Source organism: Peromyscus maniculatus, chromosome 1 (assembly GCF_049852395.1).
Source record: "Peromyscus maniculatus bairdii isolate BWxNUB_F1_BW_parent chromosome 1, HU_Pman_BW_mat_3.1, whole genome shotgun sequence".
Classification (NCBI taxonomy): Eukaryota; Metazoa; Chordata; class Mammalia; order Rodentia; family Cricetidae; genus Peromyscus; species Peromyscus maniculatus.
In genome coordinates, this window is record NC_134852.1 from 54,981,460 (window position 1) to 55,544,935 (window position 563,476).

A 563,476-nucleotide genomic window follows, 5' to 3' on the forward strand; every position below is an offset into this window, starting at 1 on the left:
GTGCGCCACCACCGCCCGGCTGAGAAGAAAGTCTTTTGATATGCCACAATGCTTCTAGGCAACTAGTGTAGCTTGGTTGTGGCCCCCCAAAGAGGCACTCAGCGTATCCCTGGAACCTGTGAAGAGGTCTTCATCTTACATGACAAAGAGTCTTTCCAGGTGTGATTGAGATGAGGCAATTAGTCTGGATTACTGAGATGGGTCCTGAGAAAGGGGGCAGGAAGGCCAGAGTCAGGGAGGATACAGTGACCGGAAGATGGAGTAGGGCTCTCTTCAAAGGAGGGAGGAAGTGGGCACACCCAGGCTTCTGGGCTGGTGTCTTGGTTACTTCTCTACTGCTGTGATAAAACACCATGACTAAGGCAGCATAGAAAAGATGGTGTTCAGTTTGGCTTGTGGATTCAGAGAGTTCGAGTCCACGATGGCAGAGCGAAAGAACGTCTAAGAGCTCACATCTTCATCCACGACTGCGAGACAGAGAGAGAGAACTGGGATTGCAAGAGCCTTTTGAAATCTCAAAGCCCACCCATGATGGGGCAGCTTCTCCAAAGAGGCCACACCTCCCAGTCCTCCCCAGACAGTTCCACCTACTGGAGACTAAGATTCAAACATATGAGCCCACGGGGACTTGGTCAGTAAGGGGCTTGCCACGCAAGCAGGCAGGGCTCAACCCTTGACCCACTTTAGAAAGCCAGGCACGGGGGCTAAAGAGGCAGCTCTGAGATTAAGAGCAGTGCTGCTCTCTAAGATTTGGGCTCAGTCCATGCATGTGCTACACGTACATACACAGGCAGAACACTCATAAGAAAACACTCTTTTAAAAAGCTAGGTATGATGGGGTATGTTTGTAGTCCCAACACTGAGAAGGTGGACACAGGCAGATTCCTGGGGCTCACAGGCCAGCCAGCCCTACCCTAGTCATGTAGACCATGTTCTGATGGGGAACAACACTGGAGATTTACCTCTGACCTATGCACGGGCACGAGCGCACACACATATACACACACGCGCAGTACATTCATTCATATACATTACACACATACACATATATACATGCAGACACATGCACATATAGAGATACATACACACATACACACACATACATAACTACATACGCATGCACACACATTCACATACACATATACACATGCAATACACACATACACATATACATATGTGCACATTCCCACATGCATACATCCACATATACACACATCCACACATGAGTGCACACACACATTCACACAAAGTGGCTTTTCCTTAGAGCCTCCAGGAAGAACACAAGCCTTCTTACCAGGCTCAAATCAAGGGCAAAGAGGCTTGGGACCCAGAACTGTGAGAGCATACATTTGCATGGCGTTAAGGCCCCAAGTCTGATTTTTTTTGTCATAGCAGCTGCAGTAGGAAACAGCATCCAAAGGGGGAACCCAACAAAGAAAGCCAAGCCAGGGTGCAGGCTGTACCGCGGCCCTGAGTTTGAGAACAGATACCAGTGGTGGGTTCCTGTCAATGGGGAACAATTAAATAAGCTGGAACAGCCACACTACAGACTAGCGTGCACCCCTCTAGGGTGCTGACGTGTTGGGCTCTCCAGCATATGTTATATGGCAAAAGCAAATTATGGGTAGGTCCCCACAGAACCTGCTCCTCCGTTGCCTGCGTGTGGGACACACATTCTCATTGGTGCTGGTCTCATGCCTTTGAAGGGTTTTCACAGCTGAGTATGCCCCTGCCTGGAGATTCTGGCCAAGTAGCTCAATGGCAGCTTTGGTCCTGAAATGGCAGGACCTCAGTGGTCATCGGTGTGCACAAGAGGCACAGACCAGAGTAGACCCAGGACTCTAGGGACATCTGCAACATCTCCCTGCCTAACTCTTCCTCACTCTGCACAGGACATAAAACTAGACGAATCCAGAAGCCACATGTCCCACTGGTAGAGAAACAAGGGCACAATCTAACGCCGTCACTCAGAGGGTCGGTGGCCAAGCAGGGTGGCTGGCCAGTCTGCAAACCCCATGACTTTGTATTAGCAAACACCAGGGGGCTTCGCGCTGCAGAGCCATCCCATTCTCCTTGGTGCAGGCTCAAGTTCCCTGCCCCGATTTTCAGGGCTTAATCCTCTTCCTGTGGAAATCAAGGAGGACATTGTGATGGAATGATTCACGTTCAAGGTCAGGCCGCAGCAAATTGGAGGCGACATGCTGATTTTAATGCCCTCACCGACAGGGGAGCCAATCCTGTGCACAGATCACTTAACCCTTTCCTCACCATGCCTGTCACTCCTGTCAGCTCCAAGTCGAGGTCCCAAGGTTTTTGCACCCCCTCTGTGGTCTGTCTTTTGCATTTCCCCAAGGTGCTGAGGGTTCGGTGGTTTGTGGAAGACAGATGACGGAGTCAGGAATGGTTTCGAGTTGAAATAAAATGTATAACGTTACCAGCCCATTGTGTCCATGAGAAGCTCTCCCTACAGATATTTTGCACCCTAAGCCTTGTTCCAAGTTCTAGGCTTTCCTTGATTGTCCACAGGAAAAGATGGAGGAGATGGGAAACTAAATTCCTGTGTGTGTGTGTGTGTGTGTGTGTGTGTGTGTGTGTGTGTGTGTGTGCACGCACACACACACACACGCGCGCGTGCGTGCACAATATCTTTTCTATAGTTCAAACATAATGGAAGTGTATTTTCCCCTCCTATATACAAAAAAGCTTTCAAAACAGGTGGGCCTGAGTAGCTGCAACTTTGTGTCCAGAATAACCTAGACACCCTGGTTCCTCTTTCTGGAAGGTCCACATGGCCCATCCAACTCTCCCATGCTACCAGGGAGCATGCATCATAGGAGTTAGAGGATGCTGTAGTAAATGAAAAGTGGATTACTTCCTGCGGTTCTCATTACATTGTCCTGAACAGAGGCATTGGTCTCACCTAACTGCAAGGGAGGCTGGGAGATGTAGTCCACCTGTATGCCCAAGAAGAGGACATACCTAACTGCAAAGGAGGCTGGGACATGTAGTCCACCTGTATGCCCGGAGTGTCTGGTGGATGGAGTCTTGGGAGGAAACAGAGACAGTGAAGAAAATTAGTTTGAGGACAAAGGAAAGTCAGGTCATGTGGTCATAGAAGGATTCTTTTCTTCTTCATGAAACAGTTAAGATAGGACTTTTAGAGAGAAGTCCAGAGTCACAGAGGATATGTGCTGGTATGAGGGGGGGATTGGATCCAAGTGCCTCTGGCTGGGTGGACACTGCCTGGGATTTTTATTGATTTGTATCTCCAACACATAACACAAAGATCACAGAAAAATGAGTCTGAGCATGCTGGTAAGTCTGATGGTGAAGAGCCTGGACAGCAAGGAGTTAAAAGAGGCTGGGGTGAGTAGAGCTGGAGAGCCAGGTGCCCCCCAACACACTGTGGCTGTGTCAGCTAATCCCCTGCAGCAGGCAGGAGGCCTGCACAGCTGTCTCTTCCAAGCTGGAACTGCACCTTCCCCCAGCTGCCCCCCGGCCCCTTGCCCAGGGATCTGGACTGCCTAGGGACTGGGTAAAAGCGGGCGACACTGGGCAGTCAGCATGGGGGGCGGGAAACGGCCCATCCCTAGCACCCTTGGAAAGTCCATTTTCTAAAGCTAAGTTGCTTTCAAGGCTTGCTGTTCAACTCTCATTTGTCATCACACACACACACACACACACACACACACACACACACACACACACACATCCCTCTGGTCAGCGTCCACCCTGAGCCAGCCAAATGGGAAGCTGCATGGTATCTATTCCTGCTCCTATGCCTTTGTCTCACCTGGAATGACTTGTTCCTTCTTCCCGTGCCTGCCCTTCAGTACGGCTGCACAACCCCAGCCCACAGACTCCCGCCCTTTGGCATCTAGCGCCCGACCTGCCGTCATACAGTCCCGGAGTCTGCCTGTCTGGGGCTTGCCTACCAGCCTGCACCCATGCTCTATGCGGGAGAGGGGCATGGAGGCTTGCACCGCAGTGATTCCTTCATACACCCGCATCTTCATTCATGAGGCCCAGAAAGAGTAAGGTGTGTGCACAGCTCAAGAGTGGAGGAATCAAGGCTTGAGCCCACACTGGTTATAAGAGTCCCCATCTTCAGACTTTCCTTCTCAATCAGGAAGAAAGCAAGGGGGTTGCCGGGGTCCCAGTAGCTGGCAGGTATGGAACATTGACAGTCACCACCCTTCGTGGTGAGGGGGAGCAACAGGTTTTGCATCCCAGAGTTGGCATGAGGGTCAAGTGAGATCATGGATGGGACAAGGCCAGACAACTGCAGAGGCTTCTGAGCCAAGGATCCCATCCACTGGGTCCGGGACAAGAGAGAAGCAAGAGCACAGAGCCTGACCAGCCCCAGCTCACCCCTATCCAGCAGGCTTTGGACTCTAAGTATTGGCTATGTGCACCAGCCAGCCATGCCATCCTGCCTCAGTGCCCCCTCACAGAGACACTGGTTAGAGACAGTAAGAGATGACAAGGGGGCAGGAGGCATTAGGAAAGACTGGACTGTGGGCTTTAGGGTGTGGCTCAAAACAGTTGTGTGATTTAGACTTGGTTTCCTCATACCCTTGGCTTGTAGAGGACATTTAATGGGGTTAATGAATTGCTATGACTGTGTGAGAAATAAAAGCATGTCTTTAATGTATGTATGTATGTATGTATGTATGTATGTATGTATGTATGCAGGCCCAGACCTGTGGTCTGTGTGTGCATGGGTGTACCATATCACTCATGTGGAGATGGAGGACACCTTGGGGACTCTATTCTCTCTTACCACCATGTAGGTTCTAGGCATTGAACTCAGGACATTGGCCTTGGAAGCAAGCACCTTTGCCGGCTGAGTCATCTTGCTGGCCGGCCCTAGACTGTCTTCTTCAAGCTCCACATGTTTCAGGAGTCAGAAGCTGACCCCAGAGAGAGTGGCACACCCACAGTCTCACGGCACTGAGCCACAGTGGAGAAAGCATCAGACCCCAGACCTGGTGCTTACCACAGGCCTCTACTGTGGCTCCTCCCGCCCACTCAGCATGCCCTCCCTGCTCTGGCCGCAGCCATGGGGCTTCCAGGAACCTTCCTTCCTAAGACAGGGAGCGTTCCAGGTAGGACCCACTCCACCTATTTCTGCACTAGTCTCTTGCAAATGGATTACTACCAGGACGGGTCCTTTGCAGACCTAGCCATGGAAGCCAGTTCCTCGAGGGGCTCCCTAGAACATGACTGAACAGGGTGGCATCAGCTCCCAGGATGGAGTGGAGAGAAAAGAAAGCGAAGGAAGGGTTAAAGCCTCGGCGGCTGGAGTGGGCAGCCTGCAGACAGCCCAGCCCAGCAGCGATGGGAGGCCTGAACCATTCCATTCCTTTGCAGATCAGTTACACCCAGCTGTCTCCCTCCCTGCTGCCAGTGCCCCTTGGATTAGGCGGGAAAGGCTCCCCGGCACACGGCCCATGGGGAACAGCGCCTGCAGCCCACGCCTCCACGACAGCTGCCGAGTGTCAGGCAAGAACATAGATCAGCGGGATCCTGGCAGAGGTGCCCCAAGCCCGGTCCCCCTCAACATGTGCAGGAGGGGCTTGCCTGAGGAGAGAGGGGGTCTGTAAGGGATTTGAGAGGTACAGGGAAGGGATTGCTCCCAAAAATATCTCCTCTGTCCATATGCCATTGCGCCTCAAATTCCACCGTCAGACATCTTGAATCTTCGGCTCACCCAAGGACGCCAACTAAAAATAATGTCCCGTAGAGTTGCTGGAATTCTGAGGCATTGTTGATAGAACACATGAGAATTTTATCTGTTTTACAAATTATATAGCTATCTCTTTGTCTTAGTAGTTCTACTAAGGACATTACATCAAAGAATTTGTCTTAAAGAAACAGGACATAGCATGGGAGAAGAGGTTATCATTACAAAGTTAAAAACCTAAAGTTACAAATATTGTCAAAAGGCAAAGCCGGAAAAGAAGACCAAAAAATTATAGAACTTGAAAATACCTGTTATGGAAAATGGGAAACAATTCCATTAAAGCCCAGAAATGAAAAATTTCTAGAATTTTCCAGAAGGTTCCAGGGTAAAGTAAGCAGGAGGCATTGCGGAGTGCCAGCTGGACAGATGGCTATTGATTACTGACCCACGCCGAGCTTCAGTTGGCTCAACTGGAAAATCAGAATAATAGTTATGATATTCGGGGGCTCCAAGGGGATTAGAAGAGCGCCTTTGTGGCAAGCATCCCTGTGATCCTGCTATCAGAGGCCAGGACCAGGAAAACCAGTGTCACTTCTCCCCTCCCACCTGCCAACGCTGTTGCAAAGAATATTCTCAGAACACTGATTCTGACTGACTAAGCGATTCTGGTTGCTATACATACTGTCATTATTTATTTGAAAATACGGACAACTCTGAAATGGTGTCTGAATTGAGTGGGAAGGGTAGATGGATGCCCTTCAGTGAAGCATCATCTACCAGTCAATAGGAAGATATCCTAATTAACAATTCCTAGCGTGATTCATGAAGATGTTATCCACGTACTTGGAAGCTGATATGTAACAGGATAAGCATGCATGCAAATAAGAGCTTTTATAAATTAAAACCATCTATGATCTGTTTCCACAAGAAGCACCTGGTACCTGAACTTATAAACAACTAGAAAATTGGTCAAATTGAAAACAAATGAAATTTGTTTTCAGACTTTGGACAAAAGACAATAAAAAAGCTGGGGCTCCCAAAAGAAGGGAAACAAATCAAATAATTCTTACTAGACAGCTCCAATTTCTTCCCATACCATGCTCTTGAATGAGGAACAGCAAGGAACATCCAAGAAGAACATGGTGGTCTCGCTGATTTGAAGAGATGAGACTGAGTTCAAGTAGACTTTAGTAACTGGAGTCTGCAGGGCAGAGTACCAGGCCAGGGAGCCAGGAAGAAGAGAGTTCTGGAACTTGCATAGACTAAGGCAGTTGCTGGGTACTGTCCTGTACTCCTGCAGTGCAGAACCCCACACAGCTGGGCAGATCAACAGTGAACTGAGCAGTTCCTGATGCTAACATAGGGCTGTGAGGCATTGATTTCCTACCAAATCTGGAGCAGACACACTTCACTAACAATCTTGGACACTTAATTGAGCCACAGAAAGGGTCACACCTTAGGAGTAAAATGAAATTATCCCTAGAGTAAAGGGCTTAAACTAGCCCAATTCAACATTGAAACCACCTCCAAATTCATTTCTGATACATAAATTACTTAAGCACAAGACACATGGAAGTCTGAAAATTCTTTCAAGGAAAATTTTAGACATTCAATGTAGTTGAAGTTTTCTCCAGTCCTGCCTGGCCCACGGTCAGGACAATTCTCTCTCACCCGCCAGTCCTGCAGCCACTTAGACCCAACCGAGTAAATACACAGAGACTTAGATTACTTATAAACTCTATGGCCATGGCAGACTACTTGCTAACTGTTTTTATATCTTAAATTAACCCATTTCTATTAATCTATAAGTTGCTATGTAACTCATGGCTTACCGGTATCTTTTTTTTTTTTTTCTTGTTTCTTTCACTTATCTTTTTTTTTATTATTATTATTATTATTATTTTACAACACCATTCAGTTCAACATAATAGCCACAGAATCCCCTGTTCTCCCCCTCTCGCCCACCCCTCCCCCCAGCCCACCCCCCATTCCCACCTCCTCCAGATCAAGGTCTCCCCCGAGGACCGGGGTTGACCTGGTAGACTCAGTCCAGGCAGGTCCATTCCCCCCTCCCAGACCGAGCCAAGTGTCCCTGCATAAGTCCCAGGATTCAAACAGCCAACTCATGCAACGAGCCCAGGACCTGGCACCAATGCACAGCTGCCTCCCAAACAGATCAAGCCAACTGACTGTCTCACCCGTTCAGGTGGCCTGATCCAGTTGGGGGCCCCTCAGCCTTTGGTTCATAGATCCTGTGCTTCCATTCATTTGGTTATTTGTCCCGGTGCTTTATCCAACCTTGGCTTCAACAATTCTCGCTCATATAAATCCTCTTCTTACTCACTAATTAGACTCCCAGTGCTCCACCAGGGGCCCAGCCGTGGATGTCTGCCTTCAGATTCCTCAGTCCTTGGATGGGGTTTATGGCACCACTATTTGGGTGTCTGGCCATCCCATCACCAGAGTAGGTCAGTTCCTGCCGTCTCGCGACCATTGCCAGCAGACTTTTGAGGGGGTATCTTTGTGGATCTCCGTGGGCCTCCCTAGCTCTCTGCTTCCTCCCCTTCTCACCTTCTCATGTGGTCTTCATTTACCATGGTCTCCTATTCCTTGTTCTCCCTCTCTTTTCTTGATCCAGCTAGGATCTCCCACTCTTTCCCTCGACTGTCGCCCTTCATTGTTCCCACTCATGACCAGGCTATTCATGTAGATCTTGTCCATTTCTCCGTGTCTTTTTTTGGGGTCCCGTTTTCCAGGTAGCCTCACTGGTGATGTGAGTAGCAGTCTAGTCATCCTTGTTCCACATCTAGCATCTTCCTATGAGTGAGTACATACCATATTTGTCTTTCTGAGTCTGGGTTACCTCACTCAGGATGATTTTTTTCTAGATCCATCCATTTGCCTGCAAACCGTGTGATGTCGTTGTTTTTCTCTGCTGAGTAGTATTCCATTGTGTATATGTGCCACAATTTATTTATCCATTCTTCAGTTGAAGGGCATCTAGGTTGTTTCCAGGTTTTGGCTATTACAAACAATGCTGATATGAACATAGCTGAGCAAGCGCTCTTGTGGTATGATTGAGCATTTCTTGGGTATATGCCCAGGAGTGGTATAGCTGGATCTTGGGGGAGATTGATTCCCAATTTTCTAAGAAAGCGCCATATTGATTTCCAAAGTGGTTGTACTAGCTTGCATTCCCACCAGCAGTGGAGGAGAGTTCCCCTAGTTCCACATCCTCTCCAGCATAAAGTGTCTTCAGTGTTTTTGATCTTAGCCACTCTGACAGGCGTAAGGTGGTATCTCAGAGTTGTCTTGATTTGCATTTCCCTGATGATTAGGGAAGTTGAGCAATTCCTTAAATGTCTTTCAGCCATTTGGGATTCCTCTGTTGAGAATTCTCTGTTTAGTTCTAAAGCCCATTTCTCAATTGGACTGTTGGTCCTTTTGATGTCTAATTTCTTGAGTTCCTTATATATTCTGGATATCAGTCCTCTGTCAGATGTGGGGTTGGTGAAGATCTTTTCCCATTCTGTAGGCTGTCGCTTTGCCTTGTTGACCGTATCCTTTGCTCTACAAAAGCTTCTCAGTTTCAAGAGGTCCCATTGATTGATTGTTTGTCTCAGTGTCTGCGCTACTGGTGTTATATTTAGGAAGTGATCTCCTATGCCAAGGCGTTCAAGACTATTTCCTACTTTTTCTTCTAGCAGGTTCAGAGTAGCTGGATTTATGTTGAGGTCTTTGATCCACTTGGACTTAAGTTTTGTGCACGGTGACAGATATGGATCTATTTGCAGCCTTCTACACGCTGATATCCAGTTATGCCAGCACCATTTGTTGAAGATGCTTTCTTTTTTCCATTGTACACTTTTGGCTTCTTTGTCAAAAATTATATGTCCATAAGTGTGTGGGTTAATGTCAGGGTCTTCAATTCGATTCCATTGGTCCACATGTCGGTTTTTATGCCAATACCAGGCTGTTTTTATTACTGTAGCTCTATAGTAGAGCTTGAAGTCGGGGATTGTGATGCCTCCAGAAGTTGTTTTATTGTACAGGTTTCTTTTAGCTATCCTGGGTTTTTTGTTTTTCCATATGAAGTTGAGTATTGTTCTTTCCAGATCTGTGAAGAATTGTGTTGGTATTTTGATGGGGATTGCATTGAATCTGTAAATTGCTTTTGGTAAGATTGCCATTTTTACTATGTTAACCCTGCCTATCCATGAGCATGGAAGATCTTTCCATTTTCTGAGATCTTCTTCAATTTCTTTTTTCAGGGACTTAAAGTTCTTGTCATATAGGTTCTTCACTTGCTTGGTTAGTGTTACCCCAAGGTATTTTATGTCATTTTTGGCTATTGTAAAGGGTGATGTATCTCTAATTGCCTTCTCAGCTTCTTTGTCCATTGTATATAGGAGGGCTACTGATTTTTTTTGAGTTGATTTTGTATCCTGCTATGTTGCTGAAGGTGTTTATAAGCTTTATCAATTCCTGGGTGGAATCTTTGGGGTCACTCAAGTATACTATCATGTCGTCTGCAAATAGGGAAAGCTTGACTTCTTCCTTTCCAATTTGAATCCCCTTAATCTCCTTATGTTGTCTTATTGCTCTGGCTAGAACTTCAAGTACTATATTGAATAAGTATGGGGAGAGTGGACAGCCTTGTCTCGTTCCTGATTTTAGTGGAATTGCTTTGAGTTTCTCTCCATTTAATTTGATGTTGGCTGTTGGTTTGCTATATATTGCCTTTATTATGTTTAGGTATGTTCCCTGTATTCCTGATCGCTCCAAGACTTTTATCATGAAGGGGTGTTGGATTTTGTCAAATGCCTTTTCTGCATCTAGTGAGATGATCATGTGGTTTTTTTCTTTGAGTTTGTTTATATGGTGTATTACATTAATGGACTTTCGTATGTTGAACCACCCTTGCATCCCTGGGATGAAGCCTACTTGATCATGGTGGATAATTGTTCTGATGTGTTCTTGGAGTCTGGGCTTACCGGTATCTTAACATCTGCTTCTCATCATGGCGGCTGGCAGTGTCTCTGCCTCAGCCTTCCACTTCCCAGAATTCTCCTCTCTCCTTGTCCCGCCTATACTTCCTGCCTGGCTACTGGCCAATCAGCTTTATTTATCAATCAATCACCCACAGCAATTCAACTACATGATAATAATTATGTATACATTGCAGTAAGAAATTATTACACATATAAAGCAGAATGTGACTAATATAGCAAAGAGAAAAATCAGTCAATAGAAACAGGCCTGGAGAAGACACCTTGAAGATGCCAAAACAGACGGTATTCTTCTCCTCTTATTTATTTTTTTTTAATGTTTTTCTTGATCTTTTAAAATGTGTATTGGTGTTTTGCCTGCATGGATGTCTGTGTGTGCTGGTTGCCTGCAGAGGTCAGAAGGGGGTGTCATCTCTTGGAAGTGGAGTTATAGATGGTTGTGAGCTGCCATGTGGATTTTGGGAATTGAACCTAGGTCCTCTGGAAGTGCAGCCAGTGCTCATAACCACCTGATACATCTCTCCAGGCCCATACCTCTACAAATTTAAAAGGAAACACCTGATCCATGGCTGCAAAAAGAGGTGAGAAATGTGGAAAGGAAAGGGGAAAGTGAAATAAATAGCAACTATGAAGACTAGATAAAATACAGATGTATAACATGCTAGATTTATGAGGAAAATAACAGCCTTAAACCTAGAGCAATAAACAAAGCATTGGAGGAGGGTGAGGAGCAACCCCTCCACCAACTCTGAGTACAGAAACAAAAGATTAGAGAAAAATCCCCAGAAACAAAAATAGAAAAAAAAAAAAAAGGAGAACAGAGTCATAACACACATGAAACAGGGACTAGGAAATCCAGTACCTTCCATCCTCCAAATAATACCTGTCACACTGGGCCATGGAGGAGGGAGCAGATCCAAGAGAAACTACAGCCAAACTGCCCTTCTGGGAATTATAGAAGACTCCACAGAACTACAACTCCAAAGCCTCCCCTCAAACCCTAAGAAACCAAGAGAGCCACAGAACTACGCAAGCAAAGCAAGTGGGCAGACCCAACCTGAAAGTCAATGGGCAAGCGTACTCAAGCTGAGACCGTGGACATGTAAGCAAACCAGAGCTCTGGCAGGACAGAGATATCCAGCGGCATCTGCTGGGTTCTGCAGTCAGTGTTCTGCTTTCACAGGACTGGTACAGATTGTAGCCAGACCTGAGCATGTAGGCTGATTGGTTAGCTACTAAGTTCCACCTGTTAATCCTGGAAGGAATGATACCTCAGCCCTACTACAATCTAGTCTCACTTGAACATTATAAATACTGCAACTGAAAGAATACAGGTGATAAAAATAAAGTCCAACTAACAGCCTAATCCCAGATGGTCATGGCCCAGCACAGAAATACAGAAACAGGACATGTCAAGTCACTATGACCCCTTTGAAAACCAACACCCTACTGCAATGGATTCTAAAGAGAGTGAATTAGATAAAAATCACAGGCAAATAATTTTTCAAAATCATAAGAATTTCGAATGAAATCAAACATGATATAAAATCCTGATTGAATTAAGAGATTACAAATTAACAACTGTGATGGTTTAAACAAGAATGACCCCATAGGCTCGTAGATTGGAATGCTTGGTCACCAGGGAGTGGCACTATTTGAAAGGATTAGAAGGTGTGGCCTTGTTGGAGGAAGTGTGTCACCGGAGGTGGGCTTTGAGGTTTCAAAAGCTCACCCCAAGCCTAGAGTCTTTCTCTTCCTGCGGCCTATGGGTTTGGATGTAGGATGCTCAGCTACCAGGTCTGTCTGCACACCACCATGTCCCACCATGAGAATAGTGACTCAACCTCTGAACTGTAAGCCAGCCCCAGTTGAATGCTTTCCTTTCTAAGAGTTGCCATGGTTGTGGGGTCTCTTCACAGTGACACAACACTAAGACAACAACCAAAGAAAACAAATAAGTCAATACAAGGTATGGAAGAGGAATTCAACAAAAAGAGAACCACTGAGAAAATGAAACTGAAATTTTAGAAATGAAAAGGTTGGTAAGTCAAATGAAAAGCCCCATGGCCTGGGCTGGACAGCTAGCTCAGCACCCAGGTAAAAAGCCATGTGCTTGTAATCCCAGTGCTGAGGAGGCAGAGAAAGGAGATGGTAGGCTTTCTGGCCAGCTAGTCTTGCTAAATTGGTGAGCTCCAGAATCTGTGAGACTCTGAAAAAAATTAAGGCAATGAGAAAATGAGCTAGATATCCAGTATCAGCTTTTGGCCTTACCATGTGCTTGAATGTGTGCCCCATGCACAAGCATAGATGGACCTGTACACATACACCATACACACACAAATAAAACCAGCACTTGAAAAGGCACAGGGACAAATAGCCAAACTAGTGGAAACGCATGAACTGTGAACCAATGGCTGAGGAGCCCCCATGCAACTGGACCAGGCCCTCTGGATAAGTGAGACAGTTGATTAGCTTGAACAGTTTAGGAGGCCCCCAGGCAGTGGAACCAGGACCTGTCCTTGGTACATGAGCTGGCTTTTTGGAACCTAGGGCCTATGCTGAGACACTCTGCTCAGCCTTGGTGTAGGGAGGAGGGGACTGGACCTGCCTCAACTGAATCTACCAGGCTGGGCTGACTCCCCAGGGGAGACCTTGCCCTAGAGGAGGTAGGAATGGGAGGTGGATTGGGGGGGAAGGCTGGGAGGTGGGAGGAGGGAGGACAGGGGAATCCATGGCTGATATGTAAACTTAAATTAATTTTAAAATAAAAATATTTTTAAAAAAGAATAAATTAAAAATAACCCAACACTTTCAAAGCTTGGTAGAAAGCCTCACCAAGAGAATGGATCGAGGGGTAGACATGATATCAGGTATTGAAGACCAGGCAGATGGATTAGCACATTCATACAACAAAAAGATAAATAAAAAGTCCATATAAGCAGAACATACAAGTTTTTGTTTGTTTGTGTTTTTTTTCTGTGTTTTGTTTTTGTTTTTTGTTTTTTGTTTTTTGAGACAAGGTTTCTGTGTGTATCAGTTCTGGCTGTCCTGGAACTCACTCTATAGACCAGGCTGGCCTTGAATTCACTGAGATCTGCCTGGCTCTGCCTCCCGAGTGCTGGGATTAAAGCCACCACTGTCTGGCCATACAAGATTTTTATAGATATTAAATATAGTATATTTAATAAAATTGTAGCAGAAAATCCCTCAAATCTAGAGAAAGAGGTGGCCATCAGGTACAGGAGTTATCTAGAACGCCAGGTCGTTAGGATCAGAAGGAAACTTCCCACATCACATTGCAGTTAACCTCATCTATGCAAAATGACACAGACCAGAGACTTCAGGAGGAAGCACTGAGTCCGCGCGTGATCCTCCCAGCGCTGGGCAGTGGCGCCTCCCAGAAGCTCCTTCTCACAGCTGGGGGGTTATCCACAGCCGAACAACACTGTCATCTTCTGAGTTGTGAACACAAGACAATGCTTGATTTATGAAGATGGTGTTCGTTTCTCAGCAGTGTTTTGCAGTTTTTAGTGTACAAGTCTTACATGCTGTTTGCTAAATTTATCGCAAGTGTTTCCCATTCTGATGTTATTATAAATGTTATTGTGTTTTACCTTCTAAGTTGTGGCTGGGGATATAGCTCAGGGATAGAGTATTTGCCCAGCATCCATGAGCTTCTGGGTTCGATCTCCAATAATCCAAAGACATACATAATATGTTTTAACTTTGATTGCTTATTTATGGAATATAGATGTATAACTCACTTTTTTTTTGAGACAGGGTCTCCCTATGTAGCCCTGGATGGCATGGAACTAGCCATGTAGACAAGGTCGGATTCAAACTCACAGATATCTACCTGCCTCTGCCTCCCAAGAGCTAGGATTAAAGACATGTACCACCATTTCTGACTATAACTGATTTTTACATATTGATATTTTATCAAGTGACCTTGTGGGGTTTACTTACTAGTCCTGAAAGGTCATTTGCATATTTGTATAACATACAACCAATAGGTAAAACAGAGACAATTATACTGAGTGAAGGAATGCAAATTTCTAAAAGTGCTATCTGTAGTCTTTCAAATCTGCATTTTGTTGTCTGGAAACTCCTGTACAATGTCAATCAGGAGTAGTTACAGAGAACATCCTGGATTTGTTCTGAAATGTAAGGAGAAAGAATTTGGTCTTTTGTCATTCAGTGTGACTTTATCCGTGGTTTTTCTTAAATACCCTTTGTCCAGATGTGATACTATCTTTGATTTTTAGTTTTCTGGAAGATTGTTTTTTGTTAGTTTGTTTTTAAAATAAAGATGAGTTGTTAGGGGGATGATTCAGGAGTTAAGTGCACTTCTTGCTCTTCCAGAGGACCCAGGTTCCCCAGTTTGTTTCCCAGCACCCACATGCCAGCTTTAATCCTCTATAACTCTAGTCCCAGGGGATCTAACATCCTCTTCTAGCCTCCTCGGGTACTAAGTCTGCATGTTGTAAGAATACGTAAGTGCAGGCAAAACACCCACACATTAAATAAGTAAATAAATAAATAGAATGTGGAGTTTATAAAAAATTTATTTGTGTGCTCATGCTCTAGTCTGTTAATGTGATGAGCTACACTGATGATGTTTGATTACAAACCATCCTTTCATTCCAGCCTAAACCCCATTCGTTCATTATGTATTATTATTTTACAGTGTTGAGTTCACCTAGGTAACTTTTGTTAAGAATGTCTAATACTATTTTTATAAGGAACACTGATATCTATTTCCCCCTGTGTCTTAGGGTTTCCATTACTGTTTATAAGGAACACTGATATCTATTTTCCCCTCTGTGTCTTAGGGTTTCCATTACTGTGAAGAGACACCGTGACCATAGCAACCCTTATAAAGGAAAACATTTAATTGGGGTGGTGGCTTACAGTTTAGAGATTTAGTCCACTATTGTCATGGCAGGAAGCAAGGCAGCATGCAGGTAGACAAGGTGCTGGATCAGGAGCTGAGAGTCCTTACATCTCGACTCACAGGCAACAGGAAGTGATCTGAGACACTGGGCATGGCTTGAGCATATTGAGACTTCAAAACCTACCTCCACAGTGACACACTTCCTCCAACAAAGCCACACCTCCTAATAGTGCAACTCCTTTCGGGGACCATTCTCTTTCAAACCACCACGCCCTGTGACATCTTTGCCTGTTTATGCTGGCTTAGTACAAATGAATGAGCAGACGGACCTTATCTAATTCCACAGGCAACCAAGACAGATGGCAAGATACGGTACTGTTTAGGGGGCCTCTGGGACCTTCCTGACCAACAGCTCATAAGGAGGTACCCCATCCTTGGCACTGAGGTCTTTGCTTAAGAATCCACAGGTCCTAGGAGCAGCTTTGTACAGCCGTACAGGGTATCTCCCTCCAAACTCTATTAAATATAAATTAGATATTTTACTTTGGTTGCTAGTTTCCATGCAGATTTTCACACCCCCTCATTTTAGCTAACCTCTTCTCCCTCTGGTCTCTCCTATCCTCAACTCCCTCCCTGCCTAGACTTTCCACCCCCAGTATTTCCCCTCTCTATTTCATATTACTTACGTTCAACTGTCCTCCACTCCAATAATGCGTCTATCCCCATCCTATTTTTAATTTCTTGACCTCTATGGGAACCCCACATTATACACACAAAATTGGAGGTTCAAAGCTAGGACCCACATAGAAGGGAAATGTGGCATTTACTTTCCTGTGCCTTGGTTACCTCACATAGTATAATTTTTCCAGTTCCATCCATTGGCTGCATGATATATAGAAATAAAGCTGGAACTGAGCTGGAAGTTTCCTTCCTGCCAGCTAGTTTCCATAACCCAAAGGGGTGCGATGCAGGCCTCTGGGGGAGAAGAAGCATTAATACCCTCACCCAGATGTAATCCTATGCAATAAGAATCCAACCTGGCAGGCAAGACGCCTCCACTTGGGCAGTAGTGGCACTAATGGTGTAGGGTTAATTTCTCTGGTTGGATTGAGGCCTGCTCCACAGGATGAATCCATGCTCATTACTGTAAGTCTGGTGAAGGCCCCACAGTATGGGAGACATTGTAGACCCTAGAGGGGAACTGAATGCTGTTATTTAGCTTAAGTGACATAATATTAAATTCCTTTCTAAATCTTTCTGTTTACACCCAGAGACAAATGCTCTTCTCAACCTTAATCAGAGGACAATGAAAGGTGCTAAGTGCAGGCCCATGGCAGCACAAGGTGCTGAGAGGAAGTAACAGATTAGCACTCAGTTCTAAACATGGCACTGAAGGGCTGGAGAAACGGCTCAGTGGTTAACAGTGATTGCTCTTGTGGGGGTTTGAATAGAAACGGCCCCCACAGACTCATGTGCTTGATGCTTGGTCTGTAGGGAGTGGCACTATTAGGAGGTATGGCCTTGTTGGAGGAAGTGTGTCACTCACTGTAGAGGCATGCTTTGAGGTCTCATGTTCTCATGCTACTCCCAGGGTGGCACACAGTCTTTTTCTGCTGCCTGCGGATCAAGATGTAGAACTCTTAGGTCCTTCTCCAGCACCATGTCTGCCTTCATACCACCATATCCCACCATGATGATAATGGACTAAATCTCTGAAACTGTAAGCCATCCCCAATTAAATGTTTCTTACAAGAGTTGCCATGGCCATGGTGTCTCTTCACAGCAACAGAAACTCTAAGACACTGCTCTTTCAGAGAAATGGAGTGCAGTTCCTAGCACCCATGTTAGGTAGGTAGCTCACAAATATCTGTAACTTCAGCTCCAAGGGAGATCTGATGCTCTCTTCTGGCTTCCGTGGGCACCTGCATGCATGGGTATATGCACATACGCAGAGAGAGAGAGAGAGAGAGAGAGAGAGAGAGAGAGAGAGAGAGAGAGAGAGGCAGAGACAGAGAGAGACAAAGAGGAAGGAAGGAAGGAAGGAAGGAAGGAAGGAAGGAAGGAAGGAAGGAAGGAAGGAAGGAAGGAAGGAAGGAAAGGAGGGGGGAGGGAGGGAGGGAAAGGAAATTCTTTAAAAATAGACATTTATACCATCCTCTCAAAGGCTTGAGGAAAACTGAGAAAGAGGAGGTAGAAAGATGGCTCAGCGGTTAAGAGCACTGACTGTTCTTTCAGAGGACCCAGGTTCAATTCCCAGCACCCACATGGCAGCTCACAGCTGTCTGTAACTCCAGTTCCAGGGGTTCTGATACCTTCACACCAATGCATGTAAAATAGTTCAACACTAAAAAAAAAAAAAAAAAGAGTGTAAGAATCCCCCAATAGGGAGAATGGTAGCAGAATGCCATCGTCTGGGCATTATACAGCCATTAGAATCACCTACACCAGTCTACACTGGGTCTGCACAAGAATGGGCCCTTCTCAGTCAGGTGTGGGTGGGGGAGGAGAGGCTCATGTGACTCCACTCCTCATTGTCGAACTATTTGCTACGGATATTCAGGAAGGGAGGGGGCTGCTGCCTTCAGCTGTGTGCCCGCTGGTGACCCCACCAGGCTCCAATGGAGAGTTGCTGTCCAACGGTCTCACTGGCGGCCCTGCTTAAAACAAATGGGTCATGGAATGAATCTAGAGAAAGGATTGATGAGGTTGTTAGGGATGGAGGAAGATGAAAGAGGTTGGTGGGAGAGTAATCAGAACGCATTCCACACGTGGGTGAAATTATTTTTAAAAACAACATCAGTATAATAAATAAATAAATAAATAAATAAATAAATAAATAAATAAATAAATAAGTTAATGTCTGAGAAAGCATGTCCTTTTCTCCAAATACCTGGAAGACTTTATATAGCGCTGGCATTATTTATTTGTTTTTAAAAACTGGATTCTGCTTGCTGCAGACTTGCTTAGGGTTTCATTCTGTGTCCACCTCTGCTCTTGGTGTCTTCCTTCCAGAATCAAAGATGCCCTCTGATGTCAAATTTATTCTGCCTTCAGACTATTCTTGAATGCTTCTTCTTCATTCTGCTGGATGTGGATTATGTCGACTTTTGTGTGTCTAAGAGTTTTTAATTTTCACATTTCTGCATTCTCTCTCTTCGGCACACTAATGACATTTCTCCCCTATCCTCCTATGTGCATAATTTCTGACGAGAGCTCTGTTGTTTGTCTCAACTTGTTCTTAAGTATCTAATGTGTCCTTTTGTGTAGTGGGTAACCATTCCAACCTTGATCTGGAAGTTCCAACACCCATTGAGGCTTCAGTAACTGTCACTCCTACAAGGCGGGACTGAGAGAGGACCCTGAAGAACAGAGTTCTGGATGCACCGTCTCTCTTGATTCCTGGACCCTGGATGCTGGAGGTAGACTGAGCAGAGTTCTCCAGAGAACACTGCCGGACTGTGACACACCTTTCCCAGACCCTGCAACCTACCTATCCCTTCATTTGTAAGTTACACCACTAAATAAACCTGCCTTTTAACTATGTGGAGTGGCTTTAATAATTTCACCAATACTTTTGCTCCAGTTCCCTTCAAAGATTCTTTATTTTTGATGTTCAGCAGTTTGAATGAGGTAGGTCTAGATACAGGGTCTTTTTAGAGTTGCTTTGATTGGTTGCTTAGAACTTATTTTGCTTGTGGGTCTCTGAGTTCCTTAGATATGTGATTTGGCGTCTTTCATTGTATTTGGAAAACACTCTGCCAGTGTGTCTTCACGAACCTCTTCTCCTCCACTCTTTCTCTCTGCTCTTCCTGAGATTCCAACTGCATGCTGTCTTCATTTTCGGGATGCTCCGTTTGCTCCCCGCTCCCATTCTTCCTTCTCTGTGAGCGTCAGTGTGGTAACTGTACCATTGTCTTCCCTCCGTCTATCTCCACATGGGTCCTGTCCACTTCCTGTGTCCCTGACCGACCGTGCCCCTCCCCTTGTTATTGTTGCTGTTGCTTCTTGTCCTAATGTTTCTGTTTGATGTTTTCTTATAGCTTCCATCTCGTCGCTGAAAATGCTTATCTATTCATACACACTGTCCATCTTTTCCACGAAGGTCTTTAACTTCTTTTATATTTAAAAATCTTTTAAAATAAATGTATTATTTTGGATCATTTATGAATTCTCTGGTACAGACCATTTCCAAATCACAATGACTTAGCAAGTAGGTTTTTTAATTTTATTCTTTTTTATTGAAAATTAAGTCATTTTCGTACAATGTATTCTGATCACTGCTTCCCATCTCTCATTTCCTCCAAGATCCTCCCCACATCCCCACACTTCCAACTCCAGGCCTGTCCCTCTCTTAAGAAAACAGATAGGCAAATAAAGGAGACAAACAAGGACAAAACAAAACAACAAACAAACAAAGAGCAGGGGAAACACACACACACACACACACACACACACACACACACACACACACACACACAAAACCACTAACAATAATATACAAGCGAAAAACAAGAGCGGTAAAAAGAAAATGTCCAAACAAAACAGTATGAGCCAAGACAATCTCCAGAAACATGCCATTGCATTCATTTGTGGTGGCTGTCGCCACTGGGCATGGCACCTGCCCTTTAGTGTGGTTTGCAGACCCAGTGATGTGAAGAAAGCTTTGTGAGACTATTTTGGAGCCTAGTTGTTTAGGTAAAAACTTATCTCTGAACTGTGACAGATTGAGCCGAGACAGAGACTGCACAAGTTCTGGCCATAGGACTTTATCACCAAATCAATAATAAAAGTATCTTTGACTATGGCATAGAGTAGAAATAATTTATTATTCTGGTGGTAGAAGCAGAGTGTGGAAGATGGTAAGCAGAAGAGGAGAGGTTGTTGTAAGTAGAATCATGACTCATCAGGCCATGAGTGAGTAGATCCATGTCAGCAGGCCATGGATGAATGGAAGCATGAGTCAGCAGGCCATGGATGAATGGAAGCATGAGTCAGCAGGCCATAAATGAATGGAAGCACGAATCAGCAGGCTATAGATGAGCAGCAACATGAATTAGCAGAAGCCAAGAATCAACAGGAACCCTAGTAAACAAGAGGCATGCATTATTATATATGGAAAGACAAACAGACCCGAGAGCATGCTTGGAAATAGCTAGCACAGAATAAATGATAATGTTTTGTCCTGGACAAGACGGTTCGAGGTTATGCTGGGTTGTGAATGACTTCCCTGTTTCTGGATGGCTTTCAAAATCTATGAATCTTACCAAATTATTGCTTCTTGGTTTTCACAGTCTTTTGTGGCTCTTACTTGACAACAGATTCTAGTGTTTGTTTGTTTGTTTTTCCCTAGGCCTAGCAGCAGCCTCCCCCTTCATAATTTTATGCAGATGTCCACTTACCTTCCTTGGAGTCATGAGTTTCAGAGAAAGCTGAACTCATTTCCAACTTCAGGGATAAATATAATCAGTCTAAGCTGGGAGAGCACTAACTTTTCCTTAGAGAGCTAAGTAGCAATTTTTTTTGGCTGTTAGTGGATATTTATAACCATTAAAATGTAGCTATTTAAAATGTAAAACTAGTCTTAGCTTGTGGCCTTTAAATAGTCAAGTGGCTGGCTGGATTTGGTCAGTGGACTATGGCTTGTCAATCCTCAACGTACACAGTTTTCCTAGTGAATACTATTTGTTCAGAGGCAGGCGTGTAACGGAAAGTTACCCACCTCACTATTATCCCCTCGTAGTAAACTGGAGAGAAGAAAAAAGACAACACACTTTCCTTCCTTCCTCTGTTTTTTTTTTTTGGTTTTTTCGAAACAGGGTTTCTCTATGTAGCCCTGGCTACCCTGGAACTCACTCTATAGACCAGGCTGGCCTCGAACTCACAGAGATCTGCCTGGCTCTTGTTAGGATACTGCTGCTCCTCCAGCTGCATGGCCACACATGCGCAGTTCAGCAGCTAAGTAAGGGGTCTTATGTCATCAGTGTGCGCAGCGTGGTCACGCAATCTGCAAATGCATGGTGTAGTTTCATAAGCCTACCTGTGCCTTAAAAAGCCAGATACAGACTCCTCCTTTCCCCTCTCTGTTCTCTCTCTCCCCTCTCCTCCGTCTCTGTCTCTCTCTGCTCTCTGTACTGCTTCTTCCCCAGGCCTGGTCCTTTTGTGTCCGTCCGTCCGTCTGTCCGTCGTCCTCCCCCCTCCCCCCTCCCCGCTCCTAATAAAGCTCTGATACTGGGTTTTGTCGTGGCTTTTGACCTTTCCGAATGGTAACCAGTGCCACTTATCATTTTTAAAACAACATCTCTGCCTCCCAAGTGCTGGGATTAAAGGCAAGCACCACCACCACCACCGGGTGACATCACACCTTTCCACAGGAGGCCATCTTGTATTGAAGTCAGTGATCTCAGGAATCAGAAGAAGAGAAAGCTAAGATTCTTGGTAGAGAGCAAGGTTGGGGTGCTAAGTCAAGTAGTTCAAAGTCTGCTTTATCTCTGCATTTGTTACGAGTTAATAAAGGTGCCATGTTTTTTGACCTGGTTTGAGCTAGATGTTTTGTGTAGCTGATACATATGTACTCACACAATGCCTTCCATGACTAAAGGCATCTCTTTTTCGTGCAAATAGGTAGGCTAATGCAGTAAGGGACCCAGTCAAGATCAGATTTGTCTTCATCCTGGACCATGCAATGTCTTCTCATCCCTTAATCCTCTCACAAAAAGGTCCTTAACTTTGGCTCTAACCCATCTTCCATCTCCAGTCTGTATAGCCTACATCTGGCATATATTTTCAGGACATCCCTGATCTCCATTAACTATGGACCCAATTTAGCCCTTGGGTTAGGATCAGCAACGTGTTATCTGTGCCTGTTGTACAGCCCTGTGTGAGTGAGTCCCATGAAAGCCTCGCTACCATGTTCTCATCCTGGCCTTATCACTCCGTATGATCACTCTTCTCTCTGGGAACTAATGCTCCTCTGGATGCAATAACTGTGCTGGATGAGATATCTCAAGGTCTCTCAAGGTGTCTGCTCTCTCTGACATCCAGGATTCCTTGGCACTGGGAAACGTCAAACTCTGCCTATGGAGGCTAACCCCACACTTTGTTTTGCATTTAACACAGCCCTCGAATGCGTTTAAAAAAAAAAATACTGTGTGATGAATGAGGAAAAGAAAAGATAGATGTTCCCAAAGCCCCCGGATCATGGGCTCAGAAACCACTGGATTGAGACACATCAGTGGGATTTGCCTAAACTAACTCCTGATGGGCCAAGGGAGCTGGCCCTAATCTGTAGAGACACCCAAGAGAATGGATGAAATATTGGGTAATGGTTCCTTAGGGTGTGAGGCAGAGAGAAGAACTGAAGTGAGGGGCAGGTACGTGTAGGCGATGAAGAGGAAAAGACCAGAGGTCCTGGTTTGGGGAGGGGGCAAAACATGGTCACGGAAGAGATCTCTGCTCTTTCCCTGTTCCTTGGAAGCTCTGCTGGCCACCCCCTTCTCCTTATTCTCACCCCCAGCTCCGTTGACATCCTCTCCTTTCTTACCTTGAGCCTTGCTCCAATTTCAAAGCTTTCTCTGGCCCCAGCTGTATTAAGAAACAAAGGAGAGAAGAAAGCATAATTTTTAGTTCTTTTTTGGGGGGAGGGGTTACGAACGAAGGGCTGGGTGGAAGAGAGAAAATAAAGCCTTTTGAAATGAAAGCTGAGCCAAGCTCATCAGAGATTATGTAGGCAAAACTCTGCCTGTCTGATAGGGCCCAGGTGGTGGGTAACTTTCAAGGGCTCCTGACAGATCTTGATGGTCCACAGCCTGCCTCGAATGCCTCCTCATTTTGGAGAAGATGCAGTTCTTATCCCCATGACCACTCCCACCTCAGAAAACTCTGGGCTGCCCCAGGCTGCCTCCAGACCAGGTAGGAGCCAGAGATCTCCACAGAGGCTTATTCTGGCTGCCCCCACACACGAGTGTGTACCCACCCACAAACAGTCACACACAGGAAGGGGAGGAGAGCAGACATTTGACCCAGACACATTACTCTGAGGCAAGTCTTTCCAGAGAAAGGTCCTAGCTGAGAGTTAGGGAGAAGAGACTCCTGACCTCCCCTATAGCTCAGTCCCTTCCCCAACCTCCCCATGCCTCCTCACTGCCCATGTCTTCTCTTCCCAGCCAAGCTCCTGAAACCACCAGTCAGCATTCAGTGTGCTCCTCTTCCTCACTCCTGCCTTCTGGATTCTGTTCTCCCCACCATGAGCTACCCTCTTCTGACCACTTTGTTGTCATATTTAAGATACGTCACTTCCTGGATTTCCGCAGTGGGAGACCGCAACTGCGCCCATGTCCCTTCTCACCGGGAGCAGTGTTCCCTCTGGTCTCTCCCCCCACACCAGTCCTCCCTGCCTCCTACATCGGCATCTCTTCTCTGTCTGCCTTTTCATCCCCTTCTGTAACTGTGGGGACCTCTCTTAATGCTTTCATTTCCTTCTCTCAATACATGTTTCTTTTCCAAAGGCTTTTAAAAGATTTATTATCATTTTATGTATGTGTGTACGTATATATGTATGTATGTATGTATGTATGTATGTATGTATGTATGTATGTGTACACGTATGCAGATGCCCATAGAGGCCAGAAGAGGGCATTCTACCCTCTGGAGTTGGAGTTACAGGTGTTTGTGAGCCACCCTGTGGATGCTGAGAACTGAGCTGCAGTCCTCTGAAAGAGCAGCAAGTGCCCTGGACTGCTGCCTCTCTCAAGCCCCCAAAGCTTTTAAAACACCGTTTAGAAGTTGAAGAGGCCTCCAACAATGTCACCAGCCTCCATCTCTTTCTGAGCCTCTGGTTTATCCACCAATCTGCCTCCTGTTACCTCCTCTTTGGCACTTAAATGTTAACACAAGCCAGTCTGCAGCCACAGATCTCCCTGGGTGTAGGTTCATATATTTGCATGCATAGTTCCCAGTTTGGGAAGGATTAGGAGGTGTGTCTTTGTTAGAGGAGGGGTGTTGCTGGGGGTGGGATTTGAGGTTTTAAAATTCCATTCCAGGCTCAGTCTCTCTCTTCTCTTTCCCTCTCCTCTCCTCTCCTCTCCTCTCCTCTCCTCTCCTCTCCTCTCCTCTCCTCTCCTCTCCTCTCCTCTCCTCTCCTCTCCTCTCCTCTCCTCTCCTCTCCTCCTCCTTCTTCTCTCCCCCCCCACTGCCCCCTAAAGAAGTTCTCAGCCACTGCTCCAGCACCATACCTGTCTGCTTTCTACATGATGGAAATGGACTCACTCTCTGAAACTGTAAGCAAGCCCCCAATTAAATGCTATTTTTTGGTAAGAGCTGCCTTGGTCACGGTGTCTCTTCACAGTTGTAGAATGGTACCTAAGACACTGGGTCTCCCAGCTCAGTAAATGATATCCCTGTTTATGTGCTTGCCACACTCAGAAATCTGAGACTCCTCAGAGTGCCCATATCCTCTCAGCTCACAGAAGCTTTTGACTGTGGCTTCTAAATTTCTAAATAGCTCTTGGACTCTGCTTCTTTCTATCCTTAATTACATCAGGCCCTGAACCTCTTGCTTTCTCTCCTGGAAAACTGTCAGCAGCTCTTGCCTGATCCACCTTCTTCCTTGTGCTTATCCATCATTTTCAAAAGCATTTCCTTATCATCCTTTTGTTGCTACATCTCCAGTCTGCTCCACCATCATCATGACATACGTGGTGTCACGATGCCTAACCGAGCACCTGAGGCCATCTGAATGTGACCCATTTGTCCTGACTGTTGTCCACGAATGCACAATCCACTTCATCTAGTCTGCAGCATGCTCCACACACCCTACAGCCCACCCCATGCACCCTACCATACAGCCACACCATTAGAGCTGGCTCCATGCCTTTGTTCCTGCTGCCTGAAAGTACTTGCTAGTTTCTCATCTGGAAGCTCTGGAGATGCTACTTCCTCTAGAAAGTCTCCATCTATCCCCTTGGGAAAAACGAATTTTTCTTTTCTGTGTGTTCCCACCGCTCTTTTCTTCCGCTCCCAGTGCAACGCTTGCGTTGGCTTCTTCGTCACTGCTCTGGTTCCACTTTCTCGGATAGACCTGAACTGAGTGGTACCCAGCTCATCCTCAAACAGCCAGCCTCTCCTTAGCTCAGGATGTGGATATTTGATTGACATCTACATGATCTGTATTAAGTGGCATGCTGCCCTCTGGATCAAGTCACCATTTACCCTATTCCTCTTTGGAGACTCTGGGTTCCTGAGGACCAGGCCAACTGGCCTCAGGTAGAGTGTAATGTAGAACCATTGTTCCCACCTGGATGACAAGCAACAGTGTGGTGGATATCTTTGTGAATAAAGCTATTTCTCAGTTTCAAATTCTTGCCTTGTGAGAAGTGAGAAAGAACAGCAATCAGACTGCCTGGCTTCCTCTGGGTAGTGATGGGCCCTTTGGGTGGGGCAAGCTTCCTCTGATGCCCCTCTAGGTATTTATCTTGGAGTTCAGCACCAATCAATGGCCACAGCTCATTAAGAAGTTACAGAATATGAGCAATGAGAAGGACTGAAGACAGAACAGAACACTCTATCCAACGTGGCTGAGAGTCAAAGGCTCAGTGAAGATTATCTTACATAGTCTTGGTTCAGGTTATCTCCTGAGAGATGCTGAAGATGTGGGCTTTTCTGACTGACCAGCCTGTCCTGGCCTTGTATATTGTGCCTACTTTGGAATGTCAAGCACTCATGAAATCCCCAAGAAACATGGTTAGGGGTGGTCTCCGGGAGGAGCAGAGTGGAGGAGATGAAGCAATGGGCTCCCCTGACCTCCCCGAAGCCTTCAGAGCCTTTCCTATTTCACTGTCCTCACAAGAAGATTAGCTTAAGTTCTTCCTAAAACAGATAGGAATGGCGCTGGGGTGAGGGGGCAGAAACTAAGGCACTTAAGATGATTGAGTGGCAGCCCCCAGCCTTCGCGTCAGCATCCTTAACGTAACAAATAACAACAAAAATACTAACCATTCAGTTGTCTCAGCTTCTCAAGTGCCAAGTTGAAATGGTTATTATTCTCGTCATACCTGTAGAAACAAACTTGAAGAATTCAGGCTTATTCAAGGCCGCATGGCAAATACTCCAAAGCCCATTTGCCAGATCGTGAAACTCAAGGGGACGATGACAAAGTTCCCAGCCAGTCTCACACCAGGGCTCTGTTGAGCCAGCCAGGAGGAGAAGCCCTAACCCTGGACTCCCACCTCATCTAAGCAGCTGTTACAAAGAGCAAAGAGCTTGTATGAACCACTCATAGAAGAACATCTAGTTTATGGCTAATACACTGTGCAATGGGAAATGGGGACATCTCCAATAAATAGTGTTTATTAACTAGATAGCCACAGAAGGAAGAGAATACTGATCCTCCTGTAACACACACACACACACACACACACACACACACACAATCAAGTGCAGCTGGACAACAAAACTAACTAAAGAGAGTAAAACAATAGCACTTTAGGGTGAAATATAAAACTTTTGTATAGTTTTGTATTTCTTAAGTAGGACATAAGAAAGCACTTGCCCAAAGTGGGAAGGAGAAATACAAATTAAATCATTTTAGTATTCAGAATTTTTGTTAATTGAAGAGATCATTAAGTGAATGAAAATGCATCCGAGGAGAGAGCCATTAGATTAGATGCAGAGTGGGGGAAGATATTTTCACAAATATGTCTGATAGAATGCTGTTATCCAAAACATACAAAACGTTCTTAACAGTTAGTGACGGGAGAGATGGTTCAGTGGTTAAGAGAACTGCCTGCTTTTGCAGAAGACCAGCGTTTGGTTTCCAGCACTCACTGGGGAGGCTCAAAATCACCTGTAACTCTGGTTCTAGGGGATCCAATGCCCTCTTCTGGCCTTTTTGGGCACCTGCACACATGTGTACTTACTCCCCACCACACACATATACACATAGATAAAAATTAAAATAAAGAAAATCTTTTCTAAAAACCTTAACATAGAGCTATAAAACAACTGAATTAAAACCAGATAATTGATAGGACAGGCACCTCACCAGAGAAGATACACAGATGGCAAATAAGCACTTGAAAGAGGCTCCCCGGCATACATTCTTTGTACATGTAAGACAGTGAGAGGACATGATATAACCCTTAGAATGGTCAACATCTCTGACGCTGACATCACCAAATGCTGCTGAGGACGAGGAGCAGCAGGAACTCCTTCACTGCCTGCAGATTACAAAAACGGTAAAGACGCTTGGGTGGTTTGTTGTAAGACTAAAGATGCCCTCACTGTGGGACCCAGCAATCATGCCTCATGAAGCTTACTCAGAGAGGTTGAAATCATGCCCACCAAAAGCTATGTGCAGATTTACTTCGGTTTCATTCATAGTTTTGGAAAGTTGGAAGTAGTTCTCTAGGCCATGCTCAGTAGCACACTAGCCACTAGGGTGATCAGTAGGCAGAAGAAGAGCAGAGATCTGGTGTTCTGTGTGAAATGGACTCTCCTTAAGGAGTTGTATGGCTAAATGAAGAACATTGTGAGAGACATGATTCATGACCTAGTGTGGCTGATCCCCTCACCGCGGCTGCAGTCCAAGATCTCTATGTTTTCAAGAAACCAATGGAGCTGTCCATTTTGCAGAGAGCATCTACAAGGGGGCAGTTCACATATGGCAGCCAGCAGGGACTCTGCTCTCCTGTGGGCACTCGACACTGTTGGGGAAAAGCCTATGGGAAGAGGCAAGCTGGCCTGAGCCTCCAGGAACTATGCCATCATCCCTTCCCCCAATCTTCCGACCAAGAAGATTGGGCAAAATTGTCCTGGGTTCCAAGACAGTTACTACTTTGGCAATAGAGCTGTTGTTGGTGAGATGTCTGGCAGGGGTGAACCCACAGCCTGTCTTGAATGCTGGCTGTTCCTACCACAAGCAGAAGACAAAGAGGCTCTGCTGAGCATGGTGAGAGTAGGGGCATGCATCCTGTGGAGCCTCCTCTTGAGAGCAATAACCACCAGCTGATGGGTGCTCCACCATCCACAGAGATGCTGGGTGCACACTGGGTCTCCTGACTGCCACCAGACAAGGAGACTCCCTGAAACCCAGGCAGTGCAAGAGAAAGAAAAGTAGGGCTGAGGAGCTCAATAAAGTCCGTCCTTTGGCAAAACAAACAAACCTTAGAAGCAACTGAGATGTCTGTTAGCAAATGATCTGATAAATGAACAGAATGTGATATTATTCAGTATTAAAAAGAAATGACCGGTCACGTTACAGAGACACAACATGGCAAGGGGGGTTCAGTGCTTCTTACTAAGTGAGAAGTGCTGAGTCGGAAGGGCCACACACTGTCTGATTGCAGATGCACAGCATTCTGGAAAAGGGAACACTATGGGGACAGTAAAATGACCAGTGGCTGTCAGGAGTGGGCACAGGAAAGAGTGAGCAGAACACAGAAGGCTTTGAGGGAATTATTCTGCATGATACTCAATGATGGATACATGATATCATACATTTATCAAAACCCAGAGGGTGTTCAACATAAAGGGTGGCACCCAGTGGCGTGGAGTGACATTTTTATGTTGGCTATAACAAAAGTGACACTCTGGGTGAGGATGCTGATGATGGAAGAAGCTGTGACATGTGGGCTCAGGGGTTATGTGTAAACCTGTACTTTCTGCTCAGTTATGTTGTGAACCTTTTATTTTAAAAAATGTTCTATTGCAGTAAGAGCATATAAAGTGTGATAAGGCACTGTGTCACCTTTACAATAAAGTTTTCATCTTCAAACTATTACAAGTCAGTAAGGGAAACAAACAAACAAACAAAACCAGTTTCTTTTTTAATGGCAAAAGAATTTCAATGTTTTTCAAACATTCCTTGAAAAAATCTAAATAGAATCCAGGTAGCTGATCATTATGTGGCTTTTCCTGGGAGACTTTAACAAGCATCTGTTTACTGTAGATAGGGCAACAATGACAGACCAAAGACACAATCTCACCCAAGTTTAGCTTAACAAACCAGTGAGCTCACAAGAGTCACTTACAGGAATGTGAGTGAAGGGTTACTTACAGAAGCATGAGTGACGCAAAAGTCGCTGTGTCGTCAGAAAGCCCGCCCCAGCATGGGTGACAGCTCAGGAAAGCTGCATCCCCGGAGCTTTCTCTGTCAGAGAGGCTGCTCTCCCCAGCAATAGCTGCTGAATATACTACCGGGGGAATCATGCAACTGTTGTAGAATATTATTTTAAGATGTTTTACATTCATTTATTCTGTGAATCATTGTTTGATGATGCAAAGATGTGTTGCATTCTTTTATGTTGCAGTTGTTTGACTCTGTGAAGCTGTGTTATTTTGCCTATCTAAAACATCTGATGGTCTAATAAAGAGCTAAAAGGCCAATAGTGAGGCAGGAGAAAGGATAGGTGGGGCTGGCAGGCAGAGAGAATAAATAGGAGAAATCTGGAAGGAAAAGAAGAAGGAGCCAAAGAAGGAGGAGGACTCCAGGGGCCAGCCACCCAGCTACACAGCAAGCCATAGGGTATGAGTAAAGAAAGGTATACAGAAATAGACAAAGGAAAAAAGGCCATAGGCAAAAGGTAAATGAGATAATTTAAGAAAAGCTGGTTAGAAATAAGCCAAGCTAAGGCCAAGCATTTATAATTAAGAATAAGCCTCTGTGTGTGATTTACTTGGGAGCTGGGTAGTGGGCCCCCCAAAAGAGCAAAGAGCCAAAAGATTAAAGAAAACAAGCAACAACATGCAACTGTCTGAGCTTTGTGAGTGTGGTGCTTTGAATGATAATGGCCCCCACGGGCTACTGTGTTTAGCTGCTACTTGGTCCCTAGTTGGTGAAACTGGATTAAGAGGTGTGGCCTTCGAGGAAGTGTGTCACTGGGGGCAGGCTTTAAGGTTTCAAGAGATTCTCAGCGTTCTTAGGGTTCTCTCTCTCTCTTTCTCTCTCTCTCTGATCGTGATTGTGTGTCAACATGCAACATGTAAGCTCTCAGCTACTACTCCAGCACCATGCCTGCTTGCCCGCCTCTGCCATTCTCTACACCAGGATGGTCATGGACTCTAACCTTCTGAAACTGTAAGTAGCAAATAAACTCTTTCTTCTGTAAATTGCCTTGGTCAGGATGCCTTATCACAGCAATAGAAAGGGAACTAAGACAGTTCAGCAGCTCCCTGGTTTTTATAAGCCTCCCTGCTCCCTTCAGAAGGGAATATTTCAATTTAAAGGAAACAGTCACAGCATACAAATACATACAAGAATGAGATCAGGCTCCCTGAACCCACCACACAATACTTCATGCAACACCACCAAATGGCTGGGAGAAAAGAAAGACACTAAACACCAAGATTGGTAAAGATGTAGAAGGCAGGACTCTGTGAGCCACTGTAGGGAATGTTAGTCATCCAACCACTTTGGAAAACTGATTTTCCAGTATTTGTCAAGGTAAACCTTACAATCCCACAGATTCCCTTCTTGGTGTATGCCCAGCAGAAATGCACATGTTCATATAAAGATGCTAGAATGTTCACAGCAGTACACTGGTCACAGGCAAAAGCTGAAAATTACCAAATTATCCATTGCCAGGAGAGCAGATAAGTAATTCATGGCAGAGACACCTAATGGGCTTCAGGAAGGAGACAGATCTCAACTACATAGTGGCAACTGTACACTGCTTGTAAACACAGTACTCACTGAAAACAGCCAGACACAAACGTTTACAGTAGCATTCAGATAAAGTTCAAAACCCAGGCCAAAAAGCTACCAAATGGTAGATTATTTTTTCTGTATCAAGTTATGATCATAATTACATGAATCTATGCATGTGATGAAATGTCATAGAACTACACACCAAAAATACCAAGAAAATGAGTGTATATAAAAACCGGTAAAGGCTCATTCAGGTCTGGAGCCAAGTAATGTTATTTTACCAGCATCAAATTCCTGGGTCCTATGGTTCTGTAATGTACTGTGAGATGGTGGGAGCCATGTCAAGGGCACACAGACGCTCTCTGCAGGGCGTGCACAATTTCTTACGATCCTAAGAATATTCCAACATGAAAATTTAGTAAGAGCAGAGCAAACAAGCTTACGGCACAATCTGTCTGGACAGGGCTTATGCCAGTAAGATCCCGAAGAGCTTTGGTGGAGACGGACCTTAGAAGGCCTCTGGAACACTGCCATGCTCTGCTCTGCCGCTCTGGGGGTGGGGATTACTACACAGGTGTTATCAAATTATGACCATATATCTGTTTCCTCCATGAATACTACACTTAAATAAAAAAGTGTGTTTTTTTTTTCCTTTGTAAGCAATGAAACGCCACATGAGTTTGTCCAGTGCCCGTCACACTCACTAAGGATGGTACTCAGTCCTCCAGGCTCTCTCCTCCTATTGGGTTCTGACCTTCGTTGTCTGCTCTGCCCAGGTGAGCACAGTTCACAACACAGGTGCTGTAGTCCCCAGGGCCACAAGGTTGGAAGCTCTGTGAGCAGCAAGGCCTCTGGCGGGAAAGCTGGACCTCAGTGTGTGGTCTAGGGTGCCTCCTGCCCAGTGCTAAAGGGCTTGTTATCATAGCTAGGCATACGCCTTTTCTAGTCACCAGGAATCCTACAGATTCATGGTTCAAAACAAAATGCACTCCATTTAAATAAGTATGGAGATGTGAAACAAGTTTTCATAACATAAGCACCCAAAACTAACCCACTGGTATGAAGAACTTTACAAATTACCAAGGTTAGAGTCTGAGTAAGCCAGTCCTGGGGGAAGAGGGAGGCTTCCGGCGAGGTGAGACTTTTTGGTAAGTTATTTCACACTACAGGTGCCTCTGACAGCTCCTGAACAAATTTTTTACATTTAGTTTGGATAAAGAACATCTACCAAAGACAAAAGGCCTAGGAATTGTTGAAACTACGGACTACACTCCGGAAACGGAGGCATGCAGCTTACACCGGTTCATGGCAGACACCTCAGCGGAACAGTTGGGACTTTTTGCCAGTCTGGCTTTAGAAGGTTTTCAATGCTGCATTACTGACACCTCTGAATGTTACTTGAGAATCATTTCCATGCTCTGGACTCTTCACCCATTCTTAATGGAATGGACTAAGAAATGCAAACAGAGCCACAGCGTCAGCTTGCCTCTGAAAACCTGTCTCAATGGGCAGTTGCCGTATCAATTACAGGATGAAAAATGACACACGGTAATCCTTCCCCCTAAAGAATCTGCAGATCAGAGGACCGTCATATGTGCTCTGGAGCACATGACATACTTTTTTTTTTTTTAGAGTATTATTCTTTCACCTGGAGAGTTTTATGTAGGAGCTGTGATGTGAAACAGTTGGTTTTTATAAAGCTCTTAGGACAACGGCACTGCCTACTACACGTTTTGTAACTGCAAGAAAATGTGATTTTTCTTATTATTCTCTAGAGCAGTGGTTCTCAACCTTCCTAATGCTGTGGCCCTTTAATACAGCTCCTCATGCTGTGAGGACCTCAACCATAAAATTATTTTTGCTGCTACTCCATAACTGTAATTTTGCCACAGTTACGAATCACAGTGTAAATAGCTGACGTGCAGAATATCTGCTCTGCAGCCCCCGCGAAAGGCTCGTTCGACCCCCAGGTTGAGAACCACTGCTCTAGATACTTTCATCTTGTGTCAAAGTCTCCCAAGAAACAGTTCCTGAAATTTGTTGCTCAGGTCTTCTGATTAAAATGGCCCCTGAATCAACCTCTGTCACTCCCTGCTCCCTGCCCTCCCTTCTCCCTGAATGCTGGGAAGACACCCAGAGGGAGAGGAACGCTCCCTACCCGTGGCATGGAGGATGACCTGTCATCTTTGTCAAGTGGAGGAAGAGATGGCTCAGCCCACCTGGTCCCATCTTCCTGAGCTTCCGTCTTCCATAGTCTGATCCTGGTCTATTTCAGTCTGTTCTCAGCACAGGAAGACCTCTTGGGGGTCGATTGTCTAAAAGATGGCCCTCTTGGCCTTACTATTGGACTCATGCTTGGGCTGCTAACTTTGTGTGAGTCAACTGCAGCTCACAGTTGCCTACTCTCAGCCCCTGGCAATGAGACTCTTCAGGCTCCAAGCCTTGGGGTCCTGTTACATCCACGCCATGGGAACCTTCAGGTAGACCTGCCGGTTCTTAACTCTCAGTCACCTTCCCTGCACACAGTCAACAAGGATCCTAGACATCTTCCAGAGCACACGAAGAGCACTCCCAGATGCCAGTCTCTCCACTTTCAGCAGAGAGTGGGGTAGAGAAAAAAAATGTGGTGGAATTGACCCTTGCTATCCCAGAAGCTGCTGGAGTGTCTGCTGTCTTTCTGCTCCCTGGTCTCCCAAGTCCAAGGTGCATACTGACCTTTTCTCCTCTTTTCCTGATGATGGAAGAGCTCTCTGCTTCCTCTGCCTGTCATCCTTACTCACCTTCAGGGCAGCCTGCAACCTAAAGATGATGGTAGAAATGCTGCAGGGCACAAATTCCAACTACTTAGAGTAGAGAAACTCATCAGGAGGGGGCTGTAAACAGTATGCAGTGCCTGGCCTGCGATGCTGATGCTTTTCTAGACTCTGCTGAGAAGTCACCAAGTGTCAAGGGTACCAGTGCAGTGCAGTTGTGCCCTTTGGGATCATTACTTAATGTCCAGGTTCTTCCAGCACAGAAGAGACAATGATCAGCTTCGTAGGGCCTCCCGGGGCCTCCCAGGCCACTGACTTGATATGTCTGTATTATTTCATATACAAAACAGTGCGGGGCTGGAGAGATGGTTCTGTGTGTAGTGCTTACTCTAGCTGTAGAATGCAAGCCTGAGGGCTTGGGTTTGAATACTTAACACTGTGTAAAAGTCCAGTATGGCCGTGCGTACTTGTAACCCCAGTGTCGGTGGGCACAGATGGGAAGATCCCAGCATCCTGTTGGCTAGCAAGCCTAGTTAAAATGGCCAGCTTCGGGTCCAGTGAGAGACTCTGCCTCAAGGGAGTAAGGTGAAGAGTGATAGAGAAAGCACCTCTGCCCCCCCTCATCCCCTTCCCCCACTTGCACACACACACACACACACACACACACACACACACTTGTACACCCCACTTGCAGTGTATCTTAACCTAAAGCCTTTGAGAATAATAATTACAAGAGAAACATTCTTTTGCAAAATGAAGTGTAAATTCCAGAAGCTGAATCTGACTACTAGGGCAATTTCTCATGTTTTAAAAAAAATCAATATTATTTTAATTTTTATCAACGTGTTATATTTTGGTTCCGCAACTAGGTAAGCATTTAAAAACTAGGGTGATTGTTTTGGGCAGCCGGTAGAAAGGGACACCAACGGAATCTCACAAAGTGCACTTCAGCATCCGTCAGCTCTTACCTCCTCCCTGGTACTGTTATTGTGCATCATGATGGTGTCATTATATGCACAAACCCAGTTCCTACGTCTTATACTTGAATCCTAATTAAGTATATGTTTCTTTCCAAGCCAATTTTCGAGGCCTCAGTTGTGTGACAGCTACAGTCAAGGCCTCACTTGTGTGACAGATACCATCAATGGTCCTGCCACTTCAGTCACGTGTGGATCCCAGAGCTGCTGGTACGGGTGAGACTTTCTTTGAAGTCTTCCTCCTCCTTCTGGGTCTCTGGGTCACTGAACCTCAGGTAGGACCTGACACTTGGCTTGCTCTTGTCTAGGAAGGTATAAGACCATGATATCATTGACACCACCCGGATCTACACACCGACCGACCTTCAGAACCAAACGCTTAGCCACCCCAACGTTAGGACCTTATTAGTCTCCAAATCCCCTTCCTCTACATATGAGAGAAACAGGGGACATATGCTGACTTAGGTGTCAAATAGTTTATGGCCATGAGCTCAGCTCATTGTCATTTTGGACTGGGAGGCCCTATGAAGGCTGGTCCTTGCCGTTCTGTGCTGGAGCAGCCTGAACAGTCATCTTTTATTACAAAAGGAAGAGAAGTTGGAGAAATCAGGAAACTTGAGAGAGAAAAAAAATCACATAACGGTCTACAATAAAGGTGTGGTTTGCATCCGTTGGACCCCAGGCTCTGAACTATTAAAATCGAGGCACAGAAAAACGAAAGAGTTGGTCCACACTTGTGAAGCTAGTAAATGCCTGGGAGAGGATTCAAACTGGCGTCCTAGTCAGCCTCGAACATTTGTGGGTAACTGGGCGGGACACGAAGGAGAGAGAAAGAGCAACATTCCGGATTGGGTGAGAGAAGCCCAAATTCACCTTTAGCTAGAAATGGAGACTTTTCAGAGCTGACTAATCAGAGACAGTTCAACTCCAGGATCAGCCAATGAGAGCGCAGCTTGGGTGGCTGATGAGACCAGCCAATCCGTAGGATCAGCTGAGAAAGTAGGATCAGCCAATAGAACTGACCAACCAAGGACTCTCATAGCCAAGCCGGTGGCTTCTTGGAGAAGTAATCGGACTTCGTAGTGGCAGAAGGCCCACTCTGTGGCCTGACTGGCGCCAGGGTTCCAGGAATCGGCTCTGAGACCATTCCTGTGCCAGCGCTAAGTGCTGGGGAGCCTTTGCTCATAGATCAGCCATGAGGTCAACGGTTCGTGTGACTCACTTCGTGAAAATGAGGCAACAGTGTCAGGCCTCACTGTGTCTCTGAAACATGTAAATCGATTTTTCCAGCTGGATAAATGCTCCCTTTTGTTTTTAGACAGAGGCTTAGGATACTGGGGATAGCAGGTCCAAAACAGTATCAGGTAAAACTGTCCTCCAGTGACCAGTGTGTTGAAACCACGGTTAGGAGTCACATTTAAGACCAGTCTTGCTAAGAGTCACTGCCTGAGACAGCCCTGCTGACTGACTGTCTGGGAACATCCCTAACAAGAGACAAGACAGGACCTCAAAAATGTCAAGAAATCGCGTCTCTAGAGTCCTCAAACCATGTGACATTTATCTTACAGAAAGAAACTTCAGAGCCCAAGGGATAGTCTATGTGGAGAGTCTCCAGGGAAAAGTATCAACTGTGTTCCTTAGAGCTTACCTTCTACTCCAGTGTCAATTATTTCCTACTGCTGACATTGTGAGCCACCCCCCACCCCTGCCTGTCACACAGCTGTCAATGTGTAGATGTACCACTTTGATTTCCGTTTCACCGAATTATGAACCCAGACAAAGATCGCCTGTTGGCTGTCTGCTCGGATGAAAGGCCAAGGAAGCAGAAACACAGAGTAGGAAGAGCAAGACAGGGCACAGGAAAGGCTGTGTGTGTTCTTGGGGTCCTATCAACAGATGGAGGGGTAGTTCTTCTAGAACTTGTGAGAAGTATACAGAATGCTTTCTAGAAGTGGCCATCTGACAGATGGCTAAAATCTTCACCCACTGCCTCCTCTCTCTCACTGCTGTTCCTGGGGAAGCTAAATGTCTTCTGATTCCAGGCAAGGTTTGCCTGCTGTATGCAAGCTCTACAGGAAAGACCTGTCATTGGGATCTGGAGAAACTGGCTCCTGCTTGAGGTCGGGCTTTGAGAATGAGTCTGTGTTAGTAGGCTTTCTGTTACTGTAACAACTGATAATGAACTTAGAAAGAAGAAAGGTTTCCTGGAGCTCACTGTTTGGCAAGTTTTGGTGGGTGATCTGTTGGTCAGGGAGCCTCTGATGCAGCAAAAAACAAGAGGAGACCAGAGTCTCACAATCCCCTTCAAAGTCATGCCCCCAGTGACCTAAAGACTTCCCATTAGGCCCTGCCCTTTCATGTTTGCCACCTCCCAGGAGTACCAATCCGGGGAATAAGCATTCAATACATGGGCTTTTGTAGAACGCTTAAGCTCTGAACCACATCAAGTTTGTGTTCTCACAGAACTGTGCATTAGGGCAATAGCTGAAATCAGAGGTGGGGTAGAGCTGGTAGTACAGCTCTGGAGGCTACACACACTTACTGGAACCTTCCTGAACAGCTTTCTGAATTCCAAAGGAGAACATCAGGGAAACAGACTCAACAAGAACAAGAAATTGGAATCAATTAATTTCACTCAAACTGAGATATGACATATCTCATGCTTCTGCATGAAAGGCATTGGAAAAAAGAACCATGAAAACACAATTGAGTTCTCAATCTTACATAAGTGCATTCGAGTCCCAGCTCTATCACTAAGTTAGTAACTGTAGGAATCTTAGCCTGCTTCTTAAAGCACCAGTTTCCAGAAGTGTACAAAAGGGATAAAAATGCTTAGTTTGTGAAACAATCCTATGCGGAGCCCAAAGAACCTGGGAAGACCTCAATTAAAAACCCGGAACTGTACTAACAAGCTGGCACATTTTGCACAGACCAGAAGCCACCTCTGAGCTTCAGGCTCTCTGTGGAAGAGCAGCCACTTCATCTTCAGCAAACCAGAACAACCTGACATCCTGACCCCTCAGGGCCAAAACCAAACTGCCATATGGGGTTTGCTGTCCTCACTCAGAACCTTGACAGAGTCATTTCTTGTCTAGAAATTTGGACCAAACAATTTAGGAGGCATAGGACTGGAGAGATGGAGGAATGTTTAAAACGAGTACTGGATGCTCTTCCAGAGGACCAGGCTTTGATTCCCAGCACCCACATACCAGCTCACAGCCATCTGTTACTCCAGTTCCAGGGGATCTGAAGCCCCCTACTGGCTGAGGGCACCAGGCACACACAAGGCATATGTGCAGGCAAAACACCACATGCATAAATTTAAATAAATAAAATAATTTAGGAGGTATAAAGAAAAGCAGTCTGAGTAATGTTGAGGTCTAGGTGTCAAAACAATAGAACCATGCATAAAATATCAATCTTTGCAGAACTGTCTCAGTCTCTCAACAGCTAAATGGTGTAGACTTTCTGGTGTGCTCTGTGTCATGGTCTAAGTTTCCATATTATTGGGCAGAGCACACAGAGTGCTAATGAACAAAGTCAGGTCCCTTGGGAGGGTGTCCCTAGGCGTCAAGTCATACCACGGTGGTTCTGAACTGTGACAATGAGTGGGACTATTTACACGAGGAATTTGGAAACTTACTTACTGCTCTCATTTTAATTGTCCTGGACATTTCATTTCTGGAACTCTTCAAATCTCTTCTCCAAAATTACCTGAAATGTGACTTCTTCAATCTGGGCTAAAGGAATTACATATTTAATCTAAAAATCACCTTTCCCAACCCTTTCTTCCTTGAGGGTCTAAGGATGGATGGGAGCTCCTACATAGATCTGTCCAACATGCACATAGACGTATACACAGAATCAATGATCTGCAAGAGGACTTCTTCAGGAAGAGTGGGGTCAGCAGAGACCACAGAGGCCAGAGCTTTGGAGCACTCCCTCCATCATGACCTCAGGCAGGTGCTTTAGGATCTGGGCTCTTGTTTTCTCTTCTTCAAGATGAGGGGCTTAGGTAGGATGTGCTCTGGGAGTCTGTTGGAAGGGATCCCTGGGGGCTTGGGCAGAGGTCTCTAGACAGCAGGGATTTTCTGAGCCTCCACGAAGTCCCTGGCTTGGCTAGGGGCTCCTGCAGGGCAGGATCACGTTGCCCCAGATTCTAAGACTGGCCGCAGCACAGACCTGGGATCGGGTGACAGATCCTTCCAGGCTGGACTGGCTCAACCCTTCTGCTACAGCAGCAGCCATGGGGGCTGGAAAACCAGAGCTAATGCAAGCCAGCTGGAGGCCAGGACAAGATTGATGAGGGACAGGGAGAGGTTTGGCCAAGGTGTGTATGGGGGTGGGGTGGGGTGAGGGAGAGCAGTAAGGAATGGGAGGGAATAATTAGTCTTGCCTGCTTTCCAGGGGTTCCCATGCCTGGTAAACCTCATTAATTGGGAACCCCCAGTGGGGAATTCCTGCTCATGACCCACAGAAGGGAGGGCTTGTTAGGAGTTAATTAGTAGTGAAACTGCCAATGGGGAGAATGTTTAAACTATTAAGTGGCTGAACACCTGCTTGTCTATAAACAACTGATATGTCAATTATCTAGTCATCAAAGCAGGTCCCCAATGATAATGGTTTTCAAACTCAGCAATCTCGAGGGTCATTCAGTAACTGTGCTATGCATCAGCTTCCAATACAGTGATCCTGAATGATCGGCCAAGGATGACAGCCACTGCCCTAAACCTTCCACTAGCCATCTCTGGGCATGAGTTAAGGGGCTACATCTGTTAGCAGGCACCAGGTACTACCACTACTGACCTTTCTAAAATCATTTGATATTTACTCACAGCAGGCACAGTGCTAGGCTCCTAGGATACCCTGTCTCTTTTAGCCATTGCTGCAGCAGGTGTCGGGATCCCTTATCTACAACAGATAGTACAGTGGAGCCTGAGACAGGAGGAAACTTAGGTCTAACGGAAGTGGAAGGTGGCTGAGATTATATTTTAACTTCAGACTCCAATTCTTCAACCTTTTAAACGATCCCCAAAGCCTTCCCTGTAATTTAGGTGATTAAAACAAGACTTAGTTATGCTTTTGGGGATAGTGCAATTCAAGATCTTATCCATTATACAGACAGAAAAGCCAAGTCCCACAAAAGGGCCACTAACTAGTTAGAAGATTCCAGGCTCCGGTTCTCATGCTCAGTTCATTTTCAATTAGATAAAGCTATCACCAGAGGGAATGAACTGAAAGGAAGAAGGAAAAATGGCCTTCAGCGCTGATTGTTACTGTGCGTACCCTGATTTTCAAAGGGTGCACTGATTTCTGATTCTAGTCATACCACTGCCTCCAAGTAGGACCCAAGAAAAGACATTAAATGTGTGCAGGTCTTAGATACCCTATCTGTCAAATGGGAGTGTTGTTTTTGGTCTGCTTCTGCCCTGTGAGTGGAAAGGGAATGAGGAAAAAACATTGTCATGGTGTAAGAGATTGTACCAACTGGCAGAGAAAACCTTTGACTATAGAAGATCCTCTGCACAAAAAATAGACACCTAAGGCATGATTAAAATGTCCCATTTGTCTGAGCTACAGAGCCCATATCTCTGGATTGAAGAAATCAAAACATGTTCTAATATTCTTCAGGGAGCCTATAAGGTGGTTGACCAGATGGCTCTCTAGGCCTTCCCATGATACATGGACTTGACCTCAATGGTAAAATAAGCCTTACAGCCCTACTCCTCAGACCAAAGTCAGCCACTTCTAGAACTCCACTAGTCTGAGAGCCCCACCCAGATGCCCGCCTCGTTCCCTTCCGGCCGTGGTGGAGACAGAAGCCTCCCCCGCCTCCTGCTCACTCCTCGGCTGCCAGCCCAGCAGCTGTTGCCTCAGATCAGTGTGGACCATCTAATCCCCTCTCCAGAGCCAGGGCCCCCTCCTCAGGCAGTAAATTAAGGAGGATGTAAGAACAGAGGGCACCAACGTCAGCAGAGTGGCATCCAAAACATCCTCCCCCACCCCGCCTGAGTCACAGGGCCCTGAATTGGCCCCTCTGCACTTAAGTTGGGGGGGGAGGAGGCAGGGACAACCAGGCTAGAAAGAAGAAGGAAGCAAGAAACCAGAGACAAGGAAAGGGCCAAGGCTTACAGAGAGGAGCCAGACTAGACTCTTAGTGATGTTCTCGCTCATTCGCCTTCCCTACAACTATGTGTGAGACCCCAGATCCCTTCACCAGAGTTACACAGGGTGGTAAGCCCAGGCATGAGATTGTCATGCTCGGAGTCTATACACCCATGTCTTTCACATGCCACACATAGTCCTGATTCTGTGGTGTTGATTTTGCATTTGAATGCTAGAACAGTCATCTATCAAGGGTAGGAATCCTCACCCCAAGGTCCATCCCCAACTCCTGTGTTGAAGTGGTGGCACAGGACCCCGAGGGCATAAGTAAACTATGTAAATTTCTATCACTCTGTGCCTTAAGAATACCATCCAAGACTCCAGGTGTAGACACTGATACTCATTCTGGGAACTTCCTGACCTGACTCCAGTCTGCCAACAAACCAGAAATGGAGAGAGAGGACTAAATGCAGTTGGTATAGTATTCATACATGTGACATAAGATGAATAACAATGTGAAGACACTGCCACTCTTCAGAAATGTCACATGTCTCTTGATACAGCATTAGGATAAGTTGATAAACCCTTTCCAAACTGAACGTTAGGTTTCTTACCTCTTCAGCCCACACATATCCCAAAGCCTCAGATACCGAGTCTGCAATGCTGACATTACTTTTTAGACTTGACTGAAACAGTAGGATGAAACTCATTCCTCAGAAATAGAGTGGAAATGGTTCATAGACACAAAATGGATCTGCTCAGAGGGAAGAATGAATAATCCTATATCAGAAAATAGCAATGTTCAGACTTCTTTAAATAATACATATAGGCTGGAAACCGTCACATTGCTGTCTTCTGTCCAGATCACTCAATGAAGCTCCAAACTGATGTTTGTCAACCTACTTGATGCCACAGCTTGGATATTTGGCAGACCTGTCAAACTAACCCACCAAGCCCCCTGCAGACTTTCTCCACACACTGTTCTCACCTCTGTTTGGGGGGGAACATCATCATTCACACTGTTTGGACAAACCCTCAATGCGGTGTTAGCCTCCTCTTTGTCTCCTCTGTCCACTCCCACCATACCCAGTTTCTCACAAGAGCCTATCAGCTCTGCTTTCAAATACTGCATTCAGATGCTGGCTGCTGCCTCTACCACTGTTACCACTGTGAACCAAATCACAGTCACCTTTCATTTGAAATGTCTGCAGTGAAAATCCTCTCTACCAGCCCTTTGTCTTCCACCCTTAACCCCACAGTCTGGGCCCGACTATTCTCAGTATGGGAATGCATATCTCCAAAATGTACACTAGGTCTCACATATCTTCTGCTCAAATTCTTCAAGACTCTCCATCATTCAAAGAAAAAGCCAAGGCCCTGGCAAAGCCTCCAAGATGGTACTCAAGGCTTGTTTCATTAACACTTGGTCTCATCTCTGCTCCCCCACATCCCCGCAATGCTCCAGATACCCATCTCACTTTGTATCGAACATCACAAATATCATCTGGCCTTACAACCTTTGTTGTCATGGTTTCCTCTGCCTGAAATGTTCTTCTGCCGGATATCTACTGCTGCGAGATGGTCTATATGTCAAATTGCTCTTATTGGTCAATAAATAAAACATTGATTGGCCAGTGGCCAGGCAGGAAGTATAGGCAGGACTAACAGAGAGGAGAACAGAAAAAACGAAGGCAGAGGGAGACACTGACAGCCGCTGCCATGACAAGAAGCATGTGAAGACACTGGTAAGCCACGAGCCATGTGGCAAGGTATAGATTTATGGAAATGGATTAATTTAAGATATAAGAACAGTTAGCAAGAAGCCTGCCACAGCCATACAGTTTGTAAGCAATGTAAGTCTCTGTGTTTACTTGGTTGGGTCTGAGCGGCTGTGGGACTGGCGGGTGACAAAGATTTGTCCTGACTGTGGGCAAGGCAGGAAAACTCTAGCTACAATTTACCTTCTCAATTTCTCAACACCTTTGAGTCTTCCCTCAAATCCCACCTTTTCAAGACAGACAAAAGGGCTCACACCCATAATTCCAGCATTCAGGAGGTAGAGACAGGAAGATCATGAGTTGGAAGCTAGTCTGAGAGCCTGTCTCAAAAATGATAATAGCAATACCCACTCAAGATCAAATGTCAATAGGGAACTGCAAATTAAAACCACAGTGAGGTCCTATTTCATACCTATTAGAGTAGTTTGAATTGTTTTTAAGTTGGTATAAATATTTCCCACCATTGCTTCCAGTGGGAATGTAAAATGGACAGATATTTTGGAAAACAGTTTGATAGTTCCTCAAAAATTAAACAGAGTTCTCAGAGGACCCAGAAAGTCCACTCTTAGGTGTCTCCTCAAGAGACTTGAAAATTCATGCTCACACAACAACCTGCTCCCAAAAGTTCAGGACAGCTATATTCATCACAGCCAAAGAGAGTGTCCATAAACTGGTGAACAGATCATTATGATGTGCTATATCCATACAATAGAGCATCAGTCATGAAAAGTATATCCATGTATACTACAACTTGTATGAACCTTGAAAAACAATATACTAAGAAAAAAAAAGACACAAAATGTTATTTATTATGTGATGTAACTTCTATAAAATCTCCTGAGCAGGTAAATCAGGGGAGTGAAAGTTCTGATGTGAGATAGTTAAGAGTGTTTGTACAATTCTGTGAGGATACAAAAACAAAACAAAACAAAACAAAACAAAAAAACAAAAAAAACCCCCACCAAACTACAGAATGTTGGCTTTAAAAAGTCAACTAATTAGATCCTAATTGCCTACTAATTGGCTCCCAATTCTGTCTGTCAGAAGTCTGGGTGGGCGTGTCTGGGCTCTAATTCCCATAAGACTGAAATCAAAGGGGACAGCCAGGAGAAGTGCTCTAAGAAGACTTTTTACTCAACTCAATCTGTTGGCAGAACCCAGTCCTTTGGTTACTGGGCTGAGATTCCCCATTCCTTGCCTGTTGCCCCTTCTCCACTTTGAAGTCCCCTGTACCCATTTTAAAGAGCTCTGTCTTCAGACCTGCAGTGGCACACTGCATCTTTCTTACGTTTTGGATGACCCAGATGGCCCCATACTTCAACCCAAGCAATAACACACCACTAGAATTCAGATCCGTAATGCACCCCACAAGAGGCCCATATGTTGAAGGCTTGCTCCGCAGCGTGGTTGGAAAGTTCTGGGATGTTTAGGAGATGGGAATTAGTAGAAGGAAGTTGAGCTATCAGAGGCATGCCACAAAAGAGATACTGGAACTCTGGACCCTTCCTTTCTCTCTCTGCTTCCTGGCTGCCATGAGGTGAACAGCCTCCTCCATGATGTAAGTAAGCCTCACCACAGGCCCAGAGGCCACAAGGTTGAGTCCTTTGAAACCATGGCTAGAATAAAGCTTTCTTCTAACCAAGATTTCTTTAACTTGTCTCAAGCATGTTGTCACAGTCACGAAAACCTAACTAACAAAGAGTCCATGACATAATCTTGCTCCTTTAAGGCCTGAGCATTATCCTGGTAGACCTGTGGATAATGTGATCTTTCAAAAAGGATGGTCACGAGAACCTGTTCCAGCCACATGCTATGAGTTCCATGAGTAAACACACACACACACACACACACACACACATGCGCGTGCACATCTCTCTGGACATTCCTTGAGCTGGGTGTGTGCGGTGGTATTGTGTTCCCCAAAATATTGTGTACCTTAATAAATTTATCTGGGGTCAGAGAACAGAAAAGCCACTAATTAGGCAGTGATAGCACACACCTTTAATCCTAGCATTCCAGAGGCAGAAATCCATCTGGGATCTCTGTTTAAGGCCACATTGGAAACAGCCAAGCATGGTGAGTGACACACGCCTTTAATCCCAGAAAGCCAGCCTTTAATCCCAGAGAGTGGTGGTAGAAAGCAGAAAGATATATAAGGCATGAGGACCAGAAACTAGAAGCATTTGGCTGGTTAAGCATTTGGCTGGTTAAGCATTCAGGCTTTTGAGCAGCAATTCAGCTGAGACCCATTCCAGATGAGGACTCAGAGGCTTCCAGTCTGAGGAAACAAGACCAGCTGAGGAACTGGTGAGGTGAGACAGCTGTGGCTTGTTCTGTCTCTCTGACCTTCCAGTATTCACCCCAATAACTGGCCTCGGTTTGATTTTATTAATAAAAACTTTTAAGAATCCTGCTACAGGTGTGTTCTCACTGAACACACACTGAGCACTTACTGTAGCATCCCTAACCCATGAGGAAACAGAACCGTCCATACATCCTAGAAGCTCCGGAGGGCTCATTACCAAGAAAGGTGAGGTGGGAAGGATGCATGAAATAATGCAGTGTAGGGAAGGACTTTCCTGAAGTGGGCCTGACCTGCTAGGTGAAGAGAGGTGCTAGGAACCCAGAAGGAAACAAAATTGCCCCCAAGCTTGTGGTAACTGCAGAAGCTGACTGCATGAGATATACTCAAGTGTGCCCCCGGTTTTGGGAGAAACACCCCACCAAATGGGGACTGGAGATAAACATTCATAAGAGCAAAAGGGTTATTTGAGATTAAAATACATCTTTAAATTGTAAGCAGTATCCATGAAGAAGGAAAATGAGGCGGGGCCGGGGGAATGAGAGATTGTATGGGGAGAGTAGCCAGTAGGAACAGTGTTCTTTGATGGCCACATTCATTAAATAAACATCTACTGAAGGACCCGGCACCCTGTAAGATGGCCCTTAGAGTGCCTGCTTCCTGGTGTAATGTAATCTCTTCCCTCTTGACATCCTGTAACAGTGGGGCCTCACCCCTAAGGTTGTTTCAGGTGCCCTCTGTCTCTGGCATGCTGTCTTAGTTCACTTACTCTAAAGAGAAGCCAGCATCCATGTGTGAGCCGCCCCACATGAAAAGAAATGGATGCTTCCAACCAAGAGCCATTGGAGTGAGATGGATGTGGCTCCTCCCACAGGCAGGCCTTGAGATGAGCCCCACCCCAGCCAACACCTTCACCCTGGAAGAGGCATGTGTCCTGCCACAGGCCTGCTGCTGCTCCTGAAACTTAACCATCGAAAACATGAGGCTGCAAACATTTGCTGTTTTAAACTAAATATGGGGATAATTCCATATGCAGCAATAGATATCTAATATAGTAAAGGTAGGAGTAAAGATTATTGCACTTTATAATTGTTATAATAAAATATGCAGAAGGTCAGAGGCAGGACACACACCTGAAGCTGAACCAAAGAGAGCTTCACATTTTCACTATTCAGTGTGTGTATGTGTGTGTGTGTGTGTGTGTGTGTGTGTGTGTGTGTGTGTGTGAGTGCAGATGCGCCTGTGCCATGGCATGCGTGGGGAGGTCAGAAGACAGCCTGTGGGTTGTTCTTCCACCACGTGGACACGGATGTGGTCAAGTTTGCTTGGCAGAAGGCATCTTTACCTTCAGGTCATCCTTGCCAGACCTGGGCCAAACGAAGGAGAAGAGAGCTGGGGAGGGAGAGGACCCCCGTGGGACAAGATGCGGAAATGCATGAGGAGGCAAAAAGAACCTTTCCAAGTTCATCCTGCATCACTGTCCCCACAGGGCTCTGTGAGCCCCACGATGCTGCCAAGGAAGGGGTGGAGCCCAGTGGGAGCAGGCTGAAGAAGCAGCGGGCAAGATTGCCCAAGAACTCAGAGCTCTCCTGAGGAAGGTCTGCTTCTCTTTAGGCCCCAAGAGGTGCAACTCTGGCTCCCCAAAGCACAGGAGATGATGTGGAAGCTGAGGTGGTGGCTCACGGAGTGGGAGAAGTCATTCTCTGAGCTGGAGCAACTGTTGTCTTCTCTTCTGGAGGATGTGATGGTTGATCCTGATTGTCTGTCGGTTTGGTGGGATTTAGAACCACGCCTGGGAAGAGGAAGTCTAGAATGGATTGCAAGGGGCCATTGTGAGCTGGGACCCAGCCTAGAGTTCTCTACACGGCTGAGGTCTGTCTATCCCATTTGATCATGTGACCCTGTGTCACATGGGGCATGCGCACATGCAGTCATGCACAGGCATAGGTAATTCTGTGTGGTGAGAATCTGCATGTGTACTTGTGGGCCCTGTTTTCTGGGAGAGCGAGTTACTGAGAAAAGCTGAAGGGAAGCAGGCGGGACGCTCTGTGCACAGTGCCCGGGGTGCTGAGATGCAGCAGGAAGTTGGTCAGTGGGTCAGGCAGCTGGTCACCCGAGCAGGAGAGTGACAGGTGGGCAGAGCTGTCAGGGGTGACCAGCCGGCTCCCACCTGCCGGAGCTGTCCATCAGCACCACTGCTGGCAGTGAAGCCAGGACCACCAGCAGGCCAGGCCCAGAGAAACTTCCTTCCAGAGGACGTGCAAAGTGCTAGAGACCCCTCACAGCCAACCCTAAGTCCTGGCCCAGACCTGGCCATCCCTCCTTCCTGTTCCCCGCACTGGAAATAAAAGCTGCCTTGACCTGCTTAGCTGGGAGCTGAAAAGATGGCTGCCCTCACCGCTCACTCATCTTTACTATTCAGATGGGTCAACTTGTCAATATCAGCCTGCCTACAAGGAATAGCAAAAAAGCCCTCCGGCTGGAGATGTAGTTCATTTCGTGGCATGGTTCCCCAGGTTGGGTGCTCAGCGTTGCATAAACCTGGGTGTGGTGGCACACCTGTAATTTCAATACCTTGGAGGTTGAAGGATCAGAAATTCAAGGGCATCCTCAGCTCAGTGTCTAGCCTAGGATACCTGAGAGACTGCCTCAAAAAGGGGAAATGATGTGTCTCAGAAGTCATGCAAAAGAAATCCTGTTTTACGGATAAATGTGGGGTTCAAAGAGGCCCTGGGAATCCCCCACCCCTAACCCAAAGATCCTGGAATCCATCTCATCTAGCTATAGAATTTGAAAAGGTGATGTGAGTCCTGCCTAAGAATAGCATAAACAGGTAGACAGGGATGGGTGGGGTCCCCAGATATTATAAGACAGACAGGGAAAGGACCCCAGCTCTGGCCAGCTGAGCAAGGCCAGAGTGAGGTATGGAGATCGGTGGAGGGTTGGCTGGGGTAGGCCTGACATCCTACCTTGCAGAGCAAGCTTCAGGACTGTTAACAAAGGATGGAGACCGGATGAGGGGGCATTGCGGTGGAGCAGCAGGTCCCTTAGAGACAGGGTTGGCCACACAGGGTCACTGGCCAGCTGGGCTGGATGTGCTGTGCAGGGCTGGGGATCGGGGTGCAGGGCACACGCTGAGGGGGGTGGGGGGACTGAGGCTGCGGTGATAGGTGGCGCGTGGCCGGCCGCCCCCAGCTGTGGCGTTGCTCAGGCCGGGCTTAGCGGGGCGGGCCAGGGATTAGGGGCAGTGGCCGCACCTGGCGGGGCGGCAGCAGGGCTAATGCTGTGTGACCGCGGCCGCCCCGCCCGACAACTGGCTCCCTCCCGCCGCGCAGGGCTGTGGGCTCGTTAGCCCTGGCCGGCGTGTGCGCGGGTGTGGGTGGCGGGCGGCGGGCGGGCGCACGTGTGCCACGGAGGCCCTGCGGCTGTCGCTGAAGGCCACCGGCTGCGCGCGCCTGAGCATCCCTGGAGAAAGGCTGCTGGAGCAGCCATCTGAAGGGTCTCACCGTCTGGAACTCTGAGGGTTAATTGCAGGCCACTTGATAGTGTGTCCCTGGTACTGTGTGAAAGTCATTCAGGGTCTGAGCCTGGGGAGGGCGGTGGTTTGGGAGGAGTGGGTGGGCCTGTTTATCACTGGATGTGGATAAACTTTATGTCATTTCTAGAACCTTAGCTCATATTGTCTGCACAAGACTCTTGAAGACACCTCCATATTCTACATGTATATTTATGGATATTGGGAAGAATTTCCACCCTCCTTGGGCCGTGCTGCCCAAGTTCCCTCTGTAGATAGAGCTTTGGGATTCAGATGTCCGGAAAAACTACTTTACACGGAGGTCTGGGCCATACACCCTGCAGGCCCCAAATCTCTGATATTAAGACAGAGGGTATAGGGATATAGCCCTGCCTCCGCCATCTTTGGCCAAACTCGGATCTGTACCGCCAACTTCTCCAGGGCCCCCTAGCTCAAGAACCCCAGATATGCCTTTCCTGTCCATCGTTTACTGGAGTAATTGGATCTAACACTGCCTGTATGAGAGCTGGGAGCTTGTATCTGGTGCCATGGAAGAGCCCGAGGTCCTTGCTCTTATATTCCCCTCTCCTGGGAGGAGCTTTCTCCAGTTCCCAGAGCTTAGGAGTCACCCACATTGGGAAGCCTTTTCCAAAGTACCTCCCAGATTTCCTTCTCCTAGTAAAACCTTAGGTTCCACCTAGCCTGGCCTATTCTGATGTTGCCTCTACCCTCTGGAGCTAGATGCTGACTCCTGAGAACAGAGCCAGAGCCCAGACCAGGGCTGGAAGCAGTAAATGTTGGCTATCAGCACAGCTGAGACCCTGGCAGGGCAGAGCCATCCATCCTGACCCTGCTCTAGTCTCCTACAGAAATCCCAACAGCAGGAGCTTCATTCTAGAGGACAGGAAGGAAGCTTTAGCAGGTTCTGTCTCTGCTACAGAGACTATGGCCCCCTCCCTTTCAGTGAGGCCCCCAGCTGTTAGGAGCAGCCCTGCCCCCAACAACCACACTCCCGAAGCAGTGAGGAACTGGGATGGGCTGTCCTCACCCGCCCTCCGGCCTCGTCCTGGCCAGTCCCTGACCATGCCCAGGGATGCCAGCACCCACAGCAGGTGCCTGGACACGCTTGGGTTAGAGAGAGTCTAGGCAGAGCCGGTCAGCCTCTGGCAAAGAACAGAGCTCATCATCACCACCCCCAACCTATTCCTCAGATTCGCCAGTGAGCTCCGGCAGCCATCCACCGGGTGCTTATCACCAGTCTTTGTTTTGGTTTGTGTATTTGTTTGTTTCATGTTCTCTGTGTGTTTTCATCTTGCAAGGTGCTGCGTCACATTTTAAGACAAGTATGCAATGTACGCCGAGCACGTCCCCCCATAGCTCCACTCTCCCTTCCCCACTCCCCACCGTTCTTGTTAGTTTCCTCGCCTCCCCCACCCCAGACAGCTCCTTTTTCCTTTCATGTCCTATATGCACGCATGACTTTATATAGCTGTGTAAAAGGAACCACAGCGGAGGAAGCCGAACAAGGTGTGTTTTTCTGAGACCGACTGAATTTGCTTAATATGATTAGCCCCAGATGTATTCCTTCTCCTTCCAAGCATATAACTTCTTTCTGAAAACGACTGGAACATTCCAGGAGGTGTCTATGCCACACTCTGCTCTACTCCTCTTGATGGACACCTAGGTGGGTTCTGCACCTCAGCAATGTGAATGTGGGCATTTCCCAGGACTTAACTGTGCCACCCTGAGCGGATGCTCAAGGGTGATGCCAGTCTCCACCCTTCCTGGTGAGGCAGGAGGCATTCAGAGAGCTTAGCTTCATTGTCCAAGGCCACCTCGATCGTGAGCGGCAGAGCCAGGATTCACATCCTGTCTTTCAAGGCTTGTGTCCTCTGAAGCTGACTCCAGCTGCTACTTTCCTTGCCTTAGGTGATGACTCTGTCACCTCATAGTAGTCCACATCAAAGACAGAGCCACAGATGAGCAAGCACTGCCCTTTCCTCTCAATTGTCCCAGAGGAAGCACGGGAATGATGTCATCTTGGCTCTCAGTGATACAACATAGTGGCCAGATACATGGGTAGGACACCCAAATGTGAGAGATTGGGTCTCACAACTATCTTCTTTATCATTGTAGAATACTTGTCTTTCTGCCTCAATTGCCCCATCTATTAAGTGGGCACAGTAGTAATAAAGCAGTGTTCAGCAAGTTAACTAAGAAGTCCTCCCGAGTTAGTGGTGAGCCAACACTCAGTCATTCCCTCGCAGCAAATATAAATGGGCCCTGGCCCCCTCTGCTGCATCCCTGGCCCTCACCACAGGCCTGGTCCATAGCAGGACCATTTTTTTCTGGAGGTCCATTTTTTTTCCTCCAGAAAACGTGGCTCAGTTGCACCCAACTTCCAAGATTATGGGGACTGGTGTATGGCATATGCCAGAGGGTGGCATCCATGCTGGCATCAGTGGGGGTGGTCGACAGTGTGGCTAGGGCAGAGCAAGAAAGGCCCACACCAGCAGGTGCCTTGGTCTCTGATGGCTTCTCTTCGCCTCTTCCTAGGTTCCTCCACGAGACTCACAGGGTGATAGACAGGGGGAGAGAGAGGCTGTGGGCTCCTAGACTGAGTTCCCTTAGGAACAGACTCATGTCTTCAGATACATCCTCAGGTGACACTAACACACAGAGCAGGTTGAAGGGCCATCTAGTCGCTCTAAAGGCACTCGTGAGTTCCTGTGGCTAACTCTTATTTCAGATAAAGTACAGTACTATTCTCCATCTGCTACAACAGTGCCTAGTGTATAGTAGGCACTCAATAAATAATTGCTACATGAGGAGTTGGTCAGTCAGGAGGGTTAGGAATGGAATGAGGCCACTTTGATAAACACAGTATGAAAAGTGAGGATGTGAGTCAAAACTAGAGATCCCCATGAGCCTGGAACTCTAAGCCTCCAGATTTGTAGTGTGCTACTTATATAGTTTGAAATGGCTGGTCTATACTAGTCTCTTTTTTGTGTCTAGAGAGTCAGTGGCAGAGCCCAGCTATTATTGCCTAGGCTGCCTAGGTCTCCATTCCAGGGCTGAGAATTGTCAACCACGGGGTGGGGTCTGCCTTTGTCCTGTGCCTATGGCCCACCATCCTGCTTCTCCCAGCATCCTCTGCTCTAAGCCTGAGGCAGGCAGGAGCCAGGCCCTTCCTACTGGCTCCAGGATGGGCTGGCTCAGTTCCTACCGTTCATCATCCATTGCCCAAGACCTCTCTTGGAACCACAATACCCCAAAGGGTGGGAATACCCAAAGACTGGCAGATTAGTAGAGCCTGCTGGGTGGGTGAAGAACAGGGGCCATAAATGTGGTCACTGAGAGCCTAGGCAGGGGACACCCCTTGGAGTACCCCACAACATAGGCCCCACAGCATTTGGGGGCATTTATGGGCCTTCCTATAAACTTCTGAGAGGGTAACTTTATCCTGCTTCTTTCGGCCAAGTGTCCTCCTCCAGCAGCTGGTCACAAAGCTGGTTAATCTCCCAGAGTGCTCAGCTTAAAACCCGTGACTCACAGCACAGCCAGATGGGGGAAGGGACAGCCGCCTCCAAACGTGGCGCCCAGAGTCAGCTGTTCCGGAGCCTTCTCCGGTTTCTCCAGCTCAGTCCTGGGGCTGGGGCCTCATCTTCCTTCCTGGAGTCCAGAGCGTCACTGGGCCCTAGACACCAGCCATGAGAGGTCAGCGCTCTGGGAGGAAGGCCAGTTCCAGGGCCTTGACTTTGGCCAAGCCCACAGACTGTCCCCAGGAATGGCTATAACGCATTGGACTTCAAAGGAAGGGCATGATTTCAAGCACAACTCTGGGAGAGAGTGAGTTGGCCCTGACCATAGGGTCCCTACCTCACCTGTACAGACCCAGAAAAACTTCTGTTCTCATGACGCGCTCACGGAAGACCTGCTGCTCCTTGTTACCATGTGACAGGACCCATGGAGAATAGCTGGAGTGAGCAAGCTAAGAACATCACACATGTCGAGTGGTCTCCAACTTGGACATCGGCAGAATATACTAGAGGCCTTTAGGGAGAAAAGTTCAGGTCAGGTGTTGGTCATGTAGTTAGGGAGACATGGGTTTAAGTCCCCACTCTGCCTCTTGCTGGATAAAGAGCTTCTTGGAACCTCGGTTTCCCTGTTTAACGAGGATAGTAATTGTTCTTATGTTACCGCCAATGAGATTTCTGCCTTGCTGTCTTAGTGAGTAGGAGCTGCAGATACTACTGGTGTCACCATCATTCACTGTTGCTCAGAAGCTAGGTGAACTGTGTTTCCATTCATCAGGATCTGTGCCTGTGAAATGGGAGAGAAGCCGATAGTCTGGCGGGCGATCCTGCTTGCTTGGTAGGGAGTTAGCTGACATGAGCACAGCTCTGCCTGTGATGAGGAAGATCTCCCAGCCAGCCGCATTATAGTTGTTGGAGCTGAAAACAACCAAGAAGCAGCTATAGCCAACTTGTGATAAAGAACCTTCCGGCAGCTGTTCTGATCCATCGTCAATCATGAGCTAAAGGTGCTGCTGTGGCTGAAGGCATTCTTAGCATCTTTCCCCTCATTTGAAAAGTCCCATAAATACCCAATTAGCTTAATCATTTTATAAATGTGGGTGAGGCACAATATTAAATACTTACATCTGGCCATCTCTAGCCATTGCCGTGAGCCCAGGGGTATATGAGCTACTACTCCATGTGGCCACCTAATTACACTAACCAACCCAATTCTTCATGCCACCTTGCAAAATACAACTTTTTAGTAAGAAGTTTATTTCTCTAATTCTCCATTCTCAATTTGGGCATGTAATTTGGTCAATTTGGTACGACCCTTGGGGTATGTTTTTTGACTTGTCTCATTGCTGAGATAAAATAAAATCAAGGGTTCATTTGGGCTCCCATGTCAAGGGTACAGTCCATCCATCATGGTGTGGAAGCCATGGCTATAGGAGCTGAGGAGGCAGCGGGTCACACTGCATCCACAGTCAGGAAACAGAATGGGGCCAGCAAGAGAGCCAAGCCTGATGACGAGGGCTCTCCTCCTCCTTCCTTTGATCATCGAAGGTGAGCTCAAAACGCATCTCGGTGAAGCCTTCCTCACTCTGCTCCTTCCCAAGCAGCCGAGACACCCACTGGTGCAAGTTCTCGAGTCTGTTTTGAATGGCTCACATCACAGGCGCTGTAACCATGGTCACGGAAGCACATTCTCATATGAGGTTGCAAACTAACTGCAAGCATGTCCAACTAGGTAGTTTGGTGGGATTGAGAGCTTTTTGTTTGATTGACTAATTGATCGATTTGTTTGTTTTTGGGACAGATTCCCTCTGTATAACCCTGACTGCCTGGGACTCATTGTGTAGACCAGGTTAGTCTTGAACTCACAGGGAATCCACTTGTCTCTGCCTCCTGGGTGCCAGTATTAAAGACATGTGCCACCATGCCTGGCTATGCTGAGGTCTTAGGGGAGGATTTTGTTCAGTGAAAACCACTCTTCTACAAAAATGGTATGTTTTCCCTTTCACCTGAAGGGTAAGGAGGAAAGTGTGTGCACATATGTGTGTTAATGTAGAGGCAGAGGTCTTTGCACTTTGCACTTTGCATCGGGTTCTTTGCACTTTAAAGCAGGGTCTTCTGCTCTTAGGCTCTTAGGCTTGGCCTTTAAAGATGGGTTCTGGGGATAAACTCAGGCCTCCGTGACTGGTGGCAATCACTTCAACAATTGCGCCATCACACCCAGTGTGAGCGTGGGCTTAAGGAGACTATTCGTGAGACAGATCAGAGGGACTCAACACTCCTATATTTGGCTAGAGACTAAGCACTTTTAAGTACTGTTGAGACTATTAATTGTGTATTAGGTCTGTATTCTAAGCAAATCATGCCTGGTACTGGAAGCCCAGCCAACTCTCCAGGGCTAATGAAGTCATGAATCGTGGAGAAGAACAAAACCACCACTTTACTAAAGCAGCACAATCCCTATCTATACATTCTAAATATATTTCCTCATACAAACAGATAAGTGTAGTCCTCACCCATCATCAAGGAAACTTTGCAACAGACAGATGCCATTACAGAAAACAACAACCAATCAAAATGCAGAGGTGCGAAGCCTAGTCCTAATGGATACATCTACAAATGGATACAGCACTTAAACAGAGGGCTCAGGGAACACTGAGGAAGTAGGGGAGGAAAGATTACAAGAGCCAGAATCACGTAATTTGCTATGAGACTGTGCTTCCTACTAATGTCAGAAGCTGCCTCCATCCAGTCTCACCAACTCGATTGTCTAAACGCAAACTGAACAAGGACAATGACAACAGACATGCCAAAGTGGACAGAGGAAAAACCACAAACCCTCAACCATGCACAGAGAAGTACAGCAACTAAGGAATGCGGAGATTGGGAGAAATAGTCTTCCCCCAGAAAGAGCACAGCAATTGGTTATTCAATACCAAATGATCAGCCCCGAAAACATTCATATGGGTGACATACAGACCGAGTAGGTTGTATTTGGGAATATATATGTATATACATGTATATGCATGTAACAACAATTCATGAAAAAAGAGGCTATAAACTTGAAGGAGAGCAAGGAGGGGCATATGGGAGGGCCTGAAGAGAAGAAAGAGTGTGAAGAAATGATAGAATTATAATCTCAAAAATAAAAGAAATAGCACTGGGTTTGTTTTCACTGTGTTTTGTTTGGTGTGTGAGTAAGTGAGTAAAACTATTGGGAATAAGTCATTTGGTCTCTTGAATGAACAGCTACCAGACCCTTCTCTTACATATATGTCTGCCTTAAGCCAGGACCTGTCAGTCAAGCAGTCCCTTCTTTAGCAATGGGTTAGACTGCCCTGAGGGTGGTTGTTCTTTTCCTTGCAGTACCAGGAGTCAAACCCTGGGATTCATGCATGCTAGGTGAGCACTCTATCACTGAGCAACATTCCCAGGCCCTGAGCCAGTTTTGAGCATTTTGTAATCAAGCTAAAGAACTCCACTCCAGCTACAAAGACCACTGCAACCATGGCTTCTGTTGAAGCCATGACTGATGCCTTGGGAGGCCTTGCTCCAGCCATGACTACTCCAAAAAACTTGCATTCACTTTGGAAGAATCCATTCCAGGCAAGACAAGCCTTGGGAACTTTAAATGACTCGGCTCACCAAGTCACCAAGTCTAGGAAACAGGAAATGTCTCGGCCATGCCTCAGCAAGAAGCCTGTGATTGGTGCAATGTAAAACCTGTGGCTGGTGCATGAGTGAGGCATGTGGTTAGTGGAACTGGAAGCCATGTGGCTGTGACCAGAGAAATGACAGTCCATGAACAAGCATGTCATTTCTCTTTTAGCTTTGTATGAAGCCATTTCTCAGTCTTTGGGACTTAGTCCGGAAGGTTTCTCCTGCATAACTTTCCTTGGTGTTATATCATTAGGCCAATAAAAGCTCTCCTGAATGATTCATTGCTTATTTGTGGTCTTTCTCATGGCCAGAGTGGGCAGAGATAGTTAAAAAAAAACAGGCATCTGGCAGAAGCAGGTGGAAGGTAGCTGAAGAGTGATTCCTGAGACTCAAAGGCTCTTGGACTCTCAGGTTATACACCTTCAGCTCACTCAGAAACTGGAAAGTGGGTGAAGAGTTCCCAGGAAGTGAGACTGACTTGACTATGGAGAATTATGGAAATGCCAAGAGGGTGAGGAGCATTTAGTAGGAGTAAAGCAAGAGCTACAAAGAACACCAACCACTAGAACTCCCTAGAGCTTTAGAGAGTTGGGAGTCAAGGGTCCCAACACCCAAAGGTCAGGAGCTACAATATTAGCTGTCCAGTCTAAGCCACTCACTGAACAGACCCAGAGCTTGCTCTGACCTGAGCACCAACAGCAATAACCTCTACCTTTGAGAGCTCAGAGTCTTAGTGCTCAGAGCCTAGAATCATAAACTTCTGAGGTTTGAAAGTCTGTCCTGGAAGCCTCTGGGCCCTAGCTGAGGTCAGAGATGCCAACACTGAGTAAGTTGGCCTCTTGCCTTTTCATGATTTCCATCTATATAAAGCCAAAGGGCCTCAGTTCATGATACCTAGGGATCTTAACATGTCTCACCTGAGGTTCAATGGACATGGTAGCAGATGTTCAAGATGAGACATGCATACAAAATAGTAAGATCAAATGACTGAGGTTGCAGACTCAAAGGTGGCATCCCTATAAATGTCCATCAAGGAGTCATTTCTGTGGGCCACAGGTAACAAAGGACCAACATGGGGGTTTTAGCTCTTATCCTCAAGGCTGTACAGAGAACAGAAGAAAATTGACAGTTAACCTTCAAACACAGATCATTGCAAGGGATCAAGGAACAGAAGTATAGGTGAGAGATGCCATTGAATATCCAAGAACTCGTGGAAGACACCAGAGTGGAAGTAGTAACCTTTCAAATGGCTTTCCTACATGTGAGCCCTGACATCAGAGAACTGGAGCAGGACCTGCCTCCCTCACCTTTTCTTCCATCATAGACGCTGCAGATTCCTACTCACCATAGACCCAAACAAGAGAATCAAGGAGGGAGGCAGCCTCCACTGAAGTCACTTCAGCATCTTGATTTTCACAGGAGACTGGACATTGTAATTTCTGAATATTTGTATTCATTTTCCATTGCTGGATAACTTGATTACTTTAATAAGCACAGCAACCTGGAATAGCACCCCAGCTCATGGTTCAGTATGCTGAATGCATGGCATGTGGCATGGCTGGGCCCTCTGCTAAGGGCATCAAGAGGATGAAGCCAATTCTTCAGCTAGATGAGCTGGGTGGGCTGAGTTCTCTCCTGGAAGCTCCAGAGAAAAATCCATGTCCAAATTCACAGGTTACCACTGGAATCACGTCTTCATGGCTTTATGACAAAGGAAGTCTTGTTTGGGCTCATGCCTGACAGCAAAGGCCTCTCTCTACTTTCTCTTTTTCCTTTTCCTCCATCCACCTTTCCTTTCCTTCCTTCTCTTTTCTTTGCTTTGTGGCATTTGAGTTCAACCTAGGACACAACGTCTTTTCAGGATGACCTCTCACTCATCATTCTTGTTAACTGCAATGGCTGTCGTCACCCTTTCCAATGAGCATGGACTTCCTTCCATCTTTTGGGGTCAGTAAATGTTTTCCCATCTTCCATTCTCCCTAGAATGTGAGTGGAACAACAGAAAAGGAGAGTCTCATTCCGTTCGAGGAAAAGCTTGTGGCTTCCTGAGAGAACAACAATGAGCGAGTGTAAGCAGCTGGGACCTTGCGCAACAAACAAGGCTGCTCGTTCCTTTCTGTTCTTCCCCCTGAGAGCCATGGGAGGAGAAGGTGTCAGAGACAGACCGGTGGGAGAGGTGTGTGATGGACACATCCCTGGATTCTACACATTTGCTAACAGTTGAACTCAGTTGGGTTAAATTCAGGTTCTATCCTCACTTTCAGAGGACTGGGACATGGGAGGGGGCGGGCAGCATCACACCATTCACCTCTTCTCTTCCCTCGCAGAGGATATTAGTTGGTAGCTGTAACTATTCTGCAAGCCTCTGTGCGAGAGACTCAGAACCAAATACCAGGATCCCACAGACTGAAGGGTCTTCTGCCTCTTCAACGTTGCATGGGCAGGGCTGCTGTAGAGAAATGGGCCAAACCTAGGAAATATCGTGTGTCCCCACACTGCTGTCCTTACCTTTCCATGTATACTCTTACTTCATACCCACAAGAACCCTTTGAAAAGTATGGGCTAATAGCTCCACTTTTCGAATGTAGAATGCTCAGAGACGCTGAGAGACCAGAGTCCCATAGCTGGAGTCAGAGTCCTGAGCACCCCTTAGGCTGTGTGACCCAAGAGTCAACAGGTATAGCTGGGTCACTGCTTCCATTTCAAGGGGCTTTTCATTCTCACCCTCACTAAAGGTTACCCCAGAGTCTCCCCTTCACCCTCTGAGACAGGCCGTCTGCCTGGGAGGGAGTCACCAGATCTCCTGGCCTTGTCTGCAACATAAGGAAGAAAAGAATAGACTTGCCTAGCTGTGGTCTACTTAATCCAACAAATAGCTACCGTGTCCTTTTTGGCTTGTTCACATAATTTCCTGAGCACATCCCCAACATTGCGCTTAGCATATGCATGATACTAATTCTCTGGTGCTTGCATCATTTCCAAACACATAGTAGGTGTGCAAGTTAATGAAGATGTAGCTTGCCCTGCTGTGATGATGATAAAGACAGCTAAAAAAATCCATTCTTTTCTTATGGTATATGGTCTGGTGTTTTTCCAGCAGCCTCACAATGCTGGAACCAGAGTGTCTCTCCCATTACTCTCCAGGTCTTGAAAATACTGCTAAGATGCGACTTTCATCACATCACATAAGCTGAGGGTTACTTTCTTGCTGCTGGTAAAAGAAATTATCATAAACTTAGTGGCTTGAAATAAAATACATTTATTGTCTTATGATCCTAGAACTCAAAGGCCCGAATTGGGTCATTAAAGTTTTTGTTTGTTGTTTGTTTTCTGACAGAATCTCAGGTAGTCCAGGCTGGACTTGAACTTACTATATATGTAACCAAGGATGGCCTTAAACTCCTGATCCTCCTACCTCTACCTCCTAAACACTAGAATTTTAGGCATACACCACCATGCCAGCTCTGTGCAGTGCTAGGAATCAAACCCAGGGCTTCACATACGCCAGTCAAGCACTGTACCAATTAAGCTATATCCTTCAAGTGGGTCTTGTGGGCCAAGATCAAGGTGCTGGCAGATCGTCAGTCATTACAAAGGCTCTACAGGAGAACTTGCCCCTTGCCTTTTCCAGCTTCTAGAAACTGCCTACACTATTTGGCTTATGGCTTAAAGCAAATCATTCCAGCTTTTGCTTTTACAATCATATTTTCAGCTCTGATCAATGGTTCTGCCTACCTCTTTTCCCTTTATAAGGACTCCCTTGACTACACTGGTTAACATGGATAAGCCAGGTTAAGTTTCCCACTTCAATCTTAATTACATCTTTAAACTTCCTTTTGCAATGCAAGATAATCTCTTCGTGGGTTCTGAGGATTCAGATATGAACATTTTGGGGAATGCCATTAATTTGTCTAGCACACATCCAGTTCCTGCCCATTGCCTATATGCCAATCAATCAGAAGGCAGAAAAGAAAACAGCTGCTATTTTTTTTAAAGTCATAACCAAGAAGTTACACACAAATTGCTTCCACTTGTACTCTACCAGTCATAACTTAGCCATAACTTAGTCTAGCTGCAAGGGAATCTGGGAAATGTAGGTAACTCCTATAACACCTCACCAACAAAGAACCACACACATTCTTATATTGAAGCGCTAACCTCCAATGTGACTGGATTTGGAAACAAGACATTGAGGAAGTAATTGAGGTTAAACAGGGTCATAAAAATGGGAGCCTAATCTAATATGACTAGTATTCCTGTAAGGACAGAGACAAGGGGATTTGCATCCACAGAGAAAGGCCATGTGGGGACACATAGAGGACAGCTGTCTGCAAGCCAGGAAAGAAGCCTCAGGAGGAAAAACACTGCCAACACCTCTCTCTTGAACTCCTAGCCTCCAGAACTGCTGTTTAAGCCACACGGTCTTTAGCACCATGTTATGAGAATTCCAACCTGACTGATAAACTGTGCTCTCAAACAAAATTTATATTATCTTACAAAAAAATAAAACAAGGTATGGATGTTGAGAAACAGCCCTTGGTCTCTGCCATGTCTCTAGCAACAACAACAATAAAAGGCGAGTGGGTGATGCTCGCTATGTGGAAGGGACTGAGCTGGGGCCCTGGGAAACCCAGCATGAGGAAGGTAGCAGTGAGGGGGGGACTCAGTGACTAGTGTAGAAGACTGAACAAAACAGCATCAGTGTGATACAGAAAGTCACTCTAGGAGTCAATGAAATTGTGTGCCTCTCATTGTGTGCTGATTTTCATTCTGTACTCATAGTAAGGTGTCTCACTCATATCATAACTCCTTACGCATGAGGAAACTGAGGCATGAGGACAGAAGGGGGCACTGGATCCTGGATTCTAGAGATCAGGGATTGGAGTGTTCAAGGAGCTTCTATAATGTACCACCTCGACCGAGTCTTCAATGACAAGTGAATAGTGGGCCATGAAAGGGGAGGGGCTTCCTAGAAGAAGGAAAGGGAGGAAAGCTGTGACTGTATGAGCCATCTTGTCAGAGGGATGCACGTTATTTCCCAGGGGTGGGTACATTAAACCATGTGATCAGAGAACAAGCAGAGGTGCTTTGGGGAAGGCTTTGAATACTGTGCCAGCCAGGATTTTTACCCCAGAGACATGTTTACCCCAGGACACTTTACCCCAGAAGTAATGGGAAGCCATGTAAAGGTGTTACATGGCTGGACCCTGCTATATTTCTGTTTTAGAGTCATATGTCTGGGTTCAGTGGAGGGGTGGATTTAAAAAGCTTTGAGATTCAAGGCTGAGAACACAGTGATGAGGTTGTCGCCCAAGAAGAGATGCCACAGACTGCCCTGCAATGGGGTCCACCAAAGTGGAGAGGAGATGCATTGAGGGATGTTTGGGAAATGAAATCAGAAAGACTTGGTGGCCAGTAGAGGATACAGTGGGAGAAGAGGTCGGAAAAGATGACCAGGTGCCTATGCTAGGGAACAGAGTTGGGGGGTGGGTGGCATTGAAGGAGAACTATTTCCTGAGGACTGGCTGGATTCCTGGAGCAGATAACAGGCACATTTGGGAGACACATTGAATATGAGGGGCTGTGAGACATCTGAGTGCTGATGTCCAGTGGGCCATTGAATGGGTGAGTCTGCAGCTGGCACAGTAGGTGTGACTGGGCACAGGTATGGTAGATCCATCCATGTATACATGGTGGCTGTCTTGAAAATAGGCATATGGTCGAACCCAGTGGGAACTTTGGAGATATTAAGGGACAAGGACACAGGAGGAGATTGAGAACTAAGGCAACAGGTCATTTTGAGAAAGAGGATGGAGTCAACAGTGACTTTAATGAGTATCCTGCAAGTGGAGGAGGAATAAACGTCCCTTTAGCAATAACGTTACTGGTGGCCATTTTAATGAAGAGGTGTCAGCTGAAGCCTGTCTTTAGGAAGCTGGTGAGAAGGGAGATGCAAGGAAGAGGAGCCAGGAAGTGGGCACTCCAGAGACGCTTGGCCGAAGACATCTAGGTGTTACACATCCCCGAGGGAAGATTACAGTACCACCTACAGAACTGGCTTACCCAAACAAGTCAGAGCTGAATCTGGCCAAGGTCATAACCAGCTACCACATTTTAGAAGACAGAGAGACCAGCTCAGCATACGAGCTCACACACAACCTTTAGGATGTGCAGCCCTTTTTTTTTTTTTTTTTTTTTTTTTTGGTCAATAAGCAACCTGTAAAGGAAAAACAAATATACATGGAGATGGAACTTTCAAATAAAAAACCAATCATGATAGGGGCTGGGGTTATAACTCAGGAGGTGAAACGCCTACTGCATACATGAGAACCTGTGTTTGATTTCCTAGCACTCATGTAAAAGCCAGACGTGGTAATGTGCCTCCATAATCTCAGTGCTGGGACCTGTGGGCGGAGACAGTGTGCTATCTAGAGCTCATTGGCCATCCAGCCTTATCTAATTGATGAACTCTGGGTTTGGTGGGACAGACACACACACACACACACACACACACACACACACACACACACACACACATTTACAGGTCAGCAAGATGGCTCAGTGGTTAAAGGTACTTGCTGTCAGGCCTCATGGCCTGAACTGGATCCCCAGGACCCACAAGATGGAAGGAGAGAACTGGCTTCTAAAAACTGTCTCTTGACCACCACGCCCGTGCCATGACAAGTGTGTGAATGCACATATGCATTCACAAATGGTAAATAATGAGCTGGGCGGTGGTGGCATTCCCTTTAAATCCCAGCACTCAGGAGGCAAAGGCAGGTGGATCTCTGTGAGTTTGAGGCCAGCCTGGGCTACAGGGTGAGTTCCAGGATAGCCAGAGCTACACAGAGAAACTCTGTCTCAAAAAAACAAACAAACAAAAAAGGATAAATAATGAATAAATGAAATTATTTTTAAGAGCTTAGAATACAAATCAACTGGTCACAGTATGTGAACTCCATTTGGATCCCAATGCAAGCAAGCAAAATGTATGTACATGAGATAATTGGAATTGTTGTTACTGACTGGATATTTGATGGTATGTGGAATGACTTAATTTTTAGTATGTTGATAATGTTATGCCTCTGCTAAAAAAGAAACCCTTATGTTTTAGAAACATGTCATCAAACATATGCAAATGAAGTGAGAAGATATCTAAAATCTGCCTCAAAATAAAAGAAGAGGGAGTATGTGGGGCTCAGGTTGGGACATGTCCAATGGGTGTTGGAGCTAGTGACGGGGTTCTTTATTATCATGTCTATTTTCGTCTGTGTTTGAAGTTGTCATAGCCGTGATGGAGAGGGCGTGGCTGGAAGGAGACGAGAAGAAAAGGCAAGGAGGTTCTGAAAGGGTGCAAAGCAAGGCCCCAAGAGCAGACACACCATTCTCCCCGTGTTTCTTCCCCCTTCTCACCCCTCTGTTCCTGGGACAAGCCCCCTCTGAGATCCACCCCAAGATTAAAGACAGTGAGAGTCAAGATGCCGGAGTCTGATGAGGGCAGAAATGGTTACCTTTTTGACTACAGAGAAACCAAGTCAGCGCCAACTCCTGGTGACCATGTCTGCCTTTGTCCACCCAGTGGGAGTGTCTTTACATCAATGACATGGAGTGTTCATCCTTTTATCTATTGTGAAAGTCAAGCCCATTGCCCTGTGTGCAAGATCTAGACTGTCCTAGATGGCTGGAGACATGAGCCTTTCTGGGACATGGGGACATGGGGACATGGCTCAGTGGGTCAAGTAACATAAACATAAGGATCTTAGATCAATAGGTGGCACTCGCATAAAAACCTAGGCCTGGGCCTAGAGAGATGGCTCTGTGGTTAAAACCACACACTGCCCTTTCAGAGGACCCACATTCTGTTGCCAACACCCACACAGGGCAGCTGACGACCTCCTATGACTCCAGCTCCTGGGGAGTCTGAAGCCTTTGCTTTCCTCGGGATCTGCATGTATATACCCACACATATACACAAAATTAAAAACAAAATACATCTTAAAGATAAAACCCCCAAAGACAGGCTAATAGTGTCTATTTGTGATCCCAGAGCTGGGGAGGCATGGGCAGATGGGTCACCAGCGTTCGCTGCTCAGTCAACCTAGATGAATTGGTGTGTCCAGGTCTCAGAAAGAGACTGCCTCAAAACATAAGGTGGATGGCTTCTAAGGCATGAAGTTGATCTCTTGCCTGCACACGCACACACACACACACACACACACACACACACACACACACACACACACACACACACAGAGTCTCAGTTTCCCCACGCTGGAATGAGGATGCCCGTGGTGTCTGGTGGGAGGCAGGATGGAGGCACTGAACACTGAGATGTGGACCTTGCAGGGCCTCAGCCTTCTGAAGGTATGCATCCATGGGACGCTGCCTCCTCAGGCCTCTCTACCCCCTCCCGGCCCTGCCTGCAGCAGCCCCTCTTCATCTGTCATCAGCGTTCCGCTCCTCCCTCCCCGGGGGCCAGGCTTTGTTTGGGGGTGGCTGGCTGCCTGCCTGCCTGCCTGTGCACAGCGAAGGCCATGACGCCGGCTGCTGCGGACAACACTTCACGGGTTGCCCCATCGCCCACACTGCCAGCCGCCTCCCACCACACCATGGCCCCCAATTCCAAGAGGTCCTGAGCCCAGAATAACCAGCCAGGCTCCCGACTGCTTCATCCCCACCCCGCCCCACCCACCACTTGCCAAGAGCTTCTATCTACGGCAAAACCATTCCCGAGTTCCTACTGTGCACCAAGATAGGCGTGACACCAGCCTGCTGTGTGCCTTGGCCATTGAGACTTTGCATGGTAGGTGCTATAACTGGGTACGTTTTCGAGCTGGCAAAAAAGAGACTCTAAAAGGGGAACTTACTTCTCCAGGGCACAAAAGGGCATTGCTGCGTTCAAATGCAGCTTGTCAGATCCCTAATTCCAGAGGAGACCTCCGGGCAGTACAGCTCCAACGCTGGGGATCCAGTTGCCATGTCAGAGATGGTCGATTCCAAGTTGAAATTCACTAGGCCGGCTCCAGTGGGATGCAGGAGTTTGTGCTGCATCTGAAAAAGAAGGAAGAGACTGTGGTCATCAGTTCCTGGGGCTCCTTCAGATGGAGACCCTCAAATTCACCGGGAGCAAACTTCTAATCTCACAGTGAGCCCAGCCTCAGACCTTAGGTTCTCTGTGTACCAGCCCTCTGCTGGGCCAAGTGGACAGGGCCACAGGCTTCTGTCTTGCTCAGACAGGGAATCCCAAGAGAGAGACCTTAGCCAGGGTGAAGAAGGGTCACCTGCCAGACCTCAAGCCCGAGTATGAGCAGAACCCTTGTCCAATGCCTGCATCCTTCATGTGGAGAAACTGGGCCCTGGGAATGGGTGTCCAAGGGCCCAGAGGGGGCACACCACAGGGCATCGCCCAGTAAGAGGGAAATCCGGGTCTCTAGGCTCCTGTTCAGGCCCTCACCATTGGCTAAGGTGGCTGCCTTGTCCCGGCACTTCTTCTGCATACTTCTTACATGCCGGCATGATCTTATCTGTAGGCTTCTCCTCAGACAGAGCTCAGTCATCCTTTTAGAGATCCGAGGTGGCAGGCCTAAACGATCAAAGGGATCTTGGACAAGGCTCAGTAAGGTGGGGAGCATCCTTGAGCATGCTGGCATGTCCGCTGGCTGTCAAGCATGCTGTCCTCGAAGCCTGGGATGCCTTTCCCTTTAGTGTTCCAGCACCAAGAAAATGCCAGCACTTCTGCTGGGAAGTCTTGCACACCCATAAGCCCTCTGGGGGCTGCCTGGGATGCTGGCATGATTCCCTTGCAGGCCCTCCAATCACTAGAGGAGCTCTCTGAGGCCAGACCCTGTCTGAATTATCCTCAGATCCAATGTCTGGCTTGGGGCTTGGAAACAGTGTGTTTAGGGACACTTGAAGGGAGGAAAATACATGGGTCAATTTACCCAGCCAGTGGGAGGCAGCAAGCCAGGAAAGCTTCCTGAAGGAGGCAAGCAGGATGTGAGCATAAGCCTATGGCAGGCACCCAGACAGCCAGAGGCTTCTGAGTTCCTTGGCCCTCGGTCCTGCAGGCCACAAACCTCTGTCCCTGCTGTTATTGGTCAGTGGTAGGCAGATTTGGTGAAGAAAATCAGACAGTCTTCCCTCAAAGGCATGCGGCTGGGGCAGCTGCTGTGGGCAGCAGCTGGCACCTGTCCCTAGAGTCCAGTGGCTGTGTGCGCCTTAATCCCAGCCCCTCGGAACCCCCCAGGAGGGCAGGCGGGCTGATTAGGCAGGAAAGAGGCACTACCACAGCTGCCCCCGATCCTGCCCCAAATGCCTTCCCTGTCACCATGCTTCCCTCAGCCCCTGAGCTTCCCTTCTATCAGCCCTAACTGGACACCTGACCTCCTCTGGGCAGAAAAGCTTCAATTGGAGAGAGGACTGATGAGACGGGGCCAGGGACCTATGTCCCCAGTGTCCTCCCCCAGGCCTGGCAGGAGACGGCAGACAGCAGTACAGGCAAAAATCCACACCAGGACAAAGGTGTGGAAGAGCCTGGACGAGACTGACAGCAAGTGTGGCATGCACCCGGCATGTGAGGTGCATCGTGCGGGTGCAGAGAACACACCCTGGGGGATACACAGGAATAAGAACACATAGCGTAGGAGGTATAATGACATGTAATACATTCTGTGTGTGCGCCACACTCACATGTGAGATGTATGTGCTATGTACTATGGGGGGACAGCCTGTGAGAATAAGGTCACCCAAAATCAGAAAGAAAAATGAAGCCACATTCTCCCTCATACATGGATGTCATCATATGCACACACACACATACATGTGTGTATATATGTATAAATGTACATATTAAGTGTGGAAATAATATAGCATTTAGAAAGACCAAGAAAGAGTAATGTTAGGTGATGCAGAAGGACAGATTGAATGTAGACAAAAAGGACACATGGGTTGTGAAGGGGGATACAGAGCTAATTGTTTTTTCTAGTTTCAACTCTGCCATTTTTTTTTCTTTTCTGTGGTGGATACATGCACAAAAATGTAATTCACAGGGAAGCTTCCTGGCTCCAGAATGGCTATTCTAACTGCACGGAAGTTCAGTGAGACACACAGAGTTTGGGAGAGGGCCAGTGTCAGAGTGGCTTCCTTAACCTCGCTGTAGGATGTCTATCCTTGCGAGTTACCTAGAATAAAGTGACTAAAGAAAAGAATGTGAGTAGCCGGGCGGTGGTGGCGCACGTCTTTAATCCCAGCACTCGGGAGGCAGAGGCAGGCGGATCTCTGTGAGTTCGAGGCCAGCCTGGGCTACCAAGTGAGTTCCAGGAAAAGGTGCAAAGCTACACAGAGAAACCCTGTCTCGAAAAACCAAAAGAAAAAAGAAAAAAAAAAGAAAAGAATGTGAGTAGCACACGGAGGGGTAGTGTGGCACAAGGTGTGTACAGCGTGAGATCTGTTCACAGACTGGGGATGTGAACAGGACGAGAAGTGTGCACCGTGTGTATGTGTGAGTTGTGCACTGGTGTGGTGGGTACGCAAGGTAAAAGGTGTACAGTGTGTGAGGTGTCCATGGTGTTGGGGGTACACACAGCGTGGGGTACGTGCAACAAGTGTGAGAGGTGTAAGTGGGATGTGCACACAGTGAGAGAAGCATTCCGAGTGTGAGACATACGTGGTGTACTGGCTAGTTTCATGTCAACTTGACACGAGCGAGAGCCATTTGGGAAGAAGAAACCTCCACTGAGAGACTATCCCCCCCAGAGCAGCTGATGGGCAAGACTGAGATGCACTAGCCCATTGTGGGTGGTGCTTCCCCTAGGCACGTGGTCCTGGATGCTGTAACAGACTGAGCAAGATGTGGAAAGCAAGCCAGTAAACAGCACTCCTCCATGGCTTCTACATCAGTTCCTGCCATGATTTCCCTGAAAGATGGACAACAAGCTAAAAGCTGAAATAAACACTTTCCTCCACAAGTTGCTTTTGGCCATGATGTTGATCACAGCAACAGAAATCCTAACAATACAGTAGATGGTGTGTGAGAGATACACACAGTGCATGAGGTCCACACAGTGTGAGAACTAATATGAAATAGGATATGCACTTGATGTTAGAGGTTTACATAGGGTACAAGGTGCACACAAAGCATGGCAGATGCACACAGTGCCCAAGGTTTACCTAGTGGGTGAAGTAAGCATGGTGGAGGTACGCACATTGATGTGAAAGTGTGCATTCTGTAATAGGGATGCACAAATACAAGGCTCTGTTACATGGGAGGTGTGTGAGATATCCTGACATGAGAAGTGTTCACAAAGTGATACGTTCATTACATGTGAGGTGTTCACAAAGTGGTGTGCATTGTGGGCAAAACAGGGCCAGAGAGTGAGGGGAATACAGTGTGTGAGGTGGCCATGATACCTGTGATACTCATGTAGGGACATGAAAGTGCGCGCGTGCGTGCGTGTGTGTGTGTGTGTGTGTGTGTGAGAGAGAGAGAGAGAGAGAGAGAGAGAGAGAGAGAGAGAGAGAGAGAGAGAGAGAGAACAAACAGTCCTTGCAAGCAAGTGTACCCATCATCTCTGTCAGGCCCATGGCCTGCCCCTTAGGGCCACCTCCTGTGGAGCAGCACAGGCAGAGGACACAGAAAGATACCCATCTAGTGACCATGAATCTCCCACTCACACATGAGTGGAAGGCAGTTTGGGGACCTTCCTATCCAGCCATGCCAGCTCAGCTCAAGGACAACACCTATTCACACTGCATGTGCTACCCACGCCTTACATGCTATTTATACTTCACATAGTATGCTCACTATACACACAGTTTACACTCACCTGCCTTTTACATGTTACATGCCATCCACATTGCACAGTCACTCACACCCCACATGCCATTCACACCCCACATGCCGTTCACACCCCACATGCCATTCACATCCCACATGCCATTCACACCCCACATGCCATTCACACCCTACATGCTTTTACACCCCACATGCCGTTCACACCCCACATGCCATTCACACCCCACATGCCATTCACACCTCACATGCCATTCATTCCCCACATTCCGTTCACACCCCACATGCCATTCACACCCCACATGCCATTCACTCCCCACATGCTGTTCATACTCCACATGTCATTCACACCCCACATGCTGTTCACACCCCACATGTCATTCACACCCTACATGCTGTTCACACCCCACATGCCATTCATACCTCACATTGGCAATGCTATTTCTTTTGTCTGATTAAATCTCTCGTGCACATTTTCCCCAGTGCTTTATTGGTGGTGTCTTCTCCTTTCGTGCAGCTCTCCTCACCCCGAGAGCCCCGTGTCCTTTCCCAGAATGTCTAACACTTCTGTGAGCGCCTTTAGCATCTCTAGTTCTTAAGGCATACCACATCATCCATATTTTGTTTGTTCCTGTTAACTCAGTGGGTTTATATTTGAGATCCCCAAAATCTACGTTCCAGTAGAACACGACTCACTGCTCAGGCAGGAAAAGCCTTCAGCTATCTGAAGAATAAACCTGCAGGAGAGACTGGAGGAATGAACTTCTGGGGTGCTCCAGAAGCAGCAACAGCCGGTTTCTACAGCTGGTTCCTCTGCCCTGGGTCCTATTGATTTCATTTCCTGGGCTTCTTCCTAGTCTTGGGAAAGAACTAGGAAGTGGGAGATATTGATGGGGAGGGCATAGCATGTGTAGTATCAATGGCATGTGTAATGTGAATGACGTGAAGTGTGAACAGTCATGGGATGTGAAAGGAATGAGGGGTGAGAAAGGCATATGAGGTGTGAATGACATACAGAGTGTGAATAACATGAATAGCATGTGGAGTGTAAATGACATGCGGAGTGTGAACAGCATTTGAAGTGTGAAGGGCATGTAAGGTGTCAATGACATATGCAGTGGGAGTGACGTGTAAGGTGTAAAAGGCAGAAAGGTGTGATTATGTGTGTAGTGTGCATAGTATGAAGAGTATGAATGGTGTGTGTGGGTAAATGCCATAGGCAGTGTGAATAGCGTGTAAAGTGTGCATGGCATGTGAGGTGTTTATGGCATGTGGAGTATGATTAACATGTGTGGTATGTGTGGCCTTTGAAGTGTGCATAGCATGTACAAAGTGATTTCCATGTAGAGTGTGAATGGTATGTGTGGTGTGAATGGTATGTGTGCTATGATTGGCATGTGAGGGGTAAATTGCACGTGCAAGTGGGGGTGGTAGATAAGGTGTAAAAGACAGCTGAAGTATGAATGGGATATGAGGTGTTCATGGCATGTGGAGTGTGAATAGCGTATGGGTGTCCTTCGCTCATGAGGTATATGTGATGCATGGAGTATGTGATATAAGTGCTGTGTGCATCATCTGTCAGGAGTACATAGGATGAGGCATGCATGGTACCTGATGTGTGCCTGGCATGTGAGATGCGCATTGCACACGATACATGGCATGTGATAGGTGCATGGCCCATAGTGTGTGCATGGCCTGTGAATGTACGTGATGTGTGCATGACATGTGAGGTCTAAATGGTTCATGGCCCACATGGTGAAATGTTGAATGATCCCTCCACTGCTAATGCCATGGCAAGCCACCCTGCGCCCTCTGGCCTTTCCCTGAGGAGCTTCCCACCTCCTTACATGCAGAGCTGAACTGCTTTACTTCTTGGTGAATTCACAACTGAAGTAAAACTTCATAGCTAGAAAATTCCCCCTTGAGAAAACAAATGTCCAATTTAAGAGCCATGCTAGCATGGCAGGGAGATTTTAGTCAACTTATTACACAGAGAAAAATGTGCTCCACTAAACCGCCTTTAAAAGGATTTCCTGGTCGGTAATGAAAGCTTTCCTTCCGTTGACAAACCACCCATCCAATCCTATGCTGAGCTCTCTCTTGCCTCTGCACGCCCTCACTGAGCACACACAGCACCAGACCCGAGTCACGGCCTCCCTGTCACTCCCAGAAGAGGCACCTTTCCCACAGAAGGGGCTCCATTATTATCTTTCTCTGCTAGGAACGTTCTTTCTTAGCGGTCACAAGGACTGGTCTCAAATCTTTTACCTTTTTTCAAATATCACCATGTCACTCTAGTTAACACAAAGCCCCCACACTGCACACAATCCCTTCCGTCTTGCTCTGCCTTCAGTATCTTTGACCACATATTCTACCTTTTAAGTGTGCCATAAAGTTTACTAATTGGTGTGTTTAGTTTTTGTTGTTCCTCTTGCTTTGGCCAGGGATACTCTTTTCTTTGATGTATTCCCAGCACCTGACTACATGCTTGTTGAATAGACTGTTCCATGGTAGGGTCATGCACTCCCTCAGTGCGCACACCACTTCTCGAACCCACAGCTCCCATGCTTCCTTGACATTCTTGTCCTCTACTGTGGGAGAACATGACATCCACCAGCTAGTTCATTTGCCGGACTCCCAAGGTCCTGCACACACCAGAGACTAAGCCGCGCCAGAGTGGGGCATATGAAGAGTCTCTGGGACCCTGGTAATCACCAGGATCATATCTGTGCCCAGCTACAAAATTACAATCCTTCCACATCAGCCTAAATTGACCACATCTTGACAGGCAGTTTCAGGCTTTCTGGGAAGCAAAAGGTTGGAAAAGAAAAAGCCTAGGGACAGAGACTGGACCTAGGGCTGCCTCTGCTCTACCTGGCTCACCCCTGTTTTTATCCCCTGGTCCTCCAGACCCCTCTACCCAAACCAGCAATTCAGCCTACAGTAGCAAAGTGCAGAGGCCACAGGTTCTGCCTGGGTAGGGCAGAGGTGCCTGAGGCTTGGGGCAGGTGCTGGCTGGATCCGGTTTCTAGAGGCTATATATATGTATAAAGGCTACCGCTCCCCCTGATGCAACACACTAGAAGCCAGACCAACATTCCAGCCCAGAAGCCAGCTCTCCATTTATAGCCCCTTGGCAGACCAGCCAAGGGGCTGAGCAGTAAGGCCTGCAAAGGATTGGGGGAGAATCACAGGACCCTCCTACAGAGAGAGAAGAACGAGACCCAGGGTGAGCCGTATGCTTCTCTAGGTCACTGGGCTTGCAGTCCAAGAGGCCCTACATTGAAGGGACAGTGCCTCAGTCCACAGCCAATGGCATCCCCCAGAATGGGTGGCAGGGGGCAAGTGTGGATGACCATAAACCAAAAAGCAAAGTTGTAATAGTTTAGTCTCCATACAAAATTTACTTCTGTATTTTCTTTGCTTGCTCGGGTTTGAGAAAAACAAATTTAAAAACCTAGATTTGCACAAGTAAATTGTTCGAAGTGCTTCCTTGGAGGTGCCCGAGCACTGCAGAATTCAATGGAATTGCTCATTCATCAGCTAAGAAATATTTACGGAGTGCCTACTGTGTGCTGAGCACATTCAGCCCAGGTTCGAAAAGGAGGCAGATGCTACCATCCAAACCATTACAATAGCAACGACTTGTATTCTTCATTGAGTTTAAGTCAAATGAAAAGACATTTAGAGTGATGCCACATCACATCTCTCTGTAGCATACTGTTATAGTGTTTGGACAGGCCATGTATAATGCAAGGGAGCATGGCCCAGGCTGATGAGCCTCTGCTTTGCCTGGGAAGAGCTAGTGTGAGAGCATGTGGGAATCATCATGTGCACCGTGCCCAATTTTGATGAAATTGCGTATGTTGTGACACATTTTGCTAAATTCAAATACAAGTGTAGAAATTAGGAGACCCCAAGACTACTTATTCATTCACTTGACTCTTACCAAGTGCCCCCTGTGGGATCACGGTTGCAGTGGCTTCTGAAAATGCCATGGTGAACAAAACATCCCCATGCCATGAATGCTTTGATGTCCTTCAGTGAACAAACTAGCAGACAAGATCATTATAGATTAAAGGCTAAGTGACATTCTCAAAGCCCGGGACATGGCTATCTGGGATGGCCAGAGACATCCCAAGAAGGCAACACTGGAGTTAAGACCTGAGACCTGAGACCTGAGAAGCTGCCAATCATGGGAAGGACCAGGAGAGAGGACAGTAGGCTTGGAACAGCAGGCACAAGACTCCATGACTCTGAAGGAGGGCAGCTAATTAGACAGGGCCATCTGAGGGGAGGGTGGCTCCAGGTGAAGTGGTGAAGACAGACTGAGTAGGGCTCCTGAACTGCCATGTAGTTAGGGAAGGAGATGAGATTCATCTGGGCATGTGGTACCTAAGTGCAAAGAGCACTGGGACCTCTGCCGTTTCCCCAGGCTGCCGTGAAGGAGCTGGGTCCTGGGAGTACCAGTGAAGAGAACAGACGAGTCAGTGGGGCCATCTAAGTCAGCAAAGGTCAGGACTTAGCACAGTCTAGATGGTGATCTTAGGAAGGACAGACCTAGGGGGTGTCTTACAGGAAGAGTGGACAGAGGTTCATCATGCCCAGCCATCCCCTAAGGACCTCCAGACTCATGAATTCCACTCCGACTCCTTATCGCCACCTAGATGTTTAATGTGAATTTCCAACTTTGCCCAAACTGGATCTTTGATCTGACATTCACAGACCCACTATTTCCCAGTTCCTTTCTCCCAAAAGCCATCTCTAATGTCTCTCTTGTCCCTGTGCCCATATCCAAGCATAAATAAATCTTGCTTGTCCCCATCTTTAGTTTTAAAGATTTAAAAGTTTATATGTGTTTGAGTGCTTTGCCCTCATGTACGTCTGTGAGCTGCAGAGATCAGAAAGGGACACCAAGTCCCCTAGAACTGGGGTCACGGGCAGTTGTAAACAATCAAGTGGGTGCTGATAATCAAACCCAGGTCTTCTGCAAGAGCGGTGGGTGCTCCTAACCACTGAGCCACCTCATCTCTCCAAGCCTGCCAAGCTCCATCTTGAGAGTATATTGGAATTCAATCTCTTTTCACCAGATCACTTTACCTCCCAAAGCTCAGCAACCGTGCGAGTGACTGTGATCACTCCTTTGGATTGTTGCGGAGCCCTCCGAAACCGTCACTTGCCTTCCACCAACCGGCAAAGCTCCTGGTAAAGTGAGTCTGAGCTGAGACCCGACAGCCCTGGGGCAGGTCCGGGGCGAGGGCCGAAGGTGAGAGAGCTGCAGGAATAAGACTCTGAGGCTGAATCCCTGTTCCGGGTTACAGGGGGAGGGAGAGGAGGAGGAGGAGGCCTCTCACGGTGGCCAAAAAACCTGAAATGGAGCCGTTAGGGAGAATGGTGGCTCTCAGTCGATTTGGGGACACAAGCTAAGTTCCAGCATACTTGCTGTGCATTCAACCTGTCCAGCGCAGTCCTGCCCCAGACGCCCATGCTTGCTTCTGTCTCTGACTAAATACCCGCTTGTGGTGGTGGTTTCTGTCTCCCGTCATCCAGGACACCACACAAGTACAACCGTCCCAGAGAGGCCTTCCCTGGCTGCTGGAATGAAGGCTAGTTCTCACTTTGCTTTATTATTATTATTATTATTATTATTATTATTATTATTATTATTCTGTAGAATTTATAAACCCCTGATACCACACAGCTCCTCGATTGCTCGTCGCCATCCTCTCCTATAATGTAAACACTATGTGAATAGGGCCTTCGTGCCTGGTTCAGTGCCTGGTGTGTGGGAGATAAGCCACAAAGAGCGCTGAATGACTAAACAAAGGCAAAGCCGTGGAGTAAAGAGGGTAGGTGAGCGCGTCACCAAGGGGACCGTCAGCACTGCCAGTGTCAGAGAAGGTGAAAACGGTTGGACTCCAAAAGAGATTCCTGCTTCTGGGGGGTAGAGAGGGCTTCCTAGTTTGTAGATGGGCCAAGACGGCTTCCAGAAGTTAGTGGGAAAGACACCTGGATCATCACCCTTGCTTAGATCTCTGGCATCCAGGAGAGGAGACATGGCAGGACTACATGGTCAAGGAAGACTTCTAGCCAGAGCCCCAAGAGGCATGAGCATCCCAGGGGCGGGGTGTGTTGGGGCTGGTAGGGGAGCCAGAGCTCAGGGAGGTGGCTGCCTCCTTCTGCTCCTCCCCTCCCCAGTGAGCCTGCTAGGAAGAGACACAGCTAAGTCTCCAGAGGATCAGAGCCTGGAGACTCCAAGGCCCCCTGCTGGGGCTCAGTGTCCCCAGGCAAAGGCTAAGAAGCCTGTTGGTTATACCATGCAAGCAGGTGCTGGAGACAGAAGCTAGCTCTCTTGCTGACACCCCTGACATTCCCACACCCTCCTCCCTTTGGATTCTCAGCCATCAGCACAGTTACTCTTGGGCATCGTCATTATCCCTGGATGTGAAGTAGAAACAGACTTGGGAAGAGATCACCTCCACAAAGTTATGCAGACTCGACTGTAAGTGCGGTCCTCAGGCCAGGTCCTGGCCATCTTGGCCCTTAAGAAAAGGCACTTCCCGTGGCTGGACTCGAGAACAAGAGGACACAAACCTGCTGCAAACCGGCTTTCATCTTAGCTATAGAAACAGATCAGCAGACCCCTGTGGCTCTCTAGACGTCCACAGAAGGAATCCTGCTGGGTAAGTTGAGTGGAGCCTCTCTCTTCTTCCCTCCCCCTCTCCCTCCCTCCGTCCACCCTGAGTTTGAGTAGAGTGGCTTGAAGTTTTAATGATGATTCCCCCAACTACCGCATGGACTGCGCTGGGCTTCTAAGCTTCCTGCGGAAGATGGGCAACACCAGACGCTCTCAGAGCCACTCCTAGATCGAGAATGAGCCAAATGTCACTGCCACCAAGTCATTTGCCTCAGGCTTCCCGCTTAGACCTTCCGAGTCTCACTGTCCCTTGTGCGCTTCGTCCTTGGCTCAACTTCTCTGAGTGTCACCATGATGTCGCTGCTGCTTCTCTAGAGGGGTTTCTTTGCCCCGTTGCCTGGTGTCTGTCTCCAAATCTCCTGCGATCTGATTTCTAACTCCTATTCTGTGCCTGGTTTCCCCACAAATCAGGAGACCGTGAGATCCAAGGTCAGCTCCGAAGTGAGCGCTGCGGCCGGCTTCACGGAGCTTGAAGGAGTAGGCTCCAGAGCGAGCGGCTTGGGCAGGCTGCACGGGATAGCCAAGTGCCACGGCTGGCGTCTGCCTGCCAGTCTCTGCCCTCCTCCCTGCCCCAGCGCAGAGCCGCGGGAGGGGGCACTCCCTGGCCCCAGTGGCTACCCTGGGGACCACAAGCTCCGCCCTGCTGCACTCCTATTGGTTTGGGGCGCCCCCGCCCCCAGCCTCCCTTCCAGCTCCCGGGGCTTTTAGGCTACCCTGGATAAATAGCCCAGGGCGCCTGGCGCGAAGCTAGGGGCGAGGAAGTCCCAAAACGATCGCTTTCTTCGCCACAACTCCGACGGGACAGGACAAGGAGGGGAGGTAGAGGACAGCGGATGTGCATTCCAGCCCTCAGCACTTTGTCATTGTACTGTCTAGGTTCAGGAGTGGCAGAAAGTTAAGGTGACTCTTGCGGCTTGGGTTGAGCAAGAGGCAGGACCAAGAAGCCCAGGAGCTGGGATATGGAGCTACTGTCGCCGCCACTCCGGGACGTAGACTTGACAGGCCCCGACGGCTCTCTCTGCTCCTTTGCCACAGCCGACGACTTCTATGATGACCCGTGTTTCGACTCACCCGACCTGCGCTTTTTCGAGGACCTGGACCCGCGCCTGGTGCATGTGGGGACCCTCCTGAAACCAGAGGAACACACACACTTCCCCACCGCGGTGCACCCAGGCCCAGGCGCTCGCGAGGATGAGCATGTGCGCGCTCCTAGCGGGCACCACCAGGCTGGTCGCTGCTTGCTGTGGGCCTGCAAGGCGTGCAAGCGCAAGACCACCAACGCTGATCGCCGCAAGGCCGCCACCATGCGCGAGCGGCGCCGCCTGAGCAAAGTCAACGAGGCCTTCGAGACGCTCAAGCGCTGCACGTCCAGCAACCCGAACCAGCGGCTGCCCAAGGTGGAGATCCTGCGCAATGCCATCCGCTACATTGAAGGCCTGCAGGCTCTGCTGCGCGACCAGGACGCAGCACCCCCTGGAGCCGCCTCCTTCTACTCGCCGGGCCCGCTGCCCCCAGGCCGAGGCAGCGAGCACTACAGCGGCGACTCAGACGCTTCCAGCCCGCGCTCCAACTGCTCCGACGGCATGGTAAGGCCGGGACCCAGAAGGAGGACAAGTGTAGGCAGCACCTGGGGTATTTGCAACATGTTTCTGAGACCTTTGGGGTCGGGAGAGTCCTTTAGACTGGCATCTGTCACTGGGGTTTCTTTGGAGACCCTAGTCATCTGCGATTTGCCCAATTGGGGGTGCCATCAGAACACTGCTGCGCAGACCCCAGGACATGCGTTTCCTTCTTAAATCCTTATTACCCAAATGCAGATTTTTGTTCCATCTAGTCTCAGTTTGGCCCTGCATGCGACTGCTTTCAATGTATGCTGGCTCCTACCTCCTAACTAGCGCTGATCCAGTCCTAGAACCCACAGCTGAGACTAGGGGAGTGAGGGAGGGGCAGTGACAGGGAGTAGTGCTCCAGACGCCCCGTGGGTCTGACTTGGTCCTTCTTGCTATTCGCAGATGGATTACAGCGGCCCCCCGAGCGGCCCCCGGCGTCAGAACGGCTACGACGCCGCCTACTACAGCGAGGCGTCCAGCGGTGCGTATTCTCAGCTGTTCCCAGCTAGCAGGCTGTCAGTGGCCTTCCGTGCCCCCCATAAGCTGCCCTAGCTCCCCAGGCTTAGTACCTCCTCCCCACCTCCACCACTTGTGTCTTGGGATGGCGAGGGGGGCGTGTTTGGGGGGTAAGCAACTACGACGTTCACCTTCCTCTTCTTTCTCCTTGCCGTCTGGCAAGTCCTCAGTTTCCCCTCTGTCCCCAAACTCTGTGCTCTGCTCCGGGGTAAGAGACGTGAAGAGACTCAAGCTTGGATTACTAACCTTCCTCTCCCCTTACAGAGTCCAGGCCAGGGAAGAGTGCGGCGGTGTCGAGCCTCGACTGCCTATCCAGCATCGTGGAGCGCATCTCCACAGACAGCCCCGCCGCGCCTGCGCTGCTGCTGGCAGACGCAGCACCAGAATCTCCTCCAGAGGGGGCATCCCCAAGCGACACAGAACAGGGGGCCCAGACCCCGTCCCCTGACGCCACCCCACAGTGCTCTGTAGTCGCGAACCCCAATCCGATCTACCAGGTGCTTTGAGAGGTAGGCTGGGCTGCGACCGGAGAGAGCGCACTGCCTACACTCTCGGTCCCCCGAGGGTCCTTCACGCCCAAAAGATGAAACTTAAAGGACACTCCTCCCAACTGTCCTTTCAAAGCCACACATCCAGAAGCTGGAGAGGGCCAGAGCAGAAGTCTGTCCTCACATTGGTCCCCAAGGAAAGGACGCAGTCCCTTTGATGTTGTTGATTTTGTTTTGTTTTTCATGCGACTCATAGAGACAGCCACTTGCTGTCCCTCAGTGGGCCAGAGCTGATCCTTGAACAGCCAGGCCTTCTTCCTTTTCCTGACAGCTCCTCGCGCAGGGGTGAGCCTCACACACCTAAGCCCTGCCCTCCAAATCCCGGGTGTTTGTAGAGACAACGATCTCCACTTTCCGGGGGCCTCCCGACACCACAGCCCGGGGAGGCCGCTCCAGTCCCGTGTGTAACAGGTGTAACCATACCCCACCCTCCCTTGACCCACTCGCGGTTCAGGACCACTTATTTTTTTATATAAGACTTTTGTAATCTATTCATGTAAATAAGAGTTGCTTGGCCAGAGCCAGAGCCCCCTGGGCTGTATTTATCTCTGAGGCATGCTGTGTAGTGAAACACGAACTTTGTATGTTTATTCCTCTGGTGGGCGAGCCTCGGGGCTCACTTGCTCAGGTGTTGCAAATAAAGACTCTAATTTATACATCAGTGGCTCTGGCTTTTCCTAGGTAAGTCAAGGGGATCAGGAAAAAAACCCTCCACAATCTGGGCAAGCTGTCTCGCAGCGACCCCTGTAGGCGGCATAAGGGCAGCAAGGAGGCTGGAAGGTGCTGGATAATGAAGGAGGGCCAGGCAAGGCTCCAGGCTGCAGGGGACCTCCCCTCCCGCTCTGTCAGCGGCTCCTGAGGAAATCAGAGCCTGTGAGAAGGAGGACACTAGGGACCAGCATTATCTCTAGTGCTGTGGTGCTTTCATTAGACTGTGTAGTCTGGGCAGAGGGGAAGCCATTGGTGCAGCCAGAGTGTAAGGAGGGCTTCCTGGACAAAGTGCTGTTTCAGAGGTGCCCGGAGAAATAAGGGTAGGCAAAACCCAACTGCAAACTTGGAGCCCACCCCACCCCCCACCACACACACACACACACACACACACACACACACACACACACACACACAGAGAGAGAGAGAGAGAGAGAGAGAGAGAGAGAGAGAGAGAGAGAGAGAGAGAGAGAGAGGAATCTCTATCCTTCCCTGGAATGACCTGGCACAAGCTCTCTCCCTCACTCACACTTGTCCCCAGGACCTCAGTAGCTCCTGCCTTCCGTCCTACAGATCCTCTTCCTGAACTCCCATAGGCCAGGTCCACGACACAGAAAGGACACATTCAGGAAGGACCACTCCATCCCGAGAGTGGGCTCTGCTCCCCGGACACCATCTTGGAGGAGCCACACAAAGCTTTTCTATTACTGTGATGCTCAATCTGCCCTCTCGGATGTCTTTAGGGTTCCTTACACTCCCTCTAGGCCTCTCAGGGATGCCATGACTGTCCATTGGACAGATGCCAAGTCCTATACTGAAGAGGGAGAGACCACTGACACACTCCCTACCTTTGGGAAGCACCCAGACATTTGGGCTTGGATCTTCCCACAGTTGGTCACGGAGTGTGGGTGAGGACAGGGGCGGCCCACGTGGGTGCAGAATAACACGAGCAGGTGGCCTCTAGTAAGAGTCCTGAAGGGACTAGATAGGAGCGAGAGCTCAAAGTGGAGGGAAAACACGGAGGGAGGGAAGGGGCAACCTCACGGACCCATGGCTGCTTGGAAGGAGCTGAGGAGACAGAGGAGGAGGCAGGACCACATGGGCCTCCACTGAACTGCATCCTGAGGGCAACAGGGAGCCCCAGAGGAATCAGCACACGGGAAGAACAGACATAAATCTGTAGTTTAGAAGGGTCTGTTTGGACGGGTCAAACAGATGAGGGAACACAAAGAGACAGGAAGATGTTTTGTGACTTTCCCAAGGAGATGTGAAGAAATGTTACCTTGTATAGAGAAGGAGCTGACCGCCCAAAGAAAGATTCCATTGAGTCTAGCCTGGCAAATAAGTGAATGTATTGGGGTTACTTACAGAAGCATGGGCAACTTGTGGGGGAGATACACAGTGAAGCCCCACCCCCAGAAAACAATTAAAATCTTCTTTTAAATATTTATTTCTCGTGTGTGCCTAAGTGTGTGTTTGCAAGTGTGCATGCACTATGGTATGCATGGCAGATCAGAGACAACTTGAAGGAACTCAGTGTGCCTTCCAACACAATGGTTCCAGGGACTGAGCCCAAGGCATCAGCAATCGCCTTTACCTGCTGAGCAATCTCACCTCACCGGCCCCCAGCATTTTTTTTTCTTTTTTTTTTTTTAAAAAAAAAACCTCTTATATACTTCAGAACTTTTTAAAAGAATTTATTTTTAATTACATGTCTCACGTGTGTTCAGACACCCACAGAGGCCAACGGCATCAGCCCCATCCACCCCTGGGGCTGAAATTAACGGGTGGTTGTAAGCTGCCTAATAGGGCACTGAGAACCAAATCCCTAACAGCAAAGCCATCTCTCTAGTCCTTCTTTTTCTTTTTGTTGTTTTTGTCTTTGTTCCCCCACTCAGACCTGAGGCTCGAACCCAAGGCCTTGTGCTTGCTGAGCAAGCGCTCTACCACTGAGCTAAATCCTCAGCCCCTAGCCCTTCTTGTATGCAGCTGGGCCAGGGGGGCACGGGATTGGAGTGAATGTGGGTAGTGTGACCCTTCCTCCCTCTCTCCAAGAGGGAGTATTCACAGCCCCATTACCAGAGACCTAGCCGCCAGCAGTACAGATTTTTGATGTTATTTTAATTTTTGTTTCGTTTTTTTGACATGGGATCTCACTCTGTAGCTAGGCTAGCCTGGGACTCACCACGTCCTGGGCTGCCCTCAAACTCTTTGGTGGTCTTCTTCTTCTTCTTCTTCTTCTTCTTCTTCTTCTTCTTCTTCTTCTTCTTCTTCTTCTTCTTCTTCTTCTTCTTCTTCTTCTTCTTCTTCTTCTGCCTGCCCTAGAGCTGAGGTTGCAGGCATGAGCCACCACACTGGGCTTCCTCCTGCCAAGGTCTACTTGTTTTGTTGTGTGGCTGCTGTCAAGATGTGTGCTGCTTCATGTTGGCGAGGATCCTTCCAAGCCTAATGAAGCAGCTATACTACAGAGGGCCAGTCCAGCGGCTGCCGGGGTTGCTAGGGTGACTCATGGCATGCGCGGGACTAGGGATGGTTTGGGTGCGACAAATAATGTGGAAGTATTTCGGGTCCAAAGAAGAACACTAAGGGCATAGCCCTGCTGTCACATAGCTTAAAAGTCATAGGGGATATTCCCATTAAACAAAGAACAAAGCGAGTACCTAATACACACACACACACACACACACACACACACACACACACACACACACACACATACACACACACACACGTGTATATAGTGTGTGTATATATAGTGTATATACATATATATGTATATGTAACGTGTGTGTGTGTCTGTGTGTGTGTAGTGAAAAATATTCTGAAGGGAAATAGGGGGTGCAATCAGAGGTGGACATGGGAACAAAAAGATGATTGTCAGGCGAAAGGAGGGTAGTTTCTATACTGAGAACCAGCTGCCCCTTACCTCCCCCCCCCCAGAAGACTGCCCTGGCTTTGAGATTTATGGTTCAGCAGGAGAGGACAGGCTGGACACTGGCCCCACTCATTCCCAGCCCTGTGCACTTGTCAGCAAATGGTCCGCACAGCTCTTCCCAGTGGCTGGTGTGTGGAAGCCCTAGATGAGACAAAAGCAATCTCTGTGGAGGACTTCAGACCCGGGTTTGCCTCTGAGTGGGTTGTGTTGCCATTACAGAGGAGATCCCAGGAGGAGGGGTAGGCACAGGGTCACAGTCAGGGCATGCATCTCTAGTTGCAAATGACAGAAACGTCATTTAGACTAGTTTCAACTGTACATAGGCTATTCGTATCACAGTATCTACAAACTGAGCGAAAGTCCCTTTGTTTTTCCACGCTCCTCCTTTTTATGGCAATGGGTTATATACTCTCCTTGTCTACTCTGGTTTTGACTAGAAGCTTGAGAGTTGCTGTAGATCTCAAACTCTAGCTAGAACCGTCTACCTGGACCAGCACATGTCCTGAGGCAGGATTTGAACCCAGCCGAAGGGCTCCAGAGACTGTGCTCTTCTTGTCCTGTGCTATGACCTGCAGAGGAAGTCAGAAGAGAGCTGAAAAGAGGGCAGAAGCTGGATCACACCCTGGAGAATGGAAATCGGGTCCCCTGCTGTCTGTCCCTTGCCTCAGTCACATCAGGAGCGCCTATTGCCTACCCTATTTTCAGTGCAGGTGAAACACCCCTTGCTTCTGGGGCCACGTTCACATCACTGCATCTAAGGAATCCCCACAGTCATGCTGTCCAGCATGTGTGCACACACCTATAGGTGTGTGCTCACATGATAGCTGTCTCAGTTAGTTATTCTACTACTGCTGTGAAGAGGCATCTCACCAAGGCAGCTTACAGAAGAAAGAGTTTATCGGGGGCTCACAGTTCTGAGGGTTAGAGTCCATACCATCATGGCGGGGTGCATGGCGGCAGCAGGCTGGCAGGCACGGTGCACCAACTGAGAGCTGAAATCCTTATCCACAAGTGTGAGGCAGAGGAGAGAGGGGGTGGGGAGGGAGGGAGAGTGAGCGAGCTGGGAATGTCATGGGCTGTAGAAACCTTGAAGCTCATCCCAGCAACACACCTCCTCTAAATAAGGCCACACCTCCTAAACCTTCCTAAATAGTTGCACCAACAGGGATCAAATACTCAAATAAATGGGCTTATGGGAGCCATTCTCTTTCAAACCACGGCAGCATACAGACACTTAAAATGCACACCCAGCTAATGTTGACATTAAGAAAGATGAGTCAAGAGAGATTAAGGCTTCAGGTCTCCTCCCATGCATGAGCCTCTTCCAAGGCCTTGGGAAGAAGCCTAAATAGTCTAGGTTGTTTCTTAATTTTCAGAATAAATTACATTAAGCAATCTGTTATGATCATTGTATCTTTCTGTTCTGGCTTATTCCTATGTTTGGTGACATTTAGGGGCATTAAAGTCCCACCTAAATAAATAAATCTCACTTGGGTTGGGCAGAATATATTTTAAATAAATGGAATATATAAAACAGAAGCAATAATATTGAATGGTGAAATAAATTAAAATTATTCTGACATTATGAGGATGACTGTATTTAAAATATACGTTTAGAGCTTTGTAGTTTGGATATAAGCTTGTGTGTCTGAACACTGGTGGCCAAGTTTGGAAAGTTTGTGAAACCTTTAGAAGGGGGAGCCTGGCTGGAGGAAGTATGTCACTGGTGGCATGGTGGGGGTGGGGCGCTTGTACCTGTTGGTTTTGTGGCTGTTCCTGTTCACTTCCTGCTTCCTGACTGGATGCATTATGGCTAGCCTCTTGCCTCTGTTGCCATGCCTTCCCTGCCATGATGGACTGCACCCCTCAAACTGCAACCCAGAAAAAAACCCTCCCTCCCTCCAAGTGTCTCTTGTCAGGTGTTCAGCCACAGCCGTGAGAAAAGTCAGGAATGCAAACAAAGAGAGGCTCAGGGCTAGGGGTGCACACACACACACACACACACACACACACACACACACACACACACACACCATGTGCAACCCTCACCTGAATACAGCCCCGGGCTTGACACCCAGCACAGAAAGAAAGAGGTATGCAAAAGAGAAAAAACGTTCCAATGGAGCTATGTTAAAGACTCTTGAGCTGGTTGTTAATCCAGTCAAGGAAGAAAAGCAAATGATATGAACATATTAGGAAAATATGTTTGTGGATCTGACATAAATTGCTGACATCCACAAAACAACATAAATGTCATAAGCTGCCGCTATAGCAACCCCTCAACAGCATCAACACATTTTTTATGAGAATTATAGGTCAGGCAATATTTTAAATTCTCACCATGTGAGAAAATTCAAAATTCTTTGAATTCCCACAGACCATGGAGGAAAGAGACTTGAGTTTTCTCCAATTGTAATACCAATCCTGAAAACATCTTTGATGTTTCCAATATAGCCATGAGCCTGAAAGAAACATCCTGAAATTATCAATGGTGCAAAACAAGATCAACCGGGTTGAATGATCGCCATACTCTCTGTAAGGAAAACAATGGAACGGAAACATTGTCAATGAAATCTCTCAAAGATTGACAGATTATGCAGCCTGATACAGGCAGAAAGGGGCAGCAAGACTAAAAGGAGGAAGAGAACTAAGGCAACAGAAGAGGAACCCGCAGAGGATAACGGGGTAGTGATTCTTGGTGATTTTGGTTTTGTTTTCTTGTCTTAGACACATTTGAGCAGCCTGCATACAAGTCATTACTACCTTAAAATTTTACATCTGAAGGCTTAGTGAAGTGTTTGCCTCTTCCTGAGGACCTGAGTTCCATCCCTAGCATCCACATAAAAGCCAGGCGCAGAGGTGTGTATTGTAACCCCATTTGCTGTGGGAGCGGAGACAGGAAGGTCCCCGAGGCTCACTGGTCAGTGAACTTAGCCTGATTAGCAACACCAGGATCAGGGAGAGAGCCTGATGCAAATAATAAAGTGTGGGGTGTGTGCATGCGTATGGAGCCAGAAGTCAATGCCCAGCGTCTTCCTCAGTGACCCCCTCCCCACTTTTTATGAGAGAGTCAATGATTTTAAAAGGTATATTGGGACCTGTCAGATGGCTCAGTGGTTTAAGGTGATTTCCACCATGTCTGACAACCTCAGTTTGATCCCTAGAACCCACATGGCAGAAGGAGAGAGCTGACTCCCACATGCTGTCCTCTAAACTTAACATGTGCTATGGCATGCACACGCATGCACATGCGCGCACACACACACACACACACACACACACACACACATGCATGCACACACACACACCACACCTAAATGAATAAATTTAATGAATATTTTGAGAAAGGTATATCCATGTTCTGAAATTTAACTTAAACATTTCAGAAAAAGAAAAACATAATGAATGAGAACTTTTACAGATGAGCAACCAGAGACCATGCAGCTGAGCCTTTTCTCAGCAGTGACTATTTCTAGCCCGCTGGTCACTTTTCTTCACTGTCTCCCATTGTTTTATTAAGATATAACTCATGAGGCTGGAGAGATGGTTCAGCAGTTGAGAACACTGGCCATTCTTACAGAACACTCGTTAGGTTCCCAGTACCCACGTTATAGCTTTCAACCATCCTTAACTCCAGGAGAGCTCTAACACCCTCTTCTGACCTCTACAGACCTTCTGCACACATGCGGTGTACATACATATATACAGGAAAATGTCCACATATAGCCAATAAAATAAATAAATCTTGAAGTGTTTTTTAAGATAAAATTCACATGATATAAAATCTACCTCTTTAATTTCTTCTAGGTGTGGTTGTTCTCAAGAGGACGAAGCAGGAGGATTACCATAAGACTGAAGCCAGCCTGGGCTACAGCATGACATCCTGTCTCAAAAAACTAGTGAATAAATAAAAACAATGATAAAGTTAATATTTCAGTGGCTTGTGCCACAACCATTACCACTCTCTAACTCTAGAATGTTCTATTCTTCAAAGAAACATGTGACCATACCCTCCCTCCTCCAGCCCTGGACAACACTAACCTATCCCTATGGGTTTGCCTGTTTGGGGACATTTCATATGAATAGAACCACACCGTGTGTGGCCTTTTGTGTGCTTCTCTCACTCAGCAGGTTTCTAAGGTTTGTCCACATCATACATGTTATGGGACATGACTACTATGTATGAATAGAATTCCGTCATATGGGAATACCACATTTTATCTATTTATCAGCTGATGGACATTGGGCTACCTCCATTTCCTAGCTGCTGGGCACTACTGTGAAGCTCACAGGCTTTGTGTATAAATGTTTGGTTCCAATTCTCTTAGATATATATCTGTCGTGGCTAATCTTACCAGCTTCAGGGATTTTGAGTCATGGGAGAGGAAAACCCCTGGATATGTCTGTGAGAGTGTTTCCAGGCAGGTTCAGTTGAAGTGGGAAGACCACCTTGAATGTGGGTGTCACTATTCCAACACCAGGGATCCCGGGATGAGCAGAAAACATTAGAGGCTCTCTCTGCTTCTGCCTCCCCCACCCTGAATGCAAGAGGCAATATAACCAGCCTCCTCAAGCTCCTCCCCTGCAACTGGGAGCCCAAACAAACTGTTAAGTCGGTTTTGTCAGGCATTTCGATAAACATGAAAAATAATTATTACAACACCTCAAACTGAAATTCTTCACCTTTTCCACATCACTAGCATTACTATTGTCTGTCTTGTTGTAACTGTGCCAGAGGACACAGCGTGGCACTCAATCTGGCTTTTAACTAGTGGTGTTAACTCTTTCCAGTATGGCTTTGCAAATAACTTGCCCATTTTAAATTGGGTTGTCTTTGTCGAGTTAGGAGAGTTCTTTCTACATTTTAGACACTAGACCCTCATCGGCTCCATGGCCTGCAGATATGTCTCATGCTGTTGTCTTTTCGTTTTCTTGCTAGTGTCCTTTGAAGCACACAATTCTTTTTTTCAATGAAACTCAACCTTTGCTTCTGTTTTCATATCATACCAAGAAAGTATTTCCTACCTCCAGTTTGGGAGCCATATCGTTTCAGGTCTTACATTTTGAAGCTAAGACACTCTTTTTGTGTGTGTGTGTGTGTGTGTGTGGTAATAACAAATAACGTATTCCTTTATTGAAATATCTGCATGTTGACTTCAGGATTAGTTTTCAAAGCAAAAGCTTATATTTCATTTTAAAGTCCAGCAGAAAAAAAATCTAACTGAAGTCAGTTGGGAGTAGACTACTATAAATCATGAATACTAATGTTTATTATATTTGTGAAAGATTTAAATGTGCCTGTAACATTCTGAATGAAATATACACAAGGCATAGGTAACAGAAAAGATAAGTCAATCTATAATTTAAAAATTTGGAGAAGATGTATGAGGTACATTCTTATTCTAGTGACCTCTTGTTCTAAAAACATTTTCTGAATGAGGAATCCACAAGTAGAAGTAAAATCACTTTCCCCATTGCCATCACACTGGAGAACAATTACTTGGACCGTTAATTAGTGATCTTTTTTACGTTCTGGGTCTAAGGAGGTATTAAGTGAACCTCAAGGGGAAGCAATTCTCTTGTGGATGGCCAGGAGCTTGCTGGACAAAGCAGAGTTTCCTGCAGCAATGTCCCTTTGGAGGATGGTAGAAAACCAAGTGTGTAGCGACCTTCACCAGGGTCTAGAGCAGAGTCCAGACCACGAGGTGAGAAGTGGGTGCTGTTGTGTCCCCACACTGCCGTGGAGTGAACAGCCATCAACAACACACACTCTTCAGAAGCATCTGAGTGAGGGCCATGGTCAACAGGAGCGGGACAGCGCAGGCCAGCCTGGGCAGCCGCAATAGCAGTGCTCATGGCCTGAGCCCCATTTTAGCGTCTGAGCCACTCTTAGTTAATATTTTTAATGGCCTGCTTGGGACAGGGATCCTAATTTGCTTTGCTGTGCATGGATTTTCAGTCGCTCCAGCTTCATTTCGTGAAAAGACCGTCTCTCTGCTAAGCTGTGCTGACACTCTCGCCCATAACTCGGTGGGTTTACTTCTGGACTCCCAGTTCCACTCACTGAGCTATGCATCTGTCCTCTTGTACTAACTGAGCGTCGTCCCTGCCATTGCCAATGGAGGTGACCACTTTTGTCGGAATTTGAATGCTTCTGAGTAAACAGAACTGATTGAAGTGTTGCTAGACGATTAGAGAGTATACGGCTTTTAGACCCATCAGGACGGCTCAGCAGGTAAGCGCACTCGCTGCCAAGCCTGAGGACTTTGAGTTTAACCCCCAGGAGTCACATGATACATCTGTCTGATCTCTAAGTACATGCCATGATCTCTCCTCTGTCTGTGTCTCTGTCTTTGTCTCTCTCTGTCTCTGTCTCTCTCTTTCTCTCTCTCTCCTCTGTGTGTGTGTGTATATGATAAAGTTTTTTTTAAAGAAATAAAGCTTTGTTCTGGATTTATAAATGTTATGTATTTATATATTTAACATGTTTATCATTTAATATCTATCAGCTTTCAAAAATTAAAATGTCATCGTGATTTATTTTCTATGTAAATAAGTATTTCCTTTAATCTCCAATTTTCTATTCTTTTTGCCATTTTTAAAAGTGTAACTTTTGCTGGGTGGTGGTGGTGCATGCCTTTAATCCCAGCACTCGGGAGGCAGAAGCAGGTGGATCTTTGTGAGTTCGAGGCCAGCCTGGTCTACAGAGTGAGATCCAGGAAAGGCGCAAAGCTACACAGAGAAACCCTGTCTCGAAAAACCAAAAAAAAAAAAAAAAAGTTTAACCTTCAAAATGCCTTGGCTTCATGCCCACCCAGCATCTCCTGGACCCGCCCCTCCACAACTGCTGACTGATAGACACCTGGGCACCCACTAGTGCACCCGAAGGCACCCGAAAGGAGGACCTCAGATGCACTACAGAGTGAGGGGAGCTCTGTAGGAATGGGAAAACTCCAGCTGCTTCTGCAAAGAAAACCCAGGGGCCCCCACCTCTTGCTGCTGGGAGGATGCTTCTAACAGTGCTCACAGCCACCAAACCCACTGTCCAGTGCTCTCCTGACCAACCTCATGTGCCTTTGTAGGGAGCAGAGGAAATCTCCTGTGGAGTCTGGAATGCATGTGTATTGTTGACATGGGTGCAGCCATGACAGACACCAAGGCATTGGACCCATGGGGAGCTTGCAAAGCCATTTCCCCACAGGTGCCAGGCTCAAGAGCGATGGCAGATCTTCCCTCCGGAGTCAGGGTGTGAGCAAGAGGCCAGCGTGTGCGAAAGTCAGCGGTGCAGTTTCTTCCTCCTGGATGTTTGTTTACCACCTGAGACGACTCGCCTGGAGAGGCCTTCTAAAAGGACGAGCCCGTGTCCCCCCCCCCCCCCCCCCCCCCCCGTGCTGTACCTGATCACCAGGCTGAGGTTCCGGGCTGCCAGTGGTAGCAGGAACCCTCCACCTAAGGGCACCACCCATATGGACTCCAGATTTCCTGTACGTGCGTCTGCATGTCTGTCCTTTCTTCATGTCCTTGCTGGCCCAGTTAGGGTTCCAGCAAATTGCCTTCATCATCCCGGCTCCCTGTCTCATTCTCAGAGCCAGCAGAAAAGGTGGTGGTGGTGGTGGTGGTGGTGGTGGTGGTGGTGGTGGTGGTGGTGGTGGTGGTGATGGTGGTGGAGGTGGTGGTGGTGGTGGAGGTGGTGGTGGTGGTGGCGGTGGTGGTGAACTCCTCGCCCTCCCAGGGCCAAACCCAAGGAGAGCTGATGTCCTGTCCCCAACCACACTGACACTCTACAGCTGTGCATGGGTAGGAATCTAGGGAAGAGAGATGGGATGGGGTTAATCCTGAGAGAAGAGGCAAACAGGGAGAAGCACAGGACACTAACTCATTAAAACCCACAAAACAGCAGCGAACCTCTCACACAGACAAGGAAGCAGAAGCCCAGAGAAGAGAGCTGACTGATTTATGCAGCTAGTGAGCAGCAGAAGCAGTGTTTACAACCAAACCTGACTAGAAAGTTTTAGACCCCCCAGGGACAGCTTGTGGAGACTCTGGGTCACGGGATAGCTGTGAATGAGGCCCAACACAAAAGTCGTAAATTTACTTAAAATATTGTGAGATTTGTTTTTAGATTTTTTTTGGGGGGGGTGGGGGGAGGTAACTTGGTAGCATGGTTCTGGAGTAGGAATGTTGTGGGAGCCCATTCTTGGATTCCTTGTGGCGTTACCCAGCAGGTCCGCATAGAGGATAATTGGGACCATGGGCCTGAGTGCAGGTGTCTGAGATGGCCTGCACTTGGCTGTGCTGGGGGAGGAGGTCTTTTGCTCCACCCCTTGGCGTCTCTATAAAAACCCTGGGGCAGAGACAGTCGGGGCCTGTTGGAAAAGGTTTCAGGTCCTCTCGAGGCTATCCTTAATTTTCTATCTGTTTATCTCCGCAAGATTCTCCACAATAAATCCTTCTATCTAATATTTCCTGCTGCTCACACTCAAGAAAACTGGGGAGCTGTGGGGTTAGTGGGTAAATGCCCCACAGAATGTCACATAAAATAAAAACGTATATGCTCCTGTAACCCACAGGCTCTAATTGGACACCTTCCCATTTAATGTGTAGCCCAAGATAATTCTTCATCCGGTGTGGTCCAGAGAAGCCAAGGGATTGATGGACATCCATGCTAGATGTTTCTGGTGCTCATGGCTGAGAAAGTAGCTTCTAACGACATCTAGTGGATAGAAAGAACCTGTTAATTTCCCTACTATACAGAGCATAGCACCCCAGGTTCTCTGGTGCAGGGTGCAGAGTGTCTTCATTGCAAATGTTAAGAGGCCCTGGTCTACACACACACACACACACACACACACACACACACACACACACACACCGCCCTGAGTGTTCTTTTTCTGGACTTCTCTGGAGCCTCTGCCTCGCTGCATGCAGCTGAGCCCAGCACTGGGGTCACCATCCAAGCTACAGACAGGTGGCCAAGGTCACCCATTGCCCAAGATGGCGCCTCTGGGTTTGCTCTCCCTTGCCCAATAGAGGGAGGAGGTCTGACTTGGAAAGGGGACACCTGCCAGCTCCTTGGCCCATTCGCACTGGGCAGCCAGAAGAGATTCAGCAGAGCCAGTTTAGGGTAGATTCCGGGCCCAGCCACAAGATGGCAGCCCAACCCACCGGGAACACGGAGGCTCCTGACCTGGGAGAGCAGCACAAACCCTGTGCCAATCTGGACGAAGGCCTGAGGGGCTGGACTTGGGCCAGTTCCTGAGCCCAGCAGGACTAGACCTAAGGCCTGCAAGTGCCAGGTGTGACAACATAGGTAGAACTTGGCTTCAGGTATCCTCTCATATATTTTTTTTTTAACTCCCCACTCAGCTCAGTTCATCCTTTGAGTCCGGCTATTCCCACGGGGGTCTTCCTGCATCCCAGGACTCCTTCCTCTCCAGCTTGAGAGACAAATCCCAGAGCACAGGAGTTAAGGACACAGGGAGGAGTACTATTCTCATGTAGCTCTAAGCCTCTGAAGCACAGGGAAGCTGAGTAGCTTGCCTAGGGTCAATTAGTCAATGGTGGGTCACTAGAGATCAGAAGCCAGGCAGTCTGTTCTGGTCCCTGCTCAGAACCCCGAGACGGGACAGACCATCCCCAAACCAGACACAGCTACTAAAGACACTTTGGTACAGGACGGTAGACCTTCCCTTGTGAAGGGGCAGGCGGCCATGCTGTGGACAGCTGACGGGTGGGAAGGGGTAGGGTTCTAGTATTTCGGGGGAGGAAGCTGGCTTGGTCAGCAGTTCCTCCCCTCCATGCAACCTTCTTTTTCTGTTCCTTGTTTTTTTTTTCCCCCATGTTTTCATCTTGTTTTTTTTTTTTTTCTTTCTGCGAATGTCAGCCTTCTCTTGGTGTGAAGGGGAGGTGAGAGAAGAGACTTTTATGTCCTTCTTAGGATACAGAAGTGGGAGCACCCCTTGAAGCCTAGGAGTGGGGGGTGTCACCAGGGTCCAGAGTGAGAATCTTAAAGGGGACACTTCGGGGAGTATTCCCCATCTGAATCCAGTCTGCTTGCCCCTCGGAGTGTGCTAGATCCCCTTTCCCATGCCCTCTCCCTCCAGCCCCGGCACAATCCTGTTTTTCTGGCACATCCTCCAAAATTAAGGGTCCTCACTACCCAGCTGTCCCCTACCAGGAGTTTTTTCTTTGTCCCAATCCCTTCTCTGCCTGCTTCTCCCCAGGTCACACTGTGGCTCCCCTTAGTAGTCACCATGGAGTGGGGGCTGATTGGAGCTCAGTACCTACCCCTCAGAGACCCCCGTAAGTCCCCACCCAGGACTCAGCCTCAGTCAGGGAGCCTATGAAGCTGGAGCTCTAGGGTCCCGAGGCCATTCCTGGCATTTCCTAAGTCACCCAGACTTCAGTGAGGGGCTTCTGTGCTCAGGGTTATGCGGAGAGAGGCCAAGGCGAGCCCCCAGAGGTGCTGGTACTCCTTTCATTGAAGTGAGATGCGCTAGAGAGACATTTGGAGAGCCAAGCTCTGATCCTGTGTGGCTTTGCAGACAGGGAAGAGGTGGGCAGCCTGAGCCCCTGAGGCTGGCTCCTCCGGTTTCCTGAGGAAGAGGCCCTGGATTTCTCTCTGAGAGGGAGGGAAAGTCTAAGGAAGCCTCTTTCTTGGTGTTCATCTTGACTGTTCACAGCTGGGTCTGTATGTGTCCCTGTCTCCACATGCCTTTTTTCTGTTTTTAAAAAAAATCTCATTTCTGGGGTCTCTGTGTCTTTGTCTATCTATCAGTCCTAGGGTTGGGCAGAGCATCCCGAGAGCCTGTGCCCCCGGGATCTGAACTGGCCAGAGTGAGAAGGACACTAAGAACCACTCTTTATCCTGCCTCACTCTGAGACCAAGAGAAATGGTTGGAGGAACACTGTGATTAGCCTCCGGAGGGAAGTCTCCTCAGACCCCTCCCCTCTCTGTCCACACACCTCTGCCCCTTTCTGATAACTCTGCCTCTGACTCCACCTCTGCTACCTTGTCCTCACTCTCGCCCCCCCCCCCCCATCTCTCTACACTTTTCTCCTGTGGCACGCAGACCTCGTATTAAGGCTGGAATTCCCATGATCAGGTGAGGAGAGATGTCTGGGGCACAGCTTTGTCCCCAGGCTCATAACAATGCCTGTGGGTCAGTATAGACAGACAGCTGTCTGTAGAGTTAGCAAAGTGCCACAAGTAAATAAGAGCCTCTCACGTCTTAATTAAATCCCCTTTGCCAGGCAGGGCAGCCTGTGTGTGATTGCAGTGGACGGCAATCGATGAGCATCTTTCACAGACCAGCAGCCTCCGGAGCCCGGCCTGACCTGCCAGTCCCTCTCAATTCCACCTGCCCACTTCTCCCCAAAAGCTGGGAGCCCCCGAAGGTCAAGAGCTAGATCTGATTTGCCCCTTGCGACTTTGTACCGAATCCGGAACACATAAGGAAGGAATGATAATGATTGCTGATTAAATAAACCGATGGGTGGCTAGCACAGGCCTGGAGGACTGTGAGGTTAGAAATACAATCTCTGTCCCCGGCATCAACTTCGAATCTGTAGGAACCACAGCCCCTAGACACACTGGCTCACTACCCAGGGCGGCTGAAGCTATGGGGGAGTGGGGCTATCAGCCTCCGAGGCGCCAAGCGGTCTTTGCACTTCTTCTCATGAGGTAATTCGGGTTATGGGTAAACTGAGATCTATGTGTCATTCTTGTGACTAAGTCACCCTGGAGTTAGGAAGGGTCCAGAGCCTGAAAGGGTCCAAAGGGATTAAGGGGCGCTCAGGATTAATCATTAATGGAGAGTTGGGACCGGGGGATGGTGAGAAAGGTACTATTTTGCAGTCCCTATTAAGAGGATGTCTCTGGAAGGATCATGGCGCTTTCAGGTTTCCTGGGAAGGGTCGGTATTAAGGGATTCCTTGAGAGGTCAGTACTAGTCCCGGTCAAGGAATGGCTTGCCTGCGCAGAGGATCGGATGTCTCCTGGGTTAGAAGAAGAGGAGCTGGCCGACGCCCTTCTCACCTCTGTGTGACCCGGGGGCGCGGGCCCAGACGTCGCTGGGAGCCTCCGCCCAACTAGTGGAGCTCCCCGAGGGCGGAGCGTCGGCGGGTCCCCACTGAGCGAGAGGCAAGGAAGGGCGGGCGCCCCCAGTGCCGGGGTTGAGGGAGGCCGGGTTCGGCGCGGGCCTAGGAGGGGGGCGCAGAACCAGGGCTTTTTAGGACCCAGCGCGGCGCCTCCCTCCGGGGGCGAGTGCGGCTGCGCGCGCCGTGTGCCCGTGTCCGGAGAGCCGCGGGCTGGACGCGGACCGCGCGAACGAGCGAGCGAGCGAGCGAGCAGGCAGCGGAGCAGCAGCCCGGAGGCAGCAGCGGCGCGGCGGCGGTGGTGGCGGCAGTGGCCGCTCCGCGCCTCGCCTCCCTGGCCTCGCCAGCCTCGCTGCGCCGCGCCCGGACCTACCACCCCCGCCTCCCGGGCCCGACCTCGGCAGCGCCCCTCGCCTCGGCTGCCAGCGCCACCCGCCCTCCCGGATCAGGGAGCGGAGCGCGGGGCGCAGAGACACCGGAGCCAGTGTCCGCCGGCCCCGCCAAGCAAACCGGGCCGGGAGAACCTTCGCTCGGCCCAGCGCGGCTCAACAGCCGTCCGGGAGCTGTCCCTTCAGCACCGCCGCGGAAGCCCGAGTCCCAGCGCAGCCCCTCGGAACCCCTGACCCAGGGCGAGCGCATCAGGCGCTGCGCTCAGCGGCCGCCCGGCGGGGCAGCACCCAGGTGCCCCAGCCCAGGGGACCCGCCATCTCCTCCGGGAGGTGGGGAGAAGGAACGAGGAGGGCGGGCGGGCAGCTGCACCCGCCACAGAGGGGAATAGACAGCCAGGCAAGGAGAGCCGAAGGGGACCGGCCGCACAGGGAGGAGAGCAGCCTGCATCCGTGCCCACCGCACCGGGAGCGCGCTGCGGCGACCACCGCAGAGCCGAGCGCGGATTTCCCGCCCCCCCACCTTCCCCTGCTAGGGTTGGTCTATTGGTCCGGCCCCCGGAACGGAGCAGCTGACCTTCCCCTAAAAAGCTTTGTGTCGGTTTCTCCATTTTCCCGCTGAGATGGTACCCGGAGCCCGGCCCCCCCACCCTCTCTCCCCTCCTCCCGGGGCTCGCCGCTGAGCGCCGCCCCACTCCCTCCCTCCCTCCCTCCCTCTTTCCCTCCTTCCTCTCCTCCTCTGCCTCCTCCGCAGCCAGGCCAGCTCCCTCTCACATTAGGTGCCTTAGAGACCCTTGGGAGCCCGCGCACACACCCCTGCACCCGTACCTGACGGACAGCTCCCCCTGAGGGAGCTTGGGTCGCTCGTTGGGGTGGGTGGCCAGAGCCGCGGTCCTCTGTGCCCCCCGACGGCTGGGGGGAGGGGGGAAGAGGCCCCGCGCCCCCCCTCCCCGTCGCCAACTCCCCCTGGCGGCAGCTCCCATGGGTGTCGCTGGGCCGCGCCATGCCTAAGGGGGCGCCGCGATGGGCCAAGGGGACGAAAGCGAGCGCATCGTGATCAACGTGGGCGGCACGCGCCACCAGACGTACCGCTCGACGCTGCGCACGCTGCCCGGCACGAGGCTTGCCTGGCTGGCGGAGCCGGACGCCCACAGCCACTTCGACTATGACCCGCGCGCCGACGAATTCTTTTTCGACCGCCACCCGGGCGTCTTCGCTCACATCCTGAACTATTACCGCACCGGCAAGCTACACTGCCCGGCCGACGTGTGCGGTCCGCTCTACGAGGAGGAGCTGGCCTTCTGGGGCATCGACGAGACGGACGTGGAGCCCTGCTGCTGGATGACGTACCGCCAGCACCGCGACGCCGAGGAGGCACTGGACAGCTTTGGTGGCGCGCCCCTGGACAACAGCGCGGACGACGCGGATGCCGACGGCCCTGGCGACTCAGGCGACGGCGAGGACGAACTGGAGATGACCAAGAGACTGGCACTCAGTGACTCCCCAGATGGCCGGCCTGGCGGCTTCTGGCGCCGCTGGCAGCCGCGCATCTGGGCGCTGTTCGAGGACCCCTACTCATCCCGCTATGCGCGGGTAAGTGACAGCTTCTCCATCAGCTGGACCTGACCAGGAAAGGCAGCTTTTGCCGCTTCCCGCGGGCAGGGTGCAATGGACAGTGAGTTCCCAGAGAGTTCTGAACTGAAGGGGGTGTGTGCGTGTAAGTGTGTAAGAGAGAACTTGAGTCTGTATTGCTGGTTGTTTGAGAGCATATGAATGGGTGTTTGTGTGTGTGTGTGTGTGTGTGTGTGAGTAGACTGCCATGCATATTTATGTAAGCATACTGGTGTGTATTTGGATGGGTAAAGTATGTGGGAACAAGTGAGCATATGTGTATGTTTGAATGTACATGGCACCCCACACTCCTGTTAGTGCCCAGCCGTGCCTTTGGCAGATGTACACTGTGAAGGTGTGAATTGCCCTTTGGGGAAGGAGGGGGACTCCTTCCTTCTTCCCAGGTCAGGGAGTCTCTGGGGTAGAGAGGAGGGTGTCTTAGCCTGCTGGGAAGCTAGAGGCAGACAGCCCCTCCCCTCTCCAGGGACCTTCCTCAAGCCTTCTGAGGAGGTGGTCTTGGGAAGGCTCACGCATATTCAGAGCTTGATGATTGAGGTGGCTCTGGGCTGGGGGTGGGGCGCACAGAATGGTGACCTCTGTGACATCTGCCCTCCTGGGTCTGGGAAGAGTCCAGAGGAAGAGCTTGAGAAGGCCTTAGATTCCTGCTTCCTCTGGCCCCTGGCAAGAGGCTGGCAGGCAGGAAAAACCTTAAGGGGAAATGTACCCAGAGGAAGTGTGTGGAGTGGGCGTGTCTTCCTCAGCCACACCCCTTTAGAAACAGCAAATTGTTACTAGAGAGAAAGGACACTCTGTTGCTGACCTTGGCCCTTCAGATGGCCTCCATGGATTAGTTTCCTATGTAGAACAGCGAGGATGGTGGACCCCACAGAGAGACACCTACCCTGGAAGACAAACTCTGGGCCTTTCAGAGCTCTGTTCTCTGGCCTGAAGAGTACCAAGGATGAGAGAGAGAGAGAGAGAGAGAGAGAGAGAGAGAGAGAGAGAGAGAGAGAGAGAGAGAGATGGGCAGGCTACCTTTAACTGCTCCAGGTCTCTTCTCTTTGGCTGACCCGGAGGCTGAGCTGGAGCTGGGGTAGGGGGACATGAGGAGGAGCTGGAATCCACAGAAGATCAGTAGACAGATACGCGGGGGGAGGGGTCTGAGGTGCCCAGGACAGGGAAGGGCTGTACAGGCAGCCACCTGACAGATCTGATGCTAAGATAAAACAGAAAGACCCGTGGGCTGGAGACCGCAGCTCAGAAACTCACACCTCGAATCCTAGAACAGGTGCTGGGGGCAGGGATGCGGAGAGAGAGAGCACGTGGCCTCCCATGTTGGCACTCAGGATTTTGGCCAAGGTCAACCTGGAAGTTCAAGGAAAATTTGAATCAAAACCTCCTGGACCTTGCTCTCTCCTGAGATGAACAAAGGTTCAGGGTGGCCTGGGACCCTGCAGAGGAGGCCTCTCTTCTCCACCCCCACCCCACCCCCTTGATGACAGAGGCCACTACAGCTAGAGGATTATGTAACTGGACTATGCTGAGCTGTGAGGAGGGGCTGGAACGTGAGGCTGAGAGAATGAACCAGTATGGGCTGGGAGGGATGCCTGGCAGGCTCAGCCAAGGCCTGGGTTACAGCAGCCCTCCACTTACATTTGACCTTGGCCCCTGGAAGGGAGGCCAAGAAGGCCCAACTTCTCTAGGGAAGTTACAGAGGGCTGAGCCCCTCCACTCCCCACCTTGGACGCTGCCCTGATCAGTGCACCCATGTTGCAGGGCAGGTGAGGGTCGGCAGGGTCACTTGCTGTCTCCACCCACGCGGGGGATGTGGGGTTGCTTCACTCAGTGGAGACAAACACAACACCTACGTACAGGTTGTGTCGGCATAAGACCACAAGGCCGAGAAGTCGAGAAACTCTCCCCCGGAGTGTCCGCTGAAGAGCAGACGCAGGGAAAGCTGCAGTCAGAGGTGGCAGGTGGGGTGTTGGGGTACAGGTGGGTGTGAGTGGGTGCCCCACTCAGGACAGCAGTGCTGCTTTCTTCTCTGATAGCCTCACAGAGAGGATGTGGACCTTTTCATTTGCATCGGCACCACACGAGAACACTGAGACCCACAGAGGGACGGAGCACTTAAGGCAGAGCTGGGATTAGAACCAGGCTCCTGCTGCCCGCCCGCCCGCCCGGCCAGCCTGACTGCATTGCGCTGCCTCTCTGCAGCCCTGCGCAGAGACCAGCCTGCTGCCTGCCTCCTCCCCCCTTCCCTTCCCTCTGATGCTGCCCCCCCCCCCTGCTGCTACCTTTGTTTACTCCGCCCCTCAGAGCCTGGAAAAGCCTCAGATTGGTGGGTCTGGGTTTAGCATCCGATTTTTTTTTTTCTCTAGATTCTAGACCTGAATCTCACGTGTGATATAGTCTGTGTGTGTGAAATAAAAACTAGAAAAGCTTGTGCGTGAGCTTCTGTGTGGGTGTGTGAGAGACTCCTCGTGTGTAAGAATAAAACTATGGTAGGTGAGTGTGACTCTGAGGGCACACATGTGTGTTCAAGTGTGTGTGTGTGTTTGTGTGTGTGTGTTGAGAGAGTGAATATAAGAGAGATCCTTGTGTCAAAGAAATGGGATGTGAGATTGTATGTGTGTTGATAGATGGTGTGTGTGTGTGTGTGTGTGTGTGTGTGTGTGTGTAAGAGAGAGAGACTCTATGAGAGAATGTGTGTAATAAGAAAAAAAAGGGATGTTGTAAGAGAAATGTTGCATGTGAGACTCCAGGTCAGTGTATCTTGGAGATGTGTGGGCAGGTGTGGAAGTGTACGTGTGAAGCTGGGTGTATGTGTAAGCCTATGTGTGCGACACTACCTGTGCATATTCTGTGTGGCAGAGTGTGTGTGGCTGTGTGTTAAGAGGCTGTGAGGCCCCATGTGTGACAATGTGTGTTTTGTATGAGAAGGATCTTAGATGTGTGTCATTATTGCCATTAGTGCTTGTGTGGGAGAGACATTGTGTGGCTGGGGTGTACCTGGAAGAAGGTGAGAATCTGTAGGTTCCCTGCCTGCTGGCTCCATCTCCTGGGACTCCTGGGCTGTCTGACTGAAGAATATCCTTGCATGCCATACCTCAGAAGATGTATGTTCCACCCAGGCCAGTTGTGGATGTATGGGCCAGCAGGGAGGTCACTTTCCCCTAAGGAGCTATCAGGACATCGGCTGTGGAGGATGGGGGCCCCTTGGTTGGGACAGGATGTCCCACTGGAGCTATAAGGGGCAACAGTGCTGGCCGGAACAGCTAGCCCCTTGTCCTTCCAGAATGGGGGTTGGGGAGCGAGGGGAGCTGGGGCAAGCTGAGCCCCACTTGTGGTCTGGATTGTGGGGTGTTGCAGCCTCAGACACGTGGAAGGTGTGAGTGGTGGTGTAACTATGTGGATGAGGGGATGAGGGTGTCCTGGACAAGATGCCTCCTGAAGTCACACTGGGCAGGCACTGAGGTCTGAGCAGGCCTTGGCAGGCAGAGGAAGTGCAGTTCTTGTGTGAAAAGTTGCAGAGGTGTGAGAGCAGGCGTGTGAGAGCAGCTGGCTTGAGCCTGCCCCCCTCACCTCCTCGAGAGTCAGCGGAGGTCAGAGGCCTCGGGTCTTCGTCTGTGACTTACAAGTTGCCAGGAGCATTGTTCACTGTCATATCAGGGCCAGTGATGGTCTCTAGGCTGGGGGCCAAGAGTGTCCCTAACATATGCATGTGTGTGAATGTGGTGACATCAGTCCCCACTTGACCTGATGACTACCAACGACCTCAAAGCTAGGGAAGCCCCACCTCTGTGCACTCTGCTGTCCACCTGACCCCCGTCCCTCTGCCTCTCTGCCCTGTCCCTTAGTCCTTGGGAATTAATGACTACACTAACTCTTCTTAGCTCTCTGGGGAGGGAGTCACCCAGTGATTAGAGTGAAGAGCCCAGCCGAAGACAACTCTGGGAGCCCAGGCTGTGGCCTGAGGTAAAGATGGAACTATTAACAGGGACTTCTTAGCAAGCTGGCTCCTCCCCAGGACAGGGCATACTTGTCATGGTAGCATGACACCCGTAGCAGCCGCATGGCCCGCCCAGCCACCGTGCTTTACCAGGAGTCCTTGTATTTTTTTTTTATTGTACCTTCAAGCCCCCAAGGCCTTTCAGTAAAGAAACCACAGACTAGGTGTCTGGTAAGATGGAGTCCTTCAGCCCCATCACTGATGAAGAGAGTTGCTTGAGGACCGACCACAGAGGTTCACACAGAGCGTCTCCGAGGTGACCGTGGATGGCCACAGGCACGCAGGAGACAGTCGGGAACTTCGGCTGCTGTTGTGGCTTGTCTTATCATCTTGCTGGTGTTTCTGCTGTGGCTCTGCCCTGTTGTCTCACCTCACAGCCGTCTCCCAACTTCATCTTCTCCGCTATCATTGTGCCTACTTCAAACCACCGTGGTTCCCTCACGCCCACCTCTCCAGCAGCTTAGGGAATTTTCCCCGACTCTAGTCCCGGGTCCTTCCAGTCCATTTTTCCACTTGGCAAACACAAAGGCCCTTTGACCTGAAAAACTGGCCAGGTCATCAAAGCCTGCAGGACTTCCCAGGCTCATCCTGGGGCCTCTTGGGTCCAGCCTGACTCTCCAATGTGCTCTTGCCTGGATTTAGTCACCGATCACTGAAGGATCGTCCGACCTGGCTTAGTTGCTTACAGTTGCAAGTGTCCCGTTCCCCCAGGAGGACTCTTTCTTCCTAGCTCTCTCCCCTCCTTTATTCTTCACACCCACCTAAAAAGCAGTTCCTTAGCCGTATCCTTCCTGGCCCCAATAGACTGGACCAGGGTTCAGTCCCAGGGCCCCTCCCTTCAGAGCAATAATCTGGTTGGTGGTTGGACGTTCATGAGAGGCCGTGCTCAGTTCAGGTTTATCTCCTCCAGGTTCTAAGCTTCCTCTACACTCAGTATAGTAGGAGCTATTGTGAGAGGGGAGGTTGAGGTCCAGAGAGGAGTGATGTCTCAAGGTCACAGGTGAGCAGGTTGGGAGCCCTCATCCCTAACTCCAAGCTCTGCAGGCACTTGGGAGTCCCAGCTTGGAGAAGGTTTGGAGTCTGCCACCCTGGGGGGCAGCTTCAGCGCTCTGGAGGTCTGGCATTTGCTCTTAGAAGCTTTGAGGGCTGTTGGCCTAGTCTCTCAGGGGAGACAAGACTTGTCTCGGAGGTGGGGGAGGGTTCTGGTAGGGGCTCATTCCAGGGGCCACTGCCTGAGCCAGGGACCTCAAGCCTCCCACGACAGCTGAATTTAGTGCCTCTGGCTATTCTGAGCAGTCTCATGACCAGTGTATTCCACTCTGGACCGAAAGGTCAGGGCCTTAAGCCGCACCCTGCTGTCACTCCTGGATCGGCCTGGCCACCACCCCAGTCTTAGCTCCCATCTGGAGAGGTGGCTGGGAGGCGAAGGAGAGCCCGAGAGACTCCAGGGCAGTGGCCGCCAGCTTCTGTTGAGGAGAGCTAGTTGGTTGGAGGGGACTTGCCGTGTGCAGAGGATGGGGGCACACAGCCGCTCTCGGGACACCCTCAGCCACCACTATTGAAGAAAAAGTTCTCCAAGGGCATGGATTAAGGTCTAGAGGAAAGCAGACTGTACTCAGGACCATGAGTGCAAGGGCCCATACAATGGGACCATGCAGTGGGGGGCTAGACATTGGGCTCACCTGTGAAGAGAGCACTGGCGTAAGTGGGGGTCGGCAGCTGAGGAGCAGGGTGAGGGTGGGGGTAGAGGAGTCCGTGAATGGAAAATCACCACCAGGAAACCTAAGGCTGTACCAGCTGTAACTGGAGTCTCACTGAAGCCAGGCTAGTGCCACCCGACGTTACCAGGAGTGGTGAAAGATGAAAAACCTGACGAAATAGAGCGGTGAGAGTGCTTGGTGGGTACCGTGGAGGGCATTCCGACTAAGTCAGCTCGATGAAGTTCTTTCCTTAGAGTGGCATCTTACGGGAAGTGCGCAGGTGGGCCCAGGAGGAGGGGCCTGCGCGGTAATCATTGCCCCCTTCCTCTCCCAGGACAGAGGGCACAGACTCAGTGAGGGGAAGGCACGACCCACCACCACGTGCGTCAGTGGGACCCACACTCACAGTGCGGGCTCTCTGCTGCTCTTGGCTCCCAGTTTTGAAGAACTGCAGACCACACCCAGGTGCACTGTCCGTCCTCTTATTACCGCCCCCGCCCCATTTCCTCTCCAGATGGAGGTAGAATAAACAGTCATCTGCCCTCCCAGACCCAGTCCTGATGCTTGAGACTCCTCTGGTCAGTGAGTCCAGGATGTGGCCCAAATTCCTAACAACTTCCAAGTCAAATTTTGCTTATCATCTCCCTTTCTCGGTGCCACCTTTTATTAATGTGCTTACGCATGTCACGCTGTCTAAAGGGCTAGATCCACAGGTCTTCATCCAGTTCTCACAGCATTCTCTGGACAACATTATTATTTCCATGCCCTTGCCACAGAGAGGTGGAGTCACATGTCCAAGGTTCCTTAGCTCATGCGCAGAGCAGTCAGAATTCAGGGTCTGCCTTCTGTGCCTATTCCAGAGATGCTGGGGTCTGCAGCCTGGCATGCTCCAGGCGTCTGCTTCCATCTGGTTCCCAAACCTGTCCCGGGATCCTGTTCAGCAAGCCCTGACCCGGATTGTGGCAGGAGAGCCATGTCCCAGTTGAGCTAAAGGAGCTCTCTGGCATTCTCAAAGAAGGAAGTGTCCCCACAGTGCCCAGCCATCTCCCACCCCCATTCGTATAAGCTAGGTCCCTCAGGAAATGGCAGAGGAACCAAGGAAGATGGAAACTTACCTTGTGTGCATCGTTGTATGAAAACAATGCTGGCCGCTCCTTAGCTCTGAGTTTGAGGCCTGCCCTGGTCCCAGACCGTGTCTCCTACTCTCCGCTTTGGTCAGATTCCCTCCAGCCTCCTGGTCTTCGGACTTTGTTTTCACCTCTGGACTTCTGCTCATCTACTCCCCCCCACCCCCCGTGCTCCCCCCCCCCCCCACTTACTGTACTTTCTGCTCCCTTCTGAGCATGCAATCTGCCCTCCTCAGTTCCCAGCTCTCAGCCTGGCTGTCTGGCTGCGCCAGCCTCCTCCTTTTGGACTGAGGGCCCTGGGTACCGAGGCACCACGCTTGCACAATTTACACTAGACCTGAGTGGGTAACCTCTGAAGGCCTGGAGCCAGGGATGTACAGACCATCATATGTGGACAGATGAGATCACATACCAACTCCAGGTTGTGGGCATCGGACAACTAGACCAGAACAGGATTTATAGCTTGACACTAAAGCTACTGAGCTGCTCTGGGCAAGATCCTATGTCTTGGGGCTAGTTTCTCCACTGTCACTCAGGAAGGTTGATCTCAGTGAGCACTAAGAGCCTTGTGGGCCTGGCATGGCAGAAGTTTAAGAATCCTGGACTTCAGCTTCCCAAAGGAGCTGAGAGACAAGTGAATCCTTCCTCTCTCTCCTTCCACACCCCAGCCTAGCTACCCTCCAGGACATAGGTGAGTTCTCTGGACACAAGTCCTGGCAGCAAGTGGGAAGGAGCCCAAGGGAAGGGTCTTCAGAGCCTCTTTTCACTTGGCACATTCAACCTGTGCTTGCTCATTCATTCATTCATTCATTCATTCATTCATTCATTCAAAGCATAGTAGCTTTTCCCCTGCTGGGTAGGCCGCCAGCCCAGTGGCAGGTTCAGACCTGAGATACCACTGCTTTGGGGCGTGCTTCTCCAGCCCAGTGGCACCAGCTCTTTCCCTCTGCCAAGGGCTCTTTTCTTGGCCGTTGGCCCTCAGGGAGCAGCAGGAAGCCATTCAGAGGGGACCTGTGGTATCAGACTATTTCAGAAAGGAGCGCTGGGTGGGACAAGGTAAAGGTCTTGCCCCTGGCTGTCATGGAGGCTGAGGGATAGGTTCTGGAGGACCTTCCTGTCCGGGCTGACCCCTGAGAACTACCTGGGGTGCTTTAAGAAGTTCAGATTGCTGGACTGTGTCCTGCAAAGGTTCTGTTCCTAGCCCGGTCCGTTCCTGGGTGACATTAATGCTAGCAGGGGAGAGTTCCTGTCACGGGGACTACATGGGTGGCTGCTGTTCCAAGCATGGTCCCTTGACCATGAGCAACACGAGCTGAGGAGGGTTGGCTTGGGGCTTGTTAGAATGGAGTCTCAAGCCCCGCCCCAAACAGCCTGGTTAGAACCTGCATCCTAACAGGATCCCCAGATGACTCAGGTGTGTTAGAGGCGGAGGGGTCCTGATGTAGGCAGTGGTTCGGAGCCTAGGAAGGGTGGCGGTGTCAGGATCCGTGGACCACTGGATAGTATGTGTAGGTTGGCAGAGCAGTTCTGTGACTCTGATCCTCCTTTGCAGCCCCGCTGGTGGCAAGATGATGAAGCCTGGGGGTGAGACCCCTTCCCAGCAAATGCCAGCTGCCTCCATTCGGCACACAGCTTTGTGGGGAGGGTGTCCTCTGGTTTTCCTCATATGGTTTTCCTCATATGCCAGCTTCAGACTCATCCAGAGTCCACCCACATCCCCATCACCTCTAACTTCTCTAGCTGAGCTACCTTTGAAAGCTATTGCTGTGGCCTTCTGGCCTCCTCATCTCAGCCCTGGTCACCCCGTTCTGCCCAAGACCCTAACCCAGGCTACTGGACCCCATAAGTCCTTGGCTCTATCTCAGTTGGGATTCTGGGCTCCCTCAGAGGAGAAGCCTGACTCTTTCCAGGGACTGTGAATGTCTGTAAGAATGGCCCCTTCGGCCTTCTTTCTTAGGCCCTCCCGCACAGGCCCCACTCACGCATCTTGTTGCCTCCTCTTCCTCAAGCTTCCCTCCAGGTCCCCTCCTTTTAGGTACCACGGTTTTCTCCTGGGCATCTGACGTTCTGTGTGTTTTCCTCATTTGCCTTGCTTGTTTGTTCTCCTAGCATGTGGGTTTCATAATGCCAGGAATTTTAGCCTCTGTTACCAGCGGTGGCATCCCTTAAGCCCAGAGCAGTACCTGGAACGAGATGGGTGCTAAGTAAATATTGGTTGAAAGTCAAGTAATCTGGCTGTGGGTGGGGGGCGGCAGTGCACGCCTGTCATCCCCACACTCAGGAAGCAGAAGCATGAGGACTCCGGTGAGGCTAGCCTAGGGTACGTAGCAAGGTTTCGTCTGAAAACAAAGAAGATTATTAAATGAAGAAAGCGATGGTAGGATCAGAGTTCAAGATTGGACAGGGGTCATGCCTTTGGGTCCACCCTTCACTGAACCCCTTCCTTATCTGGGAATCCCCCCTCTCCCATACTGGGGCCATGATGAACAGACCAAGGTGTGGTGATGAACTGCTATGATGCCCAGATCAGGGTGTGGTTACCTCTGCTACCTGCAGGCACTCTAGGCCTACGGATGAAGGAAGGTGTTCACATCCAGGGCCCTCTCCAAACTCCTGCCTCCCCTGCATCAGCCTGCGTACTCCCAATCAGAGATCCAAGACCAACACACAAAAGCTCCCGAGCCCTGCAGGGCACAGCCTAAGCCAACTTCTCCTGGGACACTCTCTCTTTTAATTGTTTTCTTCTTTTATTTTTTTAATGTGCATTGGTGTTTTGCCTGCATTTACGCCTGTGTGAAGGTGTCAGATCCTGGAGATCTGAACTTACAGATAGTTGTGAGCTGCCATGTGGGTGCTGGGAATTGAACCCAGGTCCTTTGGAAGAGCAGCCCGTGCTCTCAGTCACTGAACCATCTCTCCAGCCCTGACTCTCTTTCTCTTGAAGGCCAGCCAGGTTTTCTACCTTTGCCAATGAATCTTCCCTGCCCCCTCTTGTCCTCTTTCCTCTGTCAGGTATGTTTGTGGGAAGTTCTAGGCATGAGACGCTGGATTTCAAAACAGACTTCTTCTCTTGGAGGTCTAGAAAGGATTTTTTTTTTAACCCCAAATTCCTCTACTTGGAGCCTCAGTCATACATTCAGTAAAATAAATGTAGAACAGCTCTCTACCATTGGTTCCTGGCTATTTGACCCTGGCAATGTGACAAAGTCCTATTCTCTCCTTAGGGCGGGCCTCTTGAGTGGGGAGACCTGAGGTCAAATCTCAGCCCCACTACTCACCAGCTGTGTGACCTTGGACAAGTTCCCTAACCTGTCTGTGCCTCAAGAGAAGGCTATTAATAGCTCCTGACTCATAGGGAAGTTGGGAGGATTAAATGTGTTAAGCACTCAGCCCAGAACCCAGAACGTAATCAGTGTTTAATTATTGTAGGTTTCATTATCTTCTCTCCAGCTAGTGGCCCTGGAAGACCCGAACCTTCCCCTGCGTCCCACCTGTTTTCTTCTTTGAATTCTCAAATCTCCTACAAAATACCTCTTCCACGGGTCACCTAACCTTTCCTGGTCCACAGGACTCCAGTTTCCAGACTGTCTCCCAGGATCTGGTTGTCATGAGGTCACTCGGGGAGACAGACCTGGATTCTCCCATGAGACTCCCATTATTACAGGCAGGTCCCATTCCCTTTGAGCCTCAGTCTCCCTGTCTGTTGCAATGGACCACTCATCCCGGCTCTTCTTCTGTCTCTAGAGGGAGGTAACAGAACGTCCTTCCACCTGCTGGGTGAGAGGGAGGGAGGGCAGGCGGGCAGGCAGCTGACATCAGACTCTGGCCAAGAGCCAAATTCAGTGACCTGAGATGCTGACATTGTGCCAGTGTGGTGGGCCTGGCAGTGGAGGAGACCACACACCTTAGCTTCTCAGTCAGGAAGCGCTCAAGTCCAGGGAGGGGCAGTGGCCGGGGTCCTTGAGGTCCAGAGCTGCAGGATCTTGGGACCAGGGATGAGGGCTGCTGTTGGTGCCAGCGGACAGGGACAGTGCCCATTCTCAGACTGGGCTACCCCGCCAAGTTGACGCCAGGCGGGTGGGGACAGGCTAATATTAGCAGGGGCAGCCCCAGACAGCTGAACTCAGGAGCCAGCCTCACCGTGCCCAGGCTGAGGCCACTGCAGCCAGCATCATGGCAGACAAGGGAAACTTTCCTAGCCTCTGCAGGGCCTCAGATGCCCTTTCCACCTCTCACCCAATGGCTGCCAGCTCCGTTCCTGCCTTCCCCACAGCCCATCGCATCCCACATCTTCGCTTTCGTCTACCATGGTACACGAAGGGACTCCTGCCCCTCGTCTGCACATGGAAAACCTTCCAGGGCTACTGTTAGTGCTCTGTATTGATTTAGTCACTTCTTTCTCCAGCAGCTACTGAGAATACCACCTGTGGGGGGGGCACTGCTGTCCAGGCTAGGAGTCATGTTAGTAATCAAGCCAAGAACGAAACAGTCAGAAACTGGTGCCCTTGGGACCTTCCATGGCAGCGTGAGAAACTGAAAAGAGAACAGTGGATGTGCAATATGCCCAAGGGGAACCAGTGCCACAGAGATGGCAATTTTAGCAGAGCTGGTTGTGAGGGAAAGGCGAGAGAGAGTCACATGACATCTGGGCAGCAGAGTGAGTTGGATGTACAAACCTGTGAGCATGGGCCGGGGTTCTAGGCACAGCAAAGGCATATCGAAAGCCAGGGGACGGTGGTAGCTCAGAAAGGGCTGTGCTCCTCACAGACTTCCTGCAGGGTGGCAGGGGTCGGGGTTCTGCCTCGGTGTCCTCCCCAAGCCTGCCAGCTCCAGAGCTTAGCCCTCTCCATGCCTGCAGTGACGTCCCCACTCCGTGGCCACAGCGGCCCACACAGGCCGGCTCTTCATTGAAGGGAGTTTCTGCCTGGGTCTTTAGTGACTTCTGTCTCCTTTCTGAAGACTGGCCATCCTAGCTGCCACAGACTGGGATGGTGAGCTGGCTCCAGAGCTGGGTGTGAGGCCAGAGGGAAGTTGGTGAAGGGTTCGGCAGACAAAGCTCGTGTGGTCGTTTCCAGCCCCATAGCTGCTCATGGGCTCCCCACTACAGAGTATGTCATGAAAGCGACTAAGGGAGAGGCCGGGGACCGTACTAGCCAGGTCCATCCTAGATCTGGAGATTAGAAGGTATGTGGTCTCTGCAGTCCTCAGCCACCTTGGCTCACCAGTGGGAGGAAACGGAAAGCCGCGGTGGGACTCCAGCGAATTAAGACACAGAGAGCTTTACAGATTGCACGTGGCCAGCACAGGTGCAAATTAGATCATTCTCACCATTTCTTCAGGAAGGTGTTTTTTGAGGGCATTCTGAAGTCTTGGTGGTTCTTAGAACACACATCTCCTGTCTACAAATGAAGCCGGTATTACTGGAGTGACGTCCATGGAGTCCCAGGCCTGCCGGGAGGTTTCGGGGGGACTTTTTTTTTTCTGACCTCTGAGGTGGTAGAGGGGCCTGCTCTTGAGCCTTGTTGCCAGGGCAGGGTTGGAAACATACTCCAGCGCACAGCTGCCCACCAGGGCCAGTGTCTCACTCATTAAAGATGAATTTGTATGTTCAACCTCAGGGGCTCGCTGGGCAGCTGTGAGGAACATGGCTGCCCGCTGGGCCATGGGGAGCCAACCAGAGCCCTGCAGTGAGGGCTCACATCATCTGCTGGAGGGGAGCTCTTCGCAGGCTGCTTCCTCAGGGAGCCAGATACTCCTGACTTGGCTCCTAAGAAGCCTACACATTTGGTGCCCAGCCAATGCATTTTGGGGCCTTCATTTCCTTAGCCGTAAGGTATACGTAGTGGGGTTGGAGAAGCCAGTACAATCAGCAGCAGAAAGAAGATTTGGGGGAGAGAATGCGGTGCCTAGTTAGGCCATGTATGGGGAGAGACCACCGTGTCAAGGGCAAGGGAAGAGACAAGGCAGTCCTGGGTTGTGGTATCCACTCTGCCTTGGTGTGGAACTGGGAAGATGACATCTAACTGAGCCCATTTCTTCAAGTGAAAAAAATGGGAACAGCAGTGTGTATCCCTGGCAGGGTGAGCCTCTGAGGAGCAGAGCCCCTGGCCTGGTTCCTGGCAGCTCGAACGGGACTTACTGAGGGCAGGATCTGGCGGCAGCAGCTGGGCCTGGGCTTAGGTTCCTCAGTATACAGTGAGGCCCTGGCTGAGCCACAGAGATGCAGAATGTGGAAGCCTGGTGGCCTCACAGCCTCGGGGCCACGAACCACCGTCACCAGTGATATATTTAGTGGCACAAAGGTCAGAAATGCCAGGCACTGGCTTCCCTTTTGGGCGGCAGGATTGTGTCTCCGGAGGCCTGGCTGTCACCAGAGAGATGTATTCTTTTCTCTCTAGCAGACTGGGGATTTGAGTGCAAGCATCAGGAATCGCGGTGGCTTCCAGTGCCCTCAGCCCTCTCTGAAGCCTGGTGGCTACTCCCCTTGAAATCCTGTGCATTCTGCTCTTGCCACCCCCTCACCCCCTCACCTACAGGCTCCTCAGCCTCCTCTTGCTCCTGTCCTGCCCGGCTTGTCTGGCTGCCCTTCTTCTGTTTCCTGTGGCAAAGTATCATCACTTCCTTTTGTAAAATGGATGCATCCTTGCAGGCAAGTTTTGATTACCCCTCCCCTCTTTGTGGAGTGGTTCCCAAGCTTCACTCCTGGAACAGCCTGCTCTGTCCTCGCTGCTTCTGGAAAACATTCCCCTACTTCAGCCTTCTAAATGCTCTACTGGGGTACAGGTTTCTTGGACTCAACAGAAACCCACAAAGGTACAAAGTACACCTAAGACCATGGAGTGCCTGGGTAGACCAGGAAATCAATAGATCTGTGTTCAAACGGTGTGTTTCCAAGTAGTCTTGTGAGGTAGAAGGGTTTGACCTGCCCACTTTATTGATGAAGGAAAAAATGGAAAAAAAAAAAAGGTACAGAGATATGAACTTATTTGGCCAAGGTCATCTAGTTGGTAATTAGTAGAAGATGAGACCCAGGTCTTATTTTGGGAGTTAAGGTAATCTGCTGCTGGACCAGTCTGTGTTCTTTCTTGCTGTGGTAGTCCTGTGGTCAAGAATGGCATGTTGGATGGACAGATGAGTGACAGATGAAAGAAACAATGAATGAAAAGATGAATGTGTATGTGCATCAACATGAATGGATAGAGTGAGGGGCATACTTATAGACACACAGCTGGGCGGGAATGAGGTGGATGGATAAATGGGTGGGTTCGTGGGGAGATATATGTATGTGTGTGTGGGTGGGTGGATGGATGAACAGGTGAATGGATGTATGGAGATAGATGTGAGGGGATGTATGGAGATAGATGTGAGGGGAAGGAATGTATGTCTGTCCGTACAGACAGATGGGTGGGTAGATGAGAGTGTGTATCTGTGTGTGTGTGTGGGGGGGGTGTACGTGCATGGGTATGGGAACTCAGTCTCCTGCCCATGCACAGAGGCAGGAGGAAGACATCTGGTTTCCTGCTGTCTGAAGAGAGAGAATTCTGTTTCTGACCTTCAATGCTAAGGAGGAAGTACGGCCTCCCCTCCCATGCAAGCATCCTAGAGACGAGGGTTTGAAAGCTGAGGACTTGAGGGCAGAGCCGTGGAGCATGTGGGTGCAGAAAGTGGGGTTGCCTGAGGCAGAGGTGGGTTCCCAGGTGGAATAAGACGGTTGGGAGCCAGGGCTGGAGGCTGATCTTAGAGGCCTGGCCCACTCTCGGAGGTGAGAAGTGGGGTCTGTCAGCACTGCCTTCTCCACAGCCACCAGAAGGCAGAGTGCTGTCTGGCCTTCAGACCCCAGGACACACTGAGCATGCTATAGTTTCAATCTGTTAAGGGGGAGGGAGGCTATTTTTCCTGGGCGCCAGCCTGGGTGAGTGGTGTAGGCAGTGCGAGCACACATGCAGTGCGAGCACACATGCAGTGGGAGCACACATGCAGTGGGAGCACACATGCAGTGCGAGCACACTATGTGGTGCGAGCACACATGCAGTGCAAGCACATTATGCAGTGCGAGTACACTATGCAGTGCGAGCACACTATGCAGTGCGAGCACACATGCAGTGCAAACACACATGCAGTGTGAGCATACTATGCAGTGCGAGCACACATGCAGTACTGCTTTGCTGGCGGGGGACAGGGCACTGAGAATGAGGTTTTCCTGAGGCCCAGGAAGACCTCGGTTAGAGTAAGTTCTACCATCTTCCTGTTGCTTTTGCTACCATCCCCAGACTCTAGCAATGACCCAAGACTTTATTCCAGTTGCTTAGCAAGGGCAGTAAAGGGACTGTGGGCCTGAACAGCCAGTCAGTAGGCTTGGCAGGACCTGAGGAAGGCTTGGGTGCCGCAGAATGGAACATGCTTTTCCAGCTGGAGCTAGGGCTGTTCGTTTGCACAAAGCACAGTAATGTGAGCTCCAGCCACCCCCCAGCTCTGTTCTAGCATTCCCCAGCACCAAGCTGCACCCCCCTGCACACACACACACACACACACACACACACACACACACACACACACACACACACACATTGGCCCCAGCAATCTCCCTGGGAAACCAGGTCCCAGTGAGTGCCTGGTGTGCAGCTAACTGCTCATTACAGTCACGGCTGTGGCTAAGTATAGCTCCTGCACACACAAGACCAAGACAACAGGGAAAGCCTTTCCATAAGAGAGTCCCACGTGCAGACACCCAGACAGCTGCACACACATGCTCCCACACTCACGCACAGCGGTGGCCATGCACACATGGACACACACTTGCCCCGGCACAGTGTTTCTGCATCAACCCATTCATTCAGTAAATGTCTTTTGGAGGGTAGGAGTGTGGTCAAAAGCACACGTCCTTGAGCCAGACAAGACTGAGTTTCCAGTCCTGACTGCATCATTGCTTCCCAATTATGTGACCATGGATGGATGACTTAGTTTCTTTCAGCCTTGGTTTCCTTTGTAAATTTGAGAAGGCAACCACGGTGTCCAGGGGGATGCCTCGGGGGATAAGAGCACTTCCTGTGCAAGTAGGAGGACCTGGGTTTGAACCCCTGGCACCCACATAAAAAGTTGAATGTGGCCACATAAGCCTCACAGGCTCTGGGGGAGGTGGAAGGAAGGATTCCTGGTGCTGTGGGCTGCCAGCACAGCTCAGGTTCAGTGAGAGACCCCGTCTCAAGGGAATAAGGAGAGTAAAAGAGCGAGCAAGACACCCATGTCCTTCTGTGACCTCCATGGCGCTTGTGGACACGGATGCTCACATACAACACATGCATGGGGGTGGGGGGCAGCACAACTCTGTGGGGGGAGCCTTAGAGTTAGTGTCGGGCTAAAGGAGATGAGACACGAGGTGTGTAAGGTGGGTGTGGCTCGGGATGTGCCAGCACACAGTCGGTGTCTTCACCCCACTAGTAGGTACCTACTGTGTGCCTGACCCTGTGTGGGCAGCCTTATCTAGGGCTGTTACTCCTGGAGGGGGTTATGTAATGTGATGTCTGGTGCACAGTAGGTGCTCAATCAATATGCTATTTTATGACTGAATGTTTGAATGCTTTATCAAAGGGTGGCCAGATGTCCCCAGAGCTTTCTCCTCCCAGGAGGTATCCACCTACATGTGTCCATCTCAAGCCAGTCAGCAGCTTGTGGCAGGAGCCCAGGCAGCCTCCATGAGCCAGCCTGTTAGAGTGGGTGGCTTGTTCAGGCAGCAGGGCCTGAGCTGCAGGCAGCTGGATGCTGGACCCCAAACCCAGAACCAACTCTGGCCAACTCCTTGTCCTAGCTTGGGCAGACACAGGAGTCCCACGGGCTCTGGCAGAAACTGGTGCGGATGTCAGATGGGCTGGGGCCGCTGGCTTGGCACAGGGCGGGTTTGCATTTGCTGAGGAAGGGACTTGGGTCCAGTCTGGGTACAAAACAAGCTTCAGGATTTGGAGACTCTGTCACTGTTCCCAACCTTTGAATAAACCGACTGTTAAACTGCCCAGGCCATCTCCTCCCATCACACCTCCTCAAAAGGAAAGTGACATTTCCTTGTGCTTTTTAAAGCCCAGACTGGCTGGGCCAGGCCTGGGTGTGGGGTGGGGAGGGAGTGGGTGGCACTGGGAGTCACACAGCCCATGTCTCTCCTCACCTTGAGTGATCTCAGGATGCTGGGAATAGACATGGTCTCATCACCTCCCTGTGCGTCCCAGATTCCAGTGTCGATGCCCAGGTTTCGAAGTCCCAAATCTAGCACCCGTATCCAGGCTTTGAATTCCTTGTTCTGTTGCTGTTCTGTCCGATGGCTGGGCCAGATGCCATGGAAAGACAGCACCAACACCTTCAACTGGTCAGCCTCCTCACCGGAAAGGTATCCCGGTGACCTTGTGTCTGCCTCCATGAGCGAGACATGTCATGCTTATGTCTGTTGGACATTGAGGTCTTCGTGTAGCAACCGTTCCTATTGTCAAGGAGATGAAAGGAATTGTGTCCACTGCCAGTGTGTACAGGTGAACTATAGTTGGCACCCCAGTTGCCAGTATAGACCTGGTCTGCTCTCAGTCCCTGAGCCCACTGACTGTCCATCCATCTCTGTGGAGGCTGAGCATGCCTGTTTCTGATGACGGAGGTATAGAGAATGGTTAGGGATGGTGTCGGCGGCCACTTCAGCCACAGATTTGTGAAGAATGACAACCCTTTCGCCACTTTGGAGACAGATGTACTGTCATTGTAGCAAGTGCTCATGTGGACACAGACAGCAGTGAATCCGTGGCTGCCTGTCCTGCGTGTGTGGACAAGAGCGCTGGTTCACTTCCTCAGATGGCTGCAGGGAGAAGCTGTTGCAGGGACATGCAGACGGGGGACTGAGGCACAGGAGTCAGCGTGTGTGTGTGTGTGTGTGTGTGTGTGTGTGTGTGTGTGTGTGTGTGCCCATGACCACACACATGCAGAGGCACAGATGGGAAAGTCGTTTGTGACTATTGATGCTCCCTGGTTTGGGCAAGGGTCCTTGTTTCTCCTACGAATTGGAGAGCTTGGTTGAGCCTTGAGGCAGAGCCAGGCAAGATTTGTGGGGCTAGCTACCTCCAAGACCTTGCATCCTCGTGAAAACTAATCCAGAGCGTGTGAATTAACACCTCTCCAACTGGACTCTAAATGTGGGCGAATGTTATTGTATGTAAATCACAGCTCAGTGACGCTTGGATGTTAGCATGTTAGAAGATGATGCACTCATACCCTGGGAAGAAAAGAAGGATAAGGAAGACCAGCTCTGTGGGGAGGCTGGTTCAGATTTTAACCTCATCTGATGGCCAGGGAATGGACCACTGAGATGCTGATAGAGGGGCATTCTAGGCAGAGGGCCCAGCCGGTGTGAAGGGCCTAAGGCAGACATGTGTCCAGTACGTTTGAGGACCATGTCTGAAGATGCGGATGTGGGAGGAGAGGCCAGAGTGCACCTTGGTAGGAAGGAAGACCGGAAGGGGACAAAGGCTCAGATTAAGCAGGCGTCTCCTACAGGAGAAACGGGAGCCCTTGCTGCGTTCTCAACAGAGAAATGGCACAGTTGAACGTATGCCTTAAGGAGTTCGTGTGGATGCTGTGTGCACCAGAAATGTTGGAAACTGGAGATGCATGCAGAGACCATGCCACAGGCCACAGGGAGACAGTGGAGGTGAGGGTGGCTGCAGTTGGAGTGGAGAGGGCTCCGAGTGGGGGTTGGGTTTAAGCAGAACCACCAGGATCTCCTCCCGGATGAAACGTGAGGTGTGACAGAAAGAGATGTTGAGGATGACTGCAAGGATTTTGGCAAGAATGTCCTGGAAGGATGGAGATGGAGAAGCCTGTGGGGGTGGTGGGTGCTTGGGAGTTTAGCTGCCAGGTTAAGCTTGCGTGAGCTACTAGAACACCACTTGGGGATGCCAGGGAGGTGGGCACAGGAGACCTGTATTTAGGGGGAAGCCTTTGGGAGTGTGCCGTTTGATGCTCTCCCGGTGGGAGCCAGACCAGAAGTCATAACTGAATCAGCCCAAGGGGAATGGAGGGGGGATGGAGAAGAGGAGCCAGGATGGCTCTCAGAGGCATCCTTCAACTGTGAGGCTCGGAGCAGGGTGTGGAGAAGGAGTGGTTGGAGAAGGGGGCCCCAAAAAGTAGAATAGAAGAGACTGAGTGGCCAGAAGCAGCTGGACGTGCGGGAGCCCCAGGGACAGCTGGCTCCGTTCTCTGCCTTCATTGATCTCGCCCTCCCTACAGCCTCTGTGCAAACCACTCGCCCCATGGCTTGTTAAAGGCCCATCGCATGTCCTGTACACTCTCCTCTGGGGCCTTGACACCATATGTAGGTGCGTTTTTCTCTCCACGGCTGCTTAATAAATGTCAGCTCACCTGCCAGAGACACAGCTCCGTTTGCTACCGCTATTGCCGGGTGTGTCCCGCACACCCTGTGACTGTCCAGCCGATAGTTACAGCGTGTGGGCACTCACTAGTGGTCCCTCAGAGGCAGTGTCTGCTTCCCTCTCCGTGCCTGCCTTCCTGGAGTCACCTTTTGTTCCCCTCCCCCAAACACACACACACACACACACACACACACACACACACACACACACACACACACGAGTCAGGATCCCATATGACACTCGAGTGTGGACACTCGAGAGAGTTTCCCTAGTGGGTTCCTGATAAACTCCTTTTCTACCTCTTCCATGGAGCCCAGAGCCTCAGTTTTCTCATCTGCTGAATGGGGACAGTTGAAACTACACTGCTAATGACCCAGTTTTGGGTTTGTTTGTTTGTTTGTTTTGGGTTTTGGTGTGTGTGTGTGTGTGTGTGTGTGTGTGTGTGTGTGTGTGTGTGTGTGTTGCTCACATGTGATTCAAACTAGGAAGATGTGAGGTAAATGGTAGAAGTCTGTATCCATCGCCACCACGGTGGAAAGATGTCTTCCTTCAAGGGCAACTTGGGGTAGATGTGAAAACAATGTACAGAGGGTAAGTGCTGAGGCAAAGAGGTTTTTGAGAAAACTGTTTTCAAACCCTGCCTGCCGTCCTTTTGTGGACGCTTAACATCAGCAGGCCTGAGACAGTGTGAGGAGGAGGCCCAAAGCTGCAGTGGGAAGGAGGCCTGGCGGGAAGACCGCCTGCTCAGGGGGTCCCGGCACCCCGGGTGTGGCTGTCCCTGTAAGGAGGCAAAGCAATGTGTTCTGTCCACTGCAGAGGGCAGAGCTGGAGGGCCGGGGGTGGAGGCTGACTTAGACAAGAGACGAACACTTCTCCTGGAGGTGTCCAAAGCCGACTGAGTGGCTGTGTCACAGTGACCATTGCAGGTGGTCACCCTCAGGGGCATCTGTCCCAGGCTCACTAGCAGAGGGGATCACCAGGTGCCCCCTCTGGAGGTCCGGCTTCCTGATCTGGGTACTTGTTCATGTTTATCTTATTCCAGTCTGGTTTTTCTCTAGAAAAGGCTTGAGGCGTGTAAGACACACCTCCAGAGATAACAGATAAAAGCCCCAAAGGGTTAGCCGAGTTCCCAGGCAGTCGCTGACTCGGCAGCTGAGTACGTAGACTGGGAGACGCACTTGTCCTGGTGTCTGAGGAAGGTCCCATGTGGGTGGGACGCTGGTGGACTCCTGAATCTGACGTATTACTGGAAAGGTGGGAGCAGGCCACCTGTAGTCACTACCGTCTGTTCCTCAGTATACCTTCCTGGGGTCTCGGGTGTCTTCAAAACCTGGGTCTCTGCCACTCTGCCTGCCTGTGGCTGACAGAGGTTGGAGCCACGGTGGCGTGTCCAGATGGGTTCGTGGGGGCACAGCCATGATGACTTGTCACACGGCCATGGCCATCTGGCTGCCTTAAGGAGCTGATGAGCACAGGGTTATGGGGCAGAGTGGGGACTGACCTAGCGCTGAGAACTCAAACTCTAGGGCCAAGATTCTTCCCCAGAGACCTCATGCTCCCGTGAAGAGGATGCTCCCCTGGGTTGGCAGAGGTTTATATGTCAGTGTGGGGAAAGAACCAGAAAAGCCCACTAGAGACCCGCTGGCTATCGGTATCCTTCATCTTGTTACCAGAAATCCTCAGGCAGCTATACGGACGGCTCAGTCCCCGCTTAAACTGTGACCTTGCTTGTCCTTCACCCTGAGCCCCAAGTTCTCCCAGTTCCAAGTCAGGCACTCGATGCAGAAAGCTGGAATCGGCTGCAGTGTTAGGTCTCCGTCCTCTGCGGGCCGTTCTGTCCTCTGCAGGCCATGCCCTCAGTTCTGGGTCCCGGGCACACCGAGTGTGGTCCATGTAGTCCAGACTGTCTGTAGTTAGTAGGCAGCTGGAGACAGGAAGAGGACAAAATCAGGGGAGGATCATGGGATGCAGCACACGTTCCCCTTCGCTGCCGCGGGAGCTCTTCGCCCCGTCCTCCGGTGATTTGGGGAAAACAACCCCTAAGGGCTGTGTTAGAAGAGGAACCGTGGCCCGGCTCCTGTTCAACAGAGCACGGAACGGGCGGTCTCGGTGCCCCATACTTTTCGCACCCCATCCTTCTTCCCGAGTCCAGGAAGTCCCGGGCCTCAGGGCATTTCCTCCATGCCTCTCAAGTGTTTTAATTCCTAGAGTGTCTGTCATCGTCCCATTTCAAGGACCACGTGACTAAATTCCCCAGAGGTTACCACCCTGCTGTCAGACTAGCCATGGCAGAGCTAGGATTCGAACTCTGTGCTGGACGGAAGCCACGCCCAGGCCTCTGCTCTCTCAGATGGCCTGCTTCACAGGCTCTCCCCATGTGTGCTTCCTTGAACGTCAGAGCCACGTGAAGAGTGAGTCTCATCTTGTCTCAAGAATCCCAAATGGCCAATGGACCTGGGGGCATCCGGGCCACCTGGGACGTAAATGAAAAGAACATGTCTGCTCTCGTTCCTAGGGCCCTGTTCTTGTACATCTGCTTCCTCAGTCTCCCCAGGGCCTCTACGGCCGCCTCTGTCATGGGAGCCTCTGCCCACCCCACCTCTTTTGACCCCCACCAGATTCGTCCTTGAAATGGGGAGGTGGAAGGAAGGATTCCTGGTGCTGTGGGCTGCCAGCACTGCTCAGGTTCAGTGAGAGACCCCGTCTCAAGGGAATAAGGAGAGTAAAAGAGCGAGCAAGACACCTATGTCCTGTGACTTCCATGGCGCTTGTGGACATGGATGCTCACATACAACACATGCATGGGGGTGGGGGGCAGCACAACTCTGTGGGGGGAGCCTTAGAGTTAGTGTCGGGCTAAAGGAGATGAGACACGAGGTGTGTAAGGTGGGCGTGGCTCAGGATGTGCCAGCACACAGTCGGTGTCTTCACCCCACTAGTAGGTACCTACTGTGTGCCTGGCCCTGTGTGGGCAGCCTTATCTAGAGCGGTTACTCCTGGAGGGGTTGTGTAATGGGATGTCGGGTGCACAGTAGGTGCTCAGTCAATGTGCTGTTTTATGACTGAATGTTTGAATGCTCTATCAAAGGGTGGCCAGACGTCCCCAGAGCTTTCTGTTCACACTCCCAGGGAGTCTGGGCCCATCCATTTGTCCTTGTTGCTAAGTCCTGGGGCCCTCTGCCCCAGTTTGTCAAATGTCTCCCAGGCTGTGCCCTAAGCAGACAGCCTGACCCCATACACGAGGACCAAGGCTGGCCCAGTCAGATTTTGTCCCTGAATGACTTGGTCACTCTGCTGAACATCCACATAGGAAGTGGCCTTGGGCCCGTGAGAGTAGACAGGTCCTCTGAGGGATAGTGGTGGTGTTTCGTGCTTCAGTTTCCATGGTGACCCCCAATTCAATGGCCCTGTTCCATGGCTGTCGGCTGCTAGGCTTTTCTGTGTGGGAGATGCTCTGATGCTGAGCAGTGGGCAATGGTGGATGGACCAGGTGGATGGTGAGCTGGGCAGGGTGTTTGGGGCCAACAACACATTTGAATATCTCTCTGTTTATGCTTCCTCTTGCATTAGCTCCCTCCCTCCCTCCACCCCTCCCTCCATCCCTCCCTCCCTGTCCCCCTTCTTTCTCTCCCTCCCTCCCCTGCTCTGCATTTATTTGTTTATTGTTGTGTGTGAACATGTGAGCCATAGCTTGCATGTGGAGTTCAGAGGGAGTCAGTTTCTTCCTGTAGCTATGTGTACTCCAGGGATCAAACCCAGGTTGTAAGGCTTGGTGGGAAGCGTCGTCACGATGAAACATCTCACTAGTCCCGTCTGTGGTCTTAGTCCGTCATTGTCACCCGCAAGAAAGGAAAGCCTGGAAAGGACTGAGGAACTATCCAAGGCTGCCCAGTTGACCTGGGACTAAATTTCAGGCTGCTTGGCTTCAAGGTCATGTCATTTCTTCTCAGCTGCTGCCTCCTTTGACAGACCTGAGCTGCTCTTGGCCCAGGCAAGAGAAGGCGGAGGCACTTGGAGTCAAGAGTTTTGGAAGAAGGTGGAATGGTAGGGCACTGACTAAGTAAAGGCGCAGAGCTCTTGGTGATCAGAACCCCATGCCGGAGCCTAGTGTGGCGTCTCAAGGCTCTTCTGAAGAGCCCCTCAGCCTTCGGCAGCTCCTGTCCCTGGCTGTGCCTCTGTCCCTATTCCTGCCCAAAGAGTGGCCTTTCACAGAAGACCTTGCAGGTCACCTTTGTCTCGGTGTCCTGAGTTTCTAATAACCTCATCTCTACAGTGCCGAGATAGGATCAGTTTAAGGCATACCGTAAGTTCAGTGGCATGAATAAGGATCTGGGGAGAAACAGCCTTTTAAGGATTTGTGCATGTTAGGATTTAATCAAGTCCAAAGGTGGAAGAAAAGGATTCATCCGAGATGAAAGCACACGACAGCTTTTGCCGCTTCAGGACTTGGCAGCACATTTCTCAGCATGGCCTGGTCTGGGTGCCACCCAGGATAGTGCCCTGAGTGTGATTTCGTGAGGGGCAGCATCCGTCCTGGCCTCTGAGTTCCATGAGGCCCGAGTACTGCCGGTCCTGATCCCGGCCCAGCTCTGGATTGAGGACACTGGCGGGTATGAAGGAAGGGGTACAGAAAAGATTCTGCACCACGGACAGTCATGCTGGGCTGGTTCCGGGGCTTTCCTTCACTCCCACTGTCTGGTCTCTTTCTCCCTGGGCTTGTGTGGGAGTGACCATTTCTGGTGTGGAAAAGGGTCTGGATCATGGGCTGAATCTCCACTCGGTCACTGACACACCAGCCCAAGACTCTGATCTCTCCAGGAGATGGTCTGTCCACGTACACACATGCTACAACCCACACATGCACATACTTACTCTTGTACATGCCTCTCCCTTGCACGCAAGCACACCACAGACAACACATGGCTCATATATGTGCACACTTATGCATATATTCCATACTTCATATATAGCCCCATATGCATGCACCATCCAATACAACATAGATGAGTCCAGGCACCTCACACATGTCTCCCCAAGTACACTTCTCCAGCACACAGGAATCACACACACTACACAAAACCACCCCTTGAAATTCTTGCTGAGCCTAGAGAGAGTTCACATACACTGGTGTCATTTTCACAAGCATACATCAGCTCCGATGTGGTATGCTACTTCTCTGGATGCACAAAGACTTTCCAAACATGGCACACTCTGCCATGCACACTCATTCCCTAGCTCATACCACCTCTGAGCCCTGCAGGGAGCTCCTTCCGCCTACTACTCCCTGAGCAGGGTGCCAGCAGGGGAAGGGTATGGGGCAGGGGTCAGGACCCAAGCAGAGCACTGGGACCTCCCTGGGCTTGATGCTGGAGGCTGTAGATAAAACAAACAAAAAGGATAGACCTCATGAGCTTTCCAATCCTGTAGCCCTGGCCTGCCCAGCACACCGTGGGTGTGCCCAACCGAAGGAAGTCCAGATGAGTCTAATTCAGTTTCTAAACCCAACTCAACTGACAATTTATTTAAGACAATTGGCCATCCTGTCTGCTCTGCATCACTGACTTCTAATGGATGCTGTGCACCCCCATGGGGAGGATTCCATTAGGCAGAAAACCTGACCTGCAGTTTCTGGGGGCCTGAAGCCTGGACATGGGCCAGGGCTCCCCCTGATTAGCCATCATGGGCTCCCACTGCCTGTGACCTTGATCCCCCTCAAAAGGGACCAAGTCTAGCCCTCACTTTGACCTTGGGGAGAGGGACTGGTCGAGGCCACACAGCAAGTGAGTGGCCAGCTCATGCTGTCAGTCCCTGCACTGTCTTACAACCAGACACTTGCTCCTGAAACGCAGGTGGTAAAAACACAGAGCCCCACGGCGAATCCCCGAGCAGCTCCCAAAGGCAAGCACAATTTCCTAAAGACTACTGTGGTATAAATAATTCCTAAATGAAAGTCACAGCACCTAGTGGTCATTTTAATAGATAGTAGGGTGCCTTTCTGATCTGTGGCTTCAGGGGTGGGGCTATGATAAAAATAACTTGGCGATTTATAAAACATCTTAAGTCAACAGATCCCTAGTAGGGTTTGTCTGACTTTACAGCCAACAGCCTCACCATCCTGGTTACCATAGAAACGGGATGCCTTGCTCTGTTGCTATGGCTACCACTTTCTAGAACACAATTGGTGGGTCTCACGGTTTGTGATTTCGTTCTGGAAAAAAATAAAATAATAAAGAGAGCCAGAAACTAGCAGCTTGTGTCTGTGTAGCATCATCACCAAGCCATGGCAGCTACACGTCCTCAGTTTTTCACAAGGCGGCCGCTGCGCTGCGCTGGCCAGGCCGGGGACAGCTACCTCTGGGCTGCCCGACGGAGCTCTTCGTCCTCGGGTCATCGTCCCAGGAGGGCTCGGCTGACCTGGTCCTGGATGTGGTGGGGCTCGGCTGCTCCGGAAAAGGGCTGGAAAGAGGAGCAAGCAGGAATGGCAGTCTGAGGGCGGCGGGGAGGGCTGAGGGGGCAGAGAGGCAAGGAGCTGGAGCTGCCAGAGCTGTGGGAAAGTCAGTCGCCCCCTAGTGGGGACCCAGGGGGGGGGGGCAAAGGGCTGTGTGGAAAGCCCAGCGAGAGAGGCAGAGTGGCTGAAGTGACTGGAGTCTGTTCTCAGAGAGAGGTGGGGAGGGGAGACGTGTGCTGCACAGTTTTCACGGCTGCCCTCTCCACGTGATGCTCTGAGCGTGTACACACGAGCTGTCCGTGCGCATACTCCCGGAGTGTGGCTGGTTGGGGTGAGGTGATGGACGGGTCTCCCTAAGATTTCTGTGGGCTGCTCATGTCCTCTGGGTGGTCCAGGCACTGAGCTGAATTCTCGATGTGTCTGAGCTTAGGACATAGGTTAGGTGTGTACTCTGGGTTATCGAGTCTGTAGTCTGTGGGTGACTGTTGGTACACAATTCGTGTAGGGCGCAGACCCCACTGCTTGCCCTGTGGGTGACAACCCAGCATTGCTCTGGAACCTGCTGTCCTGGGCCTATCAGGCTGAGCTTGGCTCCCCATCTAGGGCCAGGGGTCATCGTGTCCCTCCCCACTTCCCCTTAGCCGTGCTCTCTGAATACTGTGAGGTCTTGCCTACCAGGAGCTCAGCAAGACTGCAGACTAGGTAGGATGCAGGCTGGACCACCCAAAGATACTCTCATTACTGGCCCATCCTCAAAGGGTGCTTCTGCACCAGAGCTACTGAGTCTGGGCACCAAGGCCTAGGATCCACTCAGGTGTGGCCACGATCACGTCTAGTTGGTTCCAGTTGGTTCTAGTCGCCTCTGCCCTTCCTCAGTTACAGGGGACATCACAACATGGAACCATCCAGGTCTAATCCAAGGCTAGCTTCGCAAAACTCAGGCAGCGTGGTGGTGAGAGAAAAAAGGGAAAGAGGGAAGAGCCAAGTGTGGTGGCGTGTGTTTGTAACCCCGGAGTTGGGGAGCAGAGACAGGTGGATTCCTAGAGCTTACTGGCCAAAGTGAGGCTGAATCTGTGAACTCCAGACCATGTGAGAGATCCTGTCTCAAAAAACAAGGGAATTAACTAAGGAAGACACCAGAAATTAACACATGCACGCACGCACGCACACACTTTCCTTTTGTTTTCTTTTTAATGATTTATTTGTATTTTATGTGTACGAGTGTTTGTCTGCATGTATGTATGTGCATACTTGGTGCCTGTGGAGGCCAGAGGAGGGGCACTGGATTCCCCAGAACTGAAGTTGCAGAAACCACCGTGTAGGTTCTGGGAGTTGAGCCCAGGCCCTCGAGAGAGCTGCAGAGCCATCCTAACTGTCAAGCCGTCTCTCCATGCCCAACTCTGTTTTTTAACATGGGTTCTGGTGATCCAACACTGGGATTCATGTCTGTGTGGCAAGCGCTGTACCAACCGAGCCTCCGTATGTTAGTCTTACTAAGGTCAGGCCTTTTCCTGGACCTCCACGTCTGTCTGAAGATCAGTATGGTGAGGGACAGATGAGAGGCGAGCTGGGAGGGCTTGTGGGACTCCTGGGAGATCAATGCCCTGTCTGGGCCACTCTCAGGAGCCTTTGCAAACACTAACGAGCCGTCACTGGAGACAGACTCATGGCCTCCCTGGGTGGTTATAGAGATTCCTTGAGGAGCACCTTGGCAGGCCGCCTTCTGAGTACCACAGTTGCCAGTGGGAGCCTCACCCCAGGGGAAGGGCTATTAATGAGGCACTGAGGATGCATGGGATTTTCCACACAGTGTGCATGGCCAGAAGCCTCTCTGGAAGAAGGACCCTCAGGTGCAAAGCCACCGGAGGAGGTACTCTGGTCAGAGTGGCAGAGAGGTACATGTGGCAAGAACGTTGGGTACATGTCGGGTGAGGACCCTGAGGAGTCAAGTGCAGCCAGAGCACCGTGATCCTGGTGTGGCAGGCTGAGGACACTGGCCTTTTCCTTGTGGGCAATGTGGTAGCTGGCATGAGCAGCTCTGGGACCAGTAGCCATGTGACTGGGACTGAAGCCTAGCTTTGAGAGCAGTGGTCCTGTTGAGAGAGGATACAGAAGAAAAGGCCATGTCAGGGGTCACTGCAGGGGCAGGGTACAGCCTGTCCCTGGGGAGTCTAGGCTATGAAAGCCAAGCTCTAAGAAGAGGCCCAGAGAGAGTCCAGGTCCAAATACATAGCAGATGAGGATGCGTGGTGACTTGGAAGGGCTGCAGTTCTGGGCGAGCTGGGGTTGAAGGTTAACGACTTGTCTTTTTGCCTCCACTTTGCTTTCCTGGTCTGTCCTCCATGCACCCCAGGTCTGGAAGAGCTGGATCCCGAAAGAAGAGCTTCCTGGAGTCAGAAGACCTCCTCTCTAGCCTGCTTCCCTCAGCTTTTCCCAGCCCCGCAGGCGTCACAGGGTGCAGGGACTCAGTTTCCACCCACTGCTTCGCACTGTCTTTGTGTGTGTCCTCCTCCTTAGCTGAACAGGGAGCTCCCTGAGAGCTGGACTGGTGCCTGGGTGAGAGTGGTGGGAAGAAAGCATGGCTGGGTGAACCACAGGCTGGTGAGCGGTGTATGGGCAGGGAAAAGGAAGGAGGGAGCGAGAACAAAATGAGGAAGGAGGGGCGCAATTTGAAAATAGAAGAAAGGGATGGAGAGGATAAAGGAAGAAAGAATGAGTGGACAGATGGATGAGTGTATGAACGGAAGAGAGGAAGGATAAATGGGCAGAAGGGAGGGAGGGAGGAAGACGGATGGATGGAAAGGTTCATGGAAGGATGACAATGGATGCATTTGACAGTAGCCTATGAGAAAAGGTTCTGAAAATTGCATTGCTATTAAGCTAACAGGATGCCAGTGCACTGTAACAAGCAGCTCACACAGATCTCTTCCTGTTTGTGGGCTCAGGTAGCATGCGGCATCATCTCCTAAGACTGCGTTCATTCTCTAACAGGGCCCTTCCTGCTCTTCCCTCCCCTCCCTGAAGCCCGGGACGTGGTTTCGAAGATCCGTTTAGTTCTTGGTGCCCAGATTTTTGGCAGGTTGGGCTCCAGGCCCCATGGCTTTGGTTAGCCCAACCTAGCAGCTCTGGGCCTCCCAGAGCACGTGGAATGGGGGAGGACCGCCAGTTTCAACCCAACTAAGGCAAAGGCGCTTGACTTCCTGCTGCTAATGGGAGGGGGGGGTCTTTAAGTAAATGAACTGGAGTCAAAGGAAGCAGACACAGCCTCTGTGGGGCCTGGCTCCGGTAGAGCGGTCCTCTTCTATTTCCCTGCACACTTGGGTCCCTGCGTCACAGTCAGTGTAGCTAAGTGCCGTTGCAGACGCCTCAGATTTCAGTGGCTTCACCCAGCACGAGCTTTTGTTTTTGTTTTTCATTTTGTTTTTATTTCTCATCAGAGTATTAAGTGACAGCCCAGCTCAATGTAGCCAGGCTCCTCCTCTCTCACGGCTCGCTGGACCCCGGAGCATCAGTGTTTGGCTAGCATCGGGAAAGGAGGCGTAGGTGAACAGGGATGTGGGCTTTGTTGGCCAGGCTCAGCAGCATCACTTTCTCCCCCTAGACTCCAAGGGAGATAATGTGGTGTGTCAGCCTGGGGTGTGTTGGAAGGGCTCTGTGCACGGCCTGCTCCTAATGTGGCCCTGTGCCTAGACCCAAGGCAAGGCGCTCCAGGTCTCTCCACTCGGAGTGAGAAGCCTTTACTCTGACACCCTGTGTTTCTCGCCCACAGTATGTGGCCTTTGCCTCCCTCTTCTTCATCCTGGTCTCCATCACAACCTTCTGTCTGGAGACCCACGAGCGCTTCAACCCCATCGTGAACAAGACGGAAATCGAAAATGTTCAAAACGGCACACAAGTGCGATACTACCGGGAAGCAGAGACGGAGGCCTTCCTCACCTACATCGAGGGCGTCTGCGTGGTCTGGTTCACCTTCGAGTTCCTCATGCGCGTCATCTTCTGCCCCAACAAGGTGGAGTTCATCAAGAACTCACTCAACATCATTGACTTTGTGGCTATCCTCCCCTTCTACCTGGAGGTGGGGCTCAGCGGCCTGTCCTCTAAAGCTGCCAAGGACGTTCTGGGCTTCTTGCGTGTCGTCCGCTTCGTGCGCATCCTGCGCATCTTCAAGTTGACCCGCCACTTTGTGGGCCTGCGGGTCCTGGGCCACACGCTCCGCGCCAGCACCAACGAGTTCCTGCTGCTCATCATCTTCCTGGCCCTGGGTGTGCTCATCTTTGCCACCATGATCTACTATGCTGAGAGGATAGGGGCGCAGCCCAATGACCCCAGTGCCAGTGAGCACACACACTTTAAAAATATTCCCATTGGCTTCTGGTGGGCTGTGGTCACCATGACGACACTGGGCTATGGAGACATGTATCCTCAGACGTGGTCTGGTATGTTGGTGGGAGCACTGTGTGCTCTGGCAGGAGTGCTGACCATTGCCATGCCGGTGCCCGTTATCGTGAACAATTTCGGGATGTACTACTCTTTAGCCATGGCTAAGCAGAAACTACCAAAGAAAAAAAAGAAGCATATTCCACGGCCACCACAGCTGGGATCTCCCAATTATTGTAAATCTGTCGTAAACTCTCCTCACCACAGTACTCAGAGTGACACATGTCCGCTGGCCCAGGAAGAAATTTTAGAAATTAACAGAGCAGGTAGGAAACCTCTTAGAGGCATGTCGATCTGACCTTTCACCTCTGCCCCCTGTAGCAATGATTCCAGATTCAGTCAGACTGCTTCCTTAGTTCCATGGGCGACCCCAGGACCCTGTGCCCAATCTTGAGGTGTGGAGCCTGGGGCCCCAGGGAGATGCTTGGCGGCCAGATCCAGAAGTCAAGAGCTTGCTAGAGGCATCTTACCGGTGCCTCTGGGTAAGGAGGTTGATGTGGTTGGTCTCAGGAGTTCTGAAGAGACCCCCACAGAAGTTTGCTGAGGACTCTCTTAGCAGGAGCCCAGAGGCTGCTGCTTGGTCGGAAGGAGTCAGGCGTAAGTCTCTGGCGGGCTACTGACCCGTGGTGGGCAGGGAGGGAGTGGTGTGATTCAGAGACACCACCCAGCCTTTGGTTTGGTCTTTGACATGGGTGCCTTCAGGCTGTGTAGACCGGCAGAGTGGTCCATGAGATCCGGACAGCTGAGTCTCCGCAAAGGCAGTAGGCGGGATTCTCAGCCCTAGCAGAACCTAGCTGAGTAGACTCCTGCTCTGATGCCAGCTACCGAGTTCCAGGTCTTTGCTAGGAGTTGCCCCTAGGCTTCCGTGACAAGCTTACTTACCCCATAGCATGCCAAACCAACTCATCCTCCGCCACCACTCTAGAGTTTAGCATTTATCTTTAGGAATCTGTTGGAGTGACTCTGGCTTTCACATTGTCTGTTTGGGTTGATGGTCCGGTGGGAGTTTCTGGAGACCTTCTGATGGAAGTGGCTGATGAGCAAGGAACTAGAGGGGGGCCACACCCCGGGCGGGCAGCTTAGATGAAAGCATCATGGACCAGCGACACCCTCCCACCACTGAGAGCTGTCCCCATATCTAGCAGTAGGGACCGTAGCAGCAGCAATACAAGACATCCCAACCACTTACCCACAAATTCACTGGGAGACAGGGGGTGGGGGGTGGGCTGGAACAATACTAGTCACCGAGGGATATATTCTCATATTCCATGGCTAGTGGTTCATTATGGGACTATCTCAGTTTTATGAGAACCTGCACATAGCACATAAAGTTGACCATGGGGCTCTGGTCTGAAGATGAAAACCCATAGTCTACCTCTACCCATGGACTCCCATTGACTTACTCTGAGGACACAGGGATCTCCAAGGAACAGATGACCCAGAGAAGAATGATGGCATGAAGAGGTACTGGGTGAGTGTGAGGTTGGTGTGTGCTGTTAGATTTCTCTAGTCTATGAAGAGCACCCCATGCCTGGGGCTGGCAGAGGGCCAAGCTAGCTCAGCCTGGGGCGAGAGAGTCTCTCTTCCATGTGGGTGGCCTCCCTCAGTGGATGATGGATGTCCTTCCCTGCTGGTGTGCTCTCTGATTCACCTTCCCATCCCAGTCCTTTCTCCTCCAGGCTGGGGCAGCCTGGGCAATGTCCCAAGGCCTACACTTCTTTGGCCATGGGACATTCCAGCCCTTTCACCCCATTCTACGCCCCCTCCTTCCTGAGGCTGCTGTAGGCACAGAAACAGAATGTAGCTTGTGTTCTAGATTGGGGCAGGGAATGCAGGAGGTTAGAGCCCTCCGGTCAAGCCTTGTCTCCATTTATGGGAAGGGCCAGGCCTACCCTTTTGCTTCCTGTTGGCTAGCCATTTTATCCCAGGAGCCACCACCAGGGCAAGGACAGTTTCCTCAGCTCTGGATGGCCTTCCTTCTCCCCCAGCTCCACTGTGCACTCCAGGAAGTGCTCAGACGGAGGGGCATCACATGACCCTATTCAGCCCTTCTGACTCATCTTCCCCAACACTATGTCAGTCAGGTCAGCCCATTGATGATCTGGAGCTCATTCTAGCCAGGCACAGATTCCTCTGCACACTCAGTGACATTATTGCCCATGTACTGAGGACATAAACTCACACACACACACACACACACACACACACACACACACGCACGCACGCACGCACGCACGCAGCACGCAAGCACGCACACGCACACACACATTCACACATTCAGCTAGTCCTAGGGATATTAGCTCTTTCCTCATGTTGCAGCAGATCTACAGAGCCTGCGAATTCCTGTTTCCTTTGGGTTCCTCAGCCCTGCCCCTGAGAGACACCTTGCCCTGGCTCCAGATTTCAGGAACTCTGGTTTGGGCAGTCTCATGACTTGCCCTGTGAGGTCAAGTTCCTCCTTTTCCCTCCTCCACACACATTATTCCCTTTTCCTTCCCTTGCTGTTTTGGTGCTGGCCTGGTGTTCAGCCCCGCCCCTTAGCTCTAAGACTCCGGTCCCACCTCGCCTTTCACCAGAACACTGCTCACCGCAAACACGAGCATGAGAGCAGGGTTATCAATTGCCGGGGGCACGTGAGGTTCCTAGGCCTGTCTTCAGCCATCCCTGTGCCCCAGGCTTGCTGTCTTCTCATCCAAACCCCCTTTTTCCTCATCCCTGTATACCTGGATGGGCAGAGGTGAGAAAGAGCGGGAGAAGCCAGAGCTCCAGGAAGCAGATGGGGTGGGTAGAGACCAGACCCGATGGGAATGTGGGAGATAAGACAAGTCCCCCAAGTTTCTCCAGCAGAGGCAGTTGAACAGGTCCCTAACCCGTTTTCTCCAGTTCCACATCTAACTCCTGGGCTAGGGACTGAGGCCGAATGCTGGGCTTTGCACTTCAGCCAGCCTTCCTCCTCCAGCTCCTTCCCCTCACCTCCACAGTCTGTCTGACCCAGGGATGTTGTGGGCTCGCTCTTTGGGCCAGAGCTCGAATGGCCTCAGTATTTGTGGGCTCTTGCCTGAGGGGCTGCCAAGGGTTCAGGTCTCACCTGGCCATGAGGGGCTCAGGGAGGGATTGTCTGGGACTGAGCCCCTTGGTGAAGCTGCCCTTTTCCTGGAGGGGGCTTCCTTCCCCATCTACAGTGGGGTCAACTGCTTGCTCTGGGCAGCTCGGAATGTTTACTGTCTCCTCTGTCCTGCCATGTCCATTCTTGTGTGTCCTAGCATGTCTGCTCCTGTGGCGTGGGTCAGTCCTTTGTGCTGTGGGGTCCAGGGTTACGGGGTCCCAGCATAAGGGATAAAGAGGGACGCAGGTGGCCAAGTTCGGCTCGCTTCTTGCTTTTGAGTATGTAGAGCCCAAGGGATGTCTCAGAGACACCCTACCCCGCCCAGAAGCGACCCGCTGCAGCCTCGGGGTGGTCTTTCAGGGGAGAGCTTCTTTTCTGAGCAATGGAATCTAAAGTCCCCCTTTCCTGGGCCCTCCAGCTGTCCTCTCTCGGGCTATTGCGGCTGCCTGGGGATAGTGCTAGACCTCAGGGTAGGGAGGGTGGCAGCAATGGGGGCAGAATTGGTGAGGGGGTCGAAAAGAATCCAGCTGCAGGGCTGGCAGCCTGGACTCGGAGTGCAGCCCACACTGCCCACGTGGGCAAGGGGAGATCGAAGGAGAAATGAGGTGACTTTGAATGCCAGGCATGGGTGTTCTTTTCTGTGTTGTTCATATCCCCTCTCCCCTCTCTCCACTAATTCTCTCTCTCTCTCTCTCTCTCTCTCTCTCTCTCTCTCTCTCTCTTGTTTTGTTGAATGAGTGTGGTGGTTCCCATGACCGTGTCTCTCACAGCTTGTCCCCCTTTAGCCTGAGATGTTCCCCTCTGGGGCAAACCCAAGGCAATGCCCAGCCCAACTAACCCTTGTCCAGTCCTGCGTGCGCCTGGCGGCGCCCGCTGCTGGTGTGAACAGTAAGTACACCGGAAGTGTCTGGAGATGGCAGGAAAGCGTGCCTGCTGACGGAGGGCATGTAGGTTCTCTTTGCTCCAAAGTTTTAAAAAAATGACCCTCTCACAGACGTTCATCTCAGCTCATTTCAAAGCCTGGAAACCATCTCTGAGACGCTGCCCATGCTGCCATTTCATCACCGCAGGCCTCTGGGGTCGTGGGGTCATGGGGTCGTGGGGTCCTGGGCCCGGGGAGACAGGCCCAGGTCTCTGAAAGCAAGTGGGAACCTAGGTTGCTAGCTGCCCTTTCATCCCAGGAGAGACGCGCGGGCGGGTGGGGACTCGGTGATCTTGCACCTGTGGCCTTTCTCATGGTTCCTCCGATTTAGACAATTGGGTTATTTTCTCTTCTGGCCACTGGAGTTTGGGACAGGAAGTGAACGGCCCAGTGCCTGAGAGCACCTTCAGCTGCAGAGAAAACAACAGCCACTCAGCCACAGATCCCTTTTGAGAGGTTGAGGCTGAAACAAAAGCAGGCTCCAGGGGCATCCTGGAAACTGCCCACCATCTATCTTGTCCCCCTGGGTTCGGGATGGCTGCCCCTGCCCCCCCCCACCACTGAGGGACTGCCCCATTTTCAAACCTTTTACAGTTCAATGTGGGAGGCCAGGGGTAGGGGGCATGTGGGCAGAGACTCGGGCCCAGAGGAGGGGTCTCAGGCTGCACTGTCTCTATGGAGGCAGAGGCAGGAGTAGTCACTAACTGACCCTTTCCTGGACAAGAAGAGCAGGCTGTGGACAAGCACTCAAGAGCATCTTTGCCAGCTGGAGAAGATGCGCTTGGAAGCCACTAACGCTCCCCTGGAGAAAAAGTCCTTCGAGGCACATGGACCCCAGCTTCCAGCCCCTCTTCCTCACCATACCACATCCCCATCTCCCCAGCATTCTCCTTCCAGCCCACAGACCCTCCAGGAGGGAGACAGGAGCCAAATGGAATGTGAGGGAGGACATACATGCCTGTGGGCACACGTGTGTGCCCACAGACACACCCCATACGCTAGGGAGCCCCCAGCTTGTCACACGGTGCCAGAGTTTCCCTAGGAACTGGCCTTTCTGGTTTAGAGTCAATCAGGAGTGAAGGTCCTGGGATCTTCAAGGAATGCACTGTACGTGAAATGCCTTGCCATCTTGTACGACAGACTTTTTTAAGTTCCAAAATTATGATGGGAAACCTTTTTTTTTTTTGGATTTGCTTTATGAATAAACCTGATTGGTCCATTTCTCTTTTGACTGACTGCCTCTTTGTAGTGACATGTTGTACACGGGTGGTGATCCCACTCACGTGCACGCAGGGAAGGCTCACTCCTGCGTGCAGTAACATGATGTGAACAGGATCATGGGAGAAGGTCAAATCCAGTGGGAATTTCCCCTAGCTTCCCTTCAGAGAGCCTCCCCTATCAGGTCCCCCAGTCTGGTTTCCTCCCTCACCAGGGGGCTCTCAGAGGAGGCTTCCCCCATAGGTGCAGTATTTGAGTCCCCAAGGGGACAGTCTTGGGAAGGCCTCCAAATCCTTCCTCTTGAAGTTAGGAGGGCCAGTGTGCCTGGCTGTGGCCACATTTTGCCCTCCACCATACATGTCATCCCCCACCCCAGATCTCCTCCCAGGTTCCTCCTTAGGCTACCACAGAAGCCAAGCCGCAAATTCCCCCCACCCAAGGCCATCAGCATCTGTTGTCTCCGCACATCCATTTGTTCTGCTTTCCGGGGATGCTGGCAGAAGGGACCGGCATGGGAGCCCCTCCCACATCCCTGTCCAGCCATCACAGCCTCATGCACATGCATTGATTTTTGTTGTGCAAGCTGACCAGGTTCCCTGGAGTGGTCTGTGGAGGGAGGCACTGTTGAATGTGTGTGGACAGCATTGTAGGTCTGCATGGGGACAGAGCAGATGAAGTCATCTAACTGGGTCTGTGCGGGTACACAGGAAATTCATCTGCATGAACGATGGGGTAGACCAATCAGAGCGGGTCCTTAGAGCGGTGGTGATAGGTGTAACCAGGCCTAGTCTGTATGGGGAACAGGAAATTGAAGGGGCCTGATTGGGTCTTTGTAGAGGCAGTATAGGTCTGTCCAGCTCTTATCTGTGTACAGGACAAAGTTTCAGGGGGACCTGATTATGTACCTGTGTGAACAGTGTAGAAGATGTGATCAGGCTCAGTCTGTGTAGAGGACAGGCTCAGAGGGACAGATTGGGTTCTTGTGAGGACAGAACAGAGGTGTGGCCAGGCTAGTTTCTATGGGCCACAGCATGGTAAAATAGGGTTTGTGTGTGGGGCGGGGGAGTGTAAAATATGTGTCCAGGCAAGTCTGTAGAGGGGATGGGAGATCTGAGGGACCAGACTGTGTCCCGATGCAGACAGGCTAGAAGGTGTGAGCAGGCCTAGTCGGTATGGGATAAAGTTTAGAGGCACCAGATTTGGTCCTTGTGGGGACAGAGAAGAAGGCCAGGGCACCTGAAGTTGGACCCAGATGGAGTGGTGGGAGCAAGCTGAGTAGTCAGACTTGGGGGTACATCAGGAACCAAATGCTGGAATGGGATCTGCATGGGGCGGGGGTGGAGGGGGTCAAAAGGGGCCCAGCCGGGCCTAGGGCTGAATATTGCTGGGGGACAGCCAGGTGCTGGTTAGAAGTAGAGGGTCTGAAAGGCTACTTTTCTGGACTGGGGCCTTTCTGAGTGTCTGTCTGTCTTCTCCCTGAGCCGTGTGTCTGGCCCTCTCCCCATGATTGCATCACATCATCCTGTCTCATTAACCCTGCCTTGGGCCCTGGGCCTGGCCCCAGCACCGCACGCCAGGCTCATCACCGATTCATCTTTTTGCAAACTTTGAGCAAACCTAGGAGTCTCTCCCTCCCTGTGCTGTCAGCAGCCCGCCCCAGGCTCCGCCCCCCTCCATGGACCACCCACTCTTCCATCCTCAGGAACGGGAAGTCCTTGGTCAAATGCCCTACCTTCGGCCCGTCACCCCTTCTCACTAAACAGTTTTCGGTGTCTCAATAGCTTCTGCTTATATGTTTGAAGATTCCAAACTGAATGGGGAGGTGGCGAAGGCCGCGCTGGCGAACGAAGACTGCCCCCACATAGACCAGGCCCTCACTCCCGATGAGGGCCTGCCCTTTACCCGCTCGGGCACCCGCGAGAGATACGGACCCTGCTTCCTCTTATCAACCGGGGAGTACGCGTGCCCACCTGGTGGAGGAATGAGAAAGGGTATGTAGAGGAAGCTGAGCTCTCTGCATCGGCCGGGCCTGCCTTGTACTCCTGCAGATGGGTGGGTAGGGCGGCGGGCAAGGGGCGCTGAGGGGTAGGCAGGCACACTGAGGGGCAAGGATGGAGGGAGCGCCCCCAAGGTTGGCCTCTAGAGGTCAGAGTCCTTTCCCCAAGGGGGATGCCAGGTTGGCAGTGAGAAGCTGAGGCCCAGGCAGCTGTAGGTTGGTATTCAGATAAATGGTAGAAAGGGGCCTGGCACAGGGTGGATGGCCATGGGTTGTAAAACCAAGCCAAGGATGTCCGTAAGGAGACAGGCGGGGAGTCTCAGTTCCCCCAGAGTTCTCTAGTGGGGTAGAGCATGTCCAAAAGGCAAAGTGTTCTTTCCTAACCTTTAGTTGTGGAGGGCAGTTGGCTTGGCCACCACCCTGTGAGTTTAGTCTAAGGTGGTGCTATGGAAGAAGTATCCTTTAAAGAGTCTGCAGGCCAGTGGAAAGGGAGGCCTCAGAGAGAGGTGGCTTTAGAGCTTGGAGATAAGGCCACTGTCCTTGTAGAGGTAAGCTGTGTGCTACTCAGAATATTAAGAGTGATAAACAGAAAACTTGCTAGGACAAAGTGTACCAATGGGACTTTGGATAGTCCTTTCCATAGCCAGAGCACATTACCAGTGCCCAGGGGTGGCCAGTGCCCCCTTGTGACTGGTGAAGGACCAGTGCTATTCTTGCAGTCAGGATTTGGAGAGGTGTAGTGTGGACTGGGGTGAGGCATGGAGAGGAGCTTAGAACAGTCCACATAGGGCTGCAGGCACTGGCCTGGGCTGGGCAGCCCATGCATGCATGCTCACACAGACGCATGCCGACAGCGAGCAGGGTAGCCAGACACGAGTCAGAATCTCGAGGATAATGGTGTGCAGTCTGTGGCCCCTGTCAACGGCGCTAGTGTTGGAAATGGTTAAACCAGACACAAGGAGAAAACAGACTTCCAGAATCAAAGGCAGACCTAGGAGAGGAGAGAGAGAGAGAGCGAGCCTTCACCAAGAGGAGGGAAAGTCTTTTGGGTTGCGCACGACTGCTTAGTTACGCCCATTGGATTCAGGCTGGTCTCGGCTTGTTCGCCCTGCCTGAGATCCCCTGGACCTCAGTGCGGTGTGCTGTTCCCTGCATGGTGCTGCATGGCAGAGGGCTACCAGCCTTGAGGAGGACCCCATCCTTGACACGGATGGGTCTGCTGCTCTCTTTGCAACTGGCTTTTTCCCAGGTCAAGCCTCTAGAATGCCCAGGAGCAGGGGCCACCCTGAAGAATAAGGGGAAAACTATCTCCACGGCTGTGCCCTGCCCAGTTAAGGTCCCACAGGCTGGCTGCCTGGCTCCTTTGTCTTGGATGCTGGATCAGCCGGTGTGGCCTAAGAGAATGGAGTGTCTCTGCTGTGTTTCCAGAAGCACCCCATTTCCTAGTAGTACTAGGGAGTTGAGTGCAATCCCCATCCACAGGCGACCCCCAGTCTCAGAGCCCACCTGGGCTTGGGTGCTGGACTCTTTGGGAGGCACCAAGGGTGAAGGCCCCCCCGCACACGTGTCCGCCCAGCCTGGCTCTCACGAGGACTTGCTTTGCTCTGGCTGATTCGGAGCCCTTTAGGTCTGCAGGTGCAGAGCAGAAGTAGGGACTTCACCTGTCCCCCCAAGGAGGGAAGAGAAAGAGGCTGCTAAGGCTGGTCCTGCTGCATGGGAAACAAGCCAGCTGGAGAAGAACCTGCCTGCCTCTGCATGCGGCTGTTGAGTCTCTCCTCCTCCTCCTCCTCCCTTAACAACTAAGTACCGAGCGGGGAGGGGAAGGCACAAGAGGAGCTCAAGTGTTAATTGTATTCTCTACATACAGATCTTTGCAAAGAAAGCCCTGTCATTGCTAAGTATATGCCGACAGAGGCTGTGAGAGTGACTTGACCAGGCGGCTTGGCCGAGGACACTGGTGGCTATTAAGCATCTGGGTGGACCTGCAGCCCCTCCTCACCCTCGGACAGAGTAAATTCACGCCATGCAGGTTTGCCGGACGAGTCCGAGTGGCCCGGGCATTGTCCTAAGACGGACGTAGCTTTTTCTACGGCCAATGGTAACTGACCGTAGAGGATCGCCCTTCTTTCTTTTCTTTCTTTCTTTCTTTTTTTTTTTTTTAGAAGTTACCTTTTATTTGGGGAGGGGGGGTGAAGGGGAGCCTTAGCATGACTTGCATGAAGTTAAACAGAAAACCCAGCTAAACCAAACCCAGCAGCCTCCACTGTGACTGTACGATAACTCTCACCACCACCAAGAACGGCGAGAAAAGCAAGGGCTCAACTTTCTTTCAGTGCTCTTTATTTTGACACACGGTGTCGGAGCCAAGCTGTGATGGCACTCGGTAGAAGTCTGTACATTGCTGGGAGTTGGGGGGCCAGGGAAGAAGGATGGGGCTGGGGAATGGATTGCTTTTTGTACACAAGACCCAGAGGAAAGGTTTCAAAAAGGCAGTCAGTCAGTCATCGGTCATATTGACCTCACCTTCGTAGCTCATCTCTCACGTGGAACACAGAGAACTTTGCTCCGAATGGGATTGTGAGAACTCACACAGCCGCCCTCTTCCATCTCTGTTTGGCATGCTTCTGACCCAGCGGACGTCTCCCCAAGACCCCGACAGCGGCTAGTTTAGGCTGATTCTCTCATCCCAGTGTGTAGATCCAGTGTGACCAAGTTTCATAACGAATTGTTCATAGTTACACCATATGGATTTTCCAATGTCATTTTAAAGCCAGGATGTAGAGTACCTCCAGTTCAGGACCACCGGAGGGGTGCCTCCCCTCCACCTTTATTAAGGCACAACCTGGCATTGTATGCAATTTAGTACTTCAGAGTAAGAAACAAAAACAAAAAACTGCATGCCCAATGTTATGCAAAGAGATTCCAGCATGAAATAAATTTTGTAACATGGTTTCTGTCTAGTCTAAAGCAGATTTGTTTTTCTGAAGCAATCAGAGGTTTGCAGAGACGTGCTTCTGCATCTCGAATAAATATAGTATTTTCCCAACAGAAACAGAGGACAGTAGCTTGGCTTTGGTCTGATTCTAAAATTAGTGTGTGTGGGGGGAAGGATGATATTTTTGAAAAACACATGCTTGAGTTGAAAAAAAAAAATGCAACATCCCGAGCTTCCACTGCACCATTTCCTGGAAAGACAGCAACCTCCCCTCCCCGGGCCCTGGCCCTGGAAATAAAAAAGCTGACTTCTGAGATGAAGCACTGAGGAGTTGAGTTTTTATTGCCTTCAGGCAGCATCTCCGCTCCGTTCCGGCACGGCCGAGCCGATCCTAGGCCCGACTACTACTGTAGTCATCTAAGCTTGAGGTGTCGCTGGGCTCCGAGGATGCTGGCCCCTGTGGGGTAGGGCTGCAGATCCTGTTGGGCCAAGGGACGAAAGCACATCCTCTGTGGGGTTCACCTGGTATGGTTCAGGGACTCATCTTGGGGGGTCCTTGCATGAAGCCATGCCGGAACCTCTAGTTGCCGTGTGCAGCCATGGGCACCTCCCTGCTAGGACTATGATCGGGTCTGACTGTCAGGTCTGGGTGCCCTGGCCAACTTGCAGGGCCTGGTCTAGAGACGACCTCATCGAGTACGCCTCTCTCAGCCTGGATCTGGGGATATTCAATTGCAGGTTTGGGTGTGGGGTGGAATGGAAGATCTGATCCTTCCTCATCGTTAGTGATTCCAGAACGTTCATGTGGAAAGAGACCCCAGAGGCTATACAGTCAGCCCCTGAGCCTCTGAAGATGAGGAGGCAAGGCCAGAGAAGGCATCAAGCTGCTCGGGGCCACCAGCACGAAGACATCAGCCCCCCTAAGGTTTCAGTCCCTTTTGTCACCTCTCAGCACAGCCTGAGTCTGTGATCCTATGGGCAGGTGGGACAAAGTTTTACCCACTCGTTTCTCACCTCTCCGAGGACCTGTCTCAACTTCCTGGTACCCAGCGAAACTCAAGAACTCAGGGGCTGTGGTTGGTGGAGCCAATGCCCAGGCATTTCATAGCTAAGTCTCAGGACACAGCAGTGAAGGAGCCTGGGCTGCTGCCTGAGACCAGTGTTGACAGGAGCCAGGGATCTGCTAGGAAGATGGGGCTTCGCTAAACGACACAAAGCCATCTGGAACATAGGCTCAAGAACCCCACAGCCAGAGAGGATCGACTGTGGAGGGGGCATCTCACAAACATTGCCTACGGTCAGCTCAGAACAGTCCCATCACCCCAGATTACAGCCGAGACAATGAAGCCCAGAGAGGGAGAGAAACTGGCCCAAAGCCACACGACCCGTGAAGGTGAAGTCCCAATGATAACCTGGGCGGGTCTGACTCCAGAGTTCAGGTCGGGCTGTTTGAGCTAAGGACTTTCTGGGTCTGGTCCTTGATGGTGAAACACTGAGGTTATGGCTTCTAAATCCAGGACTCTTAGGACTCGGCCTCCTGGCCTCCTTCATGGAGTGCCATAGGTGTGACGAAGGGGCCACTTGATGTTCTCTTCCAGATCTCTCCTGATCCACGGCTGGCTAACCCCTCCTGCTGAAACATCCTCCTGCCTACGGGTGAAGCTTCACTCCCCTAGCTGGTTTCCTAGACGGCCAGTCTCACTGCCCGCCCTCTACTCTGGCCGGCCTCTGTGCTCCAGTGAGGCTGCCCTGAACTTGCAGCAGCCATACTTAGCTCTCTCTCTCTCTCTCACGCTACTTGCAGCCCTGCCCCACTAACTCCCATAGCTAACTGACCACCACGTCACTTCATCCAGAGGAGACGATGTCTGGGGCAGACTTAGTCTGAGTGAGTCACAGGCCTGGATTCACTGTTCCTAAGCACATGCCACCCACCTTAGTTAGCGTTTTTATTGCTGTGATGGAACACCATGACCAAAAGCAAGTTGAGGAGGAAAGGGTTTATTCAGCTTACACTTCCACATCACAGTCCATCACTGGAGGAAGTCAGGGCAGGAACTCAAGCAAGGCAGGAACCTGGAGGCAGGAGCTGATGCAGAGGCCACAGAGGGGTGCTGTTTACTGGCTTGCTCCACATGGCTTGCTCAATCTGCCTTTTTAAAAAGATTTAGTTATTATGTATACAGTATTCTAACTGCATGCATGCCTGCACGCCAGAAGAAGGCATCCGATCTCATTACAGATGGTTGTGAGCCACCATGTGGTTGCTGGGAATTGAACTCAGGGTCTCTGGAAGAGCAGTCAGTGCTCTTAACCCCTGAGCCATCTCTTCAGCCCCAACCTGCTTTCTTATAGAACCCAGGACCACCAGCCCAGAGATGGCACCACCCACAATGGGCTGAGCCTACCCCATGAATCACTAATTAAGAAAATATCCTACAGGCTTGCCTATAGCCCGACATTTTATGGAGGCTTTTTTTTTTTTTTCAGTTGAGGTTTCCTCCTCTCAGGTGGCTCTAGCCTGTGTCAAGTTGACATAAGACTAGCCGGCGCACCATCCGAGGTTATTACAGGGGACCTCACAGGCATGTGAGGACCCAGCATGGCCAAGGCGGTAGATGTGTCATGGGAAGATGGGTGTCTGTGACCAGAGGGAAGAGGGGGCGTGGGAAATATGGATGGCAGCAGCTGCCGCACGCTGGGCCTTCAACACTTACTCCAGGGCCTGGCCAGAGCCCTGTAAGCGCGCAATGGGGGTATTCTTCCTTCTCCTTCCTGTGACCCTAATGAGCCTAACAAGGCAGGTGAAGTGAAACTATCTAACGGCCATGAGACCTGGAGACTGTTTCTCACAAAGCTGTAAACAGAAGAAAGTGGAGAGTGGATAAGAACGGGATCTCAGAGCTTGCTCAGTTAACCTCCCAACTCCATGGTGACCCATGGGGACACGGAGAAGATCCTTCATTTTACATTTTGCTGAGTTCTAGAACTGACTAAGAGCTGGCCCCCTCACGGGCTGCCAGAAAAGGGAACTTGGTCAAAGTCTTAGAAAGACAAACAGCCACCAAAGGTTGCAGGGGTCAAAGATCTAGACGTATCAACACGTCCTTCCTCGTCTCTGAAAAGTGCTTTCCCTCATCGGAGACAGGCAATGAAGGGACTCCTGTCCACATGGCCATCAGGAACGGCGGAACGGGAGTGGCTGAGGTGAGGTGGTGGGCGATGAAGCCACGCCTTCCTGCGTGTGCCTGCTTCCAGAAGGATCTGACCCACTTGTAAGCAGCATCTGAGGTTCTAGATCCAAGGACTTAGTTATGGCTGCTGCACTGATCCTATTCAGGATGCAAAGCTGTGTCTATGTCATGGCAACAAGGCACTGGGCTCCAGCAACAGAAGCACCCGGTGTTGAGTTTTTCTAGTACGTGCTGAAGGAGATAGGAGGGGGTTCTGCCCTGTGGCCTTCTGGGAAGATGGTGTTGGCTTCTTGTGACTGTGTGGGTCACATGGGAATGCTTTCTGGCCTGGTTTTTGCCAACTATTCAGCCTACAGGACAGAAACCTTGAGCTTGCTCCAGTATGGCTTGCCCCTGGGTGATCGCTCCATCTCTGTGGGCTTGGTCCTGCCAGCAAGGACACATCAGAGCCCAAATGCTGCAACGGCTCTCTGGGCCTGGGAGGTAGGGTTGTGTGGAACGGGGCACAGTGCTTGGGGCCCACGTTAGGAGCAAGGCTTCAGGCACCGGGGGGGCGGGTCCAACGGTGGCTGTAAGTGGTGTCTAGGCTCCGGCCTGTGGAGTGGGACTGATTTCGTCCACACCTTTGGAGCAGAACCCACCTCTAGTCATTGGGCTACTTCCCATCCCATCCTTGTCTAGCTCAGGGCCCAAGGTGTGTGGCCTTGAGATGATCCTACCCTCCCCGCCCCCTTTCGGCCACCATTTTCTCCGGATGAGCAACAAGAACGGTTGAGTAAGAGCAGCAGTTTCTCCACTTTCTTAAGGACCCACTTATCAAATATAATCTTATACAGATCACAATACATAAAGACAAAACCAACACTGCCTAAAGGACCCTGGAGGTTGGCAAGCCCCCCTCTGTCTACCTGACCCCCGTCCCATCTGCAAGGAGATGCCTAAGGCTCCGAAGAGTGTAGGGTGTTGGCTTTTGTTTTTGATTGTTGCTCTTTTGAGATAGGGTCTCACTCTGTAAGCCCTGGCTGGCCTGGAACTTGCTATGTAACCCAGTCTGGCTGTAAACTCACAGATCCACCTAGCTCTTTCATCCAAGTGCTGGGATTAAAGGCATGTGCTACCATGCAAGGCTCTGAAGAATGTAGTTGGAAGGCCTCTCAGCTACATGTTGATGGAAGATCCCCCAACTTTAATGTCCTCGGCTTCTGTAACCTCTGGAAGCCAGTGGAGCCCAGGCATCCCAGCTCAGGACTATACAGTTCGCCTGCTACAGCAGCCCCAGAATCCTGCCTGGTTGGAGGAAGACTTACATCTTCTGAGGGTTTCCCTGGCTCCAGACTCCCTTGTCTGCACTTGGGGTTTCCTCTGCTGGGTCTTCCCAGAAGCCTTGTGTTCTCTCTACTTATTCATTTCATTCCATTCTCCCCACCCGACCCCAAGCCTTTGCTTGTGCCCTAGTCATGAAGACATGAATGTACAGGAAGAGTACCTTGGTACCCTCAGACAGGCAATGGACTCTGGACAGAAAATAAACCCCAAGTTAGAAGGGAAATGTATACTGCTCTGACATATTCTAGAACCCTCTGTCTTCTGACCTAAGGCAGTTGGACCAGAACACAGCCATGGAGCTGGGCTGCCATCATGTAGGGGCTGGGGCCTTCCTTGCTGATGTTTTAACTCTGCATGTCCTTTAGTGAGGATCTCCTCATGTGCATCTGCTGAGTAGAAAGGATGTCCTCTCCATAGCTCAGTCCTCTTTGAGCAGTGGGCAAGAAGCTCCTCATTGTTCTGGTCTGTGGTCCTGCCCAGCTATCAAGGCTTACTGAGGCCCTCTCGAGTTGACTGACAGAAAGATTCTCCAGGGAACCTTTTGTTGGGACAAGCCACTTTATTAAAGGTGCTCCTCATGGTCCCTCATTTCTCATTCTGTCAGAAGTGGTTCAGGCTGAAGTTACTGATCATCTCTCCTTCCAGTCTCTCTCTTTGTCCACGGCATCCTGAGATTCAGTGTTCTCTGTGGCATCTTGGAGGGGGTAGGTGACCTTGACATCCTGGCATGGCCCGGGGTGGGCTGGCAGCTGACATAAGGCCAAGGAGTGTCCAGCCCCACAGCCCACGAGGAGGAGTCGCACCGGTGACTGGAAGGCCTGCACTGGAGCTGGAGTCCAGACGTTGGCCTCAGTGCCGTCCCCACACATGCCATGCTCGTTCCAGCCCCAGGAGCAACACTTGTCACCTGTGGGAGAGAGGGCACAGACATCACCAGAGCACCCGCTCCACAGAGGAAGAAACAAAGCTTGTGACCATCGACAGGGTCTGCTCCAGGCCCACTTCAACGGCCCCCCGCCACGTCAGTCCGCCCCATTCTTGCACTCCACAGCTGTCCACCATCACCCCCACATGTGACCAATTACTCTGCTAACTGCCCCCCAAGAACAACCCCAGTCTCCCCCAGCTCCTTCCATCTCTGCTGCCACTGGCTCAGGCTGCCAGCGGCTTCTTCGGGCCATGGCTGCCTCCTGTGTTATGCACCTATAATCCCAGCGCTTGAGAAGCTGAGGCAGGAGGCGCTGAGCTCCAGACCAGCTTAGGCTGCACGGAAAGACCTCGTTTCACCCTTCCTCCTTCAGAAAACTACTTGAAAATTTGAAATACCTTCGTATGCAGAAAAGCATGGAAAACAACGTACAACATCCTAACCTAAGCTCAGAACGTTAGTTACCATTTTCCCATATGCACTGCAATCCTTTCCTTAAAACAAACAAACAAACAAACAAACAAACAAACAAAACCAAGAAACAAACAAAAACCCCCAAACCCACTTAAGCCCGACTCCCCCGGGCCCTCCACCCTGCAACATCGCCACTGTTTTGAAGCCAGTGTCCATACTTTGATGCACATATATTTATATGTACATGTATGTCCTTAAACACTATGTACTCACTTGTTTTAAAGACTTACGGAAGCACATCGCTGACACACACCTTTTATATGACCTTTTCTTTACACTTGACACTGCTTCAGGAATTTATCTGAGTCAGTACTTCGTCAACCCAGCTCATTAATAGCCTCTCATTATGTAAAGGCATTGTCCACTTAGCCATGTCCTTGGGACAGCTAGTTCTTAGTCGTTGTTGCCACTGGGCTATATACACCAATGTGTGATATATTATGATATTATGCAACATCACCAATATGGCTGCTATTATAAACAATACTGCTGTGAACACCTTTGAACATGTATGTCTCCTGGTAGAAAATGATGTTTGTGCAGTGCGATCCTCAGAAGCACGTACAAGTCTTGGGGCGGGGTTCACATTTAATTTTACTAAGTATAGGCCACAGAGTTCATCAAAGTGGCTGTAGGTGCCCTCCCGTCACTCATGGACACGGATGTGTCTGTATCACTCCCTGGAGACTACTGCCACTCTGGAGAGTACATCCACTCAGCTTGGGCTCCTGCTAGCGGGAGTGAGCTCTGCCTTACAAGTCACGTGCTTACACTCCCCGCCTTCTTGTTCTTTGCCTCTTTCTGACGGACTCTTTGTGCATTTCCCCCGGTTCTACACACTGCAAGTGTCTTCTCCCAGAAGTCTGGGGTGTGCCACCCCATTTTGTTTGTGGAGTCTTTTGCTGAGCAATTTATTTACAGTGGCTTCCTAATTGCACATTATGAAGATTAAACAATTTACTTAACATGCCGGCCATTATCAGACGCTCAGGTTGTTTCTAATTTTCCATTTTCCTACAGCATTGCATGGACCCCTCTGAGCGTGAATCTCTGTCACTCCCTCTAATTACCTTTTCAAATTAGATTTGTGGGATGGGGATTCCCAGCCAGTGGGTACTGCCATCTTGGAGACTCCCGAGGGCTGTCTGAGGACTGCCAGGACACTCTTCGGAGAAGCCGCCTGGCTTTGGTGATCTGCAGCGTCTCTGCCCCCTCCCACATCACTAGTGTTTATTAGCATCATGGGCTTTAAAAATCCTTTTCAATTTGAATACAAAATGGTACCTCACTGTTACATATAACCCCATGGTTCCTGGATACTTTCTTCTCCTCTGTTGTGTGCTGTTATCTACAATCCCCCTCCCCACCCCGGTTAATATAAAAACATTTACATGTTCAAATCCAAAAGGTAGATTACCTGGTTTGTTTGTTTTTTTTCCAGTTTGACTTAAAAATTTGCATTAGATCTTTCAACAGACATATTTATGACTCTATTTACTGACTTGGGGGTTTATTTGGGGGTGGGGAGAGTCTCATGAAGTTTAGGCTGGCCTCTAACTTACTATATAGTCAAGGATAACCTCGACTCTCCATCCTCCTGTATCACCTCCCAGGTGCCGGGAGTGCAGGTGTGCCACCACACCCAGCAGATTCAGTACTCTTTTAGAAGTGCAATTTCTTCAGCAGCAGGGACAAACTGAAAGCCCACCTTTATCGGAAAACACCCCTGATTTTCCCACAACCCGAATGTTTAGATCTTTACAATTATGTGATTATACTCCAAAAGTTTGTTTTACAGAGCACCGTTTCAAGAGTGGGAGGCCAGCTGGGCTTAAGGGGATTTGCCCTCAGGGCTCCACTTTCTTGGGAGGGAGGCTGTACTGGTCAGGGGCTCAGGTTTGGGGAAATGCATGTCTTCTGGTTAGCTGGCAAGATGAGGAAACCCGTGCAGAGAGAGCGGGTCCCCCCACCCCCCGCTGAGTTGAAGTTCACAAGGCCGATCAGGAGGAGCAAGAGGGAGGATGGACTCAGAAGGAAGGGAGGAGCGGCAGGATGCACGCGCCCAGGACCTTAGGGCCTAGGTTGGCACCTTGCATGGGCAAAGTGCCTGGCCCTGGTGAGAGGCGCAGCTGACTGTCAGCAGGGGTGGGGTGGGAGGCAGGGGTGGGGGGTGGCAGGAAGACAGAGCTGACCTCGCCACAGGACACAGCACAATGGGCAGCTGGCATGCTCTTCTCCTGCCAAAGGGAACTCACTCTAAGGAAGCCACACTCAGGGCTGGGTAGATGAGGCCCAGAGCCAGGACTTTCAGGCCTGCTTGGTGCAGAAGCTGGCAAAAGCCCAGCTATCTCTTCACTGAGACTCTGAAGAGAGTACGTGTTCCTGGCTGTGTGCTTTATCTGCTCAGGCTGTAACAGCCCAGGGAGGTGGCCACATTTCATGGATGGTGTTCCAGGAGAGAAGGCTGAGCATCTAGAATGTGGAGCGGGTTCCCAACACTGTGCTAAACTGCACCCATTGTACGCTAGGCTTCCCTGAACTTGTTCTTACAGGAGTACTTGAGGTTTGGGGGCCCCACTAGCGTGCTCTTTCTCTTTGTGGGTGTGCTGTATGGGTGTGTACACATGTATATGGGAATACATGTGTGTGGAGGCCAGAGATCAACACTGGGTTTCTTTCCTTCATCTCTTTCCTCCTTCTTTTTTGAGACAGAGAGTCTCTCTCTCTCTCTCTCTCTCTCTCTCTCTCTCTCTCTCTCTCTCTCTCTCTCTCTCTCTCTCTCTCTCTCTGGTTTTTCGAGACAGGGTTTCTCTGTGTAGCTTTGCGCCTTTCCTGGAACTTACTCTGTAGCCCAGGTTGGCCTCGAACTCACAGAGATCCACCTGCCTCTGCCTCCCGAGTGCTGGGATTAAAGGCGTGCGCCACCACCGCCAGGCGACAGAGAGTCTCTTACTGAACCTGGAGCTCATTGATTGGCTACAGGGGTTTGACAGGAAGCCCAGGGATCTTCTCGTCACTCCCAGTGTTGGGGCCACAGGTATGTGCTGCCATGCCTGGTTTTACCCATGGGGACTGGAGATCTACACTGAGGTCCGCCTGTTTCTGCAACAGGTACTATGTCCACTAAGCCGTCTCAGCAGCCCCACCCAGTCTCTTTCCCACAATCCTTTGAAGGTCATTTGAGAATGGCTTGTGGGGCTGGAGAAGTAGTTCCACAGTTAAGAGCACTTGCTCTTGCAGAGGACCTGGGTTCAGGTCCCAGCACCCACATGGTGGTTCACAACCACCTGGAACTCCAGTTCCAGGGAATCTGATCTGACATTGTCTTCTGATCTCTGTAAGCACCAGGCATGCACACGATACACATCCATATATGTGTGCAAACACATACAAATAAAATAAATACATCTAAACAGCTATGCCATCATATAAAAGTAGGCCGCAGGTCAGGCCCAGTGATAGTTTGCCAACTGCTGCCTACCTAATCCTAGGATACCATTTAATCTGGATCGTGCCAGGCTTTTCTGGATTCCCCAGCACACCTGGTATAATAATGGCTCCTAGGTCCTCATGTGTCAGAAGTTCTGGGCCATACTATACATCTCCCAGCACATATCTCACTTGGTGCTGAGTTCAATCAAATTCAAGACCCAGATGCAGATACAATGTAGGGTGATGTCTCCCTCTGCTGCCTCTGAGGACCAACTGTGACATGTCACCTGCCCAAAGCGTGGAGTCCTCCACTAGGGTTCACATCCTCCCTTACAGTAGCAGTATCTGTGAAGCTCAGGAAGCCTGGGAGAAGAACAGCTTTAGCGGGGGAAGATGAGGAGCTCCCTTTGGGGCAGTCTAGGATGGAGGTGCTAAGGGCATGGAGGCGCACACCTTTAACCCCAGCACTGGAGAGGCAGAAGCAGGTGGATCTCTGTGAGTTTGAGGCCAGGGTATAAATAGTGAGTTCCAAGACAGCCAGGGCTACATAGAAAGACCCTGTCTCAAAAACAAACACAAATGACAGAGGTCCTTGCCAGATGCAAATGAACACACTCTGCAGAAAGCCCTGTGGTGAGCTGGAGGGAGGGTAGCCTGAGAACCAAGTGAGAAACGGTAGGAGGTATGATGAACGCGGATGGGTCCACAGGGGCCCTGAACCACGCTAAGTCACAGTTTCTGGCTTTGGTTTTTCACGAACAAAGTGAGGATCTTGTATTTATAATACTATACAGATGAATACATGTACATCTTCTTTGTGACTAGCCTTACTGTCATAAAGCCTGTATGTCTGAAAGGTAATTTACCATTGGGTGTAGCTGCAGACTCTGGTCCAAGGGAAGCAGTGTTCTTTCTCCCAGTAAGTGGCCGGGCTGCTGACATGGACACAGCCCAGCAATCCTCTCCTGGGACGCTATCATGGGAGAAGTGGCATGCCCAGAAGGTGATATTTGAGGGGAAGTGCCTGGACCCTGAGGCCAGGCTTTCTGGGGCAATACTGCCTAATTTCTGGGGAGCTCAAGGCCTTTCTCTTCCAACATGTTATAGCCCAGCAGAAGAACCTTTTTGTCTCTGCTAGAATGCAAAGCTCCAAGGGAGCAAAACCAGGATTTTTTTTTTTCAACATCTCTCTCACAGAACTAACAAAGTTATACATCAGAAAAGGTGCTCAGGAAATATTTGTTTCTGGCATGAATAGTTCCTAAATGCCAACTGTCCCTACAGTGGCTCAGTCTTCTGAGAGGAAGCCAGATCGATGAGTTGGGCAGGGCAATGACAGCAATCCTCACCAAAGGACTGTTTGTGCATGTGTGTGCTTGTGCATGTGTGTATGTGTGTTTGTGTATGCATGTGTGTGTGTGTGCACACACACACACGTACACACACACACATGCATGTATATATGCACAGACTGGCATACTTATGGGAAAATATGAGAACAAGCATTAGACCATGTCTAGCTCTAGATCCCCCTGTTCTGGCAGACCTGGCCAGGACTACTTGACTGTAGCTCTTAGAATGACTTGCCGGTAGACTGACCCAACCTTTTCCCTCCTGAGATAAGGAGGAGCCACTGGCCAGCACCTAGCCTGAGTCCTTACTCAGGAGGTGGGAGCAGAGATTTTGGAATCTATTGTTGCTGCTCAGTAGCCATGGGCTGAGCTGGGCTTGGATTTGATATTGATGTCATCCGGCATGTACACCTTGGTCTCGGCTTCATCACGTGTAAACAAGGACAGTCATCTCTCACTGGTCTTTGTTGTTTCTAAACAGACACATACAGTTCCCAGCAGATCTCATCACAAGACATCTGCTCAGCTGGCTCTCCTCATCGGCTGCTGGGCTGGCCCTGTTTCATGCCCAGGTCCAACTCCCAGCCCTCTTGGGTCTGCCCAAACTTGCTGCCAGCTGTTAGAGAACTTGGGGGAGATCCCCCAGGACACGGTCACAGGATAAAACCATGCCACCTTTCTGGACCGTTTCCTTCCCCTGGCTGGAGTAGGTAACATTTCGCACTGCTCCAGCCAGGGTTCAGATCTCGGTTTGTCTGAGGCATGCCGACAGCCACAAGCCACTGAGCATCGCTATGGAAACGATTTGTTATTCTCTGCTGTGTCATCTGTTTGTTGGCCCAGTTGCTGCTGTGGTGCAGGGGGAAGGGCTGCAGATGAGGCATGCAGATGAGACTCTGAGGGACCTGTCTTCCACAGGACCGCGTGACCTGGGGTGACTCCTGCCTCTCCACCTCCAAGAAGCAGGTCACTATATCCCCGGCAATGTCCTGACAACCTTCTCACTTGTTCACAGGAGGCTAGGTGCCCACCCCAGAACAGCTCTCCACGGGGAGGTTCTGGTGCATCCCAGAATTTGATAGCCACTGTGGTAGGAGAAACGCTAGCTAAACTGTCTGCAGTAGCTCAGGGCACAGAAGTGGTACCGTGATGCCACCCTGCACGGAGCAGCGGTGAGAGCATGGTCCCTGTGCCCTCAGCCTTCGCTGCCCCAGCCCCATGGCCTCTAACCGCAGGACCAGATGATCCCTAGACTCTTCTCTAGAAGGGGAGCTGGCATCCAATCATCTGCTCACACACAGCTGTTTCCTGGGTGCCCTGCTTTCTAATGCCGACTCCCTGAACTCAGGGGCTCCAATGCTTCCTTGCTCCACGATCCTCGGCACGTTATTCATTCTCTCCCAGGCTCGAATTTCTCATTTTCAAAATGAGAATAGTTTTACTACTTCACAGACTTTTCCTAAGGACCTAACTGTCGAATGAGAACACTCACGGAGAAGCAGTTACCTGGCAGAGACAGCCAGCGCAAATGGGTTTTACTCTTCCTAGGAGGAGTCAGGGCGACATATAGATCTGAAGTCTGCAGTACTAAGTTCAGTGTCCCTTGGGACGGTCCTACTACCCAGGGCCAAACCTGGAGGGTGTGGGGAACCACCAGTCCACTCCTTCATCTACAGGCCACAACTCTCTCTGCCAGGCTATTTCTGAGGACTAAGGGTATTGCTTAATGAATTGACTTCTAAATAAAATTCTTTTCTATTTTCTTCAATGTTCATATGTTGCTTTTCTAGTAACTCATTTTTTAAAAAGTCTGTTTAAATACTGTCTGAGGCATACATCTCTGAAAAACTTTCTCTCAAAAAATTAATTAGCTAAGTGGTGTGTGTGTGTGTGTGTGTGTGTGTGTGTGTGTGTGTGTGTGTGTGTGCCTGTATGTGTTCATGCTTGCATGCATGTGCCATGGTGTGCTCGTGGAGGTCACAGAACAACCCTTGGGAGCTGATTATTTCCTCCACTTTTTGTGGGTTGTGGGATTGAACTCAGGCCCTTAGGCTTGAGGGCAAGTGTCTTTACCCACTGAATCGTCTCCCCAGACTCCTCCTCTTTCTTTAAATCAATTCCAATGAAACACCATAGAGTCAGGGTGAATCCAAACACCTACCATTGTCACAGCAGTATGGTGCTGGGAGACCCACTCACTTGGCACATGAGCCTGGGCAAGCCAGTGCTTCTCGCAGGGCCTCTGTTTCAGCATCTGAAGACTGAAAGAATCAGCTTCAGTGGCTCCCAAGTACCGCTGCAGCTCTGATGGGCTGCGCCTCCTGAAAACGGTGTGCTCTTCAGTTCAATTGCACCTACGGCCTTGCTGATGTGGACTGGCTCATTGGGAAACGCCCTTCTCACCTATCACTCAGATTATCAGACCCTCCCAGGATGTCAGCATGTGAGCACCTCTAGGAGAATGGCTGCCAGCTTGTAAGGGACGGCATCATGATCAAACCCGAGAAGTTCTGAGGCTAAGCTCCTGTTCTTTATCTCACTGGCATCCTATGCAAAGAAGCCTTCACACACATGCCAAAGGCTTCATTCACAGGGAAGACCAACAGGGTTGTGATCAGAAGATGAGAACAAGGCCCTCTCCAGACTCCCTGCTGTGTGGGTTCAGATGGGAAGTACCCTGTGATAGAGATGTGGGATCTTTATCCACTGAACGGGCCATTCTCGCTGCTGAGAATCCCAGTGCCCTGTTCACTTCAGGAGAGCTAATGGAAATCTTTTGTAGATTATAAAGTCAGGTTTTAGGGACTATAAATATCTATTGTGCCCAAAGGGAGAAGCTATGCTCTTCCAGGGAAGTCCATGGCTGAAGTCCTAGGCCACGCAGCACCTGCCTATGGGAGCCAGATATGGCACACACTTTACAGTGCAGGCTGAGCTGCAAGACTGACCCAACCTGGCATGGCTCCAGCCCTGCAGAGACCATGCAGCATCAAAGCTGCAAACACCAGACACGAGTGCACAGCCACCAATGTGGAAGGCTCTGCATCGCGAGTGCATCCAGCCAGGCAATGACATCCACCTGATGCCAACTCCACATACAGTGCCTTGTATGTGCAAGCAAGGAAGAGGAAGGTGTGAGGATGAGCGAGTCTCCGTTTTTAAGGACAATAACTAACATTTACTAATACTCCACACTAAGATCTAGGCTTCTGTCTTGACCTGCTTCTGGTCTGCCGTTTCATCACCCTAAGAACTTAGGGTGAGGATGTTCAGGACCCCCATCTCACCCCTGGAGAAGAAGGTGGGATGAAATGAAGTTTAGTTGAGGCTTATGCTCACCTCAAAACCAGTGGTGAAGCCGGGAAATAATCAAGGCCAGCCTGCCTGGATCCTGAGTTCTTAACCTGTGTCTTATGGCTTCTGGATTCCTGCCTGACCTTGAACAAGCATTTTCCTCTCTGTATCTCCACAGAGGAAGAGTGGAGGATCAGTGAGTCCAGTGAGCACACGAGTGTGACACACAGAGGAAGGAAGAGCGGAGGATCAGTGAGTCCAGTGAGCACACGAGTGTGACACACAGAGGAAGGAAGAGCGGAGGATCAGTGAGTCCAGTGAGCACACGAGTGTGACACACAGAGGAAGAGCGGAGGATCAGTGAGCACACGAGTGTGACACACAGAGGAAGGAAGAGCGGAGGATCAGTGAGTCCAGTGAGCACACGAGTGTGACACAAAATACTGAGCCAAGACAGAAGGGAGGGGCACCCACTCAAAGGACAGCACGAGAGTCAGCAGCCCCAGTGGGGGTGGGGAGGGCGTCAGCCATATAATCTGGGTGCAGTTGAACTACGGTCAGGATTTGCCAGGCAGGGGTTAAGTGGAAGGCTCCCGGGTGGTGGTGGTGGTGGTGGTGGCAGAACTAACTCTGTCTTCTCCACCAGTGTCTGCTCTGACACCTAGCCAAACTATGAGCTTCACGCCAACACTCCACGACCTCCCCAGCTACCAGGCTTTGCCTGTGTCCGTTTGTCTGTCTCCCTTTGCTTTTCCTCCAGGAAGTCTCTCCTGACCTGGCAGCTTTGCCCCCCGCCCCAGACTGGAGTGGACAGGTAGACTTGAAGAACCACTTACACACTGTCTTCACAACTTGCCCTCTCCGGAGTGGAGAAGGAGCAGTGACCCCTTTCCATGTGAATCTCTCATGGCAGCAGATGCCGTAAGGTTGCCCGGAGAGTCTGGAAATGCCATGTTGCCATGGTAACAGACCAAGGTTGGGGATGCCTTATCCCTGATGAGCTGCTCTGGCAGTACCATGCCATGCTGCTGGTGAAATCTTCCTCCGTGAATAAGAACAAACCAAATCTACTCATGGACAAGGAGATGCTGGACCCAGGTTCAGCTCCTGCACACAATCTGGGGGCTACTTACCCGATCCCTGGCTGATCAACAGGGCCAGGCCCTGGCTGGCTGTGCTTTGGCTCATGTGGTCTAATACAGTTTTTAACCGGCTCAGCCAACAGAGCAGGCCCTCCCCCACTCCAGCCCCCAAATTACCACTTCTCTTATGTGATGCCGCCAACCAGGGATCTGCTGGTGTGGACCCTGGCAATTAGCACAGCACTCGCATTTGTTGGGAAATTAAGAGCCACTGATTAGCCTAATTCTACGCCATTTACAGGCAGTGAGTGTCAGGCCGAGATCGGCTTTTTCAAATGGTGGCCCAGAGGGTAGCATGTTCATGGCATGAGTTTGAAATGGAAAGCAAAGGCCTGAGGAGCCAGGCTGTGAAGCAGAAGGGGCAGGTCTCGCATCCTGTCAGCCATTGTCTCGAATGGAATGGAGGATTGGAAGAAGCTGTTTCTAGATTGAGGCCACACTTCCTCCCAAATCATCCCGACGCAGAAAGAGGACCCTTTCCCTCTGAGACCCTCCTGGCTGACCCCTGCTTGGAGCGGTGATAGGACCAGCGTGCCCTGAACTGGCTCAGGTGAGGTGATCAGGATCCCGACTCTGTTTACACTCCCTTGATCTTCTACCACCTAAGGGTCCAAATCTCTCACCTGTAGCCCTGCTGTATAGTTGGACCCTCTTGAGAATGGAACGCTCAGTGGTAGTTACCTTAAGACTCCCGACACTGGGCTGTACCTGGGCCATAGCTGAGTGATCTCTTTGACCCGTATCTAGTAACAGGTCCCCTGCCTTCTTTGGCCTGGGACATCAGAGGACAAGCCCATTTGTACACAGCATGCTGAGGACAGCTGGCTGACTGGTTTCCCACAGACACTGGGGAAACTTACAAATCCCTTCAAGGACTAGACTCTGAGGTGTGGACATACATATAACTTCCCCGACTCAAACTCGAGCTGCAGAGATGAACCAGGCCTTTCAAGGAATGAACGAAACATCAATTGCACCTTATTCGAGCAGTCTATGACGACCGCCCTCAAGGAATAAGTAGTCTAGGGGGCCAACAGATATCTTCAATGGATGAAGAAAAACTGGTGTGGCAGGACCTAGGGCATTCCAAACCTGGAGAACACTGTGAGGAGAGACCTGGCTGGGCTGGGGCTCTAGAGCTTGCCCAGCTAACTATGGTGGTTACATTTGGTGGGAAAAATGGAAGTGTAAAAAGTAGTAGAAATTTGGCTGATAGGTAGGGGGTAGATCATGGCAGACTTGGGAGATCTAGTCTTCAAAGGCCTGACTATAGATTTTGGACTGTATCTGACAGCTAAGTGGAAGCTGCTAAGGCACTGGGTAAGAGAATAGCAGAATCACCAGCACTTCATTGCTGTTGCCATGGTAACATATAAAGCACCTATGCAATCTTATGTCTTGGACACTTTGGGTTGAATGTAGTTGAAGGTTGACCTGGACATCACTTTGGAGGCCAAGGTGAAGTCCAGGATGAATGAAGCCTGAGCTACCTCCAGGACAGTGGGATACAGAAGAGGGATGGAGAGAGTCCCTTACAGAGAGGCAGGACCAAGAGGACTGGGCATTGATGATGCTGTGGAGGGGAATTTGGGAGCTGTGGTAGTTTGAATGAGAATGGCCCCCATAGGCTCATAGGATTGAATACTTGGTCCCCAGGTGGTGGAACTGTTTATGGAGGATTAGGAGGAGGTGTGCCACTGGGTGCTGGGCTTCATGGATTTCCAGTGCTCTCTCTGCCCCCTGCTTGTGGATGAGGATGTAAGCCCCCGGCCATTCCTGCTGACATGCCTTTGCTCTGCCATCTTAGACTCTCACCCTCAGAAACTGCAAGTCCAGTTCAATGCTTTCTTTACAAGTGGTCTTTGTCACTGTGTTTTGTCACAGCTCTAGAAAAACAACCAAGGTAGAAACCACAGACAGGAGTCTGCAAAGATGGGAGTCACAGCTGGGTGGAAGACACCGGATTCCTAGACTCTCGGGCCTGGCTGATAAATCCAGACTTTGACTCCAACAGAGTCAGAGCATTCCCCTTGTTATGCCAAGCTCAGAGGAACATCTGTTGAGAAACAGCCCAAGAGCAAGGGCAGACACCTCAGAAAGATTTACTCCCCAACAGGCTGCCTGGGTTCCTACCAACCTAGGACCTACTGTTTGGGTGAAAGAGAGAATCTAGAGGAGGGACCCCAGCGCCTTGCTAGTAAGGTCTCCCTGTCAGGAGATGCACTGGAGTATGGCTCCCAGGTAAGGAAAAAGCCCCAGGTCTAAGCTGCTTTTTTTGCTCCTCTATCCTGCCAGGCATCTTTTGGGTGAGTGCTCAGTCCATAGGGACCCAGGAATATAAGGGCTGCCTGTTCTGAGACTGAATCCCTCCGGTGGTGCCTCCCACACCTCTCTGTCCTAGTATAAGGACTTCTGACCTTGTTCTACCCTTGGCCTATACAGCATCATGTCCTGTTCTTCAGTCTGAATACACTCATCCATCTCTCTCATGCCATTACGAAATCCTCAGAAGGTCTCCAAGGCTCAGCTTCAGGGCAGTAAAGGGACTCAGGGCTCCCTCTCTGGCCCAACCCTTTAAGCTCTATGGAAGAGGCAACATCTGGGACAAGAATGAGATGGTCCACTCTTCGATCAAGTCCACAGCCTTTCCCAGACAAGCCTCCCAGGAACTCTATAGCTTGCTTTATGTCACCTGTCCACGTCACAGACTGTCACTGTGTGAGGACAATAGCTATTGTCCTTCTGTATTCTGCGCAGTGCCTTGCACAGAGCTGTGGACTGCAGGTGGCTGAGAAAACAGAAACCTCAGCAGTCAGAGGCTCAGAAAGACAACAGGTGAAGGGAGAAAAGCCACCTCCTTCTTCCAACAATTCTTCACTGTTCTGGGACGCAGGCCAAGCCCAGCCACTGCACTGGGGGAGGGACAGAGAAGGAACATCCCAAAGAGATATCTGCATCTGAAAGACATCTTTACATCCAGTGTCAGTGTTCTGGTCCAGAGCCTCTTGGGAGAGCAGTTTCCAGAGTTGGCAGCAGAAGTCAAGCTGAGGTCAGCCTCCAGCCCAGGGGTGTACTGGTGATGGGGGTGGCAAGCTGAGAGGAGCCTTTTATTCCCTTAATGGAGTCCTCAGACTTTGAGAGCTAAAAGAACCATTGAAGATGGTAAAATCCAACTCCCAAACATTGCCAATGTGGATACTGAATCCAGGTCTTGGTAGAAAGTGATACTTACTTGACCAAGGTCATGGCCATGACCAAGCTTTGGGTCTCTTGATCATAACACAAGGGTATTTGCAAGGCTACTTTTCTTAGTAGAGTTCTACTAGGAAAGCATGTGGTAAGGTTAAATGGCCACCAATATTTTTTATGTTTTTAAATCAAAATTCAGTTATTGACATCGTGGTGATAGAGGTTTAGAGGCAACTATTGGCTTAAGGCACTTGCTTGAAATGATACAGCTCAGAAAAAGCAGAAGCCAGGCAGGGCTGGAGTGGCGCTCCATGGGGAGAGGGCTTGCCTAACATTCAGGAGGCCCTGGGTTTGAGCCCCAGCACTGCATAAACGAGTTGTGGTGACCCACACCTGTAATCTTGGCACTCTAGAGGTAGAAACCAGGAGATGAGAAGTTCAAAGCCATCCTTGACTATATAGTGAGTTCAAGGCCAGTCTGGGCTACATAGAACCCTGTCAAAAAAAAAAAGTGTCCTTCCCCTCTTTGCTCTGGGTAATTTTGTTCCACACATCACAGGCTGGGAACAGAGGAAGAAAGGCAAATAGACATTCTGAGAGGTTCCTTGAATGTACTTCCTGGTTGAGGACCTCCTATGCCCTTGGGCTCATGTTAGATGATGGGGTTACAAAAACAGACTAAGATCCAGGAATGCAGGACAAGAGGTAACTTCCAAGAAGCTCCTAAACAAACAATTATAAAGGCTGAAAGAAAACAAAACATCTCAATAACTCTGAGGAGAGAGTTGCTGAGGAGAGCAGGCAAGGGGCTGCTGTAGCAGGACAGGCAGGCAGATCCCACCAGCCAGGGCCCACTCTGTTTGCAGAGCACAGCGCGATGCCTGGCACACAGAGCACTTGGTACAAGAAGCTAAGCCAATGCATGAATAAATGCAGTGATAGTCAATGGGGACATGAGCCACAGCACCAGTGCCCGTAGAGACAGGACCTGAGAACAAGTGCCATCCTGGCTCCCCTCCATCTGCACAGGGGCAGAAGGCAGCTGGTGGGTCCAGCAATGCTGACAGAGAAGGACAGAGCTTCTAGCCCCAACCCATTTCTCCATGGCAACAAGCGGACAGAATAGTGCACAGGAAACTGGGAAACAGGTTTTAAAATCATGATACAAATCACTATGGACGGAAAACCTTGCCTGCAACATCACAGCCTCCTGCCTCCCAGGCCCTAGTAGGGCAGGCACAGTCCTTACACCTGTCCCTTCAGGCCTGCCCATCCCCCGTGCAGCCAGGGTGCCCGCTCCCTGCTCACTGTGTTCTCTTCTCAGGCCGCAGGGCACATTTCCTTTCTTTGTGGTTGATGCTTCAGGTGCTGTGTGGAACCCAACAGGGGACGGTACAGATGCAGCAGACTGCACACAGCTGGGTCCTACAGTCCCCAGGCTGTCCCCAGCCCTCCGCACACAGTGGAGTAGCCTGCAGCACTGGTGTCTGTGGCACAGGGGTCAAGGGCAAAGAGCAGACACCACCTATTTCCTGTCTCCTAATGTCTAAGTCTTGCCTCAGGCATTGGGCTCAGCTGTATTTGCCTTTGTCTATCTGGGATGACTTAATTGCACCTTCTCCTATAAATGCAAAGCCTTCTGTTTACATTTCAAATATAAAACTTACCAGTCTAGTTTTTATTATTATTCTGCCCCCTAGTAGAGAACCTGAGGTAGTGTAATGCCTCAATAAACGCCTTCTGAATTAGGTCAATAGCACTGGAAAACAATTAAATTTGAGGGCTAGAGACCAGCATCTTCCAATGCAAGGAAGTTCTCTCAGCTCACCCTGCCTACCTGAGCCCCAGGGCTCTGAGGAAGCACCTCCTCTGCTGGATGCCTTCACGGCCCTCCCAATGCCGGGATGATTTCTCTGCTATAACCTGGTAGATGGTATCAGTCACAAGGGTACAGCAAGCACGCTGGGCTCGGGACCTCAAGTTCAAGCCCAGGCTTTCCACTTACCATCTGTGAGTTTAGACAAATCATTTCATCTCTTTGAACCTTAACGTCCTTTTCTGGAAAATGGGAAAGGCACATTTCCATGTCTCCATTGTGTCTCCCCAGGAAGTTGATGTGAGGAGCAGGAATGGTGAGTGACAGGAAGAGCCCTGGAAGCTGGCTGACACCACACAAAGCAGGGCCTTGTTCCAGGACCTTACAAGAGTCATGGGGCTTCATGGGGCTCACAAAGTGACATTTACCCAGGATCATGCAGGAAGGAGGGACAGAAGGGTCACAATCTCTTGCTGCCCTACAGATCCCAGCAAGGTGTTCTTCAATTTCATCAAAAGCAATCTCATATCCCATTAAAATGAGAAGTCTTTGGGGGCTGGAGAGATGGCTCAGCAGCTAAGAGCATTGGCTGCTCTTGCAGAGGACCTGGGTTTGGTTCCCAGCATCCAAAAGACAGATTACAAAGCCTGTAACTCTAGTTCCAGGGAAATCCAATGCCCTCTTCTGGGTTCTGTGGGCACTGCATGTACACGGTACACTTGTACATGGTATACATGGTACACCCTATCCCCCCTCAAGAGAATCTAATAAAACCAAGAAGATTTGGGGGCAGCTTGTGGCATGTAAATCTCTGAGATGGAAGGAGGGCCAGCTTTCCTTGTAGTCAGGTCACCCAGAACATCTGAGGCAGGAGGCTAACTGCTACCCACCCAAAGCACTCTTCAGTTCCTCAGTCACTGCTAACTGGCACATCCCTGGAAGGCCACCCTAGCAGCTGGCATAAAACACTATGACACTCCCTGCTCAGGTCGCCTGGCCTAATTGAGATAACAATGGCAATGCTGCAGATGCTTGAGAAGTGGCAGCAACTTGGACAGGACCTGACGGGGTGGGGACTGGGACGGCTCAGAGCACAGGCGTCGGTGGAAAGGCACGTGGTTAGCTAGGGCGGGCCGCGGAACGGAAAGCCAGCGTAAGCAGTCCCAAGAAAGACAGGAGGGTCCCATGCTCAGGTGCTAACAGCTTCTGAGTTCATGTGCCAGAGGAGGCATTGAATGGCGCTTCTTTAGTCTGCAAGCAAGGACTTCCAAGAGGAGGGAGAAGGTGGAAGGTCTTCGTTAAGGTGGTGGTGTGTCTTCATTAAGGAAAGCCTTCACCCTTACTTACATGGTGTGATGCTTACTCCTGTGTCCACATGGCTGGCTAGTATAGACCACTGTTTGGACAGATGCTAGGGTGTATGCTGTAGGAAGGGCATCTTTTAGACGTAGTTAATTTACATTTAAAATGATTGACTTTAAGTAAAGTGGGTTGCCCTTCCTCGTGTGGTGGGCCGCCCTCAGCTGGCTGAAGCTTGCAGATCAAAGTCTGAGGCTTCTGTAGAAGACAGAATTTTGTCTCTGGATTGCCGCCAATCCCCAGCCTTCTGACTCCAGCCTGGACCGCTACCCTGTGGCTTGTTCTGCAGTACGTGGACTTGCTATCCTCTCCTGAATTCCTCCAGGCTTATCTGTGTTTCTCTCCAGCCCTCTGTCCTCCCCCCCAGATAGAGGAGACAGAAACACAGCCAGATGTTCTGATGGGCCCCTGATAAATACACGTGCACAGTTGGATGTCTTCACCTAGCTGTCCTGGTTTGATGTTCCATGTGACCTGAGGAGGCAGGTTTTGCTACTGTGATATTTGTTTGCAGTGGGGACACTGAGCTTGGTGAATGTAACTCAAAGCAGAGTTTCTCTGAAGAAAGTTGGGAGAGAATTCCCGGCCAAAGTAGTTCCCCTTTCTTGGGATGCAGCAAACAGCTCAAACAACATGGGACCTGGATAGCTCTCTTTCAAGTTGGACAACTCATGTTCTCAAAGCAGTCCATGGGACCACCCTGGGATCTGTCCCAGACACAGGGCTCTGGTTTTCCTAAGTTCTTCATGGTTTTATCATGTTTAAACCTGACCATTTGGTATCCAGGGAAGAGGGTTCTTGTGGAAACTGACACTTGGGCAGAGAATGAGCAATCTTCCTCTTAAAACCAAGCCTGGCTACAGGATGCTCCAAAAATCCATTTGGCCATTGCCAGGAGGTGGGGAGAGTGTGCAGGCTGCTGAAATAATGAGGCAGTGCTGGGGGTGCCTGAGCAGGAGGCCTCGGCTCTGCTTCCTCCAGCTCCAGCTCCCTCTCTGGAGCCGTCTCGTGTCTTGGTTCCTGGAGATCGGGCAGACAGCACTGTTCTCCACGGAAGGGTCCTTACAGCTCTCGTCCTTAACCCTCTCAGCCGCACATAACCCGCCCTGTTGGTGGGGCTGAGGTTGGAGGCATTTCCAGGATGTTTACCAAATGCTGCGGGCAGTGGAAAGGAATAGCCACAGCACTGCAAAGACCCACGAGCAGGCAGACTACCCAGAGCAGCTCCAACTCTTCAGGCAGCACCTGCTCCCAAGGGTGGGAAACCCGGAGACGGCAGCCTTTGAGCAGCCTCTCCCTGTGTGAACTTGCAGCAGTTTCTTTTTTTTTTATTAAAAATTTTTTTCATTCTCCATACCAACCACAGTTTCCCCTCCCCCCATCCCTCCTAGCTCCCCCCTCCCCCCCCCCCCCCGTGCTTCACCCCCCATCCACTTCTCAGAGTGGGTAAGGCCTTCCTTGGGGTGGGGGTGGGGTCAACAAAGTCTGGCATACCAAGTTGCGGCAGGACCAAGCCCCGTCCCCCTGCATCAAGGCTGAGCAAGGCATCCCACCATAGGGAACGGGCTCCAGAAAGGCCGCTAGCTCATGCCAGCAGTTTCTTCTTGGTCATTTTTGCACTTGCTTCACGGGGGTGGACCAGACCATCAGAACAGTGCTGCCCAACACATGAAGGCACCTGTGGTCCTGGCGAGCTGAGAGGCAGCCTGAGAGGAGAAGCCCTTGCTGGCCTGGCTGGGCCAAAAGGACAACTGCCATGGTGACCTGCTTGGGGAAACTGTCCTGTAGAAAAATCCTGTCCCACTTACAAGCCAGAGATGAGAGATCCAGAGTCAAGCTGCCTCCTGCTGGCCTAACCTGTCAGTCCGGGGGCCTAGTTTGAATCAGGCTTCCCCTCAGGGGCTGCAATGGGGTGACAATCAAGAGGCTTGACTGTCCCATGAAATTGCTATCCTCTCGAGAGAGGCAAGCTTACACATCATAGAAAAAGAGTCCTGTGAGCACCAGAGCAGCCTGCCAGGCAGATGTGTGATGGTCTGCATCTGCAGCAGATCAGGGGCCCCCCTCATCACAGATGCTCTCTCTGTGGCTAAGAGACCACAACATGCTTGCAAACCTCCGGGGCCTGAGATCACAGCAGCCAGAGCTCCACAGGAGGGAACCGACACGTGGGAATAGTCTCTGACATTTACCTAGAATGAGCAGTGTTCTGGCCGCCCCTCCAGTGGACTAATCTCCACCACAACCTAGGGGTAGGACCTGTCATTAAACCCATTTTGCAGAAAGGAAAACCAGGATGGAGGCCAAATCATTTGCCCACTGTTCCACAGCCAGTCAGCGGTACAAATGGCACTCAGGCCTGGACAGCTGCCACCACGGCACCTAATTCAAACAGCCGTGTTGCAAGGTCAGTATTATGGTCTTGTTTTATAGGTTCAGGCTGCACTGAGGCTACAGTGTAGTGGAGAGTGTTCCTAATCACGAATGAGGACCTGGGTTTGATCCCGAGCACCAAAAAGAGAAAATAAAGAAAAACCCTCACATGAAGTTAAGAGTGGTAGTGTACACCTCTAATCCCAGTATTTGGGTGGTTGGGTAAGGGAATCATGAGTGTGAGGCCCACTTCAGTTACATGGAGACCAAACCAACCAACCGACCAACCAACCAACCAACCAACCAACCAACCAACCAACCAACCAACCAACCAGCCAGCCAACCAACCACACAAAGAGTTGAGATTTGAACACTCAATAAGATCACGCAGCCACCCAAGTGGCCCCCGACCTAAAGGCTGCACCTTTCTCAAGCTCTCCCTGGAGAAGGGTCTGTGGCAGCAATCGTGGGCTGACCTCGGGAGGCCAGCTGACTTTGTGTGTCCTCAGTTGAGGGACACAGACCCAGCACAGTCAATCACGGATGGAAAGGAGACTCTTCCAGCAGGCTTTGGGTGAATGAAGCCTCTACACTTTTTTCCTAAGGACAAAGACCCGGGCACAGGAGAACCAGCCTCTTGTGACCAGGCACGTATGTTCTTATTGCTGCACAGACACTGGTCACAGCTTTCAGTGTCCTTTCTGTCCCCATGCTATTGTGTATGTGGTCTCACTCATGAATTTATGGGTAACAAAGCTCTAAATACAGGAAGCTGTGTCGCCCAGTATGAAAGGCAAAGACTTCAAAACACTTTGACCTTTATCTACTTCATATAGAGAGTTAAGTAAATTTCTTAATTTCTAAGAGTTCTAATTTGATTATTTATTAAACAGGAAATTAAACAGAGATCATTCCTCCTGAGGTAGTTATAAGGAAAAACAACAACAGCAGCAATAACAACAAAACCAAACCAACAGGGAAATACAACAGGGAAAGAAAACATTTACTAAGCCCTACAATGTGCCAGGTACATCTCACAGTGCATGAGATGGACAAATACATTCTATCCATTTTAGAGACAAGAAAACCGAGAAACCGAGAAACTAAGGACTGAGAGCAGACCTGGGATTAGTTCAGGCTGAGCAGCAGCTCACAGCTTTGGTTCTGCAGTGAGTCCTCCCTCACACCTGCCTCCTCCCCGCAGTCCTCAGTCTCAGCCTGCAATCTCCAGGCCACTAAGGCTGTGTGACCTTTCTGAAAGGATAATCTAACCCCCTGACTCTTCCATTCAAAAGCCCGTCTGAGCTCGGGTGGAGGGTGGGCTGCAGTGTGAACCAGAGGCTCTAGTTCTCTGTGTGTGCATGGGTGGGGGTCAGGGGACAGCTTACTGGAGCTGGATCTTTCCTTCTACCATGAAGATCTCACGGGCAGATCTCAGGCTGTCAGCCTTGGGGGTTAGGTGTCTTCACCTGCTAAGTCATCTGTCTCTCGACACCTGGACCTCCCTGGTCCTGCAGGCCCCTCTCCAAATGAAGTCAACTACTATCTCTGAGACTGGAGCCCAAATATCACCTCCTCTCCCCAGAGTTTGCCAAGTGGCGCATCCAGCTTCCCATCGAATTCCAACAGCTCTGGAACAGCGCTCTTCTCCTACGATCTGATTTGTCCAGTTATACCTGGCTCCCGTGCAGGTATGCTACATTGTCAGCATATCTGGGCGTGAAGACTCCTTTCTAATGTCTGAACGTTTTCAGATCTTTCCATACATATCAAGGCACCACCACACTCAATGACAGAAAAGTCATGATGAGCTGAGCAAAGCTCCTACCTGCACAGTTTTCTACTCCACCCAGTCAGACCAGTCCGTATCGGAATGCTGTGCTGTGCATATGGGAACCAGAGCGTCTTGGTACACTCAGTTTGGAAACTACCTCTCTGTCCTAGCAAGAAAGTCTCTTGATGAAATGGAAGTCACATTTACTGAGCCTGGTTATTTTGGAATTGTACCAGCCACTTTTTGTTTGTATCTCTGTGAAATCTTAAGAATATCCGTATTTTTCCAAGGAAACAGGAAACAGGAGTTTGGGAAGCTAAAGTCTCTTGTTTGAAGATACACAGCGAGTGAGAGGCAGAGCAGGGATTTGTTCCCTGGTCTTTCCACTCGACCTCAAGGGCAGGGACTGGAGCAGGCTCCCCTCTGGGCTCTAGGACCTCACTGTGGCAATGCTCAGGGAACATGGATGATAAGCCCAGAGAGCTCTTTGATCCATGCACTCAGGCCCTCAAGCGTGTCCCTACCTGACCATGGACAGCCTCTTCCCTCCACTGAAAACACGGAGGTCCCCCGCCCCCCCAACATGCGGAAGGACTCTGAGCACAGCTCTAGGATGTCAACCACAGTCCATTTCTTCGAATGCTATGTCCCTATATAAAGCTGTTCCTGCTCTGGTCCGAGTGCTGGCCCTTTCCAACCCAGGTGGTCCCGTAAGAACTCTGCTCAGTGTGCTATAGCAAGGAGCCAGTGGGCTGGGGCCCAATCATTGGCTCCACTCCTTGCTTTTTTAATGCCACTGAATCACTAAGTTGCTCAGCCCTGATGTCTTCCTCTGAAAAAGAAGGTTAATAAATTCTTAGAGCTACATACAGTATATACAAGGCTTTCTAACCATGCGCTCTGTAGGCTTAAACGGGCTCACCAGACAACAGGTCAATGCCATTACACCCAGAACCTCGGGTATGAGACCGAATTAGGAAGCGTCTTTACCGATGTGATTGCAGTAAGGGCTTTGGGGATGAGAAGGTTGTTCTGATTTATATTGGTTGGCCCTAAATGCTACCACAGGCATCCCTTCCTTTTGGTGCTAGGGCTGAACACGGGACCTGTGCATGCTAACACACACTCTGCACTGAGCTAAAGCCTAGGCCATGAGTACTTCTAAGGGAAAGGCAAAGGGGGATTTGATAGACAGACGGAAAGGGCAGACGGAAAGGGAGGTTTCATAGGCAGAAGAGGAGGTAATATGACCCTTGGGGCAGACAATGGAGTGATGTGGCTGCAGATGAAAATATCAACAGCCACTGTAAGCTGGAAAAAGTAAAGATTGGATTTTCCCAAGAAGCCTCTGGGGAGGGTTTGCAGATGGACTTTGGACCCTAGATGGACCATTGGTGTCCAGTGACGAGTGTCTGTAGAGACAGAAAGACCAACAAGGAGAGAGGGCCACGGGAGACAGAGGCAGAGACTGGACTGTTGCAGCCATGAGCTTCAGAACACCTAAAGCCACCGGAAAAGGGACAAAGCAAAGGAGTAGTCTAAGCCTTGAGCCTGCAGAGGTCACATGGTGCTTCTGTCCACCACTTTCAGTTGGGAATGTCAAGACTCCAGGAGTGAGTTCGTAAGCATGAGAGGACAGGGTTTTGGGTGGAGCTTCATGGGAGAGTGCTAGTCACCATACTCCAGGCCCTAGGGTCAGTCTCTAGAAGGAAAGAAAAGGAAGTGGGAGGGAAGGGAGGCACAGGGGGGTGAAGATGAGAATTTGTGGCCTAAGTCACTTAAAATATGGTACATTGCTAGAGCTGCCTGCAAGCTAATCCATACCGTTTAGCTCCTGATCTTGGCACATATCATCTCTTATTGCCTGCTTTATACCAAAGCCGTGAACCATTTGTGCCAGGGTGTAAGCTCCATCACCATTATAGGCCTGATGATTGGTATGGCGCCAGGTACATGGAAGGTGCCCAATGCATACCTTTGAAATAATAAATGAGATGTCGTGATGCTGGCTGCCTGCTTATTTCACAGGTTCTGTTCTCTCGGCCTCGGCTGTCCTCAATTGCATTTCCTTGAATACACCTCCCATCAAACCAACCAACTCAAAATCTAACATCTCTTCTTTGTGCCTTTCCTCACAACATGGATCACTCACTTCCTGCTTACCCACCCTGGACCACACATGCCCTGGCCCAGCGTGCCTTCTTTCACTGTCCTCTACTCATGCTTATGGGACTGTCTCCTCAGAGGATAAGGGAGGCATGTGTTTTACTTTTGTGTCTTCTGCACCCAAATCACAGGCACACACATATTCCAGCACAAAGGGGCGATCTGCTTCCTCCCTAAAGGACAAAGCCTATCAGGCTGGGGCCCAGAGACAAACCTACATGCTCCAGGCAGTCCAGAAGCCTGTCCCAGACCAGTTTCCAAACTCCTTGGAACAGAAACTTTGCAGAGAGCTCTGTGGTGGTAGGATCTTGCGGATGGCATTGCTTAATTAAACAGAGGCTCAAGTCACTAGTGTCTGGCTCAGGCTGGGCCTCTGGGACCCAAACAGGCAACATTTCATCATTAGTAGGGAAGGAGATGACAAACTCTTTCCTGAGAAAACCCAGCAGGCAGGCAGAATTACTGGATGTGGATAAATAAAACCATTATTTCCAAATACATATCACAGGCGGCAGCAAACCCATTCTCCATATCACAGGCAGCACTAAATTTAGAACTGGCAGTTTGACTCATATACTGATTCCTAAAGAGAAAAACTAAATTCAATGGGGTAAGGGAGAATGAAGTGAAATATGCAAATAAAAATGCAATCTTGCTCGACGAGAGCAATCTGTCAGCAGAGGCAAGGGAAATTTCCACACATAGATTCAAGCCCAAAGAAACTCTACTCAGGGAGAGTCAGGCCCTGCTGAGCCATGGGACCTCCACAGCGCCTCCCTGGGTAGCCCTGAGGGGCAGGAGAAGAATATGCCGCATTCAAGCTGGTAGAAGGGTCAATGTGGAAAGCATCAGAAGACAACCAGGGACTCCTGGAGTGTCACGTGGGGTGGCACTCACTTGACAGTGGAGGAAGAGAGCCCATGTCATACCACCAGTGACTAGGGAAGTCAAGACTTATTTTAATTAGCTTTTATTTTGTATTCACAGAAAAGTTGAAAAGCTAGTGCTGGGTTCCCCGAATACCAACATTGCTCCCCAGTTTTCCCACAGACAGCACCGTAAGTTACTATGGTGTGTGGTCAGCTCTGAGACTAGCCCTGCTGCATTACTACAGACTAAATGCTGTGCTCAGTTCCTCTGATATCCCTTCCTTTCCTCCTTACGTCTAACTGTCACGGACCCTTCAGCTCCTCCGGCCCATTAATGTTTTTCCAACTTTCCTCATTGTTGTGACCTTGACAATTCTGACCACTTGCAAGTGTTCCGCAGTTAAGCTGGGGTTATGGTTTGGGAGGGAGTCTACAGAGGTAAAGGGTCCTCTTCACCATTGACACATCAAAGGCACATACTAAGAACACAATTTATCATAAGGTGTTCATCCTGATCCCTGGGCCCAGACAGAGCTGCTCTGTGAATTCTCGCCTGACCCTGCCCGGTCCCCTTTCAGGCTCAACTCTTCGAAACAAGGGAGGTGCTTCCGGGAGATTCTGGTGGGCCTGGAGGGTACTGAGGGCAGGCCAGGGCAAGCAGGTTCTCAGAATGGGACAGGGCAAGGTACCAGAAACAGGGGAAGAGAAAGCTGTAAGAGGACTCAGCCCCAGCAAGAAGAGGGTATGGGCCACTCCCCAGCCGGAGAGAGCCAGCTCCTCCCACGGTCTCTCTCGACACTCGGGGTATCATTACCTTGCGGAGAGGTCAGATGCTGACTCCCAGCTTCCCGGTTCCTCAGCTGTGCTCAGACTTCCAGAAGCATAGGCTGCTGGCATCCCACCTCCAGATTCACTCTCCCTTCCTTTGCTAGTAACGACTCCATATTTTACTCAGGGCAGCCACATGCCCAGTTAAAAGGTTAATTTCCAGCCTTCATTATTGTGCTGACTAACTTTATGTCAACTTGAAGCTAGTGTTATCTGAGAAGATGGACGAACAATTGAGATAATGCCTCCCTAAGACTGGTCTATAGGAAAGCCTTGATTAATGATCGATATGGGAGGGCCAACAGAGGGGTGGTACCATCCCTGGGCATATGGTTTTGGGGTGTGTCTTAGTTAGGGTTTCTATTGCTGTGAAGAGACACCATGACTGACCATGGCAACTCTTATAAAGGAGAACATTTAATCAGGGCTGGTTTATAGTTCAGAGGTTTAGTTCATTATTGTCAAGGTGGAAAGCATGGTGGTATGTAGGCAGATATGGTACTGGAGAAGTAGCTGAGAGTTCTACACCTTGGTTCACAGGCAGCAGGAAGAGACTGTCACACTGGGTGTGGCTTGAGCATCTGAGACCTCAAAGCCCGCCCCCAGTGACCACTTCCTCCAACAAGACCACACCCACTCCAAGGCCACACCCACTCCAAGGCCACACCTACTCCAAGGCCACATCTCCTAACAGTGCCCCTCCCTATGGGCCTATGGGTGCCATTTTTATTCAAACCACCACAGGATGTATAAAAAAATAGGCTGAATGAGCCACGGGAAGCAAGTCAGTAAGCAACACTCCTCTGTGGCTGCTGCTCCAGTTCCTGCCTCCAGGTTCCTGCTGTGGCTCCTCTCAGTGATGGGGTTGTAAGCTGTAAGGTGAAATAAACTCTTTCCTCCCCAAACTGCTCTAGGTCATAGTGTTTTATCACAGCTATAGAAACCCTAACTAAGGCAATTATAGTTATGGGTGACTCCAGAACGGGCTGTAATTATGGAATCAAAACAGGGCATTGTTGGCCATTCAGGCAAGGGTTCCTTTCTTCTATCTGCTTCCTGCCATCTTGGACTGTAACCATGTCTTGAAGGTGACAGGGATACTGAAACAGAGGTAGAATTAAGTTAGGGTGAGTGAGGATACAGTCCACGTGCGAGGCACTGAGTCCAATCAGGAGAGAGGGAGAGAACAGGGAGGGGAGGGAGGAGAGAGGGAGAGAACAGAGGAAAGGCTAGAGAGAGGAGGCAGGAACAGAAGAAACAGACAAGAGGGAGGTGAGAGAGAACCACTGTATGAGCCCTGGCTACACAGTGCCAGACCTCTCCCATGTGGATGATTTGTCGGCAGCTGCCACAAAGAAGTGTCATGGACTGGGTGGCTGTAACCCCAGAAATCATTTTTTTTTTTTTTTTGCAAAGTTTTAGAAGCTGGAAGCTAAGGACCAGGACACCATCTGAGTGGGTTTCTGGGGGGCCTCCCTTCCTGGCTCACAGATGGCCACTTGTTGTGCTCCCTCATGGCATTCTGTGTGCACACAAAAGTGTGTGTGTGTGTGTGTGTGTGTGTGTGTGTGTGTGTGTGTGTGTGCTCTTTGGTGACTCTTCCTCTTCTAACAAGGACATGAGTGCTCTCTGATTAAAGCCCTGCACCTCTGACATCATTTAACCCTCATACCTCATCTAGACCTCACTGCCCACCAGTCACGGCTGTCACTGGACCTCCTCCCTGCTAATGAGGAGGGACGCAACTGAACCCTCAGCAGTAAGAGGGAACAGGCTGCTTTCTAGGTTAAGCAGTGATACAGTTTTGGTATCCACTGTCATTATGTACACACAATTCCCTAATGACAGACCCTCCAAATCCAAGGGACTTCACTGAAGAATTCTAGTTTAATGGCTTTGTGAGCTGAAAGTCCAAGTTCAAACACCAAGACACCATCTTTTAAGTCAGTTTTAATGCTAATCTATGAACACCATCCATTCTCCTGTGTCCCCTGATGTTTTTGGAAGGAATGTACCAATCTTTAGAAGGTTCTCGGCCAGACCCAGTCCATGCAAAGCAGCTGTGCTGACACCATTCTGCAACCGTCCACAGTTCTTGACTGTGGCTGTGACTCTTTCAGGCCTTTAGCTCTTGGGGTCCCAATGGGAGTCAGATAAACGGAAAGAAACCCCTTTGAAAGCCCCTTTGTGGTGAGAGAGACCAGTTAAGAACAGGGGCATCCGATCCCAAATACAGTGATGGCAGGAAGACGGAAGCATGGAGAATTAGTTCAGCGTGGAATGGGTACTGTTTTGCTATTAGGAGAGGGAAAAGGTTTGGAGACAGGAATGTGAACCTCCAGCAGCATGTCCAATTAGCATGTGCATTACAAAAAACAAGCAAAAAATATAATAAAATAAAAAAAACCAAAGAAGCAATTCTGTAGATGTACGAGTGACAGCTGGACACCGTGACCATACTTCGTGCCATTAACCCATGCATTTCAGACGGCTAACATGGCAAGTTTCATGGTGTGCATGGTTGTTGGAATGAGAAATGTCCCACAGGCTTGGCTCTCAGTTGGTGGTGCTGTTTGGGGAGGTGGTGCTTGCTGGAGGGAGCATGTCACTGGAGGTGGGGTGTCCAGTGTTCCCAGACTGGCCCCACCTCTCGTTCTGTCTCTGCTGATGTGAGTCTCAGCTTCCTGTTCCTGCTGCCATGGCTGCTGCTTCCTGTCATGCTCATCCACTGTGATCAACTCTGTCCCTCTGGAACCACAAGCCCAAATAAACTTGCTTCCATAAGCTGCCCTGGTCACGGTATTTCATTCACAGCAACAGAAAAGTGAGGGAAGCGGTGTGTTGTTTTTACCACAATAAAGGTAACGGTGACAGTAACATCAACAGAAGACTCGGGTTCGAGGGAGTGAAAGCCACATATGACAAAGACTGAACGAATCCAAAGGTTCTGCAAAAGCTTGAAAGCCCCTGGGTAAACAGGGGAGTCACGGCATTATCTTCTACTTACTACTAAGCACATCGTGTTCAGGCCCTTCACCTACATCATCCTTTTTCTTCGGCAGAGCCCTGCAAACCTTTCTTTTCCTAGATGTTTAGGCGACCAGCCCAGGGTTGCACAGCTTCATAGCAGTGGAGGTGGGATCTGAGTTGGGCAAGTCTCTTCCTTCTGTCTTGTACTCACACATGGAGTAGATGTTTGCCAGGAATGGGTTGGAGAGATGGCTCGGTGGCTAAGTGCGCTGGCTGCTCTTCCAGAGGACCTGAGTTCAATTCCCAGCACCCACATGGCAGCTCACAACAGTCTGTAACTCCATTTCTAGGGAATCCAATGCTTTCTTCTGGCCTCTGTGTGCATCGCACGCGCGCGCGCGCGCGCGTGCGCGCGCACGCACACACACACACACACACACACACACACACACACACACACACGGTGCACAGGCATACACGAAGGCAAAACATCCATATTCATAAAATAACAAAACAATATTAAAAAATTAAAAACTACTAGGGGTTTCTTTGAAGTTTCAGGTTCCATCACAGTGAGTTGGGGCAAAAAGGGTAGGCAGTCCATCTTCTTGGACATTCCTGTTACTGCCAGGGCACGAAGGCAAACCTGAACCCACTGAATAGGCTTCCTGTCCCCCAGGGGCAGTCACTCTGTTAGGAGAAAACTGGAGACCAGAGGCAGCAGCAGGCTGATGCTTAGAGGGGAATGACTATATTAGACCCCAGACCCCATGCTCTGATGGCTTATGAGCAGCAGCAGCCGCCGCCGGCAGAGAACTCAGCATGCTCCAAGCACAGTGAGAGCCATACGAAGCAAAGCGTTCCTCCTCACAATGTACCTATGGCTTCCCAGGAGAGGAAGTGTAAAAACAAAAAGGAAGGAAGCGGCTGGAGCAGAGGGAGGATCCGAGACCAGGGAGGCGACTCCAGAGTCTGCAGTATCTGCTCCGATCCTGGCCTGCTGTTCTATTGGGGAGCACAGACTGCATGCCTCGTGACTGCGGTACAGCCCTCAGAAGGGCCCCTCTTCAGTGATCTCACCCCCATTACTGAACTTCGCCTTCAATAGAAAATGGATTTGGGACCTGACCCTTGGGTCTAATAAGCAACCAGATAACAAAGGTATCAGGCTGGAGTCAGAGATGAGCATCTGGGAGATGATGCTGGCCATTTACCGGAGAGCCCCAGATACCAGAGCCCCAGAGCTGTTCTCTCTCCACTGGGCAAATATGGTGATGTGTTGAGTACAAGTTTGCTTTTTAAAAAACAAAAAACAACCCCCCTCCTTCCTCCCCTCTTCCTCTCTTTCCCTTCCTCCCTCCCTATAGATAGAGAAGAAATGTTTCCAAATAGGCAATCAATCAATCAATCAATCAATCAATAAAAATAAAAATTGTAGTAAGCTCTTTAAGGTTGAGAGGACATGCCTGGAGTAAGCAGTAAGAGGTGGCCAATCCTGGACGACCTGCTCCACACAGCATCAGCAGTGGTCCTCTATCATGGATCTGGGGTGGGAGCGGGGGCAGGCAGGAAATAAGGGCTGAGCTGTCCTTCCTGAGTCCAGGCCTGCTGGACTCCTAGCTGCAGGTCAGTCCAGTGTACCTGAGACTAAGGACATTTTGTGTGTGTGGTGGTCTTGTTCACCAGTCCACAGAAACACTGCTTTTCTCCCATTTTTCTTGAAGAATTTCCTCTTCCAGTTTCCAAGCTGGGACTCATTGGTCTGAGCTAAAAGGCTGCCCTACATGGAGCCACTTCCTTCAAAGAGCCTCTGGGGCTGCGGGGACCCTGGCTGCTGGTGGACCTTGTAAAGCCAGGGGAGCCAACTGTTCTACTCCACACAGAGCCTGGCCATTGCCTGCTCCCTTGAGTGGAGGATCCGGTACTTATTTTTGGCCCTTATAAATAACACATTTTGTCATCTTGATTCTTCAGGCCTTCTTTTCAGCTACCCCCACCCCCCCAGCTTTGGGAAAACCACTTTTACTCTACAAGACAGAATCATTCATAAATCAAGAGGAGATCAAATGACCGAGCCTGAGTTCTTGGCTTTGGCTGGCCACCAAGTCCAATCAGTCAAATCAGAAGCTGTCCTCACAAAAGGAGAGGAATCAGGAACAGCCCTCTGTATGGCTCTTGTTCACTACATCCAACTCCTTACACACTTGCCACGCTCTTTAAAATGCTGAGGGCTCCCCCATCTGCAAAATGCAGCGGTGTCCTGCCAGCCAGAACTTCCCCACTTGGGTATAAAGTAAAGACTAACTATGTACACTCCTGGTTCTTCTTATCATGCCATTCCCAAAAGACAGTATGTTGGGACCTTGAAAAGATGCCATACCCTCCCTTCTTCATGATTATGAAGAAGTGATCTCAAACATAGCACCAGAAAATCCAGAAGTACAGAGAGTACAGAGGATTCAATGCTGAGCTTGAAACCAAACAGGTCAGTCTTGAACCTTGGCTACTTGGGAAAGTTCCTTGCTCTCTCTGATCTCAAATGTTCCAATCAATCAACAGCAATAAAGCTCTATCTTCACAACTCTCTCAAATTATAATGTGAGTAGAATTGTTAGGGAAGCAAGTTAGAACCCAGATTCTGACCCATCCGTTCTGAGGTCAGCTGAGGTTCTACTAATTGGCACCTGCCAAGGCTACTGGCATGTGGGCCATCTACAGGGCATCAGGGTAGGATGGGCAGGGTACTTCTGAGTTGAAGAGGGCCATACATGCTTGAGGTCTGAGTTTCATCACTGTTTTACTTAAGACACAAGGAGCCATCCTTTCACAATTCCTCTTAGACTGGTATTAATATGGATTCTCTGTAGCAAAACCTTGACAATATAAAAAAAAAAAGGCTGGAGAAAACAAGTTGCCAATAACTCTCTCCCCATTACCACTTGTCTTAGTTAGGGTTTCTAATGCTACAAAGACAAACCATGACCAAAAGCAAGCTGGGGAGGAAAGGGTTTGTTTGGCTTACACTTCAGCATTGCTATTCATCACCAAAGGAAGTCAGGACAGGAACTAAATAGGCAGGAACCTGGAGGCAGGAGATGATGCAGTTGGCATGGAGGAGTGCTGCTTACTGGCTTGCTCAGCCTGCTTTCTTATAGAACCCAGGACCACCAGCCCAGGGATGGCCCCACCCACAATGGGCTGGACCCTCTCCCATCAATCACTAAGAAAATGCCCTACACTGAGCCTGGAGAGATGGCTCAGCAGTTAAGAGCACTAGCTGCTCTCCCAGAACCAGAGTTCAATTCCCAGCACCCATCTGGCAGCTCACAACTCTCTGTAACTCCAGCTCCAAGGGCTCTGGCACCCTCACACAGATATACATGCAGGCAAAAGACCAAGGCACACAAAATAAAAATAAATCTTAGAGAAAAGAAAATGCCCTACAGCTAGATCTTATGGAGGCATCTTCCAGTTGAGATTTCCTCCTTTCAGGTGATTGTAGCTTGTGTCAAGTTGACATAAGACTAGCCAGCACACACCACTCAAACGTAACACCTGATGCAAAAAAAAGCAAACAAACAAACAAACAAACAAACAAAAAACCCAAGGCAGTTTAAGCCACTCTGGATTAACCCCTTGTGAACTGCACCCTTCCTCAAAAGAGCTCTGTTTCAAAGTGTTCATGACTAAAGTGTTCCAAGTCCTGACTTGGAGTTTGAAAGCAGCTTTTGGAAGGTTAAAGAAAATTCCAGAACACAGGGTTCCTGAGATCTGTTTGATGGGGGAAACGAGAAAGAAGCAGATATTTCAGCAGAACGAAAGACGGAGGTGACAAGGAATGAAAGCACTTTTCTTCCGGGGACAGTCCTGGGCTTGGGGGCCACATCCTTGGGCGACAGCTCTCCTGACAGCCCGAAGGGAACCGCTTCCTGCCCTTGTCGCCAGATCACAGATGCCCACCATCCTGCCTGCTCAGGAGCAAATGCTTCTGACACCATGCCGAACATTCACATTGATCTCTAAGCCCTGGAGGACAGAGCCGTATCTCATTACCTCTTGTCTTCCCGGCTTGGCACAGGCCCTGGCCTGTAACGGGCACCCAGAAATGACAGTGATTGAATGCAAGGGAGAATGTCAAAGGGAAATGTGCCAACTTCTCTTCGGGGCTTCTCTCTTAGAGGGATTCATTCATCCACTCAGTAAACACACATTTTCTAAGTGGGAGCTTGTTCTTAGACCTTTTACCGGCTTTTAGTGTAGTTTAGTCTGAAAAACACTTCACATTTCCTTGATGTCAAGACGGCAAACTTTAATGACATATAATAATATGTATCAACGTTTAGCATTTTTCCAATGTGCTTTTGTATTTTCACACTAACCTGGTGTGATGGCTATTTTTGGTTGTCAACTTGACTACATCTGGAATAAACTAACACCCAAGTGGCTAGGTACACCTGTGAGGGTTTTTTTTTTTTTTTTTCTTAATTAAATCATTTGAAGTAGGAAGACCCACTTCTAATCCGGATCTTTGGTGGGGGGAGAGAAACCTTTAATCTGGGCCATATCTTCTGCTGGCAGCTTATATAAAGGACACGGAAGAAGGATGCTCTCTCTCTCTCTCTCCCTGACTGCTCTTGCTGTCAAGTCAATTTCTTTACTGGTATTAGAGCCTACTTACTCAGGAGTCCAGCATACACCTCAGGCCAACTGAGACCAGCCTTGGGGACTAAACAACTTGGACTTTCCCTAGGTAGACGGCCATTGTTGGATTAGCTGGACCACAGCCTGTAAATCATTTTAATAAATCCCCCCCTCTCAATACATATATATTTCCAGAAGTTCTGTTCCTCCAGAGAAACCTAATACAACTGGATATGTAATTTTATTATTTTTAGACCAAGAAACTCAGGTCTAGAAAAAAAATATTAAGTGATGTAAGGTAGTGTCTCAAATTTTAGGTGACTAAGAGTCCCTTGCAGTACTTGTCAAGAATACTGATTCTTGAGCTGGAGAAACGGCTTAGCAGTTAAGAGTGCAGAATGCCTGGGTTTGGGTCCCAGCACCAACACGGGGCAGCTCACAATGGTCTACAATTCTAGTTCCAGGGGATCTGATGCCCTTTTCTGGTCTCTGCAGGCATCTGCACAGATGTGGTGCACATAAACTCATGCAGGCAGTACACATACACCTAAATATAAATAAAATCATTTAAAAAATTTAAAAAAACCAATTCCTGGCCTTTGACTCCAGAAGTTCTGACTAAGCAGGTGGCCCGGAAATATTTGCTGTGACGCTGCTTGGCGATTCCAAGGCAGATGGGCAACAGTCCCAGACAAGGTCTGCACTGACTAAGGCCCAGGCTCCCTCAGGCTGGGTGCCCAGTTACTCTTGGGCTCAGCATGGCATGTAGGTCATCTGAGGTCCCTTGGGTCATGGGATAGGAGGCAAGTCACATACACAGTGCCTTCATAGGGCCTGGGGGGAAACCCAAAACCAGAGACAGTGGGTGATGATGGCAATTCCAAGGTCCTGTGCGTAAAACTATGATGGCGGAGCAGCGGTTAGTAAATGGGTCACATCCCGAGGCCCTAAGACCCGACATGGCAGGCTCTAGAGAGTGACTGTGTACTCCACACAAAAGAAAGGACAAAATGAGTGGGGAAGTACCCCAGGGTGGGAGCTACTGGAGGTGATAACACATTCACTTTGCATCTCAGCCCTTCCTCTCCAAGTCGAGAAAGCTCAACAAATGGAGCATGGTGGGAGAACCCAGTAAGGAACAGTCACGGAGACAGTGTGACCGGATCTCACTTCCCATCCGCTCCCCCCATCTAAGCCCTGCTGTCTGAACCTGTGTTCTTACCCAGCAGCCCCTGCCTTCCACCCAACAGCCTATGACCTCACATCTTCTATGACCTGAACTGTAAAAGCCAGTCCCCTCTGGCTCTTCCCTCAGTCTACTTCCCCAAGAAAACCTCAGTCCTCTTCAAGGATACAGGTATCATCACTGTGGTGGTTTGAACAGGCATGGCCCCCAGAGGCTCACATATTTGAATGCTTGGCCATGGGAGAGTGGTGCCACTGACAGGGATCAGGCAGGAGGTGTCGCCTTGTCGGAGGAAGTGTCCCTGGGGGTGGGATTTGGGATTTCAAAAGCCCAGTAAGGCCCAGGGTCTCTCTCCCTGTTGCCTTCAGATGTGGATGTGGAACCCTCAGCTATCCGAGAGCCACATGCTCCCCTCCATGAGGATAACGGACCAAACCTCTGGATGGTAAGCAAGCCCCAACAAAACGCTTTCCTTTATAAGAATCGCCGTGGTCAGGCGTCTTCACAGCCATAGCACATTGACTGAGATAACCATGGACTGTGTAGACAGTGGTACAGCTGAAGCCGGAGAGATCTGGTTACAGCCCAGGCTCCGGCACTAGCTGTTTGATCCTGGGTTAGCATTCCTCTGGGATTCAGTATCCGGTGTCGAGTGGGACCCATCCCATCTGAAGTCTTCTCCAACCCCAGGGTCTCATATGGCAGTCTGTTTTAAAACTATTACTCATATTTTACTACCTACAGAATTGCAAGTGCCTGAACTCGGATCTAAGCACGAAACCCCGTGTGACGACCTGGTCCCTTTTGCTGTAGCGCTGGTCACTTTAGTGAGCCTGAAGCTGCCCCACGTTCACGAGCGTGCCTGGAGGCTTCTGCTTCTTCATCACTTTTCACGACTTCACCTACCTGAAGGTTCGTCATCAGTGCATTTATTCAAAGACCCAATCACCCACATCTTTGAGTTTCCTTTCCCGGCCATAACCTAAAAGCAATCTTTTCCCCCATAAATCCATAAGAGTTCCTCCCAGGGGCCACCACAGCACCTCTGGGACTGAACCACACCATCCCTAGAGGGTAGGGCCAGCATGTGTCTCCTACCACTCAGCACAGAGTGCTACACAGACAAAAGTTTGACCAGTAGTGCTTGAACCCTGTCAGAAAGATGATCCAATTTCAGCTGGGTCCCTGGTTTCAGTGGCGGCCATCGCAGAAAGGGTCACATGCTGAACCAATATTTCCAAGGCTTGCACAAGAAGGAATACTAACTCCTATTGTAGGGAACAGCTTTTTTCTCAAAATCAGCCCCAAGGCGGTTAGCCAGGAAAGGGCCACAGACTGTAGACGGGCAGCAGTGAGTGCACGCAAAGGCCCGACAGGATTCTTACTGCCAGTACCAGCGGCGTAGGGAAGGTGGGTCATCGGCTCAGTGGCTGGAGGGTAAGTGGGAGCATGAGACAGCAGAGCACACGCTCCAATGACACAGTCTGGATTCTTCATCCCATCGAGTTGTGGAGGGAGGCAGACTTCCTACCTGTTGGGTGAACTTGGAGGCAATCTCTTCGTCTGACCGCTCCTGGCTAGGACCTGGACCGCTGCTGCATAAATACTCTCTGTCCATCTGGGTTACAGTCAAGGGCATGTATGCTTTATCCCAGGCTAGACCATCAGTTCTGTCTGGGAGGACACATCTTGTTTATCTTCCTCTTTTCCTCATGCCTCACACAGGTCCTGCTCACAGCAGATGTCAATAAATGTTCTCCAGATAGATGCTCATATTTAGATCAAACTGACTCAAATTCCAATTAAAATCCCCAGCCAGAATGATAAGATGTAGTTCATTTTTTTCCCCTCAAAAAGGACAATCTTGCTGTTTAATACAACCTAATACATTTTCTTCACAACTCTGAGACAGACACTGGTTCTGTTTTTAGAAGCGGATCTGAGATGAAGAGTCGTGCTTGCTTTTGGTATTTTATGCTGATGAAATTGAGGCATTTCAGCAATGAGTGATAATGTGGCTTGCTGTTCTGTTCTGTCCTGGACTATTCGGAGGAGTGGGGACAGCTGAGCTGCCGCAGAGCTGAGAACTCAGCAGCCAGGCTTGGGACCCAGGCTGCATGGTGAGCACTCCAGCCTGTCTAGGTTCTGGGGGTCCCATGAAGCCCATCACAGCTGCTATTGAGTTGAGAGACTAATGGCCCCTCCCAATTCCTTGGCCCAGGTCATTATCTTCACAGGAGCTAGACTGCCTCCTTCATCTACTCGAACATCCCACTTCCCTACAGCCCAAAGACTGTTGGACTTCCTTGAGAACTCTGCGCTTCCTGTCTCAGTATTGACCCCTTCAAATTCCTGTAAACACAACCACACTCAGAAACACATTCCCACGAACTTCCACCTTTGTGCAATGGCCACCCTTCCCTAGTGGCGGGGGTCCTGGGCATCCCCACCGCTTCTGTTTCCCACTGTGTCTCACATGATGTAGGCAGCGTGGAGTTTGCAGCTAATGAGACAATTCAAGGAAGAATGTGGTCTTGAGCTCTTTAAGCAGATTCGCAGATGCGTGTTCTTTTGGGAATGCCAAATGGGCCTCAGCTCCTGCCAATTCCACTTCTGACTGGAAGTGGCTACCTGGAGTGCCGTGTGGAGAATGTTTCTGTGGCTGCATCCAGATTCGAGGTGGGGGAGGAAGAAGGGAGGCTGGTTAGTGTTCTGTGGCAGCTACTGGCTTTCTATCAACCAGACACTGACTCTAGAATGCTGGCTAGTTTCTGGATGAAGTCCAACACCTTCAACACATCACACCAAGTCCCTCACTGGGGAGTCAGCACACACACACCAGCCTAAATCTGCTCTGCTACAATCCAGATTGAAATGTTTCCCAAGATGCATGTATTAGAGGTTTGATGGAGGTAGAACCTTTAAGATGTGGGACCCAATAGGAGGAAGCTAGGTCCCTGGAGGCGGGTCCTTGAAGAGGAATGATGGACCCTGTCACCTTTCTCTCTCTGCTTTCCTGCTGTGATGCACTCACTTGCTACAGCCCCAAACCAAGCAGGGCCAACTGGTGAGACACTGAAGCCTTTGAACTGTGAGCCAAAGCCAAGTCTTCCTTTAGAAACTGACTGTACCAGGTATTTTGTCCCAGTAACAGAAAGGTGACTGGTGACATCCCCAGCCCATAATCTATACCTCATCGACATAGAGGTATTAGACATTCTCCTCCCTTTCTCTTTCAGAAAGGCTCTCACTATGCAGGTCTTACGATGGCCTGGAACTTGCTATATATCCCAGGTGGGATTCGAACTCATTTTTCTCCTGCCTCAGTCTCCGAGGTTCTGATAGTCCAGACATATGCCACCACAACCTGGCTCTAGTTTTTGGACACATTTCTTTTCCCAGGATTCTGAGTCTTTGTAAATGCTATTGCCTTTTCCTAGGATGTTGTCTGTGAAGACTTTCCATAGCAGTAGGAAAAGCTAACCCTGTCTTTTGAACTCTCCCTCCCCTTTGCCCTCAGATTCACCTCTCTATACATCTGCCCCCTCCTACGACAGGAGGTACAAAAGAACAGGACCTGGCTGCCTCTGCCCACTGCCCACTGCCCCCAGAGGAGGTACTCGCCAAAGGATGGCTGAATGAAGAATTCTTTACAATCCCTACCCTTTTCAGCTCCCCACGCTGTCTCTTAGAGGTGCAAGAACTAGCCACTATCTATAGCCTTCTGTCCTGGCAGTCAGGTCTGTCACCTCGCAAGTCCACCCACCGCTAGGAGATGCCCTCTCACTCTTCCTCACTCCCAGTTTAGACCAAAAACTAGGTGTCACTTTGATGTACATTAATTTAGTACTGACTGGATGGAACAGGGTGGATGACGTAATCCAACCCTTCCTCAAGCTCTGATGTCCCAATTTCAACACCATCACCAGCATGGTTGTTTTTCTCTCCACGGTGGACCTGTTCCAGGCCATTGCCTACTTTCTTGAAGTTTCAGCAGCCATCCTGGCACTCTGGCATTCCCCTTTAGATCTTGCAATGGATCCCCCACTTGGGATCTCAGTTTTTTAAGATCACATCAACCTCTGTGGCATTGTCTGGACGTTCTTCATTTGAGATCGGCTATGTCCCCCCAAACAACGTGCTAGAAGATTCATCCTCAAAGCAACAGTGTTGAGGTCATGAGAGCAGTGTCCTCATTAACAAGTTAATGCTGACTTCAAAGCAGGTTTGATGCTGCCCGCTCCTTCTCTTGCCTCGCACACACTATCTCTGAGACAGGGTCTTATGTAGCTGAGGCTGGCCTCCAATGCACCATGTAGCAGAGGATGGCCTTGAATTTCTGATCCTCTTATTTTCACTTTTCCAGTGCTGGGACCCCAGGTATACGCCACCACATTGGGCTCACTCCTTGCTCTTGGTGCCTTTGCACCATGGAATCATGTGGTCAAAAGGCCCTCTTCAGAAGCCAGAGCCTCTCACCTTCAGAACTATGAGCAAATACGTATCTACTCATTATAAATTCCCCAGCCTCCAGCATCTGTTACAGTAGCACGAAACAGACTAAGAGAGTATCCTCAACTCAAAAATGTCACTTCCTTAGGAGAGCCTTTCCCGACCATCCTATCCAAAGTACACAAAACAACTCCCAGATACTCACGGCCCCAGCAGCACATTTACTTCAGGCACAGAAAATCTGAAATAATCTTACTGCTTTATAGTTTATGTTTCTGTCATCATCTCCTACACTAGAATGCAAGGTCCATGAAAAATAGAGCTGTCTGCCCCCTTTCCAGCCACAGCCTATCTAACCAAGGGGCTAGCTGGGCTAGGGGCTAAGGAAATGAGCATTCCCTGCAAGCCAGGTAGATCAACTTTATCTTAGTATTAATTTTTAAATCATTGTGTTCATGCATATGTGCATCCAAGTGCATGTTTGTGTGCGTGAGAACCAGAGGGTGGGCACGTGTGCCATGGAGGACAGGTGGAGGTCAGAGGTCAACCTCAGGAGTTGGCCATCAGTTTCCCTCTGTGTCTTGTGCTTGTCACCACAGATGCCAGCCTAATGTCCCAGGGACTTGCGACTGAGATTCTTCTGTCCCTCCCTCCCACATCGCTGCAGGAGAGCTGGGTTTTCAGACACATGTTGCTGTGTCTGGCTTCACGTGGGTTCTGGGGAACCTGAACTCAGGTTCTCAGGCTTGTACCACCAGTTCTTTTCCCACTGAGCCATCTCCAAATAGGGGACAAGGATGGGCCTCCCGTCTTCCTGTTACACGTTCTCCTTAATCACTCCACAGACACCAACAAGCCTGAGAGCTTGACATAGCACCCAAACTAGGTCCCACTTTATGCCCATTCCTCACGAAACACAGTAACAGCATGAAAGCTCCCAGCTGAGTGTGGCAGGAAGTGGAGTCTCTGTACTGGCCCCAAGGCTGAGAGGGCGTGCGTGGCCCCTGCTAGAGCCCAGCCTTAGGGCAAATGTCAGGGGTGTGATGCTCATGCCAGCAAAGGATGGTGTTCCCAGCACTGGCATAGGACCTAACAGGCGGCATTTGACAGAGGGATCTGAGCAGCCTCTGGGAGGGAGGGGGAGAGGACTCGGCATGACCTCAGTGTCTAAATGTACTCGGCAGGTAGTGGGAAGGTGGAGGGGATTAGAGGAAGGAAGCAGGCCTGGTCCAGACCCCTCCCATGCCAGGCTCTGTGCTGGGCAGTGTGCACATGACGGCCCGCTCAGTTCTCACCAGTGCCCTCCCAGGGGGATGGCGCTAGGAGTCACACTCCCACTTGTAGGGAAGCTGGGACTCGGACAGGGAAAGTCACTTCAGCATCCTGATTTCCAGGACGCTTGCTTGTAGTAAGGCTCCCCTTGCAAGGCTGTTGTGAGAACATAGTTGAGTCACAGTGTAGACCACATACAGCTGTGCCACACAATCCACTCTGATTTCTTAACAGCCACACAGAATATTAATGACTAGCTTGTGCAAGGGGGCTGGGAAACTGGACCTCATGAAGGCTGCAGGGATGCTGGGTGGAGAAAATAACTACGAAGTGAGAATCTGAATTACATGGACAGGTGCCCCCTGGATAGCCAGATAGCCACTGTGGACCCCCTGAATAGGGACACACAGCTTCAGGTTGGCTCGATTCAAGTGTGCTTGGTGGGGACATATGGACTCAGAGCCTTGCTTGGGGTGTTAAGGATTCTGCAAGCAGCGCGCAGCCTCCAGTTTTCAAGGACTGTGCCAGCCCCAACAAAACACTAGTCTCTATCTTGCTGACACTCCCCCTGGAATAAAACAGCATGGATCTCTGGAGACACAGAACGATCAGCTTTTGGAGAGAGCTGGCATGGGGAGGGCATGGACTGAATTACTCTGGTGATCAGACTGCAGACATGCTCAAGCCAGGTGGGCTCTGTGCTAAAAGGGTGTCAGCCCTCACGGCGGCGAAACAGGACAGAGTGTCCTAGTCATTGAAGCTGCCAGGGAGTTGACGCATGCCTTGCGTTTGTGCTCTGGGGAGCCACGAATGTTCTTCCTCAGGTCATGTGACCCCAGTCTGTCTGTCTGTCTGTCTGTCTGTCTGTCTCTCTCTCTCTCTCTCTCTCTCTCTCTCTCTGGAGCTGCCAGCTGCTCAGAGGCCCCATGGGCCTTGCCCCTCCTTGCATTCTGGCTGATGGCTGTAAGGCTGAACTCCCCTACACAGACACCACACACACAAACCACACCCCCCACACCACATACACACACAACACACATATCCAACATATACACACAGACACACTCACCACACACAAACACCACACACATCACACACACCATACACACACAGACACACTCACCACATACACAAACACACCACACACACATACATCACACACAGACACACATCACATATACACACAAACACATCACACACATACCACATACACACCACATATCACACAGACACACTCACCACATACACAAACACACCACACACACCACACCACATCACACACACACCACACATCACACACACACCACACATCACACACACACCACACATCACACATACACAAACACACCACACACACATACATCACACACAGACACACATCACACATACACACAAACACATCACACACACACAAACACACCACACATCACACACACACAAACACACCACACACATCACACACACACACACACCACACCACACCACATACATCACACACACAAACATATCACACACACCACACACACACCACACATCACACACACACAAACACACCACACACATCACACCACATACATCACACACACCACACCACATCACACACACACACATACACAAACACATCACACACACACCACACATCACACAAACACACACCACATATCACACCACATACATCACACACACACCACACCACACACACACACACAAACACATAACACACACACACCACACCACATACATCACACACACACACACCACATCACGCCACATACATCACATGCGCGCGCGCGCACACACACACACACATACACACACTTGTGAGATTGGACAAACTGGGTTTTACACAGTGGGAGAAAGAGGCTCACACAGTGATTCGCTGGTCACAGGCAGGAAGGGCGGAGTAAAGATTCAGCAGCCTTGTTCCTCTGACGTCAAGAACACACTAACACTTTCAAGATGAAAAGCAAAGCCATGGGGCTGGAGAGGAGGCTCAGCGGGCAGTGGTTAGTGTACAAGGCTGAGGACCTGAGTCCAGATCCCGAGCATCCAAACAACAGCAACAACGAGAAAAAGCAGTGCGCAGAAAGACTCAGCACTGAGGGCTCGCCAGGACGGAACAGGGGGGCCTTGGAGGAGCGGGGAGAGAACCTGACTCAGAAGTTCAGGTGCAGAGTGACTGAAGAAGACGACATCCATTGTCAATCTCTGGCCTTCACACACCCGCAGGTCCATATATGTGCACACACAGGAACACATGCACATACCTGAACATGTACTCACATGCCACGCCCATACACACACACACACACACACACACACACACACACACACACACACACACACACACACACACGCACACATTACAAATAAATAAATATTAAAAAGTAAAGCTAAGAATCAAAGACCCTAAGCTGGAGTCTCGCTGCCCCAGTCTCTGCAGGAACACCGGTGCCTAACAAGAGTCACCCTGCTCCGGCTGTAAGGAGGTCGGGAATGCGGCTTCCCGAGGGCCCGTATCTTCTCCCTTCACTACTGTGCAGGGCTATCAGCAGCCAGCCTCCCTGTGTGGTGGCCATCACCACTCTGGATTCACGCCGGCTCGTGAGCCTGGGTTTTCATGAGGCAAATGTTCTTGGAGTCCACATCTAGTGCTCATGGATACTCACAGGTCCTGCCCATCAGTCCCTGATCCCCCAGCCACTCTGTAGGAGGACACAGAGACATCTCGACAGCCCTCTTTCCCTCATCCACTTACCCCGGACACGGAGAGATGCGTTCAGGCAACGGACCAGAAAACACTGGGGAGGGGAGGGGATGTAGCTACTGCCCGGGGGACTCTGGAGACAGACGGAGGGGTGCAGCTGTAGAGGAAGCCCCAACAAACTAGTCCTGATTCCAGGGTGCATCACCTTGATAAAAGTCAACCCAGCGCCCTGCAGACTTAGTGTTCAGAGAACAGGCAGCGCCCTGCTTGGTTTTTCTAAAATCAGCCATGTCACATGGGTACAGGGGTGTCCCTCCCAAGAAGCAGGGCTTTTTCTCTGACTTGACACTGTGCCTTCGACATGTGCATACATGCTTACTCATGGGTTAGTTGAGCAATGACTAAAACGCACACATTACACAGAACCCTCTCACTGTAAGTCTGAATGCAACATCAAACATACAGAAGCATGGGAGCTGCGTCCTAAGAGGGAGACTCTCTAGACTGCTCAGACATCTCTTTGGCTCTTCTCCCATGCATCCCTTTTCAGAATGTTCAGGGAAGGAAAGAGAACTAAGAAGGGCAGAAAGCAAACCCCGAGTCCTCAACGAACAGAGGTAAATGAGCCTGACTCCCACAGAGGTTGGGTGCAGGTTAGACTATTCAAGGGCATTCAAAGCCTCCATGTCCTGTTGTCTATATTTGAATATTTAAAAGTCACCTCCAGTGAAATGTGATCAATTTCCAATCAAAATCTTTCTACTCAAACCTAATCACCTTCTACATTAAAAAGATTATTTTCCAGGCTGTGGTGGCGCACGCCTTTAATCCCAGCACTCAGGAGGCAGAGGCAGGCAGATCTCTCTGAGTTCGAGGCCAGCCTGGTCTACAGAGAGAGTTCCAGGAAAGGCTCAAAACTACACAGAGAAACCCTGTCTCGAAAAAAAAAATTATTTTCCAAGGCTAGATGGTGGTGCACACCTTTAACCCCGGCACTCTGGAGGCAGAGGCAGGCGGATCTCTGAGCTGGGGACCAGCCTGGTGTGTTTCAGGATAGTCAGGACTACACAGAGAAACTCTGTCTCAAAACAATAGATTATTTTTCTCTACTCCCATGTGTATATGGACAACAAAATTAGACTAAATGGATTATTAGAAATGGGGAGGGCAAGAAGTTGGGAAAATACATTGTATGTATGTATGAAACTAACAAATAATTAATAAAAGTATTATATTAGGAAATAATTCAGCTGGGCCTGTCAATTACCAGGCTAGGAGTCTACCAGATAGGAAGGCTGACTTACTGAAGAGTTAGAGAAAGGAGTCGAGAGAAACAATTATCTCCTTAATGAGACAATGTACTTCCTTTCCCAGATGCCCACTGGGGCGGGTGCTCATAGAATTCCCTCACAGCATTATTGCCAAGCTTGCCTGCCTGGGTTAGAATTCTGAAAGGCCTAACTTTTCTTCCTTCTAGCTTTTTTTTCTGGATACTGGACAGACGCCTCAGCACTCCTGCCCTGATAATTTGGGCTTTCCCTCTATTTTTCTAACATCCCTCCGCCCCGCCCCCCTCTACCATACACAGCTTCCCACTTCTGCCCTCCACCTCCCTCCTCCAGGCAGCTGCTAAGATTTCCAGCTTGCCTGCTCTGTTATTTTTTCTTTCAAATGCTAATAAAATTGTCCTTGGGTTTCAGAAAACGTACTTTAACTTAGAAAACGGCATATCCACAGTCCATTCCTATCTGGAACCCTGGGAACACTTCCGCAGGCTTTCCATTTCCTCATGGCTAGACCCAAACCATCCTAAGGTGTCCCATGATTTGTCCTCAAATCCCATGTTCTTCTCACCTCTGCTGCTGCCCCTCTAGGCCAGCTCTGCACTGGTTCTTACCCTGAATAGTGCAAAGCTCTCCTCTCCTCTTGCTGCCCACACCCGGCCTGCCATCCATGCAGTGTTGGGAGAGCTGCAAATGCTTGATTGAACGCGGTCCTCTTCACATGTGTCACTCATGTGTCCACCTCTGTTCCAAATCTTCCAACTGTCCCCATGAGGATATGGGAAGTCCCTAACAAGGCCTGCAGAGGTCTGCTACGTTCTTCTCCACACTCAGAGGCCATACCTTATTCCCTCCTGGTCATCCCTCAGCTCAGACGTCCCTCACGCCTCCCTTCCTCAGCAACGCTATCCTTTCCTTGGTTGCTTGAAACCGATCAGGACCTGTTACGTATTCTCTCATGTCGCCTTGCCCCTTTATTCCATAATGTTTCTCTAGCTTGTATTTTATATGGCTGATGCAACTATTCTCATAGGCTTTGTTTCCCCTGAGGCATGCAAGACTCTCCAGGTCAGGGTTCATGGGGGTCTTAGCACCAGAGCATAGCCAGCTTTTAGCACAAGGCCGGGTACACAGTAGGTGGTCAATAAGCAGCCCACTGAAAGCACAAGTCAAATGTGGTCCATTGCCACATTGACTGCATCTGAGCACATGAGGATCCTTTCTCCTATCACCCCCAGGGGTCTTGTTTAGGTTAACAGAAACTGTTTATGCTCCCTCCACACACACCTTAGTCCTCCTCATATGCCCATAGTGGCCTGTCTTCTATGGGGCAATGGGATCCTGATGTTGCCATGGCTATGCTACAGATCCATGTGTCCCCAAAAAGATTATCTCTCAGCTTTCTGGTACTGGAAAATAGTGGAACCTTTAAGAGGAGCCCAGTGGGAGGAAATTAGGTCATGGGGTGCACAGCCTTGAAGGAATTTTGGGCTCCCCAGTCCCTTGTCTCCCTCTGCTTCTTGCCTGCTGTGAGGAGAACAGCTTTTCTCCCGCGTGGGCTCCGCACTCTGATGTGCTATGAATGTCACCACAGACCCCCAAACCGCCAACCAATGGCGCATGGGCTGAAGCTCTCCACGCCACCAGCCAAAGTAAACATTGCCTCTTCAAGTTGACTGCTTTAGGTGTTTTGTTACAGTAATGGAGAGTGAGTGGTACAGCCACCATCGCTAGCGTTACCATGGTAACGTTTACCGAGGACTGACTTAGCATGCATTAGGCACTATGCCAAGGAGTAGAATTCACTGAATCCTCACAGTATATTACTAGTCAGTCTCTGTTGCTGAAGAAATACTGAGAGAGGATATACTAACACGCTTGGGCCAGGATTCGAACCTTGGTAGAACCCTGTCTATAGTCTTAATCATAAACCACTGCCTTACAAAATGGGACGATGCCCACTCCTGGTGATATCTTAAGGATTCCACACATTCAGTGCTTAGGGTGGCTGCTGGCATTACTGTGGTGTTGGAGGCATTGTGAGAGGCTTTATCACTTACCAATTTGCTCAGAACAAACTAGTCTGGCTTCCTGTCTGAGGCTGAAACAGCTCATTATAATTTGAAAAAGAAACTCTTATGAAAGCAGTATGCCAGGGCATGGAGAAGGGAGCTGTCACAAAACCCGTGCCCAGATCTCCAGCCCCCAGCCAAGCGGTTCATAATGGCCTGGGGTCTCCTGAAGCAAGCCCGGACACTGGACAGGGCTGCACAGGAACTGCCTACAGCGGTCTCTTGGATTCTCGCTGCTTCTGTTAATCCAGCTGAGCTCGGGGGTGAGTGAGTGGGGATCCATCAAGGTGCTGGTGCCTCAGTGAGAGCCTCAGGAAGCCAAGAGCTGATACTGCACCATAGTGTCATCTGCAACCTGGAGAGAATCCAGCCTTCCCAGGCTCTCTCCCTACTCTATCACTTAACACTGAACAAGGGAAAAAAAAAGAGAAGGAGCTAAAATGTTTATGTTCTTATTTTATGTTGGGCATTCTTACAACCACAGTTCAGTAAGCCAATCCCAACACACAGTTCAGTAAGCCAATCCCAACAACAAGCATGAGCAGCGGGTGCATAATTCTCATCTGCAGCAAAACAAGATATTCATCCACGGGCTGAGGAGGTAGCATGCTGCATGAGCATAAGGCCCTGTGGAATCCCCAGAACCCACACACTAGCTCATGTCTGTAATCCCAGGGTTCCCATGACAGACACAGGAGAATTCCCAGAAGCTCATGGACCAGCTAACTTGGTGTACCAACTAGCAAACAAGAGACCCTGTTTCCCATAAAGTGGAAGATGAGGACTGACATCAGAAGCTGTTCTATGAACACACACACACACACACACACACACACACACACACACACACACACACACTTAAAGAGAGACTCAGTCACTATACAGTAAAGGGGCAGCTGAGACTTCTCCCCTGTCCTGTCAGGTCTCCCAGTGTGTGCTTGTTCTATTTATGTTTTGGAAGAGATTTACAATGACGGAACCTTCAGGACAAATTATGGAGATGACTTGGATGGGTCTAAGTAGTAGTGAAGTCAGGAAAATGCATTTGCCTCTTTCCTTCCGTCATCTTCTGCTGGCTGAGTGCCGCCCAGGTGCCAGGCACTGGGCTGAATCTAGGTGATACGGAGGCAGTAAGATGTGACCCCTGCACCCGAGCAGTTTATGAGGGGCTCCCTAGGGGGAAAAGACAAGAAAAATAAAAGGAAACTGAGCAAGAGAGATGAGGGAAAGGGCCCTAAGACAGTAAAGCCAGAGAAGCCCTTGGAAGACAGCTCCAACCTGACTGCATCACCCAGCATCATCCGGCATCACCAGGCGGATTATCACACCCTGAATGTTCCACTCTCCATGTGTAATTACCCCAGGTGATGGGCTGGAATGACTCACAGGTCAGGAGACTAATTCGGTGACCCAGCCCTCTCTCGGCAAGGTTGAGAGCAGTGGCCGGCAGAGGAAGGGGAGTCAACTCTGCAGACTCAGGCCTCCACTTGGAAGTTTCTGTCTGAGCTATAAGGTGCCTTTATTGTTAGGTACCATACATCATGTAAGTTCGCACATGGCACTCTATATACATGGATGAGCTGTTCTCAATGACAGTGCTATATGTCTACTGGAAATTGGTTTTTACTATAATAAAGCATGGAAAATGAGCCAATTTAGTAGATTAAAATTACACATGGAAATACAGAATGGACTAAGATTTTCATAGTCAAGGATGATGCTCTCTCTGCCTCTGGCTTCTGAACACCTTCTTCCAAGGGAATCACTAGAAGCCAGAAAAGGCTATTGATTCACCAAGGGAAGTGTCTCAATGTGCTGGCTCCTGACAGTGATGGGCAGGGGAGAAAAGCAGGTGCTCCCCTAGCTCAGGTATTTGTCAACGCTTTGCAGTAACACAGCATTTTCTTGTGCAAAGTGGGGCCGTCCCAGTTACTGCCTAGGAGACGGGCCTCCTGCTGCTGGCCATCAAAAACACCCTTTGTCCTCCCAGCTTCAGAACCCAAGCGCTGGCTACAGGTGGGCAGTCCCAGAGCATGGGAGGTTCTGAGGACAGCATGGGCGGCCTGCCCTTCTGCAGGTCCCCATGTGAGCTCCTGGCAGCTGCTGGCAGCTCCTTCTACCCAGCCTTCTTTTGAAGTCCCCTGTACTTGCCCATCTACTTGTTAGGAGCTGGGTCAGCGAGGTTCTCCACGCCCTGCTTCAACTGCATGCCCCGCTTTGTGGCAGTCTCGGCACAAACAATTTCAGTCAGATTTCACTTCTGGGGTTCAGTGATCAGAGTCTGCCCCACCCCCCAACCCCCGCTCTTGGCTGCAAAGAGCCTGGGCAGGGACACCTTGGAGAGCTCACTGTTGGAGGACCCAGACGCCTTCCTGGGGGTGGCCCGTCAACTGGGGGTTGGGAACTGACCCCAGGACAGACCCTTGGCCTTGGATGGCTGCCCCCCCCCCTCCATCCTGGCATCACTAAAATGCAGACGAGACACACCCTTCTTGTCGCCTCCTCTTTTCCATTGTGTAGAGGAAATTAGATTAGCCTATGTCCTTGCTGCCCCTCCCAAGTCTGAACCCAGCGGTTTTCATTTTGTTCTTTTTTGCATTACATGCAAATGAGTGACAGAGTAACTCAGTGACGGCTGTTTAGAACTTGGAGCTCTAGGTTGTGAAGCCGGACAGACAGAAGAAATTGGCCCATCTCCTTCTTTTCTCTACTTATTTGATAAGTAAAGCAAGGACCAGAGAGGGACATAAATTCTGTGGGGGTGGAAATGATCTTGCTAACTGCATACCTAGCATAGTTCCAAATGTGTTTGTTGAATGAATGAATATGGTTCCTCCAGGGTCACCTAGCCTCGGGTCCAGAAATGGTAGGAGAGGGCTCAGGTTGCATCAGCCCCTACAAGGGATGGACTCTCTAGTAGAAGTGCCAGAATACAGCCAGGAACAAGTTCTCAAGGCTGATGGTGTCAGTGGCCCCTGGTCAGGGACGGGGCGTCTATCAGAGTCCTCTGCGCTGCGGAGTCCTACGCACTCGGAATCATGATAAAATTACTACACCCTGTTCATAAGTCTGCACTGGCCCCTGCCTCGCCAAGCACCCCACTCTGTCACAGATCTGCAGTGCTACGTGGTAGGTTGAGCTGGGTTGAGGACTTCAAACACTGTGAGTCTAGAGAAATCATATGCTGTGGCTTGGTTTTGGTTCCCATGGGCCTCCGTGATCAGGTAGTACCTGGGGAAGGGTCCTGGGCACCCTTGGGAGTCCTGACTTGATAAGTCCATGTGGAGAAATCTAGCTTTGTACTCCTTCCTCTGAAGTATTGAAGAAAACGAGTCAGAGGCAGGGTGGTAATTTACAAAAATCACCCCCAGCAATGAATGATGGACTGGCCATATAGTCATGGTACTGGAACCTCACACTGGACTGCATTCTGGCTCTACTATGCAAGAACTGGGTAGTCTTGAGCAGTCTCTCGGGTTCTCCACAAAGTCTGATACTTACTCTGCAAAGCAACTGCAGGATTGAGGGAGATATCCGATCAAGCCAGAACGGTGGCTGGCGGGCAGCCGGTGTGCAACACGCTATACCACACTCAAAACGTTCCCTGAAAGGGACTCTCGGCGGTACCCAGGGGCTCCCAGACAAACCCTCGGTGTCTTGGGGGTATGCGTGCTGTGACCCCAGCGGTGGTCACGCGAGCACGTCAGCCTTGCCGGCCTCACCTCCGCCTTGCCGGCCTCACCTCCGCCTTGCCGGCCTCACCTCCGCTCAGGCACCTCGCTGCCTGAGCAGTGAGGACAGTCCTGCTGAGAGAGGGGAGGCTGCTCCTCTCTCAGTCAGAGCCACTGCAGCCCCTGACCTACTTTCTTACTAAAAATAGCCCTTCTTAGGTCACCGCCACAGACCGGATTCCACTGCTTCACTGCACCCTGGAAGCAGGTGGGTGGGCAGCACAGCACATTTGGAGAGCTGGGGCCTCCACTTGATGGTGCGCGCGCGGCTGCCCACCAAGTGTGCTGCTCTGTCACGCCTGGACGGAGGGCACGGTGTGCTTGCACACAGCTGAGGTGGGTGGTGTGCCTTGGTGAAGTCACAACTTTTCCTTGATGGCTTTATATATATCAAATGGGGATAATAAAAGTAACCTTCGAGTGTTGCTATGCAGATAAAAACTGCTGCACAAGGCAGTCTCTGCACAGAGGAGGTGCTTGGTAATGACGCTCGCAGAGCTCTTCACCATCTGCCTGCTGCTCCACGGGAACTGCCCGCTGGAGCTTCTCACAGGTGGGCTAGCAAGGAACCCGTCCACCCCGACGCAAGAAATGGGCCTGAGAAAGAAGACTGGCCTTGTATGTGTGAAGTTCTGTGTTCAATCTCAGCAACACACACCACACACACACACACACACACACACACACACACACACACACACACACACACACGACCTTCCGTAAGCTGAAAGGGCCAGCAGAGAGGTGATTGAGGGTGACCGGATAACAGCTGAAGGTTCTTGGCCAGGTAATCTGCATTTTCATAAACTGACAGATAGCTCTGATGCACTGTCAGATCTGAGAACCTTTGAGGTAGTTACCTTTTAAGGCACATAAATGAACAAATGAGTTATTGTTATGTTGATTCTATCACAAGTATAATGCATGGCTATTGGGATAGGAGCAGCAAACATGGAAAACTGCAAGGCAAGAGTGAAAATGCAGTCAATAGGGAGTACTTAGATTATGGCAGGCCTTTTACAGGCCCTGGGAACTTGGTCATCACGTGCTCATGGACCGTCTACTGTATATACACAAAAGCAAATGAGAGACATGAAGATAAGATGTAAACACTCACCCAATGCACACACGGTAGAGCAGAGCCAGCGGGCACAAGGAAGGGGAATCCACAGAACCGGCGGGAAGGAGAGGTGGGCCCTGCTGTAAGGGGAGGAGGGCGGCTCAGGAGGAATGAATGGACACAGGAAAGCATGCCTGGGCACAAGGTGTTTCTCAGGAAGGTGTCCTTAAAGACACCACACTGAGGGACGTGTAGACAGGAAGTCATGTAGCGGTGACACGCACGAAGACAGCTGGCAGGAGGGGCCCGAGCAGCAGCAGTGTTCCTGCACTCGGGGCTGTGATTCTCACGGCTGCTTTCTTTAGACATGGCTTTTGCCTTCACATGGACCCGTCTGACGCTGGCCCTCAGAAGTGCGATGCTTCTTCCTAAATACTGCCGATGGGTCAAGTAGATGGTCCTCACTCATCCAACACACATTCTGGACATTGATACAGCTCTTAATTTTACTAAGGCACAGAAACACCGAGATGAAGCCAAATGTGGTGGCGCATGCCTATAATCGAAGCACCCAGGAGACAGAGGTAAGAGGACAGGCCCCAAGTTCAAGGCCAGCCAGGTCTACATAGGAAGAATTTATATCAAACAACAACACACACATACAAACACAACCACCACCCAAAATACAAAGTAAAACCGTGATGGCACTGGAGATGGAACTCAGAACCTCTGTCAAGCTGGACTCTAGCCCAGATTTTTCCAAATTCAAGAGCCTTCCTCAGGAAGAAATTTGAGGATATGAATTAATAAACCAAAGTAACTAAATATTGTTAAAGCTCTTGGCAATGTTGCCAAAAGGATTTCCAAAAGAGGCCACTGTCTCTACAAACGAGGAGGTGAGGCACAGAGAGGCCACATGACTGTCCATGTAACAGTGGTGAACGTGGGTGAGATGAGAGCAACCTCTTGGCCTCCTAACTTCCAGTTGGGTCCCCTCTCTTCTGCAATAAGATCAATTTCGGTGAATGCCTCTGATCGCTTCTAACTCCAGTGTTTTAGGTTAGCAATGGTCTTGGGTGGATGAGGTAATATACACCTGCTTACATGAACACATGAAGGTCTATACTTGAGTAAATTTCTCCATCTTTAGGAACATGAATGCCTCCACACCAGTGAAAATTTCTGTTGTAGTCAAGCTGAATACATGTCACATCTGAAATGTCTCCTGTTCTCCTCCACAGCCATACCGCCGGAATGTGTCCAATCTCATCTCACATGGCTCCTGCTCTCAAGTTCAAACCCTGTGCATGTCTTAAGAAAACTGCCCTACAGGATCCCAGAAACATTTCCAGACCATGGTGTTCACACAGCCATCAGCCTACGGCTTTGCGGCACCTCTGGATAGGAAACTGTTATACCTACGGAGTAAAAGCTCGCTGACTCCTGTTATTAGAAAGAGGTAAAGAAAGAATGCCATTCTCTAAAGCTTGCAGGGTAGATCAACTTCAAAGAGGCTTCTAGAGTTTGATGGGCGCAGGGCAGACCAGTTCAGTCCTTTGCTTTCTCTAACCACAGAGGCAGGGATCCTAGTAGACTGAGGGAAGTGGAAGAAAAGGAGACAGTAACCAGAGCTTCCCTGCGCTGAGGACCTCTCAGACTGGGCGGGCACAATGCTAACTTCTCTGTTAGAATCCCTAAAGTAACGTCACTGCAATGATCTCCCTGCCTTCTTTTCTTTGGTGGTACTGGGGGTTGGTCCCAGAGCCTTGTGTGTACTAATGTACACTGCACCATGGAGCTGTATCCCTGTCCTTAAAGTCATCTGAATTCTACATATCAGAAACCGTGGGACCCAGGAGTAACTTGCTCGAAGGCCATGCTATCACTAAGTGGCAAAGCCAGGACTCAGAACCGGGCATGCTTGTCTTACGGCACTGTCTCAGCACAGCAAACAGCGCTCCAGTTCTAGGTCTGACACACGGCTCCAGTGGACACCCATGCTCTCGCACCAACGTCCCCCCACTTGTGACGTGGGGATAACTGTTCCCAGTCTGCCCCTCCAGCTCAGTGCACACAGCACTGTTGCCATGGTGAAGTGGTGGAAGACCTGTGAAGGACCCAGGCAGATGAACAGGCAGTTAGGAGAGTCTTGCACCTCACACCTGGCAGCTGAACGCCTCACCAAGGTCCTTGGCCATTTAAGGAGAGTTTAATTGCCCTGCTGGACCGCTCAGCTCCCTCGAGCAGCAGGAAGTGAGTAGCTGCAATGCGTTCCCTGGTGACTTTGAGAGAAGAGCAGGAGAAGAGGTTGACACTCTGAGAAAATCCATTAACCAAAATACTGCATTCTGGGAGCACCCTGGGGAGTCATGGTTCCTCAGAATATTTTCTGCTCTATCACTCAGGTGCCTGGCTTGTACTCGGTCCCACCCACCTTTCACTGGAAGGCTGTTTTAAGAAAAGCGAGATTCGGCAGGAAGGGTGTTGGGTCTGGAGTCTATCATCAAGGGGTTAGTTCAAATGAGTTGAGATCATTCATTTCAGCTTTCAGAGGTGTCTGGTGGAGTGGCAGGAGACCTGGGCCGTGCTTCAACAATTCTACTCACGGGTTGTGTAACAGTCGGCAAGATGCCCGACCTCAGTTTCTTTCCTTCCATCTAAAGCAGGAGTGATGCGCAGTTAACCTCCCCGGGACGGCACTTCTGCTGCTGGAAAGCCAACATCACACCTGAATACCCATCGCGGGCAGGCAGGGCAGGGGGTGCTGAGGGCTTTACCACACTCTTGTCCTCACAGCCCTCTGTGCTGGGCACTATGATCTTCGTCAATAGATGGGAAACTGCAGTCAGAGGAGCTAAGTAATCTGGGCCATACAACTGTCACACCTTGAAGTGAGCTGTCCTAGTTAGGGTTCCTAGTGCTGTAATGAAACACCATGACCAAAAAGCAAGCCGGAGAGGGAAGGGTTTATTTGGCTTATAGTTCTAGATCACTGTCATCATCAAGTGAAGTTAGAAGAGGAACGCAAACAGGACAGGAACCTGGGGCAGGAGCTGATGCAGAGGCCATGGAGGGCTGTTGCTTACTGGCTTGGCCCTCATGACTTGCTCGGCCTGCTTTCTTATGGAACTGAGGACCACCAGCCTAGATACGGTAACACCCACAATGGGCTGCCCTCTCCTCAAATACTAATTAAGAAAATGCCTTATAGGCCTGGCTACAGCCCCATCTTATGGAGGCATTTTCTTAATTGAGGTTCCCTCCTCTCAGATGACTTTAGCTTGTGTCAAGTTGACATAAAACTAGCCAGCACATTAGGATTCAAAACTCTGGCCTTGTCTGGAACCTATGCTCTCAATCGCCAGCCATGTTCCGAGGCGCTGTTGCGAGGAAGACCTGAGACAACAGGTGCCTGGCAGTGCGGGTTCCTCTTCGCTAAGGCTGCTTAGACTGTGGGCCAGGGGACTAAAGGTGGAGGGTCACAAAAACTGGCCGCAGTATAGAGTTTATGACCACACAATGATCAAAAATAAATTCAAAATCAAACACACAATGGGTATGAGGTGTTGTCATGTGACTTCATGGTCGCCTTGGTTCTGAGCACACACAGGCAGACTCCGCACTGTGCATGCTGTCACAACACCCAGTACCAATGGATATGCTCCAGACACCTCAGCTTAGATTCAAGATTACTTTACATTATAAACTGCGGTGAATTTACTGCACACACCTACTTCTCTGCTCTTACAAAAATGTAATGGTTTCTTTCTAATATTTTCCTACTGTTATTTCTCAGTAGGTAAGCATACGATTAGCATATTTTTTGGATTTTACTGTGTTAAAATGTTGGATTTAAAAAAAAAAAACCTGCCATTTGAGTTGCTGATTTGAGTTTCACTTTTTAAAAAAAGTTAAATGAATTTGGGCTTCAGATGAGGACAAGATTTTTAATAATGTCTGAAATGGCCCTAAACATACTTCTGCTGTTTTGTTTTATGTATTTATGTGAAGTGTCAATCTCAGCATTGACAGTTATAAAATAAAAACATAAACCAACTCTGAAAAGCACTGAGGATGTTTTATGTCCTGCAGTATCAAGACTTAATTCTTCTCACAGAAATACACTAGCAGGTCCATCCCACTAGTATGCAATTTAGCTTACAGAGTTAACAAATACAAAATTAACTATATATACTGAAGAGCTATTTTAAGTTTCTTTATGTTTATCAATAAATATTTGATACCTATTTTATATACTTAGATGCCAGGGGTCACATAAAAATGTCTCAGGTGCAAAGGGGTTCATAATAGAAAAAGTCTAAGGATCCCCAGCTAAGATAGAAGAGCATGAGGCTCTGTAGTGTTCATGCCTCCATGGTCAGTGGGGCCACAGGGGTCCTGTGTGAGCACTATGCTTCTTGAGAAGAAGACAGACTGATGGGGTGGGGTGGTACTTACTGAGGTAACCCTCAGATTTGTGAAGTCAGTTATCCTATGAGTGGAGGCAGGGTTACAGATGAAATTCCTCCTCACTCTTAAAAGCTGAGAGCTGAAGGCGCTTTGGCACTGAGCTGTTGCTGAAGAAGAGTGATATGTCACATTTGCACACGATCACAGATCTCCTCAAAGCTGATGGTATCCAGGGTGACTGCTGGACACTGATGAGCAGAGGATGTGACTAGAAAGCAGGGCCTTGTGTCTTCAGAGAAGCTGGACAATCCCACAACCCATGCTTACACAGAGAGGAGGAAGGGCGGAATCAAAATGGAGCTGTGGTTCCAAATGTGTACTGAGTTCTCTGCTTCTCTACCCTAGAACCAGCTTGTTGCACTGGCATGCACGGTACAGAGCATGCCTGTGTGTGCTCAGAACCAAGGAGACCATGCAGTCACAGGATGCAACACATACTGGGTGTTGCGATGGCATGCACGGTGCAGAGTATGCCTGAGTGTGCTTAGAATCAAGGTCATATCGATCTACCCAAGATGCTCATTCCCACAGCCAAGAGCCACAGGGTCAGAACTGTGAGGTCCGGGAACCAGGGAGATTGCTCAGTGATGCCGGGCAAGCTTGAGGACCGAATTTGGATTCCCAGAGCCACGCACATCCATGGGTTCAGCAGCTACGAGTGATTCCAGCCTAGAAGGTGGAGACAGGCACCCAGAGTGAGCTGGCTAAACAGAGGACTCTTGTGGGGGGCCCTGGATTTAGACTCTGCATCAAAGAATGAAGTAGTGAGTGACCGAGGAAGACTCCCAGGGACAACTTCAGGCCTCCAAAAGCATGGCCACATACATGCAAAACTACATACATCCACCTGCACACTCTCCTTGTTTACTTTCTGTTGCTGTGATAAACCACACCGGTGAAAGGAAACCTCAAATGACATATTTGGCTTCTTCGTGGCCACAGTCTGTCATTGAGGAAAGGCAGAGCAGGAACTCAAACCTAAAGCAGAGCCTGTGGAGGGCTTGTGACTCACAGAGCCCTTGTTCTTCTTTCCAGTGTGGCCACACTGATGAAGTCTTCTCTCCTCCTTTTTTTTCAAAACAGGGTTTCTCTGTATAGTTTTGGTGCCTGTCCTGGAACTCACTCTGTAGACCAGGCTGGCCTCGAACTCACAGAGGTCCACCTGACTCTGCCTCCCGAGTGCTGGGATTAAAGGTGTGCGCCACCACTGGCCGGCCCCTACTTTTCATCATTACTTACCTATGTAATTGGCACACTGGGACAGGTGGCCGAGCCCAGCCTGCTGGGCTGCTGGAGCCTCAGTCTTGGCCCGAAAACCCTGGCTATAGATCCATCGGAGGAAGACAGCATGGGGCCTTGAACCATGGACTTGGGAATCAGAACATTTCTCCAACCCTTTGATATCCACTAATTATACAATGACTAATTATGCAGCTGGGGGTCAGTTGCTTAATCTCTCTGCCTTGATCCCTCACTCCCAAGTAGATAAACATCACCAACAGTGCCTACCTTATTTGACTGCTGCAATGACTAAATTAAAAAATACGAATGACAACAAACACCCCACTTGCACAGTGCCTGGCATGGAGGCAAACACACGTGTTAGCTGTCACTCTTTTTGGTCCAGTATGACAACAGTGCCAGCACACTGCCTGGCGCTCAGCAAGTTTCTCCTGGGGCAGTAAAGGCCCTATTATCAGCAGACTGGGTGAGAGGAGGCGTCATGGGCTTGGAAAGAAGGAAAGCGGAGCACTTTCTCCTAGGCAGCCTGCTTGTGCGGAGCAGTGAGAGCCACTGCATACAGCCATCAGTCCTGTCTGCACTGTACGCCCGCAGGAAGTACCGTCTCCAGGCTTCCCCTCGGGAAGAGGTCTGCATGTATGGAAACGTTCTTATGACACGCTATCAGGAGGGCATGCTTATAGGAATTATCTTGACGTGCTAACTGGGGTGGGGAGACCTGTTTACTGAGTGGTGCGGTTCTCTGGTTAGGATCCTGGGCTGTAGAATGCAGAAAGGGAGCTGAGCGGCAGCAGGGTTGTTCCTTCTCTGCTTCTTGACTGCGGATGTCATGTGACCCGCGTCTGCTGCTCTGACCCCCACCCCCAGCCCAGGAAGGACTGAACAAGAAGCCTGAACAAGGAGCCATGATCCTCTCTCCTTTGTTGCTTTTGTTAGGACAGTTTATCATAATGATTGGAAAAGTAACTAACAGGGCCGACTCCTTGCAAGAGACAGCCAGGCCAGCCGTGGGCCCAGTTCATGCAGTGGCAAGAAGAAAGTACCCACCAGACATGCTGCTCTCACGGTACCACGGTATCACGATACCACACCCTATAGCAGGACCACATGGCAGAAACACTACCTGTGTATCCACGAACTGGGCTTCAGTGGGCCGGTGCCACTACCTCCCTCTGTAAAAGGCCCTCGTAACACAGCTAATGATCTCTACCCCACCCTCAAACCACAGCATTCTCCTTGGGTGGGCCACAGACATTTCACATTCAATTGCATTTAAAAACTTACATTTGCCACCTTACTCAAAACCTGCTCATTCCCATCTCCAGGTGTTCCCTTCTCAATGGTGATACATCTCTCCAGTCCAGCAAGCAGAAGATCAGCACCGCCCCTTGAATCTGAGCCACCTTTCCAGACAAGCTGAGCTCTGCCTCCCAGACTTCTGCTGCCATTGCCCTAATCTGGGGCCTCAGCGCCTCTCCAGAGAGGAAACGGCACTGTCCCCTTCCGTGACTGTGTTTCCCACCCTTTTATAACTGGCTTGGCTTTCACACTGCCGCTAGAATGATCTTCTCAGAACACAGACTGGGCCATGTGATGACCAGTTTTACATGTCAGCCCGTACCTAGGTGTTGCTGGGACGGTACTCTGCAGATGTGGTTGATGCAATCAGGTCGCGTCACAACAAGGAAGGCCTTAAGAAGGGTGTTTCCCCCCAAAGTGCAGCCTGTCCAGTGGGGCTCAGCTCCGCCCCACTGTTTCTTTGTAGCACGCGCCCCCCCCCCGGCCCCCCGCCCGACAGTGTGTCATAAGAGCGGACTGGGCAGCCCCCACAGTGGTGTAGACTAAGCCTCACTCTTTCATTTATACTGAGTCTGTTTCTCTGATGGAACCTTGGCTAATGCACACTCATCTCTAAAGAGAATTCTTCTATTGAAAGAACCTCTTAGATGGTAAAAACCAACGGTCAGATCAGGCCAAGCTGTGCCAAGCATGTGGAGTGACAGAAATCTCTGTGTACAGGGGTGTATGGGTCAGGAACTGAGCTGGGGCCTTTCTGTGCATTCTGTCAACCATCACAACACTCTCAGCCTCCTGATCTACAGGGAAGCAGAACTCAAGGGCGGTTGCGATTTGCCCAAAGTAAGTGTTTTCCGAGACAGGTTCTCATGTAGCCTAGGCGAAGTATAGTTATTCTTATAAATAGTGTAAATTCACTAAAAACCAACAGACCTCTATTTTTTCATAGATTTAAAACTCCCTCTCACAACCACATTAAGTCCATTTGAGAATTATAAAATAATATTGATTAAAATCATGTTCTATCTTTTTATACACCTTTAGTATCATTCATTTCCAGCCATTCTTAAACACTGTATATTGTTAAAACAAAACAAAACAACCCAAGAAAACAACATAGGGCTGGGGAGATGGTTGTTCTTCCAGATAACCCAGGTTCAGTTCCCAGCAGCACCCACATGGTAGGCAGCTCACAGCCCCCCGTAGCTGCAGTTCCAGGAGACCTGATGCCCTCTTCTAGCTTCTGTGAACCCAAAGCACACACAGGGTGCACATATAAACACGTGTGCAAACACTCATACACAGGAAATTTAAATTGTTTTAAAGACTGCATACAGCAAGACAGAGGCAGAGGTGGCCAGAAGATAAGATCAACAGAAGGTTATCAGTGATGCTGTAAAGGTTAAAAGGCCATCTTCCCCAGAGTGTGAGCAGCTGTTAAAATATTCCCTCCCTGGAAAACATGGCTTGAAAGGAAAGGTGGAGTGACGGGAGAGCTGTGTCCTTAGTGTGCCCAGGCTTCTGCTCTGGCTGGCTCCCAGCACTGCCCCCTCTAAGACCTGGGCATTTCTGGTAGAAGTGGGGAGGAAATAGCCTCTGGTGGCCTTTCCAGCTCTAACCCACTTTAGTTCTATTCACTCAATATTACCAAGGAAAACATGGCACCTGCTGTCAGCAGGCTCTCTCTGGAATGGACAAAGGAAATTCTGCAGCGTCAGCACATGGATGTGGTGCTAGAACCCAAGACACTCAGAACCACATCCCTACCTGACCCATAAACTTCCTCCTCAGGACCCTTTGGCTGATGGTATTCAGACCAGACCACCACCTGTCCCACCAACAGCTCAAAGGCAACAGGACCCACAAGCTCACCTTCTCGGCTCCAGACATTGGGTACACATGCCCTGGTCTCCCTAGTACATACTGGCCAGGGGTCGCCTTGTGAGCCAGCTCCCAACACTTATAATTTCTACCACTAGGGACTCTCTTAAGTTTACCCCTCGTTGATGCTACTCTGTCAACCTTAGCTTACATGTCAAGCCTTGAGTAGGTCCTGATTTTGTCATTCTATGGACATAAATCTTCTCACTACTCTGGTATCAGAGGAGGCAGAATGCTATCTTTCTGAAACTTCACAGAGTGGGGCTGAGCTGGAGCTTTTAAATGGCAGTAGCAAGAGACCCCTGTGCAGTTATCAGTCTATTAATGAACGAGAATTATAAATCCACCATCTTGGGCTCCAAACTTCCTGCACTAGACTACCTAGGGCAACGCCCTCATTCACTTGCCCTCTCTTCCTTGTGCCTGTCTGTGAAGTCTGCATGACGGCACCCACCTTACTATTACTATAAATAATCAATTATTAATATATAAAATGGGTAAAGGCAAACACGGACCGGTAACGTCAGCTATTGCCCTATTATTATCACTACGGCTCCGTCAATATTTGAGGGTCAATAATCTACTATGCCATTATCTTCCTGGAACCTCACTTCCTTCTACTTCACTCCAAAGGCCAAGTTACTGAGGACACTGAGAGCTACTCCGTGTGTGTGTGTGTGTGTGTGTGTGTGTGTGTGTGTGTGTGTGTGTGTGTACATGTGTGCACTGTGTGGAGGTCAGAAGACAACCTCGGGTGTCATTCCTCAAGAGCCATTCATCTTGATTTTAATATAGAATCTCTCACTGGCCTGGACCGTGCCAAGAGCCCCAGGGACATGCCCATCTCCACCTCCCCAGCCTCAAGAACAGCACGAGATGCCACACCACCTGTTTTGTTTGGGTTTAAATGTGAGTTCTAGAGCTCAAACCCATGTCCCCCTGCTCTCATGGAAGCACCATGCACACTGAACCATCTACCCAGCCCCCTTTAATTTCTTTTAAACTACAACTGAGTCCTTAGAACAACCCCAGGGAGACAAAATCTTTAGGATACAAAAGAAGCTAGGTCTATGCTCCTGCAGCTCTGGGCTAGAGTGACTGTGGGGGAGGGGGATGAAGCCTGTGACACCTCCGTGTCTGAAGGCAAATCAGCTCCTCATTTCAGCCTTGATTTTCTCTTCTGAGGAACCAAGCCCATCCTCATGTCTACTTAAAGTTGTTTAAACCGGTGGTTCTGAGCCCAGGCATCTTCTCACATCAAATCTACTAAGAGCCTGCAACTCTCCACTGGAGTGAGAAGCAACCCTCTCCTGTAGCTGAAGCTCTTGGCCAGCCTCACCTGGCAACACTCGAGAGTTCAGACTTTAGAAGGCATTTGTTGACGAAGGCCCTGTCTTGTCTTTCCTTCTTGTTCTGTCATGCCATCGGTAAGATTTCTGCAAGTCTCTCACCTCACTGCCTTAGCACATGGGAATCCTGTCAGAGGTGCTGTCTGGGTAAAAACGACAGCTCACAGACTTGCAGGATGCCTCAGCTCCGCCCTCCCCAGCTCCGCCCTCCCCAGCTCCGCCCTCCTCAGCTCCGCCCTCCTCAACTCCACCCTCCTTACACCCTTGCTCCCTAGAGTTTGCTCTTGTTCACGTCTGCCCTACTCCCCAAAAGCCTGTTCTCTTCTTCCTACTTCAAGTATCACCTGGGAAGCTTCCCCTGGCCCTGCTGTAGGGTGAGGGTGTGAGACAAGGCAGTCCCAGGAGTGTGAGTGTGGGGAGACTCAGGAGTGTGAGTGTGGGGAGACTTGGGGAGTGTGAGTGTGGGCAGACTCAGGAGTGTGAGTGTGTGTGTACACACTCGGGAAGTGTGAATGTGGGCAGACTTTGGAAGTGTGAGTGTGGGCAGACTCTGGGGGTGTGAGTGTGGGAAGTCTCAGGGAGTGTGAGTGTGGGAAGTCCCAGGAGTGTGAGTGTGGGCAGACTTTGGAAGTGTGAGTGTGGGCAGACTCTGGGGGTGTGAGTGTGGGCAGACTTGGGGAGTATGAGTGTGGACAGACTTGGGGAGTGTGAGTGTGGACAGACCCGGGGAGTGTTGGGCAGGATTTTGAAGACATCTTATTGAGTCTCTTTATCCCCCCAAAATAGGAAGCCGGTCATCTGCCCGCTGTGAGGACTTGTCTAGTCCTCAGGTCTCAGCCTCTTAATGAGAGAACAAAGGCAGGGGCAGCCAGATGGGTAAGTGGGAGGCTGGGGCAGCCTGCTCCTCAGCTGCCTGATGGACAGCAGCTCCCCATGAAAGAGCTGGGCATGCTCCTGCAGGGGGAAGGGGATTCCAAAGGCAAAGGGCAACAGGCCCAGAGGCCACAACGTGAGTCCAGATGTTAGATGTTCCCAGGGAGACAGATGTGCCCCCAGACTCTGCCCCAGGTTGGGCTCAATGGCTCACTGGTTTGACGCTGTGGCCACTGTCAAAGCTGCCCAGCTGCTATAAACAACTGGTCCTTGAAGTGCTGCGCTCACGGGACACAGGGGACAGAGTCTGGCTTCCGCCCTCCAGACCAGGGCTGTCAGTAATGGCAGCTCTGCTGTGGCTGTCTTCTGTCACACACACACACACACACACACACACACACACACACACACACACACACACACACACACACACGGGAAGCTCAGGTGAGCCTGCATGGGAGGCTGCTTAACCAAGTTTGATCTTTACAAGGGATCACACTGTGAGGAGAAAAGCACACCCAGAAAGTCAGCAGGTGGACTCTGGGCTCCCCCTCAAGTCTTGATTTGCCACCAGAAACAGACAATTCTTATCTAATTTCTCTTTTATGACTTAATGAGCTTTACTCCTCTACCCCCAGGAGTGTGGGAGGGAGCAGCAGCATTAAACCCAGGGCTTCATGCATGCTAGGCAAAGTCCTCCACCACTGAGCTACATCCCCAGCCTCAGAGGATCGCTAACTGCAATGATATATGCAAAAGACTCGGAGTGGTGCCAGCTTTAGCAGTTGCTCAACCACTCTCGTGGTCCTTTTGCCCTGCAAGAAGGCACTGTCCTTTACAAAGTCATTTTTATGTCTTAGACTAGTTGGCTTCTGAAGTATTTTGCCTCACAGCTCCACTCTGTCTGAGCAGTAAAGGCAATGGCACTGAAGACTTGGCTCAGTGTAACCCTCAACTGTCTTGGCAGTCGCCCACCTGTCCCTCCAGCCTGACTCCCACATTAAAGCCCGTCCCCTGTGCACACGTCCCCCTTCACACAGAACGCTTGCTCCCGTCACTCAGGACCTACCCCTCTCCCGGGGATTTCCAAAACGAGCCACCCCTTCCCCTTCCCTCTCTCTCCTGTTTCTCATCCCTGTCTACCTTGTGTTCACTCACTCACTCATCCATTCAGTGTGTACAAGCAAAGCATGTGCCAGAATCCATCCAAAACCCTTTCTCATTATACATGAGCTCTCCAAGACACCCAACTACCATACTTCTCCGCAGTATCCATGATGCCACGTGCCATGTTATCAGTGACCAGTAAACCAAAGGAAGGGAAGATTAGACTATTCAGTCAATATTTAAAAAGCATTCGAGGGTCATGTGCATATTGCTTAGTTTTATCAAGATAGTGTTGCAGGTCACAGACACAAAGACAGATGCAGACTTCTTCAGAAACCATCTGTCCAAATAACCAGCTGCCTAGGGTTACAGAGTCAGCCGCTGCTGGGACCAGACAGAGTTCAGCCCTTGCACAGCACAAGGATTCTAATTCACTCCAATTCTTCTCAATTTTTGCCTTGAATTCACCTTGGTTATTAGATTCACTTTCTCAAAGCTCCCACTGACTTCTGTATCTGTAAGTGCAGAGGGTCACAAACACAGTCTCTGCTACCCTAAAAAACTCTAAAAGAACCAGAGAAATATACCAAAAACGTCATGGTCACCTTCGTGCTAAAAAGGGCCAGCCTGACAGAATAATTTGGCAAGTACAGGAGCCTTTTCCACAGCCTGGCAATCTCACCTCACCATGCCATTTAGCATGACTCTCGTGGAGGGATACAACCATTCCTTCTTCAGGAAAAATAGCAGGAAACCAAAACAATACACCCCCACCCCGCATCCCCCAAAAACCCCACCACCAAAAATAAATACATCTTTTAGATGTGGAAGCTTTGATTATGTTTCTGGCTTGGTGGAGAGGAAAAGGATGCCCAAGCCACCAGGTGAGACAGGAAAGCAAACCAATGCATTCCAGAGTGGAGTGAGACAGGATCAGGGCGCTGAGCACCGCGCTGAGCACCAGAGCCAGCAGAAGCTCTGCTTCAGCACTCCCTCTGCCCGGGACGCAGCCCAGGCAGGCCTGTGAGAAGCAGCCGCAGCTCCGGTCCACGCAGCACTCAGCAGATGCATCCTAACTCCATCACTGGCACGCTGGGGAAGTCCCTTCCTCTCTTGGAGCCTTAGGGCTGCTCTGGTAGCAACAGGAAGCAGGAAGTCAGCCAAAGGCTTCGATCAACAGTGTTGAGATAATTGAGTAGCCATCTGGAGAATAATGAAGTTGAATCTACACCTGACATTCTAAACTAGGCTAGATTCCAAGCGGATCAACGACTAACATATTAAAGGAAGAAGACAGAAAGCACAGGGCCAGAGAGATGACTCCGTAAAGGATGTGTGTTTAATCCTCAGAGCTCACACAGGGAAAGCAAAGAGAGGAGAGGCATGCTTGTAACCCCAGCTCTGGGGAGGTGGAGACAGGCCGATCTGTGTGCTCAATGGTCAGCCAGCCTAACCTACTTGACAAGCTTCAGGCTAATGAGAGACCCTGTCTTTACCGGGGGAAAAAAAAAGTGTCTGGTACTTAGGCAACTCACTGAGGTTGAGTTCTGGACCCCCACATATGTGCCTCTACACATAGCTGTGGAGGACTGCGCCAGCTTAACATCCAGAAGCCATATTGAAAGGACCGATAAATTTAATCCCTGCTATCAGAAAAGGTTACATGGCAAAAATCATAAAGGCAAAATAGGCCAAAACACCAAAAGCAAAAAGAAAAACCCAGGAAACTATATGTGTAATAACACCATAGCTCTCACTGACAGCTGTTCCTTACGCAGAATACTCACAGTGACCCATTGTCCACTGGTGTGGGAGGGCTATCGGCTTGTCTGAGCTGCTCTAACCAATGCCCTAGCTGTGGTCACTTCTAAATAGGACGTGACCACTTAAAACCTGGATGCTAGGAACCCAAAGGTGAAAGCTGGCTTCGTGTTTGGTGGAAACTATTTCTCATAGATGGCACCCACTAAATGTCCTCATGTGGGGAAATGGACAAATAAGCTCCCTTGGGCCTCTTTCATAAGGGCATTAATTGTTCTTACGGGACAGCTGTCATGACTTAGTCACCTCTCAAAGACCCCATCGCCCACATCTGAGTGCTTCCACACTGGGGTTAAATTTCAACATATGACTGTGGGGGATGGGGGAAGCAGGGCCATGCAGACCCTGTATCACAGGGACAGGATACCATGATAAGAATAACTGTGACTACCCAAGGATGCTTGGGTCCTAACTCCTGCAGCCTGTGAATCTAGGGTTTAGATTACAAAGAACTGAATGAACAAATGAAGGGAACTGATGAGCTAACATTACCACAAAGATTGTGCTAAATTATCCAAGTGGGTCCAATATAACTTTGAGGCCAAATGGGGATAGGGAGGGATGAAAGAGTCAGGTCCAAGGACCACAGAGGAGAAAGCTTCCATCAGCCACTGCTGGCTTTGAAGCCAAGGGGCTATAAGTCACTTCTGAACAGGTGGTCCATAGAAGATGGTAAAGGTGACAGACTCACTCTAGAGCTACCAGAAAGGAAAGAAACAAATCACCATCCTGCCTTTAGCCCAGAGATCTATCGAGACTTCTGACTTCAGCCTTAAGACAACATTGTTTGAAGCCACCAATGCTATAGTAACTTATTACAACAGCAATGAATAAACCAATGTAGGGATGAAAAAACCCTTCTCACAGGAGGGAATGTCAATGGCCTCAACATAGGAAAGGATGCTGAACCCCACTTAAAATAACTAAGATGACGGGAACTAAAAAGGCCAGGGTGTGTGTGTGTGTATGTGTGTGTGTGTGTGTGTGTGTGTGTGTGTGTAGACAGGGTCTTGCTATATAGCCCAGATTATCCTCCAACTAATGATCTTTGCCTCAGCAGTCTGAGTGCTGGAATAGTATAATAATCTTACAAACCAAACTAAAAATAATAGAAAGAAAGACTCGTCTCAAAGCACACTCATATGTATATACAATCTCTTGACCTCTAGCTAAGAGGTCCCTGCAGTTCAGTGGCTAAAGATTAAACTTGTTAATAGACAGTGCTGAAGCAATGTTTAAAAATGAGTTTGAGATGGAGTTTTTATTCTAAATGTAACAGGCAAAACAAAATTTCACATAAAAAAAAAAAACACAGAAGAAAATGTTCATGACCTTGGAGTGGGTCACCTGTCTTGAACTGGATACCAATACCTCAAAGCATTGAAGAAGAGATGGATAATCTGGACTTCCCTAGGACAGAGAACATCTACTCACCAAAAGATATTACGGAGATGGCAGAGGGTTGAAAGAGGTGTTTGCAGTGCAATTTTCCAATGAATGGTGGACTCTGCAAGCCACAAGTCATTAAGGAAAACCAGACAATCCACTGTAAAACAGTGGGCAAAGATTTAACACCTCTGGACTGAAAGTAGCTTCCAAGCAGCCTACCAACATAGGCAAATGCTTTCCATGTCATTAGCTGCAATATTTTAACAGAAACATGAATTAAAATCAGTGAGATACTGCACCATACACTCCTCAGAATGGCCTAAGGCCATGAGGCTGACCGTACCTGGGGAGGACACAGAATCAAGGGGGCACTCACAGGTTGCTGGTACGAACTGGTGCAACTACTCTAGGAAATGCTTAATCAGTACTGTGTTAGTTACTTTTATATCGCAATGAAGAGACACCATGTCCAAGGTAACTTGTAAAATAAAGTATTTAATTTTGGGACCCAGAGTTCCAGAGGGTGACTCTATGGCTGTTATGGCAGGTACATGGCGGCAGCAGCAGGCAGGCAGGCAGGCAGAGTACTACAGCAGTCGCTCACCCCTTACATGTTGAGACAACCACAAGGCAGACAGAAAGCTAACTAGAATGGTGTGGGATTTTGAAACCTCAAAGCCCACCCAGTGACATACTTCCTCCAACAAGGTCACACCTCCTAATCCTTCCCAAAATGTTCCACTGACTGGGGGCCAAGCATTCAAACATGAGCTTCTGAGGGCCATTCTCATCCAAACACCACAGGTGTCCACTACTAAACATGTGATCTACAGCTCCTCTTTTTAATTACACATGCAGGAGACATCTATGAGATACTCACAGCAGCTTTCCTCACAAGCCCTCACAGAAACCAGATGTTCACCAACAGTTCAACAGATAAACACAATGCGGTACAATCACAGACAGGAATAATAACGAGCAACAACAAAGAGCTGTTGCTGCATACAGCATGAATAATTCTTACAGACACGATGTGCTGGTCAAAAGCCAGACAGCAGGAATGTGTTCTTTACATGAAGTTCACACAGACAAATCTCATCTTTAGAGGCAGAAGAACAGAGGCTCCCCACTAGGGGAGAGTTATCAGCTGGGATGGGGCATGAGGTCAGGTGCTGGAAATGTCTTGTATCTTGCCCTGGGTGGTAGTCTTGGGCACATATCTGTGTGAAAAGTCATTAATCCAAATCCTTAGGATTTAAATGGATTATTTATGTTCTATAAATTGTATCAGTGCTGTGACCCAACAAATAATTTAAAAGAAGAATATGTTTGGTTCATGATGTCTGAGGCTTCAGTCATTGTGTCAAGGAGGGCACAATAAAGCAGCTCACATCATGGCAGACAGGAAGCAGCCTGCAGCAGTAACAGGAAGTGGTTAGGTCAAGATCCAGGCCCTAAGAATACATTCAAGCTACCATCTCCTCCAAGCGGGCCTCACCACTCACAGATCTCCCAAGAGTCTATTCAGAATTTGAACCCATTGACAGACTGAACCATTCACGAGGTCAAAACCCTCATGGTCTAATTATCTCTGGAAACACATCATAGACATTCACGTGGAGGCCCCTCTCAGGTAGGTTCGATGTCAGTTGCCTTAGTAATCGTTTGTTTACTTCCCAACCTAACCAGGCTGACTACCAAGACTAGTCATCACAAATGTTATATCCATTTGTGTGTGCATGTGTGCGTGAATGTGTGTGCGTGTATGTGTGTGTATGTGTGTGTGTACGTGTGTGTGTGTGTGTACGTGTGTGTGTACGTGTGTGTGTGTGTGTGTGTGTGTGTGTGTGTGTACACTACAGCACAGGTGTGGAGGTCAGAGGACAACCTCAGCTTTCTGGAGCTCCAAGTCAGTCATGGGGTTGAAATTCAGGCTTTCAGGCTTAGAGGCATGTCTATACCCACTGAGCCATCTTGCCAGTCCATAAATGTGCTTCTTCAAGTTCAAAAGTAATCAGAAGAGCTGAAGAGCGGCTCAGGGGCTAAGAGCACTTGCCTGCTCTTGCAGAGGACCGGGGTTAGATCCCTGGCACCCACAGCGTGGTTAGTGGCTTACTGTAACTCCCTTTTCTGGGCCCCATGAGCACTAGGCAAACATGTGGTACACAAATACACATTTGGGCAAAACATTCAAATGCATAAAGTAAAAAAAAAAAAGTCAGGAATGGTGGTGCACGCCTTTAATCCCAGCATTCAGGAGGCAGAGGCAGGTGGATCTCTGTAAGTTCAAAGCCAACCCGATCTACACAGTGAGTTCTAGAACAGCCAGGGCTATGTAGAGAAACTGTCTCAAAACAAAATGAAACAAAAAATAATTAAAAAGCCACCTCGAATAGTTGTTCATCAGTCACATCAGACTGGCAAAAATCCAAATCTTTACAACCCTCTATTAGGCACACTGCAAAAAAATGGGCACTGTTGCACATTATTGATTGGAATGAAAAAATGCTATCATCCTTATGGAGGAGAATTTTGCAATGTCTTACAAAATTAAAAATACAATTTCCATTTTGCATAATAATTTCACTTCTGGAAATTTATCCTATCACTATCCTTTCCCACAGTGACATAACAATGTTCATGGCAGTACTGACTCATCACGTAGCTCTGAAAATGAAATGGCATCACCAGAGAAGGCATTTATAGCCTGCCTATCACATGCCACAGATGGACACGCAAGCTGGAGCATGCTTCAAAGCACTCTAACAAAGCCCGGGGTTCAAAGGTACCGTTGCTGGTGCCATAAAATAAAAGTAAAAAAGTAATTTTCCTCTATTACACTTTTCTCTATTAAATTCTGACATGGCCCTGTTTGATGAGTGCCAGGCTAAGGGCAGATGCTTCCCATACATCTAACAAAGGATCAAGGGTTCAACAGCTGTAAATCACCAGTAAAATGATGCACAGACATCATTTCAATTTGGTACAAGAACTGGATTTGCTTAGAAAAGTAGGGACCATGCTTCTTCTTGCCAGTATACAATCCTTTAGCAAAGGCTGTCTGGCAAGCCTGTGCTCCAGGAAGCCATCACCAATAACATCCTTTTCACAGGGTCTGGGTGGAGTGCAGAGGAAGGCCAGCTCTCTCTGCCTGCCTGCCTCCTCCTCCTTTTGTACACGCATGTGCTCCTCTGTATGAACACGTGTGCACAGGCCAAAGGCCAACCTCAGGTGTCATTCCCCAGGAGCCACCCATGTTGTTTTTTTGCAACAGGGTCTGTCACTGCCCTGGAGCCCACTGAGCAGACAAGACTGGCTGGCCAACCAACACAAGATGTGACAGTTACTCGAGATGATCTAGATTAGGTTAACTGAGGTGGGAACACTTCACCCTAAAAGTGGGTGGTCCCGTTCCACAGGCTGAGGTCTCAGACACAATGAAAAGGAGGAAGTGAGCTGAGCGCCAGTATTGGTCAGTCTCCACTTCCTGTGCACAATGTGAGCAGCTGCCTCCTATTCTGGTTGCCGTGACTTCCTGCCAAGATGGACTATATCCCCGGAACTGTGAGCCGAAATAAACCCCGTCTTCCTCATGTTGCTTTTGTTAAAGTAAAAAAGAAGAAAAGTGACCAGAACAAACGGCTAGCCCTTCGCTCGCTGAGCTGCTTTCCTAGCTAGGGTCTTCTGAGCACTGTGGCCATGTGACCCTGCTCATTTCTGCCAAGAGCAGCCTGTCTACAATGGAAACCACGCAGGGAAATCCTGGGTGGACAGAAAGAAGAGGCATGAGCCAGGTGAGTGAGCACCAGCCCAGGGACCTATGACGTGCAGGCACAGAGTAGGAACTCTTCATGCCCATGCCACTCAGGAAGACCCACTTCTGGGGTGGGCCTCGTGGTGGCGTGATTACAGACTGGGAGGCCGGCTCAGCAGAGCAGGATAACTGCAGGAGGTGGAGTGGCCAACTCAGTTACGGCAGTGGACTCCGCTCTCTCCTCAGCTGTCATCTCAGCACCCGCAGGGCCAGATCTAACAGTCCTTCCAGGCAGGGACTCACACCACCTGCCATTCCGCCTCACCATGGGGGCCTGGGGGCAAGTACCAGACAGGCCAAGAAAGACTTAACTGAGAAACTAAGGCAAGAACTCACCTAAACTGCCGAAGAAGAGGAGAAAGAAACCTAGATGCAGATAAAGTCACCTCGTAGAATTCTTTTCTCTGGAGGAAGCTGAAAAGTGGCTGCCAAGAACCTTGCCCTAGGCTGGGCAGGCAGAGCCTGGCTCCCTGTTTGGGGAATGGGCAGCAGAATCCTGACTTGGAACAAATCTGGGTTGGCACTGTTCAAGGGCTACTGCGATGCCCAAATCCCAGACAGGGTCAGGATTCATCTCACCGTGGCCTCTGCAGCTACATGCAGACTTGGTCCAGGACACTGACATCCAGGATAAAGACACCCTTCTCTCCAGCTTGTACAGCTCTCAGTGGGCCCCTGGGTCTCAGGCCCCTTATGGTCAATTATAACCACTCCCTTCCATGAGGTCATAGCAGATAAACGCAACAGCTACCACTGCACCCTCCCTTTTGTGTCCGTCAGTATTCTACTAGCAACTGTGTGAGGTCGATACCGTAAGCACCCGTTACTGCTGCAGGCACAGGCCGTGGCCGGTGGGAAGAGCAGTCCTAGGCGGGCTGACAGCTTGACCATGTACACTTCTGGGCGACCCGTTTGACCCAGCTAACCCTTGTCCATAGAGTGGTTTGGAACACATTTACTCCGTGACGTTGGCCTCCTCCCTGACACACGGTGTGTCCTCCACGCCATCCTTTCCCCTTCTTCGCCTCACTTCCCTTGCCAGGCTGTTTGGTCAGCAAACATCTGTCAGCTCTTCAGGCTCCTGCTTGTGAGCAAAGTCTGGTTCCTTCGGACTCCATTCCAGTCTCTTCTGGAAGTACTCCAAGTCTGTCACGTGTGGGCTCTAGTCCCAGGTCCCGGTGCTGGTTTAGAGTGGACTGGAGGCAGGAGTCTGTGTGATACAGTGATGGCAATGGGGCCGGGGAGCAGGCAGCTGGGACCAGGGACTCAAGCTGCTAGGGCTCTTCTCCAGCTTGCCTCTCTCCTGCTGGCCTCCAGCCAGGGTGAACAGGCAGCAGCTTCTCGTTACTTCTGCCCACAAAGCAGGCACTCTGCAGGGCATCCTTTGGGGGCTGTATTACCCGAGAGCACCTGAGTCTTAGCCCCCAAGCACATGGACATCTGAGAATGCTGTGACCAGGCCTGACCCTGGAGCTCTCTGTTTAACACATCGAGCCAGTCCTGGGCACTAAGGACCAAACGAAAATTATGTTTGTGGAGCTGGAGAGGACCTGGGCTCAGTTCCTAGTACCCACATTGGGGGACTCAGGCGATCTGATGCCCTCTGACCTCTGTGGGCACCTTTATGCATGTGGTACATATAAACTTAGGAAGGTACATATACATACACACAATAAATGAATAAATAATTTAAATTTCCATTTCTCTTTATTATTATTTCATTTACTTTAGTGGGGTATAACAGGTCTCACAATGTAGCCCTGGTCAGCATGGCAACTGTAACCATGTAACGTAACTATGGAAACTAGATTGACCTCTAACTCAATGATACTGTCTCAGCCTCCCAAGTGCTGGGATTCCAGGCATGTGCCAGTACACCCAGCTTATTTATTGACTTATATGTATATGTTTATTGTGTATGGTACTGGGATCAAACCCCGAGCCTCCTCATGCATAGGAGGCATGGACTCTATCCACCTCTAAGCTCCAGACCAGAACAATGTCTGTTTTCAAAGGCCTCAAGCATTTGTCCAGTCCCCCCCCCCAATAACTCTGACAGCCTCACTGAGATAATATGGGACACCTCTTTCCCAAAATATCTTCATTTCCCTCTCCCAACAAAGAAATACCTCACCAGAACAATTCTCTACCACTTTCCATACCAAGGTAAATCAGAAACAAAGAAATAGACACAAGAGGCAACTTGTGGATTTTATCTTGCCTAACCTGCACCACAGTCCTGCATTCAGGAATTATTACCCCCATTGCATGGGTGGGGAGGGAACTGGAGTTCACACAGAGATGAGCTGGTGGGAATCATGGCTGTCTGGGGGCTGGCTCTGCTCGATCCAGGTACCAGGCTGTCTCTGTTGGTCAGCTTCTAGCTCTGCTAGCTTGGGCCATCTCTTGTGGCTGAGTTGTGTGCATCATGTATGGATTACCCTTTTGGCCATGCTGGTCCCAGGGGAAACTGCCTTGCTCCATCCGGCGGCGGCAGCAGCAGCGACTGGGCCCCGCCTTCGATTCTCTTATTAGCTTGTCTTAATTACAGCCAGACCAGAGCAGTGCCGGTGTCAACTACCTGCTCCTGCTGCAAGGCAGACAGGCTTGCCTGACTCCAGCTCCTCTGCTTTTCCACGGCTGCGGGCAGCTTTGTTCTGCTGCCCTTGGTTCTCGCACAGGACAGTGGGACAAACACTCAAACCACTCCAGCCCCGGGAATGGCGTCAGTCTGGCTCGGGTCAAGCATGCTTACGGCTCTGCTTAGCCAGGTGCTGTGCATGGGCTAGAAAGGAGGATGCCACAGAGTGCTTCCCTTCCAGCAGCCTGGAGGCTGAGGCCAGGACACAGAAACAGAACAAACCACTGGCAAGAGGGAGGCAGAGGCTGGAGGGACACTTGGTTTTTGGTTTCAAAGCTTCCAATTTACAGGTAGAACTAAAGCCTAACAAAGGCATCCAGGGAACCAATCATATTAAATAACAGCAGCTAACATTGCTTAACATTTTTTTTGACTATTTTTTTTTTAAAGATTTACTTTCAGTTTTAATTATGTGTGTATGTGTTTGTACACGTGAGCGCAGTGTCCATGGAGGCCAGAAGGGGGCTTTGTATCACCTGGAGCTGGAGTTACAGGTGGTTGTCACTGCTGGACTTGATTGCTGAGGACCAAACTGGGGTTCTCTGCAGAAGCAGCCCACACTCTATCACATTGACACTATGTGCTGGGCTGTTTTAATGACAAGGAAAATGAGGCGGAGAGGGGCTAAATGCCTTGTCCAAGTTCCCACCGGTGCAGAAGCCTGAACTGAACTCTGGACCCTTGCCACTACACTGCGGTCTCTAACGCCCAGGTTCTTAAACTGTGGTGGCAACCTCAGATGGAGTTGTGAATACGAAAAATCTGGCAGGAGTAAAAGGTTTCTAAACACATGACAATAACAAATTATTTCAAAACCAAATATGTAATGAAGCCAAGGTGTCATTGGTAGCGCTTGCCCACGTTGTATCATGTGACTTCATTGCGGCCTTGATTCTGAACACATGACAAGGCCAGCAGACCCTGCCTGAAACACCTCGCTCGGACTCCCTGTGATACAAATTGGTCTCTGCTCCTTTAGAAGCATGATGTCAAAGTACGAGAACAAAGACTTTTTCGACTGTTTCTCAATGTCCTGCCTCAGCAGCATCAAAGTGGTGTATCTTCAGGCTGTGCCACGATATAATGTTTGATTTTGAAAACTGCTATATGAGTTGCTGATTTGGATTTCTTTTAAGTCATTAAATAGAACTGGCCAGATGGCTCAGTGAATAAAAGCACAGGCCACCAAGCCTAAAGACATGAGTTCTGATCCCTGAAACAAGAGCTGTGTGTGCCCCCCCAAGCCCCCAACCCCCACCACACCCACACCCACACCCACACCCACACCCACACCCCCCCCCCCCCCACACACACACCATTAAGGGAATTTTGGCTTAGGACAGAATTTCCAGCGATCTCTGAAGCGGTCCTAAACATACTGCTGTCTTGTACTGGGTATTCATGGGAAGTGGTGTTCTCAGCACCGACGACACCGAATATCAAACTTTCAACCAAGAGTTAACTCTCTATGTGAAAATAAACACGCACACCCACCTCATTAGTACACAAAACTGTTTTGAAAATGAATTTCTTTATGAGGTATTGCCAGTACTTGTCTGGTTTGTGCACACTTGTACACCTGGATCATGCTGGGTGAAAAGGGGTCACGAGCAGCAAGAGTTTAAGAAGCCTCATTCTGTGCAGTGCAGCCTGAATTGACCAGGAAAAGTAACAGAGAGCTTTCCTGAATGAATTACTCCTGGGTGCAATCATGAAAACCTTGAACTTGCATTATCCAGAGCCAGCTAAAAGCAAGTCTCAATGAACCGGGCCTGCGTCTGACTGGGAGTCCCTGGTGCCGCTGTACACCAGGCAGCAAGGGCAGGGGCCAAGCCCTGTGCTTCCAAGGCAGAGCCAGACCACGAGGAAAGAACTTTCTAGAATGGGTTTACCCAGAGGTCCAGAAGTGTCCAACTCACTCCCCAGTTTTATGTCTCGCTGTCTATACGTGATACCTAAGAACATGAATAATTAGATCTTTAAATGTTATTTTCTGAGGCAGGAGCCAGCTCGGGTGCCTTCAAAAGATACTCAATGATATAGTCTGAAATGTTCATAAAAATGGGCTTCTAATGTCACCAAAAATGTCCCCAAAATTCTCCCTCCCTCCCTCCCTCCTTCCCTTCCTCTCCCCCACACCACACACAGTCTCACTATATATCCCAGACTGGCTTGGCATTTGTATTTAGCTTCTGGAATGCTGGGTTACAGATGCACACCACCAAGCCTGGCTCCCCAAAGCCCCCAAGAGTCTTCTCCACTTCTGTTACATGGGTTTCACAATCAACTGTTATTGGTGTAAAAGTTACTTACTAATGACTGCCAAATTGTGCTCTGAGCCGCACGAAATCTGCAAAAGTAAAGAAAATATATGCTATTAAAAACTGAATAGCTGTCTCAGCTGGTATGCTTTGTGATCATGGTTATTTTATAATGACATACACATTCATTTTGGCAAATCTTAGAAAGATGTAGAAAGGAGCATCATATACAAAGGTTAAAATTATAATCATAACATTCGCAGCTATATAAAAAGTCAGTGTGAAAAAACATTGAATAGAAATGCATCAAGATATTAAAGCTGCCTTTAGCCAGTTAGACTACCAGTGATTTTTTTCTTTCTACTTTTTACTTTTCAAACTTTCTTTTTTACTTAAAATTTTTAGTTTTATTTCTTTAATTTTTTTTTCATTTTATTTTATGTGTATGGGCATTTTGTCTGCATGCATGCCTGTGCATCCTGTGTATGCAGTAACCACAGAGGCCGGAAGGGGGCAGTGGATCCCCTGGCATGGGAGTTTCAGACAGTTGTGAGCTACCATGTGGGTGCCGGGAATTGAACCTGGTCCTCTGTCAGTGTTCTTAATCACCAAGCCGTCTCTCTAGCACCCGTCACACATCCGAAAGTTTACAGAGGGTCTCACATAGCTAAAGCCAGCCCTAAACTTGGGCTTCTACTTCCCAAGTGCTGAGATTACAGGATGGGCTGCCACAGCCAGCACAGTCTTCAAAATTTCCATAATGCACATGTCACATGTTACTTTAAAAAACTGGAAAGGCACAGCAAAAAAGGTAACCGTTTTCAAACACTGAACTAAAAAGACCATCATTGTCATTTAGTGATAAAATGAGCCTCTTAAGAAGTCAGTGGAAGCAGATGTTTCTGCTCTGGCCCCTCCCCTTCCAGCCCAGACTCCCTGTGGCCTCCGAACATACTGTGTTCTCCTGCGCTTGAGTACACGCTTGTTCATCCTCCCAGAACGGCCTCCCCACCGCCTATACAAAAGGTCGATTCACTTTCCACCTTGGAGCACAAGGTAAGTGTTGCTGAACCCCTTGGCTACAGTGTTTAGGCCGACTCAAGCACTGGTCACTCTGCTCATCTATCGGCATCACACTGCAGCAGGCACGTGTCCTTTAGCGTTTCTTCTGGTCTCTGCACTAGACACATGCACCCTGAGAGCACAGCGGGGCCTCACTTCTGTATTGTACTCGTGACAGGTACAAAGCTGGGGCTCAGTTAACATCTGACAGATGAGAGAGTGAATAAAAGTACCAAGTGCAGGAAAGGGGGGGGAGAGGGAGGGAGGGAGGGAGGGAGGGAAAGAAAGAAGGAAAGAAAGAAAGAAAGAAAGAAAGAAAGAAAGAAAGAAAGAAAGAAAGAAAGAAAGAAAGAAAGAAAGAAAGAAAGAAAGAAAGAAAGAAAAATTAAGCCTCAGAGAGAGAAAACAGTTGGTTGTTCAGGGCTCGCTCTGAATCCAGTCTCTCCAACCCCTTCAGTCTCTACGTTATCTACCTGCTGTCAGGAGGAAGTGACAGGGATGGGAAATGGATAGGTGGCTCCCTGGGTTCTAGTTCCGGACTCTGGAGAAGCATGTGTGACCTGTTTCAGGATGCTCATTTTAACCCCAGGCCTGAGGAAGGGGGCAGGGACTCTCAGTGTTGATGTGGGAAGGGCCATGCACATCATCTACACTACCCGGAGCAAATGATTTGTCTTGGGTTCCAGATCAAGTCTGAACATGAGAACTTTCATGACCATAGGAGTGATTCCACAATGAGACCATCCAGTCCTTCTGCACCTGGCTTATTTCATTAAGCAGAGTACTCTTTGAGTTCACCCACATTGGAGCCTACTAATCACTGTAATTAATAAAGGTGTTTTATATTCCGGAAAAATGCTGACTAGAGCTCAGATCCCTGGAACCCACATCAACACAGGGTGGACATGGTAGCCCACCTAGAGTTCCAGTCTCAGAAGGTAGAGATGACAGATCCCTAAGCAAGTTGGATTGCAAAACTTTTTCTTAGAATTTGGTTTGAGAGAACCTGCCTCAGTGAATGAGGTGGAAGAACAATGAAGATGATTCTTAACATCAGCCTCAGGGCTTCACAATACACATACACACATGTACAAACATCCCCACATACACATATGCCAACATACAGGCAAACATGAGAGAGAGAGAGAGAGAGAGAGAGAGAGAGAGAGAGAGAGAGAGAGAGAGAAAGAAAAGTGCTGAGACTGTTTTAAGTTTTCTCACCACAAAAGATGAAAAATATATGAGATTAATACACAAATTAGCTTGACTTGGCCATTCTATGATATGTACGTACTTCAAAACTTCATGTTGTACATGATACATATGTATAACATATAAATATATGTTAATTAAAAAAAAAAAAGACTGGAGAGGCTGGAGAGATGGCTCAGCAGTTGAGAGCACTGGCTGCTCTTCCAGAAGAACTGGATTCAACTCCCAGCACCCACATAATGGCTCACAGTTGTCTGCGGTTCCAGTTCTAGGGGCTCTGATGCCCTCTTCTGCTTCCATGGGCACCGGGCACACGCATACATACAAGCAAAGCACCCATGGACATGAAATAATTTTAAAATCTAAAACATTTAAAAATACTAGAGCCACAGTGACTCTCGTACTCTGACAAGTCCCTGTCCCGAGGCACTAGTGGACATGAACGTTCTGATCGCAGGGACATTCTCAAGGCTCTGAGCACTGTGGGTGAGAAGGGCAGCCTGGATTCCTAGGTCCTGCCCAGCACAGAGCTGGGATCCCATGTCCCAGATTCAACAGGGCAGAGGGGACTACACACACTGCATGGACCCTGCAGAGTGTGGCAAAGAAGCCCTCTTGGGAAGTGGCTCCAGACTGTCTCTAAGCTTGAGGTGGTTTGCCATTGACCCGGGTCTTCCACGATAACTCACTGGGAACTAGGGGAATGGTAAGAGTTCACCGTGAGCGTCCTGGCTGCACTGAGGCTGGCCCTGTTTGTTACAGGGAGCGACTTAGACTGATGAACAGGAAAAAACTTAGATGTCTAACAGTAAGCAAATATTTATGTAAATTACGGCAGAGCTATTTGATGGACTATTAAGCCGCCTAGGAAAATGATGCTTACACTAGGAAAATATTCCAAATATCATGTGAACTGGAAAAAAAAATCACATAAAAACTGCATCCATAATGCGGTATCTACTCTATAATAAAACACGAATAAGAACGACTGAGAGGAGAGACATCAGATTGTTGACGGTGCCTGTCCCTGGTCTGGGCGGGAGACTGGAAGGAAGTACCGCTTTTGGTTTGCTTCCTGTCTGAGCCTTATGCAGCATTCTTATAATCAGGGAGAAAATCTATTAAAAATAAGAAAAAAATTATGGTGCAGCTCCCTCCACATAGGAAAAAAAGCCAACTGACTACAAAATCTCCTGTGTTTAGAACTGGGGGGGGGGGGGGCTCCGAAGGTAATAGGAGTAAATTAACAGGGCAGTTGCATCCTGGTAGTAGGACTAGAAGGCATTTTGTTCCCACTAGTCTTTACTTCCAGAACATTCTTTCACTGCGGTGGCAGCAGTAGTGGTGTGGTGACAGTGATAAGAACAATAATTAAAACTGCCATAACCCGAGGACTCGTCTGTCCCAGGCTGCGCTCCAAGGCACTTCTGAAACATCGGCACATTTTAATCATCACAGACATCTTTCCAGGTATGTTTGGCTTGGCTCGTTTTAGAGATGAGGAGCCCGAGGCTCATACATATTCAGTGACTTCCACAGTGAGTTAAGGAGGCAGCAAACAGAAGTATAATCTGGGTTTGGCTGATCTACAAGCCACCATCACCTCTGCTTCATGTTACCTTTAAGAAAAAAAAAACAACTCCAATTCACAAAACACACAGAGAGGCAAAGGATTTGTGTCTGTGGGTTGGGGGTCACCCTGGGATCAGGGACGTGGGGCTGACCGCACCAGGGATCGAGCTTCCAGAAGCCAGCCACTGTCAGATAAATGCCAGTCCCACACCACAGTGGCTGCCCTGCGTTCATGAGCGAGACAGAGACGGATGGACGGTCAGGTCAGCGCTGGGCTGTGTGCATGGAGCTTCCTTCCCACGGCTTCCTCCTCTCTGTGCTCCGGCATAGAGGTGGGGCCCCTGAACACGACAGGCCACAGCTCCCAGCCCCACACTCCTTCAGGGAGAGTGTATAAATGGCCATTTGCTTCATCTTGCTCCTGCCAGTCTACCCACTACCTAGTGCCTACCCACCACCCAGCAACAGGTAGCTTTCTAGAAGGCTATTAATAATGGCGATGTATGAGGAGAAAGAGCCCAAGCTAGGAAGTCATTTCTGGGCCCTCTGCTTTCTGGCTCCTGAGACCTTTGGCAAGATTTTTAACCTCCAGGACCTGAATGTTCTCAGATATTAAATGACGACAGTGTGTCTTGTCTGTCGTACAGAAGAGCTGGAGGACAGATGAGAAGGCCCTCCTTTCTTACACACAAATCAGAGCCCTGATGAAAACCCTCCTCAGCTCCCCCTGCCACTCTGCTGGGAGGGCAAGGTCTGTATTAGAAAGCGTGACTTCTAATGCCAGAGTGAGTTGGTCCATATTCTCCTCTCATAAACTCTCAAACCCAAATGCTGTCTCTTTTTCCATTTATGATACCTATTTTCCCTGAGGACATCACGTCACTTCAAGCTCCTAGCCTTCTACTTTCCTTGACTGGGATTTCCTGTCTCCCACTGCCTGCTTAGGAAGCCCTGGAGAACTGTTCGAACATCAACTCCCAACCCCAGCTGGCTGCTCCCCCCGGGGCTCTGTGTCAGGGTCCTTCCCACTCGGGATGCCTATTCACAGGCATTGCCTGTGTTCCCTACCTCAGGCCCTCCATCATCCAATAGACTACCTGCCTAGTGCCTCTGGGGCATGAAGTGAGAGGCCATACCAAGGTAACGGGAGCAGAGGGGAAAGTCAGCACAGAATAGTCCTAAGCGTGTATGGGCACAGTCTTGAAGGTGGCGTCCCCACGGAAACACAAACTAGGGGCTGGAGATACGGCTTACAGGCAGAGCACTTGCCTCTCCAAGTCCAAGACCCTGAGATTGAACCTCCCATCACCAACAATGAAGCAGCCAGTTAGATGTGGGCACGGGAAAGTGAACGTGAGCTTGCTCATTTGCCTCGAGCTGAGAGCCCTGGCCAGCTGCCAGCTCAGCATTTCATTCCCTCCTCCAAGCTCTACCTGGTGAAGACGGCAGCAGTGTATCCCTTCCTTGAAGTCTCCTCCTAGGCTCAATGAGACATCTCAGATGTGACTCTCAATCACTCCTCCTCCCGTGGGTTCAGTGCATGTGCAGGGTCCTCTCTGGGAACCCAAATGTAGCTGAGCTGGGACAGTCACCGGGACTGAGAGAATCTCTCCAGTCTTAAAGAAGTCTGGCGTGCCTTTTGTAGCGGAGAGACTAGGGTTCTGAATTCTCCCGAGTTTTACTTCGGCACGTGGACTTCAGTAGTTAGAGGATCTAGCTAACAGGCAAGAGACAGGACATCGGTGTCCCCATAGCAAGGTTCCGCGTGGAACCTCATCTGAGAAAGATGGGATTCCCTTTCTACCCCGAGCATCAGCTGTCCCACCTGGTGAGCAGCACCGCCACTCCAGCGGCAGCGGCGGCGGCAGCCCACTCCTCTTGCCTTGGCTGTCCTTGACACCGCTGACCACTCGAGGAACCGACTCACCACAGGACAGCAGCTGAGAGGTCTGTAGGGTGGGCAGGCAGGAGAGTCAGGGTCCTGCCTGCGGCTGAGAGCCGATGGTCTCAGGACACGTTCCTCAGACATCGAGGCTCTGCCTTGCATCTACTCAGATTCAGAGCCTAATAACTGTGCTTCTCAGGGAGTCTCAAAGCAGCCTGGATTGCTGTTCAGTCCTCTCCGCTCCAGTCCTAGCCCCAGCGGCTTTAAGAACCCCCCCGCCCCACGTGACTCCATTGTTTCTTCTCACTCCTGTGTCAGAATTGGATTTTTTTTTTAAGTTCCACATTGTCATGGCATTAAAGTCTCCTGTCTTGTCCCCACACTCAGTCTCTTCTTTATCATGACCTCTAGCTCAGCAAGACAAGTTCCCTCCCCTAATTCATACCCATACCCAAGAGACACACATACATAGCCTAAAATACACCGCCCCATGGACCACCTCAGCTTCTGGGAGGCCCGGCTCCTTTCACCTCTCACTTGAGCTATGATTGGCTTTGATCAAATCTCTGAGTTTCCAACACTCTCACCACTTAATGTGGGGTAGCAGAAAACGGGCTCTGGAGAAGGGACTAGAAATCCTGGCACTCTTGCTCCCTAGCCAGTGCTGGCTGGCAACCCCTTTGTCTCTCTGAAAACGGGATCCTAACCACCAGACCCATCTCACACATCCTCAGCCATCCGGCCCACCGCACACAAGCACCTGCCATCTACAGAACAAGGCTCCACTCTTCAATCCACTCTAAAGATACATTCCTGAGACACACGATATCTAGTCTGGGGGCTGGCTGCAGCCTGTGAGGCACCGTATGTGAATGTTCGGTCTGAAACAGGCTCTAGAGATGAGTCCCTACTGGGAAGGTTAACAGAATGAGGGCTACAGGCAGAACCGGCAAGACAAGAGCAGTATGGGAATTCTATAGGAAGAAGCAACAGATCCCGTGCCCGGCCCAGTGTCTGGGTTTCTGAGCTGCCTTTTGTCCTAAATGACTTTCCTGCTGCTCTTTCTTAAGACACTTACTTCACCAGCCTTCCCCTCTGCACCAAAGTCTGCCGCAATCCTCATGATATAAAATACCTCTGATCCTCACATACTGAAAGAGCCTAATATAACCATACATCTGGATGCAGCAATGTGTGCCGTCAGACCCTGGGGAACAGCATGAGACCATGTGCAGAGGACAGCCAGCTTGGTTAGACTCAAAGCAATGAATAGCTTTGGGACAGGCAAACACTCTAGGCCAGTGGTTCTCAACCATCCTAATGCTGTGACGCTTTAACACAGTTCCTCATGCTGTGGTGACCCCAACCATAAAATGATTTCATTGCTACTTCATAACTGTCATTTTGCTACTGTTATGAACTATAATGCAAACATCAGTGTTTTCCAATAGTTTTAGGCAACCCCTGTGAAAGTCATGACCCACAGGCTGAGAAATACTGCTGTAGAGCATTCTTCTCAGTGAAGTTTTACCTAATCACCACATACACTAAAATTAAAAAGACTAACAAGACCAAGTGCTGGTGAAGATGTGTGAGAGCTGAAGCCTCACACTGTTGTCAGGAGTGGAATTCAATAGCTGCTTTGAAAAACTGTCTGGCAATAGCTTCTACAGCTGAAAGAAAAACTATGTATACATACTTAATAGACATATGCCAGGAAACACAAATGCCCCGAACTGATACTTGCTTATCTTCATGAAAAGGCATGCACAGAGTGTTCACAGTGTATTACGTGTAAGAAATGAAAGTACAGCTCTGTGACAGAGTACAAGGCCCTGGCTCCTCCACACCAAAGTAAACACTTTTAAAGAAGGCTTTGACATTCATGTAACAGGGAAAATGTAGTCCGTGCAGAATACTTTATAGTGGTCTGGTGTGCAGTACAGAGGTACGGCATTTGCTTGGCTTGCAAAAAGCCTTGGGTTCATTACCTAGAACTCAGGGGAAAGGAGACAGTTTTTGTTTGAATGGCACACCCCATACGTCTCGGCATTGGAACACTCGGCCCCCAGTTGATGGTGCTGTTTGGAAGGTTTTAGAGGTGTGGCCTTGCTGGAGGAAATATGTCACTAGAGGTGGGCTTTGAGAGTGAAATGACCAATCATTCTCTGTTTCATGCTTACAATTCAAGATGTAGGTCCTCAGCTCCTGTTCCTGCCACTCTGCCTGCCGTAACTGACTCTTGTCCCTCTGGAACTGTTTGTACAAATGAACCCTTTCTCCTATAAGTTTCCATGGTCACGGAGTTTTATCACAGCAACAGAAAAGTAATAATTCATATACTTTAGAGCAGGGGAAGATTACCAATATTCACAATATGAACAGATCTTCAATGATATTAAATACGAGGAGAAGCCAAATACAGGCAGTCATAACTTTGCATGACTATTTACGTAAACTAGATATAAAATATACACATCAAAATAGGCCAAACTTACTTCAAATACAAATATAACTGTTTACAGGAGCAAGAGGGAGCTAGTCCTGGTAGTCTTTGACACAGGCCTCAGGCTCAGCAAGCTCTGGCTAAAAACAAAGCAGGGTGGATTTTCAAGATCGTACGAATCTGTTTTCTAGAATTACAATCTTAAGTAATTCTACATAATAGTAATGTCTTTGTTCTTGAAAAACCAAGACCAACCAGAAAAAGAACTACAAAAACACCTTAAATGACACAGCAGGTCCGTCCTCTCCTCCAGCTGTTCTGCACGGGCTTAGGCAGCCTGCATGTGTAGGTATAGAACTGTGATTTCCCATCATGCCTTGGCCTCTGGTCTGATATTCACAGGGCTGCTCTCTGCTTCCCCAGGTCCATGTTTGTGTCTCCTCCATCAGCAGTGGGATTCTAGCTCCCAACAGTGTTAATATATTTTTCCATCTGCACAGGCCAGTGGTGTGTGCAAAAATGCCTTCAGAACCAACCCTGGAAGCAGTGACCCACCCCACCCCAGCCTCAGTGAGATCCCTTACTGTACAGATCTACAGATCTCTGATCCTAAATCCTTCAGAACCAACCCTGGAAGCGGTGACCCACCCCACCCCAGCCTCGGTGAGATCCCTTACTGTACAGATCTCTGATCCCAACTCCTTCAGAGCCAACCCTGGAAGCAGTGACCCACCCCACCCCACCCCAGCCTCGGTGAGATCCCTTACTGTAACGAAGAGAAATCAGACTTTTGGAAGAAATGGCAAATTCCAGGGTCCGGACAAGGAGAGAACACCTGGAAACTGAGCACCCATTTGTGCCAAGAAGTAAGGTGACACAGGGACCCTACAAAGTCAGAGTGATGGGGATGTGTAAAAGGACACAGGGGCCACCTTGATGGGGTTCCCACCAGCTGGGTTCAGGGAGAATTTGAGCATCACAGTGAATAATGACAACACTCGATTATAATACACTGAATAAAATGAAAATCCATGAATATATACTGAGTAATAAATAAGGAAGTAGGGAAATCTCTTCCTTATACTGGGATGTCATAAATAATAAACATAAAGGGATAATTGATTTAGAGAAGTTTTACAACCATTGTAATAATAGTTAAGGCAGGGATGAATCACTAATTCACCTTAAAATTGCTGAGCACAAGTCCAAGAGGAGCGGCACATTCACCCAGCTCAGCCATCTTGTGACAAGGATTGTTTAGTAAAAAGGGGAAGGCAGCAGCTTCATAGAAGAAAGGGGAGGACACCACCTCCCCTGAAGACCCGAGTGAATGTCACTAATAATGGGATAAACTCAAATCAGATTTCTCCTCTGAGGATGTATTAAAGGCAGGCACGCCATCAGTTATTTAGAATTACTGCCAAAAGGGCAGAGGTGAAATCTAATCATGAGGAAAAATCAGGTAAAACCAATTGAGAGACATAATACGCGGCTACAGAACTGTCCTGTACACTTAAAAAAACCTAACTGTCACGGAAGACAAAGTAAAGCTGTCCTGGATTAACGAAAGCAAAGAGACTAAATGCAAAGCATGATCCAAGCAAGACTGTGTCCAAGCTCACAGAGAAAAGCAGCTAGGAAGGGCATCCTTGAGACAACCGGGGAGGTGTGAAGGCCATCCGCAGAGGGAGAGGCAGAGGGACACTGACTGGACGAGACACAAGTGTGGTCAAGTAGATGGCTCAGGGGTCAAGTGCCCGCTACAAGCAGGAGAACCTGAACTGGGATCCCCAGCTCACATGTAAGGGCCAGGAGAACTGGGAGACCTGTAACCCAGCCCTGTGGGAAAGGAGCCAGAGACAGGTGTCCCGGGGGTCACTGGCCAGTCAGCTTGTCCACAGCAAGCTCCAGGGCCGCCCTGGAGCAAAAAATAAGGTGCAGAGCAACAGATAAAGACAGGCAAACGTGGACAGCTGTCCTCACGTGCTCATGCTTGAGCAAGCACTCCACACGTGTACATCCATACACAAGACAAAGAAACAAACTTTAGAAGAAACAAATGTGGAGACAGGTGACAAACCATTACCGCAGTTCCACAGCGCGACAAAACCTTACACATCTTTCCCATCTATGTGGTGTCTTTCCTTTTTCATCTATACAGCATCTTCTCTGATACACAAATCATCCCTTGGGGTTTTGTTTTATTATAATGTCTATTGTATAAATTGAGGCTCATGAACACTAAGCATGGTTCACCATCTGACTATGCTATGTATGGGACCTGCAATTTTTGTGTCTTCTTCACCATAAAATGGGCATAGTGATATTTACGGGACAAGACTGCAAAAATTGAATGAGATCATTTTTGCCAAAGAATCCCACTCAGCAGAAGGACTTCAATAGACTCATTTCAGCTTCCATGACAACTAGCTTATACATGTACACACATACATACATACATACATACACACACACACATATGCCCAGTGAACTTTATTGATAGTATTCAAGAGAGTAGGGCTCTCTAAGCCCCTCCTGTTATTCTGGGGGTCTGGGATGGAAACTGTGAGGGAGATGCTCAGTGTTGGGGGCTGAGATGGGACAGGAACTGCTCAGCAGATGAGGGCCTCTCTCTTGCTGTCCTTGCTGGGGTGGGTGGTCCAGGGCAGGCTTCTTACTCCTTGGAGGCCACGGAGGCCATGAGGTCCACCACCCTGTTGCTGTAGCCGTATTCATTGTCATACCAGGAAATGAGCTTCACAAAGTTGTCATTGAGAGCAATGCCAGCCCCAGCATCAAAGGTGGAAGAGTGGGTATCCCTGTTAAAGTCGCAGGGGACAACCTGGTCCTCAGTGTAGCCCAGGATGCCCTTTAGTGGGCCCTCCGATGCCTGCTTCACCACCTTCTTGATGTCATTCTACTTGGCAGGTTTCTGCAGACGGCATGTCAGATCTATGACAGACACATTGGAGGTAGGAACACGGAAGGCCATGCCCGTGAGCTTCCCGTTCAGCCCTGGGATGACCTTGCCCACAGTCTTGGCAGCACCGGTGGATGCAGGGATGATGTTCTGGGCAGCCCCACGGCCATCATGCCACAGCTTCCTAGAGAGGCCATCCACAGTCTTCTGGGTGGCAGTGATGGCATGGACTGTGGTCATGAGTCCTTCCACAGTGCCAAAGATGTGTCATGGATGACCTTGGCCAGGGGACTAAGCAGTTGGTGGTGCAGGAAGCATTGCTGACAATCTTGAGTGAATGTCATACTTCTCACGGTCCACACCCATATCAAACATGGCGGTGTTAGCAGAAGGGGTGGAGATGATGACCCTTTTGGCCCCACCCTTCAAGTGGGCCCCAGCCTTCTCCATGGTGGTGAAGACACAGTAGACACCACAGCATGCTCGGCACCAGCCTCACTCCATTTGATGTTGGCGGGATCTCCCTCCTGGAAGATGGTGATGGCCTTCCTGTTGATGATGAGCTTCCCGTTCTCAGCCTTGACTGTGCCCTTGAACTTGCCATGGGTAGAGCCAGACTGGAACATGCAGACCATGTAGTTGAGGTCAATGAAGGGGTCATTGATGGCAACAGCGTTCACTTTGCCAGATACGAAGGCAGCCCTGGTAACCAAGTGTCCAATATGGCCAAATGTGTTCACTCCAACATTCACCATCGTGTCTCAGGGATGAGGCTGGCACTGCATGAAAAGATGCGCCTGGCTCTGGAGCAGGGAGGAGCAGAGAGCCAGCCAGCTTATCTTCACATGCAGTCAACATCAAGGCAATTTCCACTGTCGCGATTTTACATATTGGACCCCTCGTCAGCTACCTCTCCATTCCATAAGATAATTTCCTATTCAACAGGCTCCACAGCTGCCCACTGGTGTCCATGTGTTCGAGCATCCACTCAACCCCATCCAATGCCATGTGTGCAGCTGTCTATCTGGATCAGCTTTGAGGCCAGAAGGCTGAACATGATGTCAGAATATTAAGATTTATGGCTACATGGGACAAACTAGGGCTCAAACCAACATTCTACTAAAAACAAACCAAAACAAAACAAAACAACCTACAGGCAGGCAGAGAGGTGTAGAACTGAATCTTTTCCCCCAGCCTCTGCATGCTGAGAGAGGTGCTAAGTGTGGTTTTAGCCTTGGCACTAACTACCCCCCTGGAATTCTGTCACAGCTTTTTGGGTTCTTTGCTGCACCCAATCTCTCCCTCCTCTGCCAAGAAACGCTCTTTTGAAAGTCCATGTGGATTATTTGGTGTTCCAATGCTTGAGCCCAGACTCCTTTATCTAGTACTTGGGATCTTCAGCATTGAACACAGCTCTCCAGCCTCTTTGAATCCGCACAACTATCCACAAACAACTTACATGCTCCTCTTGTAAGATCCCACCCCCCAGGTACAGCACCCCAGCCCAGCACCCCAACTCAGGCTGTGCCCCCCCCCACTGGAGTTCTGGGGGGTGGAGAGCACACAAGGAAAGAGGCCGACGGCTTTAGTTAACTAAGCCTTGGTCTAGGTCCTTTGGGTAGATTAACTTGTTATAGCTTTACCTTATAGATTAATTGAGAAATAGAGTAAACACTTTGACTAAGAGCAAAGCGCTAATAAGTGGCCCAGCCACCTCAGAAGCAGCTGCTCCCTCCCTCCTTTGGGCCTTGCCACTGAGACAGCACTATTCCACGTGGCACTAAGTGGTGCTCACATGTCTGTCACATTGTATACAGATAATACCCGGGCCTCGTCATCTCTCTCTTCAGAGCTTTGTACAGTGCCCAGCACACAGTAGGGCCTACTCAGATGTCTGATGAGTAGAGGTCCAACATCTGCGTACCTCCCACCATAGACGTTAACGGAGTGACTTGAGTTGATCTCTGAGCTTGCCCACTCCTTACGGTTTCCGGCAAATGCTTTGAGCTCTGTAATGGGTGGATTCAGATGGCCCTTTATATGTTCAAAATGTAAGTCAAGAGCTAACAGAATGGTCACCTAAGACATGCAGGAAGAGATCACCAGAGCCGAGGAAAAGCCCCCAGGTGCCTAAGGGAGGAGGCCCTTAGGAAGCGGGCCTGCGGCGAACGAAGGGGAGGCTGCAGCCCATGGCCTCCCTGTCTCCAGTCTCCCCACAAGAACAGGCGGCTGCTGCGGGGATGAACCGCTTGTGCACAAGGCTCAAGAGTCTTCGCTTCTACTGCGGCTGCTCAGCAGAGCTGTGGGGTCATTGTCAGGCGCAGGACACCTGAATGTGGCCCCGACCAAGAGGATCTGTGACACCCTCAGGCCCCTGACAGTCAGGAAACTTCACTTCTGCCCACTCCCCCCACCAAACATGCTCTCCTGTATCTCCAGCTCCTCTTAAACTTCCTATGCCACCAAGGATGACTTTATGACTTTGAACTTCTGACCCTCCTGCCCCCACATTCTGAGTCCTGGGCATCTACCAGCAGACCTGGTTCATGCAGCACCAGGTATAGAGATCAGGGTTTCCCGCAGTTAGGCAAGTTCTAGGGCAGCTCTTATATCTCCAGCCGGCACTTTGGCTTCTTAAATTAAAATAAAATGGAATCCCTGAGACCAGATTCTAAAGTCACATTCTTGCTGAAATTAAAAGTGAAGTGACCCAGCCTGACGGAGTTCAGTCCGGCACAACCTGCAGGTCAACAGACAAGCAGGCTGCTGTCTTGTCCTCAGGGGCACCCTGCGGGAGCCCCACTGCCTGCAGGGCAGCTCCTGGCCTAGTCATCCTCCGAGGCACCTTCTTTGTCAACTAGGTGGCTCTGCAACTTCCCCAGTTCAAAACGAAGTTGCAGACTGTTGGGTTCTGTGCTTGGCCCCATATCCCTGACCGGGAAATAACTCCTCCCTCCCTCACTCCTGACACATTTTATCAGAATGCTAGCCAGCCTCTGCAGTTGCAAGGTGCTCGAATAACATATGCAGCAGATTGCACGCTCCATGATGTCTGCACAAACCTCCCCATTCTGCAGTGTGGCCTTGCCTCTTCCCTTAGGGTGGGGCTCATTTCTCCCTCAGTGTGGCTGCCCTTAACCTCCAGCCACAAGGTCAGGAGCAAACTAAAATGACCCTGAACTAGTATTTTGTAATTTAAATTAGTGCAGATTAACTGTACAAAACACTGACATCTGCACACATGTATGTAGATGTACTTACATTCCTCTCTCTTCCTGCTGTCTCCTGCTGGTCTCCTTGGCCCCTTCTCCCCAAATAACTTCTCTACCTTCATGATTTTCTTTTTAAATCTGGATTCTGAATGTGACAGAAAACATGCGATACTTGTTTTTCTGAGTCTGAACCAACACAAAATCATGAACTTTCTTAACCTTATATCTCCGTGGTTTTTTTTTTTAAACTCACTGCACAGTTCTTGAATGTGAATTCTGTAGACAGCACCACGTGTCATTGTTGAAAGGACAGGCATGGCTGGTAGAGGCTGTGAATAACCACAGGCTGACAGTACGGAGCGTGACTTCACTCCTGTGGTCTCAAGGAACGAAGCTAGCTGCTGAGCTGAGAGAACATAGGAACACATTCTTCCCAGAGCCTCTACACAACTTCTGGCCCACCTGACACCTCGATTTAGGTTTTGTGAAATCATAATCCGGAACACAGCTGGTTCCACCCAGACTCCTGACTTCTACAACTATTAACTGAGAAACACATACTGTTGTGAGTGGTAACCTGTTGTGCATTTGAGAAAACCGATACAATAGGCAAATTGATAAATTGTAGTTCAGCTATAATGGAATACTACTCATCAAGAAGGAGCAGATGGGCCTGGAGAGATGGCTCAGTGGTTAAGAGTACTGGCTGCTCTCCCAGAAGACTTGGGTTCCATTCCCAGCACCCACATGGTGGGTCAAACCTGTCTGCAGGGCTCTTGACACCCTCACACAGACACAAGTGCATGCAGGTGGGGGAAAAGGGAAAGATGTACCGATGAAGTAACAGGGACAGGTCTCGGCGACACACTGAATGAAGGACACCAGAGAAAAAGGAAGTGCTGAGGGTCCAGAGACATGACACTCTAAGAACGACAAATCTGGGTTACAGTGACAGAGTCCTGGTGAAGGACTGACTGGCCTTTCCAACTTCCTTTGGACTTTTCTGCTTCTTCCTGTACGCTCAGCTCAACATCAGTGTTCTGGTGGGAGCCCCACCTCAGCCCCTGGCACTCTGGCATCCATATACCCAAAGAGTCTGGAATGTTCTGGTGGAAGCCCCACCTCTCTGCCCAGACCCTACTTCCCCCCCCCCCCCCCCCCCCGAGAAAGTCCCACCAAACAAAGCTCCTCCCCCCAGAGATGCTCAAGACCACTCCCATAGGGTATTTTAAATTGCACCCTAGAAAACAGACATGTGTTTTTTCAGTCTCTCTTTCTGGTCTCCTATCTGGGGGGCCAGAGAATCACCTGGGAACACTTTACCCATTGCACTGGGGCTTTTTCTAATTCAGTTTGATTTTGATTGCTGTGTTGGTGGAGAGGCTTATTGGGGTTCAAACATTTTTCAACTAGAGGGTAAGGTAAGGCCCGCTCACAAGACAAACACTCTCCATGCACCTCTTTTTCTGTCACTCTGAGAAGATTCAGGCCCACTGAGCTCTCATGTAGGCAGACAGTCTATCAGAAGCACACACGGAAACTCTAAAACACATACTGCGATGGGGCAAGCCGAGCCTTCCAAAGGCTATGCCCCATACACCTCCCTCTTCAAGTTCCTTCTAATACAGATCAGGGAGTGTTGCACATCCACAACAATTCAACATTTTTTGAAGCACCTTTGATCCTCCTGACTCTACCTAAGAGCTGGGATTACAGACACATGCCACACCTGGTTTATGCAGTGCTGGGGAATCAAACCCAACATTTCCTGCATGCGAGGGAGTGTGTTATCACTGAGCTACAGCCCCAGCCAGAGCTCAAATGCATATATCTTAAAGTTTCATGTTTATTTTATGTGCATGTGTGAATACCCGCCTACATGCATGTATATGCTCTTCAAGCATGCCTGGTGTCCAGGGAGACCAAAAGGGGGCTCAGATCCCCTGGAACTAGAGTTACACACCGCTGTAAGCTCCCATTAGGTACTGGGAACAAAATCCACATTCTCTGCAAGAGAGGTCAAATATTTTTGAATGCATTGTTTGTTTCCACAGTTCTAATCTAATGCTGTCAACACACACTGCCACTGCTGGCCAGGTGAAGTAGGAATTGCCAACAGGAGACTGCCTAGCATTAGGACCTGGTCTGCAGTCAGCCTGAAGGCCTCTGTAGTAGTCCGGGTGACAGCAGGTTGGACTTCTGGCTCCATTACCTCTTTATTCTGTGAACTCGGCCATGTCACTAAGACTGTCTTAGCTTCAGTTCCTTCATATGTGTGACAGGAACCACAGTAACAACCCTAAGACTTCCCTGATGATTGACCTTAATTACTCAGACATAGTGTCCTGAGTGTGGCAGGTGCTCATACCCAGGTTCACCTGCCTTCTGTCTACTGGCTACGTGGCCCAGGACACAACACAGAAGTGTGAAACTGCAGAGGGATCGGGAAACATTTTCCCAGGACTGTTTTTTGTTTTTAAACTTTTCATTAACAAGAATTATAGAGAAAAGGAAAAGAACTCTTCCAAACATTCAGATTTTAATTCTCTCTGTGTCAGCCATTGTAGCTGCATGAGCAAAACGCCACTACTTCCATCAACTACCACAGCAGTTTAATTTCAGAGAGTGGCTCCGTGATGTGCCCAGATGTGTAGTAGAGGTAGAGTCCTATCACCACAAGGCATCTCTTCAGTGAACTGTAACATCTGTGCTAGTAACAGCAAAAATGTGCTCAGAAGATTTTTAATAGACTTGTGGGGCTTTAGATGGCTCAGCAATTAAGAGCCCTGGCTGCTCTTCCAGAGAACCTGGGTTCAATTTCCAGCACCTACATGGTGGCTCACAGCCATCTGTAACTCTAGAGATCAGATGCCCTCTTCGGGCTTCCACGGGCACCAAGCATGCACATGTACACCGACATACATGCAGGCAAGACACCCATACACATAAAATAAAAATGAAATCTAAAATCTTGTGTAAGTTGGACTAAGGATGTAGCTCAGTTGGTATGGTGCTCGCCTAGCATGCATGAAGCCCTAGCTACCATAAGTACCACATAAATTGTGTGCAACGGCAGCATATGTCTGTGATTCCAGCACTCGGGAGATGAAGGCTGGAGGGCCAGGAGCTCCAAGTTATCCTTGGCCACACAACAAGCATGAAGCTCCAGGAGACCCCTTTTCTCTTCACATTATCAAAGTGACTTGGAAGGACATTCACTCGCCGTACATTTAGTGAACTCATACCACGTGCCCAGGTCCCATCACAGCACAAGGGATACAGAAAAGATGACAGTGTCCTTGGCTCCTGGGAGTCACCAATGGCTTAAAGCTTGCTTTACTAAGAGTCCAAAGTTGGCTGGAAGATGGCCAAGGGGTAAGAAGTAGCATGGGTAACCATGTAGGTCTTGGCACTAAAAGTCCAAGTTTGAATCCTGACTCCACCATGTATAAGCTGCATGGTACTGGACAAGCTTCCTCTGTGTCTTCAAACACAGAAATAACAAGAGTCACTATTTTGCTAATAACAACAGTTGCTATTTTGCTAGGTTTTTATGAGACTTGAGTTTATTACTACATGTAAAATGCTTACAGCAATATCTTCACAAAGAAAGCACCCAGCGCATGACAGCTGTTCCTAACACCCGTAAGACATCAATCTCAGCTTTGACAGCTGAGTAGACTTTAAATTTGATCATCCCATCCATCCGCCTCTAACTTCTTACGGGAGCTGACAACCACCCTGGCTTTCCGATTTGCTACATCCTAATGGCTTCCGATGCATTCATTATTAAGATCTGCTTTTATTCTCTAATAACCTTTTTAGTTTATTGAGTCAATGGTTCAGGAACCTCACCTAGGAGATCGGCGGGGAAGTCAACAGACTGCCGGCCATTCCAAGTACTTCCTCTCACGTAAATACTCAGACATGAACTGTGTGGTTACGCCGATCCTAACCACCAGGTGCTCCTCCCATGTGTAGATGCACACACGAGGGCACCTGGGCCTAGGGTATGTAAAGGGGCATGGAGGGCCCACCTGAAATTCAAAGAGAACAAGGTCCGCTGTAAGCTCCCCTACCTGTCCTGTAAAAGGCAGGCACGTGTATAAATAAGAAGGGACACCAGAGAGGCCTGTGACTGGGGGCGGCTATGCTGAAGAACACTAAGTACCACAGGAAACAGGCAGTTCACCTACACTTCAAGTTCCAATGCTCAAAACACAATTACTACCTCCCCTTCCCAGCCCCATACCCGGCTGCCCCCCAAGCCCTCCAGAGTCAGCTCCCCTGCCTCCACTCTTCCTTGTAGTCACCTCTGTCTCATCTCCTCAAGGGCAGCCACTGAGTCCTGCCACTCCACATCCCCGGTCCCGCCCTCCCGCTGCCATGGACTGTTCAGCCCAGGGAACGTGTCCGGGATGATTGCAACAGCTTCTTAGCATTTCCTCTCTGTGCTACCAATTCTCTCCAATCCACTGGGGGCCGAGGTAACCTTTGTAAATCTAAGCTCGGGCTAACACCTCCCCTGCTCAAAGCCTGCCCGTGGCTCCCCTGTGCCTACACGAATCCAGCCAGACACTTCCATGTTCATCAATGAACAGGCGCAGCTCACCTTCAGAGCCTCAGATATCACTGCATCTCCCCCAGCTCTGTGATCCGATCAAAGTGGAGAGAACACCGGTGGTCCCTGGTGACACCAAGTGTCTCTGCCAGCCTCACCCTCTCTATGTCCTCCCACCTCAGCTCCTTCTGGGGAAAAACTGTCACCCTTTCCACTCAGTGGTATCTAACTTCGTGACGTCTTCCTGGACCCCTGGCTAGAATACATTTTAACTCACAAGACTATCCAGAGGGTTAAGTAAGACTGAGGTGTCAATCACCACTGCACAGTAGGTCTCCCCAAACTAAAAACACAGTCTGCAGGAGACACACAGCCAGGTTCATGCTGGGGACTAGTCACACTGGGGATGAAGGATTAGAATACGAAAGAGCAAGAATGGGTGGCATGATAGATTTCTGGAGTTTGAGTTGGTTGTCTATTTGCTTTGGGGACAGAGTCTCATGTTGCTCTGGCTGGCCTCAAATTCACAGAGATGCACCTGCCTCTGTCTCCTGAGTGCTGGAATTAAAGCATGAACTACCACCCTCGGCCCAATTCCTGGAGTTTAAAGCTGAAAAGCAGGGCAGTGTTTGAAGTCCATTAGTGTCCACGGTGGATGAAGAACAAAGGCCCAGGAAATCACTAAAAAGTGTTACAGTGATCCAGGACAAAAGGTACCTCCACCTGCTGTGGGACAGACAGACAGGGACACCTGAACTTCCAGGAGATGCACAGGGAGTAAGATGGCAGAGCTGGGGAGTGCTGAAAAGACTCCATGACTAGAGGACTCTTCACAGGCTCAGTCACAGGGACTCTGGGCCTGGGAAGCTGGAAGAGGCTGGTTAGGACAACGGAGGGCTGTTGGAGGTGGGGAGGGCACAGAGGAAGCAGCACATATAAGAAAACATGTGGACATACTTGTTTGGAGGTGGCACACAAGCAGGAACGGGGAACTGGAGTTTGGTCATCGTGAGGGACCAAGAAGCCAATTGATTCATATGTGTGTGTACACTCATGTTTGTGCGTGGGGAGGTAAGTACATGTGTATATATGCATGTTTGTGGGGGTGCACATGTGTGTGCACATGTATATATATGCATGTGGGGGCCAGAGACAACCATTTAGAAATGCCACCCACCTTTGGGCAGGGTCTTACTGGGCTGGAACTCACCACTCAGGCTAGGCTAGCTGACTGGGGAAAACTAGGGATCCAGCCTCCACCTTCCCACTCCTGGGATTACGGGCATATGCCACCTTTCCTGGCCTTTCTACATGGGTGGTAGGGATAGAACTCAGGCCCTCATGCTTCTGAGATGGGTATTTCATCGATGGAGACATCCCCCTAACACTAGCCTCTCAGAAGCCATCTTGGAGACAGGTGAAAAGACCTTCAAGGATGAACATGCCCCTTTCTGGGGGACAAGGGATGTCTACTATCCACCAGACACCACCTGCCCAGAGAAGAGGACTTCCAGGTGGCCTCTCCTTCCTCACCCTGAAAAGGCACGTCTATGTTCCAACAGGTGCTCCCCAAAGAGGGCCTAGATAGTCAGAGTGCCAGTGCCTCTTCCACATTAAGAGTTGGCTTGTTTGGAAAGGAAATGTATTATCTATAGCCCAAAACCCAGCACAGCCTCGGGGTCTGAAGTCCACTCACTGGATAGCCTTGAGTTCGTCACTTAAACCCTCCGGGGCTCAGTGTTTTTTGGGAACCACGTTCACCAGGCCCCATACTGCAGGAAAATCCAGGCCATTTCAGGAGGTATGTGAACTGTAAGCTCCACACTCAGCACTTCATCCGAAGCCACGGGTCAAGCTTGCCCTCTCCCTGCAAAAGCGAAGGCTGTACAGAAACCCGAGGCCGGGCAGAGGAGGGAGCTTAGGGGAAGGGCAGACACGAGGCCGGGCAGAGGAAGGAGCTTAGGGGAAGGGCAGACACGCGGCCGGGCCCTGATCACAAGAAACTACAGCTAGAATATTAAAGCTGGCCTGGGGATGGAGGTAATTCATCTTCAATGCAATAAAAATATTCAATTCGTTCACTTGAGAGAAACGGCGAGAGAGAAGATAGATAGGTGGTTTTTCCCCTCCCTGTCCCGACAAGGTTGTTCGGGATGATCACAGGACATTTAATGAACGCCGACTCTAACAGCCTGAGATGTCAACAGGCAGAGGACGACGAGCAGCCTGTGCAGCCAAAGCAGAAGTGGACACGGTAGAGCTGACACAGAGGACAAATGGGTTTGGAGTCATGCAGGTGGCAGCAGAGGTGACAGGATGGGAAGGGAGACCCGGGGCACCGCAGGGCTGGCTCCACGGGATCTGCTAAGGGAGCAGACACAAGGAAGGACGCGCTACACGTCAAGTACCCGGCTTGTTAACCACACCAGACCTGGGCGGTGGGGGTCAGCCCGGGCGGCAGGAGGGAAGTCACAGAGCGGAGGGGACGGGGCGTCCCTCTGCACCTCTGTCCCCAAAGTGTACCAGGCACACAGCGTCAGCAGTGAACAACGCGATCCTGCCCTCACGTCGCCAAGCAGGCCTTGATGGCATGGCCACGTCTGCTCTGAGCCTGAAGTAGAAGAGGGGAACCTGGGACCGTGGGTTTCTATTCTGGGAGGTGCTAAGGAGTTGAGAGGAAAGGATGCCTCGGGCCCCGTGATGGTTTAGTGAGCCACACACTTCCTTCCTCTCACAGGACTGGGCGTTCCGAGGAGCAGGAAAGTATTTCCAGAGCCAAACCTGAGGAGGGCAGCCCACAGCCTGACTGCTCAGCAGCGTGGAAGTTCTCAAGTAAGAGGCTTCGGGCTTTCCCAGCTACCCAAGTGTGGCCAGGCATGCCTAGTTCAGGAAAGCCTATCCAAAGGTGCACCGCACCTTCACTGCGGGCCCTCACCTTGCCGCCCTCTACGTGACCTCTCTTCTCTACCCCTTCCAACCAGGTCTGACTCCAGTGACAAGTCCTGATGGAACCTCAAAATAAGAACATGACGCAATGTTGAGACTGGGCCAGCCTCTGTGTGAAACCCTTCCTAGATGCCAAGATGCCTTCCTCTCCTTCCCTGTCTTTTAACAGGCCCTCCCCACTTCCACGCAAGGCCTCCTGACTCTGAGTGGATATAGCCCTCGAAGTCCACAGAAATGGTTCCAGGGCATCATGTAAAACACGCCACAGTATGACAGACAGCACAGAAGGCAACAGTATGCGGCCTGCACTGTCTCTTCCATCCCCCGATTCCCAAGGTCACAGGAAACCCATTTTCACAGCCAGACGTCTCAGGACAATTCTGATGGGCTCTTTTGTCCATGTGTTCCACTTGGGTCCAGCGAGAGACTACTTGACATCTGAATGGTCAATTATCTCCCACCACATGTTGGCCTTGAAAGATCCTATCAAAGTGGTTCATTTGGTGCATCTGTCAGGAAATGGGCACGTGGTCCTTCATTTCAGTGCCTCAATACTTGATCCAAAGACCACCCTGAATTAAGGCCTTCCAAAGGATCTCAGAAAATTGTTAGACAGACTGTTTTCACTCTCCCCTGTGATGCCTCCTCAAAGGGAAAGATGCACGGCGCAGAGTGAAAGTATTCTAACAAAGGTTGCCATTAAAGCAAATTCCAGTCAATTTAAGTGGGAATTATTGAAAACAATTTCTCAACAAAATGAGTCCAATTTTCTCACAGAATTACATAAAGGCACAACAGTCTGGGTTCTTGCCACTGGGCTTTTTCAGTTCTGAGAATCTGCCTTTACACTGAGCTGAGACCCATTCCCACCAAGCATTACCACGGAGACCCAGGGCCAAGTGGAAGGTGCACACCAGCCTGCCAGTGCTGCTCCGGGGGAAACCGGGGAAACGGAGGGTACCGTGGCACAGGTGGCATCTGAGTGACCTGAGCTCCTGAGATCCAAGGCTGGCCGGGCTCAGCGCTCCTTCCCTAATGTGTGACTTAAGGGTGGAGCGTGTCAGGTAAACTCTGACTTTACACGCAGGCCTAAAACCGAAAGGGAACTTGAATGTCCTCAGAGTGGCATTGGAAACAAGACCACATATGCAAACGGGCGTGGCAGGTTCTGACAACATTAGGCTGGCCCACACTCTCGCTTTTCCTGTCTGTGCCTTAGCTTGCAGTGTGGATGAGCAGGTCCTTAGGGGCCCAGGCAGTCTCCCATCTGAGAGAGACTCCAGCTCCAGGCCACCCAGGAGGTCATCGGCATTCACAAGGCAGTCCTGAGACCTGCATGGCAAGCTCTGACTGTATCTCCTCCACCCCTTCTTCCCTTGACCAAGTCCTCCGTGCCTTCAAGAAGCTTCTCCTGTCCCTCTGGGAGCTCAGCACAAGAACCTGACATAACGGGGTGAGGAGGGTGAGATAAGGAAGGGACAGCAGGAGACGTGCAAATGGAAAAACTACTGGCCCTTTTGCTCATCACTCTGTAGCCCTCTCACACCCTGCCAGCCAGCTTCTCAATATGCCAGCTCCGGAAATCCCAAAGCTTTGATGGTTTAGAAAACCGGGGGGCTGATGGTTCCATCTGAACCAGTCTCAATCTTCTTTACCTGAACCCAAAGCCACCCCTCCCCCGGCGCTGCCCCCGGGCCGGGCCATCAGGTATAAAAAGCTTTGTCCATCCACAGAGACACAGACGGCAAAATGGCCACAGGAACAATCACCTGCAGAGGGGGAGGGGAGGCCGCAGCGCTGAGCTGCCGCAGGCCGGGTGGGGGCTGGGCGCTCCGAGGCTCGGCTCAGGCGGTAGGAGACAGTGCCATGCTGTGGCCACCTGCCGCCTCTGCGCAGCCTTCTGCAGCCTCTGCAGGTACCGGAGGAGGCCTGCTTCCTGACCCACTTTCCTGCCCATCTCTATTTAGCTGTTCGCCGGTGATGCTCCTGGCATGCCAATCAGATGCTGCAGCCGGCGGTGCGGCTCGTTACAACAAATTCACAGTTCCTAGTAAACTCGGTGGAAAAGTACTGCGCCGAGCAGCCTAATTAAACTGACAGCCACACAAGAAAAAGCCAACACCGAGGAAAAGGAGAGAAAGGGGGCTGGGGGAGCTGACTTGGGTTGTGAGGCACTTGAAGGAGTCTTTGTGGCCCACACTTGCCAAGTCCAGAGCCCTGGGTGAGACTCTCAAAGTGCAGGGAAGGACTAGACTTCAAGTCCACAGGCTGCACCTACCCTACCTCACCTCATGACCTTGGACAAGCTATTCCTGTCTTGGGGAAAAGAGGAAATATCGAGCTAGACTTCCGTTAAAACAGCCTGTGAGTCTCATTCTCTAGACTGTCAACTGTCAAACTTATGACAGAAAATAAAAATAAAATTCACGTACTGTCACCAGACCCCATGAAAGAACTGAACTAGAGACTTCCGTTCTGGTTCTGTTTGGGCTGCCAGCTTATTGTGACTTTGGGCAAACCACATGACCCCTAGAAATTTCCAAGTCTTCATCAGAGGAAGAGGCTGGGCTGGGTAGACTCTAAGGGGGAAATTCCAATACTCCGTTCTGTCAAAGGCTGAGGACGTCAGTCCTGTCTTCTCAGTGCCACTAGTTATGGTGACCCACATCAGGCTTTCTCTTCTCTGGGAGGGAAGAAATATGCTGTTCTCGCCCCTCAGTTTAAAAATTTAGTATAGAAACTCAAGGCAGAGATTGTCTCTTTTTCCTCTTGTTGAGACAATGTAGCAAATAAGGCCGTGAGGTGCCTTTGTCGCCCTCTCTCTGGTCCTGCTGCAGAGGGCTGGAGACAGGAATGAGGACGGCCTGCAGGGATGTGCCGAGAGGCGCACACTGAAGGGGGCATGGACACTGACCCTCTCCTAAGGACCGAGCAGAAGACGTGGCAGGGATGGAAGAGTGTGGGTGGGCATGCACAACCAGCCCAGAAACAACTATCAAGTGAAGGAAGGGGCAGCAAGGCGGAGAAATGACGGTGGGCGGAGTGGCACTGGCCGCACAGACAGCTAGCCACATCAAGACACCCACCCCCGGCACATGGGAACCTCTACACCTGTTATCACTGCTGCAACCTCAGCTCAACCTGGGCCTCAGTCACTGCCACCGGCAGTCTCCCCTAAACACTCTTCTAAGCAGAGGGTCAACAACGCCTCCACGGCAGCTCTCTAAGTAGACCTCCTCTGCAGCATAACCTAGCCACATCGCCTCCCCGTTTCATCCTTCTCACATCCCTACCTTAGCAAGGTCAAGGAGCTGGCCACTCTCCGAGCATGCAATGCCTCGTCCCCATATGAGTACCTGTTTATGTCTTACCTACAATTCCCCAACCACTACTGCCACCCAGCCACTCACTAAAGCAACTTCAACTCACCCCAGGGCTCAGTTCAGACACACTCTGTTCCAGAAAGACCTCTCTGATCCCTGGATCTGGATTACATGGACCCCTCCTGCACTTCAGCCAACACCTTCCATTTTTACAATTACGACTTTTACCATAGCGAATGTTGAGAGTCCCTGTGGTTGTTTTTGGTTTTTCTATCCTTACTCTTTTGGCTCTTTGTGGGGGGGCCCACCATCCAGCTCCCAAATAAATACACAGAGTCATATCCTTTCTTATGAATGCCTGGTGTTAGCTTGGGTTATATCTAGCCAGTTTCTCTTAACTTAAATTATCCCAACTACCTTTTGCCTCTGGGCTTTTACCTTTCTCTATTTCTGTATATCTTCTCCTTCCTTCTGACTCTGGCTGTGTGGCTGGGTAGCTGGCCCCTTCTCTGGCTCCTTCATCCGGAGGTACACAGAGGAGGAGACTGAGAGCACTTGATAAGAGAGGAGGCCTTCTGCCAGCAAAGAGGCAAGACAGCCCAAAGCAACACAGACAGCCCGGGAGACCAAGCAAGGTCAGACCTGACGCTAGGGCAATGAAAGCAGAAACCAGTGGGCGCTCAGGTGGGGCTCTAGAGCCAGCTTGGAAAGCCCCGGAACCTCCGAGTCAGAGAGGAACAAACTCCTGCTGGGATCTATGAAACTTTCTCAAAACTGAAAAAAGTACAGAGGCAGCAGACAAAATAATAAAAAGGTTTAGCCTATAATCACAGAAGCAGCCGAGGGCTAAAGCCAGCATGAGCCAAAGGAAAGCAGAGCGAGGAGGAACCTGGGAGAGCTTTGGGGGAAGGTCACCACCCGCCAGCACTGTGACCATGCACAGGCCTTCTGCTCTTTGTCTGGAAACCTTAGGCTGGTAAAATGGGAACGCGGCAGCGTCTCAAGGAGCCATCTAAAGGAACACAGGAGTCATGCTGTGCTTTACAGATGAGCAAACAATACAGCTGGGTACCCACTGCTGAGTGCTGCTGACCAGAGCTCTGTTTCCCAAGGTGTCCAAGGGGTCCAATGCTCACCAGCGAGCCTGGACTCCCCAGTGCAGCAGAACACGTGTTGATAAAAGAATGTACTCAGAATGACACAAGGGACCCAGTGTGTTACAAATCCCAGGGGAGACACTTCTGGAAGGGGCAAAGCTAACTCAAAGGAATGGCATGAGGAATGAACTTTCAAGCTGGAAGGCCACAGCCAAGGGACACAGGATAATGTGTCTTGGGTGATCCACTGTCTGGGTATGGATGTCTTCTCCACAAGGTGGTTAAGGAATTGGTGTACCCTGAGACTTACGAGAAAGGACATATCAGAGCCAGGTCTGTAAGGTGTGGCTGTCAGGAGTGTCACTTAAATGTCTCAAGCTGAGAAAGGAACCGTATGTCCAGTGGTATTGAAAACAGATTTTCCAATCTTGGTCACAAAAATGCCAAATGTCCCAGAAAGAGCTCCTGGGAAGAAGTCTTCATTTGCATTCTACAGAAGCAAGGGGACTCATCAGAAAGCAAGGAGTTAGGGGAGGAAGGCCAGAGTCAGGAGAGCTGTGTCCACTCTTTGGAGCAAGAAACTGGCTGTCCTCGGTGAGTGGGTCGGCCAGACTCTTGTCTCTCCCCCTCTGAGCAACACCCTCTCACTTCCATTGACAATCAGACAAATCTTCAGATCAGTGTCTGTCTGCCCAGCTGCGCTTAGGGGATTCGGACAAGCTCTGGGCCCAAACTTGGGCATTAAAGGAGGGTTATGACTCTCTTCTAAGTCAAAAGGGAAGGTGGGGTCAGAACGACCGAACTGGGACCATTTGCCACCCTATCTACACTTAGAAAACTCCCCACTGGGGGCTAAGTCTTCTAAGTTCTGGGATTTAGTAATGAACTAACTGATGGGAGTCTGTCTTATTGAATGAAGCTTCCCTAATATTTTGAAATCATATACCATCCATCCATCCACCCATCCATCCACCCATCCATCCATCCATCCATCCATCCATCCATCCATCCATCCATCCACACATCCACTCAACCACCCACCCACCCACCCACCCACCCATCCACCCATCCACCCACCCACCCACCCATCCACCCATCCACCCATCCATCCATCCATCCATCCACCCATCCACCCATCCACCCATCCACCCACCCACCCACCCACCCACCCACCCATCCATCCATCCATCCATCCATCCATCCATCCATCCATCCATCCATCCATCCATTCCTCCATCCATACACTTACTGGACACTAATTCTGCTTCAGAAACAGCACACTTAAACTGTGCAAGAGAGGAAAGGCCAATGACAAGAACAAGCCATTCTGGAGAGCTTTACATGCCATAGGTACCTCTTTACACCCCACCCGAATCGACTCATTTAATCCCCCTGACAGACCTACAAGGTAACTCGCTGTTGTGAGTCTTCTCTGAGGTGTGGGGCTGCTGAATAACTTGCTCAAGTTGAGGCTATCTGGTATGGGAAGTTTTGTTTTAAACAGTTTTATCAAAGTATACCTGAAGTATTTAATGCTTATAATTTGACTGGTTTCCACATAAACCACATAAGTCCATATATACCCAGCACAGGGCTCAATACATTCAAGACAAAGAGAACATTTCCACTCCTCAGCCATCCCAGGTACTTTTCTTTTTCTCTTTCTTTCTTTCTTTCTTTCTTTCTTTCTTTCTTTCTTTCTTTCTTTCTTTCTTTCTTTCTTTCTTTCTTTCTTTCTTTTTTTTTTTTTGGAGACAGGGTTTCTCTGTGTAGCTTTGTGCCTTTCCTGGAACTCACTTTGTAGACCAGGCTGGCCTTGAACTCAGAGATTCGCCTGCCTCTACCAAGCACTTTCAATAATGACTTTATTGGGAGAAATAAGGAAGCCAGATGGGCAGGTAGAAGGACACTAGATCGAAGTTTTAAAAATGACAGTTTAGTCTGGGATATAATTATAGTTTATATTCAGCAAACAGCCAGAAACAGGGACGAGAGGGGCATGGCAAAGGAAGATGTTGACACTGACTTCAGAATCGTAACATAAAGAGGAAAGAAAGTTCTACCTGAGTGCTGGGGACACAGGAGACAAAGCAGAGGCTAGGAACTCAATTTGGGAGACAGTGAGGACGAGAACAGACAGTGAAGGAAACACCAAAAAGGAACATTCTAGAAAGCCAGATACCACAGAAAAGTCAAAGGAAATGAAGATCTGCATGCTACACTCAGGGGTAGAGTTGATGAGTTGGAAACGTGGCCCAGAAGGTAAGAGAGATTGCTGTTCTTACAAAGGACCAGAATTCGGTTCCTAGCACCCATGTGAGGTGGTTTACATCCACCTGTACCTCCAGGGATCTGATGCCCTCTTCTGGTCTCCGCAGACACATGCACATGTGTCCATATACACACACAGACACACAAATAATTTTTTAATATTAAAAGTTACTGTCAGAGGTAGGGGGAAACCTCTGAAATAATCATTTAATTTGTATCTGAAAAGAAAAATGGGATCCACTAAAGATCTCTAATCTAGTCAACAATAATTATTGTGCCACTATCAGTTTATTGGTTTTGATATTATTATTATTATTATTTTGGTTTTTCGAGACAGGGTTTCTCTGTGTAGTTTTGGTGCCTGTCCTGGATCTCGCTCTGTAGACCAGGCTGGCCTCAAACTCACAGAGATCCGCCTGGCTCTGCCTCCCAAGTGCTGGGATTAAAGGCGTGCGCCACCACTACCTGGCCTGGTTTTGGTATTATCCTATGGATGCATATAATTCTCTAATGAGGAACAAGGTGAAGGGTACACAAGATTATTTGTATCTATTTTCCTATGGAACCACAATTATTTCAAGATGTAAATTTTTAAAAAAATAATAAATTAACATCCAACGTATATCAGTCATGGTACTGGATATTTTCCTAATGAACTGTCATTTTAATCTTCAAATAATCCCAAATAGAGACGTGATTCTCATTTGATAGCTCTCGCAGGTTAAATGGTCAGGAAGAGACTCGCCCAAAGACACACAGCTGGGCAAGGAAGGTGGCGAACCACAGACTAGTGCACTCCCTGTGTGTGCCGCCAGCCCGGCTGAGCTCTTGCTTCAACAGCTCCTAGTCTCCACACTCTCTGGCTACACTTCTGCAGCTAGCCATCTTACCTTACCCCAGACCCGATTTCTCATGAGTGAAATGCAGCAATAACCCCTGTCCTAATTTGGCAGTTTCTGCCAGATTCCAAAAAGATAAAGGGTGTGAAATTTCACAAACGGTCAAGGCTGTGTCTCAGAGACATTCTTTAAAAACTGTGAATAAGGTCAGTCCAGGCCGAGCAGACGGAGCAAAGAGAGAAACCTCTACAGTAGCCACCCTTGCTTGTCTGTCCTTCTGGGCAGTATATGACCCTGGGGAGGCACTGGTACCAGCAGCAGCTGGCCAAGAACAGGCGGCCCTCTTCCCACAAGCCTGTATCAGCAACATTAGACCCATCGTCCCTTCTCCGGCTGCACTTTCCTAGCCCAAGGACACATACACGGTGTCCTTGTCTATGCAGATGCCCTGTGCCTATAACATTATACCATGAAGCTACTAAAATAGACCCCGGCCCCGGGCTCCTGGCCCCCAGCCCCTCACTAGCTGATGGCTGTCCTCAATATACCAGAGCTTTAAAAACTGCTTGGCATAGCAGTCTTTAATCCCAGCACTCAGAAGACAGCAGACAGATCTCTGTGAGTTCAAGACCAGCAAGGTCTACATAGTAAGATCCTGTCTCAAAACAAAGCTAACATGTACGGGGCTGAAGAGATGGCTCAGCAGTTAAGAGCACTGTCTGCTCTTCTAGGGGACCCAGGTTTAGTTCCCAACACCCACATGGTGGCTTACAACCACCTGTAATTTCAGTCCCAACTCAACACACTCTTGCTTCTGCAGGTACCAGGCCCACATGTGGTACACAGACATTTATGCAGGCAAAGCACTCGTATACATTTAAAACTTTTAAAGTAATTAGCTGCCCCAGGTAAGATGGTTCACTGAGTAAGGACACTGGCCACCAAGCCCGAAAGAAGAGAACTGGCTCCCGCTAGTTGTCCTCTGACCTCCACATGTGCGCCGTGGCACAGATACACAATAAATAAATAAAACGTAATAATAATTTAAAACAGAATCAGCAGCGCCAAACCCTGTTAGAGCTCATGGTACTGTAACTAGCTACCAAAGCTGCAAGTGCAGATGCCAGGAGCCTGGCTTCTGGGGAGCTTGGATGGTAATGACTTCTGAATGTAGCAGTGCTTCTCCGGATTCAATTAGTTTTCATTTCAGGAAGGGGCCTGATCTGCACTGCTGATTCCTCAGCCACACACAGGAAAAGGCTGGGCTAGAGATGCCCTGATCCCCATGCCATCAACTGCACCAGGACAAAGGAGGCGGGAGGCTGGTGAAGACAGACAGCCGTACACACCAGTTGTCTGGCTCTACCTCAGTACTTCTCCCCGCTGTCCGAGGAGCAGCTGTAAGCTGAACCCACACTATACAGACCACAGCCACGACCTCCGGACTGCTGTCCCTGCTGGCTTCTAAGCCACTTGCCAGTGGTAGGTGATCAGGGACGGCTCTGATCACTTCTGTTGAAAAAAATCATTCCCAGTTCTCACTCACTACAGAAGCAAATGGAGCCCACACCGATGGCCTGGCATGCAGAGCCCCTGACAATGGCCGCAGCCAACCCATAAGGCATCGCTTCCGTTATTCCTCCTTGCGCTCTCAGGCTCTGGCCAAGATGAGCTGCTGCTCCCTGGACACATCCCGAGCTTCCTGCCTCTGTGCTTTGTTCATGCTGTGCTCGCCATCTGCAGCACTCTTCGTCCAGATCCTACCTGGTCTTCCAGCCAGCACAGCCGCGAAGCTTCCAGGAGGATCCTATCCTGCTCGCCTTCCCTTCCCTCTATGCCCACTAACTGGTGAACAGCGGCAAACACTGACCTCTGAACACGATGCCCACACCAGCTTCCTCATTTCCTCATGCTTGTTGTAGGACCTGGGCAACCGACCTTTTTAGGAGCTCTTAAGGTATTCTTTTAGATGCAATTAGAGTTAGAACCAGGACCTGGTTATATGGGATCTGTCCCCTCACCCTCTCACGGAGATCCCATAATTCTATCTGAATGTCTCTCACATCACGTAATTCCTAGCATCTTATGGGATTAGAAAAATGTTTTAGTGGATGTTTGTTGGGTGCCAGGCACTGTTCCAGCCCCTGAAACAGAGCACTTTTAGGGTGGAGCTTGTGCTCTCAGGGAGCTTGCATTCTTATCAGGGGACAAACACTAAACCGTGACTCCAGGTCAGGTAACAGGCGCTGTATCGGAAGGTCACGCAATGACGGCTGTGCTGGTGAGGTTTTTTGTCAAGTTGACACAAACTACAGTCACCTTGGACGAGAGAATCTCAGCTGAGAAATTTCCTCCATCAGATGGGCCGGTCCACATTTTTTTCTTTTTCTTTTTTGGATTGATGTGAGGGGGCCCAGCCTACTGTGGACAGGTAGGCCTCGGTTATATAGAAGCAAGGTGTGGGGAGCAAGCCAGTGTGCAGCTTTCCTCCACGGTCCCTGCCTCTGCCCTGCTTGAGGTTCTGCCCTGACTTCCCTCAATGACCCACTGTGACTGGGATGAGTAAGGCAAATTAACCCTCTCCTCCCCCAGTTGGCTTTGGCCAGTGTTTTTATTATAGCAACAGAAAACAACGAGGACAGGTGCTATTAAAAAACGGGAAGAGGATGAGGCTAAAGAGAGGCTCAATTTTAGAGAGGATGGTTAGGAACAGCTTCACCCGGCCTCTGATTTAGACAGCATAGGCCATGACAACAAAATTGACACATGCCTGTGTCCCATTCATTGCTGTGCCTCTCCAAGCTTCCTGCATGCTACTTGGCAATACTAGGTGCTTGTTGTATGAACAACTGCTGGCTATGAACAATGAAATAAGTAATGAGTAGCTCACTCCGCCTCCTTCACAGCTATAACCCTCATCATGGCCAGGGTGGTACCTGAAACACACCAGCTATTCAACAGGTATTGACAGGATAGGTAAATTCACAGTACGGGGGACAGACTGTTGGGATGGCACACTCCCTGGGACTGGGTCAGCACACAATCATGGAGCAACAAGCTAACCTTGAGGTCCCTGAAGCCAGCCTCTTCATTTCAAAGATAAAATCATGTCCAGAGAGATGATGACCCAATGGGCCAAGGCCACGGAAGAGGGGTGAGGAGAGGCTTAGGGGAAGTGCCCGCTGTGCAAGCAGGAGGACATGAGCTGGGATCCCCCGCACCCATGCACAGATCTGGGGGCGGTGCTGTGCACCATAACCCCAGCGGGAGTTGTGGGTGCACAGGTAAAGACAGGTGGACCCCTGAAGTCGTCGGCCAGCCAATGCAACCAAATAGATAAGCTCCGGTTCAGTAGGAGATTCTGTCTCAAAAATGAAGGGCTGACTAACACAGGAAGACAGAGTCAACCTCTGACTTCCATATGCACACATCCACATGGCTGCACTCCCACTGGGCTGTACCTGGCCTGGGCTCCAGAGAGTAGCACCTAGCCCTAATCAATCTTTTGATTAGCAGACATCTTTTGTTTCTCTTGTGGCCCTATGTGGATCTTGTCTCAGACTCTCCCAAGGATACAAATACCTATGCAAAACCTGGTTCAGGAAACCCGGAAAACTGTGGTATCCGATGAATCAAGGAATTTGCACTTGGCATTGTATTTTTGGGAGCTTCTTTCAGGTTGTTTTGAACATATGGAAATCAACTGGCTAAGCTGTAAATACAGAGAAAAATAAAAATGCCCTGGGTAAAGGGAAAGTGTTTCAGTCTTTAGAGACTGGACCCCACTGCAGCCATGAAAGGCTAAATTCATTCTTAAGGTACCTCTGAGTTTTCTTTCCATGGATCCATGTGAATCCATACACCCATGCCTCGGACACTTCAAGACACACTCATAAACAAACACACACGCAAATACACGCCTGCCCGCAACCCCCCCCCCCCAAAGGTAAAGCTGACAGGAGTCCTCAGCAACTCTTACTTCTAGTTAGGACCTATTCTGGTTTCACTTCTGCTGCTGTGATAAAAACAAACAAACAAACAAACAAACAAAACTTGACAAAAAGCAATTTAGGAGAGGAAGGGACTACTTTAGCTCCAGTTCCAGAGTATAGCCTATCATTGCAGTGAAGTCAGAGAGGCAGGAGCTTGAGACACAACATCCACAGGCAAGAGCAGAGAGAACCCATGCTGCCTGCTACTTGCCTGCTTGCTTTCTAGCTAGATAACTTACCGTGCGGAGGGGCCCCAAAACAGCTTGACCACACAGCTGCCATGACAGGCTTAGGGACCTAGACACAGCTTCTGTGACAGGCTTACTGGCAGGCAACATCCAGATCCAGAAAAAAACTAAGCTGACACCACCCAGGGGTCCACCCAGGGATGGGGAAATACCTAACATCCCAAACGTTCCAACCGTTAGAGAAGGTGGCCAGATGTCCTTAAACCTAGCACACACCTATTTCCCCTTCTTACCAAGATACCCCTAGACAACTGTCAGGAAATCAGGGTCCTGAACCTTGTTTAACACTGTGAAGCTGTGATTCTTTGCCCGTCTAAAAAACCTGATGGTCTAATAACGAACTGAACGGCCAATAGCGAGGCAGGAGAGAGAAATAGGTGGGGCTGGCAGGCAGAGGGGATAAACAGAAGGAGAAATCTGGGAGGAGGAAAAAGTAGCCAGAGAAGGAGGAGGACCCAGGGGCCGGCCACCCAGCTACACAGCAAGCCATGGAGTAAGAGTAAGATTTACAGGAGTAAGAGAACAGGGAAAGCCCAGAGGCAAAAGGTAGACAGGATAATTTAAAGTTAAGGAAAGCAAGAAACAAGCCAAGCTAAGGCTGGACAGTGGTAAGAATAAACCTCCTTGTGTCATTTATTTGGGAGCTGGATGGTGGGGCCCCAAAAGAGTAAAAAAAAAAAAAAAAAAACAACCAATATGTGTGCATGCATTCATGCATGTGTTGGTGGAGCCAAATGTTAGTGCTGGTGGTCTTCCTCCATAGCCCCTGGGATCCCCCCCCACCCCACCCCCGTCTCTGCCTCCCTGGGCTGAGACCACAGAGACAGCACCATGCTTGCATTTTTACATAGGGGCTGGGGATCTCCAGCTATCTCCTTGGCCCCAATGTAAACAATTATTACTTGTCAATTAAAAATAAACTTGAAACATAATTAAATGGGAGCTAGCTAGTAAAGGTATTTGCCACACAAACCTGGCCACCTGATAAAGGAGGGGAGAGAGAATCCACTCACAAAGTTGTCCTCTGACCTCTGTGCACACCCCCCATTATGCACACAAAGTGAAAACATATTGAAAAAAAATAATTAAATGGAACTATATAAAGCGCCTCTGGCACAGAGCCTGGCACACAATAACTGTAAGTGTTGACTGTTGTTATTATTTAGTTATTATTAATATATCCCAGAGCTCGTCCAGATAATATGTGGTTCCTGAGGCAGCAGGTTGGGTATCAGCTGGGAAATTAAAAATGTAAAATCTTAAGCCCGATGTCAGATCTGATGAATGAATAAACCGTTAGAGGTGTGGCCAGAAAGCCATGGTTTCCAGGTGATTAGGAAGCAGGCCATACAGTAGGATCAGGATCTATCCCTGGTGCATGAGCTGGCTTTTAGAGCCCACTACCTAAAGTGGGACACCTTGAACAGCCTTGATGCAGGCAGGGCTTGTACCTGCCTCAACTGAATGTACCAGGCTTTGCTGAGTCCCCATGGGAGGTCTCACCTTTTTGGAGGAGGGGATGGGAAGTGGGCTGGGGGGAGAAGGCTGAGGTGGGGGGGAGCAGAAGTAGGAAAGAAAGGGGGATCTGTGGTTGCTATGTAAAATGAATAAAAAAATTTCTTAATAAAGAAAAAAATGTAATGGGGCTAGAGCCATGGCTCAGAGTTTAAGATCACTGACTATTCTTCCAGAGGGCCTGGGTTCAATTCCCAGCACCTACATTGGCAGCTCATAACTGTCTGTAACTCGAGTTCCAGGGGATCTGACATCCTTACACATACATGCAGGCAAAACACCAATGCACATTAAATTTTTTAAAAAAAAATTAAAAACAAAATAAAAAAGAAAAAATGTAATTAAGAAATAAGGATTAATAGTCATCTATAATAGTCAAACTTATAGTCATGTTAGATATGTTTTAAGGTCATACACATATATTTAGATAGATATATGGTCCAAACACTTCAAAGACCTACAGAATATGAAATTTAATATGTTTAATAACCTAAGGCTTTTCATGACAGTGAGACATGTCTGCTCCTGTCAACACTGATCTACTTCAGAGAAGATGATGGACACTGAAGAAACTCCATATGGAGTTTGTTTTCTTTATGGCAAAAGCTGGCCATGTGGGCAAAGAAACTGCCCTTGCCTCAATTGCTGACAGTTACTGTCCAGACCAGCAGGACACAAGAAAGGCAACTGCTGAACTTTGCCAAGACAAGGTAGGACAATCCTTCAGAATTCACTGCTTCACAGAAAAGTAAGTCTGTCAGATATGATAGGCCTGTAGGCCAGAGTTGGATGCCCCAACATTACAGAGGAACTCGGGATGCCTGTCCAGGCAGCAAGATGTCCCTGTTGTTAGGTAACACTTCACCCTTCTGGGGTTTTTGAGTTGAAGACTAGATAGTTATTGCTATATTTTTCTTAGTTATGATAAAAGATAAATTAGATGTGAACCTTTAGACTCACTAAGATAGGATAGATAATTGAATATTTTCTCTAATTTTGTCAAATACAAATGGACTGAATATTGTAACTGTATTTTTTTTTTTTTTGGCTTTTCGAGACAGGGTTTCTCTGTGTAGTTTTGGTGGCTGTCCTAGATCTCACTTTGTAGATCAGACTGGCCTCAAACTCACAGAGATCCACCTGGCTCTGCCTCTCGAGTGGTGGGATTAAAGGTGTGTGCCACCACATTCTTAATAACCGTTTTTGTTGTATAAATCTTACTATGATAAAGTTAAAACCTTCCTTTTTAATTATACAAAAAATGGGAAAATGCTGTGGAATAAGCCTTCTGTACACTGTGAATATGTATTACTCTCATTGGTTAATAAAAAGCTGACAGGCCAATAGCCAGGCAGGAAGTTAGGTGGGAAAGCCAAACTGAGAATGATGGGAAGGAGGGCAGAGTCAGAGGAGTTGCCAGCCAGATGCAGAGGGAGCAGGAGATGAATGTACCATGCTAATAAAGGTACTGCCACATGGCAGATGGTAAATAAGGGATATGAGTTAACTTAAAATTTAAGACCTAGTTAGTAATAAGCCTGAGCTACTGGCCAAACAAAGGAAACAGGCCATAGGTTTGAGAACCATCTGTCAGTTTCTCTGTCAGTCTCTCTGTCTGTCCGTCCGTCCGTCCGTCCGTCCGTCGGTCCATCCGTCCGTCCATCCATCAATCCATCCATCCATCCATCCAATCTATCTCAGGCAAAGCTTGCCTCTAGTTTACAATCCTCCTGCCTCAGCCTCTGGAGTGCTGGGAATACAGGCATATGCCACTACACCTTGGTCACTGCCCTAAGATCTTATTACTCAAAGTGTGGCCCCCAGGTCAGTAGCATAATAACATCAGAAATGTAGACTCTCACATGTGAATGAAGTTCCCAGGAGATCCCTGTGTGCAATATCAACTAAGCCGTCCATACTAATGTACCGGCACTCAGGGGATGCAAGTGTGGAAGGTCATTTGCTACTGCTCTGAATGCTAAGTGATTCCTCAGCCCACTGATAGGTATTTTTATTCTTATCTTACAGTTTTAAAAACATGCTGAAGGTCACCTAGCTATGATGTGGCACACCTGGTTATCTCTTGGGTTACATTCTCTACCCTCTGGTTGCCTGTGGTAGTATTTGATGGCTTGTGGGTTAAGCACTCACCAGCTGCCCTTGGGTATGGATAGAGTACAGCAGAAAAGAGGCAGTCTCCAGCACACCACTATAATCTCAGCACTCCAGAGGCTGACGGAAGATCACAAGCTGAAGGCCAGCCTGAAGTGCATGAGACCTTGTCTCAGGAAGATTTTTTTTTTTAAGGCAGGCTAGCCAGGCAGTGGTGCACGCCTTTAATCCCAGCACTTGGGAAACAGAGGCAGGCAGATCTCAGTGAGTTTGAGGCCAACCTAGTCTACAAAGAGAGTTCCAGGACAGCCAAGACTGTTACACCTATCTCAAAAAAACAACAACAACAAAGGCAGGCTGGAGAGATAGTTCAGAGGTTAAGAGCACTGGCTATTGTTCCAGAAGTCCTCAGTTCAATTCTCAGCAACCACATAGTGGCTCACAACCATCTGTAATGAGAGCTGGTGTCCTCTTCTGGTGTGCGTGCATACATGCAGGCAGAACATGATATATAATAAATAAATATAATAAATAATTATCAAAAAAGGCAATCTCCAACTTTTGAAGGAACAGGTCTCCAAAAACCATGTGTTTCTAAGTCATTAGTGACAGTCTAGAACTTCCTGTATAAAGGACTGTGTCATGGCCTCTGTGAGAAGATGCAGCTGGAGCCCAGGTTATAGCACAAGAAGGACTAAAAGGCAGTAGCCCCAGCAGGGCCCTAGGAACTCAGTACTTCATCATAAGAGAAAGCGCTGTGCAGAAAATCTGTCCCTAGCGGGTGGTGGTGGTGCGCACCTTTGATCCCAGCACTCAGGAGGCAGAGGCAGGTGGATCTCTGTGAGTTCAAGGCCAGCCTGGTCTACAGAGTGAGTCCCAGGACAGCCAGGACTACACAGTGAAACCCTGTCTTGAAAAGAAAAGAAAAAAAAAAGAATCTATCCGCAGATGCTATGGTGCCAGGAACACCCCACCCCCATTCACCTCCTCACTCACAGATTACTGAGAATGTCCTCTGGAAAAGGTACTATGCCGTGTGGTAGTATGGGTGGTAGCGGTGGGCCTGATTCCTGCCTCAAGGAATTCATAAGGAAAAGAAATCTCTCTCCCTTCCTCCCTCCATCCTCTGTCTAAAATCCAAGCAGCGGACAAAAGGCAGATGTGAAGGAAGTTCAGGGAAGGGACAAATTATCTGGGACCCGGGGCTCAGGCTTCCCACAGCCGGGCCATGTTAAGCTGAACCTGGTGGGCAGAACACAGATCAGCAAGCAACGTGAGTGTCGCTACACAGAGACATGGAGGTGTGATGGAGAGGGTCCACCACAGGACTGCCAGTGAGCCCCTACCAAGGCAGGCCTGTCCCTGCCAGGGTGACATCTACAGACAGCTGCTCTGGATTACTCATCAGAATACATAATAAACGGTTAAACCCCAAATCCTTTTGGAAATGAGCTGGGGCAAAACCAAACATTTCTGAATTGGTACTAAAATTATTTCCAAGTCTGTTTCCTCCCTTGGAGAGGACTCATGTGACTTGGAGCATTAGTAGATGCTCAGAAGACGCTGGATGTGCGAACAGAGGAAGGAACAAATGAGCACAGCCTAGCAGCTGAGGGTGACGAGCAAGAGAGAGAGAGATGCCTCACATTGCATCATGGCGGGGAGAGGAAGGGGGTGAGAGGGAGGGTGGTGGTGGGGAAGGGGTGTAATGCTTAGGAGGCTGGTGTGACTGTGCAGGTGAGAAGCCACCAAGTAGGTTAGAGGCAATGGGAACAAGAGGAAAGGGAGGGGTGGGAGGGGACAAGGGATGATTGACAGCAGGGTCAGGAGAAAGGAGATATCAAAGTCTCACAGAAGCCCGGAGGCCCTGCCTAGGAGTGTGACGGAGACATCAGAAAATGAAAAGTCCAACAGAAAACAAGGCGCTTCATAGACGTCAGTTCACAGAATCCTCATGAACTTGAAGATCTCAGCGCCATCATGTCTTGACCGAGTTCCTCTTAACCCTTCACTCTTCTGTCCTGTGACTGCTGGAGTCTGCTGGCTTCTGGCTGCTCTACCACAGTCAGGTTGGTCCCCTCTGGGGTCTTCCCAGGCATCTGCACAACCAGGTCTCTTGAGTCTCTTTGTTGTCACCAGCTCGGTGAGCACCATTAAAGCTACTTCCCAAGTTGCTCTCAGAACTACCTAGATCCCTTATCCTACTCTGCCTTGAATCTTCTTTTTGGGTTTTTTGTTTCTGAGACAAGGTCTCACATAGCCCAGGCTGTCCTCAAACTTAACATGTAGCAGAGGATAACTCTGAGCCCTGATCTCCCTGAGTGCCCGGTTTTAGGTGGTCCTAGGCACCAGACCCAGGGCTTCCTGCATGCTGGGCAAGCACTCTACCAACTGCACTAAACCCTCAGTCCTCTTCTTCTCCTGCTGCCCCCAAACATAGTCTATAAAATTATTTATCACATCTAGGGTTTTTATTTATTTATTTTTATGTGCATTGGTGTTTTGCCATGGGTGTCAGGTCCCCTGGAACTGAAATTATGGACAGTTGTGAGCTGCTATGTTGGGTGCTGGGAATTGAACCTGGGTCCTCTGGAAGAGCAGTCAGTGCTCTTAACCACTGAGCATAACTCCAGCCCCCATATCTAGGTTTTAATAGAGGTCTTCTCTCATTAAAATCTAAGTTCTTTAAGGGCAAGGATTTCTGTCTAGTTTTCAATTGCCTAAATCAGTGCCCAGCATATCATGGTGCTGGACATCCATATCTTGGATGCTCAGTTTAAGACTGTTTAAGATTCACATCCATTTTATGGATGAAGACACTGATACACAGACAGGAAACAGGCTTCCTTGCATAGTGGTTGCTATCAGTGGTGGGAGCTGGTGGCAAGCAGATCTGTCCAAATTCATGGCATCCAGGTAAGTTTCACTTGAGACTGACCAAGGGTTGAGGAGATGACATCAGATACAGCCATCAGCAACCATCCTCAAAGACAGCACACTTGTCCTGTAGGAGTTGAGGCTGTGCGTTTAGGTCCTGATCTGCTTGTGACCTGAAAAACAAGCCCTCTAACCAGAGATCACAAAGAGAACAAACGGTTCCATTTTCCAAATGCAAGTTTGGAGAATCAGGCCAGCTTCTCCAGTGAAGCAGCCGCTAATTTCTCCAGCTGCCTAGATTGTCAAATTACAAACTTATCTTCGGGGGAACGCATCTAACAAAGGGCCATGTTCCATTTCCCTTTTTACCACCCATCCAGTGCCTCTGACTTGGTTTAATTGCCATTCCAACCCTCCCTCTCTGAATCCACACATCACAAGGCGTGCATTTATAGCATCGTACATTAATATACTGGAGCTTCTCAGAATAAACGGGTTTGGCAAAATGTAATTATTTCCAGCAAAAGAGTTGGTTCTACATTTTGACAGACATCTGATACATTATTATACTCAACGCTAAACTGTGAATCTGCAAAATTTAAAAGAAATCAGTTTTTTAAGGTTCGAACCTACTCATTATTAAATTACAAAGCTGGTCATTTGTGAAGAGTCAGTACAAAAACAGAAGGCAAGCATGAAAGGCTGCGAGAAGCCCAACATCTTCACGTGACCTCTGACATCTGCAGGCCAAGGCCCCTGTGAAGGTGGGATAGCCTAAGCAAACACCAAGAGCAGTGTGTGGGGCAGAACAAGGAAGGTCTACTTTCTGTCTTTACTGGTAGTGTTATTTTCCTGGAAGCAAAGGCTCCAGGCGCCTCAAACTGTTCTATAATTTCCCCACTCCTAGAGACAGGAATCCTCAGTCCATGAGGGGATAAGGCAAACATACAGTCAGTTCCCACACGGGGGATGGATGCCAAGAGGGACACAGAGACCGAGGGGTAGGGGCTGCAGAGAGCAAGACCTGAGCTGCACAGGGCAGGGCAAGCAGAGGTCAGCAGAGAGAGAACGAGACAAGACACCAGCTCACGCAAAGGCTGGGGAAGTAGAAAGGACATGTGACTCTGGGAAACCAATTAGAACCAGCCTGGGATGGCAGTCCCATGGAAGAGAGATGACACTCAGAACAGTCATGGCCCCTCTTTTTGTAGTAAGGGGACAAAATGCAGACTCCTCAGTATGACAGTAAGTGATCAACGATCTCTACAGCCCACTCTCCCTCATCTAAAGTCCCAGCCAAGGAACTCCAGGAGTAGGCACCAAGCTCCAAGCACCTAGTCTCCATCATGAGATGGGGGAGCTGGCTTTAACAGAGAACTCAGTAAAATCCAAGCTACTGGGTCATGCTGAATCATCTGCACTTCAGGAAAGCGTGTCCTTGGGAGGCAGAGTATCACTTACACACAGAACTGCTCCTGTCTAGGAAGGACAAACTGTCAACCGTTTAACACTGGCCTTCAATTATTAAAGGAGCCCAAATGAGCTGTGACAGGAAGACAGATCACAAACTCAGACCGGGCCCTGGAAGCCTAGTCTAAATGGTCTTGGGTTTATTCATCCCCATCGTCACTAGACAGAGGAAGATGGAGGAGTCTTCTGGGGGTTTCAGGATCAGACAATGACAAGAGCTTTTGCAGAACCTCCAGGGAGAGACAGGCATGTTCAGAGGAAGGACGGAAGTAAAAGAACCTGGCTCTGCAGAGCATTGGTTGTCTCCTGGGTGTATGTAACACCGTGTGGCTGGCAACTTTGCTAACTTTGCCCCTTGGTGGGCTTCTGGCTTCCTGAGGCCCCCAGGAGCTTCTCCAGTTCTCTGCCTGCAGATCCTGGGAGCAGCACGATCAGGACAAGGTCTGGAACCAAGCCTGGTTTCAAATTCTGCTCTCCTGTTCACCAGCTCTATAGCCTCAGTTTCCCCAAGAATAAATGTAGACCCACAGGGCTGTGAAAATTAAGTAATAATCCATTGTGCACTGGGTATAACGTGCTTAAGAGACCCCTGTTATATTTTATTCCTCATTCACTTTATTCCTTCCTTTTGTGTCCCAGAAAATTTGGGACACAAACTAGAAGAGTTTGCTAACTAGGACTGTGTGTGTGTGTGTGTGTGTGTGCGTGTGTGTGTGTGTGTGTGTGTGTACATGTGTGTGCATGCAAGTATGTGCACATATTTGTACATGCACGTGGAGGCCAGGGGTGGATGCTGGGTGTCTTCTTCAATTGCTTCCCACCTCCTATTTTCAGATCGGGTCTCTCACTGAACCTGGAGCTCTTTCAGCGTGGGCTAGCTGACCGGTGAACTGGAGGCGCCACCTCTCCCTGCCTCCCTGAGCTGAGGTTACACATGGCTTGTGGCCATGGCCAGCTTCTCACGTGGGGTCTGGAGGTGCAAACTTAGGTTCTCATGCTTTATGGTGAGCACTTTCCCTACATAGCCAGCTCCTCAGCTCCCCCTCCATCTTAGTTGTTTTGTTTTTTTCTTTTCCTGGAGCTGAAGACCAAACCCAGGGCCTTGTGCTTGCTAGGCAAGTGCTCTACCACTGAGCTACATTCCCAACCCCTCACCTTAGTTTTTGAGACAGTCTCTCACTAAACCTGACCTCAACAATTCCCTAGGCCTGCTGGCCAATAAGCTCTGAGGTTCCACCTGTCTCCAGCCCTCTAATGCTAGGGTTACAGACGCGCACTCCCGTGCTGGGCTCTTCTTAGGCCGGTGACAATAGATCAGAGCTCAGGTCCTTGCATCTGCACGGCAGCACCTTACCCACGGAGTCAGCTCCACCGCCCTTTCCCTTGTTTTGAGTACAGAATAAATCCTGTGGAGCCTCTTCCTGGCTTGACACTTGGACTGTGGCATTTCTTCTAATGACAAGAAAGGGTAACGAGTCCACACGGCTCTTTCACATCTCACAGATCCCACCTCAGACATCTCGCCCTTCCCATGACTATTTGTGTTCCTCTCTGGCTGAGCCACACTCTCGGGCTGACTGTGGCTCTGTGAACCAGGGTGGTGGCAGTCCAGACTCTGGGCTCCTGGGAAGGCAGAGGTTATGCACAAACACATGTGGATTCAGAACGTGAGACAAACAGCTGGCATTCTGCTGTTTCCTTGTCCTCGGCCACCATCTCCCTTTGTCTATCCATTGCTGTATACCTCTGGTCTCACTCTGCAACAGGCCCGAGGATCACCTCTGGGCTTAGCTGGGATTCCGTCCCTGGCCTAGTTTAAGCTATCCCTAGAGAGCGGAGGCCATGCCTCAGTGCCCTCTGCTCCACTAGCAGGGCGGGATCCAGCACGCCAGAGGTTGGCCGGCACTAGTGGGGCGAGAGGGACAGAGTGCCAGAGCGCCCGGTCCTGAGACATGTTCTTAGAAGTTCTGTCCTGGGGCCAAGAAAAAATTCCCTAGGATGGAAACGCTCCAGGAAGCCTAGACAATGACAAATGAGCTGAACAAGGGCGATCCCCGGAGACTTCTGGACTCCAGAAACCTTCACACCCTCACACACATCTCTCACACTAAGGAGGTTTCACACCCTCACACACACCTCTCACACTAAGGGGGGGGGTTTCACACCCTCACACACACATCTCTCACACTAAGGGGAGGTTTCACACCCTCATACATATCTCTCACACTAAGTGGGGGTTTCACACCCTCACACTCATCTCTTACAATAAGGGAGGGATCTGTGGAGAAGGGTAGTAAAGACTCTAGACTCCTGGGAAAAAGAGTGCTGTACATAGGCCAGGGAGTCTTTAGAGAGTGAGCAAAAATGGCTGACGTTTCCAGTTTAATACAGCGCTGGGTGATGCATGTGTACAAGGTAAGTCGCAGCCTCCTGCCTCCACAGTGCCTAAAACAACCTTCTGGTGAGATGCTGTCTTCAGAGCATGACCTGGCGCCACTCTCTCGGCTGTGATCGCCTGCAGGAGGCCTGCACAGCTCGGGCCCCAAGGCTCCCAAGGCCTTACTTCCCCCTGAGGATTCACAGGCAGTTAATAGTTTCTGGGGGAGACTCCACCCCCCGCCCCCGTGGTACAGTACTTGTAAGTAGCCTATACTTAAGAAAGAAACCCCAGTTAAATTCTCTGGCCCACCATGCTGCACGTGAATGGAATCATTTCTGCCTGAGGTAAGTAAATGTTTGCTCATGTCTCCTCAAGAAAGGTTCACAAAGCACTGATCATGAACTTGGCATCCTAGGATGTTAGACCGCAAGCTCCCTGAAGGCAGGCTGTATCACAATGGCCTTAAGCCTCTCACAGGGTGCCAGCACATCCCAGTACCCAGCTCTGCTAAGTCCCTTAAACCAAGCCTGCTTCCTGGTGTGTAAAGTGTGGACGATAACAACCCTTACACTCAGGGAGAAGGAAATGAACACCAGCACGTGAGAAGCCTCTACTTAGCCCGGTGCTCCAGTGAGAGGCGGTGGGCCACCCAACAGCAGTCAGCTAGTGAATGGAGCTGACATAATGAATCTGGGGTAGGAGAAAGTGATAAACGTTCAAGGAAATGATTGCAGAATTATGTGATAAATAATTTAGCAGGGAATGCATCTCAATTACAGTCAGCACGCAGTGGAGAGCAAGCACCAAGTTTCGCCCTGACATAAATGAAAAGCATCAGAAAGGAAGAAATAGGATCTTAAGAACTAAATGGTGTCTAAGGAAGGGTAGGTGTGGCAGCTGCAGAGGCCAGCACTAGAACTGTGTCTGGGAACTAAGTCTCCAGTTACAAGCAGGTCTGTGCTACGAGAGGGGAGGAGAGCAGAAGGAGCCAAGCAGAGCCTGTCTGTTTTGCCTGGGATCCGGGATTTCTCCCGGTGATGCTGAGAACCCCTGCAGGGTTCTACCAACAGCACAGGCATTGGGGGGCTGTGTGGATAAACAGAGGCAAAACAGTAATAAAGGGACTCGGCTTTGGCTAAGGACGAGGCCATGAAGAAAGAGGAAGAATGAAGCTCCAGAGCAGAAAGCCCCCAGAGGAGCCACAGCCGGCCCTGGGGGCTGCACAGCTTCCTGGCCAGCATACGCACAGCACTCCCGACAGCAAAGGCCTTCTCCACGTTCGTTCCCTTTCCATTAGAGCAGCCACAGAGCAGAGCGAATGTGGAAAATTCCAGCAGAAAGATCTGACCAAAGTGAGGGAACCCAGAGGTCACGGTCACCACTGATGAGTGGACAGAACAACCTCCAACAAGCCTGGCTGGGATCGGGGCCAGCAGTTTGCCACTTACACACAAACTCGGAGCTCAAGCTGCAGCGACGGAACCTTTCAGGTGTTCTTCTTTTTTAAAGCCATTTACAGGAACCCAAGGTCCTCTGGGTACTCCAGAAAAATGCTTTGCATTTAATCTCTTCTCAAAGATAAAGCAATAGCCTCTCTGCCCTACAAGACCGGACACCAAGGAAAAGGGAATAATTCGCGATGTCTCTCAAGTCCCAGAAATGTGCCCGGCAGCTGTTCATCAGGCACACACTCCTGGCAGAAGAAACCGCGCTGCCCACTGAGGAAAGCCTCCCTTCAGTGGCCTGTGCAGGGCAAGGGCAGCGAAGAAGAGACAGGGCAGGATGCAGGCTCAGGACAGCACATGCCGGCCCCACACAAAATGGCCGCCGCCACTGCTTCCTTCCCCGGTTTCAATCTAATTAGACAGAACCCTCTAATGAGCAGGGCATCAATGGTGCTCGGTTCAGCTGTTCCAGACCCCAGCCTTTCTTCCTTATTAAAAATAAAGAGACCCAAGGGCTCAATCTGGCAAAAATGCACACAGAGAGGCACATTTCCCTTTTCAAAAAGTTTTGCATTGAAACACACACGAACACACACACACACACACACACCACACAATTGGTTTACTCAGTACCAAGACTCCAGAGTACAACAGCAAGGTCTTGTCCACATTTTCATGAGCTGTCTGAGAGGGAGCAGGAGGCCAGAACCTCAGCTCCTGTGGCAGCCCCACACTCCCAGTCACGTGCTCTTGGGCAAAGAGGGGACCTTCTTCTTGCCTGTGGTGCTATATGGAGGGTGCAAAGTGCCTCCTAGCTCCCAGTGGCTGAGAACAGAGTGAGCCTCAAAGTGTTTTGTGGACTGGAAAGGACTTTGCTAACACCTACTCAGCCCCCAAACATTTACTGCAGGCCTACTAAGTGCCAGGCATTGTTCCCCTCAACTGTTAATGGCACCCCAATGCTGCAATTCTCCCAGCTTGGCCTTGCGATGTCCATTCCAGTTCTGGCTGGCCTGTGGTTTGAAGTGCACTCCAGTTCTTTTTTTCTTTTCCCCTCCCCGGTGAGTGTATTAGTCACCAGCCTGTATAAGGAGATACCCAATGACATATCGACCCTAGGAGGTTTCAGGACACCCTGGTACAGACAACGAGAGAGGCAGGCTATCTGCCATCTCTACTGCTCCAATAGCCCCCAGAAACTTCCAGAACGAGGTAGCTTCACAAGCAAGGTCAAAGGTAAAAGGGTAAGCAGGTAAGCAAGTGGTAAGCCTCTCCCCCTGCAGCCCAGGGCCCGCTTGCCTGGGCACAGCTGGTGGCCATACCTGCAGGCCCATCCTTGACCTCCACAGAGAGTCCCTAAGTCTCAGCATGCTTCCATCCCCGTGATGCCCTTATTCCTTGGTTTTTATCAAGGTGCATCTGTCTCACTGAAGAATCGAGATCAGCCTTGGGCCAGAGGTTGAGAAAATATGACCTTGAGTTGCTTCCTCTCTGAATCTCCACATAACTCAATCCCCTAAGACCAAAGTTCTGTTTTGCCTCAACGTCTAAAGAAGACCTGTGTGCAGAATCTGCCCCGGAGCTTCCTGAGACCATGGCTCACTCTAGGGCTTCCTTCTATGTCCCCGAGCACAGCTCAAAACAGGAAGCCCACAAGAAATATGTTTGGAATGAAGTCTGCTTATATGCCTAGAATACTGCAGATTATCTGTTCCTAAGCCCTCCCGCTCCAAATACACCTGCTCCCTGATGAGTGAACTACTACTGCCTGATACTCCAGGCCCCTAGCCCTGTTTCTAGGTCAAACTCACCTGCCCCATTCTCCAGATGACCCCCCTTTGCCACTCAGTACTTTTTCTGAGCGTCTAAACGTTAACCACATTCTGAAGTCTAGTGGCTGGCTCAGTGGCCTGGACCCCATTAGCTCCTAGAATCTAAGAGTCAGTGCAATCTGGATACTCAGCCATCTGGTATCTTTTGGCACCACGCACTTCCCCTTGTCCAGTGAGGAGGAAACTCAAGTCCTCATCAACATGCACTGCTGAGCATCGAGCCTGGCATGAAGGGGCACTCTCAGATCCACACAGAGAGGCTAGCTGTGTCTGCCAAGCAGGAAGGGTCCCAGGCATACCCAGACACAGCTAGCCTCTCAGCCCTCTGTTCTGCGAGGTCACCCTGAACCTGAGCATGCAGCTGGGAAACCTCATTTCTGCCCCTTTCCTCTTCCAGCTCTGCAGAGGAGCCGGACATAGTGGGGATACCTAGAACAATGGCACCCTCCAGGCTGAAGAGGAAAGATCACAAAGGCCAAGGCCAACCTGGACCACAAAGCAAGACCCTGACTCAAAGAAATCAGGCCAGCAAAGGAAAAGCATATATACAACACAAAGGGAAACTGGTACCTAAGATTGCGTCGTCATCTCCTCTGCTAATTTAGTGTACAGCCTCTTGCTCTGAACTGTTGTCTCTTTCTGGGCCACAGGCACAGACTAGGAGGTCCATCTGTAAGATCCCTGCTATGCCTGATGTTCAGCAATTGCCCCTCCACCCAAGGACGGCTGTTGGGCCACAGCACCGGCTCTGCTGGAAGCATGCCAGCAATCCAGTGTAGATCCAGATTTTAATTAGATCCGGTGTGATTCTTTACACTCATGTTTGAATGCCACTGGTCTAAACTGTATTGTATACTCCATTGTAAACTGTCCTGAGTTGTTCAAGCTTACCAAGGAGCTGAATCTACAGGCAGATCCTCCTCCCCATTTCAGATCCAAGCATGCTTGTCTCCAAGTATCCTCCAAGGCCCTTGTCTGGAATAAGCCAGACGCACCTGCCCCCCGCCCCCAACTCTGTGACACAGAGGGAGAACAGCAAACAGCCTAAGCATGAAAACACCATGCCCTGGAGAACTGCTAGAAAGGGAACCATTTCTAGCAGATGTTACTATCGTTTATCCCATGAGATAAGAGTGCAACAGTGTGGAAGTCAGCCAAAGGAAGTTCACCCCAGGACTCTCAGCCGAGGAGAGAGAGATCGATCGAGAACTTCATCTGACTGCCTCTGCTTCTGTCGGCTCCTGCCAGATGTCACGAGCACCCAATTTCACGGGGTGATCTCTGGTTGTTATTTTGCATGGAAGCCTTGTCCTAGAGACACTCGGCTTCGCTTGGTTCTTCTTCAACTAGGAATTCCACCTTAAAGGGGGCTTCCCCATTAGAATTCTGAAAGACACCTGGAACTCTGTGATTGGACAGTATGTTTGCCAACTCTCCCCTGCTTTAGTTCTTTACTTTGGTTTGATAAACACACTTATCCGAAACAAAAACATGCTATGGTATGTTATTCTCTGTATGCAGCAGGGCCTCTAGAACGATCTAGGCCAACCCTGGGTGATGATGGCATCTTCTACAAGGAGCTGGAGAAGGGATACACGCCACAAGAGCTCACTGAGTGACTGGTAACTGATGACCACGAGGGAGTGCCTGGTGGAAATGCTGCAGGATCCTCTGAAACTCAGCTGCTATCCAGACAACATTGTCAATGACTTAAGAGTCTCTAAATTTGAAATCTTTAGCTCAAATAGGCTTAAAAATACTAACTATGCACGGAAGTCTGACCATGAAGCGAGCATTAGTGACTCTGGAGCCTTCTGTCCTGAAACGCTGCCTGCTGGCCCTGAGCCGCTCCAAAATCAGCAAAGAGGTCACCTCAGAAACCACAGCCCTGCTGCCTACTGCCACCCCAGTCACAGGGCAGCCTTCCCCTGCCAGAACCTCAGGCTCAGCTGGGATCCAAGGGACGAGACCTCTTTCAGCAGGATCCTCTGCAGGCTACGACAGGATGGCTGTGACTGGGTGGCCGGCAGAGGTGGCAGAGGCCACAGCCCACCGAAGCCATCCCGTGAAAAAGAAGGGCAAGAGGGGGGAGGCCACACCAAAGAGCTGTGCGGCGCAGACCTTGCTTCCGGGTTGGTGGGCCTTTAGCTAAGAAAGCTTCACTCAGCCAATAAGGTGTGGAGACAGGCCGGGACTCTACATCCTTGGCTCATTAAGGTACTCTGTGGTGCTGGGCAGCAGCCTCTTGGACTCTCCCTGTCCCTACAGATGAGAGGTGGCCATTTGCTCGGTTACTATGAATCCCGACCTGAGTTCACTGTCTGCTTAGAACTGCTCACCTTGGGCCACATGACCCCCCATGTGAGGACACAGTTTAGCTGGCCCACGTCTCAGCAATGTGGGAAAGGGAGGCTGGGGCTTGCTGACTGTGCAAGTTCCAGCATGTAAGGAAGGGGTCTCTTCCTGAAGTGCCCTCGATGTCACAATTAGCAAATGACATAAAAACAAAAACAAAAACAAAAACCTAACAAGCCTGAAAGGCATGCTCCAGAAACCCCCTGTACACACTGAAGCCTCCCCTCCAGCTCACAGTTTCAGGATCACATGACTCTTGTAGGGCCTGAGTTCCCCACCAACTTTCCTGGAAACTATGAGTAGAAACCTCACAGAGACGGTGAGGCCCTTTGTAAGCATTAGCCACAGTTCTACTCAGACTCCCCCAATCAATCGTCAAGATTTCCCAACTCTATGTAGAATCTAAGAAACAAAGAGGAGACAGAACTGATCACGGTTGCTCTCCGTGAGTAAGACTTCTCTTACTGTGCAGCAGGGAGTGGGGAGACTACCGTGAGTGTCATTGGCAGGGGTCAGGGGCTGCCATTTACAGAAGGAGGGACACTTGTCCTTGGGAGGCACTGCTAAGAGCTGACTCTGGCGGAGCCCGACGGTCACTGTCTCTAGGATGCGGTCTGTGACATCCTGGGTTCGTCGGGCACCCCCGGCAACAGGCACACTACCTCATGCCACACACTTGCATCTGTCTCTCCCAGACTGTAAGCTCTGGGGGGAAAGGGTTACAAAGCCTGTCTAAACTGGGATGGCCTGCACACTGCACCCAGCAGTTCTTCATGAAATCCTCATAAAGCGACCAATGAGAAAAGCCGGGCAGCAAAGGAAAGCCCATGGCCATTTACTCAGTTTCCCTGACGGCTGTCAAGACTGCCCTTTGAACCGTTGTGAGCTGGGCAAGAAAGGAAGGAGAAGACCCCAGGGGACTGGAAGACTGCAACGTGGGAAAATTAGGGCTCACGGGCTTAGAATATTTCCTGGACCAAAGAACAGACTAACAAGCCGGCCCTGTAGCCCATCCAAGCCCTGTAATGTGTGCTACTCTTAGCAGAATTTTCAGGACAGGATTTACTTTTGAGAATCTGAACGGTGTTTGTTTTTGTTGTCTCATTGTATGAATTAACATTTGTTGAACTTCAATCTACAGAATTCTATGCCAGGAACTAGGACTTTTGCAAAGACAAAAGTTAGAGAGCCTCTCTGGGCCACCCACTTGGGGGAGTGTAAAATCACTTAAGTAAGGCGAGCTGACGGATGGAATAGTCTGTATTTTCTACCCACTTACATAAGCGCATCGTCCAAGTACACCAATAACCAGTACTGTCGTCTCGCATGCCCCTGGTGGTGGTGGGGGGACCTCCTTTGGGGCTCTTTCTACATTTGTTTTCAACTGTCAGATCCCCAGAGGGGGCAAAAATCAAACAACTGCCTCTATTTCAAGCCTCATGCTCACACAGCCACTCTGAAGACAATAGGACAGCTCCATTTCTGATCTCTTTGAAGCAGGAAGACACCCCATGGCGTAAAGGAAAGATGGAACACGTGTGTGGACATTCAAAATATAGCAAGGAAATCCAAAACAACGGACCAACAGGAGGAGCTGGGGGAAGCTATTTGGAACTGTGATGCATTCCAGGACAACTTAAGTTATTATGTAAGAAGCAAATGAGTTTTCCCCAGCACCCCGCTCATGTATTCATTCAGCAAACATCCATGGGAAACCCATTAAGTGTCGGCCACTGTGACAGGCAGGCAGCAGAACACTGGCCCGCTCCCACGTGGTCCTACCCTTGGTCTGTGTGGGTCTTTCATGCTCTGTTGTCTCAGGTCTGGTTTAAATGCTTCCCCCTCCATGGGGTCTCCCTCGACTGGCACCCTATCCTGGACTAAATCATGCTGGCCTGATGCACATCATCACCACTGTTCTCGCCCCCCCTCTGTTTACTGCACTTTATGGATTGATGTGGGTTATGTGTATGGGTCTATGAGTGCCATGGGATGCATGTGGAGGCCAGAGGACAAGAGGAGGAGAGAATCAGCTCACTCCTTCCACTGTGTGAGTCCTAGGGCTTGCAGACGGCTCGTCCGGCTTGAGAGCAAGCGCTTTTACCCCCTGAACCATCCCACCAGCTCCCTGCCTATCGTTTCTCTAACACTTCACATACTCACGATTCTTGTTCCCTATCGGAGAGGGAGAACCATGTGCGTGGGGACCGCCTCTCCCATGACTAGCAATGGCTAAAATACAAACCATTAATAAATACACTGGAAATAAATCAAAAGCTTGAAGCTTCTAGGGCGAAGTCTAAGCCCTAAGTACAGTGAAATACATACAGGATTAGAGTTCAGCAAAGCATAATCAGAGCCCACTTCCACCACTCATTAGCTCTGTCCCTCTATCAAATCCATCAGCACAGCAGGTAGTGCTCACAGAGATGGGGTGCAGATCGAATGACAAGGTGTAGATGAAGTGGCTGGCACAGAGTAGACCTTCAACGGATGGTACCCTCCGGCTTCTACCTGAACCCCAAACTCTACCACCATCAAGAAAGAACGGACAGCACCGAGGCAGGACTCGATCCTCCAGGAACTCGTGAAGACAGGAGGCAGGCATGAGTAACAACACACAGCACTTGGGGACGGCAGAACAGGGTCAACAGCCCAGATAAAGCTCTGACAACCTTTCATTTGTTTGACCAAAGAAGACTTGGCCCAGCCCTGTCCTAAAGACGAAAACAAATGGCTGCAGTCATTGGGGGGGGGGGGGTGTGGAGATGGCAGAGACAGGATCCACCCATTCCTCATGCCAGAAAATGACATTTGAAGAGCACAGACAACTCATACAAAGCTTGCTCTTAACTCTTCTGCCCATAAGTAACTCAGGCAGGGGCTAAAGATCACACATGTTTGAAGGAGGACCAGCCAAGGGAAAGCTACACTGTGCAAGGAGGCCAGATCCAGGCCGACCCAGAGGACAGGACTCTGCAGCCAGGCCACCTGCTAGGTGTGCAGTTCAGAAGCCAGAGCCTCCCTTATCTCAATGTCATTTCACCATTGAAAGGATTAAAGGAGGGTGATAGTGAAGGGCCCTTAAAGGGTGAAGCTCTATGGCAGATATGTGTCAGTCAGCCTCACCACAGTGATGGCTGTGGCTGTGGCACTGATAAAACAGTCTGGAGAAAGAGTTACGTAAACCATGTAAGTGTTTCCTCCCTCTATTCAGTCTCCTGGTTCAGCACGGTACCTGTTCCATCTGCACCTGCAGTTTACTAGATAACATCATCACCCATGCACCCAGAAGCAGCGACCATTTGTAACCTGCCTCGGTGGTTCAGGTATCTGTTTTAAGACTAGCTCGGGTACTACAACGACTAATCAATAATACTGCCAAGTAAAATTTACCAAGGAAACAATTCTCTCCTTTCCTAGCTTTCCACTGTAATAACAGGAATACTTTTAATGAGTTGCTGATCTGTGAGGAAGATCAGGCTACTACTAGAAGGGACCTGGGGGCAAAATATTAGGCTTACTTCACAAACAGTGTCATGCAGAATAATGTATTCCACTCATAACCCAGGGCCTTGTTCTTATGAAAGGCTTAGAAATTATGTACAATATGCCAGGCTCGCAATACAACACATACCCACTGAAACATGCACCCAACATCCAGTTCACATGCCCTACCTAATTTGGAGAGCTAGAGAAACTGAGTAATAAAATAAGATTATAATCCTTAAACGAAGCCTGACTTTAGAGGTCAAACAGGCCAAGCAGTGAGAGCAGTGGCATCCTGGAACTCAGTCCACACTGCAGGAAACTCTGTGTGCACCTGAACCAAAGAGCGGACTGTGCAGAACACTGCCCGGGAGCCTCACTGCAGAGGGCCACGGAACCCTGAGGCCGGGCTCTCAGCATGGGGCTCAGGCAAGCAGTACTAGCAGCACCTGGAACTTGGTAGCTAGTAGATTCTCAGGCTCCATCCCAGATCTACCAAAAGAGAAGAAACTCTGGGGTTTCAGCACGTGGCATTTTAACAAATCCTCAAGATTATCCCAATACATGCTGACATTCAAGAATCCCTGCCCTAGGACATCCAAACTGCTAATTGAACAGTAAAAACAGTAAAGAACTCAGCTGTCAACTAAATCTGTCAACAGCAACAACAATAACAACAACAACATTGGTGAGCTGGAGGGATGCTCAGTAGTTAAGAGCACTGGCTGCTCTTCCAGAGGACCCGGGGTCAATTCCCAGCACCCACATCATGGCTCACTAAATTAACATTGGGTAAGAAAAATAAGTTTTCAGACAGGATCTCATGTATCTCAAGTTGGCCTCAAACCCAAGGATGCACTTGAACTTCTGATCCTCTTGCTTCTACCCTTCAATTGTTAAGCTTGTAGGCATGTACCACCATGCTAGGTCATGCAGTTCTGCAGATGGAAGACATGGTTCATCCATGCCAGGCAAGCAACCTACGAACTGAGCTACACCCCCAGACCCTCCCCCAACACATAAAATGGATCTTGAATGCTGGTATTCTGGAAAAGCAAGTTTACTAAGGAGGGAAGAAAGACAGAAATACTGGTTCTGATGCAGCAGGGGGCGCTGTGCTCAGAAGCCCCTGAGGAGGGCAGCCTGGAGGGGCCTTCATTTCTAAATAAAAGTCTCTTCTGCCCTGAGGCTGAAAGCTCATCACTTCAGAAAGTGTTCCCTCACAAGAACCAGTTAGGACCTCTGTTCCTTTCAGTCTCCTTTCTCTTTCTTGGAGAAGGCACTCTAAATAGAAAAGGGGGGGGGGAGATAAAAGAGGAGCAATAAATGTCCAAGAGGTCCCTGTATTAGTTAATTATCTCATTACTGAGACCAAATACCTGATAAGGACAATATGAGGATAAGGGGGTTTTTTGGCTTGAAGGAATACAGTCCATCACGCTTGGAGGTATGCTGGGGGAGGGGGTGGACATGAGCAACTTCACATTGAGTCCCCAAGTCAGGAAGCCCAGAGATGAAGCAGAGATGAAGGATGGTGCTCAGCTCACCTTTTCCTTTTCTCCTTTTTATTCGGTCTAGAACCCCGGCCCACGGAACTGTGCCACCCACACTCAGGGTGGGCCTTCTCTCCTCCATTAACTCTCTCTGCAAATGCATGCATGAACATGCACACGCACGCACGCACGCACGCACGCACGCACGCACGCACATGCACGCATACACACAAGGGTGGGGTATTCTAGGTGATTCCAAATCCATTCCAGTTAACAATGGAGACTAACCACTGCAGTCACAAAATTAAAAAAATGGAGAGAGACATTTTAGGAAGATGAAATCACTGTGTGGGGACACACGGGAGATTGCTCAAGGTGGGATTTGCTTAGCCCTGAATAATAAATTAAAGAAGACCAGTTTAAGGAGAAAAGGGCTGGTGGAGAATTATCCAGGCATTTCTGACCTCTGCCAACGGAGAGAAAAAAGAACCTAACACAGCCTAGTTTCTGTCCAGAGCTACTGTGGGGGCCTTTCTGGGTTTCTTACTGCTCAGAGCGGGAATGGAGATAGATACAGAGGACTGAAGATGTGGGACACAGACAAGTAAGGTTGCTGATGGCACACAGGACAATGGGTTGTTACATGGATATTAATCAATGTGTGACCATGACATAGAGTACCATTAGGTTTTTAAAGATCCGAACAATCATGTAGCAAACAGTGCTCGTAAGAGATGGGTGTCCTGGGACCACCCTGAGGATGCTGGACTGTACAGAGTAAAATGAGGCAGGCACTAGCTTGCATTCTCCTTCTCTGTCTCCTGATTCTATGCTACGTGACCAGCCTGCTTCAAGCCCCTGCTGCTCTCACCCACACCCTACACTGCCCGCCATGATGGACGTGAGGGAGGGTACCCCTGAACTGCCAGCGGAAGTAAGTGTTCTCCCGTAAGTTGCTCTTGCCAGGGTGTTTTATCACAGCAACAGGAAACGAAACCAAGGCACTGAGTTTAACTATTACATCTTCACTGCAATTATTTGATTTTGAAATGCCTACTTTTCTAGAACAAAAGTCAATGGCAAGGTCTAATTTTAGGAGTGAAATGCAGTTTTCTTTCAGCACACTAGACAATGATAAATACCGAAAAAATACAATAGTGCAAAGATAGGGTCCGTGCACTGGAGAAGCAGGTTTCCTGTAGATTTGAACCGAAGTTCCTCAGGCCACAAGAAAGCACACACGGTCAACAGGACCCATATTTAGTCTAGCTCAGGGCTAGAGAGATGCTGAGTAGTCAAGAGCATTGGCTGCTCTTCAGGACCCAGGTTCAATTACTAGCACCCATGTGGTGGCTCACAATCATCTGTAACTCTAGTCCTAGGAGCATCTATGCCCCCTTCTGGCCTACTTGGGCACTGCACACAGGTAATGCAGACAGAACATTCATACACAACATAAAAAAAATAATGAGCTGATTTGAAGTACACAGGATGGCATGTATACAGTACACACAAACACTACATATTACATATGGGACTTGAGACTACATTTGACACAGGAGTCTTAAGCCTCCTCAAATTTTGATGTCTCCAGAGAGTCCTGAAACCAATGCCCTGGGAATACAAAGGGCAACTGTGCTTTTTAACATCAAGCAAAGAAAAGCTATGCTGTTTTGAGAATCCCAGCTTGCAAGCTGGGCAGGCAGGGGCCTGGGGTAGTTCTCACTGCTGGATCCTTAGATTCTAAATTCACCCTGTCTTTGAAAAGGTGAGTTTAAGTAATTCCAGATGTTGTAAGAGCTCTCCTAAATCCAGACAGGACCAATCAGCTGCAGTGATCAGTTATAGCCATCAACAAGGTAGTTCTACTCTTCCTGTAAGAGTGACTTCAAGAAACTTCTGCTAGAAATAGGACCACTAGGCTTAAACTTCTAAATGCACCACCAAATGCTCCATGGACTGACAAGACACAGCAGTTTTCAGAGCAGACCGAAGGATAACAAGCACAATGGTGTTCTTCTAAGTACTGAGATCCTTGAAGAAAAGGGTCCTGCAGCTGTCATCCAGGAAGGCTCGTAAATCCAACGAGAAAAGGACAATTTCATCTCAATGTTTCCTGAGCTGCTGTATTAATAAAAGATAATGTAATACACAGTAAATATGTGTTTGACAAAACAAAAGCTTTCCCTCTCTCTTGATTATCATTGGATATTCGAATTCAAACAAGCTAAACCATCCCTCAAACAGTTCAGATCACAGAGCCGGGTAAATATTAGCTTAGCCTGCCTCCCAGCTGCTAACCTAGAGTTCCATGTGGCTCCACATTCAGGAGACAAGAAACCGCACTGTCATTTACCTTGAATTCGAACTCACTGACCTACTGAACCCCCATGTCTGACAACCCTCCCCTGGTAAGGCCCATTGCTTCATGCAGGTATCAGCTCCCTAGTCACCTCAACAAAGGTCCACTTCAGTGGACGGACAGCGATGAGCCTCAACACAGGGACCTTCCTCCCTGGTGACTCCAGAGCAAGCAGGTCTTCAGGTCATATGATATCTGTACTCACGGAAGAAGAACCACAGACAACAGCACACTGGTTGGGGCTAGCCAGAGGGATTGGTGGTAAACCCCCACGCCTGGTCATCTGAGGTTAGCGTACCACCTACCCAGTGGAAGGAGACAGCCAATGACCCAGCGCTGTGTCTGACCTCCAAACGCCTGAGTGCCACGGTACCGCCCCGTCCCGTGCACTCACCCCACACGTACACAGAGTGGTTAAAAATGTAACTACAAGAATGGTTTAAGTAGACTAGGTAACCTTGACCAAATGGATTGCTAATGAAATTACACAAGAAAACAATTAGCCTGATTTTTCTTTTGTATAATAGTCAAGCAAAGGCGTCTACAGACAGACAAACTCACCTCCATCCTGCCACACCGCATCTTTTCCGATAGGATTTCCTTCCAATTCCTATGTGACATCCAGGAACAGCGGCAAAGGCCTTTAACCCCAGCACTCAGGAGGGGGAGGCAGGTGGATCTCTGTGAGTTCAAGACTATCCTGATCTACACAGCAAACTCCAGGCTAACCAGTGATACACAGTGAGACCCTGGTCTCAAACAACCAAAAACCAAATTCTATGTGACTACAAACTGCTGTGGGATGGTCTGTATGTCAAATTGCTCTGATTGGTCAATAAATAAAACACTGATTGGCCAGTGGCCAGGCAGGAAGTAGGTGGGACAAGGAGAGAGGAGAATTCTGGGAAGCAGAAGGCTGAGGCAGAGAGACACTGCAGCCGCCGCCATGACCAGCAGCATGTGAAGATGCCGGTAAGCCACCAGCCACGTGGCAAGGTATAGATTTATGGAAATGGATTAATTTAAGCTAAAAGAACAGTTAGCAAGAAGCCTGCCACGGCCGTACAGTTTATAAGTGATGTAAGTGTCTAAGTGATTATTTTATAAGTGGATTGTGGGACTGCGGGTCTTGGGGAACCTGGAGAGAAGCCCTCCAGCAACAACAAACAGAATTCTACTCAGTGACAATGCACTACATTTTTTAATCTGTCTGTCAGTCAGTCAGTCAATCTGTCTGTCTACTATGCTGGGGATTAAACTCTGGGCCTTGTATGTGCTGAGCACAAGCTCCAGCCTTCCCATTTAATCTAGGAAAACGTCTGTGGAACTAAGTGCCATGAGCCCCTGCTCTATGAACCAGGCAGCCGGTGGCCAGGGCTCGTGTCATACTCCTTATTTCTCTGCCCTACTCTTTTTAAAAATATAATTATTTTTATTTTGATGTGTACAGGTGTTTTGTACACATGTATGTCTATGTGTTATATGCATGCCTGGTGCCCTCAGAGGCCAAAAAAGGGGCACTGGACCCCCTAGAACTGGAGTCTAGCCCTGATACCCCTATTCTCAATTCAATCAGAGCAGTTATACTTCAGATTTTGAGGTTCTGTACAAATTTTTATTTGAAAATTTTAAAAAGGTTCTACTTCTGCCACATACTTAAAAACTAAGGATAAATAGACTTATGAAATGTTGGAACCAGAAAGAATCTTTAGTCAGTGCTGAGGAGACCAGAAGAGGAGAAAGACTTGCCCAAGCTTCCACAGGCAATAAAATAGGACTAGGTTTCAGTCCTGCATCCCCACTGTTCCTAGTTCAGAGGCCATTCATTTGCCAACTATCACCAAATGCTATTCTGTGCCAGGCACTGACAGAGAAGATGTTTGAGACGTCCTAGGAGCTGGAGGGGTGGCTCAGTGGTTAAGGTCACTGGCTGCTCTTGCGGAAGACCCAGGCTCAGATCCCAGCACCGAGATGGCAGTTCACAACCATCTGCAACTCAAGCTCCAGGGGGATCCAAAGCCCTCTTCTGGCCTCTCAGGGCACCACACACAAATGTGGTGCACATATAGACATACAGGTACCCCACACACACACAAAAAAAAAAGTTAAAAATAAATAAATCTTTAAGTAATCCAGGCTTCACGGTGCTTGCAGGTCGGAGGAACATAAACAGTAAACACAGCAAGAGCTTGAACAGTATACTAGAAGATGAGGAAGCAAGGGAGTAGACACCAGGGTATGGAGCTCAAGGGTGTGAGGGGTGAAGTTCCACAAAGTCCACTGGACACATGTATGTGCTGCATTTCCCATGATCCAGGCTCACTAATCAGAAGCCAAAACCATCTAGCCAAGTGTCTGTAATTTTCCCAGGACTCTGTTTGCTTTTAATGCCATGAAAAGCAAATTAGAATAATACAACAAGAAGGATATTAAAACTATTAGGTAAAACTATGAAGCAGAACTGGAGAAACACATGAGCAATAATGTGGCACAGAGACAGGAGCATGGAGATCCACCTGCCAGGCTTATTCTGCTGGCTGACACGGGCAGCATTAGGTTCTCTGAGCCTCTGTCTCTGAACCTGTAGAATAAGGAGCCAAGGCTGGAGGTTTCATGTGTCGTTTGACTATGAAAGCCCTTGGCTATTGCCAAAGCCCTGCGAGTAGTCATGTCCACATATTATTTGACTCCGGGGTAAGAATGAAAAGGGTTTGTGGCACCACTGGGCTCCTGGTGTTTGCAATGCTCTAACAATGCCCTGTCCCCATCTGAGAGCAGGTGATGGACTGACATTCTTCTCATGTCCTAATAAGGAAGACTAGGCCCTCAGTCAGAGCGAGGCCAGTCGAGTTCCTTGCTCTGTATGGTCTACTCTATCCAGGCTCTGGTCAAGGAAACAAGCAAGAGCCTCACCAAGGGACCAGCAGAAGTAGGGATGCTATTCACGAGATGAGGACAGCCAAGGCATGTGAGGTGCCTTTAAAATCCATGCCCTAGTTCAAGGGCATGGGGCTGTCCACGTGAGATGCTTAGCATGCTCAGGCACCCGCAGCTGTACCAGCAATGAGCAGAGGAATCAAGAACCAGAACACCAACTCTGAAAGGTTTTGCTGTACTCAACATATTGCCAAGGGCCTTTAAAAAGTCTGTATGCTTGGCCAGTGTGCTAGAACAGGTCTACAATTCCAGCAATAAGGAAGATTAGTAGTTCAGGATCATTCTCAGCTACACACAGAGTTAAAGATCAGCCTAAGCTACATGAGACCCTATCTGGAGGAGGAAAAAAAAAAAAAAGAATTCCTACAATATTTTATTTCTAGAAATTATTCCTTATAAAATAATTACTAGGGGCTGGAGGGATGGTTCAGTGGTTAAGAGCATTGGCTGCTCATCCAGAGGACCCAAGGGGCAGATAAATCTGTAACTCTAATCCCCAGGGATCTGATGCCCTCTCTGACCTCTAAGAGCACTGCATACCCACAGTGTACAGACATACATATAAGCAAATCACCCCCACACATAAAAAGTACAGGGAGGGCTGGAGAGACGGCTTAATGGTTAAGAGCACTGGCTGTTCTTACCGAGGACCTGGGTTCAGTTCCCAGCACCCACATGCAGCTCACAACTGTCTGTAACTCCAGTCAAAGGAGATCTGAAGCCCTGTTCTGACTTACAAGGGCACCAAGAACATATGTGGTACACAGACACACATGCAGGCAAAACACCCATATACATAAAATAAATAAATTCTAAAAAATAAAATTTAAAAGTACAGTGAAAAACAAAATCATTATAGAATTGACCAAACATTTCAGTATAGAAATGCCTAACTTCTAACAGCAAAATCTCATAAACAACCTAAATTTCCAAAATAATCACATAAATTGTGACATATCCAAAACAGTATCAAGATATTATTTTTAAAATGTTAAATAATGATTTTTAAAGGATAGCCAATATAGGGAAAATGATACCAATATTATTGCAGGTGGGAAAATCTAGATTATCAGGCAGCCATACTCGATGCAATATCTCATATTTTTAAAAATACTATAGAAAATGTGGAAAGGTATATTAGAATATTATGAGCCGTTTTCTCTGGGGTAGTTAAAGCACATGTAACTCTACAATGAGCACATATTTTTAGAACAAGAAACTTAAAATAACTTTTAAAAATAAATCCCTATCCTGCCTACCTCATAAAGTAATAATACAAGCCAATAAAAGAGTGAGCTTGTTTATATCCGAAAATGGAATGCCCAGGAGAGAGGCCGCCCCAGGCCTGGTGATCATGTCACCTCTGGGTTAGCCTTCAGGGACCGGGGATTTAGAGCCTTCTCTTAAAAGTTCTGCCCCCAGATGTGTCCTGGAAAGGCAGGACTGGCTGTAGCCACCATCCCGCCTGGCACCATCACGCTCAATGACACACCTGAATGAGGTAACGCAAGCAGTTCACAGTCAGGAAAGAAATGGGGGACAAGCCTGAGTAGCCGAAGGCTGCCTTGCCTTCACCAGTTCCCATACCCTAAGTGCCAAAGGCCACTCTGCCACGAAAACATGATGCGTGGACCTCTGCCACGGGCTCTGGGCCAGGCACCGTGTTTCCACGCTGCTCCTAAGGCTCACTACATCACCATGTCACAAGAAAAGAGGGAGGCTACTGAAATAACCCCCAGAGGCTATTGAAGTAGCCCCCAGACATTTTGTTTGCCCCATCACTGGTCTGAACCATTGTTTTAAAGAACAATATACCCTTCCAAGATAGCCAGGACTGCACAGTGAGACCCAGTATCCCCCCTTACCAAAAGGACACACTTAGGCAGGCTTGGTCTCAACTGAAGCACATTAATATCCCGACAGTTCAACAGAGAAAAGTGAGAGCCGAGGAGGAAAGCGGCTCACCGAGAGCCGGGAGGCCGGTTATTGGCTAGGCGAAGCTAGAACCCAGTGCAGCCGCACTTTCAGTTCAATATGTGACCTCGGGGGCTCACTGCCTCGGCAAGGACTCTAGCGCCCGATACCAGGAGCGGCCCTGGGCTCCTATGTGCACCATGCCCAAGGATTAAGCTGTCAGTAACAGAGACAGGAAGAAATAGGAAGCTCACAGTGGGGGGTCATGAGTACTGGACAGAGAGAGGAAGGGTTTCCTAAGAATGTGGAAGGATGCTGGGGGATGCAGAGCCCATGCTGTATAAAGAGAGTGGCAGCTCAGCTCACACCTGTGAGGCTGAGGCAGGAGGACCGTAAGTTTGAAGTTAGCTTGGGCTGTGTAGCATGATCCTGTCAAGGAAAAAAAGGAAAGGGGAAGGGCGGGGAGAGGAGGGAAGGGGATAAATAGGAATTGATGTTACATAAGAACAGGAATAAAGTGACTGCCCATGGGGTTCACCAGAGAAAGCAGGGATACTTCACGGGGATCAGATGAGGCCCGAGCAATGCAAAGAACAGACACTAGAGTAAAAGTGTCAGCCCTCAAGTGTGTATATACATGTGAGCAACACTAAATAGACTCAGCAGGATGGATGGATATGTATGTGTGCATGCATGTACATATGTATACGTATATACGTGTGTGTGTGTGTGTATATATATTTTATAAATAATAATTACAGAAAATGACTCTATGAATTTGGGGAGTAGAGGAGGTGAGAAATGATATAAATATAGCACAGACCTTCCTTTAATCCCAGCACTCGGATGGCAGAGGCAGGAGGATCTCTCTGAATTTGAGGCCAGCCTGGGCTACAGAGCAAGTTCCAGACCAGCCAAGGCTACATAGTGAGACCCTCAAAAAAGAAAAGAAAAGAGAGGAGAATGCAGAGGTGGGGATGCAGAGGTGAGGGTTGCAGAGGTGGGGTTGCAGAGGTGGGGATGCAGAGGTGAGGGTTGCAGAGGTGGTGAATGCAGAGGTGGGGATGCAGAGGTGGGGTTGCAGAGGTGAGGGTTGCAGAGGTGGTGGATGCAGAGGTGGGGTGCAGAGGTGGGGTTGCAGAGGTGAGGGTTGCAGAGGTGGGGTGCAGAGGTGGGATGCAGAGGTGGTGGATGCAGAGGTGGGGATACAGAGGTGGTGGGTGCAGAGGTGGGGATGCAGAGGTGGTGGATGCAGAGGTGGGGATGCAGAGGTGGGGATGCAGAGGTGGTGAATGCAGAGGTGGGGATGCAGAGGTGGTGAATGCAGAGGTGGGGATGCAGAGGTGGTGAATGCAGAGGTGGGGATGCAGAGGTGGTGGATGCAGAGGTGGTGGTTGCAGAGGTGGTGGATGCAGAGGTGGGTTTGCAGAGGTGGTGGATGCAGAGGTGGTGAATGCAGAGGTGGGGATGCAGAGGTGGGGATGCAGAGGTGGTGGATGCAGAGGTGGTGAATGCAGAGGTGGGGATGCAGAGGTGGTGGATGCAGAGGTGGGGTTCCTATCCTGGTTTCTTGCTGCTGTTTGACTTGGTTGCAGCTTGCTCTCTGCAACTCCAACAATTCAGTGAGGGAGGGCGCACTTCCTCTTTGAAGGTGACTCTGCTGTCTGGGGAGGCGGGGAGGGGGGGGCAGGGGTCTGTTACGCTGTTTTTTTCCTTACCTTTCCATCTTTTAAAATGATGAGAAGAGACAAAAGTGTCGGAGATGAAGCAGGGGCAGGAGAGGGAAGGGAAATCAAGGTGGAGAGGGGAAGAGTCTTTCAGTAGTGAGCATCTGTACATCCCCTCCTTTCTGATGTAAAGAGAAGTGGGCTTCATTACCTCTATGCACCCACCCACCCGTCTCCACCTTCCTCCCAAGCCTGCCAGTTGACAGTGAAGTGCCTAGGTGAATGGGGCAGGAGCGTCCACTTCTCCCCAGCTGCCCTCCGGAACACTCTGAACTGCCTGCCTGCTGGGGCTTCTCAGCTGGGAGGGCTGCTAACGACAGTGAATTAATTTGGGTATTGTGAGGCTGAGGTGCCATCTCACTGCATGAATACAGTGTGGCGCTGGCTTCCTCTGGATCATCCAGGTGTCCCCAGCATCAGGCCATCACAGGCAAGTGTGACCCCTAAGGGATGAGGCAACCTTGGGGGCCGGGAGAGTCCCGAGCCAGCAGGGAGCAAAGGCGTGGGGGATATTCCAACGATGCAAACACAAAGGAAAGGCCAGCCTCTGGGTCAAGCCCACAGCGCGGAGGAACGCTGGCCATCTGGCAGCAGATGGCTGTTCTATTCTAGACCTGGCCATTCCCCTGGAGAAAACCCCTTCCGTAATGGTGCTGTCAGCCTTGTTCTCAAATCACACCTCATGCTCAGATACAGCCAGGGCACGCAAACAAGAGCTGAAGTCTCGGCAGCCTCTGAGAAGGAGGAGCAGCAGTTTGTTTATAGTCTTTAATTGTCTCTTTAAAAGATTTCTTATGTCTTGCCTGAACACATAAAGGCAAAAATAATACAGTATATCTATTTGTGCACACATGCATATTTGTACATATATTTATACACACACACACACACACACATACACACACACACGCACGTGCACACACACAACCTGGTAAAGTTCATTTTACAGAAGGGAAGAATCTGGAAGAATGAAGCTAAGCATATGGAGCAATCAATGCCAATGGAACAAAAGCTATGAACAGCAACACTAGCCTTCTCACCCCACCCTGCTCCCAAAAGAAGGGCTGAGCACCGGGGTAAGTGGGCAGGCTGAGGCAGGAGGGGCTGGGGATAAGGTCTAGAAGAAGCTTGACCCCAGGAATGGCCCATGGCAGGAGGAGTCACTGGAAAGTTTCCTGGGTCCCCTAGCAAGACATGACAAAGGCCCAGATTCATGGGCCTACTTTATATTTAATTGGTTGAATTAAAGGTGTTAACTGCATGCAAGTCACAGGAAAATGGGAGAAGGGGGTGGTCAGAGATCAATCTCATGCCTCAGTCCACCTTGCTCTTTTGTCACTTTTGTCTCGGACTTGCTGGCCACTGAGCCCTAGGACCTGCCAGTCTTCACCTCCTCAGTGCTGAGGTGTTAAGCATGGACCACGATGCCTACCTCTTGTGGGTTCTGGGGATTGAACTCAGTCTGCATGTTGCACTGCACGTACCTAAAGAAATGAGCTAGAACCCCAGACCCCAGAAAAATCTTCCTAATAAAGTAGTGCTCCCCAGCCTGGCTCCCACGTTCCACTTCCAGGCTAGCAAAGAGGACGAAAGCTGAATTGGAAGGGCCTAGCAACTCAGGTAGGTCCATTCTGGTAGGTTCAACAGGAAGGTTGAAAAAGCATTTTTCAGGTCATAAAGAGGTATCAACGGAAACTCAAGCTGATCTGTGTCCTCAGCATTTTCCTCCAATGTCCCTGGTGCTAACAGGGCCACCTGGGGTAGAAAAAGACAAATCTTCTGCAAGGCAAGATGTCTGGGTGGTAGCCCAGTTCCACCTGCTGGCCGCTGCGCAGCTGGGGCCAGGTGCTTAGCCTCTGAGTTCCAGGGCTCCCATGTGTAAGACAAAGACACTAATGGGCATTTAATATGATTAGCAGAAATAAATGAGACAGCATACACAGCGAGCGCTACGTAAAGAAAGCCCCAACAGCCGGTTTCTCACTCTGCCCAATCTTACACACTTGTCTCTGGGAAATGCTGACTGGTCCTGAGGGTCTCTTTCTGGTTCCCCTTAGCCTTATACTAGAGAAGGTACACGGGCTGAAATGTGAGCCACCAGGTTCACAGTCCACCAGGTGTTACTGCTATCTCATCTCATGTTCACTTCCAGTGATCACTCACCTGCACATCTTTTCTTTGCTTTTAAAAGTCAGGCTGTTTCTGTAATTGTTGTTGATATACCAGAGTTCTATAGCAATGGTGAAGTCAGGTAATGTGAAACCCGGTAACCTGAGTCAAGTCTATTCCTCTTTTATAAACTACTGTGGACACACGGTCCTTTTTGTTTCCACATAAATGTTAGAAACAGCTTGTCAACGTCCATGGTCCCAAAAGCCTCATGGCACTCTGATTGGGACTGCATTACATCCATAAATCAGCTTGGGAAGAGATAGAAACTGAGCACCGCTGTCATGCCGCTGAGTGGATGTGACAGGTATCTCCCTGGCACAGGCCTTCTTTCGCTTCTTCAGCAGTGGCTGGCAGTTAGCAACACTACCCCCCCCCATCATCATCACTGTGTATGTGTGCATGTATTTACCTGGGTGATGTCTGAGTGTACGAGTGTGCAAACTTGTACGTAAGTGTGGCATGCAAATGCCACAGAGCATGTGTGGAGCCCAGAAGACAACTTTCGGGTGTCAGCCTTCACCTTTCTACCCTGACTGAGGTAGTTTCTCCACTCACTGCTGCGGAAGCCAGGCTAGCTGGTCCACAGCCCCCTTGAGACTCCTGTCTCGGCCTCCATCACAGGCGAGCTGCTGTGTCTAGCTTTCGCATGGGCTCTGGAGAATGCACATTCAGGTTGTTGTCTTGCACAGTTAGCATGTCTACCCACGAAGCTGGCTCTCCAGCCCAAGGCCATCTCTACGCTGTACATGTGTACTCAAATGTATGTTCTAAACAGCTTACGGTTTTTGAGACAAGTGTAAAAGACATTGCTTTAAAGCTTTGTTTTTAATTCTCGGATGCTACTATATATTTTAAAAATGACCTCTGAGTCCTGGTTTTAAATATTACTAAACTAAATTGCTTTCTTGTTCTTAATATTTATTTCACATATCCGGGTTTTTTTCCTGGACAGTCAGGTCAATCTGGGAACAGCTTTCCCCACCCTTCCTTTGATTTCAGGCCTTTCCTAGCTCTTTCCTGTTCTCTGACACTGGACAGAACCTCAAACCAGTGTTAATTCTGGAAAACAATGAGAAAGGACACACTTGCCTTATTCAATTACATTTCTTCTTTTAATTAGGATGACAACATTTTACAAATGCTCTATATTAAACTGCTTAAGTTCTTTAATGTTTCTAATCTGCTAAGGATTTGTCACAAATGGGTGTTAAGTGCTGTCCAAGATGTTCGTGCATCAGTTGACATTGTTACTCAAGTTTTTCTGCTTTATCTTGTTAATGTGTAAATTACAGACTTTCAAATGTAAAAGCTAGGATTCCTCCCTCAGATAAAAAGGCGCACGTGCATCTGTGCGTGCGTGGGTGCGTGCGTGCGTGCGTGCGTGCGTGCATGCATGCATGTGTGTAAGAGGAGGAGAATGTGTGTGGAAATGGAATCTTAGACCTCTTGCTGATCCGGTGTCTACCACTGAGATTCCCACTCCCTTGGCTCTATTTTTAAGTACTTTGTTAAAGATTTTGTTTATGCTTATGAGATATGTTTCTTTCTTTGTAATGTCTTCATTGGAGTTTCATATCAGAACTACACTGACTCCAGCAAGTAAGGTAAAAAGTGTCCTCTATCTTCTGAAAAGAACAATATTGAATCAGTGTTATCTCTTTCCTTAAATGTTTCATACAACTTATTAATGAAACAGCCAGACTACAGAGCTCTTTATGGGAAATTGTTATTTTATTATTATTATTATTATTATTATTATTATTATTATTATTGGTTTCTCTGTGTAGCCCTGGCTGTCCTGAAACTCACTCTGTAGACCAGGATGACCCTGAACTCAAAGATCCATCTGCCTCTGCCTCCTGAGTGCTGGGATTAAAAGTATGTGCCACCTTGCCCTACAAAGGAAAATATTTTTTTTTTTTTTTTTTTTGGTTTTTCGAGACAGAGTTTCTCTGTGTAGCTTTGCGCCTTTCCTGGAACTCACTTGGTAGCCCAGGCTGGCCTCGAACTCACAGAGATTCGCCTGCCTCTGCCTCCCGAGTGCTGGGATTAAAGGCGTGCGCCACCACCGGAAAATATTTTTTAAAGATTTAATTTTTCACTTATTGTGTGTGTGTGTGTGTGTACGTGCATGCATTCTGCATATATACAGGTGTCTATGGAAGACCTGGAATTATGTGTGGATTTTGAGAACCCAAGTTGGGTTCTCAGAAAGAGCAGCAAGTGCTCTTAACTACTGTGCCATCTCTCCAACCCTGAGAAGTTTTTATAGGCAATGTTTTAGATAGGTAATTGATTTCCTTATTAGATATGGTGATATTCAAAGGGTGTGGTTCTACACCCTTGTAATCAGGGTGGTCCAGAAGCTAAGACAGGAGGATTAAGAGTTCAAAACAAGCCTTGGGCAGTGGTGGCGTATGCCTTTAATCCAGCACTTGGGAGGCAGAGGCAGGCGGATCTCTGTGAGTTCAAAGCCAGCCTTGGTCTACAAAGTAAGTTCCAGGAAAGGTGCAAAACTACACAAAGAAACCCTGTCTTGAACCGCCCCCCCCCAAAAAAAAGAGTTCAAAACAAGCTTTGGCTGCATAGAGAGGTACTGTCTCATTATAAATTTACGTGTGTGTGTGTGTGTGTGTGTGTGTGTGTGTGTGTGTATACATACACATATATGTATGCATACACAGTGAGTTTATAAAGACAATACATATATACACATAAAGTTAGTTTTTCAGTGTTGGTGTGTTTTACTTTTCACATCCGAGTCTCCTGGATCTGTTACTGAATTTCTGTACCATTTCCTCAGTGTCCTTTAGTAAGCTGTTAAACTGTAGTTTATAATGACTTTCAGCCTAAGATTGGGATTTCGTGTCTGTTTCTCAGAAGTCCAGCTGGAGGAGCTTCATCAATGCTGTTGATTTCCAAAGAATTGCTTTGGGGTTTGTTTCCTCTCTTCTGTGCTATTTCACTAAGTTCTGCTTTCTCCTTCCTTAACCTGCTCCTTGGTTCCTTGGGGCTGTTTTCTTCAGTGTCTCAGCGATGGCCTCGGCTCCTCCCTTCTCTAATGAACACACCTGAAGCACTGCGCTAGCTGCACCCTGCAAATGGAATGTTCGACTTGAACTGCTCCTCAGTTCGGAGCCTTCAAAGGTTTTTTAGAAAGATATATTTTGAGGGCTAGAGAGATGGCTTTAGTAGTTAAGAGCACTTGAGAGCACTTAAGATCACATCAGAGGACTTGGGTTCAATTTCCAGAACCCACATGGCAGTTCACACCTGTCCATAACTTCAGTTCCAGAGTCCACATAATACACAGACATACACATGAGCAAAACATTCATACACATAAAATAAGTATTTAAAAAGATATATTTTAAGATATATATGTATATGTGTGTGAGCATGTGTGTGTGTGTGTGACATGTGTGACATGTGTGACATGTGTGACATGTGTGACATGTGTGAGCTATCCACAGAGGCCAGAAGATGGCATCAGAGCCCTGGAGCTGGAGTTACAGAAGGGCATGAGATGCCCAATGTGGGTGCCGAAAGAGAAGCAATCCTCACCACAGAGCCAACTCTCCAGCCCTCTTTTTAAATGTTTGTCATTTCAGAAAAAAGTTGCAAAAGTACACAGACATTTGCCTGCCTTCACTCACACCCAGATCTGAGCATTTCGCCACCACTGATCCTCTTTTCTCGCTCTTCTTAATTTTGATCTCTAAGCAGTCCAGTACCTTATCACCCACCATACGTGTGTGCTTGTAACTAACATCAACAGCTCACCACCTAGGAATTCAGCCATCAAAACTAAACACCTTAACCTCCAAGGACCCTCAGCACCCATGGGCTCTGTATCTGTAGAGACAACCGATCCTGGGTTAAAACTGCTCGCAAACAAGCCCCCACCACCTCCAACAGAGCCCGGTATGTGACTGTTGTGGGATACTCTCTTTGTACACTGTGAAGATGTGTCACTGGTTTACCTCACCTGCCTAGGCACCTTCTGATTGGTTCAGTAAAGAGCTGAACGGCCAATAGCTAGACAGGGAAGGACAGGTGGGACTTCTGGAGAGATGGAATCTGCCAGCCAGACATGGAGGAAATGGGATGCACGACACTGAGGTGAGGTAACAAGCCACATGGCAGAACACAGTTAATGTAAACAGATTAATTTAAGCTTTAGGAGCTAGTTAGGAACAAGCCTAAGCTAAGGCCAAGCTTTCATAATTAATAAGAAGTCTCCGGGTCATTACTTGGGAGCTGGTGGTCCAAAGAAAGACCAGCTACATGTAATCCCAACTACTTGGGAGGCTAAGGTAGAAGATCACAAACTCCAGGCCTTGCCTGGGCTGGTTAGCAAGATCCAGTCTCAAACATAGAAAGGGGCTGGGGATGTCACTCCGTGGTAGAGCTCTTGCCTGGTATACACAAGGCCCTAGGTTCAAGTCCCAGTACTAGAAGAAGCGGGGGGGGGGGGGGGAGCCTCAAAACTTTTAAAATTTATACTTTTTTTCCTTGTCAGTATTCCCAAAATACAACAGGACAGCACCTTTTTTTTTTTCTCTGACTTTCATGACTTTGACTTGCATGAAGAATGTTTTTAGCCACTCCTCAGAGGGCTTTTTAAACAGTTTTTAAACAGCTTTAAAACAGCTTTCACCTGCTTCTATAGGAGGGCTGGTCTGACAGCAACTGTCCCAGCAGCACCAGGACTAAAGGGAATCAATAAGCAGTACTCTCCTGACCACAGGGCCCAGAGGGCAACCCTGCCCGCCCACTTGACTGGCAGGAATCTTCTGACATCTATCAACTAGACTAGCTCGGTTATGTGGCCTTCTAACACCTGACAAAGCCTTTCCAAGCACCTATTTGATTATGCTTAAGATGCCAGCCATACAGAATTAAAAGTGGATATAGTACAGAAAGGTTTACAGTAAGAAGAAAAAACTCTCTGCCTAACATTAAAAGAATCATCCAAATGAGCAGCCGCTCTGTTCAAGGCTTGGCACATCGGTGGCAGCAAAAGCAGAGGAAACGCTGGCTGAACATCAGAATATGGCAGTTTCCAGTCCTGGTTTTACTGCTCCAAAAATGGCTTTGAGAAGTCACTTACTCATGCAGGAAGGCTCTCCTTGAATCCCCTCCTAGATGTAACGTCTGTGCATCTCAGTTTCCTTACCTGAGAGGTGCACACAACTCTACCCAACCTTTTTATATGCAGCACAGTCAGAAAAAAAATATATAATAATGTATGCTTGGGTGTGCTGGAAGCTGAAAGAGCAACAGAAATTCAGTAAAACATCTGCTACTATAGGAATCAGAAGCCTTGGTGGGAACACAGGAGAAAGAAACAGGACTGGAACAGAAGAATCTACATTCTATTTGGCTTATATGTCTATGTGTGCACACTCCAATATGATAGCTACCAGCCTCATGTGGCTCCTGACACTGAAATCACTTAAAATTAGAAATCCACTGCATGGGTCACATTCTAACCACACTGCACATTCTCATCAGACACACAGGGTCTCAGCTACTATGCAGAATGGATACAGGTGACCACAGACAGCTGTACTGGACAGCACTGATGGCAGTATTTTATACCCTGTGCTCCTACAGCTGCCTGACTGGGTTGCTACTGCAAAATAAATACTTAGCATGACCCATTGAAACCAAACCAAACCAAACTATCTCAGAGTTGAAAAGGAACTAGTCTCTAGGACGTCATGAGCTCTGACCAAAGCAGAACAGTATCAGGTGAGGAATTCAGGAAGAACTGCTACTGCTTCTTAGTATTGCTTACTGTTACAGATTGAGGAAACCACAGCCAAGGGAACGGAAACGCCCCACCGAGAGAGTTGGCATCAGAGTTCAGAGGGGAAGCCTGGAATTCAATAATCCTGGCTTTGCAGCAAGATATGGCTTGTAAGAGCAGCTCTGTCACTCACTAGCCACCATCTCTGACTCTCACTCTCCCTGTCTGCAAAGTACGGAACAAGTATCCCAACTCTGCCATAACTGTCGTGAGGACTGAAGAGATGGTGGCATCTAGAAAGTACTCAGCAGGGGAACCCGCCAGCCACGGTCAATGCTACCTGCTGTATTAATAGCAAACACATTGCTCTTTACACCACACCACAAACCCGGACTGGGAAGACTGGGGCCACCACAAGCATCATCGTCACAGAGCCGGTAAGTATAGGAAGGAACAGCTTGGTAAAGAGTGCCAGGGGAGCAGACTGAGGAACACACTGTACAGCAGTAAGGGCGGAAGAGCTCTCACAATCGCATGCAGCAGCGGCAGCAGCAGCAACTCCACCTTGAGATGTGCAAAGGGAAATGTATCACGTATGTGTCCGTGTGCTCTCATACCTCAGTAGGTGTCTGAGGAATGGAAAAGATGTTTGCATTTCTATGACGCTCATGCTGAGTCTACCTGAGGAGCCTGAACTAATAGATGACAGTTCCGTCAGCACCTCACACGGCTACCCCAAGACAGACTCATCCGGGCCTGCTTCCGACAGAGGGTTCTGAGGTCTCCAAGGCTTCTCTGAGTGCTTACTGTGTGACTGAGCCCCGACCTCCTGCCTCACGGGTATGACATCCATAAAATATGGTGACCACTCACTCTGTGGATCCATATACTTCCCCAGAAGGCCACCGTGCATGAGATAGACAGATGATACAACACAATGAGACAGTAATAGGAGAGGCATGCTCTAAGTGAGCGGAGAGTTCCGTCAATTCACTGTGACCTCAAATGCCTGTTTCCTAAAATGCTGTGGTTACAAAGTGAAGTGGCCTCCATAAGCGCATGCGGTTCAGCACCTGGTGCCCAGCTGAGCGGATGGTGCTGAGGGCAAGGCCGTGGAACTTTCAGGAGGTGGAGCTTTGCTAGAGGAAGCAGCTCGTTGAGGCCAGGCTTGGAGGCTTCATAGGTTGGCCTTATTTCCTTTTTCCCTCGGCTCCTGGATCCACGATGCAGTGTGACAGGCCAGCCTGGGGCTCTGGCTGCCATGTCCCTACCGTGATGCGCTGTATCTCTTCTGGAACTGTGACCCCAAAGAAGCCCTCTCTCTCTTGGGCCGCTCTTGTCAGGGAGTTTTCTCCCAGCAACAAGACCATGCAGAAGCTCCCGAGTCTCCGACTCGCCCTTGCTGTCCCAGCTCTGCTGTGGTGTCTCCGGGGAAGAGGAGAGCCTAAGATGGCTCTGCTCAGACCTACAGTGGACATCAGTCGGGGAGGCGGGGCCGTGCTGGGCCCCAGCTCCTCTGCAACCGTCCAGATGTTGGAGCTGAGACAGCAATGTTTCACAGCTGTCTCTCTACCCGGCCTAGAAAGGCACACCAAGCTCAGCCTATGTCCGTCCTCGCCCTGAAAGGGCTTTGCTCCACAAGTCCCAGCTCCTTTGGAAAATGTTAGGGCTCTGTGTTCTCACGATTCATGCCAACTCCAAGTTCCTTACGTAACCAATGCCCCCTGGGCATCCGAGTATGAATGACTGAGGAAGAACACAAGAGCCATGGGAGTGATCCACATCCAACTCCAGCTCTGAGATAGCTAATTGTATTTCCCAGAGAGCCACGAGAAATTAAGGTTCCCTGAAAACCTGAGGCAATCGACTAACAAAATGTACACTTGAATATTTGCTTATTGCTTCATGGTTTATAAAACACTCTTACATTCGTGGCGTATTCTGACAACAACCTGGGGCAGTAAACCCAGAACATGTCATTGTATTTATTTGACAAATATAGACTGCCCAAGGATCAAGCCAGAGTATAAACATTTTTGGGTATTTTGGGGGGTATTTCTTTTTTGAGACAGGCTTTCAAGTATCCCAGGGTAGCCTCAAACTCACTACATAGCCAAGGATGACCTTGAACCCACGATCCTCCTCCCATATCCACTTACCAAGTGCTAGGATGACAGGCATACACCACCACATCTGGTTTATGAGGTGCTGGAGATCAGAACCAGGGCTCACTCATGCACACCAGCTGAGCCGCATTACCTCCACAGTATCAAGATTCTTAAGTGCTCTCCCTATCCTGTCCTTCCTCACTCAAGCCACTGTGTGTGTTCCACACTGGTAGTCAGCAAGGACCTCAAGGAAGCACAGCCGTGGAGAAGATGCTCATAACGACCACCTCAACTTTCCTTGGTTAAAAAAAAAAAAAAAAAAAAAAAAAAAAAAAACGTTCCTCACTCAATCTCATTGTGCTTGCTATGGCAACACATTTTGCTCAGCAGCCATGAGCAACCTTTCCAGGCCAGCTGGGTTTCCTAATGCGGTCCATAGACGATGTCCCTACATGGCCTCCCTGCACCTGTGGTCCACACTCCCCCCACCCCAAACATCTGGTCCCTCTGAATAGCCAGAGGCTCTGTGATCAACTGCTAGAGCAGCTGTTTGTCTGCTAAGGTATCTCTGATTGCTTCCACTCCTGCTACCCGTGGCCGTACCCTACTCCCAGTCCCCCACTCAGATGACCACAGATGCCCACTAAGAAGGCTTTCTCCCAAGCAGCAGTCCGCAGCTGCAGGAGACGGCCATCAGCACTGACAGTGTCCACAGAGAGCCACTGCAGCATGGAATGGAATTATGCAACCAGGCAAATTTTAACCCTCCCCTTCTGGTCTCTGCTCATTGGTCCATTCAACTGACTCAGGGCCTTGGGGTTCTGACGACTGCACAAGGGCCTGGCCTGGCATGGTGGTGCACCCCTTTAATCCCAGCACTCTAAAGGCAGAAGCAGGTGGATCTCTATGAGTTCAAGGCCAGGCTGGTCTACATGGTGAGTTTAGGACAGCCAAGGATAGGTAGGGAGACCCTGTCTCAAAAAAAAAAAAAAAAAAGAAGGAAAAAAGGAAGGAAGAGGTAGGGTCTGGCTTTGCTTCCTTTAAAGTGATGAGAGCAGCCTTTTTGCTTTAGCTGCCCATTGAGGGCTCACTCAGGCCTCACCTAATACTCAGGACACTGCAAAGCAGTGGCAAGAACAGGAGGTGAACAACATGTTGGGAAGAAAAGTATATGGAGGGCTGGCTCCTAAGGTGGCCATCCAGTAAAAAGTACCCCAAAGCCTGGTGCAGAGAGACTTGATCAGGCCAGTGCCAAGAAGAGAGAGTTTCACTGATGGAAAGGCCTTCACGTTGGAAGCTCCAGGCAGGAAGCAACCACCAGAGCCATGCTGACAGCCTGATATTGAATAACCAGTCCTTCAGAATAAGGCTCCAAACAGCAGCCCAGCAAGCCCTGGGCAATGGACTGGCAGACTCCGGACACTGCTTTGGTTAGGGATTTGGTGCAACGAAACAGTTGGAGAGGCCTACTCTCATGGATTGGGGTGCCGTAACAGGAAAAGGTATTTGGAAAGGGCAACAGAGAAGTTAAGGTTCGTCACAGGCTAGAACTAAGATACTAGCTCTAAATTTGAACCAATTCTAGATCCAAACTCTAAAAAAGGACCAGAGACAAGAGACAAGGCGTGGGAAAGGACTGCATGGATACCAGCTCAATGATGCCAAGAAAAGTGAGTAAGACCACCAAGCAGACAACAGAACTCACTAGGGAGCAAGAGATGTGCGTCCAGTGGACGACAAGGTGCAAAGATAAACATAGAGAACTGGAAGAGTCATCCAAGCAGCCATGGAAAGGGAAAGAAAGACCCAGACACCGAATGTCATGGCGCCCTCTCCAGTTTGCTGTGAATGAAACGACATTCCGGGCAGAAGAGAAGCTGGATGCTTTGGCAGGGTGCTTCTTATGTCATGCCACCGGAGATTCTGAACTTCCCCCAGGATGGGAACCACGGGAAATCAAGGACATCCCTGTAACTGTCAGCTGAGCGCTCCTGTGTGCAGAGCAGTAAGCAAGAGGATGGGGGCACAGTAGTGAGCAAGACCCACCACAATCCCGAGACCCTGCTTCTGGCCGAGGTGGTGGGCTGTGCTCGGCACCTCTCGAAGCAGGAGCCAGGACTCTCTCTCTCTTCCATATTCTCCAAGTCTTCCTTAAAGCAGGCATCCAGTCAGTGTTCCTTAGAGAAACCTGAAGTTTTTGTGTCTGGATTTGGATTGTTTGTTGGTCTTTTCTTTGGATGAAGGGTTTGGGGTTTTTTACATTTGGGGGTGTTTTGAGTTCTGTTAATTTCTTTCTTGTTTTCATTGCTAAGGATGAAATACAGAGCCTTGGGCAAGTCCTCTACCACCAAGGGGCAGCTCCAACCATGTTTCCTCTCTTTCCTAAGGATATTAAAGACAAACAAAACAAGAACATGGACAAATTTTTATTTTCAGTCTTCACTTTGGCAACAAGGTGGGGACAGTTGGGTGGGGACAGACTAGAGACAATGGGTTACCAACTGGAGCACTGTCACCACAGTGAGGCAGATGACGGTGGGGGTCCAAGCCAGAGAAACACTGAGAGGCACAAGTAGCTTTGGCCCTTGGCCAGCCAACTCTTGCACAGCCCATCCAGCCTTCCTCTTACTAAAGGCTGCCTCCTTCAAACCCTCCCTGCCTTATTGCCATCCTAAACTTCTATAAGATTTACTCTTCCCCTGGGAGAGGCCAGTTTTCAAGGTCAAATGCAAGAAAAGATGACTGGTCAGCTCCAGGGTGACCCTGGGCGAGGCCTGGGCCAGTCACATTTCTGCAGAGTCTACTGGGGACAAACGAGGTCGCAGAGGCTTTGCATCAGTGCTGACAAGTTTCCTCTGCTGCTGAGAAAGCAAGCCAGACACCCTGGGTATGGATACTGATGCCTTGGCTCCCTCACCAGGAAGTCACACTGTCTGGACCTGGGTGGAAACTGACTGTGGATTGCTGAGTATCAAGGCTCCATGGCTTTGATGGGCTCTTATTTTAGGAAGCATTCGCCATGAGATATAGGATTGCGCCTACGATTTCAAGCGATTAAGACAAAAGGGCAGCTCTGACTCCTACTTAGCAAAACCTATCTCTGAAACACACAGTGGCTTTGACCTAATAATGGCCCTCTTGCACAGTTCTTTGCAGTGGACACATGCCCTGACCTTTTTCATTTGCATCTTTCCAAAAATCCTATGGGCAAGGTTACTTTGCAGATGAGAAAACTAAGGCCGAGAAAGACTTGGATAGACACCAAGCTATGTAACTGACAGTTATGGAGCAGGAAGTCCAACCTAGATCTCGTTCCACATTCAAGATACTGTGTGTCAGCCCCCACCTCCAACTCCGGCCAGTGCAATGCTTTGCTATAATCATGAGTTAATGGTGCAGTCCTTGCCGAGACCATCCTTGTCCTAGCTCCCTTCCTCAGAAGATGCTCTCCCCAGCCACTAGGGAGAGGGCCACTAGGTCTACCTACCACCCAGTAAACACAAAGCTAGCCAGAGATGAAGCTGTTGAGGAACAGGACAAGAATGAGTAGAAAGGGAGGTGGTGTCTGAAAGCCACATTCAAGCCCCCAGTCTACCAACTCTTTTGTGACTGGGAAGGAGAGTGAGTTCTCTCAGGACTTCAGTTTCCCCAGCTCTAATGCCTCCCCAAGCCATGGTCTTGCCACCATTCAGCACTAACAATGGTGGCTTGGACCTCTCATCCCCAGAGAGCCGCTAGACGGTGCTAGATGAACCCACTATAGGGCAAGGTCAGCCAGTGGATCCTTCTGGTGGCTTCAGCTCCTGCCGTGAGCTCCTCACTCCAGTAGGCAATTTGGTGCTTGATCTAACCAGGAAGATCTAAGCCACCCACCCACCATAAGCTCCCACTCTTGTTGGCACATATCTACTAACTACATACATTGTTCCCAGACTGGCCCTAATTATTTCTATAAAGATAAACAAGGCCTTGCCTTTCCTCAAAGAACTCCAAGTTTAATTTAAGGATCCACATATTAGTTACTATATTATTAGTAAATACTGCATTGTAGAACTGGCACCAACTTCATCTTTTATCTGTGAGTTCTCAGTGCCTTGAACTGTACATGATCCAGTAGGACATGATAAATATTTTGAAGTAAGTAAACATACAGTGGGATCTCAGAGGATACAGTTTACCAGAGGCATTCTTGCCTCTGTCTCAAAACCTCTGACTCTGGATCCTCTCGTGTTCTACTCCTAGGCTGAAAGAAGATCCCTGCTCCTTCCAGGAACTAACCCCTTCACAGTGATCCTTACTCTCATTCCCATGGTGGCCAGGGTCTGACTTCCCCTCCCTCATACACCGCTGCACACAAGCTTGCTCTCCCTCTCACACCTTTGCTTCGGCCTTCTGGCACATCTTGGCTTCCCTGTGCTAACTGATGCAAGCCTGGCTTCCTGTCAGGATGCTGAGTCTGTTCCTATCCCCATTCGCTACTTCATCTCTGCCAGGGGCACACACACCTGACGCCTAACCCCCCACCTACCATCACTCACCAGTTGCCATGTTCCTGGTCCCCTCACCATCACCAAAGCCAGTGGCCTTTTTCTCCATACCAACCTCTCTGACCTCCCAGCTTCTGGGACACTGCTGTGACACTCTCCTCTCTCCTGTCAATACTCAGTCTGTCTGGCTGCTGCTCTTCCTCTGCTTGCCTTCAAATACAAGTCCTTGCCAAGATTCCCCTGCTACTTACATTAGCTCCCCTGAGAACTAATTTAACGTCAAGACTTCCAATTCAGGAAGCCTTTCCAGGCACCAACCCCACCCCAACCCTGCAGCATCCAACAAAACCACAGGGACTGAAATGTCAGGAAAGAGAAGGTCTCCGTGGACACGGACAGCGCAGGACAGTCATATTTTCACCCTCAGGCTCTCTACAGCCTTTGTCATGTTCTGCGTGTCCAACAGTGAACTTGACCCTGCTAGTCACTCACAAGCTCCCGGGACAGGAACTGCTCCACTCCCCTGCACTCCACCTGCTCATACGGTGTTCAGAGACAGGCATGTTAAATAAAGCATCTGCAAAGGGGAACGGGTGTGAGCATGAAGTGCCAAGCATGAGCTTCTTCACCGGAAGCCCCAGATGTCAAAGGCTCTCTGTGCCGCCTCTGCAGGCTACTGGATGACCAAATGCCTCAAAATAGGAAAAATGCTTTCCTACCTTTCTGAGGCTGAAGAGCACAGCCTAGAGGAAAGGAGAGGGAAAGAGGGGCACACGCCTCTGATTCATGCATCTTCAGTCTATTCAATCACCCATTGCTCCAGTTAGCTTTGACTGTCAGCTTGACACAGCCTGGAGTCAGGAGAGACGAAAGCTATGAATAAGGAACTGCCTAAATCAGACTGGCCTGTGGATGTGTCTGTGAGGGATTGCCTTGATTATGAATAGATGGAGAAGGGCCCAGTCCATCTCTGGGCATGTGGTCCTCCTATGTAAAGGAGCAGGCAGAGCGTGAGCCTGTATGAGTCAGCAAGTTGCAATCCTCCAGAGTTTCTGCGGTACCTTTCTTGTGAGGGAGTTCCCTGGTAGGAGATAACCCTGTGGAATAGCAAATATTCCTGCCTTCAGGTCCCCGCAGTGATAGACGGTGACCTGAAAGTGTAAGATGAAATAGACCCTTTCCTCCCCCGGCCCCAAAATTGCTTTTGGCCAGAGCGTTTTATCCCAGCAACAGGAAGGAAACTGGGACATCCACCAAGCACCTCAAAGGTACCAGGGACCGGTCTAGATACTGAGACTGCAACTTTCAACATGAAAGACAAGGCCTTTGCACTCCGAGACCTCACACTCTGGTGAAAAGAGCAAGATGCTAACGGAAAAGGAGCAGGCAGCTGCGTCAGCTGCCTCCTTTCCTAGTCTCTCCCTCCAGCATGGCTGCACTGTTCGGAGGCTCTCCTGCATGTTCCCATGGGCAGAGCTGCTGTTAGGTAGTTTGCTCTCTCTCTCTCTCTCTTTCCCGCAATGCTACAGCACCTATGTGCTGGTTTCTAATCCCCAGAAGAACGTGCTTTGGTTGCTGGTTGTTATAGCCTTGGAGAGGGCACTAAAGGCCCTGCTCCGGGAAAGATTTAGGGCTGCCAGGTCCCTGGAGTCTAAAATCTCAGGTTCCTCTGGCAACAGCACTGATGTGTAGGGGTTCCTGCCAGAGAGCCACTCGGGGATGCTTTTTTCCAGGTTGTGTTCAATTCTGTCAGAGCCCTCCGGACTCAGCTGATTGCTGGTGGTAGATTTCTGTGTTATTTAGGGCACTGAAGTCCCACGGTCTTGACACAAACTTAAAATTAGAAATGCATTAAATATAGGAAAGGAGGAAGGTCATTCAGGAAAGGCAGCCTTCTGGGAGAGCTGCAGGACAAAGGCGCCCTGGAAACTTCCAGGTTCATTAATGGGTTTTACACAGCATTCCAGCGGTATTTCTCCTTCAGAAATAACCCGGTGGAAAGCGTAGGGGACAGGCTCAACCCTCAGCTAACACAGCTGAGTGAGTGACTCGGCAATCTAAAAATAGCTCCTTTCCCACCCGCTCTGACAGATTCCACGTCGACCCTGTGCACAGGTTGATCCGCTGCAGCTTTTGGCCTGCAGCGAAACGAGAGCCGGCGGCGGCGGCGGTAGCTGAGCTTCAGAGCGACCCGATCTCTGCCCCAGCCCTTGTTTAATTCCACGGCTCCTGCTCCCGTGGTGGTGTGTGAACACATGTGCATGTGTGCTGGGATTTGGTGCTCCTCAAACAAACGTGGGCAGAATTTAAACCAGGAACATGACTCAGGGCTGTGACTGCGGGCTGAGCCCAGGCAAGCCCTCAGACATCTTGGCAATCAGGTCATTTGTCTTGGGTCCTCTCCTACGTCCTAGCAGGCCTCTTCGGGCCCCAGTGTCCTTGGCTGTAAATGGAAATAATCATTCCCCTTGAGGCCTAGGTCGCAGCACCATACTGGGATCAAATGAGTCAAGGTATGAATGTGCTTCGTCTCTGCTACTGGGCCAGGGAGTGGGACGGGCCAGACAGGCAGGTACGAAGCAGACTTGTGTTCAGGCACGGGGAGGCACGGCAGCTTTAGTTCACACTCACTCGGCTGGCATGCCGTGTGTCTGCCACACACCAACCTGGTTTGGAGAACCTGGGTCAAACAACAGCCCCTTTTTGCTAGTGTCCTCAGCACTAACCATCCTGTCTTCACCGCTTCCTTGCCCGTCTCTACAAGACACTTCACTCCGCACAGTGCCGTGTTTACTCGGGTACTGGGAAGTTCTCTGAACGCCAGTGCTTATGGAGTGGATGAGGGAAAGGACAGAAAGAGGTAAATGTCAGCGAGACCCAGGTGAGTGGGAAAGGTAGCATGCATGCATGCACGCACGCACGCACGCACGCACGCACGAACGTAGGTGGCGCTAACCAGGACCCCAGAAGGGCAGGGTCCCTGAGTTTGCACAGGGCGTAACAACAAACCACAGGCATAGAAGCCAAAGCAGAGCTGCAAGCCCTGGGTAGAGCACGCAGAGAGAGACGGCACCGAACAGGACAGAGCCGGCGCCCTCTGAAGGCTGACCGGGCATCAGAGCACCAGCTTGGGTCCTTCAGTCCAACCGGACCAGAAACAACGGGAGAGGCCAAAGAGACAAAGCAAGGCAGCATGGCTCTGCAGCCCAGAGCTAGCGGAACTAGCATCCTCAGGTCTGTCAGGGTCGAGCTGCAGCTTGGGATTAGTGACTTGGGCTTCAAAACTCAGGAGCCCCAGAAGCCAAAGTCATCATGAGCTTCAGGAGTATCACAGCCAAGAAATAAGAGAAAGAGATGAAAGAGACTCTTAGATCTACAAAACCTGTCAGAATCATTTGGACCAACCCACATCCTGGGAAACTAAGACCACAGGAGGAAAAGAACTTACCCAAATTCACAGTCAGGGAGGACAGAGTAAGACCCGACACTAAGCCACAGTCTGGTTCTTACCCCGGGTCCCCAAAGCCAAGTCAGGCTATCAACTCCAGCGGCTGAGGACCCCTATGCACCTGCTAAGTGAGCCCAAGTACTTCTCCCCAACTGTGAAATACAGGGTTCCACCTTGGGGTGCAAGTCAGAGCCAGTGCCCATGGGAAATGTGCAACATCCCACTTGGGGCTTAGGAAGCAAAAGGCCGCTGTGATGTGTACTCAGTCTCAAGCAAACAAAGTCGCTCATGCACTGTGCTGATGTGTGCATGGAGGTGAGTCCTGATCACTGTGCAACCCTGGAGTTGCCCAAAGGAGGCTAGAGAGAACCAGAATGTAAAAACGGATAGTGCGGGAGACACGCAACCTCACCATGTTAAAGGAAGTCCACCCAGACTGTAATCTCAAGTAAACTACATCCCCAGAGGAGACATCGCTCAGAATCAAAGAATCTAGACTTCAGGGTATTAGAGGCTCTGCCACCCAGACCTCAGAAACTTCCATCCAGGAAAGGGCTCATGTTAAAAGGATGTGCTTCACATAAAGAGAAGGGATGCAAGTGTCGCTGGCACCTTGAGTCCCGCTCTACTTTTAAGACCGCATCCTGGGCCTTGCACTCCTTATTCATAAAGCTTTGACTAGCATGTGCAGACTCATTATGAAGATGTAGAAAAGAAGGTTATCCTGTAGTTCAGCTCCACCTGCCCATGCTTCCCCTCCGGACTGGGCTCTTGTTCTAGATCCTTCTCTGCAGGTGTCCTATGAGGCCTCAGCACAGACAACTCACTCCTTTCCTCTTACCCTTTGGACATGAAAAGTAATTTATGGAAACTAAAGGCAGTGGTCAGCTGTGTGTGGCACAGTTAGGTCCCTTAAGGTCAGGAATTGTCAGCTTACCCCAGGATGCTCATGCCTCTCCAAATGTCCCTACATCCCCACCCCATCCAAGTCCCTGACCATCTAGCTTCGTATGGCTTTTGTCTTCTCTAAGGCAAATCTGCCCCAAACCTACCAGCCTCTACCAGCCTAGAAGCCTCACTCTCCCTGGGCCTCTGGCAAACAGACGCTAAAGAAGCCAGATGTAGGCATGGACAGGAGACAACACAAACCCAGTTTACAAACGTGATAGCCTGAACCTGCACAGAGGCCTGAGGATGCACATCAGCCCCAGAGCCTGGAGCAGAGAAGAGAACTCCAAATGAAGCTGTTAAGGGGGCAAGGATTCAGGCCCATCCCTTATCTTGCTCCTGAAAGTCACACCTGTTGGGTCTGGTGGCGCAGGCCTATAATCTCAGCTCTTTAAGAGGCCAAGGCAGGAGAATCATGAGTTCAAGGCCTGTCCAGACAATTTAGTGAGAAACTATCTCAAAATAAAAAGTAGAAAAAAAAAAAAGGACTGGCGATATAGCTCAGTGGTAGACCACCTGCCTAGCACATACAAGTACAACAAGGCCCTAGGTTCAACCTCAGTACCTGTACCCAGTCAAGTCCTATCGGGGTCACAAGAGCCATGTTATTCTGTCAGTGTCTGCAGCAGCAGACTGGGCCACCACAGGTCATGGGATGCCTCTTGCAGAAGAGAAGGTAACTAAATCCCCGCTGCTTGCCAAGAACTATGCATGCTATCCTCACCAACACCCTGGGTATTGTGTAAGGTCCCCCTTAGGGACTATGACCTGCATCTTGCCAACAGCACAGAGACAGAGGAATGGATGAGGCTCCAGTGCCTTTGCCACTGTGCCACCCCAAATTTCAACCGACACAAGAAGGCCAAGGAATGCTAAAGACTCTCACACTATGCACCAGGTCCTCTGCACCTGAACGTACTATGCAGAAGAGAGTAAACGCTCCATTCTCTCACTCACAGCCAAGCAGAACCTAGAGAAGTCCAGTAGACATCACAGAGATGCTCAAGACTGTTGCCCTGGAACTTCACCCCCAAGAGTCTGTCTTAAGGAAGCAGTTCAAGCACCTTTTACAGCACAGTTCAATGGTAATGATGCGAACAAATAAATAAAATAAAAAAGGAAATTACTTGTCTAAACAATGGTTTACAAAGTCTCAGAACCTTCTAGTCAGTAATGTTAGATAGCCTTTAAAAAAACTTTTGTGAAGGTTTATTCATTGTGTGCATGTGTGTGGTCACCTGTACGTCAGAGCCCATGAATGGAGGTCGGAGCACAACTTGAGGAGTCAGTTCTCTCCTTCCACTATGTGGGTTTCGGGGATCAAACTCAGGTCAGCAGGGCTTGGTGGCAGGCTTCTTTACATACAGAGCCATCTCACTGGCTCTCTGTAGTTGTTTTAAATAATCATTCTAAGACCAAGAGGAAACCAAACAGCATTTGGAGTAAACAAAGACTGGAATCTCAAATACTAGCTCTATGACCTTTTACAGGTATGAACTTGTGCACCTACAAAAATAATGCACTTTATTAGGGTGGAGACTGAAAGTGGGATTACTATTATTGCTGTGTACATACTGTCTTTATGGTGCTATTTATCAGTCAAGGGAGACGAAGAAAGAAAAGGAAAGCCTCAAGCTTGCACCCAGGAAGGCCTCAGGAGACTGACGGGTAGGATGTGAAGAATAAACAGAACCATCCCACAAACCCAGAAGGAGGTAGCCAGGTGGCCCTGGGGAGGGGAAGCCCTCCAGGTGTAGAGAGGGTTGTAATTAGCCTCGTGCTAATTACAGAAGTCTTACTAGTTTATTAATTTTTCTGATAGACTCTGAATGAAGACTGAATTCCATTAAACTAACTCTAGTTCAGAGACACAGTTCTTAATGTCCATTCTTCTAAATCCCCTAGGACTCAGTTTTGAACTCAGATTCCTTTAAGGGGCTGGCCGCTGGGAGTCTGACCATGCTCTGGTTGAGTATATGGGAAACACAAATTGCATTTGTTCTTTGTTGTTGCTATTGTTTCTCTTTCTTTTGGAGGTGGGGAGTCGTGCATGCGAGTGTGTGTGTGTGGGGGGTGTTGGTCGCAGGGGTGGGGTAGGAGTCGCAGGGGTGGGGGCAGACCTGGGAGGACTAGGATGTGAATGATTGGGGTGCATGATGTGAAATTCCCAAATATTCAATAAAAACATTATGTTGGAAAACAAACCAACAAAAAGACACCAGTGAAGTAAAATTTAGTGACAGAAACATACACCCTGGAGAAATTAAGATTCCTGCCTTAAATGGAGAACTTCAGGACATTCCAGAGAACCAAAGTGGCTTGATTAAGCAAGTGGACTACAATGTTTTCTTCACTGGGAAATATAAACACAGGTGCAGAATATTTAGCTCATATTTAAGGCCTCCTAGGTTGGGTTTCAGCCACTCTCCAACTCTGATATTACCTCCTCAGGGCTCCAAGCCCTAGCCAATTGAACTGTTAGCAGCCCCCATATGTTTTCCTCACATCCCACCCCATATGGCTCTGTTCAAGCTGTTATGTCCCTAAAAGTCCTCCTCTCTCTTCCAAATGCTTCTCGAGTCCCATCCATCCCTCAGGGCATACTCAAACCCACGCCATCCTCAAATCCAAGCCAATCCCTCCAATTAAATTTAAGTTCTCCTGCCAGTAGACCTGGAATACTGGACTCTGAACCTCCCTAAATGAGTTACACCGTCTGCATTATGGTGATGGACACCTAGGAAACCAAAACCCAACTTTTCTACCACATTAAACTAGGTTCTTGTGAGGAAGGACCCCTTCAGATTCCTATGTGAACAGATCGTAACACCTGGTGCATAGTAGGCCCTCAGGAAACACCTCACTGTCAGACGAGGAAAGCACCACACTGTGGGAAAGCCTCTGTGGGAAGTCTCCACTGACCTTGGCTGCTCCTGTCAGGCAATGCACAGGTGCAGGCACACTGCTCTGTGGCCTCCAGAAGACGAATGATGAGTCTTGCTTGCCAGGTTTCTGGCCTTCTTCAGGAGACTCCAACCTCCTCCCTAGCTGGCCATAGTCTGCTCGGCCCCAGGTAAACACCTTGCCAGTTTCTGCAAATAAACATGATTTGAATGAACGCTACATTCTCCATATATGTTCTCAAGGGTAAGCAATGGGTTACTAGTAAAATTGCGAATGTTTATTTCATTATGTTCCAATAAAGAACATGAGCACTGGGCTGAGGGGATGGCTCAGACTCCTCATGAGTATGAGGACCTGAGTTCAGATCCCCAGAACCTATGTAGAATCAGATGAGGTAGTTCACACCTGCCATCCCAGCATTCCTAAGGAGACATGGGAGGCAAGGCTGGAGAGTGCTCGGAAGCCTACAGGCCAGGCAGCCTGGCACACACAGCAGTAAACAAGAGACTGTCTCAAACCAGGGAGAAGGGGAAGGCCACCCGAGACTGTCCTGTAACCATGGCACACATGGGCCCACACTCTCACAAACATGCATGTGTGTGCATGTGCACACGTGCGTGCACACATACATACAGATTTTTTTTTCTTTTAAGAAAAGAAGGAAACCTTGAATCTTCATCTGTTCACGTAAGTGGAAATTGAGGTTCGAAGAAGCTAAAGGACTCCCCCAAGAACAAACAAGTCGAGAGGAGCAGAGCCAGAATCAGAGGAGAGTCTCAAGCCTATGAGACTCTTGCATAGAGATGACTCCATGGGTAAATGCCAGCCATGCTGGTGGCCCACCCACTCTCTGCCAGACCCACCACCCCCTCTTTCTGCTTTGCCCAGATGCCTGGTCTCAACTCTCCTCCCTCCTACCCAATCCAGGGGCCTTGTATCCTGACTGAAGCTTCCCATTCCTCAAATCTCTTAGAGCTTTCCCCCTAAGTCAACGCTGGTTTCCTGTTTGTTCCTCCTGGTAACAGAAGGACTCCTGCCTTACCCAAAGGAGCAATCCTGACAGTCCAAGGCAAGCGTATCTGTGTGCTGGAAGGGAGGGAGGAGAGGAGAAAATTGTAGAGCCATTTGGAGGCAGAAATGCACTCCGTTCCCCAGCACCGTGCGGGAAGCCAGCCAGTGGGGCAGATGACAGGAGGAAATGGGGTTTGGAAAAGGAGCAACGGCCTTTCGTTCCCCAGATAAGAGAGATCGCACCAAATTCATTCAGTTGTACCAAGTGCTGCCTTTGTTATTCCAACAGAATTGCAAAATCCGACGAGGCATAGATTATTAACAGATTCTCTGCAATAAATATGCATAACCATGTGCGCCATATAAATTCTTTATCTGTGTTTATTTTAACAAAGAAAAACTCTGCTTAAGAAACAAAACACCACGTAATGCATATTAAATCCAAGACAAAGTTACTGTGTTTGGTATCAAAGCTTCATCTGGCCCCACACGAAACATATGGCTTCCAGTGTCAGCTAAGAAACAGCCCGAGATGATGGCAGAAATGTCAGGAGAGCGGAGACATATGGGGCTCTGCAGGGGTACGTTCTTAGGTTCAGCCTGCTGGCAGACACTAAGGCACAGACACAGAAATACGACTTCCAGGCTTCCTAGGATGGGGACTGTGGTGGTTCGAATAGGAATGGCCCTCATAGGCTCCTGTACTTGAATGCTTGGTCACCAGGGAATGGCACTATTAGGAGTTGTGGCCTTGTTGGAGTAGGTGTGGCCTTGTTGGAAGAAGTGTGTCAGTGGAGGCAGGCTTTGAGGTTTCAGATGCTTAAACCAGGCCCAGTGTCTCTCTCTTCCTGCTCCTTGCTGATCCAAATGTAGAACTATCAGCAACTTCTCCAGCACCATATCTGCTTGTGTGCATGTTTCCCACCATGATGACAATGAGTCTACTAAACCTCTGAACTGTAAGCACCCCATTTAAACGCTTTCCTTTATAAGAGTTGCCATGGTCATGGTGTCTCTTTGCAACAACAGAACACGAACTAAGACAGGAACCAAGCCTGCACAGCCCACAGGGTATGGGAACACTATGCATTTGGGAATGGGGCACTGGGAGCACTGGTCCCTGTGTATCCATGTGATATTCCTTTTGCTGCAGCTACCTACAGTTTCCTAACCCAGTGAACCACCACTCCAGCTGCCCTTTGTAACCTGGCACTTACAGCTCCACTCAGTCTAGACATACACTGTTGGTCCTAAGAACCCTTTCCTGAACCCGCAACTTTACCAGAAAAGATGAAACTCACGAGCACCTTTGTGTCCCCTAACTATCATGCTGCCATCTAACAGTTAAGAAAAGTAAGCTCAGAGAGGTGGCCTGGTCAGGGGCACACAGATGCTGCACCTCTTCAAGTGGTCCAGCAGGTTGCATCCGTTATGGTTCCAGTCACTGCAGAATCATGAAATCCTCCTCCCTCACTTACGTGCATTAGACTGGAAATAGTCTGTGCCCAGTTGGCCAGCTGCCCCTCTATCTAAGCTGGTCAGAATTTATAATCAGACTGCCTTAGCAGGAAAGTCCTGAAGATGACCAGTGTGTGTGTGTGTGTGTGTGTGTGTGTGTGTGTGTGTGTGTGTGTGTGTGTGTGTAGGCACATCCAGTATCTTCCTCAGTTGCTCTCTACCTTATTTTTTTGAGTCAGAGTCTCCCACTAAACCCGGGGCTTGCCAGTTTGGCTAGACTGGCTAGCCAGCAAGTCCCAAGTATCCTCCGATCTCTGGCTCTCAAGCACTGGAATTACAGGCACACACCACCGTGCCTGGCTTTTTGGCATGGGGATCAAACTCAGGTCCTCATGCTCTCATAGCAAGCACCTTACTGACGGAGCCATCTCCCTGCCCCAAGCCCAACTATTGCTTCCTAAAGGACCCCAGCATTCCTCAGCTGAGAAGCAGCAGCAAACAGCTATCTGCAGGACCACAGAAAGAACTGTGTTATCATAACGGCACACTGAATCCTTCCTTTCAAATCAAGTAAAACATCTTAGAACTTTCTGCTATTGATTATTGATGTCTGAAACAGGCAAGACTGCCAGACTATGGTGCCATCATTATTACATCTCCAATGGCAATTCAACCATTGCACTTACATAGCACTTTCCACCTTAAAGCACTTTACAAACATTAACTAATTAATCTTTATACTCTCTGGGGAAGCCACAGACATTCTAGAAGAGACAAGGCAGAAAGCAGGCCAACCCAACAGCCTCAAACCTAAGCTTAGTACACCCTCCTTTGAGTCTGTTTTTACTAAAAACACTACATCAAAGGGTTCACAAGGGAAGGAGTGGGCTCCTCTGTTAAAGAGACAGTGTGGGCAGCCTTCTAGGGAGAAAGCACTGTCCTAAAACACTAGCCCAATGACGCCTCGTGACTCGGACTTAGATTACCGAGGTAATTAAATGACCTGAGAAGTCAAAGAAATTAATTGAATCCAAACAGCGGGTGATAGGATCAAGGCTTAAACCAATGGGGCAGGCAGAGATGGCCCGGTGTCTCAGTTAAGAGCACTTGGTTCCTAGCACCCACATCAGGTGACTTCACAACCAGCTCCAAATGATCTAATGCTCTCTTCTGACCTCTAGAGGCACCCGCACTACATAGCACTCACACATACACATGAGCGCACACACATACAATAAAATCTTTTTTTAAAGGATGTCTACCTTCTGACCCCGAGTCTGATGGTGTCTATAATAATGATGTCCACGTGCAAGGAGGCAGTGCCCTGCTCTGTGTGCTTCACAGATCTTCCCACCAGCAGGCCCTCCCAGAAGGCCATACAAAACTCAGGACTCTAGCTGCATTTAACACTTAAACTGTGACCTTATGTTACCTAGAGTAAAAGAAAGTAATCTACACACACACACACACACACACACCCCTCATCAGTGTGCAGCAGACAGACATGTGCCCCAAGCTGAAGCTCACTGTCAAATACAAGGAGATCGGATCACGGAGTTAACAAATGAACATTTCCCTTGGAGTAAAGAATTATGTATTACAGTGATTAAAAAATAGGTATATTAATGTCATCTAAAAAGTGTAGGTATGTGTCTACAGATAAATGATACCTGAGAGAGAAATGCCAAAACAGCTCAAAACGCAGTCAGCGGGCGAGAGCTGCTTTAAAGGCGTGGCCATGGAAGACTCAACACGGACGCCAGACAAGCACAGCAGAAAACAGCAGAGGCCGAGAGAGCCTAAGTCCTGCAGAGAACATCCCGGGAGGAGCCCATTCAAGCTGGGGCTTGGAACTGTCTCTGGTGATGGGATAGATGCCATTTAAGGTGAACTTCTGGGTAAGAAAGGAAGCTAGAGAATGAGGAGGGTCTGGAGGAACAAGAAAGAGATAGCAATGCGATGCAGAGAAATCCACAGGCCCCGTGTGGAGCAGGAGCGGGAGCCCAGGACAGTCTGGGCTATAAGACTGCCAGGCCCACCTGGACACAGGGAAAGAATAAGTAGTCCCTAAACTCAGTCTCGCCACCCTTTATCAGTGATAAGGTTTTTCAGCCAACGTACGTACTTTCCGTTATTTTATTAAAAATGTACACTTGTGTCTCGCCATTTATAAATTGTGGCTATATTTAAAAATATACAAGATAAGCCCAGCATGGTGGCTGACCCCTGTATCTGCAGCCAGGGGGATGGGTCTAAGGGAGGCAAGCTTGGGTGGGATGCACAGGGAGTCACAGGCTCACCTGAGCTACAGTGTAGACCCTGTGTAGGTGCGTGCATGTACATAAAGAGAATAAAATTGACTCAAAAAGCAGAACATTTAAAAGAACACGAGAAAACTCGAAAAGAAGTGGCAAGATTCACATCACACCCTGGTCCCTCACACTTACTGTAGAAACCACTGCAACTAGACCTGGGCAGACCGCGGACCTAAAGCAGGTATGGGGACTCCTGAAAGGATGTCTGGCTGGCAATTCTTCGGCAAAGGACCGTCCATGTCGAGATGACAGCTGGCATCTAGCACTTCCGTGGCACCTATGGCACGCTGGGCACTGTTCTAAGGGCATCGTGTCTACATGCTCAGTGCACAGTGTCTGGTCCTCCACCCAGTTGAGAAGGGAGGCAGAGATGTACTGATAGGGACACGCTGCCCAAACCTCGGGGTGTTAAGTAAAAAAAGGAAACCAGCCTAGAAACAGAGCCTAGGATACACCAGGGCCTAAGGGTTGAAACCACGGGGAGAGGAGGAGAAAGAGAAGAACTGCCATGGCTTGACCCCACACTAGAAGTGAAAGAGGAAAGGAAAGACGAGGAGATAACCAGCACACTGAAATGTCAGCATTTCAGGACTGGTGGGAGGTAGTGGGGCCATTAAAAGTAGGAGAAGGTGCAGAGATGCAAGAACAAGGTTCGCACCTATAAAGGTCATAAAAAACGACTTCATTATCAAGTTATTTAACTGTCCTGAGACCTTTTGCAAACATTTCATCAAACATCACATACTCTTAAGAGGGAGAAAGATAACCAGGCACAAAGCTGGAGGGTGGTGGTAAGGTGTGGAGGTGCATGCCTTTGAATCCCAGCACTGGGACGGCAGAGGCGGGCAGATCTGTGAGTCTGAGGCCAGGCCAGTCTACATAGTGGGTTCTAGACCAGCCAGGGCTACCCACTGAGACCCGGCCTCAAAACAAACAAAAACGCTGAGGGATGGGGAGCCCTGTGCAGTCAGGAGCGGGTGGTAAAGCTCTGTCATCACCACCCCACCCTGCCCACCCCCACTCTCTGCCCCATGGTCACAGCGGGTGATATGCTGCTGCCAGGAACATAGCAACACAACGGAGCTCCTTGGCCAAAAGGGACGCCTTCCAGGGTAGGGGATCTTTAAGTGACAGAAAGATGGGTGAGAGGAACATCCACATTTTCTTAATACTCTGTCCCCAAAGGGAACAGACCACCATTGATGACAACAACTTAGCCAAAGGAAAATCCATGGGTCAGACAGAGACAAGGCCTCCCAAGCTCTCTCTTCAACCCTCCCAGTCCTATGACCCCAGGAAGCCATGAGGTCTTCTGGAATGTGCACCTAGGAAAGTCACTGCCAGCCTGGGAACTTGCTCTGGTTGAAATTGCCGTTTTCTGGTGACTTGTGTGTTCTGAGCCCTTGGGAGGAAGGTAAGGGAGTTAAACTCATCCTCTGCTCTTCTATCTTAACTGAGCTTGGCCTTTACCTAGGTTACATCAAAGTCCTACTCACCTTCACCCCTTAACCCAAACCAGATGTGTCTGTACAACAACCTGGAGAGCCCCGCTCGGCACTTCGAGAGCATTTATCTTAACAAAGAAATGTGCATGCATTAGAAGAGCTGCTGGATTAATGCCTGTCTCCTCTAGAAAGCCAGCTCCATGATAACAGAGATCAGCACAGAGTCAGTACTCAAGAAATACCTGCTTCCGAAGGGAACCTAACCATCTCTGCACTCCGCACGGCTCCTTCACCTCCACTGAGCTTTGCGTGCTATCCCTAAGAATCATCTACAGAATTATCATAACAGCAGCCCCTTGAAGGGCTACTTCAACGGCACTTTTGTATGAATCAGGCAGGCCCATGGTGGTTGTGGTGCTTTGAGCCGGAATAGCCCCCACAGGCTCATATATTTGAAAGCTTAGTCACCCGGGAGTGGAACATTTTTGAAGGATTCAGAGGTGTGGCCTTGTTGGAGGAAGTGTGTCACTGTGGCGGGGTGGGAGTGCTGTGAGGTTTCAAAAGGCCCCTCCAAGCCCAGAGTCTCTCTCTCTCTAGCTGCTAGTCAGGGATGCAGTTCTCAGTTACTGCTCCAGCGCCTGCCGGCCTGCCACCATGCTCCCAGCCATGATGAGAATGAACTAAAGCTCTGAAACTGTAAGCCAGCCCCCAATTAAACACTTTCTCTTACAATAGTTGCCAAGGTCACGGTGTTCTTCACAGCAACAGAAGTGACTACAGCAGCTGTAATATGGCAATAGGAGCCAGTGTCACCATTACCCTCCCTAAATGAGTAACACAGCCAATCAAGGACGCCCATGGTCATACCCACAGTTGCTAGTAGTTCATCCTGTCTTCTTAGCCAACCCCACCCCTTAAGCAAGACTTAGAGACAAAGCCACTAATGATCATGAAGAACACTGAAGGCTCCATCATAGGACTTTGGATTGCTCACATGCTCGCTCTCTGTCTGTCTGTCTGTCTGTCTCTCTCTCTGTCTCTGTCTCTGTCTCTGTCTCTCTCTTTCAGATTCAACATAGTGAGTGGCACACCAGAAGCCTCTGATACAGATCAACTAAAGCTGGGAAAACAGAAGAGATGGGAAGCAAGGTGAGCTGGAGAGAAAAGGGAAGGAGAAAGGGCAAGGAGGAATGAGATCAGAGGGGAGGGCAACGGGGGGAGGGGAGGGGAGGGGAGGGGAGGAGAGGAGAGGGGAGGGGAGGGGAGGGGAGGGGAGGAGAGGAGAGGGGAGGGGAGGGGAGGGGAGGGGAGGGGAGGGATGGCAACAGAGGGGAGAGAAGAGGAGGGGAGGGCAACAGAGAGGAGGGGAGGGCAACAGAGAGGAGGGGAGGGCAACAGAGAGGAGAGGAGGGCAACAGAGAGGAGGGGAGGGCAACAGAGAGGAGGGGAGGGCAACAGAGAGGAGAGGAGGGGAGGGAAAGGGAGGCGAGGAGAGGGAGCTTTGGCCAATGACTCATGAGACCAGAATCCCAAGCCCTGGAAAAGGTCCCTTCTCTCTAAAGCCCTACTTTCCACCCATGAAATGAAGAGGGCTCAAACAGATAACTTCTCAGACATAAGCAAATATAAAACTTCAATAGTGATGGCTAAAATTCTTCAGGGTCAAATGAGTGATGTCCTATTTCATTTTATTGACACCCTGAGACTCTTCAGTCTGACCAGTGTCATAAAATGAGACACTCACTCTAATTTTAAAGGCCACCTATATAGTTGACAAATCAAATAAAAATTGAGACAATAATAAACCCTAATTTCAGTAAAATTTCCAAAGTCACATTATGAACAACCTGACATAAGAGAGGTTAATAGAAGAATACAACTTTTGTTCGTGGCTTTCTCAACTGCAAAGGAAAGGCAACCCTGCAGAGACGACATGAGAAGATGACATCGTGGGGAGAATTCACTCATCAGGAACGGACTCGGGCTGGGGGGGGGGGGGCGGGGAGCTGTTGGTAGAGTGCTTGCCCAGCATGCATGAGGCCCTGAGTTTGATCCTGACATCACATAAAAGCGGGGCGTGTCTGTAATCCCAGCACAGGGGAGGCGAGGCAAGAGGAGCAGAAACTCAACCGTTCTAGGTTACACCGTGGTTTGAGGCCAGCCTGGGCTACGTGAGATGAAAGTCTGGATCTGCTTTGGTGATAGCTGCCACTCCCACCTCACAAACAGGTCACACGGCTTACATGACCCGATCAAATCATCAGGAATATTAAATATTTTGAAGGCATGTACTGCATACCATCATTATACAGATTGTCACAGTTAACCCACAGAAGCACCCAACGAGCAGGCTGACCCTCAAAGCTGAGATGAAAACATAAATACCCAGAGAGAGGTTTGGTCTTAGACTCAGAGCCAGCAGCTGTCATGGCAACGTGAGGATGGGACCCAGTCACCTGGCAGCCAAGGCAGCGTCCTTAGTCGCTGTCCTATGGAGGACACACAGGCCCATTTGACCTCACTTCACTTTTCATTAGGTACCCTGCCCTTTCTCAGGTCATTCAGATCCCAAAGACACACACCTTGGCTAGAGCCAGGCTAGGGAGTGATCTTCATTCTTAGCCCATATGGCCAAGAGCAGAGTCCCACAACACACAGGCATCACAGAAAGCTACTCCGTTTTCACCACTGGCTTCAGTAGCCACCGAATCAGAAGTCAGGATGGACCAGACTGGGTTGCAGGCCCAAATGCCACATGCAGGGTCCCAAACAAAACCAGGAAAGAACAAAGCTTCAGGCTGGTGGGAGGCCTCTGAGGAACCCCCAATCCTAACTCATTTAGTGGCTTGCCTTCTGGTCGGGCTGGAATGTGCAATGTCCCCAAGGACTCGTGTGTTTGAACACTTGATCTTCGGTGTCTCAGAAGGTTGTGATGCTTTAGAGATTTGACTGAGCTGAAGGAAATGGGTTACTGAGCTGCCGGCCTCGGGGGGCAAAGCACTGCCTGACTCTTGGCCTGAGCTCTCTGCTTCCTGGTCCACAGAGATGTAATGGTGCCGAAAGCATCCCATAGTACAGACCCAGGCACTTCAGCCACCATGCCATTCCCCACCACGATGGACTGTATCCCCTGAATGATGATACGGAATAAACACTTCCTCCATACCAAGTGCTGCACTGAACAGACGAAACTCACTCCCCTCACGGAGCTCCTATTCCAATGGAAGAGCCACAGTTAAACCCACAAAACATGCACACAGGGAATTATTTTATGAACTAGTCAGAAATAAGGTGGGAACAGCGAGCAGGCAGCTTGAGGAGCCCCAGGACAGGCACCAACTTCTGGCTGCCTGCTTGGGCTCCTCCTACAGCAAACCACGTTGTTTTCTGACCTCTGACCTCTTCCTCCATCCTGTTCCTCTTCTTCCTCCTCTTCCTTCTCCCTTCTTTAAAAATGGCTTGTCTAGTTGACATAAAAATTGTGACTGTTGGTAGCCTATCACGTGATCAAACATTCTGTAGTGTTCAAACGCCACCTTTGTTTAAGGAAGAGACCTAAACTTGGAAGCCTCAGCCAACCCATACAGCAGTAAGTTACCTCTCAGGCCCATGATAAAAGGCAGCCAATAAACAGAAGTCAGGTCATCAAGCTCTGTGAAGTCTTCACTAGGTCCTTGGGCTTCCTGATCCTTGGAGGTCAAGGGTAGCGGTACAACAGAGCACATGAATCTGCTGGCCACACCTAGAAGCCACTTAGCACCAGAAGAAAATGCCCTGATTGAGGCCAGTGCCTCTGCAGATGTTTCCCAACTCATTCCATATTCAAACACCACAGCTTCTTCCAACACTTTTAGATTCTTATTAATAACACTTTAAAATGTAGATTGCTGCCTAATCTTAGCTGTGTAATTAAAAAAAAAAATAATCTTGCTTCTCTCCCTCCCAGCATGAAAGGAAACTATACCCTCAGGGCTTCTGCAGCTAAGAATCACACCCTGAGCAAAGCCAGGAGGAGGCTGGGGGGGGGGGGGGCCCAGAGCGCTGAAGGCAGGAGGCTGAGAAGCTGAGGCTAAGGAAGTGAAGGAGCCTCCAAGGACACTGGATGTACTGGTGGAGCCAGGGCCAGGGCTCCAGTCTGCTGCTGCTTCCCAGCGGCCTCCCCACTAACCAGGAAAGTAAACTGGACGAGGGCTTCGGAGAACAGGTATGGAGCCCATGTGAGGGAGTCCATCCAAGGACAGAGCCCTGCTCATCTGATAAAGAGCTATTGGCTTGGAATTCTCCAGGGCTCATGGGGGGCAAGGCTCAAAGTTCTTCACTGTTAGCCCAGCCTCACACACCATCACGCAAGAAGGGACCTCAGAGCACTCCCTACCCAATCGGCCCAGGAAGGAAGGACATTAGTTTTCCCAAGGTCAAACAGGGCAAATCTAAGAGGAGAACCCAGGCTGCCCTGAGTCCCAGCACATGCTGTCCAGAGCTTCAGAGAAAACTACCAGTCAGTCTCTCCACGCTCTCATACCTACCTCAGTCCATTCCCAGGGAGACTCCTGGTCTTCTCCGCAGGGAAGAGCAGGGAGGTGAGACCCATGTGTCCCCACTCACCGCCCGTGTCCTAAGAATGGCTACTTGGAAAGCCCAGGGACTGCACAATGGAAAGACGCATACTCTCCCCCTCAATCCTTTCCAAGCTATCCTCTCCATACCTAGGCATGCCCCCAGCCCTGTGCATCACCCTCAGTCTTTGTCCATTGGAAATACCCTATCAGCAGTTTTCATCTCTGAAGTTAAAAAAAAAAAAAGTGAGAGAGAAGAAAGAAAAATGGCCAAGAACTGTGCCCAGCTGCCAGGGACGCCATTGTCTCCACTAATGACAGGGACTCACAGTGCCACAGCTGAAGGTTAGAGCTGGGAAGCTGCAGCCTGGGCATGCAGAAGAGCTGGTGGTCCTCCAGCAAAACTCACACAGCTCTCCACACAGCCCGGCCTGAGGCCTCACTTCGTACAAGGGGGGAGTGGGTTAGAACTGGCGAAGGCTGCAGAGCACATACCCGCTGTGTGAGGATCAGCATCGCACTTGTGAAAACTCAAGAGATCCATCCCCCTTGGTACATTACCTATGCCCCCCGCTTCCCCAAGGACCGGCTTTCTATAAATGAGAGACCTAATTAGGATCCACCCATTGGGAAGACAACGGTGGTGCCCATTGTTTGAGTGGGCAAAAATTCCCCAAGGTAAGAACAGAGAGAGGGAGGAGCCCATCTTGGGATGCCAATTGGTGATCAACCAGTGAGAACTTCTGCGGACACGACTTCATATGGCGCCTCTTTGAGTTATTCTAACCTCAACCTCGGACAACTGTCCTGGGTTCTCTAAGAGAGAGGAGCGTCAAAGATGGAGGACAGGCCCAACGGAGCTGAGCAGCAAGGCGCTCTGCCACTGTCAGCGGCCTGGGGGACTTGCCACAGCAGGGGCAGCAATAAGCATCACCACAGGGGCCACTGAGAACCCACTGTGTGTAAGGACCCACCGGAAGCTTCAAAGAAGGGGCTTGGGAGAGAGAGGCTGGGAGAGAGGCCCACGGTAGAGGCCGGTGGGCAGTGTGCCCAGCAGAGCACTACACTCGTAGGGCTTGTCTGAAGGTCCCTGGTGGGGCAGCCTGACCTCCCTCCTTGATCTGCTCTGCTCTCTGGTCCCATCTGTCCCTCAGGCCCCAGAATAAACCTCCTTTACCGGCAGCCAACCTGCCAAGAACCTCCAAATCACTGGTACAACTTGTGTAAAATCCGGGCACCGTTTTGGACTGTCTCACCTGGTGGCCACCTTTGGTCCCAGCAGAAGCCATTAGCAGCGGAGCTGCGGTGACTTCCTCAGAGAGGATGGTGGCTTCTCCGTGCCTGCGGCCTGAGAGAGGTACCTGCTATTCCGGAGTTTTCCTGCCACAGGCTCAGCTCCAACCAAATCAGTGAGGTGCTGTTACTACAGGCCATCTGCCAGGACCCGGAAACAGCATGGTTACATAAGGGCTGGGATAATGAAGTTTATTAAACTAGATTCTTCCTCCAGAAAGGAGACAAAGCCTCCCTGTGAAGGGGCAATGTGGAGAGTAGAGAGGTGTTGGACAAGGGCCACTGGGTTCTAATCCTGGCTCTGCTGTCCCTTAGCTGTGGGAACAAGGGGACAAGCCATCTTTTCCCTAGGCCTCTGTTTTGTTTTGTTTTTGTTTTTTTCCAAATTAAAAAAGAGAGAGAGAGATGGCTCCTCGGACCATAAAAATTCTATAATATTTTCACCAAAATGGCAAATAAACAAATAAGCTAAATAAATAAACAAGCTTACGCCTTGAGCACTGGCAGATGGGAAAGAAGGATGTGCAGAGAAGAAGCAAAAGGTCAGAGCCTTCCGTCAGCCAGGCAGGGAGGCCCCAGGGGACTCATAGAAGCATGGCTGGGGACCTGGCCCTGGGGAGCACACGGCCCTCGCATGCAGCATCTTGTCCGACCCTTACAGGTGAAAGATGGTGATGACCCTCAACGCTGACACTGAGCAAACTGAGGTCTAGTAACCAGGACAGGTGACCCCTTTCTCTGATCCTTCCCCTAGTTCCTCTCCCGTCAAATGGGACAGGCCTTTCTTGACAACACTTCCATATGAATTACAGAGAGGTTGTATGAAAATCCTACCAAATGACTGACCTTCTTGATAAAGGAGGGATCTCTTCCTTACTAGATGCTTCAGAGTCAGGGCCCTTCTTTGTGCGATTCCTGATTATCATACACCCAGTTCCTCACAGGAACCCTACCGTCTCCTCACGGCATGAGGACACACTCCACCACACCAGATCTGTCTAGTGACTTCTCACCTTGCCTGGCCCACACCCAACAATCGCCCATCTTCTCCCTGCCTGGAATGCCCTCCAAGCCTAAGTCAATATAAGTATTTGTGTGAGGGGATGCAGGAAGAGACTATGAATAAATGAACAGCACACCCCTGGGAGGCAAAGAAGTTAGTGATCATGGCTGCTTTCATTTTACAGGCAGAGAAATGCAGGCCCAGAGAGATTAAAACGACTTGCCCAGAGTGCCAGCAACTGCAGGCTGGAACTTGGAGCTTGCTCCTCAGAGCTTCCTCAGATAAAGTCATTCTCAGATTGAAAAAGAGCCGATTCCTCCAAGATTCTTCAAACTGGGCCACTGTCCTCTTGGCACACACTGAGGACACTTTAGGGAACTGGCTGTCACTGATTACAGAGAGCTCCAGAGGGACAGGCAAGGTCTCCAAGAAAGGGCAAAGCATGGTGTCATGTGTCAAGAACCTAAAAAAGACGACAAAATTACAGCCTGGCCACTTAATGCTCACTCCGAGAGCTCCTGGAACAAATCAATCCTCACCAGGAAAGAGGAGCGTTCCTTGAATGGCTCCCAAACCCTCGGCCAGTGACCTCCGAGCCCTTCCCAGGGCTGATGGCCTTGCCGCAACTTTCCTTCTTCCGCCAGCTTCGGCTTCCATCTAGGAAACCGTGAGGCTGAATGCTGGCACCCTCCAGAACCGGGTTGAAATCCTGACCCCTAACGTGACGGTGTAAGGAAGCGGAGCCGGTGCAGGGTGCAGGGTGCCTGGGGCATGACCAGAATCGGTGCGCTCTCCTCGGCCACGTCAGAGGAAAAAAATGGCTGCCAGGAACCAGGAAAGCAGACTCAGAGAGGACTCTGCCAGGCCTTTGGCAAGACTGTTAAGACTTGGGACTGTGGGAAATAAGTTGTTATTTCTAAGCCATCCAGTCGTCTACATGAAGACGACCATTGGCTACACACCCAGGGAGATCGCATTGAGGGGAAATAACAAGCCATGAAGCAAGATCAAACAGCTTCGTTTCTTAAGTAATGATGATGCTACTGTAGAAAGGCCGCTCAGTCCCACGAAGCCCTAGACGGCATCTGGAGTGCGGGGGCAGGGATCCTCACTCAGGAGACCAAAAGAAATCTGCAAGCGGCAACGCAGAACTGGGCAGTGTATGAAGGGCACCTGGCAAACACTGATCCCCTCCCCCAGCCTCACCCTCTTGGGTGTTACTCTCTCCAGCAAGGCCTTGCAACGAGCTGTCTCTGGGGGACTGGGTGCTGCAGGACGGCCCCAAAGTTCATCCACAACACAGCCTGCTGGGAGGAGAAGTAACGAGAGAAGGACTGGTCAGAATGGAGGAGAGTCTTGCTGTGTGCAGACGAGTGGGGACCAAGAGCCGAAGAAGTCTCCATCTATACCGTCCCCACCGTTCCGGGCTCAGATCCAATCTCTGCTTCTCCTATAGAGCAGCAAGCTAAGGAGGTCACCCCAACCTCAGTTCCTTTCATAAGCAAAGATCGGCAAGGACTTGAGGTGGCCTCAGCTCTGACCTTGCTAATGCTGACTCCGAATGCCGTCCCCCACCTACCTTGCCTCCAAGGCCTGCCCTTTGCTGCCATCTGGTGGCCTGAAGGGCCTGTTGCCCTCGGCTTTAGCCAAACCCAGGAACAAGCCCCTTGGATGACCTTCCCTACTCCAAAGGTGGCTCTTGCTTCAGCTTCAGGTGGACACGCCCTGCACTGTTCCAGACCACCAATCGATGGGTATCCCTTGGCAAACACCAGAACAAAAAACAATGCCAGGTTTTCACCTCTAGCAGAGATGATACAGCTGCAGCTGGAGACTGGTCTCTCTGAGGAGAGAGGAAGTGGCCTGCTCAAGGTTGCCCAGCTGCCTGGCTCCCAGGACACCACACAATTCCGCTTCACCACAATGTTTAGGGTGAGTGGGCATTTCCAAATCAGAACCAAAGTTAGCCCAGTGCTGGGGAAGGTAGGAAACAAACTGTCAGGAATGCTTGCAGACCCAGAAAAATAACACCATAAGTAAGCTGGGCACTACCTGGAAAACACTGCTATCCAGGGACCTTGGAAGGAAGGTGGCAAGAACATCGCAGGGGCTTCCTGGGACAGTCCCAGGGCCCCACCACAAGCTAGGTCCTAGGCTAGGTAGACATCAGCTGGGAGAGGAAAGATAGGAGCAGCCCTGTATGTGTGCATAGTTCCTGCCCTCCACCACACACTCCAGACATGAGCTGCTCTGGTCCACTCCAGACTGGTCCACTCCAGACTGGTCCACTCCAGACATGAGCTGCTCTGGTCCACTCTGGACATGAGCTGCTCTGGTCCACTCCAGACATGAGCTGCTCTGGTCAGGACCACATCTACTCTTCTCTGACTCCAGTCCTCACTGTGCCCAGCCAGAGCACCTCTGGAATGGTACGCTGCTAGATCCCTTGGGTTCACAGGATGCCCCTGCTCTTTATAGGGCCTACTTCTCAAACCCTTGGCTCTGTCTGCGGCCGTCTTCTGTGCTTTATAACGCAGGCTAAAAAAGCAATGTGTGTCTTTACATAGACCACTTGGCTATCCTTACCCCTCTCATCTCACATCTACAATGTATTTACATTTTGTAGAGTGCTTTCCAAAGTACTTTTCCTTTCAAATGCTAGACTCTGAATCACACACACAGACCAAGGCTCCTCCAGGGAATGTAATCAAACAATGCTTCCCTCTAGTGGCTAGACGCAGTCTTTACATCCTCCTCACTTGGCAAGCTAGGCTCCCACTATCCCACCCTGCTCTGGCCTCCAGCCAAAGGTGCCCAACCCCAAGCAAGATCAAGTCCAGGAACCAGCTCAAGGCCTCAGCTGGCTCCTCGGGAGTGAAGAAATTCCGTCTTTAGGAACAAATGTACTTTGGAGCACTGAGACCTTTTATGACTTTCAACTCCCCTCTGCAGATGAGGAAACAAAGGTTCACGGATGTCCAGAAGAGCCCAAGCAGATCAAGCTGACGCATGTCTGAGCCAAAAATAGAGGCCCCTTTCCCGCCTCCTGATACAGCTGTTTGCCTCTTGTCCACGTGACCTCTCAACTGAGGTCCAGGGAAGAGACTTGTCAAGGACAGCCATACTGCACTGTAAGGGGATAGTCCCACGGACTGAAGGGTGAGCCATTTCATTTTAACTTTCAAATTGTGTTTATGAGGATATAATCAGATTGCACAATCTGTCCATTGACATATATAATAAAGTATAATTCAAACTTTTTTAAAAAGTCACAATGTCTGCAACCTCTCACCAGCCACATGGAAGAAAGGGAGCCAGAGAGATTTAAGAGTCTTGCTCACACAGAAAACAAAATGCACTTTATTCCAGCCCATGAGAGATAATAAACTGGTATATTTCTTCCTAGTCTCTTTAAAACATGAGTTAAAATTAGGAACTACAGTATGAGGCTATTCCTCTGACAGGAAACCTCCTTCTAAAACACTTCTCTAAATGACAGTACGATGTCCCAGCATACGGCCATGCCGTAGGTCTTTTAACCAATCATTTCATTTGTTTCATCATTGGAAATCAGGCTGCTGTAAATGGCATGATAGTCACTGTCTGAACATCTCTCTCTCTCTCTCTGCTGATTATTTCCGTAGGCCAGCTTCATTTCTCACGGAATAGAATTTTGGACCTGGGACAGCCATAAACCTAACAGGACCAGCAAATGGCTCAGCAGGTACAGGCATCTCCAACCACCTCAACCTGAGTCAGTCCCCAGGTCCCACATGGTGGGAGGGGAGAACTGAGTCCTGCAAGCTCCCCTCTGGCCTTGACACTGATGCTGTGACATGCACTCCCTGGGGTCCCCAACACACACAATAAAGGAGAGTGAAAGAATTTTCCCAAAAGCTCATAATATCTGAGAGCTCCTACTGGCACACGGTAAAAGAGGAGCCGAGGGCTTCCGAGTCTTACCAGAGGAAAGGAAACATCAAGAAAACCGACTTGTACACACTCCAACTATTAAAATGTGACCTTCCCAAAGCCCAACCACAACTGCTTGCCCTTCCCGCTGGACACCATCTCTCCTGAAACCCTAGAGCCCCTGGGGTCTCGGCCACTCCTCTGGCCTCCCGCCACACTCTCTTTATTCGTCTACTAAATATTTAATTTGGTCATCCAACCACAAGCTTCCTGAAGGTAACTCTGGACTTCAGTGCCCCCTCCATTCCAGAGCAGAGTACAGTGTCCCTACAGTAGCATCCTATAGCCAAATGCTAGAGATCCAGGAGAACTAAATGTCCTTCCTGGGTGCGTGGGATGATGGAGGACCATTGGCCAAAGCTAGAAAATATGGCTCTGCTGTGAAGAGAAAAAGCAGCTCAGTTACGGAGTTAGAGCATTCTCAGATATATGTGGACAAAGAGAATGAGTTCAAGCCTAAGCTCTGTCCATCCACATGGACCAGAGCAAGGCAATCCATTGGAGACTCACCCGTGAAGTTAGGATCAGAACACTCAGCTTGCCAACTCGCTATGGGAAAACGTCTGTGAACACACTTCACAGTGATTTAGAGAGACAGCAGCCCATGGAGTTGCTGATGTAGTATCAGGAAGGGAACAAGGCTGCCCCTGGGAACCCCGGCGTGGCCTCCTACACCTCGCCCCAGGTTCTGCTCCACACACAGATACACTTGCGGGAGGGCATGCTCTTCGGCGGGAAGCAGGGCTTTCTGGAAGTGCAGGTTCCTGTACGGAAGGAACCAAGCCCAGCCAGGCTCTTGGCTTTACATCATCCACATCTCACCATCTCCGGAGAGAGTGACAGGGTCAAAGGACAACTTGACTGAGAGTCATGAGGCTTGAGTTCTGGTCCTGCTCCTTCGCCCATTCCCTGTGCCTCCCCTTCCCGGTTCCTCGGCCTCCCCATTTCCAAACTGAGGAGGGAGGTGAGGCCAAGTAATCCGCACTCTCATCCCCGGTGGGCATGCTAGTTTCAGGGTAAAGGCTAATAGCTTCAGTAATAAGCACATGACCCACTTCAAAGCTGTCCTCCGGGTTCCATCTGACTCTCAACTGTGGGGTTTTCAAAGTTCTAAAGCTCAAGCCAAGCATCACAAATTCCAAAACACCTGCTTTAAATAGACCTATAAGGTCAGAACCTCCCTGAGGTCCACTGAGGTCTCACAATGCATGGCCCCAAAGAAGGAATAATGTATAAGATCCCCATTCTAGAAGGGATCTTGGCCCCAAAACAGAACAATCAGCATTGGGTATATTTATAAACTCCGTTCAGTGTGAAGCAATGTGGGCTTGGATTTCACTGATGCTCAAACATCAAATGCGATCAAGAATTTCTTGGTTTGTGATTCCTTAAGAGAGTAGCTAAGAGGTCCACATATGCTTCCTGTCTTTAGAGAAATAAGAAAAGTTTCTCAATTAAAAGAATATTACTAAGGGCAGGGGGTAGAGACATGGCTCAGTGATCAAGAACACTTGCTGCAGCCAGACTGTGGTGGTGCACGCCTTTAATCCCAGCACTTGGGAGGCAGAGGCAGGTGGATCTCTGTGAGTTCGAGGCCAGCCTGGTCTACAGAGCAAGTTCCAGGACAACCAAGGCTACACAAAGAAACCCTGTTTCAAAAAAAGCAAAAACAAACAAAGAACACTTACTGCTCTTACAGAGGACCCAGGCTTGGTTTCTAGCACCTACACAGTGGCTCATAGCCATCTATAACTCTACTTTGAGAGGATCCAACCTTTTTACTGAACACAGGCACACACATACATACATACATACACACACACACACACACACACACACACACACACACACACACATACATGTAGGTAAAACACACTGCACATAAAAATGAATGAATCTAAAAGAAAAATTCTCAAGAACATTGCTAGGACTGGGGAGGACGCCAAGGAAGGAGGTGAGATGTCCTGGGCAGCACCACTGATCTGGGGTTCCAGGGCTGCTGCAAGTGATGTTTCTCCGCTTGCTTTTAGTTCCTCACCTTCCGGGTGAGGAAGACGCTTCCTCCATCTCTGGCTCTAACAACGATACTCCAGGTCTTTCTTGGGTGACACAGAAGAGTAAAGAATGTCAAAGAACTCTCTGCCTTGGCTTCACGTTTTCAATCCATATCCCTCTGAGACCACAAGGCTACTTTGGGATGCTGCATGGTTCAGGGAAAGCTTCCAGCCTCCGGAGAGCAAAGAACCCTAGACATTCTGACCAACCCCACAATAACATTTAGAACCCGTGAAGAGCATTCCCTTGAAATTCTAACAAATTGCCGGCAGCCAGCACTTGGCATTTGTAAGCACTGATGTCTCCACACACCTCAGGATAACGTGGAATCAACCTGTTCCTATCCAGAGGCATTCGCAGGGACCTCTGCTCACGGAGAAGAAACATGGCTAGTCCCGGGGAGGGCTGAGGTTTCCAAAAGGGCAGAGAAAGCTGATGTGACTGATCAGGTGGGGATGGGGGTCCAGTCCTATGCTTTACCATGTCACTACACAGAATGCTCATGCCAGGTTGGCAACTTCCCCTCCCCATTCTTCCGGTGTGGGAAGATGTCTGCAGCAGCTGGGCTTATCTATGTGCATGTGTGTTGGCTAACAACCTCCCAAATGACAAGTGCTGGGCTGAGAATTGAAGGGCCAATGGCAAGCGAAAATAAACACATCGCTTGCTCTCATGGAGCTTATTAGTCTCATGGGAGGAAGAATTAAAGAATCCACAGCTCAGTTGGTAGAAGGCCTGTCTAGCATGTGTGAAGATGTGGGTTCACTCTCTGGCACCCCCAAAACTGGGAGCACTTAGGAGAAGGAAAGAGGATCACAAGTTCAAGGTCAGGTGACCCTATCACATAAAGAAACAAATAAAACAAAGGGAGGCTCAGAGTACCATGAGGACAAAAGTACCAGGGCAACCACGGTGGTGATCCACTGGGTACTGGAGGGAAGAAGCGGGGAACAGGGTAGAGCCACGCATAAACCCAGGTCCATCTGATAACAAAGCCATGCTTTTATGTCTCTTACCATTTACTCATTCACTGGGTGCTGTGGGATGTCTTTCTGTATGCTGTGAATATGTGCTGCTATGATTGGTTAATAAAGAATTAACTGGCCTATGGCGAGTCAGGTTGTAGCCAGGCGGGAAATCCAAGAGGGAGACAGGAAGAAGAAAGGCAAAGGGCAGAGGAGACGCCATCCTGCCATCCAGGGAGCAGCATGTATGAGCATGCAGGTAAAGTCACAGAACACAGACATACAGATGAATAGAAATGGACTGAGTTTAGTTATAAGAACTAGCTAGCAAGAAGCCTGCCATAGGCCATACAATTGGTAATTAATATAAGTTCTGAATGAATATTTTATAAGTGACCATGGGACTGTGAGGCCTGGCGGGACCAGACAAAACTTAAGCTACAGCTAGGTAATTAGCTACTGAACATCTACTGTGTGGCAGCCCCTGTGTCAGGGTAGAGCCACGAGTTCTCCTGGAATCTACAGCCCAGACATTGAGCAAATAAGACATATGCAAGTGCAGACTGGGAAAGAACCACAGTGCGTCCAGTTCAACAGGTAGAGTTACCCAGGAGGCCACGGGGGAGCCGCGATAGTCCAATAAAGCCCCTAGCCCACCGCATGTGGGTGAAAGACTTCAGGGAGCATAGTGTTTCAAGGAGTAGCAAGGGCCTGTCCAGGCGAGGAGCCCTCGGTGCAGAAGACAGCATATTTCTGTCACAGACCCTGTTAAAACAGAAGCTCTTCTAAAAACAAGACCAAATAGTGAATCAGCTTACATATCCCAACCTCAGGTGAGCATCACTGATGCAGGCATTTTACAGCTAACTGGGATCATTCACAGATTCGTTTGTATCAACCACACAAACACCCTATGTGGCAGACAGGAAGGTTTACTGCCCTGCTTGAGAGCTGAGCAACTAGGATGTGGGAAATAGCTGAGACAGGGTCACCAAATGAGGCCAACACCCAACTCTGCCATCCAGCTTTGTATTACATCTCCAGTCAGGAAGCCGAACATCTCTGTGAGACAGCTGCAGGTCACCGAGCCTGGATAAAGTCACCCAGGCGTCCCATGAAGTTCCTGAGAACAATGGTGGGGACATTAAGCAGCTCAGGAAAGGTTTCTAGAATGCAGCTTTACCAGCCTGAGACACAGGTACCCTTGCCAACTCTCCCAGATTAGAACAGGTCCTCCTGGCCTCTTTCCAAGTGCCTCTGACTAATACAGAAAAGTATTTTTCCACTGCGAACCTGCAGGCAGGCAGCAGACTCTTGAGAGAGGAGGGCAGAGAGTGCACCCCCACTCCTGGACTGACCATCTGGGAAGTTATTCTGGTGCCATCCAAATGCCCTGGCCACACACACCTGCCAATGGGGACGCTGGTCCCACCTTGACAGTTCAAGTACCTGAACTGCATACCCTTCTTGTACCACGTGAGGGGGCACCTTGGCATCTTGCAAGGTGAGACTATTCGGCTGCATCTTTGACCTCCACCCACTGGGTGTCACTAACAACCCCCAGCTGTCACAGCCAATAATGTCTCCAGCCATTGCTAACGTCCACTGCAGGACAAAAGTCACCTTTTGGGGGAAGCTTTAATCTTGAGACAATGGAGAAGAAAGGCAAAGCGCCCTGTCCTGTTCCACGTCTCTGGTGACATATGGTCACGGTGCACAAGCTCGTTGGGATCGGTATCACACAACAAATGTCCCCACGCCAGCAGCTGTCTGCTGTTGTGGTCCTCCACTGGAGCTTCAGGAACAGACTCAACTCCCTGTCGCACTGATGAGCCGCTTGCGACCCCACAAGGGAAACTGGTTCCCATTACTGCGAGCAGCTGAGTCTGATTAAACGGAAATTCCGGGTGCTTCTTCTCAATGACATCGGACCAGGGCAAGGGCTGTCATGGCTGCTACAAGGAGCAGAGTGGTGAATCAGGATGCTCCCATTCACCCCCAATTCAGTAGAACACCCAGATATCCAAACACCCCAGCTCTTAACCATTCTTGACCTGGGAGAAAAGGGAACAGAGCGAGGTACATACACAAGCAAGCTGAATTAGCAACTTAATTAAACAACTGAACTGTTACCAGAAAAAAATCATGCTCTCAAGTGGAGGTGGAAACAGAGCTGAGCTTCCAGGCAGCTGGAGTGACTCAGCACCAGCAAGAAAGAACGCAGCTGCCAACCTCCCACCCCAGGGCTGGGCCCCCGGCCCAACACGAGGTCGGCTCCACTACAGCGCTTCAAAGGAGCTCCACTTCTGTCTCTCACAGCCAGCCACTTAAGCAGGGACAGGGATTGCTCTCAGACTCACCCCTGGAGGGTAGCATGAGTTTTTCTGCTGCACTGCACCGAGTGAAGACTACCCATGAGCTGCCCACCTGTTAACACCTAATCGCTCAGCCTGCCGCCACTCACGTCTTGTGCTCTTGGCTCTGTGCCTGCCTGTCTGTCTGTCTCATACTGGGATGGTGCTGAATTCTGATATGGGTCTGCCTCTCCTAAGGGGCTCCTTAAGAGCACATAAACAAACATTTATGGGTGGAGGAATGGATGATGGGCAAACAGATGAAGTTTTCTATCCCTGTGTTCAAGCAACTGGAAGCTCTCTGAGGAAAGGACCAACTTTCCTCCAAATGGACAACACACCTTCCTGAGAGCATCCCTTCACCTGGCAACGTGGAGGTTACTGCGTGCCAGACCACCATTTCAAAATGACCATAACATTTTGGAAAGATAAATTAAAAGCATCGCAGACATGAATGCTCACAAATCTGTGAGTACAAATGCACATGGCATGTGTGACTTACCGAAGAGAGCTGTGAGAAAACCTATGAGAGCTGGAAACTTCTGGAAAAGTAGTCAATAGGTATTTGGGAGCCTGAGATGGAGCCAGCAAGGCCAGAGAGCTCCTGAGAACCCCTGAGGTTCAGAAGGCCTTGACATGCTATCAAACTGTCTGAGAAACTGTAGATCAGCAGGGACTCCTAAAGAGCGGGAGTAAGAGGCCATGAAAAACCAAAATCCAAGAAGAAAGGATTATGATGGCCATGAAAGACCCGACCTAAGGGAGAGATGAGAACCAATAGAGACTCAAGGAAAGGTGGAGATGCCCAGAGCTGCCAGGCATGCGGTGGCCCTGAGGAACAGGAGGGCTCCATCAATGCACACAGAGCATCAGAGTCAAACTGGAGTTTAAATCAGAATGTCACACTGGCTACAGCTCCAATACTTTCTGATGTTGCGTTAACTCAGAACAGGTGAAAATAAAAATAAAACCATCTCTTCAGCCATGGCCAGGCAAGGACTCACCAGTACCTGGACCAACAACCTCTGGGTCATGTTGGACGCAATCTCAAAACCTCAAGAACCCTTAGGAGCTCACCAATCCTGCCTTGGCTTTCCAGCTGTAATCCAGAGAGGAAAAGCCACATGGCTGACGGCAGGAGGCACCAGGTCCTCCACTTTTCAGTACTTAACGCCCTCACCCCAGTCCTTAAGCCCAAGTACTAGTGAGTGTCTGGACAACTGCTCTTCCCCACCTCAAACTGTCTGTTGCACCCTTACCTGTCTGAGCAACCAGGTGTGTCCAGCCACTCCAGACAGCAGAGACCTTTTCATCCTGAAAGCAACGTGCATCTAGTCTCTGAGGCAGAAGGAGGAATGCAGCCGGGGAGGCCAGTTGCCCGTGTTTGTTCCGGCCCCAGACATACAGCTCTCCTGTATCTGAAACAAAGGGGATGGGCGGTAAGGAACATGACCCAGAAGGCTGGGGGACAACTCTGAAAAGAAGTGGCTAGAAAGGAATTGTTTCCTACTTACACCACAGGATTTAGGGGAGCCATGCACAGTACGAAATTTATGTAGAACATAATCAAATATAAAACATACTGAACTCTGTACATATGGAAGACCTAGTGTATGTAAGACCTGTGTGTGTGTGTGTGTGTGTGTGTGCGCGCGCGCGCGCGCGCGCGCGCGCGCGCGCATGCGGGCACACATATATTCATTCATGGGGGTGGTATATGCACACACTGGAGGATGGGTGAGTTCCATGCACCCATGAGCAGAGAGCCTGAAAGAGACCATCAGGTGTCCTGCTCTATTGCTTTCTACCTTATTCCTTTGAGGCATTCTCTCACTGAAGCTGGAATTGGCTGTTGGCCAGGAAGCCACAGCAATCCCCAAGTCTCCGCTCCACATAAGGCTAGGTTCACAGGTGTGGACACAACACAGCTTTTTATATGGATGCTGAGATGCAAACTGAGATCCTCAGGCTTGCACAGCAAACACACTTACTCGCCAAGCCACCTCATCAGCCCATCTTCTGTATTTTTTTTCCAATATAAGCCTATATTACCTTTTGTTAAGAAGGAAATGCTGAAACTTCTAAGGTAACAGATTAGAAGATAATCTACCTGAGGGCTGGGGGTGCGGCTCAGTCGGCAGAGTGTTTGCCTACACAATGGCCAGCACTGCATAACCTGGGTGTGGTGGCACACACTTACAACCCCAGAACTCCGGAAGCAGAGGCAGAAGGATTAGGAGTTGAAGGTCATCCTTGGCTACAATAGTTAGCTCGAGGCCAGCCTGGACTTTAAGAGATACCACCAAAAAAAAAATTATATGCTATTTAAGCTTCAACATTTTAGAAACAAAATTGTCTCACTGTCCCTGCTGTCCCCCAGAAGAGGCTGAGCTACCACTGCCCATCTGTGCTGCCCCTGAGCTCCTCTGGGCCTCCCTGTAACCCCGTGATGGAGGCAGAAGCCACTGGCACGGTGATGTAACAGGAGGAGGAAGCCATGCAAAGTCAAGTGACTCTGACTGCTATTCCTGGATCTGCTAACTAGCTATTGACCTTGAACAAATCACTTCCTCTCCACGCCTTGCTTTCACCAGCTGAATATGGGGAGGGAGGGAGGGAGGGCTGCTGGCCTAAAAGGGAGGAAGGCACAGGCAACATCACTGCTGACCAGAACTGGTGGGTGGCCGCGGCAACCAAAGAGCATGTGTTTGCAACTCAGCCCGTGAGATCCGGTCTACACACGCACTACACAACGGCACCAGCCACCAGTACCTGAAGTGTGGCTGGCCCACACGAAAATACTCAACAGACTATAGAGGTAGTCCAAAAAACCATACAGCATTAGCAATGTTCCTATTATACTAAATAATATTTTGGACATTTTAAGTAAAATGTGTTAATAAGATTAATTTTACCTGTTTCGTTTTTTGGAATCTGGCTCACAGCACTGTCTCAATCAAGGCTGGGAACTGTTGGATGACTCTTTAAGATCACCTGGCTAACAAGGATTCAGCCAGTGAGAGGACGAGGAGCCAGGCCTATTTCATTTGGTGAGTCCCCTATAACGTTCACAGCACCGCTTGCCTTACAGTGGTTTTAAAGTCCCCGCCCCCCCCCCCAAACTGATCAAAGGCCAAACAGGGTCATTACAGTCATAGCTCAGGAGTCTCCAAGTTCCAGTTGACACTCACTTGATGTGGGACACAGGGCACGGCACAGCATGGTACCATTTCCTCACCTCTAAGGTGAGGATATCTAAGTGACCCAGCTGCCATCACATGTGGCCTTGAAACACTGACATCCTACAGGTCTATGGTGTGCATTCGGCCTTCGTCAGAGCACAGAGGTCGAAATCCCTTACAGGAGGGCAGAGACAACAGCCCTCACCCCACACAACATCAACCCAGTAGATGCTGGAGAGCCACAGAGGCGCCGGAGTGCACAGCCTGCGTGACTCAGAATATCTAAACCATCTTTTGAAAGGCAGGCTGCCTTCCACATGGGGATAGTTACACTGTTGCATCAGCAGGTAAAATTAAATTCTGCTGCAATGCCAAATGGTTACATAACCTACAAGGACTCCAGAGAAGTGGTCTAAAGAACACTGAACAAAATCCAATGTGTTAACAGCCTGAGCAAGATGAGAAAAGAGGGCTATTAATCTTGACAATTTTTAACTCACTTTCGAAATATCAAAACCCAATTCACTTTGTGACTACATTAAAAATGATTAAATGGACACTTTAAAATGGTGAATATCATATATAAATTATTGCCCCACCAAAAAGAAAAAAAAATCCAGTCTGTGTATAAAAAGCACCACAGGAAAAATTGTAGGAAATAATAAATTTAGTAATCACATATTTTTGTTCTTTTTAAAAGCGTGACATTGGCAGCTAATTCAATAATTACTAAGTCTGTATAACATCAGCCATCTCAGGTCAATTAGGGCAGAAAATGAATGTCTCTTAGTCTATTCTTACTCCCAACAAGATGTTGCCCCCATCACTGGCTGTGGGCTGAACAAGACACCTGCAACCCTGTGTCTCCAGAGGAGAGGGGGGTCAGGTGTCTGGGAGTCACTCAGAACCAGCATTCAACTCAACATTTTCACCAACCACCAAAGCAAAGCCAAAGCGAAACTCGGGCTATAAACCGATGTCTCTCTCGTCAGCTGGTTACTTGTTTTAGACTCACTGAACTAGAGAGTTGATTGGCAGCTCAGAATTAAGTATTTAAACTTTCACACTGTCTCTGGTACTCTGTAAATGCCAACAGTCAGTTAGCTGTCCACTCGGTCAGACCATACGAGGCTGGGTTTACAGACATGTGCACACATGAATTTCCACACAAAACACGGAGCACACCAGCATGAGAGTCCCCACTCACTGCTTTAAAATGAAAGGCTCTGTGTGAGAGGTCGAACAAAAATAAGTTCCTCAGAGGGACAGGCTGCAGTCTGCCCTGCCCTGGCAGGACAATCCAGGCCAAAGGAAAGGGAAGACGTTCCTGCACGAGAAAATGATGCATGGCTTCCTGAAGAAAGGCCACTTATCATGCATGAGCTTGGCTCTGATGGGGAGTCAGAAAACTACAGTATGAAAGCTGAGCATTGTGGAGTATACCTGTAATCCTACAGCTTGGGAGATGAAAGCAAGAGAATCAGGAGTTCTAAGGCCAGCCATGAGTGTGTGTGTGTGTGTGTGTGTGTGTGTGTGTGTGTGTGTGTGTGTGTGTGTGTCCAGCTCAGGCTGTGCTGCAGAGTAAGACTCTGGCTCAAAGGCCAAAGAAAGGAAAGATCAGTCTGTTATATGGCCAAGTACTTGCTCCTTAACATTTGATCGACAATGAGCCACATACACAACGGTACCCACATCACAAAGCCTAGGTGTGCAGCAGACTGTATCTCCTTGATGCTCAGGCAACGACACACCCCCACCACTGAGCAATGCACAGCTCTATGTAAATGTACTGTTGATTTCATGATCTGCCCCATCGCAGTTCCTCCAAGAGGAAGATAATCATTTCCATCCTGTATAACTGAAAACTCGGAGGATGAGCAAGGAGCCTAAGCTCGATGTGAGTGCTTTAGATATACTATGAAATTAAGTCCTTACAGCTACTCATAAAGTATTTTGCAGATGGGGGGACGGTCTCAAAAGATAATTTGCCTTGTGGAGGGGCCCTAAAACAGGCTTAGGGGCCCAGACACAGCGTCTGTGACAGGTTTACTGGCAGGCAATACTCAGATCCAGGAAAAGCCATAGCTAACATCACCACCCAGGGATCCACCCAGGGATGGGGAAGTACCTGACATCCCAAACATTCCAACCTTTAGATAAGGTGGCCAGATGTCCCTGAGTCTAGTACACACCTGTTTTTGTTTTACAGATACCCCTAGACAATTGTCAGCCAATCAGGGTCCTGGACCCTGGAAATCCCCTCACCCCAACCTCTGCGATGATAAAAAACCCTACCCTGCTTGAGCTCAGGGCTCTCTGCTCTCACCACTGCATGGGACAGACAGACCAAGCCCCGGGGCTTGAAAATAAAGGCTCTTTGCTTTTACATAAGGGATTCGGTCTTTTTGGGGGTCTTTTGGGGGTCTTCAAGATCTGGGCATAACAGCCTAAAATTACATCAATAATGTTACTAAAACTGTCACTGCGAAATTTATACTTTTCCCCAACTCTGTCTCAGCTTCACTCTAGGCCATAGCATACAGAAAGCTGAATGACACACTTAACTCTGAAGAGCTGGGACCTACCTGTTAACGAGGCCGAGTGGTCAGATCCGGCAACAACACATGTAGAATTCTCTAGGCCTGCAAAGGAAATTTGTTTGTTTTGAGCTATATTTCTGCTAGAACACATCGCATGAGAGTGGACTCTAGGGCCCAGCATTACCTGAGCATGGGGAGAAAGCCACCCAGTGCAGGCACGGGTGAGCAACAGGATGGTTGGCATGATGGAGACAGTGAGGATAAAGTACCACAGCCCTCACTATCAGAGGAAAGGCAGCGACATGAACAGCAGGAAAGCCAGAGCAGCCATGTGCTAATGAATTAGAACTGGACAGATAAGTGTAAATTCACATTTTTTTATGGTAGACATGAGAAAATGTATGTGAAATGTGTGCGTGTATATCCGAACTCTGCCTGCTGAGGAAGGCTGGCGACAAAAGAACTCACACCTTCGGCTCCTGTTGTGTGCAGGACTTAACCACAAACCAGGCCCCCTCAAACACACAGCAGAACTCTCTGAACCTGCTTCTGACCTCCAATTCCAGCACTTTACCTCCCTGAATTACACTACCTTCACCAACAAGGCAGAATCCCAATCTATCCTGTTAGGAGTTGGGACAGCCTGTGGTAATTTATGGTCTAACCTGCAGAAAAACAGTCTTAGTCTGCAACTCTTTTCAAAAACTCTGTTTCACTAACTAAAAGGCATCTCACATCTTCAAGTGTCCTTAGAATGAATAGACCAAAGCAGAAGTTCCCAGCCACATCCACCAGCAAGGAGTCCTGGGCTTTAGGGGTCCCTGGGTAGCAGGGGGAAGATGGGAGAATGAAAAATGATGGGCTATGAGGGCAGAAAACTAAGGAGCCATTCAAACCCATCAGAACCCCCCAGACAACTCTGAGCTTCTGTTCCAGGCAGATCCCACACTGGCTGTTTAAGTGTTTTGTTATGCCTTCTAGTTACTGGCCCAGGACTAAAATACAGAAGAACAACATTTCATTTTCTCCCTTGGCACAGGAGAAAACTGGTAACCATTCACACTTGATGCAAAATGGTGCTATCTACAAAGAGAAGGCAGAGGAGGCTGCCATGTCTGAGCCAGACCTCGAGGAAATCCCAGGGCTTTTCCAGAGAAAGAGGAAGGAAAGGTACTTCTGGCAGAGTGAAGAGTCTGTCTGTCTACAGGTACAGTGGCAGGTCAGGTGCTATGACCATCTTGTTGAAGTAAGAAGGCCTGGGAAGTGCATCCTGTGAGAGACCACACACACACACCTTTGTGCACATGCACAGGAACGTGCACACACACACACACACACACAGTGTCATTTTAAAGCCTTTTTAAGGCAAACATGGCGGCACACTTAGAATCCCGATGTTAGGAGGTGGAGCAGGTGAGCTACTCACTGGGCTCCAGGCTTGTGGAAGACCCCATCTCCTAGAACACAGTGGACAGTGCCAGAGGAACAACAGCCAAGGCCACCCTCTGGCCTTCCTATCCACATGCATACGTGTACATACGTAAACATATACACACATATGTAACACGAATTGATAAATGATCTTATTAATTAAAAAAAAAAAACAGAGCCAGATATTGAAGCGAAAGCTGAAAGATCAGAGAAACAGAACAAGCCAGCCTCAAGAGAGTGAGTTCCTGTTTCCTCACACCTTATATAGCTTTGCCCAGACATCACTCCCTGGGATTAAAGGCGTGTGTGCATTCTGTGCATGTGTGCATTCTGTGCATGTGTGCATTCTATGCAGTCACCCAGTTGCCTTGGCAACTTGAGTCTAGGATTCAGAACTTGAGACTCACTATATTACTACGCCATGTGTGCTTCCCAGGACTAGGATTAAGGGTGTGTGCTACCACTGCCTGGCTCTGTTTCCAGTGTGGCCTTGAACTCACAGAGATACAGAGGAGTGATAGGATTAAGGGTGTGGGCCACCACTGCCTGGCCTCTGTGTCTAATCTAGTGGCTGGCTCTGTCCTCTTGACCTCCAGACAAGTTTATTAGGGTACACAGTATATCACTACACACACACCTACACAAAACCAGAACGACCCCAATGTGCGGGTGCTCTACAGTCTATTCTGTTCCCACCATTCCCAGCACGTTCCGGTTTCTTTTGTTTGGAGCCTGAGAAGAGTAGTTAGAGGTCTCCTATATAGGATTTTCCCATAGCCAACCCTCAGGGAACTGGGCCCAAAAGTAAGAGTTACAGAGAAGAGAAGAGATAGACATGATACCGGAAAGTCAGAAAGGCCTACAGAGAGAGTGGAGAACAGAGATGAAGAGCTGAAAAGGACCTGAGAGTGGACGACAGAGAGAAAGAAAGGGAGGCCTGCACCTATTGGCCAACTAACCAACAGCGGACCCACGGGCAGCCTACAGATCACCTCCTGTGTTCCCATGTGTAGACACCCCGGGCCTGCTCCCTACATCCTCACTCGTTCCTGTCTCCCTGCTGGGAGAAGAAATGGCAGAGGCACAGCGCACCGTCTTCTCTCTGGAGTGTGACTTCTGCACTGAGAGGCCATCCTGTCCCCTTGGCCATGCAGGAAACTCAGCACAGCTGATTCTGTGCAGCCACCCAGTTGCCTTGTGGGCAACTTGAGTCTAGGATTCAGAACTCGAGACTCACTATGTTACCACGCCCTGTTTCCAAACTCCTACATCATCTCTTCCAGGTAGCTACGATCCATTCCATCACTTCCTTGTTGATCTCCACCTACCTGCCTGGCATCTATCGATCAACAGGTTGCAGACCCTGGTGGCAAAGATGGCGACTTTGGGGCTAGAAAAGTCACAAAGGACTGACAATCTAACCAACCGAGAAAGTGAGAAAGATCAAGAAATACCGAAGGCTTAAGGCTAGAGAGATGGCTCAGCAGTTCAGAGTCCTGGCTGGACCTAGATTTGGTTCTCAGCACCCACAGGGCAGCTCACTGCTGGTGTAACTCCAATTCCAGGGGATGCGACACTCTCTGCTGGCCTCCCTGGGCACCTGGCACGCAGGCGGTGGACAGACACACACGCAGGCAAAACACCCATACAAACTAAAGTAAGTGTTTAGAAAAAGAACGAGAGAGAGAGAGAGAGAGAGAGAGAGAGAGAGAGAGGGAGGGAGGGAGGGAGGGAGGGAGGGAGGGAGGGAGGGAGAGAGAGAGAGAGAATGAATGAGAATGAAACCCCCCTTTCCCATTTCCTGAAGATCTATGTACTTCCTCACAAAGAGCAACCAAAGACTGTGAAGAAATAAGCAGCTCACCTGTCACTCTGCTCGGTTCCTTCGATGTCAAAAACAATGGGAGAGTCTTCCCAGGACACAAGCGTCGTCCTGAAGATGCCAAGCCAGTCCCCCACTGGAACACACTGCCGTTCACTTCCCAGCAGAGCCAGAAGGAAAAGAGAGAATGTAAGAGTTAGACCAGATTGCTGCTCGAGCGCACTGCTGTGGGGGCTTCCCAACGCAGCCTCAGCCGGTGTGAACACTACACACACCACGGGGATTACCATGGAGACAAACACAAACCCCGTCTTTTGGACAGTCTAAGACCATGAGAGAAAATTCCAAAGTAGTAAAACTTCCTCTCAAAAGTCCCAGGCATGCCTCACAGCTACAGCCCTGGAATGCTGCCTGGCTAACCTGAAAGGAACCTTGAAGACCACTGAGACCACATTTACTAGATGAGAAAACTGAGGTCCAGAAGAGAGACTGTGATTTGGGGGTCACATGGGGAATCAACAGTAGAGAAAACACTGGGGTTCAGCTGACACTTGAGGTAGTGCCTCTCTACCCAACCAAGGGGAGTTCAGTCAAACACATGTGTATCTGTGACTACAAGACAGTGTGGCAGCCATTATCTCAGTAGAATGGCCACTTGAACCTACGTATCCACATCCCAAAGCCCAGAGACGTGCACAGATAAAATCCTATGCATTCGGCAGACAGTCAGATGTGCGCAGCATGGATCCACCAGCCAACACCAACATCAAGGTCTGCTCCTCTGGACCATTCTACAGCCATCGCTCTCAGATGGTAACAAGACAAGCCTGCTTTATGAAGCAGCAGCTATGACCACTGAGAACAATGCAGTACGAGAGGGGCCTACAACCAGCAGATGAACTCCAAGGGCAAAAATTTCCCTGCATACAACAAGTGGCTGATATATTCACCATGTCTCAAATAATGGATTATTCCCTTTGACAGTCTCCCCAGATATTTATTATTATTTTATGTGTATGAGTGTTTGGCCCTCATGTATGACTGTGCACCACATGTGTGCCTGGTACCTACAGAGACCAGAAGAGGACTGCAGTTCCCCTAGAACTGGAGTTACAGACCACTGTGAGCTGCCACGTGGGGTCCTCTACAAGAGAAGCCAGTGCTCTTAACCAGTGGGTGGTCTCTCCATCTCCTCTTTGAAATACTTTATTGTAAAATGTGTACAGTGTAAAATGGATCGCCTTCGCCATTTTAAGTGTCTAACCCAGTGGCACCACACAGTCACCATGGTGTGTAGCCATTACCCTTCCAGCTCCAAAACTGCTTCATCCTGAAACATTGCAGCAGTCTGCACCCAGTCACTCCCCATCCTGGGCCCCCTGCCCTGGGGCTGCCATTCACTGTCTCTAGTTCTGACTAATCATATGAATAGAATGCCAGCATTTGTCCTTTCTATGACTGGCTTATTCCCTTCAGCAGCAAGTTCATCTATGGAGGACCCTTTCAACAGTTCTGTACTTTCTAAGGCTCATACTATTCCATGGGTGGGGGAGAGTGGAGGAAGAAGTTACATGTGTGTGCACATGTGTGTGCCACATTTTGCTTGCTCATTCACCTGTCAATGGACACCTGAGGAGCTGTTTGTCTCAGCTGTTAGGAATAATGCCAGTTATATCTGGTGTCTTCCATTCTATAGACTGTTGATCTCTTTGCCTCTCCCTCCTTTTTCTCTCTCGTATGAAATTTGCCACGCTGGGTGTGGTGGCACACACCTTTAATCCCAGCACTCAGTAGGCAGAGGATCCTCGGCAGAGGAACAAACACTCAGAGGATCTCTGTGAGTTCAAAGCCAGCCAGGTCTACATCGTGAGTTCGAGGCCAGCCAGGGTTATGTTGTGAGACACATCTCTTAAAAAAAAGGGGTAGTGGTGGTGGTGGTGGTGATGGTGGTGACTACAGTTAGTTATACAGCATTTCCATGCTGCTTTCATTGGCAAATGAACCATTCTATCTATATTCTACTTAAAGAATTAAAAGGGGCGAGGGGCAGCCTCAAACTATGGTCCTCCCTTCCCACCTTGCTTAAGACAGGGTCTTTTGCTTACTGGCTGCATACACAAGGCCCACTGGCCTGTGAACTTCTGAGGATTCTGCCCACCTCACCATACAGACACACACAACCACCTCTAGAAGGATGCTGGGGATCTGAACTTAGGTCCTCACACTAGTGCAGCAAACACTTGGTCCACGGAACCCTCTCTCTAGCCCCACCGCCCTGCCGATTTCTAAGAAGACAGCCTGTCTATAAATGAGTAGTCACTGCCACACGGCTCAGCAGTCACACTCCTGAACCCAGAGAAATGAAATCTACATTCATATGAAACCTGTCCACAGATGTTTAGAGGTTATTGCAAAGCGGCCAGAACTGGAAACAGGCCAGACACTGCTCAATGGGTAACTAGTTAAACAAACTGGCTGTTACAGACTGTACTGTGCCCACCCCACAACATCCAGGTGTGGAATCCCTAATTTCCATTGTGTCTTTGTTTGGGAACAGGGCATTACAGGTTAGGAGAGCTGAATGGTGCCTATGGGAAGTGGGGTCAGTTCAATAGGACCAGGCTCTGTATGGATGAGTCATGAGCGAGTTCCCTTTGCACAAATGCACAGAGGAAAAGCCTGTGAGGATACAGTGAGAAGGGGGCATCTACAAGCCAAGGAAACAGTGTCGCCAGAAACCAATCCTAATGCTGGGCTTTTAGCCTCTAGAACGGTGAGAAAATGAATGCATGTGATTTAAGCCATTTGGGTTGGAGTACTTTGTTCCAACGGCTCTAGCAGGCTAATCCAGTGTCACAGCCATACAGTGCTATTCATCACAAAAAGGAGCCAGTTATGGATACACACGGCTAAGACAGACAGCCAGGGAATTAGGCTGCGAAGGAAAAGCCAACCCCTAAAGGTCACATACTGTATGAGAGCATCTTAGAGCATTTCAGAGGCGACATTACAGACACAGGAAACAAGAACGGTTGTCGAGGGCTAAGAAAGGGCTGGGAACAGCAGGAAGTGAGCGTGGCCATCAACACCAGCACGACAGACCTCGTGGTGATAAAATTCCTCTGCATCCCCACTGTATCAGCATCAACATCCCGGGCGAGCTACTGCACTGTCAATTCTACAAGGTGCTACCACCGAGGGAAGCTGGGAAAAGAACTCGTAGGAATCTATTGCGATTTTAGCAACTCTCATTCTCTCAAAACACAAGATCTCACGTTTTAAAAAATTGTATGGGCATGAACATTTTGTCTGCATGTGTGTCTGTCCAACACAAGCATGCCAGGTGCCCATGGAGGCCAGAAAAGAGGGTCAGCTCTCCTGTACTGGAGTTACAGACTATTCTGAGCTGCCGTGTGGGTGTTGCGAACTAAACCTGGATCTTCTGGAAGAGCAGCGGGTGCTCTTACCTGCTGTGTCAACATCTCTCTCTAAGAGAAGGCGTAAGCAGCAGGAAGCCACAGGAGTTGACCAGCATAGAGCTTCACTACCTCTCCCTTGCCTCTCCTCTTCTGTCCTCACCCCCCCACATCTGGACTCACACGACATGGAGCGTCAGCAGCCACAGGAGATGAACACTGAGCCACAGCCCAAGAGGAGCAAGTGCAGAAATCGAAAACAGAAGACACTGAAGGGTGAAGCTCCTCCACCCATCCCTGAGTTTCTAACTCCTCGCTCTCCCTGAGTACACCCTAGTTTCTCCCTCCCAAGCATCTGTTCCCTCACATGTATATTTATGTGTGCATGTGTGTGCAGGTGCATACAAAAGTCAGGGTTCAGCCTGGGTGGTGGTTCCTCAAATGTCTTCAATTTTAACTGAGATTGGTTATCAGTCTTTCATTGGTCTGGAAGTTCATCAAGTAGCCTAGGCTGGCTTGCCAGTGAGCTCCAGGGATCTGCCTCTCTCCACTTCTCACCTCGCCATTGCTGGCATTACAGGTGCACATCACCATGCCCAGTTTTTTACATGGGTTCTAGAGATTTGAACTCAGGTCCTCATCCTTTCAAGGCAATTGTGGTATCTACTGACCCATCTCCCCACCTTACCCCTCTTTTTAAAAGGAACTACCTATGTATCAATTATTTTCTACACTTTAGGACCTTCAAATCAAGGCCAGAGTCCTATCCACCTCAATGCCACCACCAGCCCCTGATACAAGCCACCCACTTGTGTACAGAAGGCAGCTCACTTAGAGCTTTTCAATCTACAAACATTAAAATCCAGCAGGAAGGCAACACAGTCCACTGCAAGGTCTACACTGATGGTCTCTAGCTCTTCCTGCCTCACTCACAAGCGCTTCCACAAGCTCGTGATGGGTCAGAGACTTTAACTCACACCCCTCCTTGGCCGTGAGGACTAAATAAGAGAATCATATTATGAAAAATCCAGCAGCATGTCTCCAACAAAGAAAGCCAGACAGCTCACTTCCTTCCTCCCCCGGCTAAGACTCTTGAGTGACTTCTACTTCATGGTCTCTCCTTTCAGTTGGAGCCACAGCACAGCGGGACCCTTGCCAACACTCCTTATGAAGAAGCTTTCCTCTGGGGCTCTATTGCTCGGAATGGGCTCACTTGGGAAATAAAGGCTGAGTGGTCACCTGTAGTGGCTAATGCATGCCTCAGTCCAGCAGCGACACAAACAACCTTCTCTCTCAGGAGCTGTTCAAAGAAAGAACAAGATTTACTCTCAGATCATCCTCTACAAAATCTCATGTAACTCAGGTGCAAACTCAGTGCAGTCTGAAGTACCCCCCCAACATGCTCACCCAGAAATACTTCTGTATTTATTGATAGATGAAAGTGTGTGTGTGTTTTGCATGTACATGAGTGTTTGTGTGTTGCATGCACATGAGTCTGTGTGTGTGTTGCAAGCACACGAGTGGTGGGCACACAAGTAGGCCACATGAGGACACTGGGTATCTTCTACTATCACGCTCCACCTTACTGCCTTAAAGCAGGGTCTCTCACTGAACTGGAAGCACCCTGCCTCAGCCAGGCTGGGTGGCCATTGAGCTCCCTCAGTGCTGGAGTTACAGGCATATATAACCATCCCTGGCTTTTTTTAATATTTATTTTATTTTCTGTGTATGACTGCTCTTCCTAAATGTATGTATGTGTACCACATGCATGCCTAGTGCCTATGATGGTCAGAGGAGGATATCAGATCCCATGGAACTGGAGTTACAGATGGTTGTGAGCTACCACGTGGATACTGTGAACTGAATCCAGGTCCTCAGCAAGAGCCACAAGCGCTCTTAACAGCTGAGACATCTCTCTGGCCCCTGCTTCGACTTTTTTTGCGTGAGTTCTGAAGATTCAAACCCAAGTCCTCGTGCTTGTATAAAAAGTACTCTTAGCCGGGCGGTGGTGGCGCACGCCTTTAATCCCAGCACTCGGGAGGCAGAGGCAGGCGGATCTCTGTGAGTTCGAGGCCAGCCTGGGCTACCAAGTGAGTTCCAGGAGAGGCGCAAAGCTACACAGAGAAACCCTGTCTCAAAAAAAAACAAAACAAAAAAAAGCACTCTTACCATGAAGCCATCTCCCCAGCCCTGAAAAATAACTTTTAAAAATATCATATCATAGTACCACACTGCACTACCTCTCAAGGGCGGGGGGGGGGGGGGGGGGAGGGTAGGGACCTCCAAAGTCATCCAGTAAACATTTCCCCCAAACAGCCAACTACCAGATGGTTCCTGCCACACAACTCAGCTCTGTAACATCAAACAGCCACACAGGAGAAGGCATGGCTGTGCTCCAATGAGACTTAAACAGTCAGGGCTTTCGTCTTCCCTCCTGACCCAGTTCAGTCCCCAGCCAGGGGGGAAGCTCTTCCTTAAATGGTCACTCAGCCCCCGTCCGGTACCCGCCTCCGGTGACCCACCGTCTCCCTAGGCACCTGATCCATCCTTGCACGTCTCCTTGTGTCTCTAGGTGGAGCCAAACCCAGCTGCCTTGAGCTTCTGACAAAGCTTTCCAAATATTTGAAGACACTTGTCATGTCCTCTCTAATACATCTTGTGGCGGTTTTAAAAATAGGTCCTCACATTCTTTGATACTACTCCCTGCCTGCGAGTCACAGAGCTTGGTTCCCCTCCCCTGTGTGGGCTGGACTTAGTGACACACTTCTAAGGGAAAGAATAAAGGAGCAGAGTGAGTCAGAGGCAGGATGACAAAAGGCTCCGAGGAGGCCTCCTCCTGAGAAAGCCAGCCGCCAGGTCTCAACAGGTGTACAGAAAGCCCTCACAGCCAGGAGCTGTGGCTCCCACCACAAGCATCGTAAGAGCTGGGCAGTGGGTCTCTACCCCAGAGCAGCCCATGGGGGCTGTGTACAGACCTGGCTTCACTGCTCCTTTGTGAAAGACCAGCTCAGAGGCCCCATTCCAGACCCTCAAAAATGTGGGATAGTGCTGACTTTAGCTACTGCCCCACACAGTAGAACTAATGAAGGACTCTGTAGACAAACACCCCCATTGCAACAGCCATCGCCGAGTGTCTCTCCTCTGGACAGGTTCTGGATTCCTCCTCCCGCTTTGGCCTCACATATCCCAGGATGGCCTCAAACTTGATATATAGCCAAGGATAACCTTGAACTTCTGGTCCTCCTGCCTCTGCCTCCCACGTGCTGGGAAAAAATGCATGCACTGCCATGTCCAGTTTAGACAGTGCTGGGGACTAAACCCAGGGCTTCCTGCATGCTGGGAAACTGTCACCTGAGCTGTGTCCCTGGCCCCCGGTCACTCTCTTTTCAAGGAACAGTGTAAAGGCTGAGAATAAGTCTTAAGGATCACTATGTCTAGAGCCTATGCACCAATACACAAGAGAATCTGTCACACCAGATCAGTCTGACCAGCACAAAAGACAAGGTTCTGGCCTCCCTCTGGAGACAATACAGCTGACGTTGGTGTCCCCAATCACATTAGCCCCCGGCAAATAAAATCTGACTGCTAATACAGTAGATGGTTCTTTAAATGCATCTTCTTCCCTGCCCTCCTTTCTTTTTTATAAAGATAACCAATGGGCCAGGCCCATCTCTTTATGTTGTTATCTTACGTGCTATTCTACTACCCATGGGTCCTCACTCCACCCCGGTACTCCACTTTTCCCCACATCCCAGCCTGAGCGCCTGTTGACGGCACCCCAAATGCTTGTCTTGTCTATGCTCCCATACACACGTTTGCACTGTGCCTTTGCCTACAGTGTTCTTCTTCAGCACCTGTTCTGCATCCTGTTATCCCACGCCAGGGAAACCTTGACTCAACTCTAAGACTCAGGTAAACTTCCTGCTAGCTAGGAGTCCAGTCCCTCCTTGGGACTACATGAGCATCTATCACGATCCTAGCATGACAATGGCACTGCATGTATTTACCATGTGCCACTAAATTACAAATCTCTCAGGTGCCAGGACAGGTCTTAACCACCAATGTCCTCACTACCTAAATTCAGTGCCCAAACATGGCAGCTGCCATCCACAGACCAAGAGTCTCCATCGGTTCTCATTCTGGTATATCCCTCCCATTGCCACATGGGAGACAACCCATGAAAATGTTCTTAGTTACTGACTCTGTCATCCAGTGTATTTTAACCATTGTCCCTTCCTGTCCTCTTTAATTACATCAACTATAATTAGGCTAAATTAATTATAACATGTGTAGGTTCTTACAAGGCCACCTATTTGCACCTGGGAGTTACAGAGGGACCCAGAGCTCTGTAGACCTAGGCCTGTGTGCAGGCCTTGGGAACCATTACCCCCAAATAACAGAGCACCCTGTGGTGCAACTGAATTCCACAAGAAGACAGCAGCAGACCCGACCTCTCCGATGAAAATGCACCTGCCACTCCTAACTGGAGTTTAGGGATTAGGTGGCAGAGGGGAAGTTGAGGCAGTGAAAACCCATTGTTGATTTCCTGAAAGTTTTCCTGTTCCCATCAGGACCACTTACAATATTATGCTTTTTATTTTTTACTCCCATTGACACAAACTAGGACCATATAGGAAAAGGGAACCACAACTGAGAAAACGCCTCCATAAGACTGGCCTGGGCTGGGGAGATGGCTCAGCAGTTAAGAGCATTGGCTGTTCTTCCAGAGGTCCTGAGTTCAATTCCCAGCAACCATGTGGTGGCTCACAACCATCTGTAATGGGATCTGATGCCCTCTTCTGGTACAAATGAAAATAAAGCATTCATAAATATAAAATAAATAAATAAATAAATAAATATATATATATATATATATATATATATATATATATATATATATATATATATATATAAAGGACCGGCCTGCAGACAAGTCTGTGGCACATTTTCTTGATCAACTGTTGATGTGGGAGGCCCAGCCAACTTGAGTGGTGCTACTTCTGGGCCCTGGGTCCCGGGAGGTAAGGAAAGGGCAACTGAACATGAAGCTGAATGCAAGCCAGTAAGCAGTGTTCCTCCAGGTTTCCCCGTGTCATACAGTTCCTGCCCCCAAGTTCCTGCTGAAGTTCCTACCTTGACCTACCTCAGTGACGGGTGATGGGGTGTGACCTGACAGTTGTAAGATAAAATAAACCCTTTCTTCCCAAAGTTGTTTTTGATCATGATGCTAATCACAGCAATAAAAAGCAAAGTAAGATTTACACACGTAAATTTCACAAACCTGCAATGTGGGATGTCATAAAAAGAGCTCTAAACAGAAGCCAAACACCCAGGCCCTGCACTTTGCCTGGGCAGAACAATAGAGCTGGCCCTGATGGTGTGGGTACTGGTGAGCCAGCGCCAAGGGCATGAGAGCAGAACTGGCCCTTGCTGCCTGCTGCAGTGGTGAGCTAGCCGGGGCAGTGCTGGAGAGCTCATCCCGGTAGTGTCAATGAGGGAGAGCTGGCAGACGGACCAACCCAGCTACCACTCGGACCAGAACCAGGGCTCTGAGTTGGTCCACCCCAACATCCACCTTATCTATGAACTGCTGGAGCATGTGAAGGGGCCAGACCTGCAGATCCAAAGCTGCAGGAACTGTATGACGAGGGCAAACAACAAGATATCCAAGAGGAGTCCCGGTCAGGGCCAAGTATAACGGGTGCAGTAGAAGCCAGAGGCCTTGAGCCAGACCAATGACTCATTGCAATCAACACAAGTAAAGATGTACAGACTAAAGGGTAAAGTGTGTGACTCACTGTGTCACACTACAGCTTCCACACCAAGACGTGTGTGTGTGTGTGTGTTATTTTGTTTTGTAAATTTTATTTTATTTTTGGGGGAGGGAATGCAAGGGCAGAGGGGCATATGAACGGACAGGGAGAGGAATAGGATCTGGATGCATGATGTGAAATCCACAAAGAGTCAATTAAAAAAAACAAGTCTAAAATAAAAAAGCTACAAGTCCTGCTTCCCACCCACTCTACTATGGTCACTGCTACATGTGGACACTGAACACTTGCATGTGATTAGATTCAAAGCAACCAGTACAACATGCACACAGAGTTCAGAGCCTTGGTACAAAAGAAAGAAGGGGAAATACCTGATTCACAAATGTTACATTTATGTTTATATAAATGACAATAGCTTGGACAGATTAAATTAGTTTTCAAGTTTCTAAATCTAGGCTGGGTGTGGTGATGCATCTGTTACCAAAGCCACGGGAGATGGAGGTGGGAGGATCAGGAGTTCAAGTCCAGCCTCAGTTATATATAACATGTCTGATGGCAGTCTGGGCTATATGAGACTCTATACTTAAAAAAAAAAGTCAACAGGGGCTTAAGAGATGGCTCAGAGGTTAAGAGCACTGGCTGCTCTTCCAGAGGACCCAGGTTTGATTCCCAGCACCCACATGTCTATAACTCCAGTTCCAGCATCTCATACCTTGTTCTTGCCTTCATGGTGCACATACATACACACAGGCAAAACATACATATACACAAAGTAAATAAATCCTTTTAAAATGTCATTAAAATTACGTGTGTGTGTGTGTGTGTGTGTGTGTGTGTGTGTGTGTGTGTGTATTACATGCTACACACATAAAACTTGAAAGTAGTGCATGAAGAGACACACAAAAGGCCACATGTTGTACAATTACATTATCTGAAATGGCTAGAACATATAAATCCACAGAGAAGGAAGACTAGCAGCCACCAGGGGCTGGAGGAGAGGAGACAGGAAGCCGCCGCTACTGAGTTTAGAGTTCTAGGATTTGATAATGACAACGGCAGCTACCCCTGAGAACATACTGAAAAACACTGAAGTACGCATTGCAAAGAGCGAGTTCAGTGGTATCTGAACCACTGCTCAATGAGTTGTTATTAAAAGTTAATTTTGGCTGTTTACTTGTTTTTAAATGGGGCTTTCAGAAAATTTTCAATCATTTGATATTTCTGCAAGACAGTACTTGACTACCATTTGCTGAATCCACTGTCTTTTTTTCGTGTGTGTGTGTGTGTGTGTGTGTGTGTGTTTGTGTGTGTGTGTGTGTGTGTGTAATGTGTCTGTGGTGTGTGTATACATGTACATGTCTGTGAATGTGGGCATACACCATCACATGCATGAGGAAGTCAGAGGACACTTCAGGGCTGCTCTACCCCTTCCACTTTGTTTTAGACAGAGTCTCTCTCTTTTGCTTTTTGCCACTTCTTATGCCAGGCTAGCTGGCCTGGGAACTCCCAGGTAGTCTCCTGTCTCAGCTTCCCATTTCCCCACTGGTGTACCAGGAGTACATACAGACTTGTGCTAGTGCACCCAGCTTTTGGATTCTGGAGATCCACACTCATCTTCATGAGCACACCAAGTGCTCTACTCACTAGCCACCTTCCCAGACCCCGAACTTAGGTCTTGAGGCAAATCACACCTATTTGGACCTGTTTCCATCGTTAACAACGAGCAAATGAGATGCATTTCTACTGTCCTAGTTTATAAAACCGCATAACGTGCACAAAGACAAACAGATTTTCCACCCAGCACTGATCCCTTCAAACTGATTTTTAACAGAAGAACTTATTTTCAACTCAAGTTCTACTGTTCCATGGGTTGTCAAGAACTGACCTAGTCTTTCAGTATGGGGAAGGCTACATGGAATAGCCTAGAAACCAGAGGACAGAATAAGCTAGAACTGGGATGTGCTCACCTCAACGGCCTGGGGAACCACACATTGGTGAGGGCCATGCGGCACACCTAACTGGCCAAAGGCATTGGATCCACAAGACAGAACTTGACCTGTTTCTGCAAAAGATAAGCATTCAGATTATAAATCTAAGAAGTGAGATGCCTGTGACCAACAAGGAGTCATGGATGAGAGGAGGCATCAAGGGTCCCGTGCCTCAAAGCCTTCCGGCCATTTCCCTTCTCTTATTCCTCCAGACTAAAGATTATGGGCCACTCTGTATCCTCAATGGCAGATAACCTGGGCAGAGCACTTAGCTCAGGGCTAGTATTAGAGTGAGTGAATCTTACTCCCACTTTGTGTCTCCACCCCACTTCCCATGTCTCCATTCACAAATTCTGTGCATGCTCTAGGCCTTTCTCCTCCCTGCCCTTCCCCATACACTTACCTGAAAAGTCTGGGGAAAAGGACAAAATATGCATGAACAGGCAAGTAAGAGTTCTCCCTGGGAAACAAATCTAGAGTTTGGGGGGCAAATTTGGACCAGAGGAATGTTAGAACCATCTGGCTTCATAGTTAGCCCTGTCCTCCAACCTTTATCCATAAAAACCTGATAGTCTGATTTGCAGCTCTGACTGCTTTGTGCCTTTTTCAGAACTGGTTGCAAACAGTGCTTCTTTCTGCCTCTTATGACCCTCACATGGGCCCATAATATGTACTTCACAAAGTGATCGCTAGCATTGAAATTCTTCATATGGAAGGAATTTGTTTTTCGGAGCTAATCTAGCCAGGGCCTCGTGCATGCTCAGCAAGCTGCCTCTCCAGCCAGTCTGGAATCTGATAACTACTGTCAAACTGGATACATATGGAACTCCTCTGCAAAAAAGAAATGGTGACAGCTGAGGAATACTGAAATATGGGACAACAGTTCATGAGACAGACGACAGGTGCTGTTCTGGAGCAGGAACCATTGGGCATTGCAACAAAGAAAAGTACAGGGAGTATGGCCCGTAAGATGAAGGCCGCAGACACAGGAACCTCTGTCAAAGGTTATGTGCAAAAAAGCTTGGGACTTTTGCTACATATCTTGGAATCCATGAGCATTAAGAGGCAGGAACTGCAGGTGGTCCTTTAAACCTAGACTGGCCAGCAAGGAAGGATGAAGTTGAACAGAGAAATCAGTTCACGGAGTAACAATACCAGCTGCTTCCAAAAGAATTATTCTAGCAACTCTTTAGACAAAACTCATTCTGTTACCTATCTTCATAGAGACCAAATGTTTTTAAGGGGAGATAGAAAAAATAACACAGTGGTAGAGCCCATGCCTAGCACATGTGAAGGCCTGGGTTTTATCTTCAGCAATGTTGCCATGGAAGCCCCTCAGTGGGAAAGACCTGCTCCTATTGCTGTGAAATCCCTACTCCCTCATAATTAATTAGCACTAGCTAGTTTTACATCAACTTGACATAAGCTAGAATCATTGGAGAGGAGGGAGCCTCAACTGAGAATATGCCTACATAAGATCTGGCTGTAGGGCATTTTCTTAATCAGTGACTGATGGGGGAGGGCCCAGCCCATTGTGGGGGGTACCATCCAGGCTGGTGGTCCTGGATTCTATTCTATATTCTAAGGAAGCAGGCTGAGCAAGCCATGGGGAGCAAGCCAGTAAGCAACACTCCTCCATGGCCTCTGCATCAGCTCCTGCCTCCAGGTTCCTGCCCTGTTTGAGTTCCTGTCCTAACTCCTTTTAATGATGAACAGTGATGTGGAAACAGAAGCCAAATAAACCCTTTCCTCCCCAAGTTGCTTTTGGTCATGGTGTTTCATCACAGCAACAGAAACCCTAACTAAGACACCTAGCACATTACCCATAATAACTCTTAATGGCACTCCTGGCCAGCTAGACTAGGCACATAGCTCTCATGACTTTGGGGACTAAAATTGACCACCTAACGAGATCTGGTTCATCCCCCAGTTTCTGGCAAATGTATTCAAGTCTGATCTCCTATACAGTTAAAATTCTCCTTATAAAAGGTACCCTGCAATTTCCCTACATAGCCATAGATAACACTTACTGGTTTTAGGGTTTTTTTGTTTTTCTGCAAAAGTACAGAGGCTCTTATTTAACCAGGGCCCTCCTCTACACTGCTATCACCCAAAGCCTTGGTGGTGATATTTACCCAAGAGTGAACTTACCAGTGAGCATGATGGTAAAATCCCAGCCACAGGCCACCTGCCGTATTGGACAACTAATGAGGGGCTTGCAAACGGTAAAACACAGAACATCCTCTGTGTGACCAAGCCCCAACTGCCCATCTTTATTCAGGCCACAAACAAAAAGTCCTCCTCCATCTGCAAAACAGAAAGCTCTGTTGGGGGGTATTCCATCACACTGTGAACCCTAAGTTTGCATTTGCATTAATTCAATAAAATTAACCTCGGGTCAGGAGGATGAGTTAGCAACCAGTTGACAGAAAGTAATCATAGAGCATCCGAGGGCATCCAGAAGCGTTAGAAAGAGGGATTTGGAGTGGAGGCTTTTTATGCTTGGGTTGAGCAGAAAGACATTATCTTTCCTCGACTTTGGCAAGGAGAGAGGGCCAGCTACTTGCTACTCCACCTCTCTGAGCTCGCAGGTTTTCACCCCAGCTTTGGAACCTCAAGTCTTACTTTTAAATAGAACAACAGAGTTTTAGTTTAAGCTCCCTTCGGCGGCAGCGAAGGGCCAGCGCCTGTGGGAACAGAATTCCCACCAAGCTGCAGCCTGAGTGGCCAGGCCACTGCCAAAGAAGCAGGCCGGTAACTGTGGAGATGCAATGCTGGCTGAAATAGCAGTAGGTTAAAGTGCGGCCACTGTGCCAAAGTTAAAACAACAAAGCTCCAGTACCACCATCGTGCACAGGGAGAGTCACCACTCCCAAAGCAAGAAGAAGTTACTGTGCATTATTTGGAGCCACAGACAAAAGACTTCTTGCCCATGCTAATGTTATTAACTGATGATACATGCTAGTGTGTTCCGGAACCAAAGATATCAGGCCAAGGGCTTCAAATGTAATGTACAAATGGAACCTCCCAGTTCTGAACAAGTGCCAATCAATCACCAAATGGAGCATCCATGACCACAGGAAAGCTAACATCAACGCAATACTTAGAATGTGCCAGGAATTTTGCAAAGAGCTGTCTAGGACCCATAATACTTTGAAAGGAACAGTTTAATTTTAAATTGTTTTAAGGTAACTTTAATGTAACAATAATTCATATATAATACAAATGCCATTCTTAAATACAGTTACTTTCTATCAGTAATTTTTGGCATTTCCTTAGAAAGGAAGGGAGGAATCCCTGATGACAGGAATACCAAAGACCTGTAAAAGCCCTAACATAGCCTGAAAACACCCTGAGTTTATCTACTGTTATTATCCCCATGGGACAGGTGAAGAAAAAATTGAGTGTGCTGGTTAGCTTTGGCTACCAACTTGCCACAACCTACAATCAAATGGAAGGAGAGTCCTAGTGAGAAATGGTCTAGACCAGGTTGACCGGTGGACATGACTGTGGGACTGTCTTGATTAGAATTGAGATGGGGAACCCACTCTGAATGTGGGCAGCAGCACCATGCATGGGCTGGGCCAACTGTGTTAGGGTGAAGACAGCCAGCTGAGCATAGGCCGCAAGCAGGCCAGGAGGCTTTGGTTTCTCTGCTCTCAACTGTGGAGGTGATGCTTTAAGTTCCTGCCTCGACTCCCTGCGGTAATGTTAAGTCAAACAGACGCCTTCTCCCCGATGCTTTTGGCCAGGCATTTTATCACTGCAGCAGACGTAAGAGTAGAACACTGTGGTATAATACTGGTCAGAGCCATAGCGCTAAAGAACGACAGAACTGAGCCCAGGGAGTCTGAGCCCAGCTCCCATTCTTAACCAGATGCCATATGCCAGCCTTTACTACGCGGGAGCATGTGTGGCACCCCGTGCTCTCAGCGCTAGGTCGGAAAATTAAGGACACGGGAAGGTTCGTGATCTCAAGGGATATTTCACCTCGTTGCAAAGGCTCCAAAGTAAAACTTAAACAGGTTATAACACATCCACCAATTTGCCTTGTGACCTTAAGCCTTCCTCTCTGAGCTTTATTTGGGGGAAGGGGAAGGGAATTTAAAGAACTCAAGAAGTTCAAGCTCTGACAGCTAGGATTCCCTTAATGGTTCTTTGGCTCGTTCACAAATACAAATGCCGCTCTCTGAGAAAGACAAAAGACCAAAAGAGGGCAAGGTAACACCCAAGGGGAAAATACCTCGACACAAAAGCGAGTGGCCATCTGTCTGTGAGGAGAACTACCTGTGACAGCTGCGGAATGGCCCCCTCCTCCTGTGACGCTCTTGATACACCTAGGCTCGCAGAAGTCACTCAGCTGCTGGGGCAGAAGCACATCTTCCTTATGGCCAAGGCCGAGCTGCCCGTAGCTATTTGCACCCTGGGGATAAAACACAACACAGATGAAGAGCAATCTGAGTGCCCAACTGTCAGCATCCACCTACCTGTCAGCGTCCCTCGCCCTGGCACACCTCTCAGAGCCCGTGACATTTCACACACCCACTCTTCGGAGGCTGTCTTGTGCACCGTGATTTCTATTTCAGAGGCATCCTTGGCATCCACAACTTAGCCAACCTCGTGGCTCACCTTTCCCTTCAAGTACACAACCCTGTTCTAGTTTGTTGCTGGGGGGAGAGGGGACCAAAATTGATTTAGGGAAGGAAAGGGCAGAAGCCATGAAGAATACTACCTGTGACTCACTGGTTCTCTCCACTAACTTTCTTATACAGCCCAGGCCCATCAACCTAGGGATGGTGCCACCCACAGTGGACTGACTGGACCTTCCACATCATCATCAACCAAGATGATTGATCACAGACTTGCTCACAGGCCAATCTGATCAAGGCCTTCACCTGACATTTCTCTTCCCGGGTGATTCTATGTTGCATCACAAGGACCAATCAAGACTAAACTGTCTTTGGGAATCAGTCCAAGGATCCCCTCTGATAAAAGCTAATTATCTAGGAAAGCCAAGAGAAGAAAAAAATTAGGGGGCGAGGGGACGAGGGAAAAGTCAGCAGGAAACACTCTGTCTGGAATCAGTTTTGCACCCCTCCCCTCCCCCCATCCTCACTGGGAAGCAGGCAATAACTCTCTGTATTTATTCAGTTAGCTAAGGATGCTGCATCCCGAACAGGAAGCACTATTGTTTATCTGTCCAGTACAAGACCTCGGCGGTATTCGCCAAAGGGCCCTTTCAAGTATAGCATTTGACAACTCCAAAATTCAGATCCCCCTTGTAGATCTACACTATCAAGTCATACAGAGTACAGGTCTAGGGATTCAGCAGAGCAAGAGAGTGCTGGCCTGGCATGTCCCTAGGTTCAGTCTCCACCACTGGAAGGAAAAAAGTCTCTAGTCTGAAACCTTTACCACTAGGTTACCTAAACAGAATTCAGTATACACACAAATGTATGTCACAAAGATGCTATAAAGACAATGACAAAAGACACAAACACAACAGTGAGCAGACACTGTAAAGAGCCTGAGGCTCAGTATGTTCCAAGTCCTCAGAGCCTGTCATATTCAGTCAAACAAGAGGAACTGTGACCCCACGAAGAGAATCTTCATACTTCAGAAATTCCTCTCTTCAAGTGTCTACTCCCAAGCTGGTCCCTTTGGAGGTGAGTGGTGGAGCCATTTAAAACCCGTTTTTGAGGGCCCCCCGGATGAGAACGTGTGATTTAAAACAACTACCAAGACATGAATACAAAACACACAATTACCCTGCTGTCTGTTGGGTATTTCCAGCCACCTTGAGCAGCAGGGCTCCAGGATGAAGAATGAGATATGTACGGGGCACAGGTCAAGAGGGCCTTGGGAACAATACAGCTCCAACTAAGTGCGTCTCTGCATACATCATAGGCACCTTCCACCCTCACAACCAAGGAGCATTAGCATTCATTTTACAGATGAGGGAACTAAGGCCTGGGGAGGCTCAAGAAATGACCCATAGTTACAGAACTGGGTGAGCAAGTTAGAAGTCTGCTTCTTTCCTTAGATCTTACTTATCAGTAAGAAATAAGGATGTATTCGGAACCAGCCCAGAGCTTAAGCCACATGACTCTAGACTACTGCTCACCTCCATCATTTTATCCCCATTCTCTTCTTTGTATCATTCCTTGGCACTACAGTGCGTCTTGCCTACTTGATTAGTCTACCTCCTCTCCTAGAAACCATGAAGTCAGGGACGTGGTCTTCTTACGGCTATTCTCCTAACCCTGAAACTGCACTGGCCAGGTGTGGATGAAAAGGTCAAATGCAACACCACGGTTGCAGAGTGAAGCAGAGAGCCTACACTGGGGTTTCTAGCCAATCTGGATGCCCCATTACCAGGCTTGCAGGATGAGGAACACCTGCGGGAGAAGCCAGGCAAGAGCAATCCGAGGGTCGTGCTATGTACCAATCTCTAGTGTAGCAAGAGGCCTTAAACCCAATACAAAGCTGGGTAAAGGAAATTTTAATACACCCTCTAACAATTATGTTATGATCCTTCTTTACAAAGGATCCAGACAGAACACACACACACACACACACACACACACACACACACCCTTGTGAGGACGAATTGTGTTCCTCTAAAATTTCTATGTTAAAGTCTGACATATCACAATATGGCTGTATTAGAGACACAACCTTTAAAGAGGTAATTAAGGTCAAATGATGAGACTATAAAAGTGGGACCCTAGTCCAGTCCATCTATAGTCTCTTCCTAAGATACCAAGGATGCCCACGCACAAAAAAAAAAAAACCGCCACTGAGGCCTCAGAGAAACCCAAAGTGCCCACACCTTAATTTTGGAAGTGCAGCCTCCAGCACTGTGAGAAAATAAATTTCTACTGTTTAAGAACCCAGCCTGTAGTGTTTTGTCACAGCAGCAGAAACCACCTAATACATGCACCCTGATTACACAGCAGGAAGAATACCCCAGCAGGCCTCCAAGCACACTAGTAAACAGAGGTTCAAGCCCCATTTCTGTCTCTGTTCATTCAGGGCCACATATGAAAGACTTTCTCTGTCAGATGTTTCTCCTCTGCCAAAAAGACAGCAGTCTCCTGGCTGGAAATGACAGGCAGCAACACATTCAGTTATTAACCCCGCCCCCACCTCAAGTGCTACCTCAAGGAGAACCAGCTAGGGCATACCATGCTCTCCCTCCCAACAACCTTACACTCAACAAGTGAAAAGTATGTCAATAAATACCAGTTTTGGCAGAAACATAGGTATTACAACCTCCTCTAGTACAGGAACTGGAACCCCTTTACATCTACGTATTTCCCAAACATGAACACATAGCTGTGGCACAAAGGTACTCATTCATTCGTTTCATCCATTCGTTCATTCATTCATTCTTTAATCAACAAATATTTCCCTGGGGTCTACAAGATGCCAGGCACCAAGAGAGACAATGCGAACACCACCAGCTCAGTACTCACTCTCAGAACACCTCCGCTGTAGCCAAGGAGACTGCCGTTAACCAATCATGCATTCCGATTACAATTTTGGCATTTAGTATTAAGAACTGCAACACCCAGCATATGCTTCCTGCCACGCATGTCCCCCACACTCGCGAGCATAAAGCCTCCTCTCCAGTCACACCATAGGATGACCATGGTTCTCTCCAAGCTCAAACCTAACCAGCCCAGACTCCCACGCCCCCAGAAAAGATCAGATCCGGTCACAGCAGAGTAACAGCAATTACGCAGGGTCTGCGCGTCACGCGGGCACACTCCACAGGCCTCACATCCCCCGGATGCTCCCCAGGGTGATGGCGCTGGAAAGGAGCCTTCCATCCTCCGGGCCAAAGGGAAGGTTCGATGACACAGGTGGCCCCACGAGCTCTGGCAGCAAGCGATCTTCTTTCTGTCCAGCCTCCACGCTGTCTTCCCAGGCGCTCTGGCGGCCAAGGGCTTTCCCAGCATGGACGCTCTGCCCTGAAGGTAGGGTCCTCCCGAAGTGCCTCCGTGCCCCCCAGTCCTCATGCCACAATTAGCAGCAGGTCCCTCAGGCACCGCGGGGAGACCCTCCCTCCGCACCCTTGCCTCCCTGCTGCAGCCCAGAGTGCGCCAACCCAGGACCCTGGCTTGGGCCTCTGCCTCCCAGTTCCCCCGCCACCCACGCAGACGCCGGGAGCTCCCGGGTCTCCGCGCCCCTTAGTCGCTTCCCGAGCCCGGGGGCGGAGCCACGTACCCAGGCGAAGAGCGCGGCGGTGGTGGAGTCAGCCTCCTCCGAGACACAGGACTCGCGCGCCATGCACACGCTCCGCCGGCGCTTCCGGGAGGGGCTGGCACGGGGCGGGGCTGCGGGAACCAGGGGCGGGGCGAATCCAGGGGCGGGGCCAGTCCTGGAGCTGGGCGCGGCCAGCCGGATGAATCTAGGGACTAGGCGAGGGCCGTGGGCGGGGAGTCTGAGGATGCTGGGGTCAGTTCTTCCCCCAGCTCGAAGGAACTCAGCCAAAACACTGTCAGAAGGGACCTCGCAGCCTCCAGGCAACACACCCGTGTGGGAATGTCTTCTGCACCCACACTCGTGATGCATTACGCATCACGCTCAGTCATCCATCCAGAAAGCTCTTCACGGGCCCCATGCTGCCCAGAGAGGCTGACTTGACCGGGATGACATAGCGTGGTGGGGAAGGAAGCTGAGCCTGAGGGTGGGAAGGGTCCATTCCGGAGTTATCCAGAAGCTGCCTTGGCCTGCTTCGCTGTGCGTTTGGGAAACTGAGAGTATTGAGTGGCGGTGATCGCCTTCTAAGCCTGACCCCATGGCGGGAACACGCCCCTGACTACACCCGTAGAGCTGGCTATTGTCTGTTGTGCCCCTGCGCTGTCCCTACCGTCTACAACTGCCTGCCCTAATTCTGGTGATCAATATGAATAATTCTCACCCAAGACAGATTTTCATGCAATACAGCCTTTGTCGACGCTGTCATGATGTTGGTGGGAGTTAAATAGTACAAGGTACCAAAGCCACTGGGAAAATGGAATTCTGGAGGTGGGGAGATAGTGTCACGTTTAAGGCAATGATCTGCATTCTTAGCTCTGGTCTCTCTGCAGACAAGCTTTCTTCTCCCCCTGGGCCCTCACATTGCAAAGTATCTCAGGGAAGCTACTATCCAGGTCTCGCCTGTTCACGGTCGTCACACTCCTTGGTTGTTACTGCCTGCTGGACCTCGTGAAGACAGCCCCTGGTCTTTTCTCTCCCAGACTGTGGCATCTTGAGAAGGTGGGTGGTGATACTTAGAAACACAGACAAGCCAGGCAGAGATGCTCTATCCTGAAGCCCTAAGAGATCCAGGGCAATGTTTACCAGTTCTCTGTTGGGGTTTTGACCACTCCTTTTAAGGGCATTGTAATAGGATGTCACAGTAGGGTGTAATGGGGGGGTCCTCTCTCCTTTTCAGCAGTTCCCAAAGCAATAAATGCCAATAACTCACACATTATAAACTAAGGTGGGTTTGTGCAGGTCTTGTGCATATTGTCACAGTCTCTGTGCTTTCCAGACAAAATCCCAGCGTTGATGAAGAAAAGTGGGCACTAAAGTCCCACCCCTAACTAAGAAGCTGTTTGCAACTGATACCTAGGAAAGAGAAAACCAGTTTTCTCCAATGGAGTGAACTGGGTGTATCAACCCAACTCCAGGGCAAGCCCCATGCTTAGGAACAGCTGACCAACACAAAACAGACTCCATATTTCATGTATGCTTTTTGTTGTTGTTGTTGTTGTTGTTGTTGTTATGGCTTAGTATTTTTTGTCTTTTGGCTTTTCGTTTTTCTTGTTGGGGGTGTTCAGAGGGAACAAGAGGGAGGTGAAGACGATCTGGGAGGAGAAAGAATATAATCAAAGTATATTGTGTAAAACTTTTTAAAAATAATGTTTAAATGTAATAAAAATAAAAATAAAGTAAGGTGGGAGAAACCAAGCCAGAACTTGTGAGGCATGTATCAAGAAATCTGGATGGATTCCTGCTTAAGAGACAAGAGAGGCTGAAAGAGATCCCAACGGGATATTTTGCTCCTGTTATCAGTGTGATGTCATGATATGAATCCCCACCATCTCAGCTCCAAGGAAAGACACTGCAACACGACCAAGAAACCATTTGGATTGGGGGATGCTTGGCTCCTGATGAGAAATGCAATAGCTAGCCACCAGACAAGGACTGATCCCTGGTCAGAGAGAGCCTTCTGTCAAAGTCAGCATGAGCAAATTAGCAGCAGCCTTAGACTGTGCTGGAGAGCATTTAAAGGGATAAAATGGCACCCACGGGACAGGTGGCCACCAGGTTCCCCGGGACTGATGGAGATGAAGTTAATAGTCTCCTAGCCAGAGAGAAACACCAGCATCAACAGACACTGAGCCTTGCAAACAGAGTGGACTGACATTGAGACTTAACGAGAGCAGAAAGAAACTTGGTCCAACGAGACCTTCCCCGCTTCTTCCAGCTCCTGCTACCTGCCACTCAGGTCCTCAAGGAAACTAAGCCTCCAGGGAGTGGGAGGGGTGTAAGGAAATAAAGAAACGGACCCCAGTCTCTGTCCTAGAGGAGGAAGAAGACTCTGACCTCAAAGTCTGATGTTTCCATTACATAGAAAGGGACTTTCTTTTGTGATGCTTTGGGTGGAATCCAAGGCATTATACAAGCTAGGAGAGAACACTAGCCCTGAACCCACAGCCCTAGCTCAGGACTGGACCTTTAAAATACTGACATGGGGAGGAGGTACCCTGAGGTTTCAACAAAGGTGCAAAGAAGAGCTACTTACAGAACCAGTTTTATGGAATTTGGGAAGTGGGGTGTTTTGAATGGGAAATTTCCCCCGCTGACTCTGGTATTTGAACACTTGGTCCCCACCAGTGGCGCTGCTGGGGAAGGTTGTGGAATCTTTAGGAGGCCCAGCTTTTACCACACAGCCTGTCTGCTTGCCCACCTAAGACTGAGCAGGTGCCACGTTCCCAAGGCAAAAAGTGGGACTAAAGTGGAATTTCCAGGATATTTTCACTTTTCCAAGATGAAGCCATCTAGAACAGGAAAGCTGAGCTTCTGGGGCCTCCTCAGCAGAGTCCTCACAGCAGGGACCCAGGGAAGAGTAAGTGCACAGAGAACCAAGGTGCAATGAGGTGCCAAGGGAGGAGGCCAGCTCTGCTTTCTACAGAAAGATTACCAAGGTGCTGGCCAGTTCTCTCAACTAGAAAAGCTGTCGGCAAGTGTTTTTTTGTTTTTGTTTTTAAATATGTTTCGAGTCATTGGAGAGCTTCCAAAGCAACAGAAACCCAAGGGGCCCTGACAGGAAGCCAATAGGTTATACCAGGCACGCCTTTCCTTGAAGCACTTGCTCATTAGCAAGCATGACTTGGAGGCTGGGAATCTGAGGTGAGAGCAGCAGTCTTAGCAGTGATTTTACAGGAGGGGGTGGGGAGAGTGAAGTAGGACAGATAAGGAGCCAAGTCCCCTAGGTGGGAACTCTAAAGGGCTACGTACTGAGAGCAAAGGTGACCCGGAAGTAGACCAGCCTCACCAAACTGAAGCTCGGCTTCTCATTGGCTCAGTCCCTAACTGGACCAAGATCTTCCCATGCCATCGTAAACACACTGGCTGCTAGACACAGCAGTTATTCTCTCTGGAGGAAGATAGACTCATCCAGAAGCTGTGGGGGAATCTTGGTTAAAACAGTTATCGCTAATGATTCTTTGCCTGTAGAAAATAAGGTGTTGGAGGCCAGAACGGGGCATCAGACCCCCTGGAGCTGGAGTTACAGGCAGCTGTGGGCTGGCAGCTGTGGGTGCTGTGACCCATCTCAGGTCCTCTGTAAGATAAGTGTGTGCTCTTAACTGAAGAGCTGTCTCTTCTAAGCCATGAATCTGCTTTTTGCAAAGCCTCGTGTGACATAATGTTCTCCAGTAACTCAGTGCAGGAAACCTAGCTCGCATTCAGACAGGGAACAGGAGAAGGAAGCCTTCCCAAAAAGTGGTGATGAGAGCCAGGTGTGCTCAGCTTACCGTAGCTCATGGTTTTACACTTTAAAGAAGCAGAGTGGTATATAGTTATTATTTTATATTTTGCATCTTCTTAAAAATATGTTAAGTTAGTATACAAAGTAATGGGTTCCATTGTGGCATTTTTGTTCTTCATTCTAAGTCAGTGTCCTCCTTCAGGGCTGAGTCTTGGTACCAACCATCACCACTGCTAGGGTCTCTACACTAATACAATTGTGAACACAAAATTGAGTCTGTTTTTAATATATGTTTGACAAAAAAAAAAAAAAAAGAAAATACTTTTTGAGAGGCAACATGGCTCAGCAGTTAAAGGTGCTTGGGGCCAAGACTGATGACTGGAGTTTGATTCCTGAGGCACAGATACACACACACACACACACACACACACACACACACACACAAGCACGCGCGCGCACGTGCACGCGCACACACGCATATACACACACTCAAACACACTCACACACACATACATTGTAAAATGTACTTTAAAAAAAACACACTTTGAGAACATGAACCTTGAGTTTATTGTCCAGTGGGATAACAATCTTTTAAATTATAAATGTAAAGTACACAGTGCACTGAAGACAGGAGCGAAATGGATCACAGTTATCTTTATCCACTTCACGGACATTAACATATGGTCTCCGTTATGTATTGCTTTGAGAAGTCCTCGCTTGTTTCTTTCCGTGGAAGCCAGCTTACAAACGGTCAATGATTCTGTACATGTTGCTATATCTTGCTACTTCTGAAACTCCAAATGCCGAAGCATGAAGTTAAGGAACATAGGCATTCTGACAATTCACATTTGTGTTTTCTTCAAAAAAAAAAAAAAAAAAAAAAGTCAAACATGCTGCTTGTGACAAGGAATGGCTCTCTGGTAAAGAATTGCCAGCCACGCTTTTGATTCCACCCTCTCCTGGTGTTTGAATAATTATTTAAAATTTCTTAGGTATTTTGAAAATTCTAAAACTCCTGGATCCCTGATTTGCCAAATATCATGATCCAGAGGTTAGATACAGTTGGGCTCATCACTAAACATTTCCACTATCTTGCAGCTACTAATGATAAGGTTGTGACCCTACTATTTATTTTAAAGTGCTTTACTCTGAGCAAGGATTAAGCACCATCATTTTAAATCCTGCTGACTGGGATTCTCCAGCATCATCGAAGTCCTGTGAGAATAACCAGACACAGCAGCTGGGTTCCCTGTTTGCTGTCTGTTATGATTTCTTTGCAGTGCTTTTCCTGGTAACCAAGCAGACTATTAACTAGCTGGTCTCTATCTCAAATGACTTTGGATGAACTGACATATCTACTCACTGCCGTATATATGCTCAACAGCTGTTAAAGTGAGGATGTTTACAAAGACCTGAGATGGATGAATTGTTCTTCCTCGATCTGCTTCCTTGTAGAGCATGGGATGAAACACAGCACTGTGGGATATTTGTACACTGGGTGAAGTTCTGTCCTTGTGATTTGTTTAATAAAAATTCGAATGGCCAATAGCTAAGCAGGAGAGGTTAGGCAGGACTTCCAGGAGAGGTTAGGCAGGGAGAGGAACTTGGAGATGAATCTAGACAGACAGGAGATGCCACTGAGTCATAGAGCAAATTGTCCAAACAGAACTGAGGAGAGGCAAAAAAAAAAAAAAAAAAAAAAAAAAAAAACCCACGTGACAGAGCATGGATGACTAGAAACAGGTATTGAAGTTATCATAATTAATAATAAGTCTCCTTGTCATTATTTGGGGGCTGGCGGTCCCAAAGAAAGTCTGACAAGAAAGACCAACAACAATACAGCTTTTAACAATTTCCTCTGAAGTCTTAAAAAGATTTTTTTAAAATCTAGTGTAAAAAAAAAAAAATCTAGTGGACTCGAAGCATGTTCAATGGTATATGACTTTACTATTATGTGAGAAACAGGTAGAATTTTTAATTTTTTATTTTATCTGTATGGATGTTTTGCCTCCATGTATGGCTGTGCACCATTTGCATGCATGCCTGATATCTACGGAGACCAGAAGACATTGGATCCCCTAAAACTGGAGTTCCAGATGGTTGTGAGCCACCACGTGGGTACTGGGAATCAAACTCAGGCCCTCTAAAAGAGTGGCTAGTAAACCCGGCGGTGGTGGCACACGCCTTTAATCCCAGCACTCGGGAGACAGAGCCAGGCGGATCTCTGTGAGTTCGAGGCCAGCCTGGGCTACCAAGTGAGTTCCAGGAAAGGCGCAAAGCTACACAGAGAAACCCTGTCTCGAAAAACCAAAAAAAAAAAAAAAAAAAAAAAAAGAGTGGCTAGTGTTCTTAACAGCTGAGTCCTCTATCCTACCCTGGTGGTAGTGAACTCTTAAACTGTACTGTAGGTTCTCTCTCTCTCTCTTCTCTCTCTCTCTCTCTCTCTCTCTCTCTCTCTCTCTCTCTCTCTCTCCTCTCTGTCTCCCTCCTCATCCCTCCCTCTCTTCCTCTCTTTCTCCCTTCTTCCTTCTCTCAATCCTTCCCTTTTCTCTTTACATCCTTTATGAAGTTTATAGCTTCGCTCTGCTACATTCTCCCACCATGCCTTGCTTCACCACAGACTCAAAACACAGGAACAGCTTCTAATGGACCAAAGCATCCAAACCTATGAGCCAAAATAAACTTTTCTTCTTTACAAGCTGATTGCATCTGGCACTTTGCTACAGTAATGAAACTGTTTACGCAACTGCTCACACTAACGCTGCACAGCTGAGACCACATGTGCTGCCCATCCTCACAGTCCTCACACAATTACACTCTCGGGCCCAGACTGCTCTCCTTGGCCCCTCTCCTTTTCCTTCCCCATGTCCTACCTTCTTCCCTCACTGTCTTCTCATTTATGTCCTAGTGTGAAACCTTGAGATAAAGTGCCAGGGAAAGCTGGGATTGCAGGCGCTGCCATGCCTGGCGGAGTCTTGGTGACTTCTGTGTCCCCATCAGACATTGCATTGGAGCCAGCCTGCTCTTACCAGTCATGCGCTAGGACCAAGCCCTCTGCACTTCTGTCCATGCTAGCAACAGGGACAGCTAGTCTCCTGTACATCTAGTGTGTGAACACGCCTGAGCTGTTACAAAATTGGTGACAGGTCACAGATACAGACACACTCGTCAATTCGTCCAAAGTGGCCATTTGCTAATGACAGACTGGGATGAGACCAGCTCTGAGCGGTGTCAAACAACTTGCCCATCAAAAAATGGGCATTCGGTACAAAGGCCATGATGGGGGGTGGGGGGGAGTGGAGGGAAGAAAGGGAAGGGGGAGAATGATTTAATTATATTTTAATGAAATAAATATTTTAAATGGGAATTTGGTGAATCACATGGCATGCGAATTATATTTCCCTAAGCAGGTGCCAAAACACAAAACAAAAGCAGAAGTTAGCTGTGGCTGAAGCGTCCAGGTGTGCATTTTCAGAGACAGAAAGAGATGGGAGACTTTGTTAACCCAGGAGCTGCTGTCCTTCCTCAAGCAGGTCTTGGGAGAAGCAAGAGGCGGCCCTGGCTCTGAAGTGATGCTCATTGGCGTTCTGGATTCAGACTGGAGGCATCACACACTGGGCTGCCTGCTGACCTTAGTGAGGGCATCACTGACGACATCGAGGTCATACCGCAACTCATTCACAGCGCTGGCTATGCTCTTGGCGTCTCGCAGAACCTGAACACTCTGAGTGTACGGATTGTACTTCACTCCAAATGGGCGCTTTACAGTTTTGGTAAATTCTCTATTTAAGAAAACAAGTAAAGGAGTGTTAATTTCTATGAGAGTGAGTGAGAAAACTAAACAAAGGACAGAAGACCTGGTCACACACAGATACAGACACAGACACAGACAGACATACACATACACAGACAGACACACATACCTGCTTTCTCTGTCCTGACACCAGTGGCCTCAACACCATCTTTTGAGGGAAAGCTCAATCCCTCCTCTCTCTCCCTTTCCTCCCCCCCCCCATTCTCCCATACTGAGCACTAACCCCATGTCTTCTGTCTTGGAAGTGATCCACAACCCATCTTTTGACCTCACGGCTTCACTAAGGGCATCCACCACAGTAGCTTTATCTGTCAGTATGTCAGTAGATGAGGGCAATACTGAGCTACACAGTAACAGACTCCTCAGCCATACCTTACATAACAAAAGAGGGGACAGAATGGGGGAGGGCAGAGGGAGTCCTACCCTCCTGTACTTGTGAGATTTTTCGGCTTAGAATGTTTCTAGCTTTCTCTCAAATGGCTGGAGTTCCTCCCCCCCCTCCTCATTTTCTCATGGTTTAAAATCTGTTTCCTTTATCAAGCTGACCTTTGAACCTCTTACTTGGTACCCTACAGAACAATCATGCTCAGAGACCCCAAAGGATAACTGTGCAGCTGAAAACAAGTGTACATGCTTGGGGACTGGAATCCAGGTTCCCATCCATCTGGTCTCCCCAGTGGGGACCAGTGCAGCTTTGCACAAGGATGCTGTCAGTGCTAGAGAAAGCACACCTGCCATGGTTGCCATGGTTATTGGGTTCTGTGCATAGCAAGCCCCTGGGAGATAAGCATTTTCCTCAACCCCTGCATGCCCCTTTCCTCACAGTGTGGCTTCATGTCTCCCTGCATCACATGCTAGTTCCTGGAGCCTGCTTCCATAGGCACGTCCTCCCTGCTACCGTGACCTCAGTCCAGATTCTACTTTACATGGAGTTCACAAGAATCTAAAAAGTGTCTGTCTGTGCTCCAGCTCTTCCCCTCTAGACTGCACCCTTACCTGATGATGAGTCGGGAGATCTGGCTGCACTGAAATATCCCCACGCATCTCTCTCGCTTCATCTTTCTCCATGTCGTTTCAGCCTAAAACTTGACACGTCCCAGTTCTAGCTAGTCTTCCACCTGCCTCGCTTACCTCTAAGATTTCTGAGATTCTCCAGCTGGAGAGGAGACCAGTGGAGGCAAGACAGTGCCTCCATTATTGTCACTTCCTGTATTACTACAGTAGTGTATCTATCGTTTCTTTTCCCGCTGAACTATGAACTCTGCTGGGAAGGAATGGGGAGGAGCCAACCTCTCAATGTATCTCATTCCCATATGCAACTAATTAATATATAATATTCAACCGACTCTAAACAATGGATATGTGGGCACCCGATTACCTGCTCGCTCACACCTGTGGTTATTGTATCTTTGGACATTACTTTTGCAGCAAATGGAAACTTGAGGGAGATAGGATTTACCTCATCTTCTCCTTTGCATCTTCAAAGCTCTCAGACACAAAGTAAACATCCTGGAAGGTTGTGATGAGACATTCCTGCTTGCAGGCAACCTTGGGATCAAAGGGCTTAACTTTGGCATGTCCAGAAAGCGCATGCTGGAGGGGCAAAGATCGGCAATCAGATACTGCCTCTGTCTTCACAGAACACACGGCTGCAGGGACTGGCTCTGAGTCACGCAAGGGACCTGCCTGCATCTCTGCTTCATCCAGTCTAGCCCAAGAAAAGAGGCTTGCTGTCCCCCACAAATGACTCAAGACCATCTCAGTGGTTTTATTTTGACTTCCTTCATCACATAGGAGGTACCCAAGGATCTTTATTGATTCACTTATTTATTTATTTATGCCTTATGGCACCTACTCTTTACCTCCACTAGTCACTCTTACATTTATTTATCCACCACCAGAGAGCAGCCTCCTTGCACACAAGACAGTACCTTGGACAGCGTCTGTAGCGTGGCTTACCTCACAGAGCTCACTTTCCTATTTGGTACAGAGCTTATTGCTTGCATCCCAGAAATTTGTTTAAAGCTTTAAAACACTTTCTATTTAAAAGACACATTTTTCCCCTAGAAATTTGGGAGAGTAGAGAAAATTGTTCTCAAAACATGTTTACTGCCACCTAAAATATTTGCCGCGGTAAGCACTTGCTCAGACACAAGCCCTGCCTCCAGACGTGCTGATAGTGTTGGTGGACACAGTTATGTGCAAAGACTTACGACTCTTACTTTGAGCTCACTGATGGAAGAAAGCAAGCCGGCACCGAAGACTCTCAGCTGTCCATCTTGTTTGCACAGACCAAACTCCACAGTGAAAAAGTAGCACTGCAAAAGGATGTCAACATTATGTTTACATCCTGAGCACCTCAATCTAAAGCAAATTCCAGTTCTCAGACACTGGCCCATAGCACACATAGAAACAAGCCCAAGACTTCCAGCCTAGATCCCAAGTCCCCCCACAATCTGGCCTGTTGTGCATCAGGACTTTCTAAAGCTGATGTGAAGACTCTCATATACAGTTAAAAGTTACCAAGGAGTCCAGAGATCTCTCTGTGTGTATGTGTTACCCCTAGCTACACTGGCCATATTGAAGTTAAAACCAAGCAATTTAGGTGCTTAAAAATCAGTTTTAAATACAGTAAATCCACTGTATAATAATGTAAGCAACACTTTAATGAAAGTATGTTTTACAAAACAAAAAGTAGCAAGAGTAGCATTGTTTTATAATTGTTATTCACCTTTTCAACTTATTTTGATTATTTTTTTTTATGTGTATGTGTGTATGTGAGCACTTACAAAGGCCAGAAGATGGCATGGGACCCCCTGGAGCTAGAGTTACAGGAAGTTGTTAGCTGCCCAATGAGGGTGCTGGGAAACTCAAGTCCTCTGGAAGAGCAGGAAGAATATTCCCAACTATGTAGCCATCATCTTTTTAACTTTAATTTAATTTAATTTCTTTCACATTTATTTGTGTGTGTGTGTGTGTGTGTGTGTGTGTGTGTGTGTGTGTGTGTGTGTGCGTGCGTGCCTGTGAAGGTGTGAAGGTCAGAGGACACTTTGTGGGAAGCTTCTTTCCTTTCACCATGGGATGGAACTCAAGTCGTCAGGCTTGGTGACACTGAGCCATCTCCCTGGCCCTGATTTTAATTTTTGACAATACAATCCTATGGATTCACAGTGTGGAGTGACGGAGTCAGCTAACACCACACTGTTCACATCTTGTCCATGTCTGGCTAGACAGTATTTAATGTCTGATGGGAAGGCAGATGGACTACCATATCTGCTTTTGTATTTAATCTTTTGCAATATGTTGTTTTGGTTCAAGTATATGAAGAAAGCCCAACTTCACACAGTTATGTAGTTAGAAAAGGTCTGGGTATTTGATTCTCTTCTTCAGAGAAATGTGCATATTCTTTAAACTACCTCACTCAGCATATGGCAGTTGCTTAAAGTTCAGACTCAATGTGGCATCCAAGCCCTGTCTGTCACATTAAAAATACACTTGTGTCTTTTGCTTATGAATGATTTTGTCCTGAAGGACTCAACAAAAGGCCTCAGGGACCCCTAACATCCCTAAACCATAACTTCATCACCAGTTAGCCTATTCCACATCCCTCCCCCACCCTCAGCTGTTTCCTAGTGGTACCGAGTCCCTTCTCATCTGTCTTGTGCCTCATCCTAAAATGTCCTTCCTTCCTTCCCTAGTTCATAAGACATCACTCATTTTCTAATCTAAAAATTAGTGTATTAAAGCAATCTTGTGCTTCTCTGTCTTGTTTTAAAGCCGTGTTTCCTTTTGAGAAATCTTAAATTTTTAAATCTTCATTTAACATTATTTAAATTCATAAACAAATAAGCAAAAACAAATTTTCTAATGGCTGTCTTAAGCATAGACTTCAAACTACCCACATACTCCCAACCACACCCAATGAAGAATTCTGGACTATACAGCTGTTTCCAGATGTATACCGTTGCCAGTTTTTGAACAGTCTCCTCTGAAGCTCCAAGGGAAGCCAGGCCAATTTCTTGGGAGAATTGAGCAAAACTGGGTTCAGCCAAGAGAGGAACATGACCTAAGAGTTCATGGCAGGTATCTCTGAAACAGAGACACAGTCTGTCACACTGTGATGCCTGGCACAAATGCATAAAGAACTGTTGAATCCCATTGAAAGTCAACCTTGTTTTCACTCTAGTTGATCAGGAGTAATGGATCATAGAGGAAATTAGCTGAATAAAGAAATGCCATTGGCTCCAAATCTCATCCCCTCAACACACATCCACTGATATCCCAAGTCCTCCACCCAAATCAAGTCTCTACTCCCATGTTTCCTCAACAAGACCCTCTCTGATCACACTTCCCAAAACAACACTCATATACATGCCTGTATTCTTTCTTTTCTGGTTTTATTTTTTTCCCTCCATGGCACACACCATCATCTGACATGATACATACTACATTTACTTATTTATCATCTGTAGATTCCCTCGAAATACAAACTTGGTGAAGACAATAATTTTATCTGATTTTTCCATCCCTTGTGCACCGAACTGCACCTGGCACCTAACAAGTTGCCCATTAACATAACAACAACAAGTGGTTGTATGTGTTTCAATGCCAGTCACCACCCTAACGGCTTCACTGAACACTTACAAGATGTTTTGTGCAGTGGTACCGTCACTCTAAGTAACAATCGGCTGAATGAACGACTTAAGTACTTACGGCTCTGGAGTATAGAGGGGATCTGAACTGTGTCTCACATACTGCGTGCAGTGAAAGACTCGGAAGGCTAACCCTGACAGGAAATCTCTTGGTGAGAGGTAACCAGCCACAGGACGGATGGAAAACCCTGTACATGCTGCAAAGCAAAGGAGAAAACAGACAACTTTCACCTCCGACGCAGAGCACTGACACTGGCCGGTGGCGCCAGGGAGCCCTTTCAAGGGGACGTGGAAACGAAAATGCAGCTTATGCAAACTGCAGCAAGCTGAGCATTACTAGGCACGCCCCACGGCCGGGTGGCGATCCTTTGACACACATCCCCTCCTTTCATGATAACAAAGGGGTTCCCTCTTTATTGTAACAGCTATAAAACACAGAACAATGTGCTCAGGACTCCAGGAGAAGGTAAAAGTGAAATACGAACTCGGGAGGCCCTAGATTACACTTGGCACCCTTCTTCAAACATGGGGAGCAGTCTAACTCCTACACACTGACAGTGGACATGTGAACTGGGGCGGTCATTGTGGAAGCTTCTCAAAAGGAAAAAAAAAATAACTAGAAATAGAACTGCCTTATGACCCAGGTAGACCATTCCTGAGCATATTCCCAAAGGACATTAAGTCAGCACACCACAGAGATACGTGTGCATCCACGTTTATTGCTGCACTAGTCACAGTAACCAAGAAACAGTCAGCCTAGATGTCCGTCAGCAGTACATATACACAGTGGGATTGCATCTCATCATAAAGAAAAAGGACATCATAACATTTGCAGGAAATGGGTGTAACTGACAAGCCAGGCAAATATTGAATGTTTTCTCTTATATGTGGAAGCTAGATTGAAATCCCCGTGTGTGTGTGTGTGTGTGTGTGTGTGTGTGTGTGTGTGTGTCTGTGTGTGTGTGTGTGTGTGTCTGTCTGTCTGTCTGTCTGTCTGTCTCTGTCTCTCTCTGTGTGTGTCTGTGTGTGTGTCTGTCTGTCTGTCTCTCTCTCTCTCTCTCTCTCTCTCTCTCTCTCTCTCTCTGTGTGTGTGTGTGTGTGTGTGTGTGTGTGTGTGTGTGTGTCTGTTTGTAGGTCATGAAACAAAGGGGAATATGAAGGGGGAGAAGGGATCTTGGGGAGCAGGTAGCAGGGCGAGAAAGTGTAAACGAATGCATGTGACATGAAGGAAGAAGACACACTGTTTAGGAGAAGAAAGGGGCAGTGGACTGGCTCTGGACATGTAAGTAAAAAACACCATAATGGAGCCTATTACTTTTATGGTACTTTAGAAATTAATTTTAAAAGTATTTTTTATTACAGCCATTTTTAATCCAAGCTATTTTAGGCATGATTACCTTCTTTAACTATTTTTATTTCCGATAACCTGGATGGTTCTATTCCACCCAAATGCCAAGATTGTCTTCCATGTACTAGAAAAGAGTTGCTGGGTTTCGGAAGCTCAAGGATCCTTGTGCGCTGTCCTGTACCTCGCCCTGGACCCTCATGTCACGTTTCAGTTCCATCTGTACTCTCTGTGTGTTTGACCCCACTCCGACAGGCAGAAGGCCATCCAACAGGGTCCTCTCCATTTCTTGATGGAAATGCTCCCTACTGTGCTGCCCAATGGGACAACAGCAGTCTGTCACTTCTGAGCAAATACGTGGCTGGTAATGGCCAAGACACTATATTTTGATCAAGTACCTTTTAATTGTTTACAATGTAAAAAGCAACATGTATACAGTGGCCACCATGTTTGACAGTATTGGTATCCTTATCTGACATTTCATGGGAAATGTCCTCTAATTTTGGTTTTTCCTTTTGACAATTGCCCTTGACACAGTAGAATGGCTCCGTGGTGAGCCCAGCTCCAGACCTCAAGGGAACAGCTCTTGGTTTTAGATCCACAAAATGTTGCCTGCAAGCCTGATTGAACAATGCCTGTGACACATACTCATGGAGCTGTGTGAGTCTAGGGAGGACACCTGCACTGTTTCTGTACCATGTTTTGAAAGCTTAGGTTTTCATCGGAAACACGTACATTATTTCTGTCCTTGTGAAATGATGCCATGTTTTCCTGTTCAGTTCCTTTAGGTTTTTAAATAAGGAGAATTAAGGGGTCAAATAAATAGGAAGATATTTGTTAACTATCTATGTAAGAAACTCAGACAACACTTTATGCCAGGGGAATAAAAACATTAACAATATGAACCAAAAACCTAACTTCTGGGCTGGGCGTGCAGCTCCTACCCAGTGTCCCCGAGACCCTGTACTGAGTCCCCACAACTGCAAAGCAGCACTTCTCACCCCAGTCTCTGGTTTGCTGAGACAGAGGGAGATACTGATTTTTCTTAAGCGCAGCAGAGTCTGCATCACGATCAATGATCATTTTACCCTCTACGTCAGCTAGAAAAATTAAAGAAGCCTGAATCAAACAAAACTGTTCTGACCTTTTGTTTATTCTTCTAGTTTTGCACACTTCTTTGTTGCAAAAATCATAGAATCTTAGTGTGGAAAAAGGCTCAAGAAATCCCTCAGACACCAGAGCCTTCCCCTAGCATCAGAGACCACCCAACATGAGAGACCACCTAACATGAGAGACCACCCAGCATCAGAGACCACCCAGCATCAGAAACCACCCAACATCAGAGACCACCCAACATCAGAGACCACCCAACATGAGAGACCACCCAACATCAGAGACCACCCAGCATCAGAGACCACCCAGTATCAGAGACTACCCAACATCAGTGACCATTCAACACCAGAGACCACCTAACATGAGAGACCACCCAACATCAGTGACCACTCAACATCAGTGACCACCCAACATCAGAGACCACCCAGCATCAGAGACCACCCAGCATCAGAGACTGCACAGATGCTCTCATCTCCTCTACACATCCTTGAAGGCAGGTGCAGAGGTCTGGTACAGACAACCTCCTTGTTGAGATCTAACCACTTTACAAGCATGGTTTCACATGGCTCTTCTAATGACGTCTCCTTTTTACTTAAAGGCCATATAGTAATTTATCTATCCTATAAAATAGATTCTGATTTGTCAAATGTTTCAACATGTAATGAACATCCCCTGTATCTCCAAGTTAACCCCCAAAATGTCCTACAGATTTTACCCATGTGACACATTTTCAAAATCCCTTGCAATTCTGCTAATTTGTCAGGTCCTAAGCTATGAGAACTCTTTCCAATGTGGTGCCCAGTCCTGGACCCAATACTCCAGGATGAGTTTAGGAGACTCTGGACCTTCCATGTAACTAGATTTCATCCCTCCACAAACAGCACTGTCACAGTTGAAGCAGATCAACACCCCCGTATAGAGCTCTGTTGGCATATTACCTTTTAAAAAGTTGGAGACATCCTCCAGTTGCGGGATGTTGTCTTCCCGATAGCCACAGTGTTTGGAGAGCAGAGGAAGGTTTCTGAGGTACTCCCTGCAGGCATGGGTCGGGTAGAGTTTGTTCAGCTCTCGGAAGATGGTTCCCCAGGTCTTAATCTCTTCTTCTGTGAATTCAATCTTGGGAATGGGGTCCCCACTAATGAGATCAAGATGAGGAATTCTGCATTGTAGTTAGGTAGTTACATTTATGTGACTTTCTATTTACTAAGCAAACACACTTATTCCATTGTTTTGTTATCTCAAAGTTAGATATGTTGGCTTGTAATAAATATACTTACTGTTTGTAGTTCATAGCCAACTCTGCAAAATACTTCCGTCTTCTACGGTAGACATTGTCTTTGAAGCCCTGATAATTAAAAGTAATTTAATATTGAAACTAAAAATATTTGAAAGTGACATCTAGGAAACACTTCATTATTTTGTCTGGAGATATTGAAGAACTACATAATTGTTACCACAAGCAAGCAATGATTAGAGATATGTGGCCATTTTTATTTTGAAGTCAGCAGTTACACACCAGCTTTATCATCTCGTAGATAGAAATAGAAATGATATTTTTATAAGATCCTACAGTGAGTACAAAGGCTGACTAGAGAACACCATCCTAGTTAAGTACATAGCTCTTATCTTGTTTTGTTTTCCTTAATCACTTCACTGTATCTTCAGTTATGTTTACCCATGGTAGGAATTAGTAATAAAAAGACTGAGGTGTAATTCAGCAATAGAGTGTCTGCCTAGAACACTTGCGACCCAGTACGGCAAATAATACTAAATTAGAAGTTAGTACTTAAAATAGTGACTTGACTGAACTCAACTTCCCAGCACTGATCTGCAAGTTGTGTCTGTGGTGTGGAGAGAGCAGGTGAAGGACAGAGGAGGCACAAGAACTTGTGCAGAGAAGGAAAACATGTTCAGGATACAAAAATGCAAGCCGCGCCATGCTTCCGGCCCTTGCACGGTGCGTAGATAGTGTTGAAGACTAGCTGGGGGCCTGCTGGTTATAGGTCTGCTAAGGAGCTTGGATTTTGACCTCAGGGCTGTATTGGTGCTCTCTTAGACTAACAGCGACACTGAGATACAACTCATATGCCACGAGACAGCCATTCATAGGAGCTAGCAACCATGAGCATAGTTTCTGTTTGTTTTTGATTTTGAGATGACATCTCAGTGTTGCCCCGGCTAACCTTGAAACTCGTAATCCTGCCTCCTCAGGCTTGCAAGTGGCCGAGACAACAGGCACCTGTCACTGTGCCCTACGGTCATCCTTACTCTCTAATTCATGAGTGTGTTCAGGGTGGTATGGTCACACACTGTACTATCTGATTTCCGAAAAATTGTGTCACCCCCAAAAGAAACATCATACTAGCTGTCTGCTCCTCATCCCCTCCCACATTCATGCAGCTTAGGAAACAGGAGGTGCTAAAGTGAAGACCAGATCTGTGAGACTCCACAATTGGATCCTCTCCTCTCCTTCCCTCTCAAGAACCCAGAGATTCAAACACAAGCCCAATGCTGTGGATCCCAACTCCTGAGCTCATGGCTGTACTGTAAAATTCTCCAAGGAATCTACTTCTCAGATCATCAAGTGCCTAATCAGCCAATCAAACAGGGCAGAATGGTGGTAGGGTGTTTTTGGATCCACCTTTATTGCCATTTCAAACACCCAAGCCTATTTTAGTAGGAACTGACTACAGACACACTCAGCTCTGGGGATATCTTAATAATGGGAATGCCAGGAGCAGGGCAGATCTCTGAGCCAGTGAAGCTGGATACTTTCCTGTCTGCTGACTCACTTCTACCTCTGTGGAGGACTGCTGCTGATACCTGAAATCCTAATTCCAACAAATTCTATTTCGTTTATAAAAAGTCTTTTCCCACAATCAAGTTTCCCTTACTATTGGGGGGAGCGGGGGGAGGGCAGGAGAGAGGAACAGAACAGGGCAATGGGAGTGAATACAGTCAAAGAGTCTTATATATGTAGGAAATATCACAATGAAACTAAATACTTTGGATAATTAATATATGCTATTAACATGTCTGGAAAAATAGTAGTTGCCCCTAGATCCTAAGGAGATGACTGGGCAGTTAAGAGCATTGGCTGTTCTTGAGGATCCAGGGTTAGGTTCCCAGCATCCACACGGTGTCTCACAACCATGCATAACTCAAGTTCCAGAGGATTTAATGCCCTCTTCTGGCTTCCAGGGACACTTCTGGCACATACATAAATGCAGGGGAAAACAGCATACACTTATAATTAAAATAAATAAATTCTTTCTAAAAGTTTTTAAATTGCCCTTAATGTCTAGTTTGCCTTAAAGTATTTTTACTAGACTATTTTTTTTTTTAAAAATATTTACAGGATGGTCCGCGTCGAGTTCAGATCCGTACATCAGCACTCTGTTGGCACAGAAGTCCAGGTCAGAAATCTTCTTTGGAAACCAAGGAACAGTCTCCATAACTGCAAAATAAAACCCCAAAGCCACTGAAGGTTGAGGAGACAAAGTTAACCAAAGAGAAATTCAGAAACAAGTGCAGTTGGATGAGACGAAAACTTGTATATGGAAGGAAAATGAGTATGACTTGAGTGAATCGCTCTACTTCAAGGAATTATATTTTAATTAAAACCACTAGCTTTACTTTCTAAAAAAATTTAATATTCAGGTTGATTTCCCAAGTGCTAAAGCTTACCGTTCTTAAGTAACAAACCAAATGTTTAAATGTTTTAAGTCACGTATATAATTATCCGGTGAAGGCAAACTAGGACAATGCAGCTCCGCAGACCAGCACGCAAGTCCAGGAAAGGCTTTCAATACCTGTGTTTGTTTGAGGCAATGTATCATATCTAAACATCTAATTTCTAGATTTAAAAAAAAAATATTTGCAAGAGGCAGTGGCACACGCTTTTAATCCCAGTACTCTGGAGCCAGAGGCAGACGAATTTCTGTGAGTTCGAGGCCAGCCTGGTCTACAGAATAAGTTACAGGATAGCCAGGGCTATACAAAGAAAACATTTTTATTTTATTATTTTTAATTCTGTGTGTGTGTGTGTGTGTGTGTGTGTGTGTGTGTGTGTGTGTGTGTGTGTGTGTGTATTGATGCCAAGGAGGCCAGAGGCCAGAGGTGTAGGATTCTCTGGAACTAGAGTCATAAGTCACCTGGTGTGTGTGTGTGTGTGTGTGTGTGTGTGATCTGACCTCAGTTGGTGTGCATTAAATATTAAAGGTGCCATCCAGCATTCTAGAAAACTCTTCACTGTGTAGGTGAGGTAAGCAAATTGCAGACACCAAGGCAGTTTACCCAAGGTAAACGTTACCCCTGAGAGGGGAGGCCTGGAACTCAGCCTTCCTGCCCTGTGCCTTGTCCTCTGTGTTTTAAGGAGAGCATTCAGGGACTCGGGGAAGTTGCTCCCTGCCAGCCAGAAACGGAGGTGAGTCCACAACTTAACAATGTCATGAAGGCCTAGCAGATGAACAGCAGCCCTGGCCACGCCCCAAATATTGTGATGTAATTCAAAGAGACTCCACTGAGTATAAAAAACTAAATGAATCCAGTTTGTCTTTGTCTTAACTAAATTACAAGGATTTCTTGTCAGAAACGGAGACCTTAGCCTCAGTCTTTTCCATCTGAGGATCTGAAATCTTGGAAGGCTTTATATCACCTGAGCAGTTGTTTTTGGTGGGAATGTGGTATATAATAGGTTTCAGATCACAGATGCCAAACACTGCCAACGTTTTCCCCAAATTCAAATATCTGTTTGATATCTGTCTGACACTAACTACGCCCCAGAAGGTCTATGAAGAGCGCGGGGAGGGGAGATCAGGGTTGTGGAACCAGAAGTGACTGACACGCTAAGAGAGGGCACTGACCTCTGACCCACCCCTTCTCACGTTCGAGGTTTCTTTTACTCCTCCGCCTGCCATCAAATGCTGCCTCGTAATTTTTCCCTAGAATTCTGATCAGTTGCTGTTGATCTCCCCTTCACTACCGCACTATGAAGACTTCAGAAAGACAGAGTTTTCTTTTTATCTCCTCGTCCTCAAGACGAAGACAAGGCCGGACACACGTTGGGTGCTTGCTCTTGGAGGTGGGGCTTTGCCTTCTCAGACATACCGTCTTCCTTCACAGTGAGCTGACCCGGGGAGTCCACAGAGAGGAGAGTGGTGTGGGACTCCAGCAGGGGAAAGATGTCATTCAGCTGTTCTCTGGTGATGTCGCAGTCAACAAAAATCTCCAACTCTGAGTTTCTTCGATTTGATTTCCGGGACTCAATATGTAACAGGTTCACGTGGTTCTCCTGTATGAAGCAGAGGGTAAAGATTGAGTGGCCCTGCCTTGGATGCTAATAATCTTTGAGAAGAGTACTTTCATTAGCACTGGAAAAACAATTTAACACTTGTCAGAATTAGCTCAAAGGGCGGAAGAAAGTGTTTTTAATGCTGCTAATGGCAAAATAATTCCCTCCTGCAATATGTAAGATTAAATGAAAGTGTGAAAACTCATCATAAGTGACAACTACAGGAGGTCCTCCAATCAGTCGGGGTTGGTTAGAATTCAGACCTAATCACCAAACGCTGAGTTGGGCATGATGGTGCATGCCTATAGTTCCAACACTTGAGAAGTAGAAGAACCCTGAGTACAAGGTCTTCCTCTGCTACATAGTGATTTTGAGGCCACCCTGGCTCTACTCTACATAGTTTCCTCCACCTCTCTCTCTCTCTCTCTCTCTCTCTCTCTCTCTCTCTCTCTCTCTCTCTCTCTCTCTCTCTCTTTCTCTCTCTCTCTGTGTGTGTGTGTGTGTGTGTGTGTGTGTGTGTGTGTGTGTGTGTGTGTGTGTGTCTTCAGTTTCAGTCAGAGCTAAGTACTGAACCCAGGGCCTTGTACATTCTACACTCTACTACTAAGCTACATTCCTAGCTCCCATAGTCCCTTTCTCAAAAGCTAAAACATGGGTCAACAATATGGCTCAGTGAGTCAATGTGTTTGCCACCAAGTCTGAGGACCTGAGTTCAAACCCTGGACCCCACAAGGTAGGAGAGAACTGACTCCTGCACACTAACCTACAGAGAGAGAGAGAGAGAGAGAGAGAGAGAGAGAGAGAGAGAGAGAGAGAGAGAGAGAGAGAGAGAGAGAGAATAAACATTTAATAATAAATAATTTTTTTAAAAAAATCTCAAATACCAAATTGCTGGGATAAAAGGATCCTGGAGAAAGTTTTTTCAGAAGGTGATGTTATTGTTACTTGAAAATTTTCATGTATTAAAATATCAAAATGATATGAATAGCCATGGTAACCAGTTTAAGCAGACTGCTTCTTTTCATCCATGTCAGTCTGAGATCTGGGTACCACATTGCAAACTTCAATGGGGAGAGCATTTGAACATTTGAGGAAAAGCACTTCAGACCAAAAAGTCAAACATGAGGACCAATCACCAAATGATTTTTTAATCTGAAAATACATGAAAGACTCAGAGCAGATGACGTATACTAATCCCTACATCCAAACATAACTTCATGAACACCCACGAGGCCAGGTAAGGAGCATGATGGTCATGAAGAATGGCAGGATGCACACGGGATCTAGAGTCTAGTCGGGGAAAAGGAGGAAAGACAAGCAGCAGGTTTGGATGAACGGATGCTCATCGGAGAGACAAAGTATGAACCCAGGAGAACAGAAGGTGGGCGCCACAGTGCACCTGAGGACCGAACGGAAATGAGGAAGGCAGAAAGGAAGGGCAGGCCAAGCTGAGGGACCATGTGCAGCTGGGGAGAAGACTCCGCAGAGAAAGTACTTGTCATGCTCTACACCCAGGCTATCTGAGAAATGAAACGACTCTGAAGAGTGAGCAGGGCATGGTGGCTTACCTCTGCAGTCACAGCACTTGGGAGGCTGAGGAGTTCCAGGCCAGCCTGAACTACAGAGGGAGACCCTGTCTACATAAAATAGATAAGGAAAAACACAGATTTGGAGCAAGGAGAGATAGAGCAGGAGATTGGTACTTTATAAGTTTACAGAATGTGTTGAGTTTTTAAACCACATCTAGAAACTCTAACAATAAATAAAAATGAGAAGTGATGGAAGAAGAAATAAAGGTTTATACTCCAGAGGTCCAGAGATAGTCAATACAGTAAAAATAATAATATAAGCCAGGCTTGCTGGTATAGGCCTGCAATCCTAGCTACTTGGGAGGCTGAGGCAGGGGGATTATGGGTTTGGGGGCAGCCTGGATACGTTAGTGAGACTTTCTCAATAAGTAAACAGAGCTGAGGACACCCCTGAGTGACAGAGCTTGTGCCTAGCATGCTCAAAGCCCTCGGTTTAACTCCTAGTATGTCAATAATAATAATAATAATAATTATTATTAATAGTGTAGTATTAAATTTGGGGAGTAAGGGGTAAAGGAACAAAGGGAGATGGTATCAATATCATTGCTCACACTGAGAACAAATTAATTCACAGTGCCAGGAGGGAACGATAGCAAAGTTTGTATTTTATAGCTCATCACCAAAGAAGAAAGGGAGAGAAACAGGTTGGAGGAGCTGGCTGAAGCTCTGCCATGTGGTAGGAGCCCTGCTCCCAGGCTCTTCTAGAGCAGTGTCTGCATTTAAATGTTTAGTCACTGAATGGCTAAATAATATGTCACGGAGAGACAAACCTGCTTCATAATCATAGCCAGCATTTATTGACCATTTACTTTGTACAACCTCAAGCACTTTGAACAATTTAACTATTAATTCTTAACGACATGAGGTAGGCAAGGTTCTCTCTTATTTTATTGAGACACGCAGAGAGATTAACTCCCAATGCCCATCCAGCTAATGAGGGCTTTGTACACACACAGTCCGCTTCTAGAACATGCCCAGCCATGTGGTGTGCAAGCACCATAGCATAGCCTGTTCACACAGTTTGTTAGAAATCAGTTTTTGTGTTCCTGGGTCCTTAAACCAGGTTAGGGCCTCCAGTTCCATGACGTCACCAGATCCAGTGTCTCTCTTTACTTTGCACATGTATGTGTGTGTCATGAACTCACTAAATTGTTTGTGTCTGCCTCCTTTTCCAGACCACACTATCTGTGAAGAAAGGCACCATGTCTAGTTTGTTCAGATCCACACGCTTAGTGAAGAGTCCAGGGCCCTGCACATAGCAAGTGCTCGATAAACATCTGCGCTCTGCCTGATTCACCATTTTTCACCAGGAGACGTGGAGGAGAGGGGCTCAGTGGGTGACGGAAGTGCCTGCTGCACGTGCATAGGTTTGAATCCCCAGCAACCACATCAGCAGCTCGGTGCAGCCACTTGCCGGTAACGCCACACCATGGGGTGAGAGCCAGGGGAATCTCCGGGGCTTGCTGGCTGCCAGCCTAGATTCAGGCCCAGTGAGAGACCCTGTCTTAAAGGAATAAGGCATAGAATGATAGAGAACGGCACCTGACATCCTCCACTGGCCTCTGCACATGTACATAACACACACACACACACACACACACACACACACACACACACAAAGTAAAAAGAAAAACTTTGTTAAGCCTCATAAGTGCACATTAGCCCACAGTCTCCCTATGCTGCGCTGAAAACAGATTTGAGGACCATGGGCTCTGAAGCTCTGATGTGGCTCCATGTACCTAATTTCAGAATCCTTACCACTTTGTCACCTGAAGATATTTAATATATCATTAAATAATATCAGCATTGCATGGTTAGGCCTTTCGCTAAGTGTGAAACACTTTATTTAGTTGCAATCTCTCAAATGTATGCAGTGACTCCTCCTCTAACATCCTCCTTAGCTATTTGTTCTCTCCTAGGCTGCTGTATTTCTTGCCCATTTCTCAGAACTGAACACTACTGTATCTGTTTTGTGTATGTGCTCCTGAGTGTTGTGCATCACAGGTGTGAAGCACCCAGAAGAGGACATCGGGTCCCCCGGAACTAGACAGAGATAGCTGTGAGCTGTCTGGTGTGGGTGCTGGAAACGGAACCCATGTCTTCCACAAGGAAGTATTTTTAGCCGCTGAGCTGTGTCTCCACTCCCTGAACAATACTTTAGTAAGTTGTTAAAAGACTTCTGAAGGCCGTCTCCAAGGAACTGACAGTACCTTACATTTTAAATAGAATTTCAGAGACTCGTTTTCAGATGGGCTTTATGGGAAATCCATACCTGGAAGATTTTCAGTGCTTTTATGAGTCCTCCAACTTCATTCTTTAAGGAAAAAATGAGGGCCACTCTCCCCCTTTCTGAAGAATGCTCTTTGTTCTCCTTGTCTTCAATCATGGTGAATCTGAAGTAGGAAAGTTCAGTTGAGTACTAAGCGGAGAGCTGGGCAGCAGCGGTAACTTCATCCATCTTCCTGCTCCCATCCCTTCATCTGCAAACCCACATGTCTGGCAGGCTTTTCGAGGGGGCAGTGGGGCCAGAAGGTGAGACACCCCTAACACAGTGCCCAGAGTGGCAGGGGCACCTGCTGTGTCTCAGAATCTTCCCTTTCTTCTTTCTGACCATTGAGGGCAACAATCAAGCCTTCCAGGCTCTGGCGGTCTCCCTGGTTATTTCAGCCCCAAACTGAGTCCTCTGTGAAGGTCTACCTCATCTCCCATCAGAATTTGGGGAGCTTCCCTGCATGCTTCATCCCATTCAGAGTGGGGACCAGGCCTGTTTCCTTTGTAAACTAAAATGAAACTAGAAACCAGAGCCTCGAGAGACTAACACACCCATGGTCACACTGCCGCAGGGGGTGAGCACACGCTGTTACATGGGGTCTTTGACAGCTCACACCCTTTGGCTGTCCTGAACACTTTTGCCTGACCTGGTGAAATCAGGTCCCTGTGCTGACAGTCACATTCCTATCCACTGGTAATGCTGCCTGTTGATCTGCCTAGCATTCATTCAGCAATCTTTCTCTCTCTCTCTCTCTCTCTCTCTCTCTCTCTCTCTCTCTCTCTCTCTCTCTCTCTCTCTTTCCTTTGGTTTTTCAAGACAGGGTTTCTCTGTGTTGCTTTAGAGCATTTCCTGGAACTCTCTCTGTAGACCAGGCTGTCCTCGAACTTACAGAGATCCGCCTGCCTCTGCCTCCCGAGTGCTGGGATTAAAGGCGTGTGCCACCGTTGCCCAGCTCTTCATTCAGCAATCTTAAAGTCCTTGTAAGAACCTCAAAGTTTTCTCTAGTATTTCTCCTCCCCCCCCCCCCCCCCCCGCTTTAGTCTTCTATTCCCCTTTTTAGCTCCTTTGCAGCCAGGTAAAATAAAAGGGAGGGCCACCCTCAAAGGAAGAGGTTTACCCTCAAGGGCAGGAGATCACCCTGAAAGGAAAGGAGTCACTTTCAAAGGCGGGGAGGAATCCTGCTTGTCCGAATGAAGATGTCCCAGTGTGCAGGACCCCGCACTGGAAATAAGACCTGCCAAGCAGGAGGTCAGCTGACCAGTAGCCTTGGCAGAGCACAGTGAAGGGAGAGTGAGCACACGGACCCTTTGTTTCCTTAGCTTCATCACCAGTAAGTGAAACTTCCAATTCTTTCATCTTGGAAGCACAGCTGAGGCTTTCCAAAGTGTGGGCAGTTTGAAGGTACAAGGAGGAGAATCCCTAGGGATCTGGACATTCTTTTCCAGATGGGAAGTGGGAAAGAAGTGGAGACGAAATACAGACAAAAAGGCTCTAGCAAGCACCCAGGAGGTAAAGGAACCCTCCAGAAAGGCAAGGCAGAGGCTGCCTCCATCCCGGAAGATCAGAACGATCTAGGGCAGTAGCTACAACCCATGGGCAGGTGAACGCCAGTCACTGAGGATGTGATCCTGTAACACTTAGTTAGAATCCCACCCTTGACATCCCACAGGCACATCTGGAGCTTGTCTCCTCCAGTACCACTCCAAGATGGCTAGGCTGCAACATCAAAGGGGTTCACTTTAAACCTCTGAAAATATAGTTACATTTAATCATGGTTAAGTTTACCCAGACAATAAACTAGCTCTGCATCTCAAGGACCCATGCCTCTGTCAGTTGTGACCTGGGATGGAGTACTGAGTGCAGATGTTGTGCTGAGAAGCCTAGCATCCGAGACTCACTTTGCATTAGTGGAGCGCAAGAGAAGGTTCCCCCCAAGAAAAAAGATGTTACCCTTTAATGGAAAAGAAAGATTAATGTGTTTGTTCCTGCTGGCAAGGAGTCACACAGTCTTGGGTTCCTTCTCGGAACCCCCAGATCCATCCTTATCTATAAAATATTAGATTATCCACCTCACAGGGTTCCCTATAAAACCTAAATCCGACGTGGAAAGAAAAATCTGCTCCTGGCACATAGGAGGTCCTCAAGAATAGGGTCTGCTGTCCCCAAAGAAGCTGTAAGGAAGGAAGAGGAGAGCCCACACAGGACTTCCACCTGGCTCCTACTGGACGTTGGTCCTGTCCCTGCCGGGAGACTCCAGTCCCAGGAAGGGGCCACCCCACTCACCCACTAAACTACTCACCTAAGAAGCACCAGAGTTCAGAGATCACCAGCGGACCAGACCGGCAGCCTCTTATGAGAGAAGCGCTTGGTCTGAGCAGCCAATGGGCGCCGGGCGCACGGGGCGGCGGCTAATGAGGATGGAGCAGTGTGGATGTGGGCGGGTGCTGCGCTGGTGCGGGCGGGAGCAGCCAACACTGACCTCTAGCCGCTGGCCGGAGCTCATTCACAGCTATTCTCCTGGAGTTTTAATTAAGTGTGTTGACTCATCCTCAGCCACAAAAGTCTGAGTAAGATTAAACAATCCGTTTAGAACTTCCCTTCAAACTAGCATCACACCTGTTATTGACACAATGACCTCCCGCGGGGTTGGATCCAGGCTCCGGGATTAGAAACCAAAGCAGGACTCCCCGTGTCCGGCCTATTCCTGAGCTTCTGGGTTAATACCCTGGGCCTGCGTCATCTCCCTCCTAGTGTAGAGCCTTATTCCTTTAACGCAGAACAACCACTGAACTTTTTAGAAGTGCTCAGTACTCCTGCCATAAAAAAGAAGTTTAGAATGCACCCAGATAAAGATGCTGTGTTTACTGAAATATCACTCTCCCTGCTATACGAACATGGCACAGACTCCAAATAGCATTTATCTGTTGATGATCCTATACTAAAGGGGCAAACCGTGGCCCTCTGCATTCTGGGGGGCTGCTCCCAGTACACTTACAGACCCCAATGTCTGGAGGATGCTCCCAGCCTTATAAGGAATGTACTATAGCATGCATATATTCTGTAGGCTTTAATCATCTTTAGGTTATTTACGGTACCTAATGCAGTTTTACCGCTGTGTAAATATAGTAGTGTTGCATTGACTAATGACAAGGAAGAAAGTCTGCAGAAGCAACCCCAAGCCTCCCCACCCAGCTACCTCTTTCAACACAGGGTAAGAGGTTGAATCAGCAGATGTGCGACGCTCGGATGAGGAGGGCCAGTGGTATATGCCACACTTAGTATTATGGGGTATTCTCTTCCCCAGTTTTTGGAAACTCAGGTTAAATGGTCAACATGTAAACTAAGCACAGAAATATCCACTCTTTTGAGGCGAGGGTCTTTTTGAGACAAGGTCTGCTGCTGTATCTGAGGCTGGCCTGGAACTCCCACATAGCTCAAGCTGGCCTAGAACTCTGGCAATGCTCCTGCCTCTCCCTCTCAAGTGCTGAGATTACAAGCATAAACCACCATGTATGGTTGAATATTCACTTTTTTGAGGTGCACAGGTCTGAGTCTTGAAAATCGTACTTAACCACCAATCAAATATAGACTATTTCCACCCCAAAAGTATTTGCTTGTCTTAATCTTCTCCCCACCTGCACCTGCTTCCCAGAGGCAATCACTGATCTGATTCTGTCTCTAGTATTTTACCCACTCTGGAATGAGAAACACTGATCCCACAGAGTCTATAAGGCTATTGTTGCAGGCACGTATCACAATGCTTTGAATCTCATGTTGCACATATGACCAGTTGCGTAGCTGAATATGCATGCATTGCAGAGAGCTGTGTGAGCGTTCAGGCGGGGTCTTTCTTGCTCTGTAGCCTAGGCTGGCCTTGAACTCACACGCAACCTTCCTGTCCCAGCCTTCCAATTGGGATTATGGGTGTGCCTCACCAGATCCAACCTCAAATTGCAGGGTGCCCACAATTTTAACCTCCTTTATAGCTTTTCCCTTTATCTATATAATAATTCTATGAGGTTAAAAACCATATTTGCATGGAGCAAAAGCATTCTGACTTTAAGTCCAGTGTTCTTGCTGAATACCATGAAAAGAATGGTCAGAGACCTGGAACCAAGCTGAGGAGATGAAGCCAATTCACTTAGTGAACTTGTTCCTGGGGAAGTCCAGAGAACCAAGTGGACACTGGCCCTGAGGTGGAGAAGCCGACATTAGGTCACCTTGGTGAGCTGAGTAAAGCTGGAGTCTTCTCTGAGCAGGCCTCTAGGCATCTAGCCCCGCCCCACTTCTCTGCCATGTATCTTTAAAAATTTCTATTACATGTATTTAGCTCTCTCTCTGTCTCTGTCTCTCTCTGTCTGTCTGTCTCTCTCTCTCTCTCTCTCTCTCTCTCTCTCTCTCTCTCTCTCTCTCTCACACACACACACACACACACACACACACACACACACACCATACAAACCTGTACACACACAATACATACACACAGATCATACATACCTCTATACACACATGCCACATATACACACCATATCTCTCTCTCTCTCACACACACACACACACATACTTGTGCATATGCATAAGTAAATAAATAAAATAAATTACAAATAAATGATAGAACCTATGTTTTAATAAAAGCAGATATACTGGTCATGACAACACTGTAATCTTAGCATACTGAAGACAGTAGCAGAAGATTGCCAAGTTCAAGGCCAGCCTGGTCTCTACAATGAAAGCCTGCCTCCAAAGCAAATGCTTTTATCCCAGCACTTCTAAAGAGTGGATTCCAGATGTGGAAGGTCTACTTGCCTTCCAAAGTATTACACCAGCTTACATTCCCACTGCAAGGGGTCTAGGGCCCCTCCACCCTTACCAGCAGTGGATGCTTTCCTATATGCCTGGTCATGTGACCAGCAGAGGGGACTCACTATTCAGCAGCCCTTTGTAATCACTAGCTGAGCTCGATCTTAGACTCATGTTCACAGCTCCTTGGGAGCAGGTTGTTTCTCATCTTTTAAAAAATTGTCTAGCCGGGCGGTGGTGGCACATGCCTTTAATCCCAGCACTCAGGAGGCAGAGCCCGGTGGATCTCTGTGAGTTCGAGGCCAGCCTGGGCTACAGAGTGAGTTCCAGGACAGGCACAAAGCTACACAGAGAAACCCTGTCTCGGAAAACAAAACAAAACAAAAACAAAACAAAAAAACCCAACAAACAAAAAAACCCACCACCAACAAAAAACGAAACAAAAACAAAAAAAAAATTGTCTAGAAGGGCTTTGCTATGTTGCATGAGCAGGTCTTTCACACTTCTGGACTCCTGGAGTCTCAGCCTCCTAAGCCCTGGAGTTAGGGGCTGTGTCCACTGAGTGACACACACATGGGCACTTATGGATCTCAGCTGCCACCACCAAAACCTTCCACTTGTCTTTAAATTCACCTAAAGTCTCTTGTACCTCACAACTTACTTTTCATTGTTTTTACAGCCAAAGCGGTCTTCTGATTAGGCCACTGATGGATGGCTGCTGCTTCCAGAGTTGCAATTGGGATGCAGAAAGATACAGGAGGAGATTGGGATGGTTATGAGGGTAAGGAAGATCTTTAAAAATTGATGTTTCTTAAAGGTAAGATAGGCTGGAGATGGAACCCTCCACCAAGAGAGGACATGATGGATGGATGAGAGAAGCAGGAGGAGACTGCCCTCATCAGTTCTAACAGGTCCGTTGGAAAGTCCCCTGGCTTCCCAGGTGTGTAAAACAGATCACCTGATACACACCTGGAGGGCATCACAGCTCATCAGGCAAGTGACACTGAGCAGCATCAAGATGATGGCCTTTGGGTAAGGCAGGGGCTGAGACAGAGAGGTGGAGAGAGGGGACTGAGAATAGAGCGTGTGTTAGGGCTGTCCGGAACATGTTCCATGGATCCATAGTCTTTATTCCAGCTTCTTGTAGGAGTGTTTCTAGTATTTCGGCTGACGGCTCCTGTGTCCCCTGGGGGCTGCATGAAGGGCTCATCGGTAAGAACACCTGCTGTTCTCGCACCTGAGTTCGGTTCCCAGCACCCACATCAGGCGGCTCTAACCACCTGTAACTCCCACATCAGGCGGCTCTAACCACCTGTCACTCCTGCTCCAGAGGACCTGACACCCTCTTCTGGTCTCTGTGGAAACCTTCACTTTTAAAACTTAAAACTATTTTTTATCCTCTGACAGTTACTTACTCTCTCTCTCTCTCTCTCTCTCTCTCTCTCTCTCTCTCTCTCTCTCTCTCTTAAAATTAAATCATTTTTAAAACTTTGAAAAAATCATGTCTGCTATAAGTATCATATTAACAAATTTCCTTTTCTTCCCCACCCAGTCTACAGAGGAGGCTCTGGCTCTCTCTCTCTCTCTCTCTCTCTCTCTCTCTCTCTCTCTCTCTCTCTCTCTCTCTCTCTCTCTCTCTCTCTCTCCAGAAGTACACATTTTTTTAAAAAATGAGCTACTGACATTTCCTGGAATGGTTGCATAGTTCTTTTTTCATTTGTAAATCGATTTGCCTTTCTGTGATAAGATTCATCTTGGTGTGGAATGAGTTCACAATATCCCATTCTGGAGGGGCATGTGTTGGAGAAGTCATGACCAGTGAGAGGGGGATGTTGGGGTAGATATGATCAAGACACGTGGTGTGTGTGTGTGTGTGTGTGTATGTGTGTGTGTGTGTGTGTGTGTGTGTTTATCAGAGGATAAAAAAACTAGTTTTAAAGAGTTCTCGCATCTTTTTTCTTGCCTTGAGATGGAGATGAAGGCGGTATTTCTATGGAATTTTCAGTATTTGTACCTCTTCCTTAGTTCAAGGTTAGTTAGCTATTATTTTCCCAGAAAAGTATGCACTATTGAAATTTTCCATGAGGTTCTTTTCTTCCCTCTCATTCCTTCGCTCCGTTCCTCCCTCTCTTCCTCTGGTCCCACTTCTAAAACTGTGTGTGTGATGCCAGGTAGCACATTTCTGCAGTCTCATCTACTTGAGAGATTGACGCAAGGTGTCTTTGCCTGTCACTCAAGGCCAGTCTGAACAACAGAGTGAAACCCAAATGGGGAGGGGGTGAAGAGGGAGAAGGGGAGAGAGGGAGGGAGGGAGAGAGAGAGGAAAAGAAAGTATGCGTATGCATACGTGTGTGTGTGTGTGTGTGTGTGTGTGTGTGTGTGTGTGTGTGTGTGTGTGTGTGTTTCTATGCTTTATTACAAAGGAGGTAGAGAATGTACACATGTGATCTCCGGGGGTGGTGGTGGAGGCTCTGAATCACCTGTTTTGTGGGTGTCAGGTTTAAATGTAAAACAAGGTGAATTTTTTTCCATTTGATTAATATGTGGTAAGGACGGCAAAGACAGTGTCCAATTGTCTCTTTGTTATGTTAACATCATAAAGGTTGATTTCTCCCTCACTCTTGTTCAACAGCCATTGAGTGACTCCCCAGAGCTGCTCTTCTCCGTGTGATCTGTGTGGTTACTCAGGGATTTGGGAAACTTCCGCCTTAAGGTTCTCTCATCTGAATCCATTGGTCACTAAAACAGATAGTAATTTTGAGATGTAATTACCAGATTTTAAATGCTTTGACATTCCCTAGCTACATTTAGTCATATCCCGCTTCCTTATTGGAAGAGAGCTGCAAACTGTCTTCCCATAAGCCAAGAAGAAGATGAGAAGCAAATATGGAAAATTCAGAATCATCTCCATAGGATGCAAAAAGCTTTCCTCATGTGCACAGACAGCATAAGGACTCACAGAGGAAGGACCTGGAGCCCAACACAGCCTCTTCTTTAGCTGTGGGACAACAGGCAGCTTAGCTATCCAGGCCTTGATTTCTCTCCTTGTCAAATGCCTTCTAACTTTTTCTCTTGAGATCAGCATAATGCTATCAAAGAAAACGCGCCTCCTTTAGCATCCCTTAGTGATGTGAATTAGCGCGCCCATATCAAGGGCTGCATAGTTTAACCCCACGGTGACAAGCACCAGAGGGAAAGAACTTCAGGGTGCAAGTGTTTCCCTTGGCCTGTGGCTTCAGAGGTGTCAAGCCCAGCACTGGCGGGCGTTGTTTCTGGAGCACAGTGAGCTAGAATATCACAACAGGAGGGGGCAAGAGAGCCAAGGTGCTCACCTTACAGTGGACTGAAAAGCAAAGCACAACAGGAAGGAATCAGGGCCAGCGCATACCCATCGCAGTCATACCCTAGTGACCCACTATCTCCAAGTGGGCCTGCCCCACACTACACAATTCTATCATCTCCCCAGAGTAAACTTTTAATCCACTGATGCAGTAAACCACGGACTAGGCCCCATGATCTAATCGCCTCTGGGCACATTTTCAGTCACACTCTGAGCTCTTCCTAATCCCCTGGGCATTTTTCAATCCAATCCAGTCGACCAATATTAATGATTAATTAGTTTTTAAGTTAATTAGGAAGAAGAAAAGGTCCAGGGAAGGAGAAGGAGGCTCAAGAGAGGGTAATGAGAGGAAGGCATAAAAATGATCAAAGTACATTATGTACTCACATGAACACGTCATAATAAGACCCATCGTTTTGTACAATAGGTTTTAAGTTCTCATCAAGACATCATGCGGCTTTGTTACTATGTATCTTTTTGCTTTATTGTAAGTTAGAGATCAAACGCAGGGCCTCCCACTTGCCAGGGAAGTTCCAACCAATGAGGTAAATCCCCAGCTAAGATGTGTTTTCTGGTTTGGATATTTCCTTTGTTTTAGTTTCTTACATGTATACATCCTATCTTGATCATATCCACCATCCACTCCCCCGCATTCCCTCCTGCATCCCCTCCACATCCCCAACACCCTCCAACTTGATGTGTTCCTCTTCTCTTTTTAAATACCACACTGATTCTTCTTAGTGCTGCCCGTAAGATGTGGGCGCGGGACCATCCACTGGAGCATAGGCAACCCAGCAGGGCGGCACCCTTAAAGAAAACTGACTCTCCCTCCCCTAGAGCCACTGACTGGCAAAAGCTCCTCATCCAGGCTGGGGTCCAGGAGCCCCTCCCCAATATGTGTTGGAATTTTTAACTGAAAAGACAGCAAAATTCCTGCTGAATTTTTAGTACTGAATCATTAAATCACAAAATGTGAGTAGAGATAGCACAGTGTGCTCCTTTGCCACGCAGCACTCAGACCCAGAAGAATCACTGTAGTGAGGCCATTCTCAGGCTGATCTATTCAGAATTTTTTAAAGGAAATGTAACGTGAATGGGTGTTTGCCTACACTTCTGTCTGTGTACCATGTGCATGCCTGGTGCCTGTGGAGGCCAGAAGGTTCCCTGGGACTGGAGTTAAAGATGACTGTGAGCCACTATGTGGGTGCTGGGAACCGAACCTGGGCTCTCTGCAAGAGCAGCCAGTGCAGTGCTCTTAATCTGAGCCACCCCTGCAGCTCCTGATGAGAATTTAATACCACGTTACACAGAGACCGAGAGTCCAATATCTATGTTGTCTTGAGCCTAGAGATTTGGGTTAAAGAAAATTATTTTTAAGAATGCAATGTGATTTTTGTTGACAACTGAAGAAAAAAATCCATTTGGATAAAAATATGTTTTGAAAACAAAACAAAAGATCTAAAGTAAAACTGTGTACTCTTCATTTATATCGTGTGCTCATGTGCACACACAGCCTATTGAGTAAATGGGGTTGGTAATCTCTAAAATGTATTTAGTGTTTTTCATTTAACATAGTGACTTTGTATTGTTTACATTGGTTCTTAAACAGACTACCTTCCAAGGCTCTGACAGGACAGGAGCCGGGAGAGGCTGCTGTCCCTTAGCTCTGTGGCATTTACCCTTTGCATTGCCTCTTCTAAGACAAACAGGAATTTGAGTTCCACGTGCTTAGCTTACATTTCTTCATTTAACTGGAGGAGACCCCCAAACAAGCCATGCCGCCCCCCAGAAACCACAGCTGTGTGCTATGCTCTCTCGGCTTCTTCTGGGTCTGAAATGGTATTGGCTTCCTCACTTCTCTCAATGCTTCGAACTCCCTCAGGGAAAGAACTGTGTGCTTTATTGAGATACCCTGGGTTCCAGCACAGTTTTGTGAGAGATTGCTCTCAACCCCACAATAATCCCATACATGTTTGTTCAGAAGGAATACAAAAAAGTGCATGTGTACTGGAAAGAAATGAGAGTCATGATGAGGCAAGACATTCTTTGTTCTTCACCAGGGAGGTCTGAGCACAAAACACACTTCTACAGAACACACCACAAGATGCTAGAAGTCATGTCGAATTCAAATGGAAGTTAAGTTGAAGAAGAAAAGTGGTTGATGGGATAGCCCAGGCTGAGACAAACTGTCTAGAGTCCTCAAGATCAAAATCTATGAAGTCGCCACCCTGGAAGGACCATATCCTCACATGATGCTCTGGGCAAGCACTCATGTCTGATAACACCCAGGGGGTTTGTGGGAAGATCTAGGCACAACTCTATTTATACACCAGAGTCCAGATCCAAATCTGCTCCCCACTGCCACACACAAGGGAGTACAGTAACCTTCACATGATGTCGTCGGTAAGCTCTCATGGCAGATAACGCCTCACGGCTTACTGGAAGAGCTGGGAACAAGCTTGCTTAAATGTAATGCTAGGCACGATTCATTTTAAATCTACTTCATTTCTCAGCTGTTAAAAAAAATTATAGCTGAAAACCATGTTTTCCATGTGAGTATCTCTGCTCCATCACAACCACACACCCACAAAATGATGGTCATTCCAAACTCATCGAGAAGTTAGTCTAATCAATGAATCATGACGGAGTCTTCCATTTGCTGTGTATTGTGGATTGCCTAAAAACACATTGATGGGGAGGCTTCCAAGGCTTCCCCCTAGCCCAGGAAACATTTTCTCTCAGTGTGCTGCAGATTTTTCAAACTTCAGACTAAAGAATACAATGGATTACTTCGTTTTTAGTTTTGTGGAGTGTGTAGGCTTTGCCAACTTTGTGCTTTGAATCTTACAGACCCCTCCTAATATTACTGATATAGGAAGTACTCCAGGGGCCAGAGAGAAGACTCAGCAGTTGAGAGCACTGGCTGCTCTTCTAAAGGACCTGAGTTCAATTCCCAGCACCCACATGGCAGCTCACAACACCTGTAACTCCAGTTCCGGGGGAGCCAACATCCGCTTCTGATCTCTTCTGGTACCAGGCATATAGTGCCCAATATACATACAAGTAAAACAATCCTACACATGAAGTAAAAAGAAATCTTTTAACAAATTTTAAGTACTCAATTGTACTTGGAAGAGCCAAGACACTAGCTTTCGGGTGTCCCTTCCAGATGAAAGGCAGAAAGGAGGGTGCTCCCCGAGAAGTGCCTTTCTGCTCAGGCGAACAAAACAAATGGAGAAAATACCTCTGCCTGTGGAAGTACTGCACTCAGAATTGTTAGGAATCATTGGGAAAGTGGTTCTTCGGGCTTTTAAGATGGGAGAGGCTACCCTCTGAGGATCGATTGTGCTGGAGGAAACGGTGCTTGGGCACCACTGCCTCCCGTGTCTGCTGTCTTGTTTGCTTTGTGCTGTGTACAGAGGCATTAGCGCCGTCTCATACATGGCTGCCAATCTTTTCACCAAGCAGCAAGTCAAACAGGGTTTGTTGGGATCGTTGAGCACAAAGCCTGGGCCTTTCGTCTAATTTAATGATCTCTGAAGAGACCCTTTATAAAAGGGTATCGCTGAGTCTACATCAGGGGAAGTGAGCCAAGGCAATTAGCCTCCCTTCATTGTTTCTGCAGTTGAGTTAGGTAGAGCAGCCTGACTTCCACGGCAGTCAGGAAGACTCCAAGAGAAGCAAAATGTGACCACATAGAAGGGCAAAGAGAAGAAAATGTGCCCTGTGGAGACAACAATGGCTAGTCCCAGAGAGCCAAACACAGAAAAGGATGCTCCTCTTATCTCTAGGAAAATGCAATCTACAGTGCTTATGCCCCAGACCCCACCTGGAAGAGTCTCCTGAGGTACTTTCCAGCTGTGCCAGATGTTAGGATGCTTTACAGACTCAAGTGTGGGGAAAATAAATCAATACAGCCCAAGCCATGCCCTACAGAGGATAGTAGCCAAGCCCTTACTTGGCCTTTATTCCTCCCTAGAGAAGGAAACTCTAGTTATATATGATAAAACATTTGTAATGCTTTCAGGAGGGAAGCCAGTGTGCCTAGAATTGGCTGATATACACGGCAGGATTCTAGTTCGTAGAGTTTTGCATGTTGAATGGATTTCATGTTCAACACAGTTGGGTTTGGTTTTGGTTTCCTTTGTAGCCTTTCTAGCACAAGGCTCTGCAAGAGACATACTAGACATCAGAGTCATTAAAAATCAGACGCACAGATTACAAAAACCTGGACCTGACTTGCCAAGTAAGGGTCTGATACTCAGAAGGGGCCAAGGGGACTCACAACCAAGTGTGGCCAAGAAAAGGAAGCCCCAGGCTGTCCCAGACTGGCCTTCAGGCTTTGTGGATGACAGGAGTAAATGCCCAGCCACGAGGTGAGCTTGGAGCCATGGGGAGCCTCCCGTGGTCTTCTGGGTAGAAGCTCCAACCTTTCTCCCTCAGGCTGTGTCACGCTCTCTCCACTGAGTGTCAGGCAGTGACCCCAGAGACACACACCCGAGTGCAATGCACCTGGCCAAAGGCACAGGAAAGGAACTCCACACCTGGTCAGCCATCGGTAACCCGCTCACAAGGGCAGCAGAAATGGCTGCTGGCCTGTGGAATAAAGCCACTGAAATACATTTTGGAGTGCTTTAAATCAGCCTCATAAGTGTCATCATGCAACTCCCCCAGAAAAGGTCAGGGGAGTAAGGTACAGAAGAACTGTAGGGACACTTTAAGGGACCACGGTGTCACTACCAAAGATTTTGCACTGGAAATGCTTTGAGAAACGAGAATCTTCGTTTAACCATGCAATCCACTTCATATCACAAAGCATGCAGTAAAACTGTAAAACCCTGCTGCTTGCAGCCAACCAGGTCTTCTAATGCAGTTCAGTCCCTTCAGGAAGTATTGCAAAAACCACTGTCAAGGTCATCAACCAAAGACAGAGTCAAGGATGCGAGAAGGGTCAGCTGCGGCTCGTGAGGGCTTAGCTCCACATGGTAGCACCATAAGAGGATGTAAACCTGGGTCTTACAGCCCAGTCCCACTTCTGAGAAGCTCATTCTGGCTAAGTCACCAGCTTCTGGACTAAGCACCCAAAGACAAGGAAGGTCATGGCCACTCGTGCCACCCGAAGCTTATTCAGTGTGCGTGCCCTGTTCAAGAAAAACAATGTAAACTTACAAGTTCAGAATGACAAGGCACTTCCCAGGGTGTAGGGAGCCGCTATTCAAAGATGGCGCTGGCTTCCTGGTAGCCTAGCTGTAAACAACTCCATATTTGGCTATGATGCACGAGTATGGTAATTGGCCTTATGTCCTCAGCCTATCCCGTGGCTCCCCGTGCTAGCATTCTGGTGGGACCCAATCACAGTACGGCACGTTTGCCTGATTCCCTATATAAGCAGCTGCAGTTTAGTCCTCGGGGCCCCTCACCTCCTGCTCTCCCTTAACCAAGAGGCGCTCCAATAAAGTGTGATCTGAGAAGAATCCTCAGTGGTGGTCGTTCTTCCTCGCTGGCCGAGGAGTGCGCCGCAACTGGTGCCGAAACCCGGGAAAGACACTTCGGACACCAGGTGAGGGGTCGAAGAAGATTCAGAACTCAACACACGAAGCGGTGACGTCAGAAAGTTCTCCAGGAACGGTGACGTCGGTAAGTTCTTCAGGAACAGTGACGTCGGTAGTAAGTTCGCCAGGAACGGCTACGACGTCAGTATGCTGATTACTATAAGGGGATTAATCCGCAGCCCTTTGCTCAGACATGGTAAACGGGTATCGGTAATGCGGGCGTTACCGCGACACCAGGGTTTTAGGGGCTCCAGCAAGTAAGAGGCTTTTAAATCAGTGATCCCCAAACTTTGCTAAACACTCAGGGAGCTTGGTTTAGACAACTAAAAACCAATAACAGAAAAAAACAAAACAAAACAAAAAAAACCTAATGCATAGCCAGAGAGGGTGACCCACACTTATATCACAATGCTCAGGGGTGGAGGCTGGAGGTTTGGGAGGTCAAGGCCAACCTCAGCTATACAGCAAGTTTGAAGACTGTACTAAAAAAAAAAAAATCAAGGTCCAGCTTGTGTCTCATGCCACCTAAATTAGTGGGTCTTGGGTAGAGTCCACATCAGGTCTTAGAAATCCCCCAAGGGGGGTTGGTTCAGGCCCACAAGAGTTTGGGAATCTGCCATAAGCTTAGCTTCATTAGCTTCCTGGGTGGGAGGCACAGTGCTCATTCATTTATTTAGCAAATGCCAGGGCACGCCATATACCAAACTGTACTCCTAGCATTAAGTACATGCAGCCAGCAATCAGTAAATGCTTGCTAGGGGTATGCAGGAAGCTAGTGTGTTGTAGGTTCTGGGAACTAGAAGGGTAAGGAGAGAGGGAAAAGAGAGGTCAACAAGCCTCCTGACATGTCAGTCTGTCTTTGATCTATCTCTTTCTTGGGAATGAATCTCTGTGTGTGGAGGGATGGTAAGTTTACCTTGCCTGGAATGAGGAATGGTAAGTTTACCTTGCCTGTAATGAGGGATGGTAAGTATACCTTGCCTGGAGTGAGAGATGGTAAATACATCTTGCCTGTGGAGACTCCAGAAGATGCCTGGAGGATTCTCACCTCTTGGCGCCAACACTGACAACTCCATCTTCTACTCTTACCCATGCCCCAGGTCTCAACGTTCCACTCACTATTCTCAAACGTGGGGATGGAAGGTAACAGCTGCATTTTGTCCACAACACATCAGATATTTCTTTTGAGCCCCCCACCCCACCCCTGTGAGTAATAGGAAAACCAATAAAATAGAGACCCAATGAGTTTAAATTTGCTCAGATCCAAGGATATAAACATACCCTTTTAGGAACAGTCTTGGGTTTAATTTGAAAAGAAGGATTTCACATTTCATACGGCTTCTTCCCACGATTGTCAAGTGCAGGAGAAGGGTAGCTACGAGACCCTCCTCATGAGACCTCCTGTGTTCTCTTTCACCCCCCCCCCTCATGGCTTCGAGGGTTCTGGTCACTTAAGGTTGTGCTCTACAGTTAAGATAAATTCCAGATTTTTATCCCACCCTCCTCAGGCCCCTTGGGTCCCCTGCACACAACCTGGATTGGCTCCTCCCCTCCTGCTTCTGCTGTGACATCGCCATGCCCTGCTGTGGCAGGCTTGTTGGCATCACCACTACATCTCATTTCAGCACTGATACAGCTTGAGAGCTTCTGGAAGGCTAAATGAGGGAGCTTCCCTTTGCAGAGGAGATAGAGCTGAGCCCTGGTGAGCCGCCAGAGAGGTGGTCTCTGCTGGATGAGTGGAGACAAACATTTAGCTGATCTCGCCATGAAAATGGAAGGCGCTGGGAAGATGGTGTTGGGGCTGCACATAAGCTGCAGGAAGCCAGCTCTTACAAAGGGACCCGTGGGTCTCCTAAGGCCCAGAGAGTCAACTGATGTGCAACCGGAGGACCGAGGGTCCACTGCTTCAGGGCCAGTGGTGTGGACCGTGGCCTTCAAAGACTGATGGGGGAAGCGCTAACTAGCACCCCAGTTTCTCTCCTCTCTTGCTTTCCCACCTCTTTAGTCCCACAAACTGCGCACCATACTTCACACATGCTCAATTCAGGTCACTGCAGACTGCGGGATGGATGAAGGAGTAAGTGTCTCTTCCAGTTCCGATTCCAGCTTACCCCTGTTATAAACATCAACGAAGCACTTAGGGACATCGTACTGAAAGAGTCTCTGAAGAGGTGGCCCTCTTCACAGGATCCGTGTTCTGATGATAAACCAGTTCTCCTCAGTGGACCAACTCTCTGCCCACAGAAACTCAGGAAGCCACATGGAAACCAGTGCTAGTGTGCAGCTGGAGAGAACTAGATAAGAATGGTAAACCAGGGATGGCAGTGCACACCTGGAATCCCAGCACTCAGTGGAGGGAGGCAGGATTTGGGGTTCAAGTTAGCCTCCCCCCAAAGCCGGTGACAGGAGGAAGAAGAAGAAGAAGAAGAAGAAGAAGAAGAAGAAGAAGAAGAAGAAGAAGAAGAAGAAGAAGAAGAAGAAGAAGAAGAAGAAGAACTAGAAGAAGAAGAAATCTTGAGCTTAAATTTAGCAAGATTAAAAACAAACACCAAAGTTTAGTTTTCCCCAAACTCCAGCATATGGCAAATAAACTCATAGATGCCTCTGTGTGGGAGAGAAGAGTGAGGACATCTCTAGACCAGCCCAGTTCTAGTGATGGGCATCAGCTGTAGCCTGCTGTTTGCTCCCTCTGCATGTACCCCTAGAACCAGAAGTTTGCCCTCCATGGGACAGCACTCCCTGCGCACCCCTCGGGGATTCTGCTCTGGGGGGACCAAGTGAGCTCAGATCTTCCCACACCTACCTTTTAGTCACCATCTAATGGCTTTCTTTTAGATTTTAAAAATATCCAGAACTGCAAAAGGAAGCAAATCTCTTCACTCCTGTCGGCAACAAACCCGTGAGTCTCTTAATCACTTTTCTAGATAAGTTCAGAGAGGAAATAAGAAAAGGAGATTTTTTTTCTCTTCAATTAATTTCTATTTCTTTCAAGGCTGAGTGAACTCTGGGCCCAGAGAAAGCAGGATGATATGATTATGGGATGCATTAATCTCCCCATCAAAGAAGAGGTGGCTCATGGTTACGGAGCAGCTGGCACGTTCTTCCCACGAGCTTCTGGGGGCCACGGTGCTCAGAGCACACCCTTCCAAGAAGTCAGCCATGTCCTAAAAGATGAAAGCATCTTCAGGACTTGGTATTTTCTCTGTGTGCTTCCCCTTGGCTGCTCTAAAGAAACAGCCAGCCCATGTGAAAACAGGTCCAAACAGGAAATCTAACTACCAATGCTTTCATACCACTCAGAGCTCAGATGAAAATGTGAAATTTCCATCATTCAAGGTGGTTCATGTGTCATAGAATACAAGCTGTCTGTAATTATTTGCAAACTGAATACTAGAATTACGAAAATGGAAGCAATTGAGGTCATTTGAAACAATCAAGTCAAACCTGAAACATATGAGAAGAAATGACAGTTTCCTCTAGGGAGCTGGTTCTGGGGTCCACAATGTCAGTGGGGAAAGCTAGAGGATTTCTTTCCTCTAGAGAAGTGCTTGCTGACTGTGAACTGTCCCTGGTTACACGCAGACAAGTCAGACAGCAGCTGCAGTCTGAAGAGAGCATGCTCCTGGATTTGCAGATTCCCCATCACTTCCAAATACAGGCCCAAAGGAAGAGTGGCATCCTCACACACACCCTTCCCAAATACAGGCTCAGGGAAGAGTGACTCCCCAGAGATGCTGAATTCTTCAGACGCTGAGGTGTCCATATGCAGCTTCATGATCTAGCGCTGACTGGCTTTAATGGAGATGGTGACTGGCAAAATAAAGTCATGGTGGCTGGATTCATCCACTGTGGCTGCATACGCATGCCCACCCCACCCATGCACTGAGTTTTCAATGCTCTCTCCCTCCCGGCAGAAAGCCTATGCCTGAGGAAGTCCAACTCCTCCAAAATACACAGCCTCTCTGTCCTTTCTTCCCATATTCTACCCCCGAAGTGTGTGCACCACGAGACCTGAGCAGGAAGGTGCCACTTCTGTTGAAGAGACTGTTGCCAAACCTCGATTTCTCCTGTAATCATATGAGTGTTGATTGCTAAGGGGAAAATCATAAAAGTCATTATCAACAGATCCCATGATGTCAAAAGGAAAAAGAGTTGGAGCAGACAGTTTAATAAGCAGCCTTCTTTTATTACAATAGGCTTGACGTCATCTGTTATTTATTGTTTCCATCACTACAACACAAATCTTTGTGGGACAGGATGAAAAGGACATGTGGACTTTATTGAGCATTTTAATAACCTCTTATTGACAGTAGATAGAAGCTCTGTACAAGGGCCGGGAGCAGGAAATGATGTTAGTGATTTCATTATGGTTGGAGGGAAAGCCTTCCCAATGACAGCGTTGGGCAGATGGTCTTCCACTTCCAAAGAGCCCGCAGGTCAACAGGCCCAATATTGATACAAGGCTACTAAGTAATTAAAGGGTGCCTAGCAAGCAGGGGAGTTTTCATGAACATATACTGCAGCCTGAGCAGTGGAACAGGAAGCTGGCGGTTAAAGTTCCTTCAAAGCCATCTCACAAGGCAAGGTGTTTAGGGGTCACAGAGGAACACACTGAGAACACAACCAAGGAGCTCTTGATGATCTGCAACAAATATGATTCACAATGAAATATGGACTATGATATACTTTCTCTCAGTTCTTCTCTGATGGAAAATATTAAGGTTTTTGAGATTTTTCAGATCTCATTGTAATGAACGTTAAATACCATTTTGCTGAGGCCCCCTTAGTCACTGGCAAGCTACAAGCCTCTCTCGATTTAGTCCACTGTTGCTGACCACTCTTATTTCTTTTGTTAAAACTGTTAATCCTTGACTGTCTGTGTGTTCTCTGGGCTTTGTCCCAAGGCCTAGACCATCTGGAGCCCCGTTGGTTCTCCCACCAGAGTTTCAGGCCCACGTGGAAACTGGATGTCCACCTGGATGATGTCCACCGGGTACTTGAAGCTCAACATGTCCGAAACAGAACCTCTCCTGCTGACTCCCCTATCTGCCCTTCTGGGGCCAATGCTCCATCACAGCTCATGAGACCATCTCCCCTTCAGTTGCCCAAACACAGAGCTTTGTGCCACAGTGCTGGGATAAAGGAAAAAAAGGAAGGATAGGAATGCAAATGACTGTCTAGAACAGAACTCATCCCGAGTGAATCTTACACCAGGGATCATACGCGCATACTTGAATCAGGAACTACTTTGATGACCTAAGATGGGGTCAGTAAACAGCTGAACACCAAGGCAGCTTCTCCTTACTTCATTAATACCGAGTAAGAAGCCACTCTTGAACTCACGGGCTCAATGCAAGCATTTTCGTTCTTACTCATTTGCATGTGAGTCAGGGTGGACTACAGCCATAGTTCTTAACCTGTGGGTCATGACCCCTTTGGGGGTTGAATATCAGATATTCTGCATATTTACATTACAATTCATAGCAGTAGCAAAATTACAGTTATGAAGTAACAGCGAAAATAAATTTTATGGTCTGGGGTCACAACATGAGGAACTGTATTAAAGGGTCACAGTGTTAGGAAGGTTGAGAACCACTGGACTACAGACTCCTGGCCACAGACTGAGTACATATTTATTCCATTTATGTCTCCCCCTGCAGGGACTACCAGTTACTGAGCACATGCTCTCCTCACAGTGAATGAAGGGAATGCAAGAGGCTGAATGCACAGAAGCATCCTGTTCTAACTCTATTGCTTAGTGACATGGCCCAGCTCTAAGTCGAGGGACAGGAAAGCATGCTCCATTCACCAAGGAGGCACAACAAGGACATAGTACAGGTGAGCTGAGTGAAATGATGTGCCACCAGCTGCCTACCGTCTTCTGTCCCCCGTCCCCACCATGAGGTCTGCAGCATCTTCCTGCACCTTTACACATGTCTCTGAGAAGATGAGCCTCACTGGGGCAAGACTTCCATCTGCCTTGCCCACCACGGCATTTTCAGAATGCTGCCTCTCGGTTTCGTTCAACAGAGGACAATAAAGGGCTGACTGGCTGCCCCAGACCATACCCCCAGCCTTACAAGCTTCACGATGTGGATTCTCGTACTCCTGAGCCAACCTCATTTGCCAGGCTTGGCTCAGACCTCATTCCCTTTCTCAGTCAGACATGGTAACAAAACAAGGAAGAACGTGGGCAGCTCAGTGAGAGATGGGGACACGGACAGGCAGATACCTTTAAAACCCCTTCATAATCTAAACCACGCCTGCCAGTATGCTGCCAGTATCGGACAATGACGAGGAGGGCTAGCTCTAGGGCCAGGCAAGCCTAGGGTAAAGCCCAAGGCAGCTAACTGTGATGCTAGGCAAGTGTCTAATGGTGGAGCCTGAACCGATGGGGACCACTTCTATCATGAGCAGTTCTGTGTCGGCCACTCTGCTTCACCCTTACACGCTCTGTATCAGGTGCAATTAAGTTCTGTTTAGTGGACTGTACTTGAGGGACATACTTAGTCTGGAGAAGCCATGCCTGGTGAGCAAGTACATATCCCTCCAGGTCTGGGTCCGGAGTCACATAGCCTTCCCCAGAACTGTGCTCCTTGCTAGAACCCTAAGGTATAAAAAAAATAAATAAATTCAGGGTGAACCTGGTTGCTCTGTGCTGGTGCTCAGTCACTCAGGTCTGTCCACACCTTTGGCTGCGAAATGTACTGGAAATCTAGATGCCTTAGGTTTCACAGATGCTCCCTGGGTTGTCCAAGATGAGATCTAAGCGAATTTGACTTCATATAAATAAACTAAGGTATACTACACAATTTTATCAATGCAGGCTTTGCATTCTATGCAGACATGCAGCACAGACAGGTTAACAAATAAACCAGAGAACGAGCTAGCAGAATCTCCACAGAGGGTCCACGGGGTTCTCATGTTCCCATATTCTAAGTCAGGCCTGGCCATGAAGACCATGTCTGACCAGCTTGTAGCGTTAACTGTGGGGCATTTTACCCACCACCCCCACAGTTCCCCAGAGTTTTCTTGAGTGCGAGCAGCAGGAAATATTAGATAGAAGGATTTATAGCAGAGAATCTTGAGGAGATAAACAGATAGAAAATAAAGGATAGCCTTGAGAGGGCCTGGAACCTATTCCAACGGGCCCCAACTGTCTCTGCCCCAGGGTTTTTATAGAGATGCCAAGGGGTGGAGCAAAAGACCTCCTCCCCCAGCACAGCCAAGTGCAGACCATCTCAGACACCTGCACTCAGGCCCGTGGTCTGATCATCCTCTATTCAGACCTGCTGGGTAAAGCCACAAGGAACCCGAGAAGGGGCTCCCACAGGTCCCCCCTTCTTAATATATAAAAAATAACTATTAATGGCTTACAGCAATCTCCATAGCTGTTACACCTCCCAGTATGGGAGTAGAGGATGATATAGATGGCATTTCTCTTTTGAATTAGGTCCAAGGTGACTACAGCAGTCTTAGCTGCCTCAAGCCCTTTCTAAACCAAAACTCTTAAGGCAACTACAAACTTAAAGAATCCCTTAGCTTCATCATTACCATTAACAGGTTAACATAAATATTGCTATACATAGTCACAATTCTCTCAATCTTACACCTCAAAGCAAACTCTTAACAGAACCATTTGAATTAGCATATATGGTGCTATATATAGTTAACAATTTTCTCCGTCTTACAACTTTAACTCAGTCATTTGAATTTTCTTGTTAACAGAACATAGGAAAAACTTCGATGTATTCACATCAAACTTAAACATTTTCTTAACTCCACAAAACCGGGTGCATTAATATCAATAGGTTTCTGCGAACATAATTCAATCTCATAACTCCTCCTTTTCTTTATAATTTTTTAAACAAAGTCTCAAACCTAGTTAGAGGAACCCAAACTTATCTGTTTGAACAGTTCCATTTGTAACACAAAACCAGTTCCATAAGTAATTCCATTTTTACATAAACAGTTCCACAAAACAATTCATAAATCTCCAGTTAATAAAGCATATACGCATACACAAAATTGCATCTTGATTCTAAGTAGAAATACATTTCTTCATTTAAACAGTTTCATTTTTAACCCAATTCCAGAAAACCGTTCCTAGGTCATTACTATAAGTAAGCTCAAAATTGTCCCATTGCAATGAAAGCTCTATTGTTCATTTCATTTAAGTACCAAAATTCAAATGATAAATATTGGTACTAGCCTTCCAAATTTGAAGAAATCCATAACCAAAATGTTTTTGTAATTTTATCTCATTTTAAGTTCAAAAAGTTTAAATAAGAAATAAATTCTGGTATCAGGCTTTTACTTCCAAATATGAAGAGACTTTTTTAACCAAAACTTTTTGCAGTTAATAATTTTTGTTCAAACAAGCGTCTCTGCAACTTTTGTTCTCACAGACAGACCTTTTTAGTTATAGTAAGATTTTAAACCGCACCGTTTTTGCTGTTAGCTCAGGTTTTTCTGTGCTGCGTTGATATTCCACGGATCTCAGCTGCGGATGCCTTGTGCTGGTTCTGGCGTCCGCCATTCTTAGCTTCTTAACGGCTTCTGGAGCTTTTGAAATCATTTAGACTGCCTACTTTGCAGTCTACTAGGACACTATCTCCTGTGTCTCAGGTGTTTTCACCATATACATTAATAGACTCATACTTAACATTTACACTTTTTCACAAACTCACATATAACATTTTTTGCCTTGCAAAGCATTTAGACTCATATTTAACATTTACCCATTTTTACAAACTCACATACAACATATTAACATCTACTTATTTATACTTTAAGAAAACTATAGAACTACTTTAGCAAATATATTTCTTATTAATTCTTATATACTTATATTCATTCCATCTTATTTCTTATTTAAACTTACATTTACAACTAGCATCTTACAAGTTTATTACTACATGTCTTAAGACTACCTTAGATACTTCTTACAAGCTTATATTCTTAAAGGAACTCTATAGATCTATTTTACAAACTTATATAGGCTACCATTAGCATATATCTAACTTAGCAAACACCTAAAGATTTCTTAACACAGATATAACAAGACAGAATAATTTCTATAAACTCACATATCTTATTTTCATTTTTCTACTTCTTACTCTTAATTATAATTATCACTATCTCTATTATAAAGATTTTCTTAACTAGACAGGAAATATGTACATCATTTCTAAAGTTTAGAGTTTATAGTCAGCTTTGTTATAAAGCACTGGGATTTAGTGAGTGTTGTCATTATAGAGTTGTGATACTTGTTGCTAGGGGATTGTAACATTCTCAGGACGAAGCCACACCCCAAAGTTGCGAGTTCTCTCAGCAGTTCCGCACAGGCAGAGATGCACTGTCAGCGGTAAACGGTTTTTTAACTAGAGGCTGTCCCTTCATTCAAATTCATAATAGTTCCCCTAAGAACTTCAATTCAAACAAATGTTTCTATCACAGCAGTACTTTTGGTTTGTTCTACTGAAAAACTTTATGCTGAGGGTGAAATTATCATATTTAGCTGTTGTAAAGCTCTTCGCCAAAAACTGCACAGCTATTAGGTGATATTTTAAGGATTTTAAAGTGACTTGTTTGCTCTTATAGGTAGCTTTTTGTCATCCAACTACCGTAAAAACTTTGCACAACTATTAGGGTAAATAAGGCATTTTACCAATGGAGCCCCAAACCGCGAAGCGCCTAGTTCCTTATCCTTTCAATTTTTCATTGGAACTGACACTTAAACTCTTAGATGATTTTCCTCCTTATTCTTTTAAAGGCTGTATTTTAAGTTTACCATGAACGTATTTTTGAGCTGACAAAAGTGTTTCAGGGCAATGTCACCATCTTTAGCGGAAAAACTACCTTTCCCAGAATGCATTTCCCTTTTTATCAGTCCATAATAATATCAGTCCCATATCAGTCCCTTATATCAGTCCCTTATATCATTTCCCATAGTTCTTTTTGGGTTTGAGAGTCAACTGGTTTCTCTTTTACCAGACTTGCTTACAAATTCTTGCCCGTGAGGTTTGAACCAAGTTTTTTGGCTTTTGCAATGGGAGATTTGAACAAGCATCTTACATTTTCAGCTATGGCACATTGGGAGGTTTCTGGTCTCTCCTCAGCTGGCTTCAACAGGTGTCTCTCCTTCATCAGACACTGGCCCCCGAATCAGAACCGCACCTGCCTCGTTAGCGCTCATTGAGGCTGGCATTTCTGATAGCAACTTTCCCCGGGGCTTGTGCTTGCCTTAGCCAGTCAGTGAAAAACAAGATGATGTACAACAGCTTTTCCATAGCTCCTTCAGAGAGATTTTCTCCCACTGATCTTGTTCTCATTTTGCTTGTTCCTCCCCACCCAGATGCAGAGCTTCAGCTATCTGTCTGCGGCTCTGTACCTCTGCCAGCTACCTACCTTTGGAAGAAGGGGCTTTTTTTTTTTCTCCCCCTGAATCTGCCTCAAACTCTAGCAGCTTTGTCAGGTCATATATTTTCTGGGGAGGATTATGTCCCTTCTCTGTTTCTTCAGTCTTTCTCCCTGACAGTATCCAGTTTGGTCTCAATTTATCCCCCTCTACCCTAGAAACAGTTTCCGACACTACAGTGGCGGCTTTCCCTGCTCCTGAAGGTAGGGGCTTTTTGTCCGTTTCTGTTTTCGGGGTCTGTGTGGTTTGTGTACAGACTGAAAATCTAACAAGGGAGGTTTTTGCCATTTCTAAACTCCCATTAGGACAGGTGCTTTGCATCATCAGGCCTTCACCTGGCCCAGTCCCCCAGTGGGTTGTGCTTGTCTGGGTGCTCAAGGACAGAGCTTATGCCAGAGGCAATCACCCCTTAGGGCTACACTCCCTCATCTCAGGGAGTCAGTTGAAACAAAGCTTTCTCAAAGAGGTGCTTTCTCTGACAGAAAAGAAAGCTTTACTCCTGGGTAGTTCTGTTCTGCCCTGGCTGGGCTCTTTCCCCAGACAGCGTTCTGACTCGGCAGCACAACTGCTTCAGACACAGTTCAACTTTACTGTTTTCCCAGAAAGGTTCTTTCTCTGATAGGAAAGCTTTTTCTCAGATTTCTTTTTGTAGCTGTGGACCTATAAACCCGGGACTTGTAGGAAAGTGGACAACTGTGCCATTCCCACTGGCTTTAGCTTTGTTTATTAGCAGTTTTCCCCTAGGTCCTGCACCTTCCTGCCTCAGCTCTGTGCTCCAGGAAGTTTGCAACTGCAGGAACCCTAGTATCCCCGAAATGCACTCCAACTCAGAGACGCTGGCCAGTCACCTCTGGGGTTTTGGTCAGAAGCGAGGATACAATGCTAACAGTTTGTATTGCTTCAAGGGATCTTTGCATTAGGACGATGAGGAGCACCTTTCCATTCTGAAACGCTCACTCAGACAAAACCCTTGATGCCTCAGCTCAGCTGTAACTGTGAAGCTTGGCTTTTTTGCTTTCCTCAGGTAAAGTTTCCTGCCCTTTTGGGCTCTGTAGCTCTTCACCCACACTCTCCCAAGCGTTCCCCTCAGGGTACTCTGACCCACTGTCTTACTAGCTTGAAGAGACAGAGCTTAGAAGAGGTTTTTAGGAACTTGTCCCTGCCTCCCGCATTGCAGGGAGGATTGTTAAAGCGTGAAAGAACTTAGAGAGGTCTTGCTGTCTTAAGAGGTTTGTTGTTTGCCCTTAGAGCTAATCACAGGTGGTCCCCATACTAATATCTTCAGGTGATTCTAATTTGTCCTTCAGAGAGTTCTGAAAGGCTGTTTTTAAGTTTAAGAGTTTTTGAGAAACATTAAGGCTTTTAAGAGCGATTTTCCCCCCCAAAATTTTCCAAGAAAAGCTTTATAGTTTAAGAGAAGGATTTCTCCCAGGAGAAAGACCAATTTTTCCCAAAACTTCAACCTTTGACTTCTTACACCCCCATTTTTGCCTCAGGGAGAAAACACTTTCTCCTGCCGCTTGGACTTAGCATTTCAGCTGTCCCCAGGTCAAAAGCTTCCATAGGAAACTTTTTCTTCCCCATAAGCTCAGAGAAGAGCTTTTTTACTACCCGTAAAGCCCAAAGAAAGATTTTTTTCCCCAGTTTGCGTTTATAGCTCCCAAAGTGAGAAAATTGAAGAGTTTTTCTGTCTAGTTGCCTTACTTATTTCCTACACAATCTTACACTTCTAAGTTTTTCCTAATCTATATTACTACCCTATACCTTATACTTATTTTTCACAGATAGAAATTGAGACAGGGATAGAAGATAGAAAATTTTGACAGAAGAGAATTTCACTGCAGCATCGGACATCCTTCCAGTCCGCTTTCCTTTTCTCTTGAGGATAAAACCCCTGCCTCTCAATAATATATAATATATAAATATATATAAATATAAATATAAATATATATATATATATTTTTTTTTCCATAACACCGGCATGCCTTTCCATTGGCAGGGCTGACTCACTTTCGCCAAAAACTCTGTAATAAAACTATTATTTTCCTTTATCTTTAGTCCCTATTTCTTTGTCTTTAGTCCCTGTTCATTTGTCTTTAGTCTCCCTTTTTTAATCCCCCCTTTTTTTTCTTTAGTCCCTTTTTTTTCTTTTTTCTTTAGTCCCTGTTCATGGCGCCATTCTGTGGGGCGTTTACCCACCAACCCCACAGCTTCCCAGAGTTTTCTTGAGTGTGAGCAGCAGGAAATATTAGATAGGATTTATATTGCAGAGAATATTGCAGAGATAAACAGATAGAAAATAAAGGATAGCCTTGAGAGGACCTGGAATTTTTTTCCAATGGCCCCAACTGTCTCTGCCCCAGGGTTTTTATAGAGACGCCAAGGGGTGGAGCAAAAGACCTCCTCCCCCAGCACAGCCAAGTGCAGACCATCTCAGACCCCTGCACTCAGGCCCATGGTCCTGATCATCCTCTATGTGGACCTGCTGGGTAAAGCCACGAGGAACCCCAGAATGGGCTCCCACAGGTGACTAATAATGAAAAAGCACTGGGAATAGGAATATCTTAAAAGCCTTCCATGTTTGAGATTCTGATTGTTTCTTCCCCTAACTACCGTACCACAAAACCATTCAAGACCACCAATTCCTGCCAGTAAGACTGTGTCACTTAAGAACACCTGATCTGGTGCTGAACTGCAGGCCCAGTTCCCATAGTGAGAGGCCACCAACTCTCCCCATGGCACGAGCCTCCATGCCGAGTTTACCTGGGATAATGAAGATGATTTTTGCACATTTGTGTTATAGTCGTGATAATCTTGGTATGAAGTATCTGTGTTGTTTCAATGTCTTGAGCACAAATTTCTGGCAATTACAATATCCTGAGTTTTGCTGACACAGAAAAGGTCATAATTAAGTTCAGGCTTACAGCTCTGTGGGATTTATTTGCTTTTTAAAAATTTCAGTAGGAAATCCCAAACACACACAACAACAGGGACTGTGATCAAACCCCTGTGTGATGAGATCCCAATTCACAGCCACCGTCCATCACTCCCTTCGGCCGCTTCCTTCCTCTGAGCACATCGAAGATGTCAGAGCACTCGCTTCAGACACATCGGTGTTCGTGACAGCTTTCCCTTTAAATCTCAGGCTAGCACCAAGAAAAACAGAGGAAAAGGCTAGTGCAGAGAAATGTCTACCTGATTTCCTTTTGTTGAAATGTCTGCTGGTTTAGTTGTACCGGTCAGTATGAAAACTGCCCTTTGAAGAACAGGCTAACAGGCTGTTAGAACCCTGGCTAGGGCAGGCCACGTGCCCTGAGTGCCACGTGCCCTGAGTGCCACGTGCCCTTCCTTTACTTCAGTTACTCCCGTGCCAGCATCCCCTCAGCTCAACTCTAAACTCAGTGTTCACTGAGGATGTGCCGAGCCCAGATACAAGTTATTTTCAATGTCTACGGTGGTTTCTGTGCACGCCTCACCCTAAGTCTACGGTGCTGAGGGGAAGCTTCTGAGCTTTTCCCCATTTGTATGCCAGCATTGTCAAGGTCAGTAACTCAGAGTTAAAGCAATAGGAAATATTAAATATAGAGAGAAAAACCCTTTTTAAATCTAAGGAGCCAGAGAAGACAAAGAAAAAACAAAAATAAGACCCCACCAGAGTGGAATTGTACTTCATCTGAGGAGTACGAGATAGCCTTTACAAAAGCAAGAAGATATATCTTCTTCTGAGAAGATATATCAGCTTCTTCAAACTCTGAACTGGAATTCAGCTTTCAGAATTCACACACACACACACACACACACACACTAACTGCTAATTCAAGTTCCTCTTGCAATTTTTCTCTCTCCCACATCTGCATACACGTACACAGGACAGTTCATGCACACACACACACACACACACACACACACACACACACACACTCACCAGTTTCTTATCTATGCCTACACGGAGACTGCTGTGCTGAAAGACAGCGGTGGATTCCAGCGCTACATTTGTGTGTGTGTGTGTGTGTGTGTGTGTGTGTACGCGCATGTGTGTTACTTCACCAAATTACACAGCACTTGAAAGGCTTTACGACCAGCCATTTTCTCCTTTGTTATTATCGTGTACAGATTACGGATGTTTCAAGCATATCAAATCAATGGGAAGCTTGTACTGCTGCAAAATACCACACCGTAAGGAAGTAATGGAGTACACAGTGAGGGCCCAGCCAGACCTGAGAAGCAGAACATAGCCTGCCAGGCCCTTTTCTATCACACACTTTTCCTTCTCTCTCTAGAACTTGTCCTCTGAGGGGCACTCTCACCTTCACACGTCCTTGTGTTCTGAAAGTGTGTTCCCCTAAAAGCGACACGAAATGTGCAAGCACAACAGTAAACAATAGCAAGAGGTCCAAGTGTCCTGTGTACCGCACACTTCATGTCTCCTCCATGTGAGAAACGACTCCCTGTCTTACCGTCAGCGAGAGTGACTACAGGCTGCGGCTGGAACCCCAGCTTGAACAGTTACAGGAGACAGAGGTCTAGGAATTCAAGGCCAGCCTGGACTCTGTGAGGACTGCTCCCTAACAAGCACGTGACCTTTCAGTCTACCCAAACCGCTGGCCTCGAGGACAGGCAGATGTAAAAGTCTGCCAGTCGGCTGACCTGTGAGGACGCACTCACGGTCTCTCCAGCAGCGACACTTTAACAACAAACACGTCTCTGGACTGGAAACTGCGTGCTCTGATCCCCATAGAGATCCTCTGTTTTATCAACACAGATCCTTCAGAGAGAAGTAAGCACTAAGGAAGACCAGTCCCTTAAATTGGAAGATTCTGAGGACAACTGGGATGGGTTTATGAAGCTGGCTTCGTTGTGCATAACTGAGATTTTCTCTCAAAACAAGGAAGAACTGCAGTCAGTATCTGAAGTGATGCGGACTGGATGCGAAGTGCCTGGTGGATTGTGTTGATCTCCTCCTCCTCAGGAAGCACAGGTTACAGGGATGAGGCACCAGGGAGGCAGACTGCAGAGGCTGTCTGTCACATTCCCTCAGTCTTACTGAGAATTCGCTCGAGCCAATCAGGTTCTGAAGCACAACCACATGGGTTCACACGGAACATCACATTTTACTTCCATCTGTGAACCAGAGTAACTCTGGAGCGGAACAAAGGCAAAATAACTGTGGTGGGTTGAAGAAAATGGTCTCTAAAGGGAGGGGCACTATTGGAGGTCTGGCTTTGTTGGAGTAAGTGCAGCCTTGTTGGAAGAAGCATGTCACTGTGGGGGTGGGCTTTGAGGTCTCCTGTGCTCAAGCTACTTCCTGTTGCCTGTAAGATGTAGGACTCTTCGGCTACTTCTCCAGCACCATGTCTGCCTGCATGCCACCATGTCCCACCATGATAATGGACTGAACCTCTGAACTGAACTGTAAGGGAGCCACCTCAATGAAATGCTTTCCTTTATAAGAGTTGCTGTGGTCATGGTGGCTCTTCATAGCAATAGAAACCCTAACTGAGACAGTAACTAACGCTCCAAAGTTGTCACTAACAATCTGGAGAGGTCCATACAGCTTGTTAGATGCTCACGGAACCACTAGTGTATTGGCAGGCTGGCTCTCCAAGCCAGTCACAGCCACACTTTACCTTACAGAGTGCAGAGAGGATCGGGACATTAAATATAACACAGAACAGAGGTCAGGGAAAGCTGGCAAAACTTTGCCTCTTCCTGTTCACCCCTGGATGGAAGACATAGCACAGGCCTCACTGTCACGAATAAGTATGTGCAAAGGTCTACACAGTGGGCCACTGGGACAGGGAAAGGGGACGGACACTTGTCTGGTCTGCACTGAGGGTCTCTGTACTTACGCAGGAGACACATAAAGATACCGGAGAAGCTGCCATACCAGGGGTTCGGTTGCTGCAGCTAAATCTACTTACAAAGACAATCCTTATCTACTCTAATATTCCGAAAGGAACCTCTGCCTTGACAAGCTTGATTTCCTCTTCCCCAACTAAACAGCAGTAACATACGATCAGCGCAGTGGGGAGGGAGGCGACAGGGGCGACCTCTGTGACCAGTGCAAATGAAAGGGGGGTGAACGGGGGACACGGGGGGGGGGGGGGCAGGGGCGGGGTGGGTTCAGGGTAGCACGCAGAAATTACGATCTGATCCATGTTCGCCTAAGTTATCTTCCAAATGCCAACTTTAAACCGTAAAAAACATAGTTTATTCCTTGGACAGCAGAAACTCCAACTTAGGTCTTAGGTCTGAGCCTTCCCACTTGGAAAGCTTTCTTCCAGGTCCTCAGCAAGAGTCTTATCAACGTCACGTAGAGCTTGAATGAAGCCTTCCACCTGAGAGCCGCACAAAGAACCAAATAAGTGTAGTGGAGGAAAAGGCAGTTTTAAAGATATTGGTGGTTAACTATGAAAATGCTCCTCCTGAGGCTTCCAAAGCCAACAGGGACACGCAGCAGATTCACAGGTGTCACCAAAGCACTTCCTGCAGTCACCTGAAACACTCGAGCAGTGACCCCGGAAGTGACAGACCTCCCGCTCCCTTCACTCCTGAGCTATCACAGATCCCTGCTGCTTTCCTTTTAGGGCGGTGCACTGACGTTTTATTATAATCCTCTTTGCTGACTAGTCCCCTTATGCTTTCCTTCCACAGCTCATTTTCCTAAAAACTACTATTGTGAAATTGCCCTCAATGGTCCTAAATATTGTTATGTGAAGAACCATAAAAATGTATTCATAAAAATTAGGCTTGAGGACTAGGCACGATGATGGCACATGCCTTTAATGCCAGCACTCCAGAAGGCAGAGGCAGGCAAAACTCTATGAGTTCAAGGCTAGCCTGGTCTACAGACGGAGTTCTAGTCTAGTCAAAGCTAAACAATGAGACTCTATTTCATGAGAGAGTGAGAGAGAGAGAGAGAGAGAGAGAGAGAGAGAGAGAGAGAGAGAGAAGGAGGAGGAGGAGGAGGAGGAGGAGGAGGAGGAGGAGGAGGAGGAGGAGGAGGAGGAGGAAATTTTAAGCTCATCAGTTAAAAGAACTGGCTATTCTTCTAGAGGACCTGGGTTTAATTCCCAGCACCCACATGGCAGCTCCCAACCATCTGTAACTATAGTTGCAAGGGATCCAATATCCTCTTCTGGCCTTTGCAGGCAACTGCACACACATGGTGCACAGATATATATACCCAGGGAAAACACACATACATAAACAGAAAAAAAATCCAAAAAAAATTTTAATTGAAAAAATTTAGGCTTTCACTTAGTATAAGGCTGTGTACTTCATAACAGGAAGGAACACTATAAACCCATGCTGATTCCTTCCTCTTGAGATTAGAATTATATACCCTCCAGCTATCTTGCCCACAAGGCATTAAATCCTATAAAGTATACTGTCATTTTTGACAATGGATTCAGCCCCCTGTACATTCACCCTACTCACCACTGGGCTGTAGCGGGGCAGGAGACTCTGAAACACACAGGAACATTTCTGTTTGCTAAACTGGCCCTCCTTCAGTCCCTGAGCCACGGTTTCCTACAACAAACCAAAGAAACTTTACTATCAGAAAAGGAAAATGTCTAATGCTGCATTTGGCAAACAGACAAACATCAGTATACAAAATCACAATTAGTCCCACTGGCGTTTCAAATGCCCCACGCTGAGCAGCCATGAAGAGCCTTGTGTGCCCCACATCAGCTAATCTCAGTGAAGGGCACCACTCGCTCACCCAGATGCCTGAACGGGAAGTCTTCCTGCTGACTCCTCCCAGGCACCTTCCCTCATCCCAGGTCTCCCTCCCTCACTTAGGCTCTCATTTCTAGACTGTTCTTGAAGATTATTGCTCTGAAGCCCATTTGCTGGCCCCTGGCCTCCAGCCCTCAACTCTATCCCTTTATGCCTGAGGTTTTTGGAAGAATCTTTCCAAACTGATCCTATTACTTGCTTAAAAAAAGAAAATTTCAGTCGCACCCCAGTTTCCTCAAGATTAAACCCAAATTCCCTGAAGGTGGCATCTAAGAAGTTTCATGATATGTCTTTGGGGTTTTAATCAAACCCATCTTCCTGATGTCTTCCTGTAACTTAAAGACAAAGGAACATGTTTGTTTTTTCCTCCCAAACCTAAAGTCATGACAAACAATCTAAAAATATCTGAAAGCAAAATAAAGAAGATGCTGTGGTGGTTTGGATGGGACGTCCTCACAGGCTCCCATACTTGAATCTCTCACCAGGGAGTGGATCCATCTCAAAGGATTAGGTGAGGAGGCCTGGCCTTGCTGGAGTAGGTGTGGCCTTGTAGTGTGTTGCTGTGAGCTTTGAGGCTTCAAAAACCTAAGCAAGGGCCAGTGTCTCCCTCTCTCTGCAGGTCAGGATGCAGCTGTTTCTTCTCCAGCACCACATCTGCCTGCACACCGTGCTCCCTCCATGATAATGGACTAACCTCTGTAACTGCTTTCTGTTACAAGCGTAGCCTTGGCCATGGTGTCCCTTCCCAGCAGCAGAACACTGACTGAGACATAAGTATCCCTCAAGAAATTCATGTAAACAGTCAAATGAATACATCAGGCTAGGGGTGGAGAAAGTGGGGAAGCACTTGCCTAGCAGGTGAGAAGCCCTGGGTTTGACTCCAAGCCCCACAAAAACACAACATTTTAAAAATTAGATCTTTATAAAGAGGAAACACAAATAATATACAAATATCTGAAAAGATAATCCAGCTCTCTAGTTAAAAAATGTAAATAAAAATAGGACACAAATTTTCACTTGTTGAATTCAATATAAAATTACAATATCCACTAATAAGAATCAAACAAAACTAGTATTTTTCACACATCAGAAATTATCAATATAAATTTTAGTAGTCTGTTTATATGCCTAGTGTTGCACGTGTGTGCACACATACACAAAACCACAGTTATTTTAAGACTACAAATAATAACATCAAACTTTCCCAAATTGAGTAAAATCGTCATATTGCTTTCATATATAAAAGAATAACTATCTGGTGGAAGGGAAGACTCAACCCTTGCAAGTTGTCCTCTGACTTCCACACATGTGCACCAACCCCCCTTAAAACAAAAAACAACAGCAGGGCTGAGGCCGCAGTTCAGAGGCATAGTGCCTGTCTATCATGTAAGAGGTCACAGTTCACAGGTATAGCGCCTGTCTATCATGTAAGAGGTCACAGTTCACAGGTATAGCGCCTGTCTATCATGTAAGAGGCCGCAGTTCACAGGTATAGCGCCTGTCTATCATGTAAGAGGTCACAGTTCACAGGTATAGCGCCTGTCTATCATGTAAGAGGTCACAGTTCACAGGTATAGCGCCTGTCTATCATGTAAGAGGTCATAGTTCACAGGTATAGCACCTGTCTATCATGTAAGAGGTCACAGTTCACAGGTATAGCGCCTGTCTATCATGTAAGAGGTCACAGTTCACAGGTATAGCGCCTGTCTATCATGTAAGAGGTCACAGTTCACAGGTATAGCGCCTGTCTATCATGTAAGAGGTCACAGTTCACAGGTATAGCGCCTGTCTATCATGTAAGTGTGGGAGCCCGTTCTGGGGTTCCTCGTGGCTTTACCCAGCAGGTCCAAATAGAGGATGATCAGGACCACGGGCCTGAGTGCAGGTGTCTGAGATGGTCTGCACTTGGCTGTGCTGGGGGAGGAGGTCTTTTGCTCCACCCCTTGGCGTCTCTATAAAAACCCTGGACCAGAGACAGTCCGGGCCCGTTGGAATAGGTTCCAGGCCCTCTCGAGGCTATCCTTTATTTTCTATCTGTTTATCTCTGCAAGATTCTCCGCTATAAATCCTTCTATCTAATATTTCCTGCTGCTCGCACTCAAGAAAACTCTGGGAAGCTGTGGGGGTGGTGGGTAAACGCCCCACAGAATGGCGCCGTGAACAGGGACTAAAGAAAAAAGGGACTAAAGAAAGGGGAAAAAAGGGACTAAAGAAAGGGGAAAAAAGGGACTAAAGAAAGGACAAAAAAGGGGGGACTAAAGACAAATGAACAGGGACTAAAGACAAAGTAATAGGGACTAAAGATAAAGGAAAATAATAGTTTTATTACAGAGTTTTTGGTGAAAGTGCTGAGTCAGTCCTGCCAGTGGAAAGGCATGCCGGTGTTATGGAATATATATATTTATATATATATTTTTTGGTGAGGCAGGGGTTTTATCCTCGAGAGAAAAGGAAAGCGGACTGGAAGGATGTCCGATGCTGCAGCGAAATTCTCTTCTGTCAAAATTTTCTATCTTCTATCCCTTTCTCAATTTCTATCTGTGAATAAGTATAAGGTATAGGGTAGTAATATAGTTTAGGAAAAACTTAGAAGTGTAAGATTGTGTAGGAAAAAATAAGTAAGGCAACTAGACAGAAAAACTCTTCAATTTTCTAACTTTGGGGGCTTTGAAAGCAAACTGGGGAAAAAAAATCTTTCTTTGGGCTTTACGGGTAGTAAAAAAGCTCTTCTTTGAGCTTATGGGGAAGAAAAAGTTTCCTATGGAACCTGGGGACAGCTGAAATGCTAAGTCCAAGCGGCAGGAGAAAGGAATTTCTCCCTGAGGCAAAAATGGGGGTGTAAGAAGTCAAAGTTTAAAGTTGGGAAGTTTTGGGAAATGTTGGTCTTTCTCCTGGGGGGAAAAAAAACCTTTCTCTTAAACTATAAAGCTTTTCTTGGAAAACTTGGGGGGAAAATCTCTCTAAAAAGCCTTAATCTTTCTCTCTTAAGAAACTTAGAAACTAAAGCCTTTAACTTTCTCAGAAGTACAAAAATTAGAATCACCTGAAGATATTAGTATGGGGACCACCTGTGATTAGCTCTAAGGGAAAACAACAAACCTCTTAAGACAGCAAGACCTCTCTAAGTTCTTTCAAGCTTTAACAATCCTCCTTGCAATGCAGGAGGCAGGGACAAGTTTCTAAAAACCCCTTCTAAGCTCTGTCTCTTCAAGCTAGTAAAAGACAGTGGGTCAGAGGACCCTGAGGGAAACGCTTGGGGAGAGTGTGGGTGACGAGCTACAGAGAGCCCAAAAAGGGCAGGAAACTTTACCTGAGAAAAGCAAAATAGTCAAGCTTCACAGTTACAGCTGAGCTGAGGCAGCAAAGGTTTTGAGTGAGCATTTCAGAATGAAAAGGTGCTCCTAATCGTCCAATGCAAAGATTCCCTGAAACTGTTAGCATTGTATCCTCACTTCTGAGCAAAAACCCAGAGGCGACTGGCCAGCGTCTCTGAGTTGGAGTGCATTTCGGGGATACTAGGGTTCCTGCAGTTGTAAACTTCCTGGAGCACACAGCTGAGGCAGGAAGGTGCAGGACCCAGGGGAAGATTGCTAATGACCAAACAAAGGTAAAGCAGTGGGAACGGCACAGTTGTCCACTTTCCTACAAGTCCCGGGGTTGATAGGTCCACAACTGCAAAAAGAAATCTGAGAAAAAGCTTTCCTATCAGAGAAAGGACCTTTCTGGGAACACAGTAAAGCTGAACTGTGTCTGAAGCAGTCGTGCTGCCGAGTCAGAACGCTGTCTGGGGAAAGAGCCCAGCCAGGGCAGAACAGAACTATCCAGGAGTAAAGCTTTCTTTTCTGTCAGAGAAAGCACCTCTTTGAGAAAAGCTTTGTGTCAACTGACTGCCTGAGATGAGGGAGTGTAGCCCTGAGGGGCGATTACCTCTGGCATAAGCTCTGTCCTTGAGCACCCAGACAAGCAAACACAACCCACTGGGGGACTGGGCCAGCTGAAGGCCTGATGATGCAAAGCACCTGTCCTAATGGGAGTTTAGAAATGGCAAAAACCTCCCTTGTTAAATTTTTTAGTCTGTACGCAAACCACACAGACCCTGAAAATAGAAACGGACAAAAGCCCCTACCTTTAATAGCAAGGAAAGCCGCCGCTCTAGTGTCGGAAACCGTTTCTGGGGTAGAGGGGATGAACTGAGACCAAACTGGAAACTGTCTGGGAGAAAGACTCAGAAGAAACAGAGGGGACAGATTCCTCCCCAGAAAATGCATGACCTGACAAAGCTGCTAGAGTTTGAGGCAGATTCGGGGTGAGAAAAAGAAGCCCCTACCTCCAAAAGCAGCTAGCAGAGGTACAGAGCAGCAGACAGATACCTGAAGCTCTGCATCTGGGGGGGAAGGAACAAGCAAAATGAGAAGATCAGTGGGAGAAAATCTCTCTGAAAGAGCAATGGAAACGCTGTTGTAAATGATCTTGCTTTTCACTGACTGGCTAAGGCAAACACAAGCCCCGAGGAAAGTTGCTATCAGAAATGCCAGCATCAATGCCTGCTAACGAGGCAGGTGTGGTTCTGATTCGGGGCCAGTGTCAAATGAAGGAGAGACACCTGTTGAAGCCAGCTGAGGAGAGACCAGAAACCTCCCAATGTGCCATAGCTGAAAATGTAAGATGCTTGTTCAAATCTCCCATTGCAAAAGCCAAAAAACTTGGTTCAAACCTCACGGGCAAGAATTTGTAAGCAAGTCTGGTAAAAGAGAAACCAGTTGACTCTCAAACCCAAAAAGAACTATGGGAAATGATATAAGGGACTGATATAAGGGACTGATATGGGACTGATATTATTATGGACTGATAAAAGGGAAATGCATTCTGGGAAAGGTAGTTTTTCCGCTAAAGATGGTGACATTGCCCTGAAACACTTTTGTCAGCTCAAAAATACGTTCATGGTAAACTTAAAATACAGCCTTTAAAAGAATAAGGAGGAAAATCATCTAAGAGTTTAAGTGTCAGTTCCAATGAAAAATTGAAAGGATAAGGAACTAGGCGCTTCGCGGTTTGGGGCTCCATTGGTAAAATGCCTTATTTACCCTAATAGTTGTGCAAAGTTTTTACGGTAGTTGGATGACAAAAAGCTACCTATAAGAGCAAACAAGTCACTTTAAAATCCTTAAAATATCACCTAATAGCTGTGCAGTTTTTGGCGAAGAGCTTTACAACAGCTAAATATGATAATTTCACCCTCAGCATAAAGTTTTTCAGTAGAACAAACCAAAAGTACTGCTGTGATAGAAACATTTGTTTGAATTGAAGTTCTTAGGGGAACTATTATGAATTTGAATGAAGGGACAGCCTCTAGTTAAAAAACCGTTTACCGCTGACAGTGCATCTCTGCCTGTGCGGAACTGCTGAGAAAACTCGCAACTTTGGGGTGTGGCTTCGTCCTGAGAATGTTACAATCCCCTAGCAACAAGTATCACAACTCTATAATGACAACACTCACTAAATCCCAGTGCTTTATAACAAAGCTGACTATAAACTCTAAACTTTAGAAATGATGTACATATTTCCTGTCTAGTTAAGAAAATCTTTATAATAGAGATAGTGATAATTATAATTAAGAGTAAGAAGTAGAAAAATGAAAATAAGATATGTGAGTTTATAGAAATTATTCTGTCTTGTTATATCTGTGTTAAGAAATCTTTAGGTGTTTGCTAAGTTAGATATATGCTAATGGCAGCCTATATAAGTTTGTAAAATAGATCTATAGAGTTCCTTTAAGAATATAAGCTTGTAAGAAGTATCTAAGGTAGTCTTAAGACATGTAGTAATAAACTTGTAAGATGCTAGTTGTAAATGTAAGTTTAAATAAGAAATAAGATGGAATGAATATAAGTATATAAGAATTAATAAGAAATATATTTGCTAAAGTAGTTCTATAGTTTCCTTAAAGTATAAATAAGTAGATGTTAATATGTTGTATGTGAGTTTGTAAAAATGGGTAAATGTTAAGTATGAGTCTAAATGCTTTGCAAGGCAAAAAATGTTATATGTGAGTTTGTGAAAAAGTGTAAATGTTAAGTATGAGTCTATTAATGTATATGGTGAAAACACCTGAGACACAGGAGATAGTGTCCTAGTAGACTGCAAAGTAGGCAGTCTAAATGATTTCAAAAGCTCCAGAAGCCGTTAAGAAGCTAAGAATGGCGGACGCCAGAACCAGCACAAGGCATCCGCAGCTGAGATCCGTGGAATATCAACGCAGCACAGAAAAACCTGAGCTAACAGCAAAAACGGTGCGGTTTAAAATCTTACTATAACTAAAAAGGTCTGTCTGTGAGAACAAAAGTTGCAGAGACGCTTGTTTGAACAAAAATTATTAACTGCAAAAAGTTTTGGTTAAAAAAGTCTCTTCATATTTGGAAGTAAAAGCCTGATACCAGAATTTATTTCTTATTTAAACTTTTTGAACTTAAAATGAGATAAAATTACAAAAACATTTTGGTTATGGATTTCTTCAAATTTGGAAGGCTAGTACCAATATTTATCATTTGAATTTTGGTACTTAAATGAAATGAACAATAGAGCTTTCATTGCAATGGGACAATTTTGAGCTTACTTATAGTAATGACCTAGGAACGGTTTTCTGGAATTGGGTTAAAAATGAAACTGTTTAAATGAAGAAATGTATTTCTACTTAGAATCAAGATGCAATTTTGTGTATGCGTATATGCTTTATTAACTGGAGATTTATGAATTGTTTTGTGGAACTGTTTATGTAAAAATGGAATTACTTATGGAACTGGTTTTGTGTTACAAATGGAACTGTTCAAACAGATAAGTTTGGGTTCCTCTAACTAGGTTTGAGACTTTGTTTAAAAAATTATAAAGAAGCCGGGCGGTGGTGGCGCACGCCTTTAATCCCAGCACTCGGGAGGCAGAGGCAGGCGGATCTCTGTGAGTTCGAGGCCAGCCTGGGCTACCAAGTGAGTCCCAGGAAAGGCGCAAAGCTACACAGAGAAACCCTGTCTCGAAAAACCAAAAAAAAAAAAAATTATAAAGAAAAGGAGGAGTTATGAGATTGAATTATGTTCGCAGAAACCTATTGATATTAATGCACCCTGGTTTTGTGGAGTTAAGAAAATGTTTAAGTTTGATGTGAATACATCGAAGTTTTTCCTATGTTCTGTTAACAAGAAAATTCAAATGACTGAGTTAAAGTTGTAAGACGGAGAAAATTGTTAACTATATATAGCACCATATATGCTAATTCTAATGGTTCTGTTAAGAGTTTGCTTTGAGGTGTAAGATTGAGAGAATTGTGACTATGTATAGCAATATTTATGTTAACCTGTTAATGGTAATGATGAAGCTAAGGGATTCTTTAAGTTTGTAGTTGCCTTAAGAGTTTTGGTTTAGAAAGGGCTTGAGGCAGCTAAGACTGCTGTGGTCACCTTGGACCTAATTCAAAAGAGAAATGCCATCTATATCATCCTCTACTCCCATACTGGGAGGTGTAACAGCTATGGAGATTGCTGTAAGCCATTAATAGTTATTTTTTTATATATTAAGAAGGGGGGACCTGTGGGAGCCCGTTCTGGGGTTCCTCGTGGATTTACCCAGCAGGTCCAAATAGAGGATGATCAGGACCACGGGCCTGAGTGCAGGTGTCTGAGATGGTCTGCACTTGGCTGTGCTGGGGGAGGAGGTCTTTTGCTCCACCCCTTGGCGTCTCTATAAAAACCCTGGACCAGAGACAGTCCGGGCCCGTTGGAATAGGTTCCAGGCCCTCTCGAGGCTATCCTTTATTTTCTATCTGTTTATCTCCACAACATTCTCCGCTATAAATCCTTCTATCTAATATTTCCTGCTGCTCGCACTCAAGAAAACTCTGGGAAGCTGTGGGGGTGGTGGGTAAACGCCCCACATGTAAGAGGCCGCAGTTCACAGGTATAGCGCCTGTCTATCATGTAAGAGGTCACAGTTCACAGGTATAGCGCCTGTCTATCATGTAAGAGGTCATAGTTCACAGGTATAGCACCTGTCTATCATGTAAGAGGTCACAGTTCACAGGTATAGCGCCTGTCTATCATGTAAGAGGTCACAGTTCACAGGTATAGTGCCTGTCTATCATGTAAGAGGTCACAGTTCACAGGTATAGCGCCTGTCTATCATGTAAGAGGTCACAGTTCACAGGTATAGCGCCTGTCTATCATGTAAGAGGTCACAGTTCACAGGTATAGCGCCTGTCTATCATGGAAGAGGCTGCAGGTCCCAGCATCACACAGGACAGGAGAGGAGAAGGGAGGAGAAAAGACATTTTTCCCAATGCCGTAAGAACAAGAGAGGAGCTGAGGCCACCGCGCACAGGTCGGGTGTCTCTCTCCTGTGGACTGGGCTCTGGTTCTATCCCAGCACAGCCATGCCTTCCTTAGAAGGTTGAAGTTCAGGATGTCAGCAACCCACACCTTTCATAAGACTCCACCAATACTCCTTCCCTACCTTTGTTAACGCCTGAAGAATATTAGAAAGGAATTCACATGAAATGTCCTTCAGGATCTTCATATGGAAGTCATCTTGGGGTGAGGCACAGTTTGTGGGCTCCTCTGTGTCGGACTCTGTGGAGTTCTCTGGTTTCTTCTGACAATGTTCCATATTTTGTAACACCCGAATTAGGCTGTCAATTAGGGGAAGAGCCACTGCACCAAATCAAGAGAATGAAATCAGCTAGATAAGCATTCATTCCGTTATTCATTCATTCACTCACTCATTCATTCGTTCGTTCATCCACCCACCCACTCACACTGAACTAGTGTTACACATGTTTTAGGGACTATAATTAGAGTGGTTTCTGCTTCTGATTCCCACTTTAACTTCCACCAATGGTGTCTGTGACCTATACGCTCTAATAAACTGCTTCCCCACATCCAAGTTGGCTTCAGTCAGTGCTGTGTCACAGCAGCAGACAAAACTGGAATATTCCCTGGCTCTACAGAGCTCCCCTGAGGGCCTGAAGCGGGCAAGGAGAGTCAGCAGCGAGGTGAGGAGGGAGCGGACTGTGACAGGAGTTAGCACCGGTGTCCAGGCTCTGCCCAACGTAAGAACTACATGAAGTCTGGGCGGCTCAGCAGGCGGCAGTAAGAGGGCCTAGTCCGGCAACAGCGACAAGGGGGTGCCCCTGTCTCACACAGGAAACTCCCCGGGGTTCCTAGAAAGATCTCATACACACAACAGCGTGGCAGCACTCATTGGCCAAGCACGGCAACCCAGAACAAGATAAACACATCTGCACTAAGAGATAAGACTCCCTCGGTTTTCACATCAAAGCAAGAAATCTCTGAGGTTCAGGGGTGAACGGCTTCACAGCTGACACCATGACATCTGCATTTGTAGCTCAGGCCTCCCGCCAGCTCCTGACTTAAACTGCCCCTCACCACCCTCCCTGGAGACCTCCAGCAGTATGTTTAAAGCCAGTCGTCTTTGTCTCAGTAAGCGGCACGCCAGAGATCCCCACCCGTTCGTTCCCCATTCCCTCTCCCAGTCTCTAAAGGTAGAACACTCCCACGTTTGTACTGTTCCCGCCTTGGTCAAAGCCAGAGTACTGCTTGTGCTGACAGCCACACAGCCGGCCAGCCCTTCTCCCTTCTGACCCACAGCTGCCTACATTTCTCAGCCCACGGCCCTCTACAGCCAGCCATACCTGTCCAGTCTGTCTCACTCCCAGCAGGCCCCTCTCCCCCTGCACTTCCTGGCGGCTACACTGCTTCTCTTCCTTTCACTCATAACCACCCCAGCCACAGAGCCTCGCCCGCTCCTCCAACACACAGCGCCCCACGCTCTTACGCACGCTAGTCTCCCAAGTACTCACAGGACGGCTTCCACTAGCTCCCTCAGGCTGTGCTCAGTGTCACAGTGTCAGTGAGGTAACCTCTCCAGAAATAAAGAATTGACACTCAGACACAGTGCTTATTTATAGAAAAAAACAAAACGACACAAACTTAAAACAGGAAGAGGTCAAAACATCCTTGAGAGGCAAAAACGAGCACCTTAGGCCCAGTAACACTGAATGGAGAAACTCTAGAGCCATTCCCAATGGACAGGAAGAAGATAAAGATGTCTGTACCAGTTACTTAAAACACCGGACACTAAGCAACCCACTTAGATAGAAAAAGAAGTCAGGGAACGAAAAATGACAGAAGTAGATGTGACTTAACAGCAGATAAAGTTCAAGGTTGTTATGGGAACTACTAGCAGAAACAGTAAGACAAAAGCTGGAGGGATGGCTCAGTGGTTAAGAGCACCGGCTCCTCCTCTAGAGGTCCCGGGTTCAAATCCCACCACCCACATGTTGGCTCACAACCCTTTATAATCCCCATCTCAGGGGATCCAACATGTTCTGCTGGTCTCCACAGGCACCAGATATCTGGTGTACATGTGTGCATGCAGGCAAAACATCCCCCTCCACAATCAATCAATCAATCAATCAATCAATCAATAAAGAGAATTTAGGAGCAATAAGACAGGAATGTGGATGTAGCTTGGTGACAGGATTCCTACTCACATGTGCAAGGCCCTGGGTCCAACCCCAAGCACAGCAAAAAACCACTACAGCTAAGTAGATAAAGGTGCAATCAGAGTGAATGCACATCCCCCGCCTCCATAAAGTCCAACAGTCCCCAGTGGAAGAGAGTAAGCCACAGAGCACAGCGATTCAGAAGATAAAATGTGCAGGAATAAACCAGATAAGAATGCAAGATCCGTACGATGAAAAGCCTCAAGCCCTTCTGAAACGGACCCACACAGTGCATTCCTGGACATGCCACACATGCAACACAACACCAATGAAAGCATCAGAAAGCACACGGGGCTTCGAACTCGTCACCCTAATTGAGCACTAAACAAGTCCAACAGTCAGAAACACCGAGATATCAGACTGAGGAGAGACTGTCGTCACTGGGTACTGAAATATACAACTTGTCAAAAGTACTCGGCGACAGATCCGTGAGCACAACGGAGTTAGTAAATACACAGAGGACTTGAGGGAGCACTCGTGACAGAAGCAGGGTGGTACCTCTGGGCAGACTCTGGGCAGAGCCACACTGTTCTTTTTGATGCTAGGGACTGACGCAGGGGGCACTCGGGCTAAGCAAGCACCTCACTACTGAGCTCTACCCCAAGCCCCTCCTCGAGGCCTTTTTATAAACCTTATAATGCTTTTGCATTAAGCACTTAACCTTTTATGTTACTAGGGGAATAAGGGTGTTTTCTTTTTAAATGGAAAAAACCTGAGAAAGAAAGCCAGTGAAGAGGAGACGCGGCCTGGCGCCTGTGATCTGGCGGCACCGGTCCCGTTTGGTGAGCAGACGCCACTTGCCTTCTTCTCTGTCCAGGTGCCCCTGCTCGGACTGGGAAGCACTGAGGGCGGACAGCACCGAGAGCACAGAGGCCAGCACCGTCTTCTGCTCCTGCAGGATGATGGGCGGGTCCCCCGCTTGGCAGAACTCACGGCACACCAGGTCAAAAAGGAAATTCCACGTGGCTTTTCCAGTATCAGGACACTGCACTTGAGAAATATTTCACAAGTAGTAATTTAAAAATAGTGAGCGCTTAAGTGAGCAACTACAGCATGTTCCAAGAAACCTCCTTACCGATTGCCTGAATTCCATCATCCACTGTGGTAAGCAGCTGCAAGACGTGCATGTAAACATCCAGCCCTTCCAGGGTTTCAGAACTAGGCAGACAGAAACGGCAAAAGCACTCTTAACTTCCCTGTTTAGAGGACAGCAACCATCCATTCACTCAGCAGCTCTATGTGACCTTGTACTAAAGCACAGAATGTGAAACGGCCAACTGAATGGAGTCTGCTCATTAGACTCACATTAAAATCGGGAAGAGGGAAAAATGTGTGTATGTGTGTGTGTGTCTATACATGAGTGTGAATGTGTAAATATATGTGAGTGTGTGTGTGAATGTGTGTGTGAATGTGTGTGTGAATGTGTGAATATATATATGAAGTGCATGATGTGAGTGTGTATGTGTGTCTATATGTGAGTGTGAATGTGTGAATATGAGTGAATGTGTGAGTGTATATATGAGAGTATGTGTGTGAATGTATGTATGAATGTGTGTGAGTATATATGTGGTGTATGTGTGTGAATGTGTATGTGTGTACATGTGAGTGTATGTGTGTGAATGTGTGAGTGTATATATGAAGTGTGTGAATGTGAGTGTGTATGTTAGTGTACATATGCGGTGTGTGGGAGTCTACATGTGTGACACTGGCATTTCTACGGGAGATGTGAGGCCTACAGCACAGACGCCATGTCCTGACGCTCCTTAGACTCCACAGCTCACCCTAGCTCCCTCGCTGAGAACACCAGAGCCACAAAAACCCAATTCCTTCGTCTACGGTTTGTATCCTTGGCACTCAAAACGCTGTGTCTTCAACCAGACAATTAAGTGAAAAACACGCACAATTAAATGGCTCAGCTGTGTTTGCTCAAGTATCTGTCACTTCGGGGCACTTAATGCCAGGGCTGGGGACAGAGGTGGTTAGGATGTTACACCCACCTTCACCAGTGTAACGGTCTGAGAGGAAAGAAGGTAATTAAAGGGCAATTACCACAAAACAAAATGAATTCAACACTAGGAGGCCCAGGCACGAAAAGACCACACAGAAATTTAGTTGGTGAAGAGGGCTGAAGAGAAATGGTGTTTCCATGGTAATCTGAAGAGGCAGGTGTCTGCAGCATTGGAGAGACACCCTGAGCAAAGGCTTGGAGGCAAGAGGGCCTGGTTCTCTGCGGAATGCAATCTCACATGGCTGAAGCCGGAACGAGGAGGGGCAGACCTTGTGTGGAGGCTCGGGAGCCAGTTTTGTTTGTTTTAAGATCCGAACTATGTCCTAAGGAAGGCCACCGAAAAGCCTGGAGCATGAGAGCAAGGTGGACACGCGCTGCAGAAGCAGCTCCAAGGCTGAGGCTCGGGAGAGGCACGCCGGAGGGCAGGCCGCTCAGAGGGCAGAGTGTGGCACTTGGAGAACAGGCCTGGCTGCCAGGATGGGGTCACAGCAAGAGTCGGAAGCATGGCTTGGAAGCTGACTGGCTGAGAGGAAAGAGCTGGATAGGGAGGAGTCAGTAAGGGCTTCTCAATTCTCCCACCTTCTCCAGATCCAGACGGGATACTGGCAACACCATTTACTGACTGGAAATACTGAAGAAGCAGATATGTATGTGGCTTAATCTTCATTTGATAAAAGATATAAAATTGATAGCTTTTAACACAGCCTCGTAAGTTCTGAGAATATGCTGTTAACAACTAAGCAGATAATCCAAACGTTCATCTTACAGTTCTTAGTGATAAATTGTTTTAACGACCTATAGACTACTACTGCCTCTCATGACAAGACATCAAAGCCCCCGAGTCGACCATCTACACAGATTGGTATATGGACACAAGGAGGAAGGAGAGAGAAAACAAATACTCTCAACGGAGCTGTTTCATGTTCAATGTCAAATACACCAAGGAAATCTTTTCTCCTTGACTGTTTAAAAGACATAAAATTGCCGTCAGTCACTACGGCAAGCTAAACGCCCGTGACCAAGTCATCCTGGAGCAAATGCTCAGAACCCTGTGATTCTTACAGAGGAACTACTCTGCCACCACAAACCTAAGAGACTGGCTGCAGACTGAAACGAAGACTCTGCCACCTAAGGCGTTTGAACAGGTGAATTTTTCCAGAACATTCTGTACAAGCGTCCACCTACCGTACTTGTTTGGCAGCTTCCAGTACACAGGGGACAATGGAAAACACCGGCTGCTCTTCGGAGTCCTCCCGGGGTTGGTCCCGAGGCCGGGCAGTCCCATTTCTAATCCACTCCAACATGAGCTTTTCGTCCAGGTCGAAGAGCTTGTCCACGACCTCCCCCACCTTCACCAGCAAGTCAACTGCAGCGAGGACAGGCGGTCAATTGAGAACCCAAGTGTCTGAAGCTACAAGGGGAGGTACCGCTCCTCAAGCTGCTCAAGAGCCACATCTGCCAAGCTGTCACTGCCTTCCGGGGGTCTCCAGGAGCCTCTTTAAACTGGCTTATCTTCCTTCAGGGCAAAGTGGCTGCCCGGGGCTGGAGACATGGCCCAGCCATGAAGAGCACTCGCTGGTACTCCAGGGCACCCAGGCTTGGTTCCCAGCACCCACACTGCAAGCAGCTCACACTGTCTGCAGCTCCAGTCCTAGGGGACCTGACACGCCCTGCTGGCCTCTGTGGGTACCAGGCAGACACCAGCATGTAAGAGATACACAGATATACATGCAGGTAAACACCCATAAATGTAAACAATGAAAACATAACATTTTGAAATGAGAAGCCTAAAGCGGCTTCCTCCGATGTGCTCTCATCTCCCCCCCTGGATTTCACGGCGACTCACCATTTGTGGAACTTGACATGATGAAGCAAACACTAGCATAAATAGATGGGTGCTCCCGGATCCTCTCAACCCAGACACTGGCCACTTCTGTCTGGGAAAGGCAAGTAAGCAACAACCTACATGACAGATGTGAGCTCAATATCTCCGTGGAACACAGCAAGGCCACCGACAGTCAAGAATTCACCTGCTTTCCCGGGTCCCCGATGAGGGGTTGACGGACCCCCCGGAGAGACGGGCTTACCTGCTGGTCTCCAGCAGAGTGGGTGGGTCCGAGTCACACAAACACTGCAGAATCACCTGCCTGCAGAGCCACAGTGAACCATGAGCTTCACTCATTGCCAAGAACCAGTTTTCATTTCACTTTAAACTTTTTTTCTTAATAGTAAGACAAAGCATAAATGCAGTGAATTCTAGAGCAGCGGTTTGCAACCTTCTTACCGCGGCGACCCCTTAATACAGTTCCTCATGTTGGGGTGACCCTCAACCACGAACTTACTTTGTGGCTACTTCATAGCTGTAATTTTGCTACTGTTACGAATTGTAATGTAAATGTCTGATATGTGACACCCCCCCCCCAAAGGGGTCTGACCCACAGGTTGAGAATCCGTTTTAGAGCAAATGCTCATGTTTCTAAGGAACAGAGCAGAGTTGCCCATCTGCAGCTCCCTGTGTGTCCCCAATGTGTTCGTTCCTTTCCCACCTAGAAAAGTGACCCTGACTTCCCCAGAAATCATCTCCTCGCTCTGCTCCATAGTTTTGTTAATAGATTTCTGATTTTGCATTTAATTTTATATGAAAGCAGCTATGGTTTTTCCCTTAAAACATTGGTTATCTGTGCATCTTTTTATCTGTTTCTAAGTGACGCAGAATCATTGTTCATTTGTTCTTCGATTCATCCTAGAACACCTTGTGTGTGGATGTAACAAAGATAATTCAAAAGGCCCAGGTCCTTGAAAACAGGGACAAACCCTTACGACCCTCTGATAAGAACAATCACTTTAACATATGCTGGACACAGACCTCTTTAAGATCCTAAGTTAACAGCCATGAACCACCACCAAGAAAATGAATATGCCCATCCTATGGATCATGTTCTCAGATCCGGAAACCACCAGAGATGCCACTATTAAAAAGCCCTCTGCCCAGAGCTTCCTGGCTTTAGAAGGGAACTAGCCTCTAGGCTTGTCTGACAGGCTTTTAATCCCACAGGGAACTCCTTATCTTCTGGTCCTGTGGGCAAGTCCCACTCCCCGACTTAAGTCGAAGTTCTCAGAGCAACACTGTTCAGTACTCGAGTTTCCCAGACTAGTTCTGGGTCCTTGGATTCTCTATGCTCACACTGTTCTGGGTTCTGGCCAGTGGCCCCAGCTCACCTCAGGCTCTACACATTCTTCTCCCTGCCCACCTGCTCGCTGTGATGACTCATGCCTTAGCATGGATGCCCAGGCTCGGTCCTGAGTCACGTCCCCAGCTGCTACAGAAGCCACATCAACACACAGGCGTCCTGAGACCATGGAACGTCACACTCCACACTTTTACTTCTAGGTACCAGGGTTCCCCTGGGATAGAAACTTAGAACCCATCCTGAGAAACACGGCTATTAGGTAGTGGGACTTACCCACGATCCTCGCAGCTGCTGATGGACACACATATCTCCTGGAAACAAGCCATATTCCCTAAAATTCCCACACAGATTTCCTGTCAAATCAAATAACACAAGTCACAATGGCTGTGAGGAAAAAGCCACAAGAATGACAACGTCAACAAAAACTTCTACTGAACCAAGTTTGGGGGAGGGAAGGGAGAGGCAGAATATGGGAGTTTACTGCTGGCACCCAGATTTATATACTTGGCTTATGCAGCTCACCTAGTTGAGAAGGAATAAAAGACACAAAGGAAGTCCAAAGGCAGAAATCACAGTGGAAGAAACACTATGGTGGAAAGAGTTCTTAACACGGACAACTAATGGAGAGAGCACAGGAACGGGAGACGGGAAACATGAGAAATACAGCAGAGGAAAAGGATCGGGAGTAAAAGGATTGGACTGTCATGCTCAGAGTTTAGACTTAATATGGGATGGCATATGGAGCCATGAAGGTTCTCAGAGAGGGAACACAACACACTGAAGCATGTTATCCACGTATCGTTTCACACAGTCGTCACAAGATGGGGACTGTATGGTTCCCACTTTTCAAATGAGGAAACCCAGGGAGGACAAGCAACCTGCCTAAGGTCTCCAAGTGGGATAGAGCAGCAGTCCGGAGCTGCGTGTACCAGGGTACTCTGCCTAAGAAGGCATGGCTGCTATTATCAATGAGGGGTGACGGCGGGCATGGAAAAGCTCAGCGCTGAAGATCCTAGAGGGAAGGCGAATAGTCTGTCAGGAGGTGAAGAGAGAGTGTAAGGCACAGCTCACGGCAGTGAGGTTGCCTTGGTTTTCCAGTCGGAAGTACTAGTCCTATCAACAGGAAAAATTAAGAAGAAAGGACCCAGTGCCTTCACACAGAACAGGGTTCCCAAACTGGCTGGGACGCCACACTCAGGGAGTTTGCCAACATTTTCCATAGCCCCGTCAACTCTCCTGACTCAGAATCCCCAGGGTACAGCCTCTGGAGCTGGTGTTTACCAAGTGCACCGGGAGTTCTTATGATCAGTGTGACGATCATTGAATTAGAACAGAGGATACGGGATAAGAAAACAGGCATGCAGGTGGAAAATTCCTGAAGAAGGTTGGGAGTGACACCAGGTACCAAAGGGGAGCCAGGGCTGTGGCATTGCAGGAATGGAGCTGTGACTTAGGAGAATAAGACACGGAGCTAAGCTGCCTGTGGTGGCGTGTGCCTGTCTCCCTAGTGCGATGCAGATGGACCCTGCAGGCTCAACCCCGAGTCCTAAGTGTGCCCGGGCTCACGAGGGAAGTAACCGTAATGAGAACAGGGGTGTGCACCCTGGACAGAGACCAGACTCAGGCACAGGAAGAAACGGGAAGGGACAAAAGCCAATGGAAGCAAAAGAGGGACTAAAGAGTTTAGTTAAATGCAGGGGGGTCAAACATCGGGAAAAGAGCAAGCGATCTGGGGCAGAAAACACACATTCTCTTAGACACTGCTGAAGACCAAGCTCCTGTCTGGGCTGCTCATGGGAGTCCCTGGTAGATGTCAAAAACTGCTTAGACTCCCACATGTGGAGATGTGGCCTGACTTTTGAAGGTCCCCCAGGACAAAGCTTTTGAACAGAATATGGCCCTGGTCTGAAGTACTGACACATCACCTGGGAGCACAGCGGACACCCAGGTCCTGCCCCGACCTACTGGACCAGATGCTTTTGAGGTGGGCTCGGCACCAGTGATCTGGGACGTCTGACGTTTAAGATCGGTGGCCTAGTGATTCCATCATACAGCCACGGCTGAGAACCACTGTTGTAGCAGGCTGTGGCCAGGACACATTTACAGCAGTGTGGCTAATTCCTGGACTAATCATGATTCATATAAAAAAATAGTAAAATCGAGGGGAATGCCACCAAACTGTCAGCACTTTATGTTAATACACAGACCCATTATGGGTGCAGCATCCCACTGAATAAAAACCTTAATTCAAGGAGCTGGAGAGACGGCTCAGCAGTCAAGAGCACTGGCTGCTCTTCCTTCCTGGGAGTCACATGGTGGCTCCCATCCATTTACAACGAGATCCAGTGCCCTCTTCTGGAGTGCAGACATGCACGCAGACAAAGTATATCCATAAATATGTAAGGTTTTTTTTAATCTTCATTCAACATTCAATTTGTAATACACCCCACGGAATGTTCCACTTTGTCTCAAAGGAAAAGAAGCAACACTAACCAGGGTTACACTGGAGCTGGGAGAGGCTCAGACTCCAGCTCCGTCTTCACAAGCTGTGTGAGTGTGGACACACTATCTTAGTCTGAGACTCGGCTCTTCATCTATTACGTGTGTCTCAAAGGAGGAGTAAAGGCCAAGAGCAGAGAGTGGATGTTCATAAACTACAGTCACCCAACACACACTGACAACCACGCATTGTGTGCACTGCACGTAGAGACAGATCCGGCAGGAAAGCTCGGGACACTGCACTGCTTACAGAGTGCACTGCACACAGAGACAGACAGGAAAGCTCGGGACACTGCACTGCCTATGGAGTGCACTGCACACAGACACAGACAGACAGGAAAGCTCGGGACACTGCACTGCTCACAGAGCGCACTGCACACAGAGACAGACAGGAAAGCTCAGGACACTGCACTGCTCACAGAGTGCACTGCACAGAGAGACAGGAAAGCTCGGGTCACTGCACTGCTCACAGAGTGCACTGCACAGAGACAGACAGGAAAGCTCGGGGCACTGCACTGCTCACAGAGTGCACTGCACACAGACACAGACAGGAAAGCTCGGGGCACTGCACTGCTCACGGAGTGCACTGCACACAGACACAGACAGGAAAGCTTGGGGCACTGCACTGCTCACGGAGTGCACTGCACACAGACACAGACAGGAAAGCTCGGGACACTGCACACAGAGAGACAGGAAAGCTCAGGACACTGCACTGCTCACGGAGTGCACTGCACACAGAGACAGACAGGAAAGCTTGGTGCACTGCACTGCTCATGGAGTGCACTGCACACAGAGACAGACAGGAAAGCTCGGGACACTGCACTGCTCATGGAGTGCACTGCACAGAGACACAGACAGGAAAGCGCAGGGCACTGCACTGCTTACAGAGTGCACTGCACACAGAGACACAGACAGGAAAGCTCGGGACACTGCACTGCTCACGGAGTTCACTTCACACAGACACAGACAGACAGGAAAGCTCAGGACACTGCACTGCTCACAGAGTGCACTGCACACAGAGACAGACAGGAAAGCTCAGGACACTGCACTGCTCACGGAGTGCACTGCACACAGAGAGAGACAGGAAAGCTCAGGACACTGCACTGCTCACAGAGTGCACTGCACACAGAGACAGACAGACAGACAGGAAAGCTCGGGGCACTGCACTGCTCACAGAGTGCACTGCACACAGAGAGAGACAGGAAAGCTCAGGACACTGCACTGCTCACGGAGTTCCAGCTGTTGCTCTTGGGAGCTTGCTCTCAGCAATGACCACAAGGCAGAAAAGTGCCACACTGAGTAACAGACTGAAAGGGAAGGGAAGGCCGGAAATGGTCACGTGCTGGCGAGCCAGGCTAAAGACCGCCCTGGACCAGGAAGAGCGTGCGGGTAGATTGTACACCCGAGTTCTCACAATCAGACTGGGAGTCCTGACCAGCAACGACTTTAAGACATTGTTAGACAATGGAGGGCTTTGTGAATAAAAAGAACAATGAACTGAGAAATAAATGGCGGGTCTGGGCACTGTTTCTGGCTCTGTCACTTCTTAGCAGCCTAGTATGGTTATGCCTGTCTGGTTTCCACAGCTGTTAAATTATTGCTCTCCCAAATCTAATCCAAATCTAAAATGCTACATATCTAGTCACTTCAAGGAGTATATTACCTAAGAATGCCCAATAAGTATTTTTACACGATTTTTTTTCATAAGCAAAAAGAGAAGAACTGTGCACACTTACTCTTAATCGGGGGCACCTGGATTTGGCCAGCACTCCCATGAATATGTCAGGAGCCTTAAATTCTTGGAGAAATAAAGCCACATCCTACAAACAAAAATGATTAGCATTTAGATGCTACATACTGCTCAAGCTCCATAGCTCAGACAACCCTAAAAGTTTTTTGTTTTTTTTTCCGAGACAGGGTTTCTCTGTGTAGCTTTGCACCTCTCCTGGAACTCACTTGGTAGCCCAGGCTGGCCTCGAACTCACAGAGATCCACCTGGCTCTGCCTCCCAAGTGCTGGAATTAAAGGCGTGCACCACCACCACCCGGCCCCTAAAAGTTTAATTTCATGCTTACTTCCTTTCATCCACAAGGGAAAATCAAAGGTCAGGAACTGTGTCAAAAAGACACAGTAAGCCAGGAAGTGGTGGTGCACACCTTTAATCCCAGCACTTGGGAGACAGAGACAGGTGATCTCTGTAAGTCCGAGGCCAGCCTGGTCTACAGGACAGCCAGGGCTACACAGAGAAACCTTGTCTTGAAAAACACAAAACAAAAAAACCCAACCAAATAAAAAAACAAATGTACCAGAAGAGCCTTTGTGGTACTTGGTCCCAAGACAGTAGAACAAACCCATAAGCAAATCTAACCCTGACTGAGACACACCAGAGAATAGCCCTCCTTTTATTCTGCACTGAATACATTTTTTCTGTTCATCCAGAATTCTCATTAACTTACCCAAACACATTTGCTGACTGCCAGATTTAAGTTAGAAGCTGGGGGTGAGAAAGGGGAATGGGGAAGGAGTCAACTCCTAAATCCTACCCTGTAAGAACTTAAAACTGAGATAAGTGCTACTGAGCTACATCCAATATTGGGACTTGGGTTTCCAAAATCCTTCAAAGAAAAAAAATAAACAAAGGGGTGGTGGTGGTGATGGTAATTAACAGAAAAAAATTCTGTTCACGAAGTAACTACAGTAGCCTGGAACTTTCTCCCTGGAGATTTTGTTCCACCCATATCACCTAAAGGGGCACACCACACAGGTGAACCTAGAGTGGACATGTGACCCCAAAGAGATGGCACTCACCTAGGAATGTAAGGTACTAAAGCTAAATCTGTTAGCTGTGGGGTATGCCAATTATAAAACACACACTACATAATAAAGTTTCAGTCGATGATGACTACATATATGTGTATGTATGTGTACATGTATATGTATACATGTATATGTGTATGTCGGTGGCCCCATGAAATTATACTGCCTAGTGATGTCATAGCTATCTTAGTTAACATTTATGTCAAATACACTATGCTGTCCATAGGACAAAACTGTATATATGTTCCAGGCACAATTTTGACATTAATAGCTCCTGGGACTTCATACCCTGTGGGAGCCCGTTCTGGGGTTCCTCGTGGCTTTACCCAGCAGGTCCGAATAGAGGATGATCAGGACCACGGGCCTGAGTGCAGGTGTCTGAGATGGCCTGCACTTGGCTGTGCTGGGGGAGGAGGTCTTTTGCTCCACCCCTTGGCGTCTCTATAAAAACCCTGGACCAGAGACAGTCCGGGCCCGTTGGAATAGGTTCCAGGCCCTCTCGAGGCTATCCTTTATTTTCTATCTGTTTATCTCCGCAACATTCTCCGCTATAAATCCTTCTATCTAATATTTCCTGCTGCTCGCACTCAAGAAAACTCTGGGAAGCTGTGGGGGTGGTGGGTAAACGCCCCACAGAATGGCGCCGCGAACAGGGACTAAAGAAAAAAAGGGACTAAAGAAAAAAAGGGACTAAAGAAAAAAAGGGACAAAAAAAGGGGGGACTAAAGACAAATGAACAGGGACTTAAGACAAAGTAACAGGGACTAAAAATAAAGGAAAATAATAGTTTTAATACAGAGTTTTTGGTGAAAGTGCTGAGTCAGCCCTGCCAGTGGAAAGGCATGCCGGTGTTATGGAATATATATATTTTTATATATATATATTTTTGGTGAGGCGGGGGTTTTATCCTCGAGAGAAAAGGAAAGCGGACTGGAAGGATGTCCGATGCTGCAGCGAAATTCTCTTCTGTCAAAATTTTCTATCTTCTATCCCTTTCTCAATTTCTATCTGTGATAAGTATAAGATATAGGGTAGTAATATAGTTTAGGAAAAACTTAGAAGTATAAGATTGTGTAGGAAAAAATAAGTAAGGCAACTAGACAGAAAAACTCAATTTTCTAACTTTGGGGGCTTTGAAAGCAAACTGGGGAAAAAATCTTTCTTTGGGCTTCTCGGGTAGTAAAAAAGCTCTTCTTTGAGCCCATGGGGAAGAAAAAGTTTCCTATGGAAGCTTTTGACCTGGGGACAGCTGAAATGCTAAGTCCAAGCGGCAGGAGAAAGTAATTTCTCCCTGAGGCAAAAATGGGGGTGTAAGAAGTCAAAGTTTAAAGTTGGGAAGTTTTGGGAAAAGTTGGTCTTTCTCCTGGGGGTAAAGAAATCTTTCTCTTAAGCTATAAAGCTTTTCTTGAAAAACTTGGGGGGGAAAACTCGCTAAAAAGCCTTAATCTTTCTCAAAAGCTCTCTTAAACTTAGAAACTAAAGCCTCTAACCTTCTCTCTCAGAAAGAGGAGAGTAGAATCACCTGAAGATATTAGTATGGGGACCACCTGTGATTAGCTCTAAGGGAAAACAACAAACTTAAGATGACAAAACCTCTCTAAGTTCTTTCAAGCTTTAACAATCCTCCCTGCAATGCAGGAGGCAGGAACAAGTTCCTAAAAACCCCTTCTAAGCTCTGTCTCTTCAAGCTAGTAAAAGACAGTGGGTCAGAGTACCCTGAGGGAAACGCTTGGGGAGAGTGTGGGTGACGAGCTACAGAGAGCCCAAAAGGGGCAGGAAACTTTACCTGAGAAAGGCAAGATAGTCAAGCTTCACAGTTACAGCTGAGCTGAGGCAGCAAAGGTTTTGAGTGAGCATTTCAGAATGAAAAGGTGCTCCTAATCGTCCTATGCAAAGATTCCCTGAAACTGTTAACATTGTATCCTCGCTTCTGACCAAAAACCCAGAGGCGACTGGCCAGCGTCTCTGAGTTGGAGTGCATTTCGGGGATACTAGGGTTCCTGCGTTGTAAACTTCCTGGAGCACAGAGCTGAGGCAGGAAGGTGCAGGACCCAGAGGAAGATTGCTAGTGAACAAACAAAGCTAAAGCCGGTGGGAACGGCACAGTTGTCCACTTTCCTACAGGTCCCGGGTTGATAGGTCCACAGCTGCAAAAAGAAATCTGAGAAAAAGCTTCCTATCAGAGAAAGGACCTTTCTGGGAAAACAGTAAAGCTGAACTGGGTCTGAAGCAGTCGTGCTGCTGAGTCAGAACGCTGTCTGGGGAAAGAGCCCAGCCAGGGCAGAACAGAACTAACCAGGAATAAAGCTTTTCTGTCAGAGAAAGCATCTCTTTGAGAAAAGCTTTGTTTCCACTGACTCCCTGAGATGAGGGAGTGTAGCCCTAAGGGGTGATTGCCTTTGGCATAAGCTCTGTCCTGAGCACCCAGACAAACACAACCCACTGGGGGACTGGGCCAGGTGAAGGCCTGATAGGCAAAACACCTGTCCTAATGGGAGTTTAGAAATGGCGAAAACCTCCCTTATTAGATTTTCAGTCTGTACGCAAACAACACAGACCCCGAAAACAAACGGACAAAAAACCCCTACCTTCAGTAGCAGGGAAAGCCGCCACTGTAGTGTCGGAAACTGTTTCTGGGGTAGAGGGGATCAACTGAGACCAAACTGGGAACTGTCTGGGAAAAGATTCTGAAGAAACAGAGAAGGGACATAATCCTCCCCAGAAAATGTATGACCTGAAAAAGCTGCTAGAATTGGAGGCGGCAGATTCAGGGGGAGAGAAAAAGCCCCTACCTCCAAAGGCAGCTAGCAGAGGAACAGAGCCGCAGACAGATAGCTGAAGCTCTGCATCTGGGTGGGGGAGGAACAAACAAAATGAGAAGATCAGTGGGAGAAAATCTCTGAAAGAGCTATGGAAAAGCTGTTGTAAATGATCTTGTTTTTCACTGACTGGCTAAAACAAACACACCCCCAAGGAAAGTTGCTATCAGAAATGCCAGCCTCAATGCGCGCTAATGAGGCAGGTGCGGTTCTGATCCAGGGCCAGTGTCTGATGGAGAGACACCTGTTAAAGCCAGCTGAGGAGAATAGAAACCTCCCAATGTGCCATAGCTGAAAATGTAAAATGCTTGTTCAAATTGCCCATTGCAAAAGCAAAAAACTTTATTCAAACCTCCCGGGCAAGAATTTGTAAGCAATTCTGGTAAAAGAGAACCAGTTGACTCTCAAACACGATAAAAAATATGGGAAATGATATAAGGGACTGATATAAGGGACTGATATGGGACTGATATTATTATGGACTGATATAAGGGAAATGCATTCTGGGAAAGGTAGTTTTTCTGCTAAAGATGGCGACATTGCCCTGAAACACTTTTGTCAGCTTGAAAATACATTCATGGTAAACTTAAAATACAGCCTTTAAAAGAATAAGGAGGAAAGTCGTCTAAGAGTTTAAGTGTCAGTTCCAATGAAAGATTGCAAGGATACGGAACTAGGCGCTTTGCCGTTTGGGTCTCCATTGGAAAAATGCCTTATTTACCCTAATAGTTGTGCAAAGTTTTTACGGTAGTTGGATGACAAAAAGCTACCTTTAAGAGCAAACAAGCCACTTTAAAATCCTTAAAACAAGGGAAAAGCAGTTTATACACTGAACGTTGCCTTAGATATGAAGAAACTTATGTTGAAATTAAAAGTTCTTTGCCTTTTGAACAAACTGCCTGCAATGAGTAATTCCTTTGCAAATCTAATAAGGAGACAAGGAAACAGGCATTCAAAAAGAAATGACTGCTTTATAGATGGGAAACAAACTTCAGAAAATCTAGCTGTCTTACAAAAGAGTTGCTTTACCTGAAAGTTCCTTATAAGAAATCAATGCTAAATATCACCGCTGCTAATAACATCAGGAGTTAAAGCTAATGAAGTGAAAATACTAAATCCTGAAACTCAAAGTGAAATGGAAAGATCCCTGCTCGGGATTATGGAAGGGTCCCCATCCTGTGTTAATATGGGGTCGAGGACATGTTTGTTTTTTCACAAGAGGAGAATGAAGCTCAGTGGTTACCGGAGAGTTTGGTAAGGAGAATGGAACTAAGGAAGGTCAGCTCCAATGAGGTTCCTATAAAGGAACCAGAATGAAAGTGACTCGATTAGTGCTTCTGAGGTTTTGTCACTGGTTTAATGCAAACAGTAAGGAAATAAGAGTTCAGAGCTGAGCCGCTTTTGGCTTTACTAGCTCCTTTAGAAAAATACCTTATATCACCTAATAGCTGTGCAGTATTGGTGAAGAGCTTTACAGAAGCTAAATGTGGTAATTTCACCCTCAGTGTGAAGTTTTTCGGTAGAACGAACCAAAAATACTGCTGTGATAGAAACGTTTGTTTGAATTGAAGTTCTTAGGGGAGCTATTATGAATTTGGGTGAAGGGACAGCCTCTAGTTAAAAACTATCTACTACTGACAGTGCATCTCTGCCGGTCCGGAACGGCTGAGAGAACTGGCAACTTTGGAGTGTGGCTTCATCCCGAGAAGGTTACAATCCCCTAGCAACAAGTATCACAACTCTATAATGACAACACTCACTAAATCCCAGTGCTTTATAACAAAGCTAACTATAAACTGTAAACTTTAGAAATGATGTACGTACTTCCTGTCTAGTTAAGAGAATCTTTCTGATAGAGATGGTGATAATAATTAAGAGTAAGAAGTAGAAAGACAAAAATAAGATATGTGAGTTTGTAAAAATGCTGTCTTGTTAGATCTGTGTTAAGAAATCTTGAGGTGTTTGCTAAGTTAGATATATGCTAATGGTAGCCTATATAAGTTTGTAAAATAGATCTATAGAGTTCCTTTAAGAATATAAGCTTGTAAGAAGTATCTAAGGTAGTCTTAAGACATGTAGTAATAAGCTTGTAAGATGCTAGTTGTAAATGTAAGTTTAAATAAGAAATAAGATGGAATGAATATAAGTATATAAGAATTAATAGGAAATATATTTGCTAAAGTAGTTCTATAGTTTCCTTAAAGTATAAATAAGTAGATGTTAATATGTTATATGTGAGTTTGTAAAAATATGTTAATGTTGAGTGAGTTTATGCTTAAGCACATGTTATGTGAGTTTGTGAAAAAGTGTAAATGTTAAGTGTGAGTCTATTAATGTATATGGTGAAAACACCTGAGACACAGGAGATAGTGTCCTAGTAGACTGCAAAGTAGGCAGTCTGAATGATTTCAAAAGCTCCAGAAGCCGCTAAGAAGCTAAGAATGGCGGACGCCAGAACCAGCACAAGGCATCCACAGCTGAGATCCGTGGAATATCAACACAGCACAGAAAAACCTGAGCTAACAGCAAAAACGGTGCGGTTTAAAATCTTACTATAACTAAAAAGGTCTGTCTGTGAGAACAAAAGTTGCAGAGACGCTTGTTTGAACAAAAATTAACTGCAAAAAGTTTTGGTTAAAAAAGTCTTCATATTTGGAAGTAAAAGCCTGATACCAGAATTTATTTCTTATTTAAACTTTTTGAACTTAAAATGAGATAAAATTACAAAAACATTTTGGTTATGGATTTCTTCAAATTTGGAAGACTAGTACCAATATTTATCATTTGAATTTTGGTACTTAAATGAAATGAACAATAGAGATTTCATTGCAATGGGACAATTTTGAGCTTACTTATAGTAATGACCTAGGAACGGTTTTCTGGAATTGGGTTAAAAATGAAACTGTTTAAATGAAGAAATGTATTTCTACTTAGAATCAAGATGCAATTTTGTGTATGCGTATATGCTTTATTAACTGGAGATTTATGATTGTTTTGTGGAACTGTTTATGTAAAAATGGAATTACTTATGGAACTGGTTTTGTGTTACAAATGAAACTGTTTAAACAGAAAAGTTTGGGTTTTCTAACTAGGCTTGAGAGTTTGCTTAAAAAATTATAAAGAAAAGGAGGAGCTATGAGATTGAATTATGTTTGCAGAAACCTATTGATATTAATGCACCCTGGCTTTGTGGAATTGAGGAAATGTTTAAGTTTGTGAATGCATCGAAGTTTTTCCTATGTTCTGTTAACAAGAAAATTCAAATGACTGAGTTAAAGTTGTAAGACGGAGAAAATTGTTAACTATATATAGTACCATATATGCTAATTCTAATGGTTCTGTTAAGAGTTTGCTTTGAGTTGTAAGATTGAGAGAATTGTGACTATGTATAGCAATATTTATGTTAACCTGTTAATGGCAATGATGAAGCTAAGGGATTCTTTAAGTTTGTAGTCGCCTTAAGAGTTTTGGTTTAGAAAGGGCTTGAGGCAGCTAAGACTGCTGTGGTCACCTTGGACCTAATTCAAAAGATAAATGCCATTTATATCATCCTCTACTCCCATACTGGGAGGTGTAACAGCTATGGAGATTGCTGTAAGCCATTAATTATTTTTTTATATATTAAGAAGGGGGGACCTGTGGGAGCCCGTTCTGGGGTTCCTCGTGGCTTTACCCAGCAGGTCCGAATAGAGGATGATCAGGACCACGGGCCTGAGTGCAGGTGTCTGAGATGGCCTGCACTTGGCTGTGCTGGGGGAGGAGGTCTTTTGCTCCACCCCTTGGCGTCTCTATAAAAACCCTGGACCAGAGACAGTCCGGGCCCGTTGGAATAGGTTCCAGGCCCTCTCGAGGCTATCCTTTATTTTCTATCTGTTTATCTCCGCAACATTCTCCGCTATAAATCCTTCTATCTAATATTTCCTGCTGCTCGCACTCAAGAAAACTCTGGGAAGCTGTGGGGGTGGTGGGTAAACGCCCCACAATACCCTGAACCACAAACTGGAGAGACTAGAGTCCCTTGAAGAGCGAAGGAATGAATCTTTTAAAAACCTCTTCACTCTTGAGTCTTTTCAGAATTTCACTTCCATCTTCATACCTCATCCATGGACATATCCCAGACTCTGCAAATTTCATTCTCCATTTCTTCAGCAAGCTCCATCTGCTGCTCATCATCATCTGAGCCGGACTTGTCACTTTCAAGTGTGACAATCTTCAGAAACATAAAGAAAAAAAAGATTAGTTAAAATATTCAGAGTTCTCCAAGTAATATTATCACTTAGAAGTCTCCAAGAGAGTATCCCTAAAACATTTCCTCTGGCAAAATAGTTTCTAAAAACTAGAGCTTTGGATAGATCTACACGTTCTATATTCTTGGAGTAAACAGTGTCTGCAGGCAACAGAAAAACACAGGAATGAAATGTCAACAATATAACGTTCACTTTCAAACAATTCAGGATTAGTGTAGAGAAGACATGGAAACTGAGTCACAATAGAGAAGGCGGACTTAGCTGAACTGGTGAAAAGAGCTATGGGAGGAAAAATGAAGGACCAATGACATGTTCCTGGGAGAAGAAAGACATTTCTCTTAAAAGAAGAACGTGAACTCTCATGGAAGGGCAGGACTCTGTCCTGGGGAAATGAGATGAGCGTTCAGAGGTGCCTTCAAGAGTTCAGAAAGCACAGCACAGGTCTACTGGTGATGGAACACAATGTTAAGTAAAAGGAGGCTGAAGGGGGTGCAACCAGCCTTGGAGCCCCAGTTAAGAAACAGAAAGTTTTCTCTTATGAGCAACAAAAACACCCTTTAAAAGTAATAAAAAGGAAGGCTGTTTTGGCCACTATGTAGAAAATGGCTCTAAAAATAACAAAAACAGGAATTGGCGGTATGCAGAAAAATCTGACAGTTCCTGTAAACCAAACACATTTCAAGCACTCTACTGTGATTATAATCTCAATCTACATAAAACCCTTGTGTACGACAATACTGTTATCCTATTTTATACAAAGTGTGAAAGAAACCGAGGTTCTACATTAACGAGTCTCGCTTCCAGCATGGGATGAGCTCGCGTCTTGGAGATCAGGGCTGTCTGACTCCAAACTGCACTCCACTGTGACAAGAGCCGACGAAACGGGAATGGCAGAGTCTCGACTTCGGAAGAGACAATGGGGCTGGGACGCAAAATCCGAGTAAAGTATGTGTGTGGTGGTGCTCTGGGAAGTTAGGAAATTGGCATCGCGAACCTCCAGCATCCCATTCACTCCCTTGGTTCGGAGGGCGCCTGCGCGAGTCTCCCCACCTGGATGAGCCCGCTGAGGACGCCGAAGAGCCAGTGCTTGCTGTAGACCGTGCTCCCAATGCAGTCTCCCCCGGCCAGGTCCTCCTCGTCCTCCTGATCGCAGCTAGGAGGCGGAGGCGACGGGTTACGGTCCATGCTGGCGCGCAGGAGCCACGCCGGAAGCCCGGAGGAGGCGAGAGGACGCGCCAGAGAGCCCGACGCACCCAGCGCGGCCCGAACAGCGCCCCCTGCTGTCAGGTTCCTGCAGAACCGGTGGGACTCTCCCCCAAAGTGTCCACCCAGGACCAGGCGTGAGCATGGAATGCACACATCAGCATTACCTTTGTCTGGACCGAAGAGGGGAAGGGAAGAGGAAAAAAAAAAGAGGAGGAAGAGGAGGATGGAGATGCTTGGACGTGGGACTTCAATACAAGCTGATTCTGGATGAAGACCCGAATATATAAAACACAACTTTTACGTCTAGAAGAAACTGTAAAGAACATTTAATGACCTCTAGAGATAGGGAGGGTTTTCTTAAAATACACAGGAGCCTAATGTGAGAAACTGCCACATTTCTCAGACTGGGGAGATGGCTTCGCAGTTAAGAGCACTCACTGGTCTAACAGAGGATCCGGTTCCTGTTCCAGCATCCACAATGGCAGCTCACACCCCTCTGCAGCTCTGTTCCCCAGGGGATCCGATGCTGCCTTCTGGTCTCTGCCGGCACCAGACATGCACAGACACACGTACAGGTGAAACACATAAAAAAGTAATTGCTACATTTCTATCATTCTGCATGAGGCTCAGCTGGACATGGTAGCTCACACTTGTGACCTCAGCACCTGAGAGGCTGAGGAAGGGCGTTGTCACAAATTTAAGGCAATCTGTGCTTCACAACGAGACGCTGTCTAATGATGATATGTAGGTCTTCAAATTGGGGAAAAATCAGTCTATAAATAACACAGGCTCAGGACCAAGAATAACAAAATCTTATAACTAATAAATCAGTAAGAAAGAGACAACTCATTAAGAAAACAGACAGAACATAGAAATAGGCAACTCACAAAAGAGGAGACAAAACTGAAGGGACTGTTAAAAGGGTCTCCAAGTCTGGTTTATTTAAAATACACGAAGATCGGGAACAGAGCTCAGTGGAAGAGCACACGTGTGCCAACTATGCCCGAGGCCCTGGGTTCAGTCCCCATTCACAAAGATGCGGACATTCCATGGAGATGTAAATTTAAATCAGTGTAAGTTACCACTTTGCATCCCCACAGCTGAAATCTGACCACTCCGAGTATAAACAGGATGGCGGAGAGGGGAGAATTCCACACAATGAAGAGAGACTTCACCTGAGCACAGCTACTTTGCAGGGCAGTGTGATCAAAGCTACTTGATTTCAAGAATGGTGACCTATTTTTTAAGGGTTGAAATGTGTCCTACCTGCACATTTTTAAAGACACAGACAAGGCTAGGACTAAAGGAAAACTACCGGAGGCCATTATACAGACCAGATGTTGGCACTGTTTCGTGAAACCTTCGTTTCTGCTGCACACAAAACGCCAAGGGTTTCACAGAGCTTCTGTCTTGTTACACACACACCACACATACACACAACACATCACACACACTCACCACATATACCACACACACACACACACCATACACTACACACACACTCACCACACATACACCACACACACATACACTGCATAACACACACCACACATTCATCACACACACATACACCACACACACATCACACCACACACATCACACCACACACACATACACCACACACACCAAACACACATACCACACATATATACTATACACACATACACAACACACAATACAACACACACATACACCACACATACGCATACACCACGCACACACCACACACACACACACACACACACACACACACACCATGCAGGAGGAGGGATGTATTTAAGGTACATGTTAAGATATGTCAGCCCTTCATTAGTGGTTGGTTTATACATTACATCATCTTACATTTCAGCATTCACTTTGGGTTTCTATTCTTGTTTGATTCTTTCTTTCTTTGAACAGGGTCAAGCTACATAGCCCAGGCTAGCCTGCTACTCACCATCCTCAGGCCACCACCTCCAGCAGCTAGGATTGTAGGCAGGTGCCATCATGCCCAGCAACTCCAGGTGAAGTTTTGTTTTGGGTTTTGTGGGCTTTGAACTCTTTTATCTGTGGGTCACACTACTACACTGATGTTTACATACATGCTTTGTGAATTTTCTCTTCTCTTAGAATCTCAGGAGCAGGAAATTGGATTAATTGTGACTCTTGTTTATGGTATCTTCTGATTTGTTATTATCCAACCAAGCTTTCCTGGTCCTTCTCTCTCAGAATTACTTTCTATAACCAGAAAGTAGTTATTCTTTTCTCCCTTTTCTTTTTCTCAACACCCCTTTCTGTTGTCCTTGAATGAAAACACAGGTCAATTCATGTTTCTCTGGTTACTCATAGGAAATCAACAATCTTGCATGATTTTAAACCATAAGCTTGAAGACTTAGTTGAATTAACCACGAGGATTGCAGACCTTGGGGCCACATAACATTGGGATTTCCCGCTCACTTAGAGTGCGTTTTCTCTCCCTTTCCTAATCCAGCTCATGCTGAATAGGCTCTGTAGGTGGGGGACGGTGACTTTGTTTTCTTGTCCGTGTTCTTCCGCACACAGATCACCAGCTGCTCTTTCTGACCCCTCCTGGAAGGAGAAGGGGCCTGCAGAAGTGAGAGGCAGGAAAGGAAGAAAAAGTCGTACCTGTGACAATTTCATAAGATGGTTCTGTGTCCTCTGGGCCTAACAGGTATTTTTCTTGTTGTTGTTTTTTTAAGACAGACTTTCTCCGTGTAGCTTTGGAGCCTGTCCTGAAACTCACTCTATAGACCAGGCTGACCTCAAACTCCGAGATCCTCCTGCCATTGCTTCCCAAGTGCTGGGATTAAAGGTGTGCACCACCACCGCACAGCCCCTAACAGGTATTTTAGCTGACACCATCCCCCATCCCGTGTGTGTGTGTGTGTGTGTGTGTGTGTGTGTGTGTGTGTGTGTGTTTTCTCTATTGTTTTCTTCCCAAGTTGTTAGAGATTGAACCTACGTAGGCAAGGACTCAGCTGCTGAGATACACTGCCAGCCTATGTAAGTGGCTTACAAAATGCCAACTTCAATACAATTGCTCCCTGCTTATCAGTGCCATGGAGGCCTCCTGCATCTGCACACGGGAGCTGCAGACCATGGCTGATCAGAAAATCCTCTCTGCTGCCTTCAAAAAGACTCTACAGGACAAGGTGAAACTGGACCCCTCTGCTGGGGCCTCTCTGTCTTCTTCTGCCTATGTTAAGGCCTGCAGCCTGGCCTCAGCAAGCAAGAATTTATATATAATGAATACAAACTAGTTTACACCTCAGCAAAGGAGTGGGTGAGAGATGCAAGAACTCCTGGGACCAGGCCACTGAAGCAAGGAAGGGACCAACAGGACACTAGAATTGGAGGAGGCAGCTAATGACAGAGGACACAGCTGCCCAGACAGAAAGGGACTACCTGAACCAGTGTTAACCAGGGAAGGTTATGGTTTGGTAAAGGAACAACATGGAGTATCTGAGCCCCAGTTTCCAGGATTGGAGAATCTTCAGGGATTGTGTAAAGGGAGCAGCCCCAGGCTATAGCTGGGGCCTGGAGCTGGTCACTGCTGGAGTCAGTCCATCATAGGTCAGCATACTTTTGCTTTTTGATAATTTCTTATAGGTTGTGGGGAGGGAGGTGCCAAAGCTTTTCTATTCCAGAGACATATTGCAGAATGTGTCTTCTTCTCTCCAGAATTAATTTTACAAAATGGGAGTGATTCGCCTTTTTAAAGGGTGAACCTTATCTATAGAAACATCTAGATCTGAGGCTTTCTTTGTGGGAAGCATCAATCTCTTAAAACAATTACAGGATGGCTTTGATTTCATCTTCAGTCTTTGTAAGTTATATTTTGCTAAGTAAGAATGTCATGGGGAACACATGGGGTTGGAAGGAAGGGCCTCACGCATGCTAGGCTTCATCCTCAGCCCAGAATGTGTTGGTTTTTTATCTAGTTTTTAACTTCATAACCGAAATCATACACAATGCTTTCTTGCTATCTGCCTGTGTTTGAGGGGATACATAATACATGTTTTGGTCCATGTATAGACATATAGAGTTATACTCTAACTCCTATCTTTTCATATCTTTCTTTAAAAAAACAAAACAGTGGTGTTTCTTGGTCATTCCCATGGCCTACAATCCTCAATATGACTGCCCTGTGCTCTTTCAAATGACGGTGACAAGTTATATTTCACAAGTATTTATTCAACATTTTGAGGTACTTAGGGATCCAGAGTTTAGGAACTAATTAAATTCAGTAGTTGCATCTTCCTTGGGGTCTACATGGCTGGGAAAAAACATGAAGAGAAAACTCAGTATTTACTAGGCAGGCCAAGAGGTCGGAAGTAGTTGGGGTTTAAACCACTCCGACCCCATTCGTTGGCAAACTGGTTAGCTCTTGATTGCTCTGTTCCACGTCCTATGAACCTCCGAATATCCTCTCTGGCATCACTGTAATCAAGACAGACAAGAAGACCCATAACCAAGCTGATGGCAATGGCCCCACCCTCTGGACTCCCTTCTTCAAGAGATGGCCCTAAGAGGAGCCCAGGAACACCAGGGAAGGAGAGGATGGTACTCATCCTGCCTGAATAAACATCTGCTCGACCCAGGAAGTCACCCTCATGATGGATGAGCAGCACCAGGGGAGAGAGGGTGGGTATCATGCATCATTGCCAACCACTCCCAGTACTATGCACAGAAAGGATGGTTAATGGGCAGTGTGCACAGGATGCAGAGGAGAGCCCCTCCTGACTGTCCAGAGCAGTCAAGCTCTGCTCACCGAGACCTCTGTTACCTGATCACTTTAGCAGCCCAGGCTCCTCCTGGTCCCCTTTGGGCAGCATCATAGTTCCCTCTAGCACGGAAGTATTTGTCTGAGTATTTCCAGTTGGCCTCTCTCATGTCAGAGTAAGCCCGCCACATGTCTCTAGTCCCTGGAGAGTTAGGAGAATGATGAAGAAGATTGCATTTAGGCAAAAGAGTGGGTTAAAACTTCCGTCCAACTCATCCCAATGACTTCGGCCTTTCACAAACCACAGAACTGTTGCTGGCTTGAAAAGAATAGTTCTTAATTCCCCATGCCTTGCAAGGAGAAGTGCTTTTGGAGCGAGTTTTATTCTGAGGGATTCCTGTCTTAACTCTGTTGATGTTGGTCTTTGGCTGCTCCAAAAGCATACAGAGGAGAGATGCTCTCTAGGGGATGTTTCATCATGTGATGATGAAGCTCTCTCTGAAATGGCCCAGGGAAACATCTGTCTATGATGTGAGACATGAGGCCTCTTCCCTTCCTCTGCCCCCTCTCTTCTTCCATTTCTTTCCTTTCTCTCGTGTTCTCTTCCTTTAGAGGCAGCATGCATCTCTATATAACCCTAGACAGCCTGAAACTCACAATCCTTCTGCCTCAGCCTCCCAAGTGCTACAATCACCACTGCAGCCACAGTTCTCTCCTATCACAGACCATGGGAGACACTGCTCTCCAGGCAGAGTGAGTGCGGTTCTTCTCTGACCCCACGGAATGTCCAGCATCTATTGCAACCTGAGCTGTTCTCAGCTCTCCATTAGCGGAGACAACAGTGAGTTCTCTGATACAGACAGAAACAAGCTGGATGATCAGAGACTCTAGGTGGCAAAGGGCACACTAGGTTTAAAATGTCTACATCATCTCCAAGAACAGGGAAGAGTATAAGCCACCTCGGTGGTTATGCAGAAAACCTGAGAAAATGCACGTGGGATGTTCATGGAAGATGCTCAATTTATCATCTCATTTATCTACCTCTCAGGAAGGTGCCACAAACAGCAGAAGGTGTAAACCAAGGACAGCTGTGGTGAGCTGTGCACTGAAGGACAGATCCAGCTAACATTAGATGGGAAATATCTTCAAAAGTGACAAGTTAGGAGAAAAGGGAAAGTCCAATATCTAGGTTCGTTTAATTTTTATTGTGCTGTGGCTGGTGGGATGTACTTCCCTTGGTGACAGTTTCTTGTCCATGTCTCAGCCCCAGAAGACCTATATTCCAGGTAAGCAAGTCACAGTCTTCTGTGGGTGGCAGGGGATCTGGAGCGTCCTTCACAGGCAGCTGCCTTCCCCAACCCATGACCTGCTGCTTCTCAGGTCAACAGTGAGTGTGTGCTCATGAAGTCCTCTCTCTGTCCGGGAGCTGTGTCGTGGATTATGAGGAGCGGGCCAACCTGGGCTAACCTGTGTTCTTCGAGGGTTTTTTGTTGTTGCTAGATAGCTTATTATGCTTTGTGCCTCGGTTTCCTTAAAAGATAGACGTGGCACTACACCACAAGATTAATTTAAAAACTAAATCATTTCCACACATATTGGACAACGCCTTTTCATTGTGTGAAGAGTTCAGTTAGCCTTGGCTGCTGTCACTGTGGACTGTGGACTGCACTGGTTCTCCTGTGCCTGGCCTGGAACACTCTACCCTTGGGATGTGCTTCAATTCACAGTCACCAGACATAGACACCAGACACCAGACATGAGCTGCCACAAGGGGGCAGCAGATCCCCTCTTCTGTTGGCGAATAGGCAACTTTCAAATACAGATTGTTCCTACACTCCTGTGGGAAAGCTGCTGCACAAACATTACGTGATCTCAGGCTTGGGATCCTCACAGAAAAGGGTAAACACTGACCAGAAGAGTTCAGAACTACATGGGAAGAACAACGCAGCTTGTCTATCCATGGAGACTTCACAAGCACGTTATCCCTTAATTATGTGGTCCCTGCTCTGGTAAATACTTGGAACTCACAAATGCAACCTCCTGTCCCCATCCTTTGCCCTTACCTTGACCAGCCTGTTTCATGAACTCAAACCAGCTTTGGCTGTCAACTCCCAGGACCAAGAAGCAAAAAATGATGGCAATGAATGGCTTCATCCTGCTGTAGGGCCGGGAAAACACAAGGATGAATATGCCATTTCTTGGGGCGGTGGATGCTTCTGTAATGTTGAGCTGTCCTTTTATGCTAATAACCAATCCCTCTGGATTTTATACATAAACCCACACACAAGTAGAAATTGATGATATAAGTGGATTCCAGGGAGCTATCTAGCTCCCCATTTCCATATTTCATTAGACTCCCACTGACTGAAAGTTTGCAAATGGATCATTAGTATAAAGCACATTGCATTCCAATCTTGCCAGCCAAAACCCAACTGTATAGGAAGTTTCCAGAGAGGCGTGTAGGGGCCTTATAGCCATCATAGATCTCTGCAGTCTATCTGTAGAGGGCTGACTCCACCCTCCCCTGAATTCACACAGAAGCATACAACAAATCTCCATGATAAAAGTATCGCCTCCAGTGAATTCTAATCCATCTAGTAGATTCAGGAAAGAGACAGAGCAGGAAAACACAACAAGTGAGTGAATGCTGGTGGGAAAAAGAATCTGCAAAGAGCAAATGTTGGAAAGTTCTGACAACTCACCTGGCCTGTCAGTTCCTGCTGAGACCTCTGGTGAGTGGCTTGTGTCACTTGTTGAGGAGATGTGGCTGGGGTTATCTATATATACTGTCCCTCGGCTAGTAGAGCAATCCCCTGTTTCATCTTGCATAATCCCACTTGGCCATAATTTATCTTTCAGAACATAAAGATTTCTCTTCACACAGGTCTGCTTTTCCCAGATTGCACAATCTGGCCATTTTCAGGAATGTGGCAGGTTGGGCTTTCAGAGTCTTCCCTGTCCTGACTGGGAATAATCACAATGAGTACTTTCCATCCAATCATGTAGTGCCAATTTCTAAGGGAGGGATGTTAATATTGGAAAAAGAAATCTGAATATGTAATGAATCATGGAGCTGCACAGCAACTCCAAAGGTTGAGCTAAAGTCCTCTCAAAGCATAGTTCAGAATTAAGCTGTGGAAACAGGAGAAAGGAAGGCAGAAACTGATGTTTAACATCCACATGGGTAAACTCAACACTGGAAAAGGCTTCTCCAGACTCAAGTATATTTACTCATGAGCAGTTGGTATGGAAGATAAGGGAACAGATTAAATTCAGATACTGTGACAAACTAGGAGAGCAATAGTACAGGAATTTGCTTCAAAGTTGTGAAGAAATAACACACCACAAGCAAGCATGTGGAAGGCCCACTGGCTGTGAAATTATGCTAACAGTGGGTTCAGGCAGGAAGTGCAGGGCGCAACAGAGGAAGGCTGGGAGGTAGTACCAGGAAACAGCGGTTGGAGCTAGAAAAGCAACACCACGTTTTGCTCCATGCATTTGTCTTGTGAAGAAAATCCATTCAGGCAATCAGGGAACTACAGCTCAATTTGTATCCCCACCCCTTTATTCAACAGAAAAAATTAAATACGCTGACTTCCCTAGAGAAGGAAGGGGTATCGATAGCTACAAGATGGTGGATATGATGAGGGCATCACATTTGTTCCTCTGTTCTAAGGGACCCGGGGCTGGAAGCCTGAGGACAGTCGTAAGGCCAAAAGACCCATCCAGAAAGAAATAGCTCTGGTTTTTTGCCTGGAATTGTTTGTTACTAGAAGAGGAATGTTAATGTTTCAATGGAGAAACAAGCTGATGTAGACAAACTGTAAGCTGGAAGACGGTACCTAATAGCCAGGAAGAAGGAATAACAGCCGAAGAGAATGGAAGTGAAGAGTTTTTTGTTGGGCTACAAACCAGAGGGCAGTATGGTGGTGGAGGATGTGGGTAAAAGTGATGCAGGAAGAAGCAGGTCAGGCCAGGGTGGGCACCATGTTTGAAAATCGTCCTAGATTAGAGCTGTTGGGAATGAAGCCTCTTTCTAGGTTTGTCCTTTGTTTTAGTTGTTTGGGGCACTATGACATGAGAGCTGTAATGGAAAAGCTGTCAAATGATGTCTCTTTAGTCTCTTGGTCCTTAACCAAGGCACTGCCAAGCCACATTTGGCTACTCCTTACACGACTTCCATCCCTTGGGAAAGGGATTCTTTAGTGGCCTGGGGTCCGGCTGGCTTGGCTCACATTGTTCTAACAGTAGGCAGTGGGCAGCAGCTACAACCTCCCACACACCCTGGTTGTGGACCTGCTTGGGGAGGTGCTTCACCGAAGACTGCACATAAAAGCAGCCCCCTCTTCTGTCCTGACTTCCTTGGGACAGACATTTGTTGCCAGTGATTATGTACTGACCTCCTCAGCCATTCTAGACTCAAAATTCACTTCCCACATATCCACTCTTTCAATCCACCCTTCTCCTCTTTTACTTTGGTTTTGCTTTATGTGTATTTTGCCTGGATGTATGTGCATGCACCACATGCATGCCTGGTGCCTGTAAAGGTCTGAAGAGCATGTCAGTTCTCCTGGAACTGGTGTTAGAGATGGTTGTGAGCCAACAGGTGAGAGCTGGGAGTTGAACCCAGATTCAATTAACTGCTGAACCATCTCTCCAGTCCCTGCCCTCTTCTTTGATAGAAATATTAGAAGACAAGTGAGTTCTTTCCTAGACATTAAGAAGAGCTCTTTACATGAACTTTTTCTTTATTAATAATAATTAAACTAATTCTTTGAGGATTTTATCCAATGTATTTTGATCGTATTCACTCCTCATCCCCAACTCCACTCTCACCTCCCTTCCCGCCCAGCTTAAAGCTTTCTTCTTTTTTTCCCTTCATCAAGTCCAGTTTGAATGGGCCAACTAGTCTTGGCCCTGGGGTCTGCCCTAGAGGTTGGTCAACAAGAGGTCATACCATTAAAGAAAGTTGACTCTTCCTCTCCTACCAGCAATCCAATGCCAATAACTTCTCAGCTGGGGTGGGATTTTGTGTCCACCTCACCCCCTCCATGCTGGGATCTTGTGTGCTGTGAGCTTGCACAGGTCTTATTCATGCTGTCACGATCCCCGTGAGCTCACCTGTGCAGTGTCCTGATGTGTCTGGAAAACACTCTGTCCTTGAAGTCATCCACCACCTCTTTCTGCCCCTATTCCAAGAAGAGTCCTGAGCCTGGGGGATGGGGTGTGACAGGTGTGTCCAGGGACGTTTTTCTTTATTGTTCATTTTATTATCACACAAAGTTGCCCCTTGTTCGTTCCTAATGTGTCTCCATGGAATGGGATCTCGCGAGAAGACCACTGTCTGTTTTGTCTCGCTATCATCCAGACATTTCTCTTGGTTCCTTAAGCAGGTGGTGAATAAATATAAAAATGCACTCATCTGTGCATTCTGCAAGCTTATTTACTTAAAGGTAGAACTGGAAGGAGGCAGAGTGCAGGCTCTCAGTCCCAACCTCTCCTTCACCTCTCACTCCTGCTTTTGTGCATGTGGAAAGAACTCAGGGAGTGGACAGGACAGCTAGTCCACACTGCTTGAGGGGGGCCTTAGAGCCGACCTGCCATTAGAGTTGAACCGGGACTGCAGGGACTTTGAGTAGCCAACAGGACTAGAGTTGCTCTTCTGTGAGGAAAAAAGTAGTTGTGGAGTTAGATCTCTTCATGTGGGTTCGGGTGCCCAGAAGAAAAGGACAAGCCTCCTGAGTCCTCAGCAAGTTGCACAGCAGGTGATACAGCCTGCCAGCTGACCCACACCCTGCCTGGCAGACAGGAGTGTGGTGAGGGGGTCCTGGGGGAAACCCCTGAACACCCTGGTTCTTGCTCCTCATCTTGGTATTTTGGAAGGATGGAATAGCCCAGATCATCAGAGTTTGAAGGGTATTGGCAGTGTGCCAGACAGATAGGGTGATGTTCTATTCATCTCTGCCACTTGGTCACTTGGGTTGGAAAGACCCCTGAGTTTCAGGTGAAGGCACTGGGTAGGTGAAGGTAGGCAAACCCTTCCTCAGGGAGCAGTGGGTACAACTGCTCCTCTTTCTGGTAATAACCTCCACTGCTGAGGGAGCTCATGAGGAGGTGAAATTCTTCTCAGGAGCATGTAACTAGAGTTTTCCTGCCTTGCCCACAGTCAGGACAAATCTCTGTCACCCTACAGTCCCACAGCTGCTCAGACCCAACCAAGTAAACACAGAGACTTATATTGCTTACAAACTGCATGGCCGTGGCAGGTTTCTTGCTAACTGTTCTTATAGCTTAAATTAATCCATTTCCATAAATCTATACCTTGCCACGTGGCTCATGGCTCATGGCTTACCGGTGCTTGTTATGGTGGCGGCTGGCAGTGACTCCCTTCGCCTTCCTGTTCTCTCCTTTCTCCTCTCTGTTAGTCCCGCCTATACTTCCTGCCTCACCACTGGCCAATCAGTGTTTTATTTATTGACCAATCAGAGCAATTTGACATACAGACCATCCCACAGCAGGAGCAGCCATGCACTCCATTTCTGCAGAGACCCCCAGGTCAACAGAGAATGTTAGTGTGATTAGGAGTACTTCAGACTCTGCCGAGGCCCTGGTGATACTCCCTCCCTACAGCACCCCCTCCCCCAGTCCTGAGGCTGGGAGCCATGGTGGAAAGACACCTCCAAGTCACTTGCATGGGAGGACCCTCTGGTCCTCACTCCTCCAAGTGTCCCCACAGCCAACTAGCCTGTAATGTGGGAGGGTCACATTAAAGCAGACCTACCACTGCAGTTGAAACAGGACTGCGGGGACTTCCAATAGCCAACAGTGACCCAGTGCTAAGGACAGAGAGGAGAATTTTACCTTCACAGTCAAACCAGGGTTGGGAAAACAAAGGCAGTTTGTGGTGAAGCCTCCTAAACCAGCTCTCTAAACTGGCTGTGTTTTGGCAGCATGTGTCATTTTTGGGACAAGTTCCTTTGCATTTGGAACATCTGTACCACATCCTCTTCCTCCAGGGCTCACAGACCACTGCAGAAGAGGAGAGAGAAGGAATGCAAGAGGCAGACATGGCGGGTGACTACAGGGAAGTTGTTTTCCAGACACAGCCCCTGCTCACACGTGTAGACTCGTAGCACAGCAATCGTAACAGTGACAGCATCTGCACAAGCTCAGGCTAGACCACATCCCAGCATGGAGAAGGGAGATGGGCACAAAGTCCCGCCCCCAGCCAAGGAACCATTGGCAATTGATAGGTGCTGGGAGAGGGAGAGTGGGTTTTCCTGAAGGGTTCAGGCCTAGTAAGTTAGCCATGCTGCTGTGAAAGGCTGCACACCCAAGGGTATATGAGCAGAAAAAATAGATTGGTAGATTAAAAATTCTAGGAGAACACAAAGGTGGGTGCGTAGAGAAGGCAGGGTAGACCTGGGAGGAGTGGGGGAGAGAATTATCATGTTTGCTGCTGCTGTAATAAACACTGTGACTTGGGTGGCTGGAATGGAAACGGTCCCATAAGCTCACACATTTGAATGCTTGGTCCACAGTTGCTGGAACTGTTTGGGGAGTGTTAGGAGATGTGGCTTCGTTGGAAGAGGTGTGTCACTAGTGTTGGCTTTGAAATTTCAAAAGCCCACACACCACACCCAGTGAGTTCTCTCTCTCTCTCTCTCTCTCTCTCTCTCTCTCTCTCTCTCTCTCTCTCTCTCCCCCTCCCTCCCTCCCTTTCTCCCTCTCCTCCCTCGCTCTCAACCTCCATCTTGACCTCTCTCTCTCTGCCTCGTGGTTGTTATCTTAACAAGTAAGCTCTCGGCTACTGCTCCAGCACCATGCCTGTCAGCCTGCTGCCATGCTCCCTGCCATGGTGGACTCACCCTCTGAACTCTAAACCAACCCCCAATTAAATGCTTTCTTCTCTAAGTTGTCTTGATCATGATGTTTTGTCACAACAATAGAAAAGTTGCTAAGGCAATGACCAAAAGTAACTTGTGATGGAAAGAGTTTATATGGCTTGTGGGTCACATACAGTCCATCACCAGGGGAAACCAAGGCAGGAACTCAAGGCAGTAACCTGGAATCAGAGGTCATGGAGGGATGCTGCTTACCCTCTTATTCTCCATGGCTTGCTCAGCCCCATTTTCTTTGGTTTGGTTGTTTGCTTGTCTTTCGTTTTTGTTTTTTGATACTGGGCTTCTCTGTGTAGACCTGGCTGTCCTGGAACTCACTCTGTAGACCACATTGGCCTTGAACTCAGAGATCTGCCTTCCTCTGCCTCCAGAGTGCTGGGATTAAGTGTATGCAGCACCACTGCCCTGCTCAGCCCCATTTTCTTGTACAACCCAGTACCAACTGCCAAAGGGCAGCACTGTCCCAGTGGCCTAGGACCTCCCTCACCAATCACTAATCAAGAAAATGCCCAACAAGGCAGGACAAGACTACCCACACCTTTAGTTCCAGCATTCCGGAGAATATTTGTGAGTTTGGGGACAACCTAGTCTACATAGCCAGTCCCATGCCAACCAGGGCTACATAGTGAGAACCTGCTTTGAAAGAGAAAAAGTGTGTGTGTGTGTGTGTGTGTGTGTGTGTGTGTGTGTGTGAGAGAGAGAGAGAGAGAGAGAGAGAGAGAGAGAGAGAGAGAGAGAGAGAGAGAGAGAAGGGGGGACAGAGAGACAGAGAGACAGAGATTTCTCGATCGAGGCTTCTCTTCCCTGGTACCTCTAGCTTGTGTCTAGTTGACAAAAGGCTAACCAGGAAGAGGGTGAAAAAGTGATAAAGTATTTTATTGGAAATTCTCAAAGAAATAATAAAAAGGGAGGGAAAAAAGAGAACTAAGACTCAGTCTTCTCATCTAGCTTTGCCAGGCATGCTTTTACATACACACACACACACACACACACACACACACACACACACACACACACACACACACACACACACCTTGCTCTCCCAGTGCCTGTGGCCTCTAGGACTTTTTCAGACATGGACTTTGAGATCGGGGAGAGGGGATTTGGATGGCACCCTCGGGTCACGGTTCCACTCTTTCAGCAACACTTGGCTGCTGTTAGCTAGGCCGAGCACTCTGATTGGGAAATCGGCCCCAACCTGAGGTGCCTCCCCTTCACTTCCCCGAGGCTCTCTGCCCTTCTTCCCTCTGCATTCTGCTCTAGGCGGCTGGCCTGCACAGATGCCAACTCCGCTCTGTGTCCCTTCCAGTTTAGTTTGACCAATGAGGAGCCCTGGCAGGAGCTGGGGGGAGGGAAGAAAGAGAGATTTAATGATTTGTTCACATAACTCCTTCAAAGAGGGGTCACCAAACCCCAGCTTGTCCTCATCCAAAGGGCCTAACTCATGTCATTAATACCTCTCTGCAAAGATTTCTGTCTTTGCCTGTCTGTCATTCCCCTTCGCTCTTCCCTGTCCTCCACATTGCGTACAGGGACCACCTGTCTTGAGTGTCTTGATGAGATACTGACAACCGACCCACAGCAATTTCTGCTTCAGTGAATGGGCTGCCTGGCCTCATTTCTCTACACTGTCGGCATCTTGTCACCCCTTGGGGACACTGCTGTTGTCACCTTGTCTCACTGGGTTCTTTCCTGACAGAATCCTGACAGACAGAAGCCTCTGTGTTGTGGATGTCTCCCCTACAAGTCCACATGTTAGAAATTTCATCCCCAGGTTCAGCCAGAAGTGGGTTTGGGAGGTTTAGAGGTAAATAGGAATCAGGAAAGGTCATAAAGATGGGACCCCATGATGGCTTTAATGTCTTTGTGAGAAGAGGAAGGGACCTGAGCTACCAGACCTGATCTGTCTCTCAGTGTGGTGTTCTCAGAGGGGATGAGATACAAGACCCTCACCAGGGACCAGATTCCACCCTTGGACTTTCCAGCCTGTAGCATCATGATCTAAATACACTTCTACATTTTATAAAGTTTCCAGAGAGTAATATTATATACAGCAACAGAAGCACACTAAGATTTACTTACTTAAACTAGATTTGTTTCATTGTTTATTTTTATGTGTGCCCATCTGAGATCATGACATGGTGTCACTCACATTTAGGGAGGACCTTTCCCCCTTCTCTGGAAACTTCCTTAGAGACACACTTAAAATTGTGCCTCACTAATGCCAGAAACAGGTTCATTTTCTCCTTTGTTATTATTTTATTTTATTTTTAGTTACATGGATGTGGGAGCACACATGAATGCAGCTTCCCACTGAGGTCAGAGGGGAAGCCAGATCCTTTGGAGCTTGAATCACAGGTGGTTCTGACCCTCCCAATGTGGTGCTGGGAACCAAACTCAGGTCTTGAGGAAGAGCAGCACACTACATTCCTAAGCACTGAGCCATCTCTCCGACCCCAGCATTTTTTATTGGTGGTCAGTATATGTGCAGACACACACCACCACAGAACTGTGGAGATCCAAGGGTATCTAGTGGGGTCAGTTCTCCTCTTCCACCTGTACCTGGGCTCTGGGGATGGAACTCAGGCTGTGAGACTTGTGTGCCAGGAATCTTCATCTGCTCGTCCATCCAACCCGCTCTTCTTCTCCTTTTCTCTTCTTCTTTTTAAAGTAATATTTTTATAAAATCTTTGAGAATCTCACAGAATTTATTTGATCATATTCACCCCTGCCCCCGCTTCTCCAAGATCCACCTCCCACCTCCCTGTGCACCCACCTCCATGCTCTCTCTCTTTTTAAAGTCACCAAGTCCCATTTGTGTCCTCCAAATCTGGGATGTGTGTTCTTCCACAGGAGTGTGGTCCACCTACCATGGTTCACACCCTCAGAGAAAGCTGACTGCCCCCTCCCCCTTGAAAGTTACCCCTACCTGTTGTGCCTTCCTGGTCCCTCCCCTCTGTGGGAATTCTAACTGAAACACAAATATCTACAAATTCAAAGGTAACATCCATACAAGACATAAAGCATGTGATATTTGCCTCTCTAAGTCCAGGTTAGCTCCCTTGGGATGATTATTTATAGCTACATCCATTTACCTGTAATGTTTTTGCTTTTGAGGCATTGTCTGGATAATCAAAAGCTGATCTACAACTGCCTATGTATCCAAAGATGACTTTGAACTTCTGATCCTCTTGCCTGCACCTTGTAAGAGACACTAAATCCACTTTATGCAGTGCTGGGAATAGAACCCAGGGTTTCATACACATTGGTAAACTACCAACTGATCTATACCCTCAGTATCTTAGAAATTACAATGCTATTATTTTAATGTGAGGGGTATGTATCCATATGTATCCATATCTGTGTGTGTGTGTATGTGTGTGTGTATGTGTATGTGTGTGCATGTGTATGTGTGTGTATGTGTATGTGTGTGTATGTGTGTATATGTGTGTGCGTGTGTGTGTGTGTGTGTGTGTGTGTGTGTGTGTGTGTGTGTGTTTTATTGTGGCACAGGGTCTCATTTATCCCAGGCTAGCCTCAACTCACTTCATAGCCAGCACTGGTCTTGAACCTGGTCTGACAGCCTCCCCCCCGCCCCCAGTGCAAGGAATATAAATGTGCTCCATCACCAGGTTTACACAGTTCTAAGGATCCCCCTAAGGATTCATGAATGCTAAGTAAGCACTCTGTCAACTGAGCTATATCCCTGGTCCCCAGTGCAGTGTCTAGGTTAGGATTCCTAAGGTTAGGATAAGGCTTTCTCAGAGTGATGTTCTTCTCTCTATGAAAAGGGGACATAGGTGAGAAAGCCTTGAGTGAGACCATGGCATGATGGAAAAACAGAGTGACATCACTACACAGAAAAGCCTGCTAACAACAATAACACAACAGAGAGGCCTTGGTGTGACCAGAAGATCTTGTGGTAGGGACACACATCTGATCTTAACAAGGAGGAATCGATGGGCAGCTGATCAGGGCACATCTCAGGGTAAACTTCACTTCTGGAGGCGGCTGACATGGCTGGCAACACTCTGCTACCTCAGGCCTGCTTGTCAGGGGAAGCTGGTGTGGCCAAAAGCTAGAGCAGATTTGGTGGTGTGGTGTGAGGGACCTGCATGGTTTCAGGTGACTGCCTGGTGGTTACAGCTCCTCCTCTACTTATTTTTTATGTGATACATAGCAACTCTTCCCAGAAGGTATTTTTGACAGTTCCTGCTGTGGGATGTTCTGTATGCTAAATGTGTTGCTCTGATTGGTTAATAAATAAAACACTGATTGGCCAGTAGCCAGGCAGGAAGTATAGGCAGGACAAGGAGAAAGGAGAATTCTGGGAATTGGAATACTGAGTCAGAGAGACACTGCCAGCCGCCACCATGAGAAGATGTTAAGATACCGGTAAGCCACGAGCCACATGGCAACTTATAGATTAATATAAATGGGTTGATTTAAGAAAAAGAACAGTTAGCAAGAAGCCTGCCATGGCCATACAGTTTATAAGTAATATAAGTCTCTGTGTTTACTTGGTTGGGTCTGAGCAACTGCGGGACTGGCAGGTAAGAGAGATTTGTTCTGACCATGGGCCAGGCAGGAGCAGGAAAACTCTAGCTACAAGTTCCCCATTTCCTTCAACAAATTCCATCCACAAAGTATTTGTTGGGCATCTCTAGCTTCTCTGTGATTCCTGTGGACACTGGTGACATCCTGTTAAGGGGAGAGGGATGCGGCTCACAGCCTAGTCTCCTCAGTTTGGCCTGTGTAGCAGACTCAGAACTTCTCAAGCAGTCCCTGGGGTCTGAAGCAATTAGGGTGTTTGCCACTGTGACCCCATTCCTCGGCTTTTTAATTCATAGTTCCTTATTCCAAAATAATACCGGTTTAGAAGACCCTGAAAGTATTTTTTGCTGGTGCTGAAATCCATTGTGAATGGTCAGAAGATGCACAATTGCTGGGATATTTTCACGGTCAAGTTCCAGTGCAGAAGCTAAGCTCATGCTAGGAAACTTGGAAGCAGGCACTGTGGAGAAAATGAAAGTCACAAAGGCCAGATGTGTTTGATATGAGAGGAATTGTTTTTGAAGATGTCAGGATTCCTATGAGTACGTTTGAATGGGTGAGGGTGCTGATTCAGAACTGCAGGGAGAGGTTTTGCTAGAACCAGTCCACAGCAGCAGCCAATGCTATTGGTCCAGCACAGAGAGCTTTGGATGGACCATGAACTGTGCTCTGGCAGAACACTGGGAAAGCTGCATGTAGAGCAACAGGGACTGTCAGTGATGCTGGCGTGGTTAGCACGGTAAGGTGGACTAGTGAGATCATGTTAGCAGAGGAAAGATCCTGGGAGGCTGGTTCTGGTCACTGAATGAAGGCTGTGCACTGAAAGCCAATCCAAGTGAGGGAGCTAAGGAAATGAATATTCAGACCTCTGGACAGAGGTAGCAGCCTCCCCTCTTCACAAGTTGAGGGCTCCATGGAGTGCCTGAAACCCAGAAGCCAGGATAAAACCCTCTCCCAAAGATCAAGTAGACTGTAAGGTGAATCATGGGGATGCTTTGCTGGTTTTCCCAATAGGCTTCAATCTATTGAGAAAAGAGAGAGAAGAGAGATGAGAGAGAGGGAGGAAGAGGGAGAGAGGAGGAAGTGAGGGAGAGAGAGAGAGAGAGAGAGAGAGAGAGAGAGAGAGAGAGAGAGAGAGGAATGGAGGGCCAAGAGTGAAAAAAACTAAAAAGTCTGACTAGTAGGGATAGATATGTCTATAATATATTTTTTTAGATATTCTCATAAAAAGTGCTTGTAAACAAGATTTTCTTTTTAGAGATAACGTACAGCACACAAAAGTGAATGTGGGGCTAGGAATACGGCTCAGCGGTATAGTGTGTGCTCGCATGTGTGAAGTCCTGAGTAGTTTGAAACAATGCAATATAAACAAAACGAAAGCACACACAGTAGGAACTGCAGACTAATTCTGAACTTGGAAAACCTTAAATACAGGACAGAGGGTTCGAGTTTCACGCTAAGGAATGGGATCCATGTGTCAGAGAGTCACAGTCAACCCATTCCTTCCATCATGAGCAGGACCCCTCCTGGGAAGGATGCTGTTACACAGGAAGAAGAAACCATCTATGTCCAAATCCATTTCTCTGAAAGAACCTGTAGAGAGTCTACAGAGAGCCTAAGAGTCTGTAGGAGTCATTCAAGGACCAGCACCCAGAACATAGCAGCCCTCAGCCAGCATTCTGCCTAATCCTGCTCTACCTCAGAACTCCCTAAGAAGACTTTCTGGAAATTGGCCCATCCACTGAAAAATGAATGGTGGCTTACAGGAATTCTAGGATGGGTGGCTTAGTTTGGAAAAGGGCCATGGGTCACAGCAATCCAGCTTCAGGCAACAAAAACCTGGACATTGTCCCTTTGGTACCCTGCCATGCTTCTCCCTATGTGAAAGCCCTGTTACAAAACACCAGAGCATCTGTCCAGGAGAGGCCTTGAACCTGAGTTCCCATCATAGATCTTAAAATCCAGCACCTTGGGCTTGGAAACAGCATGGTCCTGAGGGGAAGAGTCACCTTGGGTTCCAGGACCTAGAGTGACTTCAGCTGTGAACATAGTGAAACTGGGAGATCCTCAAAGTCCTGGGGTAGAGGGGACAGTGTCTAAGAAAAAGCATAGGATGGAGTGGCCCCAGTGATGTTCAGTAGCATTTCTGTTGTTTTCACAGAAAGTGAGCATCAAGGGGTCCATGTCCCTGTACTCTTGGGCCTTCTGAATTTGCACCAGTGGCGTGTTCACCTGCATGCATGCACTGCTTAAAGACCCGGATGTGCTCTGAGAGACGCAGAATCTTAGTTACTCTTCTATTGCCAAGGCAAAAATACCATAACTTAGAAACTCAACAAAGAATGGTCTTGTACTTATGGTTTCAGAGGAATAAGAATCCATTATGGCAGGGAGACATGGCAGGAAGTGGCAGGGAGTTCAGAGGCAGGCAGGAAGCAGAGAGTAAACAGCAAATAAGATATAAAAACTCAAACCCACCCCCAGTTACATAGTTTCTCTAGTAAGGCTCCAACTCTCAAAGGACCCACAATTGTCCCAACAGCTCTACCATCTTGGTTACTTATGGAGGACATAGCTCCTCAATATCACAATATGGCAGAAGGCACCCAGGTCATTGTGTGAACATGCACCTGCACACAGCTAGACAATATAGGCTAATGCACCCATGTTGTCTCCAAGGACAACAAAGAAAGAGTGAGTATCAGGTGCATGAGGCTGTTGCTGCATAACAGGGAAGACTCTTGTACACTAGCGTGGTTGACCAAAAGAAGTGCGTTGGAGTAAGTACAGACCAGGAATGGAGAGATTCTTTACCGCCATCAAAGCCTGTATAGAATTCTGTGTGCTGTGGTTTCATGTGAATTGCAGCACAGTAGTTTTTCATACAGCAGTGCCATCCACATGTGAGCAGTGCCCTGGTATATGGCGATCCCAAGGCTATGGTGTCAGCAACAGGAGTTCTTCTGCTCCATTACACTTTCATGGGTGTCAGTGACTAAAGTGTTGGGTTTTATCCCATGGCTGTTTAATCATAGGACAAGGGTTCACTGGTCTTTTATCTGACAGTCACTGAAGCAGATGGACAGACAGTGGAGGCCAAGTCCAGCCTATGACTTCATGAATGTGAGGCTTCTAATGAGGGGATGGTGATGCTTGTTTAAGACAACTCTCCTAGGTATTTAATAACAAAATGGGTAATAATAGAAAAATACATGAAGGAGTGTATATATAAAAGTTCAGTTAAGGAGCCATTAAAGCAGAGGATACACTCAGCCTAAGGTTGCTATCTCCCATGAAGAAAATCCAAGAAATAAAATAATTCAGAGCAGGGGCTTAGCGGTCAAGTCCACTGTCCATTTCCTCCCCCCTTCTTGGCAGCAGGCAGCCCATTACAGACGTGAGGGACGGAGGGAATGGTGTCCCTCTTGAACCTCTTCTCACAAGCCAGTCACCCATGTGCTGTTCTAGAGGACGTGGTGAAGGGAATAGACTCCTAGCTCTGTTGAGATGTGTCCCTTCCAAAGCTGGCACCCACAGTGAAGGGTAAATCCTTTTGACCTGGTGAGTGAGAAGTACCCAGGAGCATCAGAAGGAACCAGCAGGCCCTGTGTGCACAACTCTGCACGTCTCTCTTCTCCACAGTCTTCCTGCCTTCTGCAGCCTGCTGGGCTTCACATGATGGAAAGAATCAGGGCAAAGGACACCAGAGAGAGAGGGAGGATTCGGTCTCCACCCTACTGTCTGCAACAGCGACTGGAATCTGGAGTCTACCTGCAGTGTGGGCCAGCAGATAACTGCGTCCTATACACAAGTTGCTGGTGCTCTCCTCTGAGAACATTTGTGAAAGGGATAGTGTGTTACAGAGTGCTCAAACCAACTCTGAAAACATTTGTGAAAGGGATAGTGTGTTACAGAGTGCTCAAACCAAACTGTTCCATGAAACCATAAAAATTGGTTCAAATAAAAACTTATTTCTAGACATAATTTTTTGGGTTCTTTCAAGACAGGGTTTCTCTGTGTAGCCTTGGCTGTCCTGGAACTTGCACTATAGAACACCACCAGTGCCAGGCTACAGATATAATTTATCAAATCATTTTTGAAGCTTTGTTAAAATTCAAAGGATCAAGAATAACTTCATCCTATGCACCTGAACTAAACCTTCTGCACCTGGAGCCAGGCACCCACCCAGGCTGAAGAAATGGCTCGGCAGTTAAGAGCACTGGCTGCTGTTCCGAGGATTTGGGTTCAGTTATCAGCACTCAGATGGTGGGTCACAACCATCTCCCCCTCCAGTTCCAGGGCATCTGACACCCTCTTCTGGCCCAGAAGCACTAGGCATTCATGTGGCACACAGACATGGATGAATGAGGCATTTTTTAACTTTTGGAATTTATCATGCATAGTTGGTGTATCATTGAGAGAAGATGGAATTAGCCCCTCCCTCTCTGTGTTAGTGTGGATTGCACACAAAACGTTCATCAATGAGTTCGTTGGTCAGTAATTAGGTAGCTGCTATTTTAGTCATTTTATTTATATATTTTTATTATTTTTTATTTATTTTACATACCAACCACAGTTTCCCCTCCCTCCTCTCCTCCTGTTCCATACCCCCAGCCTCCCATCTACCCCCTCCCCACCCACCCCTCCTCTATCTCCATTCAGAAAGGGGCAGGCCTCCCTTGGGCATGAATAAAGCAAGGCACATCAAGTTGAGGAAGGCCCGAGCTCCTCCCAATGCATCAAGGCTGGGTGAAGTAATCCAGCATGGGGAACAGTTTCCCAAAAGCCAGCTAAGCACCAGGGACAGGTCATGATCTCATTGCTAGGAGCCTCCTCACAAACAGACCAAGCTACACAACTGTCACACACATGCAGAGGACCTAGGTTGGTCCCATGCAGGCTCCCTAACTGTAGGTCCAGAGTCCATGAACCCCCACAAGCTCTGGTCAGCTGTCTCTGTGGGTCCCCTCTCATGACCTTGACCCCCCTGGCTCATACGATCCCTCCTCCCTTTCTTCAGCAGGACTCCAGGAGCTCAGCCCAGTATTTGGCTGTGGATCTCTTCATCTGCTTCCATCAATTACTGGATAAAAGCTCTCTGATGAAAATTAGGGTAGTTATTCATTTTATTATATAAAAATCCTTGGTTGATTATTGAATGTATTTCCAAGCGATTCTGATAATATTTGTAAAAATTGACTAGAGATTATTTTTAAAGATTTATTTGTTTTTATTATTTAATGTGTACATATGTATGTCTCTATGAGTTTATGTACATCATACACATGCAGGAGCCTGCTGAGACAGGACAGTGTTGATACCCTGAAACTGAGTTATGGGCAGTTGTGAGATGCCTAACATGGATGCTGGGAACCAAACTCAGGTCCTCTGAAAGGACAACAAATGCTCATAACTACTGGGCCATCGTCACAGCCTGAACTTATTATTATTTTATCTTGTGAAAGAGTGAAAATGATTGGTATTCAAAAAGTTGCTATGGCTGGTGATAAAAACATTTCTTCCCAACAATCACCAGGGATAATTTAAATCCAGACACTGAGGGTGGCCTGCTTTGTGTCGTGTGCTTATTTATTGCTCTCTGCAATGTAAACACCACAAGGCCGGACCTTTCAGTACAGGGACTGTGTTAGCCCAGTGTACCAGTTCTGCAAGTCCCACTAGGACAAACGTGGTGATGAGTGGCTGCTGACCACCCTCCAGGTGGTGTGACAAACACCACATACATGCAAGGACAGTACAGAGCCAACTTCTGCTGTCACTCTGAAGTTACAATGTAGGAGAATGTGAATGTAATTGGACACATAAGCCAATGGGAAATGTTTTGAAGAATTTCTGTAGGCATTTAAAGGGATCATAAATGTGTCTTTTATCTAAAGAGTAGTGATAAGTGTATCCCACTGTGTAATTACCTCTTCTGAGGAACTGTGATGAGGACCCTCAACCTTGTGCACATGAACAGCATGAATAGTTTATCTTGTCCTAACCAGCATATCCAGATAAGTGTTTTGGGTTCAGTGGGGAATACAGGTCAGCAATGAGGCTGAGAGAGTGCCCGTACTCAGAGAACGTGGGCACAGAGTGAGAACCTGAGATCTAGACCATAGGTGACCGGGGCAGAGATGGTAGAGTGTTCAAGACCAGGAAGGGAGAACCCAACGGTCTGCAGAAAAAGTGGGGGTAGGTACCTCCAAAAAATGCAGATTTCTTTAGTATGGAATAAAGTGGACCAACATGTGGGTTTGCTATGAAACAACACAGAGAGGAAAACAGAGAAGAGTGTCCTTGGAATTCCATTCTCCTAGTGAGCAAGAGTGTTCTTTAACCTATATCAAAATCAAAATGTTCTCTGCTGTAGTTTCCTTTGCTTTGCTTTGCTTTGCTTGTTTGAAGGAAGGTCTTCGTGTTGTCCAGAATGACATATTAAAATCATGTGATCCTCCTGCCTCAGCATCCTGTGCCAGTGGACCAATAAGTACATTCCTCTGTATGCAGTAATGACATTGTTAAAATGCCCCCATTTTTCAGGAAAAATGAAGAACAGTGACTTACTTCTTTTTGTTTTGTTTTTAACTTAGAAATGTCATTAATTCTGCTTGGGAGCATCCTGAAGTTGGAAGTACAGTTGAAACTTTGGCCTGACAGAATTTATCTGTGAATACCAATTAATACATGAAAGCAAATCAAATTAAAGGTGAGCTAGAACAAAGACTGGAAACAATTAGTCATTTGCCGCTTGGTCTTTGTAAGGGCTCTGTGTTTGCCTTCACCTCAATTGCTATCAAAAGAGAACAGATCACCTTAAAAAGAACTGATTTACAGGGAACCTTAGCCCTATCGTTTCTCTGAACAGCTAGCCTCAAATAGATTTCCTTGGCTTCCAGTCAGCACTGATGTAAGTGTGAAGTAGCTATCCTAAACCTTGGTTGATCTCAGCATACACCACAGAATGCTGAGGTCACCACAGACCTTACCTACTTCTATTCTACTTGGATCCAGAACACTGTATTCAAATTTTACTATGTCAAATTTCATATATTGTGCTAAGTTTTTACTTTTTCCAAGTATATTTACTACAAATCTGTTGCCTTTTAAAACAGTGACATTTAGAAATAAATTTCAAAAAATTCTAAAATACATGTATATACACATATATAAATCAAAAAAGAAAGCTGGGTGTGGTGGCGCACGCCTTTAATCCCAGCACTTGGGAGGCAGAGGCAGGTGGATCTCTGTGAGTTTGAGGCCATTCTGGGCTATGGAGTGAGTTCCAGCACGGGGAGGGGGGCATTTGATAGGAAATTATTCATCTGAAACTAGAATACATACCCAGTGATTATTTGTTTTAGGTCACCTTAACTTTGATTACTGAGCTATTTTTACCCAGCAGACAAAGTCAAATGTCATGTAGCTGCCACAACTGATCTTAATTTTGTCCTTAAGTTCCACAAAAATCAAATGTTAAAATGTTAAAATGTCTGTGCATTTTTGCTCTTCAGGCAGCCCCTGTTGTGGTTTAAGTAACAAGCTTTCCTCCAAAAGCTCAAATGTTGGAACCATGGACCTCAGAGTGTTGTGCCCAGGTTGCAAGACCCCCAAGCAAGACCACCACATAGCCATTGTCCGATGTAAGCACACAGAGGTTTTATTAACAACACAAGCTTGGTCCGCCATCCAACATCCGACACAGCGGGTGGAGGAGGACGGCCCCAGCACTCACTTGGAGGGGTTTATATAGGAAAGGTTTACATGCAGCCTGGAATTGGACGAGGGGCTACAGGTGAGGCAGTTCTTTGAAGTTACTGGCTGAGGTTACTGATGACTCACAGGATTCAGGGTATCTACAGAGACATAAAATTTTTACTCCTTATGTCCTGCTTTTGTTGAAACTGGGATATTCATTCAGATTTATTGTTCCAGTCCTATTCTCCTCTAAGGTCAACTTCTGGTCAGTTGAGCCCATTACTCCCCATATCTTTTTTTGCCAAGTCCAGGATACATAGATTTATTGTCCCAGCCTTACATTCAACTTCTGATCACTTCTACAACTGCTGGTCAGCAAATACCTTTGGAGGAGGGGAGGGGGAAGCGTCTCTCAAGATGGCTACTGAGTTTTCCCTTTCAAGAGCTGGTGATGTTGAAAAGTGTTGATTATGCCATGCTGGTATTAACTCATCAAGGGGTTAATTAACCTCCATGAACTCATACTGATCCTGTTGCTAGGATTAGGGTTCTTATTTAAAAGGCAGATGCTGTCTTTTGCAGAAGATTTAATGTTGGCCTGTATGACAGCAGAAGACTCACCAAGGAAGCCATGAAGATCACTGGAGCCTAGTGCAGCTGTCTAGCCAGTAGGTAAGTCTCTGCCATTTTCATCAATACAGAGGCCAGCTGGATTATAAATTCCTGCTATAATGTATCCTCCTCAGGTCTCTGATGATATTGACTTACTAACTGTAGCTTTAACAGGGCAAACACATCAGCTCCTTCCCCAAGGCTGCAGTGGCATTGTTAACTCATTTAAATCATGCCTCAGGCCTCTCTTTTCTAGAGCTACTAGAACTCTTGCTGAGAAAGGCAAACACAGTTTACCCTGCTGACCTGCTTCACTTCTAAAGAGATAAACTCACAAAACAGGTTTCAAAGTAACTTTTTACTAGTTCTTTATTCAAAGGGATTGCTTTACAATGACTGCTCTCAGTAATCAGCCATTTGTGTGTCAAGGTAAGTGATTGGATGAGAAGAAAAGGTTTCAAGCTTAAATAAGTAAAAGAAGGAGGATAGCAAAACCCACCTTGAACAATCAAAACACTGCTGGGTGTGTCAGCATCCTGGAGTTGGGGTTCCACTGCAGAGTTAGAGAAATCAAACAGCATGATCTGGTATCATCCCTGGCACACTGACAGAATAGAGTCAGCATGTTACAGAAAGCCCTTGATTAGAATGTCTCCCATAGAAGAGTGAATGGAAAGCCTATTCCAAAGAGTTCATAGAAAGCAACGGAAAAGGAGGTGGGAAATGGGAGTTGGGAAATGTGAGCAGAACTGGAGCCTGGGAAGATGTGTGGGAACCAGAAGTCAGCAGAGAACCTTTTCTAAATAACACAGAAACCAGAGCGTGCATGTATAAGAATGTGAATATTCACCACAAAGCAACATGAGGTGTATTTTCCTGACCAGTGGACAGTAGGAAATGTGATGACTGAGTAAGTAGAAGCATGAGATGCTAACACAGTTGGAGGATGATATGCACAGTGGAGAGAGACAGAGCAATCAAAGAGTGTATGTTGCAGTTACTTTTGCTCTTCATATGAGTTTCTTTTTTTCCTATGAGACAGAGTAGAAAGCATTTAATTTTCAGTGTACCTTTTAAAATGTTTTTACTTATTTAAAAGATGTTCTACTATGATAATGCCTGGTATAAAGTGGTTATACATAAATATTTCATGAAATAGAAACTAATTAAATTAAGCACAAAGGGAAAAACTACCATAAAACCAGGCAAGCTTTGCCAAATTAACCAAAATAATAAAATCCGTAGGGTGGGGTTGCAAAAAGACTAAATTAATAGTACATGTGTTAAGTGCTCACAAAATGATTTGCATGTGGGAATGATTATAAATTTCTGCTTTTTATTAGCAGTGATGAATGTAATGAAATAAAAAGAATTAGAGCTCCTAAATCCGAGCATAAGAGCCCCACTATAAGACCAGAATGTCTCCAACTAAAATGAAGGAAATAGGGTTGTGTCAGAAGCCTGCATTTCCGACCTGTGATATGACTGTGAGTCTGTTCACCAAGCGGTTTGCCTTTTCCTGAATGTGGATAATGTCAGGCATTTAGCAGCACATCCATGGAATTCATGCTGTGTAAACACTCTCAGAGCTGTGTCAGCCCTGACATCAGTCATTCTCAATCATAACTGAAGAACCAACGTGCCCCCATTTCAAGCAAGCCCCTCACCCCAGCTTGAAAGAGGCCTGAGTTTCAAAATTCTCAGAGCTGCTGACATAGGTCCCAGGACAAAGTCAGGATGTTTGAAGAGCCAACTGGGAGCAACTGATTAACCATAGAACACCCCAATGCTGGAGATGGTCAACAAAGTCAGGATGTTTGAAGGACTATCTGGTAACAATTGATTAACCACAGAATGCCCCAGTGCCGGAGGTAATTTATAAAGTTTGACAAACAACTGGTTAAAACTACAAAGTAAGATAACATAGAAATTCTGGAATGCCCCTAAAACTTGAGCCAATCAGAATTGTACCCATACTAGCGCCCCTAAATGATGTAATCTTGTGGTTTTTGCCTTTAAAACCTGAGCTTGCAGAGGGGCGGGAACCTCCTCCAGCCTCTGCTGTGTTGGATGACTTGACAAGGTCCCTGCCTTGTGGCTTGACCTGCTTCAATAAACCTTGCTTTTGCGTTTCGGTGAATTTGTGTCTCTGGTGGTCTCTTCGGGGGTCTTGCGCCCAGGGCACAACAATAACCTGACATGACATGAAGTGGTTGCTTCATGGCTTGGAGCTGATATTCTAGATCTTACACTATGTTATAATACTTATATATTGTACATCAGAAAAATCATAAGGTGTGATATCAAGGCAAGGACTCCTCTGCATTCTTCATTTTAGAACTCAGCATTATGTGATGATAATGACATCCTGATATCCTGACATCCATTTTCCAAATCTTAGTAAATGAGTTTTCAAAGACATCTGAATTTATCTCATTTTCTCCTGAAAAGTAAGAATTAGTAAATTTCTCCATGCAGTGAATGATACCCTGAAATTAGTCACTGATAAAGAACACAGAGTAAAAATGGCATCCAAAGTACAGATAAAATTAGGAGTGATGATAGCATTTTCGCCTGTGGATGCTGTCATTACTTGTAGCTTTAGCCAACCTGTGTGTTCATGTTTTTCCAAGCATGAGGTCCAACACAAGAAAGCACATTTTATTTAAATGAAAACATTTTGTTCTTAGAGTATCATTCAATTAATTCAGAAAGACAATAGTCGGTCATGTCAGGAGAGATGTCTTAGTGATTAAGAACACTGGCTGTTTTTCCAGAGGACCTAGGTTTGGTTCCAGCATTTAAGTGATGGCTCACAACTGGCTGTCTGTAACTTTGTTTCCAAGGGATCTGACATCTTCTTCTGACCACTAGGAACAACAGACATACACACAGTGCACATACATGCATTTGAACAAAACAGTCATGCTCAAAAAAGAAAATATAAATGAATGTGAGACATATTTTCATAACCTGACTTCAAAATATGCAAGGGCAATGGTGTCACAGACTTGTGGGGGTGCCAGACCATGTCTGACTTGACTTAAGTCCCACTCCATGAGAAGGAACCCTTATCTGACACTGTTGGACCAAGAACCAGGGACTACATAGTCAAGAGACCTAGGTAAAAATCAAATACTACTGATCTAAAAAAATAAAAGTAGTAATATAGTGGCTCCTATTGATATTCTGAAATACCCATAGATCAGTGCTTTCTTCAGTCATCATCCGTTAAGCTTCCTCCTGCAGAAGATGGGAACAAATACAGAGACCCATGGTCACATATGAGAGAGAGAGAGAGAGAGAGAGAGAGAGAGAGAGAGAGAGAGAGAGAGAGAGAGAGAGAGAGAGAGGGAGGGAGGGAGGGAGGGAGGGAGGGAGAGAGGGAGGGAGGGAGGGAGGGAGGGAGGGAGGGAGGGGACTCATTTCTAAGTGGGATGTCTCCATCAATTCTCTCCCCTCATTGCTCAGGGAACTCTGAAGGAGGCAGAGTGTAAGAGCCACAGGGGATGGAGGACACCAGGAGAACAAGGCCCTCTAAATCAACTGAATAAAGCTCCTATGTTTGTTCTGTGAGTCAGGAATTTTCCCGGTCTGTTGCTGAGTTCGGCAGACACACTGTGTAGTCCTCTTCCTCCATTGTTCTCCCTGGATAATCTGCTAAAGCTGTCTTTATGTCCTGCAGAAAATTCTCGCCTGTGCTCACAGTCGTTCCATTTCTATGAGGCACAGACTGTCATTAGCACAGTTGAGGTGTTTCCTTCTGTGATATGTTCAGTGACATACATAAGCCTGTTCCCTCCTGCTGAGGAAGGATTTGTCCTTCCATTTTTATCTTTCTATTGCCCTGTTTGGTGCCTCTCAGGTTCACTGCCTCTACTGTGTTAACTACTGTAAGGGAGAGAGGTTCTCCTGCCAGAATTGTATACGGAGAACTTTTGTCCTAACTTAATCTAAAAGATCACTTCCTTTACTGAGTAGAAACATGGACCTCTGCTTTCTACCTCCCCTGTATTTGCTTTTTGTCTGGGTCAGTTTATGCTCAGCTTCATTTTTACTTCCTTTTTGTTTCCTTTTATTGAAAATAGATTTTTTTTCTCACATAATATATCTTGAGTATTATATCCTCTCCATCTGCTCTTCCCAGTTCCTCCCCACCTACCATCCCACCAACATTCACCCCCTTTCTGTCTCTCGTTAGAACACAAACAGGCTAATAAGGGATGATAAATAATATAATAAGACAAAACAAAAACTAAGACATTTGAATTGGACAAAACAAACAGAAGGAAAAGAGCCCAAGAGAAAGCACAAGAAGCAGAGATCCAAAACACTAAACTGGAAACCATAAAATATACACAGAGGACCTGATACAGAGCCATGAAGAACCCTGTGCATGCTGCTGCAGTCTGTTAGTTCATATGTGCTTTGATCATGTTAAGTTAGAGGATATTGGTCTCTTGGTGTCCTCCAATCCCGCTGGCTCTTACACTTTCTGCCTTCTCTCTTACAATTTTTCCTGAGTCCTGGGGGGAAGGTTTTGATGGACACATCAGTTTTAGGGCCAAGTATTCCAAGGTTTCTCACTCTCTGTATAATGTCTGGCTGTGGGTCTCTGCATTTGTTCCCATCTGCTCTAGGAGAAATTTTTCTCATGATGCCTGAGTAAAGCAATGATCTATGTCTAATGTCATTAGGAATCACTTTATTGCTATGTATTCTGTTTTGGTTTGTTCTGTTTGTTAGAATAGCAATATTTGGGTTTACTCTAAGTCTCTTGGCTTTGTAGTTCTTGGTCACCCAAACAGTGTCAGGTACGGGTCCCATCTCATGGAACGGGCCTTAGGTCAAATCAGACATCAGTTGGTTATTCCCATAGGTTTGTGTCATCATTGCCTCAGCACAGCAGTTCTCAGCCTGTGGATCTTGACCCCTTTGGGGGCTGCATATCTGCATATCAGATAGCTTGCATAGCAGACATTTACATTACTATCTGTAACAGTAACCAAATTACAGTTATGAAGTAGCAATGTTATAATTTTATGGTCAGGGGTCACCATAGCATGAGGAACTATATTAAAGGGTCACAGCATTGGGAAGTTTGAGAACCTCTACACTGGTATATCTTGTAGACATACTAGTGCCAAAGATGCTAGAATGTAGGGTGAAGGCTCTATGTAGACACCAGCTCAAACTCTCCATGTTCAGTGAGTTGTGTAGGAATTGTTTCAGCAATGGGGCCTTGCTGCCAGTTTGTGGAGAAGAACCTATTGTCTTGGCAACAACCTGGGTTATTTGGGAGCTCCCAAGGGACCTCTTTGGCCAACAACTCAATTAGATGTAACCCAATCACAATATTGGAAGTTTCATTTGGAACTCTGTCTCCCTCATTATTTGACAATTTCAATTAGATTGCCTTCATAGATGAATATATTTTAGGAACATTTTACTGTATTAGGTTTCCATTTTTGGAAATGTTCAATTCCTGGCTATTATGAATAGAGCAGCAATGAACATGGTTGTGCAAGTCTCTCTGTGGAAGGATGAAGTGTCCTTTGGGTACATACCCAAGAATGGTATAGATGCATCTTGAGGTAGATTGATTCCTACCTACCTGAGGAACTGCGACATCCATTTCCACAATGTACACAGCATGAGGCCTGGGGTGATTGATAAATTTATATTTGAAAACCCTGGGTTTTGGTCTCTAGGTCAGGAATTAGTCAAGACTTTATAAAATCCTTGACCCTAGTCCTAAGCAAACAGAGAATGAACCCATGAAACAGAGATCTCACAGGTATTGTACATATATGGATAAAATTGTGCAAGTTAATATATTTGAAATATAGGACATAGTCCAGCACTCAAAAGCAATTTGAATGTGTTTTATTAACCAAGCCCCCAAAATACTCCTATTTTATGAATGAGGCAAAACATTTATAAGAAAATGGCAGTCATTTGAAGTGGACAGTCTCAGTTATCAGAACAACATAGCTGAGCAAAGGCTCAAGTTGTCACTCTCTCAGATGATGTCCTATTGGAGCAGATGGCACTAGCAAACCAGAGGCCTTTGAAGTCCTAAACGTGTTAATTCCAAGGCTCTGCAGAGGCTCCCCTCAATCAGCACTGGCCTCCGCAAAATCTCAAAGTACAAAGAGACACTGACATTGACCTGATTGTCCCTCTGACTTTAAATGCAGCATTAATTACCCCTGAATGCCTGTCCTTAAAATCCCTTCTCCAGAATCCCCACCCAACTCTGCCCCAGTTGCTGGCCAGCAGGTAAAACTCCCGCAGCCAGGCTCCCCCACATCAAAACACCCCACTGGACCCTGCAATCTACAAGACCCACACCCTACCCCAATACCCATCTGCCTGTGACCCCAGTAACTTCCTGAGACAAGGAATCTACCAGCTCTCATTGTACCAAGAGTGGCTTCCTGAGACACAGAATCCACTAGCTCTGACTAGATCAAGAGTCCTGATGAGACCAAGAGCGGCTCCCTGAGTCATAGAATCAGCTAGCTTGAATTGGACCAAGATACAGAATCTGCCAGCTCCATTAAACCAAGAGCTAAAATTGAACCCAGAGAGGCCCCCTGAGACATAGACACAACAGGCACAGAGTGGACCAATAGCAGCTCACACTGACACAGGCACCTCTTGCACCTATTAGAGGAAGAGATGGGTAGATGCCAGTGCAAAAACACATACAGCATAAAGAGTAATACAGAATCACCAGAACTTGGCCTTCCTACAACAGCAAGACTTGAAACATCACAATGTAGAAGAAGCAGAAGAAAGTGACCTTAAAAATAGCTTCATGAAGATGAAAGCCTTTAAAGAAAAAAATGCAAAATTCTCTTAAGGAAACTAAGGAAAAGACAAGCAAAAAATTGGAAGAAATCAATAAATCCCTTAAAGAAAGCCAAGAAAACCACGAAAAAGCAATTAAACATGTGAAGGGAACAGTTCAAGATCTGAAAATTGAAATAGAAACAATAAAATAAAAACAAACAGAGAAAATGATGGAAATAGAAAATCTGAGTAAACAAACAGGAAACATAGATGCAAGCATAACCAACAGAATACAAGAGACAGAATCTCTAGTGTAGAGGATACAGTAGAGGAAATAGATTCGTCAGTCAAAGAAAACACCAACGCCAAAAAAGTCATGACACAAAATGTACAGGAAATCTGGAGCACCATGAAAAGACCAAACCTAAGAATAATAGGGATAGAGGAAGGAGAAGAATACCAACTCAAGGACACAGAAAATATATTCAACAATATCATGGAAGAAAACTTTCTCAAGTTAAAGAAGGAAATACCTATGAAGATACAAGAAGCTTATAGAACACCAAATAGACTAGACCCCCCCAAAAGTTCCCTCCCCACATAATAATTAAACAACTAAACAAACAGAATAATGAAAGAATATTAAGAGCAGCAAAGGAAAAAGACCAAGTGACTTATAAAGGCAGACCCATCAGAATAACACCTGACTTCTCAGTGGAGACTTTGAAAGCCAGAAGGTCCTGGACAGAAGTAATACAGACACTAAGAGACCAAGGATGCCAGCCTAGACTAATATACCCAGCAAAACTTTCAATCACCATAGACGGAGTGAACAAGACATTCCAAGACAAAACCAGATTTAAACAATACCTATCCACAAATCCAGCCCTACAGAAAGCAATAGAAGGAAAAATCCAACCTAAGGAAGTCAGATACACCCACAAAAACACAGGCAATAGATAACCCCACAGCAGTAAATCCCAAAGAAGAGAAATACACACACACTACCACCAAAAGATAATAGGAATTAACAATCACTGGTCATTAATATCCCTTAATATCAATGGATTTAATTCACCTATAAAAAGACACAGGCTAACAGAATGGATATGAAAACAGGACCCATCTTCCTGCTGCATACAAGAAACATACCTCAAATTCAAAGATAGACACTACCTAAGAATAAAAGGCTGGGAAAAGACTTTCCAATCAAATGGTCTTAAGAAGCAAGTGGGTGTAGTCATCCTAATATCCAGCAAAATAGACTTCAAACTAAAATCAATCAAAAGAGATCAAGAAGGGCATTACATCCTCATCATAGGAAAGATCCACCAAGAAGTTTCAATTCTGAACATTTATGCCCCAAACACAAGGGCACCCACATATGTAAAAGAAACATTACTAAAGCTTAAATCACATATAAAACCCCACACATTAATAGTGGGAGACTTCAACATCCCACTTTCACCGTTGGACAGATTTGCCAAATTGAAACTTAACAGAGAAATAAAGGACTTAACTGATGTTATGACTCAAATGGACTTAATCAATATCTACAGAACATTCCATCCTAACAAAAAAGAATATAAATTCTTCTCAGCACCCCATGGAACCTTCTCTAAAATTGACCACTTACTTGGCCACAAAGCAAATCTCAACAGATAAAAAACAATTGGAATAACCTCCTGCATTCTATCAGACCACCATGGTTTAAAGTTAGATTTCAACAACAAAAACTAAAGAAAGCCTACAATCTCATGGAAACTGAATAATGCTCAACTGAATCACCAATGGGTCAAGGAACAAATAAAGAAAGAAATTAAAGACTTCCTAGAGATCAATGAAAATGAATATACTACATACCCAAACTTATGGGACACTATGAAAGCAGTGCTAAGAGGAAAGTTCATAGCACTAAATGCCCACATAAAGAAGTTGGAGAAATCTCATACTAGTGACTTAACAGCACAACTGAAAGCTCTAGAACAAAAAGAAGCAAACTCACCCAAGAGAAACAGATGCCAGAAAATAATCAACAACAAGACTGATAAGCCCTTATCCAGACTAACCAAAAGGCAGAGGGAGAGCATTCAAATTAGCAAAATCAGAAATGAAAAGGGAGACATAACAACTGACAATGAGGAAATCCAGAGAATCTTCAGGTCATACTTCAAAAACCTGTACTCCACAAAATTGGAAAATCTAAAAGAAATGGACAATTTTCTGGATGGGTACCACATATCAAAGTTAAATCAAGACCAGATAAACAATTTAAATAGACCAACAACCCCTAAGGAAATAGAAACAGTCATTAAAAGTCTCCCAACCAAAAAAAGCTCAGGACCAAATGGTTTCAATGCAGAATTCTACCAGATTTTCAAAGAAGAGTTAACACCAATACTCTTTAAATTGTTCCACACAATAGAAACAGAAGGAACACTACCAAACTCCTTTTATGAGGCTACAGTTACTTTGATTCCCAAGCCACACAAAGATGCAACAAAGAAAGAGAATTACAGACCAATCTCCCTCATGAACACTGTACAGTTTAGTGAATGGATGGATGTAAAGACATAAGGAAAGAAGGGAGGAAGGATGGATGGATGGATGGATGGTTGGAATGATAGATCAACCTTTAAGTGATAGCAGAAAAGGGGCCAGCTGAGTGTTCCTTCACACACCACCCACAGCACTGCCCTAGTTTAGAAGTAGACCAAAGACTTCAGAACTTCAGATGTAAGAGGCCCATGTCTCTCTCATCCACACAAACCTCCACAGCCAAAAGGAACTAGAAGATCCTTTAACCAGCCTCCTGTGGCGCACCTGTAATATGGGGATATTTGAGCATGAGCAGGAAGCCATAGCGGAGTGTGGTGCTGCTGGTCTCAGTGCCAGCAAAGAAGAGGGACAGTACGGAGAACATGAGGTTCTGGTGATGGAACTCTGTGTGTTGGTTGGACTTCTCCTGGTTCCAAATGGGAGAGAGAAGGGAGGGTCAGGGATGACTGGGTCCTTACAGGAAGATGCTCATCATCCTGGGAACTGTCCTTCTGTCTCACACTGTATGGACCACATTGGCAGGCTCATTCCTCAATAATGTCACTGGCTCTCTGTTTGCTTTGTCTTCTCTCTCAACTTTGCTCCCTGGTATTTATCATGTTTTGTCTCCCAGGCTCTTTGTTCTGCTGAGGTCTTTTCTGCAAAAGTCCCTTGCCCTGTGTTTCTTTCATAGCCGTCTTCCTCCCTATTTCATTTTCTCCTCCCTTTCTCTAGTCTTCAATGTCTAGATTCTTCTGCATCTCTTCTCCTCCATTTCCTATCTCTCCTCCATCCTCTGCCCCCCTTTCCTCTGCTCACATCCTCAGCCTTCACTCTCACCCATCACTTCTCTCATTCACGCAGGACTTCCCTTCTCCATGCGTAGAAGGTAGATATCAATGAAGTCTCTTGGATTGCTGGGGTCCAAGGTTGCCCTGTGCTTCTCCACACTCTGGCCAGTATAGTCCAGGACTTCTTGCATAATTTTGAAGATTTGCTTGTGGGCACCAGGAAAGTACATCAGGAAGCCAGAGAAGAGTTCAAACACCTGTAAGAAAGAAGGACCCAGGAAGTCACCTGGAGCTATCTGGTCACAAGAAGAGGACAGTGCTCTAACTTAGTCACTGTTCTATTGCTAGGGAGAGACAACACGACCGAGGCACTTCTTACAAAAAAGAGGTGTTTTTGAGGGCTTGCCTACCATTTCAGAAGGCTAGTCCATTATCATCATGGCAGGAAGCATGCCAGCATGCAGACAGGCATGTGCCTGAGAGCTGACATCATGTTATACAGGCAGACAGGCATATGGGAGAAGAATATATATATATTCTTCTGAATTGTATATTATATATATAATATATACAATATATATACAATACAATATATTGAATATATATATATATATATATATATATATATATATATATATATATATATGTGTGTGTGTGTGTGTGTGTGTGTGTGTGTGTGTGTGTGTGTGTGTATTCTTCTGAATTGATATCCCTGGGAGGCCTGGTCTTTTGGGGAGGGTTGGGGAGGGAGAATGGTTATTGAAGATAGATCTTCTAATGTCACCTTCTGGCTAAATAATAATTTTTACTCCCTCCAGGCCTATAAAATATTTCTTTAGTAATTTTTGGGGATTTGGTGCCACCTGCTGGAAGCTCTAAGAAGACACACCAATCAAGCTGAGAAGTGTGTAGAGAAGTGGTTTGTCACCTGTTAAGGAAACAATGTAATATCTTCAAAGTAGGTAGATTCTGCTTCTAAAAGTTTTTGAAAATTATCCAGGTACCTCAGGAATTATTGCAGAGAAGCTTTGTGCTCTTGTGTGACTTTCTGGCTGTCTCTATGTAAACCTGACCCACATGAGAACTCACCCTCACATAGTTTAACAGGACAACAACCAACATTTTTGCGTGCTTGAATAGATCATTCCTGAGTCCAAAATTCTATACAGCAGTATAAGCTCCATGTCATCATCTAGAAATGGAGATGCAGGCTATCTATCTATACCTAAAGCAGAGCACAATAAAATCCTTCAAGGAGCTTGAAAGATGGCTCAGTGGTTTAGAGTACTTACTGCTCTTGTAGAGGACGTGAGTTCTGTTCCCAGCACCCACACAACTGCCTATGACTCAAGTTCCAGGGCACTGAACACTCTCTTCTAGCCTCTGCAGGCTGCTGCATGCACTTGGTGTACATGACTTATAAACAAATACAGATATGTAAATAAACAATTTTTTTAAAATCTTTGAGCCAAGAAGATGGTTCCATACTGCAGGACTGGCTCCTCCGATTTGCCTATCTTCACTGCTACTTAAAACTTGGGTAACCGTGGGTGGCATATAAACACAGTGCTGTGTAGGATATGTAGATTATATTTTATTCCTGTTGTTAAAATCACAACTTAGTGTAGAAACTATATGATAATCAAAATTAGAGAGTGCATGTTTTTAAAAGTACAGTCTCTATAAACATGAGTGGAACTGTCTGTGACACGTGAGTTTGAATATATCCACACTTTTTCTTGTCACATTTCCCTCACAACTTGAGATTTTAAGAATTATGAGTACTGTCAAAAGGAGCTCTTTCCATCACTAAATCTTAATTAAAAGTTGCGCTTCTCTCAAATAAACTCAAGACTGAAGTGGATAGGATCTGGGAAGAGGTAGGGGAAGTAAAAAACATAGTCAAAATATGTGAAAATTTTAAGTAAGGCAATATATATTGGAAATACTTAGCAACAGCATCTTCAAATGAGTCCAAATCTGTCCCCCAAACTGACAAAACCAGGGACATCACAGCAAAGTGGGTCTGAAGCACTGCCAATCTCATGTCAAGGCGTACCCCACACTAGTCCCCAAATGCATCTGCCTAATAAACTGCACACTTAACACTGAAGTCATACCACATGCAGAACGAAGAACTCCACACTGCAAGACTGTCCTGACTCATGGTTAATTCCACCTTTCCTTCATTTTAGCTTACAGAAACAAAAGCTAGGCACTGAAATTCAGAATAATTCTCCCTGCAAGGGGTTAATTGCCACTCTAATTAAGTCACCCACCTGTGGTCTGTCCTTAGCAGCACATCATCCCTGTGAGAAAGTGAAAATGTAGAAAAATCCAACAAAACTCTTACTTCCACCCCATCCTTTTGCATCGCCTTGATTATGTGTGTGCAATATGAACTCTAGAATTCTTCTAAATCATCTTCAATGTTATGCTGCAAGCTGCAGGAAAATGTAATGGAATTCAGCTACTATCACAAAAGCTACTACTTGGAAGGGTCAAGGACTTTTCCGGAGGCCAAGCCATGGCTTAAGAAGTCTTGGTGATATTTAACTCTTGTATATATACTAACCAATTCCTGCAGTAATTTCCTTGTATGCTATGTATGCTTCCAAGAACTCATAACAGTGTATTTTATCTGAAATACCTATCAAGCATCCAAGGCCAAATGATCTCCTGAATTAAGGCAAATTAAGCTCAGACCCTCCTTTCTTATACAGCCTTAGTGGTATTTATACTAACATTATAGAATCCTAACATTTTACCTAACCACTTGTAGGAATGTAGACTGAGCACATAAATTCTCTTTTTGATATATTAACTAATCTTAGCTCTTAGTTGAACTCATCCCTTTCCACTCCCTCTTTGGATTGTAAAAGAAAGCCTGATGGTCACTGCCTGAGAAAAATTCTTGTCTGCCTTTATGACTCTGTAAAAATTCAAGCCTGGTGACCTTGCTTTAGCTAGAGCACTGCTATTGCATGGGTGTATAACTGTAAGCCTCAGAGACTTAGAGAGGATTTTGAAGATTCTGACTGGAGAACTAGAGGGATGAAATGGAAGATGAGAAAGAGCCAGATGAGGAAGAGCCAGATGGGTAAAAACGAGATGAGAAAGACCAAGATGGGGTAGAACTAAGATGAGAGAATTAAGATAGAACTTAGAGGGGACAGCAGATAAATGTAGAGAGAAATCAGGCAAAAAGGAGCTAGGCTTGAGAACAGAACTGAAGCTGTGGTAGATAGAATCTTATCCCAGAGGAATAAAGTAGACAGACTAAGAGCTTGGTGTACTTAGATTCTTTTCCTGAAAATAATTTGCACCATTTGTAGCTTCTCTTCTGGGCCCCTGGGAAGATTATTAAGAAGATTTTCTTTTACTAAAATAGAAAAGGGGAATTACTGTAAGCTGCAAGAATACATAATAGAGATTCAGCTGTATATAATAAAGCTATACCAAGAATGATCAAGGAATCCTTCTAGAGGGAAGCCATATATTAGGAATATTTGGTGTTATTTGGCTTTTACTATTCAGCTGTTTCTTGCTATGAATTTCTTGTGTGCTCATATACTACTAGGCCACAACAGTAAACAGTATAAGCTTCTCAGACCTACTGCTGATCTGAACTAGACAACACCTGTCTCCTAAGCCTAGATGCATGACTTTGTTTCTTGTACAAATGAAGCTCAGAACTTCCTTTCCCAGACAGGCCAAATGGCATTCCAGAGCTATTGACTGAGGACAAAAGGTTTTATTGCATGACCAGGTGCAGTGAAGGCTGGGGCAGGATTCATGGTCTGGGCAGAGTTGCATGGCTGGAGAAGAAGGAACAAGGCAGAGCTTTTACATACATAGTAGGGATTGGATCATGTCAGGAGAGGAGGAAAGGAATAAGTGAGCTTGGACGAAGAAACTGAGGACAAAGAGGAGATTGATAGCAGAAGAGCATAATTAGGGCTATGAGAGGTCAGGAAGAGAAGGGACAGAGAGTATGAGGGCAGAAAAGAAGTTGTATAGAGAAAGAACTGTTCAGAAGAATACAGTATATGGACTAAGAATTTTATGTACTTAGATTCATTTAATATTGTCAAAGATTAGATCATCAGTTGGTCATAGATTTTTCCCAGACCCTGGGAGTGGGCTATCAAGGGGCTGGACAGTCTGTGATAATGTTACAGTGAAATTTGATTACAATTTTTTAACATAGAATGTAGCATAAAGCAAAACTAGGTTTCAATAGGATATCTAAAAATAATCTGTCATGATAAGGATGAGATTAGTGGGACATAATGACCACTGGAAGATTAGGAATTGGTTGAGTGAATAAACAGTCAACCAAAGGCAAACTGATCACGATCAAGGTAAAGGATGCTGTCTGTGCTGTGCTTCAGAGAAGGAAATCACCCATCTCTGTTCCCCACAGACTTCCACCACAAGTTTGGAGGATGATATGGCATGCTAACCAGTCACAATCTGATCTGGAGGGGAAGAATTGAAACATTTTCTAGGGTAGGGAGAGAGCTCAGTGGGTAAAGTGTCTTGCCATGCAAGCATGGAAACAAGATTTAAGATCCCCAGAACCCATATAAGAAGCTGGGTGTGACAGTGAATGCTGGAGAGGTGGGGACATCCAGATTCCAGAACCTGACTGGCCAGACAGTCTAGCTGAATCAGTAAGCTACATGTTCAGGGTGACTTTATCAAAAACTTAAAGGTACAGAATGAGAGTGGAAATATGCTGGAGATTACCTCTGTTCTCCACACTTCTGTGCATACATGAGCATATTCATATATGTACACACACACACTAAAAAGTACATACAGAAAAAACAGCACATACACACAAAGACACACACACACACTCTTGACAGGATAGAATGATAAGTTGAATCAAAACAGGTGTGATTTAATAAATGTCAGTTAAAACTTCGGTAACCTAGATTTCATAATTAACTCTAGGTACAGAAAACAAAAAATTGTGTCATTCAATCCTTACATGGCAAATTATACTGTAAATAAAAGATATTTAATATATTCAGCAATACTGCATGCCAATAGTTGATAGAAATAGAAACACAAAATACCTAGATACATAGACAACTTCTTATAAGTTTTGTGGAGTGAACTGAAGACTGTCAACCTCACATATAAGCCTAATGTAAATTGAGAATTCACTGGCAATTGTTCCAAAAAAATCAAGGAACTGTTTACATCACAGCCCAGGCAGTAGTGAAGTACTTGCCTGGCACATGGCACATGCTGGAGTATGCGCCCCAGCATGGTGGGGGAGATTTTATTAAATACTACAGTAAGGAAGCACTAACCCTTCACTTACATGAGTCCCTGTGCAACACACAGGACATACACTCACAAAGCCATTCCTCTGCTGGCATTACTTTACATGGGATCCATTCTTATAACTCTGTTAACCAGAGAAACTTCAACACAACACATGGCCTAAATGTAAAAGGCCCTCAGTAGGCTTATATAACTATAAAATGGACTGAAAAAAAGTAATAAATCTGTCAATATCCTATTCACAAATGGAAATATCATCATAGAAAGATAACTGATCTAATTATAAAAATGGGTCAGTGATGTTTTCAACCACAATACTTGGGCAAAATTATTTTTCTAAGCTCACTCATCCAAGAGAAATTCTCAGCAGTTACTAACATGTTACAAAGGCCATGCAGGACAGAGTCCAATGACTATTGCAGAAAATGAATATTTTGAGCAATAACAGTGTCCACTGAGGGCTGAAGCAGCTGGTATGAGTCACTGGATACAAAGAAAAGGAAACAAGGAGTGCAGACCAATGTCATTACCATTTCCTCAAGAGACAGGATAAGGGACCAGGAATGTAACAGCTCATTGGAAGAGTGCTTGCCGAGCCTGCATGAAGCTCCTGGATCAACCTCCATACCACATAAGACCAGATGTGGCTCTCACCTGAAATGCAACTGGGAGGAAGAGGTGGGAAGATCAGTGCAGTGTCTTCCTCAGCTACCTCATGAGTTGTTCCAGGCTACCATCAGAGAAAGAAAGAAAGAAGGAAAGAGAGAGAGAGAGAGAGAGAGAGAGAGAGAGAGAGAGAGAGAGAGAGAGAGAGAGCAGGCAGGGGGAGAAAGAGCAGCAGGAGGAGGAATAAGAATGAAAAAAAGAGGAGGAGGAAAAGAAGAAGAAAAGAAAAGAAGAGGAGGAGGAAGAAAATGATGATAAAACTGTTACTCAAAGGGGTCTTCTATCCAGTGTTAGTTTCAAGATGAGATCTGAGCATGGGGGTTTATGTGTTTAAAGAGATGATGGTGAAGAGAATGAGCCTTCTGTCCAGTGTAATCTCTGAGGAAAGTCCTGGGCAGAAATGACATAGAAACAGAAATGAGGAGATGTACCTGAGACAGAGGGTCAACAGTGTTTTCCGCTTCAATGGGACTACATGGAAATGGACGATTTGGACACAGTCGAGGTTACAAGCTCATAGATGGCAAGAAAGTTAGGTGGATCCAATTTGGGTCCAGAGCAATAGGCAGCACACACTCTGAGACTGACTCTCACCTGCTTGCTCACTGTGAACCTCAGGTACAGTATTAAGCATGCCACTGTGTCTCTTCCCAGACAACACTAACCAGGCACTTAATCCCTTGACATGTCTAAGGAACTGATCTGTTAAGAAGTACAACCAATTCTACCCCTGCTGAGCACAGTGAACTGTTCCCATGTTCCCACTGTCAACATGAAGTTCTATCCTGCTAGAAATGGCTCTGAGATGGAGGTCCAGAGACTGTGACAGAGAAAAGACAACGTGCTGCTTAAGGTTCTGTTGTCAACTTGACACAGCCTACAGTAACATGCTCTGTAGTGTAGCTGAGTTTTTTTTCACTCTTTGGGGAACCACCAAGCTCCCAAAGAAATAAATACATGGAAACTTACTCTTACTTAGGAATGTCCAGCCTTAGTTTGGTTTGTTTCTAGCCAACTTTTCTAACTTAACTTATCCCATTTCTCTTTACCTACATCTGGGTTTTTTTTGTCTTTCTTTATTCTACATCTCTTTATTTTCTTCTTATTCCATGGCTGGCTGGGTGATTGGCCCCTGGAATCTTTCTCTCTGTCTCCTTTTCTTGCTCTTGCCCTCCTCTTCTTCCTCTCCCTCTTCTTCTTCTTCCTCCTCTTCCTCCTCTTCTTCCTCTTCCTCTCCTTTTCTTTTCCTCCTCCTCCTTTTTTTGAGATTTCTCCTCCTATTCATTCTCTCTGCCTGCCAGCCTACCTATCCTTTCTCTTGCCTTGCTATTGGCCGTTCAGTTCTTTATTAGACCATCAGGTATTTTAGGGAGGCAAAGTAATACAGCTGTGCAGAGTTAAACAAACGCAACACAAAATAATGCAACGCATTTTTGCATCATTAAACACATATTCCACAGCACAAATGAATGTAACCCATCTTATACTGATATTCCACAACACTGTAGTAATGTCTAGGAGGAATTATTATGCTGTGGCATACTTGGAAAGGTTGAGGGAACAAGCCAATAGGCAGCATTCCCCCATGGTCTCTGCTTTGGTTCCTGTCTCTAGTTTCCTGCCTTGAGTTACAATCCTGATTTCCCTCAGTTGATAGGCTGTGATGTGGAAATATAAGCTGAAATAACCTTTTCCTCCCCAAGTTGCTTTTGGTCATGGTGTGTCTTAGTGTTCTATTGCTGTGCAGAGACACCATGAGCAAGGCAACTCTTATAAAAGAAAGAAAGCATTTAATTGGGTGTTTTCTTACAGTTTCAGAGAGTGAGTCCATTATCATCGTGGCAAAGAGCATGGGAGCAGGCAGGCAAGAATAGTGCTAGAGAAGTAGCTGAGAGCTTTACATACTGATGCACAGGCATTTGGCAGAGAAAGAGAAACAGTGGACCTGGTGCGGGCTTTTGAAACCTCAAAGCCCACCCCACAGTGTCCTAGTTAGTTTTAGGTCAACTTAACACAAGCTTGAGTCATCTGAAAGGAGTCAATTAAGAAAAGGCCTCCGTAAGATATAGCTCTAGTGCATTTTCTTAATTAGTGATTGATGGGGGAGAGCCCAGCCCATTGTGGGTGATGCTATCTATGCCTGGAATGGCAGTCCTAGGTTCTATAAGAAAGCAGGCTGACCAATTCAAGATGAGCAAGCCAGTAAGCAGCCCCCCTCCATGGCATCAGCTCCTGCCTCCAGGTTCCTGCCCTGCTTGAGTTTCTGCCCTGGCTTCTTTCAATGATAGACTACAATGTAGGAGTGTAAGCCAAATAAACCCTCTCCTCGACAACTTGCTATTTGGTCATGGTGTTTCATCACAGGACTAGAAACCCTAAGACGCCCATTGACAGACTCCCTCCAACAAGGACATGCCTACTCAAGGACACATCCCCTAAGCATCCCGAAAGAGTTCATCAACTGAGAACCAAGCATGCACAGATATCCACCCTCCTATGGGAGCCACTTTCATTCAAACCACCAGTTGGTGTTTATCACAGCAGCTGAAAAGCAAGCTAGAATGAGCAGTTTGGGGAGAATCCTGCACAGCACAAAAGAAAAATTGTTGTGATCTGAGTGGCCTAGTTTCACATCAGCAGAAGAATGCTCGTCCAGTGGGTCTCTGTGAGGCAAAGACCATGGCAATGGTTTTCCGCTTGGCAAGAACCAGTGGCCCTCAGGACCACACAGAATACTGCTGGGACCACATGGCCTGCGTGTTCTCTTCTCTCTCATAATGTCGGTGATTCTCTTGGTGGCTTTTAGTTTCACTTTGTCAGACATGCATGGGACAGATGTAATCATTCCCGGAAACCCCATTTATTTCTCAAATATTTTCCCCTAAATTTTTTGGGGGAACTGGTGTTTCTTAGGTTTCTTATCTGGAAATACCAGCTGTTACTCCAGACCCTGGGAGCTTTTCTGATGCAGTGCTGACAGGATCAAAGGCAATAAAAGTTAACGGGCACATATGAGGCAGCAACACAAGGGATGTTATCTAAGTGTCCCAACTGCTGGGGAAGAAAAACATTAAGAATGGTTTGGCACCATGGAAAAAGAGTGTCTTATCAAAGTTTGCTCTTTATAGAGAGGCTTAGGCTTGCAGGACCCTTTTATAGGACAAGGGAACAGTTAGAGAAATACAAGCTATTTGTATGAAACCAACTTATGAAAAATCATCCCATTTCTGTAAATATGTTTTGTTAAGTTTTGAACAATCTGGTTGTTCTTGAGAATGTGTTCCTACATGTTCCTTTATAAGGACAGGATGTGCCTGGCTCCGTATTAAGCCAAACTAGCAAAATACTGAGTATTGGTTTTCGTTAAAGGTTGTTTTAAAAGTTGGGAAACACGTGTTTGCTTTTGAAGTATAGAGACAGCTTGAGCTATTGGAGGCTGCCACTTGCCTGAAACTTGTCTCTGGTGGTCGGGCTTTTCTTCCTGCCCACACTCTCAGCCCTGTCTCGGGGCCTGAACCCGGCGGAGACAGGACCTCAACAGAGAATGCCTGGCACATCAAAATGAAGTGGGAGAGCTGGGCTCAGGACCCACCTTAGCAGAAAGCCGGAGTCTACTGCAGCCATCCATATTCACCCCCCCCAATCCCTGCCCACTTTTCACTGAAAGTCACCGAGGGTCAAAGGTCGAGTGCCCGGCTGGTCCAGCTGGAAATCAAGATGGGAAAGAATGAGTAGAGAGAATTTAGAATCAGAACAGAGACTGAGGAGAGAGACAAGGATTCTGGGTTAGATGCGCTAACCAGGGGCTGGCCTAGAAAACAAGCAGGTGACCTGTGTGGCTTTGGAGCACATGGTATAGTATATAGGGAATTTCAGCAGCCCGAGGTTTGGGAGACAGCCAGAAGCTGTGCCTCAGCCTCCTCGGCACTGGATTTAGGGAAAGGGCGGGGCTCAAGCTGAGAAAACAAAGAGAATTATGATGGTAGGGTAGGTCAGGACTTGAGGGACAAGAGTGGCCCCATCTTTAGGCAGTAGGTGCCTCGGGCACCCTAGGGCTCTGCAGTATGTGCCTGGAGCGTGTGAGGGACGAGGAGCCTGCCCAAGTCTACCCAGTGAGTCCTCTGAGGTCTTGAACTCTTCGGGGCCAACCTTGTCCTAGGCTTGCACCCCAGGCAGTCAGCTGCAGCCATCCAAGGTTCCAACTTGAAGACAGACTGAGATTTAGAAATCTTGAGTGAACAGACTAGATCCTAGGCTGCTGGGAAGACACCCGAGGAGGAAAAAGTCCCACAGTACTTACTTGGGTTGGGCCTGATCTATCAACTTCATTGACTGATGCACTGACCCGCCCTAGAGGGTGAGGGCTTGGGGGCTGCAGAAATGAGGAGCATGGGGCACTGTCAAGCCCTCAACATTGAGATGTGGAGTGGAGATTTACCTTCAAGGTTTAAGGTTATAGTTGGATTAAAGTTGGGAAGAGAAGTGTTGAAAAGACACTTGTGTGAGTGGGAGAGCTGGGAGGCTCATGAAGAACACCCACTGCTCCCTGGGCCGCCATGACTGCGATTGCTCCAGTTTCCTGGAGCTTTATCTTGACTTTGTGTGTATTTTTACATATTATGTAGGAAGGACCACGAAGGCACCATCCTTCAGAGGTTTCTGCCAGGCAGGTAAATTTTGTTTCAGCTGTTTTTAACTTATCCCTGCATTTATGGTGATCATTAATTAGATACCTCTTCAATGCATCCCTCAGACCCTTGGGTTCCTGTGGTTACTATAAAAGGTCTTGAATAGGTTGCATCTATTATGTGTGTATATATATTGTGCAGCAGACATAAAATAGAGTAATAAAACAGATCTGACACTTCAGAATTTGAAACATTGTGAGTGTCCCCAAATCCCCCCAGAAACTACCTCCCTGTTTTTGCTCTCTGCTCCTCCTAAACACATAAGCATAATTTCAAATATCTTTTCCAGCCATGTTCTTTTAATATGTTGCCATGTGTGCCTCTTTAAGTGCATTGGTGGCATTTGCTTGGCTTTGAATTTTATAAATGTGAGCATCACAAAGCTTGATATCGGTTCCTTAGTGAATGCTGTGTCTAACTGTAGTTACTTCATTTTCATTGCTGCTTAATGTTTCATTGCGGAACAAACCCCACTTCATTGTTCCCTTTTCTTGTTTGTGACACTGGGTTGGCTCAACATTGATCTATAATGAACAGTGCTACTGTGAGCATTTGCGTACAGGTCTCCCCCGACCCACAGGAGGATCTTCTGATTACTTCCACAGTTTGGATCACGGGGAAACAGACTTCACTGATTTGAAGGTCTGTCCCTGTGTACAGAGCATCACCCTGACTCTCCCATCAGCAGCTCTCTCTACAGTTCATGTCATCTCTTCCAAGCATTCAGTTTTCATTTTGGGGGCCTATGGTACTCACAGATGCCACACAATGGTGACATAAAAGACTAGATTTGGGAGCCAGAATAAAAAGTAGACCCACTTTTCCATGGACATGGGATGTGTGAAATGAAACATGTAATAAGACTATCCATTTGAACATTTTAATGAAATTATTTTTAAAATAAAATTGAAAGTGCATGACTATGAATCTGGGTTTATAGAAACATGCATGTTTTAATTAATTAATGTTAATTAATTAATGTGCATTAATACCATGCATGGTATTAATGTGGGAATCAAGAGTAAACAAGGCCCTCTGGCAGCCCTCCTGATGCTACATCGTGGGTCAATTTGAAAATAGTTTTGAGTTTTGTTTTGTGATTTTTTTCCCTACCTCTATTAGCTAAGTAGATTGTGTATTGCTCTCAACCTTTTAATTGACAAAAACCAAAAATGAAACACATGTTAGCTTCGTATGTTCTGAAAGGTTCTATTTGTTTTTTGGTTTTGTTTTTCAATTTTCCTCAAGTCTTTGAATAAACGTATCCACTACATGCAAAACCTAAGGAAAGAGAAGAAGAAATTGGGAAAGAGGTTTGCAAGGCCTAACCCCGTTCCAGATCCAGGAATCCTGGTAAGTGTGGAGTTCTCACAGAGATGCACAGTCCTCACATGCTGTTGGCATCCTCCTTTTTAATGCATCGGATCATTTATTTTCTCTGGAAGAATTTGTAATGCCACTTTGGGGAGAGCCTTAATATTCCTCTCACCAAATTCTCATTGTTTAAGTCTACTCAGCAACTGTCTCCTGATGAGAACATGGAGTTTGATCTCTGAAGCCATATTATCTGTTTATTGTTTTGTCTGAGCTGATTTGTTTAAATCTTAGGGTTCTAATATTTTAAAATGAGTTACAAAATCTCCCAAACAATAATTTATTTTGCCTAGAATTAGCACTTGAAATGTTAGAAAATTCTCTACACTGATTGCAACTTATTTTATATATATTCTCTTTTATGTGTGTATGTCTGTGTGAGTCGATGCCATTGTGTCCAGGTCCCCACAGAGGCCAGGAGAAGCTGTCATGTTCCTTTGAGTAACAGGTGGTTGTGAGCCACCTAACGGGTACTGGGAATCTAAGAGCTAGAGCTGTAAACTCTGAGCTGTCTCCGGCCCCTGGTATATGTTTATTAGGATTTAAATGCTTTCAGAATGCAGGCTATCACACAAGAGTCTCTTAAAGTGGCTCAGAAGAGGCCTGATGGCTTTCCCACTTGACAATCAATCTGAGGACAGCTGTCATTCTCCTACAATGTCAAACTTTTTGTCAGGTTGAAAATCCAGTGTTTTAAAATCTATTTTGCTTACTGTTGACTGGTGAGCCCTGGCTGTCTTCAAGCAATAGTTATGTTCCATTCATAAATTTTTAGCTATTTTATCAGTTTCATGTGCTTCACATACAATATAATATTCTTGCATTCTATCTAGCTGGTCCATTCTTCCCTCAAAACTCAGGCAATCACTGATCTTTCACCATTTGTACACTTTGTCCTTAGTAGATTGTCATGTAGCTTTTAAGGGTGGCTCTTTTCACTTAGTAATATGCATTCAAGGTTCCACCACATACTTTATTCCTTGATAATGCAGTTTTAAATGTGAAAATTACATTGATTGATCACAGAGTATATGCATTTGGATAAGCATGTATGTACCAAGGTGTGTGTGTACACACACACACACACACACACACACACACACACACACACACACACACACACACACACGGAAGGCAGAAGACATGACCTTGCAGAAGTATCCTCTTCTTCCCTTATGTGTGTTACAGGGATCAAACCCAAGATGTCAGGCTATCTGCTGGGCCATCTCCTGGTCCAACCCATGTTTATCAATGAAAACTATGTAGTTTTCTAGATATCATGTAGTAACTGATTTACACACTGAGGAATGTCCTTGTTGCTATTAAGGACCGCTGTATGCAATACTGATTGCATAAAGAGGCCCCACTCTTGAGAGTGAGAGAATTGATAGTTTACATCAATTTTCTCCTTACATAAATTTCAACTGCCTTCCCTTTTTAATTGTGTGTTCTGCTTCTACCCAGTGGACAACTGATTAAACCCGGAGTCTTCTAGAAGAAACCATGCTCCAGACCAAAATATGTGGGCTTCTGACACTGAACAACAGGTCATGGCTTGACTTCATCTAAAGGATAAAGGAATGTTCTGCCATTCTGCAAAATAAACATGGAACTTGCACTCGCCAGGCTGTGGCCTTCTAAATTTTATGAAGTTTACAGCTCATCACTGTTTTCATTTTGTGATAAACTGGTATCTTAAATAATATGTAAAGATCTTGAAAATATATCTGTGTTTAAATTGTTGCACTTAGGTGCATAGCTTATTTAGATATTGGGAGCTATGCTTCAATTATAGGAGAATGATAGGATAACATCTCCTCTAGATTGATGATGATTTGGGTTGATACAGTAAATAAAGTGTAATATAAATAACACTGCCACTTAAAATGAAAATTCAACACTGAAATGCAGTTTTATGTTGATGTATAAAATAAACAGTAACTGTATATGGTGTAGTAAAATGCTTGGTTACATAAGGAATTTCTAACTTGAAAGTGGAATAATGATTGTTTTCTAAAATATTGACAACTGTTCGATCAATGTGAGCAAAGCAACTGGTCAGCTAGTAGTTGTTTCAAAAGTGACATGTGAAGTGGGATACGAGGAATTGTGTTTTTAAAAATACAGAGAACTATGGGAAAGTTTGATAAACAACCAGGAGATAGGACAAAACAGTCAGAGTTCCTTTCCAGAAATTGAACAATAATAGAAACCATGGCTTATTTTTTCAAGGTATGAGAAGTAAACTTGATCTATCAGGCTGCTCCACAGACTGCCTAGAAGTTTCCACACTGTGCTGCTGCAAACCAGGAAGGCGAGCCTGAGCAATTCCAAAACTTCCTATGTTGAGGAAAAGAACAAGAATTCAGAAGCCTTGTTTGGCTGCTGTAGCAGGGAAGAGCTCCAAAGAGTGACAAACAGGCCAGAACTCCATCCTCTCCGGCTCGCTGACTGCTCCAGGACTGCGGAGCTGTTCGTACACAGCGTGCAGTTCCCAGTCACACCCTTCTCTGTCTTCTCAAAGCGGCCAGTCTATAGAGGTCAGACGAGCTGTAAGTTCCACGGTCCCCCACACTCACCTACCAGCAGCACGCACTGTCCTTGTTGATCACATGGGGCATTTAGCTGACAATAGAGGAATCAAGGGATAGCAGTAAGGTACCCCTAACTCTCCAGAATAAGTAACTCTCCAAGACTAGGCGACGGAAGCTTTCCAAGCAGTTTGCCACTCACCAGCTCCCTTCCCATTGGAGAGGCATTGCAAGACCCCCAAAGGGCATCTGGGCTAGCACTTAGGACTCAGGAATGCAAAGTCTCTGCTTTTCTGTGTGCACACATTCATGATGAGCTTAACTTACAAATTCGAGAGAGATTAACAACTACAACTAATAATAACATAGAGCACAACAGTATGTTGTAAAACAAATGCTATGGCTGTGATCATTCCCTCTTGAAAGAGTTAGGACAAATACAAGTATTTTGCAGACCATAGTTAACCATGAATAACGAATATTTTTGAGTGAGATGGGATCCTGTACCCAGACTTACCCATATATAACTGCCCAGCAGAGCAAAAGGTAACCCTAAAAAGGAAGACTACAAATTCCAGATACGCAACCCTCACCACATTCATTAGCTGGTCAGGAAATACTATCTTGGTCAAGACACAGCACGGTGTTGTGCAAGACGTGGGGAAATGGGGTTTCACAGACATGAACATGAAAAGAAATAGATTAGACAAAATAAATTTAAACATTTCTAAATGCATTACCATGCTTAAGAATTCAGTGGTAAACATGGAACATGAATACAAGGGGAATAAAAGATTTCTAAAAGAATTAGGCAGGACTATTAGAACCAAAAATTAAATGAATGTTAAAATTTTTACTAATATTAGCACAGAGGCAAAACCATAGGCCAATGGAATCTAAGATACAACAAATAAAGCTTCAAAAATTATCCAAACTGAAGCAAAGATAAAGACTGAGAAAATGGCTAGTCCTTGAGACCAGATCAAGTGGACAGATGAGCAGCCGTGGGCCAATTTACAGACTTTCCTAATTTTTATGAAAACTTATAAATGCAAGAAGCTTAAACACAAACATGCTCAGCTGACTTCAAATGTTTAAAATACACTATAAATATGAAAGAAAGCAAAAGGAGGCAGGACCTCACAAAATACTGAGACATGAAAGATAACATTAGCAGAACCATTAGTCCACCTGGAAACCACAGGAATCCAAAAGGCAAAAGAGTCTTCAGGAGGCTGAGACTGTAAGAGGGGAAAATGCCCACTTAAGTTCTGTATGAAGCAAATGTATCTTTCAAATCTAACAGCAAAATGCAGGGGTTTCCCTCTTCAGGAGAATAGGAGCCAAGACATATTTACCCCCAGAAGACATGGAGAAGGAAATTTTTTAGATGAAAGAAGAATGTTGAGTGGACCCCTGTCCCTGTCCCTGGAGAATGAATATGAATATATATATATATATATATATATATATATATATATATATATATATATATATATATATATAAAATCAGGAATCATTTCATGAAAATCATTTTATATATACGAATATATGTGTGAATATATACATAAAATCAGGAAATGTTGTATGGATGGATTACTAAAAAACCTTTTCATTCTTTTTATTTCTCTAAGGCATTGATGGTTTTACGTAAAAATAGTATAGTGAAGCCGGGTGGTGATGGTGGTGCACACCTTTAATCCCAGCACTTGGGAGGCAGAGGCAGGCAGATCTCAGTGAGTTTGAGGCCAGTCTGGTCTACAAAGCAAGTTCCAGGACAGCCAGGACTGTTACCCAGAGAAACCCTGTCTCAAAATACAAAACAAAACAATAACAACAAAAAGCAGTATAGTGAGACTTACACCCTTTAGGAATGTACTGAATGGGAAAAGGCAGTCCAGTTATAGAACAGTTCTTATAATTTTTGTGATATTTCAAGGAATACTTCAATACATTTTTTATCACTGAGATGGGCTAAATGACAAATGTATGTATGTTTGTATATATGTATGTATGTATGTGTGTATGTATGTGTGTGTATGTATGTGTGTATGTATGTATGTATGTTTGTGTGTATGTATGTATGTATGTTTGTATGTATGTATGTATGTATGTATGTATGTATGTATGTAGTGCAGCTTGCCCTTGCATTTGCAACCCTTTGCTTAAAAATTTTGAGCTTGGTCAAAATACTGAGGAGGGCCAGGCTCATCAGGTGATGAGGTGCTCAACAGATAATGCTCCTTCCCCATGTAACATATTCATATTCAATGGTAAGCCTCAGTTTTGATTTCTCTCAGCCTGAAGTTCATATTGATCATAATTATGTGCCTTCTAAGCCAACAAGCCAGAGGGCTAGTGTATACTCGGGACAGCTGCTTGTAATCATCTGGCTTATTTAAATTCATGTCTATGGATTCTAATAATTGCACTACTAAGAAGGATAGGCTTTACATTCACTGCAAAAGCCAAGACATTGGGTTGTTCATTCAGCCAGCAATCATCATGACTTGCACAAAGCTGTGAAAAAGGATCTGACTGTGGTGGTGGCTGAGATTCACTTTCTAAGCTACATTGCTCAAGCAGTGCATCCAAGGATAGGCATAAATGTGGCATGGAGAGGAGGCCTTCACACGATCACCTTTTGGTGCCTTACTGACTTCCTCCTTCCTGTCAGATGTATCTTTTTTTTTTTTTTTTTTTTTTTTTTTTTTTTTTTTTTTGTGGCACAGCAAGAATTTATATCAGTGCCATCTTGATTTCTGCCCCATTCTTCTTTCCCATTTTCTCTATCTCAATCTGACACCAGAAAAGCTTGTAGTGCCTTAAGTATTTTCTCTCCCACAGACAGGCACCAGATTATAGCTATAATAATAGGATAGAAAGTTCTGACTGTGTTACAGCTCAGAGGAGAAAGGTCTCCCCAGCATAAGTGTTGGAGCTCTGAAGGGAAATGTTTCTTCAGTGGAAGTGCTACATCTTTGAGGGGAGAGGTTTCCCTGATGTAAGTGTTATGGCTCTGAGGGGAAAGATACCCTGGCAGCCTGGAGCCAAGGAATACCACAAAGTCACACTGCACGACAAATCTCACCCAGGAGGGTGGCTGCCTCTGCTCAGGAGAGAAGCAGCAGGGAACTGAACAGGAGACAGGCTTATACAGTTTCTTGGGGGAGGAGCTTTCCAGGATGAAGATATCCAGGGTGGGGATTGGTGAGATTTCAAGCCAAGTCCAGGGATTGGTGAGATTTTGAGCTCAGGGATTGATGGGATTTGTGCTCAGGGATTGGGGGAGGGGGGATTTGGGGCTCAGGGAGTTAGGTTTTCAAACCCAGAAGTGGGTTCTGACCTTTTAACCTATACCGACTTCCTATCTCCATGTATTATTCAAAGCTCTCTGCCACAGCTCTAGATCAACGAGCCCCTCTATAGAAAACCAAGGATTTATTTGTAGGAACTCAGACAAAAACATTTCTAACTCCAGCATTTGCACTTTGATTCCTCTCTTTTTCGGCAGGCACTTTACCACCTCTATCTGAGTTACTCTGTAACAGACAGAAAATTTCCAATTCTGCCCCCTAGTTTCCTTGACTAGGGGGTCCCGGGACAAGCATCTAATAGGAGACCACAGGAGTGCAGACTCTTTAGCAGGCCAGCTCTCCGGCTACTCACACTACTTCAGAATTCAGTGTTCTCACTTTTGGATATACTCAGGAGTATGGCGTGCCATTCTTCTGATGTAGAAGCTCAGTGTGCCAGGTAGGCTGGCTGCCCGGTCTTGCCTTCATTTTCTCCTTTAGAAAAGATTAATAAAACACACTTCTAAGAAGACTTTCTTAAGCCTATAACAGCAGACAATATCAAATGCAAGTTTAGTCTTTATCTACTCTGAGTTGGGGGTGTCTCAGTTTGCTTTCTGTTTCTGTGGTAAACACACGACCCAAATAACTTGGGAAGAAAAGGGTCTATTTCAGTTTACAACCCTCAGGCTATCTTCTATGACTGAGGAAGTCAGAGCAGGAGCACAAGGCAGGAACCTGGAGGTAGAAAGGGAAACAGAGGCCGTGGAGGAGTGCTGCTTACTGACTTGCCCCTGTTGGCTTGCTCAGCCTGCTTTTGTAAACACCCCAGGACCTTGTGTCTAGGGATGGAACTACCCACAGTGGGCTAGGCCCTCTTAAGTCCATCATCGGTCCATAACATGCCCCTTAGACTTGTCTAAGGACAATCTGATGGAAGCATTTTCTCAATTGCAGTTCCCTCTTCCCAGATGCTTCTAGCTTGTGTCAAGCTGACAAAACTCTAACCAACACAGAGAGTGAAGCAGTTGTGTCAATGAGGACATTGGGCACACAATGGACATGTGTCACAGTTAGGCAAAGCCCCATGTTACCTAACAGGATACTAGCCAACCAGCCCAGCTTCCACTCTGGTGCATCATTGTGTTCCTAGACAATAAGCATATCCACTTCACAGAAAGCTTCTTGAAGTTCTCTACCACAAAACTATCACAGCATCCTCCTGTGGACAGCTTCATCTGAAGGAGTGAAAGGGTTGGAAATACAATTACTTTGCATTGCAAATTGTTTCCCTCCATTTTATAGTAAATCAATTGAGAACCTGATATCAAAGAAAAACTGTAATAGAATTAAACAAGGAAGTACTTACATTAGGAAGGAGACAGAACGTAAGTGCATTGCAACACAAGGCTGAAGTGATTACACACCTTGAAATTACTGTGTTAATTTGCTTTCTTTGCTGTGATAAAACACCGACTAGAACCACCTTGGGGAAGAAAGGGTTTACTTCATGTAACAGCTTGTGGTTCATCATTCAGGGAAGCCAAGCCGGAGCTCGAGGGAGGGGCTTGAACAGAAACCAAGGAGGAAAACTGCTTATTGTCTTGTTCCCGGGCTGAAGCCCTGCTACTTTTCTTGCGTAACCCAGGCCCTCCCGCCTAGGGATGATAGTACCACCCACAGTGGGCGGGGCCCTCCTACATCAACTGTCAATCAAGAAAATGTCCCACAGACATGCCCACAGGCCAAAATGAAAGAGGCACTTGTTAATTGGGTGTGAAGCTGGTAACCAATATTAGCCTTCACAGTGACCCAGGGAAAAGGAACTGGAAGACCTTAGGATACAGGATGTACCACGCCCTTGAACCACCTGCGTCTGCTGACTGGGACTTAAGCCAAACACTCAGGGTTCTACAGAGATGGGGAACTAGAGGTGCCAGCCATTTCTGAGTGTTGTATTTCAGACATGACACTCTGGTCCTTGATAAAGGTCTGTGCTATAGAAGTGCTAAGAGGCTAGGAGGAGAACACCTGAAGGAGACAGAGGGCTAATTTAACATTTAAAGATTTCTGACGCAAATTCTCTAAGAATAGGGAGGTCAGAGATGAGTAGTTAGGAAGAAATAGGAGTTTGGTCAAGTTGAAGCAAATGTGAAAGCCATGGTGATCAGTAACCTTACACATGAGATGAATTTGTGTTAACTGTACGTTGTAGTTCTGTGAAATTTATCAAAATATGAAACCAACAAAATGTGAAAATTCTTGAAAATGGAAAAACTTAAAATTCCAAGTTGATAATGTGGGGGTAAATTCTCACACATACGTCTCTATGTCTCTAAGAAGTAGAAATAGAAAAATGAAATACATTTGTACTATTTTGAAGGACAGCAACTTCAAATAATAATTTGTTTACCAAAGTAAATGGAAGCATTTGTCCACTTAAACATAATATGTGCAAGTGCTAATCCATGAACAGACCAGAGAAATAGAAATGGACAGAAAGAGAGAGAAGGGGCAAGGAGGAAGAAAGGAAAGAAAAAAATGAAAACAAGAAAAGGAAATGTCACCCTTTTACAGTCTGGCAGACAGAACCTATACATACCACGTCCCATCTAAATACACGTGCTTTTTTTGAGGGCACACAGCTGCATTTTGGAAATACTGGCTGTCAGAATAACCGCAAAGCCTTGGTGTGGGGAGATAGAGACATACATTTGACACGAATGTCAGGCCGGGCCCTAGCGTTTCTAAATCTAATTTTAACCAGATGCTAGGTGAGTCTTACGGTTATTAAAATCTGAGCCGCTCTTACTGAAGTGTTTCTGAGTGTCCTTGTCCTTGAACAGAAACTTGGGTCTCGAGCGGCTGCCTCTGAGATGGGAATCGGTGGCGGTTTTCTCACCCTGCTGGCTCAGGGACACAGTGCTGACCCCACTGAGAGGTGGCTGACAGTAAACTGAAATGCCGATTTCAGGGCCTCAGAGGCCAGAATTCCTACACTCCCAACCGTCGTTTAAACATGTGCGGTCAACGCCTAAGTACACATGCGCAGAGCTCCTGGAACGGGCTCTGCCCAGAGCTGGGCTGCAGAGGATGAGAAATCAGCCCCGCCAGGAAGGGTGGAGCCTCGAGAGCCAAGGGTGGGGCGGGGTGAGGGTGGTGAGGGTGGGAGAGTGGGAATGGGGCGTTTTCATTTGGAGGGGCTGACAGACAACTAAATGGATCAGGTGGAGCATTACTGGAGGGGCGGGGCCTAATAGTGGCGAATGCACTGGGGGCGGGGCTTGACGCAGATGGGTGGAGCTTTGCCATAGTTGGGCTTCAGGGCCCAGAGAGAAGTCCATGTTTGTTAGGCTCAGTTGGGTGGGAATTAATACAGAGGCTGGACTTGATGCTGGACCGGATGAATGGGGATTATCGCCAGCTCAGGTGTAGCAGGTTCTCACTGGAGGCGGAGCTTGTTGCTTTGTCTAGTGGGGCGGGGTTTGCCCCAGGCATTACAGGGGTGAGGCTTGAAGTTGGTCAGAGCTTTTGGTGGTGCTTGCCACAGGGCAGATTGTGGCCCCCAGGTGGTGGCAGGCGTTGCTGCGGGGCAGGTTTGCTGCAGGGCAGGTTTGCTGCAGGGCGGGGCTTGTAGCTATGCAGAGGGAAGCCTGCCACAGCCTCCTGGAAAGATGACCACACCCGGCCCACGGTGCCAGCCTCCCCATGGGGCTGTGCTTCTGGTGCCCCCTCACGGAGTCAGCACCACTATCCCTCAGCCTGGTAAGTAGCCAATCTCACCCTGCTCCAGATTGCAGAGGCCTTTGTAGTGCAGCTGGGCAGAAGGGGTATCTGCAGGCAGGGCGACTGGACACTCCCTGAAGCTGTCCTGAGTACTGGCCTTTGATGGGACAGGTGGGGGCTGGCCTGTTCCAGGAGCTCCTCCAGACATGTGCATCTTGTATCTGTACCAACTGTACAGAGAAACTCCTGGACATGCTGCTCCCCAAGCCATTTAGTGGATATTTTATTAACCTGTGGCTTCCTTGTACTCAGTTTGTAACAGCTGGGGGCCTGTCCAGCTTTGAATTGTACATAAATAAGCACTATTTTAAATGTGTAAGTTCCCAGTAGTGCTGTATTTGGGATATATTTATGTGAAGGCCGTCATTATTTCTTTGAACTTTGAATCTAAGCAGGCCATATGCTATAACAGTATATTTATGCTAATATTTTACCGAGATTTGATAACATAGCTGTAGGGTAAAAGGCCAGCCCCCCCCCCCCCCCAAAAAAAAAAACAGTCTCTGAAACCAGAGCCAAAGCAACACACCTTGACCCTAAAACCTGAGTCAAAGAAACAAACTCTGATGCTAAGACCCAGAGTCAGTTCATGTGGCCTGAAACCAGAGCCAAGGAAACCCACCCTGGCCCTGACCAACTCAGCATGAAAACCAACCCATCCCTGAGAAAGAAAATAATCAATCCCTGAGCACGAAATCCAGCCAGTCTCTGAGCTTGTCCAAGCTCGGGGATTAAAATCCGACCAGTTCCCACCCTGAAAACCTTTATCCTGGAAAAGTCCAACCCTAAGAAAGCCTGTATAAGCTCCTGTTCCTGTTCAGTTTAGAGCTGCCTTTTCCCACGCTGGCAGAGGCAGCCACTCTCCTGGATTCTTCCCTCACGGTAAATTTCTTGAATGAGGTTTGGGTCATGGCCTTCTCTGGCTGGAGTGGAGCAAGCCAGAGAAGAAGAGCTGGGACACATCTGCAGGGAAACTCCTCTAGCAGGGCAGAAAAAAAGGCACAAGTGTGAAGAATGTCCCCAGAGAGGAGCAGAACTACTACGCTCCTGCTGTGAGACCATCTCCCACAGGAACTGAGCTATAGGTGTCTCCTGGCTTCCGATGGCCAGAATTCCTTTCCCTCCAGAGCTGTAACACTTACAATAACAATTTAACATCTAATGTTATTCTTTACAGTGGTTCTTGGTGTAGCTAAAAATTAGTTGAAGGAATGGGAAAGTTTAGTCTGTGTGGGAAAGTTCAACTTGCCTTTGTGGCTGCTATTGATTTTATTTTATTTTTTTATTTTATTTTATTTTATTTTATTTTTTGTTTGTCGGGACAGGGTTTCTCTGTGTAGCAGTCTTAGCTGTCCTGGAACTCACTCTGTAGAACAGGCTGGCCTCGAAGTCACGGAGATCTGCGTGCCTCTGCCTCCCGAGTGCTGGGATTAAAGGCGTGCACCACTGCCGCCCAGCTGCTGTTGATTTTAAATGCTGTTAAAACTGTGTTTAGCTCATGAGAAAAATATCATTCTGCCAGCATTTGTTAAGCCATCTGTGCCAGCACCATCGTCTTCCCTTAACCACAAGGCACACTGGTGCATTTCACTTAGCACCTACAACTTCCCTGGCCACCTGAATAAGCATGCTGTAGTCCAGCAACCTCCCTGCTATTCCTCACTCACCATGATCATCTCTCTTCCTGAGTAGTTACTTTCTTCAGACACTCATGTGTATTTGCTTACAGAACTCAAGCTTTGTGTGCATGGGTGTCTTCATTTCACTGCTGTGTTCTTAGTGCCTGGAAAAGATGGTGGCCATCATTGGGATGGACGGATGTGTGTGCTTCTTATGGAGAAGAGATGGTGAAAATAACACCCCAAGAGAGTGCTACTCATCTCAATGTATTTAAAGACTTTTTATTTAGGAAGTAAGGGGCATAGAAAATAACATGTGGTTTTTCCAGAGGTGGGACAAGTGCCCACTGAGTGTTTTTGTTTTATCTCCCTCATCTAACACAGTGAGATCAGCCCATTGGTTCTCAATGTTTCGCCAAAACTCCAGGCTGCTTCATTCTACTTTTTAACTAACTTCCCAATTTTATGTTTCCATCCTTATGGTTTAAATGCCATTTATATTGAATATTTAAAGAGCTTATAAGATGAACGGAAGGAATGATGAGGGATGCTGGTTCATTTAAATCCATACTGTACATATATGGCAATGGTCTTGTCCTCCACACTGACAGATATATCACATTAGATTAAACAACACAATCATAATGAAATCCATAAAACATTTTATGCAAATGCAGAAACACAAACACTATCTCTTTTGAAAGGTTTACAAATTTAAAAAAAAATCTATTGTAAGAAATCTGAGAATTTTGTCTCTTGAATTCATTATGCATAATACAATCCCAGAGGGTGCAAATGATGTCTACTCCCACACTTCTCTCCATTTCAGAGATCACCTGTGTGAGACTGATTCTCCAAGTATCATTTAGTCTTAGAATTTTCACTCCATTGACTCAGAGACAGGAGTTAATCTTACTCTGCCACACTTCTCTTGTCATTAGTGAGCCTGCTTTCAAATATGAAAGACATTAGTTGTCATTATATTAATATCAGCTGAGAAATTCATGATGACTATTGCCTTGGTCCAGCATGATCAGCTAAAGCAATAGCAAGTATGGGCCAGGACTGGGCTCTGACATTAAAACCTCCACATTCTTAAACTCGTCCAAGAGTAAGAATATACACTTAAGGAAATGTAACATATACATATTTAAGTTATTAAGATAGACCATTATTTAATAACTGGGGCATTTCCTACACTTTGCAAATCTATTTGAAACGAAGGAGCAAACACTGCCAGTCTTTAAGGATTCAGTTGACCTGGTCTACATTTAAATACTGTTTATAATAATTCAAATGTGGCAGATTTGAGATGTGTTGATACCTAAAAAAGATCACACATATGGTCTCAATGGAGAAGTTAAAAATTCAGTAATAAACATATCTGTCATTGACTTCAAATGAGGAATCCTAAAATTCACAGCTGTACACTGCCTTTGTGGGGACACGCCATTCTACCTGCAATGGTGCTATGCTATCAATATGTAGGGTCCTTATGAGACAGATCTTACATATCCAGATGAGTTTACTGTTTCCATATTAGAGGAGTGAGAAGGAAAGAAGAAGAAAAGAGAAGTCCCTGGTCAGCCTGTCTTCTTCCTCTATCCTTTGTAGTTGGTGCATTACAAAGGTATTTATTTTGATCTGAAGGCTTACTTTTTTAACTAAAAAAAGTTTTGAGAATATGTTTTGTTCACAGTTTTTCCTCTCTCCCAACTCCTGGTTCGTTTGGTGTGGATGTTCCCCCAACTTGTTTGTTTTTGTCTTCTTGGAGGTTACTTATGTACTCTCTGGTTCCAGTGGGTGGGAAATATTGTTCTGAGAAATGAAAACCACTGCTGAGAGACCCACAAATGGTCTTTATCTCCATGCAGAAATCAAGGAGAGAAAGCTCACGGGATATTTGAGGGAAGGCTTGGATGCAAAGCGTAAGTCAGTGTGTTGTACTAAGACTTTTGCTGCTACTACTGTGGGAGCTGATTGTTTTCCTACTTCTCTTAAAGAAGACATTTTTATTTCAACCTGGAGAAATAGAAAATTTCAATGCTGAGTTCTAGAGTTCTGCAAGTGAGCTAATAATACAACCAGTAGAAATTATAAAAACCTCCCAGTATATAATGCAACTGTTTCCTGAAGTAAAAGGGAGAAGCAAAGGGAAGGAGTGAAGAGTGACTGTCAGGGGCCATGAGGGGGAACCAACAGGCAGCATTGGAACTCAAGGACCATTGCTTGGTAGCCAGCAAAACTTCATCAACTGAGCCGTGGAGAGGCAGAGCCTCCAAGGACTACATGTCCTGCGGACCTCATGCTGTTATTGAACCTAGCTCTCTGCTTACTGCCCCCACGGTCACCACGTCCCTCATTATCTATGAGTTGTATGAAAACTCACAGGATGTTTCTAGCCCCTCACTGTGCAGTGTTACTGCTATTACAATAATTGTGACTGACTTTTTCCAAACATTACTGCTAAATTGTTTCCGAACATTACTGCTGGATGATTCAACCACCATCCTTAGAAGGAATTTAGACATGTAGATTATTAGTAAATTTAGGGGCCAAGAGGTGGTGGCACATGCCTTTTATCCAAGCACTCTGAGATTAAAGAGGCAGACAGAGCTCTCTCTGTGAATTCAAGGCCAGCCTGGTCTACAGGGTGAGTTCCAGGACAGGTTCCAAAGCTAAACAGAAAAATCCTGGTCTAAAAAGAGAGAGAGAGAAGGGAGGGAAGGGAAGGGAAGGGAAGGGAGGGGAGGGGAGGGGAGGGGAGGGGAGGGAGGGGAGGGGAGGGGAGGGGAGGGGAGGGGAGGGGAGGGGAGGAAGGAAGGAAGGAAGGAAGGAAGGAAGGAAGGAAGGAAGGAAGGAAAAAATCTTGGGGAACAATTTAAAGTTTAGAAAGGCACACTTTTAATAGTTGAGTGAGAGACACATTGAGGTCAAGAAACAAAGGAAGCCTGACTATTGCTGGCTGAACTACCTTTCATGCTAGAATAGGTTGGTGATCAGTGGCGATGATTAATTCCTTGTACCCATTTTTCTCTCAGCTTCCTGAGATAAAAAATATTGATGAGTGGAAATGCACCCTGAGGATTTAAAGTAGAAATGACTGTTTTTCACTTTTAAAGTCTAGATTTGTGATTCTTTCAAGTTTTTTTATAAGACTGCCTTTTGAGATAAATAATAAAATGATTGATCCTTTCTTTATAATGGCAAAATTCAGCCTTTCAGTAAAAGAACTGGCTGAGAAAAGTATTTTGCTTACTTACACATTGTTAATATATAACAGGTTTATTAGACGTGATATATATGGGTCTTTGGAAATAATCTGCTTTTCACCTGAAATACATAAAATGTTTAAGCATGTAAAGGAAATCAGAAACATATTTTTAATGGTTTTCATTATAATCATTAACTTGAAACAAATAGAATGTAACCACGTTGTAATTTTTATACTGCTTAAAAGACTCTGCTGGGGTGTAGAAGCTGTAAAGGAAAAGATGAAGAGAGAGAGAAGGACAGCATCAGCATGACCTGAACAAGGACAACATCAGTAGACAGCTAATGTGGAAGGGGGAAAGCTCACAAGGTCCTCTCAACCCTACACAACCGCGAGCAACTAAGGAATGCTGAGAGCAGAAGAAACAGTCTTCCCCAGAGAAGAGCACACCAACAGGCTATCACAGTGTTGAGAGCTTAGTATTCATATTCTCGACATTGTGGTCTCATTTAACGTGATGGAAGCTCAGGCAAACACCATGATCGTGAGCCACTAGAATTGTGAGCTAACATAATACAATTTTCCTTTATAAATTAGCGTTCTTCAGACATTTTGATGCAATAATAAAAGTGATCTAATACAAAGTATAATACTTACATATGCCTTCTCTCTGCTAGAAAGGGCAGTGAGATTCCTGATGGCTCTTACATATTGATATCCCTGAGCTTTAGATATTTTGTCTCCTAGATGTATCCACCTGAAGTGTGCACCCCAGAATCACGTGTTCCACCAAGTCCCAAATTTCTCTATTTCAGCCTATTATAGAAAAATTCATCTATTTGGTCAGACAAAACCCTTGATCACATCCCAGGTCAATGGCACAAACCAGATCTTCAAATCATAGAAGAACACATTCTCAAATTAAGGAAATTTATTCATAGAGATAAAAGAAGCATCCTTAATTCTTCTATTTCCTGTCATTCAGTACAGTTCCACATTCATGTTCCTTCAGCTTTATCTCTTTCCCAAACCCTACTTCCTTCCAGAATTTTCACTGACATAACTCAAGGTCAGTCTGCCAATGTCTCTCAAGTCCAGAGATAACAGTGAGCACTTTCCTGGTTTCTTCTTTACCCTAAGACAATGTCTTCCACCTAGAAATGAACATAAATGACTTCATGGTTTTGATTTGTCTAAACCTCCAATTGCTTCCCTCAGTTCCATGCTTGAACACAAATCCATTCTCTGAGCTCTCCTGTGTCCTGCATTAGCTCAAAGCTGGAATTATTGGTTCATTCTTCCTCCATGTTCCTTTAGTTTACTATTGATCTTTTCAGATTTTCTGTCACTTAAACAGACTTATGATGATGGTAGTTGTTGTTGTTGTTGTTGTTGTTGTTGTTGATGGTATTGATGATGATGATGATAATGATTGGAGTTGGGGACACACATGGGCTCATATAAGGAGGTCAGAAACAACTTTATGGATTCATTTCCTCTCTTTCCACCTTTATGTAAGTCCCATGCATTCAACATAGATTATCAGGTTGCACAACAAGTATCTTTCCTGTAAGAGCCAAACTTCTAACCTGTGTATTCATAATATCCCAAATTATTATATGACTGCCCCCTGCCCATAATTCAGTCCTTATTGAAAGTCATATTTCCTTAATAAAGTTCCTCAAATCCCAAGACTGACTTCACTCTATTCTCTCCTCAAGGTAGTTTTTTTTCAGTACTTGAGTTTCTTTCATGAATTTACTTCCTGATGTTTGGCTTGACTCTCCATCACTACCCATTCCTAACATAACAATGCTAATGAATATTTTGATTGTGTATAGTGTTTGAGCATCTGATAGCATTCTTCTTTTTCTTTTTTTATTATTAAGAAATTTTCTATGCATTTTACATACCAACCACAGATCTCCATCTCCTCTCTCCTCTTGCCTCCCAGCCTTATCCCCAACCCACTCCCCATTCCCACTTCCTCCAAGGCAAGGTCTCCCATGGGGAGTCAGCAGAACCAGGTACATTTAGTTGAGGCGGGTCCAAGCCCCTCTCCCTACATCAAGGCTGTGCAAGGTGTCCCACCATAGGCACTGGGCTCTAAAAAGTCCTCTCATGCACCTGGATGGATCCTGATCCTATTGCCAGGTAAAGCTACACAACTGTCTTGCCTATGCAGAGGGCCTAGTCCACTCCCATGGAGGCTCCACAGCTATTGGTCCACAGTTCATGATAGCATTCTTTTAATGTAAATGTTTAAATATATGATTTTGGGTTTCAAACATCTTTGATAAATCCTATATTCAAACTAGAAATTGTTTATAAGTATCTTTCTACCCAGTGAATAATTCAGAAGATGCTGGGGTCCGAATACTTGCTTTTCTTATTTGATTTTGCTGTGTGTCAATGTGACATTGAGCAAAATCTACAGTATCACATCTGTTTACAGATTTTTGTCTTCCACTTCATTATCTGATCATCACTACAGTTTGAAACTTTGTGGGAAATTGAAAGTAACACAAATTGAAAAACATACTTCCTTAGTCATAGGTGTTAAGCCTAAGATTTTTTTAAAAAATTGGTCGGCACTAATTTAATTCAACTTCCTTTTCCTTGGAAAACTACACAATATTGAATAGAAACATAATAATCAGAAAAGTAAAGGCATTGAAAAATGTCATATAGAACAGATAGAAATCTTCCTAAGCATTTCCTGGACTTTTATGTTGATAAAGACAGATGTACCCATTAACTATTGTATTTCTTTTTGCTTCCCAGCTGCCTTTGAATTTTCACTCCAAAACTCAATGCTCAATTGTAATGTTCATTAAAATTCAGTGAGGTTGAAGGGAAGTCCATGAAGTCATGAAGTCTAGAGAGTGCCTTTTTCATGAGTGGATCAGTGTGCTGTTACTGGAGAGAGCTTGCTTTAGCAGGATGGTGACTACAAGGACACATGACTCTCAGCCAAACTGTCACACAGCAAGACAGTCCTCGACAGTTGTTGGCACTACCCTCTTATACTTTCTACCCTCTATAGGTGTAACAAATACATATCTGATGCTTGTAAATTAATCAGTCTCAAGCAATTTCTTATCCCTACAACAGAGCAGTAAGTTACTTCCCAATGACAGAAATGTAACTCCTACAATTAAAAACAAAGGTAGGAAAATATGCTTATGTGCTTGACTATGAAGATATTAAAATGCAAGATTTATCCAAATAAATCTAACTTTAAATGTAATAATTTACATGTAGTAGAATTGTAAGGTTCTTCACAGTAGAAAACAAGAGGAATATATCACCTCTCAGACACATTTTTTTCTTTCATTCTAAAATGATCCCTTCCTATATATTCTGCTAAATCCCTAAAATACATTAAAGTCAAACTTGCTATTTTAAGAGATTCTGCACTGTGGCTATTACACCCCTAGCCCACGAGCATTTCAGGAGGGATTTGCATTTAAATGACAGATTAATGTCACCATTTGCAGAAATGTAGGTCATTAGTTGAGAACACAAGCTGTAACAACATTCAGTATGCACAGAGATGACAGAACTGAAGGCATGAAGACAAGATGATGGCTTCCTCACTGCTTGAGATGCTCAGGAGTCTTGTGACCTTGCTGCAATGCTGATTATCAACAGTATTTAGATTTAGAGGCATTAAAAGCTTTTGACACAGGGAGAGATGTGCAGATGTTATTCTTTTGTTGGCTCACTTAACAAAGAGATAATATTTATCTGAATTATTTTTCCTTGAAAAACCTATACTCCATCATAGCAGGGCATCTAATGAGCTTCTGTGAGACTTTGGCTGGTGTCATGATTTTTGAAGACTAAATCCCACAGAAACCACATGGACCCACAAGACTGAGGGTCTTGGATTTCTCAGAATTATCTGTAAAATATCATTTCTAGGACAAGAATTTCAGCCTAAGTCACTGTATCAATGCAGTGGATACTAGGATAGTAGGAGGGAAGAGCTTGTGCTCACAAGGTGTATTGTTTGTTTAAAGGAATGTTCAGTAGGCTGTGCCATTTAATCCACCATTCCCAGTCATGGCCTGAAAGCCATGACCATCCTTTTGACAAGACCTCCTGAGTCTTTCTGATAAAGCATGACATCTGGCAATTTTTACTCTCAAAGGAAAAGTTTGTAATAAACAGATTTCTTTTTCAAATCTTTATCCCAACATTCTTTATTTTTTATTGTTATAGGTCAAGCCATTATCAATATTGAGTATACTAGTTAATTCAGAGTTGTCTATATGTTATGTCTTTCCATTCACCAGTGCAGTAACTGGGGGGATGATAGGGAAGAACTTGGTATATTTTTTCTACTGGATTTAGTTTTACATGAAGGCCTATTAAGCCATATTTGATTGTGGCATTATTATATTTTCAAATAGGACTGTTCCATGAGGCATAAGAAAGTACAATTCTGTGTCTAACCCAGCAATAAGCCAATAGTAAAAACCTTACTTCAAATGTATATATGTTGTCATGGAAAAAAAAAAAAAAAAAAAAAAAAAAAAAACAAGAGACATTAGAACATGCAATAAAGCACCCTGAGGCAGCTTGATATTGTTGAAGCCACAGAATTCAGGAGAATCTTCTGCATATCCAGCATCCCAAATACAGTCTTGTGATTTTTAACTATGATTGTCCTAACAATAAATAATCCCCTTTATCTGAAGATGAAACATCTTGTTTTAGGAACTAATCATAGATAGAAATGTCTTCTGTTTTCTTTTGTTGTTGTTGTTGTTGTTGTTGTTTTTCAAGACAGGGTTTCTTTGTGCAGCTTTGCACCTTTCCTAGGACTCGCTTGGTAGCCCAGGCTGGCCTCGAACTCACAGAGATCCTCCTGCCTCTGCTCCCCCACCCCCACCCCCCACCCCCAGTGCTGGGATTAAAGGCATGCGCCACCACTGCCAGGCCTGTTTTCTTTTTTATCAATAAAACAACAAACATTTCACTATTTTCAACATAAAACTTTCATTTCAATAAAATAAAGAATATGGAAATTGGAATTATTTAACTTTAGAGAGGAGGAAAATTTATCTTTAATTTTGGTGACTATTGAAGTTAAAGAGATTATTACATTTTTCACTCAATTCTGTTGCTTTGTAAAGCTTAGCTGCACTAAGATGATTTAAAAGGATCTCATTTCCTTTTGTCATCTCAGAAACAATTCCTGAGGAAAACTATCTGGAAACAGCTACAAGCGCAAGTTGTCACATGCACCTGTCTATCAATATCCATTCCTCATTTGTTTATATTTCCCTCACCATCAAAGCCAGTGAGCACTTCACACTTGCTCCAAAGCATCTCCAGTGTTGCATGCTGGGACTTTGGCTGCAGACGTGTTCTTTGTTACTGATCCCACCTCATACAGTATTTGCCACTCTGCCAGTTCTACCTTACAGAGTTTGTCAAAAGTCATTATAGATATGGGCTGTCTCAAACTTCTGAGAGAAGTGGAGTTAACAACAAGACTGCACAGAGCTGGTCAGAGTCTTTGACAAGGACATGGGCTCATAAAAACAGCTATTATTTTTGGCAGCTGCATATTGTGACATAATTTGGTATTTCAGAATCTGCTCTGGTTTCTTAGCTAATATCATCATAACTTTGCATTCAATGCACATGGATTGGCTCTTATTTTTATTATTAAATATAATTTATTGAATTATTAAATCAAAAATGAGAATTCATTACAGCTCCCAACCTTTCACAGGTATCATATATAAACTACAGAGACAAATGTCAGTTTATATAAACAGATAGTGAAATAACAAATCAGGGTAGAGCTCCAATGGCACCATATTTACGTTTGAAGTAAGTTTTCTTCTGTGATGACAAACAATGAGAAACAGGGGCTTTTTACATTGCCAGGTTAGACCCAGAACGCCCCTTTCTCATGCTTCACAGCACGAGAGCAGGCCCATGTTCTTGAATCCCTATACAGTTGGTCTTCTTTTTTCTAACTGTGTGACTTTCCATTTCTGCCTCTTTTTATCTGTTCTCCATAGACTTAGAAACTGATCCATCACTTTGAGGTTCATAAAAAATAAATAAATAAATAAATAAATAAATAAATAAATAAATAAATAAATAAATAAATAAATATACCATCAATGATGCCACATGAGGATGGTGCAGCTTCTCACAACTGTTTGCCAAGTCAAAGTCAAATGTGAACTGCTTCCATCTCCTCATAACATCACTCATCATCATCACAGTCTGGAAAACATTCCTTCATCATCTTAAACAGTTGATCAAAATGTCATGGAGAAAATCTACCAACAGGATGAGTGTAAGAAAAAACCAGAGGCTTTAAGCTTGTTTATCTACAATCTGGAATTCTTTCAGACAATGTGACAACAAAGCCTCTCAGTGTCCTCTGTATCTTAATTCAGCAGGACCAGGGAAAGATGATCATTTCCTTTAGCAAGCTAGTATTGCTAGACTTGGGTCTGTGCTGCTGGCTGAGGAAAGCTGAGACTCTGAGAGCTAGGAATGTTACACCTTTGCTACCGTGCAAATGAGTTCTAACAGCAAAGATGATCCTGGAATTTAAGACTTTTGCCCTAAAAGACATAAAACAGTCTTGTATCTAGAAGTTATAAATCTGCTTAAAGAAAAGCACCAAATAAGCCAAGTTCTTCAAAATATTCTAGAAGATAGTTTCCTCATCCCATTGGTTTCCTAGTTAATAAATGAGTTAGATTTAAAAAAATCTTCAACATGTGTTAAAAATAATGACAAGGAGTACGCATGTGATTGAGTCAGAAAGATCAGCCAAGAACAACAAATTTTCCCAGTGGATCATGCAAAACTATTCTCTGATGTGGGATGTCTTTCTGTATGCTGTGAATATGTGTTGCTCCCATTGGTTAATAGATAAAGTTTCTATGGCCTATGGCAAGGCAGGATAGGAGCCAGGTGGAAAATCCAAGCAGAGATACAGGGAAAAGGGCAGAGTCAGGGGCAGATGCCATCCAGATGCCCAAGGAACAAGATGCCAGCAGATCAGTAACACCACAGTCACATGGCAATATATAGATTAATAGAAATGGGTTAGTTTAAGTTTTAAGAGCTAGTTAGTAATAAGTCTGAGCCATTGACTAGACATCCACACATAAAATAGGCATATAGAATATACTGCCTTCAGTAGCATAAGAAATGTAATATCTAAAATTCAGAATCATCCCTGCTAAGATGTGCTTGAAATATTATTATCAATAAGAAAATCCTCATGTTTGGTTCTCTACGCACTGCCACAGGCTACATAAGAAATGGTGATAAGATACCTTATCCTACTTTGTTCAAATGACAGCACCCAGGCTCTGAATTGTTCCTCCTATAACATATTTCCTATGGCCACCTTCTCCAGACAGCATCTTCATTTAATTATGAGCAGAGCTGGTACTGACCAGTAATCTCCCCACATGAGGAAGGAATGATTATCCATCATTAATTTAGCTTTTCTCATTAATCCTACAAAAATGGGTTTATAATCATTGTTTCACAAATGGACACAAATCTCCAGATGATATAAAATTGCCCCCAAACACAGACACAACCAATAGATAAGTAAAGACTGCATAGAATTCTGAAGTAATTGAGTGCAAAATTGTAATTTAGCTACTGCCTGTGTTCAGCCACACATGGTTCTAGAATCTCACATCTCAGAAAGCAGTGTACCATTGTAAAACTCTTGGGGGGCAGTAGGATATGGATTCTATAAGAATGGCAACCCCTCTTTCTAAGACATGGCTCCATAGGTGCTGATTGCACAGCTCTCGTTCTCTCAAGTATCTCACTCATCCTTGCCCCTGTCTCTATGGTGGAATTTCCTGTTACAATGCCTTTGACAGGTTAACCTCCTTGTCACCTGTTTTTTGCTCCATAAGGGATCGAACAGATTCCTCTACTGTGAGATGTTTTAAAAATGTCTCAGCTATAAACTAGCATCCAAGACTGCTCAGCTTTCCATAGAAATAGTCTTGGAGAATGTCACATTCTCCAAGTTCCAGTAGAGCTAACTAAGCACGAACCACAAAGTCACTAAAGGTAGTTTGTCAGGGAGGGGAGAGTGAGGTCAGAGGAACCTATTTCCTGAAGTTGGATGTACAAATGAGATTCATGCCTTCCTTTCCTTCCTTCTTTGTTTCATTTTTTTGTAACTTTTACATAAGATATAACATTCAATTTTACTAAAACCACCTCCACATAAAATCACTTTCTCTAACTGTTCATTTTATTGTAGGGAAAGGGAGTATTTGGTGAGTGTTTGAATGCTGATCTTTGATGTCATTTTCCCTGCCTCCACATATACATAACTAATGAATAAAATGGTTTTTCCATCTGCATATCAGAACACTGAGTAAAATTACAGAAAAGTAATAGCCTCTTCTTTTATGAGAAAAAAATTTAAAAGCTGCAAAATTTTGAAAGACATTTTCATATGAAGAGCTGTCATGGAGCACAGGGTTGGAAAAAGGAAAATGGACTTCTGAGATGTGAGAATGAAATGAGGGATAATACAACTGTCAAAAAAGTCATGATGTTAAAAGGATTTGCTAAGAAAGAGAAAAGGTATGATAGAGAATGATAGTAGGAATTCTGAGTTGTTATGAGATAGAGTGACATACACTTTGAAGATATTGCAATATTAGAATACTATTTTATATGTAGAAAAAAATGATAGAATTTCCTAATTTCAAACATGAAAATCCAGAACACAGGGAAATCTTGGCCAATGATAAATGATTTACGCAGAGGTTAAGCAATGTTGCTTTAGAAAAATTTACATGCTTGATTAACTATATAGATATGTAAATAAATGATTTGGTTTAAAGTTACCATAGAACACAGTTTCACTGATCATAGCAGAAAAAGGTATAAATTGCCTAGTAGTGTGCTTTGATACGTTATGAAAGGAATCAATAATAAAAGACACTTGTCTTTAAAATTCTTTTTCCAATACCAACACCGATTCTGGTGCACTTAGACTGGTAAATGGTGGCTGATTATAAGAAAAATATCGATCGAACAGAAAAGAAGGCCATTACCATATACACAAGCTTGCAATATCTCTGATTGAAGAGCTGGGCTTTCAATAATGATTCACTAATGGTTTCATATTAAGGTGATTTCTGCCATTACCAGACAATCTGAAATCTCAGCTCTTTCCTCCTTCATTTTAAGGCTAGTATGCAAAATGAAAAGGGACTTAATATTTGGCCTCAGGAAGAACTTGGATTCCAGCTCTGGATCATGCCTGCTCTGCGATCTGGGTAAAGTAAATGCAGCTCCTAACTATTACTTTCTTATTTGTGTTTTGAAACATAGCTGTAGATACCTGACAAACTGATGGCAAAGATGAAGTGATTAAATGTGTCTACAACATTTGCCATGTGCAGATATCCACAGAAGCCCCTGTGAGTTCCTATACTCCCTCTAGCTGATCCTATTTCTCCTTCACTCATATTTTATTTATTCTATTTATTTATAATGGAATGTGTTTGTATTCCTCCATCAGCTCTGTTGTCTTCTTAGACCACTCTATTTGAATGCACAGATCTTGAATTGTTGATCCACAATTAACTGATTGTGTGAAAGTTGGAAAATCACTTAATCTAAAAGTCTTTCATTTCCCATGTTTGGAAGATCTTTTGAGTAATCATGTGAATTTCTATTAAACCTCAAAGTTACTTCTCTCTTTTCATTTCTTCTTTTCTTGGGTGTTGTTGGTGTAATAGTAACAACTGCCAAATGCAAAAGGAACTCCGGGTTCTCCAGCAGCCAATTTGTCTTGACCACTATTTTATGATTGTTTAATTAAACATCATGGCTTTAGGTGAACAAATCCAGTAAAAACATTTACATCTAAGATTGGTGAGGTCATAAACAAGAAAAAACAGCTGGATAAGTAAAGCCGAATAAGTACTGGGAGTACTTATGAGTCAGGCAAGAACTAATTAATCAAAATGTGTTTGAGCAAATTGAGTAAAAAATATCTTGAGACCTTTTTAGTGGCTTATGATTTCAGCATACATTTTCAATATAAATCTTTTGTTAAAAATGTGAATTGCAAATATTTTTCCTGGCTGTGATGACATTTTTGTCTTCAGAGTAAACTTTAATGTGAGGCTTCTAATATTTAGTGAATTCCAATTCATCAGTTTTCACTCTTGTTCAAGAGTAGTTTAAGGCAACTCTGAGTAGTATTTGATGAGCCCAAACGTGCATGAACATCACTTTTTCTTTAAAATCCTCAGTTGTAGCATTTTTGCATATGTCTAACACTGCTGTTGGTGAGGCAGGGTACAATGCTCATGCTTACAGCTAACTTTTACAATCAGTTTTTTCTTCTTGAGTTAACTTGGAAATTTTTGAAAATCAATAGACTAACTATACTACTTATGTGTTGCATGTAATTTACTAAAAATTTTTACCAAGAATCTCTATTTAATTATTGTCCATTCACAGAAAACACAAAGTAATGCATAGAAACCTCATTTTTCATTCTTCCTCTCTCTCCACTTGGCCTACATGGTAACAATGCTACCTATATTTAGAAAAAATAGCCCCCAAAACAAGAAATGCTAAGAGCATTTTCAAAATGTGATACCTTTAACTCTTTGTGATGGAGCTTACTTACAAATTGCAACTTACAAGTTGTAATTTACAAATGTTGTGATCCATGACCTGTTTTGTTTACCTAAAACAGCTTCTGAAATATCTTCTATCTAACCAAGAATAGAACATTGGGTTCAAGTAATCACAGAAGCATAAATCATAACATGTGGTCAATTTTTAACTATTTCTCATTAGAATTCTTACATTCCAATGTTCTGACATACATAAAAGTGTATTCTGTAATTTTAAACTCCCCATGCTATTTCAGGAAGAGCAATCATAAGCTTTATATTTCTTGACAATTTCATATTTTTACTAAGATACCCAAGAGTTTCTGACATAATCTGTCTTCATTTAGTTTCTTGACACACACATGCAACAAGGAATTCTCAAGTTTTGTGTTTCATATTGAAAACAGATTCCTGTGTCCCATCCCATATCTTTCCAAGTGGTAGCAGGAGCATGACAAGAGGTGTCACCTGAAATCCAGGGTCTTAAAACTCATTCTCATGTGCCAGTACCATTAAAAGATTCTTTGTTGTTATTAGTATTTTCTTCTGGCTTTAAACAAACAGAACATCAAATCTTTGTGAACTGGTCCATCTATTGGTCACTTGGCACATGAAATTCTTCTATGGCCCATAAAGTTCTTCTTTATGCCAAAGAGTCCAGATGGGATGCAGATCCAAGGGCTGTGAGGAGAGGAACTGAGAGCTGAGTGTTGCCTAAATAGATCAGGAGCTTCAAATCTGAATAGAGAAAGGCTGAATGTGTAATCTCTGTGCATTCTTATCCTTGAACAAGCTATTTTTCACTGAACTACAATATTAAATATGAAATAAATTTGTGCAAGTTAATTTTTAATATCTGCTATGCTTATTCATTAAAAAATTAAACATTAAAGAAATGATTTTAGCTTCTCCCATTGCACCAGGAGTGTGGTGAGGTGACCTCTCTGGGGTATTCAGTTATTGCTTCAAATGAAAGTAGAGTTTCAAGTAACAAAGAGTCTTTATTTGGCCAAAAAGAGACTTAGGACTGAATAAGGAAAAGGGAAGAGAAGGAAAGAGAAAGAGAGAAGTGAAGGATGGTGGGGGAGAGGAAGCATGGGAGGAAGGAAAGATAAAGGGAGGAAGGGAGAAGGAAAAACCAAGGCTCTCAAAGGTAATGAGAAAGTTAAGTTTAGTCATGATTCACTCTAATGCATAAGACATAGCCATGTCTTTCCTAATGGGCATTTGTGTACATGTTCTGGGCTAGAGCTGTTGAGGAGTGTAGTATGAATCTACAGAACTCAAAATGCTGCAAGGATTAGACTTTGAAATACACTCTTGAGTTAGTAATTTTAGATAAAATTGTGCAGATGTCACAAAACCTGAAGGCAAATAAAGATTGTGACATCTGAGCATCTAAGGGCATCTCCAGATCCAGCAAATACTAGATCTAGAGCTTGGCCATCACAGTAGTGTGGGGAAGTAGAGGACATCTCAGCCTGATGGATCAAAAAGTTTACAAGTGTATGACTTGATCTTCGTGTGAGACTTCTAACAGTGAGAGCAGGGGCTGTCTCTGACACTGTTGCCTGCTTTGGGACCCATTCCTCCTACTGGATTGCTCCATCTAGCCTCAATAGAAGCAGAGGTGCCTAGTTTCAGTGCAAATTGATATACAATGGCTGGCTGATATCCATGGGAGGCCTGCCTGTATCCAAAGAGAAACACTGGAGAAACGAAGGTTAAACACAAAACCTTAGACTCACAAATATAAGATAGATAGGATATCTTTTCTAATTTTGCCAGATACAAATACACCAGCTATTATAACTACAATTCTTACTTGATAACTGTTTTTGTTATATGTAATTTTACTATGTTAAAGTTAAAACCTTCCTTTTGAATAGAAAGAAAGGGGGAAATGATGGGTGATGTCGTTCTGTATGCTGTGAATGTGTTGCTCTGATTGGATGATAAATAAAGCTGTTTGGTCAATGGTGAGGCAGAATAAGGTTAGGCGGGACATTCCAACTAAAGGAAAAGGAAGGAGAAAGGCAGAACAGAGAAGATGCTGCCAGCCACCACCAGGAGAAGCAAGATGTAAAGATACTGGTAAGCCACATGGCAAAGTGTAGATTTATAGAAATGGGTTAATTTAAGATATAAGAGCTAGCTGGTAAGAAGCCTGCCATGGCCATAGTTTAAAAATAATATAAGCCTGTGTGTGTTTATTTGGGTCTGAGCAGCTGCAGGACCGGCAGGTGAGAGAGATTTGTCCTAAGTAAAGGCCAGGTGGGACATGGGAAAACTTTCAGCTACAATCAGCCATGGAATCCTCATGTCTATGGCCCATGAAACTCTGAATTCTCTCTCTTGCATCACTAGGAGAAGCAGACATGGAGGAGATCTATCACCAAGCTGCATGGCCACAGTCTACCTTCAGTTCTCCACTTTGCAAGAGATGGTTTTAGGAGGAAACCAGGAAAGACCAGGAAGGAGGGCCTAAAACAGTGATGCTGCCAGGCCCATCCCTGCTTAGGCCAGGCTGGCCACCCTACACTGAATGACCATCACCAGATAGGTATGGATTAGAATCTCCCTGTCTGCATTTGGAAGCAGGCTTATTCAGCATGAGCTGTGTGCTGGCTCTGCCCACAGCCCAGGATCCACACTGAGCATAAATGGAGGAAGTAACTGCATGAGCAAGAGGGGGAGGGGCCACAGATTGTCATGACCTTCTCTGAAGGCTCATCTGCCCCTGGTCTCCTAGCACAGTCAATCCCCACTACCCAGGCTCAGTGTCCCAACAGTCTGTGTTTACCTGATGACTTCAGCAGCCCAGACTCCCCCAGTACCTGTTAGGCTGCATCATAGTTCCCTCTAGCATGGATATATTTGTCTGAATCTTTCCAGTTGGCCTCCTTCATGTTAGAGTAGGCTCGCCACATGCCCCCAGCCCCTGGGTGGGAAAGACAATAGTAATATGAACCTCAAGACTCTACCTATGTCTTAGAGAGGATGAAAGGGATGAAAAGAACTCATGGCTTGAGCTTGTGGTCAGAGCAGCCTGAGACCATGGTAGAGAAGAACATTGTCTAATCTAATCCTACTTGGTCAAAGTTACCACTGAGCATCATTAGGGAGTGATCTTGTGTTGTGTTAGCATGACCAGCACAGTGCACTTGTTATCTCCAGGTTATTACACAACAGGGAGTATTCGATGTAAAGAAGGAAGAAGTTATCACAGAACTGGATTTCACAGCTTTGGCTCTATTGGACAGTTGGGCCTCTTGTTTCCAGGGCTGATCTGAGGACTGAGTAAGGTTTTCAGCATCCTTGTTTCTTCCGAACATCTTTTGAGAGCATAATCCTCTGGTATGTCATGTAACATATGTCCAGACATTGAAAATGTCCAATAAGTCACTGTCAAATTACCCTTGACCAAAATGAGTGTTCAAGAATGAATTTAGGGCTTGAGAGATGGCACAGTGATTAAGAACACTGGCTGTTCTTCCTGAGGACCCAGGTTCAATTCCCAGCAACCTCATAGCAACTCATCATTGTCTGCAAGTCCAGTTCCAGAAATCTGACATCCTCACACCAATGCACATTAAAATAAAATTAAGTAAAATTTAAAAGGTTTTTAAAAAAATACATTTACATTTCTTAAGGAATAACAAGTATGAGGAGCCACAGGAAAGGCAGAGAAGGGTGCACTCAGAAAACACTTCTGTACTAATTTCTAAGCAATCCATCTCAACAATGTGCATGCACGTCACTGTCAACAGGCACATCAAGTTCTTCTAAACAGACTGTGCAGTGGGGTGGATGATTGAGGAGGCACTAGAGCCACAGTCCTCAGTGGTGGTTGTAGGTTCAATCGCATAGGGATTTATTGAAAGCTGCCATGACAGCCACATCCAAGATCAATTCCTGAGACTCTGGGATTAAGAGGACACAGGCTTCAGTAGTATTAAAACCTACTGGGGATTTCACATGCACCTAACAAGTTTACATGGGAGACAGCAAGCAGACACATCAACCAGGCTAGACTGGTCTCAGGCACAGCCAAATTCAAACACTGCTCTGCCACCTGCTGTGTTCAGACCATTACCATCACTAGTCCGAGATTTGTATTTGTATGGCACCCTACAAAACCTCAAGAAGTTACATCCCAAGGCAGTGGGCAAAAGCTTTGAAATGGTTGGCTGAACACCACAAGCCATACTTCATGCATCAGCCTTACCTCAGTAAGCCTCACCAATAAATGAAAATCAACTGCTGACCCCCAGTGTTAGGGAGCAGAAAATGAGGCCAGTGAGAAGCTTCATCCTACAGAAATCAAAAGAGAATCTAGGAGACATGCCCAAATTTGTACCTCTCCCTTAAACATCTGTAGTCCAGGAAGAGGCTAATTGTCCATTCCCAATGCTGCACAACTAGAATCCAAGTAGGACACCTAGGTGACCTTGCAACAGGACCTTCTTCAAAATCACAAGCCTTCAGTTATGATCCCATCAGCCCTGAACCAAGTCTGTCTGGGAGGACAGCAAGACAGCACTGATGGAGGAAGAGAGAGACATCGAGAGCCGATCGTCTCCCCCTACAGGAACCCACAATTCATGGTGAGGCATTTCCCACATGTCCCTTCAGCACAGCACAAACTTCACATCATATATATTTAGAACACAAAGATTAGTTTAAAAGGAAATCACACTCTGGGACAGAAGAGTAGAAATGTTTGTGGAGGTCAGTCCAAGGAGTCATCTCTCATCTGAGTCCTGGAGAGTAGGTGATAGTCTGTGGCTGTCAGGGAGAGGATGCTGGTACTTATGTTGAGACTCCTCAGTGTTCCCACTGGCTCAGGTGTCAGGCTGGGTCCCTGGGGAAAGTCCCACCATGTCATTTCCCATGAAATACTACAAAAGACTCTCCCTGGACTCCAGGATGTTGTTTCTTCATAGGAGAGCTTACCCAGTTGTGCAACCAGAGGACACAAGACAGCTTTGATTTTCTTTGATTGGCTGTTGGGTTAGGAAGCATTCACTAGGGGAATGGGATTCCTTAGCCTTGTAAAGTGTAGAGTGACAGGTGTCACCTATCCAGGATATAGCCTTCTTGGTTATTGACCTATGGGGGACTTTGCTGTGTAGAGTCAGATGTGTTGAGTCTATGACACCTAAAAATGCTCCCATCTGTGATGGGGTGGGGACAGTTTTTCCTAGTGGTTGATTAATTGATGCACATAGCCAGGAGGAAAAATAACCTACAATCGTGGTGTATGGGAAGACTGTCAGAATGGTGGAAATGCAATAAGGTGGATAGATGTCTTACAAGTGTGCACTGTTCAGAGATGAACATGGACATTGCTAGTATGTAGAAAATTATGAGAGTCTGTGATTGGACTTACTATTTTATGTGTTCATGATTCCCCCAGTGTGTGGGAACACATGAATCCCAAGTTCACAGCAAGCCTCACAGACAAGCCCACTTGTACCCAGTAATCTGCAGTCTGTAGCAACAACCTGGCAGCAGAGTTCAGGAGTTGTGTGGCCTGAGAATTTTTCTCTTCTTCAGCAGAGAGGGATCACAGCATGCAAAGATTATCAAAGACATGAACCAGGGTTAGGACTTAATTCTGAGTTCAGTAAACAGCAGAAAGAATTTTAAGCCAGTGGTAGAAATTGATGAGTCAGGAAATAATCCAGGTGGCTGCAGAATATTATCCAATTGGTGGACACCATTTCCTACCCATTGAAACAGCCTGGTACTTAGTTCAATCAATGTACATTCTAGAGACTTGTAGGGGGGGAGGGGTCTTGAGCTTTTGGTGGTATGATGACTGGATAATTTGCTTATGGGTGTACATGACTTCAGAATGATGCTGCAGTCATTTCTTTTTCTATTTTTTCTTTTTTTAGTAAAAATGTCTGTTATTATTTATTTTTTGAAATGATCATTCAGTTAGAAGAACTTTGAAGGGATGGGTGAGGAGACAATGATGCATACGCCCCGTGGAGAAGACTCTGATGTGGTTGGAATAAAGTCCAAATTAGAAAGGTATGGAGATGGTACATTACCAATTATAGAAGATGGGGACAGCCAAGACAGGATGAGCTAATTGTTGAGCTCCTTTTCACTGTCAATTTCCAATGCAGAAGCTAAGCTCGTGCTAGGAAACTTTCACTGCATTTGTCTTAGAAGTAGATACCCAGTAGGACAGATTAGTGGGAGAAAAATGAATGACACACAGGACAGCTGTGTTTGGATACAGGAGGAATATTTTTGAAGATGTCAAGATTCCTAAGAGTACGTTTGAATGAGTGAGGGTGCTGATTCAGAACCGCAGGGTGAGGTTTTGATAGAACCAGTCCACAGAAGAAGCCAGTGTTGCTGAACCAGTACAGAGAGCTTTGGGTGAAGTCCAGAACTGTGCTCTGGGCAGAATACTGGGAAAGCTGCATGGAGAGCAATAAGGGCTGTCAGTGGTGTTGGCATGGTTAGCAGGGAAAGGTGGACTAGTAGGATCCTGTTACAGGGGGACGATCCTGGGAGGCTGATTGGTCACTGAATGAAGGCTGTGCACTGAAAGCCAATGTAAGTGAGGGAGCTAATGAAATAAATATTCAGACCTCTGGACAGAGATGACAGCCTTCTCTCTTTCAGCTTGGGGGCTCCATGGGGTGGCTGCTACTCAGAAGCCAGCATGATACCCTCTGCCAAAGATCAAATAGACTGTAAGTTGATTCATGGGGTGTCTTGCTGGTTTTCTCCAACAGGGCTCAACCTCTTCTTCAAGGCAGTTTGGAGAGAATGGAGGGCTCAGAGTGAAGAAAAGAGAAAGACTGAGAAAGGATGACTATCAGGGATAGATATGGCTATAATATATTCTCAAGACAGCTCTTATAAAAAATGTCATTTTTCCTAATTGTTCAATATGAAACACAAGACAGTTTTCTCTGATTTGGCAGGCCTGGTCCAGGTAGACATTTCTTGCTTAGGGGAGCAGGGGCAGCGAGGGCAGTTCTGTGGCCGTGGGGGGAGGCCAGGAAGGGGCATCATAACGGAAGACCAAGGCTGCAGGGTGGTGTGGTCTCACAGTTCATGCAGTCGCCACTTTTCTATCCTAGTTATTGCCTCAGCTGGACCTGCATGCCCCAGTCTGGATTCCTTCCTTTCTAAACTCTCATCATAGTCAAAGTGACAAGGCAGCCCCGTCCATAATCATGTGTGTTTTTGCAGGTACCTCTAGCACTTCCACTAACTTACAAACTACCGCCTCTTAGGGAGGCTGCCCCCAGCTCTGCTTGTTCAGCGCATTAGTAGACGGACTAACTAAGGTAAGTGAGGCAAGGTTGTGGAAGGGCCTTTATATTTCCTCAGCTCAGTCCTGAATGCATGAGAGTGGTGATGTAGCACATACATTTACAGTGCAGACTTGGTAAGGGTGATAGATGCCTACACAGCTACTATATTATGTGGTTTATGGCTTTTTTTATATATGAATATTATATGACATTATTCTGCCCCTCCCTTTATTCCCTCTAACTCCTCCCATGTTCCTCCCACTTCTTCTCAAATCCACAGCATATATATGTTCTGCTGAGGTAATTTTTTGTTTTTGTTTTTGTTTTTTTGTTTTTCGAGACAGGGTTTCTCTGTGTAGCTTTGCGCCTTTCCTGGAACTCACTTGGTAGCCCAGGCTGGCCTCGAACTCACAGAGATCCGCCTGCCTCTGCCTCCCGAGTGCTGGGATTAAAGGCATGCACCACCACCGCCCGGCCTGCTGAGGTAATTTAATGTAGTTTATATGTGTTTAGTATGACTTCTTGAAACTCAATAACCCATCAGGGGTCTTGTCCCAAAGAAGATTGTTTCTACTTCTTTCAGCAACCATCAGTCTGCTGTCTGTAGCTCTTCTACAAGAAAAGCCTTGTAAGATTTCTTCCATCCAAATCGGCATGTCAGTCGATGCTGTCATTTTTAGTTCTTGTTTAGGCAGCTATATTGCTGAGATTTCCTGTGTATAGCTTCCCTGACATATGTAGAAGACACTGTCATTCTGCAGGTGTCCCTTTCTGGTTCTCTGCCCTACAGTCTTTCCATTTCCCTCTAACAAAATGTTCCCTGAGCATCAGGTCTAGGGGTTGTGTTGTAGATGAATCAGTTGTGGCTTGGCATCCCACAGTAAGATGTTCTCTGCATTTTAACCAGTTGTGGCTTTCTGTAATGACCCCTGACTGGTGCAAAAAGAAGCTTCTTTGGTGAGGATGGGACCTATACCTATCTATGGACATAAAGATGAGTATCATTCTTTCACAGTGTGCTACTCCTACAGATTTTTAAATTGCCACTATAAAACAATGTGCTCTCTTAGGTCTGAAGTGACTCATGCAATTTGTGTTTACCATGTCTTTTCACAGCACCAAGAGACCACAGAGAGGGAATGACCTATGCCACCTAGGTTTTAGAGGTATTTCAAAACCACCCACTCCCCTTTTGACCCATCTCTCAGAACCGATCTCTGTCTGTACATAATGCATGACTGCCGTGGTGTCATGTGGGGAAGTCTGACCACACTGAATAAACAGTTGCTTCCTAGAAACATGGGTACCACTTGATGTTGTTTTCAGAATTCACTTCAATACAGAAACATGAATAAACACAAATGGGGTCACATTCCTTTGCACTCTTTCCCTTAGATATTATCTCCTCTTCTCTTGGACATGGAGTGTCTTCCACATGGTCAGTGTAGGGCAGAGCTGGAGTCATTCTAAGTTTGGGAACCAGGGTGACTCTTCCCCTCAAGTCTATGTAGTTTCCAAGTCCAGGAATCTGGATTTTAGGGTCTATGATAGGAACAGTCGGAGCCATGGCCTCTCCTGGGAAGAGTCTCCAGTATTTTGTAACAAGACTTTCTCTTAGAGATCAGTGAGCTGAGAGGACATGGGGACAATGTCCAGGTTTCTGCTGCCAGATGCTGGTATTGTTGTGACGCATGGCCTTCTCCCAAATCAAATCATCCACCCTGGAGTTGCCATAAACCCTCATCTTTTCAAGAGGTGGGTGAGTTACCACAAAGATCACTGTGTGCCCTGGGTGCCAACATTTGAGAAGCCATCTAGACTCTCTACAACTTCTCCATCAGGCTGGAGGTGGGAGGCAGAGTATTTTTCTACTTGAGTGACTGAGTCATCCTTAGGATATATGGTGTACACTATAGAAGGAATTATTTAGCTATGACTTTACTAATTAATTCACAAAGAAAGTGCCCAGTTCCTGGGAGAAAACATTAGTCATGTGTGCAGTGGAGGTCTTGAAAGTGGACCTGGCCTAGGAAGCCCTCTCAATTCACATCTGCATGTTGTCTGACAACTTCAGAAAGAAACTTCTCATTTCTCAACATGTCTTGCTTAGATGTATAAACATCCCTGTCAGATGTAGTAGCTCTGCACCCAAATACACTAACATGGCTTTCTCTGCCTTCCACCCTCCCTCTGACCTGCTGTAAATCGTAGATTGGAGATCAGAAGGCATGAGATGGTTTCGTTTCATACCCCACAGACTTCTGAGTATCAGCCCTGCATAGGCCAGCAGCCCACACTCAGCACCAGACTGCTCACCCTGTTGAGTGTTCTAAAGCCCTGCTTTCCTTACCTCTTCACCCAATCAACCTGACCATGCTTTCCTGCACAGTCACACCCACCTACCCCGTATCACCAACCCAGAAGGCTCTGTGGGACGTGCCCCTTTATCTCTGTCTATTTATTTCCCCTGAGAAGAAAAACATCTAAAATCCACCATTCAGGGTTGGTGAGATGGCTCAGTGGTTAAAAGCACTGACTGCTCTTCCAGAGGTACTGAGTTCCATTCCCAGTAATCATATAAAGGTGCACAACCACCTATAGTGAGATCTGATGCCCTCTTCTGGAATAAAGATGTACATGCAGATAAAGCACTAATACATAAAATAATTTTTTAAAGCCACATTTCCATCTCCCCTATGGATTCCTCTTCCACCATAGAATGCAAATAAGTATTTTAGAATTGACCTATTAGGAGTCCCTGCCAAATTCTTCATCAACCTCTTTCCCACCACAGCTTGTCCTCTGCAGAGGTGACTTATAAACCAAGTTTTCAAATTCAGACCTTCCTAGGGACCATCAAGCATGCCAACCTTGGGCCCTCAAGTTCTGGCCCAAGAGTCTATATTCTGAAGATCCCCACCAGGCACTTCTGATGTTGAACATCTGTTCAGTAATCTTGATAGATTAATACTTCTCTCCTTACAATTTGTAGCTAAAACCCTCAACTGTTCTCCAATCTTCATGGAAAAGCAGAAAAGTTCATTCCAATGTATTTGCAGCAGATGATTCCAGTGATATTAGCTTCAGTTATGAATCTTCCAACACCTGGAATGCCCTGATGTGAAGATACACGGGAAACATCTTCCAGGGGGAAGAAACTGCCTCTAGGGTAACATGTGCCTAAGGTTGGGGTTGCAGAACACTCAGGATGTCAGTGTGGCTGTAGCAAGGACAAACAGAATGACATGGGAGTGGGGAGTGATGGTGAGGGCCACAGTTGAGGGGTCTCTGGAGCCCATAGGAAGGCTTAGATGCTGCTCATGAGTAAAGCCTGGCTTCCTTCAGGGATCTGACACACAGCATGATCACCTGCCTCATGTCTTCACAGTAGGCTGTTAGTCCTTGGAAGGGCTGATTGAGAGCAAGGGCAGAAGCCACCTCAGAAGTCTAAAGACCTTGAAGATGGTACCTGTGAGCAGGTGGGAACAGGCAGAGGGGGAGGAGTGCTTGCTTTCTGCACAGTTTTTTTCTTAAAATTGTTACATGTACCAATAAAGGACCATGTGACTTGTCACAATCCATGGCCTCTGTGTGTTTTCATCGGGATAAGCATATGTATCTCGTCAAACATTTATCATGTCTTTTGACAAAAATATTCAAAATCCTTTCCTCTAGCCTTTGAGAAATATTTAGCATATTGTTGCTTCCTATGCTAATCCTGCCATGACACTATAGCAGTAGAAGCTTCTTTTTATTTCATTCTTAGCACCTGTTGAACAACCTTTCCTCAACCTCTGATACCTGCACATCTGTTCCCCATTCAATGTTTCTATGGTAACTGCACATCTTCTCCCCACTTAACATCTCTATACTCTGCACATGAATGAGATATTTTGATAATTGTCTTTCTGTATCTGGCTTGCTCTAATGCACATGTCTTAGTTCCATCTTTTTTTTTTTAAGATTTATGTATTTATTATTTAACTCAGGACCTCTGAATGAATAGCCAGTGCTCTGAACCTCGGAGCCATCACTCCAGCCCTTAGTTTCGTCTTTTCATGGTGGGGCAATATTCCCCTGTGTATATAAAAAATATTTTTCTTTATCCATTCCTCAGTGAAAGGGCCCTTGACATGAGCCCAGTGATATTTTTTAAATGATGAATTTAGCCATTTCAAATAGATTGGGGCATTTTTTGTATTAACAGTGTCTATGCTCTTATCAATGTGGGCAATGCTATTCTTCCAGTTCTGTGAAGTTTCCACCCTTCTGAACCAGCTCTAAACTCTCACTCTACGTATACTCCTTCCCCTCCTACTTCATACATTGTCTCATCTGACCAGTGGAAAGTACTGGATATGTGACGCAGATGGGCTGCTGATGCTGTGCTTGGTGTTAGAGCCACACAAATGATCTGTCAAAAGCCTGCATGATTACTCTGTATGCTTCATGGCTGCACTCACAAATGCAAGCATGCGGAGTCATGAGTTAAAGTTAGCCTTAATGATACTGTTTGTTCTGAAGTTACTTTAATACAGAAACATGAACTCTTATATAGAAATATAGCATGTAAAGAGAGTAACAATTTAATAAATCCTTTATGATGTGACATGAATTAAGATAAGCACAGTAAAATCCCAAAATAATTGTTATATGGATTTTTTAAAAAGGGAGAGGGTCCGTTTCTTTTTTATTTTTATTTTATGTGTATTGGTGTCCTGTCTGCATGTATATCTGTGTGTGGAATATCGTATCCCTTGGAACTGAAGTTACAGACAGTTCCAGGGGAGCTGGCACTGACAGACAGTTGAGAGCTGCCATGTGGGTACTGAGAATTGAACCTGGGTCTTTTTGAAGAGCAGACAATGTTCTTAACCTCTGAGCTGTCTCTCCAGCCTCAAAAGGATCCATTTGTAAAAGTTGCACCCTGGGCTGGAGAGATGGCTCAGAGGTTAAGAGCACCAACTGCTCTTCCAGAGGTCCTGAGTTCAATTCCCAGCAACCACATGTGGCAGTTTTAAGTTATTAGTTTTCAAAATCAGTACTTTTTAATGGAAACAACTTGACCAAAAATCTGTCACAGAATTTTGAGACCCATTAAAACAAGAATAAAAAAAAAAAAAAAGTTGCAGCCTGAATAAAGTTCAGTCGCAGGTAATGGCAAGGTGTGGGGAGGGGTGGAGACACTGAGCTGAGGCACATAGGGCAGAGAGTTAGATTCAAAGAGAAAAAGGAAGCCAGATATTTAAAAAGAAATAAACATTTATTTGGGTAGGATTTCTTGGTCTCTAGATGTCTCCGGATGTCCGAGAAAACCTGTAAGAATTCAGATAGTGGGAAGGTATTCCTTCCTTCATATCTGATAATAGATAGAGTTCTTGGCCAAGGTTTTAACTAAGAACTTCATAGAAAATAGTCCATTTAGAAAGAAAAAGATAGAGAAAAAGATGGGTTTTTTTGTTTTGTTTTGTTTTGTTGTTGTTGTTGTTTAATACAGCAATAGGAGAGCAAGGAGTTGCCATAGTTTTAAAACTGGCTCTGGCCGGCCTGTGAGGCTTGCATTGTTATTTAAATGAAAGCTGCTGGAGCCAAGCTCCTAGCTAGCTGCAGAGCAGTTTCAAAGTTTACAGCTCAAGTTAATCCTTTAATTTTACAGTGAGTTTTAGCAGAAAAGAAAATTGTTTGAAACATGGATTGTCATCTCAGAGAAAATAGCAAACCTCATTGATTTTAGTATGTGTTCTCAGGAGGTCTTGTGGTGTAATCTCTATGTAAGACCACAAAGAAATAATGGCGGATTTCTCCCTAGAAGGGAGAGGTAACATTCTCAATCATTTACCACAGTCTGCCTGTAAAGTCATTCCATAGGGTCAGTGGCTTTTCCTTATCTAAGCCTGTAAACTGACTGGAGCTTGTTAGTTATTTTGCGGCGCTCTTACCCTTCGAGGAAATGCCATGAAACACGACAGAATCCACTAACAAGAGTTTTATTAAGATAAAGGGACAGACGAGCGCTCAGGACTGTGGAAGAGACATGTGTGGAGAAGAAGAAGAGAAAGCCAGGAATATGGCACCGGCTTATAAAGGCTGGGTGGTGCACGCGCATACACAGGTCGACGTAGCTACTTCATGCATGTGCAGATCACATGGTTGTGATGTGCGCTCTTACGCAACCATGCAAAGCCACGGGGTCCTGGTCACATGAGACACCTTGACCCGGAAATGGCTATTTTGACCTGGAACTGGCTAGGCGGAAGTGTCTACATCAGCCGGACATGCGCAAACACGCCCAACCATGGGGGCATGTTGTGAATCCATCAGAGCTGACTGAAATGCCTTTTGTCTTTTGCATGTGTCCTATAATTTTTATTAAAAGCTGTTTTTGTTTGGACTTGTTTTGGCCCATGGTGTAAGAAAGATTCTTAATAGGGAAAGGGTACTCAAATTACTCACCTTCAAGAGGCACGGGGTCCCACCGGTCTGCAACACCTTTGGTGAGATCCGTTGGTAGCTGGAGCTTCAGGGGTCACCTTAACAACTCCCCAGGGAAACTGCCTCATCTCTGTGCAGCCTTGGCCTAGCGACACCTCTCATCCTGGATATGTTTGGTTGATTACCCTCCTGGGATCTGGGCACCCATGAGCCAGGTTTTGTATAACATTAAAGGTCCAGCCTTAATATTATACTATCCCAGGGGCCCAGAAGGGACACTACCAGCAGTGTGGGAATGAATCTAGATACACGGAGCTCTTTAGTCCATTCAATTTTTTTCTTTTTTTTTTTTTTTTTTGGTTTTTTTTTTTTTTTTTTTTTTTTTTTTTTTGGTTTTTTCGAGACAGGGTTTCTCTGTGTAGCTTTGCGCCTTTCCTGGAACTCACTTGGTAGCCCAGGCTGGCCTCGAACTCACAGAGATCCGCCTGGCTCTGCCTCCCGAGTGCTGGGATTAAAGGCGTGCGCCACCACCGCCCGGCTCAATTTTTTTCTATACAACTTTCTCTAGTCAATTCCTTTTATTTTTCTAAGCCAATTCTATCTATGCAGTTTTACTCACCACTCACAAGGTATGAAGATACCCAGGTCTGTATCACCTGTGGTGAGATCCAAAACGTAGCTTAAACCCTGGTCCTTATGAGTATCCTGTTCAGGTGCCAGATATAGATTGCCCAGAGCCCAGGGAAGACGCTACATCCGGCGTGGGATATCTCAGGGAAAAAAATCGATGGACACTATGCTCTTATGTCTGTTAACTTTATTTCATTAAGACAAAATTTTATCTTTACAACCACAGCTCCATCAGGCATTCGGGGCAGGAATAAATCTAGATGCACCAAGCTCTTTGTCTGTCTACTTTATTTCTCAGCTGCTGAGATACACTGCCAGCCTAGGAAAGTGGCTTACAAAATGCCAACTTCAATACAATTGCTAGTTATAGCAAATCATTAAGGTTGGTTATATCTTTAAACTAGCTGTGTGACTTGGATGTGTGATTTAAGCTGTCTATGCCCCAAGCTGCCAGGGAGGTGATAATTGAAATTTAAGAATCCAATGGAATAAAAAAATAAAGAATTGAGTATAGTGGTTACCTGGTGGCCCATGGTCACCTAGACAGGAAGAGGAGCTGTCAATCAAGGCTTTCAGCGATTACCTAGTGTCAGAGCAGGAGGTGAGATTCACTCATTATAAACGCTGACATGGACAAACTGATTTTCAAGAAGGCCTGGACAGAGTGCTATGGGGACATAGGATTTAGGTTGTGGATCTGCTGAGCTGCAGGTGAGATTCCCTCCTAATCTAGAGCAGGGAGTGAGGAAAGAGCAAGGAGACACAGCTTTGAAATATTTTGGGGGAGGGAAAGTTTTGTTTTTATCAAATGAGAGGAAAGGACAAGCAGTACCAGTGTTTGGTGAGTCAGTTCAGGAACAAGCTGGAGTTTCATCGGCTACCTGAGATGTCCTTTTCCCGAATGCCTAGTGGGATCACTGGTAGAGGATTAAGTGCCTGGAAGGAGGCACAGGATGTCTGGGACCAGCTGGTCCCCACAGAAAGGACAGGCAACCACCTGTGAATGGATCACAGGAAGGGGGCCATGGCTAAGCCAGCTGACCTTGGAACCAGGCAGAGTGAAGGCCCCATAGGTCTCATCTCCAAAGAAAACTGAAGAAGTGGAGGTCTAGAATCCACCCTGTTTTGGGCTGGAGCCTGAGGACAAATGGAGGTCCCCAGTTGTAAGTGATGTTCCCTTCCTGGCTGACCCTTAGGCTGGCCTTTCTGTGGGTAAGGGCCTGCTATTGGGATAGTTGGTATGTTTTTGAGCTAGAAAATCCAAGGGCAGAAACTTCAAGCAAGGAGAGAAGAAAGTGAAGAACTGAGTCAGCCAGGTGGTGTGAGCTTGAGGGGGTTGACATGGGAGCATGCCATGAGCCTGGAAGTTAAAGTCTGTCTGGGCAACATATCAAGCCACTCTCTTTTAAAAAAAAAGAAAAGAAAAAGAACTTGGGATGTTGATTCTTATGCATAATCCCAGCAATTGAAAAGCTTGAGTGGAGGATTAAAAGCTCAAAGCTAACCTGGACTACATACCCCGCTATAAAAAAAGAGAGAGAGAAAGAGAAAAAAAAGCAGAGGACTTCATAGCAGCCAGTGTTCTGATTGCTCATGAGATAATGTCCAGCTCCCCGGCCGTGGACCAAGCCACAGTCTCTGCCCTCTGGAGGATGGGGTGAACCTGACACCCCACAAAAAAGAGACAGTGTGTCACAGTGGTGTGCTCTTCCTGGCTGTGAAGCCATATATCACCCGTTCATCCTGATGAGGTTGGTGCTGACATTGAGGTCGGGCACATCACGGTGCTCTCTGTGGCAGACGCTATCATCAACTCCATTGAAAAGAAGCTGACAGCTTCCAAAGTCATCCACTGTGTGGCTGACACCCCAGTTGATGTGCAGGAGGAGGGTACTGTGCATGCCACATGCACTTATATTCAGGTGGAGGATGGCCAGCTCAGAGAGTGGCTCATGGGCAGTGTGGACTTCTGAACAAAAGTGGAGGGAGATTTGACCAATGCTGTCACAGGGCTCAGTTGTCACAGCACTCAGTGGCAGCGGCCCTGCCTATGCTTTCAAGCCCTGGATGCTCTGGCTGATGGTGATGTGAAAATGGGGCTTTCAAGGGGCCTGACAGTCTGCCTTGGGGCCCAGGCCCTGTTGGTGTCAGCCAAAATGCTACTAGACTCAGAACAGCATACTTGGCAGCTCAAGGATAGTGTCTGCTCTCCTGGTGGGGCTACCATCCATGCATTGTGTGTGCTGCAAAGTGGAGGCTTTTTGCTCCCTGCTTATCAATGCCGTGGAGGCCTCCTGCACCTGCACATGGGAGCTGCAGACCATGGCTGATCAGGAAACCCTGTCCTCTGCTGCCTTCCAAAAGATTCTACTGGACAAGGTGAAACTGGACCCCTCTGCTGGGGCCTCTCTGTCTTCTTCTGCCTATGTTAAGGCCTGCAGCCTGGCCTTAGCAAGCAAGAATTTATATGTATATTATTAATACAAACTAGTTTACACCTCAGCAAAGGAGTGGGTGAGAGATGGAAGAACTCCTGGGACTAGGCCACCGAAGCAAGGAAGGGACCAACAGGAGACCAGAATTGGAGGAGGCAGCTAATGACAGAGGACACAGCTGCCCAGATAAAAAAGGACTACCTGAGCCAGCGTGACCCGGGGAAGGTTATGGTTTGGTAAAGGAACAACATGGGATATCTGAGCCCCAGTTTCCAGGATTGGAGAATCTTCAGGGATTGTGTAAAGGGAGCAGCCCCAGGCTATACCTGGGGCCTGGAGCTGGTCACTGCTGGAGTCAGTCCATCATAGGTCAGCATACTTTTGCTTTTTGATAATTTCTTATAGGCTGTGGGAGGGAGATGCCAAAGCTTTTCTATTCCAGAGACATATTGCAGAATATGTTGTCTTCTCTCCAGAATTAATTTTACAAAATAGGAGTGACTTGTCTTTTTGGGGGGTTAACATTATCTATAAAAACATCTAGATCTGAGGCTTTCTTTGTGGGAAGCATCAAGTCTATTAAAACAATTACAGGATGGCTTTGATTTCATCTTCAGTCTTTGTGAGTTATATTTTACTAAGCAAGAATTTATTAATTTTTTTTATAGGAAGGACATGGGGTTGGAAGGGCCTCACACATGCTAGGCAATCACTCTGTTATTAGGCTATATCCTTAGCCCAGAATGTGTTGGTTTTTATCTAGTTTTTAACTTTATAACCAAAATAGTACACAATGCTTTCTTGCTATCTGCCTGTGTTTGAGGGAGATACATAATATATGTTTTGGTCCATGTATAGACATATAGAGTTATACTCCAATTCTAATCTTTTCATATCTTTCTTTAAAAAAAAAACAGTGGTGTTTCTTGATCATTCCCATGGCCCACAATCCTCAATATGACTGCCCTGTGCTATTTCAAATGACAGTGACAAGCTACATTTCACAAGTATTTATTCAACATTTTGGGGTGCTTAGGGATCCAGAGTTTAGGAACTAATGCAATTCAGTAATTGCCTCTTTCCTTGAGTCTGCTTGGCTGGGAACAACATGAAGAGAAAACTCAGTATTTATTAGGCAGGCCAGCGGGTCGGAAGTAGTTGGGGTCTCTACCACTCCGACCCCATTCGTTGGCAAACTGGTCAGCTCTTGAGTCCTCTGCTCCACGTCCTGTGAACCTCTGAATACCCTCTCTGGCATCACTGTAATCAAGACAGACAAGAAGACCCATAATCAAGCTGATGGCAATGGCCCCACCCTCTGGACTCCCTTCTTCCAGAGATGGCCCTAAGAGGAGCCCAGGAACACCAGGGAAGGAGAGGATGATACTGATCCTGCCTGAATAAACATCTGCTCGACCCAGGAAGTCACCCTCATGATGGATGAGCAGCACCAGGGGAGAGAGGGTGGGGCATCATGCATCATTGCCAACCACTCCCAGTACTATGCACAGAAAAGAGGACAGTTAATGGGCAGTGTGCACAGGATGCAGAGGAGAGCCCCTCCTGACTGTGCAGAGCAGTCAAGCTCTGCTTACCGAGACCTCTGTTACCTGATCACTTTAGCAGCCCAGGCTCCTCCTGGTCCCCTTTGGGCAGCATCATAGTTCCCTCTAGCATGGAAGTATTTGTCTGAGTTTTTCCAGTTGGCCTCCTTCATGTCAGAGTAAGCCCGCCACATGTCTCTAGTCCCTGGAGGGTTAGGAGAATGATGAGGAAGATTGCATTTAGGCAAAAGAGTGGGTTAAAACTTCTGTCCAACTCATCCCATTGACTTTGGCCTTTCACAAACCACAGAACTGTTGCTGGCTTGAAAAGAATAGTTCTTACTTCCCCATGCCTTGCAAGGAGAAGTACTTTTGGAGCAAGTTTTATTCTAAGGGATTCCTGACTTAACTCTGTTGATGTTGGTCTTTGGCTGCTCCAAAAGTATAAAGGAGAGATGCTCTCTAGGGGATGTTTCATCATGTGATGATGAAGCTCTCTCTGAAATGGCCCAGGGAAACTTCTGTCTATGGTGTGAGACATGAGTCCTCTTCCTTTCCTCCACTCCTCTCTCTTTTTCTTCCATTTCTTTCCTTTCTCTTATGTTCTCTTCCTTTAGAGAGAGCATGCATCTCTATATAACCCTAGACAGCCTGAAACTCACAATCCTTCTGCCTCAGCCTCCCAAGTGCTACAATCACCACTGCAGCCACAGCTCTCTCCTAGCACAGGCCATGGGAGAAACTGCTCTCCAGGCAGAGTGAGTGCTCTGACCCCACAGAATGTCCAGGATCTATTGCAATGTGAGCTGTTCTCAGCTCTCCATCAGCAGAGACAACAGTGAGTTCTCTGATACAGACAGAAACAAGCTGGATGATGAGAGACTCTAGGTGGCAATGGGCACACTAGGTTTGAAACGTCTACATCCTCTCCAAGAACAGGGAAGGGTATAAGCCACCTTGGTGGTTATGCAGAAAACCTGAGAAAATGCACGTGGGATGTTCATGGAAGATGCTCAGTTTATCATCTCATTTATCTGCTTCTCAGGAAGGTGCCACAAACAGCAGAAGGTGTAAACCAAGGACAGCTGTGGTGAGCTGTGCACTGAAGGACAGATCCAGCTAACATTAGATGGGAAATATCTTCAAAAGTGACAAGTTAGGAGAAAAGGGAAAGCCCAATATCTAGGTTCGTTTAATTTTTATTGTGCTGTGGCTGGCGGGATGTACTTTCCTTGGTGACAGTTTCTTGTCCATGTCTCAGCCCCAGAAGACCTATATTCCAGGTAAGCAAGTCACAGTCTTCTGTGGGTGGCAGGGGATCTGGAGTGTCCTTCACAGACAACTGCCTTCCCCAACCCATGACCTGCCGCTTCTCAGGTCAACAGTGAGTGTGTGCTCATGAAGTCCTCTCTCTGTCCAGGGAGCTGTGTTTTGGATTATGAGGAGCTGGCCAACCTGGGCTAACCTCTGTTCTTCCAGAGGTTTTTGTTGTTGTTAGATAGCTTATTATGCTTTGTGCCTCGGTTTCCTTAAAAGATAGGTGTGGCACTACACCACAAGATTAATTTAAAAACTAATTCATTTCCACACATATTGGACAACGCCTTTTCATTGTGTGAAGAGTTCAGTTAGCCTTGGCTGCTGTCACTGTGGACTGGGGACTGCACTGGTTCTCCTGTGCCTGGCCTAGAACACTCTACCCTTGGGATGTACTTCAATTCACAGTCACCAGACATAGACGTGAGCTGCCACAAGGGGGCAGCAGATCCCCTCTTTTGTTGGCGAATCTGCAACTTTCAAGTACAGACTGTTCCTACATTCCTGTGGGAAAGCTGTTGTACAAACATTACGTGTTCTCAGGCTTGGGATCCTCACAGAAAAGGGTAAACACTGACCAGAAGAGTTCAGAACTACATGGGAAGAGCAACGCAGCTTGTCTATCCATGGAGACTTCACAAGCACGTTATCCCTTAATTATGTGGTCCCTGCTCTGGTAAATACTTGGAACTCACAAATGCAACCACCTGTCCCCATCCTTTGCCCTTACCTTGACCAGCCTCTTTCATGAACTGGAACCATCTTTGGCTGTCAACTCCCAGGACCAAGAAGCAAAAACTGATGGCAATGGATAGCTTCATCCTGCTGTAGGGCCAGAAAAACACAAGGATGAATATGCCATTTCTTGGGGCGGTGGATGCGTCTGTAATGTTGAGCTGTCCTTTCATGACAATAACCAATCCCTCTGGATTTTATACATAAACCCACACACGTGTAGAGGTAGATGATATAAGTGGATTCCAGGGCGCTATCTAGCTCCCCATTTCCACATTTCATTAGACTGCCACTGACTGAGAGTTTGCAAATAGACCATTAGCATAAAGCACATAGCATTCTAATCTTGCCAGCCAAAACCCAACTGTATAGGAAGTTTCCAGAGAGGCGTGTAGGGGCCTTATAACCATCATAGACCTCTGCATTCTATCTGTAGAGGGCTGACTCCACCCTCCCCTGAATTCACACAGAAGCATACAACAAATCTCCATGATAAAAGTATCGCCTCCAGTGAATTCTAATTCATCTAGTAGATTCAGGAAAGAGACAGAGCAGGAAAACACAACAAGTGAATGCTGGCGGGGAAAAGAATCTGCAAAGAGCAAATGTTGGAAAGTTCTGACAACTCACCCTGGGCTGTCAGTTCTTGCCGAGACTCCTGGTGAGTGGCTTGTGTCACTTGTTGAGGAGATGTGGCTGAGGCTATCTATATATACTGTCACTCAGTTAGTGGAGCAATCCCCTGTTTCATCTTGCATAATCCCACTTGGCCGTAATTTATCTTTCAGAACATAAAGATTTCTCTTCACACACAGGTCTGCTTTTCCCAGATTGCACAATCTGGCCATTTTCAGGAATGTAGCAAGTTGGGCTTTCAGAGTCTTCCCCATCCTAACTGGGAATAATCACAATGAGTACTTTCCATCCAATCATGTAGTGCCAATTTCTAAGGGAGGGATGTTAATATTGCAAAAAGAAATCTGAATATGTACTGAATCATGGAGGTGCCCGGCAACTCCAAAGGCTGAGCTAAAGTCCTTTCAAAGCATAGTTCAGAATTAAGCTGGGCCTAGGAAACAGGAGAAAGGAAGGTGGAAACTGACATTTAACATCCACATAGGTAAACTCAACACTGGGAGCAGACTTCTCCAGACGCAAGTGTATTTATTCTTGAGCAGTTGCTATGGAAAATAAGGGAACATATTAAATTCAGATACTGTGATAAACCAGGAACACGAAACAGCAGTACAGGATTTACTTCAAAGTTGTGAAGAAATAACACACCACAAGCAAGCACGAGGAAGGCCCACTGGCTGTGAAATTATGCTAACAGTGGGTTCAGGCAGGAAGTGCAGGGCGCAACAGAGGAATGCTGGGAGGTAGTACCAGGAAACAGCGGTTGGAGCTAGAAAAGCAACACCAGGTTTTGCTCCATGCATTTGTCTTGTGAAGAAAATCCATTCAGGCAATCAGGGAACTACAGCTCAATTTGTATCCCCACCCCTTTATTCAACAGAAAAAATTAAATACGCTGACTTCCCTAGAGAAGGAAGGGGTATCGATAGCTACAAGATGGTGGATATGATGAGGGCATCACATTTGTTCCTCTGTTCTAAGGGACCCGGGGCTGGAAGCCTGAGGACAGTAGTAAGGCCAAAAGACCCACCCAGAAAGAAATAGCTCGGGGTTTGTTTTATTTTTGTTGTTGTTTTTTTTGTTTTGTTTTGTTTTTGTTTGTTTGTTTTTTGTTTTATGTTTTTGCCTGAAATTGTTTGTTACCAGAAGAGGAATGTTAATATTTCAATGGAGAAACAAGCTGATGTAGAGAAACTGTAAGCTGGAAGACGGTACCTAATAGCCAGGAAGAAGGGATAACAGCCAAAGAGAATGGAAGTGAAGAGCTTTTTGTTGGACTACAAAGAGGGCAGTATGGTGGTGGAGGATGTGGGTAAAAGTGATGCAGGATGAAGCAGGTCAGGCCAGGGTGGGCACCATGTTTGAGAATCGTCCTAGATTAGAGCTGTTGGGAATGAAGCCTCTTTCTAGGTTTGTCCTTTGTTTTAGTTGTTTTGGGCACTATGACATGAGAGCTGTAATGGAAAAACTGTCAAATGATGTCTCTTTAGTCTCTTGGTCCTTAGCCAAGGCACTGCCAAGCCACATTTGGCTACTCCTTACATGACTTCCATCCCTTGGGAAAGGGATTCTTTAGTGGCCTGGGGTCCGGCTGGCTTGGCTCACATTGTTCTAACAGTAGGCAGTGGGCAGCAGCTACAACCTCCCACACACCCTGGTTGTGGACCTGCTTGGGGAGGTGCTTCACCGAAGACTGCATATAAAAGCAGCCCCCTCTTCCTTGGGACAGACATTTGTTGCCAGTGATTATGTACTGACCTCCTCAGCAATTCTAGACTCAAAATTCACTTCCCACGTGTCCACTCTTTCAATCCACCCTTCTCCTCCTCTTTTACTTTGGTTTTGTTTTATGTGTATTTTGCCTGGATGTATTGCATGCACCACATGCATGCCTAGTGCCTGTGAAGGTCAGAAGAGCATGTCAGTTCCCCTGGAACTGGTGTTAGAGATGGTTGTGAGGCAACATGTGAGAGCTGGAAATTGAACCCAGATTCAATTAACTGCTGAACCATCTCTCCAGTCCCTGCTCTCTTCTTTGATAGAAATATTAGAAGACAAGTGAGTTCTTTCCTAGACATTAAGAAGAGCTCTTCACACAAACTTTTTCTTTATTAATAATAATTTAACTAATTCTTTGAGGATTTTATCCAATGTATTTTAATCGTATTCATTCCTCATCCCCAACTCCACTCTCATCTCCCTTCCAGTCCAACTTAAAGCTTTCTTCTTTTTTTCCCTTCATCAAGTCCAGTTTGAATGAGCCAACTAGTCTTGGCCATGGGGTCTGCCCTAGAGGTTGGTCAACAAGAGGTCATACCATTAAAGAAAGTTGACTCTTCCTCTCCTACCAACTATCCAATGCCAATAACTTCTCAGCTGGGGTGGGATTTTGTGTCCACCTCGCCCCCTCCATGCTGGGATCTTGTGTGCTTTGAGCTTGCCCAGGTCTTATTCATGCTGTCACAATCCCCGTGAGCTCACCTGTGCGGTGTCCTGCTGTGTCTGGAAAACACTCTGTCCTTAAAGTCATCCACCACCTCTACCTCTTACATTCTTTCTGCCCCTATTCCAAGAAGAGCCCTGAGCCTGGGGCATGGGGTGTGACAGGTGTGTCCAGGGACGTTTTTCTTTATTGTTCATTTACTGTCACACAAAGTTGCCCCTTGTTTGTTCCTAATGTGTCTCCATGGAATGGGATCTCGCGAGAAGACCACTGTCTGTTTTGTCTTGTTATCATCCAGACATTCCTCTTGGTTCCTTAAGCAGGTGGTGAATAAATATAAAAATGCACTCATCTGTGCATTCTGCAAGCTTATTTACTTAAAGGTAAAACTGGAAGAGGATTTTAAAGGACTCCAAATGTTTGAGAGAAGCATGCCAGTTTGGATGGTTCTGAGTCTGGCCCACAATGAATAAACACAGGTTGATCCACAGTGCATTGCATCTCTCCAGCACATGCAGGAACAACCCACATCAGACCCAACACTAAATTACTGTAAATGGGCCCAACCTGCATTTCCCATAGATTACTCCATAGTGTTAGACCATTGCCTGAAAGTTTGCAAGGACTCCACCAACAAGGAACTTGGGTCTAAATACATGTTCTCGAAGTGTGAGCCTGGATTTTCTTTCCCACAACCGACATTTCAAATGTAAACCTGGAAAAGTCGAGAATTGCACAATGCCTTCTTTGGCAGCTGAGTTTGAAATTTTTCTGACAAACCCCTTTCTCCTGTTGCCGACACCTGAGAGGATGAAGAGGCTCTGACTGTTCCACACCCTGGAGAATTCATGCAAGAAGCTGAGCCCGACCTCAGAGCCCCCAAAGTCTGGGAGGAGGCAGAGCACAGGCTCTCAGTCCCAACCTCTCCTTCACCTCTCACTCCTGCTTCTGTGCATGTGGAAAGAACTCAGGGAGGGGACAGGACAGCTAGTCCACACTGCTTGAGGGGGGCCTTAGAGCCGACCTGCCATTAGAGTTGAACCGGGACTGCAGGGACTTTGAGTAGCCAACAGGACTAGAGTTGCTCTTCTGTGAGGAAAAAAGTAGTTGTGGAGTTAGATCTCTTCGTGTGGGTTCGGGTGCCCAGAAGAAAAGGACAAGCCTCCTGAGTCCTCAGCAGGTTGCACAGCAGGTGATACAGCCTGCCAGCTGACCCACACCCTGCCTGGCAGACAGGAGTGTGGTGAGGGGGTCCTGGGGAACCCCTGAACACCCTGGTGCTTGCTCCTCATCTTGGTATTTTGGAAGGATGGAATAGCCCAGATCATCAGAGTTTGAAGGGTATTGGCAGTGTGCCAGACAGATAGGGTGATGTTCTATTCATCTCTGCCACTTGGTCACTTGGGTTGGAAAGACCCCTGAGTTTCAGGTGAAGGCACTGGCTAGGTGAAGGTAGGCAAACTCTTCCTCAGGGAGCAGTGGGTACAGCTGCTCCTCTTTCTGGTAATAACGTCCACTGCTGAGGGGGCTCATGAGGAGGTGAAATTCCTCTCAGGAGCAGCCATGCACACCATTTCTTCAGAGACCCCCAGGTCAACAGAGAATGTTAGTGTGATTAGGAGTACTTCAGACTGTCGGGGGGCCCTGGTGATACTCCCTCCCTACAGCACCCCTCTCCCCCAGTCCTGAGGCTGGGAGCCATGGTGGAAAGACACCTCCAAGTCACTTGCATGGGAGGACCCTCTGGTCCTCACTCCTCCAAGTGTCCCCACAGCCAACTAGCCTGTAATGTGGGAGGGTCACATTAAAGCAGACCTGCCACTGCAGTTGAAACAGGACTGCAGGGACTTCCAATAGCCAACAGTGACCCAGTCCTAAGGACAGAGAGGAGAATTTTACCTTCACAGTCAAACCAGGCTTGGGAAAACAAAGACAGTTTGTGGTGAAGCCTCCTAAACCAGCACTCTAAACTGCCTGTGTTTAGGCAGCATGTGTCATTTTTCGGACAAATTCCTTTGCACTTGGGACATCTGTACCACATCCTCTTCCTCCAGGGCTCACAGACCACTGCAAAAGAGGAGAGAGAAGGATTGTAAGAGGCAGACATGGCAGATGACTACAGGGAAGTTGTTTTCCAGACACAGCCCCTGCTCACACGTGTAGACTCGTAGCACAGCAATCGTAACAGTGACAGCAACTGCACAAGCTCAGGCTAGACCACATCCCAGCATGGAGAAGGGAGATCAGCACAAAGTCCTGCCCTAGCCAAGGAACCATTGGCAATTGATAGCTGCTGGGAGAGGGAGAGTGGGTTTTCCTTAAGGGTTCAGGCCTAGTAAGTTGGCCATGCTGCCGTGAAAGGCCGCACACCCAAGGGTATATGATCAGAAAAAATAGATTGGTAGATTAAAAAAAACCTAAGAGAACACAAAGGTGGGTGCATAGAGAAGGCAGGGTAGACCTGGGAGGAGTGGGGGAGAGAATTATCATGTTTGCTGCTGCTGTAATAAACGTCACGACTTGGGTGGCTGGAATGGAAACGGTCCCATAAGCTCACACATTTGAATGCTTGGTCCACAGTTGCTGGAACTGTTTGAGGAGTGTTAGGAGATGTGGCTTCGTTGGAAGAGGTATGTCACTAGGGTTGGCTTTGAGATTTCAAAAGCCCACACACCACATCCAGTGAGTACTCTCTTTCTCTCTCTCTCTTTCTCCCTTTCTCCCTCTCCTCCTCCCTCGCTCTCAATCTCCATCTTGACCTCTCTCTCTCTGCCTCGTGGTTGTTATCTTAACATGTAAGCTCTCGGCTACTGCTCCAGCACCATGCCTGTCAGCCTGCTGCCATGCCCCCTGCCATGGTGGACTCACCCTCTGAACTGTAAACCAGCCCCCAATTAAATGCTTTCTTCTATAAGTTGTCTTGATCACGATGTTTTGTCACAACAATAGAAAAGTTGCTAAGGCAATGACCAAAAGTAACTTGTGATGGAAAGAGTTTATATGGCTTGTGGGTCACATACAGTCCATCACCAGGGAAACCAAGGCAGGAACTCAAGGCAGTAACCTGGAATCAGAGGTCATGGAGGGATGCTGCTTACCCTCTTATTCTCCATGGCTTGCTCAGCCCCATTTTCTTTTGTTTGGTTGGTTGGTTGTTTTGTCTTTTGTTTTTGTTTTTTGAGACTGGGCTTCTCTGTGTAGACCTGGCTGTCCTGGAACTCACTCTGTAGACCACATTGGCCTTGAAGTCAGAGATCTGTCTGCCTCTGCCTCCAGAGTGCTGGGATTAAATGTGTGCAGCACCACTGCCCTGCTCAGCCCCATTTTTTTGTACAACCCAGTACCAACTGCCAAAGGGCAGCACTGTCCCAGTGGTCTAGGACCTCCCACACCAATCACTAATCAAGAAAATGCCCAACAAGGCAGGGCGAGATGACCCACACCTTTAGTTCCAGCATTCCGGAGAATATTTGTGAGTTTGGAGGCAACCTAGTCTACATAGCCAGTCCCATGCCAACCAGGGCTACATAGTGAGAACCTGCTTTGAAAGAACAGAGACAAAGACAGAGAGACAGAGATTTCTCAATCGAGGCTCCTCTTCCCTGGTACCTCTAGCTTATGTCAAGTTGACAAAAGGCTGACCAGGAAGAGGGTGAAAGTGATAAATTACTTTATTGGAAATTCTCAAAGAAATAATAAAAGGGAGGGGAAGAGAACTAAGTTTCAGTCTGCTCATCTAACTTTGCCAGGCATGCTTTTACACACATACACACACACACACACACCTTGCTCTCCCAGTGCCTGTGGCATCTAGGACTTTTTCAGACATGGACTTTGAGATCGGAGAGAGGGGGTTTGGATGGCACCCTCGGGTCACTGTTCCACTCTTTCAGCAACACTTGGCTGCTGTTAGCTAGGCTGAGCACTCTGATTGGGAAATGGGCCCCAACCTGAGGTGCCTCCCCTTCACTTCCCCAAGGCTCTCTGCCCTTCTTCCCTCTGCATTCTGCTCTAGGCGGCTGGCCTGCACAGATGCCCTGACTCGGCTCTGTGTCCCTTCTAGTTTAGTTTGGCCAGTGGGGAGCCCTAGAAGGAGCTGGGGGGAGGGAAGAAAGAGAGATTTAATGATCTGTTCACATAACTCCTTCAAAGAGGGGTCACCAAACCCCAGCTTGTCCTCATCCAAAGGGCCTAACTCATGTCATTAATGCCTCTCTGCGAAAATTTCTGCCTTTGCCTGTCTGTCATTCCCCTTCGCTCTTCCCTGTCCTCCACTTTGTGTACAGGGACCACCTGTCTTGAGTGTCTTGATGAGATACTGACAACTGACCCACAGTAATTTTTGCTTCAACGAATGGGCTGCCTGGCCTCATTTCTCTACACTGTCAGCACCTTGTCACCCCTTGGGGACACTGCTGTTGCCACCTTGTCTCACTGGGTTCTTTCCTGACAGAATCCTGACAGACAGAAGCCTCTGTGATGTGGATGTCTCCCCTACAAGTCCACATGTTAGAAATTTCATCCCCAGGTTCAGCCAGCAATGTGTTTTGGAGGTTTAGAGGTAAATAGGAATCAGGAAAGGTCATAAAGATGGGACCCCATGATGGCTTTAATGTCTTTGTGAGAAGAGAAAGGGGCCTGAGCTACCAGACCTGATCTGTCTCTCAGTGTGGTGTTCTCAGAGGGGATGAGAAACAAGACCCTCACCAGGGACCAGATTCCACCCTTGGACTTCCCAGCCTGTAGCGTCATGAGTTGAATACACTTCTACATTTTATAAAGTTTCCAGATGGTAATATTATATACAGCAACAGAAGCACACTAAGATTTACTTACTTAAACTAGATTTATTTCATTGTTTATTTTTATGTGTGCCCATCTGAGATCATGCCATGATGTCACCCACATTTATGGAGGACCTTTCCTTCTTCTTCTCTGGAAATTTCCTTAGAGACACTTAAAACTGTGCCTCACTAATGCCTGAAACAGGTTCATTTTCTCCTTTGTTATTATTTTATTTTATTTTTAATTACATGGATGTGGGAACACACATGAATGCAGCTTCCCACTGAGGTCAGAGGGGAAGCCAGATCCTCTGGAGCTAGAATCACAGGTGGTTCTGAGCCTCCCAATGTGGTGCTAGGAACCAAACTCAGGTCTTGAGGAAGAGCAGCACACTACATTCCTAAGCACTGAGCCATCTCTCCAGAGCCCAGCATTTTTTATTGGTGGTCAGTGTATGTGTAGCACACACCACCACACAGCTGTGGAGATCCAAGGGTATCTAGTGGGGTCAGTTCTCCTCTTCCACCTGTACCTGGGCTCTGGGGATGGAACTCAGGCTGTGACTTGTGTGCCAGGAATCTTCATCTGCTCGTCCATCCAACCTGCTCCTCTTCTCCTTTTCTCTTCTTCTTTTTTTTTCCAGGTTCATAATTTATTGTACAAATTGAGTATTACATGATGAGTTGACATCAGCTTCTTCAGGCATGGGACTAACAGATAAGGTCAGACAGTTCAAAATCCATTTATGTTGCCTTCACAGTTGGGGTTTTTTAGGCCTTAGCTTGAAGTATAAGACCAACAAAGCAATGCTTCCATATGTGGCCAGTACACAATTCATTCTACCTGTGAGAGTGTAAGAGTTGAAATACTTTTTAATACCAGTGAACTGGAATTGGCCATCACTTTCTGGACCAGCCATGACTTCTATCTTCGCCCAAATCACAAATTCCGCAGCTGATGTCCTTCAACAAACCCAGCTACCAGCTCGGCCCGACCGGAAGACCCTCTTCTTCTTTTTAAAGTAATATTTTTATGAAATCTTTGAGAATTTCACAGAATTTATTTGATTGTATTTACCCCCCAGCTTCTCCCAGATCCACCTCCCACCTCCCTATGCACCCATCTCCAAGCTCTCTCTCTTTTTAAAGTCACCAAGACCCATTTGTGTCCTCCAAATCTGGGATGTGTGTTCTTCCACCTACCATGGTTCACACCCTCAGAGAAAGCTGACTGCCCCCTCCCCCTTGAAAGTTACCCCCACCTGTGTGCCTTCCTGATCCCTCCCCTCTGTGGGAATTCTAACTGAAACACAAATTCAGAGATAACATCCACAAAAGAGATAAAGCATGTGATATTTGCCTTTCTGAGCCAGGTTAGGTCATTTGGGATAATTATTTACAGCTCCATCATTTACCTGAAATGTTTTTGTTTTTGAGGCATTGTCTCGACTATCAAAGGCTGATCTACAACTCCCTATGTACCCAAGGATGACTTTGAACTTCTGATCCTCCTGCCTGCACTTTGTAAGAGACACTAAACTCAATTTATTCAGTGCTGGGAATAGAACCCAGGGCATCACACATCTTGGCAAGACTTTACCAAAGGAACTGATGTACCCTCAGTACCTTAAAAATTCATATTTAAACATTATTTTAATGTGAGGGGTACATATGTATCTGTGTGTGTGCGTGTGCGCATGCACGCACACGCGTGTGAGCACAGGTAGAGGTACACATATGTACACATGCAAATGAAAGACATATGTTGATATCTGGTGTCTTCTTCTCTTTTTGAAGCAGAAGCTCTCACTGCACCAGAAACTCACTCTTTGGGCTTGGATGGCTGGTCTCCAAACCCGGGGATCTGCGCATCTCTGTCTCCCTCCTCAGCACCTGGGTTATAGATGCATGCCCAATGCTCAGCTTTTGTGTGGGTGCTGTGGGTCCAAAGTCAGGTCTATATGCTTGTGCAGAAGGTACTTTACAGGCTGAGCCCTCTTCACAGCCCCTCCCCCAGGTATGTCAATACTGAGTCAAGTGGAACCACCATTAAGCATCACCATAATTGAACGTTTATTGTTTCTTCTCGGTAGCTATTATGAAGAGCAAGCTTCATTTCATGCTTTGTCAAATCTCAAACATGCATGTACTGATTATGAATTTCCTAAATTAGGATATGCCTTAAGTTTACTAATAACAAGACAGCATTAATGAAACTAGTCACACCTATAGGAATAAATTATTTCTTTTCTTTTTGAACATACTCATAAACAAGACAAAAACCATCTTAATAAGGCTACAACATTTTCACTGAGTATAAGAATCTGAATGATAAGAGACCATCATCTTAGTTTAATTGGAACCATGTTTATCTTGGCAGTGTACATACTTTAAGTGTACATCTTTCAGGATATGGTGTTTTGTCCTTTAAAGAAATACAGTGTGCCACTACTACATGGTATGTTTTCTGCTAATGCTCCCTGTGAGGAAACAGTATTTGTGTGTGTGTGTGTGTGTGTGTGTGTGTGTGTGTGTGTGTGTGTGTGAGAGAGAGAGAGAGAGAGAGAGAGAGAGAGACAGAGACACAGAGACAGAGAGACAGAGAGAGAGACAGAGAGAGAGAGAGAGGGAGAGAGAGAGAGAGAGGGAGAGAGAGAGAGAGAGAGAGAGAGAGAGAGAGAGAGAGAGAGAGAGAGAGAGAGAGAGAGAGAGAGAGAAGATCTGCTATATAGATATGCCGCCCTGGCTGGCCTCAAACTTGCAGCCATCCTCCTGTCTCTACTTCCTATGTGCTTCAATTTAAGAATATGTCACCACACTTAGTATCAAAATATTTATTAAGTTCTTCTGAGGCTTTTCATTGTCTACTTATACTTCATAATTTTCATTTCTGTGAGAGCTGCAAAGCATTGCTGAGAAAATCCAACCTGTTCTATGCCACAGTAAGACTTTCTCATCTGGCTAGAATTTGAGCATTGATTTTGGTGTAGAATTCCAGATTCATCTCAAGGTGACTCATCACCATGTTCTGCAAATAAAACTTGAATGAAATATTCATACATTATACAGCTTCTAGATGTTCCTCCAAATGTGTTGACTTCTGGGGAATACACACTGTTTCATTGTCTTCTTTTAGCTCATGTTTGTAGAGCATCTACTCGTGGCAGGAGTTAAAACAGGTACTGTGGGTGCAAAGATGGCATACAGCAATACAGACATTTTTGTCCTTTGATTTTTTTATATTTTCTCTGTAGGCACATAGACACATAGGCCAATATAGTGAAGTGTGCTGAATCCTAAAGGTAGCAATCTGTAATAAAAGCAGACACAACTGACCCCCCAGGTCCCTAGTCCTCTATGCCAGAGGCTCCATCTGTCCTCTTCCCTTCTCTTTTCTTGAGCAACTGATGTTTCTACTCCGTTGGAGTTAGGCTTCCACCTAGGGGCCTGGCTTTGGCATAGAGCTATTCAGTTAGGACCAGTATCACCCTCTCCATCCGTGCCTTTTTGTTCCTACAAACTATACTGACGTTCATGGGCAGCATGCCTTTGCATTGTGAGCAAATTAATACATTCATTCCTGCCCAGTTCTGCTGTGCCTCACTTCCCTTCCAGAACAGTAAGTAAAATTTTGCTTAAATCAAAAGACAATGAGAATAAAATTAAGGAATAGTGACATTATAAGCATTTTCTTTTAGATAAAATGAACCAACACTAGTTAGAACATGTGCTGAGGTAGGCACTGGTGTGTGTGTGTGTGTGTGTGTGTGTGTGTGTGTGTGTGTATTTGATTACAACACAGGATCTCACCTACCTCAGGATGGCCTTGAACTCGTTATTTAGGCAGGGCTGGCCTTGAATATCTGGTCTGTGGGCCCCTATGTCCCCAGTGCTGGAATTGTAAGTAGGTACCATCACCAGGTTTACATAGTTCTGGGGATCCTTCTATGGATTCCTGCATGCTAAGCAAACTTTCTGTCAGCTGAGCTATATCCCTGGTCCCCAGTGCAGTGTCTATGTTAGGATTTCAAAGGTTAGGATGAAGCTTTGTCAAGGTGGTGTACTTCTCTATATGAAGAGGTCACAGGGGATAAGGACTGAAATCAGACCATAGCCCATAACTGATAAGGCAGCATGGCATCACTACACAGCAAAGCCTGGGAACAACAAAAACATAAACAGAGAGGCCCTGGTATGACTAGACGATGTTAGGGATAGGGAAACATATCTGGTCTATATCAAGGAAGAATTGATGGATAGCTGACCAGGGCATATCTCAGAGCAAATTTCACTTGTGGAGGCAGCTGACATGGCTAGCAACACTCTGCTACCTCAGGCCTGCTTGTTAGGAGAGCTGGTGTAGCCAAAAGCTAGAGCAGATTTGGTGGGGTTGTGTGAGGGGCCTGCATGGTTTCAGGTGACTGCCTGGTGGTCACGGCTCCTCCTCTACTTATCTTCTATGTGATACACAGCAATTCTTCCCAGAACGTATTTCTGACAGTTCCCCATTTCCATCAACAAATTCCATCCACAGAGTATTTGTTGGGCATCTCTAGCTTCTCTGTGATTCCTGTGGACACGGGTGACATCCTGTCAAGGGGAGAGGGATGCGGCTCACAGCCTAGTCTCCTCAGTGCAGCCTGTGTAGCAGGCTCAGAACTTCTCAGGCAGGCCCTGGGGTCTGAAGTGATTAGGGTTTTTGCCACTTCGACCCCATTCCTCAGCTTTCCGGGTAGATTCCAGGCTTTCCGATCCATGGTCCTTCATCCCAAAATAATACCGGTTTAGGAGACCCTGAAAGTATTTCCTGCTGGTGCTGAAATCCAAGAAAGGGAGACAAGAGATGAATTCCATAGTGAGACAGCCCCACCTCCAAGGTCCCTCCTCCTCTCCTACCAAAAAATGACCCAGAACATACTGGAGGAGTAAAAACTTAGGCACAAGGAAGAGGGAATATCAGCCTCTTGGGCAAGGAGCTCAGCCTGCTTGACAAGATGCATTTGAGAGCCCTTCCTGGGTTTCACTTTTTCTTTGTGTGAGGATCCATCCCCACGCTCCATCCTTTCCCTCCCTTTCTTCCTCTCCAGACCACTCAGACCCTGCAAGCACAGACAGCAGGAGAGGCCACAGGCAGGAATAGTGAGAGAGGCATGACGCAGCAGGACCATCACCTGATTATTTTAGCAGCCCAGACACCCCCAGCTCCTCTTTGTTGGGCCTCAAAGTTGCCCCGAGCAGAGAAGTATCTGTCTGAATCTTGGTAATTGGCTTCTAGATTGTCCCGATAGGCTCTCCACAAGTCCCAAGTCCCTACAAAGGAAGGAAACTTACAAAGGTGAACCGGGGCCAGTTCATTGCAAAGGTGAAGGAATGCAATCTTTGTGTGGATTTTCACATTTCCACCTTTCACATTTCCAATCCTTTGAAATGATCCATAGAGGTGATTGTATGTCCCCAGGGAGGGCTTCCCTGGTGACCATAAGGAGGGCACTTCTCCAAGGATTAGATTGGGGAGGACTGATTGACAGTTTCTGTGTCCTGGGCTGTGACTTATATGGAGCTGTGTGTGCTCTGCACAAGGAAGGGAGGGAGCTGTGAAGTAGGAGCACAAACAAGGGACAATGGCATCCCAGGTGAAGGTGGGGGACAGTTTGTGCAGTGAGAGGAGATGGAGAATCTACTTTAACTACGGCCACTAGGAAAACACGACCAAGAGTGTGATTAACTACTTTTCTCACTCTGGTGACAACATCCCTGACAAGCAACACAGGGAAGAGGCTGTAATTTGGCTTCAGTTTGAGGGGAACACATGGTGCTGGGGTGAGCAGTGCAGACTACAAGTAGACTGTGGTATCGGAATACATGACATGGCAATGCTGAATTTCCAGGAGTTCTGCATGCTTGCTCTCGGCTGTTTGTCTAGAATAGGATGGGAATTTTGTAGGAAGTGCTATCTGTAGTCATGTGCACATTTACTAAGTTCATGTGCCTCTGGAGACACAGAGTGCCCACTTACACTCTGAGACAGGGGATCTGCTGTCTATGAATTCCCTCTGTGGAGCACACTCTCTGGAAATACTGATCCCTCTGGATCAGCATCAGCAATACAGGCTGGACCTTGTCAACAGTGTCTGAAGATCCCTCAGAGGGTGCCAAGTGACAAGTGTAGGAGGGGGAAGCCACAGAAAGCCACACCCCTGCCCTGACTCATTTATAGTTTTTAAAGGTGTATGTGCACCTCTGTGACCCTACAGATATGTGGCCTCTGCTCAGAGGGCATCTCTGACACAGTTAAATGTGCCCATCATCTCCAAATTCTTACCTTGTATGGCTTCCTTGAAGAACGAATACCAGCCATCACCACTGACTCCCATGAATAAAGAGCAAAAGACAAGGATTGTGGCAAGCCTCATGGTGCTGCAGGACCAGAAAGAGCAGTCAAAACAGACCCACAGGCAGGGCATGGGGCACACACCTTTAATCCCAGAACTCCAAGGCAGAGACAGGTGGATCTCTGATTCTGAGGCCAACCTGGTCTACTAGGCAAATTCTAGACCAGCCAAGGCTACATAGATGAGCCTTGTCTCAAAAAAAAAAAAAAAAAAAGACAGACCCACACTCTGACTAGTACAGACAATCTAACCTGCATTCCTTCTTCATCTCCGAATCTCTGCTGCAAGGACACAAATAATGGGCTTTAGGACTCTGCCAGATCACTGCATAACCAAGAGTTCCAGGGAATTGCTGGCTTGCAGCCCATTTGTACCTAGTGAAGCCGACTAAAGCTGATCAACTAGCCTTTCCTGAGTCCCTCTTCCACTTAGCTCAGACCCCAAAGATACAGAAATGCTGGAGCTGGAAGTCAAGCAATAGTCCACATTCCCAGAGTGTCTGCAACCATGGCTTCCATCCCCAGCACCACCACACAAAACTAGCCTAGCAGCATAAGCTTGTATTCCCAGCACTCAGGAGGTGGAGGCAGAAGGATCAGAAGTTTCATGTCATCCATGGCTACAAAGCTGGTTCCAGGCCAGCGTGGGCTACATGAGACCCTAACTCTAGAGAGCAAACCATCAGAAAACATGATTGTTCCCCACTAGAACTTACCAACCATATATGAAATGGATCTCAGGAGTACAGCAAGAGCAATACTCCCTGGAAGAGAGTGACAGCTCTGTCCCCTTCTCTAGCTGAGGTCCCAGAGGAGGTAGGGCTGCCAGGACCTTGCTACCCTGGAGCAGCTGCTCTCTCTCTACTTAACGTTAATGAGAAGAGAGCTGTTAAATCCAACAAGCCTTGGCAGAATCGGTCTTGCTCAATCCTTCCTGGTAAATAAACAGTTACAGACTGGGGCTATAGTTCAGTAGTAGAGTGTTTGTCTAGCATGTGTGAGGCCGAGTTCAATATCCTGCACAAGGAAGAAAGAAAGAAAGAAAGAAAGAAAGAAAGAAAGAAAGAAAGAAAGAAAGAAAGGAAGGAAGGAAGGAAGGAAGGAAGGAAGGAAGGAAGGAAGGAAGGAGAGAAGGAAGGAAGGAGAGAAAGAGGGAGGGAGGGGGAGAGAGAGAGGGAGAGAGAGAGAGAGAGAGAGAATATGGACAAGTGTTTCCATATTCTTTCTTACCTCACTGCCCTAACTTCCCTGGATGATACACTGTAAGCTGTAAGCTGAAATGAACCCTTTCTTCCAAAACTTGTTTTGGGTCATGATGTTTTGTCATACCAGTAGAAACCCTAATAGGACATGGACACAGTTCCAAAAGGCCAGATTCCTAAAGGCTCCTAAAGACTTGTTCACAGTAGTTCCATACAAGGAATCCATGTTCCTTGAAACAATGCCCACCCAGGCTTCTAAAACACCCTGATGAAGAGAGACTCAGAGGAGGAAAGGGTTTATCTGGCTCACAGTTCGAGGTAACACTTCATGATTGCAGGGGGGTCACAGCAGTAGGAGTGTGAGACAGCTGGTCACACCACATCTGGTCAAGGGCAGAGAGAATGAATGCAGCCATGCTGCCTGCTTGCCGCTGCTCTTGTTAGCTTTCTTCACTCTTACACAGTTGAGGCTAGCACATGAAAGGGAACATCTCATTTTCTGGATGGGTCTTCCCATCTCAGTTAACAATCAAGAAACTCCCCCACCCCAGACAAGCCCGCAAGCCAATCTGGTCTAGGCAGTTCTTCAGTTCAGACTTCCAGCTCAGGTAATTCTAGGTTATGGAAACTTGGCATTTAAAACTTAACGGCCCACCCAGCACACAGTAAGTCTGTATAAATATTTGCCAACTGAACACAAGGAAGAACCTAACCGAGTGTTCTAAATATTTCCTTATGTGATGTATGATTAAAATGACAAGTCGCAGCCAAGTAAAGGTGCTAACCCAACATTTAGGAGGTTGAGATGGGAGGTATATGAGTTCTGAGATAGCCTTGGCTACATAATGAGAACCTGTCTCAAAACAAATAAAAGGCAAAAAGCAGGCAGGTATTAAGGAGGTACATGCCTTTTAATCCGAGCATTCAGGAGGCAGAGGCAGTTGCATCACTGAGTTCAAGGCCAGCCTGGTCTATAGAGTGAACAAGTACCAGGTTAACCAGGGCTACACTAGAAACTCTTGCAAAACAAAAAGGGCAAGTATCTCCATTTGTCTAAATGATGAGGCACATGTATTAAAGCCATGAAATAAGGCTGGAAATAATCTCTCTCTCTCTCTCTCTCTCTCTCTCTCTCTCTCTCTCTCTCTCTCTCTCCCTCCCTTCCTCCCTCCCTTCTTCCTCCTTCTCCTCCTCCTCCCTCCTCCCCCTCCTCTCAGCTGGAGTCCTAGGTAGCTGATGGGCTCAGGTTCTCATTGGCTTAGCTGATGCCCAGACACAGAAGAGGACAATCTACTTTGCTGAGTTCACCAATTTTAATGCTAATCCCACCCAGAAAGAATCCCACACAGAAACTAGTGCTCAACCTGGACACATGACTTCAGAATATAATCCATTTGGTGGATACCAGTTCCCTCACATTGAAACACCCTGGGACTTAGTTCAATCAAGGTACATTCTAGAGACTTGGAAAGTCCTCGAACTGTTGGATGTTTGACTGGATAGTTGGTTTGCTGATGTACATGTGTACAGATGATGCTGCAGTCATTTCTGTCCTCCTTCCTTCCCTTTTTCCTTCCTTCCTTCCCTCCTTCCTTCCTTCTTCCCTTCCTTCCTTCCTTCCTTCCTTTTTTCCTCCCTCCCTGTCTTTCTTTACTTACTAACTTGTTTTTCTTCTTGTTTAAACTGCAAATGTCTGTTATTATTGGTGGAAATGATAAAAAAGAGTTTTGAAGGGATGGGTGAGGAGACAGTGATGTGTATGTACTGTGGAACAAGCTCTGAAATTGCTGGAATAAAGACCAAATTGTAAAGGTAAGGAGATGGTGCATTAGGAATGGTCAGAAGATGCATATAGCCAAGGCACAATGTGCTAATTGTGATTTTTTTTACCTTCAAATTTCAATGCAGAAGCTAAGCTAATGCTAGGAAACTTTTACAGCATTTGTCTTGAAAGCAGACACCGCTAGGACAGATGAGTGGGAAAAATGAATGACACACAGGACAGCTGTTTGACAAAAGATGAATTATTTTTTAAGATGCCATGATGCCTAAGACATAGATGAGGGTGCTGGTTTCAGAACTATGGTGAAATCTTTTCATGGAACCAGTCCACAGCAGCAGCCAGTGCTATTAGACCAACACAGAGAGCTTTGGATGGAGTTCTGAGCTGTGCTCTGGACAGAACACTGGGAAAGCAGCCTGTAGAGCACCAAGGACTGTCAGTGATGCTGGCAGGGTTAGCAGGGGAAGGGGGACTAGTGAGATAATGTTACCAGGGAGAGGATCCAGGGAGGCTGGTTCTGGTCACTGAATGAAGGTTGTGTATTGAGGGAGAGGGAGCTAAGGAAATGAATATTCAGAACTCTGGACAGAGGCAACAGCCTCCCTTCTTCACAGTTTGGGGGCTCCTTAGAGTGGTTGATACTCAGAAGCCAGCATGACACCCTCTCCCAAAGATCAAGTAGACTGTAAGGTGAATCATGGGGATGCCTTGCTGGTTTTCTCCAACAGGGTTTAGTCTACTCTTCAAAGCAGTTAGGAGAGAAGTGTGAAGGTGTTAAGATGTGAAGAAAAGAGAAATGTTGGTTAGCATGGATAGATATGGATATAGCATGTTTTTTGAAATAGCTCTAATAAAAAGTGCTTATAAGCAAGAATTTGTTTCCAGAGATGACACCCACCATGCAAATGTGGGTGTTGTGCTAGGGGCATGGCTCAGTGGTGTATTGCTTGCTTTGCGCATGTGAGGTCCTGAGTGATTTTAAACCATACAAAACAAACAAAACAAAGACTGCACATAAGTACCTTCAGGCAACTCTGCCCTCAAAGATCCTTAAATACAGGACAGTGGGTTCAAGTTTCACCCTAAGGAATGGGATCCATGTGTCAGAGAGCCACAGTCAACCCACTCCTTCTGTCATGATCATTACCCACCCAAGGAAGGATGCTGTTGCCCAGGAAGAAGAAACAATCTATGTCAAAGTCCATTTCTCTGAAAAAGATGTGGAGAGTCTACAGAGAGCCTAAGAGAGTCTGTAGAGTCATTCAAGGACAAACACCCAGAACATAGTAGCCCTCAGCCAGTGCTATGATTACTCCAGCTCTCTATTTCAGAACTCCATCAGTGTACTTTCTGGAAATTGGTCCACCCCTAGAAAAGATGAAGGGTAGCTTATGGGAATTCTAGGATGGGTGACTTAGTTTGGAAGAAGGCCATGGGTCACAGTAATCCAGCTTCAGGCAACAAAAACTTGAACATTGTCCCTATGGTACCCGGCTATGCTTATCTCCAAGAGAAAGCCCTGTTACAAAATACCAGAGAACCTGTTCAGGAGAGGCCTTGACCCTGAGTTCCCATGATAGATCATAAATTCCAGTCAAGGTGATTTGCAAAGAGCATGGTCCTGAGGTGATGGGCCACTTGGTTCCTTGGATCCTAAACCTACAGTGACTTCAGCTATGTGCTGAATTGATACTGTGGAAGACATTCAATGTCCTGGAAAAGGAGAGATAATGAATAAAGGAAAGGGTGGGATGCAACGGGCCCATTTATGTTCACTCACAGTCCCATTGTGAAACTACGGATTTGTGAAATCCTAGGAAATTGTGCATCAACAGATCCATGCTTCTGTTCACCTGCCACTTCATAATTTCCTCCACTGGAAGGTTCACCTGCACTCGTACATTGACTAAAGAATGTTGTGGGGTGTCCACCAGAGAAGACTACCAGACACAGGTCTAAGTACAAAGTCTTTATTAAAGAAGGGAGTGTTGGTGCACACTTTTAATATCAGTACTTGGAAGGCAGACCAGGTGGATCTCAGTAAAGTTGTGGACAACCTGGTCTTCATAGTGAGTTCCAGAGCTATATAGTGAGACCCTTTCTTGATAGTAAGAACCTGTCTCATGAAAAACCAAAAGCCAAGAAAATAAGTCTTTAGTAGCCAAATGGTGACCACATTTGGTGTTTTGGAATCCCATTGAAGCTCCAAACCTTTCTCAGGGTCATCACAAATACCATGTTCTGGGTCAACACACTTCAGTTATTTAACAAGAACAGTAGTTAGCTAGAGGCAGAACTGTAGAAACCAAAAGGCAAGGTTAGTACATTTAGAGACTCTCACAGAACTTTGATGAATTAGGTCTTTGTTTTCAATTTGGTAGGTGATGCTGTCAATGTGCTGAGTTTTTAATGGCCTGAATAGTCCTTCCATCATGGAGATAGTTGTGCCAAACTTGGTCTGGGAGCCTGTTACAAGACAGGAATGTGTTCTGAGAGATGCAGATTCTTAGTTACTTTCTGTTGCTATAACAAATATTTTAAACAAAGAAACTTATTGAAGAAAAAATTATTTTTAGTTCCAATTCCAGAGGAATAAGAATCCATCATTCCTTCTGGCAGAGGTGTGGGTGAGCCAGTCCTAATGTTGTGTGCATGGGAGAGCTGTCTCCATTACTCATCTGTCATATACTGGCAGGGGTTGAGGAAAGATGCCCCCACCTCACACCCATCAACACCTGAGGTTTGTGGAAGAGATCGCCCTGAGGTCATAATAGTGGGAGCGCTGTCCCTGCCCTTCATCAGCTGCAGCACTCAGGAGAGTGGCCCCTATACCTCACCTGGGCAGCACAGTAGAGCTGGGCCTGAAGATGTAGGTGTGGGAGAACTGACCCTGAGGACTTGAAAGCTGGAGAACTGGCCTTGGCCATTGTTCATTGTTGCAAGGGGTGAACTAGCCAGGACAGTGCTGAAGAGCTCCCCCTGGTGGGAAAGACAGGGGAGAGCTGGCAGGCTGACCAACCCTGGAACCACCCAGGCCCAGAACCAGGGTTGGCCAAGCCCAACATCAAGCCCAACAACCACCCCAACAGGGATGGGGGTGGACAATCTGGCAGATGCAGAGCTGCAGGATCTCCAGGAGACAGGGCAGAAACGGATATCCAGGGAGAATCCCAGTGATGGCCCAGTGTCAATGATGTAGCAGAGACCAGGGACCTTGAACCAGGCCAACAATTCTTTACGATGAACACCTGCATGTAAAAATGTATGGATAAAGGGTTTATCTTCATAACTCACTGTGTCACAATGCAGCTTCCATGACTAGATTTTCACTTTATTCCTTTTCCCCCTTTTTTCTCTAAAATTTTATTTTGTTTTGTTTTGGTGGGAGAGGGAGATAGGTGGGGTTTGGAGGCATGATGTGAAAGACATGAAGAATAAAGAAAGTTTTAAAAGATTCCATCATTCTGGGGAGACATAGTAGAAGGCATGGCAGTGGGAGGAGGCAGCTCAAACCCAAGCAGGAAACAGAGAGAACAAGAAGTGGAATGAGACCTTAAACACTCAACGCCCAGCCCCAGGGACATATTTCTCTGTCCTTCCTCTAGCCTTGCTCTATTGCTAATATGCAGAAAACATGAGAACCATTGATAGGATTCAGTGTTTTGTGTCCAGGGGTGCCCCAGTGTCTCTGCACCTTGTCACCCCTTGGGGAACGCTGCTGTTGCCACCTTTCTCACTGAGTTCTTTCCTGACAGAATCCTGACAGAGACAGAAGCCTCTGTGATGTGGATGTCTCCCCTACAAGTCCACATGTTAGAAATTTCATCCCCAGGTTCAGCCAGCAGTGGGTTTTGGAGGTTTAGAGGTAAGTAGGGATCAGAAAAGGTCATAAAGATGGAACCCCCATGATGATTTTAATGTCTTTGTGAGAAGAGAAAGGGACCTGAGCTACCAGACCTGATCTGTCTCTCAGTGTGGTGTTCTCAGAGGGGATGAGATACAAGACCCTCACCAGGGAATAGATTCCACCCTTGGAGAGAGAGAGAGAGAGAGAGAGAGAGAGAGAGAGAGAGAGAGAGAGAGAGAGAGAGAGAGAGAGAAGGGAGTGGAGGGCCAAGAGTGAAAAAAAAAACTAAAAAGTCTGACTAGTAGGGATAGATATGTCTATAATATATTTTTTAGATATTCTCATAAAAAGTGCTTATAAACAAGATTTTCTTTTTAGAGATAACATACAGCACACAAAAGTGAATGTGGGGCTAGGAATACGGCTCAGCGGTATAGTGCATGCTCGCATGTGTGAAGTCCTGAGTAGTTAGAAACAATGCAATATAAACAAAACGAAAGCACACACATTAGGAATTGCAGACTAATTCTGAACTTGGAAAACCTTAAATACAGGACAGAGGGTTCAAGTTTCACGCTAAGGAATGGGATCCATGTGTCAGAGAGTCACAGTCAACCCATTCCTTCCATCATGAGCAGGACCCCTCCTGGGAAGGATGCTGTTACACAGGAAGAAGAAACCATCTATGTCCAAATCCATTTCTCTGAAAGAACCTGTAGAGAGTCTACAGAGAGCCTAAGAGTCTGTAGGAGTCATTCAAGGACCAGCACCCAGAACATAGCAGCCCTCAGCCAGCATTCTGCCTACTCCTGCTCTACCTGAGAACTCCCTAAGAAGACTTTCTGGAAATTGGTCCATCCACTGAAAAATGAGTGGTGGCTTACAGGAATTCTAGGATGGGTAGCTTAGTTTGGAAAGGGCCATGGGTCACAGCAATCCAGCTTCAGGCAACAAAAACCTGGACATTGTCCCTTTGGTACCCTGCCATGCTTCTCCCTATGTGAAAGCCCTGTTACAAAACACCAGAGCATCTGTCCAGGAGAGGCCATGAACCTGAGTTCCCATCATAGATCTTAAAATCCAGCACCTTGGGCTTGGAAACAGCATGGTCCTGAGGGGAAGAGTCACCTTGGGTCCAGGACCTAGAGTGACTTCAGCTATGCCCCATAGTGAAACTGGGAGAACCTCAAAGTCCTGGGGTAGAGGGGACAGTGTCTAAGAAAAAGCATAGGATGGAGTGGCCCCAGTGATGTTTGGTGGCATTGCTGCTGTTTTCACAGAAAGTGAGCATCAAGGGGTCCATGTCCCTGCACTCCTGGCCCTTCTGAATTTGCACCAGTGGCGTGTTCGCCTGCATGCATGCACTGCTTAAAGACCCGGATGTGCTCTGAGAGATGCAGAATCTTAGTTACTCTTCTATTGCCAAGGCAAAAATACCATAACTTAGAAATTTATAAAAGAATGGTTTTGTACTTATGGTTTCAGAGGAATAAGAATCCATTATGGCGGGGAGACATGGCAGGAAGTTCAAAGGCAGGCAAGAAGCAGAGAGTAAACAGCAAATAAGATATAAAAACTCAAACCCACCCCCAGTGACATAGTTTCTCTAGTAAGGCTCCAACTCTCAAAGGACCCACAATTGTCCCAACAGCTCTACCATCTTGGTTACTTATGGAGGACATAGCTCCTCAATATCACAATATGGCAGAAGGCACCCAGGTCATTGTGTGAACATGCACCTGCACACAGCTAGACAATATAGGCTAATGCACCCATGTTGTCTCCAAGGACAACAAAGAAAGAGTATCAGGTGCATGAGGCTGTTGCTGCATAACAGGAAAGACTCTTGTACACTAGCGTGGTTAACCAAAAGAAGTGCGTTGGAGTAAGTACAAACCAGGAATGGAGAGATTCTTTACCACCATCAAAGCCTGTATAGAATTCTGTGGGCTGCGGTTTCATGTGAATTGCAGCACAGTAGTTTTCCATACAGCAGTGCCATCCACATGTGAGCAGTGCCCTGGTATATGGCGATCCCAAGGCTATGGTGTCAGCAACAGGAGTTCTTCTGTTCCATTACACTTTCATGGGTGTCAGTGACTAAAGTGTTGGGTTTTATCCCATGGCTGTTTAATCATAGGACAAGGGTTCACTGGTCTTTTATCTGACAGTCACTGAAGCAGATGGACAGACAGTGGAGGCCAAGTCCAGCCTATGACTTCATGAATGTGAGGCTTCTAATGAGGGGATGGTGATGCATGCTTAAGACAACTCTCCTAGGTATTTAATACCAAAATGGGTAATAATAGAAAAATTCATGAAGGAGGGTATATATAAAAGTTCAGTTAAGAAGCCATTAAAGCAGAGGATACATTCAGCGTAAGGTTGCTATCTCCCATGAAGAAATAAACAAGAAATAAAATAATTCAGAGCAGGGGCTTAGCAGTCAAGTCCACTGTCCATTTCCTCCCCCCTTCTTGGCAGCAGGCAGCCCATTACAGACGTGAGGGACGGAGGGAATGGTGTCCCTCTTGAGCCTCTTCTCACAAGCCAATCACCCGTGTGCTGTTCTAGAGGACGTGGTGAAGGGAATAGACTCCTAGCTCTGTTGAGATGTGTCCCTTCCAAAGCTGGCACCCACAGTGAAGGGTAAATCCTTTTGACCTGGTGAGTGAGAAGTACCCAGGAGCATCAGAAGGAACCAGCAGGCCCTGTGTGCACAACTCTGCACGTCTCTCTTCTCCACAGTCTTCCTGCCTTCTGCAGCCTGCTGGGCTTCACATGATGGAAAGAATCAGGGCAAAGGACACCAGAGAGAGAGGGAGGATTCGGTCTCCACCCTACTGTCTGCATCAGTGACCGAATCTGGAGTCTACCTGCAGTGTGGGCCAGCAGATAACTGCGTCCTATACACAAGTTGCTGGTGCTCTCCTCTGAGAACATTTGTGAAAGGGATAGTGTGTTACAGAGTGCTCAAACCAACTCTGAAAACATTTGTGAAAGGGATAGTGTGTTACAGAGTGCTCAAACCAAACTGTTCCATGAAACCATAAAAATTAGTTCAAATAAAAACTCATTTCTAGACATAATTTTTTGGGTTCTTTCAAGACAGGGTTTCTCTGTGTAGCCTTGGCTGTCCTGGAACTTGCACTGTAGAACACCACCAGTGCCAGGCTACAGAGATAATTTATCAAATCATTTTTGAAGCTTTGTTAAAATTCAAAGGATCAAGAATAACTCCATCCTATGCACCTGAACTAAACCTTCTGTACCTGGAGCCCGGCACCCACCCAGGCTGGAGAAATGGCTCGGCAGTTAAGAGCACTGGATGCTGTTCCAGAGGATTTTAGTTTAGACATGAAAAAGAGACTTATGGCCAGCTGGGCAGTGGTGGCACAGGCCTTTAATCCCAGCACTCGGGAGGCTGAGGCAGGTGAATCTGTGAGTTCTAGGCCAGCTTGGTTTACAGAGTAAGTTCCAAGACAGCCAGGGCTACACAGTGAACCCCTGTCTCAAAAACTTGAGAGGGGGAGAGAGAGACTGACTGACTGACTGACTGTGACTGACTGACTGACTGACTGACTAAATGACTGAAGGTAAAGTGTCAGTTCCAGGTTAAAAAAATAAAAACCAACCTGAGGCAATGCCTGGGAAAGCAAGTGTTGGCTACAGGAATTACTCTGACTCCTATCCTTAAGAGCCCTGATTCTCTACTGAGATGGCCACTCCTTGCCTCTCAACATCCTCAGTTTCATCAGTATTAAAAAGTATGTACTCTGACCCAGAAGACTGAAAAGACAAAGGTGTATAGTGTGTTTACATTACACAATTACAGGAAATGACCTGTGGATGGAGCAAGATTTCTGTTGCAGCCTTTTAGAAGAAATGGCCTGCTGGGGATTTCCCCAAGCACCATGCCAGTCTCTCTCTGCCCCTGACCCCAGCAGGGAGGCTCAGCATAAATATCAGCCTCCTCTCACTGACAGCCACAGCCACCCATCTCTGCCCACCAGACATCGGGTGAGGGACAAACCTATGCACAGATACTTAGTGTGTGCTGTGTTTCAGCAAGTGTGCTTTCCTCTCAAGGGAATTCCTCACTTCCGTTCCCCTGGTGTGGGATTTGTGCCGGGTGAGCGGGCATGTGGGCAATGCTTCCTGCTGAATCAGAGGCTCCTGACGGGAGTGGTGATCTAGTCTCTGCTCCTGCAGCTGCATCATAAACAGTTCAGCAGGCAGGATGGGGTCAGAACTGAGACCTTGTGGCTCTGAGCAGGGTCCTGCTGTGAGGTCTCCAGGGGCCACTGCTAGGACACTACTGAACATCAGTAAGACAGAACAACCAGGGCGTCTGTGGATGAGACACCCGAGGGGGGTGCCGGACTGTGGGCATCTCCTTCAGCCTGTCCTTTCATTTTAGCAGGATGAAGCTTCTCACTGGACTCATTTTCTGCTCCTTGGTCCTAGGAGTCAGCAGTGAAAGCTGGTTTACATTCCTTCGTCAGGCTTACCAGGGTAAGGCTTCATAGTACAGAGGCACAGCCTCTAGGGGTCTCCCAAGTGTTGGGAGAATTCCTGCAGATTCTGGAGTGTTAACACCTAGCTTTGATCTGCCTTTTGTGATTGCTAGCTCCTGTATCTGGTACCCTCTGTTTGAAGTCTTATCTGAGAGTTTCCTAGGGGAGTTAAAGCCTATGCAAACTTGGTTTAGGACCAATCCAGAACACTATGGTATTCCTTTACCGAGAATTTGCATTTGGCATTGTCCCTTTGGGGGGGCTTAGATAAGAGGTGTTGATATATGGAATTGACTTGCTGAAGGTGTAAATTGTATAACAACCAAAGGGCCCTTTGCTAAGCTACAGTAGTTCAGTCCAGAGAGATGAATCCACCTTGCAGCTGGAGAAGGCTAAGATGCATCCTTGAGGTGCCTCTGTGTCTTCATTCCATGGACCCTTGTGAACACCCACAGCATTCAGAAGAGCTGGACTCTGTCCTGCTTGTCAGGATGGACCAGGGACTCCGGCAAGACTTCCTGAAATGCACTGCCTACAGCAGGGGGCAGAGCAGAGATAACAATCCAGCTGTGCTTGAGGACAATCCTGTCTGTCAGTCTGCCGGACACTTTCTAAATTCATTTGTGAGTAATATAAGGTACCAACCTAGAGAGTTGTAATACCACCCAGATCTGGACCAGTCATCCCCCTGCACCTAGAGACTCAAGATTGGCCTTGGGTGTGGCCTGGCATGGTGACTCTCAGTGTCTCCACAGAGGATCAGAACCTGCAGCCACAGCTGAGACCCAAAGCTCCCTCAAGACAGCACAGCACCTGTGCAGTCTAGTCCAAGGGCAGAGATGACAGTGTCACTGTGGTGCACATGCTCTCTGTCAGGACAAAATTCTTAGGGATCAGAGTCCATGCTCCCTGTGTGCAGCCTCCCTCTGCCTTCTGTGTACTAACAGTCACATGGGACTTCCTAGCTGAGGGTAGCTGCCTCCAGAAACACTGGCCCTTGCTTGGAGGTGGTGTGTTCACAGGGCATTTTCAATGGCTGTAGATACACTAGGTTGCACTACTAAGGAAATGTGCTATGAGGTCCGGTAGCAGACGCTGACGACTCTGCAGCAAACACTTCCACGATGCTGAAGCTGACACACCCTGCTATGTAGTGACATTGTGCTGCCTCATTGGCTGCTTCCCACCCAGGTGAAGGAGGGGCAGCTCACAGCAGCACTGTGGAAGAAAGGCAAACACAGGGCAGCTGGGCCCCCGAATGGCCCTCCTGAGTTACTAGATGACAGTGAGGATCAGGAAATGATCTTCTATTCACGCTCTCAGCTGCTCTGACCACAGGCTCAAGCCATGAGTTCTTTTCATCCCTTTCATCCTCTCTAAGGCATGGGCAGAACTTTAAGGTTTATGTTCCTGCTGTCTTTCCCATCTAGGGGCTGGGGATATGTGGCGAGCCTACTCTGACATGAAGGAAGCCAACTGGAAAAACTCAGACAAATACTTCCATGCTAGAGGGAACTATGATGCAGCCCAAAGGGGTCCTGGAGGAGTCTGGGCTGCTGAAGTCATCAGGTAAACATAGATTGATGGAAGACTGGACCTGGGTAGCAGGGCTTGACATTTCTGGGGGAAGTAGTAGAAGATTAGCTCTGGAGAGGGTCATACTAATCTCAGATCCCTCCTCCTCTTGCTCATCAGATACTGGCTCCATCTATGCCCAGTGTAGACCCTGGGTTTGGGCAGTCAGCACACAGCCATGCTATGTGAGCCTGCTCCCGAATGTAGACAGGGAATGACTCTCGTCATCACCAGTGTTTCTGGTGATGCTCAGCTAGTGTGGGGTGACCAGTCTGGGCTGACCTGCCTGGCCCTTCCTGGTTTCCTCCTAAAGCCATTCCATGCAAAGGGGGAAAACAGTGGACTGTGGCCATGCATCTTGGTGATGTATTTCTTCCATCTCTGCTTCTCCTAGTGATGCAAGAGAGAGCATTCAGAGTCTCATAGGCCGTGGACACGAGGACTCCATGGCTGACCAGGAAGCGAACAGATGGGGCCGCAGTGGCAAGGACCCCAATCACTACAGACCTAAAGAACTGCCTGACAAATACTAAGCATCCTCCTTACTGCCCCAGGAGGCTGTGATGTGGGCCCTGAGGACAGGGCCTGGGGTTCTTCATTCCCATGAACACTGAAGTTGCTTGGAAACACGCAATAGTTATCTCACATGAATATGGACCAAGAGTTTCAAAACTGTGTTGTTCTTGGAGTAGTAACTACTTGCTTGAGAAGGGGGTAATAAACACTAACATGGAAGTGGAGCTGAGACTGAGTATCTGTCATTGAAGGACATTTTGGGGTTCACACAGGGCAGACTCCACTCTCACAGAATCTGGCATGACCCCCTCTCTGGGCTCCTGTGCTGTATGTTGTTATTTTTAGGCCTTTCCATGTCCAGTCCCTTCCTCCCTGTCAACCATGTCCAGTCACCTGTTCTCATAACACAGCCTCAGTTCTTAGTGCTCCCTGTCTCTGGGGACCAGGCACACAACCACAGGAGGACTTGCCCCGCAGCTATCACCTGATCATTCCTCAGCAGCACCGACAATCCAGTATTGCACAACTTCTCCATCCTAAGAAATATTCCCAAGTAGTTTCCTCTCGTCTTAGCTCACTATTTCTGTGAGAAAATACTATGGCCAAAGCAACTTAGAGAAGGAACGGTTCGTTTGGCTTACACTTCCACATCACTGAAGGAGGTCAGCACAGGAACTCAAACAGAGCAGGAACCCTGTGTCAGGAGCTGATGCAGAGGCCATGGAGAGGTGCTGCCTACTGGCTTGCACCTCATGGCTTGTTCAGCTGGCTTCCTCATAGAACTCGGGACCACCATCCCAGGGATGGCACCACCCACGATGGCTGGGCGCCCCCACCAATCACTAAGAAAATGCCTACAGCCATATTTTTTATTTATTTATTTTTATTTTATTTATTTATTTTGTTGTTGTTTTTTTGTTTTGTTTTGTTTTGTTTTGTTTTTCAAGACAGGGTTTCTCTGTGTAGCTTTGGTGCCTTTCCTGAATCTCACTCTGTAGACTAGGCTGGCCTTGAACTCACAGAGATACACCCAGCTCTGCCTCCCAGTGCTGTTATTAAAGGCGTGTGCCACCACCGGCTGGCTTTACAGCCAGATCTTATAGACACATTTTTTTAATTGAGGCTCCCTCTTCTCCAATGACCCTCTTGTGTCCAGTTGACACAAAACCAGCCAGCACACCTCTGCTTGACTTACATTGAGTCCAGAGAAATATCACAGGGAAAACTGTGTCTGGGGATACAGACACAGCATCAACACTAAGATGCAACCTATTTGTGTGGCCTTTGACATCCCTGTTCTGGGGGAAAAGCCACTGTCCTTCAAAGCCTATTCTGGCTGTACAACCTACACACTCCTCAGGAGTCTGAGCACTTTCCTCCTTAGATAGGAACTCTGAATGCTTTTCTCATACTGCACAGCTAAGAAATAGATGACCTGGCCTTTCCAAACTAGTGAACAGACTTCTCTGTCCACATGTTCTACTTGTCACATCCTGAGAAGTGGTGGTTGTTGAGACAGGGTCTCACACTGTTACTCAAGATAGTCTTGAACTCATGGGATCCTCCTGCCTCAGGCTCCCAAGTTCTGGGATTACAAGCATGTGCCACCACACCAGACTGTTTAAAAATGTTTTATATGAGTATGGTGTGTGGGAGTGTACTGTGCTGGCTGGTTTGATGTCAATTTGACCCAAGCTAGAGTCATCAGAGAGGAGGAAATCTCAATTGAGAAAATGTCTCCAAAAGATCCTGCTGGAGGTTGTGTAACTTGGTATTCATGTGAGACTCCTAACAGTGAGAGCAGGGGCTGTCTCTGACTCTGTTGCCTGCTTTGGAATCCAGTCCTCCTACTGGATTGCCTCATCCAGCCATAATAGAAGAGGAGGTGCCTAATCTTGCTGCAATTTGATACATCATGGCTTGCTGATACCTAGGGATGGCTGCCTGTATCTGATGAGAAACAGGGGGAGTAGATGTGGGGGAAAGGGAGGGTGTAGGAACTGGGAAGAGGGGAGAGAGGGGAAACTTTGATTTGATTGTAAAAAACAAATTTATATATACACAGACCAAAAAAAAAAAAAACCCACACACAAATTAAAAATATCTGGCTGTAGGGCATTTTCTTAATTAGTGGTTGATGGGGGAGGGCTCAGCCCATTGTGGATGATGCCATCCCTTAGCTGGTGGTGCTGGGTTCTATAAGGAATCAGGCTGAGCAAGCCATGATGAGCAAGCCGGTAAGCAGCACCCCTCCATGGCCTCTGCATCAGCTCCTGCCTCCAGGTCCCCGTCTTGTTTGAGTTCCTGTCGTGACTTCCTTCAATGATGGACTGTGATTATAAGTGTAAGTCAAATAAACCCTTTCCTCCCCAACTTGCTTTTGGTCATGATGTTTCATCACAGCAATGGTAACCCTAAGCCACGTGTCTGTTCATGCTTGCAAGTGTGTGGAGGCACAGAAGACTCTCGGTTGATGCTGGCTGTTGTCCTACTTTGTCTCTCTGTTGCTGTGGTAAATACTTTAACCAGTCATGGAGGAAAGGGTTTACTAGGCTTATGGGTTACAGTCTGTCACCAAAGGAAACCAAGGCAAGAACCTACAGGCCGTCACTGGAACAGAGACCACAGTGGAACACTGTTTCCTGGCTCTACTTTGTGCACAGTTGACAACTGACGGGCATGGGTATCTGCCTTGGTCGCTCGCTCGTGCTTCTGTTTACTGAGGCAGTTCTCGCTGAAGCTGCAAGCTTGCCTGCTCCTGCTGGCTCTCTGTCCTTGCTCCCTGGGCACTGGGGTTAGAGGCAGCTACCACACCTGCCCAGCTTTTATGTGGGCCCTGGGAATGCAAACTCTAGTCCTCATGCTTCTCAGACAAGTGCTACCCACTGAACCACCTTCTCCCACATGGTGCAGACTTTAATGTCTCTCATATTCATAAAGCCTTGGAAGGCTTGCTTTATTCAGTCTCACAGCTCATCCTTTCTCTGATCTTTTGTTCTCTTTTCCTGCATTTCATGAAAATCTAGAACCTGACTTGGGCCCTCACTTTGCTGTAGGAATCTGACCACACACCTGCCCCCTCAGCACTACACTCTCCTGGAGTCAAGTCCATGACCACACTACCCTCAAGGCCAGTGCTTTGAGTTTGCTCTCAGAGCCACCCTGCCACCACTGTCTCGCCAATCTCATTTATTGTGCCCCCAATTCCTTTTGTCCTAACTCCAAGACAAAGCTTATCCCCTCTTCCTCTCCCTCACCTCTGTTTGAACCTTCTCACAGGAACTGGAGATGTTCTGTTGGGAACTACTCTGCTCTATGTTCACATTTCCTTTATTCTTTCAGTGTTTGGTTTTTCTCTAACAGGGTCTCACTATGTAGTCCTGGCTGTCCTGGAACTCACTATGTAAACCAGGCTGTCCTCAAATTTAGAGATCTGCCGCCTCTGCCTCTCAAGTGCTGAGACTAAAGGCATGTGCCACTATGCCCAGCTCTTTTATTCTTTTCAGTTGTCTTTCCTCTGTAAATATAACTTTATCGATCTCCTCCCTTAAGAGTACTCAATTCCACTTCGAGCCCCTGTGCCCTCCTGTGATTTGTCTTCTCTGCCAGAAGAGGGCGCTGCCAAGGCAAGCGTGAAATAAGACCCATTCTTCTGTACACTTGCTTTATTTCCAGTTGGTGTTTCTGGGACCCTGGGCACCCCCCATCCCAGAGAGTTTTAGGACTAAGAAAATCCAAGTCTGCTTCCCACAGATTCAGTGACAGCCCAGCTATATTCCCAAGGGATTCAGAAGTATGTATCTTACCTTTCTTTCCATGGCTGGCTCTCCGTGCCCCTCCCTGGCAGTGCCCTGTTGGTGGCAACTTCCCAGGAAGGCTGCTAGAACCCCAGCTGACTGCCTGGCCAGTTAGAAAAAAAGCAGCTACTCTCCTGGACTCCTCCTTTCCAAGTAAATCTCTTTCCCAAAATCTTCATTCACTGATACACAGAAGAACCTTGCTGAGACATCCCATAGTGGATTGAGCAAGAAGCTGAACAGAAGATCTTTGCTCAGACGTCCCTCAGTGGACAAGAGAGAACTGAAAAGTAACACTTTTCTCCTGAGGCAGAGGAGATTGCTACATTTCTGCAATTTCTTAGGCCAGAGAAGCAGACCTCTGCTAGGAAGGCGCCTTAAGTGGGGGCTGAGCAAACTCAGCTGTAGCAGCTCTCCAGGAGAGCAGGATTGCTATATCCTGCTGGGAGACCATCCCCATCACACCAGGTATAGTCTGACTTTCCCAAACAGTCAGGATACCCTTCTCTGCTGAAGCAGTTCCAGGCCTGACTTTCCCAAGAAGTCAGAAAAACTTCCGTCCAGGACTGAACTGTGTCTTAGCAGTTCCAGCTGTCACAGCTGTGCTAAACAGCTCCAGGCGTCTGGGACACCTTCAGGACAGAGCTGTTGTTCTGAGCAGCTTGAGGTGTCCGGGATAGCTCGCCCTCCAGGGCTGAACTGTCTCCTTGCAGTTCAGCCATCAGAGCTATCCTAAGCAGCTCAAGGTGTTGCCTGACTCCCAGGTAGTCAGGACACCTTTCCCAGAGTTGCAAAACTCACGTTTTGGTGCCAAAATCCGGGACCAAACCCACAGAGTTGCAAACAATTTACTTACACACAGTGCTTTTCCTGCTACCTGCAGACTGAGATGTAGAACTCTCAGCTCCTTCTCCAGCATTTTGTCCGCCTGTGCACTGCCATGCTCTCCACTATGACGGTAATGGACTGAACCTCTGAAACTGTAAGTTAGCCCCAATTAAATGTTTTCCTTTATAATAGTTGTCATGTTACTGGTGTCTGTTCACAGCAGCAGAAACTCTAATTAAGACAGTGCTGTCATCCCTCTTCTCGGCTCCCAGGCCTTATACCCTTTAGCTACCACCTCATTTCGTCTTTGGGAAGAGGAACCCCTGGAGTCCTGGCAATTGATATACTGGTCTCTCCACCCTTTATTCTTGACTCAAAGTATAACCCTTGCACTGTGAGGTCTAAGAGACCTTTCCCCTATGGTTCAAACTCAGTCTCTCAAACCATAGAACTGAAACACTATTCCATGAGTCCCCTCTAGCCTTGCAGGAGAAAGGAGGCTGACTCTGTCTGCCGGGAGCTGTTTCCATTGCACACCTCAGAGGTGGCTTCCTCTAGCTCACGTCTTTCACTAAGATAAGGCTAAACTGCTGTGACAAAAATAACTCCAAATACTGACGCTTATGAAACCTACAAATGCACCTCACACTTAGCAATTCAGGGCCCATATCTCGGCTACCATGGGCTTCAGCTCTGCATTTCACATTCCTTCCAAGCTGTTTTACCACACTGCAGTCTTGCACCTCAAATTATGATCTGAAGGTCAGAAGCATCAGGGTCACCCTGAATCTTGTCAGAAGTACAAATCCTCAGGATCCCCACCAGTTCTGTTGTGACATTTAGGATCACCTAATTTGTGAGTACCATAAAAACCAGAAATGTGGGTGTCCTACTACAGAAACCATTTAGAATTTCAAGATTGAAGAAACAGAGCACTAAGTCAAGAGCAGGAGCTCTTCCAAGCAGCAGATTCTGTTACTGTGAGTGCACATGGGACTTCCTGGGGGCATAAAGGCCGATTGAGTCCTAAGGCATTCCCAAAGCATATCCACAAGGTCACACATACCCATGAAATAGGACAGTTTACTATGAAATGTTACTCCATGGGAGGGTTGAAAATACTATGACACAGCTGGGCAGTGGTAGCATATACCTTTAATCCCAGCACTTGGGAGGCAGAGACAGGCGGATCTCAATGACCCATTTATCTGTTCTATATGGAGTGTCAGTTCTTACTCCTGGGCAGGTGGCTCTACACTCAGTTCCTAGGTGCCAGAGCCTATGGTAAAGCTCTCTATCATTTAATCCACACAATCAAAACTTAAGAGACAAAGTACCTCACCAAGATCATTAGTGGGGAGATACACCCAGGCTGAGCAGCCACCCACACAGGACAAGCTCTTGTGTGCTCTGTTACTCTGTAGTGGGCAGTAGTCAGATCCAGACACAAAAATGAAAGTGAGACAACCACAAATCAAGTGTGTCCCCAACTTTTCAGCAAACAACAGTTGTGAAAACACTGCCTCATGCTCAGACTGTTCTAATGTCGATGTTTGGCTGAAGAGGATTTTATTCCCTTTGCCTTGGAAGATAAAGTCACGTGACGTGGGCCAGGAATACTTGTTGGGAAATAACGACTGTGGTAACTTGCCTTAGACAGGGAGATGAGGACATGATGGCAGCCATGCCAGTTCTTGGCGTCTGCTTGCCTTGAGACATGCTCTGGGCTATATTTCAGCCACTATGTAGTGACCAAGG

The 563,476-nt window shown here is 47.4% G+C and overlaps 11 protein-coding genes, 3 long non-coding RNA genes and 2 pseudogenes across 22 annotated transcripts; 6 read left to right on the forward strand and 10 right to left on the reverse strand.

Annotated features, from left to right (window-relative positions):
• Window positions 1-20,396: 20,396 nt before the first annotated feature.
• LOC143266908 (uncharacterized) lies at window positions 20,397-95,142 on the reverse strand. Of its 2 annotated transcripts, XR_013041734.1 has the most exons (5): window positions 94,966-95,142; window positions 64,719-64,902; window positions 26,579-26,637; window positions 23,130-23,170; window positions 20,397-20,671 (listed from the first exon to the last, which is right to left on the reverse strand). XR_013041734.1 is itself a non-coding variant. In XM_076542853.1 (3 exons), the coding sequence occupies exons 1-2, from the start codon at window positions 95,140-95,142 to the stop codon at window positions 64,750-64,752; spliced, it is 330 nt and encodes a 109-aa protein (XP_076398968.1). In that variant the 3' UTR covers window positions 54,292-57,830; window positions 64,719-64,749. The 2 variants fall into 2 exon arrangements, 1 of the variants encoding a protein (XP_076398968.1); XM_076542853.1 differs by lacking the exons at window positions 20,397-20,671; window positions 23,130-23,170; window positions 26,579-26,637 and adding an exon at window positions 54,292-57,830.
• Window positions 76,125-78,003, forward strand: Myod1 (myogenic differentiation 1). The gene is made up of 3 exons (XM_006993549.4): window positions 76,125-76,924; window positions 77,351-77,429; window positions 77,729-78,003. The coding sequence occupies exons 1-3, from the start codon at window positions 76,298-76,300 to the stop codon at window positions 77,968-77,970; spliced, it is 948 nt and encodes a 315-aa protein (XP_006993611.1). The 5' UTR covers window positions 76,125-76,297; the 3' UTR covers window positions 77,971-78,003.
• Window positions 95,143-95,160: 18 nt separating the features above from the next.
• On the forward strand, window positions 95,161-140,962 carry Kcnc1 (potassium voltage-gated channel subfamily C member 1). 2 transcript variants are annotated; one of them, XM_015987041.3, is made up of 4 exons: window positions 95,161-95,730; window positions 125,203-126,136; window positions 132,919-133,107; window positions 134,740-140,962. In XM_015987041.3, the coding sequence occupies exons 1-4, from the start codon at window positions 95,161-95,163 to the stop codon at window positions 134,808-134,810; spliced, it is 1,764 nt and encodes a 587-aa protein (XP_015842527.1). In that variant the 3' UTR covers window positions 134,811-140,962. The 2 variants fall into 2 exon arrangements, with proteins under 2 accessions (XP_015842527.1, XP_006993612.1); XM_006993550.4 differs by having other exon boundaries at window positions 134,980-140,962.
• Window positions 124,831-127,678, reverse strand: LOC143266910 (uncharacterized). Its single transcript, XR_013041737.1, has 2 exons — window positions 127,274-127,678; window positions 124,831-126,918 (listed from the first exon to the last, which is right to left on the reverse strand). It is a non-coding gene; the product is annotated as an uncharacterized LOC143266910 (long non-coding RNA).
• Window positions 140,963-141,106: 144 nt separating the features above from the next.
• Window positions 141,107-351,307, reverse strand: Sergef (secretion regulating guanine nucleotide exchange factor). Its single transcript, XM_006993559.4, is given in 12 exon segments — window positions 141,107-141,221; window positions 141,224-141,474; window positions 215,134-215,170; window positions 300,416-300,585; window positions 324,084-324,242; window positions 328,592-328,648; window positions 331,842-331,955; window positions 336,455-336,515; window positions 342,954-343,048; window positions 345,126-345,281; window positions 347,262-347,397; window positions 351,207-351,307. Coding segments are annotated over 12 exon segments (1,353 nt in total). The 5' UTR covers window positions 351,270-351,307; the 3' UTR covers window positions 141,107-141,167.
• Window positions 351,308-358,267: 6,960 nt separating this feature from the next.
• Window positions 358,268-375,158, reverse strand: Tph1 (tryptophan hydroxylase 1). The gene is made up of 10 exons (XM_015987029.3): window positions 375,042-375,158; window positions 370,997-371,180; window positions 369,244-369,344; window positions 367,165-367,232; window positions 366,826-367,022; window positions 363,491-363,626; window positions 362,740-362,866; window positions 361,000-361,095; window positions 360,237-360,370; window positions 358,268-358,745 (listed from the first exon to the last, which is right to left on the reverse strand). The coding sequence occupies exons 1-10, from the start codon at window positions 375,153-375,155 to the stop codon at window positions 358,571-358,573; spliced, it is 1,332 nt and encodes a 443-aa protein (XP_015842515.1). The 5' UTR covers window positions 375,156-375,158; the 3' UTR covers window positions 358,268-358,570.
• A 30,186-nt stretch (window positions 375,159-405,344) lies between these two features.
• Window positions 405,345-436,273, reverse strand: Saal1 (serum amyloid A like 1). Its single transcript, XM_042276836.2, has 12 exons — window positions 436,098-436,273; window positions 434,897-435,010; window positions 426,901-426,984; window positions 422,939-423,018; window positions 421,562-421,621; window positions 421,321-421,436; window positions 420,660-420,840; window positions 418,542-418,624; window positions 418,268-418,456; window positions 415,396-415,592; window positions 406,597-406,689; window positions 405,345-405,494 (listed from the first exon to the last, which is right to left on the reverse strand). Exons 1-12 carry the CDS (start codon window positions 436,230-436,232, stop codon window positions 405,402-405,404), a joined length of 1,425 nt encoding a protein of 474 aa, XP_042132770.1. The 5' UTR covers window positions 436,233-436,273; the 3' UTR covers window positions 405,345-405,401.
• Window positions 436,274-440,427: 4,154 nt separating this feature from the next.
• On the reverse strand, window positions 440,428-443,821 carry LOC102914584 (serum amyloid A-1 protein-like). Of its 2 annotated transcripts, XM_076542874.1 has the most exons (4): window positions 443,680-443,814; window positions 443,041-443,135; window positions 441,041-441,179; window positions 440,428-440,694 (listed from the first exon to the last, which is right to left on the reverse strand). In XM_076542874.1, the coding sequence occupies exons 2-4, from the start codon at window positions 443,129-443,131 to the stop codon at window positions 440,556-440,558; spliced, it is 369 nt and encodes a 122-aa protein (XP_076398989.1). In that variant the 5' UTR covers window positions 443,132-443,135; window positions 443,680-443,814; the 3' UTR covers window positions 440,428-440,555. The 2 variants fall into 2 exon arrangements, with proteins under 2 accessions (XP_076398989.1, XP_076398982.1); XM_076542867.1 differs by lacking the exon at window positions 443,041-443,135 and having other exon boundaries at window positions 443,680-443,821.
• A 14,318-nt stretch (window positions 443,822-458,139) lies between these two features.
• Window positions 458,140-463,225, forward strand: LOC121828977 (uncharacterized). The gene is made up of 5 exons (XR_013041742.1): window positions 458,140-458,545; window positions 460,029-460,144; window positions 460,950-461,078; window positions 461,716-461,805; window positions 463,089-463,225. It is a non-coding gene; the product is annotated as an uncharacterized LOC121828977 (long non-coding RNA).
• LOC107399440 (uncharacterized) lies at window positions 461,070-492,781 on the reverse strand. Of its 5 annotated transcripts, none has more exons than XR_013041747.1 (4): window positions 492,541-492,781; window positions 474,152-474,316; window positions 462,245-472,129; window positions 461,070-461,291 (listed from the first exon to the last, which is right to left on the reverse strand). It is a non-coding gene; the product is annotated as an uncharacterized LOC107399440 (long non-coding RNA). The 5 variants fall into 5 exon arrangements; XR_013041743.1 differs by lacking the exon at window positions 474,152-474,316 and adding an exon at window positions 490,102-490,223; XR_013041744.1 differs by lacking the exon at window positions 474,152-474,316.
• Window positions 481,794-485,524, forward strand: Ccdc179 (coiled-coil domain containing 179). The gene is made up of 4 exons (XM_006992709.4): window positions 481,794-481,951; window positions 482,465-482,509; window positions 483,776-483,880; window positions 485,366-485,524. Exons 1-4 carry the CDS (start codon window positions 481,904-481,906, stop codon window positions 485,378-485,380), a joined length of 213 nt encoding a protein of 70 aa, XP_006992771.1. The 5' UTR covers window positions 481,794-481,903; the 3' UTR covers window positions 485,381-485,524.
• A 32,188-nt stretch (window positions 492,782-524,969) lies between the features above and the next one.
• On the forward strand, window positions 524,970-525,849 carry LOC102915214 (pyrroline-5-carboxylate reductase 1, mitochondrial pseudogene; annotated as a pseudogene).
• Window positions 525,850-526,798: 949 nt separating this feature from the next.
• Window positions 526,799-530,078, reverse strand: LOC102915515 (serum amyloid A-3 protein-like). Its single transcript, XM_015986324.3, has 4 exons — window positions 530,030-530,078; window positions 529,395-529,489; window positions 527,414-527,552; window positions 526,799-527,063 (listed from the first exon to the last, which is right to left on the reverse strand). Exons 2-4 carry the CDS (start codon window positions 529,483-529,485, stop codon window positions 526,925-526,927), a joined length of 369 nt encoding a protein of 122 aa, XP_015841810.3. The 5' UTR covers window positions 529,486-529,489; window positions 530,030-530,078; the 3' UTR covers window positions 526,799-526,924.
• Window positions 530,079-537,880: 7,802 nt separating this feature from the next.
• Window positions 537,881-538,280, reverse strand: LOC102913981 (ATP synthase F(0) complex subunit k, mitochondrial pseudogene; annotated as a pseudogene).
• Window positions 538,281-539,311: 1,031 nt separating this feature from the next.
• LOC102913659 (serum amyloid A-4 protein) lies at window positions 539,312-544,578 on the reverse strand. Its single transcript, XM_042277337.2, has 4 exons — window positions 544,370-544,578; window positions 543,585-543,679; window positions 542,434-542,572; window positions 539,312-542,078 (listed from the first exon to the last, which is right to left on the reverse strand). Exons 2-4 carry the CDS (start codon window positions 543,673-543,675, stop codon window positions 541,916-541,918), a joined length of 393 nt encoding a protein of 130 aa, XP_042133271.1. The 5' UTR covers window positions 543,676-543,679; window positions 544,370-544,578; the 3' UTR covers window positions 539,312-541,915.
• Window positions 544,579-554,478: 9,900 nt separating this feature from the next.
• Window positions 554,479-557,317, forward strand: LOC143266915 (serum amyloid A-5 protein-like). Of its 2 annotated transcripts, none has more exons than XM_076542918.1 (4): window positions 554,479-554,505; window positions 554,909-555,000; window positions 556,433-556,571; window positions 556,972-557,317. In XM_076542918.1, exons 2-4 carry the CDS (start codon window positions 554,910-554,912, stop codon window positions 557,108-557,110), a joined length of 369 nt encoding a protein of 122 aa, XP_076399033.1. In that variant the 5' UTR covers window positions 554,479-554,505; window position 554,909; the 3' UTR covers window positions 557,111-557,317. The 2 variants fall into 2 exon arrangements, with proteins under 2 accessions (XP_076399033.1, XP_076399031.1); XM_076542916.1 differs by having other exon boundaries at window positions 554,480-554,505; window positions 554,906-555,000.
• Window positions 557,318-563,476: the final 6,159 nt, after the last annotated feature.

Excerpts from the sequence above, each read along its gene's own strand:
- Myod1 (XM_006993549.4), top strand. The coding sequence starts at position 76,298 with ATGGAGCTACTGTCGCCGCCACTCCGGGACGTAGACTTGACAGGCCCC. Across the intron at positions 76,925-77,350 it reads CCAACTGCTCCGACGGCATG|ATGGATTACAGCGGCCCCCC; the intron begins GTAAGGCCGGGA and ends TGCTATTCGCAG. Across the intron at positions 77,430-77,728 it reads CTACAGCGAGGCGTCCAGCG|AGTCCAGGCCAGGGAAGAGT; the intron begins GTGCGTATTCTC and ends CTCCCCTTACAG.
- LOC143266908 (XM_076542853.1), bottom strand. The coding sequence starts at position 95,142 with ATGGCGCGGCCCAGCGACACCCATGGGAGCTGCCGCCAGGGGGAGTTG. Across the intron at positions 64,903-94,965 it reads CAGGGGGAGCTGTCCGTCAG|ATGCAGCACAAACTCCTGCA; the intron begins GTACGGGTGCAG and ends CTTCTTTTTCAG.
- Kcnc1 (XM_015987041.3), top strand. The coding sequence starts at position 95,161 with ATGGGCCAAGGGGACGAAAGCGAGCGCATCGTGATCAACGTGGGCGGC. Across the intron at positions 126,137-132,918 it reads TTTAGAAATTAACAGAGCAG|ATTCCAAACTGAATGGGGAG; the intron begins GTAGGAAACCTC and ends ATATGTTTGAAG. Across the intron at positions 133,108-134,739 it reads TGGTGGAGGAATGAGAAAGG|GTCTGCAGGTGCAGAGCAGA; the intron begins GTATGTAGAGGA and ends GGAGCCCTTTAG.
- Tph1 (XM_015987029.3), bottom strand. The coding sequence starts at position 375,155 with ATGATTGAAGACAAGGAGAACAAAGAGCATTCTTCAGAAAGGGGGAGA. Across the intron at positions 361,096-362,739 it reads CTGTTCAAAAACTGGCAACG|TGCTACTTTTTCACTGTGGA; the intron begins GTATACATCTGG and ends ATCCTTTTGCAG. Across the intron at positions 358,746-360,236 it reads GATGCAAAGGAGAAGATGAG|AGAATTTACCAAAACTGTAA; the intron begins GTAAATCCTATC and ends TTTCTTAAATAG.
- Saal1 (XM_042276836.2), bottom strand. The coding sequence starts at position 436,232 with ATGGACCGTAACCCGTCGCCTCCGCCTCCTAGCTGCGATCAGGAGGAC. Across the intron at positions 435,011-436,097 it reads TCCTCAGCGGGCTCATCCAG|ATTGTCACACTTGAAAGTGA; the intron begins GTGGGGAGACTC and ends ATGTTTCTGAAG. Across the intron at positions 420,841-421,320 it reads CATGTCAAGTTCCACAAATG|TTGACTTGCTGGTGAAGGTG; the intron begins GTGAGTCGCCGT and ends TCCTCGCTGCAG.
- LOC102914584 (XM_076542867.1), bottom strand. The coding sequence starts at position 443,806 with ATGCAAGATGAAACAGGGGATTGCTCTACTAGCCGAGGGACAGTATAT. Across the intron at positions 441,180-443,679 it reads AGCAGGAACTGACAGGCCAG|GGACTAGAGACATGTGGCGG; the intron begins GTGAGTTGTCAG and ends CTAACTCTCCAG. Across the intron at positions 440,695-441,040 it reads TGGGCTGCTAAAGTGATCAG|TGATGCCAGAGAGGATATTC; the intron begins GTAACAGAGGTC and ends TCTTGATTACAG.
- Ccdc179 (XM_006992709.4), top strand. The coding sequence starts at position 481,904 with ATGTGCCTGGAGCGTGTGAGGGACGAGGAGCCTGCCCAAGTCTACCCA. Across the intron at positions 481,952-482,464 it reads AGCCTGCCCAAGTCTACCCA|GAAGGACCACGAAGGCACCA; the intron begins GTGAGTCCTCTG and ends CATATTATGTAG. Across the intron at positions 482,510-483,775 it reads CAGAGGTTTCTGCCAGGCAG|TCTTTGAATAAACGTATCCA; the intron begins GTAAATTTTGTT and ends ATTTTCCTCAAG.
- LOC102915515 (XM_015986324.3), bottom strand. The coding sequence starts at position 529,485 with ATGAAGCTATCCATTGCCATCAGTTTTTGCTTCTTGGTCCTGGGAGTT. Across the intron at positions 527,553-529,394 it reads CATGAAAGAGGCTGGTCAAG|GGACTAGAGACATGTGGCGG; the intron begins GTAAGGGCAAAG and ends CTAACCCTCCAG. Across the intron at positions 527,064-527,413 it reads TGGGCTGCTAAAGTGATCAG|TGATGCCAGAGAGGGTATTC; the intron begins GTAACAGAGGTC and ends TCTTGATTACAG.
- LOC102913659 (XM_042277337.2), bottom strand. The coding sequence starts at position 543,675 with ATGAGGCTTGCCACAATCCTTGTCTTTTGCTCTTTATTCATGGGAGTC. Across the intron at positions 542,573-543,584 it reads CTTCAAGGAAGCCATACAAG|GGACTTGGGACTTGTGGAGA; the intron begins GTAAGAATTTGG and ends CTTCCTTTGTAG. Across the intron at positions 542,079-542,433 it reads TGGGCTGCTAAAATAATCAG|CACCAGCAGGAAATACTTTC; the intron begins GTGATGGTCCTG and ends CTTGGATTTCAG.
- LOC143266915 (XM_076542918.1), top strand. The coding sequence starts at position 554,910 with ATGAAGCTTCTCACTGGACTCATTTTCTGCTCCTTGGTCCTAGGAGTC. Across the intron at positions 555,001-556,432 it reads CCTTCGTCAGGCTTACCAGG|GGGCTGGGGATATGTGGCGA; the intron begins GTAAGGCTTCAT and ends TTTCCCATCTAG. Across the intron at positions 556,572-556,971 it reads TGGGCTGCTGAAGTCATCAG|TGATGCAAGAGAGAGCATTC; the intron begins GTAAACATAGAT and ends TGCTTCTCCTAG.